We start from the raw sequence: 576,716 nt of genomic DNA on the forward strand, positions 1-576,716 counted from the left end.
TATTGGAATTAATTGCAAGAATTCTAAGCTTGTCACTGTAGCCCCAAATATGCTCTTCTAAGCTTATATATCAGATGACATTATAAAATTTAAATTTAAAAAATATATACAAAATAATTAACCACTATTTTGGGGGGGCTCCAAAATCACTGCAGATAGTGACTGCAGCCATGAAATTAAAAGACGCTTACTCCTTGGAAGAAAAGTTATGACCAACCTAGACAGCATATTGAAAAGCAGAGACATTGCCAACAAAGGTCTGTCTAGTCAAGGCTATGGTTTTTCCAGTGGTCATGTATGGATGTGAGAGTTGGACTGTGAAGAAAGCTGAGTGCTGAAGAATTGATGCTTTTGAACTGTGGTGTTGGAGAAGACTTTTGAGGGTCCCTTGGACTGCAAGGAGATCCAACCAATCCATTCTGAAGGAGATCAGCCCTGGGATTTCTTTGGAAGGAATGATGCTAAAGCTTCAGTACTTTGGCCACCTCATGCGAAGACTTGACTCATTGGAAAAGACCTCTGATGCTGGGAGGGATTGAGGGCAGGAGGAGAAGGGGACAACAGAGGATGAGATGGCTGGATGGCATCACTGACTCGATGGACGTGAGTCTGAGTGAACTCCGGGAGTTGGTGATGGACAGAGGGGCCTGGCGTGCTGCAATTCACGGGGTCACAAAGAGTCGGACACGACTGAGCGACTGAACTGAACTGAATGCAGTATGGATGGGCAGTCTTGGTGGCTCAGTGATAAAGAATCCACCTGCCGTGTGGGAGATGGCAGGAGACTTGGCTTCAATCCCTGGGTCAGGAAGATTCCTTGGAAGGGCCAAGGCAGCTCACTCCAGTATTCTTGCCTGGAAACCCCCATGGACAGAGGAGCCTGGCAGGCTACTGTCTGGGGGTTGCAAAGAGTCTGACACAACTGAAGCTACAGAGCATGCATGCACACAGTGTGGATATTGCCCAATCAGAGCTGACCCCAGCTAGCACTGATTCAGACTGGCTACGTAGCAGATTGTCAGGGCACATTCAGCAAGCCCCAGTCTCCACACAGATTCTGCAAAAACTGAACATCAGGTACTGGTGGGGTAAATGTGGGGCGCCATAGCTGTTATACCACCTCAACAGCATTAGAGACATGATTCCCCAGGAAATACTCAGAAGGGTGTTAGCTCTCCCAGTTATTCCTCAGGTCCTTCAATCTTTGTCTGCAGCTTCCAGTAAGTCTAGACTTCTAAATGCCCAGTTTACACTGCGGTTTGTGTGCAGTTTTCCCTTCTGAGTACAGCAAGAGCTATTAAAACTATTCTCCCGACTCCTTTTACGACAGCCTGGAATGGGAACTCCAGACCCTGTTCAATTGTCCACACATCATTTCCAGAGGCAGCTCCACTTCTAGTGACTTCCGTCCCTAAAGGCCTACTTCTGTTTACATTCTCCACTTCTGCCACCATCCAGTTTTGTTGGTTATTTCACTGGGGTGTGTGTGTGTGTGTCTGTGTTTGTATCTAAGAATTTCCCTGAATTCAGACTTCACATAGGGAACTGGGATGATTGGATCTGGGATTTTTCATATTCATGGTTATGTTCAGGATTTATCCCAAAGGGTTGAAACTCTAAAGCCACCTTCTCTAGGTTTCCCTCTGCATCTCACCCTGTAACTTGTGGCCCTCTGAGAGACTCAGCCTTCCGGGCACAAGCAGTTCTCATTAAAGTTCTTCCTGAGGGCATGCAATAACCAAGCCCACTCAGAATCACTGCTTAATGAGGGTGAGAAAACACCTTTGAGCTAGGTCTTGAAACCACACCCTCAAAGTTGATTTTTTTTTTTTTTAATAGCTGGCTAAAGGCTACTTCCAGATTCTAGGAAGAACATCTTTAAAAGTACTCTGAAAAAGTTCAGACTTCTTGAACATCAAATAAGTTTAACAAAACAAGGTTCCGAGGAGTTTCTGTCATTGAAAAAGAACCAGAAACAGATTAAATTTCCTCTTAAAATACACAAGGGGTTGAAAAATTAGAGAAAAAAAAATGTGATTGACAAAAATATAATTGGGGCTTTCCAAAGGCCAGCCATTTGGAAAAGCAGATGTAGTATGTGCCACACCCAAAGTGTTGCTAGGTCAGCTAGTAAGAGGTTCTGTGGAAGTCCAGTGTTGGGTGGCAGCTGCGGGGGGGGCTTGGGCCCTGGTGGAGGGATTCTGGGACACAGATGGAAACTGAGGAGGGAAGGTGGAGAGGAAAGAGGTGAAGAGGGTGGAGTAGAACAGGGGAATGCTTTGGAGTAGGTCCCAGAGGAGAAAATAAACATGGCGTCAGGGGCGGTGGCTGAGAGGAGCAACCCCACATCCAAGGAGCAGTGGCTGTGCGGGCTCAGGAGGGCCTAGAGGAGCTACTCCACATTCAAGCTCAGGAGGGGCAGCGGTGAGGAGATACCCCTCGTCCAAGGTAAGGAGCAGTGGCTGCACTTTGCTGGAGCAGCCGTGAAGAGATACTCCACGCCCAAGGTAAGAGGAACCCAAGTAAGACGGTAGGTGTTGAAGAGGGCATCAGAGGGCAGACACACTGAAACCATACTCACAGAAAACTAGTCAATCTAATCACACTAGGATCACAGCCTTGTCTAACTCAATGAAACTAAGCCATGCCCTTTGGGGCCACCCAAAACGACCTGGTCATGGTGGAGAGGTCTGACAGAATGTGGTCCACTGGAGAAGGGAATGGCATACCACTTCAGTATTCTTGCCTTGAGAAGCCCATGAACAGTATGAAAAGGCAAAATGATAGGATACTGAAAGAGGAATTCCCCAGGTCAGTAATGCCCAATATGCTACTGGAGATCAGTGGAGAAATAACTCCAGAAAGAATGAAGGGATGGAGCCAAAGCAAAAACAATACCCAGCTGTGGATGTGACTGGTGATAGAAGCAAGGTCCCATGCTGTAAAGAGCAATATTGCATAAGAACCTGGAATGTCAGGTCCATGAATCAAGGCAAATTGGAAGTGGTCAAACAGGAGATGGCAAGAGTGAATGTCGACATTCTAGGAATCAGCAAACTAAAATGGACTGGAATGGGTGAATTTAACTCAGATGACCATTATATCTACTATTGTGGGCAGGAATCCCTCAGAAGAAATGGAGTAGCCATCATGGTCAAAAAAAGAGCCCAAAATGCAGGACTTGGATGCAATCCCAAAAACAACAGAATGATCTCTGTTCAGTTTCCAAGGCAAACCATTCAATATCATGGTAATCCAAGCCTATGCCCCAACCAGTAACGCTGAAGAAGCTGAAGTTGAATGGTTCTATGAAGACCTACAAGACCTTTTAGAACTAACACCCAAAAAAGATGTCCTTTTCATTTTAGGGGACTGAAATGCAAAAGTAGGAAGTCAAGAAACACCTGGAGTAACAGGCAAATTTGGCCTTGGAGTACAGAATTGAAGCATGGCAAAAGCTAATAGAGTTCTGCCAAGAGAATGCACTGGTCATAGCAAACATCCTCTTCCAACAACACAAGAGAAGACTCTACACATGGACATCACCAGATGGTCAACACCGAAATCAGATTGATTATATTCTTTGCAGTCAAAGATGGAGAAGCTCTGAACAGTCAGCAAAAACAAGACCAGGAGCTGACTGTGGCTCAGATCATGAACTCCTTATTACCAAATTCAGACTTTAATTGAAGAAAGTAGGGGACCGTTCAGGTATGACCTAGACCATTCAGGTATGACCTAAACCATTCAGGTATGACCTAAATCAAATCCCTTATGATTATACAGTGGAAAGGAGAAATAGATTTAAGGGACTAGATCTGATAGACAGAGTGCCTAATGAACTATGGACGGAGGTTTGTGACATTGTGCAGGAGACAGGGATCAAGACCATCCCTAGAAAAAGAAATGCAAAAAAGCAAGATGGCCATCTGAGGAGGCCTTACAAATAGCTGTGAAAAGAAGAGAAGTGAAAAGCAAAGGAGAAAAGGAAAGATATAAGCATCTGAATGCAGAGTTCCAAAGAATAGCAAGGAGAGATAGGAAAGCCTTCCTCAGCGATCAATGCAAAGAAATAGAGGAAAACAACAGAATGGGAAAGACTAGAGATCTCTTCAAGAAAACTAGAAATACCAAGGGAACATTTCATGCAAAGATGGGCTCGATAAAGGACAGAAATGGTATGGACCTAACAGAAGCAGAACATATTAAGAGGTGGCAAGAACACACAGAAGAACTGTACAAAAAAGATCTTCATGACCCAGATAATCACGATGGTGTGATCACTCACCTAGAGCCAGACATCCTGGAATGTGAAATCAAATGGGCCTTAGAAAGCATCACTACGAACAAAGCTAGGGGAGGTGATGGAATTCTAGTGGAGCTATTTCAAATCCTGAAAGATGATGCTGTGAAAGTGCTGCACTCAATATGCCAGCAAATGTGGAAAACTCAGCAGTGGCCACAGGACTGGAAAAGTCAGTTTTCATTCCAATCCCAAAGAAAGGCAATGCCAAAGAATGCTCAAACCACCCCACAATTGCACTCATCTCACACGCTAGTAAAGTAATGCTCAAAATTTTCCAAGCCAGGCTTCAGCAATATGTGAACCAGGAACTTCCAGATGTTCAAGCTGGTTTTAGAAAAGGCAGAGGAACCAGACATCAAATTGCTAACATCTGATGGATCATCAAAAAAGCAAGAGAGTCCCAGTTAAACATCTATTTCTGCTTTATTGACTATGCCAAAGCCTTTGACTGTGTGGATCCCAAGAAACTGTGGAAAATTCTGAAAGAGATGGGAATACCAGACCACCTGACCTGCCTCTTGAGAAGCCTATATGCGGGTCAGGAAGCAACAGTTAGAACTGGACATGGAACAACAGACTGGTTCCAAATAGGAAAAGGAGTACTTCAGGCTATTTATTGTCACCCTGCTTATTTAACCTATATGCAGAGTACATCATGAGAAACGCTGGGCTGGAAGAAGCACAAGCTGGAATCAAGATTGCCGGGAGAAATATCAATAAGTTCAGATATGCAGATGACACCACCCTTATGGCAGAAAGTGAAGAGGATCTAAAAAGCCTCTTGATGAAGGTGAAAGTGGAGAGTGAAAAAGTTGGCTTAAAGCTCAACATTCAGAAAATAAAGATCATGGCATCTGGTCCCAACATTTCATGGGAAATAGATGGGGAAACAGTGTCAGACTTTATTTTTGTGGTCTCCAAAATCACTGCAGATGGTGATTGCAGCCATGAAATTAAAAGACGCTTACTCCTCGGAAGGAAAGTTAAGACCAACCTAGATAACATATTAAAAAGCAGAGACATTACCTTGCCAACAAAGGCCTGTCTAGTCAAGGCTATGGTTTTTCCTGTGGTCATGTATGGATGTGAGAGTTGGACTGTGAAGAAAGCTGAGCACCAAAGAATTGATGCTTTTGAACTGTGGTGTTGGAGAAGACTCTTGAGAGTCACTTGGACTACAAGGAGATCCAACCAGTCCATTCTAAAGGAGACCAGCCCTGGGATTTCTTTGGAAGTAATGATTCTAAAGCTGAAACTCCAATACTTTGGCCACCTGATGCAAAGAGTTGACTCATTGAAAAAGACTCTGATGCTGGGACGGACAGGGAGGCCTAGCGTGCTGCGATTCACGGAGTCGCAAAGGGTCGGACACGACTGAGCGACTGAACTGAACCAACTGAGAGGCAATTGACTTTGTAAAGGCAGTCAAAGAAGACCCCATCTCCCCCAGCCCACAGTGTCCCCTGCTGACCAGGTACGAGAAAATCAGATTGGTCTTTGAAGGGGGTCCTAGACTAAGCATGGACTGAGTATACAGGTGTGTGTGTAAAACACAGTGACTGATTGATAGTAAAATGTATGAGAGAGGAGGCTTGCCCTGGAAATGGGTCCAATTTTTATTTTTATTTTTATTTGATTTGATTCATTTTTTAATTCAGACCAAATGAATATCTGGTATAAAATATGAAAAAAAAATGCTTCTTTTCAAACTTCTTTCCTTCAAGCTCAAAACAAACAAAACCCCAATTTGTGACAAGCAACGAGATTTACTGGGAAGATGAAATCATCGATTTGATGGAAGACTTTGGCACTGAGGGGTTTGGCCCATGAAAAGGAAAAACAAGAGAAGCCCCCTCTACCTCTAAGAGGAAGTGGCTTAGAGTCCTAGCCAGGTTATTGTAGAATTTGGAAGCAACAAAAACTTCTTTTTGTCTCTTGGTCAGGCCTTCCTTCCCCATGCAGGTACCACAGAAAGACATTTTCAGGATAAGACCAACCTGCTGCTTCTCTCAAGACAACCTCCCCTTGACTTGTCACTGACTCTCGTCCATCAGAGTCCCAGACATGGACCAGATAACCAATGTAGGTTTGGGGGGACCCACTGAAACCATATGCTGACAAGAAGCCCTGTGTGTTCAGCATATTTCTTATTTAGTTAAAGCATCACTCCCATCTTGCGTGAATGCTAAGTTGCCTCAGTCATGTCCTATTCTGTGTGACCCCATGGACCGTAGCTCACCAGATTCTGTCCATGGGTGTCTCCAGGTAAGAATACTAGCACGGATTGTCATGCCTCCCTCCAGGGGAGTCTTCCCAACCCAGGAATTGAACCCATGTCTCTTACATCTCCTCCATTGGCAGGCAGGTTCTTTAGCACTTAGTGCCACCTGGAAAGCCTAACATCCCTGCCCTGGTGATGGGCCCACTCTCTCCATCTCCCAGAAAATAGTTACTCAATATATAAATTGAAAGTGTGGCCAGATAGAAAAGGATAAAAGAATAAACTCAGCTCTCTTCAAAAGAATGATGGATAAATAAGAAACATAAAAATGGTCACTTCTTAAACATTCTGCAGCAACTCTGTGCTTCCACGATTCATTTTCAGCACAGATCTCATCTTTGAGGCCACTTGTATTTGGGGTACGCCTAATAATGTCATAACCTCATAATTAGCATATCGAATGTTCCCGTGCTTTTCTTCTGCTCTGCCTCATAGCAGAGCTTGGACAAGGGAACTATAGATAAGAAACTATTAATTATCTGAAAGAGAAATAAAGGCTACTTATCTTGGGGGGCAAAATAGATCTGCTGAGAATATCTAAGAGTTATAACTATTTTTGCATAAAATAAATAGTCTCCTTTCTGTGTTCTCTAGAAGGCGTGGTGGGCTGTCACGTATCTAATACTCCCACCGTGCACCGTGGATCCTACTGTAACCCTTATTACTTATGAGAGATGAAAGCAAGATCAGAATTTTTAAGAGCTGAACATTGGACCATAGTTTTGTTAAAATAACAAATGTCCTTGAAAGCATATCATTCTTGATTATGGGTGATTATGATTCTCTGGTATTTAACATTTGGTTTCAAGTCCAGCTGGGCGATGCTGTATTTGGGAAATTGTCATCCATCTCATGTCAGTCCTCCAATGGCCCCAGAGCCTCTCGTCACCTGGTAGGCATTTAAAGTTAGCCTAGGGGTGCTGGTGACTTCTCAGCCCTGACTGAGCCAGTACATTCTAGCAGTTCCAACTCCCAATCTGATCTCATTTGTAAAGCTGCAAACCTGGAGAGGAGAGGCTGAAGAATGAATCAGCCTTCCTACCTGATTCACTCCTCATGGTCAAGTTGACAGAGCAACAGTGAACTTCTCCATACCAGGCCATGTTTTTAGAGTGCCTTCTCCAGCTTGACTAAATAACATCAGAGACAGCAAATTTATCTGAAGAGCAGATTTATCCACACAGATTCACAGCTCTTGGGAATAAAGATGTGTAGGGTCTTGTTTCCCAGACCAGGTACAGAGACAGGGGTGAGGGGGGAGTGGGCTTCAAACTGGCCAAGTGGATATTCAGAAGAAGAAATAAAGTGCATGCATTTGGGGATGCAATGGAATCTGTTTCCATTTTTCCCCCAAAACTAATCATAGGAAGCTTTACAAAGTCATCCAAGGGCATGCTTAAAGAATGATAGATTTCACATTTGCTTTCTTTGTCCTAGAAGTTTCCCTGAGTTTCTTTATATCTTTCTTGATACCCAGTATGCATTCTAAGGGGTTAGGGTGGGGACTATAGATTGGTCCAGCTTTCCTTACATGTAACTCCCTAAACTAAAGGGGAGATTGGATGATACACTCACACAGACAGGAGACAGGAAAGGAGATAAAGAGAAGAAAATAACCTGTGAATGTTAATAAAACGCTGGCTTAATTTAGTATAACAGTTCTATGACTAATTAAAGCACCCACTAAATAAGGAAGAAGTGCTTGCCTGAAAAGGCTTCAGCTACCACGGTAGACAATAATCAGTCTCTGCTTTTATCATCATCAATGTTGCTACTAATAGTCCTACCGCCGGAAATCAAAGAGTGTCTACAACCGTACTTCCTGCTCTGTTTCGTCACATGTGATGTGGACCCTTGAGTCACAAATGTCAACTGAAGTCTATTTATAGAGACCATTTTCTTGGCAGACCAATCAAGATGGGGGAAATAATGAGATAACCTTGATAAAGGAGAAATAAATGACTCTCTGTCTCTCTGGTGTGTCTCCCCAGCTCTGGCCTTGAAAGAAGGAGCAAAAAGAAAAGTGTCAGGAAATGTGGAGGAGAGGAGAAAATGAGAGGGGCAGGGGGGATCTGAATACGCCTGTATCCAGACCAGACAGCCACTGCAGCTAAAGGGGGGGACTGGAAGGTCAAAAAAGGAAGCAGATGCAGTCCAATGGCGGGCCACCTTCTGATAGCCCTAGTTTTAAAATGTCCACTTAATTTCATTTAACAATTAACTAACATCATTTACATCTAAGGAAAAGCGGGTCCACAAAGCTGATCTATGGTAAAACACTAACTCCCAAGAAACACAGTGCAATTTTATACACTTCCAGGCATCCCTAGATGAGTGTATGGTGATACAAAAAAATGGATATCATCACTCCATTTTACATAAGATCAAAGGGCCAAAGGGAAGGGTCAATAAGCTTCAGAAAGTAGTCAATTCATCTGTCCCTTAAAATATGGGTATGCAATCATTACAAAGCCTTAACGTTTTCACAAGGCTTTTTGGGGACTACAGTCAGTGATTAGCAACATACAATAGTGATCCAACTCTTCAAATCATAGGCTCCATCAGCACCATGGGTTCAGTGACTTCTCAAGGCCAAGCAAGCAGCCAGCCTCCAGGGATGCGAGGCAGGCCTCCTACTGGCCACCGTGCTCTTGCCGTTCAAACTGCCCATGCCCAGCTTCTGTGAAAAAGCCAATTGTGAGAGCCCTTCCAGTCACCCCTCCCAACTTGAGTCCTGGTAGATTTTTGACTCACCGGCCTGATCTTCTGCCTGGCTACTTGGTGAAGGATGAATAGGAGCTTATTGAACAAACCAGTGCTAAAGGAGCCATTGTCATTAGCTGAGTCCACGTGGTCAAAGGAGGCGAGGACCAAATGAGGCAGCGTGTGCCAGGAGCCGTGGGCGTGCAGGATCTCTGGTGCCCAGGATGGGAGGGTAGGACGGGGAGAGGAGGGCAGCTTGTGTGGTTTATGAAAAGATGAAAGTCACCCAGGACTTCAAATTATGCAGGCATCACCTGGGCATACTTCTTCTTTAAGAGGACCAACCAACCTGACCACAGCATAGAAAACAGGCAGTGACTTAGGAAGATTTTCTGGTGTCTGAAGAATGTATAATTATAATCCTCATAAAGCCAAAGAATTCAAAATTGAGAATAAATAATTAGGTACAAAAGCAAATACCTACTTAGAATGAAAATAAACCACAACAAAATACAAAGTACAGATTTTAAAAAAAACACCACAAAGGCAGGTTAAAACACAGCATTTCTAAGAAATCTCTTTTGCAGAACTCTCGTTAAAAGAGAAAACATGGCATAGAGTCTTTCTAACTGCATACATTTTATTTCAGAAATCAGAGAACTTCTGTTTTGACTCATTGTTACTGAAAATGAAGTCCTCTGCCTACAATTTTACGTATCTGACATTTGTAAGAATCTTTACAGATTAGCCACCTGCTTTATACATCTTAAACTCTGCTTTTCCTTAACCGCGCACAAACTTCTGGGTTCGATGCTATAGAACACACTCAGTTCTGTGTCCCAGAGCCAGCTGCCTCAGCACAGGGAGCCAAAGGAATATTCACAGAAGTCATTTCTACAGACAGTTAGCAACAACTTCGCTGCAATTGGAAACTATTCAGTTCAGTTCAGTTCAGTTCAGTTGCTCAGTCGTGTCCGACTCTTTGCGACCCCATGAATTACAGCATGCCAGGCCTCCCTGTCCATCACCAACCCCCACAGTTCACTCAGACTCAGTGATGCCATCCAGCCATCTCATCCTCTGTCGTCCCCTTCTCCTCCTGCCTCCAATCCCTCCCAGCATCAGAGCCTTTTCCAAAGAGTCAGCTCTTCGCATGAGGTGGCCAAAGTACTGGAGTTTCAGCTTTAGCATCACTCCTTCCAATATTGTCAATCACAAAAGTTGTTGTTTAGTTGCTGGGTTTCGTCTGACTCTACAACCCTTTGGACTGTAGCCCACCAGGCTCCTCTGTCCATGGGATTTCCCAGACAAGAATACTGGAGTGGGTTGCCATTTCCTTCTCTGGGGTGGGGAATCTTCCCGACCCGGGGACTGGACCCGTGTCTCCTGCATTGGCAGGCAGATTCTTCACCACTGAGCCACCTGGGAAGCCCAACCACAAAAGCACCCCCAACTAAACCTAAACCAAAGGTCCTCCCAACTCCACTTCTTTTTAGCTGGAGCCCCAAAACGCCTGTGACTACACTCCAGTATAGAGGAGCCTGGTGGGCTACAGTCCACGGGGTCACAAAGAGTTGGACATGACTGAGTGACTAAGCATGCACACACTAGCACCACAACAGTAGAGGTCGGGGAAGTTGCTATGGAAACAGAAAACAATCTTAACCAATCATGAGTGAATCTTCCTTACTGTTTATACACCTAAAACATACATGTGACCCTCCTGTGAACACATTGCTAGGGCTCCTCTGAGTCTTGGAAGGCAGCCTGTGTATGCGAGAGGCCCTGAGGCTGAATCTTTCTAGTTTATTACAAGATCCTTCACTAAAGATGTTGAGTGTTGTCTGACTGCAACTGAGGACAATCATTTGGAGTAATAAAAGTAATCTAAGCGGAAGCAATGTCCTTGTAGTGAAAGAACAGGTGATCTGGTAACGTTTAGAAATGGCAGATGACAGAGAAAAAGAGTGTGACACCGCCTGGTCTGGTGCTTGCCCCTCTCAATTTGTCCAAACATCCACCACTCAGTAGTGAGGTGCTAGGTAAGGCACTCAGCAACAAACAGAGGGGAGTGTGTGTTGTGTGACCTTAGCTCCAAAGTTACGTTCACCAGCCTCTGTCAGCCTCTGCCAACCTCAGCGACAGTGTCTGTTTCTGTGACTGCTTAGCAAGGATGGGATCTTTCTCTCTTATGAGTGAGACCACGTGTGGGTTGAGTCTAGGTATTTCGTCTCTCAGGACACACCCATCTATTGGCTCTTTTTAATGCAAGGTATGCTTTTTCCAGCACCTGGCCCAAGTTCAGTCTCACAAGAAGGCAGAAAGAGCATCATAACTTTGATTTGCTGTTGTTGTTGTTCAGTTGCTAAGTTGTATCTGACCCTTTGCAACTCCATGAACTGCTGCACACCAGGCTTCGTTGTCCTTCGCTATCTCCCAGAGTTTGCTCAAACTCATGTGCATTGAGTCAGTGATGCCATCCAGCTATCTCATCCTCTGTCGTCCCCTTCTCCTCTTTCCCTCAATCTTTCCCAGCATCAGGGTCTTTTCCAATGAATCAGGGGCAAGATGCAAATACACTATTAAGATTTTGCAGTTGTTAGGATTTTGAAATGATATATTCTGGGCCTGATTTCCCACTCTGGACCCCCATGTTAGCACAAAGTAGGTGCAGACAGAAGCGAAAAAAGCCATCTTCTGGCCCATGGACATGATCCTGGTCCGCGGGAGGGAAAGGGCCAAGCATATTTCCATTGTTATGGCTATGCTACTGAAAAATCCATGCACTGAGGACAGAAAAGCCAACAAGAGGGGAAGCCCCACTGAATATTTAGATGGCTATTTAAGGATTCCTTGCCCACAGGCACTCAATCTTTACACCGAATATTACAGCAAGTATGCTCTTTTCTAAGAAGCTGTTGCTGCTTCTCAAATAATCCCAAAAGGAGAGTTTCCGGATGTCCCCTAATGAGTAAAACTGCTGATAGGAATGGAAAAGTTTATGAAGGATTTTTCAACCCCAGATACCATATGTGGAGTCAGAACATTTTATTTATACCTTTGCCTGATACTTCACCCACACACACAGGATTAAGCAAGAAATATATGGCTGCCTGCTGGCCCAGAGTTCTCTTAGACATTCTCTCCTGGCCTGAAGGGAGCACCGTTGACCGAGGCCAAATGTTGATCTGCAGCACAAAATTCCTTTTCATGTTGAAAGGCAAAGTAATAGAGAATAAAGTCTAAAATAGTAAACACAACCCCATATATTTTATTTTTGTTTCAGTCTACAAATAAAAATAAGCCTAAACGGCCCTTTCTGGCATAAGATGATAGGTTAAAAAATAAATCCACAAAGTATTATATAATACTAAGATAAGAACAATTAAGAATGATATATTTCCTTTTAAAAACCTTGATGGATAATCTTTAAGATGTTTTGAGGGTTGTGTTCAGGCCACACACATGATGGGCAATATTTTTTCTTCCTTTTTTAAAAAAAAAAAAAAAAAGAAAGCCAATTTTGCTTAAAATAGAAGGAGGTCTATGGGTCTTACATTTAAGCATTTTTTTTTTAATCAGACAAAATTATCTCTATTTCAAGTAACTGAGAACAAAAGCCAAAGCTACAACAACATATGTGCGCATACACTAGCATGTCTTCAGACTCATGGAGCCAGAGCCTGGATTCGAGGGAGGGGGACAAAATCTACCAGGAGCTGAATCCCAATTCCAATCTAGGGTTCACTCCCTCCTTCCACTAAGTCTTCCCTGCTGACTCTGACTGACTGTAAAGAATCTGCCTGCAATACGGGAGACCTGGGTTCTATCCCTGGGTTGGGAAAAACCCCTGGAGAAGGGAACAGCAACCCACTCCAGTATTCTGGTCTGGAGAATTCCATGGACAGAGGAGCCTGGCGGTCCATGGGGTCGCATTGAGTCTGACACGACCCAGCGACATTCACTTTCATTTCTTTTCCACTAAGGAGTCTACACAGGACTTAAACCTCAGCAGTTTCTATCCTTTCAACCCCTTTTTCCAGCAGGTATGGAAGTGGAGTGAAGAGATCACACTCAGCCAGCCTCTAGGAACACGGAAAACACAGAGTGTCTTGGAACATGGAGTGTCTTCCTCCTCGGAAGCCTCCTCTCCGTTGAGATGGGTGTGGAAAGAGTAGGAAATGCCCAGCACTTGGAATTTCTATTGTCACACAGATGTCCATTTGGGGAAAAACCTGGCTGGAATAAGGGAGAGGCTTGAAGGCAAGACTCTTGTCTGCCGGGAGTGGGATAATATCAAGGCTGCGCATCAGATGCAGTCTCCTTTATTTCTATCCACATCCCTGTGAGGTGGGTTCTCCGTTATCCTGATCAATGGGAAGCAAACAGAGGCTGGGAGATATTAAATAACTCGCCTGGAGGCGAGGGGAGACGTGGCAGCACTTGGAAGGCCAAGCAGGTGGTGGGGACTGGGGGTGAAGGTGGGCACAGTAGATGAGACCGAGCAGCAGCCTCAGACTCGCCCAGACTCAGTGAGTGGGTTATGGGCTTGGGGACCTAGTGGAGGACTCACAGAGAAGGGAGAGTAGTTTGGAGAATAAAGATACAAGTGAAATTTGGGTTTGTTGAGTGAGAGATTTCCATGTGACATCAGGAGAGATGTCTGCACATATACTAGTGGTGTCTTCAGATTCATGGAGCCAGAGACAGGATGCGGGGGAGGGGGGCACAATCTACTACGAGCAGAATCCCAATTCCAGTCTAGCTTTCACCCCCTCCTTCCAGCTCTCCCTTGGTCCTCACTTCTCTCTCCTTGACTTCTCAATCCTACCTCCTGCTCCAAGAACCACCCATCTGCTGTATGAAGAGCGCCCAACACACCTGTGGGGTACGGGCTAAGGATGGAACCCCCTTGGGCCAGAGAATAGGCAGAATAAGTGTCTGCTGCTGCTAAGTCACTTCAGTCGTGTCCAACTCTGTGCAACCCCATAGATGGCAGCCCACCAGGCTCCACCGTCCCTGGGATTCTCCAGGCAAGAACACCAGAGTGGGTTGCCATTTCCTTCTCCAATGCATGAAAGTGAAAAGTGAAAGTGAAGTCACTCAGTCGTGTCCGACCCTTAGCGACCCCATGGACTGCAGCCTACCAGGCTCCTCTGTCCATGGGATCCTCCAGGCAAGAGTACTAGAGTGGGGTGCCATTGCCTTCTCCAGAATAAGTGTCTACCACATCTTAATTCACCAACCGCTAAATGGAAACAAACTCTTCTCCCAAATTATCAGGCTTTGCTTCTACTGAAGATTTATTCAGCCAGAGATGCACATATTGCATAGAAATACACAAACTGGATCTCCCTACCTCAAAGTGACCAAGAAAGGGCCCAAACTGGCCCTAAGCACACACTCAAGCCCTTCCTGGGCGCATCTGAAGATCAGAAGTAAGAAAGCCACCACCTGCAGCACAGGTAAGTACACGCACCCAGCAAGGCCCAGAGAGCTGAGAGCAGAGAATGCCCCTGACCCAGCTGCTTCTGGCTCTCAGCCTCCCTGCAAAACTTGGATGGTCAAGGAGCAGGGAGCTTCACCCCTGGAATCTGCCTTGTGTTCCCAGAAACTCTAGGATCCCTCCTGAACTCCTGAGAGCAATTTAGGGCACCTCAAGGTGACTGTGGCCATAAAGGAGGACTCAGCTCCTTGGAGGGGCGGCTAAGGGTAAGGGCTGTGAGTGGTGCCGGGGCGAAGGGGCAGGGGAACCTTGATTGGATTCTATCAAGCGCTTTTAGCTACAAGAAGGGGAAGCAGCAGTTGCAGGTGAGAGAAAGAAACTACAACTCCTTAAGAAAAGAGCATTGGCTTCCAAAGGATCCCACAAACACGGCACTGGAAACTTCCTGGGGGCACTATTTTCACTTTAAGGGTACTGTGTCTGGCGGCAAGGTAGGGGGAGGGTATGTGTGTGAAAGCGAAAATGTTCATTGCTCATTTATGTCCAGCTCTTTGTGACCCCATGGATTGTTGCAGCCCACCAAGCTCCTCTGTCCATGGAATTCTCCAGGTGAGAATACTGGAGTGGGTTGCCATTCGCTTCTTCCTGACCCAGGGCTCAAACCCTGGTCTCCTATATTGCAGGCAGATTCTTTACCAGCTGAGCCACTGTGAGGGGAGGAGGGTAGAAGGTATAAATAAGAAAAAAGTAAAGAGAGGAAAAGAATCATTTCTTCCTCCTTTCCCTCCGTCTTGAATCTCAGCATCACCTTCAGAGAGCTGCCAAGAAGGAATTAAGGCAGGCAACAAAGTCCCGTTTTTCTAATCGAAAAACTCCCAAACCAGTTCATCCATTTTGCAGGTGCAGAGCCCAGAATCGCTCCTGATTTGTTTGCCTTAGCTTCTGGGTGAGGCCCTCACTTTCCCTGGCTCCCTGTCCTGAACTCAGCCTCCTCTGACAGCCGCCTGAACAGCTCAGCACCCAGGAATGGGGATTGCAGAGCCGGATGGCTGGGGCGGGTTCCCAGATGAGGGCCTGGAAGGTTCACCCACAAGCCTGCAAGCAGAGCCAGCCCAGGCCAAACCCTGCCAGGAATGGGCTCCCCAGAGGCACTGCATGATTCCCCGACAGCCTGACCAGCTGTCTCCATATCAGAAGGACTGGGGGTGGGGTGGGGTTGCTGGGCTGTTCCTCTTCTGATGGCTCCTCTGTGTCACTGGTTCACTGTCACTGTAGGCCAGCATCTGCCATAGTCCCCACCCCACCCCCCTGTGAGCCTAAGCAGCCAGCAGATGCCTCTCAGGCAGAAGGCCAGGCTCCCTGACTTCCTCTGCCTTCTCCTGCATCAGGCCAAGTGAGAAGTGACAAAGCAAAGTCTTTATCCGCCTTCCTGTGCCCAGGGAAGCTGCAGATCACCTGACTGGTTTTATTTCCTTGTTCTCACTGCTGCTTTAGTCGTGTCCGACTCTGTGCAACCCCATAGATGGCAGCCCACCAGGCTTCCCCGTCCCTGGGATTCTCCAGGCAAGAACATTGGAGTGGGTTGCCATTTCCTTCTCCAATGCATGAAAGTGAAAAGTGAAAGTGAAGTCACTCAGTCGTGTCTGACTCTTCCCGACCCCCTGGACTGCAGCCTACCAGCCTCCTCCGTCCATGGGATTTTCCAGGCAAGAGTACTGGAGTGGGGTGCCATTGCCTTCTCCGCACCTAATTTCCTACTTATCCATAATAACTGAGCTCAAAGATGACCTATTCCTAGGAAAATCTGAACTGATTTATTCAGTCCCTGGTTATCTGCTCACACGACACCATACATTCCTTCTTTTCTATGTACAGCCAAATGCAGGGTCAGTCCTAGCAAATGTGGGGAAAGCACGGCACGCATGGTGTGCAGTAACCACACTTCCAGATGCATCTTTCTCGCCTTACCTTCCCTTTGCCTTATTTCTCCTCTTGCTTTGATTTAATTTATCTTGCAGCTTTGTGTCTTTTTGGTTTCCCTAAATTCTCTTGAACAACAAGGGCAGAAATTAGCTGTCCACGTGGTCAGGCAATCTGGTCTGTGGATCTCCATGCTTCCTAAACATCCAGAACCTTCTGTAAAGCACTACAAGATTGGGCTCCTGCAACCTCGCTTCTCTATGTCCATCCCCGACCTCCCTTCAACCCATCCCTGCTGATGCCAAGCTGAAGGTAGCAGGTTGAGTTTCAGAAGACAGATTTTATGCCTGGATCTGGTTGACTTTGAGCTTCAACTTGGAACTTGAAACCTCAGATTAGGTTCTTACAGGCTAAGTAGAAACCATGTCACCAGCCTTGGCTCCCTGATATCCTCAGATTTAAAACAGCAACCTCTCAAGTTGGCTCACCCTTCTCTCTGACCACGCCCACTCCTGCCTCCCAGTAACACCTGTACCTCCCCATCTGCAAACCCTTCCTCACCACTCTGCCACCTGCCGCCGGTGTTTCCAGCTCAGATTAATATACCTACCTCCTTTGTGAAGCCTTCTCTGCATGCATGCTAAATTGTTTCAGTTGTGTCTGACTCTTTGCAACCCTATGGACTGTAGCCCACCAGGCTTCTCTATCCATGGGATTCTCCAGGCAAGAATATTGGAGTGGGTTGCCATACCCTCCTCCAGGGGATTTTCCTGATCCAGGGATTGAACCCTTATCTCTTACAGTCTCCTGCATTGGCAGGCCAGGTTATTTACTACTAGCACCATCTGGGAGGCCCTGAAGCCTTCTCTAACCAAAGGTAAATGACAATATGTACTAGTACTTTGGCCACCTCATGCAAAGAGTTGACTCATTGGAAAAGACTCTGATGCTGGCAGGGATTGAGGGCAGGAGGAGAAGGGTACGACAGAGGATGAGATGGCTGGACGGCATCACTGACTCGATGGACGTGAGTTTGGGTGAACTCCGGGAGTTGGTGATGGACAGGGAGGCCTGGCATGCTGTAATTCATGAGGTCGCAAACTCAGTCACGACTGAGCGACTGAACTGAACTGAACTATCCACTGAAAGAAAATTTCACAATGCTGAGCATTATCTTTTCTTTGGTGGACAGAACCGAGGACTTAAGCCCAGGACACAGCCTCTGAGAGGCTGCTCCCAAGAGGTAAAGGGAGGAGCCAGGCTAGGGGTTTGTGCAACAAAGATCTGGCAATTGAAGCTTCAAAAGATTACAGTTAAAAAAAAACCAGATATTTCAAGTTGAAATTTTTAGCACTTTTCTATGGGCTCACTAAAATCAATCCTTTGACATACACCTTAACTATCTAGGACCAGGATCCAGCTTTTTTCCATTCTGAGTCACCTCCAGGTGTTCAGCTGGGAGTGACTGCAGTAGCTCAGGACCTGGCATTAGTCAGCCCTTTTTTTCCATCCTGAGTCCCCTCAAGGCACGCCCTCCTGGGTGCTTCGATGCCTGCCATATCTTTTGTTTACTGACACGGAAGGCAACATTTTCCTAGGACTTTACAGTTTACAAAGTACTTTCTATACACAGTCTCTTGGGATCTTTACTGGTTCTTCCCAAATGATCCAGGTAGATGGGCAGATTAAGAAAACTCATGTTAGTCAAATACCTTACAATGGATTCTGCCTCTTTTTAAGCTCTCCAGGAATGTGTGTCTTGTCTCTCCAACCTTATTCTGAATTGTGAGGGAGGCGGTAAAGATCACATGATTTATTATTATCTTCCCCATGACACAGCATCATCACATATTTCCCACTCAGAATATAATAAATGTTACCAAGCTCCTAGTTATCTCCATTTCTTACACTAGGGGTTCTGGTGGATGATGCACCTCTTCTGAGCATTGATGGGAGGACCGAAAAGTCTGGAAGAGTCGAGAAAAAGTTTCTTCTGTGAGCTTTCCTGAACTTGAGATTATTGTCACAGAATATGGAATTAATACACAAAGTGTCAAGGGTCACCTTGCTATCATTAGCTAAGCTGGGAAAGACTGAGGACAGGAGGAGAAGCTGGAAACAGAGGATGAGATGGTTGGATAGCAACATCAACTCAAAGGACATGAGTTTGAGCAAACTCTGGGAGATGGTGAAGGACAGGGAAGCCTGGCATGCTGCAGTCCATGGAGTCACAAAGAGTCAGACACAACTGAGTGATTAAACAACAAATGCTGAGAAAACCCATGGTACTATTTTCTGGAAACAACGAATAATCCTCTCTCCCAAAGTTTCTCTCCTTCTTATCAGGTATTTTCTTCCCTGAAAAAAATAGATGCAAGACCAAAGAAAAATGCTTACATATGTTTTTCCTTTTCTTACCCAAATGGCAACACATTTACATAAAATTCTACACTGTGCTTTTTTCATTTAAAAATGAGTCTTGAATGTATTTCCATACTCATACACAAAGGTACCTGCATTCTTTTCTTGCGGCTGCATATGATTCCATTGTGTGAATGCCCAATGGTTTCTGTAATTAGTCCTGCTTATGAGTATTTTCTTGTATCTAGTCTCTTGTATTCAAACAATGCTTCCAAGAGTAGCTTTTGTGCTTACATCAGCCCGTTTGGCCACCAGCAAAGATGAGAGGTCTAAGAGGGGAGGAAAAATGGCAGGGATTACTAACGTCAGTCAAGAAGCAGGACCAATTGCTGTTCTCAGTGACCTGCTCGGCAGACAACCCTATGAGCTTTCACCACAAGAAATCAAGGGCCAGGATAGCCACCGTGGACCCCTGCTGATTTCACCAGCATTTGATCTGCACAGGGATTTATATTGACAGACCCAGTCCCCTTCCATTTCCTCATCTACACTCTTTTTTAAAAAAATTTTTATTTTTACTTTATTTTACTTTACAATACTGTGTTGGTTTTGCCATACATTGACATGAATCCACCACGGGTGTACATGCGATCCCAAACATGAACCCCCCTCCCACCTCCCTCCCCACAGCATCCCTCTGGGTCATCCCCGTGCACCAGCCCCAAGCATGCTGTATCCTGCATCGGACATAGACTGGCGATTCGATTCTTACATGATAGTATACATGTTTCAATGCCATTCTCCCAAATCATCCCACCCTCTCCCTCTCCCTCTGAGTCCAAAAGTCTGCTATACACATCTGTGTCTTTTTTGCTGTCTTGCATACAGGGTCATCATTGCCATCTTTCTAAATTCCATATATATGTGTTAGTATACTGTATTGGTGTTTTTCTTTCTGGCTTACTTCACTCTGTATAATCGGCTCCAGTTTCATCCATCTCAACAGAACTGATTCAAATGTATTCTTTTTAATGGCTGAGTAATACTCATCTACGCTCTTGATCCTGGGTCCTGCACAGGCTACCAGCCAATACCTTCGTGGCTGCATGAATGTTAAACACTAGCCTAGTCTTCTACAGCTGACCCTCCCCACTGTGCACGCATTCAAAGTGGATGCCTACAGCTGTGTATCTGCATACTGCCAACCTGACACCTGACACCAGCATCCATGTACCATTCATTACCATTAGACATGCCTTATAAGAAATGGTGATATGATTTCTTCAAGCTTAAATAAAGGCATGTTACCTAGTAACAGGAGAATGTGCAGCACTGTTCAAGGTAAGCATATAGTCAGATTCAGAATACTACAATTCTGTAACATGGTTATGTGCTAACCACTTAAGTCTTCAAGGTTAAAGGATAAAGGTATTAAAAATAGCTAAGGAACAATAATTTGTTAATGGATATGCAATATAAAAAAGATGTAAACTGTGACATCAAGAACTTAAAAGAAGGGAGTAAAAGACTTGAGCTTTTAAATGCAATTGAAGTTAAATTTTTATCAGTGTAAAATAGACTGTTAGATCTATGAGATGTTATGTCTATGAGATGTAAGCCTCATAGTAACTGCAAAGCCAAAACCTACAGTAGATTCACAAAAGATAAAGAGAATCAAAGCACACTACTGAAAATAATCAGCTCACGAAGGAAGAAATGAAGAAAAGAATAAGAGAACTATAAAACTTCCAGCAAACAGTTAATAAGATTCACAAAAGATAAAGAGAATCAAAGCACACCACAGAAAATAATCAGCTCACAAAGGAAGAAATGAAGAAAAGAAGAAGAGAACTATAAAACTCCCAGCAAACAGTTAATAAGGGGCGTTAGTGAGTCCTTACCTACCAGTTACTCTGAATGTAAATTTATTGAATGCTATAGACAAAAGACAAGAAGTGATGGATGGATTTAAAAAGCAAGACCTTTAAGATCTTTATGCTTCCTGCAAGAGACCTGCTTTAGCTTTAAGGATACTCAAAGTGCAGGCGCAAAGTGCAAAGATAGAAAAAAGAAAATATCCATGCAACAGGAAACCAAAAGAGAGCAGGGTTAGTTATACTTACGTCAGATAAAATAGACTTTAAGCCAAAGACTGTAACAAAAGACAAAGAAGGTCAATATACAATGACAAAAGAGCCAGTTTGTCAAGAAAATATAAAGCATGTGCACATGTGCACCTGACCTTGGAGCACTCAGAGCATCTAAATATGTTAATCAAATGCTAACAGATCTGAAGGGAGACAGAGACAGTACAATAGTAACAGTAGAGGGGCCCACCCTCAACAATAGATAAATCCTCCAGAAAAAAACAGTTCACTTAAGACCCAAGCTTCTGGTACTCCTTTTCCCAGACAGAAATAGGGGACTTGGACTGTGCTTAAGGTGATGGCTCAGACAGTAAAGCGTCTGCCTACAATGCAGGAGACCTGGGTTCGATCTTTGGGTTGGGAAGATCCCCTGGAGAAGGCAATGGCAACCCACTCCAGTACTCTTGCCTGGAAAATCCCATGGACGGAGGAGCGTGGTAGGCTACAGTCCATGGGGTCACAAAGAGTCGGACATGACTGAGCAACTTCACTAGACAGAAATAGACTTGCCAGTGTTCCAGGCTGTAGGGGGTCACTGTTACCCTCCTTTACTCACTCTGGACCTCAAAATCTCAAGTACAATTGTGGATGGGCTCTCTCTGATCCCAGGGTTGCAATTCAACCAAACAATGCCTTAAAGTGTTTTAAACATATGTTTTTGAACAGTGGGGATTTTCCTGGTGGTCCAGTGGTTAAAAGTCTGTGGTTCCAATCCTTGGTTGGGCAACTAAGATCTCACATGCCATGTGACTGGGAAAAAAAAAAATTTTAATTAAGGTTGAACAGGAAACACTGACTGTATGAGTCAAAAAATATATGGCAGATCTTAAATATTTAATTTAGTCAACTTATAGAGAAACTATACTGAAATATCAGAATCACTGTTAGTTGGATGAGGTTTGATTGAGAAGCCTGTATGAGATATTTCTCCCTCTCATCACGAGCCTGCATCCTCTCGTATCATCCTGTGTTCTACATTATACATATATAATGGTATATCTCCTGGGTGGTGTCTTAGGAAATTCACTGAGACACTATAAGTTTTCATGTCACACTTATGAGACAAAGGCACAGGCAACTATCCTTGTGTAGACGTAGTCTTCCATCTCCGTCTCAACAATGCGCAGGTCCATGTGTGATGCAAGTGCTTTTTTCGCGATGTTAATCCAATGCTGGCTTATTCCTTCAATACATTGGTTCCAGTATCTTGTAGCAACCACTCATCTACTTTTCCATTAAATCCAATGTATTCATTGATTTCCAGAAAGGAAAGAACTCAACCAGAAATGCAGAAACAATCTTCCAAGAGGAAGGTGTACCATATCCAAGTTTGCACATTTTAGATTACAGAAACACTCCATAAATCCTCCATCATTCTTAGGGAACTTCACACCCACAACAGAATACAAAGTAATAATCCTTGTAATGGTACAATTTAAGCTCTGTCTCCTGATATCTTTAACTGTTTAAGCATCTAATGGTCACTCTGACGTGAGTTCACTGGCACAAAACACAGAAGCTAAAGAAAATTACTAACGGTTGGGGTGGGGGGGAAGGGGATAAATTGGGAGATTGGGATTGACACGTACACACCAGTATATATAAAAAGTATAACAAATAAGGACCTACTCTATAGCACAGGGAACTTTACTCAATACTCTGTAATGATCTATATGGGAATAGAATCTAAAAGAAAAGTGGATATATGTATATGTATAAATGATTCACTTTTCAGTAGAGCAGAAATGAACAGCACTGTAAATCAACTATATTCCAGGTAAAAATTAATTTAAAAAATCACTAACAAAAGAGGAAAGGACTAGTTGTTGTTTCTGTTTATTCATAATACCTACCTGGTCTTTTTAATCTTAAAAAAAAAAAAAAGGACAGATTGTTAGGGGAAAACAGAAGAAGAATAAAGAAAGATACAAAGAGATGATGCAAAAGGGAAATAGAGAAACACTCATAGAAAAACAGCCACACAGCCACACTCATATGTGAGACGTGCCAGCTGGTTCTGACAACTGGTCTCCATGGAGGGCTCTGCAGAGGATGTTTAACACAAACGTCTGTGACTCACAGTACCTTTGACTATCATGTCTTCCATACCTCAAAGGCTGTTTTACTTGTCATTTCATATCATCGATTCATATAGCATGATTCACTGTCATCTGCCATTCTTTGCAACTATTTTGGAATGACTCTTTTCCCTACATGTCTCTTTCCCATAAATTCAAACATTTTTATGCTGTTTCCCCAGATGTGTTAGTCTGTGTTTTCCCAAATTCTACCCAGTTACATTTTCCTTGCATTTATTCCCACAGACAGGATTACAAACTCTCGCTATGCAAGAGTTGCTGGTAATATCTTTGATAAGCCATATACAAACTACATTAGTCAATGAGTATTACATTTCAAGTGACAGAAAGCTGACTTCAGCTCAGCCAATCCTAAAAAGTTTTTATTTGATCACATAACAAAGACGGACAGGGGTATCGCTGGGGACAAATGGACAGCCACAGCTCAGTCTTTCTTTGCTTTGCTTCTATTTGTGGATTTCGCTTTCTCCTACTGCCAAAGGGCTTTTTTGCCACACAAGGAATATGAAAAAAGCAGTTCTGCTATTACACATCCACAGGTTTTCCAGCAGAAGGGAATAAGATCTTTAAATGGCCTTCAACCAGAGCGAAAATTTCTGGCAATAGGTTTCAGTGAGGTTAGCTTGGTTCCTGGATGAGTGGATCGGGCACTAGAGGTGAAGGAAAGATAATTAGACTAGAAACTCATAGATGGAAGGATAGAGGAGAGTGTTGTTAGCTAAAGTGGAGGGAAGAAGGAGTGATATGCAGACAAAAATAATACCTATATGCTATAATAACTAACAATTATGGTCCAGATCCAAAACCGTACATGATCTATAACAATGAATCCACTGAGGTTGTGGTGCTGGAAAAGACTCTTGAGAGTCTCTTGGACTGCAAGGAGATCAAACCAGCCAATGCTAAAGTAAATCAGTCCCTGAATATTCATTGGAAGGACTGATGCTAAAGCTGAAGCTCCAATACTTTGACTGTCCAATGCGAAGAACCAACCCATTGGAAAGGACCTTGATGCTGGGAAAGATTGAGGGAAGGAGAAGAAGGGGGTGACAGAGGACAAGATGGTTCAATGGCATCACCGCCACAATGGACATGAGTTTGAGCAAACTCCAGGAGATAGTGAAAGACAGGGAAGCCTAGCCTACTGCAGTCCATGGGTTGCAGAGTCAGACGTGACTTAGTAGCTGAACAATAATAAACACCTATAGAATTAAGGGAAATATTTGCAAAATCTATATCTGACAAGGGTCTAGTTTCCAGAATGTACAAAAAGTCTTATAACTGAAAATTTAAAAAAAAAAACAATTAAAAATGGGCAAATGGCTAAAGTGGACATTTCTTCAAAGAAGACATACAACTGACCAATAAGCACACAAAAAAATGTTCAACATTATTAGCCACCACAAGGAGATACCCATAAGGACAACTGTATACATTCACCAATGTATACAGCGAAATAGAAGCAGGTTCACAGCTAATAGGGGCTTCCCGGGTGGCATAACAGTAAAAGAATCCTCCAACTAATGCAGGAGTCACAGGAGACGTGGGTTCAATCCCTTGGTCAGGAAGATCCTCTGGAGAAGGGAACGGCAACCCACCCCAGTATTCTTGCTTGGAGAATTCCATGGACAGAGGAATCTGGCCAGCTACAATCCATAGGCTCACAGACATGACTGAGCATACATCTGTGCACAGATAATAGAAAACAAATTAGTGGTTACCAATGGGGAGAGGGTAAGACAAGGGCAGGGGACTAAGATATACAAACTACTATGTATGAGATAGATAAGCAGCAAGAATATATTGTAAAGTATAGGGAATTATAGCCACTCTTTTACAATAACTTTTAATGGTGTGTAGTCTATACAAATACTGAATCTCTATACTGTACACCTAAAGCAATTCAATTTTGTAAATCAACTATACTTCAATAAAAATAAATAAGATTAATTTACTTTAAAATTGTATAGTTATATGAATAAATACCAACAAAAACTAATTAAACAAGAGTTTGGTCAATTATAGCTATTATTTAACTGGGCATATTTTAAACATGATATTTTTATGTCTTTCCCAATTTGAATGAAATTTTTAAGTCCCAATATCAATTATTTTTGTTAAATGTATGTATATTAATTGCCTCTTTTTCATACAAAGAATCAGAGACAGCCTCTCAGAGGTCTAATCTTTATATACATATGTATAATATGTTCTTGTGTATATATATATTTTCTCTCTTCTTAAATTTGCATTTAATCCATTCTGGAAGGATTCTTGTCAACACTTCTCTTAAAAGATTCCTTAATCATTTATAGGCACAAACTCCAGGATATTTTTTCAAAATGTAATAATAGCACTATTCCACCAAAAAGGCTTGCCATACAATCTTGTTAATATATTTGTGAAAAAGAGGCTCAAATACTTCGCATTATCCAGCATGCTACTAGTAGAGAGGAAACTAAAAATTATACGTCCTAGGTATTGGGCAAAATAGTCAGAGCTGTTATATATTGTACCCTTTCCTGCTTGAAATAAAGACGTACTCAAATATAAGAGTAGGGGAAGCAGAAAGAAGAAACTCTTGAAAATATTGTATAAATTCCTTTTGATCAGAAAATAAACAATCATTCAGGCATGGGTTGAGTTTAACTATATATTTCTTCAAAGTTCAAACTACAGTCTCTTTATTCATTTAATAATCAACAATTTAAGTTTTGAATTTTCAAAATGACCTTTTATGTTGTTTAACCTGCCTCTCCTAATGCACAAAAGCAGTGGCGAGCATTATTTATCTATTCTCCCATGTTTGTTGTTGAAAGAGATGTGGGACCAAAATAGCACTCGGAAACTTAAGATTGAAGTCTAAGTCCATCATGGACTAACTATATATAATCTTTCTAGTCACTGAGTTTCTTTGAGTCTCAATTTTCCAATCTATGCAGAATGGTTGGGTCAGTCCCTACAGAACTAGGACTTAAGTCTCAGGCTAAAGTGTCACCGCTCTGAGATACCTTCCTTGACCACCCCATCTAAAGTAGCTGCCCAGGCTTAATCTCAGTCATCTATTCGAATTCTCTAAATAGCACCTATGATTCTTACATCCTATTTCCTTATTTAATTACTTATTACATATTCATTCTTTCATTGACTGCCACCTTCCAAAGAGAAAAGAACCTATCCAAATGAGCAAAGACCTCATTTGCTACTGTACTGCCAGTGCCTGGCACAAAATAGCCACTCAGTATAATTGATGGATGAATGAACATGAAAAAGATTCATACTAACAGAACTGCCAGCTTTGAAAGGTTCTTGTGAGGATCAGAAAAAGGAAACAGATGTGATCATGGTTTTTGAATGATGGCACACTCTGCACATGGATAATCTTATTACTCTGATGTTAGTTTTCCTTAAAGGTTGATCACAATGTCCACCTATCATGAGATGGCCTATTTTGTCTAATAATATGAGCTCTGTAATTTTAGCCAAGTTTCATAAATTCCACCCATGGAAAGTAAGGTTACCCTCCAGTTTTCTGAGGCAATTTCACTTAGAAAAAAGTAAAACAAAATGAAATCCACAGGTCCAGTTACCACAGGGTCAGTATCTTTCTGAATTATGGTTTCTTAGCAAGAGTTAGTTCAAACATCCTCATTTGTAGTCAGTGGAACTTCAGGAATTGAGTATTTTCCTACAGCATTCCATAAAAGGTCACTAATAAAAGGAAAGGCAGAAAAAAAAATTTTGTGCCTGTATGCATGTGAGTCCTTGATGTTTCTTCTCATGGCCTGTCTTACTCAACTGGTCGAGTGATGACAAAGTAGCTGGTCAGTCACAGACCTAACTTGATGATGTAATTTTGGCCTCTGTGATCTTTTCCAAGTTGACTACACAAAGTCCCACCTCTTTCCTAAGGCCTCATGATTTATAGAGGGCCACAGAGCAAATAGCAGGCTAGAGCTTGCTCAACATGTCAATGCCTTAGAATGAATTCTTTAGCCATTAAGTCACTTGATTTTCCTACTGGGGCTTGAGGATATGGAACAGTTTGAGATGTCAGTGTGGAATCTTCTAAATCCACAGAGCTTCCTGAATATTATGAAAACATAGTGGTTAAGACTATAAACTTTGAAGTCAGACAGACCTGATTCAGAAGATCAGCTCTTTTACCTATGAGCTCTGTAATTTTGGTCACATTCCTTATTTCTCTGAGTCTCAGCTTCTTCAAATTTGAATGGGATGATGAAGTTAACTAGCTTATAGAATTGTTAGGATTAATGGATATAAAGCCCTTCACATACCATGGAGCACCATATGTGCTTAATTATTGTTAATTGTTAGGTTTCAAATAAGCAAAAAATACAGGCTGAAAAAAAATAAACACTTGTAAAGTATAAAATCCAAGATCCACATGCATAAAGGACTAGAAGTTGCTACTGGATTAAAGTTAATTTCTAGAAATCCTTTTATGGTTGATTATTTTTTTCACATGTATGGGCTTAATGCTTTGTTGAGTGAATAATAATTAGATGTATAATTTTAATCCCATTATATGAATAACAAAATATTAATATATATTCTTAAAATTTATAAGTGATAAGTGCCATTCTTTAGCTCTGGCTCTCTCCTTGGGTAGGTCACTTAACTTTCACAAGCCTCAGTTTACCACTGGTGATACATAAGGATAAGACTAGATCTACATAAGGATAAGACTAGATCGTTGGTTCTCAGAATGAATTTTCCAGAATGTGAGTGCTGTTACATAATAAGTAGTGTTTAATGGTAAACTATGTTTGGAAAATCTCAAGTAGCAGGTGTCTTTACCATGGGGTTTCCCAGATGCACTGGGCTCTAATTTCCCCAGCGGGATGTGGTTTTCTACATTTTTCAAACATAATTGATTGGAGAATTTTTAAATCATGGAGCATCTTGTGAGACAAGAGTTTTGAGAAATATTTTGTGAAATGCAAGACTAGATAACACACAAGATCTCTTCCAGCTCTAAATTCTAAAGCTCTGATTCACTTTTTCCTTTTCCAGGCTCAGACTGGACTATGCTAGAACCATGCCACTGGTTTTCTTCTCCATGTATTTTCACCAAGACCTAAGCGGCCAGACTCCCTTAACCACTCTGCCCTTCCATCCCTTGCCTCAAAGCTCATCAATCATCACCACTAATATGTGGAATCAGGAAAAAGATGCAATTATGGCCTACTTGAAAAGTGAAAGTGAAGTTGCTCAGTCATGTCCAACTCTTTGTGACCCCATGGACTGTAGCCTACCACACTCCTCCATCCATGGGATTTTCCAGGCAAAAGTGCTGGAGTGGGTGGCCATTTCCTTCTCCAGAGGATCTTCCTGACCCAGGGATTGAACCTGGGTCTCCCTGCATTGTCGGCAGACGCTTTACCCTCTGAGCCACCAGGGAGGTCCTACTTCAAAAAGTCTTCTTGCCACATGCCTACATGTCAAAATCCAATACCTCTTTAAAAGTACAGTTGAAAGTTTCTCCTTGATGAAGACTTTTTCACCTACACATCTAGAATTTCTTTTTCCCAAATTTCTACAGAATTTTATATTATACAAGAATTTCCTCCACAGGCAAAAGTTGACATTTGGGGAAGGGAAGAGTTACCTTTTGTTTCGCTATCCCATACAATAAAGATCTTTAGCATCACCAGTCCTTGTCCACTCACCTAAAACACCTGCCCATCACCACAGCAACCCAAGTTATCCTTATTTCCAAATGCCTTCTAGGAAGGCCTGGCAGGTTGCCTACCCTTGGGAACCATTGGCCTAATCACCCATTATCAATCAGCACTTATGATCTTTGATCTCTACTGGGTTATAAGTCCCTAAAGGATAAGGGATTAAGTCCTTTGAGTATCCTAAAGTGTGAGTCACACACAACTTCCTCTGCAATCAAAATTCAAAGCGGAATGAATTACAATATCCCAATATGGTACAGTAGAAAAAGTACTGGATTTATAGGACAAGAAAGATACTTGACCTCTTTGATTCAACATCTGTTAAATGGGAACAAAATAGGGTAATATCTGAATAGAACCTCCCACCACCTAACAGAGACTGCATGCATGGCACAAGCTAGGTTCCTTCAGTGTCTTCTTCCTCTCCCCTTTTCCTTTATGTCCTTTCACATTGTATAAACATGAATATCCTTTTTCACCATTAAGATAAGAAAGAAAGGCAAAGGGGTCACTAAAGTCCCATTTTTATGTCACCCACTGGACCCAAATAGTGCATTCCAAATAGTTTTCCCTCGTACTGGGCATAATACCACAAGATAATGCTCAGAATTTACTTTTCCTGAACTAAATCAGTTATGAAAGTTGCTTCTGTTCAGAAAGCTAAAACCCTTACACCATAGAGTTAGGCGAAGTGTAGCTGAGGACTGTGAATAAACATCAGTTCCCATGAGAAGAATGTGTGTGTTATTCATATGAGTCAGAGACACTACAAGGGAAACTGATCAGAAAGAGAAGAAAAGCCACACTTCTATGATACATTTCAGGGGGTGGGAAACTCAGCAGGGTAAGGATGTGTGATGCCTGTAACCAGAAATTGTCTGACAACACTCATCTCAGATGAGGACTGCCGCCTGGTATACTCAATGACCGTATCTGATCTAGATTCCACAGAGTCAAGGGAAGTGGCTTGGGACACAATTCCCATGACCTGAAATCTCTAAAGTTTCTAAAGAGGTGGATGGGGTGGGTGGAGTGTTGGGAGGATTACAGGTCATCTGTGCACTCACACAAAAGCCAAGGCAAGGTGGTACTTACACTCCTACACACCTTTGTCCCAGGGAACAGTTTTCCAGAACTGGGCACTAGTTGTGGACTTTCTCATATGACATATAGATGGGAAGAGTGCACACACAGTGGTCTCCTTAGCTGTCGTGATAACTCAGGGAGGAAACAATTATCACCCCATACTACAGATGAGGAAAATTATAGTTCATAGAAGTTGAGTAACTTGCACAAGTTCATAATGCCAATATGGGGAGGCTTGAAATAGCCTTGCCTATTCTGTGTCCTGCTCTTTCTACATCTTGCTAATAAGGAAAATGGTCCTACAGCAATCCTTGCAAAACGTATAAGTAGATTATAAATTTAGAACATAGAAACGAAAATAAAGAATCTGCCATAAGTAGATTCTGCTAAGTTAATTCCAGAATTTAATCAGAGTGCCTTCAAATTTTACCTTGACACAAAGTATCTGTTTTAGTTAAATTCCAAAACCTTATTGGAGGCACGTACCTGATAGAAATGAGTAACCCAGTGTACTAAGGACTAAATAAATATCTCTTTAGTTTTCATTGACATTGAGAAAATGGTGAAATGATGGTAAAAAATTGAAAGCAGAGCTTGTAATAAACTCTCCCAAGATCACATTTGCCTCTCTTCACTTTATTAGGAGCCTTGTTTGGGGAGTTAGGTAAAGTAGATTCTGAGAGAGCATGCAAGTTCATCTCTACATTAATCACTCCATTCTTTGAATTAAATTCACTTCTTACATCCAGTACAGACCTGTGAGTAGTAAATTTATCAGCCTTTGTCCAAAACTGTCTTTGTTTCGGCTTCACTATTAAATTATAATATCATAGTGGGTAGAATTCTAAAATGATGGGTTTTTTCCTCCATATTTTGAAGAGATTTTCTCATTAGTTAGTTTCACTTTGCTGTTGAGGACTCTTCTGTTAGTCTAATTTTCGTAACTTTCAAGAGAATCTATCGTTTCTAATTGTTATTAGAATTTTTCTTTTTGATAATTCTAAAGTTTTAACTCAATGTGTAAATGTGTGGATTTTTTTTTTCAACTTTGGGGTTACATTCTTCAAGCTGTGGCTTTTCAATCTCAGGTTTATATGTTCCTTCAATTCTGGGAAATTATCAATCATAGCCTCTTCAAATTTGCTCATCTCTGACTCTCTAGTCTACCTCCTTTGAGAATTGCTACAGAACAAATATCGAATCATGTCTTTTCCATATATCTTAATATCTTATTTCTTCATCTCTTTGTGGCACCTCCTTAGTGATTTCTCCTGCTCTGTCCTTCAATTCACGAATTATCTCTACAGTTTCTCATATTTAAACTCTCAATTAAGGGCTTCCTTTCAATTATTATACTTTTTATTTCTAGGACTACACACATACTTGTCTAATTTTTAGGGTCTAGTTTTTAAATATATTTGTATTCCTCCCTTTATTTCTTTAGCAACACTTAGTAGATTTATTAATAATCATGTGTTCAACCTATTTCCCTTAACCTGTATTGACCAGACTGTAGACTGACTGTGTGTGGGGAGCTGTGTGAGATACAATAGGTCATGGTGGACTTTAAAGTTAAGATGAGATATTTTCAGGGGTGACCTGGCAAAAAGTGTTAATAATAGGCTAGAATGATCAGATATGCACTTTAGATAAAGTTCTCTGACAGGAGTAGGTTCAATGACTCTGAGGAGGCAGAGGTCAGATTCTGGGAGGCTCTTGTATTCTTCCAGAAAGGACACATCTCTGGTGGTTGTCAATGAGGCTAGCATGGTGGGAAATATGTTCTATTTCCCTCAATTTGAACTTCTTGAGAAAACGAATCATTCAGCATCCTGTTTACAACAGTTGAACTATGACTAACGTATGACACTTTTTTTATTTCTATAAGGTATATGCATAACTCTTTTCTTTCTTTGTTTCATAGCAATTTAAACAAAATTTTACTTTGTATCAGAGTATTTGAAATGCTGATTTACAGTTCAGTTCAGTTGCTCAACAGTTAGAACTGGACATGAAACAACAGACTGGTTCCAAATAGGAAAAGGAGTACATCAAGGCTGTATATTGTCATCCTGCTTATTTAACTTATATGCAGAGAACATCATGAGAAATGCTGGGCTTGAGGAAGCACAAGCTGGAATCAAGATAGCTTGGAGAAATATCAATAACCTCAGATATGCAGACGATACCACCTTTATGGCAGAAAGTGAAGAGGATCTAAAAAGCTTCTTGATGAAACTGAAAGAGGAGAGTGAAAAAGTTGGCTTAAAGCTCAACATTCAGAAAACGAAGATCATGGCATCTGGTCCCATCACTTCATGGGAAATAGATGGGGAAACAGTGGAAACAGTGTCAGATTTTATTTGGGGGGGCTCTAAAATCACTGCAGTTGGTGATTCCAGCCATGAAATTAAAAGACACTTACTCCTCGGAAGGAAAGTTATGACCAACCTAGATAGCATATTGAAAAGCAAAGACATTGCCAACAAAGGTCCATCTAGTCAAGGCTATGGTTTTTCCAGTGGTCAGGTATGGATGTGAGTATTGGACTGTAAAGAAAGCTGAGTGGTGAAGAATTGATGCTTTTGAACTGTGGTGTTGGAGAAGACTCTTGAGAGTCCCTTGGACTGCAAGGAGATCCAACCAGTCCATCGTAAAGGAGATCAGTCCTGGGTGTTCTTTGGAAGGACTGATAGCAAAGTTGAAACTCCAGTACTTTGGCCACCTCATGGGAAGAGCTGACTCACTGGAAAAGACTCTGATGCTGGGAGGGATTTGGGGCAGGAGGAGAAGGGGATGACAGAGGATGAGATGGCTGGATGGCATCACCAACTCGATGGGCTGGGATGAACTCCGGGAGTTGGTGATGGACAGGGAGGCCTGACGTGCTGCAATTCATGGGGTCGCAAAGAGTTGGACATAACTGAGCGACTGAACTTAACTAACTTACTCAGTTTCTCAGTCATGTCCAACTCTTTGCGACCCCATGGACTGCATCATGCCAGGCCTCCCTGTCCATCTAATGGTCTACCAACTCCCAGAGTTTATTCAAACTCATGTCCATTGAGTCAGTGATGCCATCCAACCATCTCATCCTCTGTCATTCCCTTCTCCTCCCGCCTTCAATCTTTTCCAGCATCAGGGTCAGTTGAGTCAGTTCTTCATGTCAGGTGGCCAAAGCATTTGAATTTCAGTTTCAACATCAATCCTTCCAATAAATATTCAGGACTGATTTCCTTTAGGGACTGGTTGGATCTCCTTGCTGTCCAAGGGACTCTCAAGAGTCTTGTCCAACACCACAGTTCAAAAACATCAATTCTTTGGTGCTCAGCTTTCTTTATAGTCCAACTCTCACATCCACACATTACACTGGAAAAACCATAGCCTTGACTAGACAGAACTTTGTTAGCAAAGTAATATCTCTGCTTTTTAATATGCTCTCTATGTTGGTCATAACTTTCCTTTCAAGGAGTCTTTTAATTTCATGGCTGCAGTGATTTTGGAGCCTAGAAAAATAAAGTCAGCCACTGTTTCCACTGTTTCCCCATCTATTTGCCAAGAAGTGATGGGACTGGATGCCATGATCTTAGTTTTCTGAAGGTTGAGCTTTAAGCCAACTTTTTCACTCTCCACTTTCACTTTCATCAAGAGGCTCTATTTAGTCCCTCTTCACTTTCTGCCATAAGGGTGGTGTCATCTACATATCTGAGGTTATTGGTATTTCTCCCGGCAATCTTGATTCCAGCTTGTGCTTCTTCTAGCCCAGTGCTTCTCATGGTGTACTCTGCATAGAAGTTAAATAAGCAGGGTGAAAATATAGAGCCTTGACGTATTTCTTTCCCTATTTGGAACCAGTCTGTTGTTCCATGTCCAATTCTAACTGTTGCTTCCTGACTTGCATATAGGTTTCTCAAGAGGCAGGTCAGGTGGTCTGGTATTCCCATCTCTTTCAGAATTTTACAGTTTATTGTGATCCACACAGTCAAAGGCTTTGGCATAGTCAATAAAGCAGAAATAGATGTTTTTCTGGAACATTCTTGCTTTTTTGATAGTCTAACAGATGTTGGCAGTTTGATCTCTGATTCCTCTTCCTTTTCTAAAACCAGCTTGAACATCTGGAAATTCATGGTTCACATACTGTTGAAGCCTGGCCTGGAGAATTTTGAGCATTACTTTACTAGCATGTGAGATGAGTGCAATTGTGCAGTAGTTTGAGCATTCTTTGGCATTGCCTTTCTTTGGGATTGGAATGAAAACTGACCTTTTCCAGTCTTGTGGCTGGAAATGTTAGTTTCAAGTGTATAGCAAAGTGGCAATTATAATACACAAATATCTATTCTTTTTCAGATTATTTTCCCATATAGACCATTACAGAGTATAAGTTTCCCTGTGCTATAGGGTAGGTCCTTGTTGATTACCTATCTTATATAAAGTAGTGTGTATATGCTAATCCCAATCTCCTAATTTTCCCTCCACCTCCTCTTTTTTTTTCTTTGACATGATTTTACACTAATTTTTGTTTCCTTTTTATAAAACCATGTTAAATATATTTTACTAATTGAGCACCTTCGGTTTTATGTGAAGTTGCTCCTTTGTGAATAAAGAGGGAGTTTTTCATTCTGAAATTTTCCTTCTATCTTTTCAGTTCTACCTGGTAACAAGACAAAAATCTGAGATAAAGTCCAGCTAGACCTCGTTTAGCTTAAAAAAGAAAAGAATATTTGCCTGCTCTGGGGCCAATGGCAGTTGTGACCACAGCTGGTTATTGGGGAACATTTCCAGTATGTAGGTCCTTGGGCATTTCCCAGACCCACTTTCCCACTCAGTGTCCTGGTTATCTTCAGCCCAGGCTGACTCAAGTCCAGCAGCCTGGAGGGATGGAGGCAGAGGGGATGATGCTACTCAGCTTGGCTACTTGAGCCAGAGGACATTTAGATATACGCTGGGCTGCATGGACGTGAGGATTGGCCAAGATGAAGCCCCACATGAACTCTTGTGGGTTGAAGATTCCTAGTCAAGAGCAGACCTTTTTGAGAACTGGGATAATTTATTTCTGGCAAAGCATGATTTCTTTTTGAGAGTGAGAAGAAAAACTATGTGGGAAAAGCTTTGGAAATCTTGCAAGACCTCTTGGACATGAACTGTGTGTTACAAAACAAATTTTTGCCCAGTTAAGTGTTAACCAATCAAAACCAGACAGATTGTCTTTGGCGTGTTGGCTTCAGAATGCAACAGGGGAAGTGCCATCACTGAATATGACTGGGAACTTGCTGAACTCAGACATTTACTAAAGAGCCTCAGTGTCTGTATAATGAGAGGACAGAACTGGGTTTGCTGGCTCCTCTGTGCAGGATGTGATTGCAACCTCCAGGGAGGGAAAAAAAAAAATCGACACCACCAAATCAAAAGCAGTTTCAACTCTCAGTGGAGGGTGGTCCAGAAGAAAATTTAGAAGGAGGAAATTCATTATAAACCATAATGAATTCTCTTTGCCATTGAAAATTTATCCGAAAAACATTTCATGACAACTTTGACAGGCAATGACCTGCTGGATCTACAGAGACTGCTATTTCTTACCCTCAAATAACTCTTAAGGTCACCCTTGGGAAAAATAGACTTGTAAGCAGAAAATAGCATTATATAGTAACCTTATAGACTTCATGAAGCAAGGAGAGAAGTGCCAATTCTGATCAACTTGGGAAAGATCTCACAGAATTGTTGGTTTTGAGTCAGTTCAGTTCAGTCGCTCAGTTGTGTCTGACTCTTTGCGACCCCATGGACTGCAGCACACCAAGCTTCCCTCCAAAGGTGTGCAGGCATCCCAGAGAAGGAAATGGCATATACAAAGACTTGGAGTCAAGAAGGAGCATTGTGTTTATACAGTAAGAAAGGGCTAGTGAGTGAAGTTGCAGATACAGTGTTTAGAGGCCTTAGGTCAGATTGGAATGGTTCTTGCATGGCATGCTAAAAAGTTACTTCAGCCTAAAAGGCAGGGCAATATTTGCTTACATAACAATTTCAGTTTTCAGCCAAAAACTTCACTTGTTCAACGGAGACACATGCTTTGTTTTCATGTGAAGAACACACAGTCTTAGGATGCTGTTCCCAAATGTATAAAGGGACAAGAGCACTGTCCTCCACATCTACTGAGATTAGTACTGGAACACATCAGGCACTTCACTGTCAGTCCAGTGGTTGAGACTTTGCACTTCCAAGGCAGAGGGTATGGGTTCAGTCGCTAGTTAGGAAACTAGGATCCCAAGAGCCACATGGTGCAGCCAAAAAATATATATTTTAGAAAAGGGAACCCTCCTACACTGTTGGTGGGAATGCAAACTAGTAGAGCCACTATGGAGAACAGTGTGGAGATTCCTTAAAAAATTGCAAATAGAACTACCTTATGACCCAGCAATCCCACTGCTGGGCATACACACTGAGGAAACCAGAATTGAAAGAGACACATGTACCCCAATGTTCATCGCAGCACTGTTTATAATAGCCAGCACATGGAAACAACCTAGATGTCCATCAGCAGATGAATGGATAAGAAAGCTGTGGTACATATACACAATGGAGTATTACTCAGCCGTTAAAAAGAATTCATTTGAATCAGTTCTGATGAGATGGATGAAACTGGAGCCGATTATACAGAGTGAAGTAAGCCAGAAAGAAAAACACCAATACAGTATACTAACACATATATATGGAATTTAGGAAGATGGCAATGACGACCCTGTATGCAAGACAGGGGAAGAGACACAGATGTGTATAATGGACTTTTGGACTCAGAGGGAGAGGGAGAGGGTGGGATGATTTGGGAGAATGACATTCTAACATGTATACTATCATGTAAGAATTGAATCGCCAGTCTATGTCTGATGCAGGATACAGCATGCTTGGAGCTGGTGCATGGGGATGACCCAGAGAGATGTTATGGGGAGGGAGGTGGGAGGGGGGTTCATGTTTGGGAACGCATGTAAGAATTAAAGATTTTAAAATTAAAAAAAAAAAAGACTAGAACATGTCACAGAAAGGCACACATGTTTAAAAAACAAAAGAGGGTGAAGGAAAGTCCAATTCAGACACACAGTACGTGCTCAGTCACATTTGATTCTTTGCAATCCCATGCATGTAGCCCGCCAGGCTCCTCTGTCCATGGAATTTCCCAGGCAAGAATACTACAGTGGGTTGCCATTTCCTCCTCCAGGGGATCTTCCTGACCCAGGGATCGAACCCAGATCGCCAATGTCTCTGTTTTTTACCGCAGAGACAAAGGGGAAGCCCTTCAGACACATGGAGGATCATTTAAATACTCCACTTATGTTTGAATGGAGTTCCATGGGACAGAATAATAGGAAAACAGCAATATTAGAAAAGAATTTTATAGAAATGAGGAATAGGAAAGTTTTGAAATTGAAAATAGTTTCCAAATATCAAGAATAAATATGGATTCATGCCCAGAAATATCAATATCACTGTAACATATGAAATGAAAAAGATAACAAAGTCAAAATGAGAAAAGGAAAGGAAATGAAATGAAATGAAAAGGAAATAAAGTCAAATGAGAAAATCTTAAAGGCTTTGAGACTGATAAAATAAATCCCCAAAAAGAAAAGAAAATTAGACAACAGCCTTCTCAAAGGTGTCTCCCAAGAGGAGAGAAAAAACAATCATTAAGTTTGGAGTGTATATCCACCTAAACTATTATTGAGGAAAATGATGGGATTTTCAGACTTGTAACGATTATGAAAGTTTACCATTCAAAGAGTTTCTCAAAAAAACTTCCAGGGAATATGCTTCTGAAAGAAGAAAAGCAAGGGTAGAGAAATAGAATAAAATTTAACAAATAATATTGATCACATACTTTCTAAAATATTATTTTTTTCAACAGTGTTGTGTTTATTATTTTTGTTGTTTTATTTTGTTGTTCAGTTCAGTTCAGTCACTCAGTCTTGTCCAACTCTCTGTGACCCCATGAATTACAGCACACCAGGCCTCCCTGTCCATCACCAACTCCTGGAGTTCACTCAAACTCATGTCCATCAAGTCAGCGATGCCATCCAGCTATCTCATCCCCTGTCATCCCCTTCTCCTACTGCCCCCAATCCCTCCCATCATCAGGGTCTTTTCCAGTGAGTCAACTCTTTGCATCAGGTGGCCAAAGTACTGGAGTTTCAGCTTCAGCATCATTCCTTCCAATGAACACTCAGGACTGATCTCCTTTAGGATGGACTGGTTGGATCTCCTTGCAGTCCAAGGGACTCTCAAGAGTCTTCTCCAACACCACAGCTCAAAAGCATCAATTCTTCGGCCCTCAGCCTTCTTCACAGTCCAATTCTCATATTCATACATGACCACTGGAAAAACCATAGCCTTGACTAGACAGACCTTTGTTGACAAAGTAATGTCTCTGCTTTTTAATATCCTGTCTAGATTGGTTATAACTTTCCTCCCAAGGAGTAAGAGTCTTTTCATTTCATGGCTGCAGTCACCATCTGCAGTGATTCTGCAGCCCAGAAAAATAAAGTCAGCCACTGTTTCCACTGTCTCCCCATCTATTTGCCAAGAAGTGATGGGACTGGATGCCATGATCTTAGTTTTCTGAATGTTCAGCTTTAAGCCAACTTTTTCACTCTCCACTTTCACTTTCATCAAGAGGCTTTTTAGTTCCTCTTCACTTTCTACCATAAGGGTGGTGTCATCTGCATATCTGAGCTTATTGATATTTCTCCCAGCAGTCTTGATTCCAGCTTGTGCTTCTTCCAGCCCAGCATTTCTCATGATGTATTCTGCATAGAAGTTAAATAAGCAGGGTGACAATATACAGCCTTGACGTACTCCTTTTCCTATTTGGAACCAGTCTGTTGTTCCATGTCCAGTTCTAACTGTTGCTTCCTGACCTGCATATAGGTTTCTCAAGAGGCAGGTCGGTGGTCTGGTATTCCCATCTCTTTCAGAATTTTCCACAGTTTGTGGTGATCCACACAGTCAAAGGCTTTGGCATGGTCAATAAAGTAGAAATAGATGTTTTTCTGGAACTCTCTTGCTTTTTCTATGATCCAGTGGGTGTTGGCAATTTGATCTCTAGTTCCTCTGCCTTTTCTAAAACCAGCTTGAACATCTGGAAGTTCCTGGTTCACATATTGCTGAAGCCTGGCTTGGAGAATTTTGAGCATTACTTTACTAGCATGTGAGATGAGTGTAATTGTGCGATAGTTTGAGCATTTTGTTGTTAGTATTAATTTAATGTGATCATTATCTTTTAAATGAAAAAGTTCTAAATCAAGTAATAAGTCTTGGAGATCTGATAGCCCTAATTAATCTAATACAGGACATTCTGTCCAACAGATATAGAAAATGTGTTTTTCCCAACAATGCTTGAAACTTTTAAATAACATGGTTTTAAATGAATGTTCCTCAGGGTATTTCTTCTTCTGAACATATGTTCTCTCCTATTTTTCACCCAGACTTACTCTCTATGACTTATACCTTCCATGTGTCTACTGAAGAGTCATCAAGGCTGTCAGACAGTGACTGCCATGGCTGTGAGCTGAGACTGATGCATCTCCTGGGAGCCTCCCAACTCGACCAATGTCTTCCTCTTCAGCCTTTGAACAAGTCACTAGTAGAAGACTCAGTTATGCTGATGTGAACTGAAAAGAAACCTGTGGCCATGAGTCCTGAGGCACTCACGTTAGTTTTTGGTAAAAGAAAGTTTCTCTCTGAGACCACGCTTGCTTTTGGAGTAAGACTCCCAAGTCAAACAGCAAGATTCTCTGTTCTCTTTGGAAATCCTTTCTAAGAGATAGTGCAAAGACTATAGTGGAATAACCCCAAAGATGATGGACATTTCCCAGTGCCCTTTAATGTCATCACGACCCCTGAGTACATTAGCCTTTTGTGGTCTTTCCCAAACAGAACATAATCAAGGTATCATAATGGGTGAGAGTACTGTCTTCTGATTCAAGCCCATCACTCCAGAAGCTGGGATGCTTCCTGTTGTAATTTTCCCAGTGATGGAGAAAAATGAATATGCTGTCCTTTGTGAGTGACAATGGGTATAAGGTCTTACTCTAGGCCTGCCATTCATTGGGCTGTGATAACAAGTTTCCATGGAGCCATAAAAACGCTTGTATCTTCACACTACACAATTTACCAAGCTCTTTTCTAAGCTGATTTCGAGTGATATAATCCCAAATCTGACAATGTAGGTGAGAGGTATTATGATTGCTATCTGAGGAAGTTGAAAATAAGAGAACTAAAGATGACACCCAGAATTTCCCATGGCTCTGTGAAGAAGAAAGGATTAAGGCCTAGATTTTCAAGCTACGATTTTGTTGTCTCTCATACTCTTCTTGGCCTCTGACGTACAATGCCAGCTGGCTTCAGGGGGGCAGAATGTAGCGTGCACTGCTGTCCAGGAAGACATTCCATTCTGCCAGATAGACTTGACCGCACCTGACTGTGCTCATACATTTGACTAAGAGTACAAACTCTGGGGCCAGCCTGTTTAGTCTCAAATTCTAACTCCAGAAAATAGGGTGAACTGTGTGATCTTGTGTAAGTTTCTTCACCTCTCTGAACCTCAGTTTAGTCACCAGTGAAACGAAAATACACCTTGTAAGGTTGCTGTTGGATTCATAAGTTAGTAATGCATTCAAAGTGCGTGGTAGTGCCTGGCAGGTAACAAGGACTCTATAGGTGTTTGCTGTTGTGATGTGATTATTATTGTTATTGTACTGATGTCAGTAGTATTGTTAGAGCATCAGGGTTGTTTGGTTCAGGCAACGAGCTCAGTTTTTAGGAGCTATGACCTAAATATCTCAAACGTGTCCCAACAGAAGTTGAGTTTAAAAGGAAATACTTGCTCTGTTGATGACATTGAGAAGTTTGTGTAACAATAAAATTAAACAAAGGTGGGTTTTCATAGAACAAGGGGTTGCACAGATATACAAGGTCTTTTCAGAGTTGCCGTGTTCCCAGATGTGGCAAGATTGTCACTGCAGTCAGGGTAAATTTTCTACTTACTGGGTTTCTTATTCATCTCACTAATCTCATCCCTCCCTCCATGTCGCTTGGTATCCCCACCTACCATTTTGGATTCGTAATGAACAAGAATGAACTAAAGTCCCAGAATTACTGAGAGACCTTGTCCTGCTGTTGATGAAAGTCAAAGAGATCGAGCCACTGTGGCCTGGATAAGTTCACTCTTTTCCCTGTCATCTGGTCCATTTCAGTCCAATTCTAAGCTGAATTTCTGGACTGAAAGTGCACACTCTAATTCAAGGGCAAAACTCAAGGGTGCCACCCTGTGCAGACTGAAGTCAAAGTCAACAGGAAACCCTGGAGAATTTGCCCTTTTTTGATGGTCTGGGAAAGGTTTTCATTTCCAAACATCTCTTTTTTATCTTCTTTTGTTTCTACTCCCTTTAGTAACCTGAAATTTCATTCCTCTGCTCTGGCCGTCTACCTCCATCCTCCAGCCTGTGTCAGTTTTTGCATTGACAGGCGATTAGGCAGTCAAGGAACCTGACCCTAGCTTCTTGGATTCCGTGAATAATTCTTGTGGCTTCTTATCAAAACTCCCCAGGCACCTCCTTCCCTAAGCTCATTCTGTTCCTCTTTTAAGAATCCTTGGACTTCCCTGTGGTACAGTGGATGAGAATTCACCTCCCAGTGCAGGGCACATGGGATTGATCCCTGGTCTGGGAAGATTCCGCATGCAGCTAACCAACTAAGCCTGTGCACCAACAACGTCTAAGCCTTCTAGAGCCTTCAAGCTACAACTGCTGAATTCACGTGCCACAGCTACTGAAGGCTACGCAGGCAGTGCTTTGCTCCACAACAAGAGAAGCTGCAACTAGAGCAAGCCCAAGTGCAACAACGAAAAATAAACAATTTTTTTTTAAAAGAGAGAAAGAATCCTTACTCTTTGTTGCTTCTCCAGCCTGTTCTTCTAGACCCTACAACAATCCCTGGGCTGCTGGCTTTCTGCATTTGACTTTTTCTGTCCTTCCTTAGACAGTGACTGTTTTTGGTCTTGGACTGTGGACTTGTATGTCTTATACCCCATCCTTCCCTTCTCACACTCCATCCCAGAGACACACATCCACCTGGACTTGTAAAAACAAAGCCTGATTCAGCATCACCTGTCATGTCACCACAGTTCATCCTGACCATACCACATGCTCCCACCATGAAAATCCACTTCCCCTTCCTTCACAGTATGCAAAATAACAGGATGCCAAATTTGCACTATTCAAATGAAATTATTTGGCTGTCAAGGGGTTGTTTATCCATCAGTCTGTGGCCTGTGTTTGAGGAGGTGTCATCCTTTGCTGTCTATGAGGCTCAGGTGTGTGCCCCTCACCTGGTACGTCATCCAAGGGATGTATCATTGTTACCCCCAAACTGGGTTTGCCTCTTGCTGTGTAGTGAGCCCACAGACACAACCAAGCCAAAGATCAGGAGAAGGAAGGAATTATTACTTGCAGCAAGTAAGGAGAACACTGGGGATTTTTCCCAAAGCAGTGTCTCCCTGAACAGCAAGATGGGGGACGTTTTAAGCCAAACGTGCCTCAAATGGTAAAGAATCCACGTGCAATGCAGGAGACCAAGTTCGATCTCTGGGTCTGGAGAAGGGAATGGCTACCCACTCCAGTATTCTTTCCTGGAGAATCTCATGGACAGAGGAGCCTGGAGGGCTATAGTCCATGGGGTCACAAAGAGTATGACTGAGTGACTAAGCACAAGGCCACATGCATATTAATGAAGCGGCTTGAGCAGAATTGAGTTCAGGCTTGAGCTGATTGAAATCTCAAGGATTAACATCATCCTTCCTCCCTCCATCTGGGTGAGAGCCTTAGTTCCTGCTGAACTCAAAGATCTATTATTGTGCATATTTCTTGAGGGAGTTCCTTGAGAGTCCTTAAGACTATCTGCACTGTCGCTTGACTGCCTTTTTTTTTCTGTCCTGGTACTCCTTTTTATCCCCTTCAGTTCAGTTCAGTTCAGTGGCTCAGTCGTGTCCAACTCTTTGAAACCCCATGAATTGCAGCATGCCAGGCCTCCCTGTCCATCACCAACTCCTAGAGTTCACTCAAACTCATGTCCATCGAGTCAGTGATACCATCCAGCCATCTCATCCTCTGTCGTCCCCTTTTCCTCCTGTCCTCAATCCCTCCCAGCATCAGAGTCTTTTCCAATGAGTCAACTCTTCGCATCAGGTGGCCAAAGTACTGGAGTTTCAGCTTTAGCATCATTCCTTCCAAAGAAATCTCAGGGCTGATCTCCTTCAGAATGGACTGGTTGGATCTCCTTGCAGTCCAAGGGACTCTCAAGAGTCTTCTCCAACACCACAGTTCAAAAGCATCAATTCTTCGGCGCTCAGCCTTCTTCACAGTCCAACACTCACATCCATACATGACCACAGGAAAACCATAGCCTTGACTGGATGGACCATAGTCGGCAAAGTAATGTCTCTGCTTTTGAATATACTATCTAGGTTGGTCATAACTTTTCTTCCAAGGAGTAAGCATTTTAATTTCATGGCTGCAGTCACCATCTGCAGTGATTTTGGAGCCCAGAAAAATAAAGTCTGACACTGTTTCCACTGTTTCCCCATCTATTTGCCATGAAGTGATGGAACCGGATGCCATGATCTTAGTTTTCTGAATGTTGAGCTTTAAGCCAACTTTTTCACCCTCCTCTTTCACTTTCATCAAGTGGCTTTTTAGTTCCTCTTCATGTTCTGCCATAAGGGTGGTGTCATCTGCATATCTGCGGTTATTGATATTTCTCCCGGCAATCTTGATTCCAGCTTGTGCCTCTTCCAGCCCAGCGTTTCTCATGATGTACTCTGCATAGAAGTTAAATAAGCAGGGTGACAATATACAGCCTTGACATACTCCTTTTCCTATTTGGAACCAGTCTGTTGTTCCATGTCCAGTTCTAACTGTTGCTTCCTGACCTGCATACAGATTTCTAAAGAGGCAGGTCAGGTGGTCTGGTATTCCCATTAGGATCACTGATTGCTGAGATCTCTTCAGAAGCAAGCTCTGTGGACCAGCTTAGATCACAAAATGGCTTGGACCAAAATGGCTTCTCTTATGTCAAGAAAGCCATTCTTGATTATTTTTCTCTTTCTTCTAAGCTGTCTGCTTATATCATTTCAGAGATATTCAGTGCACCTCTCTGATACTCTGAAGGTTATAACCACACATTCTCAAGCCTTAATTTCTAAGTAAAGTATATTTGTGGGAAGCAAATTAAATTTAAGTACATTTCCATTAAGCATCACATTTTGGGCTAATACTTCTTTAAAATAAGTGTATTGAGGAAGATATGGAAGGCTCATGATAGATATAGCATCACATTTTCTCTGATTTATAGCTAATGTTATATTTAACTGGGTTGTTCCCTGAAGGCTCAGATGGTAAACAATCTGCCTGCAGTGCAAGAGACCCAGCTTCAGTCCCTGGGTCTGGAAGATCTCCTGGATAAGGGAATGGCTACCCACCCCAGTATTCTGGCCTGGAGAATTCCATGGACAGAGGAGTTTGGTGGGCTACAGTCCATGGGGTCACAGACACTCAGACATGACTGAGTGACTAACAACTTATATTTAACTAGTTCTCCTGCCAAATCAGAAATTCAGGTTTATAAAGAATCCTTTCTTTTCCCTCTACCTACATTTTGTCATCAAAATTTTCTGCCTTCTCAGCCCATCAGCCACTCCAGATTGCCTTACTTCTGCTCAGGAAACATCTATTTCATGCTCCAGTCTGCTCATATGGGAAGTCCTTTCCTTCCTTCGTGTATTTTTCCATCAGCTTATATATCAATACATACGTGTGTGTGTGTATATATATATATATATATATATATATATATAAGATACATATGTGTATATATATATATATCCCCATTATTGACACAATAGCATGTTAGTTGCTCAGTCATGTGCAACTCTTTGCAACACTGCCAGGCTCCTCTGTCCATGGGGTTCCCAGGCAAGAATCCTGGAGTGGGTGCCCAGTCTCTTCTTCAGGAGATCTTCCTGACTCAGGGAATGAATCTGGATCCTCTGTCTCCAAAACACATTTATCTGTTAAGAGCATCAGTGCCCACATCCTGATACCTCAGACCCTTCCATTTCAGGCCTCATTTCACAAGACTTTCAGACCCAAAGCTGAGTCCACTGGTATCTGTGTATTACAATATGTATTTTTTGACTCAGCGTTATCACTGTGTCTGGCAGGTTTATTCACACAGCTTTTAGATGCTGAGTTAAACTTTACATAATTGAAACACTCAACTGATTAAAAAATAGAATGGAAAATTCACTGGAATGGTAACCACCCACTTCCCACTCAGACAGGAATGTGATCTGAAGAACAAGGAGAAGATAACAGCCCCCAGTGAGTGCTGCTGAGCAGGGACCCTGGTTTGAGGGATGTCTTCTCATCCCGCCACCCACCCAACCCTCCGCGAGTACCACTACTCATTGCTGATGTCCAACACCCTACTGTGAGAGACAAGCTGCATTCACAATGTTTTAAAACAAATAGAATAAGTTAACAGAGGGAGCCTTGGAGAAGGAAATGGCAACCCACTCCAGTACTCTTGCTTGGAGAATTCCATGGACAGAGGAGCTGGGCAAGCTACAGTCCATGGGATCGCAAAGAGTCAGACACGACTGAGTGATTAGTAACAGAGGGAGCCTAGTTCCCTTAGCTGATAAAAATTATCTTATCAGATTACTTCCAGTTTCTGAGAAGATTTTCCCAGAAGAGGCCAAACAACAGCAAGAATTGTAAAGACATGTGCACACTGCTGTATCTAAAATGGATAACCAACAAGGACCAGGCACAGGGAACGCTGCTCAACATTACATAACAACCTAAATGCGAAAGGAATTTGAAAAAAGATACGTACATGTGTATGACTGAATCACCTTTCTGTATACCTAAAACTAACATAACATTCTTCATCAACTATGCTCCAATATTAGATTTTAAAATTTAAAAAAACAACTAAGTACTCATAATGCTTGATTTTGGCCCTCTGGGCAAACTCAAGAAGTTTATGGCAGTGCTGTAATACTAATGACATTTACTTAATAAAGACAAAACCTATCAGTATTCAGGGAATTTGCTGCTCTGTGAGTGTGGGGAGGGAAGCGCAGAACAATAAAAATGACTGCAGAGGCAGAAAAGGGGGGTGTACCTTATGGAGCTCCAAATAGGGCTGATGGGTGGGAGTGGGGCAGGCAATTTCAGCCTCCCTCCTGGTTCTTCTCCACCCCACCCTCCACAGTCTTCTTCCTCCCTCCCACCCTGAGAACGGTCTTTTTTCAGGTCCCTAAATACTGCAGAACACTCCTTAGGTCATGGATCACCCACTTTCCCCATCCAGCTGTGGGTAAGCATGTGCCAATAACTGGTGAGACAGGGAGAAATGTGTGCCTGACTCAGAACCCCCATCACAACCACCTGAGTAGTTTTGAGCCCTGGTGTTTGCAGAAAGGCAAGTACTAGTCAACTGTATGCTACTAGTGAGAAGTAAGGCAGAGATCACCAAACCCAAGAGCAACCTCCTCCTTAGACCTTTAGCTATGTGGCTTTGGGCAAGTTAGTCACATGCTCTGTGCCTTACTTTTTCTTCTGTAAGATAGGAATCATACTGCTATGTGGGCTTCCCTGGGGGTTCAAATGGTGAAGCATCAGCCTGCAATGCAGGAGACCTAGATTCCATCCCTGAGTCAGGAAGATCTCCTGAAAAACGGAATGACTAACCCCCACTCCAGGATTCTTGCCTGGAGGACCACATGAACAGAGGAGCCTGGCGGGTTGCAAAGAGTTGGACATCTGAGTAACCAACATGCTATGGTGTATTGAATCAATAATAGGGGAAATATTATAATAAAATCGCTCTTATGGAATAGAATAACATTTCCATGCCTCATTTTCTTATCTGCAAAATCATGATAATAATAACTCTTAAAGATTAGACTTGTGCAGATTAAGTGAGCTGATGTGTATAAAGTATTTACTTGGTAAATAATATATAATCAGTAAATATTAGCTACAGGATTTTTGTAAGATTCTGGTTTAAGAGGAAAAAACTTGAGTGACACGAAGCAGATTCCCACTGGGAATCTTGGTCCTTGGTCACAGTCAGAGCCCCTGAGTTGGTTCAGAGATATTCCAAACACAGACACGCTCTCCTCCTCCACTTCCTGCTGTGTGAAGCAGAGGCAGGCGGAAACCAGAAACGACACTGTCATTGAGGAAGGCTGAAGAGAGGCCACTGTATTTCAGGAAAACCCATCTCTGGCCTTTTTTTTTTTTTTTTTTCTCCTTCAGATGGAGCAGAGCTGTGAACAAATTCCTCCTAGCTAAACAGAGCAAACACATTCATAAGCTGGAGACATAGACCTAAGAGGTGCGCAACTTCCTGTTTCCCTGGTGAATGCTTCAGAAACATTCAGTTGGGAATTTTTAAAATTTCCATTTATTGTCACACTCCAGAGCTCCCTGAAAGATGGATGGGGTGAGTCAGGGAGCTGGTCTGGGAGAGCTGACTTCAGGAGGCTCACAGCCTGCCTGGCTTTCTCAGTCACTCACACAGATCCGTGACCTTTGCATCCTGACCCTGCCTCTGAAGAAGGAAGTGTGACGCCTCAAATTCACAGACCCAAAGCCGCCGAAAACCATAAGGTATTGTGCAGGTCAGTGACTAAACCATTCAGGGAAAAGGAATACCGATTTTTCTTACAAAAGTATCTTCTGGGATAGTATCCCACACTGATGGCTCATCCCCAAGGCGAAACAGTGTAATTAACTTAGTCTGGTCTTGACCTCACTCAGCTTCTCTGTGGTCCCTCTGATCCAGTCCCAGGCTACATCTTGCTTACATCCCAGGGACCATTCCCCTCCCCCACCCCGAGGGATTCAAGCAACAGTCTCTCTCGGCCACTTTGCTCTTTGTCTCATCAAGATTCCTCAACCCTCTATGACATCAGCTGTCCTCTTTTTCTAAGTGCCCCTGAAATGTCTGGAGCATTAGGGTTTCATATTTGGGTTCTTTTTACATTTTAACCCTGGCCATTGTTTTTTTAATCTTTTCTGATTAGTGACCAAAATAATCTAATAAATTCTATGGCCTTTCTCACTGTAAAATTCAGGCCAGCACTCTGAAATGTAGAATATAATTGCAGGGGGTCATGAGCTCACTGAAATGCCTCCATAAGCTTTCCAGCATCCTTGTGGGAAACAAAGACAAGCAGCCTCTAACAACCAAGAACTGGTCCAGTGCTTAGAGCTGGTAGAGGCTTGCTGGCACTCACAGCTGGTCTGTATTATTCCCCCAGGGGACCCCGGCAGTCTCATCAATGTCTGCCAACATCAGGGTCAGACAAGGTCACTTTGAGAACTTGATAAAGTAAATCACAGCCAGGCTGCTCCATACTTTTGTCTAAGGACAGATAAAAGCCAGTTCACTACGTAACTGACAAAACACTGCACATTCCCCTCTTGGCAAATACAAGTGACTTCACCAACTACTTCTTTATTAAGCACTGTTTTCTCCGTGTTCTCCTCTATAGGCAGGATTTATTAACACACTCAATCGTAGAAACGACATTGCCTTCTATTGTTTTTGTAACTTTATTAAGCTATAATTCATATACCACATACTCCACTTATTTAAAGTATATAATTCAATAGGTTTCACATATTCAGAGTTGGGCAACCATCACAGAAATCCACTGTGGAACATTTTCAAATACGTTCCATGGACAGGAGGGGATTTATGGATCTAACTGATGTCACTCAGCAGGTCAGCTGAGTATCTGTGGGTCAGAAAGCTCCAAAGGACAGCAAGTCTCAGGGGGTTATAGCCCTGGGGCTTATTTGCAGTATCTGATTGATTTGTGGTATCAGCTGTTGAGTGTAGTTTGGCAGAGTATACAGAGCAAGCAGGCTCTAAGTGGCTAAAATTATGTGAGCTATGCTGAATACAATTGAACATGTAATAATTTGAGTTTGACGCCAGCGGGTTTTGAGCTAATCAGTCTCCACTTGCTGTGAAAAGTAAACAATCTAGGGGCCCTCATACAAAGGCCATCGGCTTCTCATTCACTCAGAGCATCACATTGTTCTTTGAGTAGGGCCACATGTAGATCAGAACTCCGTTAGAAATTCAGTCTGCAGTGAAAACAGTCTTTCTATAGGGGCTATATGATATTAAAACTCTGGTTTTAGAGGCATCTCGTGTAGAGCTTTTGGCAAGCTCTGATAGAAAAATCTCAGCACATACACTTAAGGTTCTGAAACAAGGCCTTCTCTTTTTACTGTAGAGAATCACACACTGATTGGAAAGCAACTCCTGTTACTGCGATTTCTTAGAGGGCAGGACCATAGGACAGTAAGTGACCTACCACAGAGCCAGAACTGCCCATCATTAGCTGTGTTAGACTCATCAGGCCACAAGGTCAAGTGGGTTCAACAACTATTTAGATGTGGTATGTCCAAGACCAGAACGAACAAGAATGGGGAGAAAGCACATGTAATTAAATGAGCATGTGGCCCAGATTCTCAAGTTAATCACCACTGTTGTATTATTGGAATCTCCTCTTCAGCAATTATGGCTGGCAGAAGAGGAAACTGACCAAGTTTGGTTCACAAATGGGTTGGTTAAGTATGTGGAACAAGCTAAAAATATGGCCAGACTCAGGTAATGATCTTGAAAGTCTGTGGTGAGGCTAAATCCTCTTTTAAAAAAAAAAAAAAAAGGTGTATTTATTTATTTGGCTGTACCGGGTTTTAGTTGCAGCATTTGGCTAAGACATGTGGGATCTAGTTCCCTGATCAGGGATCAAACCTGGGCCCCCTGCATTGGGCGTATGGAGTCTTAGCCACTGGACCACCAGGGAAGTCCTTGAAGCTAAATCCTCTTGATCGGCAGAGCTTGGGTAATGCAAGTGGTCATTCACACTGTGGGCTTGGAAAGTGATCTGAAGTGAGAGTATACACAGACTCATGGGGAGTAGTGAATGGTTTGGCTATTGGCCATGGCCTTGAAAAACAAGCATTAAAAGATCAGGAATAAGGAAGTCTGTGAAAGAGGCATGTGGATAAGCCCACGGAGGAGGCACCGCACATGAAAATTCTGTATCACATTTTAATTTAATACCCACCAGAAAGCAATCACCACTAAAGAGCCAGTAGACAACTAGTTAGACAGAATGACCATAGGACTTGACAACAGCCAGCTCCTGTCCCTGGCTTGATCTGGAGCAATGAACGTATGACCGGCATATTCAGAAGAAGCTTATGCATGGGCCCCACAGGCAGGTTCTCACCCACCAAAGCTGATTAGCTGCTGCTGCTGTCATACTTCCAATGTGCCCGCAATAGACACCAATGCTGAACCATCCAATATGGCATAACTTCTCAAATGCCTGCTTGGTGGCGAGTTGATTACACTAGACCATTTCCATCCTTGAAGGGGTAGAGAGGCATCTTGACTGAATAAGTAGACATTCTAGGTATTGGCTAGTCTTTCTTGCTTGCACCATCTCAGACAACATCTCTGTTCAAAGGCTTACAGAGTATTTGATCCACCAACATGAGACTCCACATAACATAGCTTTGAACCAAGGAGGTATGACAAAGGAGCTGTATCAGAAGGTAACAGGACCTATGGTCTTGTGACCTATCACACCACCAGAAGCTGCCAGTCTGATAGATCAAGGAAATGACCAGCCTTAGCGTTAAGTTCAAGATGATGCTCTGTGAGAATGGAACAGCGTCCTTCATATGCAGTGTACACACTCAGTCATAAATGATATGTTCTGACCCTGACAAGTAAAATATACAGTCCAAGAACCAACGGACTGAAATAGACATTGTCTTGCTTACCATATTCCAAAAGATCCACTTGCGGAAACTTTGCTTTCCATCTCTGAAACTCTTGGCTCTACAATAAGTAGAAATCCTGATTCCCAGAAAAGAATCATGAGGAACATTGGAAGGATCCCATTTAAATTTGAGTTATATCTGAAGTCTGATAATTTTAAACTCCTTGTGTTAGAAATCCATCAATCCATAAAGGAATCACCAGAGTTCCAGGTTTCATTGAACTTGATCTTCAGGGGGAGGTATCCTTGGTGCTACACAATGAGGGCAAGGAAGAGATTTGGCCCCAAGTGACCCAGTGTGCCATCTCTCATTACTCTCAGCCCAAATTTGACAAGAAATAGATAAGCAGCTTTGGCTGGAGAATGTCATGGTCCTAAGGGCTCCGATCCCTCAGATATAGGAGTCTGAGTCACTGACCAGTAAGCCACCAGACTGAGATGCTGGCCAGGGGTGAGGGGCATGCAGAACAGGCGATAGAGGAGGTAGAGAGTACACCTTGCAGCTGCAGACTGTTGGGGTGTGCTACATAGTTCCTTCCCCTGACTTTACTCCTCTATAAGCTTACACAGGAAAGCGGACTGAGCCCAGTCCTGAAGCATCTGTTCCTGCATGAGGCTGACCTCACTAGATGAAGTAAACGCATCTGAAAGGCATGAGAGAAAGACAAAGGGAGACGCCACGGTGTGCCGCCCAGATCCGCTTTCCAGTTGTCGGCAGCCGTTGCTGCAGCCACTGGGAGTGTTGGGTAGGTAGCGATGGCTCATCAAAGAATCCCTTTCCTGAATTTCCCTCAGCCAAAGGAAATTTCTTCTCCCAAGGTTATGTCTTTTCTTGGGGGTAGCCTGCATCTGATGACTGGTTCTGCTGGGGACGTAAGACCCGACTCCCATGCCTCAATCAGGTCACTTCTCGAGGGCTGTCCCTGTTCCAGAGCCTGCAGGAGGCCCCCATTGAAACTGTTGCAGTTCCGCCTCTTCCTCTGCCCAATTTTGATTCTTTCATTCTTTACAGATTTTGTTCAAGAGCACTTCCTAGTAAATATGAAGTGAAGTGTTAGTCACTCAATTGTGTCCAACTCTTTGTGACCCCAGGCTCCTCTGGCCATGGAATTCTCCAGGCAAGAATACTGGAGTGGATAGCCATTCCCTTCTCCAGGGCACCTTCCTGACCCAGAGATTGAAGTCAGGTCTCCTGTATTGCAGATCGATTCTTTACCATCTGAGCCATCATGGAAATCCTACCTAGTAATCATTTGTTATGAAAAGCTCAGGGTTTTGGACTCTGTTTTCTGGGAAACTTGCCCTAGGACAAGTGGGTAAATGAACATTCGGAAAAGAGATAATCAAGTCCACCTAGCTCGACTATCACATTTTCATGGAAAGAAACTGAAGTTCAGAAAAAGTAAAAGATTTACATTAAGCCACAAGGTTAGTGATTTCAAAGAAGGTGGAATAGGACCCCAGTTTCATGACTCTTTCCTCTCCTGTTTTTGTGGGTTCTGACACTATTTCCAGTAATTACATGCTGTGTGATCTTGAGCAAATTACTAAAACTCTCTGTGGCTCACTCTGTTCATATGTGAAATGGAATCTAGTAGCTATCTCTCAGTGTACTGGAAGACATAAACTGAGATAGTGCACTTGCAGTCTTTTGCAGAGCAAATATCTTAACATATAATATCAAAGACACAGGACTCCCTGAATATGGAGCTAACATTTTAATTATGAAATGCCTTGATTTCTGGGCTTCCCAGTTGGTGCTAGTGGGAAGAAACCTGTCTGCCAGTGTAGGAGATGTAAGAGACGCAGGTTCAATCCCTGGGTCAGGAAGATCCTCTAGAGGAGGGCATGGCAACCCACTCCAATATTTTTCCCTGGAGAATTCCATGGACAGAGAAGCCTGGTGGGCTTCAGTCCATACGGTTGCAAAGAATCAGACATGACTGAAGAGACTTAGCAGGCAAGTAGGCCTTGATTTATATTAGTTTTGCCTTCATAGCACCATCCTATCTCTTGCCCTTCTGGCTCCATGCACAGCTTCTGTGCTCGGCTCTGCTCTGTAGAGCAGAAAGAGAAATCAGAGAAAGGACTAAATACCTGGAAATTCCTACCTCTGGCTCCTCTGGGTCAGGGAGTCAGAGCACGGTGACAGAACATTCTGGGGTATAGGATGGGGATGTTTGTGGACACGGCTGTGTTTCACTGGAGGTGAGCACTACCTGTTCAGGTCCTGTGGGAAATTCACTCTGCATGCCTATACCAAGCCCACAGGTCAAAGAGAATGTTTGACGTTGGAGGAGGTGACCAAATATGGCCAGGTTTAAATTTCACGTGAAGGGAATCCAAGAAGGAATGGTGATACAGGCAAACAAATCATTTGTTGTTTAATCGCTCAGTCGTGTCTGACTCTTTGCCACCCCATGGACTGCAGCCTGCCAGGCTCCTCTGTTCATGGGATTTCCCAGTCAAGAATTCTGGAGTGGGTTGCCATTTCCTTCTCCAGGGGATTTCCTGACCCAGGGATTGAACCCACATCATCTGCATCTCCAGCAATGTCAGGCAGATTCTTACCACTGAGCCACCAGGGAAGCCCCAAATAAGTCATAAACACCTCCCAACTCTGAACTGTAATGACCACATCCACCTTGTTCCAGACCTGTAATCCAAAAGGAGACACATGAGAACAGGAAGCCAGAGCGTCTTTGACTCCAAAACAATGCGTTCTAGGCACTGAAAAGGAGTCTGGATCCCAAATCACCTGGGGGGGCCGATCAGAAAAGTAGATTCCTAGTGGCCAGCAATTTGGATGAGACAGGACCCAGGAATTTGGTTTTCTGTTCAAGAAACAACTCAGAAGATTCTGATGCAAATGATCTTTGAGGTGCCGTTTGGTAAGCATTGATTTCCTGTCTCTTGGAGCCAAACAAGCAGAGGCTGACAGAGGAGGTGCCTCCAGCTCAACCGCAGACAGGGTTTAAGTCAGTGTCTTGTCCCTTTCTGCACCTCTCCTGCATGCTGTCTAACATGGCAGCCATGGAGCATGTGAAATGTTGCTGGTCCAAATTGAGGTGTGCTGCAAATATAGCATAGACTTGATTTGTTGTTGTTATTGTTGTCTAGTCACTCAGTTGTATCTGACTCTTTGTAACCCCATGGACTGTAGCCTTCAAGGTTTCTCTGTGCATGGAATTCTCTAGGTGAGAATACTGGAGTGGGTAGCCCTTCCCTTCTCCAGGGGATCTTCCCAACCCAGGGATCAAATCTGGGTCTTCCACATTATAGGCAGATTTTTTTTTTTTTATCATCTGAGCCATCAGGGAAGCCCATGTTGTATTGGTCAGCATTCTGGACTCTGAATCCAGTGATCTGAGTTTAAATCCATATGGAACTCAAGAGAGACTTGATACAAACAGAAAAATGTAAAAGACTTTAGTAGTAATTTTTAAATTGATCACACATTGAACTGACAATTTTGGATAAATAAGGTTAAATAAAATTATAATAAAAAACAATTTCAGTTTTTATAAAAACTTTTTTCAGTCAGCTACTAGAAAATTTGAAACTACATTTGCGGTTTGCGGTCTATTTCTATTGGATAGTCTAGGCAATAACACTTCCCTCTTGTCCCCACACCTACCGCTGTCCCCAGCTGATGCTGTCCCTTTGGAACCCTAATAACTACCCCTTATTGCTTCTTGTGTGCTAGACACCACACTAAATGCTCCCCATGTTATCTCATTTAATGAGACAGGCATCACCATCTCCAGTCCTCAGATGAAGGGGCCCCAAGACCAGCCTGCCCAGAGCCTGTGGGGGCCTCCTGTCGGCTACATGCTGCACCAGCCCCTGGCTCTGTTTCTTTCATAACTCTCAGTTCCTAGCACCGTGGTACACGAAGTGCAGGCCTTAGTGGACTGAATGAAAAGAAATAGTGAAGCTAAAGGAACTTGCTCTAAGAACTGTGTGACTCTCTGGGTCACGCAGCTACTCCATGGCAGAGTTACCCACATGGGTTCTTGGACTTTGATAACAGAAATTGATAACAGGCCAGATGAGAGATTCAGGTAAGGCTTTACTGGGACTCATGTTGCAGCATGAGGGAGCAAAAACAAGAAACACGTGTCCCTGCTTGCTCCCTGAGGCCAGGGGTGGGGGTGGGGTTGAGCTGATCCTTTAAACAGGGTGAGGATGGGGCTGATGGTGGGTGAGGCTGGAGGGCTGACTTGGGTGATCTGCCCACCTGCTTGGTGTTTGGGGATCTTGCACAGTATCCTGCTTTTGCTCCTGAACCTTAGAAGTAGAAGTTAGGTTTCGGTCTTTTTGTATCTTGTTCATAATTTGCCCCCAATTGTGCACGCTGCTGCTGCTGCTGCTGCTGCTGCTGCTGCTAAGTTGCTCAGTCGTGTCTGACTCTGTGTGACCCCATAGATGGCAGCCCATCAGGCTCCCCCGTCCCTGGGATTCTCCAGGCAAGAACACTGGAGTGGGTTGCCATTTCCTTCTCCAATGCATGAAAGTAAAAAGTGAAAGTGAAGTCACTCAGTCATGTCCGATGCTTCGAGACCCCAGGGACTGCAGCCTACCAGGCTCCTCCATTCATGGGATTTTCCAGGCAAGGGTACTGGAGTGGGTTGCCATTGCCTTCTCCCTCCAGTTATTTTTAGTCCCTTATAGTTTCTTTGTATTCTGTTGCTCAAGCAGATAGATGTTTGTTCAGGTGCAAGCCCTCCAGGAAAGGGTCCCAGGTCCCAGCCTGTGTCAGCACCGCTAGATTCGAATCCCAATCTGTCTGTAAAGCCTATGCTTTTTAACCATTACACAGACCACCTGGTCTGCAGTCCAAAGGGTGTTGGTGAGGAGACCAGACTTCTACAGTTATTCTGTGGTTTGTTTTGTTTTTTTAAATCTCTTTGGGGTTATGCGGCCAACAAGTGTGCAAATAAGATGAGAAAGACTGAAATCTATTCTCCTCATTGACTGCTGGCAAGACCTGCAAGAAACCAGAAGACCTGCGAAGAAGGAATTTGGTTAGGTTAGATGAAGCCTGGCTGTTCTGTAGCCCTTCCCTTCCCGGCCTTTGGAGAGAGACTACCTGCAATAAGCATCGTGGACACCAGGGGGCGATGTGTGACCGCCGTTTCTCACCGGGCTCCGTTCTTCAGCACCTCAAAGCTGAGCTCAGCACCCGCCCTCCCCTGCAACTAAAAGGTCTCTGTTTCGAGGATTTAAAGTTGTGACCTTCGCCGCCTCTCTTGTCAGAATTTCCCCTGAGTGATATAACTGAGCTTAGTGACAAAAAGCCCACGACAGCTTCAGTCTAGTCCATTCTCAGTGGCAGGAAAATGTTTCCTTGGCTGCTCAGAGGACTCTGAGAAGGATATAAAGTCAGAGACTCACAGACGGTTAACCATCGACTGGCGAGGGGTGGCTGACCGTTGTTCTAAAAGCCCTGGGGCCTGTCTGGGGACAGTCTATTATGTTCGTTATCTACAAGTAAGTCGTTTCTGTTTTGAGACATGAACCAACGCCATCGGAAATGATATGCCCACTCACAGGAGCTCCGACTCCCTGACCTCTTGGGCGTTTGCTCAGGATGCTCCTTGGCCCTCTGCATGGCCTCAGCAGAGCTCACCATCCTCAGCCATCCCCACCATGGACTCCCTTCCCTGACGCCCTGTGTCTCTCTCACCCACACCGCCTGTGACCTTGTTCTGCCTGCTCTCATCTCCTCTCTCTGGTCCTTGCTCCACCTCACCCGGGAATCTAGCTCACTCTGCACATTCAGGCTTAATTCAAGAGGCTCTCCTTCTCTCTGAGTCTGTAACCCTCTCTCTTGCTCTGTTGTCCCTGGGGAGGCAGCCCAGGGAACTGGCAGATGCGTGAGCCCTGCCTTCACCCTCATTGAGTACCTAACTCTGTAAGAACAGGTAGGGAGCCTTGTACACTAGCCTTATTCTCTCTTGCTTTCTGCTCTTCAAATCCTTTAATTTCCTCATCCATGGGCTTCCTCTAGGGCACATGTGGTGGTACCCATAACCTGTGGTCCCCACCATGACCTGCACCTGTTCTTGCCTTTTGAAGGGCAGAGTTGCCATCTGGTGTACAGATTTCATTTACATCCATGATAGAAAAAATTACCTGGACATGAATATAGGGATCACAGTTTAAACAATGCCAGAAGTAAAGAAGACCTTGTTAAAAGGGTTGGGGTGAGTGTACTAGAGAGAAAACACACTTTGTTCAATCCTTACAAATCATCTGCTAGATAACAAGCATCCCCATTTTACAGATGTGAAAACAGAGGCTCACTGGAGGTTAAATAACTCACACAGAGTCCCCTGCTCTCCATGGGTGCAATTCAAACTTGTAGCTGTTGTTCCAAAGTCCATCCCCAGCTTGCTGTAACTTATAGCTCCCCACAAACCTGCTCACACCCAGTTTTACAGAGGGCATCATGTTTATGCCTTCCAAAAACAAAGCCACAGCTCTAAAAACAAGGAAACCATAAATGGATGAGGACATTCTGAGAAATGCTGGATTTGATCCCTCCAGGGACATGGGCAAACAGATCAACAGAGAGGCTGAGATTCGTCCTGGCTCACGTGACTGGATGGTCTCTTCAGATTGTGCACAGGTGGGGTCAGCAGCGGGGTGCTGTTGCCACGTCACCTCCACTTCTCCATCCAAGCAGTCCAGGCAGCCCTCCTCCTATATTTAGCAAAAACCAAACACAGTGTCTTTGATTGTGATGTAAGGGAGCCATGGCAGCAGCAAGAGAGAATTCTCTCTAAATCTGTTATTTTCACTTATTATTGTTTTTAATTGAAGTATAGCTGATTTACAATGTGGTGTTAGTTTCGGTTGTATAGCAAAGTGATTCAGATATGTAAATTCTCATTTTCTGATGCTTTTCCCTTGGAAGTTAGTACAAAATACTGAACACAGTTCCCTGTGCTATACACTAGGTCCTTGCTGGTGATCTGCTTTATACTAAATCAGTTTCATATTGATTATAAAATTGAGAATCCCAAACACATTTGAACAAAGACCCCCATTTCCAAAGATATTTTCACCTAATATTCAATCGTTACATTGTACTTTCTAAGAGGGAAACATTTCCTGGGTGTTGGGCCCACTTATTCTTTCCCTATTAGCTCAGAGGTCAGTTGTGGAGGTAGGCTTGATGGCTCCAAAGTGGGGAGGAGAAACGGGTGTAAGTCTTGATTCCACCACGGGGTGGCAGTAGCAGCACGGGATGGAAGGACTGAGACATTCCCGCTATGCTCCCTGAGAAGCCACGATATAATGCCCTTCAGGTTGGCTGTGCCCCGTGGGGAGGTTGGAGGCGGGGGTCTCCGAATATGCGGTGAAGAGAGGGCACAGAGAGGGAGAAAAGTGGTGGTCAAATTTTAGAATTTGTGTCTGAGAAGACTCTTGAGAGTCCCTTGGACTGCAGGGAGATCAAACCAATCAGTCCTAAAGGAAATCAACCCTGAATATTCATTGGAAGGACTGAGGCTGAGGCTGAAGTTTTGGCCACCTTTTGCAAAGAGGGGGTTCATTGGAAAAGACCTTGATGCTGGGAAAGATTGAAGGCAAAAGGAGGAGGGTGGCAGAGGATGAGATGTTAGATAGCATCACTGAGCAAATTCTGGTAGATAGGGAAAGACAGGGAAGCCTGGCATGTGCTGCAGTCCATGGGGTCACAAAGAGTCAGATGCAACTTAGCGGCTGAACAACAACTGATGACTGAGTGTTCTGGAAATACACCTCACCTTCTTTTCTCTCATGGACATGGGGAGCTAGAGATAGCAGCAGAGGATCAGGAATTTTTCTCTTGCCATTGTGGTGCAATAGACCTTGTCACTGTCCCTAAGCTCCCTAAGGCCAGCCTGTTCTCCTTGTATGTGGGGCTTCCTCATTCCCAAACTGATGACTTCTAGAGTGAGTGCCACCGACTTCCTCTGTCTCCTCCCTCTTTTTCTGTATGGTCTCCTGGAAGCACACCTCCGAGCTTATCTGCTACCTCCCTTCAGTTCTGATCCTCAGGACCAAGCCCATGTTCTTTCATCCAGTGTCTTGGCCCTGAGGCTTTGCTCTTATCAGTCCCCTTCGCCCACCCGCATTTCTGGCCAGACTTGTCTGTTGGCTGCCCCACCCATGGGGTCCACTACCCGTCTCACATTGATTCCTATAACTTCCTCCACCACCTCTTCATCTTCTGAAAGGACACCTGCCCATCCCAACCTTCACTTGTATCCTTGGAACCTTTCCCTGACACCTGGAATATTAACACACACAGCTTGCCCGCCAGCATCCTGGAGGACTTGGCTCGCCTGCTTCTCACTGACTCAGGGAGCTCAGTCCTGTACCTTCTTGTTTCAAGGGTGAGGACACTAAGGCACGGTGATGTCCACATGCCAAAGTTCCCAAGCTAACATAGGCAGTGGGGACCACCAATGCCGGCCGCCAAGTGAACTGACACACTCCCTGCCACTAAACTCAATGCTCCTCTGACTGTCGCTCGTCGGGATTCCCCCACTGGAAGCATGGAGATGAGGCTTGAAATGCCTGATCTGCACTTGCTGACTGAATGGGAACTTCACCTCTCCTCCTTTCTTTGTTTTTTAAAATGGTGGAGAGAATAACAGGGTTATTGTGAAGATTCGAGATTCTTTTTTAAAAGTGTTGGGTTTGTCATACAGTCTGTGAATGTAGTAGTTATCCATCAGCTTTGCTGGATGCCCCTACCCAGGAACTCCAGAAACGCAAAGAAATGCAGCTTTTTGTGAGGTTTCTAAATAAACACTATAACTTAGAGTCCTGCTATTGCAGGCATTAAAACTCTGGAGGACTGAAGGATGAAAACATATTAAGAAATGTCAGATAAGACCCCTTTCATGGCAATACCCTGTCCCCACCCATGAAACAAGTCCCGTAGACATCCCATCAGGAACAGATGGACGGAGTTGGGTTCTCGTTTCCAGAGAAATGAGAGAGACAAGTTTGCAGCCCCTCCCCACCCAACCTGTGCACAGGGAATGTTTCCAATAGTTCTCATTCAATGATTCCATCCTCGGCGAAGACAGACACAGCTTCTCACCTGGCTGAGTAGTTCCTAGACCCTCCTCAGGAATGTCTGAACTGTGAGTGAGAACAAATGAGTCATTTCAGGTGACAGGAGCTTTGAACTAAGAACCTGGATGCCGTGAGCCATGGTCTTCTCCCAGCCATCATCAGAGCCAGTCTGCTGGAAAAGAGGCATGAAAATGTACAAATCAATTTACAAGATAGAAATAAAGTCACAGATGTAAAAAACAAAACAAAACAAATTATGGTTACCAGGGAAAGTGGGGAATGGGGAGCGAAGGCTAAATTAGGAGACTGGTATTAACATATACACACTATTATATTTGAATTAGATAACTAATAAGGACACACTGCTTAGCATAGGGAACTCTACTCAATACTCTGGAATGACCTACATGGGAAAAAAGCCTAAAAAAGAGTGGATATATGTATAACTGATTCACTTTACAGCAGAAACTATTGCAACATTGTAAATCATCTATATTCTAATAAAAGTTCTTTTAAAGCAGAAAATGACGATGGAGAGAGAGAGTTCACATCCTTTTTAGCAACACTCAGGCTCTTAGGACCAGTCTTCCTGAGAACACTTTCTCATCATGGATCCCCTGTCATCAGCGCGTCACCCACACGGCCACTGGGATTGGTCCCTGTCACCCGATACGCCACTGACCTACCGGAGGCCCCAGCATGTTGTAACCAAGGGTTTTGGGACACTGGTGGCCTTGCTGCAGCCCCTGGGTCCCACCACCCCAAGTTGATCTACGGGAGAAAGGAAACCCCTTCCCTGACATTTCCCACATGAAGGACAGAGATACAGATGGCACTGGTGATGCTGCTGCCTTAAGGAGAAATGCTCTGCAGGCCCCCAAGGTTAGGGGTGGAGCCTCTCTCTGAATAGGCTGGACCCCACTGATTCCTGGAGCCCGCAGTCTGGATGGATCAGGTCATCCCAGACCACCTGACTCCCAACCGCTGCTGTGATTGGGAGGGGGGAGGAAACCACAGCCCTCCCCACCTTACACGCCTCAGGCACCCTCTCCAGGCCTCCTCACAGTCCCCTGAAGCCCAGGAAACCCTTTATCCTTGAGCTTCACTTGTTCCGGGCCCTTGAGCACCCAGTTTCCCCCAGAAGCTCTCCCTGAGACGCTGAGCCCTTAGACTGGGAAAGGGGTGTCAGTCCTCAGCACCCCCAGGCCTCTGGTTTTACAATACGTGTCATCCCCTCCTGGAAGGATCACATGCTTTTCTTTCCTTCCTTCTGGACCATGAGGTCCATAAGATAGGGGTTATCTTTTGCTCTCTTTTGGACGCATCGGTAGTAGTAAGTACTCGGTAAACACTGGCCTTGACTCTCTGGGTGGCTAGTTCTGGAAGTCCCCAGGCCTCTGCTTGTCTGTTCTGATGCCCAGGGCGGAGTGCAGTGAACCCAAGCCTGGCAATGAACCAACAGCTCCTGACGGTTAGCATGTGAGCCCGAGGGCCACCTTGAGGCAGTTGTTGGTTAACACACGACACTGCGCATGATTCCAGGTAAAGAATGCGATGGGCAGGTCAGGGAGGGGACAGGGATGAGGGATGAGGTGGGGGGAAGCGACACTGAAACGCCCAGGGAAGCATGGGACGAGGCTGGAATGTGAGACGTGGATGAGCAACTCTCTGGAGAAACTATCCGCAGATCCTGTTAAAAGTGTCTCCGTCAGAAAAGCCCCTCATCATGTACCCAAGTTCCACACAGTCCCCTGAAGCCCATGAAACCTTTTATCCTTTTTATAAAATGAAGAGATATGCTGTGACCCAGGCATCCCTCCCCTGGGTCTCATCAGCCCCTTTGGTTCTCTGCAGTAAGGCTTAAAACTCCAGCCAGAAGGCAGCGTGGAGGGTTCAGGAGCATCCAACACGCTGTCCCTTGGGACCCTCCAGCAGTCTGCTCTTCCTGGGAACCCTGGCCGCTGGGTCCTCACATCCGCTTCCCTCCACCACCGCCACACCCAGGGGTACAGATCCCTGCCCCGCCAGAATCTTTGGAAGCCCATGTACGATGGTGCGTGTGACAGTGAGCAGAGGTCAGGCAGCATGGGCGAAGCTGTAGGTGACTGCTTCCAGCTGCTGAGATGACGTGGTCCTTTGCCATCAGCGCGTCCCTAGCCTTTCCTGCTGATGCTTCTGCAGCCAACACCGGCACAGCCAATTGGGTTCTGCACCGTGGTTTCGCGCATGCATCCACGGCCTGCTGGAGGTTCTGAAAGATTAGTACACAGGAAATTCAGTGAGCATTTTCTAACCCTTGTGTGCTACAGGATCTGAATAAGTGAAGAGGCATGGACATAGCAGCTTTTTCTCCTGTATCTTACGCTGAGTGCAAAAATCTACTTACAGATACACAAGCTCCAAGAAAGAAAGGGTGTGGCTAGCCTGCAGTTAAGCAGTAGGGAGGCCTCAGCACGGGAGCATTAGTCCCATCTGCTGACCCCGCCCCCTATCACCTGTCTTTCCATTCCCTGGCCCACATCCACATATTTTAATAGAATTTTTAATGACATGGGAAAATGTTCATAGTGAAATATTACCTGTATAAGGAGGAACCAGAACTATATCACAAAAAGTTAATAGCAGTTATTTCTGGGTGGTTGAATGACAGCTGACTGTTTTCTTCCTTCTAATTTTTTTCTATTTTTCACACAGCATATCTCTTCATTTTATAAAAAGAAAACAAATGTTATTGGAAACAAATGCATCACCCAAAAGCCTGGGAGTAGACACACGAAAATATCCAAAGCGACTGTCTTTACAGAACCAGGATATGTTTCTAATCTCCAGACTGACCACTGGGTCATATTCTTGAATTCTATAGAAGGTAGTTTATCTTAATTTCTAAATACTCGAAGCATCCAAAGAACAAAGAGTGATAAAATAAGTGTGAAGACATGATCCTCTGCTTTCAAAACTACTGCAGAGAAGCAGGTGAGGATGCAGTTAGAGCAGTGTCTGGAGAGGCTCCATGGGGACTGCCTCTGAGCTCTGATCTCACTGCAGGATAATGAGGCACGGCTCCTGTTGCCCTGCTGTGCTGGAAAGCAGAGATGGTCAGGAACCTACCATACCTTGGACGTTCGGGTAAAATATCAGCTTCACTATTTGCTTCTTTGGACTTGATTCCTGTGAGGTTGGTCTGAATGGAAACATCTTTTTAGTGTTCAATTCTCACCTCTGAAAACCCTGAGGTGTTCATGTCTGTCTGCTTTGTGAATCAAGAGTTAACAAGCAGGCAGGCTGGTTGGTGAGCAAGCGCTTAAGACCTCTGGCTTTGGGGGGCCTTCATCTTCCTGTGTATCACAGATTTCCTTTTTATGCACTCCAATCATGTGGAATTGTTGCTCGAGTGAAGAAAAAATAACCACAAAGATAAACATGTCCATTGAATGCTCGCTGGCTCCTGCATATGCCAAGCATTGCTCCTGCTCCTGCATTCTACCCACCATATGAAGCCCCCTTCAGGACAACTCTGAGGCAGACATAAATACAGCTCTGGGGTAGACACACATAACTAAGCCACATCTGTAGATAAGACCACTGATGCTCAGAGACTCACATCTCACTAGTGAGGAGGTACTAGCACTATGTCCCCATGCCAGCTGAGGGGGGCACCTCTCCTCAGTTGAGTTGGGACCTCATAGCTTTCTTTGCTCCTGGGTTTTCCAAGGAGAAGCTCTCTGTTATGACCCCATGGACCATAGCCTGCCAGGCTCCTATGTCCATGCTGATTCTCCAGGCAAGAATACTGGAGTGGGTAGCCATTCCCTTCTCCATGGTATCTTCCCAACCCAGGGATTGAACCTGGGTCTCCTGCATTGCAGGCAAATTCTTTACTGTCTGAGCTACAAGGGAAGTCCAAATGAAGTTTCGGGGGAGATTTAAGTCCTTGGAATTCCCCAGTGATAGCAATGTTTTTGTTATTCAGGAGCCCCTGGGGTCACACCTGAGTTTATGTTGTTGAAGTGATTCTTCGTGGCCCTAAAATGACTTTAGGGCTGGGAGCTGGTCACCAGAGGAACCACCCATGAGATTAGAGGGGAAGACTTTGAACTAGCCTGACTTCTGGGGAGTAGATGGCACTGGAGATTGTGCTGAATCACAATGACTTTATCAATTATGCCTATGTGATGAAACCCTGATAAAACCTCTGCACCAAGGCTCAGTGGAACTTCCTGATGGTGGCCACATGGGTGTGTCCAGAAGGTGACAGGGCCTGACTCCACACACGGGGAGCATGGAAGCTCTGTGTTCAGGATACCCTCATAGTCCTCAAGCTAGTCCTGACTTGCATCCTTCATAACAAAACTACAAACAGAAGTATAGCACTTTCTTGAGTTGTGAGTCATTCTAGAGAATTATCAACCTGAGAGGCTGCGGGAACCCCTGAACTTGTAGCTAGTCATTCAAAAGTGCTGGTGATGAGCCGATACCCCCTTGAACTGACTGCTGCCTTCTGAAGTTGTGAGGGGTGGCAGTCTTATGGAAGATTATGTCTTCACTTGTGGGTTTTGCGCTAACGTCACGACCCGGGGGAGGGGCCAGAACTCACTAGCAAGACACCAGCTGGGGCTGGAGTCAACCTCTCCCACCACAGCCCAGCCCCGTTCCCAGCACCTTCTTTGTATTTCTTCCTCAGAGGGGAAACCCTGTGTCTGAATGAAGCTGGAATCCGACTGCACAAGACCAGCAAGGACGGATTGAAATCCGCTTATTTTCGAAAACTTTCCTTTTGGCTGAATGTTAAGCCCACTTGATTTAGGAGCGCCTCAAAACACCTTTCCAACAAGCTGGAAGGCCGCCGTGTTGGAAGCTGTCGGCCTTTCAGTCGAAACAGTGGAGAGTAGATACTAAATTGCCTAAAACTGCACAGAGTGAAGACAGCCCGGGTCAAAGCAACCCGAGGAAAGGCTGTTCCCTGATCTCCCGTCTTCAAAGTCAGTAGGACATTCTGTTCTTCTCCCAGTGGCCTTGGAACTCAGAGAGTGTTGTTTGCTTGCCCTGCGGGTAGGGCAGAGACGGGTGAAAAAGGATTACCCAGTCACCTGTTACCTCAATTCAAAGGATGCAGGAATCTAAGCTTTAGGTGGAGGGAGCTTAGCTGGGGTCTTTAGGGTTTTTCTTCGCATGAACTTCTGGGGAAGTCCTTATGGCAATGGTTCATGACTTCATCTGTGGAAGGATGTAGATCAAATGGGAGGTGCCGGGAGGCCTGGGTTCATGGAGCAGCCAGCTTCTTAAGTTGGGCTGAGAATGGCTGTGCAATGGGTTTGTAACTGGTAGACACCCACAGAAGGCTTTCCTGGTGGCTCAAGGGTAAAAATCTGCCTGCCAATGCAGGAGACTAAAGGTTTGGTCTCTGGGTCGGGAAGATCCTCTGGTAAAGGAAATGGCAACCCACTCCAGTATTCTTGCCTGGACAATCCCATGGACAGAGGAGCCTGGAAGGCTATAGTCCATGGGGTTGAGAAAGAGTCATACACGACTGAGCAACTAAACCGAAACAACAGACACCCAGAGAGCCTGGGATAGCTAAGGTGCAGGGGGAGAAATCGCCTATTCAGGAGACTAGACAACCCTTGATTTGAATATACACTGGGCTTGTTTGTTTGTTACCCAGTATTCCATTTCTTACTTAACAAGTTTGATGCTTATTAAAAAATCACCTTTGGGCAATGCATCTAGGTGTGTTTTGGGGAAACTTTAGTGGGCACCAGAATCATCTTCAAATGAAAAGGCAGAAATCTCTTGCCTTGACTCCCTGGGGATGCGGCCGCAGAGCCTTATCTTGGTAGTCAGTGAAGCGGTCTGGTTCCTTCCCTCTGCCCCCCACGTTCTGGCCGGCCTTCATCTCCATGCCTCAGCGGGGGAGGAGGAGAAGTGAGGTAGCTATTTGCTTGTCTCCATCCAAACAGCGATGGAATTCCTTGGCCTGGCTGTTCAGTAATCCTCTGCCAGCTGGCCACGTCCCTTGCCTCTGGGAACTCGGTGAATCACACCTCCGCATTGCATTTGGCCCTCATAAGCCCTGAAGGCTGCAGGCCTGCGCCTGCCAGCTGGGAGGAGCTGCGGTCCAACTGCCAAGCGAGGATCACATCGGCTGGAGAATTTCTGAGTGCTGGAGGCTTCACAGCTGCGGGGCAAGATCACTGATCTGGAGTCCCGAGGGGTTTCTTGCAGGGGCGAGCCGTCCCTTCCCATCTCCTGAGGGGTCCTTACAGGAGCAGAGGGACTCAGAGGCAGGCCCAGCAAAGAAAGGACAGTCTGTGGGATCCTCTCCAGTCTACCTTCCCCCTGATTTCAGAGAATCTAAATGACTGTTTCATAAGCCCTCCAACTGGTACCCAGGGAATTAGCAGAACACCAGGAGTGATGCACTGGGTCAAAAATACTACCAAATGCATGTTTGTTGGCGGTGGGGGGGGGGGGCGGGGGGGCATGGTTCAGATGTGAATGTGGTTCAGATGGTTCAGGGGTGGAGAGGCTGTGATGCCTCTTTACCACCAGCGTCAGAAGCTCTCGTGTTAACTCTATAGCTCTTATAAAGAGTGGGGACGACCTGGGGGTTTTAGCTGCTTCTAGCTGGAGTAGCTGAGGAATCTTTCTTCAGCTAGAGCTTGAGTAAGAAGGCCGATCCCAAAGAAGCAGCTCAGGAAGAGGGCAGAGCCGATCCACCCCGCTTCCTGCCCCTGCCCTATGGTGGTTGCAGACCAGGGCAGCAGCAGGCTTCTCTCCCAAGAGGCCAGCCTGGGGCAAGCCTGGCTGGCTCTCCAGGGCTGCCGGTGCTCCTTCCAGCTCGGCCTGCCGACTTGCCAGGCCACCTCACACCTCTCACAGAGCCCTGGCTTTGAAAGGCTCTAGCAGAAGGGAAATTAGAATCAAGAGGCGAGGTGTGAGCTGAGCCTTGCAGAGCTATGGCAGGTGGGAAGTGGAGGTAAGAGCTAGGAAGCACAGCTGCTTTATTAAAATAGTCCTGTAATTGAAAAAAAATACAACATAAAACCTCTATGCACCATTGACTAGAAATTCCACGTAAAGTTTCTTGCTTGTTCGGTGAAGAAACAGTGATGGAGAGTACCGTAGGTACCAGTGCCTGCCCCAGCCCCTCCCCCCGCCCCAGGATCCCTAGTCCCTGGAGCTTGCTCTGCCTTTGAAGGGCTGGGCTGGACCCCACCTCCCGAGGGATGGGAAGGAAATTGTGGGGGGCCCCCTCTTGCCCTTTCTCCTGCTTCCCTAAGACGCAGCAGCTCTGGGCCGTCCTTGTGTGGGTTCAAGGGCACACTGCCTCCACTCCCTTCCCTTCCACATGCCTCCCACCATCACTGCCAAAAGGTATTATCTTACTTTCCCCCCTAAAATCACAATAATCTCCCAGTTGAGTCTTACTCCTGATCAATCCAATCTGGATCCCGTGGAGCTGGAGCAGCGGGGATGAACTTGGGAAGCTCACATGGCTTCATGCTCTTCCCCCTGACTTCCACTCCCCTCACCCTCCACGCATTCTGAAAGCCCAGTTCAAGGTCACTGGCCTTCCTGACACAAGCCAGACCACTCTGTGTCTTCACAGGTCTAAGTCACTGTTGAGTTCCCTCAGCCTCTCCATCTCCCATATCTATTCCTTGCATCTGTCTACACCTGTCCCCATCCTTCCCTCCATCCCTCATTTCTCAGGAGAGTCATCCATCCATCCTGTGGTCCAGGTGGTGTTCTGACCACTGTAACATCAAGCGCCTCCTATCCTCTGCCTCTTTCTTATTGGATGATTAACATGGTCAAGCCTCTATTATTAAAGGAAGGAAGAGAAGATGGGAAAGAAGAAAGAAGGAAAAAATGGAAGCAAGTAAGGACAGCCACCACAAGAAAATACAATTTTCTACCTCTCCAGACTCTTTCCCTTGGAAATAATGTATTTCACATTCTCTGAGGTGACCATAACACCTCGGACTGGAACGTGTCTCTTAGTGGATAGGAAGTGTCGTGCCCTAGCTTCACTGCTTGCTTTTTCTTCGTGAGAACATGGAACCGTGTGTGTTCTCACTCTGATGGCATCTGGGATGATGACATAGCACAGGTTACTCGAAAGAAGTCACCACATCCCCTTTCGTGTTATGTGTCATTGGTTTCTTAACTATCACGAACCCCTGTCTATTCTCACCACCCCAGTGATAAATGCTACCCCACAATCTCTGGGGTCTCCTGACTCTTATAATGGGTATTTTTCAGCTCATGTTTTCCCAGGCCTACACATAGCCCTCTACAATCTTGGCCTCCCAGAAAGTGTCTCCCTGTTTCAAGAGCAGGCAGTCTCTCCTGCCTCTCCTCTATTCAGCCGGCTCACCTGAGCCCTCCGTCTCTTGGTCCATGGGGCCAGTGTTCCCTGGGGTCCATTTCGTAGTCTTCCTCTCAAGCTATGCCTGCGCCTGTTTCTGGTGCTTTACTCTTTGCTGCTTCTGTCATCTGTGTGCCAGACTCCCAAGTCCAAGTCTACACTTGAATCCTTCTTCTGGGCACCTGTCTACAGTATGTCTCTCCTTGCATTTTCACTACTTAAACTGGAGCATCTCAATATGGAACAATTTTATGTCTAAGGGACATGTAGGTATGTCCAGACACATTTTTGACTGTTACAACTTGTGGGGTGGTACTGGCAACGAGTCACTAAATATCCTACAGTACATGAGATAGACCCCCACTATAAAGAACATCTGGCCCCATATGTCAATAATATCAAGGTTGAGAAGCCCTGCTATAAGGACCTCATTTGGATAATGCCCCAAACTGAACCTGCCCTTGAATGTCTTCTGTTACAGCCCACTGTTGTATTCTGTGGTTACGCGTCTGTCCCTCCCACTGGTATACAAGCCTATGGACCCACAGCTTTAGACATCTTTCCATCTCTAGTTCCTGTCAAGGACTCTGAATGGATATTAGACATACAGGCAGTGCTGTTGAATTAATATAACTCTTATCTTACACCCCCAGATAATGTATAAGCAGTTTTATGAGGGCAGAGACCATCCTAACCTCCCACTGGGCCTTGAGCAAGGTTGGATGCAGCAAGAGGGGCAGCAGAAGATTCAGGGACAGGTCAGAAAATGTGTAAAACCCAAGATCCCATACCTCTGCTGGGTGAGTATGGGTAAAAAAATGTATGGAAAGAAAAAAGAAGCCTAAAACCAGATCCTATTCTAGATTCTCTTACTATTCTAGAAATAGTAAGGAGTTTGGATAACTAGGTAGAGAAGGCATAAACTAGGTGTAGGTTGGCAAAATTAAAATTTAAGGAAAGTGAAAGTGTGTTGCTCAGTCATGTCCAACTCTTTGCGACCCCATGGACTGTAGCCTATCAGGCTTCTCCATCCATGGGATTTTCCAGGCAAGAGTGCTGGAGTGGATCGCCATTTCCTTCTCCAGGGGATCTTCCCGACCCAGGAAGCGAACCCGGGTCTCCCACATTGCAGGCAGACGCTTTACCGTCTGAGCCACCAGGGAAGCTAACATTAAAGGAGATATGAGCTCAGATTGTTTTTGGAATAGTAAATATACTATAAAGTAAGGCCTGTGAAAATAAAAAGGAAACCCCAACACAAATTGGAATAGAGAAGGCTACCACTTCTTGTCAATTACTCCAAACATGAAAATGTCAATCACAGATCCCAACAGGAAGAGACTACCTTGTACTTCCAGACAGGAGGTACAACCACCTTACTACAACAATAGAAAGAAGGCAGATTTTCTTCCTGCCCATCAACAAACCCAGCTGATGGAAATACAGCTCAGCCAATGAGGAGCCTTCATTACCCAAACTCTCACTTTCCTCCAATGAACTTTCATCTTTCTCTTATGAATGACTTTCCTGTCCCACTCTTTTCTCCATAAAAGCCTTCCAATTTGCACAAAACCTTGGAGTCTGTCTCTGCTTCCTAGATGAAATGCTGCTCCATTCATGAACAGTTTAATAAAGTAAATTTGATTTTCAAACTTACTCAGTTGAAATCTTTTTTTACCGACCAAAGGGGAAAAACTGCCAAGAAAATAGAGAAAGTCATGGAGGAAAAAGGGATGAATAAGACTTTTTGGCACTTGGTTAAATTTTCCATCTTATACTAGCATTCTCCTGTCATAGTCTTATCTGGATAATACATAACATCTTTGAACCAAACTTACTTAATATAAATCTTTATGAAATACCAAATGGATTGCAGCTCTGCTATTTTACCTCAAACTGCCTCCTTCATGTCTCCTTGACAGGAGGAGTCTTTTAAACAAAGCTGTCAGTGGTACCTGCATCCTGTTCACAAGAACTTACAGGAGTTTGTCATGCGCCTCATTTATGGGAATATCTCATTTCCGGGAATATCTCACTTCCAACTTTTCCTTTTTGTTAGCCCCATTTCTCTTATTTAATTTTGACTTACTACCTGGCATGCATCTTTGTGAGAAGACAATTTAAACCTAAAGGGCATACGTTCCTGTTTTTCCCATTTTTTTCTGGACACATTTGGACACTTTCTGTGAAGGATCTAGTTATGAAAGCAAAGAATTTTGAATTTATGAGAGGAAATTCTCCTTTGTGAATGAGGAAAGACTGAAGCATCCTTATGACTGGAAAATCGCTGCTAGAGGTCAGGGAGCAATATATTCACCACCCACCAGACAAGTGGTTCCCTGGGACAGGTGCTGCGAGTGTGTGTGTGTGTGTGTGTGTGTGTGTTTGTGCATCTGTGCACATGTGCATGAAGGCTGACCCATTCTTGTAGCCCTAGGATATTGACAACCAGGATCACCTGTCCTTCCCAGCAACAACCAGTGCCTTCACCTGGTAGTTCAAAAGATACCTGATGCTACTGAGAGGAAGAGACCCTCCTGAAGTCTTTTATAATGATCTGGAGAAAAGACAAATGAGAGAAATAGCTTCCATTTTCACCTGGTATCAGTTATTGAAAGCCACATTAAAGGAAGCTTCTACCATGTCAGATTTTCTGGTAAGGCGTGTTAGGGTATCTCCGAATAGCAGGATGATATATAAAAGAGGGACAAGTTGTGAGACATTAAACCTGTTCATGTCCTTCCTCCTGAGAGTCTGGCCAAGAGATAAAATTAAGAAAAATGCCCACATTACAACTGGCATGCCTCCCAGGTACCCCTCCTCACACACCACTCGGAGAGTGTATTGCCTCATTCTCCATCTTAGGGATGAAGAGTCTGGGTCTCAGACTAAGCTTGTGTGTGTGTGTGTAAGTCAGGGGGGGTGGTCTGAGTAAATGCAGGTTCTGGATTTTCCCAAAGAGAGCCCCTTTTCCATTCAACTATGAATTAAATAAATCGCCTAGGAAACATTTCAGTACAAAGAGTTTTTTTTATTGACATTGTAAGAAACATTGTTCCTTTTCTTTGTTATAAAAAGACTAAGTGGTTGTGAAAGCGGAAGAAGAGTCCATCTGTTGGGGGGGCTGCAGCCCCGGGCTTGAGGTGGGCGTAGGGGGCATCGCACAGGCTGCAGGCTGATCCGAGGAAGGCCCGGGGCCGGCCACGTCCAAACACTATGCCTACAATACTTAAATGTATTTACATGTTTCTTTTAAAAAAAGGGTTACACATTTTATTTTTTAAAAAATCTAAAAAAGGTGAAAACAATGAACTTGTATTTTATCTTACACGTTTGTAGGATACACAACAGTAACTTGTCAGAAGAGAACATCCTCCTGTGCATTCAAAACAACATGGGAAGTCAGGTTACAAGACAGCTCAGACTCTGCTACAATTGGGTCCTCTTGGCCGGTGGCAAGCACACAGCCTCAAGCCCTGATTGGGCAACACCAACTGGTCCCTCGCTCTGACAACATTAACATAAAATAAGGCACATACATCGCAAGAATCAAAACTCTGTGGCTCAAGAGTGTGAGCCAATGTGTGAAGAGCAGGGGCGGTCTGATCAGTTCTTTAGAGAAAAAAATAAAATGGATTGACAAGGAAAGACACGTTTATCACAGGTGCTAAACAGAAGTACCATGCATGAGCCTGCATTAAAAAGCCGGCTATGACCCTAGTGAGTTGGTGTTATCTCCCCAAGTGCCAGGGACAAGAGAAGAGGAGGGAAGACTGGAGACTGGGGATGGGTCCCATCACAGGAGATTCTAAGTGTACAGAAATCCACGTCCAGACAGAACACTTGGAAGTGGCCCCAAAAGATCTTCTTCACTGACTATCGCAACAGTCCATCACATTCAGAAGGACACTTTCCTCTCCCACCACCCCTCTCCTCCATTCTTCTGAGATTTTTATACTGAGAGAAACCAAATACTGAGCTGAAAGGTGAGTGAGTCTTCTGCAAATCTGAAGGCCAGAACAAGGAAAACAAAGTATGGCAAGAAAAAGATAGGGGACAACCAGGAGAATTGCCAGAAAGCAAAGGAAAAAACAAGGGCGCAAGGTGACAACCATGCTCATCTCAGTCTCCATCCATCCTTCCACGCACAGCAAAGGTGATTTGGGAAATATGGTAACTGAGAAATGCAGGGCACATCCAAGGACTCTAGTGGGGAAGTGCAAGAGGAGGAAGACAGGAATGGGGTTAAGCCACAAGAGCAGGCGAGCTCAGACCAGGACCTTGGGACTTTGAGTTCACCTAGATACGAGATTCAGGGAACTGGACTGCCAATTTTGTGACCAGATCATGACCCGTTTAAAGAATACAGAAAAGGCCTCGATTTTTCCACTGAAGAGTGATAGAGACTCAACTCTGCTAGCTCAGATCACTACTTGTCTTTTGATTTGGGGCTCTGTTCCAAAGTGGATGCTTCCTTTGATTTAAAAGAAGGTGCTGCACATGGGGAACAGCAGGAGGACCTCAATACCCCTCTGCTTTCATCTAGTTGAAAGCAAACCCAACTGTCTCAGCTGAAGTCCCAAAAGTCTAAAATTCAGAGGGGAATTTTACCCCACGTGAGATTCTTGGTCCAAATAAGAGAACATAAACCTGAGAAAAATGAGCTGGTCCTAATATCCTATTATCTCACACTTTTACTTGATTTTTGTCTACTACTAATTTAAATGGCAGAAAGGGGAAAAAACACATAACGGACTCATGAATCACTTTGGATAAATGACGACTGAGCGACTGAACTGAACTGAACTGAACTCCAAGATCAATGGGACAGAATACAGCATGTCGACTGAGGTGCTGATGTTGTATTTTACTAGTTTACATATTTTTTAAAAGTAAAACGCTGGGTAGTCCACATACCCTATGCACACATGGTATGTCTTTTATGTGTAGCAACGGGGAGTAGCTGCACTTTTTAAGTCTTTAAACCTTTTCATCTGAAAGTCTAGCTTAAGTCCACATTAAGGACAAACTGCATAGAAGACTTAACTTCTTAAATGGGTGCATAATGTAATGGAGTGTTAAGAATGTATCCACACAGCTATGAAACTGTGCCCTTAGTGTTTTTAAATACTGAAAATGTTTGAAGCAATTTATTCCAAATATCTTGGTCTGTGAGCTTTTCTTTTACAAACAAATTTCATGAGTCCCCTAAAATAGGGCACTTAGAATAGAAATACTCTTTTGCTATAGTGGAATTGATATACTGTTGATAACATGGCCAGCTGTGGGATTAAGTACCTATATACTCAAAACTAGATATAATCAATTCTCAGTTATTCTGTTATCTATGAAAATGGGGCGAGTGATGGAATTAATCAACAAATATGCCAACCCACAAATATTTCCCAAATTCTATGCAATAGCTTTAATCTATAACATATCTACCTTCTTACCAGAACAGATGAAAGTAATAGTGTGTCTGGGTGTCACCCAACACCCCTCCCTGTCTCTCCGTGGAATAGCGCTGAACACTCGTGGACAGACAGAGAGTGGAGGCAGGGTCCATAACTGAGAACTGACCTACAGACGTGCCCACCTTCCTGTCCAGCACATGTATGGACAGGAAGAAGTTTAAACCCCAACTGTGGGCAAACAATTTCCTGCACAGGAGCCCTGAATTTCCACTTGTGTGTATCTGTCTGAAGCATGCCCCAAACTGAACGGGGGTTGGGAGCTTCTCAAAAGCCTGTCACCTCTGCTACAGTACACCCACAAGAGATTCCCAAATTCACTCTCCAACTTCCGACTCCTGAGCCCAGCGTGGGAATTCAAAAACAAAAGAAAACACAGAAACGAACACTGAGCATACGAAAAGGAAAATGGAAAAACGCTGGACGTGTAACCCCTTAGTCACAAGCACACCAGCTTCCTCGTTGCTTGGAATAACGGAGAGACACGCCAAACCCTTCCACTTACCCTCTGAAAAGAAAAGACTGCGCGCATCACCATTTACACCGGGTCACTAAAAAAAGACGGGGGAGGGAGGAACAGGCTGATAGTTTTCTTTTCTTTTTTTAAAGAGGATGTTTTGAGTGTAACAATACTGATTCAAAACTGAAATGGAAGACAGTTTCTCCCTAGAATACTTTAGGGCTTTTCAGAGTCCTTTTCCATAAAAGGAATATACTTGAAACACATCCCAGTTAGGTGAGATGAGATCGCTAAAATACATACAGAACTAAAAAAAACTCAGCCAAACAAAAATGGGTCAATTTAATCTTTTAAACTCCTCAAGTTTCAGGTCTCTTGGCAGTTGTTTTTTTCCCCTAATGCTTACTGCATAACCGCAAGGAATTTGCTTTCTTCCGCGAGGGAGGTCAGCAGAGAGCTCATGTCCCCGATTGCCATGTTGGTGGTGCTCAAAGACAGAGGCGGGAACGGGAGGGCGGCCCGCGGCGTGGTGAGTCGCGAGGAGCTATGAGAAAGGTTCTGAACGATGCTGGGGCTCAGGGCTCCCGACATCAGGCTGGCGTGGTCCCCGTCGTCTATGATAGCGTCGAAATCAATCTGCACCCCTTCCAGGTCATGGCTGTCGAGGCTGTCAACTGTGCTTGTCACCTGGTTAGCACCTGGGGAGAGTAATTCAGAGTTTTCGGCGCCGGCCCCCTGGAGCAGGCAGTTGGCTTCTGACATGGAGAAGGAACCAGTTTTCACGTCTTGCTGACCGAAGCCAACGGTGTGGTCATAGAACTGACCAGAGTAACTCTGCACATTCGAACAGAGCTGATGGGGCTGTCCTGGCATCTCCATCTTGATGCCATTCACCCTGCAGGTCTGACTCGGGTCACTGAACTGTCCTGGCTGCAGAGCGAGACCACCCCTCGGCCCAGCCTGGCGCCGGCCACCCCCGTAGCCAGCACATGGCTGGTAGCCCCTGACAGCTGCCACACTTGGCGGCTGCACGCTGATGCTGGGAGGCCCGGGCAGGCTGCTCTCCGACCCTTGATAGATGTGTGAGGTAGCACTAGCCTGCCCCAGCAGGTTCTGCCCAGAGCGGCCTGCCCCCTGTGGGTGTGTGCTGTCACCGAGCAGCTGCTGAGCCAGGTACCCCTGCCCCGTGGGGTCTGGGGTGGGCATGCCATTCACCGTGCTGCGGGTTGACTCATTCGGCGCCACCGACAGGCCGAAATCCAGATGGCTCCCGCTCCCTTGCATGGTGATGTTTTTCAGCTTTACTGCCTGGATCCCAGGGCCACAGGCCCCATCGAGTAAGCTGGGGGCACCAGGCTGCCTGTTGAGGCAGTTCCCATACTGCTGGGCCTTATAGGGTGGTTCGTGGAAGGTATTCCCGTTGGTGCCAGCTCCGCCACCGTGGCTCACTAAGTGTTCCAGGCCCCCGAAGGAGCTGGCATGCTCCCCAAGGGTCGGATACCCCCCAGCTGGGCCAGCCCCACTCCTCAAGGGATTCTGTGGGTGAACACCCATGTGGCTGTACGACCCGAAGGCCCGGGCCTGCTGCCCCATGGACCGCTGGCCGCATTTCAGCTTGGAGGAGGACAGGTCGGCGCTGCCGGAGCTGACTTCGTTCCACTGAATGGGCAGGTCGGATTTACTGGCATCGGGGCAGGGCTGCTCCAGGCTGCGGTACTGCTGGCTGCCGGTGTGGCTGGCGTGGCTGTCGGGCAGTCCCAGTGGGTCAAAGTCCCCGGGTACACTCCCCAAGCCGTGTGGCACTTTGCTGTCATCAGAGAAGGTGCCTGGGAAATGCTGCTCATACCCGGCTGGGTTCTGGGAATTTAAATACTGCACCACGTCATCGGGCAGGAGGTCCTCATCGTTCAGGCTCACGTCGGCATCCATGGTCAGGGACTCCAGGGTGACATTCTCAGTGATGCTCGGGGGACAGGGAGAGGAGTGGAAGTGGCGGGCCTGGCCACCATCGGGCCGCGTATAGTTCTGAAGCACGAGGTTGCGCTTTTCCAGGGATGGAGGCAACACCGGAGGGTTGAAGCTGTTAAGGCTGTTGAACCGCTGTACCCGGGGCAGAGAGAGGCTCTCCGAAACCGTCCTCACCGGGTCGCTGGCTCTTCTCACGCCGTTGCCCAGGGCATCCTGGGGCAGCAGCGGGCGCCGACCGTAACCGTGGGCCCCGCCGTCGCTGCATCTCCGAGGAGGATGCACGGGAGGCAGGGTCCCCGCCGGCTCCCTGCCGTCTCCCAGCAGGGCCATCCGGGTCTTGAGGCTCATCCTCTCCATGTTGGGCAGCGGCGTGGGCGGGGGGCCGCCCGTGGCGGCAGCGTACTTGGCTTTCAGGCGGTACTGCTGGGCGGGAGTGAGGCTGAGCAGGCTGGGCAGACCGTCGCCCTGGCTGGCCTCGCTGGACCTGCGAGAGGCGTCGGTGGAGATAGGGTCGTAAGAGTCGGCCACGCTCACGTTCTGGGGTCGCCCCTCGGCCTGGGACGCCTCGCTGGACCGGCGGCTGGAGAAGCAGGGCGAGATGCCAGAGGAGCGGCGGCTGCTCAGGTAGGCGGAGCTGACGGTGCTGGTGCTGCTGTCCCTCCGGTTGAGCATGTTCAACATGGTGATATCCACCCCAGACAGGTCGCTTCTGTTCGGGAGAAGGGGCATGGGCCCGCCCAGACTGCAGCTGGTACCGGGCTGCGTGCCTGCAGAGACAGCGTGGGAGACACGGGTTCACCTCGGGATGACAACACAGGTTCTGGGGCCAGAAACCAAACCAAACCAAACCAATCTATGACCGGTCTGGTCACGGTGACCCACCCCTGCCCTGCAATGCTGAAGGGCCAGTGACGAAATAAGGGGGTGGGCGAGCAGGTGGCAGGCTGCAGTGGTGGATTCCCTGGCTTAAACAAAGCAGTAACAACTCCCTGGATGAGTTAAGCGCCTTCACGGGTGTAGTGCAAGGGCAAAGTGAAGAACCACAGGGTGTACATACAGTGCTCAAGTTACAGGAAGCCCAAGGGCAGAAGGCATTCTGAGGGTCTCACACCCATTCTCAGGGCTTCCTCCCACCTCCTATGCAGGTGTAAGGCACCTGAGTTGGTGGGGTGGGGGAGTTCACACCTGGGCTCTGCTCCAGGTACTGAGTGTAATCTCAAAAAGGCAAACCGCCTAGGGGCCAACAGTGGCAGAAGTGGCTTCCCTTTCTCTGAATTGTGCCCACATTGGTCAAAGTGACTGGTTACCCACTGGCTGTAGACTGGAAATCAGAGGCAGGGGCTAACTCTGGATGCCTCTGCAGCTAAGATTTCCTTACTCTGATCTAATAGTGATGATTTCACCATCAGAATATGAGTCACACGCAGTTTTACTTTTCATTCCAGTATTATCCTCTTACTGTCTGCTTTTACTGGGTTGGCCAAAAAAGTTCATTGGTTTTTTTCCCCCTATATTATCTTACAGAAAAACTTGAATGAACTTTTTGGCTAACCCAATAAAATATGGGTTCTCTAGAAAGGTAACACTAATATGCATAGTTGCAGCATTATTTTAGGGCTGGTGGGGAAACAAGCAAACAGAAAACCCAAGGACCTGGGTCCACACAGTGCTCTGGCTGCCTCTGCAAGAACAGAAAACCCTGAGCAGACACGAGGTCTGGCTGGCACTCACCGTTTCCTATGAGAGGAGAGACTGCAGGGGCTTTAGGGGGTAGAATGGGGTTCAGTCGTGGAAGCATTCCATTCACTTGTTTGAGCCTTTCTAGTTTGACATGCTCCATCCATTTGGTCCCTGCTGGGTTCCTCCGGGCTTGCAAAGCAAGGGCTGTGGTTGCAGTGGAAATGGTCGAGTCCATGACTGGGGTTTCATCGATGGCACTGAGGTCGCCCACACCACCTCCATCAGTCAGAGGAAGCTCGAGCCCACTGTTGGAATAGTTGCTGATGGGGGACTGTTGGCTGCTGCATGAAGACTGACCACCAGGGCTTGGCTGAGATGTCTGTGGGGTCAAGAAGAAAAGGAAATAAATGTTACCTAGATGATCAAGGCCAGGGAGCAGACAATGAGCAATCCCGCAGATCAAGTCCTGCGGGATTCTCAGTGGGAGAAGAACTATTTTCTAGTGAATGAAGGTGGCCTCCCCTGAGCTCAGTGATGATGGATGGGCCAGCAGGCAGATGTACCGTGGAGGGCAATGGACAGCAGGGGGAGCCAGGTGTGATGCAGCAGCCATGGAATCCCTCCCCTGATGCCAACTCTCTGTCAAATTTCCTCAGTTCCCACCCCACCTCCATGACTTGAGCCTTTGGGCAAATTACTTAGCCACTCTAAACCTCAGTTTCCTTATCCAGAAAGTGGGGACAATTTATTTATCCGAAGGATTGTTGCGGAAATTAGGAGTGAAGCCCTGAAAACACACAAAGTTCAAAAAGACCTGGATAATAGGTAGTAATTAATTGGCTTGGAGAGTATTAATGGTTATTAGTATAAATGCTTCAGTCCTCAGGATATATATGCCAGGAACACATGTTACCTCCCCTCCAACCAGCCCCTCTTTACGGTTCAGGGTTGGTTCCCCAAGCTCTATAATCTCTGTCCATTCCTTCTACATTTTCTTCCTCTGTAAAACTCCAAGTAGGGAGATATATGTAAAAGCAGTTTTAGGAAGGAAGACTTCAGTCACTTAGTTTCTGCCGTAGACAGAAAGGAGTCTCTGGGGGAAGTCACAGGCGTCTTCCAGTCCCCAGTGTGCACCTGGCCTTGCACTAGGAGAATCAAGCCAGGTTTCCCTAACCCCAACCAAGTGGACTTGGCAAGCCAATTCTGCAACTCTTGGGAACTTAATCTAGTCCACTAGGTTCTCAGGGAAAGACCCCTCCTCCAGGGGCCCCTGACCATGGGGACAGCTCATTATGTCTACATTTGGGAGCACTCTGGCTTGCATTGAGCGGTCTGCACAACCTGGACCTGGCCCATCTGAAATTCCAGTGCTGCCCCGGTGGACAAAGAGTTACATCCTTCTCGTAGAGATAAGAAAAGTGATGTTCAGAGAAGTTCAGTGACTGCCCAAAGTTACAGAGCGAACAGTGTGATGACCTAGACTCCTGGCCTGGCCTCACTTCTGTTCCTCTGTAGCACTCTCTCTGGTGTTACCTAGCAACTAGAGTCTGACAGCAGCCCATGAGCAAGGAGAGATAACTACACACACTCTGGTACACATGGCTATGGTCTCAGGTGGAACCACAGTGCTGTCAGAAGGGGCTCTGGACATGGGTCATTTCCGTGGAACCTGTCACACTTTTCCTGAGACCACAGTACACACACCCAAGGAAATGAACACTTTCTAAGTGAGCACCACATGGTACACTAAGTGTGTCCTGGGCAACCAAGCAGAGAAAAATAAGATGCACAAATGTGATCATGAATGCATGAAGCCTGGCTTATTTTTGCTTCTGCAGAGCACCGAAGGGACCACCTGCTCCTTTGCAGAGAACTTAGATCATCCAGGGCTTTGAATGACTTTTCCTCTTGGATTGTCAAATCAGTATGTGTGTGTGTGAATCTGTGTGTATGTACACACACTTCCCTGCGGAAGAGTGCAGACTCACGTTTCCACAGGGCCTGGAAGAAGGCTCTCATGCGTCTACAATTAGAAAATCATTAAAGGACCCCGACAGTTCAATACAGGTTAGATTGCCAACAAGTACATCCAGCTCTTGCTCTAAGAAGGTGGTGCACGTCTGGTCCAAGAATAAATTTACACTAGTCAACATGACAGTTAAATGGTCTTTGAGAACATCTGCTTGGTCGGCCTCAGTGTGATTTATTATGGAATCCTAGACAAATAGAACGATGAATTTCAACATCTAACTCCACATTTTCACATGCTGAATGTTCGAAACACATTGCTTCTATGTTGGAGACATATCTGGGCAATGTTCACTACCAAAGATATCACAAAGGACAAAGACTGAAGAAAATGAAATAAATAAAAAGCTATATGTTAAAATGAAAACAAAACAAAGAGAGCAGAGAAGCCAAAATTCCCTCACCTTATTACCCACTGTCCTTAGGAAGTGAGAACAAGACATTTAGGAGCATTACACAGAAGAGATGTTGGAGTAATCAGAAAAAAAGAAGAAAGAATTTAATTTATAGCGTGATGAACAAATCAAAGACAAGTTTTTAAAGAAAGACTATTAGAAATGTATATCTCACATGCTTCAATAACTACGTCTACGGAGATACCTACTCATTTACATGTCTGAGCACATATACATAAAAAAGTCTCCTGTGGAAATTTGATTAATTTATTAACCTCACTGAGCCTCTGTTTCCACACCTGTAAAATATGGGGCCTAGTCTCAATATCCTGAAATCTCTTTCCAGCAGTTTGTTTCTATATCAATATATCTATATCTCATAAAATATTTCACATCTTGGAGCATCTCAGATGTCACTGAGCAAAATCGCTGTATGTTTTTATTTCTACCAATTTTCTTTTTAAATAATGAGTGTTTGGAGAAGTGATAACTTTTCTTTCTTTCCTTCTTTTTTGCTAAGGATGTACATAAAAGGTACCAGGGACTCTGAGTTCACAGGATGTCCTAAAAATATAAATCATTGTCTTTCAATGACATTATCTAGGAGACAACAGATTCACTTTCTTTGTTTCAGTAAACACTAAGGATAAATGGTTAAATCTTTTGCACAATTTTTATACAGGTGGACTTTATTTTAGGAAACTGATAAATACTCCTCCCTTAAAAGTATATAAAACACAGTTTATGAACTGATTAATTTAAATGTATAGGGATCAGTTATAACACATATATAAACTTCTTAGTAAGGTGTTTTTTAAAAGCAAAGTACAGCTATCCACAGGGAAATAATGATAAGATAGCTTATTTGCACGATTTTTGGCTAGACCTAATGTCACTTGCTAAGACTCTTAAGAGTTTAAAGACAAACTCAGTTAGTCACTAAAATGCAATTAAGTCATATGCGTATTAGTTCCTGCCCATACATACTGGCTACACATGATATCACTCAGGAATTCACAGGATGTCCATCCAATTCCTGCACTTTTCTAATTTTATGCAAATGATTCCTTACACCGAGTAGAAATCTGCCTGCCTGATCGTTCCCATGCATGTGGAAGTCTAAGCATGTGACTTATCTAGTACCTTTCACATCCAAAGAGTGGACAGACTAGAACCCAAAACACAGAGCTGACTCCATTATACATATGCCAAATACAGACGAACTAAATCTCCTCTGATTGCTACTCTTTTCATTTTGTCTTTGGGAAAATTTTAGCTGTTTTATTCTGGTCCATGCATAAGGCAAAAATCACCAAGTAAAGTCTGAAAGAAGCCACAACAATAGCTTAATCCATGTGTCCTATTTGCATCAAACTGTAAGATTTTTGTCGATGACATTTTTCAAATCCCTCCCTTGCTTTCTACCTCCTTGTTTCAGGAATCATTTTAGATATGGTCTCAAGTCTATCAACTAATCTCTAGATTGGCACAGGAGTTGTCTTTTCTAAAAATTCAGAAAAAAAATTAAAAATCCCTTTATATCTTCCCCTTGTTTTACTCTGGCACATTCCCCTGGGGCCCCATGACTCGTGTTTGGCTGTGCCGGGTCCTGGGCCCCTGCACACACTCTTTCCCCACTCTGAGTGTTGCACTTGGCGGCCACTTGCCCTCTGCCCCTCCCATGGCATTGCCAAGTGCACCCTGTTAGCTCCGCTCTGAATGCTCGCACCCAGACTTGTCTTAGAGCCCTATTACCCAAGCTTTCTTGGTCTGCCTATCCCACTGGACTGCAGACCCCTAAAGAACAGGGACCATGGCTTATTTCAGGTGGTGCTAGTAGTAAAGTAACCGCCTACCAGTGCAGAAGACATAAGAGACACGGGTTTGATCCCTGAGTCCGGAAGATCCCTTGGAGAAGGGCATGGCAACCCACTCCAGTATTCTTGCCTGGAGAATCCCATGGACAGAGGAGCCTGGTGGGCTGCAGTCCACAGGGCCACATAGAGTGGGACACAACTGATGCAACTCAGCACTTGTGCATGGCTTATTTCTCTTGGGGTCGCCAAGGCACAGAAGTCAGAAAACATGTTTACAGAAGGACCCAATGAATAATTCTCTATGTTAGAGGCCTCCTGAAAACATGGATAGTGGTGTGTGTCTACCTGCCACAACTTCCAGATCGATTTAAAAAAAGCAGTTAGGAAACCTCAAACCTCTTTTCTGAGCTGGGGTAAGCAATTGAGATCCATGAGCTCTGATCTCCTTAAATCAAACAGTGGGTTCCAGTGAGGACCGGGGTGATGCGGTCCTCCCTTAACTCAGCACCCTACCTGGCCCCTTTAGAGACCTGGGACAATCAGAAGGAAAGCGAATGACATACCATGGGCTTCTCCGCCTTGACCGTTTTCACTTGGAGGCATTCTTCCCGCTTTGAGGTAGTGTTGCTGAGGTCCTTCTGCTCCCCGAGGGCTCCCTGAGTCTGCCGGCCAGGTGACCTAGACTGTGAGTGGCCGCCGGAATCTCGCGGGGGCGGGGGCCGGGGATGCACGTCCCCTCGCTGCTTCTTGGTGACATGAGCCTCTGGGCCGTGCACAGTCTTCACGTGTTTCCGGAGGGAGCTGGGGTCTGTGTAGCGCTTGGTGCAGCCGGGGATTTTGCACACATATGGTTTCTGTCAAATGCCCCAACAATGAAAGAATAGATCGTTATCAAAGTGATTATCCGGCCCAACAGTCTCTTGTGGTTCTTCATTATATTTTTAATTCTTTCAAAGCATGATCACAAGGTTTTGAGGTATTCAAAGCCCTCTAAATGGTGCAGTGGTTTAATAAAGACTATTTGGACACAGTTTGGGGTCCATGGAATCTAGCTTGAACACATTACTATTTTAGAGAGTGCTCAGGGAGAGATTGGGAATCCTATGTCACACAGTGATAAAGAATCCACCTACTAATACAGGTGATACAAGAGACATGGATTTGATCCCTGGGTCAGGAAGATCCCCTGGAGTAGGAAATGGCAACCCACTCCAGCATTCTTGCCTGGAAAATTCCATGGACAGAGGAGCCTGATGGGCTGCAATCCATGGGGTTGCAAAGAATAGTACACAACTGAGTGTGTGTGTGCACGTGCACACACACATACACACACAGGGAGAGCTTAGAACATGTGAATTGTGTTTGTGCTCCTGGAAAAACTTATTCTGTGAGTAGGAAGAAGTGTCATGGGGTCACATGGTGTCCAGGATAATATGATGATGGTGGTGATGCTGATGGTGATGATAAAAGAAGAAGGCTTAAAAGACACCCATCCTTTCATGAGAAGAATGCTACCCATCTTTGGGGGGAGCTTGTGTGAAGACATTTTTTACGAAGTCCTGTTTCCCAGACCTAAAATCACTCTTCCACCTTTTAAAATGTGCTCTTTACACATCGACATAGTAGAAAATAATAATGACAATAATAATTGCCTGGAACTTCCCTGGTGGCCCAGTGGCTAAGACTCTGTGCTCCCAGCGCAGGGGGCTCTAGCTAGAGCCACATGTCTGATCAGGGAACTAGAGCCCATATGCCACAACAAAGATGGAAGATCCTGCACGCTGCAACCAAGACCTGGGCAGACAAATGAATCATAAATGAATGAATATGTTTAAAATCGCTGTAGCCTCTCCTAGGTTAGATGTCACTAAAATATGACCCTTTGGGTTGTATTACAGCTGTGTGGGGGTGTTCAGGGCTCAGAATATCCAGAACCTTTCTGGTCTTCAAAGTCCTAAGCCCTGTTGGAGTATCCGCAAATGTTCACCCATAAGCCGATGAGGGCTGGTAGATGTCATTCTGGAGATAGTATTTCTGGTTGAGGCTCTGCTCCTGAGTGCTAAGGTCTAGAAATCACTTCATGCTAATTTCATTTTCTGTGTGGGTCAGTAGTCAAACCCATAGTCATCAAAAATGATACGGACCCTTGTAGTTGAATATTTACTCACATCACAGAACTGCTAGCATTATATTCATAACCAACATCAGAATTGTGATTCTGTTTACTTCATTTGAAATATAATATATTCACGGATGCTTATATGAGTCTATATGTACATCTGTATGTATCAGGAGGTGAGCTATTAGATAAACAATATTCATGAAAGACATGATTAATATAATGTATCCATTGGATTAGAAAAGAGTCCCTGTCTTATAGAATGATGCTTTTCCACTAAAAGCCCAAGAACAGACTGAGTGCTGCCTAAAATTATGGCATGCCCTAATGGAGTGAGGTAAAGATTCCAGAATGCTGAGAGACCTCACCTCCAAATTTGAGATAATTTGGGGTTGAATTGATTCCCATTAACTACAAATTACTTCTCTTCAGGAGCTTGTGTGATTTGCAGCATATATATGTATAATGAAATGAGCGCATCAAATTCTATGCATTAGGGACAGAAGAATGGCTCTGACGATTAGTGCTATTACTGTATAGTGTCTGACCCTGGCCCGCTGCTGGCTCAGTGCACTGCTATGACAGGCAGACAGCAATGTCTGGGGCGGGGAGAAGGAGCACAAAGCCAGGCCAGCACTCCAGGTCTGAAGCACTATTCTTCCCATAGATGTCTGCATGTGTGTATCATGGGTTAATCTGGAAATGAGGACACAGCTAGGGATGGAATGAATCTACTAATATTCATCAGCTCCTGCATTTCCAAGACCAACAAGAACATGTGTGCCCACGTGCCCTTGTATGTGCACATAAACAATAGCCACCTACAAAAATCTCCAAGCACACAAGGTCAGAAAACAACACTTCACAACAAACACTAACTACATGATGTAGATTGGACCCCAGATTCTGTTCTGATTAATGACTGAAATGCAATCTAAGTGTAGGTAAAGATAAATGTTGTCAGGGTTCTAATTTACCCATGTTTCCTGTCCTGGAGATTTAAATTTTGCCACCATGATTGCCTTTTTGACTCCCTGAACTGAAAGATACTTTGTGAACACTTTCATTCTACTTGACTTTGTAGAATTTATCCAAATAAAATTATAGATAAACATTTAATGATCCCTACCAGATACAAGACTCTGTGAGCACAGTTTTGTAAATGACAGGATTAAATCTCAAAGAATGGAAAATTTGAAAAGTGTGGATGCTAAGAAGGATATGGACAGAGGGGAGCCATTCTTTCATTGGGAAGATGGTGGAAGGCATCAATCATCAAATTTCTGTATCTGAGTATAATGCCCAGCTCATGGGGTCAGGGTATGAACTAAATCTGACCATGTATACATAGTACTTACCATGATGTGATATGAGACACATAATAAGTGCTCGATAAACAGAGCTTTGATTAAGAAAAGGTGTTGTAGCTGGATCCTGAAAGATGAACAAGATGCTGAAGGATAAAAATGAGGGCAAGAGAATACAAAAAAAAAAAAAAAGTATCCAGAGCAAAGGTCCAAAAGTAGGACCACTCCAGGCATGGGGGCATGCTGTCTGGAAGGTTGTGTTCATGTTCACCATGGTGAGAGGTCAAGGGATTGTGGAAAAGGAAGACTGGGGTTGAGCAGGTGAAAGTAGATATGGGGTTGGCCAAAAGGTTCACAAAGTATCTTACAGAAAAATATTTTCTTGGCCAATCCAATACAGGCATAAGACATCTAAACTTTTCCTAGGAAAGATGGAGCCTCTGGAACTTTCTGTATAGGGAGATACAACCAAATCAGAGCTCAAGGAAACTGGCTTCATCTGGTTTGGGGGTGGAACAGGAGCTCCATGTTCTGGAGTAGGGAGCCTGGTCAGAGGCCTCTGCGATGGTTCAGTGTCTCTACATGGGCAGAACAGTCACAGGGGTGACAGCTAGATTAGCTTCCCCGAATGGGAATTGCTTCCTGTTCTGTTCCACGCCATCTGCCTCATCCAGAATAGCAACCTGCTTGCCAGATAACCGTCTATCAATATTTGTTCAGAGAAAGGATGAAGATGCAAATAAGAGGACAGATAAATGAAAGAAGACATCTGGATTTGTCTATGGTTGATTGATGATACAAATCTGGATTTCCTGGACACACTTAATTTTGATGTATCTGAAACTGTCTATCATTCATAGGCAAAGCTGAGGGCTTTCTCTATTCATGGAACAGAGAAAAATGATTTACGTGATTGTGAATAAAATTTTACTTATGTGTTCATGGTCAATGTTAATCATTATTTTAGGTAAATCGCTCCATTTTGGTGAAAGATATTGTTGACCAAGATACATTTTAACCTCATGATGGATATTCAACTCTCATACAACACTGAATTTTCTAATGCACAGAAGAATTCAAGCTCCACTATAATGCATTTCATTAAAGCAAAGAGATGTGGGCACACATTTGAAGCTCATAAAAAGATAAAAACTCAGTAAGCATGTTTATATCTATTCATTGCTGAAGTTCTTTTTTTAAAAAAATTGCTGAAGTTCTAACATTCTCAGTGCCCAACTGGCTCCACAATAACAGGAGAGAATCTATAGGAATGTATGCCTTCTAAGAGTCTGGTCATAATCATACCTAAGTATATGAAATAGAAATAGATTAATTAAATTCTAGGTTAAGTTAATCAAATCCCTTGAAACATTTTAAATTGAGATATTTGGTTGGCCAAAAATGTGTATGGCAAGTCCATATGGAAAAACTCAAATGAACGTTTTGGCCAGCCCGACGCGATTCGCATGCTATCGAGAACTCCGCTTTACACGGCACAGCCCGACGTAATTCACATACTATCAATCAAGAACACCGTTTTACAGGGCACAGCCCGACGTAATTCGCATGCTATCGAGAACACCGTTTTACACGGCACAGCCCGACGTAATTCGTATGCTATCGAGAACACCGTTTTACACGGCACAGCCCGACATAATTCGCATGCTATGGAGAACACCGTTTTACACGGCACAGCCCGACGTAATTCACATATTATCAAGAACTCCGTTTTACACGGCACAGTCCAGGGGCATTTAGCACATTCACAATCCTGTGCAACCGTTACCACTATCATGTTCCAGAATATTTTTATCATCCCAAGAAGAAACCCTGTACCTATTTTCGGTCACCCCTATTCCTCCTCCCCTCAGCTTGTGGCAGCTACCATTCTTTCTGTCTCTATGGATCTGCCTATTTCAGATCCCCTAAAACTTTGTACAAAACAAGTACATTGGATTACAATGTGTGGCTCAGCTGGTAAAGAATCCACCTGTGATGCGGGAGACCTGGGTTCAATCCCTGGGTTGGGACGATCCCCTGGAGAAGGGAAGGGCTACCCACTCCAGTATTCTGGCCTGGAGAATTTCATGGACTGTATAGTCCATGGGGTCGCAAAGAGTCGGACACAACTGAGCGACTTTCACCTTCGCCACACATTGTAAAAGCATTTTTGACATAAAAAGAAAATGGAGATGCGGCATCTTGTCTAAAACATCTGCAAACAGTGGATCAATATTATAGATCCCAAAGGACTCAGGTTTCTTTATTCCACTAGGGTCTGTAAAGGTGAACTCGTGTGTGAGTTTATGTGCGCGAGTGCTTTTGTAGAGTGTGGCGAAACCCTTTGGAGATACTTTTCCTTCGTCAGTTCAGTTGGAAGGAAACTTGTGAGGGCCATCTCTGCCACCTTCAAGCCAGTGGCCAGTGAACGGAATGTTGCACTTCTACAAATTCCCTCTTCCAGCTCTTCTCTGGAAGATCATGAAGGGCCTGGCTGGCACCTTGTAGGGTCAGACAGAGAGTCACACCAAGGTCAAAATGCTCCCTCTCTCACACGATTTCAGTCAAACAGATGACCCACTCCGTGGGGCAGAACTACATCTCGTGAACAAACTCTGGTTAGCTAGCTTATTTCCACCACACATGTGGGAAGCCTTTGTGCTAATCTCTGAATTCATTCAAGAGAAGGTTTCACAGAGACAGGCAGAATTTGAGCTAGACCTTCAAGGAGAAGCTGGAGATCTGCAGGCAAAAGCGAGTTAAAATGTAAGCAAAGTGAATTAGAAACCATTTTCATTTACTCTTACACTTCTCTGAAATGTGTGGGGGATAAATACCTCGAACTAACAACACAACAGGAAACCCTTGAAGCTTTACTCAATATATTATCTTAAATAACTGACTAGAAACCATTCTGAGTTTCTGAGAATAAGCTTCCAAGACCCTTTGGAATTTAGACTGTCTGGAAATCCTATTTAGCCAAGTCAGGTTGCTCTGCAGAAGTCTTTTTTGATATAATGCATTTGAAGATACCACCTGGAGAAAGCAAATAAAAGTGGCTGTCTTAGCAGTAAGCTGTCAGCTGTCAACACCTCTCTTCTCGGTCTCTCCTTAGTGCTTACAGGGTCGTGGTCCTTCAAATGCATTCCTGCTATTCCAGGCAGAGCGAGTGGGTGGATTCCAAGTTAAATGCTCCTACTGTTTGACCAGTAGGTGGCAGTACTGAACAACAGGAAACTTGTTCCCCTTTCCTCAGCTTGTCTCTCCCATCCAAGACCAGGTTTCAGCCCTTCCTCTGAGGGCCCCCAAGCCTTCACCCGCAGCATTAACATCCACTCATGCTGGGAGTGGCCAGAGGAAACTACAGTGGAACAGGCTTGCGTCTCCCCAGAGGATTCCTTATTTCCGCCCCCTGAGCTCTGGACCCAACAGGCGTCTCCCAGAGGAGCCTTACCTCATTGGAATGTGTCCTGTTCTGGTGCTTGGCGCGATCGGAGGCATTAGAGAAAGCCTTGTTGCATCCTTCGTGCTCACAGACGTATGGTTTCTCTCCAGTGTGAGATCTCAAGTGTGTTTTCAAGTTTTCGAGTCTCGAGTAGGCCTTTGTGCAACCTTCAAACTGAGGACGACAGGTAAATCTGGATGACCCCACACAATGACAACTTCTGCCTCTCACTTGCTCCAAGTGAATGAAAGACAGATGTTTGGAGGGTCGGCAGCTTTTCAAAACCAAGGAACAAAAGTCCACTAAACTCTGCCTTTATTGGGATTCAGATGGTGGGCTCAGGGCAATTCTAGAGAAAGCATTTTCAGTGCTAGTAAAAATCCCGGGACTTTTTTTTTTTTTAATAGGCCACTCAATGTGGACAATGGGTTTCATTATCTGCTCAGGGATCTCCTTGAATTCCCACTGATTTCAGATTCAGCACAAAGTTCATTAATATGGTTTTGTGTCCCTACAAAGACACGGAATTTGATCCTGTTTGTAAAGGCCCTTTAACATGTAAAGTACCAAGGCTCAGTCCTGAGTGTGCCTGGCGGGCACCTTAGTGAAAGAAAGCTTAGCCTCCTACTTTTAGGTCTATACTGGGCCACAGTGACAGACTGGCGGGCTGGTGACAGAGGGGGGCGGGGTGGGGGGAGGGCTGAGGAAAAACTCTAAAGCCATACAGGTTATATTTTTGAAAGTCAGCTGAAGTTTTTCAAGTTGAAACTGGCCTTTCCCTGTGCCTTCCACGGCTCTCGTGTGACAGACCCTGGTGTGAGAGCAAGCCCAGTGGCCCCGTGGTCATTCCTGGTGCTAGATGGCCGGTCCCTGCTGCGACCTGCCCACCGGCTACTCTGCAGAGCTGGGCTGACTCAGTTGCTGTTAGCCAAGTGTTTCATTAAATAAAATTGAAAAAAATCAGCTCCTCTCCAAAGCACGTGGTCTTGAGGCCACCAGGCTGGACAGGGTGGGTCTAGGACACGTCCTTCCAGTATCTCTCAGAGCTCAGCTGTCAGCGCTCTTTCTCTAATTCTTCCCTCCCCTCCCCTCTCCCAGCCCCAGGAGTTTATCACACAGCGCTTCAACCCTCTTCTCCCACCACTCATCAGCTGGCACGGTTCTGGGTCTTGGAGCAGGAGGAAGGACCCCGGGTGCAAGATGCCCTCTCGGTGGGCATCCCGCCCCTCGCCCACCCCAGGACTCACAGTGCATTTGTGAGGCTTCTCCCCCGTGTGCCTGCGCATGTGGACCACCAGCATGTACTGGGCTTTGAAGGGTTTCTGCTCTCTCGAACAATCGAGCCACCGGCACACAAACTCCTTCTTCTCTCCATGGATGTGGTCATTATTTATATGCTGGGTTTGGGAAAAAAAAAAAATAGAGAAATCAAATGGAAATATACAACTCTTTTCTGCAGGCGGCATAACAGAGGGCCCCAAACCCCCTAAGCTTAAGTCCTAAAGGCTCCACGGTACCTTTCCCGTATGGCAGATGATTCTGTTCGGGTTAGTACATTTCTTAAGTCAGTCTGCTCTTACCAACTGTAGAGAGACACTTTTTTTTAACTACCAGGAGTGACAGAATTTGGAAGAATCTTGGAGTCCTGGAAAAGGTACTGCAAGGGCAATGGAAGACAGGAGTTGTGAAATGGGGTGAGACACACACGTTCTCCCTGGGCCTCTGCGATCTTTCACCTGCCAAGTTGGGGTCAAGGTGAAGTGACCACAGAGGGGACCTCCAGCTCTCACCCTCTTCAGGCCTTGGGTAGCACTTGGGCTAGTGATGTGACTCAAGACTGCAGGAAGGGCACACGGACACACAGACACACAAACACACACACACACACAGTGACACACGTCTGTAACAAGAACTAGGAAAAACCAAAGCATTTTTTCAAATGGCACTTTAGTTCCAATTAGGGAGATCATTCTTTTGATAAGAATCACAGAGAAATGAACTTGACTAAAAATGAAGGCCAGGTGATCGTCAACAAAACACAGGATAGCACAGAGGAGGGTCTGTGCTATCCTGCACAAAATAAAGGAACAAATCCCCTAGTTTCTAAGGTTCTTTACAGCTGTAGAATTCTGTGAATTTGGTTTTTAAAATGAAGTTGAATGTCCCTGAGATTTCTCTGAATTCCAATTCAAAGTTTTAGAATCCCATTGTATATTAATAGAGTTCCTTGGATCCATACATCAAATGTCCTACAACTGGGAGACAGGTGCAACCTACAGACATACCAGAAGACGTGGTTCTTAATTTGGATCAAACTTAGGTCTGCTCCAGTAAGATAATGTTCAGTCACAGATGATGGGGGAAATTTGTGCCCTAGGTTGATCCTCTCAGTTTATTCTCTGGTTGCCCCATACTTTATCTGCCTTAATTCAAGGCATTTGTGAACCCTTGCCCACACATACACAGAAACCACCAAAAAATTTGTGCAATGACAGAAACCTCCCCTGGGTTTCCCGGGCCACGTAGCAGTGACATGATGTTTAATTACTTTCTTGATGAGGTTCTGGGTCCTAACTGAGTGGTCTCTGGGGGCCTGGGGATAAAATTCCACCATCACTCAGCCTTGCCCAGTTACTCCACTAGGCAGCCGGCTGCCGTAAGAAAAAAAAAAAAAGAAAAAAAGCAGTCGTGTTGTGTTTGTAGTTTAAAACTGGATGAAGGCAGAGAAAAGCAAACACGGTGTACTCTCCTAGAGCAGCTCTCAGAAAGCCAGAGAGATAGGAGAGAGCAGGTGACATGGCCCAGGGAGCAGGCAGACAACCAAGATCCTTTCAGAAGCTCTGCACATGAAGAAGAACCCATGTAGAATCACTCCGGTTTATCACGGCATCGCAACCCCGATAGACAGTTGTGTGTTTTCTGTAAAAAGCTAACTGTCCTCAGTATGAGTTTCTTAAAACTGATGCTGGGAACAAGTTCACCTGTATCATTTTTCTAGATTCCATACATAAGTGGTATTATACAATAGTTTTTTCTTTTTGACTTCACTCTGTATGGTAGTCTAGAGACACAGATGTAGAGAACACATACATGGACACCAAGGGGGACAGAGGATGGGATGGATTGGGAGATTGGGGCTGACATGTATACACTACTCTACGTGAAATAGATAACTAATGAGAGCCGAACTGTGGAGCACAAGGAACTCTACTCAGTGCTCTGTGGTGACCTAAATGAGAAGGGAATCCAAAAAAGAGGGGATGTATATATATATATACATATATGTATATGTATGTGTATATGTATATATACTTGGGCTTCCCTGGTGGCTCAGCTGTTAAAGAATCTGCCTGCAATGCGGGAGACCTGGGTTTGATCCCTGGGTAGGGAAGATCCCCCGGAGAAGGGAATGGCTACTCACTCCAGGATTCTGGCCTGGAGAATTCCATGGACTGTATAGTCCACAGGGTCGCAAAGAGCCAGACACGACTGAGTGACTTTCACTTTCTTTTTTAAAAAATTTATTTATTTATTTATTTATTTTGCTTTACAATATTGTTTTGGTTTTGCCATACCTAACGTGGCTTCCTAGGTGGCACCAGTGGTAAAGAACCCACCTACCATTGCAAGAGACATAAGAGACTCAGGTTCGATCTCTGTGTTGGGAAGATCCCCTGGAGAAGGGCATGGCAACCCTGTCCAGTATTCTTGCCTGGAGAATCTCATGGACAGAGAAGCCTGGCAGGCTACAGTCCATAGGCTTTCACAGAGTTGAAAATGACTAAAGCAAATTAGCATGCATGCATACTCATAGCTGATTCATTTTGCTGTACAGAAGAGACTAACACATTGTAAAGCAACTATACTACTATAATATATATTCTTTAAAGTGATACAGGGGCACACACATGGATGAAGAGAACAGATCTGTTGGCCAGGGGACAATATGCCATATTCAAATGTATGCTTCAAGAACATGTCTGTGGTCCTTTCACATCGCCCAAGACTGTCCCAGAAATGTACAGAAGCCCAATCATTAAGCCCACATGATATGGAGGTGTTATACGAAGTCTCCTTTCTAGGGAAAACAATTAATTGTCACACAGATCCCCTCCATAAAGATTGCTTTTGGCTCAGCTATTTTCCATGTTATAGACATTAAGCTCCTTGGATGAAGACATGAAAGAAAAGGAAGGATGAGAGGAAGGGAAGAAAGGAGGGAGGAAAATGACAGGGAAAGTTAAAATTGGAATATGACCTGAGAATTTGGGTTTTGTTAACTCCTTGAGTCAGGACCCACATCTTTTGGTTTCGTAGTCTCAGCCACTGAGATGTGGCCCTGGTACTTGGCAAGTCCTCCATAAATATCTGTGGGTTTGATTGGCTTAGGCGAGACACTGAACTTTCTCTGGAGCCAAGAATTTATATTTGATGCTTTTGCCTGACTTACTTCAACTGCATTTTACCCAGTATCCATACAGTAAGATTTTAATGTAGATACTGTATTACTTTAAAATAATATAGTATTGAGAATTCAAAAGAACTTGAATGATTGGAATGATATCGAAATGTGAATCCCATCTTGCCAGAGGGAATAAAAGAAATACTCAGTGATCACAACATTTCATCTCTCCCCACATACTGACATGTATGTGCTGAGTACTGCTGCACATCAGGTCCTGTGCTGTAGACTCAGACAGACCTGAGTCTTTTCCTGAGGAAATTACAGTCTGCTGGAGGGACATGGATAATGGCTTAAATGACTGTGCAATTATAGTTATGATCAGTGTTAGGAAGGGAAATAAGAGGGCTTTAGAAAAACAATTAACAGAGAGTCCCAAATCTGTGGGGAGCACCAAGGGCCAGGTCAGCTTCTCCAGTGAGTGGCATTTAAAGTGGGACTGAAGGATGAGTGGAGACCTGGTGGGTGTGCAGGTGAGGATGGGGGTGGAGCAAAAGATGGGTGGAAGCCCCCAGAGAAGGTCAGATCTTGGTGCCATCGAGGAGCCGGGAGAGGAACATGTAGGTAGGAGCAGATGTGCCAGGCAGACATGGGAGCAGCCCAGCACTGCCATTCTGGGTGTAGTAGGAAGTCATGAGCTTCCAGGGGCCCAGTGGAGGCCTGTGAGGTGGCCAGGCGGGGGCCCACCTAAAATTCAGCCCTCTGGGTCAGGTGTCTAGCAGGGAGACTGTGAGATAGACCTCTGCATGGAACTCACATGCACCCACCAGGACCCCTGCCCCGATGACCAACAGGGAAGGTGCCACCTGAAGCTAGTAAGCCTCCTGTCCTCCCCATCAGGCTGGAGGAGCCAGACTCTGGGTGGAGAGGAAAGAGGTGCCCTCCTTCAGGTGGGTGAGGTGGGAGAAAAACAAAGAGCCTGCCAGCCTCCTTGAGCTGGGAGCCTGGCCGATGTAGGGAAGAAGGCTGTGATTGGACAGGAGGCTGTAAGTTTAAACTGGATGAGACTTTAGTAACCAAAAGTGTAGAAGTTGCTGACCAGGGAGTCGAGGGATCTGCCATTGAGCTGGGATGGGGCCGCTGACAGTGGGCTGATGAGAGCAGTGCCTGGAAAATGCAAACCATCTCAGATTAATACCTGGCCAAGTTGCATCAGCCTTGACCTCTGGACAATGTCTGAAAAATCCCAGTGGCGGGAATCCAGTGCCCATCAGTAACCACAATACCCAGCCTTCTCTCATCTGGAGAGGAACAGAGGAGAAGTTCCTTGGGACCGTGGAAGCAACCTCACTTTCAAAAAGATTAGCATCTTGGGAATTTTCCCTTTCTGCCCCATAGAGTAGACCTAAGTCCTGTCTAACATGCTTTTGTGGTTTTTCTGAAACTGCCTGAGTGCCAACCTGGATTGAGACCACAAGTTACTGTTCTTGGAATGAGATTCTCTGACCTCGGTTGGCAGAGACCAGGTCAGTCTGTTTTGTCTTTAAGGATTCAAATACTGAGCACAGGACATAATCAATTACTTCAAAGAAACACAGAAATCTTTCTGCTTATTTAGGTTATTTATTTATGTTTTAATTTTTATTTGATATTGGGTTGATTAACAATATTGTGTTAGTTTCAGGTGTACAGCAAAGTGATTCAGTGATACATATACATGTATCTATTCTTTTTCAAATCTTTGTCTACTTAGGTTATTACAGAATATTGGGCAGAGTTCCCTGTGCTATACACTAGGTCCCTGTGTATATGTCATTTTGCATCTTTGAGCTTAAAACACTTCCTGAAGCTAGATTTCAGGTGAAACTTAAAATTCCGAGAAATCATAGACTTTATGTGTCCAAGTGTCCCAAATATTTACTCTGCTAAAACAACCGTTTTGGCTTCTGCAGGCACTCATGTAGGGCTCATGTTCAGACAGAGCTCATACCACATGAGCATGGGAATGGGGCTGGAGGGTGGGTGGGTGAGGTGGTGCATTGGAAGATGCCCCCAGACCAAGTTCGAATGAGCTGTGTACTTTTGGACAATTCACCTATCTGGGCCTTAATTTTTCCCATCTGTAAAATGGAGGTGATGAACTACAAACTACAACTGGATGTTTACAAACTTTTTCTGTAAAAAGCCAGAGAGTAAATATTTTAGGCTCTGCAGGCCAAAAAGTTTCTGTCAAGTCTGCTCACCTCTGCTGCTATTTTAACACGCAAATAAATGGGCTCAGCTATCTGTTGACGGACGCTGAAACTGTCAAGTATCCTAGGACAGTCTTTACATCTTTTTCCCAATTATTTAAAAGTGTAAAAATCATTCTTGGCTCCTGGGCTGTATAAACACAAGCAGTAGCCAGATTTGGCCTATGGGCCGTTTATTTTGCTCTCCCTGAAATCTATGACTTCAAAGTTTCCTTACTGGGCTAACAGAGCCCTTGACATTCTTGGTTAGGCTGGCTCTAGAGCCTGAGGAAGTAAAATTAGGAGGAGATATGTCTCAGGGCCAGAGCACAGAGAAGGCAGTAAAAGGAAATAAAAGTGAGGGTCCTGGGATGATGACATGAGGGGAGGGAGTTAGCCAGACAGATGTCCCTCTCTGCCCCATGTTCCTGGGACTGCGTGAAAAAAAGCACCTCTTCTTTGCTCACCAAAATCCTAAGTAGCTAAAAAAAAGAATACACAGTGAATTCTTAACACTCAAACAGACAGGCAGATTCCCTAGGAGGCAGGCCTGAAATTCAGTGGGCCTGTGTTTATTTGTGGTTTCACTGAAAATTTGACTTCCTGGCAGTGAAAACGTTAATCAAATATATAAATAATTTAATTGGAGGGAAAATAATGCATGATTAAATTCCAAACTAATCCAACACCAAGACATGCAATTTGCCAGAGGCCCAAGCGCCAGAAAGAGATAGATGGGGTAAATTACGGCTCTGGATGCCAACTCTCTCGGCGGGGCCAATCCGGACAGCTCCCCGTCTGAATAAAGAGGATGAGGACATCAGGACCAGGCAACCCCAGAAAGACTGAGTCCAGCCACTGAGCTTCCTGATGAACTGAGATTGTAAACATTTGCCTCAAGAAACTGAAGGCTGATGAAAAAAAATAAAGCATCTCAGGAGCCCATAGCCAACCAACCAAGCTGGTATTTGGCCATCTGATTGTGTTTGTAACAGGATGAGCCAAGACCTGGGATTCTTGTCTCTTGCACTCCCCATGGAGCTCTGGGGGCACAGAGGAAGGTGCGGGGGGAATCACTACAGTTGGCCTGGCCATTGGAGAAGTGGAAGGTATTTCTTTCTTCTTTTTTTAAAAAAATTTCTTTAGGATATACTTGCTTTACAATGTTGTATTAGTTTCTATTGTACAGTAAGTAGAGTTCCCTGTGCTAGACAATAGGTTCTCATTAATTATCTATTTTATATATAGTAATGTATATATGTCAGTTCCAGTCTCCCAATTCATCCCACCTTCCCTCTCTTCCCTTGGTGTCCATACTTTGTTCTCCATGTCTGTCTGTGTCTCTATTTCTGTTAAGTTACACATATACACATATATAAGATCAGCTGTAAACGATTTTTCTAGATGATACTTCTTTCAAGGGCATCTCTTTGAGAAGCCCACCACTTGGCATCAACCTCGGAGGCTGCAACGGTGCGGGAAGGAAAATGAAGCTTTTCTTTTACTAGCAGCAAAACAGATGCCCACAGGAGACTTCACTGACTTCACCTGGATCCTTTCTTTTGCTTCTTACTGCAGTCTGAGTTCAGAGCTGACCATTCATCCTCAGTCTGTCCCTAACCCTTCAGATGAGACACACACACACGCCGACCATCTATCCCAAATGTTTGCTGCTCCCCAAATAAGGCTGCTATCAAGCAGTTCATGAACTCTGGAAGGACACTTCTGCCTTTTTAAAATTGGAATATAATTGCTTTACAATGTTGTGTTAGTTTCTGCTGTACAATAAAGTGGATCAACTATAAGTGTGTGTGTATATAAATACATATATATATATATATCCCCTTCCTCTTAAGCCTCCTTCCCATTCATCCTGCCATTCTACCCTTCTAGGCCATCATTGGTATAGCTAGCTCTGTTTGCTATATCACTGCTGCTGCTGCTGCTAAGTTGCTTCAGTCGTGTCTGACTCTGTGCGGCCGCCCACCAGGCTCCGCCGTCCCTGGGATTCTCCAGGCAAGAACACTGGAGTGGGTTGCCATTTCCTTCTCCAATGCATGAAAGTGAAAATGAAAGTGAAGTCGCTCAGTCGTGTCCAGCTCTTAGCGACCCCATGGACTGCAGCCTACCAGGCTCCTCCATCCATGGGATTTTCCAGGCAAGAGTACTGGAGTGGGGTGCCATCGCCTTCTCCACAGGGTCCCACTAGCTATCTATTTTACACATGGTAGTATGTGTGTGTATATATATATATATATATATATATATCTATCCATCCAAATCTCCCAATCGGTCCCATCCCTCCCTCTCCCTGCCGTGTCCACATGTCTGTTTTTGACGTCTGCGTCTCCATTCCTGCTCATAAGTTCATCTGTGGCTCCTTCTCCTTCGGCCCAAGTCCCCACCAACTGACTCGGAGGAGAGGCTACCACACTGCTCAGCAGTGTGGGTGGAAGGTTTGCACAGCTCCATTCACACTCTGCCCAGGTTAATCAGTAGACAAACACCTTGCTGTTGCCGGTGATTCATTCTCTAAATTAGCCACCTCCCTAACATCAAGAAGGTAAATTCCTTCCACTGTTGTAATGAAAACATTACGGTTATGCAACCTAAAAACAGTGAAGGCAGGAAATGTAAAACTTCAGGCTCAACCCTCACCATTTCCACCAGGCTCCCCTGTGCAGGTATGTTACACACCAGTCTTTCTGTCAGTATCTCGTATTTCTCAAATAACACCGAACTTTTTCACCAACTTGAAAAGCTACTACAAGGAAAGTTGCCAAGATTTTCACAGCACAAGGTATATGTGAAAACCAAGAGTTTTTAGAAAAATAATGTGCAGGTAAACATGATCTCTCTCTGCACACAAATGGCCATGGTCACATGTATACACGTATGCAATCACACACACATGTACGTACATGCACACACGCAGTATTCCTGTTTTAATAGAAAAGAAAATAAAGGCTTGGAAAGTGTTGCATTTCATATTCAAATACCCAAGACAATGGAACTGCACTGTGGGATTGCAAGGGATTGGGCTGACCTGGGATGTTGGCTGTATTCTTGTGTCATTTCTGATTTATCCCTTTGCTACATTTTTCTCTATCTGTACACACGAATATGCCGCTATTTGAGTGCCATGATAATACTTTAAAAAGGAAAAACATGAAACCAAGACTTTCCTTCTCAGACTATCAAACCAGTAATGTTTAATACTTTCTAAGTCAATTCACATTGCTGCTAGATCAGCTCACAAACAGGCCTGAGCAAATTAATATGTTTAACAGAACTTGATAATTTGAATCTTCTCCAGATTGGCTCAGGAAGTCTGTTAAGAAGGCCTTCTACTTTGGCACAGAATGTGATATCAACAAGTAAACAATTTTAAGAAAGCTTAATTTTCAATTGGCTTCTTGACCTTATATTATAAATCTATGAGTAGCTCCTGACTTAGTAGTCCAGAAATATTTCTGAAAAGCAGAAAAAGGGAAAAATAATTTTGAATCAGATAAAATTGAATTTCCTTTCTAACTGATTTGGGGGAGAGGTTTAAAGGCTTTGCCTACAAGAATTCCTTGAAACTTTGCACCTGAAAGGAGCCATATACCTTTCTGATTTGTGTATTATTTGACACATGTAACATCTGGGAAAGTTTTACAATCGCATGACATGGATTCTATTAGGTAGCCCTGTGATTGGATTCCTTAAGGCTTTAGAAGGCAGAAGTGAGGAAAGCAGAAGTCAGAGACTATCGGGGTTGAAATAGGCCTTTTATCTCAATATGCACTTTAATTTTAGATAAATAAAATAATTTAAATGGTTTTGGTGGCACCCATCAGTCTTCCTGGCAGAGTATTTAAAAAGCTTTCATTGCTTGCTGTGGGAGGGATCTTCATGAAGACCTCACAAAATGACTGTTTCAGTTCACACTGGCTAATAAATATATTCAAGTAGCTTTCAGTTTTCTAATCTAACTATAAAATGATACAGAAAACATCAAAAGGACTCCAAAATTTGGGTACAAAACTGCATTCTCTGTCTAAAAGTAGAATACTTTCTTTCCTATTACTGATCCTTGACTATTAAAAATTAGGGTGATATAAAGATTAAAATATGTTTCTTGGTTGAGAAAGAATAAATAAATGTGCTTCTTGGTTAAGAAAGAGTCTCTCTGACAGTCATTAAAATCTTGTTTCTGGCTATAAATCTGTAATGAAATTATTTTATTCTGTGAGTAAGAAAGGCAAAATTCCTCAAAAAGGTAAATGTCTGGACAAGGGCTTCACAATGTTCAATTAAGGGAACTGATATCAACTAAAAATACTGCCCTCACTCCCGGCACCACCAAGGTAAGCCAGAGACTGGAATTCCTTTCATCATTCACATTTAGGAGCAAGCATGAACCTTGGCAACATTATGTTAAGGAAAGAGGTCAGTCACAAAAGGACAAATATTGTGAGATTCCACGTATTTAAAAGGCCCAGAACAGGCAAAGCTATAAGTTAGTGCTTGGCTATGGTTGAAGAGGAATTGGAACATGGAAAATGAGTTTCTTTCCAGGATAATAAAAATATTGTACCCCAATGTTCATCGCAGCACTGTTTATAATAGCCGGGACATGGAAACAACCTAGATGTCCATCAGCAGATGAATGGATAAGAAAGCTGTGGTACATATACACAATGGAGTATTACTCAGCCATTAAAAAGAATTCATTTGAATCAGTTCTGATGAGATGGATGAAACTGGAGCCAATTATACAGAGTGAAGTAAGCCAGAAAGAAAAACACCAATACAGTATACTAACACATATATATGGAATTTAGGAAGATGGCAATGACGACCCTGTATGCAAGACAGGAAAAAGTACACAGATGTGTATAACGGACTTTTGGACTCAGAGGGAGAGGGAGAGGGTGGGATGATTTGGGAGAATGGCATTCTAACATGTATACTATCATGTAAGAATTGAATCGCCAGTCTATGTCTGACACAGGGTGCAGCATGCTTGGGGCTGGTGCATGGGGATGACCCAGAGAGATGTTATGGGGAGGGAGGTGGGAGGGGGGTTCATGTTTGGGAACGCATGTAAGAATTAAAGATTTTAAAATTTAAAAAATAAAAAAAATAAAAATTAAAAAAAAATAAAAAAAATAAAAATATTGTATAACTGATTGGAGTGATAGTGACACAGCTCTGTGAATATATCCAAACACACTGAGTGGCTGTATTCCTGAAATGGGTGAACAGCATGATATATGAATTACAGTCCAAGAAAGATGTTACCATCCCCTCCAAAAAAAAAGGAAAACCACAGAAGTACCCTTGGTGATGGACTCTGCTAACAGGAAATTGTTGCAGAAGATAGGAAAAGTAGTCCAGGAACAGCCAGGCTGGATCTGCTCCCTCCAGGACTGTATCTAGGGCTTGGGGCTGGCAAATGGTTTCCCAAGGAACCAAAGTCTGCACCATAATCATAGCTTGTATTCACACACACACACACACACACACATCCACAGACAGATTGAGTCAGAGTAGAACATACTTTTATGACCCCATATTTCCTGGTGGATTTCACACTGGACCCAACGTTAACAACCTGGGAACTTCACTTGTATAACTTCTCTGAGTATTCCTTCTTCATCTTTCAAGTTGTAAAATGAGTAGAAAGGTGGAGAAAATGAAATTATGTGCAGATTTGTAAACAAAAGAAAATGAAAACACTGTACACTAATTTGTATATTCATATGTATGTTTGAGGATTTTAATGCAAAAATAGTGTATACTGGAAAAACTGCTATTTTCTCACACGTGATCTATGCTACTGCTGCTGCTGCTAAGTCGCTTCAGTCGTGTCCGACTCTGCGACCCCATAGACAGCAGCCCACCAGGCTCCTCCGTCCATGGGATTTTCCAGGCAAGAACACTGGAGTGGGTAGCCATTTCCTTCTCCAATGCATGAAAGTGAAGTCGCTCAGTCGTGTCCGACTCTGTGCGACCCCATAGATAGCAGCCCACGAGGCTCTTTCGTCCATGGGATTTTCCAGGCAAGAGTACTGGAGTGGGGTGCCATTGCCTTCTCTGATGATCTATGCTAAGAGTCACTAAAAACTTGTGGAAAATTCAAGCACAGGTAATTCAGAATTCTACATTTTAATTTTTGTTGTTACCTTGAATTAGAAACTAACCAGAAATAAATGTGATATAATTTATCTAAGCTGATACCCCCTCCCCCGCAAGAAGTGCATGCATTACTGGTTCAGCTCCAGGACACAGAAATATACACTGGCTTAACCAAGCCAACGATTTAATGTATTAATGATTAAGATGACCTAACAGTGAAGAGACTGCAGTTTTTGAGAAGAATTTTTAAAAAGAAAAATGTAAATACTATTGATAAATGTTGTCTATTTTACTTGGGCTTCCTTTGTGGCTCAGCAGTAAAAAAAAAAACTCCACCTGCAATGAAGGAGACGTGGGTTTGATCCCTGGGTCAGGAAGATCTCCTGGAGAAGGAAATGGCACACCACTCTAGTATTCTTGCCTGGAAAATTCCATGGACAGAGGAGCCTGGTGGGCTACAGTTCATAGGGTGGCAATGAGTCAGAACTTACTGACTAACAACAAGAAGAATAAGAAGGCTACTATTAATAAATCCAGACAGGCAAGACCATTTTGGCTTCCCAGGAGGCACTAGTGGTAAAGTGCCACCTGCCTTTACGTCACCTGCCTGCCAATGCAGGAGGTGTAAGAGATGCGGTTTGATCCCAGGGTCAGAAAGCTCCCTGGAGCCGACTCTGGTATCCTTGCTTGGAGAATCCCATGGACTGAGGAGCCTGGCAGTCTTTGTGACCATAGGGTCACAAAGAATTGGACACAAGCGACTTAGGATGTACACAAGACCTTTTTAACTATGTGTCACGGAATGAAATAATTTGGAAAGTCTGTCTCCCAAAAAGCATCTTCTACTTCATTTCTTTGCCCTTAACAAATTCATCAAACATGGTAAGCATCAAGCCTTCTGACCAAAGGTCTAGTTCCAAAGGAGAAGTAGCAAAAGGCTTCCCTTCTGTTCCTCACCCTCTCCTAGGCTGAGAATAATGGCTAGGATGTAACCTGTAAGAGGCAACCTTTCCTGAGGACCAGGTGAGTCAGGCCCTCACATGGATTGGTCATTTCTAAGAGTCCAGCGTATCTGGAAAGCACGACCATCCATGACAATGCATTTACCATCACACACACAAAAGACTTCAGAAGCCAAACTGTGTCCCAGAGCATTAAAATCTTCCCACCTTGTTGGCTTGGATTTCTGCTCTGAAGAGAAAAGAGGGTTCATGTGTGGTTTCTCTGTGCAATAAGAATCCAACTAGTATTTGTAGAGTAGTTACACTCTGCAAAGTACTGTCAAAATATTTCTTCTGTTATCAAACTTTGAAAGGTGGGTTATATGGGTACAATCATACAATTGTAACAGCACACCTTATACTTTTAATTTGAGATGTTTAATGTGTTCACAAACACACACATGCACACACACACACACACACATATACTGTGACTAGCTCTAAGAAGAATAAGGAAGACTCACTTTTTTAAAGTCTTTCCGAATGTGAAGGTAGATACGAACTTTTCCTGTTTGCAATATAAAATATTAAGAATTCCAGTATCTAGGGGCATACAAAATATTAGCCTTTAATGACTTAATTTTTTTCTAATGAATTTCTTTTATTTTTTATTGAAGGATAAAATTCAAAATTAATTTTTATTGATTTACAATGTTGTGTTACTTTCGGGTATATAGCAGGATGATCCAGTTATATATACATATATATATGTGTATACATATATATATATATAATTTTTCAGATTCTTTTCACTTCTAGGTGATAAAAAATATTGAGTGTAGTTTTATGGTCATAGCAATCCACCAAACCTGAACATCCAGTTATTGTTCTTTGTAAAGAGCCTTAACAGACAGTATGATTGTGAGAAAATTCAAAATTCAAGGAAAAATAAATAAAAGTGAATTAAAGGTGTGACTTGACTTTGAAAGGTTGGTTTCTCATTCACTGCTCTTATAAAAGCTGCCATGTTCCCTCCATTCAAGTCTGATTCTGAACATTTTGGCACTCAGCCCTTGAACTGGCATCCTGTTTTGTTCATTTCAATCTCATAATTTTAATGGCTAGAATTTTTGTGAAAGTAGACACAAATACAATAAAATGTATTTGAGGACTCCTCTGCTGTTCCAATGGTTAAGAATCCTTGCAATGCAGGAGACATGAGTCTGATCCCCGGTCAGGGAATTAAGATCCCCACGTGCAAGGAGCAACTAAGCCTGCACACACAGCAACTAGAGGAAACCCACGAGCCACAGTGAAGATGCTACATACTGTAACTAGCATCCAATGCAGGCAAATAAATAAATAAACATTCTAGTAATACTTGGATTTCAAATCTATTTTTAGTATTTGGAGAAGTGTCAAGTATCTTTTTTTTTTCAATGACATCCTTTGAAAATATGGGATAGAAAAGTTATTCTGAGGCCAGGCCAGTCCAAGCCACATCTCTGACCAAGGCCCACTCTAAAAGTCTTCTGCCCATCACCTTGTAAAGAAACTGTCCTCTTGAATGAAAAGTGCCAGCAGAGTTTCTCACAATCAGAAGTTAGCATGTATATGCCAAGAAGGCGGTTGTGACTGCTGATGGCAGAAACACAGGCACATCTCAAGAGCTATTGGAAGAAAGGAAGGAAGCAGGCAAGCAGGCAAATTATCCATTTGGAAATCTGCCCACAGTCCCGCTGGGCTGACTCATTCATTCACTCTTAACTCAATGCTTACTTATGATATGACGGTTACCGAGCTAGACACTGAAGAGCCAAGACTGAATAAGACACGTCCACTGGATCTTAGCCAAGACTGGCTGTTAGAACAACGCAGAAAGGAATACTGTTTAAAAATTAGCTTTCACATCACAGACACCTTTGCAATTAAGTAAGCCACCCAGAAGAATGCACGAGTCTTCATATCATAGACAACTGGCAGGCCCATTTGCCCCAAGCTTTTCCAGTTTTGTCTTACCAAAATAAAATGTGAAGAAGGCCTCTAGACCTCTCTGCTTTTGTAAGCTTTTCAACATGTAGAACAATTTACCATTTTGCAATCAACGCAATTTATGTATCTGCTACCCTCCATGAGGGGGGTGAATAGCCTAAGGCGCCAGACCCCAGGCAACCAAAAGAAAGTTTAAGTAGGGCAGTGATCAGATTTTTGTTTATAAAAGGTAAGTCTAGCAGGCATACCAGAGGAACTGGACAGTGAGCCCATTTGTGCTTTTATGCATACTAGGTTGCTTCAGTCACGACCAACTCAGCTCTGTGACCCTATGGACAGTAGCCCACCAAGCTCCTCTGCCCATGGGATTCTCCAGGCAAGAGTGCTGGAGTAGGTTGCCATGCTCTCCTCCAGGAGATCTTCCAGACCCAGGGATTAAACCTGGGTCAGTTGCACTGGCAGGCAGTTCTTTACCACTAGCACCACCTGGGATGCCCAAGCCCATTTAGGGAGCTGCTATAATTATCCAAGAGAGAGGTGTGGTTCCGAACTAAGGGCAGAGGCCGTGAAGATGGCTGGAAGGGGCTCCATTTGAGAGACCTTTGGAATAATGTGTTCAGGGTGAATTAGAGAGAGGTAATAATAAGTGATACCAAAGTTTCTGCACTTCCCTGGTGACTCAGACGGTAAAGAATCCGCCTGCCAATGCAGGAGACTCAGGTTTGATCCATGATTTGGAAAGATCCCCTGGAGAAGGGAATGACTACCCACTTTAGTATTCTTGCCTGGAGAATTCCACGGACAGAGGAGCCTGGTGGGTTACAGTCCATAGGGTCATAATGAGTTGGATACAACTGAGTGACACACACACACACACAGACACACACACACACACACACATACACACACTGTAGTTTCTAACTTGAAAGATTCTGAGACAATAAATGGCATGGGAGGTCAAAGAGATTTGGAAGAGAGTCTGCTTCTGTTTGAGAAATAACATATTGGAAGTGCTTCTGAGGCAGGAGGTAGATGGGCCCCTCAGGGTGAGCAATTGGAGGTTGTTCCCTGTGGACAGAAACTCTATCAATAGCAGGACAATCAAGAGGGGAGGTTGGGCCCTATCTAAGTAAGAGATGAGCTCACATATTTCTCATCTTGAAGCCAAGGAAACCTTCCTGACAAGAAAGCTCCTTGGAGGTCAAAAGGGGAGTGATGCTAAGCTACTCGTAGACCTCTTCAGTGGAATCTATCTTGGCTGAGATGTGTGTGCACACATGGAAGGATCCTGAGATATACCAAATACAGACTCAGAACCAGGCAAATCAAAATGCTTGGCCAAAGGAAACCACAAGAAATGCCCCATAAAAGTAATTCAAACTACCACAAGGGTGCAACTCTCTCTCTCTGAGTCCACCTGTGCGTCTATCCACACACACCGTACTCTTTTTCCTCCTAGTAAACACTGTCTCGCTACTCTCCATCTCTGTGGGACTGCTCTGCAAAGCTGAAGGGTCTGGGCCTTGTCACTGGCCGCTGGTCTAGTGGCTTGAGTTCAGTGCTCTCACTAACATGACCCAGCCTCACTCTCTGGCCAGGAACCCAAGAAACCCTGCTTCAAGCCTCTACAGGCTGAGCCACCAAAGATCACCTCCAGGACATCTCCAACAAAGAAGACAAAGCTAAACACAAAGATTGAAGACACAAAGACTGTAGCTGAAGAACGAGGGCCGCTCCCTTCCCTACCCCATATTGTGTTTGGTGACCCCAATATACACAGAATGTTGAGGATTTTGTAAAGCTCAGTTTGAAAATCACTGACCTACGGAGACTGTACACAAGATGAAGAAGGACAGCAAATGGAAAGGACAGAGACCAGTGTTTAATAAGGGTCAGGGAAATAAAAAAGGAAGTAAAGGAGAGAACACAGGACACAGAGCAACATGGCAGGGACTGGGAAACATCAACTGTGTTGAGTGGATTTGGAGAACTCCTGGGCTGATGAAGACAGAAGAAGTTAAAGCAACAAAAGGTAAGTTTTCTTCCAGAGGCAGCTTCCCAGTTCCAGTAAGTCTGGATGGTCAGATAAGAAAGAGAGGAAATGTCTAGGAACATTGTCGGTCGTGGTTTAGTCGCTAAGTCATGTTCAACTCCTTTCTACTCTATGGACAGCAGCCCACCAGGCTCCTCTGTCCATGGGATTCTCCAGGCAAGAATACTGGAGTGGGTTGCCATTTCCTTCTCCAGGGGATCTTCCCAACCCATGGTTAGAGAACATAAACTTAAGAAGGGAAACTGGCTCATTTGTCATTCCCAGGCTGGAGAGGGCTGAGGAATGTTGGACAGAAGTCAATAATATTTAATTTTTAAGCTGTTTGCTGTTTTGAACACTTTTTGTTTTCCCCAAAGCTATCTGTAAAATTCAGTTCTGTGTAACAGTGTTCATCAAGGAGCTGTGCACAGCTGGAGGAGGGAAGACCACCCTCATCTTGCCATCCCAAGGACAGAGTGCAGGAAATGGAGCCTCAGTGGGGGCTGAACGCTCAGCAAGACAGGAGATGGAATCCAAGGCTGCCTAGACTATGCAGCAGGGGGTGGGGGCAGACAGAATGTGGACAGAAGTGCAGAGCCAATGCTTTAAAGGAAAATGCCACTTAAGAGGCTGGACAGCTTGGACCTGCAGCTGGAGACACCTGGCTTACATCTAGGATGGAGCCCTAAGTCAAGATAATTTTACCTCCTTCAAGTCTTCTTGGAATGTTGCTTCCCTGATGAGGCTCATCATCCCATTTATAGTGCAACCTCCCAACACCCACCTTGAACTTTCCACCCCTCCCTCTCCCCTGCTGCTCTATCCACTACCCTCCTTATCATTGCTGCTGCTGCTGCTGCTGCTAAGTCACTTCAGTCGTGTCCTACTCTGTGCGACCCCATAGATGGCAGCTGACCAGGCTCCCCTGTCCCTGGGATTCTAACATACTATAATTTACATACAGAGACTGTTTATGATTTATTGCCTGCCTCCCCATGAGAATGTCAGTTCCACACAGATGGTGTTATCTACTGATTTTGTTCAATGGTGTGTCCCAAGTGCCTGGAACTGTGCCCAGCATAGAGTAAATACTCAATTAACATTTCTTGGAGGAATGCATTATTGGAAATACCATGTTTAGAACTGCTGTTTCCAGGTGTCAATATACTCCCAACCTGCCCCCTTAAGGTTATGTTTTAAGAATCAGAAGCTACAGGAAACAGAAGCAATTTCCTGTGATTCCTCTACTCAAAACAATTGGATAAATCTCAGCATCTCATATGCCTTAAGGGTCCACCAAGTAGACCCCCTTTCATACTTTAATTGTAAATTAAGATTTAGAGCTAGTAATGGCATAATTCAAAGTTATCTTAGTTGGTTCCTATTCATTATTAAAGAAACGGAATTCTAAGCTTTATTTTTGCCCACCATGACAATGTTGATATAACTTTGGGGTAAAGGCTCTAACAGTTAAGTGGTAATCCTAACTTTCAATGTTATATTCCACTATTTGTAGAAAGCAAATAATCTTATGTTTTCCCATAGGTTTCTCTTGAAATAATTCAATAAAGCTTCACATGAAGGAGAGAGAAAAAGGCCAAGTTACCCTTCTGATTAAGCTACACTCTGTCTCACTGGAATTTTGCCCCCTGGCTATTGTTTTTGTGGATAGTTTATACTGAGATTTCTTTCTAATGCAGTGCTGTTAAGTAACAGGAGACTGAAGGGCATATTTCCTCTTAATCTGCTTGTGGAAATCTCATTAATGAAATGGAAATTTTGCCCCCTACCATAACTAAAGTGCTTGAAAAGACAGAAACAAGGAAGTTAAGTTTGCTCCTATATTGTTTCAATTTAACAAATAAATGAAGAATGTGCTTTACATTGACATGCAGGCTTCAACCTGGCAACTTTAAAAAAAATTTAAAAATTAAGGCTATGTGTGTATGCAAAGTGATCTCTTTCCAAAAGAGAACTCAGAAGCCAGCCCGCCTCACACTAATTTTTCAGATGGTGAAATCACCCCTGGGGGAGGATGACTTTTCTTGAATATCAGCCATTTTTGCAATTTTTTCCACTTTGCCTTTTACCTCTCCACCAAAGTAAGAATTTCATTTCTCAAGAAGTGTTAAATTATTCCTAAAATATGTTTTTAATTTGGGGGCATGATTCTATAAAGCATATTTTTATAAGCACATTTTCCTAGGAAAATATGGCCAGTGTCTATTGAGTAATCACACAACTCCTAAAAAGTTTTCATTTGACCTTTCAAGCATATGCATGTCTCCAACATATAGGTGGCTTGCCTAATTGTCTCCACATTGCATATTATTAATTGAGTGATTATAACAGCACAAAACCCAACTAAAAATTTATAAATGTTAACACTCTATAGGGGAACAATAGGGGACGTACTTGCCCAAAAAACCAGAGATTGCAGCTAATGGAAACTCAATGTTTTGCCCAAATTTTGTCACCTGGTTATTTAAAGTAACAGTCTACTATATGTTTGTTATCTTTTCTAGATTGTCTGCAGAATGACTTCTGTGCGTTTCATTTTTCAGGTAACTCAACCACAAGTATAAATACATTTTAAGGAGTCCAGGTGGTCACCCTGGTCTCGACCATCTTCATCTAGATGTAAGTATGAATCCAAGCAAGACCCTGTGGGGCTTCTGAGCATAGAAATCTTCTTGTGTTCCCCATTTCTTGTTTGTATGGAATAGGCTTCAGCCTCCAGGATACTCCCCGAGGCCATATTAAAGGAGTGCAGGCCTTGCACACACCCTAATCCTTATCCACAAACCTGCCTTTGAACCATTGCTATAAAACTCCTCAGCAAATAACCCTGGGTTGAAGTGAAGTGAAGTCGCTCAGTTGTGTCTGACTCTTTGCGACCCCGTGAACTGAAGCCCACCAGGCTCCTCTGTCCTTGGGATTCTCCAGGCAAGAATACTGGAGTGGGTTGCCATTTCCTTCTCCAGGGGAACTTCCCGACCCAGGGATCGAACCCAGGTCTCCCGCATTGCAGGCAGACGCTTTAACCTCTGAGCCACCAGAGAAGCTGGGGACATACAATTTCTGAGGGCACAAGCCCATGATGTCCCCCTTTGCCCGGCAAAGCAATAAAGCTGTTCTTTTCTACTTTGCTCAAAACTCTGTCTCCAATGTTCAACTCAGCACTGGTGCAGAGAAGCTGAATTACGGGGCCAGAGCAGGTGGCGCCAGCATCATGCCCATTCTTGCTTTCTCTTTTATCTCATCTGCTTCCCTGGAACTGGCCTGTGAAGGCTGTATGTACAGTACTTTAGTTCACACAGTGCTCATGCCTGGCCTGCTTGTCCAATGTTCCTCCACTTGGCTTATTTCTCATCAGTCTTTATCTCCCACAGGAAGCTTTTCCTGATACTTAGAGGAGTTCAGAAACTAACCGAACAGTGTGCCATGAATTCTTGGCATAGGTAATAAGAACAGAATCCAACGGCAAAACTTTCCACCTACATATAAATGGAACTTAGAAAAAAAATGGCAAACTCATGACTGAGAGAGTTGGATTGTGTATCAGAAAGAAACGGCCAAAAGCTCACCAGAAGGGAGCACTTCTCAGAGTTTTTTTTTTTTTTTTTTTTTTTTTTTATGAAATGCTACAGAAAGTACATTGACAATCAAGGGTGACCTGCATCCCTAAAGAAGCAAAAGAAGGAAAGAAAACATGCATCCCTGCAGACAGACAGACAGAGAAACACACACACAGCACAGAGTGTACACTGCTTATAGTCTGCAAGACTATTCTGAGATCCCAGAATCCAGGGTACTATCAAAACCAATAACCAGTATTACAAGGGTTAAATAAATTATCCTTGGTTGGAAATCGCCTTGACGTCTGGCAACTATCAGAGGTTGCCAGAGGTATCAAATCAGAGAAATTTCTCTCTATTTCAAATGCTATGTTTGCTGTTTTTGGATCCCAGGTCTATGGTTCAATCCCTAGGAGGTATGTGTTAACACTTCATACGTCTGATAGAAGAAGAATGGCTATTTTTAGGAAAATCATTTTTGGTAGCTAAATGCCTTTAAATTACATGAATACACATTTATGCTAACTGTAACTCATCTTTACTTCCATCTTGAACCATTATTATTCAAGTGAGCCAGGTAATTTTCCTAAATTATCACTTAAATTTTATTGGTTATTAGAATAATGATTCCCCACCCCCCTCACCCCCTCAAGATTGCCTGAGAGAGAAGGCATCTGGTCCTGGTGCTTCTGTGCTCAGTCACTTGCTCCTCTGTCCATGGGATTCTCCAGGTGAGAATACTGGAGTGGATTGCCATTTCCTCCTGCCCAACACAGGGATCAAACCCACGTCTCCTATGTCTCTTGCACTGGCAGCTAGATTCTTTACCACTGAGCCACCAGGGAAGCCCTCGTCTCTTCCCAGACTCAGGGCCAATCCATCTTCCCAGAGGTTTTCACTGAATATCAGCAATTCAAACATGCCCAACCTGTATCTTTAAAATGCTCAACACAGAGAATTCCCCATGGGTTAGTCAACTGCTGGCTCATATACAAAGAAAATACTGTATTTTGCTCTGAAGAGCTTTCTGCATCAATTTAAACACAGTGAGACAGACACAATATCCCAGAGAGAGGAAAACCTACCTTATTACATTCCTGACCCAAGAGAAAGGATTTGCCCTGAGGACATAAAAGAAATCTGCAGGGGTGTGGGGGAGAGTTATTTAATCCTAAACATAAAAACAGTTCATAATGTGGCATGACAATGCTCTTAATCGCTGACATAATTGTAATATGTATGTATAATATGATACAAGGAAAGCAAATGCAGTTTGCTTCTCAGTCTTAGAGGCTTTCTTCAGTACTTTCCTTTAGGTCTTCCTGATTTTGTACATGCTTGGGGGAATTTTCAGGGGGAGGTAATGTGATATTATAAGGATTCTTTCTCTGTAAGATCACATCTTGTTCTGATTTGAGTTGAAGCATCTGTATGCGTTAAGTGTGGTCAAGCAAAACGTTGAGCTCCATGAATGCAATGTTTTACAAGTCTTTCCTGATTTCCTGTGCAAGTCCATGGGCCATGAAACGGTGGGCAGAAGACTGGGATTTTTATTCATATTGCAAAGCTGCTGGGAGGGACACTGCATCTCAGCTGTGAGTGCTTATAGGTGTTTACCATTTCCCTTTTATAGCTATAGAGAAAGTTTTTTTTTTTTTAAACAGGGGTTTATGGGGGGTTAGATTTTTTTTCCCCCTTATGATATTTCCATACACAACATAATCTAAACCTAAACTGCCATCTCCCAGAAAAGAATTGCATCCTTGCTTTACTGGTTGGGAGGTTGATAAAGAAACGTGACATTTGGAGAAGTTCAACATTCTAGCCCCTTCAATATTATTTATGGGAAAGATTTTACAGCATTCTTAGAAGCGGCTATGTGGTGGCTGGACTGCCAACTTCACAGGTCGACATTTTTACACTGGGCTTGGCTGGGATCAAGGGGTTGTCAGTGTCCACATTTGATTCAAGTGAATGCTACTGATGTTCCCTGGCAAAGCCTATGGTCATTCTAGATCAGCTGGTCTCAGCAGTCACAGTTTAGATGAGTAAAGGAGGAGAATGTGTACTAAGCAACGAAAATTTAAGGAGAAAGAAAAAACGGAAGAAGGATAGAGCTAGTGTCCCAGCTGGACATCAGGGTTAAGTGGGCTCTAACTCTGAGATTCTTCTAATGGTCGTCGTTGTTAGCTATTTAGTCTCTAAGTCGTGTCCAACTTTTTGCGACCGCATGGACTGTAGCCCACCATGCTCCTCTGTCCCTTGGATTTTCCAGGCAAGAATACTGGAGTGGGTTGCCATTTCCTTCTCCAGGGGATCTTCCCAACCCAGGGATCAAACCCAAGTCTACTGTATTGACAGGCGGATTCTTTACCACTGAGCCACCAGGGAAGCCCCCCTGCCTAAGGGTACCTTCTGCTTTACACTGGTAATGGGTTTATTTTGCATGAGCTCAGCATTCCCCCGTTCAAGGCTGCTTCCTGAGTTGAGGGACTGGATCTCATTGATCTTGGTGCCCCACTGGCCTTTATGGTGACTTCCGCATGGCAGGTGCCTAGGAAGCAGTGCTCAGCTGAACCACATGAATCCAAGATGTGATTCAATAATCTCAGTTTCCTCATATTTCATTGTAGCTGGAGTCAGCTAGATGCACTAAAAAGATTTTCTATATCTCACTCTCCTACTGGTGTTTTTTTCTGCTGTGCTTTGGAGGGAAGTTTAGGCTCTAGGGCCCAAGACATCTCTTAGTTGCCTGCTGCCCAAAGACTTTTTAAAATTCTTTTTTGGCAAGAGGCAACGATCAGGCATTCTTTTTGGTTCAGATATGGTCATTAAGCTGGCTCCACCAGGTCATCCCAGGGTAATGCTTGGAAAGAGGATGTAAATGATGGAAGTGGTCATTAGGGACTTTGAGGGGCCAAGGGCTGACTTCATTTATTTTATAAGTAAACTGAGACAGCTGAAGTAATCAATATATGGCACCTCTTTTAAGGGAGTCTCACCACGGGCTCAAATTCCAAGCATGTGACAGAGAACACCTTATTTTCTTTATACATATTTTAAAAACGAGCTCCTTTACTGCTTCTTATCTGAAGTGTCCAGAAAGCCTGTAAAAACCATTCAAAGGATGCCTGAGATTGGATGCAACCAACTGCCTCTCACTATGGCAAGACGTGGGTTGTGTCAAACAAATTGGTAATGAAACGTGAATAGGCCTATTCTATAGCCATTCATTATATAATTTTTCCCTTTAATGTCGCAAAAATAAATTCCATTTCTCACTTTTAACACCTCTCATCAGACTATGAAATACAAAATGCATGACTTTAGCAAGAGAATAAAATAATGAACTACAGCATTTCAATAGAGCACTTAATTTTATTGGCAGAGGTTCTGAATGGTGTTAACATAATATTGGCTCCATACAAAATACACTGAGAGAGCTGACATAATGCTCAGGCCATACAGAGTCTCACCTCTACATTACTCACCAAATTATCCTTCACATTTGGATGTCAACAGTCAAATCACCTTTTCATAAGGTAACACTTTGAGGTGGATATGAACTAACATCTTTAATTATTTTGTTTCTTTCTCTTCTGCCTGAAAGTGTTATTTTTCACCCCAAATGTACTTCAAAGGCCCTTCACTTTTCTACATTTCATACCACATAGCTTGTTAGCTTCCATGGAGGATGATGTGCAGGAGGATTTAAATCTCATTCAAGTGGATTCACAGTTTTCTACATTCTGTGTCAAGTGACCTGAAAAGTTGGAATTCTGCTTAGTTTATTAGATTATTCATATGAGTGGAGTTTCTGGTTGATAAGAGAGTACCATACCATTTTCTTCACTTTCCTTTGAACAAACTGCCTGGTAGGAAGTTACTATCAATAGAAGTCTATTAAGAAAAACATGAAACCAACTGGATTAATGTGGGAAGCACAAAAAATGACGGAGAATGTTTTCTAGCATCATTGGATAAGAAGAACAGCACTGAAGACTCACACCACAGATACATTACTCATTAAAGCAGCAGAGTCTTGACTTCAGTAATGTGGTTCTTTGGATACATCTTTTGAATCAGACCTCACAAATATCCAGAAGGCAGAAACAAAATTTCAGTGACTTTACTGTATTCATTGGCCTTGGGGTTCCTGGGCTGCACAGACTTAGTCTATTACCCATTACTCTCCCACAGCGACTTTCAAGCCGTCCAGAGTGGTTCTTGCTCTCTCCACCACTCCTCTCTCCCACTGTCTTCACAGGCTGTATGCCTAAGAACTCTACATCAGTAGTTCTCAAGCTCTCTGCTGTGAAGGACCATCCCAGCCACTCCCATCCTCTGCGGTGGCAGGTGCAGTCCTAGGTCCTACTATGCCAGCACACTCAGCTACCAGTTGGACCACACCCAGACATTCTGCTGCTGCTGAGCCACTTCAGTCGCGTCCGACTCTGTGCGACCCCACAGACGGCAGCCCACCAGGCTCCCCCGTCCCCAGGATTCTCCAGGCCATTCTATGCTGTTTAATAAGGGGAGCCAACAATCACACTCTCAGTAGCCAAACTGAGAGACAATGACAAAACCCCATGAAAGTCTCCGAATGGGTATTGTCTGTGCCATCGCTGGATTCACTGAGTCACTCAACTCTACAGAATCAGAAGTGGGAGGGGGGTCAACCACACATGGGCATCGTGGGCCGTGCCTCCCTGCTGAGCCGCCCTAAACCCAAGGGCTGTGCCTGACATGCTGTACCCACAAGATAAGACCCAACAGTGGTCTCTCACCTGGATGACAGAAGGGACCACCTCACCCCCACAAAGGGGACCCCTTATCACACAAAGAAATTGGTTCAGGCTGATCCAAGCAGACCCTCTGTTTACAATGTTTTAGAGACAGAAAGTATGGAGGGAGAGTAAGAATTTATATGTGTGTTTGCTAACGTGCCCATAAAAGAATTCCAGATAGATAAAAAAATACTTGTCAGTACAGGAGACACAAGAGACATGGGTTCAATCCCTGGGTTAGGAAGGTTCCCTGGAGGGGGACATGGCAACCTGCTCCAGTATTCTTGCCTGGGAAATCCCATGGACAGAGGAGTCTGGCAGGCTACAGTCCATGGGGTTGCTAAGAGTCGGACACGACTGAGTATGCACACATGGATGCACATCATTTGCAGAAGGAGCTGAGAATTGGGAGAGCAAGAAAACACAGAGCCTGGGAACTGCCTGGCAGTCCAGTGGTTAGGACTCTGAGCTTCCACTGCAGGGAGCAGGAGTTCGATCCCTGGTGGGGGAATTAAGATCCTGTAAGCTCTGAGGCTCAGTTAGGAAAAAAACAAACAAAAAGACAACTAGGCTAACCACATTATTTCCTACTTGGGCACTTTAGGGATCCCAGTTTTAATGAATAAATAAAAATGATATGTGATTATCGTATCAACTCCTTAAAACTTTTGAATGCATATCTATTACAACTTCTGTTTTTTTTAACTACATGAATGTATTTCAATTTGAGACTCTACCAATAATATAAAAGAAACCAGAAAACACAAAGTAATTTAAAAAAAAACACTAAAATAAAAGGTGTGTGTTGAGGTGGGAAGTCCACCACCCTAAGGGACAAATAGCACACCTTTCATCAGGCAGTTGCAAACGACACCCACCAAAGGAGGGCTATGTAGGCTTTTCTCTTACCAGGGAAAAGAGAAAGACAGTGGAAGACCCAGAGTGAGAACAGAGTTTGTAAAAAAAAATGCAGTTAAAAAAAACAACCAGAAAGAAAACTAGAAATAGCTGCTTGCTGTTCCCAAATGGGATAAAAGAAGCCAGGATGCCTGTATGCTAAAAGCACTTGAGTGGAGAAACAAGTAGGTGGGAAGGCATTCTATGGCATCCACTGCAGGGACAGCAGGGAGCTGGCCGGGGCTAGAAAGACCATATCCGATCAAATCAAGGTGTGAAGCACAGATGCCTATACAGCTCCAAAGACAAAAGCAGAAGAAAGAAAGTAGAGATGAACCACATCATTGCAAATGATGGTCTAAGCATAAACCAGAGATGAAATTCTTAAAAAAAAAAAAAAAGACTTAGATATATTTGGAATCATTAAAAAATTTTCAAGAAATAAAAGACAAAATATAGAAGTATCCTTCCAGAGAAGAAAACACAGATAAACATAATTTTACTACATGCTGGTCACAAACAGGATTGAAGGCCCTGCTCGTGTATTTGAAGCTTGGATAATTTGATGGCAAGAAATGGCTGAGTGTTTAATCCAGATTTTCACTGGGCACCCATCACTGGAATATGTTAAATGATAGGGGTGTAAGAGAAAATAAAATTTTCTATCCCATCCCAAAACTTGACTCATTTAAATTTTTACTAATATAAGAAGGAATTTTTTTTTTTTTTTTAAGTTTTCCCTCTTGACAAAACTTGGGAAAATAAAAAGTCTCAAGAAAGAAGCCATTACGTGAAAGGATGAAGAGCAGATGTCAACTGAACACACAGGGCAAAACACAAAGCTTGCTGAAAAGGCTGTTACAAAAGTAAACATATAAAACCATAAGCCAGGTGACTTACATAGCAAAATTAATACACATATAATAATTGAGTCCATAAGCCCTAATTAAATTGGCAAAGACAGGAAGTAAAGAAAGTAAGGAAAGAATTGTTTAAATAACAAATTATTTGTCCTGCAAAATAACGTGCAGGTAGGGGGTTTTTTGATATCTATTTTTTAGTAATTAGAAATTATGCATTTAATTATGTATTTAATAAATGTATAGGCAAGCATGCCAATATTTAAAATGCTATATTAAATTTCAAATTTGCCATGGTAAAACAAAATATGGCAGCACAAACACATATATTAAGAGAAAACTTAAAAGGACACAAAAATTCACATTAAAAATAAATGTCTCAAAGCTACTCACTTATAGGCAAACTCTCTCAGATGGTAATAAACATAGCTATAAACATAATGGAGTCCCTAAAAACAAAATCATAGAGAATTGTCAAAAAATAAGCACATATATGTGATATTAGTGATAGTAATCTTGATATTAAACCAATTAGACTTGGACAGGAAGATTTAAATGGAGTCAAGACAGTTGTTTCATCTCAATAAAAGTACAGTCCTTAAAGTCCAACACTATTCTCTAGCAAACAACTTGAGCATCAAAATACATAAAGCAAGACATGCTAAAATTATAAAGAATATAGTTAGAAACATATGAAATTTAATAGTAAGTAATAGTTTTAGAATAAGTAGACAAAAATAAGGAGTGACAAAAAGACTTTAACAACATTAGGGCAGTAGAATGAATGAGAGTTGCCGTAGACTCTTTATTTGTACTTGTCCAAAAGCATGTGCAAAGAAATGAAGTGTATCACATTGTGAAAATAACCTTCATAAAATATTAAAAGCAGAAACTGCACACACCACAATCTCTATTGACTAGATAAAATTACAAAATAATTCAAGTTTAAATGTACTAATAAACAAAATTCTAGGTCCAGGAACACACAAACCATAGTGTCTTTGTTGGCACAGTTATTAAGAAGCTATTTGGCTCTGTCATGCATTGGCAATGTGATGTGGACAAGCTACTAAAACTCTGTGACTTGGGTCTTTCATGTGTCAAATGGAGATTTTAGGCCATCGAGTAGATGAAATGCATTAAGACAACATGCTCTTAGTACAGTGTCTGGCACATAATATCTCACTGAAAGCCAAGTATTAGCTGGCTATTTACTAGTAGTGCTAGAATCTAAATTATTGAAAATGCAAGCTTCATGAAGATAAAAGTGTTTTATTATTTTGGTCACAGATGTACCTCCAGAACTTAGAACATTACCTGACTGATAGCAGGGGCTCAGAAAAGTTTATTGACAATTAAGTGATTTCCTATCTCCTGAAAAAAATTTAAAAATAACTACAGAGGACTGTGAAATATCAGGACTGTCAAACTTTATGAGAGTCAGAGTGAGTTAAAGTGAAAGTTAATATCTTTAAGTGAATTTGCTATTGTAAAAGAGAAAATAATATTTCATTTTAGAAATTATGAGAAAGTAAAAATCAGCCCAAGAAAACATGGTAGAGAAAATTAAAAAATAGACACAAGCTAACATTTAAACAGAATTATTAACAGTAACTAATCCCAGAAATGGATTTAGATGGAGAGGATAAAATATAAGATGGAACCAATGACATACCTAAGCAAATCAGAGAAAACACAAATGACAAAAACAACAAACAAGCAAAAGTGAAACAATGAAGCAAACAGAGGATGTTTAATCAGAGTTTAAACAAACACAGCTTGAAAACACTAAAGTCGAAAATCTCAACAAAATGGGTGACTTTCTGGAAAAAGAAACAATTCAAATTAAATCAGCAGTAGAAATGTCCAAAATCTCTCACAACAGAAGAAAAAAAATTTAGGTTACTAAAGGATTTTAAGAAGCGCAAGCTGGAATGAAGATTGCCAGGAAAAATATCAATAACCTCAGATATGCAGATGATACCACCCTTATGGGAGAAAGTGAAGAGGAACTAAAAATGTTCTTGATGAAAGTGAAAGAGGAGAGTGAAAAAGTTGGCTTAAAACAACATTCAGAAAACTAAGATCATGGCATCTGGTTCCATCACTTCATGGGAAATAGATGGAGTAACAGTGGAAACAGTGTCAGACTTTATTTTGGGGGGCTCCAAAATCACAGCAGATGGTGACTGAAGCCATGAAATTAAAAGACGCTTACTCCTTGGAAGAAAAGTTATGACCAACCTAGACAGCATATTCAAAAGCAGAGACATTATTTTGCCAACAAAACGGTCCCTCTAGTCAAGGCTATGGTTTTTCCAGTGGTCAGGTATGGATGTGAGAGTTGGACTGTGAAGAAAGCTGAGCGCCGAACAATTGATGCTTTTGAACTGTGGTGCTGGAGAAGAATCTTGAGAGTCCCTTGTACTGCAAGGAGGTCCAACCAGTCCATTCTAAAGGAGATCAGTCCTGGGTGTTCTTTGGAAGGACTGATGCTAAAGCTGAAACTCCAATACTTTGGCCACCTGATGCAAAGAGTTGACTCATTGGAAAAGACCCTGATGCTGGGAGGGATTGGGGGCGGGAGGAGAAGGGGACGACCGAGGATGAGATGGCTGGATGGCATCACCAACTCGATGGATGTGAGTTTGAGTGAACTCCGGGAGTTGGTGATGGACAGGGAGGCCTGGTGTGCTGCGATTCATGGGGTCGCAAAGAGTCGGACACAACTGAGCGGCTGAAACTGAACTGAACTGAACTTAAAGGATTTTATTCTCCAAAGGCTCTAGACCCAAATAGTTTTATGGGAATGTTATTTCAAACATTCAAGGACTAGGAGATTATTATGCTATGTAAGGCACTCTGGAGACAGATAAGATGAAAATGACTGAGAACATCAAAAAAAGATCTAGCATAACTTTGATACCAAACCAGCATAAAAAAGAAAGATAAAAATCTCAGTCATAAAAACTGGAAAATTACAAATAAAAAGAACAAATTAAATCCAGTAACAGAAGACTAACTGGCATATTCTGGTGTGACTAAGAATGACAAAGAAATATATCCTGTTACATGGTAATCTCTTTCGGTGGCAAAAAGTTAATAAAGTAACTACTGTATAATCATTCGAGAAAAAGTCTATATAAGTTTAGGAATAGAAAGAAGGGTACTTCATTCACATGCCAAAACTGTATTCATCTTAAATGCACAGATTATATAAAGACTGAAAACTAAAGGGACATTCCCAATACAGCCAGGCCCGAAACAGTGCTTATGTCGGTCATCATTAGGATTACCTAAAACTATTCTAAGAAATCTAACCAACGCAATGAGATAGAAACAAAATAAATATCTATTAGAAAGAAGACACAATTGTTACTTGTAAATGATAGAAATGTATTATTAGAAAACCTAGGACAATAAAATGCAAAGCCACTAGGAACATCAAGATGATTCAGAAGGCTAAGTTTACACACAATAAAAATAAAGAACGCCTTTTCCGTTAAGACCGATAACTAGTTGGGGGTGGGGGTGAATTTCACGTTTTTAGAATGGGCAAGAAAAGAAATTTGAGATGGTCATAAGAAAAATTTCATTAGGAAGCTTAGAAATAAAAGGTATATCCTATTACTACATGAGAAAACTGAATTTTTGGACAATATAGTCTTTCTAATTTTAATAGATTTTAATAAAGATTTAAATAAATAAATAAATTTAAAATTTATTTAAAAAGATGTTAATAAATAAAAAGATTTTAATAAAATTCCAGGCAGAGTCCCAATGGTATATAATTCTGAGTTTAGTCAAAAATCATCCTAAACTTAACCTTTTGAACTCAGTTCCTTTTTAAAAATATTTTGTCTGAAAGGAACTATCTTAATTAGGCACAAAGAACTTTACATAAGGATTTCAATAGTGAAAAACAGTTGGAAAAAAATCCTAGATATCAAACAGCAATGATTAGGTGATTATGGTTTATCTACATGATGAAAGGAGGATACAAAATATGAATCCACACACCAATACACTCAGTATATTCTCTACTTTAAAGAAATACATTGAGAGAAAATCTATAAGATTTTAAATAAAAGTTGACCTTGGTTTTATTGATCTTGAGGGCATTATGGATTTTTTTAACAGTTATCTGAAATTTAATATTGCAATGTTGCTTCAAGACTATTAAAACTTATTTAATGCTTAGTTGAGTGCCGTCTTCTCTTTTAAGAGCTCTCCTCTGTATATTATTAATATAATGCTGCTGCTGCTGCTAAGTCACTTCAGTTGTGTCCGACTCTGTGCGACCCCACAGACGGCAGCCCACTAGGCTCTCCTGTCCCTGGGATTCTCCAGGCAAGAACACTGGAGTGGGTTGCCATTTCCTTCTCCAATGCATGAAAGTGAAAAGTGAAAGTGAAGTTGCTCAGTCATGTCTGAGTCTTAGCGACTCCAGTCTGTGCACTGCAGCCTATCAGGCTCCTCCGTCCATGGGATTTTCCAGGCAAGAGTACTGGAGTGGGTTGCCATTGCCTTCTCTGATTAACATAATGATATCATTATATTCTAGAACATAAAAGTCTATTTTAAGAATGGATGGATGAATGAATAGCAAAGTGCTTAACTGATTAAAAAAATATTCTTCAATCCCAAATTCAATACACACTCTTTTCTAGTCATGGTCTTAAGAATATCAACATTCATTCTATAATATGTAAAGAATACCTACTATTTGCCAGGCCAGTATTGGTCCTGTGAATGAGTAAAGTAAGTTCCTAAGTTCATGGTGCTTATAGCCTTGTGGTAAAAGGCAGACAATATCATGATTTTTTTAAAAAGTAATGTTTCTAGAAGATGTGGTACATATATACAATGGAATATTACTTAGTCATAAAAAGGATAAAACCATGCCATTTGCAGCAACATAGATGGACCCAGAGATTATCACATTAAGTGAAATAAATCAGACAGAGAAAGATAAATATAGTATGATGTCACTTATATGTGGAATCTAAAAAAATTATGTAAATTATACAAACTTATTTACAAAACAGAAACAAACTCCACAGAATTAGAAAACAAACTTATGGCTACCAAAGGGAAAGTGTGGGGGAAGGGATAAATTAGCAGTTTGAGATTAACAGATACACATTATCATATATAAAATACATAACTAAAAAAGACCTATTGTATACCACAGGGAACTATATTCAATAACTTGCAATAACCTGAAATGGAGAAGAACCTGAAAATGAATGTATATATGTATATACATATACAACTGAATCACTTTGTGTATACTTGAAACTAACAGAACATTATAAATTAACTATGTGTGTGCTCAGTCATGTCCAACTCTTTGTGACCCCATGGACTTGTAGCTCTCCAGGGTCCTCTGTCCATAGAATTTTCCAGGCAAGAATACTGAAGTGGAGTGCCATTTCCTCCTTCAGGAGATCTTCCTGACCCAGGGATCAAACCCACGTCTCTTGTGTCTCTTGCAATGGCACGTGGATTCTTTACCACTGAGCCCCCTTGGAAGCCATTAATGGAAGGGTCTTTTGAGTCATGTTCTATATGCTGGTCAGGAGAGGCCTCTTAGTAACCTTGAGAATTTCCACAGAAACTTGGAGGAAAGTATGTGGATTCTATGAGAAGATTAATCCCAGCTGAGGGAATGGCAGGTGCAAAGGTCCTGAGAAGGGTGTGGCCTTGGTGTATGAGTAATAGTAAAGAAACCCATGAGGCTGGGAATGATATGAAGGAAAAATAGTATTTGAGCTGTGAAAATTAATAGGAAGAGCCATTATATATTATAATAATTGCATATGTTTAATTACTCCCCATACTCTCTTAAAGTTTACACTGCACTGCAATTAAAACACTTGGAAAGAAACTACCAGCATGTTGGAACTGACAGATTCTTTGAGTTTAAATGCATCTATAAAGGCCAGCAGCTTTATAATATTTTATGAGTAGAGACAAAGCCCTTAATCCCAAGAGCCAAATTACAGGTCCGCATAAGTCATGAGTGTGATGGAATGAAGACGTCTCTGAAGTTAGGGAGCTTTGAAAACAAAGTTAAAATGCTGGAGACTTAAGCCCTTGTCTTCCTCTTTAATTATTCACTGCATTAACAAGACTCAAGTGGACACCATCATATACCTGCACTGTCCTGGTTATTTCTGTGACCTACACACAGGGATGGACAGTGCCTAAGGACCAACAAGTCACCTCAGGGGAAGTACTTTAAACTTCCACTGGGCCCACGGAGCAAAGACAGGCTAGCACTTTGCACACTTGGCAGGAAGTAGCCAACACCTGGCTGCTTGCTCACCGTGGGCCTCCTTGTGTCTGTCACGAAATGCCATTCACCTGGGCTCTGGCTGAACTTGAAAAATCACTGACCAGGGTGGGAAAAGAGAATGTGGGATGAAGACAAGGTCATTTATTTTACGAACTCCCCAGTTTCCTGTTAAATTTCTTTTTCTCCTTTTGGCTGCTTATCTCTAGTCTCCAAAGTCCAGGTTCAGCAGTGGGGCTCCGATTGGTGAGAAGAATTGAGGAAGGAGGGGGGAAAGCAAAGGAGGATTAGGCAATTTTGGGGGGAGGAAGCGGATAATTCAAGTCACTTTCTTCTTAAAGAGTCCTGAGTTCAGCATGGCCAAAGGATGCTATAGTTCTTAGAACTAAATCTCATGCAAGTTTCTACCACAAAGAAAGTAACTGCTTTACCACTTACATCTCAGTTGAATATGTCACCCCTCAAAAGAGAATAAAACAAGGTGTTTTTTCTCATTTTTAAAAATTTTTGTTTTATATTGGAGTATAGTTGCTTAACAATGTTGTGTTAGTTTCAAATGTACAGCCAAGTGATTCAGTTATACATATATATGTATCTTTTTTTTTCAAATTCTTTTTCCATTCAGGTTATTATATTTTATTGAGTGGAGTTCCTTATGGTATATAGTAAGTCCCTGTTGCTTATCTATTTTAAGTATGTGATGTGCTGTGCTAAGTCGTTTCAGTCGTGTCATACTCTTTGTGACCCCATGGACTATAGCGTGGCAGGCTCCTCTGTCCATGGGATTCTTCAGGCAAGAATACTGGAGTCGACTGCTATGCCCTCTTACTGGGGGTCCTCCACACCCAAGGACTGAACCCACATCTTCTACATCTGCACTGGCAGACAGGTTCTTTACCACTAGCCCCACCGGGGAAGCCTTATTTTAATACAGTACTGTGTATATATCAATTCCATAACGAATTTAATATGTTAAGCAGAGAACAAGTTCTACCCCAAAATACAGATTCCCTTGTACTTAAGACAGTGTATGAAGGACCAGAGCTCTAGCATAGCCTGGGGAGCCAGACTCTCCTGTCTTCCACGCCCTAACCCTGGTGGTGTGTGTGCACCAGGCTCTGTAGAGCCAGTGGGGACAGGGCAGGTGCAGGGATTATCTGGGAGCTGGTTGGAATGCAGGCTCCCTAGGCTCTCTAGTACCCCACCAGATCCAGGGTGAGGGTCAGGACCCACGAATGTGGGAGAAATTCTACCTATTTTTGGAGTTTTACCAGGGAAAGAAGGGAAGATGTAAAGCATCCAGGGAGATGAAATACAGGATATATCACAGATTCTGCTTTTCATGGAGGAACTGATGCTTTTCAATTTTGTGCTGGAGAAGACTCTTGAGAGTCCCTTGAACAGTAAGGAGAGCAAAACAGTCAATCCTAAAGGAAATCAACCCTGAATATTCATTGGAAGGATTGATGCTGAAGCTGAAGCTCCAATACTTCGGCCACCTGATGTGAAGAGTCGAATCATTGAAAAAGACCCTGATGCTGCGGAGAGACTGAAGGCAGGAGGAGAAGGGGGCAACAGAGGATGAGATGGTTAGATGGCATCATCCACTCAATGGACATGAGTCTGAGCAAACTCAGGGAGCCAGTGAAGGACAGGGAAGCCTGGTGTGCTGCAGTCCACGGGGTCGCAAAGAGTCGGACATGACTTAGCGACTGAACAACAACAATCATAGATTCTAACCCCAGAAAGGACCTGAGGGACCAGCAGAAGCCAAGATCACTGAGCAGGGCTGCCATAAAACTGGGCCAAGAAAGGCCCCTGGGGGCTGCAGGAGCCCTCCAGAGTGCTTCTCAAAGATGAAAACAAAATGTGCATGTCGGAACCAGCAAAGCATGCTGCTCAGTTTGACTACATAATTTTTTGAAAGCAAGATGCTCTTGATGGAGGAAGGGGTGCTCTGATTTCCACCTGGCACCAAGCGTGCTCATCTCCCTGCAGATGACAGTCTGTGAGCTGGACCCTGGTCTGCTCCAGGCATCCACCTCCCCGACAGGAGTCAGAGAGGACTGGACGGAGCCCAGCATCCCTTCCGGACTACACTCTGGATCCCAGGATTCTGGAATTACCTGGTCCAGTGGACTCTGAGTCTAGTTTCTGTGCTGGGACAGAACTCTTCCTGGAGTCATCCCTGGGAAGACAAACCATGCCATCTGTCTGAGAACATGTCTCCCTGGACCAAGGGCTATCTATCTGGGGGGCTGGGGTGGGGCCTGGATTAACAGGTGGGAGTCTCCGTGCATCTCCAGAGACAGACCGGGGAGAAAAGAAGGGCTGGGAGGCAATCATCCCTGGGCCCCCACATTCTGGCACAGGACTCAGAATTCTCTCTTCAACTTGGCCTTCCCAGTCATTATGACAGCATGTTGTGTATGTGTGCATGTGTTCTAAGTCTCTTCAGTTGTGTCCAACTCTCTGTGACCCTATGGACTGTAGCCTGCCAGGCTCCTCTGTCCATGGGATTCTCCAGGCAAGAATATTAGAGTGGGTTGCAGTGCCCTCCTCCAGAGGACCTTCCAGATCCAGGAATTAAACCCGATTCTCATGTCTCCTGCATTGGCAGGCAAGTTCTTTACCATTAGAGCCACTGGGAGGCCCATGACAGCATGTTAGGCCAGGTCAGAGTATAAAATAGTTTATTTAACAGTTTCTTAGTCTGACTTACAGCTGCTAAGAATTTAGCTACACAGCATGTGTGCCCTCATTTGTACTCCTGCAGATATCAGCGGGCAATCCCGACAGGGATTGGACCTCCAGATTTTGGCAGCTGGGGTCAGTTCGATTTATTCCCAAGTTGGAACACAGGATTCCAAAGCAAACAGGCATCCCTTCAAGTGGACCAGACAGATGGCTCCCAAGTTCCTCAGGGGAGACATTACTGATGCTTTCAGAACCCCTACAGGGGAAGGCCATGGAAACAAAGGTTGGTAAGTGCATTTCATGTTTTCTTAGTACTTTAGGTAAAGCATGGTTCATTTTGATTTGGTTCTTTTTACTCATTTCTCAGTTTCTTAAGGTTTTTCAAGCATTCCTGATGGCTAAAAGCACAGTGATGAGTATCCTGGAGATGTTCTGATCTCAGCCCTGGCACAGCCTCAGAATGAAGGGGTCATTTTAATCTCATGATTCACAAAGAAAGGCAAACGAGGGACCAGTTAGCTGGTCCCTTCTTTTGCGAGGAACACTTCTTAGGAACACTTCTTTTGTGAGGGGGCATGTCACAGGGTTTGTGGGATCTTCGTTCCCTGACCAGGGATTGAATCTGGGACCTTGGCTGTGAAAGCACCGTCAGGGAATTCCCTACTGAGTAACAGCTGACATCACTGTAGATGCCTCAGCTCTGCTCAGAACACAGGTGATGGGTGAAATGAATCATCAAGACAATCAAGCTCAGAAAGGAAATTTAAAAAAAAGGAAAGAGGGAAAAAAAAGAAAAGCAAAATCCAGCAAGAGCTGTTTGTTGCTATACAACAGAAAGGATGAGAAAGAACAGAATATTAAAAGTGTGTTATATAATCTCTTGCGTATTTGCAATAAACACAAAGACAAGATTGTGACTTACTCTGATAAAGACTGCAGTCTGAAAAAAAAGGATGCCAACACTTAAAGACCAGACTAAGTTTTATATTTTTCATATTGCAAAAGACTCAGGCCACATGCCTACAGTCTAAACCCAAAGGGAATTGAGGTATTTGTTGAGGGAAAAATATTCTTTTTCTATTTTGATTATTTGCCTGTCAATGGCCTTAGCACTTACACGTTTATCTGACAGTATCTCAGAAAAAAATTTTTTGGTGACCTAAAGTAAGCACAAAAGACAGACTTCTAAAGAAAATTCTAAGGGAAATTTTCATAAATAGTAAAAAAGCAGGGTGTCAGACTTTATTTTGGGGGGCTCCAAAATCACTGCAGATGGTGACTGCAGCCAAAAAATTAAAAGATGCTTACTCCTTGGAAGAAAAGTTATGACCAACCTAGATAGCATATTCAAAAGCAGAGACATTACTTTGCCAACAAAGGTCCGTCTAGTCAAGGCTATGGTTTTCCCAGTGGTCATGTATGGATGTGAGAGTTGGACTGTGAAGAAAGCTGAGCGCCCAAGAATTGATGCTTTTGAACTGTGGTGTTGGAGAAGACTCTTGAGAGTCCCTTGGACTGCAAGGAGATCCAACCAGTCCATTCTAAAGGAGATCAGTCCTGGTGTTCTTTGGAAGGAATGATGCTAAAGCTGAAACTCCAGTACTTTGGCCACCTCTTCACATGCGAAGAGTTGACTCATTGGAAAAGACTCCGATTCTGGGTGGGATTGGGGGCAGGAGGAGAAGGGGACCACAGAGGATGAGATGGCTGGATGGCATCACCAACTCGATGGATGTGAATTTGAGTGAACTCTGGGAGATGGTGATGGACAGGGAGGCCTGGCGTGCTGCGATTCATGGGGTCGCAAAGAGTTGGACACGACTGAGCGACTGAACTGAACTGAACAAAGCAGGACTAGTCATACTAAAACACAACAAGAAAAAATCCAGAACATTTTGGGTTAGATAGTCCTGGAATACGAGGGAACTCTTTGGCCTGATGACTCCCCAAATTCTTATCCCAAGTTTGTTATCTGAGGAATTCTGAGGTTTGGCCCTCAAGTGGTTTGCCCATCTAATTCATTTTGCTAGTTAATATGTTTTATAACAAAAATTTTTAATTAAGGAAAGGAAAAGCCTGGGACTAAACAGAGAGGAAAGAGTGTTAGAACTGTCCAAAAACTGAGATGATTTCATTCACTCTTCTTAAGAATGAATGCCAACCTAGTCCTCCTCTGAACACAGCACATGACTGGCTTCAAGAAAACGTGACTGGATTCAAGAAAGGTCTGAAAAATAAAACAATTTCTCTCAAGTTTTAGAGGGACTAAGAATTCATCTAGTTAGGAACCCAAGGAAGCTCTCATTACCTCTTTAACACCTCACACCAACTGGTGTCTAGTATAAATACCTAAGGTGAGCTGCAATCCATAAGGTCGCAGAGTTGGATACGGCTGAGAGACTGAACTGAACTGAACTGAAGGTTGAGTTCTCCTTCTTACAGTAGCGTTTTGGCCAGCTCTTGCTGTCAAATTAATTCTCGTTATATTGAGCCTAAATCTGTTTCCCTACAGTTTCTGTGCATTGGGAAAAAATCAGATCTACCTTCCACAGGACAACAACCCATCCACAAATAGTTGAAGACGGTCATCATACCCTGAGCTGTCTCTGCCCACCTGAAACCCCCATATCTCTCTTCACTGGTTCTATCAAACACTATCAACGAGGCACGTTTGAAGAATCTATTTCTGCTTGATCCAATAAGCGGTATTTTCCTGAAACAATGAGAGCATGATTCTAATAAAGCGTACTTCTATTTCTGTAGTTGAGAATCCCATGAGCTAGTTTTGGTGGCAAATCTCTAGTGTTTAGCAAAAGTGAATTTATAGTTCATTAAAGGTTCTATGTTATTATCATCATTTTTAATCTCCTTGGGGTGATTGTAGGGTTTTGATTTTTCGGGATCTTTGACGACCTTGATTCAGTCATTAACTGGATTTGAAAATTCCTCATGAACAACTTTGATGATAATTGCACTCTATGACTTTGCTGGAAACAAACAAACATCAAATTGTTAAGCAAAATGGGGCCAGGGGTGGGGGACAGGCTCAGCAGCCTGCTTCTAGAAGCAGCTCCCTGCTCATGTCCAACCACGCCTCATCACCCAGCCAATGACTACATCCCCTAACTGCTGTTTAGCGCAACCATCACTCTCTGTCTTGGCCAAAAGTGCTTATTAAATATTTTGCTGAGATCCCAACATATATTTACTGCATTTTCATGGCCAATCAGTCTAACAAAATTGCCAAAGAAAATATCAGCCCAGTCCAGCGTGATGTTTTTCTCAGTGAGCCCAGAGGGTCCCAGTGATTACTATTTTATCTTGTGATAAAACAACAACCTTTCAACAAGACAGTTTCCTCTACAGTTGACTTGACTTTCTCCACCTGCCATTTTCAGAATTCATTCTTTTGCCCCCTTGGAAGGTGCACAATGATATCACCGTCTTCAATTTCCCAGCCCTCATCCATCTTTTGTGTTTGCTCAAAAGTTTCTAATGTTGGTTCATGGTTGCATGTGTAAGGAACCTCAGTCCCCTGACACTGGATAAGCCTATTTGCTCGGGAGATTTTGTCACTCGACTGGCTTTGGATCTCCTTTGCCAATGGTGATCTTAATCCCTTTTCAGCTGGACAGGCACTTGTCTTCCTTTTCCTTGCTGTCTGCACCCCCAGTACATGAGCCACAAAGAATCGGACACTGAGCACGCACATACATGCTGGAGGTTAATTTTATTTATTTTTTGTTTTTGGATATTAATTTAAGAATTGCTTCTAAATGTAGAATCTTAAAGACAACCTAACCCACTACCTACCTGTTTTTAAACCAAGTACAGAGTACAGTGAAGTCTAGAAAGGCTAAGAAACTTATCTAAGGCCACTAAACTGGTCAGTGTGTGACTCTGCTACTAATTAATTACACACAAATACAAATTCTCTTATAAAGAGTTGCTTGGCTTATATAATGGCAGTTTGGCCTTTAGACTTCTTATCTCTTAAATGTATGCATTCTCCCATCCCCAACTTCACTCACCTCACCTCTGCCCCCAGCACACAGTCTCTCTCTGTCTCTGTCTGTCTGTCTCTATCTCCATCTGTCAGTCTCTGTTTTACTCTTGCAAGGGGAAAATTACCTTCCCCCAACACACACACATTTACTGCAAGTTGAATATCTCTGAAAGTAGATATAATTCATCATCACAAACATCAGACCCCTTTATTCCAAACAGAGGTGAAAGTCAGATTTCCATCTAGGGCTGATCATCTTGACTCAAGATAAAACTCATGCACTTATCCAAAACATGCTTTTGTCTTTTGCTTGAGAGAGAATATGTGAAATTGATTATATTAAACATCGGGCTGGAAACAACACTGGAAGGAGGGAGAACACGTGGAACTTGAAACCCTGAGCTCTGGGTCAGCACTCCCACCCTGCACGTCTGCAGTTATTTACTACTTCTGCTTTAAGCTGTAGCCCTCCACATGGAGATACTCAAGGATGAGACGTCTCAGGGTGGAAACAGCCAGCAAGACAGCCCCTTGGCATGGTACCAAGGCACATTACCAGTTACAGAGACACAGCTCGGACTTTACATCTGAACTTCCTAAAGGGCTGGATAAAAAGCACGAGGCTCTGGATGGGGAGCTCCTGCCAGCGAGTTGGAGGTCACCCAAAAAAAGCCATTCTGACTGAGCAACCACAGCTTCTCCAAAAAACAAGCAACAACTATGCAGAATATAGATCTCGATGGAATTCTTTGGTAAAGTTAGACTATAAGTCATACGTACAAATGGTGGAAAGAAAGTACATACGTGTAGACAGGTAAGAGGGATACCCTGGTGGCTCAGCAGCAAAGAATGTACTTGCAGTGCAAGAGGCGCTGGAGCTGAGGGTTCCATCCCTGAATGGGGAAGATCCCCTGTAGGAGGAAATGGCAACCCACTCCAGTATTCTTGCCTGGAGAATCCCATGGACAGAGGAGTCTGGCGGGCCATGGTCCATGGGGTTGCAAAGAGTTGAACACGACTAAAGCACCCGAGCACGCACGCCGACATATCCGGCCTGCCTCCAGTACAGTGGCTGGTGAGGCAGGTTGAGGACCTCAAAGGGCTTCTGGGAAAGGGGAGGCACATTCCTTAAAACTCACGGTTTAGAGATGACACAGGGGAGGGAAAGCAAAATAGCTCATTTCTTAGCTTGCTCTTGTCTTTGTGTTCATTTGAATGAACATGCCCTTGGGACCAGGAACTGAAGGTACATCAGTGACTCAGATTAGTCCCATCCTCCAGAGTTTCCAGAGCTAGGCTCCTCTGTCCATGGAATTTTCCAGGCAAGAATACTGGAGTGGGTTGTCATTTCCTACTCCAGGGAATCTTCCTGACCCAGGGATTGAACCCGCGTCTCTTGTGTCTCCTGCCTTGGCAGGTGAATTCTTTACCACTGCACCATCTGGGAAGCCAACATCTAGCTATGGACCTATAAATGAGCTACTGTGAGAGGATTATGTCCATTTTCCCTGAACAGAATCTCATCTGAATCACCATTTAAATATAAAATTTGGTCAACCTCTCAATCTGTTTTCTTTGCCCAAGCCCATATGACTTCATACTGTGAATATTTAGTCTATGCGTTTGTCCAAAACAGTCACACCGCTTTTGGGGGAAAAATGGTGACAGTAGATGTATGGACCTATTTTCTGGGGATGCCCATGTGCCCACAGAGGGCAGGGCTATCAGGCACTCTGCTGAGAAGCAACCAGACAGCCAACTTGAGTCCACAGCCCATGGAGGGTTAGCAGAGCCCATGCACAGAGGGGAGGTGGTGGGGAGCCAGAATGACAAGCACTTCCAAGGGGCTAATAGGGTTAGCAGTGAGACACCCTAGGAAGGCAGAACTCTACAAGAGAGCTTAAAATCTGCTGTAGGTTGGCCATTTCTCATAAAATTAAACATAGAATTATAAATTAAACATAGAATTTACCATATGACCAAGCAATCTCACCCCCAGAATTAAACCCTAAAGACCTGAAAACAAATGTTGAAACGAGAAACAAGAGCTCATAAAAACACAATAGTCAACAGGTGGAAAACATCCAAACTGTTTCCACAGATAAAAGGATAAACAACATGTAGCATAATCAGACAATGGAACTTGATTTGGTGACAAAAAGGAAGGAAGCGTTGACACATGCTACAGAAAGGATGAACACTGCTACATGGAAAAACCAAGATACAAAAGATCATACGTGATTTCTTTTATACAAAATGTCCCGAATAGGCAAATAATCCATAGAGACAGAAAGCAGATTAGTGGTTTTCAGGGGCTGTGAAGGAAGAAGAACAGTGATTGCTTAATGGGTATAGTTTCCTCTTGGAATGAGGAAAATGTTCTGGACCGAGGTTGTGTAATGGCTGCATAAAATAGGGAATAAGCTAAATGGCACTGAATTAAACACTTTAAAATGGTCAAAATGAGTATGCCTTCTCTCACCACTTCTATTCAATATAGTACTGGAAGTTCTAGCCAAAGAAATTAGGCATGAAAAAGAAATAAAGGGTGATGAAATTGGAAGAAATGAAGGAAACTGCATCTATTTACAGATGAAATGATTTTATGTATAGAAAACCCTAAGATTCCACCCATAAAACTGTTAGGACTAATAAAAAAGTTTAGCAAAGTTTCAGGAAACAAAATTAACATGCAAAATCAGTGTTTTACACACTAACAATTAATCATCTGAAAGAGAAAGTTAAAAAGCAATTTCATTTACAATAGCTTCAAAAACAATAAAATACCTAGGAATAAATTTAAAGGCAGTTGCAGGAGGAACTTAGAGATCTGTATACTGAAATATATAAGATATTAATATTGATGAAAAAATTAAAGAAGACAAATAGATAGTCTATGTTCTTGGACTGGAAGAATTAGTACTGATAAAACACACATAGTACCCAAAGTGATCTACAGATTCAGTGCAATCCCTATCAAAATTCCAATGGTATTTTCCACAGAAATAGGAAAAAAACTTGAAATGGATTAAAGACACCAAACTATAAAGCTCCTTGAAGTAAACACAGAGAAAAAGCTTCTTAACACTGGCCTTGGCAATGATGTTTTGGATATGACACCTAAAGCACAGATAGCAAAAGCAAAAATAAGCAAGTGGGAACATATCAAACTAAAAAGCTCTGTACAGCAGAGGAAACAAAATGAAAAAGCAATCTTCTAAGTGGGATAAATTATCTGCAAACAATATATCCGATAAGGGATTAATATCCAAAATATCTATGTAAGTCATCCAAGTTGATAGCAAAAAAAAACAAATTAAACCAAATATTCCAAATTAAAAAGATCTAAATAGACAGTTCTCCAAAAAAGATATACAAATGGTCAACAGGTACATTAAGAAGTATTCAGCATCACTAATCATTGGGAAATGCAAATCAAACTCACAATGAGATATCACCTCACACCTGTTAAAATGGCTATTATCTAAAAGACAAGAGACAACAAATGTTGGCAAGGATGTAGAGAAAAGAGAACCCTGGTGCTGAACAGGGAGAACAAGGAACTGTTGGTCGAAATGTGGTACTGCCATCATGGACAATAGTAAGGCGTCTCCTCCAAAAAAAAAAAAAGGAATATTATTCAGCCATTAAAACAGAAAATTCTGCCATTGTGATAAGATGGGTAAACATGGAGGGCATTACACTACGTGAAATAAGTCAACAGAGAAAGGCAAATACTGTATGGTGTCACTTATATGTGGAATCTAAAAAAATTAAAAGTAAAGTGAAACTCATAGAGACAGTATTAATCTTGTTGACAGGGTCTGTGGTCTCAGCACAATAAAAGACAATCGAGGTGATAGATGTGTTAATTAACTTGACTCTGTTAATCATTTCGTAACATATATGTATATCAAATTATCACATCATATGTTTTAAACATTGCTGGAGGAGGGCACCACAAGCCACTGCAATATTCTTGCCTGGAGAATTCTATGGACAGAGGAGCCTGGTGGGCTATGGTCCACAGTGTCACAAAGAGTTGGACACGACTGAAGAGACTTAGCACGCACATACGCACGCATGCTTTAAACATGTACAATTTTATTCTTCCATCATCCCTCAGGAAAACTAGAAAAAATAAAGTGGTCAAATGATAAATTTTATGTTATGTGTATTTTAACACTTAAAAAAAAAAGTGTATTTTAACACTTAAGAAAAAAAAAAAAAGACTGCCCTGCTGCCACTCAGTGGATGAGCTGGCTGGGCTCCCAACCAGAATGGTCCTTGCAGCCTCGTCACCCCTCTGGCTAGGCTGAACTGCGCATGTCTGTGCCCTCCTGCCTCTGAGCAGGAAGGCTAGTCCTAATGAGCGCAAGTGTCAGCGCACTATAAATTACGGCAAGGGGGAAAAAAAAAAAAAACTTGATGCATGGCTGAGGATCTAAAAGAGGAATGTCCACCATTGTTTGTGATTATGGATCACATCACAATCTAATAGCAATTTTTATTTAATCAATAATTTCCATGCTGAACAGACAGGCCTGTTACAGAGAATCGACAGGCAGGTACTGATAGCAAAAAGCCTCGTTATTAATCTTTCCTCTGCCAGCTTATCAGCCAAACTACTGTAAAAGGCACCACCAAGATGGATTTTAGAAAGCCACTTTTCTCCTTTTGTACCCCCTCCCCCTCTTTCCCTCCCCCATAACAGATTGTGTAATGGAGACTCTACATTTATTTGAGTCACCTGGGGCTTGAGCGGCATAAAAAGGCAGTTCATATTAAACAATTTCACAAATCGGGAGGACCTAGACCATCGCTCAGGGTTAGCCATTATAGGCTAATAAATCATACTTTCTTTTTGAGTTGTCAGTTGCTGAAAAGCTTTGTACAAACGTTGGCATCTGTAATTCCGTAAAGGCTTTTCATCTTGAAATAAGATGCTCTGGACTGATAACTAGAATAATCCCCTCTTGATCAAGAAAAAAAAAAATCTGCATTTTAACAATTAAAGCTCCTGCCAGAAGCCAAATGACTCAGTACTGAGACTAGAGCGAAGTTATCTCCACCGAACACCAGGAGAATACAGCCAGAATAGTGTTTTCTTTGCAGTTTGTTTGACTGCTTTATCTGGCCAGGAGGAACTGCACCATCTCTGGCCTACTTGTCCAGGAGAGGGAGGCGTGAACACTTTCACTGCCTCCAGGGAAGGATTCTGGGGAAGACCTGCTTTCCTGAGCCAAGATTCTCCTGCTTGTTCTGGAGAGAAAGCGTGGCTTCTTGGGACGAACCAACCATACATGTTGATACATGAAGCTAACACCCAATAAACCACACAGGTGAGATGGGGTTGGACCAGGTGTGTCAAGAGACCTCCCCATCCCTGAATCCTGTAAAGCAGACAGAAAAGGGCAGGTACAGTTTTCTTTTCCTAACTTGAAAGACATTTTCAGAACTTGAGATCATGTATCTATAACTGGAAAATAAGACAGAGCAGAGAAACAAAACAAAGAAAACTGGTAGTAGTCACAATAAAACTATCACTACCTGGGTGTTAAACTTTGACTAGCACCAAAGCAAGCATCTTCCAAAAGTGATCAGAGATCACTCTCCCAACACACTGATCAATCTACTTTAAATAGAGACAGCAGGATTTTGGGCGCTGTAAGTAATGAGCCTGGGCCACTCACAAAAGAGACAGGGGTTCCATGAGTCACCTCCCAGGTGCCCAGTTGGCAACTGGAAACTTCAAACTTCTCTCTGAACAACTTCTACAATGTCCATGTTGGCTGCAAAAACCCTGAAATATCTCCGAACTCTCTTTCCAAGTTTTAAAAAATAATTCCCAATTCAAAGTCTTGGTTCCAGCTCTGCCCCTACCTTACTCCTGTCTTCTTCAACACAGCTTTGCAAAATTCAGCCCTCATCTCTTCAAAGCTCATGCTGGCTCAAGCTTTCTTATCAGAAACATCAATTCTCCTTACTGCGTCTAGAATAGAAGTCAGACGGCTCATCTAGCAGTCAGGTCGCCCATGAAATGTTGCTTCTCTGCTCCATAACCTTACTTCCTACTACCTTCTGCCTTCCAGACACTTTGGTTCTATCATCACTGCCTAACTTACCTCTCCTCAGTCCAAAAGCACAGAATGAATCATTTTGTAATTATGCATGAAGAAATGTCCATCCTTATATAAGCCACTCCTAGGTAAAATTCTCCCATACTTTCTGCACCCATTAGCTTCTTTCTGCTGTCTTTTCCACATGGACGCTCCGGCTCCTCCCCAAAATGGTCTTTCCCTATTTAAATCCACTTGCTTTTTAAAGATAATACTTCAAGCACCATTTCATAGGCGACCTGGCTGCTAGATGAGCTGTCTGACTTCTATTCTAGACCTTTCTCTCAGTCCTTCTTCTGTCCCTTCCTTTACCTGGTTTCCCACTGCTCTGTCTTCCCACCAGCTGGTCCTGTCTCTTCCTGAACGGCCTGCCCTGTACGTTCTCCTAACTTAAAGGGATAGATTTAGAAAGATGAGTGTCCCAGGTTCCCAACGCCAAGTCCATAAGTCTAACTTGCATGAAGCTTTTTCCTTCTCGATACTACGCCTGAAATTTGTGTAGTGGCCACTACATGGCAAAGATGCACTGTAGTTGGTAACAACCTACAGAGGTAAGGGGGCGCAACCAAATCACCAACATATTTATATATTCTTTCCTTATTCTAATGAAAAATCTTAATCTCTCCATTCTTCAGTTAATTAGGCTTTTATATTGCTACTTCTGGGTTTTATTCTTCCTTATATTTGAATAATGCTTTAGAGTTTACAAAGCACTTCCATCATATGATCTCATTCTATCCTTACAAATAAAAAATAAATTAGAAAACTCTGTGAGGAAAACAAGATAGATATTATGATCTCCACTTTACTGATGATAAACTTGAGGATTGAAGTTGTAGAGTGACTTAAAATCAGAAACAGTCTTTTGGTAGTGGGTGTGTGCTCAGTCGCTAAGTCCTGTCTGACTCTTTGCATCCCTATGGACTGTAGCCCGCCAGGCTCCTCTGTCCATGGGATTTCCCAGGCAAGAATACTGGAGTGGGTTGCCATTTCCTTCTCCAGGGGATCTTCTGGGGATAAAAAAAAAAAGCAAATATCCAGCATACCATCCAGTACTCTCTCCACACCCCACTCACTGATGAATGCTAATTTTACTGGTAACTGGCAGGGGTGGGGAGGTGAGGGTGGCTCAAGTTTAAGGCCTTGGCCTAAACATAGTCCTTTAAGGATATGCCACTTAGAATTCTCTTCTCTTGCCAACATTAATCGTTCTAGAAATGAAAAAGAAAATCTATCTGTGGCACTATTTAGCTAATCTCAGAAAAACGTAAATGTCTCTGAATCTTCCAAAACTCCTTGCGCTAGAAAATTGCTTTCTGTTCCTGGAGCTCTGTTTTATGTCAAAGTGGGAGCCTGATCTCCAACCCTGCTTGCCATGATCTCAGAAGCTGAAGTCTGAATGACTTCCTTTGGTCTGCAAGAAAATAAAGAAATAGTGATGGAATTTCTCCACTAAGACAAAGGGTTTGGCTGGTTTAGGGACTTCCTGAGAACTATTGAGTGTGCCTAACCTTAGCAAATGTGGTTTTAAAAGAAAATTCTGCCAATTTATGCACAACACAGAACATATACCCCATACATGCACACACATGAATGCATATACACACAGAATATATATAAATGTAATATATAATGTACATAAATATTATATATATGCAATACAAATATAATCGCCTTTTGCTGGAGACTATTTAATGAGGCTGTATTTTATTTTTAATCCAAACATCCTAAAGCAGGGGTCCCCAACCTGTTAGGAGCCAGGCTGCACATCGGGAGGTGAACAATGGTGGGCAAGCAAGAGAAGCTTTGTTTGCTGCCCCCTATGGCTCGCATTACCACCTGAGCCTTCCCCTGCTCCCCAGTCTGTGTCAGGAACCACTGCCCTAAAGTCCATTTAAAAAGGAGAAAATTTATCTTTAATCACAAATATACTTTTTTTGTTTTGCTGTTTTCTTTTCTTTCCACACTGCAAGAGGCAAGACTAGGGCAGTAGAAGGGTGATTCTCCCACTCCCGGGGAACATTTGACAACTTCTGGAGACATTTTTGGTTGTCACCATGGGGGATGGGCACTCCTCGCATCTAGTGGGCAGAGGTCAGCAATGCTGTGAACAGTCTTCCAAGGAACAAGAGAGACCTCACCACAAAGAACCCTCTGCCCCCAGAAAGTTGAGACGTGCTCAAGTTGAGAAGCCTCGGTTTAGGGCAACCATTAAGGAGAACTTTCAGAAGGATGTCAGCACAGATGAACACAATCGTATGAGGCCGTGAATCTCAACACAGAGCAAGCAAGTCCAGTGAGGGATCTGGAGTTCGAGGAAGGGACCCACTTCTCCAGCCCTTCTCTCCAAGGTTTCATGAACTGGAGCCCCAGTCAGTATCTTTATGCAGTTATTCATTTCATGATGATATGCCAATGTAAACACTGCCCAAATACCAGCCTAAACCATGCTTTTATGGGCAATGTGTACCTACTTAGCAGCCAGTAAATATCTTCACACTTCTCTTTGGTGGTATGGAGAATCACAAAATTTTATTGAGTCTAATTTTAAGCTAATTCCCCCAACTGTTTTATGAAGTAAATACTATTATTATTCTTGTTTCACAGAGAAGGAGTGTAACATGGCTAGAGTGGAGAGCAGGCTTCGAAGCCAGGCCTGTCAGCTTTGAAACGCATATTGTACTGTAGCAGAAAAGTGGTCAGCCAAAGATTTCTAGCAGATACAGTGCTCTTTATTCTTACAAAATCACCACCGTCATCCTCATCACCATCCTCGTCCTCACCATCACCATGATCACCAGCATCTTCACCACCATCATCACCATGATCACCATATCTCAAAAGCTGACCTCCACATATGGCCTGCTTAACGCTGACCTTAACTGTATTTCCTAAATTTCCCAGAAGCCTTTCTAGATATCCTTCTACCCTTAATCCTCTTCTGAGACCCTAGAATCACAACACTCTATGACTTCATTATGTCTAACCTTACATTGTTTGCTATGCTTTTATGTTTCTTTGTCTCCTCCTCCCAATGAGAAGGACCATTCCAGGAAGGTTTGGCCCAAGACCTGCTGGCAATGTGCCCACCACAAAGCTGGGGCAGTGGGCAGCAAGAAGGTTGTGCCCAGGCCCTCTACTTGAGCTGCTGTTTGTCAGCTCATACTTTTTCTGACAAACAAGAGGATTCGTGATTTCAGCAAAATCTGCAAGTAAACTTTATCAAGGTAGACAGCCCAGCCCAAAGTGACATCATCTTTTCCTGTATAAACTGAGTCCATACACAGAATCCCAGGGGACCAATTACTGGCAGAATCCAGACTCTCACCTAAAGTATCATTCAGAACTGGTCGAAAAGCTTGCGATAGGAAAGTCCTTCCCAAATGGCAGAAACACTTATTTGGATAAAGGTTTTGATGAACTATTTTAGGAGGTATAAAACGGCTGGACAAATTTAGGAAAGCGACTAAGAAATTACTTGATATCAGTTATATCTTATTCAAAATATGGATTTGCTATTCTTCATTCATGGGCTAAGGCACATGAGTAAAGGGGAAACTTTAATAATTCAATAATTACTCAAGTAATTAATATACCACCCGTAGAAAAATTAACTACAATTATTCTGGAGGGGTTAATCTACAGAGATAGCAAAGACCCTGGGAAACAGATGGTGAGTACCTGCCTCCTGTGAAACCTCATCCATGGCAGGCTATACATCCTTACCCCCTACCTCCCCAACTCAATGCGGGGGAGAGCACAGCTCAGCACCCCAGGAAAGCGCGGGACAGCGCAGCTCAAGACCACAGGTGGATGCCAGCCAGTACGTTGGTATCTGAAGTGAAACCTGCCTGCCATCCTTGTTTTAAAGACTATCCAATCTGAATTCTTCATTTGCTTTTATGAAAACAACCGAGGCTGGGGGAGGAGAACCATCTCAGGAAGTCCCATCCGTCAGATCCACACTGGAGGAAGAGAATGGGGTCTCTGGCTTCAGTCAAGTGCACATCTCAGCTCAGGAACAATGAATATAAAATAAGCCTTAGAGCTAATATGCGGAAGCCACAAAACCCAATGGCACCACTCCTCACCCCTCCCCCATGCCACCCTGCAAAACACACGTACATAAAACAAAGAGACGTGTAACCTCTTTGAGACCCTCTGTCTGTTTCTCATTAGGGCTGCTGCATGTGATCTCTGTTTGGCCTTGGACATGGGGGACAGCACTTATTTTCACGGCTGTTTCACAGTATGATAAGTGAGAAAATAACGTTCTAAGGGGTCAAATGGTTCCAGGGAGGTCACCTCAAGGGTCAGGGCAGAGATGGGGCTGCCACTCAGAATTCCGCTGGCCCCAGGAGGCTCTCACTGGTGGACCACACAGCCCTCCATGCCCCCTACTCGGTATAATCTACTGAGTGTCTTTATGGGAACAATTTCTGCAGGTGCAATTTAGGCAGTAACTCTAAAAAGAATGTGACCCTTGGGGCATGATTGTCGAAGGATGACTTTGAAGTTGGTAGCTCTTCGTCTACATTTTCCATGCAGTATTTCCAAATAATTAGAGTAACTAAATTAACTAGCGACTCCGTGTAGAGAAAATAAGATCAAAATCTTCACTCATTCATTTGAGGTTTTATGTGCACACAAAACTAATTTCTGTCTCTTATCAGAGACCCTGATCACATCCTAAATTCAATTTTCTCTTAGGTAAAGATATACAATGCAACTTTAGCAAAGGGATCAAAATTAGCTGGAAAATATTTAAAATGCAAATTTGGGAACATGGTATTAATATGAAAATAATGTCTTCACCACATCGTAACTCTTCCTGGCGTTTCTACAGATGCATCAATTCTTTACAGATTAGATGTGCTTTCCTTTGTATCTACATCTCTAAGATATTAAGAAGAAAGTCTTGCATTTTCATGCTGCTGATGTAAAGAATTTGTGTTCCAATGGCAGCAAAGGTGATTATAGCTGTGTTCTTCTGATAAAGAAAACTTCAGCAAGCTTTTAAAGATCAAAATTTGCAGCATATGAAAGCATTTAAAATCCAAGTAGGTAGCTAATCATTGTACAAAACGGTGCATTTTTGACACCATACTTAAAAGATACAAATGAAGGAGTGCAGTGACATACATGCCACCCAGATGAAGCTAGGGGGCTAATACAAACACCTCTCACACTCTCTGCTGTTCAATCTTACAGGCAGAAGATAGGAGTCCCCACGGTGTAACTGCCAAGGCTCTCCCTGCAGGATTATTCTGGGAGGATCAGCGTGGCGAATAAAACTGTTAAAAAATAATTTGATCTTTTTAAGACCTTTGAACAAATATTATATGTATTATTCTTTAAATGGAAAAGAACTGGTTGGAGGGGTGAAATAGAAGTTAAGGGAATGGTGGTGATAGAGCAAACAGGTGGGCATTAGTTCTGATGATTATATTGTCTTTATTCTTCTGGATTCCACCAGCGATATTTTCAAGCATAACTAGATGCCTGACAGTGGTGACTTATACCAAGGTACACGTTCTTCGTCCTTCACATATATTCCCTTTCCTTCTTTTTAAAAAGCCTCTCAAAACATCAGTGGTACACACAACGCCATTCAGAAGCAAACAACCTGAGACTAACTTAGGCGGCAGGCAATGCATGTTGGATATTTTTCCATTGTTCAAGGGCCAAAGCTGGAACTGTCTTCCAGGATAGAATTAATATAAGAGGGAAATGGGTCTTAGGAAGTTTTGGAAGCCTCTCTCAACTTCGAGAACCCAGGCCAGCAGATAGAATTTGAGTTGTTTTACACAGTAAAAAAAAACTAAAACAAACCAAACCAAAACAAAAACCACATGCTGTGAACCAATATTCTACAACGTTCAGAAACATGTAAGATTAATGTGTTTTGGAATATATAATGCACAACAGCAAAAAGAATTAATTCATCTGAGATTAAAGGGGAAGTGTGGACTTTTCAAACTATTTTGAGATGTTAGAATATGTGTCTTCACATGTCAAGGTAAGAGAAAATACTGGCATCTTGGCAAATCATTAGTAAATTCTGTCTAAATCAAAAGTACTCTAAATTAATTTTTGTACTCTATGTCCTTCTTACTGTGTTCTTCCTATTTTAACTAAGAAGGGAACAAAGTATACCAAAAACCAGCTAACAAAAAAATAAGTCTATCTACTTAGCTTCTGGGCATAGAAGTAAATTTATGACAAATTTAATACTAGCTGGAGAGTCATGGAGCCCAATTATAATTATCTTGCTGAGAAGAGAAATTAATTAAACATCCCAGTGATAAAGACCTCACAGCAAACCTGGAATCAACACACCATGGGAGAAGGAGAGGGGCTTGAAATAAAGGAGAAGGGAAGGCAAAGGCAATATTTAGCCCATCTGTTCAGACAGTAATGGACCGGGGTCATCTTTTCAAGAGAACACGGAGTGCAGTACACTGAAAACGAGACGACCTGGTGGGCAAAGTCGGCTGAGTCCCTAATTCTCCTCTTCAACTCTGTGATTTGCTAATGCGAAACACATGTCTCCCTTCTGCACCAAGTTCAAATGACTCTGGAATTCCAACCGTGCAGCTCAGCGACTGAACCAGAACAAGGGGAGAACTTGTCAGGATTTAAGAGCTTTCAGCAAAGCCCTTCAATTGCAGCCAGCACCCTATTCCACGGGAGGATATCAATTATAGATAGTGACTTGCTTTCGCAGGCAGTCGGGACTGTCAGACACTAGATAGACAACCATGAAGAATCATGAATCTTTCTATTAACTGTAAGAGGGGGAAAAAGAATGGGTCATGGCTATAAATAAGGCAGGGCATCAGAATGGTTTAACACCTTGCCTCTTGGTTGTCGGGAGCATGAAAATTCAACTAATTCACAAAATGTCCTCTCTCCAAGGAGAGTTGCAGGAAGGCACACAGTTCATACTTCCTTCTGCCCCTATAAAACTGGGTTCTGCCACTGGTTTTTGGTCTGACTGCCACCCAAGTAATTAGGTGGACTTGAACTAGCTATTCATTCCATTGACAAAAAAATAATACACCAGGCCACTGCTGAAGCTATCAGATTCACCATGAGCAGGAAGGCACTTATTATGTCTGCCATGCGAAGGAAAATCAATTTGAACATACAAGTTTGGAATTTCCGCACACCAGATAACAAGTAAAAAGGTATGGAATAAATGGTATTAAACCAGCATCCTTATTTATGTTTTTGTAAGTTAAAAATGTTGATTTCACTTAGCTAAGTTTACTGAACTCCTATAATTAATCTCAGACGAAAACGAATATCACAAAGCAAATGTATTGGGTAGTCTCCTAATCCTGACACAAATTTCTTCTTGCCGATTTGAGATTAAAAAATGTCACTGCGTGTGTCATTCATTCCCTAGTTGTTATAATAAAACAGACCCTGGTGGCCGTTTAGTTGATTGGTGAAGCAGCCTTGCCTTAAAACTACTCAGAACTCTCTGTTAAAGCATCTTTCCTACCTAAAACCTTGTGCCACTGAGATTAGATAGAAGTATCTGTGATATCCACTGTCTTTTAAAAACTTTCCTGTGACATAGAAGGCATGGAGAATATGCAGGTATCACAACAACCCAAAAATGTTACATTAAAACTGGCCTCTAATGAAGAACACGGTTCCTTTTAAATGTAGACTTAGAATACACTCCTATTGCCTTTCCCATTTGATAACAACTGGACCAAAGTCAGGGCAGTCCTTGGAAAAATGACTTGTCCACAGAAAAGGCACCGTGAGACTGAGTCCTGTCTCAGAAGGACATTTTAAAGGGCAAGCAGCACTGCCAACATATTGTTTATGACGACAGGTTTCGTACAAATAGTTCTTCCCAAGTACGCTGTCCACTCACTCTATCACTGAGGGTATTCTTGGCCTCTTCTCCTCTTCGGGATTATTTCCCCACATTAAAAGAAAAATTCCAAACTTTTTTTTTCCTCTTTAGAGTTACAATGTCTGTGGTTTCTATTAAAACAGTCAGCAAGAATAAAAGGCCATTAAGTCAGGCTTGGCTTAAAAATAACACTTGCATCAAATTAAGTTCATGGAAAAATCTGGAAATATACCCTAATTAAAAACATTTGACTTCTTAGTTTCTTGCTGGCTTGGAGAAATCTAGAATTCTCTCGATCCTATTACAAGGAGACATAATTTAAAAAGAAATGGGGAGGAGGGGCCCGGATGTCATGTTCAACTCTCTCAAAATGTTCTGAATATGATGGACCTTAAAACTGGCAAACCATGTATTTGACCCTATAATGTAACTGCTGATAGCTCAGCTGGTAAAGAATCCGCCTGCAATGCAGGAGACCCCGGTTCGATTCCTGGATCAGGAAGATCCTCTGCAGAAGGCACAGGCTAATCACTCCAGTATTCTCAGGCTTCCCTTGTGGCTCAAATGGTAAAGAATCCGCCTGCAATGCAGGAGACCTGGGTTTGATCCCCAGGTTGGGAAGATCCCCTGGAGAAGGAAAAGGCTACCCACTACAGTATTCTGGCCTGGAGAATTCCATGGACTGTATCATCCATGGCGTCGCAAAGAGTCGGACACGACTGAGCGACTTTCAATAATAATAATAATAATATTAATATTAACAATAATGTAACTGCAGCATGTGCTGCAGTTGGGCCAGGGTACAGAAGACACTCTTCAAAAGCCCAAGCAATTGACATACATACATCACTATATATAAAACAGATAACTCTTGAGAACCTACTGTTTAGCACAGGGAACTCTACATAGTGCTCTGTGCTGACCTAAATGGAAAGGAAATCCAAAAAAGATTCGTATATGTATTTGTATAGCTGATTCAGCAGAAACTGATGCAATACTGTAAAGCAACTATACTCAAAAAAAAAAAAAAAAAAGCCCGCGCACGCAGCATATGAAACATGGAGGTGTGTCAGGAATTGTATGATCTTAGTGTTTTAACAGGCTTCCCAAGTGGTGCAGTGGTAAAGAATCTACCTGCCAAAGCAGGAGATGCAAGGGACACGGATTCAATCCCTGAGTCTGGAAGATCCCCTGGAGTAGGAAATGGCAACCTACTCTAGTATTCTTGCCTGGAAAATTCCACGGACAGAGGGGCCTGGTGGGCTGTAGCCCAGAGTCACAAAGTTGGACACGACTGAGCTGAGCGACTGAACACAGCACAGCGTTCACAGCACAGTGTATAAATGGAGGAAAGCTATCAAGCGAAAGGAATCGTCTGAAAAATGAAAAGTGTAAAAGCGAAGAGAGTGGAAGTGGGTATGCGTATGGTGTGTCTGAGTGACAGGGGAAGGGAAAGGAGGGGATCCCAAAGAAAGCTACTCCATCAGATTTTCTGTCGTATTTAAAGCTTACAAAAGGGTTCCACATGGCAAACCATCCTTAATGCCTTAATGCAGCCCTGTGCTTTGACATTATTTCATCCCTGATTATCTAAATACCCTTCCATCTCAGCTATTCCTGGTCCCATTTGCCAGGGAGACTCCACTGGTCTGAGAAAGAACCAAACAAAGATGAAGCACCAGCTGAGCAATCAGGGCTAATCGAGCATGCGTGTGTGGGTGTGTGTGTATGTGTGTATGTGTGTGTGTGTGTGTGTGTAATCAGGGCTGAGTGTGTATGTATGTGTGTGTGGGGGGGGAATCAGGGCTAATCGAGTATGCTTGTGTGTGTATGTGTGGTGTTGGGTGTGTGGGTGTGGGTGTGGGTGTGGGTGAGGGTGTGTGGGGGGTTGTGTGTGTGTGGGTGTGTGTGTGGGTGTGTGTGTGGGGGTGTGTGTGTGTGTAATCAGGGCTGAGTATGTGTGTGTGTGTGTGAGGAATCGGCTAATCGAGTATGCGCGCGTGTGTGTGTGTGTGTGTGGTGTTGGGTGTGTGTGTGGGGTGTGTGTGTGTGTGTGTGTGTGTGTGTATGCGTGTGTGTGTGTAATCAGGGCTAACTGAGTATGTGTGTGTGTGAGTGAGGAATCAGGGCTAATCAAGTATGCGTGTGTGTGTGTGTGTGTGTGTGTGGTGTTGGGTGTGTGTGTGGGTGTGGGTGTGTGTGTGTAATCAGGGCTAACTGAGTATGCGTGTGTGTGTGTGTGAGGAATCAGGGCTAATCGAGTATGCGTGTGTGTGTGTGTGTGTGTGTGTGTGTGTGTGGTGTTGGGTGTGTGGGTGTGGGTGTGTGTGTGTAATCAGGGCTGAGTGTGTGTGTGTGTGTGTGTGAGGAATCAGGGCTAATCGAGTGTGTGTGTGTGTGTGGTGTTGGGTGTGTGGGTGTGTGTGGATGTGTGTGTGTGTGTGGGGGGGGGGGTTGTGTGTGGGTAGGTGTGGGTGTGTGTGTGTGTGTGGGTGTGTGTGGATGTGTGTGTGTGGGTGTGGGTGTGTGTGGGGTTGTGTGTGGGTAGGTGTGGGTGTGTGTGTGTGTGTGTGTGTAATCAGGGCTAACTGAGTATGTGTGTGTGTGTGAGTGAGGAATCAGGGCTAATCGAGTATGCTTTTGTGTGTGTGTGTGTGTGTTGGGGTGGGGTGGGGGTGGGGTGCCCTGCATTTTCTGCAATAACAGGTAGGGGAGCGAGGCAGAGATTTCAGAATCTGGTGTGGGAAGAGAAGGTGAGGTTCTCAATCTGACCATGTTGCAGTTTCCAAAACACACATCACTATACACGTTTTAAAATACGTATCACTTTTTCTAATAACTATGGGGCCTGCAAGAATTAGCTTCAAGCCAAGAAACTGTGCTAATGGCTTATCCTGAACCATTACCCACTTCTCATAGAGAATGCTAACTGCTGTCTAAAATAATGGGAGAGTTCTGAGGTGGTGAGGGTTGGGGACAGTAAGGAAAAAAGAACTCCCCCACCTCTCCAATTTTTTTTTTTTTTTTGTACTGCTACTGGGACTTGGTTGAAATCAAACTTGGTTAAAAGGTTAATAATAATTCATGTCCAGCTTACTATGACTCAATATCATCAAAGTCACTAACTCAAAATAGTGTTTTCTGGCTTACAGGATCAGAGTCATTACACTGTATTGAAGACTTTATTGAATTTTACACTAAGCTTTAGCTGACTGAACAGGTCAAGCACCATGGCTCAGAGTTTTCTTTATTCTCAGAGAGTCATAAAGCCCTCTCCAGTTTGCCAGGCCACTAGCTAAGAAACCTGACTCAGCTCGGGGTCAGGGGAGCTGACCCCACAGGAAGGGTCACCTAGTTGTAAAGCCCCGTTCCCCAGCCCCCTTCACTTACATGCACCAGCTGCTCCTGGGTGTCGAACTCTCGAGAACAGCCTTCCCAGTGGCAGTTTGTCTCGTAGATGACTTCAGGCTCCTGTTTGCTTTCATCTTTGTCCCCTTCCTCCTTCACCAGGGTTGTTCCTTCTGGCTGTTCCTGAAAGGCAGGGAAGGGAGAAACGAGGAGATAGAGGGGAACAAAAATCAGACACAATAGGAGGGCGGATAAGAAGAGAATGGAGAAACTTGATGTAGGCTTGTCTTCCTCCAGATGCAGGTTTTTTGGGGGAAATAAAATGGAGCCCAGGTCTAACAACTGTGTTTGTGAATTGAAGAAACCAGAGATGGAATCATTTTTGTGCTTTTTTTCTTTTTTTTTTTTTCAGATTTACCCAATACACCTTCAGAGGTCATTAACTTGTGATTAAAGACAGTGATCCAAACCAGAATATTTGCGAGGCCAAACTTTGCTATCCTGAGTACCAAGGTGGAAAAAACAACCCGAAAAAACTAAGATGTTATTTCTTAAGAAAAGCAATCAAACTGGGTCATGTAGTCTTTACCCAAAAGACTGGTCTTTCTCTTTCAGTTAAAGTCTTTTCAGCATATTAATTTGTTTATTCTCATAGTCTGGAATTCAGGGAAAGGGTTTACTGCTAATTCTAATTCTGTTCTTCCTGCCATTGGAGGTTCCGAGAGGCACTCTGTGGATGTTTACAGGGATGATGTCTCCTTGGTTCAACTTCTGGTCTCCAAGGCTACACTCCCTGCCCAGGAGCCAGAGCATCTAAAACTTGGCAGCATAGTCTTTTCTAGGCTTCTAAGGCAGCTTTGCAGAAACGAAAAGACAAAGAATTTCCAGAATTCTGGGAGATGACTAGGTGTGTAAATTCAGGATCTGACCTGCAGTTAGACAGCAAAAGCTGTATACAAGTGTTTAGGTATAATTAGCAAAACATAAGAGCAAACCCATGACACCCACTCATTCCATCCTTCAAGTGCTCCCTGAAAAGGAAATGTGGGTTTAAGCTTGGGCTAAAACAGCCTGACAATTTCAGGGTCCAGATTCTGTGCACATTCGGACTCTTGTCGTACCCTTATCTCAGGCATTGAATTAATACTCATTGAGCTCCATATTGGGCACAGGGAACCTGACAGATAGGGTGATGGGCATAATCTAAATATTTTTGAAGCTGAGGCTCAGGATCTCAGTAACAACAGAGACTAAACTGAAACTTAAACTTGTACTTTCAGGACTTTGGGTAAAGAGCCAGAACTGAAGTAACCTTAGATTAGGTTAGCTGTGGCGGGATCCCTCCTGGCTCTGTAGGGTCTCCTGGCCAGTGGGAAGTGGCAAAATAAGAACAAGAAAGAACATGATCATTGTGGAGAATATCCTTGGTCTGCCCTGCTCAGGCTGAGAGCCAGGCACTCGTAATTCAGGCCCAAGATCAGAGCCAAGGCCTGAAGTTTGTTCACATCCCTGATCAACAACAAATGCATCCAACCACTTACTCTATGAACTCAAGTATCTACCTCACAGAGCTGCGTGCATTTTTGTGTGTTTCCTTCTGAGCTGGAGAAACAGAGTCAAACTCCAGACCTGGCCATCTGTCAAATGCGTGTATACTGCCAAGGCCAAGAACACACCAGACAAGCCGAAGCTGTGAAAGACGCCAAGCTAGATGGGGCCTGAGTCAGGCATCTCCCTCACCTGCTGGCCTCGTGGCCCTGGGCTGGGGAGGTCTTCATCTGGTTTGATCTTGGAGCGTTTGTTGTGCACCAGGTCCCCTGTACTGCTCACTGCAGACTCACTCGTGGGCTTGTTCTGCAGGTCACATTGGCAGGAACAGAGACAAAAATTAGATTCTGATCAACGAGCAGGACCACAGCCAAAACACACCACTCGAGACTAGCAGGCTTCTTTGGCACTAGAATGATGACAGATATGGCTCCTATTTCCAGGTAGCAGAGTTCAGAAATTGTGTTCACAGCTAGGATAATGAACTTATTTACAAACAGAAATTGCATTACAGAGGCAGAAAACAATCTGATGGTTACCAAGGGGACGGGGGTAGAGGGATAAATTGGGAGATTGGGATTGACATATAGACACTACTATATATAAAATGGGCTTCCCAGGTTGCGATGTAAAGAAGCTGACTACCGATGTAGGAGACATAAGAGACTAGGGTTCGATCCTTGGGTCAGGAAGATCCCCTGGAGGAGGGCACAGCAAACTACTCCAGTATGCTTGCCTGGAGAATCTCATGGACAGAGGAGCCTGGAGGGTTACAACCCATAGGGTTGCAAAGAGTTGGAACAAGTGAAACGACTTAGCATGCTCGCATGCATATATAAAATAGAACTAATAAGGGCCTACTATATAGCACTGGGAACTCTACTCAGTACTCTGCAATGACTTATATGAGAAAAGAATCTAAAAGATATATGTAAATGGATTCACTTTGTTGTATACCTGAAACATTGTAAATAATTGTACTGAAATAAAAATTGAAAAAAACCCCAACAAACTCAGGATATTCATGAGGCATTCATGAGGCGTCACCTTGTTTTTAATCAAGAGTACCAACTCCTGGTGGCTTTTCAAAGCTAGTGGAAAACAGCTGGAATCCTGGGTTTAAACGAACTCCAACAGTCCAGAACACAGGGACTGCAGGACAGTGACCCATTCATGGGCTGTATGTTTCTTTTATTTATTAAAATTTAAAAAAATTTATTTATTTTATTCATTTTTAACTGAACTATAATTGCTTTACAGAATTTTGTAGTTTTCTGTCAAACATCAACAAGAATCAGCCATAGGTGCACCCATGTCCACGCCCTCTTGAACCTCGCTCCTATCTCCCTCCCCACCCCACCCTTCTAGACTGTCACAGAGTCCCTGTTTGAGTTCCCTGAGTCATACAGCAAGTTCCCATTGGTGATCTATTTTACATATGGTTTTGTAAGTTTCTGTATTACTCTATCCATGGGATGTATGTTTATTGAATGGACAACAGACCACACAGGGTCAGAGGGAAGCCAGACCAAGTAGCTTTTCCACCAAGGATAAGATGACTAGTGGAAGAAGCTCTTGTTTCTTGAGGAGCACATACATGGCACAGTCACCAAATCTGAAGACAGAGGGCCCTGGGTTGGGTGGACAGGCTGCGGTGTGGAAGCTGTGAGGATACTATGGCCTGTGCGCATCCAAGGCTGATGTGGCCCCATGACTTTCCTCTATGGTTCCCAAGACAAACCAGGTCATCAAGATGTCTGTCTCACCTGTGAGGACTCGGAAGGGCCGGAGCTGACCTGGACGGGGTTCAGAACTGTAGGGATCCCGGGAATAGGCCTCTGGGTCGGGAAAGTTGGGGCGGGGTGGATGAGCGGAGGGCTGTGTCCAAAGGCTGAGCCTAAGCTCTGTTGTCGGCTTAGGATCTGCTGATGCATGTGGAGGGACACGGGCGCCGAAGGGTAGGTGAAGCTCAGGGCAGGGCTGCAGGCGGGAAATAGAGGGAAAACCATCATTCGCATGGGATGCAGAGACCAGCTCACCTCTATATTTAGTTTGTCCTCCCCAGGTTGCATCAGGGCTGTGTGTTCAAATTAAAAAGTAGAAACTATGATTGACCAACATCTCAAAACTTCCTAGAGAAAGGTGATGACTTAGAGGGGACACATGGGCATGTGCACAGATATGCAGACCTAAGATTCCGCACAAGTGAAGCAAAAGGTATCAGCTCAATACCAGCTATTTATTGCAATAACAAACTTTATATAACAAAGAGAATGGGTGACTACATGCTTTATAGGACTTTTATCGGCTCCTCATCCTGTAAGTCCCCATGCAGGGAGCAATTCTTTTCATCTCAGCTCACCCTGCACACTTTCATATGTCTCCAGATCTTATTACAAGAGGAAAGAAAATCAATTGGTTAAATGTGTTTTGAACACCATGCTTGTCATATCACTCATTTGTTTGTAAAGATGGAAAGCTTGGTTCATCTAGAATGCCACCTAAAGAATTTCCATCAGTGCCGTCTGGTTACAGAAGCTGATGGATTAACCTCTCCCAGCTGAAATCGGTGATCAATGAGCTTCGATGGAGCAATATTCCAATGGGAAAGCATCGCTCCCTCTTCCAGCTAAAGAGCACTCAATGTCTATTAACGTCCATTATACATGCTAATGCCTGTCACCACTTCTTTAGGCCCAAGCATGCATTTCCCAGGCTACCGGAAGTTCTGAGGAAGCCCCACTATGACCTGAAGATTTCTGGACTAGTAGGCACTGCCAGATTGTTTTCTGCACCAGCATAGTTTGGGAATCCAGTCCTCTTAAGAGAATGAAGTGCTCTTGAGGAATTTGCCAATGACTTTAAAAAAAGCACGAAACACTGTAATTGCATTTGTGAAAATTTCTTCCTTAAAAAAAAAAAAAAAAAAACTCAGTGGGAAAATATATACATACATAGATCTTTCTCCATCCTACTGTGTAAGATCCAAAAAGAATCAAGGTTTCTTGCAAAGTCAAAGGTAGAATTCATGAAAATTTTCCAATCTGGTGGGTTAATTACTATTGCTGTTAAGAGCATTAACTGAGAATATAATAATTACAATAACAAAATTCAAACCATTTCAACAACTTTAAGTAATAATGCTGAAGATATACTCACTTCATTAATGTGACTCCACATTTTGCCCATTTGACTACAATCCATAAAAGGCAATTTCAATGGGATTACATTACTATTATTCTTACAGAGAACCTTGCATTACAATAGCTCGCCCATTTAAGACTGAATATCATTAAGAATACCCTAGGAGAATTTCACGGGGCTTGGAAGAACCCTCCTTTCATTCTGTATTGTGTTTCTTTAATAAAGGAGAGCAGAAACCTGGTGAAAACAGTCATTGTTCACAGTAAGTTAGGGAGAAATCAGTAATAATATTTCGCTTTTGCAGCGCTATAGTTTCTGCCAGTATTTCCGAAAGCAACCATGAATGATTACAGCAAGACTTAGCGAAGGTAGCTGTGCGGATGATTGATAGGGCATTAATCAAAAGATGCATATCTGCCTCAGAATTTGTTCACAAGCTTTCTTCTAATAGCTGATTTCATGTTCACTGAGCTCTATGCCAGTTTGTCCAATTTATTTTTCGGTGTACAAGCCATTCATCAAAAAACACAATGATTTAACCCTCCCTTCCCCCTCTTTCTTTTGGTGAATGGGTATTCCTCAGTGTAACTACCTCATTCTGTTCATTAAAAAAACAAAGAAAAACTAAAAGATCCCATTACCTATATATTTACAATGTGATATGACTCTGCCCAAAACTCCATGCACCTCTTCTGAGTTTCAGGAGCCTGAATGATCAGGTAGGCTTAGTAAGGGGGCTCCTTGGGTCATGTACACCTCAATATTGGAGAGCTCAAAAAGTTAGGACCCAATTAATAATCAAGACTGTTAGAGGTAGTCTTTCCTTCCTTTCACAAGGCAGGAAATGCCCTCAGTTGTGTATATAACGCAATTTTCAACTGCTAATAGCCAGATAGGATAGGTCCATTTTTAAAAAGCTGTAGAAGAAAAAGGCAGGGCCAGCATTGGTGCTGCAGCGCCCTGTCCCCAGGTACGATGTCTTTGACCTCAGCAGATGTACGAAGGACTGTAAGATCTTTCAACCCATGTGGGTTTTGTCCCTTGTGGGGCTGCATTTTCACTGTTCAAACAAGGGACAGGAATAAACACTGGCCAAAATCCATGCCAACTCTTAGATTCCAAGGGATATAAGAACATACAGAAGGGGACAACGAATTTTATTTTTTTGAAATTTTAAATTTATTTTATCTTTTGGTGGTACTTAGAGGCATGTACGGAGAAGGTGATGGCACCCCACTCCAGTACTCTTGCCTGGAAAATCCCATGGATGGAGGAGCCTGGTAGGGTGCAGTCCATGGGGTCACTACAAATTGGACATGACTGAGCAACTTCACTTTCACTTTTCACTTTCATGCATTGGAGAAGGAAATGGCAACCCACTCCAGTGTTCTTGCCTGGAGAATCCCAGGGACCGGGGAACCTAGCGGGCTGCCGTCTATGGGGTTGCACAGAGTCGGACACAGCTGAAGTGACAGCAGCAGCAGCAGCAGAGGCATGTAGGATCTTAGTTCTCTGACCAGGGATCAAAACTGTGCCCCCTGCATTGGAAGCACGGAGTCTTCACCACTGGACTGCCAGAGACGTCCTGGACCACCAAATTTTAGTGGTCCTTACTTATTCACAAGGAGTCAGCAACAGATATGCTCTCTCGTCCATATGCAAAGAGCTGGGTGATAGCAGACATAGGTAGAGACATTGCGTCACCCTACAAGAGCAGGCACTGCTGTCAGCTCCTGGGAGGAAGGCTACTTGCTCAGGATTACAAAGCCTGTTTAGGATTTGATGGCAGAAGTAGATGTTTTTGGCTCTGTAGCAGCATCACTGAATGAATACAAGAGCCAAGTCGCCTCTTGGTTTTAGAATAGCCTATGAGGTTGTCCCTGCAGTTGTATAAAGAAGAAGCAGAGGATGAGTGATGACTGGGTACTACATGTAATGTCAAGCAGAACAAAAAACATCACCATCCTCCCAAGAGCATGGAAAGAACCTCTGAGGACTTTCCAGCAGTGGGAGGGGGCAGGGGACCGGGGCCACCACCCCCTGTTCCCTGATGCCAACTGAACTGTCATCCTAAGCTCTGAATCCCAGTACTCCTGTGTCCTTCCAGAGGCCAGCATGGCTGCTTGCATTTGGTCACTCAGACCCCAGCTTAAACGCCACCTCCTCAGACACAGAGGCATCCTGAGGCCGAGGCCCCATCTAAACCAGCCCCCTCCACAGCTCCTCATGGCATCATGAATTACTGTTTGACAGCTGTGTTTTCACTGCAGGACATGGCTCTCTTTTAGGAAATGGCAACCCACTCCGGTGTTCTTGCCTGGAGAATCCCAGGGACGGGGGAGCCTGGTGGGCTGCCGTCTCTGGGGTCGCACAGAGTCGGACACGACTGAAGCGACTTAGCAGCAGCAGCCAAATGTTAGGTTCGGGGGAGCTGGGCCCTGGCCTGTCTTGTTCTTCACTAACCCCTGGTGCCTGGAACACTGCCAGCAACAGGGCAGCCCCTCAAGATGAGTTGATGAGTGGCAGAACCACTCTCTCAAGGTATGAGTTGCCATTGCAACACATCACCACAAGTTTAGTTGTTTTAAAACAAAATATACTTGCTCTCTTGAGAAATACAAGATGCAATCAAGATTGCTGGAAGAAATATCAACCACCTCAGATACTCAGATGATACCACACTAATGGCAGGAAGTGAAGAGGAACTAAAGAGCCTCTTGATGGGGGTGAAAGAGGAGAGTGAAAAAGCTGGCTTAACATTCAGCACTGAAAAAACTAAGATCATGGCAACTGGTCCCATCACTTCATGGCAAATGAGTGGGGAAAAAGGGAAAGAGTCTCAGATTTTCTTTTGTTGGGCTCCAAAATAACTGTGGACAGTGACTGCAACCATGAAATTAAAAGACACTTGCTCCTTGGAAGGAAAGCTATGACAGACTTAGACAGGATATTAAAAAGCAGAGACATCACTTTGCCAACAAAGGTCTGTATAGTCAAAGTCATGGTTTTTCCAGTAGACATGTATGGATGTGAGAGTTGGACCATAAGGAAGGCTGAGTACCAAAGAATTGATGCTTTTGAATTGTGGTGCAGAGAAGACTCTTGAGAGTGCCTTGGACTGCAAGGAGATCAAACCAGTCAATCCTAAAAGAAATCAACCCTGAATATTCATTGGAAGGACTGATGCTGAAGCTGAAGCTCCAATACTTTGGTCACATGATGGGAAGAGCCAACTCACTGGAAAGGATCCTAATGCTGGGACTAAAAAGCCTCTTGATGAAAGTGAAAGAGGAGTGAAAAAGTTGGCTTAAAGCTCTACATTCAGAAAACAAAGATCATGGCATCTGGTCCCTTCACTTCATGGGAAATAGATGGGGAAACAGTGGAAACAGTGGCAGACTTTATTTTTGGGGGCTATAAAATCACAGAAGATGGTGATTGCAGCCATGAAATTAAAAGATGCTTACTCCTTGGAGGGAAAGTTATGACCAACTTAGATAGCATATTCAAAAGCAGAGACATTACTTTGCCAACTAAGGTCTGTCTAGTCAAGGCTATGGTTTTTCCAATGGTCACGTATGGATGTGAGTTGGACTGTGAAGAAAGCTGAGCACCAAAGAATTGATGCTTTTGAACTGTGGTGTTGGAGAAGACTCTTGAGAGTCCCTTGGACTGCAAGGAGATCCAACCAGTCCATTCTGAAGGAGATCGGCCCTGGGTGTTCTTTGGAAGGAATGATGCTAAAGCTGAAGCTCCAGTACTTTGGCCACCTCTTCGCATGCGAAGAGATGACTCATTGGAAAAGACTCTGATGCTGGGAGGGATTGTGGGCAGGAGGAGAAGGGGACGACAGAGGATGAGATGGCTGGATGGCATCACTGACTCGATGGATGTGAGTTTGAGTGAACTCCGGGAGATGGTGATGAACAGGTAGGCCTGGCGTGCTGCGATTCATGGGGTTGCAAAGAGTCGGACACGACTGAGCGACTGAACTGAACTGAACTGAACTGAATGCTGGGAAGGACTGAAGGAAAAAGGAGAAAAGAGCGGCAGAAGACGTGATGATCAGGTAGCATTACCGACTCAATGGATATTAATCTAAGCAAACTCTGGGAGACAGTGAAAGACGGGGGAGCTTGGCCTGCTGGAATCCATGGGGTCACAAAGAGTCAGTCAGACACAACTTAGGGACCAAACAACAACACTGCCCTCTTATAGCTCCAGAGGTCAGAATCCTCAAATGGGGAGGCAGTACTGCATTCCTCTGGAGTCTCTGGGCACCTGGCCTCTTCCTGCTTCTAGAGATTGCCTGCATCCTCAGCTCGTGGCCCCACCTCACTCCAACCTCCTGTGACTCCGTCTAACTCTGACACCATCTCGCCTCTCTCTTATGAGGACCCCGTGGTTATATTGGGCCACCTACATGGTACAGAATCATCTCCTCTTCCTAAAATCTTTAACTGAATCACAGCCACATAATTCCTTTTGCTGTGTAAGATAATACACTTACAGATTCCAGGGAGTAAGATGTGGCATTTATGGGGGGGCATTATTCTGCCCATCCCCCTCAGAACAGTCACTTCAAAAAAAGGCAATTTGACAACATTTATCAAACAGTACAAAGCTAGTAACTAGATCTGTGTGTCTCTGCAGAACTTCAGTAGCCGAAGACAAGCTGCTGATTACAGAGGTTGAAATTGTTTTTGAAAAGTAAAGTTCAGTGGTAAAACAATCTGTCTGCAATGCAAGAGATGCACAGGAAACCCAGGTTAGATTTATAGGTTGGGAGGATCCCCTGGAAGAAGAAATGGCAACCCACTCCAGTATTCTTGAAAATCCCACAGACAGAGTATCTTAGCAGGCTACAGCTCATGGGGTCGCAAAAGAGGTGGACACAACTTACCGACTAAATAACGACAACAAATTCTATTTTTAGAAACCCTGAAAATAAATCTTCCTAAACAGTTCATACTTTGTTCCATAATTTCCTAGAAATATGAAGTACTGACATTGTTGAAATGTTTTATACATTGCTCTGTCTTATTTCAAGAAGGACATAGTCCTTGGTCCACCTGAGCTATATGACCCCAAAGCCTTTACATTTCTGCTCACCCTGCTCTTTCCAATGGATCAGTTGAAGAGCAATTAAGTTTATGTTCTGAATTTTAAATTTTCGTCACTCAACATTTGGTAAGAGTAATTTAAAAATTTATAATATCATTCACTTCTTTTCTAAATGACTACATGAAAGATGGGATAATTAAAAGCATGCAAACATTTTTATAAGAATGTGACTTACAACTGTTAATTTATATTCAGTCAATAAAATCTGTAGAAAGTGTCAGACGGCCTAGATCCTCCCAAAGAATGCTCTAACATAGTCACAGTCCTTCTGAGATAACAACCCAAAAGTAAGAGTTATGGAGGAAAAGAAAGTGTCAAGGTCATAAAGTCTGAGGAGTACAGCCCCAGGATCCCCTGGAATTGTTAGTGTGCATTTCAAAAGTCCCACCCCAGGTATGGTTTGTGGCAATATTTGCAGGAGCTTCCAGAGAGACACTCTGAGAAACACTTTTCTAGGACAACAATTAGAATATTTTGTAATAACCGTTATGGGATAAAGAATCTGAAAACAAATGAATATATATATATATATATGCATAACTGAATCACTATACTGCACACCTGTAACTAACACACATTATACATCAACTATACTCCAGCAAAATTTTTAAAAAATTAGAAAAGGAAAAAAAAGTTAGAATAAACTAATTAATGTTAATTTGCCCTGTAGTTTTCTCAAGATAAGGAATTGAGAAAAATGTGAATTTTTGATACCTTATCATAGTGTGTGTGGTGTCTTCATCCACCAAACATAATTTCTACCCATTAAAACTGGTTCTGGAAGATCTTGTTGTATATAATACCTGAGAGGAAGCATGCATGCCACTGTAGGCACTGACTCGGGGACAGAATTCTAAATCACGATCACTACTGACTCAGTTTCCCTTTAAGTCTTTGCTCTGAGCTGAGCTAAAAGTTCAGTTCTTTTAACTGAACTAAAAGAACTAACCAACTGAGCTAAAAGTTTTAACTCTGCTCTGAATTAAAAGCGATCAGCAATTATTGTCTCAGTGGGAACCACTATTTTCCAAAAATTTAACATTAAAGTTCCTAAAGTCTGAATCGTTAAGAAAGTTTGGATGCATTTATTCTCCATCACAAATCAGAAGTAATGTTTTGTCAATATTCTTCCACAAAGTGGGGTCAAATTTTGCAAACTGGTCTTCTCTTAATATCACAGTAAATAGCCCAGAAATCTCTCCCTTATCTGGAACTCTTCTGCCTCAGAGTTTCAATGTGGCCAATCTGGTTGAAATCTGGGGTGTAAGTAGAAAGAAAGGATGTTAAGCAACTAAAATATATATTAATGTATATAAATGAATAACTGAATCAGTTTGCTATACAATAGTAATTAACACACACTATAAATCAACTCGGAGAAGGCAATGGCACCCCACTCCAGTACTCTTGCCTGGAAAATCCCATGGATGGAGGAGCATGGTAGGCTGTGGTCCATTGCGTTGCGAAGAGTCAGACATGACTGAGCGCCTTCATTTTCACTTTTCACGTTCATGCACTGGAGAAGGAAATAGCAACCCACTCCAGTGTTCTTGCCTGAAGAATCCCAGGGACGGGGGAGCCTGGTGGGCTGCTGTCTATGGGGTCGCACAGAGTCGGACACGACTGAAGCGACTTAGCAGCATAAATCAACTATACTTCAATTTAAAAATTTTTTAATAAATACCATAAAATCCATTCCCTTATCACTAATTCAATAAGTTTTAGCTGAGTACTTTTTACAGACCCCCATAGCCAAAGAATAAAATAATTACTTGTAACTGGAAAGTTACATATTAATTATTATAATTGATATATATATAACTTTGAAATCCAAACAGATGCTTGACTTTCACAAAAAATATTTTTCTTTTCACACCAAGGAAGCGATGTGAGTCAACATTTGTACAGAACTCCTCTGATCTATCTGTAAATTGATAATAAATTATAGAAATAACATATAAGTGGGAGACACTAAAAGTTCATATTGTAGAAGATCATTTGTTAAGATGTATCCAACCCTACTATACATACAAGTATTTCAAAGTTATTAATATTCAAATCAAATATATTAAAAATGGTTAAAATAGTATGCAAGTTTAGGACTGACATGTACATATTGTTATATTTAAAACAAATAACCAACAAGGACCTACTATAAAATAAATAAGTAAATAAATAATTTTTAAAATTATAATAATAAAATAGCATATGAGACAAATCCATAATGTATTTTAGAAACACTTCAAGAATTCTACATATAGTGGAGGATGAAAAAATTAAGATCATGGCATCCAGTCCCATCACTTCAGGGCAAATAGATGGGGAAACAATGGAAACAGTGACAGACTTTATTTTGGGGGGGCTCCAAAATCACTGCAGATGGTGATTGCAGCCATGAAATTAAAAGGTACTTGCTCCTTGGAAGAAAAGCTATGACCAACCTAGACAGCATATTAAAAAGCAAAGACATTATTTGCTGACAAAGGTCTGTCTAGTCAAAGCTATGGTTTTTCCAGTAGTCATGTTTGGATGTGAGAGTTGGACTATAAAGAAAGCTGAGTGCCGAAGAATTGATGCTTTTGAACTGTGGTGTTGGAGAAGATTCTTGAGGGGCCCTTGGACTGCAAGGAGATCAAATCCGTCAATCCTGAAGGAAATCAGTCCTGAATATTCATTGGAAGGACTGATGTTGAAGCTGAAGCTCCAATAATTTGGCCACCTGATACGAAGAACTGACTAACTGAAAAAGACCCTGATGCTGGGAAAGACTAAAGAGGAGAGGAGAAGGAGACGACAGAGGATGAGGTGGTTGGATAGCATCACCAACTCTATGGACATGAGTTTGAGCAGGCTCCAGGAATTGGTGATAGACAGGGAAGTCTGGCATGCTGCAGTCCACGGGGTTGCAAAGAGCCAGACAAGACTGAGTGACTGAACTGAACTGAAGAGGACAGGGATGGGCTGGATAAATTAATAATAGTACAATGAACAAAGCTGAGTGGCTCAGATGGTAAAGAATCTGCCTGCAATGCAGGAAACTCAGGTTTGATCTCTGGGTCAGGAAAATCCCTGGAGAAGGGAATGGCAACTCACGCCAGTATTCTTGTCTGGAGAATTCCATGGGCAGAGGAGCCTGGTGGGCTACAGTCCATGAGGTCACGAAGAGTTGGACACGACTGAGTGATTAACACACATTAGGGGACGTGTTCTGCTGTAGTCTTTTATACTAGGAGAGTAAATAGAGCTGATTACAATATTTAAAAGACCTGTTTCTAAGTAAAAGTGAATTTTAAAAACTTGGAATTATAAGAAAGATGGCAAGAGGTTGGATCACCCAGCCATGTCATGCTTACAGGTCAAAGTTTCTATCTTACTGTTTAATGACTTGAGTCCACATGGCATCTACCCATTCCCTAAAAAAAAATACATAGGTTTTCCTTAGAGCTGCATGGAACATCTTCCATTGAGTCTCCATACCACAGGTTTTCTGTGTTAATGTGGGATCAGGGTGTAGGGTGTTGCCCAGGACAGAGTGATTAATACTCCACGCATTTTATCTACATTGGCTTCAACAGAAAGGCTCATCATCAGTTTCCAGGTTCATCTCTAGAAGCCCTCCCTGACCTGAAGAACTCAGCATGGAGCCAGGCTGCCCTGAGGTTGATGTGAGAACCACTGCGGAATCCTGACACCGGTGGTCACAGGAGAGCCCGAGTCACAGAGGCACCCTCTCTTACCCAAAGTGAGGAGGAATGACGAATATGTGGCAACTATTCGCAAAGAGTCAGACACAACTGAGTGACTGAACTGAACTGATAGATTCTTAGGAAATGTTTTTAAAGTAAAATCAATGCTAGCAACCTATAAACACATTTTTTTCTACTGCCCTATTTGGTCAGTTTTGTTCAGATATGAAATTTTTAAAGATACTTATAAGAAACTCATGTGATGCTTTTATAATGCATTTCTTCAGATTGGGCACTGGGATTAAGAAACTTCATGCTGCAGTCTAAACGTCCATTGACAGAGGAATGGATAAAGATGCGGTATATATACACAATGGAATATTCCTCAGCCATAAGAGAATGAAATAATGCCATTTGCGGCAACATGGATGGACCTAGAGACGATTGTGGTAAGTGAAGTAACACAGAGAAAGACAAATATCATATGATATCTTTTAAATGTGGAATCTAAAAACACACAAATAAACTTATTTACAAAAAGAAACAGACTCATAGACATGGAAAACAAAGTTATGGTTACCAAAGGGGAAAGCAGGACTGGAAGGAATAAATTAGAAGGCTTGGGATTAATATATGCACACTACTCAGACTGGTTCCAAATAGGAAAAGGAGTACGTCAAGGCTGTATATTGTCACCCTGCTTGTTTAACTTATATGCAGAGTATATCATGAGAAACGCTGGACTGGAAGAAACACAAGCTGGAATCAAGATCGCCAGGAGAAATATCAATAACCTCTTATATGCAGATGACACCACCTTTATGGCAGAAAGTGAAGAGGAACTAAAAAGCCTCTTGATGAAAGTGAAAGAGGAGAGTGAAAAAGTTGGTTTAAAACTCAACATTCAGAAAACGAAGATCATGGCATCTGGTTCCATCACTTCATGGGAAATAGATGGGGAAACAGTGGAAACAGTGTCAGACTTTATTTTTTGGGGCTCCAAAATCACTGCAGATGGTGATTGCAGCCATGAAATTAAAAGACGCTTACTCTTTGGAAGAAAAGTTATGACCAACCTAGATAGCATATTCAAAAGCAGAGACATTACTTTGCCGACTAAGGTCCATCTAGTCAAGGCTATGGTTTTTCTAGTGGTCATGTATGGATGTGAGAGTTGGACTGTGAAGAAGGCTGAGCGCTAAAGAATTGATGCTTCTGAACTGTGGTGTTGGAGAAGACTCTTGAGAGTCCCTTGGACTGCAAGGAGATCCAACCAGTCCATTCTGAAGGAGATCAGCCCTGGGATTTCTTTGGAAGGAATGATGCCAAAGCTGAAACTCCAGTACTTTGGCCACCTCATGTGAAGAGATGACTCATTGGAAAAGACTTTGATGCTGGGAGGGATTGGAGGCAGGAGGAGAAGGGGACGACAGAGGATGAGATGGCTGGATGGCATCACTGACTCGATGGATGTGAGTCTGAGTGAACTCCGGGAGCTGGTGATGGACAGGGGGACCTGGCGTGCTGCGATTCATGGGGTTGCAAAGAGTCGGACACGACTGAGTGACTGAACTGAACTGAACTATATATAAAATGGATAAACAACAAGTACTTAATATGTAGCACAGTGACCTATACTCAATATCTTATAATAATCCATAATGGAAAAATATCTGAAAAAGAATACATATACACACGCGTGCGCACACCCACACCCACACACCCACACACACACATCTATGTAACTGAATCAGTTTGCTGTATACTTGAAACTAACATGGTAAATTAACTTCATTTACCATGAAGTTAATGGTAAATGGTCACAAAGAGTCAGACATGACTGAACACAAGCACAACAACAACAACCCAAATCATGTAACTGGCCAGTCATGCAGACATAGTTAGAAAAACAGCATCGATTTTTAAAAAACATCACCAGACATGATTATATTCCTATTATAAATAGCATTTCCTACCAATCCCTTTAGTCATGTTGTCCCACTGGAGGATTTTTAAGAGAGAAAGAAGGGAAACAGAATAGGATATCCACAGTGAGTCCTGGCAGGTTTGGCCTTTGATTCAGTCCACAAACTTCCCTGAGCTCCCTGGTCTCTAAAACAACACACCCTCGCTGGGCCCCAAGCCTTGCTATAGGCCTTGGATCAACAGTCCACCACTATACACCACCTGGCCCTGCCCACCTCCAACCTTGTGCTTTGCCTCATCTGCAACCTAGGCTGCTGGTAGTCTCCAAACATCCTCTTTGTATCTGACTGGAAGCCTTTCTCTTCCATGAGTTCCATGAGGACAGGGATCATGTCTCTCATTCACCTATGCAGCCCTCATGCCCAGCACAGTGACCAGCACACAGCTGAAACTGCAGTAAAATATTTGGGGAATAAGTGAGTAGTAGATTAAATGAAGCACTACCTAAAACCAATGGTCACATCTGGGAATAAATGCAAAGTATCCTTTTTAGTCAGGATTTATTATTTTCACTGATTCTGGGGGAAGAGAACGTTGTCTCATAATTTTTAAAAGATACAATCAGAATTTTAGGAGTTTGGTTATTTGGCTCTGGATTCATTCATCTATTCTTCAGTGTTTCCCACCCAACTCATTTCGAGTTGTTTCTCAGACACAAATGAGTTGACTCATCGCAGGTAACAATGCAGTGTCAAGCTGCACTGGTTCCTCCTCTGCTCCGGAAATGGCACTGGAGCTGCCAACTGCATCCTTACTCCAGGGCCTCCAGCAGGGCTGATGCTTCCGTCCTCTGGTCACCAGGCAGAGCTGGGCAGTACCAGCCACAGAAAACACACACTCATTTGTGAGGCCGCACTTCTGGGCACTCAGCTCTCATTTTCACCGAGATATCTGTCCTAGCTGAGCCAGACCTGAAACTGCTAAGGATGTGAAGCCTTCTTCATTTGCCATTAAACCCAAAGTGAGAAAGCTTCAACTGGTGGGTTAGAAATGAATGGATTACTCACTTCTTCATTTCATTTACGTTTCCTAGAAAATGGAAGATGAGAGTCAGTTGGAACAATCTTTCCTCTATTTCTAGGGGAAGGTATTAGCAGAGGTCAAACTATTTCTAATTTAACACTATTAACTGGATAAAAACTGGCCTTTACCATACAGAGGATACAGACTGTATTGGATAAATGTGACTCATCAAGTCTTAGATGGCATTTCTCAGGGTGATGGTGAGTTTAAATCTTTTTCGAGACAATATTTCACAACATCCTTTCCAACTGCATAGAGTTATTTTTTTAAATGATTGTCTTAGCAATGTCTTAATAAGTCAGACATAATCAGGAACCATTTCTTAACATGTAGATGGGTTTTTATGAATAAATATGTGGTCTATATGGAATTTTTATCGCAGTCTAAATTATTAAGTAGATACATCAACATAAGAATCAAATGGGCTTCCCAGGTGGCACCACTGTAAAGAAACTGCCTGCCAAGCCAGGAGACCTAAGAGAAGTGAGTTTGATCCCTGGGTGGGGAAGACCCCTTGGAGAAGGGCATGGCAACCCACTCCAGTATTCTTGCCTGGAAAATCCCATGGACAGAGGAGCCTGGTAGGCTACAGTCCATAGGGTCGCAAAGAGTCAGACACAACTAAAGCGATTTAGCAGGCACACGTGCAAGAACCATATACAAACTGAAGATGGACATTTGCTTTTGTAGCCCTTTATTTTGTATTCATCCCTCTGCATTTCTATACATCTATCAACTTATGGATACATTACTATATTCATACAGACTATAACTTTCTGACAACAAAAATCATTCATCCACCACAGAGAAAGTTCCTTTTAATAAGGAGGGTGATTAGAATTCTAATGGCTCATTAAAGAGCTCCTTCATTTATTCACTCCAGAAATATCTGTGGAGTGCTGTCAAGGTGACAGGGAGCAGATGTAATGGTGTGGGGAGTGTGGCCTTGAACAAGGTATCACAGTCCTACACCTTCTGGCCTTTGTGTCCCAGTGGAGGGAGACATATAGCAAACTACCAGATGAGCAAGTCAACAGGGGAATTTTAAACAGAGGTCCATGTATTGTCAGCCTCTTGGAGAAGAGCATTGGAACTGGAACGTGCATGTGAAGGACACTTTTTAGAAAACTGAACGTGTCTTCACACATTGAAACATATCTTTAGAAACTGAACTGACACCATTACTATATGCACTGTCCACATGAGAAGGAGATTAAGATTAGAAAACACGCACAAGTCAAATGTAAAAGTCAAATGTGTCTGGTGCAAATTAAAAAGCAAATGATCGGACGGCTGGTCCTCTCACAAAGACCCTCTGCGCTTATGCGTGAAACAAGAGTAACACTATGCTTTCCAAAACTGCTATGAGATGAAATCGGTAAGAGCATCTCACACCAACCATGCCCCTGGGTACAAAGCAGAGATGAGCTGCATTCTAAGTTCACCTTTGCTTCTGCATCGTTCCCTCTTGAGAAAGTTACCCTGTGTATATCTCTTCATGCAGCTTCCCTCCGTCATCCACCAGTCCTCCCACTTACTGAGGAGTCCTCCAGTCGGTCTTCAGATTTCGCCAAGTGAAACTTGGAACAGGGCTAGAGAAGCACTAATGTTATTCCAGCTAAAAGCCTGGCAGGTGGTGCCGATCGTAATTCTTCTAATAAATGTGTTATTATGGCAAGGCGACCTCATCTTGGGTTATCTGTATTACTTTATATGCATCTAAAGCTACGCCTTATCCTAACACAGTGGCTGTGTATTGAAGAACGAGAAGTCCGGCTGCAAGAGTGAAGAGCCAAAGGCAAGGGTGAGCTGAGAGCCTGATGGCCCTAGCCATCTGACTGCAAACAGGTCTCTTGGGAACTGAATTAGGGTCTCTGCTTCCAGCTCCAATGAGAATAACCAGGTCCATTGTAGCTCCTTGGTGGCAGGGGACAACGACCATTCCAAGTCAGGATACTGGCAGTTTCTTAAGGACTGATACTAAATTATCTAGAGAAGGGAAGGAGATTAAGAAGCTGGTGAAGATGCTGGGGTACAAATTAAAGACGGCATCACGACCATCTGGCACCATTTTCTCATCTAAATCCTTTAGAGGCCTTATAAAGTCACAGTAGCTGGACAGAGAGCACAAGGGAAGAAAAACAAAGACGAAATAAAAATTCAAATGAAGAAACAAATATCACTCCTGTGAATTTCACTGTGTGCCCCATTGCTATGAGTTCTAGGCAAGCCACATAATAATGACATGATTTCAGCAGACTGAGATATCGTCAGTGGCAATCCATGATCCCAGGGAAATCTGCCAGGAGTGCAGAGCAGCCAGGCCATGGCTGGAGATGACCTCAGAGCCAGACTGGGGTGATTACAGCATAGCATGGCCAGGCCCTGGTGGCTCATCTTCTGGACAGATCATCAAGGCCGGTTCTCCTGAGGTTCTGCCCTTGGGTAGCGGTCTACATCCAGGTACTGACCATCCACACCAGCTTTAATAAACGTTACCCCTTTCCTCTATCGTGGGAATCTTGTCTGTAGTTTACAAATGTGAAGACGGAACTTCTGAGCCAGTAGGCGAGTATGGTTTGGACAGCTGGTTCTGCCTGACTTTAAAGCGAATCTTAAGACCACATCAGCTAATACTGAAAGTACCCCAGGACCCCTCTGTAGGTACCAATTGCTATCATGTTGTTGTTGTTATTCAGTCACTAAATCAAGTCAGACTCTTTGCAACCCCTGGACTGCAGCACTTCCCTGTCAGGCTTCCTTGTCCTTCACCATTTCCCAGAGTTTGCTCAAACTCACATTCATAGAAGTCAGTGATGCTATCGAACCATCTCACTCTCTGTCTCCCCCTTCTCCTCCTGCCTTCAATCTTTCCCAGCATCAAGGTCTTTTCCAGTGAGTCGTCTCTTCACATCAGGTGACTGAAATATTGCAGCTTCAGCTTCAGCATCAATCCTTCCAATGAATATTCCGGGGTTGATTTCCTTTCGGATTTACTGGTTTGATCTCTGTGCTGTTCAAGAGACTCTCAGGAGTCTTCTCCAGCACCACAAGTCTATCATGCAAACAGGGTTATTTATTCTGTTCCATGGTTCCATACTTTCTTGACTGTATTAAAAGAACAGATGCAGCAGAAAAATGACATCATATCAAAATGGAGATTTATAATATTTGAACACTTGATGCTGAAGCTGAAACTCCAATACTTTGGTCACCTGATGCAAAGAACTGACTCGATGGAAAAGACCCTGATGCTGGGAAAGATTGAAGGCAGGAGAAGGGGACAACAGATGATGAGATGGTTGAATGGCATCACCGACTCGATGGACGAGTTGCAGCAAGCTCTGGAAGCTGGTGATAAATAGGGAAGCCTGGTAATGCTGCAGTCCATGGGGTGGCAAAGAGTCAGACACAACAGCAACCGAACTGAACTGAATGTGCCTGCCGAAGGAGACTGCTGATAACTGAACTAGCAAAGAATTAAAACTGTAATGGAAACTTACAGAAAAAAATAACGGTATTCATCATTTCCAGTAAATACTGTATGTGACTACTGCCAACATTTTTCTGGACTGTTAGAGTTTTCCTAATATGTATATCCATCATGGAAGTTGCATCAATGCCTTTAGACTAAAATCCCTGCTGTCAGGGTTTTCTTTTTTTTTTTTTTTTTTTGAAGTTTGAAAGAGATTTATTTAAAAACAGAATGACAAAAAAAAGCGCCTTGGTATTCCGTTTTGGAATTGTTGGGTTTTCCAACAATCAACAGTCACTGGAAAGTTAAAACACCTCCCCTAAGGCCCAGAGGTACAAAACGACGGTCTCCACAGGCTCATGGTAAGCAGGACACGATGTGCAAACCCGAGGTTGACGGAGACCCACCCCCTCCACGCAGGCAGCCTACGGGGCTCCAGACCTCCCGGAAATCACCGCCAAGATTCACTACCGAAGAGTGGATGCAAAAGCCATCCGGCGAAAGTCCTGCTGTCAGGACTTTCCTGGTGGTCCAGTGGCTAAGACTCTGAGCTCCCAATGCAGGGGGCACAGGTTCAATCACTGTTTGGGGAACTAAGATCCTGCACGCCACTCAATATGGTCAACAAAATCCACCCTGCTGTCCCTTTTTCTTTCTTCCTCTCAAAACACACCTTTACCCTGTGAGACAAGACTCACATCTGGTCTTTTGATTTCTGTCCTGTCTTTGCAATTGTCCCCAAACCAGGTGTGAAGTCGGTTTTTCCTCTCGGGAACTATAACTAGTAAGGGGAAAAAAGATCCCCATTCTCACTGTCTCTATGGAGTGGATTTCTTCATTCCCAAAGAACTACTATTTCTCTTTACAGGCTGCTAACTAACATCTGCAAATAAGTCTTTTTGGCACAATAATTGGCTCTGGAACCCACTGTAGTGAAATTTAACCTGGATCCCCATCTCAGGTCAGTCCCAGTGTCCTGATGTAATTCTACCTTGTAGGCAGTCAGTACCGCAAACATAGGTGCAGGCAAGCAGTGATGTTTTATTAAAGAAACGTATCATGGATTTAGGGAAAATACATACCTGATTGCACTTGCAGATAAGTGGCCATAGGAGCCACTTGCTGAAGAGCTGCTGCGGGAATTATTGAGAATTGTGACCAGGGAGTTGGGAGATGTCCTTATCATGGTCTGAAGGTCAAAGCTGTGATCGGACAGTGGCGATATGGACAGTGTACGTTTTCGGCTCGGCCGGGCTGACAGCCTAGGGCTGGGGAATCTGGTGCCTGTTATATAAACAAAACAGAATCTGATTACCTGTGGCTGGATTTGGTACCTGTTATCTATTCCTATTACCCCGCATGGAAGAACTGGAGGATAAGAAGCCAGCGACCAGTGGTGACAAGTACCTTTCTCTTCCTGCTTGTGATCTACTGGCTACAATTGAGGAAATTAGGGAGAAATATTCATCTTCCAGGGACTTACCTCAGGGGAGCTTTGTTTATTAATGTGCAGGCAAAATGATAAATTGCTAAACAAAAGGGAAAGACTTTTATGTGTTATCCCTCTCATTTCCACTGATTTATGAATCTGACGGCTGCTTAGATATTCTCATCATTAATTCACCACAAGCGACAGAGACAGTGGTTCCCACAGTCACATCGCACCCATCCTCCCTGCTCCCAACACGCATGGCTTTAAAGCAATCAGCCAAAGGGGAAAAATGAATTAAAGTACCCTAAGATAAAAAAAAATCCAGCTAGTTATGCCTTCATTTCCCCATGATTTCTGTAGCTATCTGATCACAGACTATTTATGGCTTTACTGAAAAAACTGATAAATACATTATCCTAAATTAATGGTTCTCGATGGAGGGGTGGGAATAGATTTTGCCCCCAGGGGACATGTGACAACATCTGGAGATATTTGGGTTATCACAACTCAGGGGGTGCTTGAAAGATCAAGAGGGTAGGGAAGTTACTGCACACCCGGGGATGTGCAGGGCAGGCCCCCATCATGAAGATTCATCTAGTCCTAGCAGTGCCCAAACTGAAGGACCCTGCCTTAAATTCCCCATATCTAACAGCCTAAGTCCCAAGAAACATTTAAAAGCTTGGGACTGTGGTTTGTTTACCCATTTTCCAAGGGCAGGTTGGGAGGGACCCTCTAAGCATTATAATAAGATAACATGAGTCAATTTTAACTCTCTGGTTATTAGATCAATCAATTAATCAATCAATTAATTCTATGCATTTATTAGAGTTTTGAGACTTCAAGAAGATTCCACTGATGAAGTTCTGTTCTAGAGGTTAGTAACTCACACTGAAATGCCTGCCAACTTAACACAATGCTTGTTACACAAAGAGTTAAAAATTAAATGCCCATTTGCCTGCAATTTGGTAGAGATCTGGATTTCAGAGCCTAACTATAAATGTGGCCCACAGGTCCACTCCTGCCTTTTCTAAGGTCACGTTTACATTACAGAGTGAGCAAACTAAGTTTAATGACAGAATGAGAATATAATCCTACTAGGTAAGAGGCAAATCACATATAATTACTTTTGAGAAAGCATGCAGGGTTTCTGTTTCAAAGAATGGGTACATCTGCTTACAGGGACATGGCAACTTGGGGTACACAGAAAACAGTAGTAGAGGGTAAGACTTCTTTATAGAAAAATGTCTGGGTACCTGGTCTATAGAAAACTAATTGGGAATATTTTCTTCATCAGCGGTGAGCTTTGACACAAGAAAACAATCCAAAATGATTTAAGATAATTTAACGAAATGCAATAGATGACTATGAAAGACTTACAGATATTACTATAGAGATAAATAGGCATACTTTATAGCTAATAAAAAATAAATCATAAACCGGAACTTAGTACCATCCATGAATATAAAACTGGTAAACCAATTTGAATGACAAATGTGGTCCCTACTCAAATCCTTCTTTCAGGCACATTGAAACTGAATTTCTTCATTTAGAAGTTTCATGACCCACATGATTCAGGCCATGTGAGTACAAAAACAGCAGTCCCACTGTGTTCACAGCAGTTAATTGCCTAAACCAGTATCTTTTATTATGACATCAGCTTTACACATAAATGTTTCATATTTACTCACTATGAGAGGATAATCCCATCCAAGAAGTTTTTCAGTGAGGAAATGCATTCCACTTCCAAAGGACTCCAAGGACAAACCAGACTTCTGGTCAACTTCAATATCATCCTTGACAGTAACTATTCTCAATGAGGTTCAATGATCCCTTGCAGAGTTAGAAGTAGCAGGACATTCCAGACAGAGCTGATGCCCTGATTTAAATCACTAACTAGATGAGGGGGTCATCTGATGCTTGCTATGAAACACTGGGGCTTATATCCTCTCACATCATCTGAAGACAGAGCCCAAGGCCTTTCATGGAAGCTCGTGGTTCCCTAAGGCCTGGTTAGTCCATCTCCTCTGTTTTCCTCTCCAAGATGGGCACTTACTTAAGTCAGTTTCCACCATATAAACAGTGTGGTTTTCAGGAGCATTTAGGATTTCTCTAGGATATTCCCTACAGGGATTACTTGCTCTCCTATCTTTAAAAGTCACTAGAATCCCAAAAGGTGGAATTAGAGCCATAAAACAGGCTTGTTCATTCTAATGCCCAACGTAGGAATACTCTAACCTGAAGCTGGCTGAAACCCTGGTACACCCACTGTTGGCACATTTTAAAGTCAGGTGCTCATCTGAGCCCAGATTATTGCTGCTTTTCTGCCAACCAATGAGTCCTGAAGATTTGTTACAGTGGAGTGAATGAACCACTTGATCCCAGGCTGGCTCTGCTTTCACTACTGTAGAGCCAATGTAGAAATTTAACCTCATTTCACTTCTCCCTTGAAAAAAATCTCATAGGTTTTATATTTAATACATAAGAACAGGGGACCTCTCTGGGAGTCCAGTGACCAAGACTCCACGCTCCCAATGCAACGGGCCTGGGTTTGATTCCCTGTCAGGGAACTAGATCCCACATACTGCAACTAAGAGCTTGCATGAGGCAACTAAAGATCGTGCACGATACAACTTAAAAAAGAAAAAAATCCCACATGCCATGATGCAACTAAGATTCAGCACAGCCACTTAAATAAATAAAATGATTTAAAAAAAATAAAACAGAAGAACATTCTCTTTATGTCCTGTTAAGCTAAATGCTACTTCAACTACTTCAGAGGACAGGGATATAGTACTTTTTAAATGCTTTCCAGCCCTTTATTATGCTCTTCCCAACCCCCTAGCAACCAAGCAAAGAAAGTCATCAGCGTTTAAGACAGTGATTTGGGATCCCCTGTTGAAGGGAACAGCTAAACTACAAGGTAAGGGTTTCAAAACAGCTGAAAGAGAAGTGGCCCGGGTCTCTACTGTTTCCTCCTAAATATAAGCCTGAGCAGTCTCATTGTTCTAACACTGATTTCCCGCTCTGGCTTTCTGTTAATTGTTTTGTTTCTCTATTCTAATGAAAGATTCTGACAAAGAAAAAGGAGGTTTCTTTTTATGTGATGAATAATAGGATATCTAAATTCCTACTTAATGACAATCAATTTACCATATACTCTGGCAAATTAAAATGCCTTTAATTAGTTTTTACTAAGTAAAAGGGTAGCTTCATCCTTTATTTAGATAAAAACCGCCATTGCCTGACTAAACACATTCTCATCAAATAGAGAAGGTAATATGGGTTGACCTTCCAAGGAGTCTCTCTTATTTTAATTCTTTATTTGCAGATTTTTAAATAACTGATTTGCATAATAACACTCAACTTTTTTTTTTTTTTTTCAACAACCCCTAATTGAAACGTGGTCATGATGAATCTGCAATGGAAACTCTTTCTTCTACAAAGCAGAACCACAAAATCCCTGCGGAAGATGTAACATATTTCTTTCACTTTGGGTGAGGTAATGAACTCCCCAACGGAAACCCACCCAAGCAGTGTTCCTGTGTAACCCAGCTAAGTTACTAAGGGGACCAGAGCGTAGGTTTTACACTGTGTGGACCAATCATCTTCTGTCTATTGTAAATCTGAGAGCTGAACTGTTAACCACTGCTAGAGAGTGGACCAAGGTCCACTCATCATCACAGAAGAATCTAAACAGCCTCTAGATAGAGAAGCACAAATTAATCACTGCCACTAGAAGAAACAAACATAATCTTTAGCATATGTCCTACTCAAACTCATATTATCTTCGTATTCAAAGGGTTTCATTATGTATACCTCGGATGATACTTTGGCTTCACTTCCTAGCGCCTAGTAAATGGATGGGAACCTAAAGGATTAAAAACTCTTAGATGCTCTGAGAAATGATAATCACAGGTTCTAATCTGTACCTCTAGTCTAAAGAAGTGGCACTAAAGTGGTCATCATAAGCCTTGAGGGGTCCAAAAGTAAGTCATTTAAAGTGCATCCAATGATCCCAGTTTCCTCCACTGTTAGGTGCTAAAAGTAGCCCTTTCTGATGTGGAAATGATTTCTGTTTCCTATATAAGAGGTCTCAGTGAGACAGAATTTTTTAACATAAAGAAAACGCAGGAGTGCACACAACAACAAAGAGTAGCCCTTGTTTGCAACAACTAGAGAAAGCCTGCACAGAGCAATGAAGACAGCGTAGCCAAAAATAAATTAAATAAATAAGACCTAGAGTCACTTAAAATAACATTTTTTAAAAAAGAAAACATAGGAGGAAAATAAGAAAAAAATAAGCCTATGAAAAACATGAAATCAAGTATAGGTCTCTTTAAGTTAATTTTTAAAGCATAAAATCTATAAAATCAAGAAACGGTTGGTCAAAAGCACATTCATCTAACCAAACACATTCCCTTATTCTGCTACCAAGACAATCAGAGCCGACTAGTGTGTTTTTGAATCTGCCAAATTATAACTGCCTGCATCTTTCAGTTCATTGACATAAGGTGAGCAAATTGGCAAGTTTCAATGGCCAAGTCTGTGGGAACTTCCTGGCAAACCAAGCAAACCAGAGCCCCAAATACTGGTGGTGCCTCCTCCTTCTCTGCTTTGGAAAGTTGGGTAATCATCTCATCTTAGTACCTTCCTCTCCCTTTCATGCATTAGCTTGGCCATGCCCGGAGCTACAGAAGACAGCCCTGCCACTTACTATCCATGGCATGAAGATACTCCATGTGGAGGGCCCCTGCACCGGCGGTGGCAGCGGAGGGAATGATGTCTGCATAGGGGCTGCGCTGGCCGGCTAACAGGGCCATCTGATGATAATATTCTGCTGGGCTGACTCCGGCGTGGGGGGCTGGATGGAAGAGGAGACAAGAAAAGCATGGTTACCAGTTGGAAGAAGGTCAACAAGAAGCTTTTCTTGAGATACCCCAAAATCCATGTGTCACGCAGCCCAGAGAGCCATTCCTTTCACAGTTTGTTCTAGGAAAACTTCTTTAACTCAAACTGTGCTTTCACTTAAGATTCCCTGATATCATTGATTAGAAAATAAAACTGAAGAAAAAACACAGAAAAAAAATCAAGTACATGATAAAACTTTTGAGGTTAGTTTCAAGAAATCACTAAGACTGGCATATATACACTACTACATATAAAATAGATAACTAATGAGAACCTGTGTATAGCACAGGGACCTCTACTAAGTACTCTGTGGTGACCTAAATGGGAAGGAAATCCAAAAAATAAGGGATATATATATACATATAGCTGGTCCACTTTGCTGTGCAGCAGAAACTAACACAACATTGTAAAGCATCTACATCCAATAAACAATGATTAAATTCACATATGTGCATATATCTGTACACTCATTCCTCTGCTTGCTCCCCAAAATAAAAGTGTCTTATATCAAATGGAAACAGTGACACACTGTTTTCTTGGGCTTCAAAATCACTTGGAGAAGGAAACGGCAACCCACTCCAGTACTCTTGCCTGGAAGATCACATGGAAGGAGGAATCTGGTACGCTACAGTCCATGGGGTCACAAAGAGTTGGACACAACTGAGTGACTTCACTTTCAAAACCACTGTAGATGGTGGCTGCAGCCATGAAATTTAAAGACACTTGCTCTGTGGAAGAAATGCTACAACCAACCTAGACAGCATATTAATAAGCAGAGACATTACTTTGCCAACAAAGGTCCTTCTAGTCAAAGCTCTGGTTTTTCCAGTAGTCATGTATGGATGTTAGAGCTGGACTATAAAGAAAGCTGAGCATCGAAGAATTGATGCTTTTGAACTGCGGTATTGAAGAAGACTCTTGAGAGTCTCTTGGACAGCAAGGAGATCCAACCAGTCCATCCTAAAGGAAATCAGTCCTGACTATTCACTGGAAGAACTGATACTGAAGCTGAAACTCCAGTACTTTGGCCACCTGATGTGAAGAGCTGACTCATTGGAAAAGATCCTGATGCTGGGAAATATTGAAGGTGGTAGGAGAAGGGGATGACAGAGGATGAGATGATTGGATGGCATCACCAACTTGATGGACATGAATTTGAGCAAGCTCCGGGAGTTGGTGATGGACAGGGAAGCCTAGTGTGCTGCAGTCCGTGGGGTCTCAAAGAGTTGGACATGACTGTGCAACTGAACTGACTGACTATATAGAATCACTGTATGTTCACATTTTTTTCCCCACATTTCTTACAGTAGTAGACAACTTAGATAACTACAATGACCTTCCTGACATATTTAAAATACTTCCCTAAGCTTTCTGGCAAGAGGGTCTGAGTCAGCTCTCAGTAGCTGGAGGACCCAGGACCATGAGTAGAAAAGGCCGCGCAGCCCGAATTTAATAACACACGCCTGAGTGGTAAGCTGCAATTTTGTGTTCCATAATTTTAAAGTTCTTTTTTCTTTCATTTCAAAATCAAGAAGAAATATACCTATCAATCTGGAGCAATTTACTGGCAAGCGTCAGCTCTATAAGAAGGGGATAATGATTGGTTTCCACTGGACAACTTATGTGCCAAAGCTGCAGGCACATAAAGCTGCAGGCACTATAGCAGTTCTGAGGGTCAGCTCCAGAGGCACTAAGATCTAGATACAAATCCCAGCTCCACCTCTTCAGGAAGTTGCTGGGAGGAGTGAAGGCGATGGTGCATGGAAAGTGCCTAGCACATAACATTGGAAAAATAAAAGCTAGTTTTATCATTAAAATGTAGAAACACTGGCATTCTAGCAACAGGTCTAGGTATGCTTTATATTTGTGTTCAAATACTTTTTATTTACTGAAGTATAGTTGATTTACAATGTTATATTAGTTTCAGATATATAGTAAAGTGATTCAGTTATATATACACATGTATTTTTTTCATATTCTTTTCCAGTATATGTATATAAGATATAGAATATATTACTAGTTCTCTGTACTATACAGTACATTGTTTATCTATTTTACATATAGTAGTGTGTATCTATTAACACCAAATTCCTAATTTATCCCTCCTACCCTCTTTCCCAAACCATGTTTGTTTTCTAAGTCTATGAGTCTATTTTTGTTTTGTAAATAAGTTGCATGTGCACACACGTGTGCACTCAATCTCATCTGACTCTGCAACCCCATGGACTGTAGCTCACCAGTTTGCTCTGTCCATGGAACTTTTCAGGCAAGAATACTAGAGTGGTTGGCCATTTCCTCCCCCAGGGGATCTTCCCAGCCCAGGGATCGAACTTGCATCTCTACCATCTCCTGCAATGGCGACTAGATTCTTTATCACTGTGCCACCTGGGAAGCCTGTAAATAAGTTGACCTGTATCTTTTTTTTTTTAGAGTCCACTTATAAGTGATGTATTTGTCTTTCTCTAACTTCAATTAGTAGATCATCTCTAGGTCCAACATGTTGCTACAAGTGGTATTATTTCATCATTTTTAAATATTCTTTTATATATCTTATATTATCTTTTATTTATTCTTCTTTATATTTCTTACTTTTCATACATCATAAAGATAGATATATACAAAAATCATGGACCGCAAGGGACAAATATGAGTGACTTGACTCTGGGTATTAATTGGCCTCCTGTGAGTCAGGACAAAAGATGCAGAACTAATAAAAAATGTTTTATTCATACTTATCATCAAACACTATGAAAAGCAGATGATAAGATGCTTTAACTAGAGGTACCACCCTAGAGGTGGCCCTGCTAAATTTCTGGAAGCCAGGCATCATTCCAAGCCCATCGTCAGCTGACCTGTCTACCCTCTTTCCCTCTGTTCTTGAGAGTCACTTTCATGGAGTCCCATGTATTCTATGGAGGTGACTCTCCATTTTCACCACTGGAAAACCAAATCCAAAGCAGAACAAACTCCGATCTCACTCTTTTACAATTTTATTTTTAAAGTGTGCATCTTGTCCAAATGGCAAAACTTCTTGCTTGGGTACTATACAAGTATATCCACTGCAATGAATCAGAGGGGAAAAAACAGTGAGTCAGCAGCTGTTGCTGGAGCCCAGCCACTCCTGGAAGTATGACTGGGTTAATATTTACTGAGAAATTTCAGGCTGCTTCTACTTACTATCCCCACCATGTACAACCAGCCCTGGGAAGCGTGTGCATGGAGAATATGGGCTGTGCAGGGGCAAACACTGCTGGGTAAGCCAGAGTACATGTGCGCCTACACAAGCACCAGCTATTTGTGGTTTGCTGCAGAGAACTCACACTTCTCTACTTGTCATCAGTACAGCTTAAGCCATTCTGAGCCTTAACACAGATTCTAGCAATTGTAGACAGGTGAGTTTGTATATGTGTTCATGAAATGGGAAATGTGCTCTCTGAACCAAAGGGACATTAAAAAGTTTTTTTTTGTTGTTTTGGGGTATAGTTGATTTATAATGCTGTGTTAGTTTTGAATGTACAGCAAAGTGAATCTGTCCTACATATACATATTTCTACTCTTTTTTAGATTCTTTTCGCATATAGGCCATTATAGAATATTGAGTGGAGTTCCCTGTATTACACAGTAGGCCCCAAAGGAGCATTTTAATCATGGACAGTTGTGGAATGAACAGCTCCAATTTAAAAGTCAGGTGACAATAATTAATTGGGAGGCTCACAGAACAACAGGAATCTGGTCCTTGGGAGCTGGAAATGAGCATCCTGTATGAGAGAATTAAAGTCAAAGGTTGTTTCTTGTCCCACAGCATCCCTCTTGCAGTGTTCATGTGGCATGGTCAAGGACAAAGGGCACATACAACAGGGCTAGGCCATCATGTTCTCTAAGATCTTGCTATTTAGAATGTGGTCCCTAGACCCGCAGCACTGAAACGACCTGGGGGCGTCTCAGAAGTGCAGAACCTCAGTCCCCCAGACCCATCCCACCAGGAAGCCTATTTTATCAGCATCCCCAGGTGATGTATATGCACAGTGGAGTCTGAAAAGTGCTGCTCCAATGGACTGTATACATGTGCCCTTCAGACCTGAAAAGTGTTCCTCAGAAGGTGAGCAAAATGTGCTGGTTACACAAGTACAATACAGGAGTGGCAATACGTCAGTCTACATAGAGCCACAAAACAGAGTAGCGAATAACAGGATTTGGGCATCACAGCATTCTGGCTCTTGAGTTCCCCCTCTGCCACTTACTAGCCAAGGAACCAGGTTGGAAGTTACTTGGCCCCTCTGCCAAATCTTCATTTGAAAATGGAGATTATACCCTCACCCTCATGGAGGCGTCATAACACTGAAATAAGAGCATGCAATCACAGCACTTAGCACAGCCCCTGGCACACAGGACACAAACGCATCAGTTACTCTTTACCACGTCCCATGACGTGCGGAAGCAGGATAGGCTGGTCTGAAACTCACCATCTGTGGGGCTCAGCCCACGAGCGGCCGAGATCATGGAGAGGGATGGGCTGCTGTGCAGGGACCGGATGTAGTCCATGTAGGGGTTGATGTAGGGATGCGGGGGGCTGAAGGGGGACTCGGAAGCTGCAGCAGGGTTCCGATGTGGGGAGATCCTGATGAAGGGCAGGTCAGAATACGTGGGGCTACTAGATAAGGCAGAAGGCCTAGGTAAAAAGAAAAGCAGACACAACAGGTATACATGAGACGAGCTCCACAGGCAGAGGCTGTCTGTGAAAGAAAATAAGCACGATTGCAAGGTGTCTCGGGGGAAAAAATATCAGGCATTTACATTTCAAATCACAGTGACATAATGCAGGCAGAATGCTACTATACAATTGTTTAGGCAAAGAAATTTGACCTTTGAGAAATTTTCTGGCACTCGCAATACAGGAAAATAAAGCCTTTGGTTTTCCTCATGAGAGGAAATTCTAAACAGGCATCTGAGCTTGAGGTAGTTGTGATTCTATTTTCCATTTGATGTGAATGTTAATTTCACTGCTGAACTTACCTCTCACCATCATAGTGTTGCATTAAAAAAAAAAAGGAAGGAAGGGAGGGAGAGAGGAAGGGAAGAGAAAGAAAGGGAGAAAGGAAGGAAGGGTGGAAGAAAAGGAAAAAAAGGAGAGAGAAAGAAAAGAAGGAAGATTCGGCTGGTTTGGAAGTCTGAGCAGGCACAAAGCAGAGATGCCTACAAATAAGAAAAAAGTCTAATTGTAGCAGTCTGTAAGAAACGTGAAATTGACAGTCTATAAGGCCATGCTCCAGCTTTAGTGCTCTGGGTCTTGCAGTTCTGAGTAAAACCATTTTCTCCCATCTGTGTTTCCCTGTTTTGAAGGCAGCCATAGGAGGCAGCTTTCTCTCATACTTTTTTTGCATGTGGCTTCCTGATTGGCCACATTCAGTGAACAATCAGTAATGAAGTGCGGGGACAGAAAGTTGGAAAAGATTGAGCTCATGTCCTAGTTGTAAGGAGCAAAGGTAGAGTGTAAGCTTTTGGCTGATGCAAATAAATTCTAAGGCACACCGCTGCCACCATACCCCACCCACTCCAGGGATTCCCTTCCCAGAGCCGGCCCCACGCCCTGGGCACAGGCGTTTGTAGAATGGCCAGTGTGTGGAACACCCCTCTAGCCGCCCTGTCCCTCCTCTAATAGGAAACGTTTTGTGTGGATAATCCAGTGAACTGGCTCTGACAGGCTAAACGCTTGTACTTTCTCTTTTTTCATTCACAGAGAACATGGCCATAAAGAGGCGAGGCTGTGATAGAGCGGGATGTACTGACTGTAAACTCCTCTCAGGGCACTGGCTTTAGGAGTGAAAGGAAAGGGAGGAGAAACAATTTCTCATCTCGCCTCCCCAGCAAAGGCACACACAGCCGGGGCTCTGGCAGCCAACCCCATTAGAATGGAATCCTGGAAGAAGCCCATTCTTGCAAGAGCACAGAGCAGGCACGGAATTAAATGAAACCAAAGCTCATACCGTGAATTTTCTCCCAGTAGAAAATCAAAGAGGTTAAAATACACGAGAGAGAGGGGATTTTCCTGACTTTCTTCTTATTTTTTTTTTTTTTTACCATTTTGAACTTTAAAAAAAAAAAAAAAAGAGGCTTTTTATTTGTTCTTAAGTGCCACTTCTGGAGAAATAAACTACAAATCGAGAGTTTTCTAAATTTACATGTAGGCAGGGTGAGAAGTCACCACCTGAAAATAGTTACATCTTTTCCAAACAACTTGAGGCTTTCCATAATCACTTAGAAAACAGAAATTGGCACGATCTATTAGTCTATCCTATTTTAGCTCTTTCCTGCAAAATAAATTGGCTCTGTGTCCTTGGTTAAATCTGAAGCTCCATTTAGACTTGCTGCTACTTTAGAGAACATAGGACTCTCAAATTCAGTCATTCATTTTCTACCGGAAAGGAAAATCAATCCTTCCAATCTGATTCCAAAGTGATTATTACGAAATACGGCTCACTTGTGGATTTATGATGAGAGACAGATGCCACAAGAACAGACATGTCAGTAGAGAAGCAGGCATTTCGAGATCCATGAGATGATACCTCCTAGGCAAGCTTTTTTTATGATCCATGAAGAACTCACTCTGAATCAGTGAAGGTGATGCCATTGCTTATTGGTTTTTTTTGTGAAGCAAAAAATTGGAACCTGTAATCTTTCTCAAGTTCCAGAATTGAAAATGGTAGTAAGAATATTCCTAGCAGCTTAGATTCCATTGAAAAATAATAGATGGGGGAAAAAAAACAGCATTTAGAACAATATGAACATTATAGATGTCAGGCTGAGGTGGTCGCCACCCAAAGGAGCAGAAAAACTCTCGCTTTTCTCGTCTCACGAAACTGTGGATGTCAATGTGCGCACCATCACCTTCACTTTCATTTGACCTCTTTCCACAGAAGACTAAGGACAACTATTCTATGAGTAACGAATCGAGACCTGGGCATCTCTTTCCCAAAAGGAACACCCAGGCTCTATCCTCGCTTCCACACCAGTGTGGGGCAACAGCAGAAAAGAGTCTTGCCTCCAAGATCTGGAGATAAAGTCAGGCAACTCCACACACTCTGGTGAACATGATATGCATGCATGTCACTCCCCTTCAGAGACAATGCAGGGAAGATGTGGGGTCACCTATTTCTCGATGAGATAGTGGGACATGTTTTCAAACAGGCTTGCAATTATGAAAGCTGCAAGGTGTCAACTGCACTAAAGAAAAGAACTATCTAGTAGACAAAGGACAGCCACCCCCTGGATACAACAGGAAAATGGTTAATGAGGGTCACTCTGGGTGGGGTCATCAGGAATTCTGGAGACAACTGACTCAGATCATCAAAGCAGTAGTACTCTGGAAGGGCTTGTGGATGAAGGGGAACTGACATGAAAGGAACAAGAAGTTGTGTGATCTTGGCTGTGATATGAACCCCTCTTGGTGGCTCATGTGGTAAACAGGCTGCCTGCAGTGCAGGAGACTGGGGTTCAATATCTGGGTCAGGAAGATCCCCTGGAGAAGGGAATGGCCATCCACTCCAGTACTCTTGCTTGGAGAATTCCATGGGCAGAGGAGCCTGGCAGAGGAGCCTGGCAGGGTACAGTAGATGGAATTGAGACAGTCAATCACTAGCCAGGTTAATAAGAAGTCCAGGGTCCCCGAGGAGGAAAAGGGGTCTGGGGCTCTCAAGGAAGAGATAAGGGTCTCAATTCTCAAAGAAGGGAAAAGGACAAACATTTTTCCTATATTTCTTAATCTTAGTCACATAAAACTTTTTTTTTCTTTCTTTAAGCCTAAAGCTGATGATTACACAACAAAACAACTCAGCTTAAACTCTGTACCAATGATTATATAACAACAGTGTATCCTGTTTGCGGACAGTTTCTCCTTGAAAACCTTCTAACTAATCCTGTTATCTTAAAATGTATAGTACTACCAGAGTGGGTCTCATAAGATCTTTCTATTAGTTCTAATCCTGTCATCTCAGTGATCAGAGCAAAGAAATAGAGGAAAACAATAGAATGGGAAAGAACAGAGATCTCTTCGAGAAAATTAGAGATACAAAAGGAATATTTCATACAAAGATGGGCTCGATAAAGGACAGAAATGGTATGCAGCTAACAGAAGCAGAAGATACTAAGAAGAGGTGGCAAGAATACACAGAAGAACTATACAAAAAGGATCTTCACAACCTAGATAATCATGATGGTGTGATCACTCACCTAGAGCCAGACATCCTGGAATGTAAAGTCAAGTGGGCCTTAGGAAGCATCACTACAAACAAAGCTAGTGGAGGTGATGGAAATCCTAAAAGATGACGCTGTGGAAGTGCTGCACTCTATATGCCAGCAAATGTGGAAAACTCAGCAGTGGCCACAGGATTGGAAAAGATCAGTTTTCAATCCAATCCCAAAGAAAGGCAATGCCAAAGAATGCTCAAACTACCACACAATTGCACTCATCTCACATGCTACTAAAGTAATGCACAAAATTCTCTAAGCCAGGCTTCAACAATATATGAACCTTGAATTTCCAGATGTTCAAGCTGGTTTTTGAAAAGGCAGAGGAACCAGAGATCAAATTGCCAACATCCGTTGGATCATCAAAAAAGCAAGAGAGTTCCAGAAAAACATCTATTTCTGTATACTGTCACCCTGCTTATTTAACTTATATGCAGAGTACATCATGAGAAACGCTGGGATGGAGGAAGCACAAGCTGGAATCAGGGTGGCCGGGAGAACGATCAATAACTTCAGATATGCAGATGACACCACCTTTATGGGAGAAAGCGAAGAACTAAAGAGTCTCTTGATGAAAGTGAAAGAGGAGAGGGAAAAAGTTGGCTTAAAGCTCAACACTCAGAAAACTTGGTCCCATCATTTCATGGCAAATAGATGGGGAAACAGTGGAAACAGTGGCAGACTTTATTTTGCGGGGGCGGTGGGGGGTGCTCCAAAATCACTGCAGATGGTGACTACAACCATGAAATAAAAAGACACTTGCTCCTTGGAAGAAATGCTATGACCAACCTAGACAGCATATTAAAAAGCAGAGACATTATTTTGCCAACAAAGGTCCATCTAGTCAAGGCTATGGTTTTTCCAGTGGTCATGTATGGGTGTGAGAGTTGGACCAAAAAGAAAGCTGAGCGCCAAAGAAATGCTTCTGAACTGTGGTGTTGGAGAAGACTCTTGGGAGTGCCTTGGACTGCAAGGAAATCCAACCAGTCCATCCTAAAGGAAATCAGTCCTGAATATTCACTGGAAGGACTGATGCTGAAGCAGAAACTCCAGTACTTTGGTCACCCAATGCAAAGTGCTGACTCATTTGAAAACACCCTGATGTTGGGAAAGACTGAAGGAGGAAGGAGAAGGGGATGACAGAGGTTGAGATGGTTGGATGGCATCACCGACACAATGGACATGAGTCTGAGTAAGATTCGGTAGTTGGTGATGGACAGGGAGGCCTGATGCTGCTGCTGCCGCTAAGTCGCTTCGGTTCAGTTCAGTTCAGTTCAGTTCAGTTCATTTCAGTCACTCAGTCGTGTCTGACTCTTTGCGACCCCATGAATCGCAGCACGCCAGGCTTCGCTGTCTATCACCAACTCCCGGAGTTCACTCAGACTCGCTTCCATTGAGTCAGTGATGCCATCCAGTCATCTCATCCTCTGTCGTCCCCTTCTCCTCCTGCCCCCAATCCCTCCCAGCATCAAAGTCTTTTCCAGTGAGTCAACTCTTCGTATGAGGTGGCCAAAGTACTGGAGTTTCAGCTTTAGCATCATTCCTTCCAAAGAAATCCCAAGGTTGATCTCCTTCAGAATGGACTGGTTGGATCTCCTTGCAGTCCAAGGGACTCTCAAGAGTCTTCTCCAACACCACAGTTCAAAAGCATCAATTCTTTAGCACTCAGCCTTCTTCACAGTTCAACTCTCACATCCATTCATGACTACTGGAAAAACCATAGCCTTGACTAGACGGACCTTAGTTGGCAAAGTAATGTCTCTGCTTTTGAAAGTCACTTCAGTACTGTCCAACTCTGTGCGAGCCCATAGACGGCAGCCCACCAGGCTCCCCTGTCCCTGGGATTCTCCATGCAAGAATGCTGGAGTGGGTTGCCATTTCCTTCTCCAATGCATGGAAGTGAAAAGTGAAAGTGAAGTCACTTAGTCATGTCCAACTCTTAGCTACCCCATGGACTGCACCCTACCAGGCTCCTCCATCCATGGGATTTTCCAGGCAAGAGTACTGGAGTGGGGTGCCATTGCCTCCTCCTGGCATGCTGCAGTTCATGGGGTTGCAAAGAGTCGGACACGACTGAGTGACTGAATTGAACTGAATCCTATCATCTTAAAATGTAAACTGTGGGAGTGGGTCTGGTAAGATCTTTACCACCTTGAGACATTCTTTTGATTTATTGCAATAACCAATTAAAAAGTATATAGCTCTCTTGCTAAGACTAGTGAGGGGGGCACTCTCCGTCCCCCTTCTGATGTCTATGTCAGAAGCATTCTCTGTCCCTTTTTATACTTTAAAAAAACTCTGCTACACAAAAACTCTTGAGTGATCAAGCCTGGTTCCTGGTCCTGAAGCTAAATCTTCTTCAGAGATGACGAATCCTACACCATTCACCGTAATCTATCAGAATCACCAAGAGTCATACATGACTGAGCAACTAACACTTTCACTTGTCCTAAATCATCCAGAAGGAGAATACCTACCTCTTGGAAGGGCTGGCAAGTGAATATAACTAAAGCCTCATGTACCGAGCCTAGCATCTAACAAATATTCAATACCTACATACTTACATCACAAATTATACTAATATATTCTACCCCTAATATATACATGTACACAATAGAGACAGTTCAGTTCAGTTCAGTTCAGTCGCTCAGTCGTGTCCGAATCTTTGCGACCCCATGAATCGCAGCACGCCAGGCCTCCCTGTCCATCACCATTTCCCGGAGTTCACTCAGACTCAGGTCCATTGAGTCCGTGATGCCATCCAGCCATCTCAACCTCGGCTGTCCCCTTCTCCTCCTGCCCCCAATCCCTCCCAGCATCAGAGTCTTTTCCAATGAGTCAACTCTTCGCATCAGGTGGCCAAAGTACTGGAGTTTCAGCTTTAGCATCATTCCTTCCAAAGAAATCCCAGGACTGTTCTCCTTCAGAATCAGGACTAGTTGGATCTCCTTGCAGTCCAAGGGACTCTCAAGAGTCTTCTCCAACAACACAGTTCAAAAGCATCGATTCTTCGGCACTCAGCCTTCTTCAGAGTCCAACTCTCACAGCTATACATGACCACAGGAAAAACCATAGCCTTGACTAGACGGACCTTAGTCGGCAAAGTAATGTCTCTGCTTTTGAATATACTATCTAGGTTGGTCATAACTTTCCTTCCAAGGAGTAAGTGTCTTTTAATTTCATGGCTCCAGTCACCATCTGCTGTGATTTTGGAGCCCCCCAAAATAAAGTCTGACACTGTTTCCACTGTTTCCCCATCTATTTGCCATGAAGTGATGGGACTGGATGTCATGATCTTCGTTTTCTGAATGCTGAGCTTTAAGCCAACTTCTTCGCTCTCCTCTTTCACTTTCATCAAGAGGCTTTTTAGCACAATAGAGACAGATATGTATATAGGTACATATATATACTCACATGTGTGTGTATGCAGTTGCTCAGTCATGTCTGACTCTTTGCGACCCTACAGACTGTAGCCCACTAGGCTCCTCTGTCCGTGGAATTTTCCAAGCAATAGTACTAGAGTGGGTTGCCATTTCCTCCTACAGAGGATCTTCCTGACCCAGGAATCACACCTGCATCTCCTGCCCTGGCAGGCAGATTCTTCACAGCTTAGCCACCCTGGAAGCCTACATATTACTCATACATACACATAGTCACACGTGCATATTAGGGATGGCAAACACAGCATACTATGTGATTTTCAAACACAAATATTGGAACCCTGTTTTCAGAGCAAATCTTATGATATAAACATACCTATCTGCTTTGTTCCCCAATCTGACGGAACCCCGGGAGCATCTCCTTGGATTTCCCAGTACCCTCCACTCAAAATCATAAAACCACATAAGGCGGTTAAGAACATGAACTCAGTTATAATTAAATGCAAGAGCTTGGAAGGAACTGGACTTACACTCAGGGCTCATTCCTGGCTCTGCCACTAAGGCATGTTTCTTTATACAGGAAATGGAACAAGGGCATATCCCGGCCAGGCCTCTGTCACGGACAGCACTGGGCACTAGGTAAATAAAAGATGGAGGCCACTGATGTTCTCGGTGGTTGTCAGAAGCACCCAACAAAACTTTTTCATATGAACAAACAAATGTCTAAATGACAAGACTTTTGGAGACTGGTGTTCCCATTCCCTTGCTGTTCAATTTCTCACTGAAAGTTGATGACTAACTCATTCTGTCTCTACATCAGACTTGCGAGCCAGGCCATTATGACATTTCTCTAGTGCTGAAGCCAGACAAAAATGAGTTTCTAAGCATCAACACTAAGCATCCAGCCTTGAACTGCTATGGCCCCCGCAGCCACCTAACATGGATATGTGTGTTTTTCATGCATGCTAAGTTGCTTCAGTCATGTTTATTTGAGACCACATGGACTGCAGCCCACCAGGCTCCTCTGTCCTCGGGATTCTCCAGGCAAGAATACTGGAGTGGGTTATCATGCCCTCCTCCAGGGGATCTTCCCAACCCAGGGATCGAACCCACATCTCTTATATCTCCTGCATCGGCAGGAGATAAATATATACAAAGTATAGTTTTTCAATAAAGCTACTTTTAACATTACCTAAGAGAGGCACTTTCAAATTCTTGGCATCCAGGTAATTTGTTAGTTATTTTAACTATAAAGAAAATTTGAGAGGGAAGGCTAACCTTACTACCTTTAATAGGTAGATGTGTATCACCTCTGTACGAAAGACCCATTAAAGATGGTGACCCAGGGGGGTAAATTCTCCTGAAGAAAGACGTGACATGCGAGGAAGGCACTCACCAAATTTTCCATATAAATGATATATATTATTTCACAAACTATCATAAAGTTGAATTGGTAAATATTTGTTAAGCTTGCTAAAAAAAAAAAACTTAATTTGTGAATTACAGGAGCATCAGGAAAAAATTATAGTGTTACTTTCCTGGTTTATATGTTTAGTGGGTACACACAGTTTGAGTTAAAGATTACTGTTAGCCTCTCAGGACTTTCTGTCTTTGTAGTTTTCTCTTCTCTCTCTCTTCTGGGTCTGTGTGTGCCTCAGTGGTTGGAAAGCAAGCACAAACCATGGAGGAGAAAAAACAAACAACAAACATCCCCGGAGGAAGACTAAAATTTAGAACTGCTCCCAGAACAGAGGTCTCATGCTATTTATCTTGTAGCCAAAGAGTACAGACATATGCCTGTGATCCCTCATACATACAACGACTAGCAGAAAGATGCCCAAGCTGGAGAGGGTTGTCTGGGCAACCAAAGCATCACTAGGGAGAGGAGTTGTCATTTCATGACCTCTGCATCTTGGCTTATGCATATAGGACCCCAGCCTGCCCACCCAGGGATAGCATCCCCTATAGCACTTCCACCTCTGTCTTCCCAAGGGCATGAAGACCTAATGAGTGGCTGCCATTTTGCTTCCATGTTACCCAATGCATAAATGAAGTATAGCTTTAGACAAGAAAGCAGGTGGGAATCATTTTCATATTCTCCCCAAAGACAATAAAGCAACATTTTGTGTTTGTTTGTGGAAATAATTTAACCTCAGATTAATTCTTTTATAAAGTCATGAAAATCTATTACAATGAAAAGCACAGAGGATTAATATTAGAGCATTTTAAACTATGATAAACTTAGAAACAAAAACACGTATTGCAGAGAATAACTGGACTTTTTAGTTAGAATGAAATATCATTATATAGTATTGAATTTGTTACTGCCTTTTCATCTATCTTATTGGGTTACTAAAATGCCAAAATTAAAATCACAGTGTTTAATCACTTGCATTACCCATTATGAGAGCATTAAGCAAGGTTTACAGGGTAGATTATTACCATTTGCTTTCATATTGCTTGGGACACTGGAAATGTTATACCTACCCCTGACATTTTGGGGAGTGCATGAGAGTTTCAACTCCCAGAAGACTGAAATATTGGGTGTTTTCCTACATAGCAAGTTAATTTTTTGTTTAATTTTTTTCTTTCCATAACAAGGAGACACTCTTCATATTCAAATAATGGCTTAACAGACAACTAAGGGGAGTTCCCCCTTATAATGTATTACTCAATAAGCACAGCTTTAATAAACCAAAATTTATAATAAAAAATGTTGCTTTCCATACAATGACAGAAACAGATAGCTAAATGTCCACAACTAATACACTAGACATCACTGGAAATTTGCCTAGTCCTGACATGGTCTCCTCTATTCAAGGTGAGCTTTCTGCCCAGAAACATCACACGGCTCTGCAGTGTACAGATGGTTGTGCTGGCTATTCCACCTGCCACCCTTCACCCGAGAACCACTGCATGCCCTGAAGGCTGGACTTTGTGGTCTGAATCAGCAGGCTCACTCTTCCTCTGGATTCCATTAATGAGACCCACTGGCATGAGCTGGTGGCAGAGGGGAGAGAAGTCATGGTATTAATTCCCCTCACTTCCTTTCACTAGCTACAGTTCTGCTGATGGCACTTTCCCCATGGAAAATGGGGAAAACTCCCAGAGCGTGACCCCTCTTCCTAAGTGCCAGCCCTCACTGACCCCTTCCCCTCTGTTTGCACCTTCAAGCTAGAGGTGGTAACCTCCTCAAACTTTTGCTACTCCTAGAAGTCTTACTCTCACTTTCCAAGCCCTTAACCTTGTCCATACCTCTGTAAACAATTCACTCCATGAAATGGCCAGGACCCTAGCTGATAAGATGGTTCAGTTTCAAATCCCATTTTCATCATCTCTGCAGCTAAAGAATATTTCCCATGAATTTTTAACTGACTTAGGCCTTTTACAAATTTACCATATTGAATCTCAATTTTTCAGAGCTACATGTATAACCACACAGATGAATATTTCAATGAAATGTTCATTTGATATATATTTTATTGAAAAATCCATTTACTAAGAATCCATTACGATTTCAACATTTGCGGTGATTTCAAGAAACATAATATATGGCCATTCGGTCCCTGCTCTCAAACAGTTTATACTCAGATGGGGGGAAATGCACACATGCATGAAGTGTGTAGAGACCAAGTATTATCTGATGAGTCAAAATGCCTCAACGGGAGCCTTCCAGGATGCACCCTGGATATGAAAAATATACACCATGAACTGGGCTACCAAAAGAAGATAAGAGTTGGACAGAAATAGCTACTGAAGTGAAGGTATGTCATTTAATGTACATATTAGTCCTCAGGAACGGAGGATTTTCTTATATGGAGAATTCAAGGGCTATGGTTGATTTCTTTAACAAAAGAGACAGAAGGTATTTGTTTTAATGGAGAAACAGCATTTCAAGAAATTTGAAAATGACTTTATTATTTTTATTTCCTATTTATGTCTTTGTAAAAGGAATTTATATCCATGTATTGAAAAGTTGAGGCTATTAAAAAAAAAAAGTCATTCCCTATATCCAAGCTATCAAATCTAACCAACACCAATATTTTAACTTACATATTCCAAGTATTTTTTCAGGCAAATTATTTTTTAATTTTAATCTGCTGTGCAAATTAAAGCCATAATGAATTATCATTAAACACCCACTAGAATGTTATTACATGATATTAAATATATATTCATGATATTGAATACAGTTATCGGTGCTATACAATAAATCCTGATTGCTTATCTACTTTATATATAGTAGTTTATATCTGTTACTTCCATATTCCTAATTTATCCCCCACCCTTTCTCATTTGGTATCTATAAATTTATTTTCTACGTCTGTGAGTCTATTTATGTTTTACATATAGCATCACTTGTATTATTTCTTAGATTCCACATACAAGTGATATCATATAATATTTATCTTTACATGACTTCAAATAATCAGAAAAATGTATGTATAGATAAGTGAACCATAGCACTGAACAGCTGAAACTAACAATGTTATACTTCAATTAATTAATTAATTTTTAAAAACTCAGTAGAATGGCTAAAGTTAAAAACACTGACAGCACCAAGTATTAATGATGATATGGAGCAACAGGAACTCTCAAATGACCTGAGTATAAGTTGGTGCAACTTCACTGGCAAGCAGTTAGGCATTACCTACTCAAACAGATGCACACCCTAATGATTCAGCAATTCCCTTCCTGGATGTGTACCCTATAATACTGCCACATCAGTCAGAATATACTAGAATATTCAGAGGAGGATTATTCGTGCATTTTAAAACTGACCCACAACCCAATATCTATCAAGAGTAGGATGGATAAACAATTTATACAATGAAATAGTGAACAGCTATAAAAATGAACAAACCATCATGTGGAAAAATCTCACAAACAGAATGTTGAGGATAAGAAGCCTGGTGTGAAATAATATAATATACTATTAAAGTCCAAAAACAGACAAACCTGAACTTTAGCATCAGGACAGTCAGGAAATTGTTTACCCTTGAGTATTAGGATGGGGGTGCCCAGGGAGAGCTTCTGGATGCCAGTAACGATTCTATTTCTAGGATTGGCTAGTGGTTAGATGTTTTCACTGTGATAACTCATAATAATTCACAGAGCTATATATATATAATTGGTGCACTATTTATTATCAGTTTGAACAATATATGCTTTTATATGTGTTAGTTAAAACAATATTTTCCACAGTGATTTCAACCATTCCTATCAAGTTCAGAAAATCAAATAGATATGTGTTTGTATTTTTCAAAATTTGAAAAAATATTTCTTTAAATACCATAAATAATAACATGATATTTACCACTATTAAAAACAAAAATAGTTAATGGACACATTAGTCTCAATTCAAAGTAAACTATGGAAGACGGCTTCTGCATATTCATTTTGGGGGAGGAAATTCCAGCAAAGCCAATTAAAGCAAAAGCCAAGAAAATATTCACAATACATGTCAGGCGTGTTCTTTGACAACAGGAACAATGTTATGTTATGTATAGAAGAACAATGCAATTGTTTTATGACAAAATATTATTTTATTCCTTCCTGAGAAGATTGCAAAAATATAATTTGCTAAAAGTGGTCTCCACTCAGTATTGTAAATATAACTTAATACTAATAGATTAGGACTTCAAGGTCAAGAAGAGTCAAAAAATGTAAAAGAAAGTCCATTCAAGCAACCACAATGTGCAATTCACTGTTATTAACAACTTCTTAAACATACTATAGGTTCAAATAAGCACTTGGATATAAATGACCACATCCCATAGCATGGGGCTTCTTTCTGTCCCAACTCACCCTTGGACAGAAAAAGTGCCTCTAATGCCAGGAACAAGGGCTGCTGCTGCTGCTAAGTGATTTCAGTCCTGTCCAACTCTTTGCGACCCCATGGACTGCAGCCCTGCAGGCTCCTCTGTCCAAGGGCAAGAAAGAGGAAAGGAATGGGTAGACAGTACCCCTGATCCACAAGGCAGCTGACAAACCTGTTTCTAAAAACCTGTTATCAGTTTTAAGTATTTTAATTCCATTTATGCAGAGGATATCTAAAATGATTATTTTTAGCAGCTTTTCTTGTTGTCCAAATGGAGTTCATATATCCCACACAAAGCCACCTCCTTTTTTGCAATGTGTAGTAGAGAAATCTTTCTCTTCTTCTCCCAGTGACTACAAAATTTGTGAGAAAAACAAAATCAGTAGAAAAAAAAATTACTGTTATGTAATTTAAAAAACTAGTTATTAAGGTAATTAGTATGTATTTAACTTGTATTTTAATATACATAATGAATGGTATAGATTTATTAATGTATGTATTAGGACTTGTTACTAGAGGAACCAATAGTTGCATCTTCCCTTATAAAGTCCACAGAGATACCACCTTGATGAGAAAACAGCTGTGAGTGCAGGAAGGAGATTGTCCAGATGCTTCCTAACCTGCTGCCTGGAAGATGGAAGTGGGGGGACAGAGAGCTAGTCTCAGTGGTCAGATTCTGGGGCAGTTGATGGGGCCTTGTTTTCTTAAGCACGTCCTAATTGCTTTTGAGGTAACAAAGTAAACAGACACTGTCTTTTTCTCCCTTCCCTAAGGTGGCTCAGCTGGTAAAAAATCCACCAGCAATGCAGGAGGCCTAGGTTCAATCCCTGGATTGAGAAGATCCCCTGGAGAGGGGAAAGGCTTCCCACTCCAGTATTCTGGCTTGGAGCATTCCATGGGCTGTATAGTCCATGGAGTCGCAAAAAGTCAGACACAACTGAGCAACTTTCACTTCCTAAGATAATAAGTTGCTCCCTTTTCCCTTTTGATGGTCTTGCTTCCTTTTGATGGAACAGGTCATGGAGGAGGCCAATCCAGCCAGACCCATAGGACCAGAGGCTGTCCTGTCTCAGCCTCCTCCTCCTTCTCTCCCGGCAGTGGGGAGAGTGCTTTTGATCCACTGCTCTGTATCTTCCAAGTGGCAAGGTCTCAGACTTAGATTTAATTCTGGGTAAACTAGATAGTTAAAGGTCTGCTTTGCTTCCAGGCTCTTTTGGCCTAGATGAAAAAGCAGGGCTGTACAATTTAATGTTTAATAAGAAAATGTACATAAAGCATTTAGCAGGACCTGTCACGCTCTAAGTTCTCAGTAAACGTTGGCCCTTACAACCAACACACTTAGTCCTGCTACTGCTATTGCTACTAGAGATCTGGATGGTCAAGGCCAAAGACACGCTGCTTTCATTGCATCCTGTACATCCTCAAGACCCCATCAGGAGGGGGCTGTTGTAGAGCCAGCCTGGGTTCAGCTCTCCTGACACCCTTAGTACCAGCTAGGAGTCATCCACCCCCCACCTCTTCGGACAAACTGAAGAGATTAGTGACTTCTGATCTTAGTAAAATGGATGGATTTTTTTTTTTTCTGGAAGTAAATTCAAGGGCATGATTTTCTTCAGTGTTAGCTCAGTACTGCATTGCCATGACAAAAATTTCGAAGTCAGATTTCTCTGATATTTTTGCCAACTTTCCACTCATCCTAACATATCTGAATTTTTTGGAATTTGATGAATTACTGATACAACCCCACCCATAAACAGCAAGTAAAATGGTAACATAATGTCTTTTTCCAAGAAGAAAATACACTGCAAAATAGATGCTAAAACACAACCTTCATGAACTAACAGTATCTAGAAAATTTCTGGGTCCTGTGACATTTGTTCCTTGATGTCACCTTTTCCGATAACATAGAATTCTATTAACCATGACAACCTTTGGTAGGAACTTATGGATTTGAGCCAAGATATCCACCAGGTATAAGAAAAAAGAGTAAATAGTAACCAGGATTCAGTTAGAACTGCTGATTTAATTAACTGAACAAACAAGCCTGTGCTTGTATCATTTGCCTAGAAATTTCCACAATTTAAGTAAACAGATATATAAAATATCTCAAGAGCCTCCATGCCAGGGTTTGTTATTTAAGCGAGAAACCTTGCAGCAGGAGGCTTCAGAAACCAGGTAGAAATAATTGATCAGAAACAGGAAGTTAGGTTCCCCAGTTTCATCCTGCTTCTTCATGTTGAGCCCTCTTACAGGTGGTATGGAGGACATTTATAACAAAGACAGGGTGCATCTGGAATTCTGAGCCAAGGAGAGATGCAGTTTCTTTTTTAATTGATATTTTGTAAACATTACTTCAAGAACCAGCTCAAATCCTTTGACAGCAGGCTGGCACACTGAGCTTAGGTGTGTCTTCCAGGAGCTGGTGTGGACTTTTTCTCTAGTACCATCATCATCATAATCCTTGTAATTATTATGATGACTGTTAACTACAGGCTAGAGTGTCTTCTGGGTTGTCTCTTATGATCCTTGGCAAGATGTGTCTGACTCACACTTTCCCTCATTCTTTAAATCATCCTTATTTTAAGTGATAACAGAGATGTCCATCAAGGAACTATTATTATCTAAATAGCTCTCTTTCAGAAGAAAATCTCCCAGTTTTGCTAGGGGTCTCTGGCTCAGCAAAGGGAAAAATAAGAGGCCCTTTTAAAGTGTCATGCTCTTTAGATTTAACTGGAATTAGATCTTTTAAGACTCTACTCCATGATAATTAAGACTTTGTATCCCAGGCACACTTCTCAGTATTCTAGAAATTTAACCCTTCTGAAGGTGTCAAACTTTTCCTAAATAAGTTAAATATGAAAGGAGCATATCTAATGTCCTGGGGGAACAATTTGCCTATATTGTTCAATAGAAAGGAAGCATTAATCTCTACATAAGGAGACAGCAATGTCCTTAGGATTCTTGTTCTCATGGTTTTAGAGAAATTTGCTCTAAGCACAGGGAATAACATCATGAGAGGCTGAAGATACTGTGGCTTTGGCCATTGGAAAAGGAACCACACAGCCTCTGGTTGTGCTGTGTTCCTCCCAATGAAAGCAAGTCTACGGATACCACATGCAAGGACAGCGTGAACTGACTGGGAATGTCTACACAAAGTATGGAAATTACCAGTTCAGATTATCTTCAGAGAACCTGCATGGGACCCCAGAATTTCTGAAAACAGCTCTTTGGGCTTTACTTTTCTCATATGTAAAATGCGAGGCTCTGGATGAGATGAACTCCACTTCACCCACCAGGGTTAAAGTGTCTTTTGGTCCTAAAATCCAGCATTTTCTATGATTCAAACCATTTGCTCCTGTCCGCCTTTGAGCAGCTTTGACAATTCATGTTACGAAGCCTATAACTTGAATAAAGCTGAGTTTGAACACTGAGTGGCACAACTTGAGTGTCCTACAAATGAGGTCTCACTTTTTCTTTCTGGCTCCCTCTTTTTTTTTTCATTTAAATTTTTTTAAACTGAAATATAGTAGGTTTACAATGTTGAGTCGGTTTCAGGTGTGCAGCAAAGTGATTCAAGTTGCACACACATACACATTATTCCTTTTTGTTTTTACATTCTCTTCCATTATAGGTTATTACAAGATATTGAATAGAGTTCCCTGTGCTATACAGTAGGTCCTTGTTGTTTATTTTACATATAAGAGTGTGTATATGTTAATCCCAAACTCCTAATTTATACTTCCCCTTGCTCCCTTTTGGTCACCATAAGTTTGTTTTCTGTGTCTTTTGCTCATTTTTTTGAATGGCACTGCCATCATCATTACAATCAATGTCCCCCTGCCCCAGGCCACTCTGGTGTTCAACTGTGATATTTCTCCCTGGAGACCAAAGGGTCTGGGCTTACATAGATTGAATTTGGATGGTGATGGATGAGCCAAAGGTGGGACCCTGTAGCCATGCACACAGTTTGGTACTGAGCCTCAGCTTAAATCCTAAAGGAGCTTTTACCGGTGAGTTCACCACTATTAGATGTTTTTATATTAACAACACTTTTCCCATCCAGGTTTGTACCTTTTATCTTTATTCTTTCAAATCCTGAAATTGCTTGGATAACAGAGAGGGTTTATATATTATATACACACCCCCACACTCACACACACAGACACATACACACACACTCACACGTTTCTAAGAGCAGCCTGAACTTTTAGGGGAAATTGAAGAGGCTTTGTGTCAAGTACAGCTAAATCCAGCCTTTCCATATCAAACCGCTGCTAGAAAATTACTGTGCAGATGATAAGGCAGAAAGATATAATAAAAAGTGACTCTACTCAATTTACACTGCAATATTGGTATGACTGAATATTTCTCATTCAGGTGCCTGATAAAATCACTAAACTGTATTGCAGATAAATAAAGGAGGCTTCTGTCAAGAATAAACACCATTAATCATGAAGTCTTACCCTCTGAGAGCCTGTGCTATGCATCTGTACAAATACACCAACACAGCTAGCAGGCAGCACATGCTTCCTTGCTTTATACTATTACAGGCTGAAGTTGGCCTCCTTTTTCATTTTGTCTGATTCAGGCAGCAAAAGCATTTTGAAAACACTCTCTTTACATTTTAACTTTTCAGTCTGCAATGAGGTCCTTTATTACAACATGGAGGAGAAACTGGCTGGGTTCTTGAGGGAAAAAAAATCCTTGACAAGGAAATCATCTTTTTGTTGATTATATATATGTACACACAATATATATATATATATATATATGTATATGATATATACTGTATTTCATCAAAGTTCAAATGCTATTGATCTAAAGACCCAGCATTATTTTAGGAACCACTCAGAAGAATGGTTCTTTCTTATCATTTTCAATTTTCACTTATACTTATGAAAAGAGCTCTTTCGGGCTTAGTCAGACAGATTTTGTTATATATCACTGTATACTTGCACAAAAAGAAACATCTAAGTCAAAGTAACTTTATTAAGATACCTGTTTGCTGTACCTGTAAAACTAACAAAATTAAATTAACACTAAATTAAATTTTAGGGACTTGCATCATGGTCCAGTAGCTAAGACTGCCCTCCCAACGCAGGAGGCCCGAGTTTGATCCCTGGTCAGGGAGCTAGATCCCACATGCCACAACTAAGAGTTCACAGCCACAACTAAAGATGCCACAACAGACTGAAGACCCCACGTGCTGCAACTAAGACTCAATGCAGCCAAATAAATAAAATCATTATAATTTTAATTTAAAGAAATAACAAAATAAAATTTTAAAAGAGAGATACCTGAAACTTCCTCATGACTGCCACCTCATCAAAAGCGACTATAAAAATATGACTGCTTGTAAGACACATTCCAATTTCAGAGATGTTAAAAGGTGAAAAAAGGATGAACAAGTTTGAATAGAGAGCTTAAATACAGTAACAGACACGTATTCAGTCCTTCTGCCATTTGCCAAATACTTATGATGAGACTGTGTTATGCGCTATCTATTCGCTCCTTCCTTGAATTCTTGGTATCAAACGGGACTGAATAATGAAATTGAGCTTGGGCAGCATAGGTAATCTGTTAGTATATACCCAAGTTGGATTCAAATCAAGTCTATAATTTTAAACACAAAGGAAAACTCCTCTAAGACAAATACAAATATGGGCATCTATGTTTAAGTACTTATACTTTAACATTGTTGAAGCTTTTAATCAAACAGGGCAGTACAGTTTTCCAGTGACCTTTTCCCTCCAAAGGGAATCGATCTGAACCACATTCACACACTCACGTGGCACATGTGGTGTTGGTGGCCCAGGAACACGTGCAGCATCACTAGGGAATGTGGGACAAAGTGCAGAAGGTCCAACCAGAGTTTATACAAAACATTCTCAGCAGATCTGCACATGAGGACAGAGGGCAAGAGAAAAAACTTGCATATGGGCATGTATGTATTAGGTTGTCACAGATTCCTCTTCTAAGTAAAAAAAAAAAAAAAAAAAAAAAAGAATAAATCTAATCTTTCCATAACCACGGGATGTTCAGGAGAGATCTGAAAGATCATTTAATCCAACTGCTCTATTTCACTGATGAAAACACGCAGAGCTTAAGAGGTCAAGGCACATGTTCAAGGACCCAGTTGATTTGTGGCAGAGTCAAGATGGAACTCAACTGAGGCCCATGTTTATGAAAATAGCTTATAAAGTGGTTTCAAGCAGAGGATCATTGTAGGACTTCCCTGGCGGTCCAGTGGTTATGACTCTGCTTTCAATACAGGGGGCCTCGGCTCAATCCCTGGTTGGGGAAGATCCCACATGCCATGTGGTATGACCAGAAATAAAATTAAAGTCTTGTTATTAAAAAAAGAACAAAGGCTCATCAGAAGCCAGGTGCCAATTGAGTTATGTTAGAGTTTTCTGGAATTACACTTTGAAACCTGGGTAAAAAAAAGCATTATCCTGGGTTAATGTCAACAACATCCTACTGGGTTGGGAGGAGGAGTGCTCAGAGGCGACTACTCAGCAGAACTGTAATCCAGTTCTACTCGTGCTGCGACCCCAGAGACGGCAGCCCACCAGGCTCCCCCGTCCCTGGGATTCTCCAGGCAAGCACACTGGAGTGGGTTGCCGTTTCCTTCTCCAATGCATGAAAGCGAAAAGTCAAAGTGAAGTCGCTCAGTCCTGTCTGACTCTTAGTGACCCCGTGGACTGCAGCCTACCAGGCTCCTCCATCCGTGGGATTCTCCAGGCAAGAGTGCTGGAGAGGGGTGCCATTGCCTCTTCTGTCTACTCGTGAGGAATGTTTAATTATGTTACACAGGAAGTGTTATGGTAGCTGTGCTTCACTCCCTGGGGGATCTATTTCCAGAGCCCACTCCAAGGAGAAAAGGGCTCTTCTAGCCAAAAGAGGTTTAACACACATCTTTCAGATAAGTCCTTCCTTGTGTGAGGAAGAACCATGATCCCACAGAGAGGATTTGGCATTTATATGCCAAAGAGAACGTGGACTCTTACACAAAGACTGTACCCCACAGTAAGCAGCCATACTGATCCGACACCAACAGCCCAGTTCAAACCAGGACCAGCAAGAAAATAAAGCATCCGAAGAAACAAGAACCAGGCCCTGGTCACAGTACTTGGGACCTCCCCAGTTTTAAGGAAGAGCTTCTGTGTATATATGTGTATTTACACTGCATTCTTGCCTGGAGAATTCCATGGACAGAGGAGCCTGGCAGGTTGCAGTCCATAGGGTCACAAGAGTTGGACACGACTTAGTGGCTAAATCTAAATCGTCACACTGCATATAATTTTCATAACAGGTTGTGTGCTCAATCATGCCTGAAAAGTCTCTCCAGCCCTCTCTGGGAAAGTTTCAAGTCAAAACTACTTCCAGGCACATTGTCGATACATGCATGTTCCCTATGAGGTACAACACACCCTACTCTGCTCTGCTCATTAAAGCCAAGAATCTCATGTATTTAAAAAAAAAAAAAAGTAAAAGCAGGTGAATTACAGAAATACAGAATTTTACTCTTAAGATAGCTGAATTGTGTCTAGTGGTGTCACAATGCTTTAACAGTAACTGTAATGATGGGATAAATCACTGAAGAATCAACTATCTAATCTATATTAACAGAGATTTAAAATAGCAATTCATAAGTTCGTTCTTTGTCCATCTCTGTCCATCTCTGTAAACCATACTTTAGAAACCACAAAAGAAAATATGATGGCTATGATTAGGATATCTGAATAATTTTCATTATTGTTGCTCATGATTTCTATGCAGATGGACACGCATTTTGTGCAAAATGATCTTGACATTGCAAATGTAGATTTAACTCAAATGGAGCTAGCAGATTCCCCTCCCACCCAGCCCAGGATGATTTATGTTACTGAATTGGGCATGAGTATAATAACCTGAACTGCCCTCCTTTAAGAGCCTGATTCACACTGAAAGGAAACCAAGTGACTCGTACCCTCCTTCCGTGAGTTTCAAGCTAGTGATGATTCAACGGCAGCTATGTTATTAAACTCGAATGAAGCACTAACCCTCTCGCTAATGAGGTTACCAAATGTCTTTAGGTCTCTATGTTAGGGGCACTTACAAGCACTCTGCTTGGCAGAGGCCCACAGCAGTTCGAAGCTGTGGACTAATCACATAGGCCGGAATCAAATGGGCTGGAAGAATTTGGAGACTTGGCTCCCAGGAATGTAATTCATGCAGAAAAGCGTTGTCAGAGCGAGGCCAGGGAACCTCGTGGGAAGAAAGCAAAATAAACAGTTCAACAAAGAAAACAAAGAAGGCCCAATAGCCTTTTCTAAAGCTTGAGTACACTGAGACTTCAGTGGGGGCCCCTGGACAAAGACCTCATCAAAGAACACCCTTGCAAAGCAAACAGACCCAGAAGGATGTTTCCCTGCTACACTGGGGAGGTGGGGGGCAGCGGGAAGGGGTGGGGGGAGGGAGAAGGGACCAGACTCTACTTTTCAATTTAGCTGCCTCTTAACTCCCTCCTCCCAGCAAACAAAGAAACAACAAGCAACAATAATCAGAATAACTCAATAGTCCTACATTTGTCTGGGTCCAAAAACGGTGGTGGTGGGCGGGGGGGGGGGGGGGCGCGGGGAATGGAAGTGGGGAAGTCAACACACTGAAAATGCTGCGATGTAGTTTCTAATTGTGCTTCAGGTCACAGGAAGACCCTCACAAGTGTATGACCTGCCACCTCGGAGCCACACAGTCGGCTTTCCACACTCCAGAGATGAAGAGAGGCTCATGAAGGGCTCAAGGACTTTCACTTTGAAAACTGTCACCAATAGCATGTGACATCAGGCTGCTGACTTGGAGCAGTCCCTCCGTAGAGCTCAGGGCAGCCTTTTTGTGCCTCCGCTTTCACCCCCACCCCCTAATTTCTCGATATCCAGCAAACTTTCTAATTGGACCCTTCTTCCCTCCATCTGGGAACTATTTGTATCTCAGCAGTCCTGGAATCCAAAGTGGGAGTGACTAGATTTTGATCATTAAAGTGAGATTAAAATACTTTAGGCTGACTTTCCTTTTTTCTCTTGACTACTTACATTGAGAAGATCACACAATCTTTCATCCACTCAGCTCCAGGACAGGCTGAGGTGAGCACAAGGAAAATGGATAGATGTGAGCATCATTGTGTGTGTGCTTATATATGTCTAAGTGAAAGTGAAAGTTGCTCAGTCGTGTCCAACTCTTTGCAACCCCATGGACTATACAGTCCATGGAATTCTCCAGGCCAGAATACTAGAGTGGGTAGCCTTTTCTTTCTCCAGGGCATCTTCTCAACCTAGGGATCGAACCCAGGTCTTCCACATTGCTGCTGTTGCTGCTAAGTCGCTTCACTCATGTCCTACTCTATGCGACCCCATACACGGCAGCCCACCAGACTCCCCCATCCCTGGGATTCTCCAAGCAAGAACACTGGAGTGGATTACCATTTCCTTCTCCAATGCATGAAAGTGAAAAGTGAAAGTGAAGTCGCTCAGTCGTGTCCGACTCTTACAGGCAGATTCTTTACCAGATGAGCCACAAGGGAAGCCCTATATAGGTACTGCTGCTGCTGCTGCTAAGTCGCTTCATTCGTGTCCGACTCTGTGCGACCTCACAGAGGGCAGCCCACCAGGCTCCCCCGTCCCTGGGCTTCTCCAGGCTAGAACACTGGAGTGGGTTGCCATTTCCTTCTCCAGTGCCTGAAAGTGAAGAGTGAAAGTGAATTTGCTCAGTCGCGTCCGACTCTTAGCGACCCCACACGGACTGCAGCCCATCAGGCTCCTCTGTTCATGGGACTTTCCAGGCAAGAGTACTGGAGTGGGGTGCCATTGCCTTCTCCCTATATATGTATAGGAGTGCGCAAATATATATAGTGTGTGTATGTATATATGATTATGTGTGTGTGTTCACACATATGTGTGTGTATATATATAGTATATGTATGAGTATATATGTGTGTGTGTACATATGTATGTGTGTGTTTATATATGTATGTGAGGATATAAATATATATATGCGTAGTGTGTGCATACATATATGAATGTGAGTATATATATGTGTGTATGTCAGTTATGTGTGCTTATTTTATAAATGTATATGAGTGTTATATATATATGTGTATGTATGTGAGTGTGTAAATATATATGCAGGGTGTATATATATGTATGTGAGCATGTGTGTGCTTATATATTTATGTGAGCATGTAAATATACAGGCATGCATGTTTGCTAGGTATCTTCACTTGCATCCAACTCTTGCAACCCTACGGACTATAGCACACCAGGCTCCTCTGTGTGGTTGCCATGCCCTGCTCCAGGAGATCTTCCTGACCCAGGGATCGAACCCACATCTCTTGTGTCTCCTACATTGCCAGGCGGGTTCTTTACCACTAGCACTATTTGAGAAGCTCCATAAATACACATACAATGTGTGAATATACATGTGTATATGTTTGTAAGTATGTGCATGTATTTATGTGTGTGTGTATAGTGTGTGTGCATGTGTATGTATGTGAGTGTATATATATATATATATATATATCTGTGTGTATAGTTAAATAATGACAATATATAAAAGAAAATGCTTATGTTAAATAAAGAAACCCAAAATGCTAGGTAACATAAATAATAACACCATCTAATATAATCCTAATTTTCATGTGTTATATTCCAGTTGAATACGGTAGGAAAAAAACCTTTTAAAAGTCAGAGACCTCTTTAGAAGTCTGATTGCCTTCGTTCTTGATTTAACCTTCAAACCTGTTTCTAAAAAGTTTCACAGGTGTGCATAGTTTATGTTGAAAACAACGCATGCTAGGAAGATGGAGACTTTGTTCTGTGGCAGAGTAAGAGATCACTTTGAATACAGGCAAGAAGCATTTTAGGAAGCTGGAGATGCTTTCTCTGGACCCTGTCTTAAAGATGTGAATCTTATTTCAGCAACAGGGTTTAGCAATCTGTGTGGCAAATGAGGCTGATCATTTAACTGCCAATGCATCTCTTTTCTCACTTCACATAATAAAGACACTGTTCACTTCCGATGGACTTCACAATATTTGGATACCATTTGAATGTATTTAGAAGACGGTGATTCTCTGGTAAGTTTTTAACATATTCTAGATAGTAGAAGATACACATGAACCTTGTCAGGCTCTGGGTATTGCTTAATGCACTGAGTTCATTTCATGGAATTCCCTTAGGCAGAAGCTCTTACTAGTTAGGGATAACTGAGGTCTAAGGGGGATCAGGTTCCTTAGGAACTATTCACAAGTACCCACTAGCAACTGTCACTGAGGGACTCTCACAGGTGAACTTCTACAAGATCACCTTCAACCGCCACTCTATATACCATTCATCCTGATATTAATAAACTCATTTTTATTTTTAGATGGAAGCTAAGCCTCTACCCCCTATAACAGTCCCAATGGAGAATTTTTAATGAAATTGTAATCTCTTTGCAATTGGATAAAAATGTTGTAAATATTTATAACATAAATATGTGGGATGTTTCATATCAGAATATTAATGGCTGTAGGTTAGAAGAAAATCTATAGCTTTAGGTTAGAGATCTTTCTTTTTTTCTTTACTGGAAATGTTTTACTACTGTGGGTTCAACCAACCATGTGGAGAAAATATTCTGGGGAAAAAAATTCCCCAACGTTCGAAAAAGCAAAACTTGGAAGTTGCAATACGTTGGCAACTATTTTTTATGTAAAATTTACATTGCATTAGGTATTGTAAATAATCTAGAGATGATCTGAAGTTTATGGGAGGATGTGCATAGGTTATATGCAAATACCATGTCATTTTATATAAGGGATTTGAGCATCCTTGGATTTTGGTACCTGAGGGGATCTTGAAGTCAATTCTCCATGGATACTGAGGGACTTTACTCTTCTGACCTAAGGCAGCTTCTGCCACTCCTTATATTTCTGCATTCCTTTTGCTAGCCTGTGTGAGGAGAGAGCGAGAGACAACAGGAAAGGAGAGACAGGCGCCAGGTGTGGGTACAACTTTCACACGACACTTGCAGTTTTAACTCCAGAGTAATAAACATTGACGCAGTTACCACCAGTTCAGCTAGGTTAGTGCAGGAGGTAAACATGGGACCAATAAGTCATTTAACTGGTCCATTTTCCCCAACTTCAAAGTAATGATGTCCGTTACTGTTCTCACATGCCTCTTACAAAGATCACATCGGAACTAAAAAAAAATGGTCCATATCGTTTTTCAAATTTCTTTTCAATATAGTTATCTAATATATGTTCTGCAAACATATCACTACCCTAGGACTCAGAGAATGAGTTTGAAGACAGACCTTTTTCTTGCTCTTTCCTTTTGTGTGCTTAGTTGACTCGGATCATCAAAAATGCAAAAGTCTAGCTAATTTGTCACTCAGGGATTCAAAAAGTTAGCAAGCAGGTTCCTGGAAACAAATCTGTGAATACTATATATATATATATATATATATATATTTTAATGCATGAATTTTGCTGGGGGCAGGGGTGGGGATGCAACAATAACAAAAAGAAATGAGTGACAGCCAGCCCTGTGTCTCTGGCCTTTGTTCTTCTGAGGAAGGGTCTGAAATAAAACTCAGCCTGCTGAGCAGCTATAGGAAATGGCATGTCTTTGTTTAGGTGGAAAAAGCGGGTTCAGTTACCTAAGTGAAGGACAGATGACCACGGAGGAAGAGCTGCAGGCAGCTTGGATTTTGGGTGGTATTCATCACCCTAAAAACTAACCAGAAAGTGCCTTCCCATTGGGACAAATTCTGTGAAAGTTCAATTTTCTCTACTGCAAACTCTGAAAAATAAATACAATGATGGCAGTAAATTTCTGTTTTCTTTGAAGCCAAGCTTAACATGAGTGGGAGCATTGTACTCACAGAAAAAAGTCTGTTACAGTCCAGTACCCCCCAGGCCCCTGCAACAGGCTGAACAGCAGGCTCTATAGAGCTGGCCACTTCTGGTTCAGTGGCAGTGAATACCTTCAGTCAATATCTGCTCAGGGCCGGACTGCTGAGCACAGCACAAAGAACACAGGAATTTATCCAAGAAGCTGGCACTCACTCTGTGAATATGCACTACAATTAGGGCCTGCTTTCTCTGTAACCAATGACCAACTTCAATATTTCAGTCATTAGAAATATAGCAAAACAAAACTACTGTATATAGAATGGATAAAAAGGATTCAATATTCTGTGATAAACCATAATGGAAAAGAATAGGAAAAAGAATGCATGCCTATAAGCTATGACCAACCTAGACAGCATATTAAGAAGCAGAGACATTACTTTGCCAACAAAGGTCCATCTAGTCAAAGCTATGGTTTTTCCAGTAGTCATGTATGAATGTGAAAGTTGGACTATAAAGAAAGCTGAGCGCTGAATTGATGCTTTTGAACTGTGGTCTTGGAGAAGACTCTTGAGAGTCCCTTGGACTGCAAGGAGATCCAACCAGTCCATCCTAAAGGAAATCAGTCCTGAATATTCATTGGAAGGACTGATGCTGAAGCTGAAACTCCAATACTTTGGCCACCTAATGTGAAGAACTGACTCCTTGGAAAAGACCCTGATGCTGGGAAAGATTGAAGGCGGGAGGAAAAGGGGATGACAGAAGATGAGATGGTTGGATGGTATCACCGACACAATGGACATGAGTTTGAGTAGGCTCTGGGAGTTGGTGATGGACAGAGAAGCCTGGTACGCTGCGGTTCATGGGATTGCAAAGAGTCAGACACAACTGAGCGACTGAACTGAACTGAACTGAACTAATATGTATAATTGCATCACTCTGCTATACAGTAGAAATTAACACACTGTAAATCAACGGTTTCATTTTTTTAAAAAAGGAATATTGCAAAACAGAAAAAAGTCATATGCCCTTAGAGCACCTTGTCTTTGTTTTGTGTTCATTTCTTAATGCAAAGTAAAGTGTGTGGGGGTTCATCTGCCAGCTCATTAAAATTTTTAAAGTTTAGGAATTGAAACTCAACTATATTTTCATACTTAGACTAGGAACTGTGGATGTAGATGGTCTAAGGTGGTGCTTGAAAATGAGGCAGGCTTTATAGTTACAAAGATCATGGCATCCGGTCCCATCACTTCATGGGAAATAATGGGGAAACAGTGGAAACAGTGTCAGACTTTATTTTGGGGGGCTCCAGAATCACTGCAGATAGTGACTGCAGCCATGAAATTAAAAGATGCTTACTCCTTGGAAGAAAAGTCATGACCAACCTAGATAGCATATTCAAAAGCAGAGACATTACTTTGCCAACTAAGGTCCGTCTAGTCAAGGCTATGGTTTTTCCAGTAGTCATGAATGGATGTGAGAGTTGGACTGTGAAGAAGGCTGAGTGTCGAAGAATTGATGCTTTTGAACTGTGGTGTTGGAGAAGACTCTTGAGAGTCCCTTGGACTGCAAGGAGATCCAACCAGTCCATTCTGAAGGAGATCAACCTTGGGATTTCTTTGGAAGGAATGATGCTAAAGCTGAAACTCCAGTACTTTGGCCACCTCATACGAAGAGTTGACTCATTGGAAAAAACTCTGATGCTGGGAGGGATTGGGGGCAGGAGGAGAAGGGGACGACAGAGGATGAGATGGCTGGATGGCATCATGGACTCAATGGACATGAGTCTGAGTGAACTCCGGGAGATGGTGATGAACAGGGAGGCCTCGCGTGCTGCGATTCATGGGGTCGCAAAGAGTCGGACACGACTAGCGACTGAACTGAACTGAACTTACAGTTATTTAGTTGATCATGAGAAATGATAACCAAACAATAAGACATTTTCTTTTTTTGAACTGTTATGATATACAGTGAGAAATGTTGGGAATAGCAATGAAAAGTAGCCTAGAAGTTTAAAACAGGAGAATGACATGACCTAGATGGATGGGATGGAGGTAAGGGGGTGGGAGGGAAGCTCACGAGGGAGGGCATATACGTATACATATAGATAATTCATGTTTTTTACAGCAGAAACTAACACAACATTGTAAAGCAACTATACCCCAACTGAAAAGAAAGAAAGAAAAATAAAGCAGAGAAAGAGGATAGTGAGGTTAGAAAGAATGTGTTAATTTAGATCAGCTCTTGGCAAACTCGTGTTACAGGATTTGTTCATTATCTCAGCTACTCAACACTGCCCTTGATTGCTAAAGCTGTCATAGAATAGACAATAGTAAACAAGTGACAGTCACTGGATTCCAATAAAACTTTATTTACAAAAACAGACCCTGGCTGGATAGTTCACAGGCCATAGTTTGGCAATCCCTAGTCATTAGAGGTTCTTAACCAAAGACCTCTCTGATAAGGAGATGTCTGTGCAGGGAAATGCATGAAGCAAGGGAGCAAGCCATGGACACCTAAGGGAAGAAGGTTCCAGGCAGATATATGTTGCAATCTCATCCAATATGGCTTACATTTTATAGAGTATACAGTTGTAATCATTGATCATTATTTATCCACGTTTTCTTATGGTCCTCTCAAATGCCACTATTAAGTATTTTTCAACAGTTCTACCAAGTGATGAGTTACAATTCACCGAACATTCCATGCAGCTATTTATATCAATGTCCAGATGTTAGGCATCACAAGTTCTACAGTAGCAAACCTTGATGTATATCTAATTGTGGGGTGGGGGGAGCTGGCAGCTACAGATAAAGGTTTTACTAGCTTTTCTCATTACTCTCATATTATTAACTTAGAATTTTGCAGAAGACAATGACAGTCTGTGACATTCAAAATTTCTATATATATATATATATAATCACTATTGTTGTTGTTTGGCCACTAAGTCATGTCTGACTCTTGTATGACTCCATGGACTGTAGTCTGCCAGGCTCCTCATATATATACATAGGCTTCCCAAGTGGCATTAGTGGTGAAGAATCTGCCCGCCAATGCAGACACAGGGTCGATGCCTGGGCTAGGAAGATCCCCTGGAGGAGGGCATGACAACCCACTCTAGTATTCTTGCCTGGAGAATCCCATGGACAGAAGAGTCTGGCAGGCTACAGTTCACAGGGTCGTAAAGAGTGGGACACAGCTGAAGCGACTTAGTATGCACACACACACATACATATAAATAAACTGTAGCAGCACAGGCTCTAGCGTTCATCTTCATGAGGAGAGGATGAAAGTCAAGTGCTAGGAATGTAGTGTCTGATGTCTAGATTTAAATAACCACGACCATTAACTTCTCTATGTCAAGGTTTCCATATCTTGGAAAAGAGGCTATTGATAATGACTGCATCATAGGGCTGGCTATTCTATTATATGAGATAGTTTTGTAAAGTCTCTAAAACTATGCTCACAGTAAGTACTGAAAAATGTCATTTTATAGTCATGGCCATTATTATATATATATATTTTTTATTGTGAATGGCTGAGTCATTTCTTTTTTTACCCTTATATTTGGAATTTTGGTATCCCATATTATATTATCAATTAAAGATTGCTAATTTCATTAATTTTATTTCCACGTGAGAGGTCTGGGAAGGCAGCTATTGATGTTAAATGGTACTCAGTCACATAAGGTGACTTCGGACCTTTAACTAGGAACTGATTTGATGTCAGGCGATATATTAGGCTTCCCAGGTAGCGCTAGTGGTAAAGAACCTGCCTGCCAATGCAGGAAACTTAAGAGACATGGGTTCAATCCCATGGGTCGGGAAGATCCCCTGGAGGAGGGCATAGCAACCCACTCCAGTATTCTTGTCTGAAGAATCCCATGGACAGAGGAGCCTGGCAGGCTATAGTCCATAGGGTCACAAAGAGTCGGACACAACTGAAGTGACTTAGCAAGCACACATGATGTATTTGGTGGTGAACAGCATCTGACACTGCAATAGGCATTTATATTAACACCATCTTCAGTAGTCATTGTGTTCTTTTGAGTCCTAAGTGTGCTAATTTTGTTGGCAGGAGATGACACACTCCACCAAAGTAAAAAAATAAAAACAAAGAGGATGGCAGTCATCCTGTACTGGCCTGAAAAAGGAAAATCCATTATCATCATGGAAAGCAATAACTATCCAGAAGTCACTCTGTAAAGGCACGGAGTCAGCCTAGCAAATTCAAGGACATACACAGATGGTCTTTACCTGTAAGACATGTGGTTATAACCTAGTTCATTTTCTTTTTTTCTTTTCTTAGGGTAGAAGTGAGTGTTACAAAGTGTACAAGTGTAGTGTTAGCTACAGTAGTTGACACACAGGCCTACCTGCAAGATATGGGGGGTTCAATTCCAGACCACTATAATAAAGCAAATATCACAATGAAGTGCATCACATGAATATTTTGATTTCGCAATGCATATAAAGGCTTCCCAGGTGGTGCAGTGGTAAAGAATCTGCCTGCCATTGCAGGAGATGCAGGAGACATGAGTTCAATCCCTGGATCGGGAAGATCCCCTGGAACAGAAATGGCAACCCACTCCAGTACTCTTGCCTGGGAAATTCCATGGACAGAGGAGCCTGGTGGGTTAAAGTCCATGGGGTCACAGAGTCAGACATGACTGAGCACCCATGTAGTAGTGCATATAAAAGTTATGTTCACCCTAACTTGAATCTATTAAGTGTGTAACAGCTTTATGTTTAAAAATAGTCAGTGTTTTTTCAGTAAAATATTTTATTAAATATTCATTAAATTTAAAAATATTTCATTAAAAATATTTTGTAAAAAAATGCTAACTCTCAGTGAGCAAGTGCTGTTGGAAAGATGTGCCCATAGACTTGCTCAAAACACAGTTACCACAAACCCTCCATTTGTAAAAAGTGAAACATCTGCCAGCACCATAAAGAGAAGCATAGTAAAATGAAGCATGCCTGAAATCTGAGATGTCATCACACTTTATCAGTCTTAATATTAGGGTAGAGCACAAACACAGGAGGGGAGAAAGGACTTGCCTTTGTTGATCTTTAACTGCACTATTAAAATATCCCAAGCCAGTTATGCCCCCAAACACAAAGTCTTGCTCAGTCTCTGCATCTTACTGGAGACTTTCCTGGGACTGAAAAGAATGCAATCACTGTTATACATTAGGAGCCCATCACAAAGTTTAAGTAGACGGCTAGACTGAAGGCTGCTTCTGAATAGTTATTGGAGGAGCTCCACTAGGCAGAGTAGCTAGCTCACACTGGTGCTGAATCTAGGGAGGGAGGGAGGAGAGGACAGAGAGGAACTGTGTAGTAGTTCTGGTCATCCACTGCCTCTTTCTTTCTCTAAGCTTTTACCATAATGATCTATCTTTTCTTAGAGATTTCTTTGTCTGGAAAGAAATGTATTTATTCAGACTCCAAACTTGCTACTCATCTCCTAGCTCTAACTCTAAAAGGGTTGAGGGAAGCCTTACTTATTTTCAAAGCCCTCTCTTTCCGAGCTAATATTAATGATCTACCATGTACTGTCCTCTCTCCAGGTGCCAGGAAGTGGACCACTTTTGGAGGGAGGAACAGCTCTTCTTACTTAGGTGGAATAATTCCAGGGAGTTAGGCAGTCTTAGAAAGAGGCACATTGACTCAACTAAGAGAGGAAAAAAAAAGAGCTGCTGTGTCGAAGAGAACATGAGTGCTCATTTCCCCCAGGAGAGAAAAGATGAAGCTGATTTTCTAAAATGAATCAGTAAAGTGGATGGTGAAATGCGACAGTCTGTCAGAGCACTGGCTTAGGGAGCCATGCTGCTCGCATTCATAGCTCACGACAAGGATAGCTCTCAGCTCCAGTGGCAACATCTGTGGGGCTTTAGTTATTGTCATGAATTAGTAACTGAGGCTGATTCTGCTTTGAAAAAAATAAATTGCCGAGCTCAGCAAGAAGCAGACGGACCATCCAAAATTCAATTCATACTGGTCCGTAAATGAGAAAACTTTGGCTCAAAATAACTCTATGTAAAAGATCAATATTTTTTTCTCAAGTGAAAATCCAGAATGAATGTGGAATTAAAACTTTATAATTTGGGTTTCTATGAATACACCCTGTCTAATGGCATCCCACTCCAGTACTCTTGCCTGGAAAATCCCATGGATGGAGGAGCCTGGAATGTTGCAGTCCATGGAGTCGCTAAGGGTCGGACACGACTGAGCAACTTCACTTTCACTTTTCACTCTCATGCACTAGAGAAGGAAATGGCAACCCACTCCAGTGTTTTTGCCTGGAGAATCCCAGGGACAGGGAAGCCTGATGGGCTGCCGTCTATGGGGTCGCACAGAGTCAGACACGACTGAAGTGACTTAGCAGCAGCAGCAGCAGCTTTCAAAAGTAAGCCCATGCTGAAATGTGCTCTAACAGTAAAGCCAAGAAAACAAGCATACACTCAAAATGCAAGTGAAAGCAGTCACTTGAAACAACTGTTTCTAGGGCAGAGGGATGCAATATCCCAATCGTTTAAATTTCCAAGTGGGATTTTAAAATAAGTAGTAATCGTTAGCCTAGAGAACATCATCCATCCCCATAGGCTACAACAAACAATGCCTCCTGGAGTTGTGCAACCCACAGCCCTGATGGAGCAGGAAACAGAGATAAGGCCAAGACCAAGAAACAGCCACATGAAATTCCCACCAGCACTATGTGGCTACAGATTCCAGGTGCTGTTATTTACGCTCCCAATGATCTCAGCAACATATAAAATTTACTCATTAATATTTTTGTAAAACATTGTACTCTTTTCTCCATGGCTTAATAAAACATGAACTCTGTGGTCAAAACAAATAATTTGAGAGAGAACAAGATGCTCCAATTATCTACTGAATGTAAGTTCTGGTGAATTCAGTGAAGAATAACTTTCAGAAGAAAACCGGATATGCCCCATATCCAGTGTTTCTTAATTTTCAAACTGCTTGAATTAAATAAACATAATGTAGGAATTATACATTTTCTATGACAATCTTTACATGACAACTCAGGAAAAGACGACATTAACATTTCATATCTCACTTTAAAATCCTGAACTGAAATTCATGATTTTTAAGTTAAGAAAGAAAATACTATAAATTATAACATTATTTTGAGAACTGTATTTGGAACAATTTAAGTTTCTATACTCTTGTCTATACTGCCTAACCATAAACTCTGTGAGAGTAAATCGTGTAAGCTAAAGAAAGGCATTCCACTTAACAAACTGGGTTCTTTAACACAAACTGACGTATTTCCGCACATATTTATAAGGCTTGGTGGTTATTATTAGGCTGTAATTGCAGTTGTTCTAACACCTAATAAGCCATGGTTGGAAAAACAAAGGCAGGTTAATTTGTGATTTCCTCTACTCATTCAGAGGCAAATTAAGTGTCAAACAGCTAATACAGAGCATATTTCATTTTATGAGATTTTAATTTAATTCTGCGCCATATCGTTGATGCCTTAATATAGGGTGGTTTATCTAAAAAGAAGAGCAATTTATAAACCTCTTTCAATAGAATCATTAATGATAGGATATGATAGCATAATTATCGCAGTGCCTGCCATCCTTCTAAACAGAGATCTGTTGGCATTTCCATCATCAACACACGTCCTGTTTCCAAGAGACTTACCATTTAATTCATTACACTGGCACCAGAACAATCATGTGTATGAAACAGTGAGACTATTCCCCAATTTTGTCTACTTACAATTAAAAATATTTATTCTAAAAAATCAGTAAGCTCACTTTATTTCATTGTCTAGAAGCTAATTATAAAGCAAGCATTTTGGAATTCAACTTCTAGATAAAATCACTTTACTTTTCCGGGTTATCCTCTAAGCAAAGATGTGCTTTGAAGATTTCAGTAACCAAGTCATATTTACCTACATTACCCTCCACCCCTAAAATGATCTGTCACAGGCATATCTACACTTGCATCTAAGAAGGTGCCAAAGCATCCCAGGGATTCAAGATTGAGCCAGGCCAGAATAGAATCTCTGAGTGTTTGTCAGGCCCCCAATGGTCTGGATGCTAACTCTCTGTATTTGCTTAGAGCATCCTACTTTCAAGGGTGCTCACAAGAACATGATTCCACTGAACTCTTCGATTTGCAATTTGGAGAGTCGGGTAAGGCAGGTAACTTCATTTTCATGGAATGGAACTAATATATGGAAATTGTAGGTTGCCAATTCCCAGCACCAACAAGTGCAAAGCAAGAGCACAATTCAAGCTCTCTGACTGCTAGTCCACTGTTTCCAGACTGGACCCTTTGGAGGTCTATGGAGCATATTAAACTAGGCACCTGAACAAGTGACTGCCTGCAAATATAGCAGGTACGGGACCACTAAGCAATGACTGATCAGACAAGAGTATTCGTCTGCAATAAAGGCACACAAGGTGCTTAAGGAACAGCCTCTAGGAACAACCTTTGAGACTGCCCGCAAAGGTGATATCTGAAATAGGCCTTGAGGAATTTCCCTGCAGGTTCAGTAGTTAAGACTCTGCGCTTCCATTGCAAGGGTGCGGATTCAGTCTCTGGTCAGGAAACTAAGATCACACGCTGCCTGGCCAAAAAATAGGAAAAAAAAAAAAGAGAGAGAGAGAGAATGAGTTAGGCCTTGAGGATAAGGAGTTTAAGCAGGAGTCTGCCATGCAGGGAGGGAAGACCATTGAGCGTAATGCAGGGAAAATGTCATGTTATAAAAGCAGAGAGATGAGACCCCCAGCTTCCCAGAGACTACTTCGTAAGTTCAGTGTCTCCATCCAGGACTCTGCAATGCCCAGCAGTCCCAGGAGACAATGACATCCTCCCAGCACCTTCCAGAGCTTCTCTTTGGAGCTTCAGGATTATCTACCAGCTTTATAGGATGAATCTTGGGTTTCTAAACATTTAGACAGCTAGAGAACAATTTAGTCAATTGCTGCTAAATGATCCTAAAGCTTGGCTGAAAAAGCAGGAAGTATAATCATCTCTCAGTATCTGAAGGGTTCCAGGACTATCACAGATACTAAAATCCAGAGATCTTCAAATCCTTTACATAAAAAGGCATAGTGTTTGCATATAACCTATGCAAGTCTTCCTGGAAACTTCAGTCATCTCTGGATTAATTATAGTACCCAATACAATGGAAATGCTACGTCAATAGTTGTCAGCGTGCTGGAAATTCAAGTGTTGCTTTTTGGAACTTTCTGGGGTTTGCTTCTCCAATATTTCTAATCCAAGGTTGGTTGAATCCTCGAATGTAGAACCCCCCAAAGATACAATGGGTCAACAATACTAAAATCTACAAAAATCCCAGCTCAGCAGTCATATAGGAAATGCAACCCTCTTCCCTGGAATCCTCCAAACTTGACCTGTCTTATCCCATGGTGTTTTTATCTCTAAGTGAAAGTGAAGTCGCTCAGTCATGTCCGACTCTTTGCGACCCCATGGACTGTAGCCTACCAGGCTCCTCAGTCCACAGAATTTTCCAGGCAAGAGTACTGGAGTGGGTTGCCATTTCCTTCTCCAGGGGATCTTCCCAACCCAGGGATCGAACCCACACTGCAGGCAGACGCTTTACCGTCTGAGCCACCAGGGAAGCTCCGTTTTTTATCTCTAGCAAGCGAATTCTTTAGATACAGCAATCACGACCTAGAACAGTGATCTATACAAGGGCTTGCTATTACAATTCTGCCAAAGAACCAAGACTTGGGGTTTTAATTGACAAATTCACATTTGAATTTAACTACAAGGCAAACTATAATGAACCCAGAGGAACTAGTTCATTTTATCATCTTGTTGTTTAGTGGCTAAGTCGTGTCAGACTCCTTACAACACCACAGACTGTAGCCCACCAGGCTCCTCTGTCCATGGGAGTTCCCAAGCAAGAACACTGGAGAGGGTTGCTATTTCCTTCTCCAGGGCATCTTCCCAATCCAGGGATCGAACCCGTGTCTCCTGCATTGGCAGGCAGATTCTTTAGCTCTGAGCCACCAGGGAAACTCTCATTCTATCATATGAATTCATTTTTTGAAATTTCTCTATAAGATGAGTTTTGAAAAGTGAAGTACTCTGAAATTCTATAGAAAATCTGATCCAAATTACTTCATCACTGCAGACACCTGAATCTGGGTGAAATCAGTCCTGTGCATCTCCCAGGTCCGGTGGGCCCTTGCTGGTTCTGTACCATAAAGCACATCCTCATCTGAGAAGCTTGGGTCCCATCGGTACTGCAAAACTTTGGGAGAGCAGCATGAATTCCATGGCAGATTTCAGCCTGAATTTGGAGTTTTCTTCCCTTTGTATAGGGAGCTTTAAATGGGCCTGTTGGTTTTATCTGAATGTATTTTTAGCAGGCTTTAGAACCCTGAAAATACTCATGTTCCAATGAAATGTCAAAGAATAAGTCACAAGTTTCTGCATTCTCTCTAAATATCCACTTCTCCTTTAATGCTTATAGAAGTCTGAGCACAGATTTATGACTTACCTCCAGGCAAATCTGCTCTGAAATTACAGTTCAGTAATGGGAGATGGATCCAAAAAACTGTGGGTAAAATATTATATGTGTACTTGGGCATATAGTTAGGGCTGTTAATATCAATTAATTCTGTTCACAGAGGAGGACTTGTTTTAAAACAACTTCATTTTTCTTTGACGTATATGTAATTACACAGCTGTAACGAATAGCCTTGGAGATGCAATCTACCATCCAAATAACTAGCATTATTCTTCAAAGTATTTTTTGGGCTTTCTAACTTTACTGTCTCAGAATGAAGGGTAATTACCAGACATGACTAAATGTAAAATCTAGGCCATTCAAAGGGCCAGCCCCTCCCAAAGGTTGACTCCCCTTGTTACCGTATACATCAGTTTTCTGGACAACACTACAAAATAAGGTCATTTCAGCTTAGGTGCAGGCTATCCTGAATACCTGATCTTCTTTCCCTCCAAACTGAGTGATACCACATTTATCTCCAGGACCTTGTCTTCTTTTTTTAATATTTATTTTATATTAGAGAATAGTTGATTATCAATGCTGTATTAGATTCGGGTGCATAGCAAAGTTACACATATATCTACTTTTTTTCAAATTCTTTTCCTATTTAGATTGTTACAGAATATTGGGCAGAGTTCCCTGTGCTATAAAGTAGGTCCTTGTTGCTTATTTATTTTATATACAGTACTACGTATATGTTAATCCCAAAGTCCTAATTTATCTCCCCTCACCTTTGGCAACCATAAGTTTGTTTTCTCTAAGAGTCTGTTTTGTAAATAAGTTCATTCATATCATTTTATTTTAGATTCTGCATATAAGTAATATCACATGATATCTGTCTTTTCTTCCTTTTCTAATGTGTGTTAGTTATCACCCTCATTCCTGCCTTTTATCTCTGTGTAAACCATGTGCTCGATCACATTTGCCATTTTGTTTGGGTGACATTCCCATCAATCAAGTGACTGTTGGAGTAGACACCACAAGGGCTATGAAAATTTACCATGAAAATTTCATTATGACTCATTGTGATCCCTGGAACAGGGCTTTCCCATTAACAGAAATCAGAGCATGAGAAACTTCAAATTCACTCGACCAAATACATATTCTGAGAGGGAATCTTCCATTAGGCCTCCGCTTTTTAATTTAGTATTTAGAGGCCACAGAGCACACGTCAGCAAAAATATATAGGAAATACGTGCCAGCCACCTCGTATGACAGGCATTCTTCAGGAAGCAGCAGGATGTGCTTCAGTGAGTCCAGGAACAGATAGGCTTGCCGTATTTCAAAAGTAAATCTTAGACTTCTATCACAGCTCCCAAGCCCAGTAGCTGTGTTGGTAACAAAAATCGTGAGATGGTAAAAGCCAGTATTTTGTCCTGTTTCTTTGGGCAAAGTTGTAATACTTACACATGCAACGGAGGGATCGGAGACGGATCATAATGGTAACGGCCCTCGTGGTGTCTGGCATCAATTGGTACAGGAGGATGGAACGCAGGAAAGAGATGAGGAGGGTCTGAAAAGGAAAGAAAGTCCAACCTGTATAAACAGAACACTTTAAACAGAATTCCCATACATGAAGCCCCATCGCCACACTGTCTTCACAACTGATGCTGAAATTAACCTGAAGAATTTGTGGAAGAATTCTTGAAAGTTCAGGACCAAGCAAATAATACCAGCACATGAGACAGTAGAGCCACTGAATGCAACCTGAACCCAGACAGGAGAGCAAGAAAGAGGCACATCATGTGCCCCTAGCCTGGAAGAGAGACTGGCCAGAGTGCAGAGGCTGAAGGAAGCCACCAAGCCAAGAGGAAGAGACGCCAAAACACTTCTTTATTTGCATTTATTTTTTTGGCCACATTTATTTTTTTGGCCTCATCACATGGCTTGTGGGATGTTAGTTTCCCAACAAGGGACTGAATCTAGACGCTCAGCAATGAAAAGTTTGGAGAGTCCTAACCACTCAGCCACCAGGGAATGCCTCATTTTTTATTTTTAAAATGACACTGTCATATGAATTTTAATATTTTATTTATTTATTTGGCTGTGCCCGGACTTAGTTGTGGTATGCAGGCCTTTTAATTGCAGCATGTGGACTGTAGTTCCCTGACCAGGGATCGAACCCACACGCCCTGCACTGGGAGCTTGGAGTTTTAACCACCAGGGAAGTCGTGTGACGTGAATTTTAGACACAGACATAATATCACTACTAGTTTTCATCTCTCCCACACATGTAAGGAAAGGAGTTCTTTCAAAAGTCCCTGCTAGAATCCATGTCACATGTAGACACACACACACACAAACACACACACACACACTTAAATAATTCAAAAGCATGCCCCCTCCCACTCCTCCTTGTCCTAGGTCAGGCTTCCAGAATCCCAACACAAGGGCAGCAAATGTATAGGTTGGCCAGAGATGTTACATGGCCTGACAGAGGGACATTTGCAATAAACTGGGGTTCCTTTCCTGCAGCCCCAACATTCCCCTTGGACCAACATTCCCTTGGCCTCCTCTCCTGCTCTGGCTCAGGTCAGTCATCACTGTTTTGAGGTTTCTGTGTGTACACTTACTTAAAATAGTTCTTCTGCTCCCACTTGCCCTGATTATCTCTGACAAATCTGAAAATAAACTTTTTTTTTCTAAGTAGTGATTCACTGAAAGAACTGAAAATATCTTTACCAGATTTTATCATGAGGAAAATCCCGATACTAAATTTTTCCCTGAGTTTCAAGAAGCAATAAAGAAACAAGTCCAAGATCAGGAGGTGAGCCTTCACAACTCTGAGGTGATAAAACAGCAAATACACCAGAACTCGTGTTGTGAATATTACCTTCCATACGTGGTCGCCCTGGAAGCCTGCATGTAGCTGTCACTCCACTGTTGCCCAGAACACTCCCAAGAATTGATGTGTACACCAAACAGGCCTCAGAAGGGCTATGAGCTCCTTTGAAAGGTCTGAAGATTTTGCCCAGTTTGAGTGAGTGAGTGAAGTCGCTCAGTTGTGTCCGACTCTTTGTGACCCCATGGACTGTAGCCCACCAGGCTCCTCCCTCCATGGGATTCTCCAAGCAAGAGTACCGGAGTGGGTTACCATTTCCTTCTCCAGGGGATCTTCCCGACCCAGGGATCAAACCCATGTCTCCTGCATTCCAGGCAGACGCTTTAAGCTCTGAGCCACCAGGGAAGTGTAGTAGGCGGTAAAAGCAATTCCAAATGAGACACTGTGAACAGGCCCCGAGGAATGGCTAGAAAAAGTGACACAGAACCTCCCCATGGGGCAGGGGAGTGGGTGTGTCAAACATAGACGAAGGTATGATTGCATCCTCCACTGTGAGTTTCCTTAAGTCCTGGGGGTGACTATTATACATGTGCTTGTTGAATTCAAGTAGTTTTCATTTTCCTTCCTATACATTTCTCTTGTCCAAATTTTCTCCAACAAGCATCTTTTAGAATGCAAATATAACAACCTTTGTTTTTTTTTTTAAAAAATGATTATTTTACTTCCCCCTCCTGTTTTTTTTTTTTTTAAGACTTTGCTCCTGCTGGCCTCCTTTGAGAATCTAAGAATATGATTAGGAGAATAAAATAAGAGAGAAATACTATTAACATACAACATCACAGCCCTGACAGCACTATGGAGGTGCCCAAAGCTGAACTCCACCAGGTACAGAACCCAGAAGAAGAGGTTCTACAGTGCAGAAAACGTGCATTACTCACTGCCCACTGTACTTGCTCCTTATGAGATAAGGGCAGTGGGGAGGGAATGGTACTGAAGGAGGAAAGGAGTCATCTTGGTATTGTCTCATATCATTGACACTGTGATATCATGATGTACAATGATGCTGAAAATTCAATAGGGACATGCTGACTGCCCGATCAAACGCGATACGTTTTATAAAGTGCATCTGAAAAATACAGTTATATTTTAAATACATCACTTAGGACATTATAAAAGGATGTTGGAATTGTTTTCTTTTGTTTTGCTTTGTTTTGTAACACAAATCTTGCTAGTTGGTGCACTAAGTTTAAATGTCCCACGTAACCCAGGAATCCTGCAGAGCCCAAACGTCCTATTGCATTTAACTCTTCTGGAAGACACTGATGTATCCTTCCTAAAACAACATAAAATTGAATGGCGTAATCTATTTCATGAATCTGAAAGTCTGAAATCTACTCAGTGAATGTTTCATGGTCTTCAGTTTTGAACAATCCCAAATGAATCATTGCGGTTCAGGGTCTGGCGCACCAGGGCTTAGGTGGATGGCCAACAGGCCCCGGGCGTGGTTCTCCTCTCCTCCTGTTAGCAGTCACTGCTGATGCCCATGGGCTTGCCTCCAGCAGACTTCAAACTCAACACAGTCGTCCATTCTTGGAAACTGGGGAAATAAACCTACTAGAACTTGTTGTAAATTAAGGATTCGTACCATCTGACCGACCTCCTCAAGTTTTCCCTGTGCATCATTTTAAATGGTGTTTTGAGGGACTTTGTGACAATTCTGTCAGACCTGGAAGATACTTTCACTTATTTATTTCTTGGTTCTTGGCTGTGTGATTAAATTCTCTCCTCTAGATAAGTGGGTGCTAACTATATCTGCTTTTCTCTATGTGGGTGCAGCTATGAATTATGAAGATGCACAACCCCAGACTTTTTTCATACACACAAGAGCTCAAAATGTGGGCAGGTATTATACCTTCAAAATATGCCTCATATATCCAAAAAGTAACAGTCGTTATCTTTTATATGAGTATTTATAATTATGTTGCAGTGATTATATGCATCGGGGGTGAAAACCAGGCACACAGTTCTATAAAATGAAAAGCATTTACCCAAGCAGTATAAATCTTCACCCCCAGGGAAAACTGCAAGACCCTTATGGACATATAAAAGGCACTGTCATCTTTATATTTTTACGAAATTATTTTAACAGGATTTTAACCCACTTTCTCTTTCTCTCTCTCACGCTCTTCCTTTTCAAAATGAGAGAGAAAATTATCAAGCACTGCAAAAATATTTAAAAGGAAAGAATTTAGGATTAGAATTAGTAATTATTGGGGCATTTAGTAGTTATTTCCCACTGTTGAGTATGTTTTGTGAGTTTAAAAGTTAATTCTGACTAAGTATGTGATGAATCTTACAGAATTGTTTTCTCAAAGTGTTTATTTATGTTACGAGAAAATTTATGAATCCTGCATTCTGGAATTAGGTTAAATAAAGAACCAAAAAATATGAATACGATCTGACTTGATCAAAGACATCTGATTTTAGTTTAAGCATTTTTATTCCTATTTGTTTCCTTCTTGATTTAGTTGAAAATAACTTCTCCTGGACTGATAAAGTCTGTGCAAACAATTACACCTCATGTCAGTGATCAGTGGAAATCACACCTCTTAAGCCGCTTTCGAGTAAATGCAATGAAACAGCTCTCTTCCAATTCAAGACACGCTTGACCACAGCTTAACAGTAGAGACGAAGCATAAAAATCAGGACAAGCATGTCCTTTAACATATGTGGCATCACATGACATTAATCCTAACACATCTCAAAAAAAAAAAAAAAAAAGACACTGGCAAATCCTCAAATGTGGAGCGCTTCTCTTGCATCTCGTCGCTTCTGTGTGGAAGATCGCAATATGCTCCATCAGAGGCCCAAGAAGCTGTCCAAGAAAACCCACAGGACGAGAACAGGCCTGTGTCGCCAGCAGCCACCATAATTATCCACCTCCCAGTTTATTATTTACACATGAGCAGCACAGCTGTGGAGCATCATAACTCAAGAGGATGTGTAATAAGTCACCGCACCGCAGCCATCTCCTGCTCTGGCCCTTGACAAAACACCACATGATGACTTTTCCAAAGTCAGGCGAAAACTGCTGAAGCAGAAGGAAGTGCCACTAAACCTGGCTCCCTCCTATTTATCATACAATTTCCTGACTGATGGTTCCACAAACCAGCTGCTAAGTGCTGTGTACTCTGCTGTCAGCAAACTAACGGGCTAAATGGAAGACAGGGAGAATAATGTGCAGAACTGGGGGAATCAATTTTACTGAAGGAATTAAAATTCTACCAGGTGGGGGTGAGTCTGCAGAGCAGTGGGAAGCAGTCAACTGTCCATGCTTTGGGTTGCAAAGATGATTTATTACAGACTCGCGAGGGGTTTGACTATTGGACCAAATGCCTCTTAGACTAAAGGGAGATTTGCCAAGTGCGAATTATCCGAGGCGCAAGTGGAAGAGTCTTTAAACCCCATAAATATGTAATTGGCTTGACGCATGTTTAAATTGAAATGCATAGTAACAATATTTATGCTGCGTGTAGTTGTCGGTATTCAATTTCATGCTGGCTGTCATCAGGCTGTGCATTGAGGGTCTCATTAGGAATGAGAGGCATTGATTTTTGGGTCTCCTTACAATAGCCTGGGTTATCATAAAACCTGTAGCCAGAGAAAGACACACAGAGGTTTATCTTCAGTTGTTGCATCCTTCTCTCAAGAAATAGTTTTAATATCCTCAGGCTATGAGATCTCTTGGATGCCATTTGGGGAGACTGTCTTTTTAAGGTTTGAAATTTACATACAAAAATTGTAGATTAGAAAAGAGAGATCAAAGGCAGCTCCATTAGTGCCCTGAAGGAGTAATTCACCAAATGATACTTTAGTGGACTGAAAGTGCCCAGGAAACAGTATGAGAGGACCCACAAGAGTAAACCGCCCAGGGCATAAATTCTCTTGGCTTATTTAAATCCTGAAGTCATCTGTTCACTGACTTTGGAATTTATTCTAGATGAGAACTAGAAATGATTTTTCTTGTCATTGGGATCAGCCTTGACTGTAGGAATGTCCAGTCCCCTCCAATTCACTCAATCTCCTGCCATTGGTAGAAACAGTAAAACCCAATGTGGGCAACATCCACGATGCCAAAACCAAGGCAATCATCCAGCATAGCTCAAATGAGAGGTCTCAAGAGGGGAAGAGAGGAACCCTCACCACTCTAATAAGATGAGAGAGAGGCACCTGGGCCTCATGTCTGCCTCTTCCCATCTGGGCATCTCCAGTCATCACTTTGGCATCTACAGACCTTTTCCAGAGCTCAGTGGCCTAAAGGAGACATCACTATGTGGACTGACTCCAACACCCAGACTGACTCCCTGTTCAAACATCCTCATGTTCCTGCCTGTGAACAGGATTATACCATGGACAGAAATATGCCTATGGACCACAGAGCACCAGAAAGGGGCTGATCTGGCCTCTCTGAGGACAGCCCCAGGGTATCTGACCAGGATTATATCAAGTAATAAGGCAGTCTGTGGTCCTGTTGGTATGCTATGAGCAGGATCTATGGTGTGGAACCCCAAAGGGACCCCACTGTGGATTTGCTGGGCATCCAGCTGGAATCATCCCATGAAGCATTTCATGGGGAATCAGGAATCTTCTTTCTGGTCTTACATGTATGTGGTGTGGAGCTGGCAGTATCTCTAGAATCAGGAGTGTAGACCATCTTGTTTATAAGATCCGCTGTAATGTGGTACAAGTTTTAAGAAACTGTAATTCTGGTATACTCTGGACATCTGAGAGATGCCTTACAGTAAAAAAGAGCTATTACTTTTCACTTTACACCACGGCAGGAACCTTAACTTGTAGAGCATATGTCATGGGAGGCAAACTACTGCACCTGGCAGTTTTTGTAAATAAAGTTTTATTAGGATACAGGTGCTGTTTTGTTCGTATACCACCCATAGTTGCTTTCACACTGCAGTGACTGCCTTGGTGAGCTGAGACAGAGAAACATACAGCCCATAAAACCTAATATATTTTATACCTGGAAGTGTATATATGTCAATCTCAATCTCCCTCCCACCCTCCCCTTCCCCCTCATGTCCATCTTCCACATCTGAGTCTATTCTTGCCTTGGAAATTGGTTTATCTGTACCGTTTTTTTAGATTCTACATATGTACCACAATGTATGTTAGTTGTTTTTCTCTTTCTGACTTACTGCACTCTCTATAGGAACTCTAGTTCCTATAAGCACAGGAAGCTCAATTCTGGGCTCTGTGATGACCTAGGGGGATGAGGGGCGGGTGGGAGGGAGGTTCAAGAAGGAGGGGATATATGTATGCATACGACTGATTTACCTCATTGTATAGCAAAAGCACAACATTGTAAAGGAATTGTATTTCAATAAAAATAAATAAATACTTTTTAAAAAATGAATATACTTCCTTCTGGCCCTTACGAGAAACAGTTTGATGAACTTTGTCCCAGTATACCCCAAGAAAGCAATTCTCAGAAATGTTTACAATTCAGAAAAAACACATGCCAATTTTTTTCTTTATGGATGTGTAGTTTTTGAGAGACAACATATTTCATATGTGTAAAATACTGATATGCCAATTTGTGACTTAATATATATAGAAGTGTCCACACTGGTAATTACTCAGAAAAGAAAATTTACTCTATGATTTTAGCAAAACCTATCACAAATAAATTCTAAGATAAAAATGATGATGGATTAAATTAACTATAAATCTAGCAAATAATGGCAATAATCACTTAACATTTGCAAATTTAAGTTTTCTTATAAGTTAACTAAAATATACACAAAGTTAACATAGAAAGCTGATTAAAAAAACTACGTTATTTACAAAACCCAAACAATTTTAACCTTCTGGCAACCACCCAACATTCCTGACATTCCTGACTCCTTCCGTTTTTTTCTTTTCTTTTCTTTTTTTTTTTTTTTTTGGCCTCAAGGCAGTGCTTTAGCATCTTAGTTCCCTGACAAGGGATCTAACCTGTGCCCCCTGCAGTGGATCTTAACCACTGGCCCAACGGGGAAGTCGCTGATTCCTCTTGTATGAATATCCATGGGCATTCCCCACTACACAGACAGCACTCTTTCTATTATTTCTTCTGTGGCAGCAAGGAGATATATTAAATTGATCTAATATTCTAAATAGATCTAAGTGCTACCCAGCACTGCACTCTAGTCATACCAAAACCCATCCAGGCCATACTCCTTTACAAACATAATTATGTGTTTCTACAAGAAAATGATAAATAGCCCTCTGCAAGTAAATTAACAAGAAATCTGTCTTTACCACCTCAATTATATCCTGGGTAGTGAACAAAAAATTGATCTCTCCTCTTCCTGGTCCCTTTTAACTTCTTTTACCCAACTAATCTTCACAAGTTTTTCCACGAAAAATCATGTCCATTGTATTACCAATGGCAGCAACAGGCCACGTCTGCCCACTGGCTGGCCAACGAAGTCTTCCACCTAGAGTCTCTGGAATGCACCTTGCCTATGATCCCATATGTATCCATCATATTTTTGTTGTTTCTAGCTCTCCTGCCAAGATAAAAGAAAAAAAAATAAAGAGAGGGAAAGGAAGCAAAGAGAAATAAGAGAAGGTTTACAGCCATATACCTAACCTGCAAAACTATCCAAGGGAAATTACATGAAAATATATGAAGAGTCACTATATTTAAGTGACAACTCCATTAACTTGAACTATGGCATCCAGTCCCATCACTTCATGGGAAATGGATGGGGAAACAGTGGAAACAGTGTCAGACTTTATTTTTGGGGGCTCCAAAATCACTGCAGATAGTGACTGCAGCCATGAAATTAAAAGACACTTACTCCTTGGAAGAAAATTTATGACCAACCTAGATAGCATATTCAAAAGCAGAGACATTACTTTGCCGACTAAGGTCCGTCTAGTCAAGGCTATGGTTTTTCCTGTGGTCATGTATGGATGTGAGAGTTGGACTGTGAAGAAGGCTGAGCGCTGAAGAATTGATGCTTTTGAACTGTGGTGTTGGAGAAGACTCTTGAGAGTCCCCTGGAGTGCAAGGAGATCCAACCAGTCCATTCTGAAGGAGATCAGCCCTGGGATTTCTTTGGAAGGAATGATGCTAAAGCTGAAACTCCAGTACTTTGGCCACTTCATGCGAAGAGTTGACTCATTGGAAAAGACTTTGATGCTGGCAAGGATTGGGGGCAGCAGGAGAAGGGGACGACAGAGGATGAGATGGCTGGATGGCATCACTGACTCGATGGACGTGAGTCTGAGTGAACTCCGGGAGTTGGTGATGGACAGGGAGGCCTGGCATGCTGCAATTCATGGGGTCGCAAAGAGTCGGACACAACTGAGCAACTGAACTAACTAACTAATGCTACTGGTATATTTTCTTATGAAAGCATGGACATTAAAATATGGAAATTGGTTACCAATGATATATTCTTATCTCAACGATCAGTTTTTTTTTAAGTTGCTTCACCTGTGTCCTACTCTTTGTGACCCTACGGACTGCAGCCCACCAGGCTCCTCTGTTCATGGGATTCTCCAGGCAAGAACATTGGAGCAGGCTGCCATGCCCTCCTCCAGGGGATCTTCCTGACCCAGGGATCAAACTTGCATCTTTTATGTCTCCTGCATTGGCAGGGGGGTTCTTTACCACTAGCACCACCTGCACAGCACAATTTAAAAGCCAAATTCATAGTTTGGAAAATGTACATTGGGATTCATAATGCTGATGAAATGAAGGCAGAGGATGAAATGTTTCCAGGAAAGCATTTGGTATCTCAGCTCTAACTACAGAAACCTTAGAGACAGACTGAATTCAGAAGTCACCTGGCTTAGTGAGTAAACCAACAATTAACAACAATGATGAGGTCTAGAAGTTGTGTCCTAAGCAAAATAAATCAACTGACAAAAGTACTTCCAGCAGACTTCCCTGGTGGTCCAGTGGCTAAACCTCTGGGCTCCCAACACTGGGGGCCCGGGTTCGAAGCCTGGTCAGGGAACTATATCCCACGTGCTCTAAGACCCAGCACAGTCAAATAAATAAATAAATATAAAACAAGAGCCCCAAAACATTTTTTTAAATATTGTAAAATTAGCAGAAGTAGGTTGAGAAAGGTAAAAGCAAAAGAATACAATGCTTTATGTTTCATAATACCCATGTCTGTTTCTTCATGGGATCTTCTTGACAACCCTAAAATCATCATTTCCAAGGCTTTATTATTATTCTTCCTAAGTACTGTTTCTCCTTTTTTCCTATTACCACACAATCTTGAGGGGTAAGAAGGGAAAAATTTCACGATCTGCTCAGAAAAGCTAAATGAACAACCCCAATGTCATAGAAACCAGGGCCAAGTTGGTGTTTTCTCTACTCCACCACCAGAAGTGGCGCTCCCAATATGATGGTCCTAAACACCTTCAAGGAGCCCATCTCAGTCTCCATCCTGTTCAGAAGCAGGAACCAGGAAGAGCCCTCAGGACATAAGCTCAGGTCTTCTGCATGGTATTAATAACTGCCTGGGCTGAGGCTCAGAGGTTCTGCAGAGTTCCACAGCACAGAATGATGCTGCTAGTCAGAGAGGGCCACCCATCCAAGTCAACCTTGGGAAATAACTTCTTTGGGTTGGCCAAAGAAGTTCATTTGGGTTTTTCTGTACCATCTTATGGAAAAACCTGAACAAAATCTGTGGCTAACTCAGTATCTTGAAGGCACTGGAAAACCTACAAAGACCTTCAGGATGTGCTGCTGTGCTGTGCTTAGCCTCTCAAGTTGTGTCTGACTCTTTGTGATCCCATGGACTGTAGCCCGCCAGGCTCCTCTATCCATGGGGATTCTCCAGGCAAGAATACTAGAGTGGGTTGCCAGGCCCTCCTCCAGGGGATCTTTCTGCCCCAAGGATCAAACCCAAGCCTCCCGCATTGCAGGCGGATTCTTTACTGACTGAGCCACCAGGGAAGCCTGTGCTGGTTGGACTGGAGGCCAAATAATAGCAGCAGTGACCAGGTCCATACAGCACTGGAGGACTCTTTCAACTACCTGGTGGGCCACAATAACAGGCTAAACTAGGGCCCTGAAAGGCCCTGCCATCTCTTCAGAATCCTGCCTGTGCAAGTTCCAGGTCCCCCTGACCTCCCCATGTTCAGAGCCTACTCCAGGCAAAGGCCTACATGCCCTGAGTTAAATCATCTCTCTGAAGTTCATCTTCATCTTCTAGCCCCGCAAGTCTGCCTGCCTCCTGCTGGGCCAGGAGTCGCTTCATGTAGACAAGCAATGTCCCCACCCCATCCCATCCCATCACCCCACTAAGATGGGGCAGATAATGGTGGGCACTCAGAGAAAACCACCCTACGCTGGGTCTTTTCCAAGACACTGAATGTCCTTTCCCACCAGGAAATGTGGATCCTCCAGGCAATTCAGGAGACTTGAGTAGCCTGCTAACACCCATATGGAAAAAGCTCTTTGACACAAAAGGTTAGAGGTCTAAAGTTTAAAAGCTCATGACAGAAATGACAGGGGCCCCTTTGCCCCCACTCCCCCTTTTTCTGTCAATAACATCAAAGGCCCTGGCCTGTTCTTAATGCTATTATTGTTACGCCTTTGGAATCCATTGAAATTCCAGCACGTTGATTGCACACTGGGAGCCCTGAAAGGCTCCACTTTCCTGCCCCTTAAACCCTGAATTCTCACTGCCATGAAGCACCAGGAAGCAGCAACACACAAAGCTTTTAAGCAGAGAGTTTATTTAAGTGCTTCTTTCACCATGATTGTAAAATAACAAAGCACATGAAGTGAAATGATTCCCTTGTAGGAAGGCAAGGAAATCAGAGAAAAGGGACAGGCTCCCCTATTTCTAAGGGGAAAGAAAAACTCTCCTTCACATGTCATAGTTCATGAGAATGCAAGTGCCAAAATATTCCTGATTTTTCTCGTATCTCTCTTTTCCCTGAAATCTTACATTGGCCACTGGGCATACAATGGACACACGTCCTCAAAGACGTTGGCTCTATGCGCACAGATCAGATGGCATTATCTGAGGGGATCACTTTCTGCTGAAGGATGGTGCTCAAAGGTCCAGTATGGCATTTGCCTCTAGGGCACCCCCACTACTAATGATTAGACGGCCACAATTTGGAAGTTCTCAATGCCTGAGTCTTTCTCCTATCCACAAATAAAGTTGAGTTTATACAATCATTACACCGACAGCATGGATCAAGAAACGAGAAAAGTCCAGTTCATCTCAATGACACACCTGAACTCTCTGTCCACCTTTATTGGAATGGGAGGCCCATTTAGCTGTGCCACCTGTGAGTTCCTCAATGATCATGACCATGTGACTTACCTGACTACCTCCCTCCTTCTCCATCCACTCACAGTCACTGAGATGCATTCGTGATCCCACATACCCACACGTTCCTGGGTATGTGGATAAAAAGCTCAGAGCTGCTTTTTATCCACACATGTCCATGACCACCCCCACCTCCACTCCCCAAAGTTCACACTCGTTACTTCCTTTCCTGTTGGCTGTCCTTCCCATTTGAAACCACATTTTATAGATTCACCTAGAAACAAATGACTATAATCATAACAGATTTTTTTTCACACATACAATAAAGCCAACAAGATTCAGACCTATTTACTCCATAAAGCTGTCCAAGAGACCAAGTGACAAAGATGAAGGTTGTTCATAAAATCTAAAGCCCTCACGTGTAAGGGTTGTTGTTATTTCTAAGTCCTTCTCCTTCAACCCAGGTGTCCAAGTGAACAGTGATAGTCAACATCTTCATTTGAGCATCTCAGCTTTAGACTTGATCTGATTGCTCGGTCCATGTTCCCCCCTTGCACTCAAGCCTTCACTGATCATGATGCACGTGGGGTTCTTCATCCCTTGTCTTTAAGTAAGTTTTGTGGCAAACACCCAGCTCTGTTCCCCAAATTCCAGATCAGCCCTACGTAATGAGCCCTTATGTATGAGCCAAACATAATGATCAACAATTAGGTGAGGGGGAAAGAAAGACAGCCAAAGATACAGGCAAATAATAAATAGCTCTCATTTTTTGAGCATTCACTCTGTGTTCAGGGTTATCTTGGGCTTTCCTGATGGCTTAGATGGTAAAGAATCCCCCTGCATGTAGAAGACCTAGATTTGATCCCTGGGTTAGGAAGATCCCCTGGAGAAGGGAATGGCAATCCACTCCAGTATTCTTGCCTGGAGAACTCCATGGACAGAGGAGCCTGGCAGGCTTCGTGGCCATGGGGTCATGAAGAGTCGACAATTTTAGCATTAAGCAACTAACACTTTTCAGGGTTACCCTAACTGCTGCTCAGTTTTATTTCTACTACAAGACAACTCAGTGAAGCAGGTATAACTACCCCTACTTGACAATGATGAAACAGGAAACGAAAGGCACTGTTTAAAAAAAAAAGACAACAGGCCCAACATGGAGTCACCTATGCTAAGCCCCATGTCACCAAACCCAGCAAACTGAGACTTAATGATAGTTTTGGCTCCCCTTAGAAATGGAATCTTAAACCAGTCAATCAGAAATCACCTGGTCGGCTCAAGCGAGGCAATCCCATCTCCTTAAGGAGAGTGACCTTGACGAAACGAGCCCACTTTCTGCTAGTATATCTCTCTTGTCCCAGCTCCCTTCTACCTATGAAAGTCTTTGACTTTGTATAGCTTCTCTGAGCCCCTTTCTATCTGCTAGACAGGAAAGCTGCCTGGTTCATAAATGGATGAATAAAGTCAGTAAGATCTTTAAAATTTACTCAGTTGAATATTGCTTTTTGAATAGCACTCAGGTAGGACCTGCAGGTCCGGTCTGACTGCAGAGCCCTGGAAGCTTCTGATCACGAGGCTCAGGCCTCCACTCAGAAGGCCTCATGATGGCTTCAGTGCTCTGCTGTCACCCTCTTGAAATTCTTCATCATTTTTGAGCAAGGGCCCCGAATATTCTTTTTGCACTGGGCCCCACAAATGTCATAGCCGGTTCAGAGTAGAGCTACTCTTCTCCTCCTGGGGACTCCCCTTGCTTCAGGTGTCCCCATAACAAAACCCATAGGCAGCTGAAGGGTATCATTTATACACCCACCTTCACCCCAGGTCCTGAGGTAGGAACAAGGTGAGCGTTCCTCCTCGGGTCCCCATCTCAGGTACACATCCTCGGGGGACCATCATTCCAGCATCTCAAACACTTCTCCCAGATACTAGGGACCCGGCCCACATGGAGCAGGTCCCAGCTTGTGTGGCAGGGTGAACCCAGCTGGATCCCCTATGACACCCTCTCACTAGCCTTCCCAAGGCTAGCAAAGTTGCCCTGCCAGCCGCCAGCCACCCCAAGGGCTAATTGGCTTGTTTTCATCTTGACCGAATGAAGCAGAAGTTCCCTCTACACATAAATAAATCACAATTACTAACTGCTAGACTGGAGCGGCTCTCTCCTCCCCTGTGGCCTTGGCAGAGGAATTCCCAGGCCCGCCGGGCGAGCACAAAAGCCCCAGACTGGCCGGGCGATATCCGCTGGCTGGGCTCCGTTTATTATTTAAACAGTAACTTAACGACTCTTCCCGGAGGTGAACGAGGCCAAACTGTTTTCCTTCCCTACACAAAGCAGAGATGCAGGGCTTATTTGAATGTCTTCAACGTTTACTTTAGTTCCCTTGGTTAAATACCTTCCTCCGCAGAGTCAAACAAACAGTTCACTTCATTAGAAAGGCAAACAATTTAGCAAGAGAATACCAGTACTTGAGGGGGACCCGCTTTGAGCCCAAAAACCCCTCTGCCCTGGGAAGGGGGCCCAGGGAGGGTCGAGGCAGCGCATGGAGCTCACTTCAAAAGCCTTTTCACAAATACTTCACACATTCACTGGTAATTAACAGATAACCCCAAAGAGATTATCTGCCCAGAGGCTGAGGGCCCTCAGAGGATTATCCACAGAGAGAAAGCAGAGCCTGGAGGGCACACCCTTTTTTCTCGAAGTACAAGTGGATCAAGTCTTCTGGGAAAACACCCAGAAGCTACCTACACCCCTCCCCGCCCCCACCACACCCCCATTTAAAATAACAAAGCCACAGTGCATGGAAATAATATTCATTGGAGCCACAGCTGCAAAGTTGGGCCTGGGGAAAAACCAGGGCCAGGGCAGCCAGGATGGCATGGATAAAATGTGCAGGAAAAGACCAGGACAAGAAGGCAAGGACCATGCGGGGTGTGTTCCCAAGATTCCAGCTCAGAAGTGGGGGTCACATTTTCCAGGCAAAAACTTGGTGTAAACTGGGGAACAGGTTGTGAGCGGGTTAAATTGGTGCTTTCTCTGGTAGCTATGAGAGCCCAGCATAGGGCAGGTTGGCAGCCCACTGGCCCACTGAAGCCTGGAGCACCTGTGGATGGCTATGATCACTCCAGCCACATACTGCAGGCCTGCAGTGGGAACCCCTGGCTGGGGAACCCCTTGGCAGATGGAGACAGAACCCCACGCCTGTCACCAGCTTCTTCCAGTACAGTGCATCTCAGGCCTTTATGTCACATCCATCCATCCAGGGCACAGGAAACCATCTGAGGTTCATATTAGATAATGAAGGAGTCTGACTGACGTGTACACACTGCTATATTTAAAATGGATAACCAACAAGGACCTACTGTATAGTCCAGGGAACTCTGCTCAATACTGTGCAACAATCTAAAAAGGAAAAGAATTTGAGCAAGAATAGATACATGTATATGTATAACTGAATCACTTTGCTATATACCTGAAACTAACACAACATCGTTAATCAACTATATTCCAATATAAAATAAAAAGTTAAAAAAATTAATAAAAACTAGAAAGGATCCACTCTCCTTTTTCTTTAAGAACACACATACCCGCTGCCACCGCAGGTACACATACATCACAACAGGAGAGAGTAGTGGCAAACAAAACTGGGGCTGGGCAGGCAGCCCTATTAGACTTGAATTTGGGGCTTCACCTACGTTGTGCTTGTACTGAACAGGGTCAGAGTAAGCAATTCCAGTACTCATGGTTTTTAAGAAGTTGGTAAACCTCAAATGCCAACTGCAATAAATCATACAAGTCTCTATTAAAACTATAAATCACTCATGAAATTTAATACTGTCATGAAGAGTAATTAAGTGCTAATGTAATAAATCTACAAAAGAAAAAACAACACACACAACAATGAGGAATCTAAAGAGCAAAAGAATGCTTAGGTCTTAGAGCTTTGAGACAAATCTTTGTGCCCCCTCTCCCCCAAAAGGAAGTCTGCCTGCTGCTCCTCAGGGATAGGAGAATCATTTAAGGGCCACCCACTCAAATAAACTCAGGACTGAGAGCCTAGAACATAATGCCCTTCTTCAAAACAGAAAAACCACACCGAAAATCTGCCCTGGTTCTGTGCTATTTTGCTAAGGGAAAGAGAAAGGAACCAAAGGAGGGGCAAAGAGGAGTGATTCTGTCCAAGATGCATCTTGAGTTACAGTGAAGTTATACAAAAGAGTCTCAGTTGTTCCTATGACCTTACTACCTCACTTGTACTGACCAAATAACGGTTTTGTTGATAAATGATTTGTTCTCAGCTCTTCAACTACTCTAAGTCTTTTCATTTGACTAGGATAACTATGGAGAAGGTGATGGCAACCCACTCCAGTACTCTTGCCTGGAAAATCCCATGGATGGAGGAGGCTGGTAGGCTGCAGTCCATGGAGTCGCTAGGAGTCGGACACGACTGAGCAACTTCACTTTCACTTTTCACTTTCATGCACTGGAGAAGGAAATGGCAACCCACTGCAGTGTTCTTGCCTGGAGAATCCCAGGGACGGGGGAGCCTGATGGGCTGCCGTCTATGGGGTCGCACAGAGTCGGACACGACTGAAGTGACTTAGCAGCAGCAGCAGAGTAACTGCAACCAGGAATTCTTTCTTGGGCTGCTTCAGCCGTAGGCTGAATCACTCAGGGCTCAATCAATGGCTGATAAATACAGTAAGTCCCCTACATGCGAACCTTAAAGTTGCGAACTTTCAAAGATACAAACGTTCCCTTGCATGTCCAATCACACAAGTTAGTTCACGTGTCTGGCATACACTGTCCTGTGCCTGCATCCTCTACAAGTGGTTGTGTGTAGTTTACTGTACAGGACTGTATAGAGGACAGTAGTACAGTGTCTTTATTTCAAGCCCAGGATGACCTGCAGCAAGCATAAAAGCAGTGATGATGTAGCTGGTATCTTCTATTACTGACAATCCTTCAGCTCCACCATCTCCTCTCTCTCCTCCAGTCAGTAACTCTTCTTGCCTGTTAATTCAATTCCATTCCCTGTATGCCAGCTGTTGTACTGTACTACTGTGCTTTTCAAGGTCAAGTACTGTAAGATTAAAAATGTTTACTTTTGTTTGCTTTTTATGTATTATTTGTATGAAAAGTATTATAAACCTACAGCTAATGGTGCCTAGGCGAACTTTCTTGGACTTACAAACAAACTGGACTTATGAACGTGCTCTCGTAACGGAACTCATTTGCATGGAGGGGACTTGCTGTATGTACATGAATAAGTAAAGATGGGTTCACATACAAACCTAACAAGCATTGCCAAGTCCCAGGCACCACATGGGCCATGGAAATACAAGGAGCCTAAAAGTAGGGAGTCCTGCCCAAGAGGAGCTGGGGGACCCACTGGTCACAAAGCCATGAACAAGAATGTCAGCTCAAAGAATCCCAGTGAAAAGATGGTGTTCAGGTGAGCAGTGAGTAGGGGAAGCAGGGAGGGAGGGAAGAGGGTCAAAGAAACTCCCTCTTTTTGAGGGAAAATCTTGTTCGGAAGAAATGAGTGGGAGCAAGGTGAGTGAACCCACAGAGAGTGTGTGTGAAGCAGCCAGGTGTGTGGGCGGGCCAGAAGGGCCCAGGAATGGTTTAGGGCAGCAGTCCCCAAAATTTTCAGCATCAGGGATCGGTTTTGTGGAAGACAATTTTTCAATGGACTGGGAAGAGGGGTGGTGGTAATTCAAACGCATTACATTTATTGCATACTTTATTTCTATTATTATTACATCAGCTCCACCTCAGATCATCAGGCATTAGACCCAGAGGCTGGGGACCCCTGCTTTAGAGCACTGGTCTTCAAACTGCAACGCGCCTCCCATCACTCTTTAATAGGCAAATTGCTGGGTCCACCCTCAAGAGTCTCTGATTCAGTAGGCCTGGGGAGGGGAGTAAGGATTTGCCTTTCTAACAAGTTCCCAGGTGATGTTGAAGCTGCTGATCTGGGGGACTGCACTCAGAACCTGTTGGTCTAGGGGTGAGTGCAAGAAAAGGAGGCCAGGCCATAGAGGCCCTTGCATGCCGGCCAATGGGCCCCAACAGCGGACACAAGAGACTTGAAATGATCAGACGTGCATTTTGCAAATATTACCTTGGTGGAAAGTGGAGAATGGATTGAAAATGAAAGTGAAAGTCGCTCAGTCATGTCCGACTCTTTGTGACCCCATGGACTAGTTCATGGGATTATCCAGGCCAGAATACTAAAGTGGGTAGCCTTTCCCTTCTCCAGGGGATCTTCCCAACTCAGGGACCGAACCCAGATCTCCTGTGTTGCAGGCTGATTCTTTACCAGCTGAGCCACAAGGGAAGCCCAAGAATACTGGAGTGGGTAGCCTATCCCTTCTCCAGTGGATCTTCCTGACCCAGGAATCGAACCAGGGTCTTGTCAATTGTGGCGAATTCTTTACCAACTGAGCTATCAGGAGAATGGATTGGAATGGATGAAACTCAGTGGGAAGCAAGAGATATAAAGGCCCCTAAACTGAGGCAGAGCAGTGGGAAGATGAAAGGTTGGAGGAGAGCCTGGGGTGAAGAAGGATGAGAGGACACATGGCTGATAGGAGAAAAGGCTGTCTCCTAGAGTCCCTTTGACAGTGGTGGGAACACAGGAAAGGCAGGCAGAGGCTGAGGAAGAACCAGTGAGCAGGGACGCTTTCAGGCTGGGATGAATGGGGTTTGAGGTTGTGGAGGGAGGTGGTTCCAGGTCTGGAAGGAATCCCAGGACCCAGTCTGCCCTGCAGTAGGAGATGCAACTCAGGGGCAGTAAATGCCATCAGAGGGAATGAAATCAGACAGGAGGCAGGTACCGAACAGGATCAGTAGGGCATCTGGAGTGAGACCAACCAACCGTGAAGGGACGAGCAGAGGAAGTGCACAAAGCAAAGCTGTGAGGGGGAAACACCAGAGCCTCCAGGGAGCCAGCCATGAATGGTGTGGAGAAGCCACAGAGAAGAGGTGGTACCTCTCTGAGAGTGGCAGGTGGTGTAGGCTGGAGAGCTGGGGAGGTGAAGAGTGTGACGCGCCCCCAGAAGAGCGACTGCCAGGGCAGCAGCTAGAGAAAGGGAGGGTCAGAGAGGAGTTTGGTGTGGCAGTTTTACTTTGATTATAGAAGGGAAGCACCTGAGCATGCTCTGTAGGCAGAGAGGAATGGCAGTTGTCATAGCCGGGCTGGAAGACAGAAGTGAGAGGACAGCGCTGGTGGAACTCAGCTTTCCTAGGACTCAGAACAGGAAGCAGCGCCATTCAAGGAAGACAGAGAATAGGAAGGGACTTTAAAGACTCTTTAAAAGAGCATCAAGTAAAAAATTTTAAAAAAGGATCTATTCCATCCCAGGCTCACATCAGACCCTGTGAGAAACATCAGAACCTGTGGCAATGCGTAATCAGAGATGGCTCTTTTATTTGGCAATGCAGGAGACAAAGGTTCGATCCCTGGGTTGGGAAGATCCCCTGGAGGAGGGCATGACAACCCACTCCAGTATTCCTGCCTGGAGAATCCCATGGACAGAGGAGCCTGGTGGGCTACAGTCTCATAGACTCACAAAGAGTTGGACATGACTGAGCAACTCACAAACACGTACACAGAGGTGATTTACAATGTTGTGCTAGTTTCAGATGTATAGCAAAGTGATTGTTACACATATACATGTATTCATTCTCTTTTAGAATCTTTACCCAGATTATTACAGGATATTGAGAGAGATGGCTCTTTTAAAACTGAGGTTGCAATTTAACAAAAGAGGCGGGGCACAGGCCATTCTTTCTAGGAATTTCTGTTAGGAGGATGCATTCAGAAGGCTCAGACCCCTGGCTTCCTTCCTACTGGCAAGCAGAATTGCTGTGACCAGCCAGGAGTTCGTGTGCCAGGAGTCCCACAGATGGCCGACTGTACCTCCTTTCACCCCTGAAATGCTCATTATGGGGCCACATTCCTTTCTATCTACAGAGACGGAATGAAGCAATTCCAAGAGCCAGGTCAGAGCAGCAGAGAGCAAACAGGATGAAAGGGAGAAATCTACAAGCAAAATCAACCACGGAACTAGATTCCAACTAGGAAGAAGAACGGAGTACCAGGTGCCCACAAATAGTAAGCTGTCTCAAAAGACGGTCACCTGACAGTTTGGTGTGAATCCAGAGTCCTTGGGTTCAACATTGTACTGGGGGAGGGGACAGAGGCAGGTGGAGAGGGACTGCAGGTTGAGGCCGAGGCCAGGCTGAGCCAGTTTTATGAGGCGGCAGCAGCTGCGGCTGCAGTGAAACCAGCAGAAGGGACGTTTAATGAAAGCTGTGGTCAATTTCAGCCCCTTCATGGCCCTGGATTCACTCTCTTTATTTACAGTCCCAGACACGCTGGGGAAAATCAGAGAGGCCAGGAAAAGGAGCAGAAAGAAAGACAGAGACAGAAAGGGTTAACAGGCAACAGCTTTCTAAGGGTAAAAAACAGTTCAGAAACAGGGGAATTCACTGGCGCTTCCCGCTGCTTTTATTGCTTTCGCTCAACAGCTGGAGAAAATGTTTGATCAAAATATTTGTATTATTGTGTTTAAGTGAAATGACATATGACAGCTCATTATCCCAAACTCAGAATTCCCACAGCATCTGTCACAGCCACCCTGTTAGAGACAGTCACTCCCCCTGGAAGACAGAGAGGCATGGAGGGAAGATGCAAGAGTTAGAGCAGCAGGCATCAGACCCCAGACAGTCCCAGCTCCACAGGCCCTCACCCAGGCTCCGATTAGACAGGAGAGGATGCTGAAGGGGGAAGCGGTGGAGGCCCATGCCATGCCCCTCCCCCAGGCATCAGCAGCTCTCCTCTTCCCCCAGTCAGGAGCATGAAGCCCATCTCAACCCAGGGCTTCCACAACCGAGGAAGTGGTCAGGATCTCTCCCCTCCTAGACATTTGGTGAAACAGTTTGACAAACTCTATGTATTGATCTAAATGTGTATGAATATCTGAGTCCCTTCTCTGTTCACCTGGAACTACCACAACATTGTTAACTGGCTATACCCTCATACAAAATTAGAAGTTTAAAGTTTAACTAAATAAATTTTAACCCAATATCCCTCCCAAGCCTCCAGGCAGGTGGGAAAGAGAAAAAAAAAAAAACTTCTTAAAAATTATAATGTCGTTTTCTCCATCCTGAAGTGAGTAATGACATGGTTGCACAGAACTTGTCTTTGTGACCCTAAGTTCCTTTCCATGACACCTTTTTTTTTTATATAAATATCTGCTTATTGGCTGTGGTGGGTCTCCGTCACCGCACATGGGCTTTCTCTAGTTGCAATGAGCAGGCGCTACACTTGGTTGCGGCGCTCTGGCTGCTCATTGCGGTGGCTTCTCTTGTTGCTAAGCATGGGCTGTAGGGCACACAAGCTTCAGCAGTTGCAGTAGGTGAGCTTAATAGTTATAGCACACCCCCAGGCTTAGCTGCTCCAAGGCATGTGGGATATTCCTGGACCGGGGATCAAACCCGTGTGCCTTGCATTGCTAGGTGGATTCTTAGCCACTGGACCACCATGGAAGCCCCTCCATGACATCTTTGACGTCGTTTCCTCAACCCTGTTCCTGCTGTGTCCTTCCATGATACACCAGTGAAGCCCTACAGAACAGCTGTTCAATGTTGTTGCTGTTAGACACACAATGGAAGCAAATCATCTGACCATGTTCATAGCACATTTCTGAGAACTTTATTTGCCTTATTCAGTTCCCACAACGATCCCATGAGGCACAGAATATTACATCTCAGATAAGAAGGTTCCTGCTCAGAGACCCTCAGCACTAGGTCTCCAGTCTCAGCTGACAGGTGAAGGAGTTAGGATACACACCTAAAACTTCGGAGTTCTAAGGCATATCTATCCTCCACTGTATCCTGATGCTGCTTCCCACTGAGAAATGAAGAAGTGTGCTGAGTCCCCATCAGAAAGCTGGAGGAAAGGCAGGTTTCACTTCAGCATACACTTAGCTAACCCCAATTCAAAGGCAAAAAGAGTTCACTGCATTGACAGATGACCAGAAAAAGAAGATGTGGTATATATATATAATGGAATACTACTCAGCCATCAAAAATGATAAAATAATGCCATTTGCAGCAACATGGATGGATCTAGAGATGATCACCCTAAGGCAGACAAAGAATGACAAATATCCTATTATATCACTTATATGCAGAATTAAAAACTAATACAAAGGAACTCTTTACAAAAGAGAAATAGACTCACAGACATAGAAAACAAACTTACAGTTACCAAAGGGAAAAGAGCGGGTAAGGATAAATTGGGAATTTGAGATTAATAGATGCACACTACTATATATAAAATATCAACAGATAAACAAGAGCCTATTTATAGCACAAGGATATTCTATGTCTTATTTTAACCTATAATGGAAAAGATTCTGAAAAAGAATGTATATATACATATATATATATAAATATAACTGAATCACTTTGTTGTATACCTGAATCATTGTAAATCAATTATACTTCAATAAAAAAGAAGGAATAAAGAGTTCACTCCCTGCCCTCCACCTTCTGACTGTCTCTACAATGTACTAAAGAGAGACCCATAATAATGGAAAAAAGAAGCATTAAGTGTCAGTCCCATTTCAGTCTCATTCACCCGCTGATTCAGGACCTTTGGAGACCTCCCTCAGAAGATTTCTGAACCCCAGTTTCCTCACCTGCAGAATCTGGAGGTGATCCATTTGTTGCTACTTCCTGGTGTACCAACCAATGCAACCTATGGCAAAGAGCCCTGAGGATGTCCCCTGGAATAAGACTGTACAGATGATCCCACTTCTTTGAATATCCATTTTATCAGGTCTAAAATCTGCTGCATCCACTCACAGGTCATTTCAGGAATACAAACCCAGCTGAGGGAATGCATGCAAAAAATGGCCTGCAATCTGGCAAGTGTTATATCCATTTAGGGTCTCTTTCATCCTGCCATTTTTAATTATTATCATGACTTGTTTTTAAGCAGTGCTTTTCCTAAAAAAATTTAAAATATCCCTAATTTCCTAATGAGTCAAATTGCTGAGCTACCCTTAAAAAACCCCAGATTAACACTACATTTAAGTTTAGGCCAGTACAGGATTCTCTTTATCCTGACTGGCTCCAGATAGAACGGATGGCAAAGGTCACAGCCCAATTCCTACTCAAGTCTCTTCACATATTGTGGTTCTGGGACTCCAAAGGCTGGGTAGACAGAAGGGGTGACAGCTGTGTGTGGTCCTGGGGCTCTAATGGTGGGACATCTGTGAGTATGATCTCAGCAGCCCTCCCTCTGGGGACTGGAGCCCCTCACACACCCCCACCCTCATCAAAAGTGTGACCTGCAGAGGCCGGGGAAGGTCTTCCCCCAAAGACTTCAGCCTTCACTGATGTCCATGTTGCCCACACAGGGAATCCCTGGGATGCCATTTTTAGAGAAACCAGAAGCTGTGTCAACACCAACTTCATAGTCACTGAGCTTAAGAGCCAAAAATACAAGGAAATACAAATGCAAGCCAAGATTTCACCCTCTGACCATGATGTTAATCTTGAATGATCACTTCTTTTCAATTCAACACCATCTCCTAGGTTGTATTTATGACAGAAAATCCATCCTCCAACCAATCAATGACTCATTCAATCCATACATACAACTGAGCTCAGTGAACAGTTTTTTTTAAGTTACTATAGTAACACTGTTTGTTATGAATTACGCTTGTTTTCCCCTGTAACTTCACTTTTCTACCATTTATAATATTGTACAATTTAAAACAAAACACACTTTCCAAACACAGCCTGATATAAGTGAGCACACACTAAAGTACCTTCTCTCCACAACCATGATACTCACTGCAAATCAAAAATCAGTTAATACCAAGGGACCCCCTGAGTGGGAAGGAAATCTAAAAAAGAGTGGATATGTGTATACATATAACTGATTCACTTTGCTGTACAACAGAAACTAATACAACATTCTAAAGCAAATGTATTCCAATAAAAATTAATTTAGAAATAATAAAGTAAATAAAATGAAGGGATCCACCCTCCAAATGTTTTCTCAAGAAACTAAGAGCAGTGCTCTGGGAGCTGTCCAGAGTGTAGCCAAAGCACAAAGGTCCTTGACAACTGTGAATAATCCAGCAACTTGCACCCACCTTGTGTCCTGCAGAATAAGGATGTAATAAGTTGCCCAGCACTAGGGGGCTGAATCGGGCCCCACAAAAAGATCTGAAGCTCTAACTGCTAGAATGTGTGAATGTGATCTTATGGGGAAAAGTCTTTTGAAAGTAATCAGGTTAGATGAGATCATTAGGCTGGCCCCTAAATCAATATGACCCAGTGTCCTTCTAGAAGGAGGGAATGTGGATGAAGACCCATAGGATGAAGGCCAGAGGAGACAGGCAAAGACTGCAGTGATGTAAGAACACCTGGGGCCACCAGAAGCTGGAAAAGGTAAGGAAGGAGCATCCTCTCTAGAGGTTTCAGAGGGAGCAAGGCCCTGCCAACACCTTGCTTTTGGGCTTCTAGCCTCCAGGGCTGTGAGAAAACACATTTCTGTAATTTCAAGCCACTCAGTCTGTGGCACTCTGTTGTGGGAGCCCTAGGAAATGTCACAACTTCATTTTAAGGAACGCAAGGGTATACCAGCAACTCTTGGAGAGAAGTCCACATTCTGTTCTCTTGCTGGGTGAGAGCAATAGTGAATATTTACCGGTAACAAAGAACATGAAAATTCTAAGAGAAAAGCATATGGCAGGAGACCTCAGTCGTTTTGTTTTTTTGACTGGAGAGTATCTATTCTTTCTTCCGAAAGAACTGGTTTCCTTTGGTGAATTATTCCTCTATTGTTTAAGGCTTCGGGTGCATGCACGTGTGCTAGGTCACTTCAGTTGTGACTGACCCTTTGTGACCCCGTGGACTGGAGCCCAGCAGGCTCCTCGGTCCATGGGATTCTCCAGGCAAGAATACTGGAGTGGATTGCTATGCCCTCCTCCAGGGGACCTTCCCAATCCAGGGACTGAACCCATGTCTCCTGCAGCTCTTGCATTGCGTGCAGATTCTTTATCACTGTGCCACCTGGGAAGCCCATTTAGGCTTCGTAGGTGGGGAAATAAAAAAGCTAGGAGCCTCACTGTCAGGAACAGCCAGGGCACCTGGCACTGCAACTGAGGTCTCTCCTGGGAACCCGAACCTTGGGAAACAAGGAAGAAAGGAAAAATGGCTGGAGTTTGTTCCTCCAAAGAGACCACCCCTCTTTAGAGTCCTCCTACCACTCCTGGCTGCTTAAGTCACCTGCTTCTTTGAATATTTTGAGAGATCCAAGCTTCTGACAGCATCCCAACAGTTCCTTTTGGTATAAGAGCTGCAATCTGTTTTTGTTGCTTACCATCAAATAACCCTGGCTGATGGGAGAAGAAAACTCACAGCTCAGCCAGTGACCAGCTGTAGCAGCCCCTTGAGTCACTTTAGGGCTTCATCAGGAAAGTCAGAATAATATTTTACCTGGCTGAAGCCAAGCTCTGGGTCAGGTAACCCCGAATTCACTTCCTATGCCTATAGTTAGGTTGCCTACAAATCTAAGTGTTTCTGCTTGGGAAGTGAATTTCGGAAGGTTTGGAAACAGGGATCTGAACTGCAGGTAGCAAGCACTTCTCTTTGACTTGCCCCAAAGTCAAGACGGACCTTTTGAAAGCTGAGTCCTAGAAACCTGAATGCAGGTACATGGGTGCTGTCTCAGTGAATCAATCATAGTAGTGCAGGGACTCAACTAAGGCACATTACAGTGTACATCAAATTCCAAAATCAAAACAGTTCCAAGGCCACTCTGCAGATTTGAACTTGTATTAGTCATCTCTTGCTGCATAACAAATAATCTCAAGTTTACCAGCTGAAAACGATAGAGCTTACTATCTCCCAGTTCCTGTGAAGCTGGGTAGTTCTGGCTCAGGATCTCTTAATGACTTAAAGTCCAGGAAGAAAAAGTAAGCTCCACCTCTTGAGTCAGGAGAATAAAAAACATATGGACCTATCTATAGATTGGTTCAGCTGGTATAGAATCCACCTGCAATGTGGAAGAGCTGGGTACAATTCCTGAGTTGGGAAGATCCCCTGGAGAAGGGAACGGCTGGCTACCCACTCCAGTATTCTGGCCTGGAGAATTCCATGGACTGTATCGTCCATGGGGTCGCAAAGAGTCAGATACGACTGGTAGACTTTCACTTTCATCTATAGGACCCTACAGGGCTATAAGTAGCTGAACTTCTTTTCTCATCTCCAATTTGTCCAGTGAGGTAACTGAAAGACCAAATGTATCATATTAAAAAGGAAGCAAGGACAGGAGTTATGTTTTGGTTGCATCTTTGATCCAAGTTCATGCGACCCAAGATAATGGGTGAACCTCCAATGACTTCATTTTAAAAAAATATTTTTGGCTGCACCGGGTCTTCATTGCTGCAAGAGGGCTTTCTCTAATTCCGACAAGTAGGGGCTACTCTCTAGCTGTGTTGCTTGGGCTTCTCACTGTGGTAGTTTCTCTTGTTGCAGAGCATGGGCTCAGCGGTTGTGGCCCTCAGGCTTAGTTGCCCCAGGGCATGTGGAATCTTTCCAGACCAGGGATCAAACTCATGTCTACTGCATTGGCAGGTGAATTTTTAACCACTGGCCCACCAAGGAAGTCCCAGTGACTCCAGTCTGGCATTTTGTTACAGCAGCCCAAACTAAGACAACCAAGAACATTCATAATTATGATCTGGGTTTATCCAAAGAAATATGAAACATGAAATTCTGTCTTCATTTTATAGGTGAGGAAACTGTGGATAGGATAAACAACTTGCCCCTGGGCTTTGACAGCCAGGCCTAAAACTCTGTCTTTTATCTCCTAGTCTAGCATGCGTCTGTCGCTATGCACCCTGAGTTCAGGTGGGAGAAATCAGGAGGGCAACTGAATCTGCCGTTTAGCAGATTGATAATCATATTCCGTTGTTTCTTTTGTCTGCTTTGTATTTTATGTCTACATATGGAACTAGAGTATAGCTTGATCGCCCAAATTATTTTTTCAGAGAGAATCTTGTTTCTAAGAAGCATAAATTTAGTTGCAAACGTGTATAAAAAATACCCTACATGAAAGCAGAGCTCCATGGAGAAAAAAGCTATTGGCAAAAAGACAGAAAAATGAGAAACAGAAAGAGCAGGCAATGGGGAAAGAAAACGAAAATCAAGGAAAGATTACAAAGAAGATAATGTGTACTTAAGTAAATTACAGATGATAGAAAACCTTTTCAGGAAATGTTTGTGGGAATGAAAAGGCAGCCTAGCTCAGTTTCTTTTCACCAAGCAAACAGCAGGATTTGCAAGCTGGAATCCTTCCATGGAAAGCCCAGGTCTGCCCCGTACTCGCCTCAGGAGTAACCAGCTCTCAACACACATCTGTGGAATGGAAATGAATTTTCCTCAAGCCAACAGGAAGCTCTGCCCCATCCTCTGAACACCTCCCAGGATGGGGTCACAGAAGAGCAGTTTTAATGAGCAGGGTGTGAGCTGACACCCAAGTGCCTCAGCTCATCCGAGGGGCCCAGACACCCCACCAGGAAATCAAATTTCTCAGTACACACCTAAACTTCGAGACTTCCTTTGAGTCCCTAAAGGTTTTCCGTATCCTTTTTACATTTGGTTTTCAGCCAAGCAGGCTAAATTGTGGAACAGCCACATGAGGCTGGAGCGGGAGCAGCTGGGCAGGCAGGCGGAAGCATGTGTTTTTCCGGCCTCATGTCCCAGCGGTTCTAGTGTGCTCCATCACTGAACAGGCTGGCCTCACAGTCCAGCAAACATTCTCTTCTTATGGCCTGCAGCATCCACACTGCTGTCACTGCTTGATACCTGCAACTTCACTGAGAGAGAAAAAGTCCAGAGGCCGAACACATGGCTAAGCCTCTGAATTGAAATAGCTTTCACGTAAAGCCTCAGGGTCTACTCTTCATCCTAATCTGATTCACAGCATATCTCTATCTCTCAGTGACCCTTGCGCTGCCACCACTGAGGCCACAAGATAAGAGCAACAGCAGCCCCAGTCACAACAGGTTATAGGGTTACAAGGTTAAGGACAGGATTAGAGGGCTAAGTCAGCAACAGGAAGCAGTAGAACCTTGGTCACTTCTGGTTTTATGGCCACATAAGCAGGGACAGACCCTGGCCAAGACATCCATCTGATGGCTTCCTGCATGGGTAAGATGGGCTCCTTGGTGGCTTTATATTTATTCTGGGGCTGGAAGAAGAGGTCATTCTTTTAGACTCCTCTGCAGCAGTGGCTTCCAAATAGTGGCTGGAAATCTGAATTTATGTTGAATGAACAGAAGCTAAAGAAAGCTAAGGCAATTAGCATAAAAGTGGTGAATGTGTCAACATCTAAAGTTATTGTTTTTTGAAAGAAAATTCTCTGCTTAATGAGTTCTTATGCCCTTATGGTGTGACAATAGCCCCCCACCCCCAACACTTTTTTTTTTTTTTTGAACTGATGGCAACAGCAGATGATATTGTTATTTATTTATATATTTGTACGTTTCTAGCATCTCAACCCATCCCAGCCCTCTTGTCCATATTTGAACAAATAAGTATCTGGCATCCCTACAGTGGTCTCTCCCACAGCAATTTTTTTAAAACTTTACTGCTAAAAAATCTGGAAACTACTGACCCAAAATAAATAAAGAACAGTGAAGGATTCTGAAGAGAGAATTAAAATGCAAAAGCATCAAGATCATGCAAAGCAATGGCACCAAGTCATGCGTGAACTTGTGAGCGAGCAGAGTGTAAATTCAGGGAACTGAGAGTGTTGGGCTTCAGAAGATTTAATACCTATCCTTCTTAACACTTGTAAAAAATTGAAGAGGGAGGGAATGTTCCCAAACTTATTTTATGAGGCCAGCATTACCTTGATACCAAAAGTAGACATGATACTACAAAAAGAAAATTACAGGCCAATATCCCCGATGAACAGAGATGCAAAAGTCCCAATAAAATATTAGCAAACCAAATTCAACAATACACTAAAAGGATTATACACTGTGATCAAGTAGAATTTATTCTTTAGATGCAAGGAATTCAACAGCCACAAATGAATCAATGTGATATACCATATTAACAAACTTAAGGAGAACATTATATAATCACCTCAAAAGACACATAAAAAGCATTTACTGACAAAATTCAATATCCATTTATGACAAAAACTATCAACAAATGGGTTAAAAAGATCATACCTCAATATAAAAAAACGATATAAGAAAAACACATAGCTAACACAATACTTAACAATGAAAAGCTGAAACATTTTAAAATCAGAAAGTAGAGAAGGATGCCCACTCTTGTCACTTTCAGTTAAGATAATATTGGAAGTCCTAGCCACAGTAATTAGGCAAGACAAAAGAAATAAATGGCATCCAGATTGGAAAGGAAGAAGTGAAACTGTCATTATTTGCAGAAGACATGATACTGTACACAGAAAACCCTACAGATTCCACCAAAACTGTTAGAACTAATAAATGAACTCTATATGGTTGCAGAGTACAAAAACAATATACAGAAATCTACTGTGTTTCTGTACACTAGTAACAAACTATCAGAAAGAGAAATTAAGAAAACAATCCACTTAGAATTTTATCAGAAAGAATAAAATATTTAAGAATATATTTAACCAAGGAGTTGTAACACCTGTCTACTGAAAACTATAAGAAACTGATCAAAGAAATCAAAGAAAACTCAAATACATGGAAAGATATCCCATATTCATGAATTGAAATAGTTAATATAGTTAAAATGTCCACACCACCCAAAGCAATCTACAGATTCAATATAATCCCTATTAAAATACCCATGGCACTTTTCACAGAGAAAGAACAAACAGTCCTAAAATTTATATGGAATCATAAAAGACTCAAAATAGCAAAGCAATCTAGAGAACAATAAACAAACCCAGAGACATTATGCTTTCTTATTTCAATCTATACTGTTACAAAGCTATAGTAATTAAAACAGTATGGTATTTAAGGAAAAAGGCAGACACCTAGATCAGTAGAACAGATTTAGGTTCTGGTTTCTAGAGAACCCAGAAAGAAACCTACACATTTATAGTCAATTAATTTACAACAAAGGAGGCAAGAACATACAATGGAGAAAGGACAGTCTCTTCAATAAAAGATGTTGAGAAAATTGGACAGCAACATGTAAAAGAATGAAACGGGACAACTGTCTTATACCAGACACAAAAATAAACTCAAAATGGATTAGAGACTTGAATATAAGACCTGAAGCCATAAAACTCCTCAAAGAAAATATAGAGGATAAATTCCTTGACATTAGTCTTAGCATTGAATTTTTGGATCTGAATCCAAAAGCAGAAATAACAAAAGCAAAAGTAAACAAGTGGGTCTACTTCAAACTAAAAAGCTTCTGCACATCAAAGGCAATCATCAACAAAATGAAAAAGCAACCTACTAAACGGGAAAAAAGTTACAAATCACATATAAGAGGTTAATATCTAAAATATATAAAGAACTCAAAGGACGTAATATCAAAAAAACCCAAACATTCCAGTTAAGAAATGAGCATAGGATCTCATTTGGGGTTATTTATGAAAAGAAAACAAAAACACTAACTGAAAAGATATCTGCACCCCGCAGGTACACTGCAGCAGCATTTACAATAGCCAAGACGTGGGAGCACCCTCTGTGTCCAGGGGTGAGTGAATGCACAAAGAAATTGCAGAATATATGTACAATGAAATATTATTCAGTTATAATGAACATAATGAAACAATGAAAAACATATGAATTTTGCCATTTGTGACAACATGGATGGATCATGAGAGCATCATAGTAAGTGAAGTAAGTCAAGACAGGGAAAGACAAATATCAAATGACCTCACATAATATGTGGATCTAAAAAACACAACAAATGAACAAACAAAACTCAAAGATACAGAGAACAGACTAGTGGTTGTCAGAGAAGGGAGTTACCGAGTGAGCAAAATAGATGAAGGGAGATCAATTGTACGGTGATGCATGGTGAAGTCTCTCAGTCGTGTCCGACTCTTTGCGACCCCAGGGACTGTAGCCTACCAGGCTCCTCTGTCCATGGGATTTTCCAGGCAATAGTACTGGAGTGGATTGCCATTTCCTTCTCCAGGAAATCTTCCCGACCCAGGGATCGAACCCAGGTCTCCGACATTGTAGACAAACGCTTTACCGTCTGAGCCACCAGGAAGTCCAACTAGACTTAATCATGGCGATCACCTTGTGTGTACAAGCATCACCTGAAACTGACGTAAGGTTATAAACCAGCTTTTCCCTCAAGAAAACAAAAATATGCTGCAGGGCCACAGTCACAGGCTTGCTGCTGCTGGCCAAGCAAAGCCCAAGCTCCTCACTGCTGCAGTCACAGAGCAAGGACTGGGAGCCGGGTGAGAGCAACAGGGGGAGGGCCCAGACGACTGAGCAGGAGAGGGCACGGAGAACGGTGAGGGAAGGTGGCTCTCCTGCAGGCTTTTTGTGAATGGGTGGGTGTGGTACGTTCAGTTCCCTTGCATTCCAGAGGAGGGAGGAACAGCCACAACTGCTGAGGGGGCTGAAACACTGAAGGAACTGGTGTCTGGGGAGGAGTCATCTCTGGCGCCTCTTCAAAGAACGGCTCCTCTGTAGTAACAACCTGAGGGGTGTTTTGTTTCATTTTGTTGCTGCTGTTTTTATTTTTAAAAATAACCAGTCTTGCCTGTGGTGCATGGAATTCTTTAATGTTTATCCTCACTCATCACAGGCACACTCACAGTGTGGCTAGAGTAAACCTGAGACTCCAGAGGAAGGCTGTAGGTGCCCAGCATTCATAAATGCCCAATGGCTTCTCAACCACATGTACTGTCCCTACAGGTTGACACTGAACAGAAGAGTCAAAAGGAATTCTTAGGCTTAGAAGGAGAACGTGCAGGGTCATGTCCCCACAAGGTCAAATATTCAAATGAAGAGTAGAAAATGTCCTTAAGACATTTTCAAATCCCCAGGATACTTTCAAGATCAGAATGCTTGGTGAGTCGGCAAAAATAATGGAATTTGTCACAAAGAGTGGCAATGCTTAGTACCACGTTTAGCATAGCCCATCAATAAAATTGCAAGGGTGTTTAGGCTTAACTTTGTCAGTTCTGATGAGCCATAAATGAAATGAAACAGTATACCTCCCTCCAAACTCATGACCAGCTATATGGATAATATCATCACAAATATTGATAATAGAAAATCATGTTTCTTTGGAGGAGACCCAGTCCCCTCTTGGTGAGCTGATGGTTTCTTTTTGCAGATTCAAAAGATGGACACTGCCTCTGGGTAGAAGCATAGCTTGGTCAGCAGAGAACCTGATCAACTTCAGTCCTCTTAGCTGGGTCCTTTGTGCAGTGAACAGTTTGGACAACTATACAGAGACCCTGGCCTGGGTCTTTGACTGGTTATTTTTTAAAATAATTCTGACTATTTAAAAGTAAAACAGCATCAAACAAATTGAAACAAAACACCCCTCAGGTTGCTACTGCAGAGGAGCTGTTCTTTGAATAGATTGTCCAAACAAAACTGGACTAAAAGTGTGACCATTTCAAAGCAACAGGATAAGAAATGGTCCATGATAAGAATTCTTCTTTAACCTGAACCACAAAAAGAATTCACAATCCTTGCTGCATGAAATGAAAAGAAAGGAAAGCTATCCTAAAATGGCTAAATTAGGAAAAAAAAAAAAAACTCTTGGGATTTCAGAATCAAGAGGTGCTGAAGAGTCATCTGTTGATCTACTGCTTTGTAAGAATCCTCTATATCATGTCTGAGAACTCGGTGTCTAAAAAACACATCCATTCCAAAAACACACCTCATATTGCTCTGTGGGTGAGAACTCTGACCCCTGGACACTAGCCAAATATTCCTCCCTCTAATTTTTACCCATCAGTCAGTCCTAGCTTTGTATTCTGAAGCCACTCACATTGAGTCTAATTGATTTTCCTTCTGATGGCTCTGTAAGTACATCTACTCATCACACACCCCCATCTCATCTTTTCTAAGCTAAATAAAAGTCCTTTGCCAACTTAACTTCTAATCCCACCCCTTTAATAGTGCCAAGTTAACTGACAGTGTCCACAAGAGTATCTGATTCATCCCAGGAACTGAGAGCAGCTGAGACCTCAATGAGGAACAATCTTGCTTCCACAGACAGTCGATCCCATGTTTTAGAAAGTAGAATTTCTGAAAGTCTAGCACTTCGGGAAATTTAAGGAGCACACAAACCCATGGGCTGTAATAAGATAGAGCTGATGTTTTGGCAGATCTATACATGAAAGCCACACGAGAAAAGCGGCCTGGAAACTGGAATGAATAACAGTGTAACACACTGCATCTGAAGCCACAAAATCAGGCACTGAGATGACTGTAGGAAACCCAGTGGACACTGGAGTTTTCCAGCAGAGTTTTTTGAGCTGACAATGAAAATGATGAACAGAATACAGCAGAATGGAAATGCACTTGGTTCAGAGAAATGTGTTTCTGGGAACGGAGGCTAACACTATTGGACAAAAGATTTCAGGGTAATAAGGAACCAACAAATAAGATGAAGCAATACCTACTGATAAAGACACAAACCCCTTATCCCGGAACTAGACAGCTAATTGATGAAGAGAAACACAAAGTTCTAAAATTAACGCAATAAGTAGTCATTGTGAACAACAGTTTTTCCACTGGAAAAAGAAAGATTTTCACTTCCTTGACACTCAGGAATATTGACCAAGAACACAATAAATTCTGAATACTTTGCTACAGAATGGGGCTTCCCCGGTAGCTCAGACAGTAAAAAATCCTCCTGCAATGCAGGGGACCTGGGTTTGATCCCTGGGTTGGGAAGATCCCCTGGAGAAGGGAATGGCAACCCACTCCAGTATTCTTGCCTGGAGAATTCCACGGATAGAGGAGTCTGGCAGGCTACGGTCCATGGGGTCGTAAAGAGTAGGACAGGACTGAGTGACTAACACTTTCACTTGCTACAGGATGCTGGTTATTCCACTTTTGGATACTTAAGTTTTTTTTTTTTTTTTTTGGATGTGGACCATTTAAGTCTTTATAGAAGTGGTTACAATATTGCTTCTGTTGTTCTGTGTTCCGGTGTTTCGGCTGCACGGCATGTGGGATTCTAGCTCTTATACCAGGGATTAAACCTGCACCCCCTACACAGGAAGGCAGAAGCCCTAACCACTGGACAGAGGGAAGATACGTAATAAAGGAAACCAAGCACTGCTTTCTCATTAACGGAATTAAACGTGATGAATCTGCCTATCTTTCTTCCATAAGGCTTCATTTTATTACAACAGCAAAAAGTTATATGTGATGCCTGAACATAGCTGCAAATATTGCCCAAAAATACGAAGTAATAAGGGAAAGAATCTCATAGAAAATATATGTAACAAAAAGACAGAGGAACCAAGCTCTGTTTTAATTCTTCCTTTAATTTCCCAAGTGGATTGGTAGTTTCTCCACATAAATAAATTTTCAGTTTTATAATCTAATTGGATATAAAAAAATACTTCTCTTAGAATCAATTTTCTGCCAGTCCTACATAGGATACCTGAATAAAGGTGCACTGCCACTCATCCACTCATCCATTCAATCATTTATTCAAACTTCAGCAAATATGGATTTTATCTACCGTGCCAGGCACTGTCCTGGACACTTAGGGCACAGCCTCGGCCCTAAGTGTCACAGACATGGCCCTTAACCTCCTGTTATTAGCAAGAATGAGGGAGAGAGACGTTAATTCATCACACAAATAGTTACAATATTAAAAACCGTACTAAGTCCAGAAAGGCAAAGTCCAAGAGGTGAAAGGGAAGCCAGAGTAAACTAAGGAATTCAGAGCAAATGGGCGCGCAAATTGCCTGCCCTCCTGGTAATCACAAAACACAAGACACCAATCATCGGTCTTGTGAATACTAGTGTTGCCCACTCTTAAGATTTTTGAAAATGATTATCAAAATAAAATTATTTTGACTGAAAGATCGGTAAGCCCCAGACCAACCTTCAGTGATGGAGAGGAATGGAGGGCTTTGCAATGAATCACTAACACAGACAAGCTGTGTTTCTTTTAGATCTAGTTTCTAAAGAGGCAGGTCAACCTATTCACTGAGTGTTGGTTTCATGGACAACAGGGCACCCAGGCACTTCCTTCACCAAACAGATCCTGGTTCCAGCTGGTAGCAAGTGAAACTGGGGTGGAATGCTAATGAACAGGATGAGCTTTTCGAAACCATCACACTTGGGTTCACATCTCAGCTCTATCATAATCATGCAAACTTTGAAAAGCTATTCATCTGCAAGCCTCAATTTTCCTCCATCGTTAGTATTAGTCATAGAAGAAAAAGGAGTATTAAAGATTCAGTAATCTTCCCTGGTGGTCCATTGGTTAAGACTTCACCTTCCAATGGAGGGGGTACAGGTTCGATCCTTGGTCAGGGAACTAAGATCCCACAAGCCTCACGGCCAAAAACACAAAATAGAAAACAGAAGCAATATGATAATTGCTTCTGGGAGAAGCAAGACCAGGCAGAGGTCCGAACAGGAGCAGGGCATCTATGCATGGTGATGGGATCAGAAGGGACCCTGCAGCCCTGAAGCGAGTTACACAGTCTGACTAAAGCAAGGCGTTCTCATGGGTTCCCAGCAGTGGAAGATCAAGTCAAGGTTTTTGCATGATGCATCTTGGGGCATTTTGAGAAGATTAATAAGGCAACAACGTCAATAGAAAGCCAGTCACTACAGTGTAAATATGAACAAGACATCAGAAGTAGAAGTGATATTTCAAGAAACTTTATCTTTTCTAAGGGAGGAGGGAAGCCTAAGGAAGGAAGAAGATGTTTGAAATAGTCAATGTCAGGTGCCTGAGACCAAAGAAGAACTCTAGTTCTAGAGCCTCACTGCTTCTTCTGGACCAGTTTGCTGAGCTCTGCTCTTTGTCAGATCACACTCTTTCATCCAGGAAAAAGAATGTGGAAGCAGGTGGCCAGGGCTTCAGGCTTGAGCAGACAGTAATGTGACCACCAGGTCAACAGACACACAGGTAAACTGGAAGAGGTCTATCAGGATGGCCAACCATGGGCAGGGCATCAACACAGGCCCTGTAATGGGACGATCCAGGGCTTGGCCACCCTTGGATCCAGCTCCATGGTGTAATGCTTTGTAGATCAAGGGAACAGGAGCTGGACACGAACAACATGAAGCCACCAAGGATGACAGTAGAGCCTTCAAAAGAGAACGTGCTACTGATATCCACAAACATCAGTTGGGAAAACTATTCCAGTACCTTCTCTATGGTTAATATAGCCCTAATACATCTGGGCTCTCATGAAGAGATCATTTTTCTTTTCCAGTAACCAAGTTTTTTCCATCCAAGTGGAGTGTGGCTCACTGTGTATATCTGAGCACCAGGAAACTGTGCCCACTATTGTCAGGCAAGGAAGCCATCAGGGAATTTCAACTGTTGAGGGAAAAGGCTGGGGTTCAATTCTTTAGGGACTTAGAGAGCTAGATTAGCTTGCAGGCATGCTTAGTTATGCCCAACTCTTTGCGACCCCATGGGCTGGAGCCCACCAGGTTCCTCTGTCCATGGAATTTTCCAGACAAGAATACTGTGGGTTGCCATTTCCTCCTCCAGGGAATCTTCCCTGCCCCGTGACTGAACCAGCATCTCCTGTGTCTCCTGCACTGGCAGGTGGATCCTTTACCACTGTGCCCCCTAGGAAACGTAGATTAGGCTACATGACCACAGAGTACACTTCCAATCCCAATTCACATTCATTTAATTAATAATAATGATGATGCTTGACTTTAGGGGAATGCCAGAAGAACCTATGTGCTAGAAACATATTAACCCTTTGAAGATGGTGCTATAGCCATCCCATTTCACAGATGAGGAAACTGAGATCATGCATCCCAGCCTGGCTGGGTGGAGCCTGGAGGAAGGATGAGTATGCAGCCTGACAAGTGAGAAATACAAAAGCGCTTTCTTAAGAGCCACATGAGTGGAGGATTGAGTTGGTTATTAGGGCAAAGAGGTCTAGGAAGAAGGTATCCTTTGGTCATCACGGGGGAGCCTGGTGGGCTGCTGTCTCCGGGGTCATGCAGAGTCAGACACGACTGAGTGACTTAGCAGCAGCAGCAGCAGCAGCAGCAATGATACCCCTTAACTGAAGCCCAAGAATCCTACAGTCATGTTTTGCTCTGGGGCCCTTGCCTGGCCAGTACTAACTCTTGCGGAAATTCATCTGTGTAGAAATGCCCAGGTGCGTATGCTAGGGCTGGGCACTATTGAAAAAGAAATCACCAAAATGGGATTTTTGACAATGAAGAAATAAGGGGACAGGGACACAAACTGGTAACAATGCAAGCCCCCTTTTTATGCCCTAAATCATTTTCCTACACTTTCACAAACTTCAATCTACCCTGCATTTTCCTTTCTCCAAACAGAATGTGTATAAATCATCTCACTTCTCCTCCTCCCCATACCTGATAGCTCTAGCGACCTGGGTGCTGCGCTGGCTCCACCAGGTACCTGTGATGTGGAGCTTCTACACTCAGCCCCCTACAATCAGAGTATCCCAGGGAATCAGTCTTGCAAACAGGGCAGACTATGGGGCCAGTTACCTGCTAGGTTGCCCAGGCAAGAAAAACAAAATTTCTTCTCTAAAGGAGGTCCTTTTATGATGATCAAAGGCACATGTAAGCAGTTTAATGCCCTGAAATTCTTTTTTTTTTTGGGGGGGGGGGGTGGGTATAAATGCTTTGCAATGTTCTGTTAATTTCCACTGTACAACAAAGTGAATCAACTAAATGAATACGTATATCCCCTCCCTCTTGGACGTCCCTCCCACTCCACCCCCATCCCACCCCTCTACGTCATCACAGAGCACCGAGCTGAGCTCCCTGTGCCACACAGCAGGTTCCCACTAGCTATCTATTTTACATATGGTAGTGTTGGTGATGGACAGGGAGGCCTGGCGTGCTGCGATTCATGGGGTCGCAAAGAGTCGGACACGACTGAGCGACTGAACTGAACTGAGTGTATATACATCAATCTCAACCTTCCAATTCATTCCAACCCCCATTCCTCCTACCCCAACTTATTTCTTATCATACCTGAGAGTGAAAAGGATTTGGCAGCAAGGTATTTATTTTCACAGTACATTATATCCTTTAGGGTTGGTGGCAAGTACTAACATCTGTCACACCTACCCATGACAATATTAAAATTATGACTGAACTAGAAACTGTGGTGGGCTGTCTTGGGTTTTCCCTCAGAAGTCCTGAAGAAGAAAACACTATCAGTGAACAGTCTTCAGCGGACAAGTAGCCCCAATGCAGAGGTGACCACTGTCAATACTTCCTTAATTGATAAACTTTTGTCTTGAAGTTGTTCTAAAGTAACATGGTGGAAACATTAAAAAGTAATATTTTCCATGAATATTTATTTCTGCAGAACCTGCCCTGATAGATATACTACTGGGTGTCAAACATGTCACAAGTCAGAAAAACTCAAACTCAAATGAGAAGAACAATTTTCATGTGACCCATCAGCAAGTCTAGGTGCCCTACTTAAGTGCCCAATGAAAACTTTTAAAATCTTATTAAACAGCAACCCATGAGCTTCCAGGGATTAATTTGGTGTGATCAAATGTGAATGTCAGTTAAAACACACCAAGAAAACAGAGGAGGGGGCAAGAAGAACCACTTGTAAACAACTTTTTTTTTTTTTCTGATCACGCCTTGCAGCATGTGGGATCTTAATCTTCCAACCAGGGACTGAGCCCCCGTCTCAACCACTGGGCTGCCAAAGAAGTCCCTGTAAACAACTTTTATACTGGAAAAGTCTGGGCCTTTGAAAATGGTGAATAAACCTCATAAACTAAACATCTTCACCAATACCCAAAGGACTAGGCCCAAGTTTTAGCTTTGCAGAGAACTGAATTAACCTGAAGGCTTTTTATCTCCTTTCCAAATATGTGGGAAGCATTTTTTTAAACCCATTTTTAAAATTTACCCATTTGCTTTTATTGTTATATGAACAATTTAAATTTTTCTACATAGATCCCTTGCGACAAAGGAGGAACTGGACTGGACCAAAGCACTGTCCAAATCAACTAGGCTTTTCATGTTATATAGGTCACCTTGTCATATTTTCAGGAACACTCATACAAAACGTATCAAAATAGAATCCATAAACACCCATAGTTAAAGCTACATCCCTTTCAACATCCCATAATTTGCTAAGAGGTCAGTCTATGGTCTCACAATAGTGAATGTGTCATTCTGAAGCCCCCTCCATCTTATCAACTTGGAGCAATTCTGGCCTGTCTATGGAGTTATCAAGGCACCCACTTTGGCCAATGTCAGGCCATCCACAGATAGATGTCATTCATAAAGTAAAAAGTGTATTTCCTCTGGGGTGGGATAAAGGCTCCAATGCACAGCTGTACACTTTCAATTGTGGGTGTTTGCTCAACCTACCTACCAGTTTTCCCTACTTTCCTGGGAGTTCCAGGTCTTTGATCCAATAATAAATTTTGGTGTCAGTATTTAAAAATTACTGTGTCATGCATGAAAAGATGTTCAACATCACTAATTACTACAGGAATGTAAAACAAAACTACAATAAGGTCCCACCTCACATTGGTCAGAATGGCCACCATTAAACAGTCTACAAATAAATGCTGGAGAGGGTATGGAGAAAAGAAAATCTTCCTACACCGTTGGTGGGAATAAGTACAGCCACTGTGGACAACAGTGTGGAAGTTCCTCAAAAAACTAAAAACAGAGTTACCCTTTGATCCAGCAGTCCCACTGCCAGGCATAAATCCAGATGAAACTCTAATCAAAAAAATACATGCAGCCCAGGGTTCATGGCAGTGCTATTTAAGATAGCCAAGACATGGAAACAACCTAAATGTTCGCCGGCAGATGAGTGGATAAAGATGTGGTGCACAGGCGTAATGAAATACTACCCAGCCTTAAAAAAATGAAATGACGTCATCTGCAGCAACACGGATGGACTCAGAGATGATCATACTAAGTGAAGAAAGTCAGACAGGAAAAGACAAATGTCCTATGATATCACTTATAGGTAGACTCCAAAATATGATACAAATGAACCTTTCTATGAAAAAGAAATAGATTCACAAACATAAAGAACAGACTTAGGGTCGCCAAGTGGGGGAGGGAGGGAAAGATGGGGAATTTGGGGGTTAGTAAATGAAAGTTACCACATATAGAATGGATGAACAAGGTCCTCCTGGATAGCACAAGGAACTATATTCAGCATCTTATGATGAACTATAATGCAAACAAATAGCAAAAGAATACATATATATAATACACATACATGCATATATATGTGTGTGTGTATGTAACTGAATCACTTTGCTGTAGAACAGAAACTAACACTTGTAAATCAACTATACTTGAATAAAAATTATTAAAAAATTATTGCCACAGAATATGGATCTCTGAGCTTTCACTCAATATGTTGGTCAGAAAGACAGGAGGAAGCATAAAGAACAGCTAGCACAAGGAGAGAGGACTGAGAGGAGCAAGGGAAGGGCCTTGTGGTTTGATTCCATGGATGCCTTTTTAAGCAGCGTTTTCACTCCCACCGCCCAGGTGCACCCTTACATGGTTGAGCCCCTGATTTATAATGCCAGCAGCTCCCTGACAGGTAGTTTTCCATGTTTCATTACAGGAACCAAATGCCTTTTAGTAACAGTTCTGAGAACGACAAGTCACTTAGCTGCAACTCGGTTTTAAGAAAAATGACAACTGAGCATTGCAAACAGGGAAACCTTCCCATCTGATGGGTACAATGCAATCTCACTGAAATGGGTGCAGGAGAGGAGATGTCTGAAACTCAAGCTTGAAAAAAGATCAGGACTCTTCACAGGAAATAGTTTTGACTTGCTTGTTGCCTGCTTTTGGAACAAATGATGTTTCAGGCTGGAGCTGCCAGGTGACGTGAAAATACTTCTGGTAAATTGTATGATCTCAAAGGCTGCTGCTGCTGCTGCTAAGTCACTTCAGTTGTGTCTGACTCTGTGTGACCCCATAGACAGCAGCCCTCCAGGCTCCCCCATCCCTGGGATTCTCCAGGCAAGAACACCGGAGTGGGTTGCCATTTCCTTCTCCAATACATGAAAGTGAAAAGTGAAAGTGAAGTCACTCAGTCATGTCCGACTCTTGGCAACCCCATGGACTGCAGCCTACCAGGCTCCTCAGGCTGAACATGGTAATTTATGGTGGAGTTGAGATTAAAGTGATGGGCATGGATCTGGTGAGCATAGAAATGGAAATGCCACTTAAAAAAAAAAAAAAAGGTTGGAACTTTCAGGCCCTACATGGCACTGTGAATTCTATGGTTTGGTATACGCTGCCCCCAGTAACCGAGGCTGCTTCATGTCAGGACCACAGCATAGTTAAATGTCCATTCTGGCACCGAGGTTCACTGTCAAACACTGCAAGTGTAGTTATATGGTCAAGAGCTGCCAGAAGATTCTGACACATATAAAAGAGAGAAAGAGAAGATGAATTTGTCTTTAATATGGGGATGTTTTTAAAAATGGAAGCTCAAAATACCAACCTCAAGTTTGCAAATACTTGCATTCTCTTTAAAGCTTAATCACCTTAATGAGATACACTCAAATATTTTTTTCCCCCTCACCACTGATTGATTTAGATTTCTTCATGCAGAAGCTCCAAAATAGCTCATATGGGACTTTCCTGGCAGTCCAGTGGTTAAGACTATGGGCTTCCAATGCTTCCAACGTGGTTCTACCCCTGGGGAACTAAGATCCCACATGCCACATGATACGGCCAAAAAAATAGGAGGATAAAAAGGCAAACTTAGTTTCTAGTGTTGAGTTGTGGCCACCTCCTCCCAGCAGATATGAAAAGACAATAAACTTCTCTCCAATATCCAGGTGGCAAACCCGAAGTTTAGGGGAAAGCAACCAATCGTTGGAGGTCACAGAGCCAGGACTAAAAATGGATCCCCTAGTTCCACTGAGTCTTAAATAATACGCACCAGCTAGGGACCACTGAAGCTTCACACACCATACTCCTCGCTGACCCACACGTCTCAGCAGTATTCTGAATTCCACAGTCACATACATCCCCGCCAGGTTAACTTGCACATTTGATACTGTCAGCATGGGGTGACAGACTGTCACCACTGTTTGGAAACAAACTGCAAAGCCAGCATACTGGAAGTGTACTGAAACTTCAAAAGCCAACTTGGGATCCTCTTCATGGGGGAGCAAGAGCCCGTCAATCTGCTCTCGCACACAACTCGCCAGACACCAGAGGCCAGCCGTGCTGGCATCAACTTCTCTCCCAGACAAGTGCTGGAGCTGGGCTCAGAGAGAAGGGAGGGGGCCCAGGCCAGCAAGCCCCACCCTGCAAAGTCCAGAAGCCGGACCGATGTCTTCTGAGCTCTGTGGAGGAGTCCTTCCTTCAGACTGTTATCACAAGGGAAAGAGACCTTGTCGATGAATTCATCCAAAGCCTGCGTTTCTAAGAAAACCAAAAAGAACACTTGAGGAAAGCCATTTGTAAATATCAGAGACTCCAATCTTGAAGTGTTTTTCTCAGGCTGGTTTCTGATTCCCACAAGGAATCTCAAGAGTTTCCAGCAGAAATGATGGGGCTACAGTTTCTTTTCACAAAACACAGCTCAAAACTCTGCACCAGGTAAACCATGCTGACAAGCATTCTTGGTGGTCCCACTATACCAAGGAAGTAGAGCTATCCAGTTAGGGCCACGATACAGTTGTGAGACGTAATGTAATATGCCCCCTTTTCTGAAATTCAGTTACAGAAGTTTGGGAGGCTGCCCCTGTGAGCATGATGGCTTGGAAGCACCTACTTTTATTTTATTTTTGCCCACACCACACGGCTTGCGGGATCTTAGTTCCCTGACCAGGGACTGAATCCGCACTTTTGGCAGTGAAAGCTTGGAGTCCCAATCACTGAACAACTGGGGAATTCCCGAAAATGCCTGTTTTAGCTGAGCACGCACCTCTTCACTGAATTAAAGCAAAAGTGCTACACATTGGATAGATTTAGACACACCTTCCCTTATCCCCAGCACTGCCATCAAAATACAGTCATTTCTCTTAAAATGTCACAAAGGCGGTGATTTGGCATGAGCATCTCTTACAACCAGCAGAAATCTATTAAATCTTTCCAAAAAGTCTTATTCTAAACAACATTCCACAGCAACACAGGGGCCTGATTTTGATTTCTACATGATTTGACTAGGAGCACGTCGAGTCACAACCACATTAAGTGCAATAAGTTTCTACCCCTTTTTTGGTTCCCAATATGAAATATTCTGAAATAAAAATTGACAGCCCAAAGCTCCCTGGGATGTGTTCCAGATGAACTGAGTCATCCACACATACAGACACACACCCGCACACACCCTGAACCCTTGCACAGACAGAAGCAGTTCTTTCTATCTATGTTTGACAACCTGGAGAAGTGGGTCCAAAGCTGTGGACTGCTTAGAAATGCAACTTTCAATTTAATTTTGGGGGGATGTTAATTGGGGAGCAGTGGGAGAATGCTGGCGACATTTTGACTTGAGCAGACCCGCTGGTCTGATTAAAAAATATCAGCTTTCCATCTGCAAGACATTTCTAAGGTGGACTCCTTACAAATTGTTAAGGTGCAATTTGTGCACAGTTAGTTCTTTGTTTAATCGAGAAATCCGCCCAAACCCTGATTGGGCTGATTTCCCTAAGGCTGAGAGTGAAGGTTATTTCCTTATGCCTTTTGGGAGCAGCAATCTCTCTAATACATTTCTGAATTATTCCAGACCGAGCCGAGGCTGAACGAGGAGAACAAAGCCCTAGTTCCACGGCAGAAAGACTAACTGAACTCCCAGCTGGGAAGGTTTAGGCAGAGATTTATAAGTACAAACACTGAAGAAATTTGCAAGTAATTGCATGTATTTGCTTTCCGTTGTGGGTTGCAGTAAACCAGTATTTATTAAACTCCATCAGCAAGGTCCTGTTTATTACCCCCTCTCCTTGATGCCTTGTAGAGAAGAATAAAGTGTTTGGCTTTTTTCATTTCTTGAAATTAAGAGGCCTAAATGGGATTTCAAAGACTGTAAGGAAGAAGGTGAAATTGGACACATACTCAGTGGCTGTTGGCCCTGACTTAACTTGGAGTTCAAGTACATGCAGGGCTCTGGATCTGTCACGCTGATTTAACCTTGTGAATTTTTTAACTTCCTTTTGAAATTCCTAAGTTTCCATGAATCCATTATTGGAGGATCAACAATGACCATTTTCTCCTATGGAATCTCCATGATTGTTCTTGGCCTGCTGCCTGCAAACCTGGAGGGCTAAACAGACATATGTTCAAACGATATCAAAGGACAGGTTCTTAATGTCATACATTAACAAGGGAGGGGCTTAAACAAATAAAAGGAAAAGAGATGCTAAGTCTACTGGCTCGTGTCTCTGAACTCCCCGGCCACCAGCTACTTTGGATTGAAGAGTCAAAAGAAACCAGGCAGGTGACAGTCCTCCCCCTTCCCGACTTGGACCACAGCTCTTTCCCTGTTTGTGTGTTCCCATTTTAACCAGGACCCAAATCATTTCACAAGATGCTCCAACACAAAGGTTCTCAAACTTTAGCTACACTGGCATCACCTAGAGAATTTGTTCAAATGGATCTCTGGGTCCCAGTCCCAGAATTTCTGGTTCCAAATGCCTGAGGCAGGACCCAGACTGCACTTCTAACAAGTTCCCTGGGGGCTGCTGACGCTGCCAGTCTGAGACCACACTCTGAGGACCACTGGTCTAGCAGGCAGGTGGGCACAAGCTCAGAGCTGTAAAGTTAGGAGGTAAAAAAAAAAAAAAAAAAATGCAAGTAATGACAACCAGATTGCATTTCATCCTCTTTTCCTCACAGAAATGAAATATCAGTGTATGTTATTTTAGCCAACAAATGTCAGCTGCCACACACTTGGCTGAAGACACTGCCTGTATCTAGGATTAACAAGGGCCCTCCCACCTTTCCTGTCTTTCCTTTCCCTCCCTAAGGATCTACATGGGGGTGCCGATCCCATCCAGTCTACACATCTGCTCTTTTCAGAGCTGCACCGTCCTTACAATCCCCTTCTTCCCCCTTCACCACCAATGCATCCACAGCTAGGCAACCGTGAGCACCTGGGCAGCACCTGGTATGCCGTTGGCACTCCCTGAATACTAGCTGCTGCCCTTCAAAAACTCTAATTCCTGGGGTAAAACCAGAACCCGCTAACAGTTAGTAGCATGCAAGCACGAGGGTGCCTTTTCTTTCCCTCAAGGCTACAAACTCGGCAGGACAACTTGGATTTTCTCAATTTGTAATTAATAAGTCGTAGATCTTAAAATAAGATCCCAAGCAGCCATATCACATGGATGGTTGGTGAGACTGGGAACAGAGAGGGCAACCAAGGATGCTGTGTTGCAGACTGCTGCTACTGCTAAGTCGTTTCAGTCGTGTCCGACTCTGTGCGACCCCATAGACGGCGGCCCATCAGGCTCCGCCGTCCCTGGGATTCTCCAGGCAAGAACACTGGAGCGGGTTGCCATTTCCTTCTCCAATGCATGAAAGTGAAAAGTGAAAGTGAAGTTGCTCAGTCATGTCCAACTCTCAGAGACCCCATGGACTGCAGCCTACCGGGCTCCTCCGTCCATGGGATTTTCCAGGCAAGAGTACTGGAGTGAGGTGCCATTGCCTTCTCCTTGCAGACTGGCACCTGAATATTCAAAGCAAGTTCTCCCCCATACGGTGACATGCAGGCAAACAAATTAGTGACCACAGAAAAATACCGATTTTAAAGCTGCTATTAGATAAAAATAAGCCAGGTAAAAATATCAGATAGCGTGCTTTTTTTATTGTTATTATTTGGCTGCACGGAGTCTTAGTTAATGGTACTCGGGATCTTTGCTGCGTCACTTTGCATCTTTCACTGTGGCACAGTGACCAGGGATGGAACCCGCGTCCCCTGAACGGCAAGGCAGATTCTTAACCCCTGGACCACCAGGGAAGTCCCAAGCATGCTTTCTTATCTGAGATATTTTATAGAGAAAGTTTCTAGCTTTTTCCAATGATAAAATCGTCACCTCCCAGTCAAATAAAATCAGATTTTCTATGATCTTTACTAGAAAATAAACACTAAGTTTGTATGTATGATGAAATTGGCCCAAAGTGACTGTTGGAGCAGGAAATCAAACCACTCTGTGCCGAGAGCATTCTGATTTCCTTTTTCATTCTTACTGAGATATAATCAGCACATAGTTCCATGTAAGTTTAAGGTATACTGTGCAATGACTTGACACACACATATTGCCAAACAATGACCATGATTAAGTTTAGTTATGAGTTACCCATCTCCTCATTTTTTTTCCTGTGATGAGAACGTTTAGGATCTACTCTCGTAGCAACTTTCAAGTAATACCTTCCAGCAGCATCAACCATAGTCAGCAAGCTGTACTAAAGTTGCTCGTGAGAAGTAGATGAAAAGTGAAAATGTTAGTCACTCAGTCTTGTCCAATTATTTGTGATGCCACGGATCACAGCCCACCAGGCTCCTCTGTCCATGGGATTTCCCAGGCAAGAATACTGGAGTGGGTTGTCATTTCCTTCTCCGGGGGTCTTCTTGACCCAGCAATCAAATCCAGGTCTCTCGCATTGCAGGCAGATTCCTTACCATCTGACCCACCAGGAAAGCCCTGGGAGAAGTGGATACTTCATTCCAGTAAGGTCTCCAGATCTGCTCCACCCTCATGAAAAGCCTCTGACGTAGGTACTTGGTATCAGTAAGAAAACCAAGGTGTTAAGTGACTCATACAAGATATTTCAGTAAGCAAACAGCTGAGAGTCGAATTGTGTTCTTTCTGATTCCAAAATCATACCTACTTTTCCTCTAGGCAACCAAATCATCAGCACCCATCTTTCCTTTATGGGGAGCATGCATAAAGCTGGTCTATTTTAAAAGAAGAGCAGTTTTGAAAACTGACCATGGAAACTCAGGCAATCCTCTGTGCACCAAATGACAAATCAGAAAATACATCACATTTTTTTGATGATCAGATTTCCCTATAACTTGCAGGAGGGTAAAAAATGATTGAATATGGAATATTTTTCCTAGAATGAACAAAAGTGTCTTTGAGACCTTACAAGCAAACTGAATAAAAGGAAAAATTTTGATAGTAAATGCTAAACTTGTACTACTCCAAATTTATTTTACACCTCTACTGTTTTGGAGGGTTTTTTACAAATTTTAACAAAGGGTTAGCGTTCAGATAAAAGAAAATGGATTGTTAAGTCCATTATGGTATTTATTTTAAATATGTCTGAATACATATTAAGAATTTCCACTGTGATGGGGTGGGTCATTGGACAGATCAGGCCAACATTTTTTACCAGTTACGCTTACATTCCCCTTTTCTGGAGATAAACTCAATTAATATTTCCACATCCTGAAACTAGTAGTTTCAGTATCAAGACCTTACTTTAAAACAAATGCAAAGTCTTGGCCAAGAAAAGTAACAATAGAAAAATAACTCATAAAGTTGGTGGTTATTTTAGCAAATGACAGTCTTTTTGTATTTAGTAAGGTTTGTGTTTTTGTTGACAACACAAGTATATTAAAATGCATACGAAGGTATACGTTTCTATTCGCTAAAGAGAAATTCAGATAAATAAATACAACTGTACAAATCATCTTTAAGCCAGCTGCTAGTTCAGTTTAGGCACAATATTTGGAAAATTATAAATAAAAATTTTCCATAGCATCAAATAATTTGGTATCTAACTTTCTTTACCACATAGGAAAACTAAATTGATTTATAAGTATTCAAATTTATATGTAAGCAACTATCAAAAATAACGTATAATTCAGATATAATGTGTAACGATCAGGTGAGCAAATTTATAGAATCTTTCTAAGACAAAAAATCTAAGTGTTTACCAATTTGGAATTTAAAGATATTAACTTAACCCCCCCCCCTTTTTTTTGCAGTACTGTGCAAATTTTATTATTTATCTATCTCTAACACTGTAAAACTTTTGCGTGCAAAGTATATCCATTCATATTCAAGTATCCAAGTTTGATGAAGAAGATCTTAATAGTCTACATATCTTGGAAAGGTAAAATATCTTCAGAAATGTTTTTGTATTTTATGTATAATCATGAGTTAATGAGAAACATGTAGAAATAATTTTTTCTTATTCATGTGTGTAATCAATTGCTCAGTCGTAACCAACTCTTTGCGACCTCATGGACTAAAGCCATCAGATTTCTCTCTCCATGGGATTTTCCAGTCAAGGATACCGGAGTGGTTGTCATTTCCTACTCTAGGGGATCTTCCTGACGCAGGGAGCGAACCCAAGTCTCTTGCATCTCCTGCTTTGGCAGGCAGGTTCTTTACCATTTGAGAAAGAAATTAACAAATATCACCATGGTTTAGATTGATACTAGAAATTAAAATAAAGATGTGAATGTTTCTGAACTCAAAAATTACTGCTTTTCCTAGAAATTATTTAGAATGTTAACATAAAGAAGAATACAATTTAAAAAAAGTATTCACATAAATGTCTTTAGTTTTGTTTTTATTGAAATATAGTTAATTTACAATGTTTCAGGTGTACAGTGAAGTGATTCAGTTTATGCACATACACATATATATATATTCTTTTACAGATTCTTTTCCATTATAAGTCATTACAAGATGTAGAATAGAGTTCCCTGTGCTATACCGTAGGTCCTTGTTGTTTATCTATCTTATATATAATGGTGATTATCTGTTAATCCCAAATCCATAATTTATTCCTCGCTACCCTTTCCTCCTTGGTAACCATAAGTTTTTTTTTTTTTATGTCTTTGAGTCTATTTCCTTTCATAAACAAGTTCCTTGGTAGCATGCTTTAACGCTTAAAGCAGTGGTTCTCACACTGTATTGTATAAAAACTTGTTAAACAAGGGTCTCAGTTTTTGGAAATCCTAATTCAGCAGTTCTGGGGTGATGTTCAGGATTCCCTACAGATCTACAAGGACCGCAAGGTTAGTTTTGATGCTACAATTTCAAGAATCATCCTCAAGGCAAAGCCCTGCTGGAAGCCTGCCTTGTCATCTCTGGTGGACACTCACCTAAACCACTTCTTTCCATGGCCTTGACTTCCATTAGACACTCGTGGGGATAAGAAAGTCACCCCCAGAAAAATACTATCCTGAGGATGATACTCCATTTGACTACTGGTAAGTTTCAATAATGTGAACACTCAACAAAACAATCCCTTACAGAACTTAAGCCAAATGTGTCTTAGTTATCTCTATGATGTCTGGTGGCCCATATGACTGCATTCTTTTTCTTCATTAAATAGACCCCTGGGACTTAGCTTGTTTCTGTTGCTATTTCAAGATTATCTGAAATTTGGGAAGAGTCTGACTTGCACAAAATACATGCAGATGACACCTGGAGTGATGACCAGTTGGGGGGCCTGTTTCAATCCAAGTGCCCTCTCCTCTGAAGAACCAAACTGACACCAGAGAAGCTGGGCAAAGGTAGTTATTGGACAATGAAAGTCACCTGAACCACTGACTGAGGGATGAGAAGCCTCTAGGTTCCACTACTGATCCCCAGAACTGTCCAGTCCCCAGGTACAGGAGGCTGAGTATAGCATCAAGAGACCAAAAGTCAGTCCTCCTCTTACTCCTGTTCAAATACATCTTAAAACTCCCCTCTTGTCCCCTTCAAGTGCCACTTGAGGGTTTGTGAAACGCTTTGTTCAACCAAAAGTCCAAAAGTGTCAGGACAAAGTTGACTTATGAAATTCAGAAGCTAGTGATGTTTAGTTGCTATCTGTGTGTGTCAAACAAGCCAGAAATAAAATCTGCAGCCTCTTCCTTCCTAACAAACCTTACTATTTAAATCAGCCAACCTAACAGAACTGAACTTTGGCTTCTTCATTAAAAGTATATCTTTTCCAAATTAAAGAGTTCTAAATATATGCAATTTATGCAAATAGATATTTTCCTAGGGCACCTATGCAATCTCCCTGCACACAGTGTGTTTTTCAGGGCAATAAGTCAAAAGAACTCTTCATGTCGAGGGCACATCATGATTTCTTTCTAAAAAGGGACAGAGTAGACCACGGAGTAGAGTGCAAAAACATATATTAAAAAGCTGGAGGAGATGAATGAATGAGTAACAGAACCTGATGATTTAGTGCTAATGGTTCGCTGCCTCCAAAGAAGGGATCAAGCTGAGAGGGACAAAAAAACTCAGTCATCACCAGAAAGGAAAGCAAAGGATGCCGAAGGTTTGCAGTTTCAGTATCAGCAACCCGGGCAGGACACAGGGAAAAGAGAGGTTGCCCCGGTGCCTTGTCCAGGTGGCACCACGGTCCCCAGCTGGGCCTCTGGACAAAACCATCCCATGTAAACCTTAAAGAGGATTACTCCTCAAGGAGCACTGTAATGAGACCTTAAAAGACTCAACAACAGCAGCCTATCACGGAGGCAGGCAGTCGCCGTTCCCCAAAGTCTTGCTAGCAGAGTTACATCAAAGCGAACGAGCACCAGATAGCAGGCTGCTGGAGGAATCCCTTATCTCAGCTCTAGCGGATGCGGCCGCTGCGATTGTCTTGAACTGCCACCTGTCCCAGGCATCTTTGAAGGCAACGCTAAGCCTCTGATGGATCTGACCTCCTTGAGCTGAGATCCTTTTATGTCTTTCTTCATTTTCTGCCCTGCTACATTCTTCCCCCGCCATGCACGCGACATGAAACAAAGGGAGTTCTCACTCCTGACTCACTGTCTCCAGCCATTTGAAAGCAAAGAAAAACAATGTTAAGGATTATACTCCGCCCGTAATATGGAGCGGTCCTCAGGAGACAAGCCTCTTATTTTTGAGTGTGACTAGACCACATTTATGTGGAGGAGCTTTACAAATGGTGGGTTCAACGGCATTGGGAGCCAAGATCCCAAAGCTGCATATCTGTGATAACTTGCAAACACAGGAATGATCCTATGGAAACTGATTAATAATCTCATTTCTGAACAGGAGGACTACACGTTCTAAAATATTAAGACACACTTACCGAGTCAGCACACACTGGGACTTGGGGGAAAAAAAAAAAAGGATGGCAACAAGCAGATGTCCCCAAACCTGATTCAACTTAAAAGAATTTCTTTCAGAAATAAAATGATTGGAGGGGAAAATATTAAACACCCACACATATCGCAGGTGAGAAAAGTTTCAAAGCTGAACTAGTTCTCTCTGGGGCCTTTCTCAGAGGCTGGAAGAATCTGACATTTCCAAATCATATGAGGAGGAAGGGCAGTGTCTGTTACTCTGAAAAGGTCTTCCATTTAAGGAAAAAGAACACTGCCACCATCCAAATCCATCCAATACAAGATTTCTCAACAACTTGCTTACACTGTCACACAAATCTGTCTCCACATACTGCTTTCATAATACTCATTTATGACTATTTCTCATATCTAGTGAAATTCCAGCACTCCTTAGTGACTCATTAGGAGTGGTATTACTTTAATATGCAGCCTCATTTCACTAAAGATTTTAGACAGTGGAAAAAATTCATGTAGAAAGTTGAAAATGCTAACTAAATAAAAATACAGTCAGAGAACAGTTTAGCTCAGGGGTCCCCAACCTCTGATCTAATGTCTGATATCTGAGGTGCAGCTGATGTAATGATAACAGAAATAAAATGCACAATTTATTTAATGCACTTGAAATCATCCTGAAATCATCCCCCGCCTCCAGCCCTGGTACATGGAAAAATCGTCTTCCACGAAATCATCCCTGGTGCCAAAAGGTAAGGGACCACTGCTCTACAGTCAAGATGAAGAGAAAGCACAATAGAAAACATGCAAGCCACAGATCTCAGAGTTAGTATAGCAGAGCAACATATTTAAATCTGAGTTTCCCGGTAGCCAAAGGGAAAAAGGAAAGAGTCAGACCCATGATATTTCTTTTGCAAGAAGTCAAGTGTACACCTTATCTTAGTGTATATCATGGTCTTGTGTTCTGCGTGTACAGATAGCTAAACATTTCAGGGAAGCACATATTGCAGGTGAAATGAACCAGCAATTCTAAAACTGCTACCAGAGCCTGCCGGTCTGGGTTTTGAGGATCCAAGAGGAGAACAAACACAGTGAGGATCAGTTCAGAACCAGTCCTGGCTCCAACACCACACACACGTACACTGCCCACTGCAGCTTGACCTCACTAATTCTGAGCTGATTCCAGTTCTCTCAGTGGGAATATTCAGCTTTTCCATTTTTCACCAGCACTCCACCCCAAGGACTTGCTCTCTGATGGACAGCCTATCTTCCCACTTCTGACACAGCTCTCTGCTGCAGGCAGCCCTGCCAGTAATGAGCCTTTTCAACATGCATCTCAGGGGCCCTACAAGGGGTGGACCACCACTCCCAGGCTCTGAGCAGACAAACTGCCTTATCCTCATCTCTCCAAACTGGGGTAAAGGCGTTTTTCCCTGACACTACAGCTCATTACATGATCTTCAGGGATGCATGACTTAAAAAGGAACACACTGACATTTACTTCATGTGAGGTGGGCAGTGTGTGTTTAAAGTTTTGAAATCTCCTCGCCTCCCTCATCTCAATGAGATCTGACTTGTAAAACTGTTTGCAGACTGTGGGTGGCTTCTATCCGGCACAGGTGCATCCTCAGAGTTCACTATGCCCATCTCTTAAACACGACCAGTTTCCACCATGAAAACTAGATTTAATAGAGCATCAACTTAACACCTTTATATCCTCCTAATACCTGGGACAGGTTAAAAATAACTTTTTCACTTTAAAAACAAGATAAGTGTATATAATATTAATGCTTTTCTGAGTTAATGATTTCTTTGTGGTGGCATTAAAATGGACCATGTTAAAAATAAATTAAAAGCACAGTGTATTAGTCAGTGGCCTTAAAATAGACAATATGCAAATAAGAAACAACTAAAGATAAAAGACACATATGAGAACATACATACATGTAGATGTCAGGAGAAACATTTTCCTGTGTAGCAAGTCTAAAGTTATGGACACTCAATTTAACATATAATTTGATGATGTCATCCATTTTAATTGTATATTATGATGTTAGCCAGAGTTGAACTAGGTAATTTAAATTTCTACTAAGCCACCATATTAGTTGCTTTTATAAAATCTGTTTGAATGAATTAAAAAAACATAAACTAGAGGAAACTTTTCTCAGGAAATGAATGACTGGCTCTTTCAGCAAGAAGGATAAGACTTTTAAATGACTCTTTGGCTGGAATGTCAGTTGCCTTTGGGAAGTTGTACTATTTAATTTTTGTACATTATTCCATCCAATAAGTCACAACGATCATGCCTAGTTTTTTTCGAGGTAAGGCTTTACCCAGATCTTAGAGTTCAATTCCATTATTTTCAAGCTTCTTAAATTTGTAAAACCATAAAGAGAATGTAAGACATTCCAAAAGCTAAAAGCGACAAAAAAAAAAAAAAATTAAAGAAGGATTCAGTAGCCTCAAAAAAGATCCTAAATGGAAAAGGTCAGTCCATGAGCCACACTTTCCCTGTGTGTGAGTATCGTCTTTAGGGTGACAGCCCCATGTAGAGGAGAGGTAAAGAAGCTGCAACCATGCAAGGGTCTTTCCGAAAAGGGAAGCCAGCTTGCTAGGTGTTTTTAGTTCATTCTTTCATGCCATTCCTGTTACCTCCCTAAAAGGTTGCCATGCATCCTCCATTTTAAAGACAAGGAAACCAGAGTTCAGTGTGTGTCCAAGGTCAGACTGTCAGAAGCTGATAGAGCAGGGACTGGACCCTAAGTTTCTTTTTGCAGTAGAAACCTTTGGCTGTAGAACAAAAATGCAAAATATTTATCACTTCTAGTTCAAGATGGCAGGCTGGGAAAACACTTTTCTCCCCTATCCCTCTGAAGACCTCTTTGACATAAAAAACATGGAAGTAGATGTTGGAGTGATGATAAAACAATAACAAATGGTAATAAAATGTACTGAGTACACACTTTGTGTGGGGCACCTCTCGCCACACCACACACACCTGCACACGACTTGGAGAAGAAACAGCAGCTGGATAATTAGAATACCTAATACTTACTAAGCCCATCTGCTATCAGCCAGCATGGGAGCATGTGTATGTGTGTGTTAGCTGCTCAGCTGTGTCCAATTCTTTGCGACCCCACAGACTGTAGCCCACCAGGCTGCTCTGTCCATGGGATGCTCCAGGCAAGAATACTGGAATGGGCAGCCATTCCCTTCATCCGAGGATTTCCTGACCCAGGGATCAAACCTGAGTCTCCCACATTGTACGCAGACTCTACCATCTGAGCCGCCAAGAAAGGTAGGAGCTTTATATATTCAGTAATTCAATCCACAAAACACGTCTGTGAAGCAGGTGCTGCTCTCATCCCCATTCCCAAGATGAGAAAACTGAGGCTCAGAAAGGCAGAGGGATTTTCCCAGGATGACACTGCTGGAAGCGGCACAGCCAGGATTAAACACAGGTAGTCTGACATTAGAACCCATACTCTTAACACTGCCAATGAAATTAATAAAACCAGGACAAGAAATTTCAATGACTTCCCACAAGATGCAAAGAGGATAAGACTCAAATCATAACTAAGGCTTGTAGAGAAGTCTAGGTTATTCTTTAAGGGAGCAAAGATAAATGTGGTGGCCAGTCCAGCCAAGAAGACTTTGGCCGAAGACATCTTTACATGGAAAAAGGTGTCCAGCTGGTGCCTGTCTGTTGCCCCACACACATCAGTACAGGTGCTGCCAAGTTGCAGCCTCCATCCCCGAGGTTTTAACACGAACACTCACACACACTCAGGATCACTAGGCTTATGAAGAGCTGGAAGGGTATAAACGAGAATGACCAAAATAAACAAGAACAACTAACCCTGCAGGAAACTTCTGGAGAGTTTTGAGAAACCATTACATACAAAAGAGCAAGATGCTGAAAAAAGAGAGCCATGAAAGGATCTTTTTAAAGAGCCCTTAGAAATTAAACAGTGCGGGAGACCCCGGCTTCAATCCCTGGGTCGGGAAGATCTCCTGGAGAAGGGAATGGCAACCCACTCCAGTATTCTTGCCTGGAAAATCCCATGGACGGAGGAGCCTGGTAGGCTACAGTCCACGGGGTTCACAAAGAGTGGACACGACTGAGCAACTTCACTTTCACTTTAGAAATTAAAAGTGCAATGGCCAAAATGAAACTGTCACCAAAAGCACTGAAAAGTGAATTCAAGGAAATTTCCCGGAACACAGAACTGAAAGTGAACAGATGGAGAATGTGAGAGAAAAAATTAGAGACACAGAGACATAACCCAGGAGGTCAGGCATTCAACTAAGTAGGATAACAGAAGAGATAAAGGATGCATCTTCAGATTGGAAAGATCCACCAAGTGAGAAGCAGAACGAATGAAAATTTAGCTTAATTTAATTGAAAATACCTATATCTAGGGACACGCTTTCGGATGACTAAGTTTCCAAAGTTTCCAGAGAGGAAAAATAAGCCATTTACAAAGGAATACAAATCAAACAGGCATCAGACTTCTCATCTACAACTCTGGGTGTTAACAGATTTTTAAAGTTAGAATTCTAGCTAAAAGATTAAACAAAAGCAAAGGCAGAATAAAGATATTTCATATAGGCAAGAACTCAGAAAGTATGTCTGTCCTCTGCTCTTGGGAAGTTACTTGAGGTACCCCAGTAAAATAAAAGAATAAACTTATAAGGACCAAGTTGTCAGACCCAGGAAACAATGGTTCTAACCCAGATGACTGTGAAGGGATGTCCTGATACACCTGGTCCAGATTAACTGGGAGAACGAAGTGCCTGGGAAAGCTAAGTATTCCATCTCCAGGGCAAAAGATACGGTTGAGAGGCTGGGGAGAAATGTAAAGATGGTATAAAGGCAATACTAGAGGAAAAGCTAAAGCAACTACAAAAAAACCAGCATACTAGTACGTACGCTATTAAATCAGGGTAAGAACAGACAAGCCACTTGTTCTTACCTCTAGACACATCACCGTCAAGATCCACAAAGAAGTTAGTGATGGGGACTTCCCTGCTGGTCCAGTGGTTGACTTCATGCTCCCGATGCAGGGAATGCGGGTTCAATCCCTGGTCAGGGAACTAAATCCTGCATGTCATATTAAGAGCCCACATACAGCAACAAGTGCTGCAACTAAGACCTGCCATAGCCAAATACATTTTTGAAAAAGAAGAAGTTAGTGAAGGAATTCCCTGGAGGTCCAGTGGTTAAAGACTCCATGCTTTCACTGTCCAGGGTCTAGGACCAATCCCTGGTCAGAGAACTAAGACCCTGCAAGCTGTGAGGCCAAAAAATAAAATAATATAAAAATGGACTTTAAAAAAAAGAAGTGAGATCCTCGTATTTATGGAAAGAAATAGAAGAGCATTTCTATAGTTCTGAGGTTGCTGCTGCTAGAGATGCTTTATTGATTTTCAATTTTTAAAGTCAAGCTATGGACAAAAACATAGCAGATAAGGTGCTGATTGTAAGATACATGGAGATATTAACAACTTGGACACTATGATAGGAAAGTTTGGATTCAGGAGATTTCAGGGGAGGGGGAGGGAGGAACCTTAATATCCTCATCTTTTGAAATGGAAAATCAAAAGTTACTAAGAAAACTTGATGAAGAAAAGAAACAGAGGTTTAAGATAGTCTCTAAAGTTATAAAAAAAATCACAGCAGACAAAACAAAATTAACTATAATATCGATATTGAAAGGAAAGGAAGCCCAGTGTTAGCAAATTAAAGGTTAACTGTCTTATTGGAGAGTTAATAGACCATACTGAGTACAATATATCAAGAGTTGATATATCAGGAACTAAAGGTATTAGCACATACTGCAGCTGTAATTGTTGTCTATCAAAAGAATTAAAACAGAAATATCAAAAACTATCCTTGGGTCTAAGGTTGGAGCAGGAAGGATGGGGCAATATTAGCTTTGCATCCTAAGCTCTTGTGAACACTATAATTTGTAGAAGTGAGCATGTGCTATAAATATGATTTTAATAAAAATGTAATAAAATGTTAAATTATAAAGAGAACTTCAAGCTTCTTTCTGGATCTTTTCTAGGGATAATAACAAACCAACACTGGAGTAATCAAACAATCCCCAAACATGAAAAAAATGTTCAGCTTTTACAAACCATGTTTTCTTTTCCCCCGTTTCATTTTTACAAGTAAGTTTCAAGGAGAGGCCTTTGCTGGTACCTGACTCAGCTTTCCCAGTTTGGAATATCACTCTGAACTCGAGTGGCCTGGAAGCCCGTAGCTCCACAAGTTGCATCCCATTTTGGCATCCTCAGGACATCAGCTCTATCTGTTCCACTAAATCAGACATCCTTTGACAGAGATGAACCAATATTCACAGGGTGATTTTGCAAAACATTTAACTGAGAGCAAAACAAGACCTTAAGAGGTATTTAAAATAAAATGAGCCCTAATGAAGATAAGAATGTTTACTTACCACCTACCACCCTATCAAGAATCAGTATACAGCTATAGCAAACAAAATGATGGCTACCAAAGGGGAAAGGGGAGGGACAAATCAGGAACTTGGGACTGACAGATACACACTGCTGCTGCTGCTAAGTCGCTTCAGTCGTATCCGACTCTGTGTGACCCCATAGACAGCAGCCCACCAGGGTCCCCCGTCCCTGGGATTCTCCAGGCAAGAACACTGGAGTGGGTTGCCATTTCCTTCTCCAATGCATGAAAGTGAAAAGTGAAAGTGAAGTCGCTCAGTCATGTCCGACTCTTCGCGACCCCATGGACTGCAGGCTACCACACTACTACATATAAAACAGATGAACAAGGACCTACTGTAGAGCACAGGGAACTCTGTTCAATATCTGTAATGACCTATAATGGAAAAGAATTTGAAAAAGAATATACATATATATGTGAAACATTTTGTTGTATACCTGAAACACTGTAAATAAAACTATACTTCATTAAAAAAAAAAGATCAAAAAAAGAATCAATTGCTTTGCATATCACCATATCCCACTGTTATCATCCCCAAGGCCAAAAGCCTTTCCTTCAACTTCAGAACACAAAAAGGCCACCTTTAGGATTAATTTCTAGAAGAAAAAAACTTTTTAGGAATGTTGAAAGAATGAAATTCTTTAAAAATGCAAATCAAGTAAAAAATACACATATAATATCTAAGCCATCAGACTACGGGGCGGGGCGGGGGGGCGGGGGAAGAAAATGAAGCTCCAGCTTCTCTGAATCTTTATTTCTAACATGGCTGTTTGCAAAACAAGGTTGGCATTCAAATAAAGCAGGTACTCTGGAAGAACTATCTTACCTTGGTCTCAGGTATTATTGGCTGTACAGGACAGGTAAGGATCGGACATACTGCTGATGCCTCTGAGGCCACTAACTCCAAAACCTATCATAGGGTACAACCTGTGGAGTCTCTAGCCAGTCTGCACCCAGGTCTCACTCCCAAACTCACCAAGTCCCTGCCAACCATGGGTGTTGGAACTCTCATGACAGGAAGACCCATGTTTCCCCATGACATCATTCTGTAGGGTCTCAACTCTTCTCCAAGGAGGGGCCAGTCAGAGCCCTAATATCAAGCTCTGTTTAACAGAGCTTCTAATTGGAATCTTCATATTTGAGACGGAAGGCGAGAACAAAAAAATCCATGCCTTAGAGTCACGCTCACCTAGTGACTCATTAAGAGAGAGACACTTCAGAAAATCTGAGCATTAATAGCAGGAGACTAGCATCAAAGGAGCAAGGCTTTGCTTCTACCAAAAAGAACAGATTTTTAAAGAATATCCTATTGGAGCAGATTTCTAAAAAGGAACTATAAGGCCAGTCTCCCAATTCTTTCTCTGTGGAGCGGGGTGGGTTGTGCTGACCACTCCGCCTCTACCATTGCTGGGATATTTTACAGTCTGGAGAAACATGGCCATCAAAATGAAATATTAAGTTCAAGTAACCAAGCATGAAACAGACTCATGTTTTAAAATAATCTAGTACCAATGACCCGAAACCGCACTTGAACTTTTCATGCCTTGGACTCATTTCCGTGCTCCTTTGAAGCATTAGATGATGGAGAAGAGACGGAAAGAGAATTTTAGGCAGCCTCGATGGTACAGAAAAATGCCAACTGAAACTTTTGCCTATGGGACTTCCCTGGTGGTCCAGTGGTTAAGATTCCGTGCTTCCACGGCTAGAGTCGAAGGTTCAATCCCTGGTCAGGGAAATAGGTTCCAGAAAAAAAAAAAAAAAAAAGAATTAAAACTTCTGCCCACCCTAGCTCAGAGGGCATGCCTCTAAAAACCTAGACAATCTATGTTTCATGGACTTATTAGGCTTTAAGGGCAAGAACTGTGTGCCGGACGAGAGCCACTGAGGACGCTCAGGTTCTATCAGTCATGTGGAAGGCGTGGTGACATCATCAGCGACAAACCCCTCTGTGCACTTCCTTGGGGACTGTGACCGTGCACACATCACTGGAGGGCCCTGTAAAGATTATTAGAGAGAAAACCAACTCCCTGGCTTGGCTGAAATATTAGCCAGGGTCACGATCAACTTACGTGAAATCTGTCCCCCACCAAAAGTTGAAAATTCATGGGAGCATTTCAGATTGCAGTTCAGAACTCCTCATAAATTAATGAAAGTCAGACATGAAAGTTAATAACAGCTGGAACGGATCAAGCGGAAAGAAAATGCAGCATCGGCATATGCGTTATGTGAATTTCTCAGAGTCCATAAATTTGATATTTGGAAGGAAGAAGGGAAATGTTAATTAGGAGAAATTTCATACTGGATTTAAATTTGCCATGGAGTCAGAGCTCTATTGTAAAACCCCACTGGAATCAGAAATCTCCCTCCCCAGACCGGGGTCGTGCCTTTCATCCTGTTATTTTATACTTGTTGATAGGGGACTTAATTGTTTTCATCTGTTGTTTCAAGCGATCTCTCCCCAAAATATAAAATCAAGAGCCAGGGTCATATTTTGTGTTTCTACTGTGTGTGGTGCTAAGTTAATGTTGGGGAATCAATAAAAATATCTAAGTCATCCCTCTGCCTTCTCTAAACGCCTTAGAGCAATTTTCCATAATTTTTAGACTGTTCTAGTTATAAAGATCTCAGGGGATCAAAGTCACTCTTGAAAGACTCCACCTTCACTTTTTTTATTCTCCTGGTACAGAGGAAGCTTTGTTACAACCTGTATCTTTATTATCTGATCCCGACACATCTCAGGTGAGATCGAGTCCCCTAAACTGTAACTCTATGAAGATAGGATCTGATACTCACATCAGTCTTTACAGCAAATATCAGTCCTGCCTGCGGGGCCCTGAGAGAAAGGGATCTCCCTGGTCTTCTCCTTGACTGTCTTCATGGATTTGCTTCTGTGTTTACCTTCCTTTGCATCTATTTCCTTATTTGAATGTCCCTATGTCTTTTTAGCCTGCACAGGCTGTTATTCGCATTCAGTCCTTTTCATCTTTCCTCATAAATCATTCCTCCAGCTCCTTCATCATGCTTAACTGCTTCTCCCCAGGATTCTTTCTGTTTCTCTGAGACACCAAAACCAGGAGACAAGGAACTGCCCATATTAGTGGGACAACAAGATGTCTTCCTGTGAAAAGACTGTGGTTCTCTTTCTCTCCCTCTCTGACATAAACTTTCCAAGTATACTTATAGATAAAGGGATGCCCTCTCCCTGCCACTTCCTCCCCTGGCTGGGCAGGCTGGCCCAGTGCCCTGGTGTCACACAGGACAGGTGAGGGCCCAGTGGCCTCTATGCAGTGGGGGGAGCTGTCCCCAGACAGGCCTAGATGGGGCGAGACACTGCATCATACTGGTGACACGTGAAAGCCCAGTTACTTACAAAGGCTGCTCTTTGGAATGGAGAGTTCATTTAATGAATCCATTGTGGATCCAAGAGACAAGCCTGTGGCCCAAGTCCCTGTAGGTCTGGAGGAAACAGGGATATGGTAAGGAGACAGAGCTTAACAAGTAGGAGACAGAGCTTAACAAGTGCACGTGGGGCCGTCCTCTCTGACTCCCAAACCCTAGGCCTAGAAGCCCAGACTCAAACTGGCCCTGGGAGCAAGCCACACAATCACTCCAGACCTCAGCCTCAGTTAATTCAGCTGCCAGATGGGTTTGTGGGAAAAAAGAAATGAGATCATGTAACAGGGGTCTGGAGCCCAGTGGCTAGCACACGATAAATACTTCATGTGAGCACCAGTGTTTCCCCACACACGTATTCCCCCAAAATAGAGACACAGAGAGGACCGGGAGGCCTCCCCACACTTAGGTCATAGGTAACTTCCAATCTTTGGGGAAGTCTAAGCTGTAAAGCAATTTCTCATTTTCTCCCACACAGCCACATGCAGAAATATGGCAAGGACAGAGGTAGCACTAAGCACACCTGTGCCTTCCATGCTAGGATCCAACAGTACAGGCCTGGAGACCCTCGCGACAGGCAGCCTGCCCTCTCAAGGCCCTCCAATCCCTAGCCAGTCCCCGTTGGCAACACCAGCACCCAGTTCTGGAAGACTCCCTGAGCTCCCAGCTGAGCTAGCCTACATAGGTCTTGGTGCACACCTGGACTGCCATCTTGAAGTCTCAGCAGTTACAGGGCATGAGCTAAGGATCTGTGCTCTGGAGCCCAACTCTGTGAATCCCAATCTTGTTTCAACCACTTTGAGCCAGGTAAAAACTGACTTCGCCTTCCTGGACCTCAGTCTCCTCGTCTGTTCATGGGGAAAATCACAATGAACTCCTATGAAGTTGTTGCTGGGATTTCATTAATTACATGAATTCAGGCAAAGCCTGTACCATACTATGTGTTACAGAGGGAGGGCTCAACTTCTGCCGGCTATGGTTTCTATTTGGGGTGGGGGATGGGCAGCATGTAGGATCTTAGTTCCCCACTAAGGATCAAACTCGCACCCCCTGCAGTGGGCTGCCAGGGAAGTTCCAACTATGGTTTCTAAAAAGGGGAACCAGTTCCCATTGGGCTACTGCAACACCTGTTGAGAGCTGCCTCCCAAATTCTGCACTCCACTCCTTCATGAGAGTCCCCACACACCAAAAAACGTGATATTCCTTGAGTAAAAAATCAAACCATGTCACTTCCTCCATTGGCTATCCATTGGCCTACAAGCTCCCCCCAACTCATCTCCCTCACCTATTTCACTGCCTCACTAGTCCAGCACACTTGCCTTCTCTCTGCTCCTAGACATGCCACAGGGAATCCACAAATTCCACTCTTAAAGTGAAATGCTCTCCCCTTGGACCTTCCCAAGGTTGAACTCCTTTTTGTCACTTGAGCGTCAACTGCAAAAACATTGCCCAGAAGGGCCTTCCCCAGCACACCATCTGCCTTAGTGGACTCAGAGCACCCGCTGTGCTGTCTCATTCTTGATGTCCCTTCCCCCATGTTTGGTGTGTGTTTCTCCTCTGACCAGAATGTGGGCTCCACGAAGGCCTGGACATGACTGGTTTTGGCAAACACTGCCCTCTCAGGACCTAGACAGTGTCTGACTGACGACAGACTCTCAAAAAGATGCAAGGAATTTTTGAAATGCAAATGAAGATCATACATCATGTACCCAAAGGAGTAAGATTTGAATCACATCACACCAGGGTTCTGATCAGAATAGTCGGGGACACTAGAGGCACTCAGGTGCCTCCAACTGCTCATCAACTGTCTCTCTATATCATCAATTTGGGGAATGTGAAAGGAACAAATTATGCTTGAAACATCATTAAAGATAAAACATGAAGGCTACATAAAAATGCATTTCATAGCATTATGTGCTGTGTAATATATATCCTATATGTTAATATGAAATAAACTGCACATTTGATCAGAAGAGTCAATCTATATGGTCAGATTCTTTGAAGTAAGCTGGAATCACAGATGCTGGTGGAGGGGGAAGGGAGGTGATGACGTTCCTTATTTAAAGGGGAAAAACAGGATTGGGGAAGGAAATCTGAAATCTCATCAAATTCAAATGCAGGTTTATTTCATGAAAGCCAACAGAAAAAGAGTTGATGTCTGTTTCCTAGGATGCTTGGTGCACACTTCTCTGCTCCTCTCTAAACCAGGAGACAGGCTCCCCTTTGATCCCACTCACAAGTGAGGAGCATAATCAGGATGTAGATTTGGGTCCCCCCAGTGGATGAGTAAATAACCAGCTTCTTAGAGTGAGCTTCCTCTGACCTACACAATGCCCACTGATTAGCCCTGCAGCCCCCCACAGAGAGGACGCATGAGTAACCCCCACCCCTCCACCTCCCCAGTCCCCCTTCGCCCCCCTACCCCACCATCTCCCTTAAGACTCTTTCCGTCCAGGCTGGATTGCAGGCTTATCCCACTTCTGGAAGTCTTTGTTCTCATTTTCTCCCAGTGGCATTAGCTACTGGATTTCCCAGATGAATTTCACTTTGTTATTCCTGGGCCCTCTCCCCAGCCTCGCCGTGGGCCCTTTGCACAATACCTCTGGCTCCACTGATGTCAGAGGATTTGAGTTTTTCAATAAAGTAAAACTCCAGGTTTTTAAATTTTTTATTGTGGATCTTATATTCTGAAGTTAAAACATGTCTTGATACAGAGCATTCTTAATTCATTGGCAATGAAGTTGCACTTATTTCCCAGTGTTTGGGGTTTGCACTTTGAGACCAAGATGCTGTGATTATGAGGGTTATCTAATACAGAAAAGCTGGAGAACAAGTAGATATGATTTCGTTGTCTTCAAAAGAAAATTTAACACACGGCACTGGGGAAGCAGTAGCATGTCCTTGAGGACAGGACGAGGAGTCAGCCAAAGAAGTCAGGAGGGTCTGAGGATGAAATTGCACACAGGCAAATCAGAAGGAGGAAGTGAATTAAACCCGGGACAAATTCTGGGCTGGTGATGGGAAACATAGTTACCCAAAGATCTGCTTAAATACGCAGAAGCCATGAAATAAGTCTCAGGGCTTGCCCTGGACTAACGCAGCAGATCAGCTTCTAGGAAGCCTGCGGGCTTGCACTTCTACAGCCTGTCTCCTGCCACTCTGAAGTGAGCTCCAATCCCCAGCCCCCTAGTTCTCAGGTCCTCAGGAGCATCAGGTTTTCCTTTGGCCTCTACGCCTTTGCAAATGTCTCTCTACCTCTACCATAAGTATTTATTCAGGTATAACTTTCTCCAGGAAGCCTTCCCAACTCATCAAGTCTGGGTGAGGTATGTGTGTGTTTTCTACTCCTCAGGGACTCTGCATCTATCTTTTATGATACATCCTTTATACCGACTTTCGGCAAGGGCTTATCCTCTTGGTCTATTGTCCCACTGGCCTAAAGCTCCACGGAAGCAACAACCTTGTTCTTTCTGTCCAACACAGGTTAGCACTTAAGAGACATTTGGTAAGCATGATTAACTAGCAAATGACTGACAGGTGAACCAAAAACACAAACAGCTAAATGAGTCCAGAACTTTCTTTATTTCGTTCTAACAGGAAGAAACTCTTCAAAAACTTAGGCTGATAAAAAGCCAGGAGACACCCCCACCCCCGCCCACAAAGAAGGGACGATATTAGGAAAATGAAAACAATGCGTTTTAGGAGACGAAAAGTATGGACCCACATGTAAAAGCTCAAAGGATTGAAAGCTGGATACTTTTCAAAGAGTTCCACAAGAATCTAAACTCTATCAGAACATAAGAAGGACAAAGCCATAAAATGCCAGATCGGCAACCCCATATTAAAGTAAACTGTGCAAGGCACAAAGGAAAACCCAGCCCTTTTACTAAGTGAGATGAAGATACAGCACAAATTTATAGGTACAAGATCAAGAAAGCTAAAGCAGAGCAGGAGATGCAGCTTTCAAGAGACATCAAAGGTAACATTCTTTAATTATACAAGAAAAAGGAGGAGGGGGCCAAGGATAATGTTGCCTCTGTTAGAAAATGGGCTACGAAGCTGTGAGCAGATGGCTATGAAATGGCAGGAGTTGCTGTGTTTCTCATGCTTTCCCTCAACGAAGGAGGGAGCGACAGAGGAGGAAAAGAACTATAAGCAACTAAGAATACTGTCACTTGTGCTGGGTGTTGGGTGGGTAGGCAAATTGGAAAAGGAACAGAATTCCATGGAATATTTAAACAATTGGATTCATGATCCCAATCAATTTGTCAATGGAGGATCTCATTACCAGGAATTACACACATACTTCCACACTAATAAGTTGGAAAGATGTTACTGAAACCGTGAATTGCCTTAGAGGTTACTGAAGATAAGAGGGATCACTGAAATTTATTAAAGGGAAAAACAAAGACCATGCTCACCTTAACCACAGGAAGAATACCTACCTGTTTGATTTTTAGATGGACTTCAAAATACACAGGAGATCTCCTATGCAAATCCCATGGTGTTTAAAATGAATTGGTCCTCATCCAACTCTGAGTAAAGTGTCAGTTTCCTCCAAAGAACCACAATGTACGATGTCTGAGCATCCTGGCAGTTCTAAATGTGCTGCAGGTATGCGGAAGCAAATACTCTTGATGTTTTGCAAATGAACAACTTATAAATGAATTAATGTGTCATAAACACTTTAAACCTTGCCTATGTTCAGAGAACGGAGAAGGCAATGGCACCCCACTCCAGTTCTCTTGCCTGGAAAATCCCATGGACGGAGGAGCCTGGAAGGCTGCAGTCCATGGGGTCGCTGAGGGTAGGACACCACTAAGTGACTTCACTTTCACTTTTCACTTTCACGCATTAGAGAAGGAAATGGCAACCCACTCCAGTATTCTTGCCTGGAGAATCCCTGGGACGGGGGAGCCTGGTGGGCTGCCATCTATGGGATTGCACAGAGTCGGACACGACTGAAATGACTTAGCAGCAGCAGCATGTTCAGAGAGGATGGGGGGGTGGGTAGTACGTTTGAATCAGAGGTTGACTATAGTGAGTAAATTATAAAATGGAAGCAGAAGCTTCCATTTCTTCTGTTTGCTGAGGAGCTACCTCTGACCAGCAAGCTCTGGATCAACTTCATCTCCAGTGTTGACAGGCCAAGCAATGAACAGCTCACCCCTTCTCTGCATTAACAAGCCCTCTCAGTCCTGCCTAGGAACTCTGGTGGATAGAAGAACAAAGCACTGCCACAGACATCACCTTATTCTAAAGAAGATCAGGCCAACATACACGGACAACCCAAGCTGCAATGTGTTTCAGGGTCTTACATGGACTAGGGGTGCGGGGTAGGAAAAGATCTTTGTGAGACGGGACTCAAGGAATCCTTTCAAAGGAAGTGCATCATTAGACTGAAGACTGCATAGCACTTGAAGGTGAGGAGAACAGGCAAGAATTATTCTAGGAGGACAATAGCCTGAGCAGGGCGGTCTGAGCAGTGGGCCAAGGGAGCCAGACTTGCCTGCAGGGGGCACTGTTAGGGCAACAGAGAGAGAGAGGGCCAGGCCAGAACAATGAGCCAACTGGTTCTCTCTAGAGCACGGTCTGCCTTTGCCTCTCCTTTCTATTCATTCCTCTCCTAGAGGAATGGGCTTCAAGCTTCTCCCTGGTCCCCTCTAATAAGTGCGTCCCTTAAATTCAACGGATAAAATCAACAGCTCTTTCTCCAAAGGTCACAGTGCTTCTCTTCCCATCGAGTTCCAGTCTCTCGCTGTTTCCCAAGACTCAAGCGTAGAGTCACAGTCATGTTAAAGATTCAGTGGGGAGTAGAATCTGGAGCCTCCTAAAAATGATTCCAAAATTTCCACCACTTTCTGCAGGGTTGCTTGCAGTGTAGCTCTATTTTAAAAAAAGTCTGTGGACATGGGCTCACTACTTCTGGTCTTAAAACATTTGCCTCCAAGCTACTGAAAGAAACCTTGGATCATTACACTGAATTTCTAAGAGAAGGACAGGAATAAGCAGAGAGCTTTTCTTAAGCTCATAAATAAGTTTTGCAAAGCTTCCTAGACTTATCTGCATCTTCCCACTCCAGGTCCTCCCATGATTCAAGTCGACTAGCTCAAGATGCAAGACAGTCAGCAAAGTCCCCAGACTAGGACCCAACATCAGGCTTTCTGGTGAAACCCTCCAGTTTTGGGGGGGGTTGGAGAGGGAGGGAGGAACAATCACAACACTCCTGATTGGTTTCCCAACTGTTCTCCAAAGATGGAAACGACAGCCTGGATGAGAACAGAACTGTGCACCCGGGGAGCTGTCACTGTCTCTGCAGTTTGGTCAACACCAAACTGTTCATTTGTGCCTCGTAGGCATCTTTGTCTTTCACAGCCTCCAGATGACACTCCCAGAGTAAAAGAAATGTGAGCAGGTGCGTCTATTAAATATGTAAAATACACCTCTTCCCTTCTCCTCACTTAGAAGATGGATTTCTAAAGGGTATGGAAAGTCACCTAACATAAAGACAGACAGGTAGAAAAAATATCTTCCATGCCTTTTTTTTTTTTTAGCACACAAGAATGCAAGTGGGCTCGGCACATCAGCTTTCTGCAGAAGATAAATGCTAGCCAATTAAAAATTCAGTTTCTTTTCTTTAAGCTAATTCCTCAGGTTTTTGCTAATTAGCAACTAATAGTTCTGTCATCTGAGCTGGGAAACATAAGGAAGAATACCAGCGGTATGTTTTCAATCAAAGCATTTACATGGAGGAATGAATCATAGTTTCCAGGAGGAATAACTGCTTGGGAGCAGTTGGGGGCATAAAGAAAGCAGTCTTCACACAACTATAAAACTGGAAAAGAGACCTGAAATTTTAGAAAAGGGGGCATCTTTCTAAACCCTCCCCACCAGCAGGGGACCTGTATGACATGATGGTGATGCCAAGAAACTCCCCACCAAGAGCCCAGCAGGGATAGTTAGAAAACTGCACTCCACAGTCCAGAAGACAATGCAACACATGGTTTCTGTAACAGGGAAGCGAATAAAAGTTAAGTGTCGGCCAGGGTGCAGGAATGCTTTAACTATTATGTCACCTGCCTTGTCAGTTTATAAAAGAAATGCACGGTGGTAAGTGAAAGCAGGGAGTGATGGTGGTTTGGCATATCTGCTGCAGATGAAGCAGGGGCAGAATAAAATCTTTGCTGAGAAATCTTTGGGCTGGAGATGGGGGTCGTCATCCTGACTCCAGGACAAGCAGGTCAGATTCCCCAAATCTGGTCCCTCCCATGCCCTGCCCAATCATAAAGCACGAGTGATCCCACAGCAGCCAGCCTGTCAGCACCACCCCAGGTCTGAGCCACGCGGCTGGAACATCTACTTTCTTGCCTTGATATACACCGCTTCCACAGCTACCCTTGGTGAGAGAAAGCCCCCGGTGCCCCCTGTGAGGATTTTATTCCAAACACATGTTGCAAATGTTTGAAGTGCCCGCTATCCTGGGGTTTTCTCTTTTTCATTTTTCTAAAAGTCAAACCCACAAAACCCAAAATACTTTGAATCCCGCCTAAGTGCAATTTGTGAAGATGCAACATTGCCTACCCAAGTATAACAGAGCCTTATGCAATAAAAATTTTACAGATGTCCTTCTGAGGGGAAAAATGATTTTCCTTTTTCCGGTCTTACAGGAAGCCTGCCCACACGTTAGAAATACAAAGTTAGTATATATAGAAGCACAAATTAGGCATCTTGGAACGTCTGCGTTTTCCAACCACAGAGAAACGCAGGAATTACTGTGAGAGTTCACAAGCCCAGCTACACTGGATTAGAGAAATCTTTCCCTCCAAGGGTCTAGTGGGGCTGGCAGACGACTCAAGGGAAAAGGGAGTGACCTAAACAGATGTCTCTGAACCTTTAGCTACCGTAGGTCCATGATCAGTTTGTGTGCTTGACAAGGCTGCCGACGGAGACAAGGTAAAGAAACTTGGCCAAACTTTTACATCTCATTTGAAAAAGAGGGCACTTTTCTCACATGCTAAAAGATTCTTGGAAGATGTGTCAATTTCAGCTTCCCATCTGTCATTTACCTGGATAATTTAAATCCATGTCAGGTAGGTATTATTACAAAGTACCTAAAAAAGCACTCATTATACTGGTAGAAGATTAAGTAATCCAACTGGATTCTAAAAAAAATAGAGTCATGTCCTACTGACTTCTTGGAGCTTAGTTTAGGACACCTTTCCATCATTTACCATGAATACCTAAATACTATACCTTTCACTTTCCCACAGGCATTAAGCTTGTATTTATTATATAAAACACTTTCTGGTAGGAATTTTAAATGTTAAAACTACTCCAACTCATGCAAAAGGTTTAAAATTTCTCTGCTCCTCAAACAGGAAAAAATGACAGTCCATCCTTTAAGATTCAGCGAGAAAGACTTCTTCTGATTAGAAGACTGTGGCACCCCATGCTAACCTCACAATCTTTCCCTAAGAAAAGATTTTTTTTTTTACAATTCACTCCATCTCTAATCTGTGTTTAGAGAAGACACTGACCTTGGGGAATCAGAAAGGCAGGTCTGACAGAGAAAGGCCAGTCTACACTGAACAACAATGCAACAACTGCAATTCTGACAAGACACCTTGGTTTGAAGAGCGAACTTATCACATACAGATGGTGGTGGGGATGATGTTGCTGCTGCTCATGATGACGAAGATGGAACAGGAAGAAGAGGAAGAAGCAGGAGAAGGAAAATGAGGCCGAGAATAGAGAGAAGCCCCAATGATTCAGATGCATTCATCACGAGCCAGAGATTGTACAAAATATTGGTATTTTATTGGCACTGTCTCACTTAATTGTCACAAGGACACCGTGGGGCTGGCAGTCTCACAATACTCCCATTCAACAGCTGAGAAGGGATCCTCGGAGGGATCTTAGAGGACAAGCCCACTTGGCGACAGTCATAAGGTCAGTAGGTGGCAAGGCTGGAACATGAGCGCCCTGGTTGCTGAGCCAATCTCTTGGACTCCACGTCCATATGATGGATGTAACGATAGCATTTATTCATGCCCAACTGAGTGAGTACCTTGGAATGGAGGGGCAGAAAAACACTTGCCATTTGGTGATAGACAGCTTACCTCACTTATAAATTACCCAATGATTTTATAGTGGTTTGAACAATACCGTGGGAAAAGCTGAAGCACAACCAACCTATAGGTGTGATGCCTCTTCAACAGAGTGACAAGCAATGGTTCCAAGAGCCATCAAGAGTTTTCCAGCGCCCTGGGCTAGTTCATACTCCCACTGGAGGTTGGAGGAGGGGGTCACACACAAGGACCACCGAGGAGGGACAAGGGTCCCAGGTGTGCAGAGATCCCAGCCCCTCAAAGGATGAGGAGAGGACTCAATGGGCGAACCGTTAGAACAAATGGGCCGAGAGCAAGCTGCACGTTGAACAGCACAGAGAAAGTTAACGGTCATCTGCCTACTTTGCTCAGCTGTCCTGAGCAATTAACTATTCACTAATTAGTGGGCATCTGGAATGAAAAACAAAACATAAATATGAAACAGGGAAAGTTTGTGTTCCCATCCAAGGGCACAAACAATGCAGGGCATGTGTGGCTGATAATCTAGACTTTATCCTTTTTCAAAAGTAAGCATACTCTCGGGGAATATTAATATAGGTAGGGAGCATGAAGAGTCCCTCATATTTTCTGCATGGATGAGATCTAATAGAGACCCATCCACAAAAATACATTGTAAAAAACTCAGACATGGGCTTGGAGAAAAACCCTACTGACAACTATTGTAAACTCTCATTCCAAAAATAAAGGAAAAATAAAACGAAATAAACCTCTAACAAGGAAAGAAGAGGAACACACACTCTATACATCCTCATTTCTGTAACTGTAGAAGTTAACAACTGTAGCCATAGGGCTGAGAAGCACTTTTTAAACAGAAAAGTTGCAGGCTTTTTGAAAAACTAACAAGAAGTCATTGAACCTTTTCCTCTATGCCTCTGACCACTTAAAAAAAAAAATTCTCCCTCCACTGAAAAAAAGTAATGTATCTTCCATCTTTACCAACAATATAATCTAGTGGGGAGGAGGGGGGAGCAGTTGCTGAGACTTAAGGTTGTGTGAAGCGCTTTGATCTGCGCCCTGATGAGGGAACATTCCCCTCTGCTTCAAGCCAACTAATGAAGGGATGAAATTAGCTTTTATCCTGGGCACTTTCTTGAACCAAAAAACATGCACTAATCAGCTGTCCTCACTCATCAGTCATCTGGCTAATGACCTTTTGCCTTAAAACACTAAAATTTCTGAATGATGTGGAAAAAGGAAAACACAAACCAGTCCCCCTCTGTGGCACACGATGGATCATCTGGAATTGGAGACGGGAAGGTTAAACAGCAGGTCTGTATCCTAGCAAGGTGATAAATCTGTAATCAAGAGCTGCATGCTTGGGCATCTCAATATGAACTTCATTACTCCACCACCGAATTATATATTTTAACTAGAACCAGGCCGGAAACAAGCTCAACCCTTATATAGTTTCCTTTGCATTCTGCAACCATCCCGTGGGTGTGTTCACCATCCTAGTTCATTTCTTAAACTTTCTGAGTGTAAGAAGAGGAGCTTACGAGGTCTCCAGCCTGCGAATTCCAGAAGAAAGTACAATACACAGAAAAATCTTACACAGAAGGAATTTGGCCCTGGTTGGTTAAAAGAGGTTTGTTTGTTCCTCAACAATAAAGCAAATATATATATATATATATATATATATATATATATATATACACACATAAACAAGGGGAATATCTGCCATTAAAGACATCTGCTAATGCCTCCCACTTTAATAACTCCCCCTCCTCCACCGATTTTCCTCCAGCAGGGTCTACTTGGGTGGAGAAAATCTGGTTTCAGTTCCCAGGAAAGGTCTGTGTGGATTAGCCACAGACGGACACCTTCCTGACAGCCGCCCCCCAGCCCCCAAGGTCCAAGTTGCTTAGAGACGGAAAGAAATGGTTTCCCTAAAAAGAAGGAACAGGATGTGGGAGAAGTTAAGAAGTAAAGTAAACAGTAAATTAAACATTTGCATAAAATAGTGCAAGACAAGTAACTCTTTAAGCGCACATGCACACACACACAGCCTGCCATGGCTCCTGTAGCAAGTGCCACAGGTTGGGGGTGACTTACGATAGTGAGGCTCCATGTAGCCATTCCTGGGGTCCATGGCAAACACAGCCCCGCGGTACGGGACAGAGGGCTCGGCCAGGTGGGGCAGGGACCCATGGATCTCCTTCTTGATCAGCGAGGCCCTCTCGTCGCTGGATGTTGAAGGCTCCTCGCTGATCTTGCTGAGCCCCGGGGCAATCTGTGGCTGCATAGTGACTGCGTTTCTTCTCTCTCTGTGATAGGTCTGTCCAGGACTTTCATCCTCTGAAGACAGAAGGGAAATGAAAACTCTGTGAGCACTTTGAGGAGACATTCAAAAACCATCATCAGTTGGGGATCCCTGTCCATCCATCTCCCCGCCTCCAAAAGAAGCCTACTTCTCACTCTTGGCAACTATGAAAGCTAGCCATGACTGGAGGGTCTCAAGCCAAAATTGTTTATGAATGAGGGTCCAAGATACAAATCGAAGGAGGAAGGGGAGCAGGAAATGAGCCTATTAAATTGAAATGTCAGCAAATTCTCATCCCCGGCTTCCAGCCGAATCTGCCAGTGAGGTTTCCCATCAGGGACCTGCCAGTATCCCTGAAGGGCCTGAGGAGCTAGAGATTTTGCCAGACTAAGGCTGTGGATTGCCAGCTTCTCCTGGCCTGAGGAAGCCAGGCCTCCGGTGATCCAGGAGGCAAGGGACCCCTGTTCCTCAGAGGCGGACCTGTTAGAAGGCAAAACTTATCCTTGTGATTTTATTTTTAAGTCAGATGTGTGATCCACTGAGACATGAAACAGTGCCAAGCATGGGACAGAAGACCCGCTGGTTCCGAGGGATAAAGATGGCAATCATGAAAACCTACAGTGCCCCTTACAGGACACTTCCTGCTTCGGCCCACAGAACGGAGCTGAGAGCTAAGAGGAAAATGGGGATAGAATGTGGGTGTGGAGGGCGTCAGTTACACTGATCTACATCCAGACTCTGGTGGGCTCCAGACATCGTTTCAAACATGTAAGAAACGGCTTGATGAAATTCAAGCTCCCTCATACTTCTGTTCTCTTTCGTCTGTAAGAACTTTCCATCGGTCCACTATGGTTCTCTGCAAATGTGATTGGATGGCCTTTCCAATAATAGCAGATCAAAGACCCGTGGCATAAAATCAAACCAAACTGGCAATCAAAACCCACAACAAGTGGACCAATTCATCTGTAAGAATCATACGCGCACTCTCAATTATGCCCACACAAGCTCTGTGTTTAATCCACAGACTGTGCTCTGGCAGATAAGTGCTGATGGAAACAAAGCTGTTAGGACACTGCTTAGACACTCCATTTGAAAGCTGTTTCTCATTCCTGATCCTAAAAACAAAACAAAAACAAAAAAACTATAAGTGCATATAAATAATAACACTGATGTACTATTTAATTGAACAGATATTGAACTCATCTAATCTTCACACACAAACTTCTCTTCAAAATATCCAAAAAAACAGAGGTATGTCTAGCTGAGTAGACATACTCTCTTAAAGACATACTCTCTTAAATGTCTCTCAAAAACAAAAAAAAACAAACAGAAAAAAAGTATGCTTTAGCAATTTCATAGCTCTTTTGACATTTAGAAGAATAGCTATGAACATGAACTAGTGTGAAAATACAAACTCAAATAACAACAACTCTTTTGTGATGACTAATACTTTGAACTACCTAAAGCCAGTAGCAACTCTCATTTTCCTGCCTATGTTTGGGACCTGAAGAAATAAGCACTGTATATTTCTTTCTTTTTTTTTTTTTTTTTTTAGCCTAGCAAATGACTTTCAAAACCAAACAGGCAATGAGGTATGTTCTGGACTTTACAGTGATTTTGCTGATTACTGCTGGGTAACTGTGAAACATTATTTTGTGCAGATCCCCACCCTCAGATCTTGTAATGATGGAATAAATCATGAGTTTAATCTATCAAGTAACTACTAAAAAAGAAAATGGTCACATTTTCACACATTGATCTTTCCAAAACCAATTACAACCATGCTTTTGCTAGTTTAAAAACAAACTACAAAAACAACAACAACAACAAAAATCCGACATTTTAATTTCTCTAACACTTTTAGGCCCTAATCCACACTCAGACTTCATTAGCAGTAAAGTTGCAGGCTGCAGAATGAAGGTTTTCAGTGATGTAAAGACGGAAGGATGTCAAAAACACTCAAAACTCATAGTCGGTTTATAAAAATTCCCACCATGGCCAAAGTCATATTTTCCTCTAAAGTGTGCCTGCACAACTTCCAATTTCAACTTTGCACTAAGGTGTAAATTCTATAGAATGGACCTGCATTTGGAAAGCCAGACAGCTCATACCAAGAGGGACTGTGACACGCAATTAGCAGTCTCTGGGAAAGATGAATAACCAAGCCCTACTAATCTGTTCCAGGTTTAAAACAGGATTCCCTTCACTTAATCTTCCTAGAAGAAATTAACTTTTCTTCTCTTAAAACTGCATCCCTACAATAGAGTGAGTTTCTTAGACATGATGTCTTTACGGACAAGCATTTGAATCCAGCTTCACGAATAACTGAATAATGGGCATGGACTATTCGCAGCTCTCCCACATTCTCGCCCACCTCCTGGGAGAAAGAAGCAGTTAGGGGGAGGCGGGTAAGTGGAAACGGGCGGGTCTTTTTAGCTAAAAATTAATTCCTTCATGAGAATTAACACAATATGTGTGAATATCAAATTAGAACAAGAAATCAGCAAAGTTCAAACACTTAATACTGAAAAAAATGAACTAATTCTCTTAGTAAAACGCAGGCCAGGATTTTTTTCATGTGGAAACTTTCATCAGACCTACTCTTATACGAGTCAGGACTCCCACATTTTCACCTACTCTCCCTCTCCAGAAAATTCCAGCAGGTGATTATTTCCTGAAGTTCATCTCCTATACTGAGTTGATTCTGAGGGGCATTCAGGATGAAACCTTGACAGTATACACCCCCAGAATACAAACAGCTATGAGGCATGAAAGAGTGCTATCTACAGTGAAAGGGAAACTTTCCAAGCCATATTCCTGCCTGCTCTTATAAATTTAGCAACCACTCTAGCAAGCCAAGAAGACGAGAGCTGTCTAATCTTGCTCAGTCGAGCTGAGTTGTTCAATAAAGTTGGAGAGTCAGCGCAGACAGGCTACGCCAGGCCAAATTATTGACAGAAACATACTGTCCACCATGGCAACAAGCAGAAGTCAGCTGCAAAAATGTAAGCAAACAGCCCAGTCCTTCAGAAGCATCTGCCAGTGGACTTGAACAGCCAAACACAGGGCGACTGTTCGTGCCTCTCTCGGTTCAGCAGCTGCAGGCTCGGAGGGTCAGACTGAGACATGCAAGTTTCTAAAAAGCTTCAGGAGAAAAACTGTTTTCAAAACTGTCATCAGGATCCCACTTTGGATCCCCTGCCTTCTGCAGATCTGTGCTCCAGTGGAAATTAGGGAATTCCCACCCACTGCAGGGAGGGCTGCCCCCACATTGCATTTCAGAAGCTGTCTCATGTTTTTCCAAACTCATCCAAAGGCAACCCATATTGCATCAGACACGCTTGGTGCCATAAACTCTCACAACTCAAGAGCGGCTTTATCAACATTGCTTAGATCATTTACAGGGAAGGTTTCCAGGAAGGCATCGCGGTGAGAAGCAGGACTCAACACACACACACACACCTGTGCATTTGTTCGCAAACTGTTGATTGGCTTCTTCTCCCGGAGACCCAGGACACGAGTGCTCTTTTGCATTGGACTGGACAAAAAAGTTTCAGATGACTGTTCCCATGGAAAGGTAAAACCCTGCACCCTATCACCAACCAGGAACACTTCCTGTTCCCTTTACCAAATCAGCGGGTGAGGATCTCATGGTACAAGTGCTCACCTCTTTGAAATTAACGTGGATTTTAAGCCGTCCCCTGCAATCCCGTTTTAAAAGCATCACGCCTCTCTTCCCCCCAAGACACAGAAGACACAGAGTGAAAGCGAACAGATGGATACTTACAACTCAGTCCCAGGCTCTGGCTAGCTACTTTCTGCAAACTTCTCTTTCTGCTGGGCTTTCTCTAGCAGTGCAGACCTGCTAGGAACATTCTCGGTGTCTCCCTGCCTCCCTGCACCCTGGCCCTCTCCCTCTCCCAAGCAGTGCTTGCTCCCATTAGAGGAATTAAAAGTGGTTGGAGCCATGCTAAATTTAACAAGCTCATTAGTATTCTTTCTGAGTGCTTCCGAGTGAACTCTCTATTCAAGGCACTCTCTCCAGCAGAAGGGTCAGGCTGGCTAATCATTAAATCAAACTAATGTCACCCTATCACAATCAGCCCCAGAGAAGGAGGGTTTATTATTTCAGTTTATGCTAAATAAACGGTTTTACAAACGGTCCCCAAGCAAGGTCAACAGCAGCTTCAATTACAAGACAAACTTAACAAGAGTTGCAATAAACCAAGGACCCCGTATTGACTTAAGAACAGGCTCGACGCCACATATGGCCACTAGCGGGGTTGTACAGGAATGCATATTGGAAAATAAAGGAAGAGGGGGCGCTTCTTTCTTTGCCAGAATTTGCCACTGCACAGCGACTGTTCATTCACCTCTCTGCAACCAGCTAGCCGCTCAGCTCAATTCACTCCACACAAAGGCTGGAGCCCAGACCTCAATGGACCGAGTGAAACACGTTCAGAACTAGGCTCTCTATTGTGACTGAATTTCTTAACATCTTTTCAAAAAGCGGAGAATGCCTTGAGGCTAAAGGAAGAAACAGGCTAATGGTGAATTGGGAATTCAGAGCAAATTTCAGAGCCCTTTCCTCCTAGCTTTTGAGGTTGAAAGCAAGCTCTTTCCTTTCAAGTTTCAAAGTCCTTTTTCCTCCCGCAGTGTCACAGAAGGATTTGAAAAGAAGGTAATTGTGCTCGCAGTCTCCCTGATCAGAGCTTACGTCCTATTTCTGGTATTTCGGAATACTTCTTGCAATAATAGTGCATATAGCTCAATCCCTTAACCGGCCTGCACTCTGCAATTGCTCATTAAATGAACAATTGCGGGTATAAAATGCCTTTTATGTTCAAGGTCTGGATATAAGATAAGCATTCTAGGACTCTAAATTTGGTTTACTAAGGAAACTCTCCATCATTAAATTACAAAACTGAAGTCAGAATATCAGGCTTTCCCAGAAAAGTGGCACTCAAATTTCGGTGAGCCCAAAAGGCAGGGCGGCTGGGGGGAGGGGTGGAGGCCACAAAATGTTAAGGAGGGGAAAAAAAGGAGTGGATACTCAGATTTTGAACAGAATAGGATTCAAACAAGAAAATAATATTTCCATGTTTAATAAGGTCTGAGTTTGTGAAACCTCATCATTTCCAAACTGAGTGATATCAATCATCAAGTCATCTACAAATAGATCAAAACACAGGTGTGAGCCTCAATCAACACGCAGAGGGCTATTCCTGACCCCTCACCGGCAAACGTCAATCCCCTTTCTTAAGAGAAGAAATAATCCGTTTCTGCCACAAACCACTTTATCATTTGTATCTTCTCACTTGCTCCTCACCAGAACCCGATGTTATAGCAGGACAAGGCATTAGGGCCAGTTTCCTGATCAAAACTATGCAACCATGTCCTTTATACATGATGTAAGAGAAATCCTAATCACGCCTGCGACAGGCCACAAAGTCCTGTTAACATGAGAAGAGGTCTGCTCCCAGGCAGGTTTGGTGAATGATACCTGTGGCTTGTGTGCAATCTCAGCCTCCACCCCCATGACCATCAATTAAAGGAAGGGAGGAGAGCAATTACATTTTGATGATCTGACATTTTCAAATCCTTGATACTCTCCAAATAAGTTTTTGTCAACAAACAACCACTTCTGGGAAAAACCCAGAGGGCCCCAGGGACAAATCCACTGTGGGACATCCAACTTCAGGGTCTTAGTACCCTGAAGCATCTTATCCCCACAGGTATGAGGACAGGCTTATGCCTTACACAGGCTGTGTGTCCACGTGCACACACACACACTCACACACACACATACTGTCGCACGCTGAGGCTCGACCAATGGCATCTGTGTGTTACCGCAGGTTTTAGTGTGCTCCCACGAGCCTGGAGCCCCACCTTCTTCTCTTCTAAGCAAGAAACAGAACATCATTTTCTGCTTTTCCCCCAGGAAATTGCTTGGCTGTGTTTGGAAAGAGCATTATTTCATGTTTTCTTATTATGTATTGGTTGCATCTTGTCAGCTTTTATTTCTGTGGTTATTTACTTTCTGATGTTCTTTGAATAAAAAACACCAATAGAACCCAACTCCTCGCCTCCTTGTTTCAGAATTTTCTCTAAGACTTTGCCCAAAGAGAGATCAGAAACGAAAGAGAAGAGGCTAAGCACATTCACAAGGTTTGTAGAATTATGCCAAGAAAGGGGGTGGGGGCGGTGGTTAGTGTCTGTAGTTTTTAGAAGCAGAATCTTGACCCTTTCCATCCTGACTGCAGGGACGCCTAAGCCAGAAGCTGCTCCCTGGAATCTTAGAGTCTGGCTGCCAAAGGGAGGAGCAAACAATGCCTTCTCTAAGAACATTTCCAATGCCCTTGGGGTCAGACATCGCCCTTGTGCGGCTACACATACATCTCCCATTGACAATGACTGATGACAGAGGGAGTGGCCCAGATGGATCGGGGAGAGCTCTCTGCTTTGTCTGCAACCTTTAAACTGACTGCAGGGCCTGCTACACCAGAGGGCGGCCGGGGGATGTGAAGCTTTGGAGAAATTCAAGTGGCAATCCTTTCTCAAAGATCATGGGCTCAAGAATTAACGGGTAGCTCTCTCTGCCTCCTTCCATCAACGAGAAGATCGCCAGGGGAAAGCAAAGAAGTAGAAAACGCCCTCCATCCCAGCAATAGGAGTACCACAATTTTTTTTTTTTTTTTTAACATTTCTAGAGTTCTTTTTGCCAAAGAACAAAACATAGTCCAGACTGACCAGTATCCCACCAGCCCTTCACCAGAAACTATTTGCTCCCAAGAACAGGTTAGTACTAAACCCAAGGCAATTTCTGGCCTTACTCCGTACTACTCAGCTTACAGAGCTTCACACAGCTTTAAAGGGGGCTCCTGGGATAGAAAGAGTGAAGAGTAAGACAAGAATTTGGATAAACTGAAGGGCAAACCTGACACTGCCGTGAGTTCCTGGGAGCAGGGAGCTCCCAAGGCCTGGAGCAAGCAGCCTCTTGCCTTTTTAAAAATAAGGGCTCCTTACCATCAGGAAAATCAGGGGTCGATCACACAAGCTTCATGTCTGAGGCCTCACCAGGCATGCCGTATACGGTTTACATCCTCTTGCCTCTCTCTGAACCCACACCAATCAGAGGTCCACACCCCTGCCTACCTCGGGAAGGATGCTTCTGGGTGTTAACACTATGACTCGGGCCAGCACAAACCCAACCTCACTAACCAGCTTTCAAAGTTTTAGACAAAGCAGTAGCCAAGCCCCACCTGTCCCTGGGAAGAGGGAAAAAACAACAACAACAAACAATAAAACAGGCCCCTGAGGGCCCGGGCGGGCCGTCCTGTAAAACGGAGATCTTCCTAATTTTCCATGAGCTCAAGAAGACCTTTCCTAGCATTAAGAATTCTAAAATGTCATGAAGCTTCTTCTATTAGCCTGCTATTAGTTACTAGTCACTGCTTACACAGAGTGAGTTAATTAGTGACATCAAAGGCAGTACAATAAATTCTCAGGAGGGCCCCATTTTTTTTCCTTCCACTTAATAGCGCATTTATGCCTATCTGCGAGTAACAGTCTCAGGAACATTTAGGTATTAGAGAGTTCTTTGAGAACTCAGTTTGAGTCTTTTAAAAGCAAAGAATGAAGAGTCTCTCTTCCTTGCTTTGCACCTACAGCCTGAGCAGTTAACCACCCATAGTGACATCCACAACCCACAATCATAAGAGACATCGTAGAATGTCTGCTCACAAGGCTCAAAGTGAGCTGACAGCTGCTGTGGCTGCATCCTCCAACGGGACCAAGCCTGTTGCCCAGGAGGTACCCTGCCCCCAGTCCTGCCATACCTGGGGGATCTTCACTCCCCAACCAGCGATCAAACCCATGTCTCCTGCTGTGGATGCACAGAGTCCTATCCACTGGACTTCCAGGGAATTCTCGCTCTTCCTTTAAAGGCAAGCAGGGAAAGAAATCTCTGTGTGTGACAGCCTCTGCTGGCCGCACTTCTGAATGGTGGTTCCCAGGTTCTCACCCACCCAATCCCCTCCGTAACATCAGAGTTCCATTTCCTAAACTTTTCACCGTGTTTTAAATTTGGTGAGGTGAACACAAATTTAACTGGCTTCATCTGGTGTGTTGATGTTGCCTGGTTTTGGTTTTTTAGAAAACTGGGTAATAAGAAAGCCTGAGCATATGGTGGTATTGTATTTTTAATAACATTTTAAAGACCATGCTTACTCTATGGCAGGAATCAGATCCTCCTGGAGAGTACACTTAAATATCAAGAGAATATCATTACTGTACAGAAAGGAGCTGGAGGCTTGACCCCCACTGGGACCAGATTAGGGATGGTGCAAGGGTGCTCACCTTTGCTGACTCAGCCTCTGGGCAAGGCCAGGCGCTGCCTGGATCAGATTTCCACCATAGAAGCTCCCTCTAGCCACTGCCCACTTTGACCTCAGCTATGAAACTTGCATTTGAGAAACTCAAATGAAAATAGCACATTTTGACTCTTCACACTTTTAACAGAGCTAAGTCTACTTCTAGTTCCTTAGCCACGGAAGTCTGAAATTTTGGGAAACACTTTCCAGGTGTGGTTCAGAAACTATGAGTAAAAGCAAGAATGGTCACAAAACCTAATCTCCCCCAAAGTCCACGTTGATGGTCACACACAAGACAGGAGGCTTTGGTACCCTGCTGCTCTCCTCTCCTCCGACCAGCTGGACAGGGCAGACACCAGTCACCCAGCCTCTGCAGGAGACTGGGAACCAGGACACAGCCAGACCTTTCTTTTGCCCTTTTTCTAACTTTCCAGACACAAGGCCAGGGGAATGTATTTTTATACTCAAGAAGTCCTAGTAAAAGTGATTAAGGAAACAAATAAAACACCAAATTCATCTACCTTTCCAAAATACAAGGCTTTTTTTTTTTTTTTTTTTTTTTGGTCTCACTCATTCATCTGACCAATTCAAATTCACTAACCACACACCAGTGAAATACAGCTAACATCTGCTTACTATGAGATCGAGAGGGCTTCGCCTATCTTGCTTTACTCTTCACTGTACCCTGATTAGACACTGTTGTTCTGATCATTTGCCAGATGAGGAAACTATGGCAGAGAGAATGTGGGCTATTTACCAAGGACACACAGCTGCTTGGTGGGCAGAGCCTGGAACCCAGGCAGTCAGACTTTAAAGCTCCTACTTAAAGATCTGGCTCTTGGACTTCCTTACTCAGTGACAAGAAATATAAAATAAATTTGAATTGTGATCAATGCCCTAAGACTTCCCAGGTGGACTAGTGCTAAAGAACCCACCTGCCAAAGAAGGGGATGTAAGAGACACGGGTTCGATCCCTGGGTCGGGAAGATTCCCTGGAGGAGGGCGTGGCAACCCAGTCCAGTATTCTTGCCTGAAGAATCCCATGGACAGAGGAGCCTGGTGGGCTACCGTCCGTGCAGTTGCAGAAGAGTTGGACATGACTGAAGCTACTTAGCAGCAGCAGAAGCGCCCTAAAGCATGTGTCTGGGAACTTCACAACCACCAAACCCTACTGCAGCATGAAAGCCGCCACAGACAAGATATAAACCAGTGGGCATGGCGGTGTCCCCATGCTTCATTTATAAACACAGAAATCTGAATTTCATGTAATTTTCACATCATATTTAAAAATGTAAAGAGCTATCCTTTGTTCATGAGCTGCACAAAAACAGGCAGCAGATTAGGTTTGGCTACACACTTCAGACTAGCAATTACCCTAAAGGAATTTACCCACCTTTGCCAATAAATCTTGTACCCAAAACAATGAGGGATATTACAGTAAAAAAGCAAAAGCAGTAATACTGAGAGTTGTGGGGGGGGGATATGGTGGGAGAGTCACTTTCTCACACTATTAAAATATTTCCATAATCCACTTCCAGGCTGTATCTTAAGGGGAAAAAAAATAGATAAGAAGACAATTTCTTTTCAAGGATATTCATCACGGTGTTATTTATAATATGGAAAACTAGGTAGCAAAATTAAAGTCCATTATCTTAGGATGGAATATTATTATAAAATACAGTGAATCAAGGATTTTAATGAATATAGGAAAGAATTTTACTGAGCACTAAGTACTTTTCTAAGGTGTTACAAGCCAATCCTATGAGGTAAATACTTTTGTACTTCTCATTATACAGATACAAAAAGTGAGGTTTATTTATCCAAGAAAACACAGCTAGAAAGAGGCAGAGCCTGCAATGGAATTCAGAGTCCACTCACTCACCTGACTACTATGCTTTCAAGTTCTTTAAGGAGTCAAGTTTTTGGAGGAGGGGAAGGTGGAAAACAAAAATATAATTATTTCTACACACTTTTTAAGTTTTAAAAAACGCACCAAGAGAGCATGAAATATTTCTATGCAATGTTTTTCCTTTATGGTCCTGTATTTCTCAAAAATTTTAGAGTGCAGAAATAGCTGATTTCTTTTACTCTTGGTTTTAATTCTATCCTAAGTATGACCTTTACAATAATTCTCTAGAGAAGTCCAAATTAAGTATACATACCTTGAGAAATTATCCCATGAGTTTCTCTCCTATAGTCTTATTTTATCTCTTGTAGTCCTGTAGTCTTATTTTAAACTATTTATCCCACCTCTTAAAGCTATAAGTGCTTGCTAGGCTATTTTTACACATATTCGTAACACCTTACAATGATACTGGGCTTTATGTAAATTCACTTACTTCAAGTTATAGGACTATTTTTAATTATTTTGTACTACACACAAGCACCTTCCAACAAGTACGTCCCTAACATGCCCTAATGTCCCTTCCTGCCAAACCAGCTTTCGCCAGGTCATCCCCTGAAAGGTACAAAAGAAAAGCACATTAGAAAAAATAAAAGAATTTTAAAAGGGAAAGTGCATTAGAAATGATCGTTACTGCCACGGCTACTGCTCACGCTCACTGAGCTCGTACTGAAAGCCAGGTCATATGCCAAGTGCAAAGGCATTAATCCCATTGGCTGCTCACCGTCTGCCAGTGTGCAGTCCTGGCACCCCAGTTATTCAGGTAAATACGCTGAGGCTTAATGAGTCTAAACAACCCACTTCAAGCCATCCTTCAGGTAAGTGGCCAAGTCACCAGGACTTTCTCATCTATCAATATCATAAATGATGATTAACCCTTGCAAACTGTCTACTACAAAGGCCCTGAAAGCTGAACACTGACTTGCTTGGCATTCCTTTAGAGGTACAGGTGAAGAAGATCAGTGTTAAAATTATTCTACCCCTTCCTATAAAAGTTATCAGGAAAGGCTACTTCAGTCTGTAATCAAGTGACCCATTATCCAGTGTCTCCAGATTCTGAAAAGCTATTTATGCAAAGGAATATTTACCACCATCTTTGGGGGGATTGTATTACAGACTTACATGCCAGAAGGCATCTGAGTCTTTGGTTTGTGTTCAAGTTAACAATAGCTCCAACAGTTTAAGCTGCATGTAGTTTATGGAAAGGGGCATATGTCCAATAGTTAAAGAAGCATATGGTTAATAGAGAAGAGAGGAAAACTTGCCTTTGGAAGCAGCTTTGCTTGGGTTATTTACCAACAAACGAAAGTCCCTCGTGCAGCCCTAGAGCATACTTCCCCTCCCACAGGCTGGAAAGAATGCCAAACGAGTCAATAAAACCATGGTCACAGTGAGCAAGAGACCTCCTCCCCAAGAAAGATGATAATTGAATTATAGCAAATTTCAGAAAGTCTTCTCTCTTTTCTTAATCAAGAACAAAACCAGACTCCTTCTTAAAATGCACTATAAGGAATTGTAACTGTTCCTAAAAGTGCCAGATAGATTTTCATCCATGCAATATTAAAACTAACAAGCGTCTTTTCAATTTATTTTAATGATGAGGTATGCAATAAAATTGCAGCAGTGCTTCGTTTAGGCAAAGGAGCTGGAGCAAAAAGTACCAAAATAAATAAATAATAAACTTACATGGGCCACTTACCAAAAATAAAAGCATTTAATTCAACCTTTTACAGGAGGCACACGCAGCATTCTGAAAGCAAAAAAAATTCTCATAACGCAAACCCCTACTTAAAAATCACTGCCAGGGGCTGGAACCAGGGCAGGGTGTTATTTCTTTTTCAATTTATTTTTCAATGTTTGGATATTAATGACATCAACTGCCATATCGTATATATAATAAGGCAGCTTGGTATAATAAAAGGAGTTAGAAAACCTAAGGACCAGACTTGCCTCCAGTGCTTTATCGGTGTGTGACCCTGAGTAACTTATAAAATATACCAGATTGTCAGTTGCCTAACTTAACAGGCAGACAATAAAACTTGCCCTGCTCACTTGCCAGTATTTCCTGAGGGTTAAACAAAATAAGATAAGGATCTTTATAAATTATGGCATTTATGAATGCCAGGTACCAGCACTAATTTCCTCATTATCTGTTTAATAATCGTGCAAAGCAGGATGGTGGGATGTAAGTGGGTTGGGAGGTAGTGGCTAAGTTTCCAAGTCTGATTCTATTGCTACATCGGTTGAACTTCAGGCAAAGTCACAGAATTTCTCTGGGCTGCTGCTTCCCCTTATATAAAATAAGCCATCACCAATCTACTCCACCCAACTTCTCACAGATTCCTAGGGGAAAAGATGGGATTATACAGGAAAAACTGTAAGGGAACAAACCGCTATGCACATTCACCAGGAGCCAGGCTAGATGTCTTGGGAGCAAATAATTGCTGCTTCACAACCAGAAAAAGGATCCAAGTTAACAACCTATAATTTAACTGGTCATCTCTTTCACCTACTTTTTAAATGTATCTTGGATCAGGCCCATAAACAACAATAAACAACAAAGTATGCCTACTTGAAATTTGCATAGAAAATATCAATCTCTTCTCTACTTGGTTTGCTACAATGACTTGAGATACTTGAATCTTCCCAAGAAATCCATGTGCTATTTCTCCATGAGCAGTGTTTACTAAAAATGATCAGGCAAATTCTCCTAGGATGACTGTTGGCATCTTAAACCCACTTCCTGTTTTGTTTCTGTATGGCCAGTGTACTAAGACTGGATTATACAGTTTTCAAAGGCTGAAAAAAATCAAAAGAAGAGGAATGTTTCATGACACATGAAAAGTATGTAAAGTTCAGATTTCTGTGTCCATGAATAAAGTCTTATGGGAGCCCAGCCAGGGTTATTCATTTTCATATTGTCTACGGCAGCTTTCTCCTTATAAGTGCAGAGTTGGGTATGACAGAGACCAAAGGGCCCTTGCAAATTCTAAAATATTTACTAGCTAGTCCTTTCCAGAAAAAGTGTGCCATGCCCTGATTTAGCCAGCTTGGGGACACCCATCAGTGAACTGATGAAGCACACCTGAGAAACACATACCAACAATAAGGCAGCACCATTCAAAACGCTAAGTAAGTTTTCCGAACCTTACCGTGGGTACTAATATCATCCTTCATTTACAGATGAAGGAAACTTGCTTAGAAAACTGAAGTTCCCCAAAGTCACAAGTCAGTGAGTTGGCAATCAAATTAGTTCCCTATAATTCTAAACCTGACCATTTATACAGTGAGGAAAGGTAGATTTTGTCCTTTCTAATAAGCTTAAAGATAGAAAACATTTCCTGACTGTTTCCTCTCTCAGTGTTAAATAATGAATTTTAAATATACAATCTGAGATGTGTGTGATTAAAGATCAGTCTCCTTATCCAGCTTGAGGTGTGTCTGCAGTTGTTTGAGTTCTGTTCTTTTCAAAACAATCACAAAACATTTCAATAAGTACAGATCGGTCAAACGTGTCACACTCTCCCAGCAGTTGAAGGTGACAGGCCATTTCCCACATCAAGCTACTCAATGTGTCTTTTTTAAATACAAGAGAAGGTACCTTCTGCTGAACCAGATATAGTCCACAATGATCTGTTTTTGAAGGCAGGACAACCCAGACTGGCATGTATCAATATTTTTGTTAATAAGGGTAGAGGAGAAACCTGCAAGCATTCAGTCTTGAGATTTCCTGTTCCCACCACATTAGGAATCTCCTGACCAAAAGGCAAAAGCGAGGACTTCTCTGGTGGCTCAGTGGCTAAGACAACATGCTCCCCCAGTGCAAGAAGTCCAGGTTCGATCCCTGGTCAGGGAACTAGATCCCCTAACTAAGAGTTCACATACTACAACTAAAGATTCTGCGTGCTGCAACTAAGACCTGGCATAACCAAATAAATAAATAAAAATAAATAGCTTTTAAAAGGCAAAAGCAAGCTTAGTCAGGGTTCCGAGAGAGTGTTTCTGCAACCTGTGTGAAGAGTTGCATCCAGGAGGTTTAAGGCTGACCGAACCAACACAAAGAATGCAAATTGGTCAAGATCAGCCATTACCCACACTGGATGCATACGGATGCATCCACATCTGAGTCTCCATCCTGGACACAGGGTTGGCGAAGTGGACCAATGAACAGTTAAGTCAGTGTCGGGGGAGGCTACTGAACAGGAAAGGGGGTTTCTTTAGCTGTTGGATGTGGGCACGTGTTATCAGGCAGACGTTCTTGAAGGAGGTTTGGACAAGACCCGGTTTAAGAAAGTTTTAGCTGAGTCTCCTCTGCACTTCAAACTTTCAAAGATGCTGATCAACCTCCCCCAACCCCTCAGGGATACATTCAACTCAACAGCACAGTATTCATCATGACTCTGAGACTCCAAAACCTGGCACCTTGGGTTTAAAGGCACCTGTGTGGTTTTTGTTTATTTCTTCTTGCACTTTTCTTTCTTTTTTAATTCGCATCTTGCTGACATAAGTGGAAATTCCAATTTCTTGGCAGAAAAACCTGACGTTTCCTGCCAAGCCATTCAGATAAAAATTCTTCCATCCTCCTTTCATGGCTGGGTCCAGCTCTACTAAAGCCCTCAAGAAAAGTTGGAGGAAACAGCAACCAAGACACATAATCCAGGCATTTTTATTGTGCTTGACAATTTTATTAATTCTATTGGGTCTCTTTAGTCTATTCCATCATTTGTAAGGAAAGGAAAAAATTCTCGTATGGTCCAGCTAGCAAATGTAACATCCCCTCCCTATAAAGTGAACGCATCTCACAGTTCATTCAATGGAATGTTAGCAACCACTGCAACTTCAAGCCAAGGAGAAGTGGCCTCTCCTGGGCTCTCAAGCAGCCAGCCTCACAGAGCAAGGAAGGTCATTTTTATTTGTCTTCCTTCCTATGCACTACTGGCTCTGAACTTCTAGGGAGGCATGGTTCATAAAAGGAAGAAGGAAGCATTTTGTTTTATATTTTCAAACTAATCTTCAAAGCTACACCACCAATCTATCCAATAACAGCAGTATTCACAAATTTCAGATCTGCCATCCAAACACTGATTCTATGCAATACTGACCTCTTTCTATAAGGGGTGGCCATAGTCTCCCATGCCAAGGGCTTCATAAATTACTCTGAATAAAACCAAGACAGGTATGTATCTCTGTGCATTTGCCTCCCCTCTCATTCTGCGCCTTGTCTGCCCACACTAGAGTGCTCTACCAGCTCAGCCTTCACTGTCACACCCCTCCCAGTGCCAGCAAGGAATGCTCATCCTCATCACCAGCTCGCCTTTGCCACGTAACTGCCTCTTTCTGATTCAACTTTTCTCTATCAATATCTTTGTTGGACCCAACGCCACCTCCATCCAATACACCATCTCCCTTCTGTATCTATCATACCACGGAGCAAATTCTAAACTCTCCTGACCCCAGTGGCTCTCTCTCTCTGTTTTTTTTGATGTGGACCATTTTTAAAGTCTTTAATTTGTTACAATATTGCTTCTGTTGTGTGCGTGTTCTGGTTTTTTGGCCATGAGGCATGTGGGATCTTAATTCCCAGACCAGGGATCAAACCCACACCCTCTGCACTGGAAAGCGAAGTCTTAACCACTGGACTTCCGAGGAAGTCTCCTCGGTACCTCTTTTTCTGGACGTTCTATGGTTTGCACTTGACTCCTAAATCATCTGTAAGGTTTCCAAGAACTGTCTTTTGGCCATTTTAATAGCTTCCTCTCTGCACTGATGCGAACACTATCTTCCACTCACTCTTTCAAGCAAACTTTGTGTACCTGTCTTTTTCTATTTTTTAAGTTTGAATGTGAACCAATTTACAAAACAGAAACAGATTCACAAACACAGAAAACAAATTTATGGTTACCAAATGGAAAAGGAGAGGGGAAGGATACATTAGGAGCTTGGGATTAACAGATACGTAGTACTATAAATAAAACAGATAAAAAAGAAGAACCAGTATGGAGCATAAGAAATTATATTCAATATCTTACAATAATCTATAATGGAAAAGAATCTGAAAAAATGATTAAAACTTATTAAACATAATAAGCTTATAAACTTAAAATTAAAATTTATTGCAGCATTTATATATGTTATATATATATGCATATAACTGAATCACTTTGCTATATGCCTGAAACCAACACAATATTATAAAATCAACTATACTTCAAATAAATAAATAAATTTGAATGACTCCAAAATGTGAATATTCCAGGACTTTGTAAATTCATTTAATGGGCTTACCTAGATGAACCTGAAATTCATTGTGAGGTGAAACATCAAAGTACATGTAAAAAGGTAAGTTCTAATTGAATAGCATGAACAGAAAATAATCAGTAAAAGATCCTATACATACACTAACACTACAAAGTTTTGAAACGTGGTGTTTTAATATGGTTATATACTTCTGTGTTACAATGCATTTAAGAAATCTAAACAAGGTTTAGATTATGCAATGAAACTCTACATTCTAGGAGCAGTTTTATTAGTGCAAGAAAGCAATAATGAAATGATGAAGGAATTAAAACTGCAGTTCCTGAAAGATAGTAAATCAGTAGAAAATCTTTGGTTTTAGCACAACCCTACTATAGAAACCACAGAAACCACCAAAAGTTTTCATAAAATACTCGTTCATCCAATTTGAACTATCTTGCTATGTGTTCTATTTGAAGGTTTTACAAGTTAAAATAACTTATCAAAGATTTCATGGGGGCTAGGAGGACTTTTATTTAATTACTTTAAAAAATATCCCCTCAGAAATACATATTGCTGCTAAGTCGCTTCAGTCGTGTCCGACTCTGTGCGTAGACAGCAGCCCACCAGGCTCCCCTGTCCCTGGGATTCTCCAGGCAAGAACACTGGAGTGGGTTGCCATTTCCTTCTCTAATGCATCAAGTGAAAAGTGAAAGTGAAGTCGCTCAGTCATGTCCAACTCTTAGCGACCCCATGGACTACAGCCTACCAGGCTCCTCTGTCCATGGGATTTTCTAGGCAAGCGTACTGGAGTGGGTTGCCACTGCGTTATTCCTAAAACCCAAATATGGAATCATTTTTCCACATAAACCCTGGAAAATGAGAAAGCAGAGGTTATGAAATAGCTTAATTTCAATGACCAGGTCATGAAGATATAAAATGTATCTTATGTGATACTATACAATGCTAATAAAATGCTATACAATGTATCATGTCATTAAATCAAAACACACTGCTAGTGTATGATGGGGGTGGGGTGGAGTGGAGAGTGGGGCAGGAGGCAGAGGGGATGGTCTCCTTCCTTACTTATGCCAGGCCTAGGCCTAGGCCCATTGAAATCTAGCTACTGGTGATACCAAGTTTTGAACTTCTTTTGCATTCTGCCCAGCTGACTGCAGGAAAAAACACCTAAAAGGCTACTTGAAAAGAGAACAAGTAGATTCCGTAAAATTACTGAGCAGCCGAACATTCTGAAAAACTCAGTCAAAAAAGGAAAACCCAGTCTTACAAAGAAACTTCAAACCATAGAAGAAAATACAAAGAACTAGGAAATAAACTTTGTGAATCCTAAAATTGCATGTGAAAAGAAAGTGAAGTTGCTCAGTCTTGTCCGACTCTTTGCAACTCCATGGACTCTAGCCTACCAGGCTCCTCTGTCCATGGGATTTTCCAGGCAAGAGTACTGGAATGAGTTGCTATTTCCTTCTCCAGGGGATCTTCCTGACCCAGGGATCGAACCTGGGTCTCCCGCATTGTAGGCAGATGCTTTACCATTTGAGCCACCAGGGAAGTCACCATATTCAATTTTAATTTCAAAAGTGCAAAAGCAAACTTTTCAGGGATTTCTGAAAACTGAAGCAATGTTAAAAGTCCTGGTAATCCTCACTCCAATCCTTAAAAATCTTCTAGAAACACCTGTCGCTTCTCTGCTCACAAACCTTGCAGGAAATTCAAGTTTCTACACAACCAACCCCAAACTTCCTGGGCTCTGAGTGAGAGAAACCACCTTCAGGCCTCTCCTTGCTCATCCTCTGAGGCTGTTCCACTCTCCACCCAATGTCTATAGGGCATTTCTCACACTTCTCTATGATAAGCTATTTACTTGTACCTCCCTAGCACTAGAAGTTAAGTTCCTTGAGAGCAGCGGCTGAATCTTGTAAACTGTGGTATCTCTTCTGCCTAGCATACCGCAGGCACTAGAGCATCATTCTAGGGAGGAATAAATAATTGAATAAATGGGGTCGGACTTGCAGGTAGTGTCTTATAGTGATGTTGTTTCCAGGGCTGGCAGTAGCAGCATCTCTCTGATTAGAATCAAGCCCCAGGGGAAAGGACACTGGGGTGTCCATGTGGGCCTTGACAACAGGATCTCAAGAAACAAGATGCCCAAAGTGAAAACACAGTTCCAAATCAGGGTGGGGTGACAGACACGGGAGTGAACAACAGAGGGGGTTCACCTATGGCAGCCTTTGGCCAGGCGTTGGCTCTGATCTTAAGCCCCCTTTTACTGTTGCTGGGCTTCCCTTGTGGCTCACATAGTTAAGAATCTGCCTGCAATGCAGGAGACCTGTGTTCATTCCCTGGGTTGGGAAGATCCCCTGGAGAAGGGAACGACAACCCACCCTAGAATTCTTGCCTGGAGAAGAATCCCATGGGCAGAAGAGGCTGGTGGGTTACAGTTCATGGGGTCACAAAGGATCAGACACAACTAACTTTCAATTTCACTTTTTTTTTTAAACTGTTGCTAGATATCAATTAAGAATATTATATTGCTATTCATCAATTAAAGGATAGTATTCTTGAGTGGCAGATAAAACACTGAGGACACTAAAGCAAGGAGAATGAAAATAAGCAAACAGACAAAAGGGCAAGGAAAGCCGGGCATGAACTACCCTATCACAGACTTGGCTGAGATTTTTGATGGGTTCAATCCTCATTTCAAGGGAGTTTCTGTGGAGAAGAACATTTAGTCACATAGATGAGACAGATACAAAGTGATTCATAGTTTATAGAGATACCAATAAAATTGGAAAGACACCCAACAAATATTTGGCCTGCCTTGAGACAATGAATCGTCAGGTTAGGCAGGTTTTGGAAAGTACTGATGACTATACATAAAATTGATGGGTTGAAGAATAACAAAAACAAATTAAGAATTTAACCTCTTTCAGGAATTCCTTGGCAGTTCAGTGGTAAGGATGCTGAGGTTCCACTGCTGGGGGCACGGGTTCGATCCCTGGTCAGGGAACTAAGATCCTGCATGCCAAGCGGCATGGCCAAGTTATAAACAAAAATAATAATAAAGAAATTTAACAATGGTTTAAAAAAAAAAAGAATTTAACCTTTCTCCATATATTCAGATAAATAAAAGGAGGGAGAGAGACAGCAAGTGAAGGGTGGGGGAAATAAAGTAACTCTGCCAATTCCTTAAAAGGACAGGCCATTTTCATGTAGCACATGGATTTTTTTTTGTTAATTCTCAGCCTTTCATCTTACTCTGGTAGGACTGCATTTGCCACAGGCTGATAAGTGAATATGGCAGTACTTCAAAACTCATGTCAGCCAAAGAATCTAGAGAGAGAGAAAAAAAAAAAAATCAGACATAAAGCTGGTAAAAGGCAGCTATAAATTTTTTTAATGCCTTTTATTTAATTCTACCAGAAGATCACACAGCAGTGTGATCTTGATTTGGGACATCTCAACCTCAACGCATGCATGCACATGGCCTTGCCCCAAAGATGTGGTTTTCATTAAACTAGTAAACCAAGAAAGGTTGCTTGTAAGACCAGTACATTAAAAATCTCTTTCCTCTTCAGACAATTTGAACGTTCCATTTACTAGAATGAGTCAAAAACTGATGAAGAAGAAAATAACAGGATGAAAAATGTAATGCTTCACAGAGAGATGAGAGCCCAGGCTGAAGCCAATAGTCATTATCCACAATTTATATCAGTATCTTGTTAACAGAACTTCATTACGTGCATCCTTACTAAAAGGGTGGCTACAAGAAAAGACAAAACAGAAAAATATTCATTTCAAGTCCGTGCTGTTCTGTACTTGGCTTAAGAGAGGTAGGTGGAGAAGACAAAAGAAGGATGTGGACCCATGAAAGTTGGTTAAAATGTCAGCTCTACTCCCGACACCAATGTGCTGAAACACATGTACTAGAATATACATAGAAGCACCATTTGTAACCAAACATTCAAAACTGCCAGTGCCCATCAGTGGTGGGAAGGATTCATAAATTGTGGCACATTCACCAAAAAATAAGGTGAATGAACTACACGACATGTGAATCAATCCTGTAAATAAAATACAGAGTAAGAAAGGAGAAGCCAAGTAACAAATGTGTAAAGTACAAAAACAGCTACAACTAGTCCATGCTGGTAAGTCAGATATGCAGGCTCTAAGATGCTGGCAACCATCTGTTTCAAGGGCTTGGTGCCGGTTTCACATATACGTTTGGTTTGTGAAAATCACTGAACTGTATAATTTATGTTATAAGCACTTTTCTACATGCATATTTCTTTTAGGAAAATGTATTCAAGTATCAGTTCTAAAAACTTCCAGACAGTTCCTAAATGTTCTCTTCTTCAGGTTTGTCTCTTGCACTCCCATTCACAAGTGCTCTTACCTTTCTTAAATATGAAACTTGCAGCTGTGTATTTTATGTAGCTTAAATGGCACCCCACTCCAGTACTCTTGCCTGGAAAATCCCACGGATGGAGGAGCTTGGTGGGCTGCAGTCCACGGGATCGCTAAGAGTCGGACACGACTAAGCGACTTCACTTTCACTTTTCACTTTCATGCATTGGAGAAGGAAATGGCAACCCACTCCAGTGTTCTTGCCTGGAGAATCCCAGGGACGGCGGAGCCTGGTGGGCTGCCGTCTCTGCGGTCGCACAGAGTCGGACACGACTGAAGCGACTTAGCAGCAGCAGCAGCAATGCAAATGTATTCAAATGTCTGCCAGATATTAAAAAACATTACTCGAGAACAGTATGGAGGTTCCTTAAAAAACTAAAAACAGAGGTACCATATGATTCTGCAATTCCACTCCTGGGCATATATCCAGAGAAAATCATAATTCAAAGATACAGGCACCCCACTGTTCGCTGTAGCACCATGTACAATAGCCAAGACATGGAAGCAACCTAACTGTCCATCAACAGTGGAACAGGTAAAGAAGATGACATAGACAGAAAGACAAATGGAATACTGAGTGAACTCGCTCAGTCATGCCCGACTCTTTGTGACCCCCATGGACAGTAGCCTGTACCAACCGCCTCTGTCCATGGGATTTTCCAGGCAAGAGTACTGGAGTGGGTTGCCATTTCCTTCTCCAGGGAATCTTCCCGACCCAGGGATCGAACCCAGGTCTTCCGCATTGTAGACAGATGCTTTACCGTCTGAGCCACTAGGGAATAAAAATGAAATAATGTCATTTGCAAAGTGGATTATCATATTAAATAAGAGATTATCAAAGAGATTATCATATTAAATAAGTCAGAGGAAGACAAATATCATATCAATCACCTACATATGGAATCTAAAAAAATGATACAAATGAACTTATTTACAAAACAGAAATAGACTCACAAACAGAAAACAAACTTATTGCTACAAAAGAGGATAGCAGAGTGGGGGAAATAAATTAGGAGTCTGGGAATTAACATGTACACACTACTATATATAAATAAACTAGGTAAACAACAAGATCCTACCATACAGCATAGGGAATTATACTCAGTTATCTTAAAATGACCTATAATCGAAAAGAATCTGAAAAAATATGTGTGTGTCTGTGTGTGTCTGTATTATTGAACCACCTTGCTGTATACTTGAAACACACTGTGGTAAATTAACTAAATTTCAATTTAAAAATTTTTAATGTTACTCTATAACAAAAAGAACTCCCAAAATGAGGAGGGGAGTGTGGAACTGGCATGAAGAGGCAATTCACTGAAGAAGAGACTTAAGTGTGCAATTAGAAAATGAAAACTAGCTTTTCATTTCATTATATAATGAAAAAAGTAAAAACTGAAATATAGTAGTGCTTTGTAGTTTTGCCTTGACATCAAATCAGGAAGTGTTCGTAAAGGCTGAGTAAAAGAGAAAACATTATTATCAGTGTGTAAAAGTAGTACATGTTGTATACCCACGTCTCTGTACGTCAGTGTGGTGCCCTGTGACACATCTTAAATATATATACCACTTTACCAAATCCTGCTCTTGCTGAATGCGTACCCAAAGGAGTAATTTAGGTTCCAGGCAAAGACTTAGTTAACTACAACGATGTTCACCGAAACATGATTTATAAGACAAGGGGCTTCCCCGACGGCTCAAAGAGTAAAGAATCTGTCTATAATGCAGGAGACCTGGGTTCGACCCTTGGGTCAGGAAAATCCCACGGAGAAAGGAATGTTTACCCATTCCAGTATTCTTGCCTGAAGAATTCCATGGACAGTGGAGACTGGTGAGCTACCGTTCATGGGGTCGCAAATCGTCGGACACGGCTAAGGTACTTTCACTTTCACTTTTCAAAGCTCCATACTTTACAATGTAAAGTGAACTTTACAATGACCACAGTAAGAGATTAAAAATATCCACAAAGCAAAGAGAAAAAGAGCTGGGAGCAAAGAGAGCAGAAGTGTATAAGAGCGTATTAGCAGTGGTGGTTATTGTCGAAAAGTCGACGATGAGCATTTTTAAATTCTCTCTTTCCTAATTCTTTTCTAAAATTAAAAAAAGTTTTATGGCTGAGTAATACTCCACTGTATATACGGGCCACACCTCCTTTATCCATTCCACAGAAAGGGAGACTGGGATTGACACATATACACTATCGATATTATGCAGAAAATAGATCATTAATGAGCATCTACTGTATAGCTCAGGGAACTCAACTCAAGGCTCTGTGGTGACCTAAATGGGAAGGAAATCCAAAAAATGGAATATATGTGTACTATGGCTGATTCACTTTGCTGTACAGCAGAAAGTAACACAACATTGTAGAGCAACTATTTCCAATAAAAAATTTTCTTAATGTTTTAAAAGAATGTTTAATTTAGAAATAAATGTGTCTTTGCAGAGCTGTTTCAAGCTTAAATATTATAGTCCCGGTGCAATTTCTTAGATATAGTTCTTATGTACAGGGCTTATTGGCCCTTTAAGAAAGCCCTTGGTCTTTCTGAAATACAAGTTAATGGTAAAGAAAAGAAATGCCAGAACTCTCCCTGCAATTGCCACCATCAAGTATTTGCTTGGGCATTTCTCTTCTTTCCTAAGTCCCCCTTGGGGGTGGGAAGGAGGTATTAGACATTCTGTGAGTTCATGCCCAGTTTAACCCTCACTCCCCAGACAACATATAACCTGTGAGGATTCATTTGTTTCTCTTCTCTGCAGCGACGACTCAGTTGACTCAGCACACAGCTATTTATTAATCATACTATGTGCAATCGCACAGTTCTATAAAAGCCACAATGTCTTCCATTGCCAACTCACACCATTTCCCAGCTCTCCTGACCCTGAGTAGCTCTGGGCATTGTATTAACAGTTCGCTCTGCCCTGCTTTTCACCTTTGCTCCTATTAAGTGTCAGACTGCATTGATTGCAAAATTTTCAAAGATGGTTCAGAAGTCTGGGTGAGATGCGATTTCACGACTTTTCTATGGTAGAAATAATTGTGCTATGGGTGTCACTAAGGGGCACATTTTTGTCTTCAGTAACGGGCAGAACCTTCCTCCTAAGTGAAACTTCAAGACATTGAAAATCCTTTCCTATAAGAAGAACTGAGAGAGTGAGTCCAAGTGTTTAAGGAATAAAATAGGAGAATTTCTAACTCCTACATCACCATGTTGAAGCCCTGTGATAAACACATGTGTGTAGAAAAAAAAGACTAGAAGAAATATACTAAAATGTTCATTTTTCCCACATGTGAGTCATGGTAAGGATGAACTCTGTTTTCTTTAGCTATGTTTTCAACATTTTCTGCATGAAGTCCTGATTTGTTATTAGAAAGCTATAATTATGTGCCACAGGACATAAAGGGCTTCCCAGGTGGCACAAGTGGTAAAGAACCGGCATGCCAAGGCAGGAGAAATAAGAGACGCAGGCTCGATCCCTGGGTTGGGAAGATACACTGGAGGAGGGCATGGCAACACACTCCAGTCTTCTTGCCTGGAGAATCCCATGGACAAAGGAGCCTGGAGGGCTACAGTCACAAAGAGTCAGACAAAACAGAGCGATTTAACCCGCATAGGACACAAAAAGTGTAATGAGATAAACAGCAGAGAAGTGGGGATCAAGGGCCCTGGAATTTGGGGCTTCTCACAAACACACAAGGTTTACACAGCTTCTAAAGCTTTCTTCCAAAGGCATTCCTTCTAAGGGTATGCAGAAAACATGTGCCATTTATTATCCATGTTGACGGTGAAGATACAAGGAGAATAAAGAAAGGACCAAAGACTGGGACATGATCTGGTTTCATTGTTTCTACCCAAAATTCTCTCTTACATTTTAATGATGCTTTTCTGGCAGGGAAGGTAGGTGAGGAGGATGTATTTTCCACCCATAAAAGTTGAACAGACTGTGCCCTCACACTGACTCTAAGAATAAAACCATGTGACCTGCTCCAAAGATGGAGGGGAGTGGGTTTCTGCAGGATTCACACACGCTGCTTCAGTTCAAAGATCTCACTTCAGCCAGCTCCCCGGCCTGCCTTTCCAAAGCCTGTGGGAGAGGAGAAGGAGAAGAATCATGGCAGTCACCATGGCGTGTCCCCAGAGTTGGAGAGTTTGGAAGGCTGGAATTTCTACCAACCAGCAGAATTAGATGGTGAAGTGAAAAAGTATTAAACATTTAATAGGATGAAGGGTGGAAATGGTCTCAAAATCATCACACATCCAGGTAAATGTATGAGTTGCACCCATTCTTGATGTCCCTTCCTTGGTCAGAGCCTTAAAGGCTCTGTATCTAAGCGTGTGTGCAGTGGAGACGAACAGCCCTGAGACATCCCAGCTCTCCCAGTCCATCCTCTGACCTGGGCTTCCCACAAGCTGCCCAGGAAGAACGAAAGAGCCTCCAGTGGCAGACCTGAGATTTTCTCTGGAGTAGAGCCAACACAAACCATCATTTACTGTTAATGCCTTATATTTTTATTTTGCATGTTGCAGCAGGTAGATGCCCCAGAGGCTTATGAAACGTCAGGCTCATGCCCTTCATGAGCACCAGGCTGGGCTCAGGAGCTGCCCTGGACAGACACACGGGCAAGAACTGTTTTAAAGAAATCAGTGGAAAAGTCTGAGACACACTGAGAGCTTTTCTCTCTCTTTCCTTCCATCACATCCTAAGCAACTTGAAGTTACTTACTTCTTTTTTTAAAAAAAGAAGTAAATAACTTCTTTTTATTTGTTTTTAAATATTTATTTATTTTGACTGCTGGGTCTTAGTTGCAGCTTGTGGGATCGAACCTGAGTCCCCCACATTGGGAGCACAGCTTCACCCACTAGACCACCAGGGAAGTCCCAAAGTTACTTACTTCTAAGGCTCAAGTCTGGCTCTCATTTCTGAAAAGGGATGACTAAAATTGCACTCGTACTACTTACTCTCTGCAATCAATCCAGAGTAATGAACGAATGAGCATCCTGCACGGAGCTGGGTAATGAATTTCCAGTCTGTTTGCTTTTGCAGAAAGCTGCCCATTTATTCTGATTTAGAAGCAAATAAACATTGTCATAGTCTCCCACCTTTTCTCCCCCCTCTATTTTCCAGTTCTCCTTCCCTTTCCTCACTTGCATCCCCAAACGGGCCTGCCAAAAGACTGGCTTCTCTTATGATCAAAAGGATTTTCTGAGTCACTGATTCCCCAAAAGCAGAAAAACCTTCGGGAATTCTTTAGGAACATCAATAAAAATATAGCCAATGACCCTCAGGAAGGGTCCGTGTTTCCTGCAGTGTGGAAGTGACCCAGGGGAGACAAGGAAGAAAAGTGATGGTTGTGAGAACCTAAGGACTAAAGAAGAACATGTTCATTTCATTTTGGTTCTTATAACATTATATTCAGGGTCATTATATCCTGGATATAGGGCTTCTCAGATGGTTCAGCGGTAAAGAATCCACGTGCCAATGCAGGAGCTGCAGAAAACATCAGTTCGATCCCTGGGTTGGGAAGATCCCCTGGAGGAGGAAATGGCAACCCACTCCAGTATTCTTGCCTGGCACATCCCATGGACAGAGGAGCCTGGTGGGCTACAGTCCATGGAAATTGCAAAGAGTCGGACACAAATGAGTGACCGAGCACACACACATACTGGACATACACTCGACCACTGCCTCGTGGCTTCTATTTCTAAGACATATTGAAGGATTATGGAAATCTTGGCCCACTATGTTAATTCTGCAAAAACATTCTGCATTTCTTCTTAAGGACAAAAAAGGCAATGTAAAGTATTGCCTTATTGTATTGAACTGAAAAAATAAAATTAAATGTAGAATAGTTTCTTACATTCTATGGGATAAAAGGCTTATAAATATGCACAAGGAATTAGTAGGATATAATATAAAATACAAATCTAATTGTTCAAAAACTTCACATAGTAATTTTATCAAATTTAAAATGAATTAAGGGTGTGCATCACCTGTTACTGTCTGGGCAACTAGTTTTCCTTTTCCATCTGACTTAGTCCCTCTAAATCACAAAACCTCCCCAACTCCCAATAATACACACGGAGGTTTCTTTGGATGGCTCTTCTCCGTGAGAAATGGAGAACTGGCCCTCAAATTCTGATTTTCTGGCTCTCATTTACTCGGTACTCTGGTTCAAAATGGGCTTCCCTGGTAGCTCAGTTGGTAAAGAATACACCCGCAATGCAAGAAACCCTGGTTTGACTCCTGGATTGGAAAGATGCCCTGGAGAAGGGATAGGCTACCCATTCCAGTATTCTTGTGCTTTCCTGGTGACTCAGATGATAAAGAATCTGCCTGCAGTGCGGGAGACCTGGAGTCAATCCCTGGGGTGGGAAGATCCCCTGGAGGAGGGCATGGCAGCCCACTCTGGTATTCTTCCTGGAAAATCCCATGGACAGAGGAGCCTGGTGGGCTACAGTCCATGGGGACGCAGAGAATTGGACACAACTGAGCGAGACTAAGCACAGCGCAGCCCTGGTTCAAAACTGGGTCTAGCGATGTCAGCATTGTGTGTCAAAACTCCTTTCAACTGAATTCACCATCCAGCCAACCCCAGGGACTTGGCCAGCTTCAACCTCAATGCCTATTTACTCACTTCCTCCCCTTGAAACGTTAAAAGCATCCTGTCGTTAACCAGCTGGTTAGAGCTGAGCAAATCCTCATAAATCAGCCCTCTGCCGGGGCAGACGACCTGGGAGTTCATGGTGGCTCTTTGCTGACACAGAGAGCAACTAAAGCACAATTCGGTTCACAAAGGAACCTTTGCATGTTTGCAGGCCTCCTCTTTCATCTGTAGGTTCAGAGTGCGTTTTTGATGAACTGTGCTCATCAGCCACCCCCCAGGGCCGCACAGAGGGTGAGAGCGCAGGCCTGGAGTCTGGCTGCCAGGGTTCAAGGCCCAGCAGTCACTACCCTTGGTGCACGAGTGATCTCCCCAGTGCCATTTCCTCATCTGCAAAGCGTGTTGATGGCAGTGGGCTTGCCGTGAATGAAGGAACGCCTGTGAGAAGTGATCTCCGGATGTCAGCTCTCTGCTCAGCCTCTCCCTCCAGGCTGACAGACTGTCTGCAGACACCTCGGAGAGCTGTCCTGCCTGATGCATGTAAGGAAGCCTGCTGCCTGAGAGTTACACCTTATGCAAACTTTCAAGTCCATGAAGATCTAAGCAAACCTTGAGAAACTAGCTGATCAAAACCTATTACTCAGCCATAAAATTGAGGAAAATAATGCCACTTGCAGCAACATGGATGGACCTAGAGATTATTATACTGAGTGAAGTAAGTCAGACAGAGAAAGATGAATATCATATGGCATGGCTTGTATGTGCAATCTAAAAAAAATGATACAAATGAACTCACATACAAAAGAGAAATAGACCCACAGACATAAAAAAAAAAGCTTTGGTTACCAAGGAGGAAAGCGGGGAGAGAGATAAATTAGAAGGATGGGATTAACATATACACACTACTATATATAAAATAGCCAACACAAATTACTGTACAGCACAGGGAACTCATTATTTTGTAATAAACTGTAATGGAAAAGCACCTTTAAAAGAATACGGATATATATAGATAGATACATAACTGAATCACTTTGCTGTGTTAATGAAACATTGTAAATCAGCTATACTTCACTGAAAATAAAAATGCACCTCATATGTGAGGTTCCACCCACCTATGTGTCTGTAACCAAGGGAGAGATAGGCATATGTGTGTGTGTGTGTGTGTGTGTGTGTGTGTGAGATACATGTTTGTAACTGCTGCCATGAGCCAGTGATGTTGGCAGAAAGAAGTTCTCTGGACCAGTTACTCAGAAATGCTCACTTGCCATACTTCAGTCCAGCTCTGCAAGCTGAGGAAACAAACTTCTCCCTTTTGGGCCTCAGTCTCTTCATAAATGAAGTGACAGCAGCCTCCCTCATACAACATGTGGGCAGGGAGTGAGTTAAGTTCTACCAACTGATACGGAAAAGCACATACTCTGCAAGAGTAAGTGGATTCCAATTCGCACACTAAGATGATTAATAATGTAAACAGCAATATCATAAGCTGTTGAATATCAAGCTGTGCAAACCCTTCAGATCTCTGACTCCCTTAAATCCTCACCACAATCTTATCATTCCTATTTCCCAATGAGAAAACCAAAGCTGAGACAGGAGGGGAAAAAAAGTTCCCCAAGCTCACACAGCAATCAAATGGAGCCTGGGTCTGTCGAATCTCAGAACACACACTGGACAGCACAAGCCCCAGAACCTTCCTCTTACTGCAGCAGTTTGAATTTGTCAATGATCTCAAGTCTCAGACAGAATGATGGAGAAGAATGGGCACACAGACTAGCCAGCTAGGTCATCAAATCAGGCATGGTGACCAGCAAGGAGACAAGCGTCCTGGGCAGCCTAACACGGAATCTTATTTCAACTGCATTTACCATTTACTCAAACTGCATTAGTTACACCCCCACAGAAGCTGGTGCTGACCCAAAGGTGGCCTCAAAGATTCACCAAGGTACCCGAAGGGAGCTGGGCTCTAGACAGAGGCACAAAGAATGCCCCTTCCACTGCTGTGTATACTCTTTTGAGCCAAGGCCCTAAAAAATCCTGTTTAGGTCCACAGATCACACAAAATCCCTCATGAAAACAGATTTGTCAGCTGGGTTTTCTAACTATTCTCATCCACCCCACCCAGGATCAGTATCAGTCCTTGGGGCCAAGAATCCTGAGAATATCTTTCCTCCTCCATCCCACAAACACATGTGATTTTCTCCTCTCTCTCTTTCTGAAACTCTCTCTCTAGGTACTTAGCCTAGTTTGGCCAAAAAAAAAAAAAAAAACCTTCCCAGTCGGTGGAAGGAAATAGAACAAGATAGGCATTCATGCACACAGATGTCTAAAGCAACACAAGTCCATTGGTTATGCAAATAGCAGACAACGAGCCCCACCTGAACTCTGCTGGGACAGAATGCTTCTTCACCTTTCATGTGTCTAAGACAACCTCCTTCTCCATCCCTCGGCCACTGAGCAAAAATAAAAGGTCCAAAACTCAGTTATCAAGGAATTCCTCCAAGGAACTACCTCCTGGGTCTTCAACTAGTTGTGCCTCCTGCTCTCCCTTGGACTCGTACTGAAGGTGGACTACGGATCACTGCATCTTCCAACTGCCTGGAGAGGGCTGGAGAAGCAGACGAGGCCTGGAGGTCCAGGAATACAGAGAGGCTCTGCCCTCTGCCCTCAGCACTATAAAACCTTATCCCCCAATCACAAGGCATCAGCCAAGCTACGTGAGAGCACACACTACAGCAAGGAGATGCTCTGGCTTATTCATTCACCCAGTCCAGCTCACCTGTGTGCTGAGCCCCCACCAGGTGCTATTTTTTAAAATATATATATTTATTTATTTATTCTATTCTCCACTTTCCATTTCTTGAGCTCAAGTCAGAAGACCAAAGTAAGTCTGGCAAATGAATCCCCCAAAACACTTTGTCACCTGCTGTATTTGGAATATTTGTTATTGCTACACTGAATGTCATATCAACCTGCTCTAGACTGAAAAAAGCAGCACATTGATATGAAAGTTGCTTGACTTGTGAATTCTCTAGGATACTTGCAACCATCCTGGTCCAAATGAAGGCAATGGCCCATGCAAATGACTTTCATTTAAACTGAAAACACTACTTAAACTGCATTCAGAGTAAAAATTCTTTTGTTTATAAAAATCATAAGGAGTATTTCTAGGTTAACAGGACCAGATTTGACTTTGGATTTTATTCTTTAAAGAAACAGAAGAGAATGGAGCGAAAAAAAAATCAGGTTTTTGTTTTTTTCTATTTCAGCATGTCTTTTAAAGAATAAGAATGCTCTTCTATAGAACTGCAATACCATTATTCTACCAAAAACCAGTAATAATACAATAATTATATCTAGTATACATCCATATTCAAAATATGGTGCACACAGACAGCTGATGAGATGGGCTTGATCCTTCCTCCTGGACCTTCCCAAGGTGCAAAAAGCCCAAGAACACATGTAGCAGATAGCAGCACTAAGATGGGAACTCAGTCTGATCCCAAGATCTGGTCCATGATCTCCACTTCTACTTGTCTGTGGCTCTAAAATGTAGAAATTTTAACTATTAAATCTGATGGAAGGATGATCACAAATAAGCAGTTTATCAAAGGGATACAGGAACCAAAGACAAAGTGTAAAGTGAACCAAATTTTAAAACATAGATAAACAGCAGAGACAAGAAAAAGGCATTTTTAACAGCATAAAACCAATGCCAACAATTCCATCCTCCTCAGTAGAAACTCTCCGTGCCTCCTGGCCTTGGCTTGTCCAGTAAGACAATCCAAGAGTATCACAGCCTGATGGATGCCTCATGCATTACTTCTTTCCTCCAATTTTTGTTATTGTGGTCAAATATATATTCAGTTTACTATCCTAACCACTTTTAAGTGCATGGTTCATGCACTTCCCTGTTGGTCCAGAGGTTAAGACTCTGCACTTCCAATGCAGGGGATATAGGTTCAATATCTGGTCAGAGAACTAAGATCCCACATGTGCTGACATGGCCATAAATAAATAAATTTAATATAAATTTTTTAAAAATTTGAGCCAAAAATTAAATTAAAAAAAAAAGAGTAAGTGATAAGTGCACAGATCAGTGGCATTAAGTACATTCACATTGTGGTGTAAACATCACCACCATCCATCTTCAGAACTGTTTCCATCTGCTTCATGCAGGGCTTCTGATGAGGCTCCGCTTCAGGCAATATCACACACAATTCCATGAACATTCATTAAACCCTGCCATGGTTGAGACTGGGTCAGATATCCGTGTCCCGAGACAGATCCCACATAGCTCTGCCTTCACGGGGCTCAAAGTCTACTAACGGAATGAGACACATAATCAGATAGTCGCTAAAACAGATTTCAGGTGCTGCTCAATTGTGAAATGAAGTAGAGGGAGCAGATGCCCTTTCTCTGGACCCAAGGACAAGGAGAATCCAGCTGGGTCCCAGCTGAGAGGATTCTTGCCAATGACAGCATGTAAATGTTACAGGGGAACAGAAGCCACCCATACCACTTCTTGCATTGAAACAGAAAATTTCAGGAAAAGACAGGACAAAAATGTGGATCACCCAAAGCACTAAGTTTTAAACATTAGCTCATGGTTTCAGGCACGCAGCTCCCACTGGGGTTCTAGTTTGCAGTAGGCAGTCAGTTGGTGCTATCAGGGAGAGCACACCGCAACCCATCAAGACGCAGGAGCTTACTTCTATAGTCATGGGAACAGAGAGATAGAAGAAGACTGGGGACTGAACTCTGGGGCACCCCAACAGTACAAGTTTGGAGAAAGCAGGAGAAGCCACTGAGGAAGATGAAAAACAGGGGACAGAAAGCAGAAAACAGGTGGAGAGATGAGATCGATGTCAAGGAAAGAAGGAACATCGAGGAATAGGGAGTGAACAGCCAGGTCAAATGCTGCTGATGGCCCAAGATGATGACGATGGAAAACTGTCCTCTGGATTTAGCAATGTAGGGTCATGGATATACTGGACAAGCAGTTTCCACAAAGCAAGAGATCAGGGAAAAAGCTGAAGTGGGTGTAAAGGGGGTGGTTGACGACAAGACATAGACAGTGAATATAAACAACTCTTTGAAGATTTGCTGCAAAGACCTGTGTGGCAATTGGTGGAGATGACTAAGGTCAAGGAATGTTATTTGTTTCTTTTAAGAGGATCGAAGTTTATATACTGATAGGAGTGATCCAGCAGAAAAAGAAAAAATTTGATGCAGAAGAGAGAGGGGATGATGGTGGCCTGGAGAAGGTGGGAGGGATGGGACCCAGAGCACATTTGGAGGAATTGGCTTTATTTATTTTTTTTAAGTTTTTATCTTATACTGGAGTATAGCTGATTAACAATGCGACAGTTTCAGGTACACAGCAGAGTGACTCAATCATACATGTATCCATTCTCCCCTCAAACTCTCCTCCCATCGAGGCTGGAGAAACTGGCTTTAGACATCACCTGTGAGAACAGGGTCAGGGCAGCGGACAGTTAGGGCACAGATTCTGGACGGTGAGCAGATGTGATTGCAGGAGGTGGTAGAAGCTCTCTTTGGTCGGTTTCAATTGAAAAAAGGAGAAGAGTAGTATCATCAGCTGAGGGATGAGGAAGAAGAAAGAATCATTCATTAGAGCAATGAGTAGAAGATATGAGAGTCTTCCAGGAAGAACAGAAAAGAACAGGGAGGATGATGCTCCCAGTAAGTGACATTTTGTCACTGAGCCCCCCCCCCAAAATGTGTGATGTGTGATTACCCTTTCTACTGTTTACTAAATAAAAATGAAGCGTAGTGAGTGGAATCAAGTTATTTCATATTTCTCAGGAATGGCCATATTAAGCTGAAAACACTACAAAAAAAATTTGAAAAGACAGGCTTATCTATTTAGAGACCCACTATTTAATATGAATCTGGTACTATTTAATTCACCTATGAATAACATAACTGATATTGCCAGGGACTGAGCTATATCAGTGATGCTTAAAAGGAAATGAAATCTGTATCTTTTTTGTATCTCAATGGCTTCCTTAACATCTAGTTCCCTTTCAAATTTTGGGATGACTGTTATAAGAAGTAAGCAACAATTTGAGAAAATCTCAGCTCAGAATTATACAGCAGAATCTCAGCTCAAATGTATATAGCCATAAAAGATTTTAAAAGCATCGAGAAATCCATGACTACTCTTAAAGACTTTTGCAAACCTGGCCTGCACAGCCGTTTCCAAACTTGAAAGGTACACCAAACACTTGCCCATTATCGGGACCAGGGACTGGCAAACATTTTTTGTAAAGGAAGGAGCAAATATCTTCAGTTTGGCACATCATTTTGTTGCAACCATATAATTCTGTAATAAAAAACTACAACATGCCCAAACAAATGGGCATGGCTGTGTTTCAAAAAATCTTTATTTACACAAACAGGTAGTGGACTGAACTGAACCTTTGGATTACAGCTTGAAGAGTTCCTTAATCTAGAAAACAGACATCCTGTTAATGGTAGAGTATCATAACTTCTTCCCTGGTGGCTCAGAGGTTAAAGCATCTGCCCGCAATGCGGGAGACCTGGGTTTGATCCCTGGGTCGGGAAGATCCCCTGGAGAAGGAAATGGCAACCCACTCCAGTATTCTTGCCTGGAGAATCCCATGGATGGAGGAGCTTGGTGGGCTACAGTCCATGGGTCGCAAAGAGTCAGACACGACTGAGCGACTTCACTTTCAAATTCACACTAAAATTATTACTACCTAACAAAAGGAAGCTCTAAATGCAATGTGAGTAAAAATGCACAAGATGATTTAAATTCCAAGTCAATGTAAAACTTTCGAATGGTATTTGTACTTTATACCGATCTCTTAGGATAACTATATAAACATCTTTCACCTGTAATTTCAAAATGTAATAAAAACTTTCATGAGCCTACACTATATCCCTCTGGAATTATTATGTCCATCTGCCAGACAGATAATAGCCTGGGTTGGAATGTACTCTTGAAATACTTACAAAATGGGAAAAGGTCCTATATATCCTACTAAACAAAATCAAGCTGGAAAACTCAGCCACAGACCCAACTTTTCAGGAACTGAGGTTCCACGTATTGACTGAACCAGAAAAAAATAAGACTACCATCTTCAGAGAGTGGTCCTTTTAGATGGGGTAGCCTATTTTTTTTTTTAATGTTTAAGCCTATCTAGAGGTTTCTCTAAAAATTTTTACTCTCCTGAGCATCGCAATTTACAGTGTAACTCCAAGATTCCAAATCAATCTTAGAGTCTAAGGCTTTAAGCAGTGCTGTCCAATACAGCTTTCTATAATGATGGAAAATTTCTGTTATCTGCTCTGTCCAATATGGTAGCCATGTGGCTACTAAGCACTTCCAATATGACTCATGTGACTGAGGGACAAATATTTAATTTATTTAATTTGATTTCACCTTAATTTATTTAAATTTGCTTTTAAACTTTTATTTCATATTGAAGTACAATTGATTTACAATGTTTTGCTATAGCAAAGCGATTAGGTGATACATATACATATATTAATAAATCTGTTTTTTTCAGGTTCTTTTCCTTTATAGGTTATTATAGAATACTGAGTAGAGTTCCATGTGCTATACAGTGAGCCCTCGTTGTTTATCTAATTTATATAGTGTGAATATGCTAATCTCAAACTCCTAATCTCAAACTTGTTGGTAAGCATAAATTTGTTTTCTATGTATGTGAGTCTGTATCTGTTTTGTAAATAAGTTCGTTTGTATCATATTTTTAGATTCCACATATAAATGATATCGTATGACTTTTGTCTTTCTATGTCTAACTTACTTCACTTATAAATGCCCAAATATAGCTAATGGCTATTATGCTAGATAGACTGGTTCCAAATAGGAAAAAGAGTACGTCAAGGCTGTATATTGTCACCCTGCTTATTTAACTTATATGCAGAGTACATCATGAGAAACGCTGGGCTGGAAGAAGCACAAGCTGGAATCAAGATTGCCAGGAGAAATATCAATAACCTCAGATATGCAGATGACACCACCCTTATGGCAGAAAGTGAAGAGGAACTAAAAAGCCTCTTGATGAAAGTGAAAGAGGAGAGTGAAAAAGTTGGCTTAAAGCTCAACATTCAGAAAACAAAGATCATGGCATCTGGTCCCATCACTTCATGGGAAATAGATGGGGAAACAGTGGAAACAGTGTCAGACTTTATTTTGGGGGGCTCCAAAATCACTGCAGATGGTGACTGAAGCCATGCAATTAAAAGACGCTTACTCCTTGGAAGGAAAGTCATGACCAACCTAGACGGCATATTCAAAAGCAGAGAAATTACTTTGCCAACAAAGGTCCGTCTAGTCAAGGCAATGGTTTTTCTAGTGGTCATGTATGGATGTGAGAGTTGGACTGTGAAGAAAGCTGAGCACCGAAGAATTGATGCTTTTGAAGTGTGGTGTTGGAGAAGACTCTTGAGAGTCCCTTGGACTGCAAGGAGATCCAACTAGTACATCCTAGAGACCAGTCCTGGGTGTTCATTGGAAGGACTGATGCTAAAGCTGAAACTCCAATAGTTTGGCCACCTCATGCAAAGTGTTGACTCATTGGAAAAGACCCCGATGCTGGGAGGGATTGGAGGTGGGAGGAGAAGAGGACCGCACAGGATGAGATGGCTGGATGGACATGAGTTTGGGTGAACTCCGGGAGTTGGTGATGGACAGGGAGGCCTGGCGTGCTGCAATTCATGGGGTCGCAGAGTCAGACACTACTGAGCAACTGAACTGAACTGATTATGCTAGACAGCACAGTTTTAAACAGAATAATGAAAGTGAGAGTGAAACCAAGTATTACTTCTTTTTTTCTACCATAATACTCCTTCAAACAGCCCCCTAAATCTTGCTTAAAAAAAATTAATCCCAATCAAATCATGCCTTTCCCCAAAAAAGCCAAACCACTTTCCTCAACACAGTCCTCCAGGGCACCTTAAAGTTTCACTTGCTATCAGCCAAGGTCATTACCAATTTTCTGACTTTCAATGGAAGATAAGTCCTCACAAAAGAATGGAAAAAAAAAAAAAAGTATTCTCATTCTGGTCAAGGAATAATTAAAAAAAAAAAATCTTGACAGAATCCCAAGGGTATATATCCTAATTAAATATTAGCTTCATCATCCCTTGGGGGTTAAAGACCACTGAGTGAGTGATGCTGATCTCTAACTGCCCTCACCACGTGCTGGCAAACGGCACTGTGGCACGAGCCCCAGGTGTAGGGCTCCTGTGCAATGGACAGTTCTTTGTGGGAGTGAGGGAACTGGGGACTGAGGCACCCTGGCATGACCTTCTCTCATCCCAATCCATCCCAAAACAAGGATTTAGAACAAGCAAGCTTTAGAAAATCAATGGTTTCTGGAGACAGCAGGGAGGAAACCATGTCCCTTACAGATAAATTAGTTTTCTTTCTAGGTCACTAGCAGACCTGTGACAATCCAGACTTCTCCCCCCACCCTCCAGGTCCCCCACATAAAGATCATAGATGTCATACTCTCTTACACCCACATTTACCAAATGCAGCCACATCCATCCAACTCCAGAGCAAAACTACCTAGAACAGGTTCCCAAATGGCCTCCCAATTCAACCCTTGCCCCACATTATTAACCAGATGGTCTTTCCAGAACAAAGGGGTCAGGCGCACAGAATTCTAAGCCTGACCTCCTCAGTTTGGGTCCCCAGTTCGGCCACTTACTTTAGGCAAGTCATTTATCCTCTGTTCTCGGTTTCCTCAATTGCAAAATGGAGTGAACAACTATACTTGATAAGGCTGCTGTGAGTGAGGACTGAATGAGTTACTCACATGAAAGACACTGACTGGCAGGTGCTAAACACTCTCAGATAAGTGCCTCTTTCAAGAAAATTCCCCGCTACTTACAAACTTCTAATAATTCCCATCATGCTTAAGAGTAAAATATAAACTCCTTGCCTTGACCTCATTTTGTTCCACTCCTCCATGCTCTTACCATCCTGCTTCTGTTCTGGAACTCACTGGGACTCCTGACAGGGCATCTGCCATGCCATCCCCTCAGCCTGCAATGCTCTTATCCCACGTCTCCCTCCCCATGGCTGTGCCTTTTCACTCATCATCTCAGCCCTTCCCTGATCATCAGAGCACCTGGACCACTTGGTACCCTCACGTTCCTTGTGCACAGACTATCTCCTGACTCGAAGGCAGGCTTGCTTCTCAAGTTCAGTGGACACAGAACAGTGCCTGGTTTCCAGAAGTGGCAAGTGAACACCGTGGCTGATGGCTTGCTCTCATGAATGAGTGAATGAGCTAATGAACGAAGGAATATAGCCACAATACATACCGTAGTGGACACCAAAATGCCCAACCTGCATCTCCCTTCCTTGAATGACCCAGCTGCTGTCAGCAAACACCCTTCAGCTCAGCCTGTGCAGGGGCTGATTGCCTGAGCCGAAAGAGCTGACTTGCTCCAGGTTGCCTTGATTCCCAGAGCAGCCCTCACCTGATAACTCATCTACGCAGGACTATGAAAACCTGGCCATCTCGGCCCAACTCAGGGCAACTCTTAGGGCCCATTCCAGCTGCAGGCTTCCTGTGGGGTCAGCTGAAGCTGGTGTTGGGTAGGCACTGCATTTCAACATCTCCCTGAATCCACTTCTGCTCCTTGTCCCCCAGCCTCCGTATGTAGCATCTCAAGCATACTGTGTAGTAAATACCCTGCACGAAAAACTCATCACAGAGGCTACTTCTCAGGACACATAACTTGCAATACAGACTTCTCCATTAGGGTGGACACCGGCCCCATCCACTCACGCATGCAGGTATGCCCGCTGGGGAGGTCTGCATACCTGGCATCTTCTGCCCTCTTTTGCCTGGACTGATGGCTTTTATAACTATGGTGACCAGAGCTTCCCAGGTGGCACATGGTAAAGAATCCGCTGCAATGCAGGAGATGCAAGAGATGCAGTTTTGACCCTTGGGTTGGGAAGATCCCCTGGAGAAAGAAATGGCACCCCACTCCAGTATTCTTGCCTGGAAAATTCCATGGAGAGAGGAGCCTAGTGGGCTCTAGTCCATGCGGTGGCAAAAAGTTGGATACCACTGAGCAACTGAGCATGCATGCACACACCAGGGGCTCAGGACCCACCTTCCTGTGACCATGCTGACCCTGGAGACACTTCAGACCACATTCTCCTGGGGCCCTCAGAATCCACACCTACTGAAATGTCCAGAACAGGCAAATTTAGAGTCAGGAAGTAGATTATAGTGAGTCCCCTACATAGGAAACTTCAAGTTGCAAACTCTCAAAGATGTGAACATAAGTTAGTTCACGTGTCTGGTGTACATGGTCACGTGCATGCACCCTCTACAAGTGGTTGTGCTTTTGTATAGCTTACTGTATAGTACGGTAGAGAGCACAGTCATACAGCATCATTGTTTCAAGCCCAGGTTATCCAGAAGCAAGCATAAAAGCAGTGGTGAGGCAGCTGGTACTGCTAAGACGCGTCAAGCAATAATGATGTAAACAAAAGAGGAAATAATCAGGAGAGTGGAGCGAGGCAAAAAGATGGTAGGCATCACTTGGTTTTATACTGTATTATCTGTGTGAAAAGTATTATAAACTTATTATGGTACAGAACTATGTAGCCAGTTGTGTTAGTTGGGTACTTAGGCTAACTTTGCTGGATTCAACAAACAAACTGCACTTCTGAACAAGCTCTCAGAATGGAACTCATTCGTATCCAGGGGACTTACAGTGGCAGTGTTTAGGGCCGTGGGAGGGATGGAGGAGGGGATGGTAGCTAACGGGTTCAGGATTTATTTTTGAGCCGATAAAAATGTTTGCGAGGTGACTGTGGTGATGGGTGCATGTTTCTTGGAATATACTGAAAACCATTAAATTGCACACTTCAAACTGATGCAATGTACATGTGTGAATTCCCTCAACAGAACTTTTGAAAAATGTAAACTTGCATGTACAGCATGATAACTATAGTTAATAATTTTATTCTGTACATTCGAAAGTTGCTTGGAGAGTAGATTTTAAAAGTTCTCATCACAAGAAAACAATGGGTAACTGTATGTGGTGATGGATGTAACTAGACTTACTGTGGTGACCATTTTGCAGTATATGCATATATTGAACCATTATGTTGTACACCTGAAACTAACACCATGTTCTATGTCAATTATATTTCAATTAAAAGGTGGGGGTAAAAAAAGGAAAAAACATACAAGTGGCATTCTCTCTATCTCAGCCATGTGCTGTTTGTTTTCTCAGACTCATGGGAAGTCATCCAAAAACCTGTTTCCACCCCCAACCACCCCCGATGTTTTTCTTATTCCCCATCACTCCTCCGTGCTGTCCTGCTTCCTTTTCCAGCATCCATTCTGAGAGGATTCAAAAATATGCTCAGAAGCCTTTCAAGTGGCAGTTTGGACCGCACGCTCCAAGCCATATTTTTCTAATAATGATGGCAAGATGCTCCAAGATGTTTTGGGTGCAGTTCTCAGATGCTACAGAGGAGCTTTAGCTTCTGTCCGCAGCGCTAAGGAAGTACGAATATCCAAATGCTTTCTGCGTGCCATTTAGAGGGGCCCAGATGTGCTCCAGCTTCCCTTGTGCAACCCGATGCTGTACAGATGTGCTGCTCCAGGGCACAAGTGCATGGTCCTCTATACCCATCAGCGGTCCTCTTCAGCCTGCAATAAGCCTCCTCTTTGGGGGCTATTAGTGTCAAAGACGAAGAACTGTGATTATAAAACAAAACACAAAATACCCTGGCAGCAGTATTTAAGACCTGATTTCTTGGTTGACCATCTACACAGACACAGCCTCGCAGACCCTGGAGTACCAACCTCTCCTTGCTGTCAGGAAGCACAGTGCCCAGCGCCTTTCTGGACAACGATAGCCATTTCACCAATAGCTGGCTGGTGACAAGAGTACAGACGTGGCCTGACGGGAGCAGGGACTGAGAATTTAGCCTCACTGTCACCATACGTTAAGCAAATGATCACACAAGCCCAAGAATACCATCAGCAATCCCAGATATGAAATTCCACCTTAAAATGGGTTCGGCACATCAGAACCAAATAGCGTCCTTACAAGCCACTGTTTGATGCTACAGAAGCCAGGGTTCCAAACAGAAAATGATCAGATCTTAGCTTCTCTCATCACCCCCTAAAGACTCCTTTCAATGAAATAACTGATTCTTCTCTCTTCCATCTCTCCAGAGCACTTTTTGTTTTTTGGCCTCACCATATGGTATGTGGAAATCTTAGTTCCCCAACCAGGGATTGAACCTATGCCCCCTGCATTGGAAACCCAGAGTCCTAACCCTGGAACACCAGGAAAGTCCTTCCCAAAGCCCTTTTAAAACCTCTCAACCATAATATCCATTGCATGCATGGTATTGTAACAGAATTTGTATGTATTCTATTTCACCCAAAGTTTGAATTTCTTAAAACCTGCCCACTCTGTCTTGATCAGCATCCCTCACGACCAGCACAGCACCTTGTTCAAGGCAGGTACTCCAGAGAGATTTACAGGAAAGATAAGGAAACTCCTGACTTTACTGGAAAGGGTGACCTGAAACATCCTCTGCCATTTCTAAGGCAATGTCACATGCAGAAAGAAAGCCCAGAAGAGAGAAAGCTGGGAAATGGCATTACAATACAGAGAAAACTGAAGTGGGATGAGGACCACATGACTCGGAGACCCCACTTCTGGCCCATCCAGATGACCATGCTACAGGATGTGAAGTTGAAGTCCTTCATCCTATGTAGCCATCAGAAGACCCACGACATTCACAAGTGAATCTACGTGGTTTAGTGAGCCTAGACAACACTATCTTTAAAAAATAACACATCCAACAAAGAGGTGCCAACTATTAGGTATAAAATAAGATATGAGGATATATTATACCACATGGGGAATATAACAAATTTTTCTTAATAACAGTAAATGGACCTTTAAAAACTGTGCATCACTATATTGTATACCTATAATTATATATTGTACAGCAACTCTACTTCAGTAAAAAAATAACTTATCCTACACATAAGCATCTGAATCTTCAGTTAGTTCAAACAGACTTGACTTCTGGTTCTGTACCACAACAGCTTTTAAAACCCAACATATGTGCTTCCCACGACCTCTATGTTTTAGGATTAAGTAAAACGATGGCTAAAGAGAGCTTTTATTTTATTTATTTACTTTTGGTGGCTTGGCTTGTAGAATCTTAGTTCCTCGACCAGGGATCGAACCCAGGCTCACAGCAGTGAAAGTCGTAACCAGTGGACTGCCAGGGAATTCTCTAAAGAGAGCTTTTCAATGTTTTGTGTTATCTAGAATAAAATTACTAAGTAGCATTAAAGGTTAGCAATAAAATTATAAGGATATAATTTTCCTCCTAAGCAAACCCACAATATATTTCATTTTTTAAATGTTACAGTGAAATTTGACATGTAGGATATGGCTATTTAACATTTGTGTTAATAAGGAAGAAGAAATCAAGAACAAGCTTATCCAGTTTATCCCTGATGATGATACCAACATAAAGTGAAAGGATCAGTTCAGTCATTCATCATTCTTATGGCTGCTGGCTAGGATTTGTACTTTTCTAATCAGATTGACATTACTTTCTTTTAACTGAATACCAAAAAAAAAAAAGAAGGCAATTGTACTGACTGAAGCGTGTCTCCTCCCAAATTCAGATCCACAGGGAACTTCAGAATGTGACCTCAGTTGCAAACAGAATCAATGCAGATATAATTAGATAAGGTCATGATAAATTAAGGCGGTCCCGAAATCCAAACAGTATCCTTCTCAGAAGGCCAGCAGTCAGAGACACAACACACAGACAAGGAGAGAGAGAAACAGAGCCGTGTGAAGATGGAGATTGACTGAACTGACGTGTCTACAAGCCAAGGAGTGCCAAGGAAGCCAGCACCCCCCAGCAGCTAAAAGAAGCAAGCAGGGAAGGATTCTTCTCTAGAGCCTTCTGAGGAAGCATGGCCCTGTCCGCATTTTGATTTCCGACTTCTGGCCTCCAGAACTCTCAGAGGATAAGTTCTGTTGCTTTAAGCCACCTATGTGTGTGCTGTGCTCAGCTGCTCAGTCGTGTCCAGCTTTTCGCGACCCTATGGACTGTGCTCAGTCAGGTTCCTCCATCCATGGGGTTTTCCAGGCAAGAATACTGGAGTGGGTTGCCATTTCCTCCTCCAGGGGATCTTCCAGATCCAGGGATCGAACCCACGTATTCTGCATTGGCAGGTGGATTCTTTACCACTGTACCACCTGGAAAGCCCCTTTAATCTATCTAATTCATGGTAATTTGTTATGGCAGCCTGAGAAAACTACTCAGAAAGGTCTCTATCATTTCCTCTGTTAATTGTGAAAAGATTAAAAATACCAATACACACATTGCTGGTGAAAAGGTAAGTTGATTTGGCCTTTCTGAACATGTATCAAAGTCTCAAAATGTGAATATTCTTTGATTCAGGAATTCTACTTTAAGAAATTTATACAAATAACTAGATATAGAAACAAAATTTAGCTGCAAGGATAACCACCACAGCACTGTTATTCATAATAGTAAAAAAAAAAAAAAAAAAAACAACTAAAAAATTGACTCTAAGCAACAATAAAGGACTGAAAATACAAATTTTGGTGCAACCTACCAATGGAATAGCTGGAAGGAATGACGAACCTAAAACAGAGTGGTCATCAATCAAGAGATAATGTGCAATGTACAGAAATCCTAAACAGTAGCAAAATAGATCTAGGTGGCACAGAAAGTCAACTTGTGTCAGAACAAGGATGGAATAGTGGTGTTCAAACCACGAACGTGAACAATCTAATCAATAGCGAACATTTCAGAGCTCCAGTTCCAAGCATTTAATCATACTCCTCTAAAAGTAAAGGTTTATTTCTATTCTCCATTTTTAAAAGGCAATCATGAAAAACTGAAAAAACTAATAAAATGATAGGTGGATAAAATTAAATATGTGTGGTAATCTAACACGCATCACCAAACATATAAACTATCACTGAGAACACCCACTTCATACTCCAATGGCTTTGAAGGATAAAGAAAACAAAATACATTCAAAACATGGCAAGTAAGACCTGATGACACAAGTGGGAATATTCTTACCAAAATTTTACAGTCCTAGAGTAAATGAGCAAGAAAAACAAAGAGTCTTTTTTCTTCCCTGCTGATTACTAATAACAGAATGAACCACTTCTTCTCTCGGATTATAAGAACCAATAGTCTAAAATCAACGTAACTTTGAAGTCTTTTCAAAGGTTGTAATACCTTATTAGTTTATGTCTTGATAGATTCGGGTATATATCCTATAATGAAGATTCAAACCCATGTGAAAAATGTGTGTACAGACATAGACACAGACATAATTTCATGTCTTGCAAATCTATTGAGAAAATAAAATGTATATTCACCATTGTAAGTAATATAACCAAAAGCTCATAGGTACAGAGATCAGAATGGTTGCTGCAAGAGACAGAGGGTGGTGGGGATGGGAGAAATGGGTAAGCTTTTTCCGCTGTCTTTTTTTCTAAAACTTCAATATGTTTAATTTTAAAGAAGAAATAATATGAGAAAAGATATAAAAATCATCAACAGGTCAAGGGAGAAAAGTTGTATATTGTAAAAACAAAAGATGATGAAAAGATATTTGATAAAATTCAACCCCTATCTTGATTTTTTTTAAAGTATCAAACTCAAACTAGAAAGATATTTCTTTCACATGATAAAAAAATCATAATACTAAAGTAACAGCCAATATGGTTCAACACTATTAATCTCTATTATCCAGGAAGTTGAAAGCAGTTCAGTGTGATATAAAACAAAAATCAAGTATACAGCAATCAAAAAGGAAAGAAAAATATTACTATTGGCACATAGTATTATAGTCTAACCTATAAAGTCAGGAAGGTATAGCAGAAAAACTATTAGACCAAATAAGACATTTAGCATAAGCATACAATTGAAAGTAAATATCCAGAAGTCAAAAGCTTTCCTATTTACCAGCAATTACCAGAGAATAGAACGAAATAATATTTTATTGAACACATATTAACTTCCAGAAATAGTGTTAAGCCCTTAACGTTTATTAACTCACTGAATTTTGAGTAGAAGCCATTATGACTAACATTTTATAGGTTAGAAAGCCAAGACTCAACTTTTGGACCCTGTGGGAGAGGGAGAGGGTGGGATGATTTAGGAGAATGGCATTGAAACATGTATAATATCATGTAAGAAACAAATCGCCAGTCTAGGTTCAATGCAGGATACAGGATGCTTGGGGCTGGTGTACTGGGATGACCCAGAGAGAGGGTATGGGGAGGGAGGTGGGAGGGGGGTTCAGAATTGGGAACTCATGTATACCCGTGGTGGATTCATGTTGATGTATGGCAAAACCAACACAGTATTGTAAAGTAAAATTAAAAAAAAAAAAAAAGAAAGAAAGCCAAGACTCAGAAGTATTACATATCCTGCCCAAAGTCACATGATAGCAAATGACAGAACCCATATGAGACCAGGCCAAGGAATAAAAAGGTCTCATGCTCACTACATCCCATCTCTGCCTCCCAATTAAACTGAAGGGCTATGAAACTTTTGAAAACTGTAAAGCACAAAAGAATTTAAAGAATCTTTCATTCAATTAAAGCAAATTATTTAAGGATGTCAAAAAATAAGTAAGTAAACAAACTGAAGGGCACACACCTAACTCAAGCAAAAATACTAAAAATAAACAGAGCAGGAAATGCAGGAATCCCCTGGTGGTCCAATAGTTAGGACTTCATGGCTTCACTGCCAAGGGCCTGGGTTTAATGCCTGCTCAGAGAACTAAAATCCCACAAGTCTACAGGATGGCTAGAAAGAAAAAGAAAAAAAAGAAAGAAATGCAACTCTTTGAGCAGCTTCAGCTGCATGCAACAAATTCTGATAAATTCTCTTTTCATTTTTTCTAATTTTCTTTGTTATGGCTTCTTGGATACACTCATCATTTCAAAGTGGACATTTAATTTCCAAATACATGGGGTTTTTTAAGTATCTTTGATAATAATTTCTCATTTGGATATTAATTTCTCACTTAAATGCTTTCTTCTCTGCAATCCACTCTTGTTTTTTTCAGTCTTCTAACTTTATTGAGGCTTTCAATGACCAAGTCAAAGATCTCTCCTGGTAAATGTCACAGTGTACTTGAAAACGTGTGGGTTATTTTCAAATATCTTATGATATTGATTTCTAACAATTTCACAATGATAAAGGAACAGACTGTATAATTTCAATAGCTTTGGACTGAAATTTTGCACCTTGTTTTATGTCCCTGGATATGTTCCAGTGTCTCTTAGTTTATAGTCTACAGGAACTTGAACAGAATTCATATCCTACAGTTGGTGTGAAAATTGTATAATCTTAATTATGTTGAATTTGTTCATGGTTTTTTTCAGGTCTTCTATATCCTTCTACTTTTCTGTATATACATTCTATTAATTTTCAAGAGTTTGATATTAAAATTCCAACTAAAAATTTTGATTTATGTATGTAAAATATATAGTGGAACTATATTTAACTTTGTTCTGTATTTTCCAAGTCTCCTATAAATGTGTTATCATGATTTAAAAAACAAAATTTTTTTAATATTTTAAAAATTGAAAAAAGAAATGCATGGAATTCTTGTGAAGATGCTAAAAAATAAAAAACTTCCTGACAATCCTCAAGAAGACCTTTTTGAACAGAGACACACCATATTTCACAAGAGGTAAATTATACTTTATAAAAAAAAGTCAATTACCCCCCCAAATAATAAATAGATTTAATGTAATTCCAATCACAATCTACAGAGAAAATATTGCTTTTGTTGATGCGCTTTCCTTGGCGGGAGGTGAAATTTAATAACATGATTCTAAAGTTCCTCTAGAAGAAAAAGAAGTGAATATCCAGCCAAGAAATTTTAATAAGGGGGATTAAACAGTCCTATAAGATGCTAGTCATTGTCGTTTTCAAGCTTGGGTCCATATAGTTCCTTGTTCCTACAACCAATTTCCTAATAGAATCCTACAGACATGTTTGGTGGCCCCTTACTTTTAAGAAAGACAAAGAAAATACAAAAGAACCCACAAAACCTAACAACAGACAAGTAAAGACTCAAGAAAATATGCCACAATTTAAAACAGCTAATGTGTTCAAGAGATGAAATGATGTTTGACACCTACTCTTTGGTCTTCAAACTTTACAGTTAGAATATTTATCATTAAAAGTAAAAGAAAATTTAAAAAGAGCAACAAGAAGATGGGAGGACAAATGTTAAAAAACTAACTGAAAAAATATCTTAAAAAAAGAAAACTTCTTTAAAAGATGGCAGACATTCAGAATGTTTAATGTGGGAAAGTAAGGCTCAGGAAGAATTCAACAGCTTTATTAAAATAGGAGGAGACTATAGATCAACTATACTTTAATAAAATTTTTAAAAAGGAAGGGATGCCAATACAAATTCTGCATTCCCTGACATCTCTTCACAGACCCACACCACCTCATGCTTCCCCTCTGCCTTAGAGGCCATCTCCTCCACCAGGCTTTCCCCCTATTGTCATCACCTGCAGCTGGTGTCTCTGCAGTCTACCAGTTTGCACAGAATTTTCTGACATTGTGCCCTCCAGGTTTGTGTAAACCAACCTATAGAGCTGCTGTCCCTCGCTTCTAGCTCCTTGAGGATCCTGGTTCGGTCCAGTTGGGTCTCAGCACAGGAGCCAGGCCCTAGACACACTGTTAATTCAGAGACTGGAAACCTCATGGCAAGTTTAAAGTTTCAAAAGAAGAGGGACCGGCCAGATCAAAAAGGTGATGATTTTTTGACTCAGCTCCAGGTTTTTTAAATATTATGTTTCTAAATAAAGTAAATGGATACTCTAGAGAAATAGCTCAAGGAAGGTCACGGAGCAGAGCAACTACTGGAGACTTGATAAATCAAATAAACAATGAGGCCAGCACAGGAAAGCAGAGAGCGTGCTCCAGACCCTCTTGCCTTTTTGTTTTTCCATTAAGGAGCTGTTCTTATAAACAATGAGCCCATTCAAAAGGGCTTTTTAAAAATCCCTGGAGGAAGCTTCTATCTCCTGAACTGAAAAAGCTGCCCACCCCCCTCCTGGCCTCTGAGCGCTCGCCTCCCAGAGCTCCATCCTGCCTTCATTTGGATGGAAACAGCTTTGATCAGAAGCTCCAAGGAAAGAAGAAAAAAAAAAAACTTCTGACTCCAATTACTCAGGAATTCTACTGGTAGCAAAAGGTAAGCAGAAAACCTTCTCCAAGGATGAATCCGCTCTCCGTGGGACCTTTTCTCCTGTGTGGAACAGGCAGCAGATGTTTGGTTTTGTTTATGAAACAGAAGTTTTGAAACTTTTCTGTAGAACTACCTGAACATCCATGTTCACCAAAGGCCAGGTTTCTGAATACAAAAATGTGTTTGCATGGCTGGACACTCCCATTTATTTTAATGTGCAATTTTTTTAAACATTTATTTATTATTTATTTATTATGTTATTACTACTTATAGTAGAAATTTCCATGGATTCTGAGAAATAAACTCAACAGTCAGCATATACAACATCTCATTTCTGTTTCTTTTTTAAATCTTTTAATTATGAAATATTCCAAATGTACAGAAAAGAACTAAAAACTATGGGTAGTTATTCATGCTACCTACAACTTGGATGTAAGCAAGCTAACAGGTTCTCATATTTGCATCAGATACTTTTAAGGAAATAAAACAGACATAGCCAGTCTCCCCTCCTCTGATCCTGGAAGACTTATTCTTTTCGCTCCCTCTCCAGCTTCCCAGGTGGCGTCAGTGGTAAAGAACCTGCCATAAAAGACTCAGGTTCGATCCCTGGGTTGGGAAGATCTCCTGGAGGAGGGCATGACAACCCACTCCAATATTCTTGCCTGGAGAATCCCATGGACAGAGGAGCCTGGTGGGTTACAGTCCCTAGGGTTGCAGAGTCTGACACAACTGAAGTGATTTAGCATGCACACATCAGAAATGCAAACACAGCAAATTACTTCAGTATTTCCTATAGATATTTTTTACTTTTTTTGCTCATGACAGTAATATCAATTTCTCTCTTTTCAAAATGCATAAAGGACACTTCCTTGCCCTAGTCCCAGCCAGCAGTAATTCTGTACAGCAAATCACTCTCAGAAAAGCCCTTCATCTGACACCCAATCTATTTGCTCCAGTAATGACCAACATCATCATAGGCATATTCTAGCCTGCACAACATCAAACTGAAGATAACAAACTTAGGACAGAATTAAGAAAAGGAAACAAGACTCATAAATATTTACAATTAGAATGGATTGGCCCCAGTTGCATGGTTTACATTCTCAGAACATCTGCCATGTCTTCATTCAGCAAAGTGTATTTGGAAAGACTTCTTCCTCTATCTGGGCGTCATGCACTTCTGTCCCTTGGGGTTTACGCCTACATTCCATCTTTTCTTGTTCTGCTTCTCTGAGCTCATGCCTTCTCAATGACCATCAACATTTCCAAACCAAGCCTCCTTTCTAAGATGCCAAACATTTGGATGGCCTCAAACTTAACCTGGTAAGTTGAGGGTGTCATAGTCTCCAAACCTGTTCCTACGCCTGTCTCAGTGAATGGTACCACCATGTACCCAAGAAACCCAAACTAGAGCATTGGGTAACATCCTTGACCCTCCCTGCTTCATCCCCACAGTCCTATTACACTCTACTGAATCCAACCTAATATGCCTCTGATTCACTCCACTTCTCTCAGCCCCATTGCCACCAATCCAGTCTAAGCCACCACCAGTTTGTACGTGAGTTAATGCAGTAGAGCCCAATAAGTGTTCCTGTTTTCTGTGCTGCCTCCCCAACCTACTATATACAGTAAGTCCCCTACATACGAATGAGTTCCATTCTAAGAGCATGTTCATAAATCCAATTTGTTCATAAGTCCAACAAAGTTAGCCTACGTACCCAACTAACAATCAACTGTATAGTATCGTAGTGTAGTAGGTTTCCAATACTTCTCACACAAATAATACCTAAAAAACACACACAAAAAATAAAAAAAAAAAACCATCTTTTAATCTTACAGGACACTACCTTGAGAAGTACGCCAGACACATGAACTAATTTATGTGACTGGAGATGTGAACGCACATCAGCATCTTTGAAAGCTCGCAACTTGAAGGTTCATATGAAGGGAACTTGCTGTACAATATAGCTATGGTGACAGAATTCCAACATAATCAATTCTATCTTCCACGCTTAAATTCTTTCTTCTCTGCCCTCAAGATAAAGTCCACACAAGACTCCTAGACCTCCATCACCAAGACTCTATTTATTTATCCTGTTTATCAATACTTACCACCTCCCAGTCCATTCCTCCGTTCCACTAAGGTTATTTTAGCTGCTTGAATATATGGGGATCCCTTTCACTGCACAGAATTCTCACCAACTACCCCTTTGTCAGGAACATAACTTCCCTCTGTACCTACCTCTTCAATTGTTCTTATTTTGCTTTCACCATTCTTTTAAAGTTGTATAGGTTTCAACTTAAATGTGTCTTCTTCCAGGAAGTCTTCCCTGATGCCCAACCCCAGTCCCAACAGTGCCAGTACCCTGCTGTCTGTGTTATCAAAACAATTATCACAATTAACTACCATACAAACTAGACATTTCCTGAGGGCAGAAACCACTTTTGTTTAATTCACTCCACAGTACTTAGCACAGTGTTTGGGACACAGGAGATTTCTGAAAAATATTTACTGAACAAATTAATGGATGGATGCATGCATGCATGTATTAGTAGTCATTCAACAAATCCGGTTTGCAGTCCTCCTCCAGGACACAGGAGCCAAGTCAACAGACATACTATGTCATTTACCATGTATCTTGGCTCTAGCTAGAATGTTGTAATTGAATTTATTTCCATTTTGATCACTTTTCAAACATGATTTTGTTGCCAGGTTGTCCAGGTGGAATGTCTCTAGTAAGCTAAACAAAGTTAAACACAAAAAGTAATGGTTTGAAAAACAAAAACGGCCTCCCAGCCTCGCTAATGTAAAATAGCACGTATAATTAATAAAGTAGAATTCCAAATTCCTTCAGAAAACAATGCCGGTTCCCATACAATCAATTAGGATTAAAGATATTTTCCTGGTCCTAAAAAGTCAAGGGAAGTGTTTTTCAAAGGGACATACATCAAAATGTAGATATACTATAAATCTGTCTTAGCAAAAAGTAGTAAAGAAACATAACTGTGGGCTAGTGCTTCCAATTTAACTAACAGTTCTCACCAGGGTTAAATAAAGGCTTCAGAAAATGTAGAGGGGAGGACAGACATAGGAAGGGCTAAATATTTTATCTTCTTACAAAGGAGTCTTGATGAACAATTCTTTACAGATGATATATCTCCCAAGAAAGGCCTTTTAAAAATCTATGTTTAAATGCAACAACAACAACTAAAAAGTATATTACACAAAGGCCCTGGTCAGTATTTATTTTTAAGAGCATTACAGATTTGATTTACATAAATTGTAAAGAGGTCACCACCTTTGTCATTCCAAGTTACCACGATAACTCCCTCTTAGCTTCAACTTATGAACCTGCTGAAAACTACTGTTTCCGAAATAAAACTTCCATTTTTTTTCTGAAAACCTTGATGAGCTTGTCTTCTAGGTGTTTTCATGTCTCATTTGAGATGTTAGAGAATATTGTATGTTTCTCACCAAGGGAGGAAAAGAAACATAGTGGAAAAAGGGAAAGAAGAGAAAAGGAGAAAGAAATAGATTTTAATATTGGTTGGCAACGTTGTTTTTGTTTTTTTCTTCATGACACAAAGTGAGAAAGAAGCCAGAGAGTGACAGTATTCAGCAGAAGGGAATTGAACATGAAATTGACAATCACACAGGTCCTTGATAGACATCATTCTATTACCCCTGACGGTAGCCTCAAAAAGTATTACTATTCTTATTTTACACATAAGGAGAACTGAGGCCTGGAAAGTACCTTTCCTCGAACTTTCCTAGCCCCTGCCACTAAGGGCAGAAGCTAGACTCACATCCAAGTTTCTCTACACATAGAACCCACCTTTCCCCACTATAGCTCTCCACCATACACGTCCGTCTTAATGTCACAAAATTTAGTTGACCTTTCCTAGGGTCCCTAGAAAAATCAAGTCTTCACAACCCATCTGCAGTTATTCAAATGTCTATACAGCCAATTGAATAATTACCTCATTTTAGGCTTTCTCTAATTCACCAGTACCAATCCTTTTGGGCTTCCCTTGTGGCTCAGCTGGTAAAGAATCCCCCTGCAGTACGGGAGACCTGGGTTCAATCCCTGGGTTGGGAAGATCCTCTGGAGAAGGGAAAGGCTACCCACTCCAGTATTCTGGCCTAGAGAATCCCACGGACTGTATAGACCAAGGAGTTGCAAAGAGTCGGACACAACTGAGCAACTTTCACTTCACTTCAATCTTTTTGGTGTCTGAAAGGTAAGGCCAAAGTAAAGAAGATTCCCTAGCAGAGTTGAAGCCCTAAAACAATGACCCCTTTCTAGAGAAGGCAAGGATCTTGCTTTGGAAACCCTTATTTTCATCCTTTGATACTAAGTAACTAAGCACACATGCACAACTCACTAGATAACCAGAGTTACTTGCTGGAGAACAGAGGTATCTGAGCACTAGACAGCAAGTGAAGCTGTAAGTTCAGACACCCACCAGGCCACTTTTCATTAAATAACTTCAAACCAAAACATACATCCTGCTACTAGAGCTAGGAGCCCTGCTGAGCATACAGAGAAGAGTGCTGGCTTCTCTCACATCCAAATGGACCACATGAGTGATCCCATTAGCAAGAGCAGTTTGGTACTTGTAGACCTGATGGCCTTCTTAGTCCTGAAAGTAAGCACCTGCCCTCGTATTCTGGACTAAAACATTATCTGGCTGGGTATTACAGCACCTGTGACAACCCTTGAGATTCCTCCCATGTTTCTGGAAGGCTCCACATAATCTTCATGAAGTCTATGCTACTATTTCCAGGGAAACCAGTTAAAGATAGTAAAGACAGATCAGAACTGGGAGCAGAGTCGAGCAATTTTGGTAACTAGAGGTGTAGTTGTCCAACATACATGGCACAAACTTCTGCTCAGCAAATTAAACAGAACCCATCGAAACCTGAAGATCATGTGCAGGACTGTCTCCTCTAAAAGAAATGAAGGTTCTCCTAGATCCCTCCAGCTGTGGTTTAAGGTCATTTTTACACCCACTCATTCATTCAACACGTATTTACTGAGGCCCCATCCTGTGCTGGCCACTGGTCCAAGCAGAGATACCAACATGGAGAAGACTGAGGGGTACTTGACTCTCAGATCCTGGTGTGGAGACAGGCAGTAAACACATACAAAGTAAAATAACTAACTATATTCAAAGGAAAATAACTAACTTCACATAGAAACATTCTTTGAAGAAAAGAAAATGTGATTGGGAGCACTAGGTCAGGGCAGGAAGGGAAGTCAAATCACTGGACATAAGCAGGTAGGCAGAGGGCAGGACCAAACTCATGGGGTGGGATTTTTCCCAGCTCTGGTACCCATCCCAGGAACCGCCCTGAGACCTCAGGGCTGGAGCCAATCTCAGGGATCCTAAAGCCAGGGGATGTGGGAGGACTGCATTACTGAACTCACAGGCCAAGACAAGTTTTGTTTGTTCGCCAAAGATCCTCTATCTCATCGCATGGCAGTCTGGAACGACCTGGAACCAAGGCCTTTTAGCCAAATGGCTATGGTGTCTTGAAAGATGATCAAGGCTGCAGACTACCCTTGAGAGAGTTCTGATTTAACATCTAAATCCTTAAAAATCAGTACATCCTTGCAGGGTCTAATTTTCACACATTGAGAGATACAAGTGTGGGTATACACACACACATACACACACACACACACACACACACACACACACACACACACACCACATACACAGATTAATGCTCCTGCAGAGGAAATGTTAGACCATTATAGTTTAGAAGCAATCAGATGAAGCACAATCCATGGTATTAGAATCGCAATCCTCAAACCTCTTTCAAAAAGTTTCTTTCTTTTTAAACTTAGGAGAAGACTGGGGACAATGTCACTGCCAAACAGAATGACAAAGCATTTTCCCCTCTAAATTTACTATGATGATAGATAACAAATGACATCTATAAAGCCATCAGTCAATAACCAAAAACAAAAGAATACACTGCAAAGACGAGGAATAGTTAGAAAACGCCAGTGAGACATGCAAGGGGCAGCCGTGCTTTGAAAACATGGTTTGATCCGAATGTCAGATGTGGTTTGAGCTCCTCACCACAAACTTGGGTTACTAACATTTCTAAAATTTCACAAAATGATTTTCAGGCCACTCGCCTGCTTGGGAGCAGATGAAAAATTTCCACTGTTGATACATAGACTATTAGGATGTAAGGTAAATAACAGGCCACAGGCAAGATACCTAGCTCTCATAAGTTTACAGAAACCCCATGAAAAGTGCAGTAGAATTCTGATTTTCCTCAGTACCCACCTGCAGAGGTGGGTACACAGCCCCTGCTCCCCTCCGTTCAATCTCTGACCCCACCCTGTCTCCCCCACAGCCTGCGGGCTGGCAGGGCAGGTGAGGTCCCCCCATGCTCCTCCTCCTGCTTCACCCCAATCAGTTGTTGCTATAGTCACAGCAATTAACATGGATTGGTATGTGTGATGGCTGTCATTCAAAATCACAAGACAGGTGAATAAAAGCCTGTGGGTGTGTGAATGTCTGTGTGTGCGTGTCCCTCCTTTTACCTAAGCTTTGTAACTCAGCAACATGGGGAGCATTCTGAGGACAGAAGTCACATGACATCAGTTTTATCCTGTGACGATGGACTAAGGTGAAGAAGATGAACTGTAATAAGGCAGAGGTCCCCAGCCTCTGGTATCTAATGCCTGATGACCTGATTGGAGCTGATGTAATAATAATAGAAATAAAATGCATAATAAATGTAATGCTTTTGAATCATCCCCAAACCATCCCCACCCCCTGGTCTGTGGAAAAATTGTCTTCCATGAAGCTGATCGCTGGTGCCAAAACGATTGGGGACTGCTGGAAGGAATAAATACAGTGGCTTATCCTTTAGCCAAAAAATAAATACTCAAGTCATCTGCAGTCCAGGATGGCAGAACTATGACTCAGCAGCTGATGGAAAGGAATACTTCCTTGGGATGTTGTCCCATGTCATGCTCAGCTGTGAGTAGGCCTGCCTGGACCCAGCTCCAATCTCAGTAACAGGGGCGGCATCATTCAGCCATACTGGGTGCTTTCATACAGAGATGTACAACCAGATAATGGGGACAGACAGTAAACACTCAAAGCCACCCCAGAGGCCTTGGGGCCTGATTACTCAGGTATTTGCAAGAATCTATGGAAAAAGAATTAGCACTGACTTGTATGGGTTCAGAGGCCAGAATCAATTATCCTCTCCACATCGCATCACCTAAAGTGCTTCTAAAGGCAACAGGGAGCAGAAGTGGCTGAAGTGCTGGGAGGTGGGCCTTTGCCCCACACAAAGAATAATATTCTAATAATGAGAACTGTCTGAAAATGGAATGGGCGGCCCTGGGAAGGCTTTGTCCCTCCTGAAGAGGGATGGTGGCAGCACTCCTGGGCTCTTACAAATAGATCTGCACAAGGAAGAAGGGTAGCCTCCAAGATCTATGTGTCTTCCCTATCTCTAAGAGGTGATGGTCCACAGAGATCCCTCCACCACGGGAGAGGGGGATGTCTGTGTTCTAGAACTCTTGGTTAAGAAAACTATCCCCCTGAAAACTGCTACACTGTTGATGGAAATGTAAACTGGTGTAGCCACTGTGGAACATGGTATGGAGGTTCCTTAAAAACCAAAAAACACAGTTACCATATGATCCAGAAATCCCACTCTTAAGCAGATATTCAGAAAAGATGAAAACTCTAACTTGAAAGGATACATGCACACCAATGTTCATAGCAGCACTGTTTACAACAGCCAAGACATGAAAGCAACTGAAGTGTTCATCAACAGATGAAAGGCTAAAGAAGACATGGTATATATATACCATGGAATATTTCTCAGCCATTAAAAAGCATGAGATAATGCCATTTGCAGTACCACGGATAGACCTAGAGATTATCATACTATGTTAAGTAAGCCAGACAGAGAAATTTTTATGTGGAATCTAAAAAAAAAATAATACAACTAAACTTATTTACAAAACAAACAAACTCCCAAACACACACTCACACACACACACACACACACACACACACACACTTTAGATACCAAAGAGGCGGGGGGGGGGGGGTGGAGGGATAAATTAGGAATTTGGCATTTACACATATACACTACAATATACAAAATAGATAAACAAGATCCTATAAAACAGCACAGGGAACTAGATCCAATATCTTGTAATAACCTGTAATGGAAAAGAATCTGAAAAAGAATGTATACGCACATCTACATATAACTGAATTCAGTTCAGTTCAGTCACTCAGTCGTGTCCAACTCTGCAACACCATGAACCACAGCATGCCAGGCATCCTTGTCCATCACCAACTCCCAGAGTCCATTCAAACCCATGTCCATCGAGTCGATGATACCAACCAACCATCTCATCCTTTGTCATCCCCTTCTCCTCCTGCCCTCAATCTTCATCAGGGTCTTTTCAAATGAGTCAGCTCTTCGCATCAAGTGGCCAAAGTACTGGAGTTTCAGCTTCAACATCAGTCCTTCCAATGAACACCCAGGACTGATCTCCTTTAGGAGGGACTGGTTGAATTTCCTTGCAGTCCAAGGGACTCTCAAGAGACTTCTCCAATACCACAGTTCAAAAGCATCAATTCTTCGGCACTCAGCTTTCTTTATAGTCCAACTCTCACATCCATACAAGACCACTGGAAAAACCATAGCCTTGACTAGACGGAACTTTGTTGGCAAAGTAATGTCTCTGCTTTTTAATTTGCTGTCTAGGTTGGTCATAATTTTCTTTTCAAGGAGTAAGCATCTTTTAATTTCATGCTTGCAATCGCCATCTGCAGTGATTCTGGAGCCCAGAAAAATAAAGTAAGCTACTGTTTCCCCATCTATTTGCCATGAAGTGATGGGACCGGATGCCATGATCTTAGTTTTCTGAATGTTGAGCTTTAAGCCAACTTTTTCACGCTCCTTTTTCATCAGGAAGCTCTTTAGTTCCTCTTCACTTTCTGCCATAAGGGTGATGTCATCTGCATAGCTGAGGTTATTGATATTTCTCCCAGCAATCTTGATTCCAGCTTGTGCTTCTTCCAGCCCAGTGTTTCTCATGATGTACTCTGCATGTAAGTTAAATAAGCAGGATGACAATATACAGCCTTGATGTACTCCTTTTCCTATTTGGAACCAGTCTGTTGTTCCATGTCCACTTCTAACTGTTGCTTCCTGACCTGCATACAGATTTCTCAAGAGGCAGGTCAGGTGGTCTGGTATGCTCATCTCTTTCAGAATTTTCCACTGTTTATTGTGATCCACACAGTCAAAGGCTTTAGCATAGTCAATAAAGCAGAAATAGATGTTTTCCTGGAACTCTCTTGCTTTTTCCATAATCCAGTGGATGTTGGCAATTTGATCTCTGATTCCTCTGCCTTTTCTAAAACCAGCTTGAACATCTGGAAGTTCACAGTTCACATATTGCTGAAGCCTGGCTTGGAGAATTTTAAGCATTACTTTACTAGTGTGTGAGATGAGTGCAATTGTGCAGGAGTTTGAGCATTCTTTGGCCTTGCCTTTCTTTGGGATTGGAATGAAAACTGACCTTTTCCAGTCCTGTGGCCGCTGCTGAGTTTTCCAAATTTACTGGCATATTGAGTGCAGCACTTTCACAGCGTCATCTTTCAGGATTTGAAATAGCTCAACTGGAATTCCATCACCTCCACTAGCTTTGTTCGTAACTGAATTACTTTACTGTAAACCTGAAATATTCTAAATTATACTTCATTTTAAAAATGTTTCAAAAAAGAATGTTAAAAAAAGAAAAATATCCCTCTGATAAGCACCAGAAAGGAAGAGGTAGTATTCACAGAAGCCTTTTAATGCTGGCAGCATAAGTGGTAATGAATTTAAGACACGCAGCCATGTTAATTCAAAGTATCACTTCAATGACTCGTTTTCACATTCCGAAGCATCTTCTCAGTGGTGTGTTTGCTGCCCATTTCATCCTGATTGATTGGGTGCTGACCCCTCATCTGACTTGGAGGAGGAAGGAGAAGATACTTGGCCTGGGCAGTGGCTATAAGGGACATCTGGGCATGTCCAGGTCAGGGAAGTAGATACCACAGGCCACAACCTACGTAGCATTCATGCAGGTTCACCCTAGCCCCCAGCAAAGCCCAGGTCTGTCCTGTAGATAGGTTATCATTTCAGCATCCTCCTGCCTCTGCAGAGAGGACCTCATAGGAAGCACGGAGCAAAAGGGATCAGAAAACTTCTCTAACTCTTTTAATATTAACTATGTCCCAAGAAGCTTTGCTCCCCAAAGATTTTTAAGTCAGCTTTCCACTAACCCTCCCTTTCATGGGCAAAACTGATGAAAATCATTAGCCAGTTTAAAACCATTAGTTGCATTCGTTTTTAAAAAAAAAAAAGAATCTGTCTCCTTTAAAGGACAGATGGTGCATTTAAAAGTGATGCTGACACACTGATGAGTTCTATACATTTAAAATAAAGCTGGCAAGAACTATCTTCTTGTGTTTGAAAGAACGCTTCTCATACTGGATGCTGGTCTGACCATTCAAGTTGTGAAAGGATGTCTAGGCTTCTTCAACTTTCTCATAACTTCTTGGGAACTGTGGCCTAATGAAACAGAAGTGCCTTCAGGCCAGACTTTTCAAGGTAAAAAAAAATTGGTATTCATATCTGGATTGGTTCAAGATGAGCCTGCCTGAAGACACAAGGAAATAGTAAAACACATGAACCTTTTCCAGGAAGATGCAACGGCCCTCTAGAACGTCTACACATTCTAAGATTTGAAAGACAAGATAACGAGCACCTTAGTATTAACTAATATTAATGAAAAATAGTAAGGGTGTGAAGATGGGGGGCGACAGAGGGTGAGATGGTTGGATGACATCACTGACTCAATGGACGTGAGTTTGAGTGAATCTGGGAGATACTGAAGGACAGGGAAGCCTGATGTGCTGTAGTCCCTGGGGTCGCAGAGTCGGACACAACTGAGCAATTGAACGACAACAAAAACTTGCTAGGCAATTGACAGACTCATCAGTGAGGGAGATACTGTTGTTGCCACAGCTGTGAAACCGCTGTAGTTCTTCATTCTAAAGCCCAGAGCTTAGCCACCAGCAATGACACAATATGGCTGCCTTCTACTGAGTCTTTTCAGTGCCTTTTAAAAGTATTTTCGGATACTGTCATTTGTATTTCAAAGCAGTCCTTTTTTCAGTTTGTTGTGTTGAAATGAAATCATATGTTTCACTTTTCCATCCAAAGGCAAAAAAAAAAACAGATTCTAGAGAGGAAAAACACGTATGCTGTGTGCTGATTCAAAAACACACACACAAAAAAAAATATGCTCAGTGGCACCTATGCAACATATATATATCTGGAAATACTTTATACATATGTATATATACAGTGAGAACTTCATAGCATTTGGCAAGTGAACTTTACCCAACAGAAAATGATCATTTCTCACATACAGCAGCAGTTGCCAATTCTAGATTTTTTTTAAATTTATTTTTCTTTTTACTGAAGTACAGTTGAATTACAATTTATTTTTATTTTATTTTTGGCTGCAGCATGCCAGGGCTTAGTTCCCTGACTAGGGATCCAACCCATGCCCCCTGCAGTGGAAGCACAGAGACTTACCCACTGGGCCGCCACGGAAGTCCTGCCAATTCTTGATCTTTGATTCAAGACACAAAACTATAATACTACACGACTTCCTCAGTCCCCACTCCCTCCCACCCTACTCTGGATGTCAGGACGCCGAGAGTCGGGAAAGCGTGAGCCCAGGGCAGGCCTGCCAGGAGAACTTGGAAAAACCGATCTCCCAGCCCGTATCCTTGTCTGTAATATGGGTGTTTAGCACCCAGGCTGTGACTTGGTGAATGGAATCACATCTCAGCAGAAGCAAGGGGAATTCCTCTGAAAGTTCCACCATAAATTCCTAGCCACGGAAGCAGGGGTGAAGCAAAGGGCATAGGTTGGGAGCGCATCAACCAGAACGGTTCTTTCTTAAGCTCCTGCCCTCCTTCCCCAGACATCCAAGCTGTCCACAAGCTCTTTATTTGGTTTAATAAGATGGTCATGCTTTCTGAATTCACAAACACTGAACCTATTTTGGTTCAAGGAAACAAAGCTGCCTTAATGCTCGCCCTCATGCTCCTCTGAAGCTATTTTTCAGGAAGCAACTGCTAGGACTCCACACGTATATCTGTTACCACATCAAAATTCCCAACACTGCCACTCTAGCATCATTGGTAAAAGAAAGAAGCAGAAACCATGAAATCACCTAGTAGGTCCTGCAAGCATAACGGGCAGGTCTTACCACAGGGCAAGGGATGCCTGGGTGCTGAGGGTCTTCATGAGGCTTTGAGGGGGCATCACCTATATTCAGACAATTCAGGCTTCCTCCCTCCAGACACTGTACACACTGATCTTCTCCACTTACCTAATCGTGGTTTCTCCTATGAAAATAATCTTTCTTCTTTCTTTTTAATTGAAGTATAGTTGATTTACAATGTTCTGTTAGTTTCAGGTGTATAGCAAAGTGATTTCATTAAACATACACATCTACTCTTTTTCAGAATTTTTTTCTTTATGGGTTATAAAAAAAATACTCAGTAGATTTCTTTCTGCTATACAGTAGGTTCTTGTTGCTTATGCATTTTATACATAGCAGTGTGTATATGTTATTCCCAAATTCCTAATTTATCCCTCCCCATTTCTCTCTTTTGGTAAGCACAAGTTTATTTCCTACAACTGTGGGTCTATTTCTGTTTTGTAAATAAGTCTGAAAATAATCTGCTTTATAGAAGGGGCAGCTGGCAGGGGAAAATGCTACTTTGTGTCCCTGGTCTGGTCCTTGGCCATATTCTGCTGCACTAACCTGCCGCTTCCATCATCATTTAGACATGTCCAACTACCTGATGTTCAGGGTCCCTGATTTTCTTCTCCAGCTGCCAAGACAGTCCTCCTCCACTAAGCTTAGTCAATGCTCCCTGACTGTCCTCTCCTGCCCAGCTTCAAGCCTTTAAGCAACTTCAACTGCGAATGAGGAGGAAAGTGAGTGAGTGTGGGTGTGTAAAACTCAGTTCCAAGTATCCCTCCAGCATCTTTCCAGGCTGAGACAAATTCAACTCCTAACCATTTATTTTCAGAAATGCTAAGCAATACATGAACAAAATGTTTTTTTAAAAAAGGCATTTTAACATGCTTTCCATATAAAAGAAATAAAAATCCCATATAAAAGAATAAGGTAGTAGCAGGACAAGACGCATGCTAGTAAACTAATGCTCAAAATTCTCCAAGCCAGGCTTCAGCAGTACGTGAACCGTGAACTTCCAGATGTTCAAGCTGGTTTTAGGAAAGGCAGAGGAACCAGAGGTCAAATTGCCAACATCCGCTGGATCATCGAAAACACAAGAGAGTTCTAGAAAAACATCTACTGCTTTATTGACTATGCTATTGACACTTCTGCTTTATTGACTATGCTAAAGCCTTTGACTGTGTGGATCACAAGAAACTGTGGAAAATTCTGAAGGAGATTGGCATACCAGACCACCTGACCTGCCTCTTGAGAAACCTGTATGCAGGTCAGGAAGCGACAGTTAGAAGTGGACATGGAACAACAGACTGGTTCCAAATTGGCAAAGGAGTGTGTCAAGGCTGTATATTGTCACCCTGCTTATGTAACTTACATGCAGAGTACATCATAAGAAATACTGGGCTGGAAGAAGCACAAGCTGGAATCAAGATTGCCGGGAGAAATATCAATAACCTCAGATATGCAGATGACACCATCCTTAGGGCAGAAAGCAAAGAAGAACTAAAGACCCTCTTGATGAAAGTGAAAGAGGAGAGTGAAAAAGTTGGCTTAAAGCTCAACACTCAGAAAACTAAGATCATGTCATCCAGTCCCATCACTTCATGGCAAATAGATGGGGACACAGTGGAAACAGTAGCTGACTTTATTTCTCTGGGCTCCAAAAGTCACTGCAGATGGTGATTGCAGCCATGAAATTAAAAGATGCTTACTCCTTGGAAGGAAAGTTATGACCAACCTAGACAGCATATTAAAAAGCAGAGACATTACTTTGTCAACAAAGTCTAGTCAAGGCTATGGTGTTTCCAGTAGTCATGCATGGATGTGAGGATTGGACTATAAAGAAAGCTGAGTGCAAAAGAATTGATGTTTTTGAAGTGTGGTGTTGGAGAAGACTCTTGAGAGTCCCTTGGACTGCAAGGAGATCCAACCAGTCTGTCCTAAAGGAGATCAGTCCTGGGTGTTCACTGGAAAGACTGATGTTGAAGCTGAAACTCCAGTACTTTAGCCACCTGATGCGAAGAGCTTACCTGAAAAGACCCTGATGCTGAGAAAGATTGATGGCAGGAGGAGAAGGGGACGACAGAGGATGAGGTGTTTGGATGGCATCACCAACTCAATGGAGATGAGTTTGGGTAGGCTCCTGGAGTTGGTGATGGACAGGGAGGCCTGGCATGCTGCGGATCATGGGGTCACAAAGAGTCGGACACGACTGAGCAACTGAACTTAGGACAGGACAATTGGATGGCATCACTGACTCAAAGGACATGAGTTTGAGCAAGCTCTGGGAGACAGTGAAGGACAGGGAAGCCTGGCCTGCCGCACTCCATGTGGTCTCAATCGACAGGACTGAGTGACTGAACAACAACATAGAAAAATATAAGATCAGAGATATATATAGAAAAATACACAAGTGAAAAGGAATCTGTGTTTCTTAAAAAAAAAAAAAAAGTTAATATTTAAAACTTACAGTAAATCAGATTACAACAAGATTCCAAAGACAGAGGATTGGCCTTTCTTTGGTTAATGTTTTCCCCCAAATCTGACCTCACCTGAAATTCATAGGATCACACACACACACATACAACAAAGCATCCCGTCTCCTATTTATGAAACCATGCAAGACAGCAATTCTACTAAAAGAAAGCAATTTATGTCAGGACAGTGGAGTCAGTATTGATTCGACTCATTTTATGGCAATGATCAACTAAGCAGAATTGGTTAGCATCCCTATGAATGAAGGCAAGATTACAGGTCTCATCTCTACAAGGGTTAGTTTATAAATGTCCTTTCATGGTGGAAAAAAAAAAAAAAGACTGAAGTTTGTGAACCTTCCTGACCCACACATGTATCACCAGGTGGATGGGGTGAGAGAACAGATGGGAAACACACACCCAGCCTTCTCTGTGTCCTCCAGGCCCCTGGGCTGCCAATCTCGTAAACCTGGGTCAGCCACCTGTCCCCTCTGTTCTGCTAGAAGCTCTGTGAATGGATGGGGTTTGTGGATGTGGTGACAAAATGACCCTGCCTGACCATAGCTGGGCCCCTGACAGGACTGGGCAGCCCTCTTCATATGTCCTCAGCACTTTCTCCCATTCCTCACAAGAGACCTGCCTTTCTTACAGCTGCCCCCACTACTCTATCACCCTTTACTGAGAAAACAAGGGAAAGTGGGAGCAGCATCTCTTAATCTCCCTCCTTGCCTCCCTCTAGTTTTTAATCCAGATTCTACCCAGGAGTACCCCCGCCATCCTGCTTCCCATCTTTCCCAGATGAAAGGCTCCCTTCCCATCTCTTCCTCCAGAGCAGAGATTCACAGCCTGAATGCACACTGGCATCGCCCCAGAAGCCTTAACGACCAGCCCCAAGGCCAGAGCTGCAGGTCTCAACGTCCGAACTGCAGGCGGGCTTGAGAAGCACTATGCCCAGGCGACATACCCAGCCTCATCCATCATCATCACCACCCCTACACCTCCGTGCTGTCTTCCTTCAATGCCCTCCACCTACAATCAGACTCAGGTCCCCCATCCTAAAAGCACATTTCCTTAACCCCAGCTGCATGTGCTTAACCCCAACAGCTCCAGTGCTGTTTCTCCCCTTTCCTTCCTTTAAAGAGTGACCTGCATGCAGTACCTCGCCTTCTCTGGCTCCTACAAATCTGCGCTGACACCCACTGTGTCTGGCCCTCCAGCCCTTGCTCCAAACAGCTGCACCCATTTCAAGTTGCAGTTGCCAGAGTCTATGCTGTCTTCCCAGCTCTCAATCCTCCTAGCCTCTCTGACACATTGGAAATAGCACTCCCCCAACCCCCACACCATCTCCCTCCTTCCTAAAAACCTTAGTCTCTTTGGTCCTTGTCCTCTATCTCAATACCTTCCCCAACCCATGCTCCTGCTGAGTCTCAGCTCCAGACATGGCCCTTTCTCCATCCCATTCATTCATTCCCACTGTCTTTACTATCAACCTACCTCGGAGATGAACCTGGAATTTTTGTCTTCGGCCCTCACCTTTCTCCAGAGCTTTGGGTGTTCAGTTCAAATAAATACTGGAAACTGAAACTTTTAAAACTTTTTAAACTTTAAAACTTTTAAAACTGAAACTTTTAATCACCAGGCTTTCCTGGTGATTCAATGGTTAAGACTGTCATTAAGACGACAATGCAGGGGTGAGGGGTTCGACCCCTGGCCAGGGAGCTAAGATTGCATGTGCCTCACAGTCAAAGAAACCAAACAGATGTAAAACAGAAGCAATATTGCAACAAATTCAGTAAAGACTTTAAAATGGTCCACATCAAAAAAAAAATTTTTTTTTAATAAATAAGTAAAACCAGATTACTTCCTCTCACCCCATGCTTCTCTTCCTTCAAGTCCCACTCATCTCTCTGTCCACAGTCTTATTCGTCCTTGCCTTCCTCTGCATGGTGTCCTTTGCCCTCCACTTCCCTACCAAGTTACTGCTGCCTCCTGATGCCCAAGATGCTTCCATTCTCCCCACTGCCAGCCATCCTTCCTACTGCAGCCAAACATATATCTTTAAGCAGATAACACCCTATGATTCCCCTCCACACTCACCTTAAGGATGAAGCCCAAACTCCATAGCTGTGCATTCATGGGTCTCCACCATCATATGGACTCCACACGGACTTCCTGGTGGCTCAGACGGTAAAGCGTCCGTCTACAATGTGGGAGACCTGGGTTCGATCCCTGGGTCAGGAAGATTCCCTGGAGAAGGAAATGGCAATCCACTCCAGTACTATTGCCTGGGAAAATCCCATGGACAGAGGAGCCTGGTAGGCTACAGTCCATGGGGTCGCAAAGAGTCGGACACGACTGAGAGACTTCACCATGCCTCTTCAGTAGCATTTTCAAACCTCAGCCTCTCTATCCCCAACCCATGCCCATCCAATAAGCACCTTAGAGTGATCGCAGTCAATTCCCCAAATCACCAACAACATCCCACTCCCAAGTCTTAGGTTATATAGCTTCCTCTACCTCGAACGCCTTTCTTCTTGTTTTACCCTCCAGCCCCCTGTCCCAATTACCTTTAAAAGAACTAACTCAAGTAGCATGTCTTTGAGGATACTCTCCTTGATACTCTGTAGGTATCATTTATATTGTACATAATCAGTGTACAGTAAATTGGTTGCTCCTTCACTTACAAGTATCTTGAGAGTAGAACCCATATTCTATTCATCTACAGACTCAAACACAGTGTCTGGCACTTAGCACAGCCTCAAGAATGTTGATGACAGGCAGCACATCAGTTTAAAAAAAAAAAATAAAAGAATCTTACACTTGTAATTGCCTGGACTTGGGTGCAAAGCAAACTTGGGAAAATCAGATGGTCCAGGATTTTCTGTATTTTCTTTCCCTTCATTCTGTCCCCAACTTCTTCCTGAGCTTTGTTCCATATGAGTATGCTTAAGGGGGGAAATAAAAGGTTTTTATTAGACAGAAATCCCCGGGGGCAGGGTCTAGACATGAAAAGTTCTATTGTATGTGCGATTTCCCGAGACACTCCTGTGGGAAAAGGAGGAAGTTAGAATTTCTCTGTGGGCTGGCAGATTTTCTGTGCTTATTGGCATGACTCTGGTGAATGTGTATATCCCCAGACAAAAGGCCAACAAAATGCTAGATCTGAAATTTGGAGAATCAACAAGAGTCACGTCTCTAAATTATTTCCAAAAGCTCTAGGCAACAGGTTGTGGGCATGCTTTCAAGCGTATGAAGGCTTACAAAGCTACTGGAATTACACCTTTCATGGCAACACTTCCTATCTTCAAAGACATGAATATTCTTGCCCCTCAGCATCCTTAAAGGTGTTTGTGATTTGCATCTTTTTATGAGTTCTGTCTAATACACATGCATCTTAAGCAGCAAGTCATACACAGGACTGAGGCCAGACCCTTCACAGACCTCTCCTTCAACTTGGCCACACCCAGCATCTTCTTAAATCCCGCACTCCCCAATCATGAGTTAAGGGCTTCCCTGGTGGCTTAATTGGTAAAGAATCTGCCTGCAATGCAGGACCCCCAGGTTTGATCCCTGGGTTGGGAATATATCCTGGAGAAAGAAATAGCAACCCATTCCAGCATTCTTGCCTGGAAAATCCCACAGAGAGAGGATTTTCTTCTGTCTCAAAGACATAACCCCACAGACAACGCTACAGTCCATGGGGTCACAAGAGTCGGGACACAACTCACCAACTAAAATCATGAGTTAACCACGGTTACTCCAAGGTCAAAGTGAGAGTACCATCATTCCTTTGGACTTTTCCATTGAATCAATCTTTTCCTAACAACACACAAATAACCAAGACCCTCAACCACTCTTAATCCTTGACCCTGGCATTGACTGATTTCAGTACAAAAAGCCACCACAAAACAGATACCACTCTCAAGGCATAGATGGAGAGGGTGGCTGCTGACACTTGATAAAAACCTTTGCCTGATGCCAAGAAGCTGGAGCATCGGATCTGTCCTGAGCGAATATAAGAAGTATTTACATTAACCCAAGTCCTCATCAATGTCTCTGCAACTTTCAATACAAGACAGATGAAACAAAAATAAAACTAAACTGCTTCCAGGACATGTTAAAGTATAAAAGGTGAAAATAAAGCAAACACCTGTTATGTCTTGCCAACAGTTATTTCCTACGTATTTTCTTATAAGTGTCAGATTAAAAAAAAAAATACTTCTGAAGATGAATGCAGAATGTGGGCGCCAAAGAGTGTACATTTATATGTGCTTTGATGTATGTCTGGGAAGGGAATAACCTTGTGAAAATGAGGCAGAAAAACAACCAAGGCTGCTTCTTATAGCCAATATAATTATAGGAATGCCTGGCTAAGTTAGCTGAATATAATTCAAATAAAATCCCAAAGGGGAATCTTTTCATTATGACATATTTCAGAGAATGACATAAGTAACATCAGGATATTCACCACCCAGATTTAACACATGTTAGTATTTTGTCAAATTTGCTTAAAACTTTTTGTCTTGCAAGAAGATGCTACACATACAACTGAACTCCCCCACATCTTACTCCCTTTCCACTCCTGCCAGAGGCAACCACTCCTGCTGAAATTAACTGCATCCATTCGTGTTTTTCGACTTCTGCTACATACACATAAATTCATAAACACTGTAATTCCAAAAAGGTGTTCTTAAAATTCACCTAGAAGAAAAAAGGTTGAAAATGAGCCAAGAAGCACTTGAAAAGGAAGAACAGTAAAAGATAATAGCACTTTCAAATAAAATACATTACAGGTCATGACATCTGAAACAGTGTGGTACTGGCTAAATAACAGACAGGTCAACAACATAAAAGAGTTCAGAATAAGAAGCTATAAAATATTTGAAGGCAATGTCAGATATCATTCCAAATCCATGATTGAAAAATCTACTTAATAATTATTTACCCTCAAAGAACTACAAATTTAAAAAAGAGATTCCAACAGACATGACAGATTCTTCACAAAAGAGGATATTCCAATGACCAGTAAGTATCTAAAAAGATGCCTAACTCCCTTAGTCATCAGGAACAAATTAAAACCACAACGGAGCGACTTCTCTGGCAGTCCAGTGGGTAAGACTTCATGCTTCCAATGCAAAGGGTGCAGGTTCAATCTCTGCTTCGGGAGCTAAGATCCCACAAACCATGCAGCAAGGCCAAGAAAAAAAACTTAAACACAACACAACCGAATACTACAAGCCAACAGAATGGCTAAAAGGAAAATAAAGAAAATACCTAGAGCTGGCAACAATAAAGAAACAGCAAACGTGTACAACCACGTAGGAAAACGATTGGTCAGCATCTATTAAAGCTAACTATGTGCATTCCTGGGCTTTCCGGGGGGTACTAATAGTAAAGAACCTGCCTGCCAATATAGGAGACATAAGGGACACAGGTTCGATCCCTGGGTTGGGAAGAACTCCTGGAGAAGAGTATGGCAACCCACTCTAGTATTCTTGCCTGAAGAATCCCATGGACAGAAGAACCTGGAGGGCTACCATCGCAAAAAGTCAGACACAACTGAAGTGACTTAGCACACATATGCAGCCCTGCTGCTGCTAAGGCACTTCAGTCGTGTCTGACTCTGTGCGACCCCATACACGGCAGCCCATCAGGCTCCCCTGTCACTGGGATTCTCCCAGCAAGAACACTGGAGTGGGCTGCCATTTTCTTCTCCAATGTATGAAAGTGAAAAGTGAAAGTGAAGTCGCTCAGTCGTATCCGACTCTTGGCGACCCCATGGACTGCAGCCTACCAGGCTCCTCTGTCCATGGGATTTTCCAGGCAAGAGTACTGGAGTGGGGTGCCATTATGCAGCCCTAGGATGTAGCAATTTCATCCTTAGGTATCTAACCAATAGAAATGTGCACACAGGTCCAGCAAAAGTCAGGTAACTGACTATTAGTCAACACTCCTTAGAGCCAAACACTGGGAGTCATCCAGATGCGTGTGCATCAGCCGTAGAAGAGATAGACAGAGCCAGCTCTTGGGGTGACAGAAGTAACTGACCAAGTCGTGAGAGGTCCTTTCCAGGCACTGGTGATATTTTTCCTTGATCTGCGTGCTGTTGACATGATGTGTTCACTTAGGGAAAAATCATCAAAGCTGCTCACTTAACGCACTCTTCTCTCTGTATTATAGTTTAAAAAGAAGAGGTGGTGTTTTCTTTGATCACATATTCTTCAGAAAGACTTCACTCATACTGACTTACTTCATTCTGTATAATAGGCTCTCTGTTCATCGATCTCATTAGAACTGATTCAAATGCATTCCTTTTTATAGCTGAGTAATATTCCAAAAGTAACTATTCTCCAGTTAAAAATTAAATTTAAAAAATAAATATCTCACTCATATTAAGTGTTTCTGAAAGTGAGCACTCACAAACAGCAGATGGAAACAGAAATCACTATGTTTAATTTGATAAGAGGTATTCAAAGCACACAGACTTTTTAAGGATATTCATCACACCCTTCAGAGAAGGAAATGGCAACCCACTCCAGTATTCTTGCCTTGGGAATCCCAAGGACGGGGGAGCCTGGTGGGCTTGCTGTCTAGGGGGTCGCACAGAGTGGGACACGACTGAAGCGACTTAGTAGCAGCAGCAGCAGCAGCATCACATCCTTATTTACAAGTGGAAGAAAGAAGAACATAAATGACTCCAGACAGAGGAGTGGTTGGATAAATTACATCACCATTAAAATTAGGTTAGAGGAAGATAGCACATGACATGGAAAAATGCCCTTGGCACGTGGTTACCTGAACATGTAGTATGCAATAGAGAATATGGAGAGAAAAAAACTGAAAATACACTGAAATGTTAATCAAGGTAATCTCTCAGTGGAGAGATTCCCAGACACACCCATGTTGTTCTTTATTTCCCAACAAACAGGTATTCCTCTTATAAAACTAAACACAGGGACTTTCCAAGTGATCCAGTGGTTAAGACTCTGCACTTCCACTGCAGAAGACGCAGGTTTGATCCCTGGTTGGGGAACTAGCTTGGCCAAAGAAAAAAACAAACACACAAAACTAAACACACAGAAAAAGTTTAAGAGAGAGGAAAGTGGAGGATAATAAGGGTAGTTCTAAGGCCTTGGATTATGGTGAGCACGTCCTTCATTCTTCATACTCTTTCAGGTTTCATTTCCACTGAAATGTTTTGGAAAATGCCTTTTGCTTTTTCTCTTAATGGACACATGGCTTGTGTGTTCTTAGTTCCCTGAACAGGGACTGAACCTGGGCCCTCAACAGTCAGAACACGGAGTCCTAACCACTGGACTGGCAGGAACTGCCCCCCCCCACACACAAAATGCATTATTTTAATAGTTATCATATAAGGAATCATCTCATCCTCCTTGGAGGGTGCAGCAGCTCCTCCTCCTGTGAAGGGTGGTGTCTTCTGGCTTTGACTCTGCACCCCTCCCTGGGCTGCATCTGAACAGCTTCCCCCTATAAATTCCTTTCTCAAAGAATAAGGACAAATATAGGTTACTTGAGAGATGCAGTATTTAGGAGCCTAGTAATCAAAGTTTATTGTACTCTTGGTTTTGTTTCTTTTTTTTTCCCACTCTAAGAAGTTTAAAGCAACTAAACTAGCATCAAAGAAATCTGCAAAAGCTCTCAGCGAGGCCATGATAAAATATAACTACCTTTTCAAATCAGATGCCAAACAGAGAACCAGGCAGAGCCCTCTCTGAGGATGTCTGGGAGGTTGAAAAGAGGAGTGTGGTCTGGGAGGAGTTAGTCCCACACAAGAGTCAAATGTCCCTTCCAGCCATGCCCAAGTCCTCCCAGGAAGCCTCTCAGGAAAAGGAAGGCAAGAAATCAGTTGGTAATGAATGAATGATACCAGGTCTAAAGGCAGAACACACACATCTCAGATTTCACAGGATCCATTGCTTTATGGCAACTACCTATAATTATCAGCAATTCAGTCAAAATGGGGCAAAACTCTCCCTCCATGTGCACCTGAAACTATAGATGACCCTTCAAAAGCCCTGGTGTTATTTTGACTTACTGTGTGACCGCACATTTTGGCCTAAACAGAAATCTTCGGTGACTTTTAACCCAAGATGGACACAAATGTAATCTATACAGATTAATTTAAAGAGAATACTGGATTTCCCTTATTCAACTTAGATTACATTAACTCATTCCTTTCAAGCTCCTCTCATCTACCTGACAGGTTTCCTGTCATTTTTATTCTTCTATTAATAAATTCTTAGGGAGTCTTAGGTGAACTTCACAGAGACAGAGTTCCTAGAGAGGAGCTCTTTAAATCATATACTAAAGTTCCCTGTTTAAAATCATAAAGCGATGTGGAAGCAGTCTTTTGACTTCCTAATGGGAGGCCTCTATAAAGTAAGCCAGGTCACAACTGTGGTTATAGCATCACATTTTATATGAGAAAGGTATATATTCTTTTTCATCATCTCTCACCCCTGAGAGGATCTCTTCTCATAGGCCATCATTACTTCAAAGAGAAGTTCTGATCATTCAATTAATATTTTTCTTGAAGACAGTCAGAGTTCAACACCTACCTGCAGACCAGAGGCTCTGGAAAATCCTAGATCGTGAGTCTCTAACAAAAGGGTCATAGACTCACACCCACATAGCATTGCATAATGTAATTTCAGGAGGCTGGCCCATTTTCTGAAGCATAAACCTTAAGGATTCCTGGATTCCCAATGAAACCCCCATGCTGTAAAAGATAGTTCATTCCTCTCAAATGCTATGTTGGTATTGAGAGATTAGCCATCATACACAGTGGTACTTATTCGTGACTGCATGGGGGACTGGGACCCTGATACCACCTTCATGAGAAAGAGTTTCTACAAAAACTGAACTCTCAAGGAGCTACTGTAGAGCCCAGAGAATTTTATTATCTTTTAATAAACCTTTAATTGAAAAGAAATCTGAAAAATTATATTTATACATACATATGTATATACTGCTGTATAGATATAATTGAGTCACTTTGCTATACACCTGAAACACAACATTGTAAATCAATGATATTTCAATTAGAAAATTTTTAATTCAACTTCTTTTTAAGCACATATAATCTATCAATTGTATCTAAAAAGAAAACCAACTTCCCCAATTAAAACAAGGTACTAAATTATATTAGCACTTATATGTAAGATTTATACTTACATTATTAGTATACTCATGTATTATGAAGTTTCTATATTGAAACACTGACTTTCTCCACACTCTCCTCCTACTTCTCACCCCACTCACCCCAACAGTGTGAAAATCACTGATCTAACCTAGACTAGAAACAGAATCGTATTTTTTAGCCTGGTCCCAGTTGATATAACCATTTCCTTCTTTAAGTAAGAAACGGCTTTTTTCTTCTCATCAACTCGTTCCCCATCCTGAACTTGGTGAAAAAGTAATAAGCAAAAGGCACATCTTTTAAACTAAATTCTAAGTTATATAGTCTTTTTCTTCAAAAAAAAAAAAAGACATTAATAAGCAAAAGGCATATCTTTTTAACTCAATTATATAACCTTTTTTCTTAAAAAAAAAAAGACTTCTAAAGTCTTTTCTTCAAAAGAAAACGATGAGAGATTTGCAAACCACCTTCTTAACCCTCTTTTTCCTTATCATCTGTTGTTGTTGGAAAGAGAATCAAGGTAGAGATGCTTTTCTGATTAGCCAGATGAAAACCAAGCGACAGGTACACACAAGATCTGCATCAGGCTTCAGTCTAAAAAAGCCAGATCACACAGGAGACCACCTCATGCCATACCAATACAGTTACAGCAAGAATAAACATTAGTAAAAATTTAAAAATAAAGGCAAAATTAAAATCTTCCTGCTACAAAACTGCACACTGCCACTTTCATATCACCCAACCTTTTAAATATTCAATTCTCCAATATTCAACATCATACATGTGTGTGTGTTATGTTTATAAACTTTTTTTTCAAGTCACCCCATTTTGGTGATCAAACTGATGGATGAAAATATTCTCAATTTGTGTGAAACTGATCAAAGAAAATGCTTTCAATTGATGTGAAAAAGTTTCCCATTAAGAAGGTAGCTATTTTTCTCAACCATGATTCCTTTTAATTGCGGAAAAGAGCCCAAAGGCTTTGTCAAGGGGCACATGTTTTCTATAAATCAAAACATAAATAAATGTGAGCTTATTTCACTAGGCATACATATGGTTTTTGCTAAGCAAACTCTATTTATAAAACATTGTTAGCCTCCACCGGAACTGCTGTCAACATTTATAGGAAAGGAACTTTTCTACTGCTCTGAATCTTGCCAGGATTTGAAAACAAGCCCAGAAACATTAGTTTTTTTAAGACAGATTTGATTTAAACATAATGTGAAATGGACCACTGTGTGTTTTCTAGTTCCTAAATGCTTGGAAGAAATCTTCAGCTGAATATTAGATTCCTGTTTTACCAAAAAATGTTTACATTGCCTGAAGTCCCATTATTTCAACCATGCCATTGTTTGATTCTTTCGAGAAGTTTTTTGGTTATAGGCAAGAGTCTGGGGTTATTTTTCTTACTGCCAATAGAAGAAAAAAATATTCTGTGAAAGGGGAGTCTCTGACATCCACTAAGGCTTAGTATTCATAATTGCTTCACCATCTTTTCCCAAAGGTTTATTTACATGATCCTGTCTCTTTAGATACTCACCCCAGACTATAAACACATTTATCAGTCCTACTCAGAAAGCAGTTCTCAAAATGAACTTTTCTATGAAAGGAATTAGCTATAAGCAAGCATGAGGCAATAGTCCTTGACAACTAACAGCAAACCATAGAAGCTAACAGTCACTTTAATAAGAATTCACCTTCTCCATTTTCCATTCAACTTTTCTTCTTGGGCTGCAGAGCCTTCCAACACAGAATTTCTTCCAATGCTTTTGTAGTCAATCCCTACTCTAGGTGGATCTAAGCCAAGAGTTACAGTATAGTCAAGAGCAGTTCCACAGTGAGACCTCTCAGGTTCTCTCTTGTTTCTCTTTCTGAATTTCTTTCAAGTGGCATCTTCCCCAGTTGTAAGGTTTGTCGCTTCTTGACATTAAATTCATTTGTTTTCATTGTTGAATGACAAGAGGAAAATGTTAGCTCCACAAAACAACTAAAAGGACTTTTAAAAATCCCCAAAATCCTAAAGTAATTAAACATTTAAATACATTTAATGTTGACCTAACACGTAATCACCTCTATATGCTTAAACTGCTTTGGAAACAATGGAACTCTTTTCACTCTCAAATACTGTCCCAATTTGAATTCCCAAATACCCCTATAAATATAGATATCTTTATTTTTCTGCAGTATACTTAAAGGGGAAGGTTACTTGTGAACGGCAGCCATGGTTCCAATAAACTTTAAAAACAGACATAGAAAGACAGACCCAGAAGAAAAATACAATGTTTTCTATATCATTCATTTCTGCAATTTTGCGGATATGAAGAGCTAGCTGCCCTAATGTTAGACACTAATGAATTGGAATTGATAAGGAAAGGCAGAAACCTCTAGAACTTCTGCTCCTAATCAATCACCAGAGATCAGTGACATCATTAGAGCCTTTGATCACAGTTCCTCTTTCAAGCTCAGATGGGACTGGATTGATCCTTGCTGGCTCTGAGAATGGAGAAACACCTAGGAATACAATTCACCGTGAAACATGAGAGTCATCAGCGTCTCTTCCCCTCCTTGGAGAAGAACAAGAGGGCACATTCCAAGGCAGCCCAGCACCAAACAATAGAGCCGCCTCGTTAAATCCAAACCTAATTCCCATCTTACTAGGATTCCCAGCACGCTTTAAGAGTGAGACAATGAGCTACTTTCCTAGTCTGGTCTTTCTTGCCCAGTAAACCTACCCAGGGTAAGCACCAAATCCCTTCACCCTATCGCAGGGTTGGGGGGAGGATCTGGGGATTTCCTGCCGCCTCCCCCCATTTCCCCCCTTACAAAACACTTAATTCAGAACTGCCCTTTCTACTTCTGAATCTCACTTCACAGGTCTTTACTAAAAATGCTGGTGACTTGGCCCAAAAGAAAAGTCTTCGACTATGACGCTGGCTTCTATAATTTCAAAATACTTGGACAGCAATCACTCAGAACGTGTTGATCTGAAATGGTCACTTGGAAAAGGAAAACTTTTCATCAACCTTTACGACTTCAGTGCCATCGTTGTTTGTTTTTTTCCCCCCCTTCTTATTGGTAATCCGAATCTAATTGAGCTTCGGGAACACTGTGGGGGGAAACGTAGTTTATTATCTCCCTCATCAGGTGATCAATGATTTCATTAATAAGACAGATAACAAAACTGTCATATCATCGACACTGTTATGAAAGATGATCCTAGCTTCCCGCTCCATTTTCCGAGGTCCGGGGTTCTCTGTGGCAGCTCTGAGTCCATTCAATATTTTCCACAGACAGAGAAAAGTGAAAATCCATTTTGAAACCAATTTCAATTAGGATCCAGAAGCTGTTATCACAGGTGTCGCAGAATGGGCCCGTAAGTGGAAATGTCGCCTATCCATTCTGAAATGAAACCTTATCAGGGGCTACAAAGATGGCTGGGGACAGCCTATCTGTAAATTACTTTTCGTCCTGTGTTAACTCAACCTTAGTCCTGTCATATGGAATTCTTTCCATCCACTAGTAATAATCTAATGACTAACTAGACACAGCACCCAAATGGCTTTCAGCCGGACAGGGCTGTCCCCTGAAACATGGGTACAAATGCAAAAAAAAAAAAAAAACCCACACTCAGGCCAGTGGGCCAGCAAAGGGCTACTAGGCAGGCTTTAAATGATAGAACTAAAAGTTTATTATGGGAAATAAAAGAAGCTCCGTCTCCACCCATTGCATTCCTGGTGATTTTTCAATTGCAAACTCCAAGGCTCTGTGATTTCATTAATGCGGCACCCAAGTCGGGAGGCTTTTCTCTCACATCTTTCAGGCTCCTTTTAGCAAATTATCCCATGACGGCGGATTTATTCAGTCAAAGACCTCGGACTTTGAGAGGCAACAAAAGAACCAAGAGACTTTCTGGTCCACCTGCCTGGCGGATGATGAAGCAGGGAAAAGTCTCCCCCAGAGAAACCAATCAAGCCATTGTATGGCACAGTCAGACCTTTTCAACTGTCAAGCCAGAGAGCAGGGGAAGAGATGAAAGAACGCAGGACGAAGCTACCATTTACGGAACCATGTGGGAATGGTCTCCTAAGATTTAATAATTGGGATGGAACTCAACTTTCTACAACTAAAGGTGGGGGGGGAGAAAAAGAAAGAGACCAAGAAGAGGAAAGAGTCAAAGACAGGGGAAAAAAAAAAAAGTGAAAAAAGAAAAAAAAAAAAAAACAGCAGCCTAAGTCAGAGTAGGAATAACTTGTGCAGAAAAATTTCTCCCACCTCAGATGAAGTTCTATCTGTAAAAGTAAAGGGGAAAAGAATGACGTTACCAAAACAGAAAGAAAGAAGACTTAACAAAGCTTTCGATAGTTTTCTTCTGGGTTACAGCAGCATTAAATGTTCTGATTCTAACCCTCTCCTGCAATTCATTCACGGTAGCAAAACAACAACAAAAAAAGCCCTCATTAATACGACTGCCTTGTAGTTATAAGTATAAAATGGTATTTTAACTGGTCTAAAAGAAAACAATATGTTGACTGGGACACTCAAAAAGGACAGGCGATGATATGTTTTGGGCAGTTTTTAAGATCATTTTAGTTCTACCACTAATTTAATAGGAAATATTTAAACAAAAAGGAAAAAACTAACAGTGAGTGTAACTAACAGAATTTAAAAACTCATGGATTTAAAAAAAAAAATCATAATACCAAGCAACTCACACAGTTCTAATGCATTTTCTTATCAGTTACTCATAAGGTAACTATTACTACACTGAATTTAAAAGCAAGTTATCTATCCAAATTTGGGGAGGGGGTTGTTTTGCATGTTGATTGTGGTAGTATTTTTAGGACTTAATGGATTTGTCAAAACTCACAGAAGTGTACACCCAAAAAAAAAGTGAGTGGTGCTGTATATAAAGTTTTAAAAACAGACAGAAATTGTGGATTTGGCAAGATTTCCATGTAAACACAGTAACGGGAAGCTTTTTGCTTTCACCATCACCTCCCCTCCTTCTCTGCCTGGGACCCTCAGGGTTCCCAATGTTCAAGATGGCATCGTCTAGCATTCCTGGAACAGAGCTCGCCCCTCAAGTAGGGGCTCAAAGCAGTACCTGGCTGAAAGCCACCAAGATACTTCCACAGAGGGACACTGCCCTCCCACAAGCACCATTTTGACCCTGAGTTTCCACTCTTTGGTTGCTGTTGCTGATTCTGATCAGTTTATTTCTGAAAATGTGAAATACCCACATCACTGGGTCACAACTAATCAGGGTAACCCAGAAACTTTCCACAAGCAGAACACATTATGCTGCGGCTTCTTTTTACTCCCAAGCCTGGAAAACCGCGGAGAGATTGGATTGAGTCTACTCCTGGTTTCTCTGAGCACCCAAGAACTGTCCCTTTGGAGAAGTCCAGTAGCCCCACACAAGAGAACAGAGCAGCTCTGCCCTCAGGGAAGCCCATCAGCGCAGTAGTACTGATTTTACCCCATAATGTGAAGGCACGTTTATGAATGAGGAATAGCCTTACCAATTTGATTCAGTAAATCCAACTTGTACCAATTTTAAGACCAATAACTTAAGGTACTGTTTCCTGAGCCCAGCTTCTATCATCTCCTTGTTTGTTAAGCTCCATCTTGATGACCACCACTTGTAAGGATTTTCTGTAAGCCAATACCCTCTAACTGCCTCAATCAAGTTAAAGCTTACCCAAGCACAGATTATCAACAAATGATACTGTGTTGAAAGGCGCGAGATGAAAAGTGTCAGTGAATTAAATCCTTCCATATTTTGTCCTGAATTATTACTATTAATAGTAAAAGTATTACTATTAGGTATAATAATAGCTATTATTACTATTACTAATAATAGCTGCCATATTTGGGAACTCACTGTGCCAGCCTCCGAGATGTTAAGCACTTAGCCCAAGATCACACAGCAATAAAGTGGATGCCAAGAAGAAACCCTGGCATCCACACCACTGCTGTGCTACACATGCCCCCTGCCCCACAGAGCTGAGGGAAGTTCCAGCAGATCTGTGTACTGTGCAGGCTGGGGCCCTGTAAACCCAAAACACTGAAGGAGGATGAGGTGGGGGCAGAGAAAAGACAAACCAGGTGCTATGCACAAAAAGTTTCATGTTTTACAGTAAAGAGGGGAGGGATTGAAAAAAATGGGGCACAGGGAAATTTTAGAAGTGCAGCTAGACTATAGGATACCATAATGGCAGCTACATGGCATTATACATTTGTCAAAACCCACAGGACACACAACAAAAGGAATGAGCCCTCGTGGAAACCATGGACTGTAGTTAATTATCATGCATCAATATTAGTTCATCAATTGGAATAAACATTATGATACTTATAAAATGTTAATAATAAGGGAAACTGGGGAGACAGATATGTAGGAACTCTTCATACTTGATGATCAATTATTTTTCTGTAAATCTAAAACTTCTCTAAAATATAGTCTATTGATTAAACTAATAGTAAATAAAATACTCTCCTCCAATTCAAGCATTATTAGGTAGTTCCCACATAGGACACAAGACGATATGGAGAGAGAAAGAGCTGAAGCACAGAGCTGCATTTGAGAAGAAGATAAACATGCGCTGATGTTGGGCATAAAGGCCATTCTATGGTGGAGCAACATGAGTGAAGAGGAGCCCTTCAATTTGGATAAATCACAGGTTAGAAATGGAAAAGCAGAGTTGTAGCAAAGCAGACTGGAGAGGCAGAATGAGGTCAGATTTTGGAAGATTATCTCACAATATTAGGCAAAGGGTTTTGAATTTTATTTTACAAGTAGCTGGGAATCACTGATGGTTCTAGAGTAGGGGTATAGCATTAAAAGATTAATTGGGCAGGAGCCACTCCATGAATCAGGGCAGAATGATTGGAGAGGTTACTTTAATTGTCTACGCATGAGGTAGTGAGGTTTGAAATAGTATTGTGTGGTAGGGTGGCGTGAAGGGACACATGGGTGAATAATTGCAGAGGAAAATCTACCAGGACCTCAAAACTGGCAGGACACGGGAAGCCAGAGAGAGGGAGGGGTCAAAGGTGATGGTGCGGTTTCAAGCCTGGGTGACTGCAGGAAAGGCGATACACCCTGCCAAAATAAGAAGACAGAGGTTGCCAGGTTTAGGAACACATGAGTTCCTGAGAGCTCAAGAGATTGTCAGGGCTCTTATGAGAATCAGATTATTCGTCTTGAGTTAGTTGGTTTAAAAACATGAAAGCTCTTTGAACAAGCATAAAACTTAATGCAGCACAAACTACTCTATAAATGGGTACCACTAACCTGAAAGGAAACAGTTTACCCCTAAAAAGGAATCAAGAAAGCAGATGTACTGTATGTTGTTTCTAATATTAAGACAATATAAAACCAATGTTAGTTTTCAAAGTTAAATCAAAATAAATTTTCTCAAAATTATCTTTCCTATTTTCTATCTTAAGAAGGCATTCAGAAGGAAGTTACACAGATTTTTGCCGTGTTTTGTTTTTTTTTTAATTCATCCTTCCTTAAGATGTTTGGTCACTTTGAGGATTTGTTTAGCATCTTGAACTATTTTTCAGACTTCAGCAAATTGAAAATTACAAAAGTAATTTTTCCATTAATTTCAAAATCTATGTGTATTTTCAAAAAAACATGATCCTTTTTGTTTTGGATTCATAACATTTAATTCATTCCCATGCTTTGTCCTAATAACTCTGGCTAATATTTGCTAAGCTCTTACTATGTACAAGCACTGCCTCGTTTAATCCTGAAGATCCTGTGACGTGGGTCTGATTAGTATCTTGCTAAACAGATGAGGAAACTGACACTTTGAGAAGTGAATTTGCCCACATTCATCAAGCTAAGTCCTCGGTGTTGCCAAAATTCAGCTCAAACTTTCAGCCTAAACCCTGGTGTATTCCTATCCAACACCCCACAATGTGAAAACATGTTATCTGAAAGTCCTTTCCATCCATCTGTCATGTGCCAGGAAATGGGATGTGGCCAAGAAAAAAGGGATTGAACATCTAAAGGGACGGGCAACCTAAAACTCACAATCTACTGGCTTTTTGGTGTGAACCGTCCACCCATTTCTAAGCAGAATTAGGTCTATAAACTCTTACCATAAAAAAGGTCAAAGAGACAAGAGATCCTGGTGGTGAACAGCTGACAAACTCCAAACTCTCAACAAGATGCTGAGCTATCTTATTCCCAGCAAGAAGACCAACAGATATTCCAATTAATACTCATAAGAGTTACTGGACAGTTTGAAAGAAAATCACAAGGCCAGGAAGCAATCAAAAGTTAAAGTTTAAAAAAAAAAAAGCATCTCCTACATATTTGCCGACCACAACACTTTCCCCTTAGAAACCTCAAAGAATTTTTTTTTAAGCAGAGGAAAACCAAGCACTTCTTTTTGAAATAATCAAAGGGAACAGGGAACTTCCTCTCCCTTATTAATCTATCAGCTTTGGTTTCACATTGCATCACCATTAAGATAATACTTTCTGCTTTCTATCACTTTAAGGTATGTTCCCAATAACTATCAGATCTGATAAAAGATCCCCAAGACCAGGACCTACATACGTTTATTATTAGTTACTTTCTTTTTTAAAGCAAAGTAGTAGGTTAATGAGAAATATCAGATTACCTCTTAAAAAAAATAATAATAAACCAAAAGTGAGACAAAACACCTCACACTGAAAAGTCAGTATTTGCAATCATCAAAGGAGATTTAACAGGACAATGAGAATGTTTAATACACTGGGACATCTAGATTTAAAAAAATGTCTGTTATTTACAAAATACAACATGCAGCTTGGAAACTAATGAATTCATTCCAAAAAAAAAAACCAAAAACAACAAAACAGATCATTAAGGCATTTCATTTAAGGCACTAGCATATTAACAGATTGAGAGATTTTTAAGTAAACAATGACAACTAAGTATCTGAGTACATACTTTTTATGTGAAAGACATCATCCTGGATGCCAAAAGTGATCATTTACATGTCAACTGCACTAAACAAATATTCAGAAAACTAAATGTCCTCTCATCATTTATGTTTAATAGCTAACACTAAAGCTTAAAATCAAACTATAGCACGTGAAACATACACTGTGGTTCCTGAATAAGTGTAATGAATGCTTCCTATGTTGATATAGGTTCTTAAATGGTACAAAAATCAATTTGGCTCCACATAAGGTACAAAACAGCTTTTCACTTATGCTATTTTCAAGTTCAATGTTGAGGCAAATCCTTCCTTAAAATGTTGCTTCAGGTTTTCGAACCATACATTTTGGTTGTGTGTATGTGTACATTTAAACAAAACATATGACTGTTATTCTAGAAGTAGATACTCAGCTGAGAAAAGTAAGAAAACAAATCTGTAAGGACATGCAGAGGAATGTGCGTGGTTTGGCTAGAAGGCTCCACAATCAGGAACAAACTGCAGCGCACAATGGCTGGAAAAGTTAATTAAGTCAACCCAACACAGCACCAATAACAGAAAGCTTTTGTTTGTTTTCTTTCACTCTTGAAATTGCGGATAGGAGAGAGAAAATACACAGGTATGTCCATAATATACCTTGGTATGGAACATATTTTTAATTGTTCATTTACAAATCTCTAAATTTCACAGCTTTGTAAGGAAAGGCTAAGAACCCCCTGGAAACAGTAGCAATTGGTACTACATACAGTAGGATCTAAGCAATTTTCATATCCTTTATGTGAAAAGCCTCGGTAAAGGTATCCAACCACTTCTGAAACGTTTCAGAGAAAAGACAAAACTGACAAATAGATGAGTGACCATGGCAATGACAGTGTGCCAACCTTTAAAAGCCCACCTCCCACTAACTCTAAAACCCAAATCAAACCTAGACCACAACTGATGGCAGAGGGCAACATGCCACCAGGTAGAAGCTGGCAGAACAAAGAAGCTGGGCCATTCCACCCCCTGAGCATGATCCTAGTCCCAAACCTCTAGAGGCTCTGAACTAGTTAGATAGTTAGATGCCTCCTGCAGAGAAATTTATATGAAAAAATCATTACCATTATTAGCTTTGCTTATGTAAAGCCAACACAAGGAAAGAAGTTTATTTTCTTTCATTTTACTTTTTCTTGTCTTTAAACTTATTTGCTGGTTTCCTTGGAACCTTCCAATAGGATTGCCACTGATGTTTGCAAACACCACCTCCATTTCCCTTTATTTGATCAGCTCTTTATGCTATCCCCAAATCCCTTACCAGAAATCGAACATTGGAAAAAATGGTCAGCACTCACAGGGCTCTAGGAAGGCTATCATTCAGGAAGGAGCCCTGCAAACCTGACTAATGAGCTTTTGCCCCCTAACAGGATGTTTTACACCCACTTAGAGAGTACAAGAACCCAGCCTGATCAGGGTGGAAAACCCATGGAATTCAGGTTCAGTCAGTTCTGTGGTCATCTGGGACTCAAGGACTAACGTGTAAACTGTGACTACTCCTTCCTTGGCTACTGTTCCCCAGCGGCTTCCTGGCTGCCAGGGGCTGACTAGGTCAGCACTGTTCCCAGGCACCCGAAGGAAGCTAATGGGGACAACTCATGATCGGAGTGGCTCGAGACAAATGCAGCAGCACCAAAACCCTGCCCAGGGTGCGTTCTGGCGCCAGAGTGGCTGACTTGGCAGCACCTTCACCAAGGACAGGTCACGGTGGTTACTCTGCTGAAATCCACAGAAGGGACAGTGGCTTATGGAGGCTCCAACTGGTGCAGCACCAGCTTCAACCCACTTACACAGCTCCCCTGTTCTCATGCACACACTTACACACAGGCTCACTCACCCAAACACTCACACACACCACTAAAAAATTCCTATTAAAATTCCCAAATCACCTACATGGTATAGACTGACTCTAGGTCTGAAATAATAGGCGTGTCCAATTTTTACAAATTCCAGAGAAAAGAAACAAGGGCCAGAGGATGCTTTTTCAGAGAGAAAATATGCCTTCTATAATTCCACTGGAGGAATAACGCAAAAAGTTGGCTCCATTAAAATAAGCTCTAGTCTTGACTTGAAAGACCACCAATCAAGGGAGAAATAGAGACATATTTTCTTATGTACGTAAAGGAAATTCATTATTTTAACTCAGATCGAAATGGATCTCCCTATAGATCAAATCAAAATGGGACTCATTAGTCAGTAGGTTTAACACCAGTCCCTCCCTTCACCCACCCAAGCCGGCACTGCACACTGTGACACTGGGGAAGGGGGACAGGTGAGCAACACAAAGGCACAGAGAGCAGGACCAGACAGTGCACAGATCGGACAGGAAGGTGCAGCTTTTTTACTGGATGTCTGCACTTATAGCCTAGGGTTCTGGGCTGTTACGTCCAAAACAGATTCTGACCCTCCCATTTCATTGCATGTAAAAAGTTAGAAATTGACCTAGTCGAATCTTTCTTGGAGTAAATAAAACACAAACCCACAGGGAGGGAGGGAGTGGGTTGGCTCAGCAGATCCAAATTCATTTACCCCAGTATGCAGTGTCCAGGACTGGGAGAGCGGGCCAGCCCATCCTTCCCAAGGACACACAGCAAAGCAGAGTGCAACTCATGAAGGCCAAGGGTGGCTACGAAATCTACAGAAAGCTAAGGCGCTGATGGTCTTAAAGCAGGGACGAAAAGCAACGACGGGAAGTAAAGGTTACCATTAACTTATTCAGTCTGTTTTTACCAGAGGTGGGGTCTGGAATTTATTTTCAAGGCTCCATGCTTAAATTGAGATGCCTCTCAGCACTATGCTTAAAATATTAAAACATACAGCAAAGAGAAACAGTGGCTTTCTGTTATCTCTGAACGCAAATTAAGGACATTACCCTGCATCTCAGAAACTAGATGAGGCTCAACCTTCAACCACTACTGAAGGGTCAACCATTAACAGCTTTTAAAATATTTTAGAATGGACTCCTTAGGGTATTTGGGGGGTTGGCAGGGGACCCTCTCACTAACTTGGACAAGACAGCGCTCGTGTCTTTTGTAATAACTAATTACTAATTATCCTGATAAGTGGAGACTTCCGATGTGAAATGCAAAGTATTTTGAAGTCCTGCCAGACTCATCAAGATGATTTCCAAAATGCCAAAACAGGAACTTCCTATAATAAATAACCTATCACATTTACATCTCAAATTAGAAAATTTGGAAGAAAACATGTAGTTTCACTGCCAAAATAGAGACGCCTAAAGCTTGCCCATCCCACGCCCCTCCCCCCACCACCTCCATGTATGTTCTTTAGCCTCTCAGAAAACAAACACAGGTCCAGGTGCAAATGCTCAATTCACGAGGAATGCCAAGCACAGAACAGGACTGCAGGCTTGGCTGCAGGTAATCCCCGTGGCCGCTCACCATTGGAAGTGGTGCTGGAGGCCACGGCTTTCTCGCTGACATCTGGCCGAGTGGGGCATTTCACTATGGAATTCTCCACTTTCTTTTTCTCAGTGGTCGTCGAGCTCTGGGACTGGGCCTCCATGACGCCTTCTCATTCCTTCAGCTCTGGCAACCAGGAATCCCTGAAAAAAATCCACAACAGCACCATCAACCTCAAATAAGATGGAGGAAAAAAGAAATCCCAAAAGCCACTTCACCTGTCATCTGAGGAGCACTAGCCAATTCAAAATCAGCGTAGGCATCAGCCTACAGCTTCAGCCAATGTGAAATCTGGACATCCCTTCCCCACAAGTTTTCTTACAAAAAGGCCTCAAAGTTCTCATAATAAGCCAGCTGAATTCTGTCTACATGTGCAAAAGGAGGACAGAAGCACTTGTCCATAGTGTGGGACTTTTCCCAAAATCCTACTGGGCATTTCCTATTAAATGGTCTAAGTATCTCCATTTTCAGCTGTGATTATGGTGAGAAACCCAGTGTCACATTACTCCTTCAAGCCAGATCTCCAAATGTCTCTGACATTTATAAGAAGTTGGCCAATTTTATAAGAAAGGGAAGTAGGACAACTTTCTCAGCCAGGGACAGTTTTTACTTATTAATTAGATGTTTTAAAGACTGACTGACAAGGCCTTCCCTGCCATCCAGTGGTTAAGTTTTCACCTTCCAAAGCAGGGGGTTGTGGGTTTGATCCCTGCAACCTGGGGGAGCTAAAATTCTATATGCCTCATGGCCAAAAAGCCAAAAAAAAGAGAGAGAGACACACAGAGAGAGAGAGACAATATAACAAATTCAATAAAGATTTTTAAAATGAGCCACATTAAAAAAAGAAATCTTTTACAAGAAAAAAAGAATGACCAACAGTTTCTCCCATCCAACTCTAACTCAAAGCTTTGAATCAGAGGACTCTGGTCAATGATTTTGCTTTCCTCACTAAGATACGTGAACTGCAATACACCTCTTAAGCCTAATTCATTCAGGAAAACCATTTTCTTGAAGCTTTCTCTAAACAGCAGAACATTTCCATTCACTGAAGTTACAACGACAAGGTGGCAGAACACACTCTGGATCCCACAGGAAAAGGCAAAAGATCATGGACAGCAAAGGCTAGAACCACTTAAGAAAAATTAAAACTCAGCTAAAGGCAGGGGAGTTAGTCTGTCTTTCACTGGTGTCATTCATGTGATAATCACCCTAGCTCATCATTCATCAATTTTCACTCTGGTTCCTGTTTCTTTTTTGCAGTCATGATCCACATCAACAAAGAATACAAGAAAAGACAAGTCCCCTCTCTACCATGTTTCCCTCAAGTTATCTAGATTGTGGCCATTTCTTCCATGGAGTCATCTGCCTATCTTCTACATTGAGCAGATACCACTGTGTTCCATCCAAACAATTAGTGAAATAAACTAGGCAACTCGGTCATGGACTAAAAGTCTTAAAGAAACAGATGGAAGATTCATAGTCAAACTTAACTCACATTTGCAAGGGAACTGCAAATACTTTCTTATAGTACAAGAAAATGCATAATAACTAACTAGAAAAGCTGAAGGCCCAGAGGCCTTGTGGCCCTGGAGCAACAGCTCTTCCAGTAACTTCTACATCTTCTCCTTGATTACCCACTGGCACTCACTGAAAAGCACACAAGTTATTTAAGAACAGCTTTTCTAGAATAAAAAAGACAAAAAGACACCCTAGGTTAAATTTACATATCAATTATAAGATCCACTCCAAATTCAGAAACATTATTCAAAGAGCCCAACAGACCACAATAGTGAAAGACTATAGGCCTTCTTTTCTGAAGGTTGCCATGGTGCACCAGTCAATGGGTAGGGCCTGACTGATGTCCCCTGGAGTTGTCCAGCACCTCAGTTTCCTTGTGGCTCAGCTGGTAAAGAAACCACCTGCAATGCGGGAGACCTGGGTTCAATCCCTGGGTTGGGAAGATCCCCTGGAGAAGGGAACGGCTACCCACTCCAGTATCCTGGCCTGCAGAATTCCATGGACTCTATAGTCCATGGGGTCACAAAGAGTCAGACACAACTGAGTGACTTTCACTTTCAGTTTCCTTCTCTGTCACAAGACAGTGTCACACAGTGGGACTTAACCTTGGGGGTAGTGGGGTGTCCAATCTTCTTTAAGGAGATGTTAAAACTTATGGATCCTCTCCCCCCAGGATATCCATTTTTTAATAAAAGACATTTAATATTTATTTTTATTTATTTGGCTGCACCAGGTCTTAGTTGTGGCATGTGGGATCTAGTTCCCTGACAAGGGACTTAACCGTGGCCCCTGTTTTGGAAGCTCAGAGTCTTAGCCACTGGATCACCAGGGAATTCCCCAGAATAGACTTAAACACACAAAAAACTGTCCATTTGATTTTCAAGGGATCACAAGCCCTCCAACCCAAATCAAGAACCCTTGAAAGAGAAATTCTCAACCATCTCTTCTAGCTCTACCAAACCCAGAATAATTCTTTAAATTTTTTGAATGCTCCCCCAAAATTGATTTATACCTGATCTTAGCCAAAAGGCCAAGAAGGGATCTAAATTGACTTAAGTATCATGTTTAAAGCATGCAATTAAAACCATTCAACTTCCACAGCACTGTTTCTCAGGGTGGTACAAGCGTCTTCTGAATCAGCCTTGTTTTGTTTCAGTGAAACATTCAGAGTTGCCAGCCTAACCCCTGATGCTTGGGGGTGGCCCCTGAATCTCTATTTCAAACAGCAATGGTGATTATCAAGATCACTGAACTTGCAGACATGTTTTTGTTCACCACTCTGTACTCAGTGCTGTAGGTCCTCACTGAAATCTTTGCAGACTGGATAAGCTAAAGAATGAAGTGCTGAATTCCAACAGCCCATCCCAACCACCATCCTAACCAACTCTGCATCTGTCTGGAATCTTTGCGGAATGTCTGTCTTCTCCTCTAGACCCTAAACTCCATGAGGACAAGTCCCTGGCTATCTCCCCACCACCTCATACGTGTAAGAGTGCTTACTAAGTAAATACACAGTCCAACAATGATCCTGTGACTCAGTTCATCCATCTTCAATCTTAACTGCCATTGACTTAGCTACGTATCTTTTCCTTTGTAGCCAGTGTTTCTTTGTAAACTGGAAAATTATATAAAAACTAAAAACTTTTAACAGGAACATTTAATCAATCAAAACACTCCATTTTCAACCATTTTGGATAAAGAGGCACTTATTATAACTGTTTCCCTCAAAACACACATAGAGTTTTATCAGTGCAATCTGGATGGAGTTTACTGATACCAGACACAGAAATCAGCTAATGGAATAGGGGAAAAAAAGAGAGAGAGAGAGATGGGATTCTTGGTAGGAATTCAGTCTGTCTCTTCGTTAGGAGAGGAAACTAATTAATAGTAGTGGGGAGAGGAGTCACCAAAGCTCCTTGACAAACTTGGTTTTTGTGGAGTTGTTGGTTTTCCCCCAAGCAAAGGACTTCATTTTAACAAAGCAATAAAAACCCTCCAAATACTCATCACCAGAGAGAAGCTCCCAAGAAGAGGTAAAGCCCCAGGCACTGATTGAAATCACACTAATTAATGGTCTTGGAGAATACTAATTTCTCCCCCATCCTCCTGTTCAAAATGGATTTTTTTTAGAAATAAGCCCTTGGTCACTCAAAAGTCTACCCCCTTCTTCTATTTTGACAACTTATTTTTGGATCTCATTAGTTAGTAACTAATTATTTAAAAGGGTGGTTTATGCTTGGAATAGGGCTATAAAAATGGCAACTTGCCAAGGCAGACATCTGCTTCCTGTATATCCCTATAAATTATATCAGCTTCTTTTAACTGATAAAAACCCAACTTTGTCTCTGTCAGTTACAAAGGAGAAAGTTTTCACATTTGAGACTCTCACACCTCATCAAAACTCTGCCTGAAGAGTTAGTGAGCAGAAAAGAGTCTGCCTCTAGCTGTGGTGGCAATTTTTTCATAGGATGTTCAGCAGAGTCGGAAAACTCAGTCCTCGGTCCTGAGATAAAGCAAAGAATGAGGTATAGAAGTGACCAGTAAAAATTCCTGATGGAATCCTAAAATACACACAACTAGGGCAGTAGCCTACAGGACTCCTTTTAAAACTTGGCATTTCTTAAATAATAAAGTAGAATTTACTTAGAACATAATTCTGAAGGAAACAATTTCGGTTCTGCTTCACTTCAAAGATTTTTCTCTGAGGAAAACATATCACTGGTTTTTAGATGTGAATGAAATGCGACTTTTGGACCCAATTCCTTTTCTTATAAAGTCAAACTGTTCTCCTTCAATCCTTTTCACCACTGCATTACACACAAGATTTGCTGGTATGCCCCTTGACTCTTTCTGCTTAGGAAAAGAAAAAAGAGAGAAGGAAAGAAAAACTATCTGTAGCTGATGTTTTGAGTCCTAGCAACTTGGGTATATGAAACAAAAAAAAAGAAGAAACGAAGAAAAACTGCTCTAATAGGCCTGCTAAAGCTTGATGTTTCATAGGTAAATGCAGGAATGAAAACGCCTTCTTGAAAATAAACAGTCCTGGCTTTTCCCCATTCATCTAACTGTCCCTGATCCTTTTGTAATTTCCCCGAGGCCTAAACCCAGAGCACAATTAATTCCGGACCCTCTTTTAAACCTAATCCCTCTGTTACCAGCAACCTGCCCACAGGTGGGTCTTTCCTTTCTAAATTATAAATCTTAACTTGCATCAAAAGAAGACACCGTGTCCTGGAGTCACTGACTATGTGATGCTGTAGCGCACATCTCCACTGCAAAGGCGACCAAAGAAAAGCTGCAACATGTACCAATTTGGAGAATGGGGAAGGGAGGTCTGCATTGGAAATAGCACATCCCCCATCCCACCAAGCCTCAAGGGTGACCCTCCCTTTTGAGTGGCCACTTGGAGCTAGTAAGAAAGAAACTTTCATCTTTGCAAAGATGTTGTCATCTTGCATTACATATATATATATATATAAAGTAAGCAGTGGGTTGTGGTCTGTGCCGCCTGGGAGCGCTTGCATCTTGCGCTTCCACACCGGCTTCCCTTCTGTTCCCTGCACGGTTTCAGGGTCCGTGTTCTCGAGCTCGGGCCGCCTCCCCATTCTCGGTGTCAGTTCTTGCCGCCGCGGCCTCGGGGCGCCCGCCTCGCCATAAGTTCCCTCCCCAGCGCGGTAACGCCCGGCCGCGCAGCACTAGCCCCTTGGAATATGCCGGCTCCATTCTTATCCGCCTTCCAGAAGCGTCGCCCCAGCGAAAGGGCAAACAGGGGTCGGGACGATCAGAACCCCGCAGGGCCTCCACAACCAAAGGAGCGGCCCTCCTCACTCTGCATCACCCAGGTCACCCGCTCGCGGGGAGGATTCACGAGCACTGGAAAACTGCACAACTGGTCCGGCAGTATCCCCAGCAGACAGTGGTCGGCAGCGGCCCTGAGTGCATTCACATGGCTGTTTCACAGGCTGAATTTGGGGAAATGCAACTTTCTGGGCACTTGGCAATGCAATACACTGTGTGTCGCTCTACATTAAAGGACGGGGGGACACTTGACATCTTCAAGAAACCGCACTGGCTGGCGCTTCACATAACCAAACTTCTAACTTGCTTCAGAGGCTCTTAACCTGGTTCCAAATGTGTTCCCGCATCAGCTGCCCTAAACCGATTAGGTGTGTGAGTGGTGAAGGGGCAGGCCTATCTCATGGGCTTTCTGTGTGACAGTCCTCAGTGGAGTTCCGAACTTCAACCACGAAGCTTTCTATAATAAATGGAGAGCATGAAAAATCACCATTCTGCCTTTCCCCTTGCAGATCTCTGCAGTGAACCCTGGGATGCACACACAAGCAGGATTCTGTGAATGAGTTAAGTCCTTAAAATGTTAAAATAAAAAAAAAGAACCACCAGTGCTAAAATCAACATTTGAAATTATGTTTGAACTGTATAAAATGACCTTCTAATCGAAGATGAAATGAGACAGTAATTCTAAACTAATAATGCATCCTTTGTGAACAGCAGACTACTTCATCGGTTTCCCTAATCCAGCTGGTTTATTTCTCAGTATCCTGAATTTGGGATTTTTTTTTCTTTCTTGATGCATTTAAAGATTTAAAACAAGTTAAAAGCCTGATTAGTGGCAACCTGATCAGTTTCTGATCAGTTATTGCCAAGGCAGGAAGAAGGCATTCTAGGAGACAGGGTGCTTTTGAACAGCATGGCGGATTAGGCCTTCAGTGAGAAATTATTCCCTTCAACTCAGGGAGCTCTTGCTGAAGAGGAATAAAGCTTTCCTCCAGAGAAAGTATCTTTACTTATACCTGTCCATATGTTTATAAGATGAATGATCTTCCTAATATGTTGTTTCAAAAATCCAGAAGGAGCCTGTGTAAAGATTTCTAAGGAGCTTCCATCACATCACAGAAAAGTGACATTTCTCCCACTATATTACTGGCAGATTAGCAGCTTCTTCAAGATGCTAGTCTTGGAACAACCATTTAGGTAAAATGTTCTATTAAATAGTTATACCTTCCTGCAGCATTCAAATTCAGTTCCTAAATAAAATGGCTGCTCTAAGAAAACTTATTTTTTAAAAATCAAAAAGCACAAACTAATACCAATTTTAACTTTGAAGCGATTCTGGAGCAAAATTTAGGGAATTTGAAACATGTCAGTGGGTTTCATATAATCATGCATTACAGAAAATCTCTTACAGGTCTGTAATATGGTTGATGCTTCCTGGCACTCAAGATATCTTTCTGAACTTAAAATCAATTAGATATGCATAACCTCTATAACACATCAAGATTTTCCAAGATTCCTATGGCTTCCTCTCCCTTCCCTGTCTGTAATGCCTTTCTTTCCTGCAAGCTCAACTTCATAAGTTCTTAATGAAATCTTCATGAATTTTTAACTATATTTTTAAATGTGCAATTATTTTATATTTACATGTGATCATATTCCCCCATAATTAGGAACACCAAAAGCCTTAACTGCAAATAAGAAGCTCCTCTCTGTTCAAGTCACCAAAAATGGTCTTTGGTAGCCTAGAGGGGTCCCCAAATCTGCTACCTATTTTTTTCAGACCTTTCTTTCCCAGTTTCTGAAGCTCCTAATCTCAGAGAAGCAGTATCCATGATAGGCCTACCCAAACAGAATTACTTGAAAAGGGAATGGAATTACTCTAACAGAAAATAATTGCCTATCTATGGATTAAGTGAGTTTGGTTTTAGCAGATTAACTACATCTCAACTTTTTAAAAAGCCTTATATTTAACTTGAACTATTGAAAATCTTATTTGACATGAAGTCATCATTGCTACTAGCATTAAAATCACAAATGACGTTTTGTATGCCGGTGTCCCTTTTCTGCTATGTGTACTTAAAAGGAAAGACCATCAGCTAATCTAACTTTTTCAGGAGGACTTTATGAGAAACATCTGAAGGATAAAGGTCTGTATTTAATACTTGTTAGTTACTGTTTCTGAGTTTTGCAAAAACTTTGAAACATCAGGCCAGTGTACTTTAGGTTTGCAGGAAGTGCCCTGCATAGCAGGTGCCATTAAGGAAAGAGCTGACACCCTCATTTTCTGTGGGTTTGCTGGAGACAGACAAGCTTCAGACAGAAAAGGAGATCTATAAGTCAGTTATCAGTCTATAGATCAGCTAAGCTCATGAAAACTGTTATTTCCCTTAAACCTACATATGTCACAAAAAAACAGCACGATTGATCAAAGATGCCCCTTGTCTCACTTCTCTAAAGTTTACAGGAATTAACCATCTTCAAACATTTTCAGAAGGAAAAAAAATGCTACATTTAAAAATCACCCTAAGAGAACTTCTATAACTTTTGGTTCCTAGAATTAGGTGTGCCTTGACAATCAAGCTTAAGGGGATACAGTACATGTTCTATGAATAAGAATTGACCTTTAAACCATCACAAATATGGGACTAATACCTGCTAGGTGTTAAAATCAGCTGGAGATACCCTAAAGGTACTTATTTTTTTGGTCTGGTACTGTTCACTGTACTTTAGCCTCCTGATTTTTAAAGTACAGATTCTTGAATCTTAATTGCAATGTAAAAAGCACAGTTTTCAATATTTAAGGATTTTAAAATCACAGTTTACTCAGTAATAATTTCTGAATTATTCCTGATCGACTCAGCCTATAAACTTTACAGAATTCTTCAGCTGTCTTATTTTTCACCTCCTGCCCACCAATCATATACAGAACTGCCAATGAAAACTATACCAAACAATGCACCGTCCCAATGAAACACCCTGGTGTGGAATTTCATTGGAACCTCACATTTCAAACAGCAGATGTTGTCCTGAAGTGGCATGGCCTGGTCCATGCTCCATTCAGGGTTCCATACATCTTAGTTCATTTAGGCTTCATCCAAAAAATGTCTCCTGAGACTGAATTATTCTTTTCCAAAATATCACAAGATAAAATCGAGAATATGGTTTCACTGCCTCATTCCTTCATTACGGCAATTTGAGAGTTAGTTTTCATCTGAATTGTGAGTTTTCAGTCTCTTTTTGTAAAAACCCATGTAACATACAACGCTGGAGTATTTTTAGCTGTTTTACGCCATCTCCCCAAAAGTCCAGGGAGCTAAAGCTGCAAATTTCCACAAGAAAATTAACAAATAGGATGTCACACTGGCTTCTGAAGGTACTTCCAGAGACAGATTTAAATAAAATGACACTTAGCTCCTATTATTTAATTTCATTCTACAGCATAAAAATTACCCAAATATACAATCAGATGTTTAAAACATACTCCTGTGTCTCTCACACACACACACACACACATCACCTCACCTCCCTTCCAAAAAAAAAAGTAAAGAAAAGCCCACTAGCTGTTTGAGGCCAGCAATCAATCCAATTTACTGCAGGTACAATTTATATGTACACTGCATGCCACAACAAAACCACAGTGTGATGCCAACAGGGCCCTTAAGAAAGTTTTCCCCTAAATCTCTGGAAAGAAGCTTTAAAAGAAAGCAAGGATTACAGTCAGCTAGAAGGTAGGGAGGGGACTTACCTCAAACCCAGCCAAGCGGAAATCAGAGCAGTAATTCTACAAGTCGACAGAGTACACTTTCAAAGCTATAATGGTGTGAAGAAGTGCTGGGCACCATGGCCTGAAGGCAGCGCTAATACACTGATGACTGATGGCTGGGCCCGGGCAGACAATGAATTTGGGGCTTGAAAACTAACAGAAACCATGCAGCACTTTGACAAATGGGCTTTCACAATTTCATTCATTGAATAACCTTTAAGCACAAAATTGGCTCGAGTTCTCCTGGGAATTATGTGACAGGTCGTTGGACGATGATGTAAGTATTTTCTTTTTTAATTATGACTTGTATGCAAAATGCAAAAGCACCCTAACATGAGGACACAACCCTAAATGCTGCAGATGCATGTGTGGAGCGCCACACAATATTGCCTTTCAGGAGGGGGGCTGGAATGTCCCAATGCCACCTTATTAACTAGGTAATGGCCTGTTCATTCAGTTTCTTTAGAGAGCCATAGATTTTCTGGGACGTTTTGTCGGATTGAAATATACACACATGGAACAAAAAACACTTTCACATTAAGAAAAAAAAAACCAACCTGAAAGTGGTCATGAGTAGCTAAGTGTGGCACTAAAATATAGTGCATTAGAATTACAAGTAGAAAAAGTCTAATTTTAAGGGGTGAGGCAAAGGAAAAGTGCCTTGAAACAATTGAGACACCACATAAAGTTTGCAGTCGAATACACTTGCCAACACAGTTAACATTCAATTTCTTTCCAACGGCTCCCCTCCCTTTCTTTCCCTGTAAAACTAGCCATTCGATGGAAAAATCATAATTTTGGCAATTTCGAAAGAGAGCATGAAATACCTAGTGTCTCTAAATTAACAAGTACCACTTACTCCAGGCAGCATTGCCTTTAACAGCTTCTAAAAACTTAAGAAAACGATCTTAAAACAGGAAGCTTAGTGAGCTCATAAAACTGTTGTTGGAGCCAGGAACACATAGCATATTTAATCTGCAAACTGTGAGAGTCTACAGTGATTTCAGCAAGATCTGAGGCATGCCCTCAAGGTTTGCTGGGATCTGGGATTAGGGGGTTGATAAGAACCTCTACTGCCCATGGACATGTTTTTCTTCTGCAGTTAAACACAAATGCACAGAGACATTTGACTGCTGCTTGGCGTTACTGCTCAAGTTATAAAAAAAAGCTCTGCAGCTCCTTTTGCTGTCAATATATCAAAGTTAAAAAAAAAAATCATCAAAGTGTGAAATTTCATTTAAAGTCTTCGCCAGTCTACAGCTCTATTTCACAGGCCCATCAAATAAAAGTAGAGATGAAAAACACACTGAAAGTACTTGAAAAAAGTTTGTGGCGCTCCCCCTGCCCTGTTGTTGTTTACTCTGTCTCCCTTTATTTGCTTTGAAACTAGAACAAATCAATTTTCATCTGGAAAAATGACAACAGGAAGTGAAGGGCAGCATCTTCTAGTAGCCTTTCATGAAATGACAACCTGAAATCATTATTAGAGTAGAATCTTATACTTACCAAATGAAATACACACACACACACAATTTCTTCTACAGTCATGTCAGCATTTTAATTGACTCTCATGATATAAGTTGGCAGAAAATTTCTTGACTCTTCCAAAACAGATCAGACCGACTATAGAATACGGATGCCAGCAAAACTAAAACCTCCTTCAAAGAATTTTTTAGCTGGGGATTTACAACAATTGCATGAAGAAGAAAAGGCTGACTTTTAAGATAATCTACTATAGTCTAAAAGCATTAACATTCCATTACTAAGGTTTTCTTGAGGATTTCATGACTCACTGATTCACTTTTCCTTCAAGACTGGTTTTTCTTAGGACACTACTGTCTCCATATAAGCGAGTGCATGGAACAATAATTATTAAATTGTTTCCTTTCATAAACTCCCAAACCTTATCCTCCTAAAAAGGGGGCAAGGATAAACAGGACAGCTCGCATAGATGGAAGGACCCCTAAATGGCGAAGCACAGAGGAAGTCTGAAACCCTTACAGCATGCAGGTAATTAAGAAAACTGGCCAAGAAACAAAGGGAAGTTCAACTTTTAGGCTGGGGCATCAAACTGATAAATTAATGACTTTCATTAAATAAGTAATGAAATAACTCACCAGAGTCATTTTTTATCAGTACTGAATTTTCTCATTTCTGTCTGTAGTACTTTGCAAATTCAACATACTGGAAAAGTGTATTTATGGAAAAGTGTATTTATGTCAGGGTCCAATCAAGGAATCCAAACATGTTAATGGTACCAAGAATTCTTAAGTATCTGAGTTGAACCTACTACCCTATTCATAACAATATAGTCTATACCTTTTAAAGTGCTTCTGTGTGTGTGAAATTTCACTGGACACCTCTCACATTGGCCTCATTCAGGCATCTGAAACCAAAGCTTTCCTAGGCTGACTTTAAGAATTATATACCCTGAAAGGCTCTCCCCTTAGGCAGGCAGTTTCTGATTAAATAGCTTTTAGTGTAAAATAAACCTCTTCTCTCTATAAGTATGCTATTACAACTAATTTAAATGTTAGTTCATGTTTGTTTTAGGTCTGACTACAGGCCAACTGGCCAAAGTGTTTGTGTACCAGGTTAAGACCAATATTTCCTAACATAAACAAATTCTTTAGATACTTCACACAGTTTACATTGTTAAGGCCAATCACCGCTACTTCAGTATAGCCCCTCAAATGAAATACTGTTCTGCTTTAGAAAGATAGAGTGATTTTGAGGTTATTTCACTACTTTGAAACATAGCATTTTCCTCCTTCAAAATAATCTTGACACATGTAATTAAGAAACTGTCAGACTATTATTAATTTTTAATTTAAAACCTAAATGAAATAATTACAGGAATCAATCAATAAGGCACCTATTCAAATTACAGAGCAATTACATAAATACTCAAAATTAATACTTTAGGCCAAAATTAATACTTTAGGCCAATTCTTGAAGATTTCTGTCTATAATATGCTAAGACACCAAACAACACAAAAAGTGTAACATGGTGACCGTGAATAGTTCCTGCCTTAAATAGAAATGGCCGTGACAGAGGCTCCACCAGCTATGCCCAAGGCGCTCAAGCTGGAACTCTTTTTAAAAGTTAATTTATTTCCACCAGACCTATATTTCAGGGATCTCAAAAATCTCCCAATTCTGTCCAAAATCATATTGGGGGGGGGGGGAAGCTTAATTACTGCGCATTTCCAGCAAAGGGCTCTGTGGAGGAAAAGGGAGAAAGATGAAGGAGCGAAGAAAGGTGTTTTCTAGAACCAGTCTGGCTAATGCCACTGGCCAGGTCTCTGCACAGCGACAGACCCTCCATACCTCCGACTAACGGGGCTTTTTTACTTGGAGATGCGGACGGTCCATCATTTCAAACTGAAATGGCAGCTGGAAAATGTGGAACAGCTGGCAGAGAGCTGGGAGAAAATGTTTTACATAAATATATGTACATATAAACTGGCAGAGGGCCACGAGCGCTGTACCCAAGGCCAGAATCTATCCGGGACTGCACACCACGGAGATGAGACCCCAGGGCGGGCGGGAGGAGTCGCCCGGAGGATGCCTCCCGCACAGTCTGTTTACGCTAGGTCAGCCAGGGAAGCGTGGGTCCAGCCGCTCTCCGGACGGCATCTCCTGAAGGAGGTGCCATCGCTGACTCCAGCACAAAGTTCAGGGGAGGATAAAAGGCCTGGCTGTGCGGTGGTGCTTCGGCATCTGGCAATCTGCTTATAAGTCACTTCACAAACTCCCTAAGTTTGGGGTAAATATTTACTCCTTCTCCACCTCCTCCCGCCCATGTGCCTCTGCAACTCCAGAAAGTAACTGTCCCCTGCAGAGTGATTCATACCCAACTCTGCTCGCTGAAAATGCGACCTCTTAAATGATCACTGCAGGCGCCACTGTTACCCACCTATACTACCACCACCACCACCACCTCCACCACCACCCCCGCATCACTCACTCCCTGCAGCTTCTAATGCTTTTATTTCTTTTGTTGTCTTTTCCCTTACTTTCCTTCTTTTTTTTTTTTTTTTAATGCTCTCTCTGGAAAGGAAAAGAAATGAAAGAATCCCAAATCATCCACAGATGGTACAACTTTCACTTTTCTTCTCTTACGACGGAGGCGCGCCTCTTTCTCCCGGCTCACACCCCACCCGCGATGCGAAGCGCAGGCTGGAGGAAGCCCCCGCCGAGGCGCTCCTCGCGCGCACCCACCTCACCGCCCGCCGCCTTCCGCGCCCGACCCCCGGGGGCTAGCGGAGTTCCTTTCAGCCCTCGGGAAAGCGAGTCGGGGCGAGGGGTGCACCCGCCGCGACTGCTCCAAACTTCGTCCCCCGACCTCCCAACTCTGGGAGGTGAAATTCTCCAGCCCGTCTCCGTATGGCCGCCAGGTCAGACGCTGGGAAGGGGAGCATCACGCAGGAGGGGGCGAAGGGAAGACTGGTTCCGATGCCTTACCGGCGGCTCCCGAAATCTGGGCGCCTTTTGACAGCCATTTTCAGTTTCTCCCGCGCCCCCCGTCGGGGACTACCCTCTCGACCCAGAGGCGCGGGCGCGGCCGCAGGAGCTGGCTCCCCGGTGCGGGGCCCCGGGAAACAAAGAACTTCGGGTGGGACGTACCTGCGGCGGCGGCGGCTGTCAAGTCCCCGAACTTCCCATAGACCCGCGTCCCGGGCGCGGGAGGGCGGCTCTGGGTTCCGCGCGGCCGCGGGCGGCTCGGGCTAAGGCAAGAGGCCGGGCAGGGCGCAGGGGTCCCCGGCGACGGGCATGGTGCGGCGCAGGCGGCCGCTGGGCGCGCGGGGAGGGAGGGTCGGGGCGGCGAGGGGGCGCGAGGGCGAGTGTGCGAGCGCGCCGGCGGCGGTGGCGGTGGCGTTGCCCCTGCCCGCTCCCGCCCGCTCGTGCGACTCCGGCATCGGTTTCAGGGATCGTGTAATCCGATCCCTTCTGACTCACAGGCCCTGAGTGACAGTTCTGATTTGGTTCACCCGCGGGAGGGAGGGGAAAAAGAAAGAAAGAAAGCCCCCACTGCGCTCCCCTCCTCTCATGCAACCGACTTTCTGGAAGAAGGTCCCATCCCGGCCTGGAAACCCGGCTGGCTTGGAGGCTCCCCCAGTCCCTACCCGCGCAGCCTGCGCTACTCACGGGTGGAAAAGTTGTCCTCGGCTCTGCTCTTCCCTCCCTCGCGCTCCCTCCTTCCCTCCTCTCCTCCTCTTCCTCCTCCTCCCCGCGCTCCTCCTCCCCCAAGTTTTAACAGATGTTGCCGGACTCTCGGCTCGCGCTCGCGCTCCCTCTTCCTCCGCCCCCGCCCCCGCCCCGTCCCTTTTCTTTCTGCCACTCTCCGGCGGCGCGGTGGGGACGCGCCGAGCAGCAGGACGCCTGCCACCGCAGGGGGCGAAGTTGGGAAAACTTGGGAGGAGTGCGGCTCGCCTTACTTTTGCTTTCTCGCTCCTTCCTGGCCGCGCCAGGGCCCGCGCTTCCCCACCCGCCGGGTCCCTGCTCCCGCAGCGGGTCCCAGCGGCGACGCGGGCGGCGGCGCGGAGGCGGCCCGGGCCGGGGTCGGGGGCTGCGGGGGGAGCCCGGGCGCCCCGAGCCACGCGCGCGCTCCCTCCCCGCCCTCCGCCTCCTCCGCCCCTCCCCGATCCTCTCACAGACACATTCAAGCCTGCTCCTCCTCTTCCCCCTCCTTGACCCCGCGCCCGCTCAGCGCGCCGAGGCCCCACCCACCCGGCTAAGGGAAGGGGGCCCTGGCGTGATGTCACCGCCGCCCTCCCCGCCCGCGCTCGCCCCGCCGCCCCCCGCCCCAGCGCCCTGCGCGCCGGGGCAGCCTGTCCCAGCTCCCGTCGCCTTCCGCCCCGCCTCTCCGCTCCGCTTTCTCCCGGCTCCCAGTTTGGGCTCCCTTTTTCCTTCTTTTAAGGCCTCTCTGATCACAGCCACCCCCTTTCCCTCTTGACTCTCCCTCTCCTTGTACATTTCCCCAGGCCAACCCTGAAACTCCCCTTCTCGCCTGAGGATGCTTTTGAAAGTTAAGGTTTTTCCTCCCCACCGACTCATCTGCCCTCGGAGCCAAATCTGGGAAGTGGGAGCTCTCCACTACGCAGCCTGCTATTCCCCTGGGTTACTTTAGAAGGGACATAGAAACAAAGACCCCAGGCTTGAAGCCTGGACTCCAACGTGGTTTTCCCTGAGCTACCAGAGGGTCTCTGTCCCTGATTGATTCAGCGGCCCGTACCAGAAAAAAACAAATTATTTTCCCTCCATTCTCAACCAGCCAGTCTGCATACATCTGTTCCCTTTCAGCACATCCAGCCTGGACCTGTAACCCAAACAAGGAGTTCCCAAGGGAGGAACAACGAAAGGAAAAGAAAACTCTGGTGGCATTCCCGAATCCGTTCTTCCTGGGGTCATCTGAGATTCCTCCCACCTTCGGGTGGCCGCCCGCAGCGCCTCGGAGCTCAGGGTGCACTAGTGTTGACTCCTAGAGCATCTTGACTGAAGGAAGAGCGTAGGTGGATGAATGATTAGCTATTACGATCTGAAGAGCATTTTGAGATTCAAATGCTTAGCTAGAGAATTTTTTAAGGGAATTGATGGTGGTATTCACTATTTGTTTCCTGGGACTTGTTGCTTATCTCAAAGATATCACAAAAGCAGACCCTGACTTAAGCTTTTATGGTAGAAGCAGTGGAGATAAAGGAGGACTGAAGGTCCTTATTAGCCACTTATTTTACAGTTTCTCTCTGTACTTCACTGTGATTGAAAAAAAAAAAAAATCACTGACTCATACAGAGCAGTAGCCTTAGGATTCAAGGGTGGTGGTCCCAGCTTCCCCTCACTAACTGGCCTCAGGCCCAGGAGGATTCTCTGAGCATCCACAGGCTCTGGGCTCATCTGTGGACTGGTGATAGGAAAACCAGGCCAGTCCGCATACCTCCCAGGATTTGTAAGGGCTTCCAAAGAGATAATGCATGTGAAAGTGGAAATGGATACAAATGCCTAAGAATTACATTATGCTCTTTCCCACGTATACTTCAGCATCAGTCACAATATTTTTTTGTATTCAAGTACTGCTTCTGCCTCAGTCACATACATGCAAATAATACATCCCTGATAGCCTCCTCTGTTCACCCAATGGCAAAAAAATAAGTAAAAAGGAGAACAACAGCCAATAAATCAACAACTGGAATAGACTAGGTATTTTGACTTTTACTTAAAAGTCTAGCACATTTTGGATCATGAAGATTTTGATTCTCAGCTTTAAAAAGACAAGAACAAAGGAAAAGCAGCTCATCGTTCTCCTTATGCCCATCAGAATAGTTAAAAACAAGAAGAGAAATAAAGCTGGTGTCTCCTGTGTGTCCCTGTGTCCTCACCTTAGGTTCTTGGCAGAAATGAAGTTATCTGCTTTAGTGATAAACATAGATGTGAGTGGGAACATTTTGCAGAAATAGTAGAGAAAATATAAAACAAGGGTTACCCACATGTGAGTTAAATAATGCCATAATGCAAAGACTTTCAGTCTATATTAACAGAAAAATTCTTTATCCAAAGGAAATCTTGTGTGGAATCCCTGCATATAAAGGAAAGCCATCTCTAGTTGCTGTTGGGTGGGGTCTCAAAGCCCAGCCCCTTAGCCATTCTCTTGTCACTCACTCCCTTTTTTTTAAGAGCCCCTGAGACATCTCTAACAACCTTAAAGTCACCCTGAAACTCAATAATGTAACCTCCTTGTAATGTTAAACAAGCACTTAAAGATTTACAAGGTTCTGAGATCACCCTTCCTCCATGTCTAAAACTCCAGCATTATAGATTCACTTATAGACATCTTTCCCTCACTTCTCTTTTCAAATGCAAAAAGTCCTAGGACATTTTAACATTTTGTGTTTGCAAAATACTTAAGCTTATAAGACAGTTCTTGTTGGTTTGTTTGCTTGTCTTTTGGCAACAAATTGGATGAAGTAGGGGACTCGAAGATATTAGTATGAGTCTCCCAGGGCTGCCATAACGAAGGACCACAAACTGGGTGGCTTACAGCATCAGATACCCATTGTCTCTGGAGAGGGAAATGCAGCCCACTTCAGGGAAATCACATGGACAAAGGAGCCTGGCAGGCTTCAGTCCATGGGGTCTCAGAAGAGCCGGATACAACTTAGAGACTGAACAACGTCCATTGTCTTACAGTTCTAGAGGCTAGACGTCCAAAGTCTCAGCAAGGCCATGCTCCCTCTGAAATCTCTAGGGTAAGATCTTTCCTTCCATCTTCCTAGCTTTTGGTGGTTATCTGTCAACCTATGGTGTTTCTTGGTTTGCCACTGCTTCACTCTAACCTCTGAGTTTATAGTCATATAGCATCCTCCCTTTTTTTTTCTCTCTCTCTCTCTCTCTTTCCTCTCCCTAAGGGCACCAGTCATAGAAGGGGGTGACAAAGGGTGAGATGGTTGGATGTCATCATCGACTCAATGGACGTGAATTTGAGCAAACTCCAGGAGATGGTGAAGGACAGGGAAGCCTGGCATGCTGCAGTCCATGGGGTCGCTAAGAGTCGGACACGACTGAGAGACTTCACTTTCACTTTTCACTTTCATGCATTGGAGATGGAAATGGCAACCCACTCCAGTGTTCTTGCCTTGAGAATCCCAGGGACGGGGGACCCTGGTGGGCTGCCGTCTATGGGGTCACACAGAGTCAGACACGACTGAAGTGGCTTAGCAGCGGTAGCAGCAAACTGAATACATCAGCAACAACCCCGTTTCCAAATCAGATCACATTCTGAGACTCCAGGAGTTACAGCTATAATATATCTTTTGGGGGGGAACACAATTCAATCCATAAAAATACTGAAAACAACAAAGCAGGATAAAAGATCTGCAACTGAGAGGACAAAGAATGAAACTGAGAACAAACTTTGCATGCTCCTCTGGTTTTTTTTTTTTGGTTACAGTGGGTTTTCGTTGCTGTGTGTGGACCTTCTCTAGTTGCAGTCCATGAGCTGCTTTCTCATTGCAGTGACTTTTCTTGTTGCAGAGCACAGGCTCAGTGGTTGCAGCCCTCAGGCCACACGGCAGGTGCCCCCGGACCAGGGATCAAACCCATATCCCCTGCATTGGCAGGCGGATTCCTAACCACTGAACCACCAAGGAAGTCTACTCTATTTTTTTGCCCTGTCACATGTGCTTATCCATAATGACTGTTCTTGCTCTCGCTACTATAGCTCTTTCATCTCTCTTCACAGTAATTAATTATTGGGAAATTCCAAGTACAAGTTCCTGTGTACTGATAAGCTCCCAGCTGCAAGTGACAAAATTCCAACTCAAATTGGCTTAAGTTAAAGGGGAGGTGGGTGTTTTGTTGACTGAAAAGTCCAGGAGTGTGTAAGTAGAGTTCAAGTAAGGCAGGACCTAGAGGCCCAAACAATGTCAGCTGAGTCCTATTTTCCATCTTTCAGCTAGACTTTATGCACATTTCATGATACAGCATTTTTTTTTTTTTAAGACTACCAAGGACAGTGGCCAGAGGCATAGTTGCATGCCAGGTAAACAGCACAAGTCCTCTATAAAGCCCAACATGATAGCCACCATGTTCTTCCTCCTTTCCTGTAAATGTGAGACTGTCACCTTTTGCCCCGCTCCCTTTCTGTGTATGCAGGACTCTCACCTCTGCGTCAGTTGCCCAATGTAGTAGGGCTGCCTACTGGGAGGTGATGCCTTCAGGACACCATCTTCTGGGGCATCCTCAGTACTCTGAAGTCAGTACATCCCATATCTGTGTGAGGAGAAGGATTTTCTTGTTTTTTGAAGTTATACTTGATCACAAGTCTCTTCATATTTTGTCCTCATATATGAATATCCTGGACTTCCTTGGTGGCTCAGTGGTAGAGAATTTGCCTGCCTTGGGACAATCCCCTGCAGAAGGAAGTGGCAACCCACTCAAGTATTTTTGCCCAAGAAATTCCATGGACAGAGGAGGCTGGCAGGCTACAGTCCATGGGGTTGCAAAAGAGTCAGATACAACTTAGCCACTGAACAACAACAACATGAAGATCCTACCAATTTCCTTTTCTGAAAATAGCTCAAGGATTCATACCTTTTTCATCCCCAGACTCAATAAATTCTCATAATGAAAGTGTAACTCTCTGCCTTCATATCCCCATGTGCATGCATTCACCCATATATCCATCCATCCATCCACCTACCCACCTACCGACTCTTTCACCAGTGTTGGTTTACTGTTGGCCCAAGCCTACTGTCTACACTTACAGTGAGTTATTTCCCAGGAGGCTTCTGGGATGCAAATAGACTCCTTGCAGACAACATAACCCATCCATCCAACATTTCCAAATGTTTCTGAATTCAGTAGAGAACACAGCCTAATGCTGAAACTAGGATCTTTAACATCTGTCTGTATGTCTTTCAGACGTTTGTAGGTGCCAGTTAAGAATTCTCACCACTTTGAAAAATGGTGGGAATGGAAATACTATACGGGCTGCATTTGAGAACCAGACTGCAAAGACAGTAAGTGTTTTTCTATCCAACCGTGCTTCCCTCAACTGACCTACCTCCCCACCCACCCCTGCCCAGCACATACACACACACACACTCCAAGTGGAAGCAAATGGAAAAAGCAGACCTACCTCCCAACTAGGAAGCTCTGACTTGGGCAATCTCATGTAAGTTTGAGGAGTGGGGAATCTTGGCCCCTGGAAGGAGGTAAAAGAGATAGAGCAAGAATCAGAGTTTTAGATCCCAAGGTCACCCAGCTCATCATTGTCTCTCCCTCCCCTTTCCTCCCCTGTCACCTAGCTTCCTAAAGTGCTCCCTTCTGGATTCTCCCCTAGGGCCATGACAGCCGATTCCTAGACTGAACAGATTTGATGGCCTAAGGGCAACTTTGAGCCCTTTGGGTTTCCTGCTGCCTCCTCGCATTTTTTGGACATCATGTTTCTGCATGCCTTGCACCTACCAGTGTGTGTGTAGGGGCAGGGAAGTACTGAGGGTCCAGGCAGACCCACCAGCCACACTCATGTCCAGGGAGAGCCCCAGGAAAGGAAACCCTCCCTGAGTTGGCCCAGAGTGGACAGCCCAAGCTTCCCCACACTGACTGGCCACTTGCCAAGAGGGAGAATGTTGTAAAGTGCATCACATAGGTGCCCTCTGGAGGGTCTCTCACTCAGCACCCGCATAACTTATTCTTGCATCTTCCTGGAACATTGGGATTATAAATGTAACCCAGATGTGGGCTGCTTCCCTCTTCACCTTGGAGATGTTGCTATAATTGGCTTGGACCTCAGCCAATACCACAAGTTGGGAAGACCTAAAGCCCTCCCTTTGGATCTCAACAAGTTCAGAGACCCCCTGTGGATGCTGCCTGACACCACCCCTTACTCCATCCTCAAAGCCCTGCCCGATCCACAGGAAACCCACCCACAGCAGGCAAGGGGTGAGCTTGTAGATTTCACTGATGGTTTGGGTAGCTTTCTCCCTCCCTCTCTTTCAAAAATAAAACAAGTTTTTCTCTGCCTCAAACAAAGCAGTGTAGTGACCAGCATCTGTTTCTTGAAGTCTGTTTCTTCCTTTCCTAGGAGGATATTCATGTGACACCCTGATTTCACTTGCCTTTTCTATTTCTTTGCCCAGGATCTGCTCTGCTACCTTTGTCTTCAGCTCCGATCTACCTGGCAGCAAAGCTCAGGACTTTTTTTTTTTCCAGCTGCACCAAGCCATACGTGGACCCTTAGTTCCTCAACCAGGAACTGAACCCACACCCTCTGCACTAGAAGCTCAGAGTCTTAACCACTGGACCACCAAGGAAGTCCTGCCCAGCACTTTTTGAGTTTCCGTAGAGTTAAGGTAACAAGTAGTGGCCCATGGGACATATTGTCTATCGACGTCTGTTATTAACTGGGCATGAGTACATTTTGTCCTGGACTCTTCATTTTGCCACAGCCCCTACACCTCCCCCATTGCCTTATAAACTTGCAGCTACACATGTTTGCATCATCTGTCTCATTCCTGAAAACATTTTGAATTTGCTGCTTTCTGCCCTTAAATAATTCAGTGACACAAATTGTGGGTTTTACTGAATCTTTTTTATAAACAGGCTGCAAAGGAGGGGATGCAACATCAAACATATCATAGAAAATACCTCCAACATCTTCCTCTAAACTTTCTGTCTTTCGTTTGTCTCTGACTGTACTCCTGCTACACTATTTTATCTTCTCCTGTTCAGTGCCCAGCCCCACAGATTTTCCTTTTCTTAGAACAATCCACTTCTGTACTTCTAAATGGGGTGTCCTGAGAGATTCCAGGATCCATCTCTCCTAGAAAGTGGCTTTAAACATCCATATAGCTCAGGAGCTCATCTTAACATTATAGTCTTTCACCCTAATCTTTCACATACACACCCAGCAACTTGTCAGTGTATTTTCCTCCAAACAAGTATGAGAAATTTCTATGAGGAGGAGTTTTGGTGAATAATGGTTTCTGTATTTGCTTCATAAAAAATAGAAAATCAAGACCACACTGAGAATGTAATAAAGAATTGGGATATTTCAAGAAAAGATGAGAAGTAGTAGTCATATGCTTGGGAAGTATTGTACTCACAGAAAGAGGGACCTCCCCCACCTCAATAACTGTGGAGTTCGGAGGAGGAGCTCTGAGATCAAAGGAAGAGGTTAACATGAGTTGATGATGGGGACTTCCCCAGTGGTCCAGTGGCTGAGACTCTGCGCTTGCAATGCAGGAGGCCCGGGTTCCATCCCTGATCAGGGAACTAGATTCTGCATGCCACAGCTAAAGATCCCACATGCAGCAACAAAGACCCGACACAACATAAATAAATTAATCAAATAAATATTTCTAAAAAACTATGAGTGGTGATGAGGAGAACAATGGGATCTGACTCCCAAAACAGCAGCAAGGCCAGCCAGGAGCAGAAAGAGCTGTTGTGGTGGTGTAGTTGTTAAGACGTGTCCTACTCTTGCGACTCCATGGACTGTAGCCCGCCAGGCTTCTCTGTCCTTGGAATTCTCCAGTCAAGAACACTAGAGCGGTTTGCCATTTCCTTCTCCAGGGGATCTTCCCGATCCAGAGATCAAACCCGTAAACTGCAGGCAGATTCTTTACCAGCTGAGCTAGCAGAACTGTTAGAGCAGAGCTTATGGTGGCCATGGGAGAATGTTCATGAACCAGAAAGAGTGTGGGGCCTCAGAGAGCCTAGCAGGGGATGGGAAGAATATAGAAGCCCTCTGTCCCGTTAGCCCACAAGCTGAGAGCTCAGAGCCAGAGACTACTTTTATGCCTTTGTTATTGTAACTCCACTTTCATTGGCTCTTCCAGGGTCCATTGTGGCTGAGGAGGAAAGCACAGTTCTATACAGAAGGTAGAAGGTAGGACTGTCGCTCTCTCTGCCTATGCGTAACCGGAAACGTATTGTTTGACTTTCTATAACTAAAAGTAACAGTCTCACTTCTTTAGGGCTTTCCTATTAGTCAGAAGCATACAAGACAGAGCAGACCTGGATGTAATTCCACCATCACTAGCTTTGTAGCTTTGCCAAGTCAATTCACTCAGTTTGCCCATCTGTAAATTGGAAACAATGATATTCATCTCCCAGAGTTTTTGTGAGAAGGAAATGAGATTGTGGATTATAAAGGGCTGGGCCTTTTGACTGGATTAAGAAATGCCTAGAAAAGCAAATTTCCTTTGTTCCTACTTTTTATGCCAGCTCCATGTTACTGTTCACAGCTTTTTCACACTCAGTAAGGAAGACACTAGGAGAAGGCAATGGCACCCCACTCCAGTACTCTTACCTGGAAAATCCCATGGACAGAGGAGCCTGGTAGGCTGCAGTCCATGGGGTCACTAGGAGTCGGACACAACTAAGCGACTTTACTTTCACTTTTCACTTTCATGCATTGGAGAAGGAAATGGCAACCCACTCCAGTACTCTTGCCTGGAGAATCCCAGGGACGGGGGAACCTGTGGGCTGCCAACTATGGGGTCGCACAGAGTCGGACACGACTGAAGTGACTTAGCAGCAAGGAAGACACTTGTAAGGCAGAGGTTTAAGAGGTCCCTCTTTCTACAAATGCTTAAACCTCTGTTCTACCTAACCTATAAAAGTGTGACTTGTCTTAAACATTTCTTTTTACTAAAATATACAAAGTCACAAAAGTACTTTTAAGAATAACAAAGGGCTCTTGGGAGAAAAATTTCTCCCCCCAAAAAACAATCTGCCAGTTCCAAGTAACTTGCTAATCTGCCATTCCCACAACTGTTTAGAAATCATTTACCACCATGTGATTCAAAACCAACAAACATCCATAGCACCTGGACCTTGCTACTCTAGGTTTTTCTTTATATAAACCCATCAACAGGCCTGGCCTGCAGGATGACTCTGCAGGCAAGGCTCCGTGAAAAGGTGAGGTTTCTTGGCTAGTTTGCACTGCTTACACCTGAGGGACTCTGACTGATTCTCTGTTCAGCCATTTACTCATTCAACAAACATGCACTGAACATGTGCTATGTGACAGGCTGCCCAAACCACTGGGCATATGGCGATGAGCCCGCAGTCACATTTCTTTGTCCTCACGGAGGGGACCATGAAGGACAAGAGCAGGGTGGTATGGGACAGATATCAGGGTGGGGAACCTGCCGTAAAGGGAGGAGTCATGGGGGGCCTCTTTGAGGAGTGATGGGGCTGAGATCCAAGGATGCAGAGGAGTGCTGAGTCTGGCAGCATGGTCCAGGCAGAGGAAGGCCAAGGAAGGAGCATGGCTGAAGGCTGGAGGGTAGGCAAAACTTGCCAGGTTCCAGGACAGAAGGTTAGTGTTGGTTTTGCTTATATTCCACTTGATCCAGGAAATTAATCCTTCAACCTTAGGTGATGTCAAGAAAGGTTTCAAGATACTGGTTTTAAAGGCATGTTATTATAATGAAGTGTGCTTTTATGCTTAGCTCATAATTTTACTCCTACATGAATTAAGAACCACACACTGCATTTATTTTTCTTTCCTTAAAGTTTCACATCACATTTGATAGCATTGATTCTACATATTTCTTTGGTTCCCAAGATACCATGGAGAGAAACATATGCTCTCCTTACTTACCATTTGATATACCGAATAAAAAATATTCATTCTGCCCACTTCTTAAGCTCCACCAGTATTAGATATGTTTTAGAACAGAAATATACAAGGTTACATGTGGTATCTATCTGTGGAACACATTTCAAAGAGAGGCACGCCAACAAGCACATTTGTATGAAGGCTGTAAAATAAAATCAAGTTTGAGCCTGAAATACCAATGCACCACAGTCTTAGTTGCTTGTTAACTTGAATTAACAGTGCTTGCACTTCTGCAGTCAGATTTCATCTACACACGCAGATGAAGTGGAGAATTGAGTAAATTATCTTTATATGGGTCAGGCAATAAGGCAAAAAGTGGTTAGTTAGCCTGGATTATCCAGATTCTGGTCTTATCAGAAGGTTGCATCAGAAAGCTGGAATAAAACACCTTTCTTTTTACAATTATTAAATAATCACAGTGTTGATTGGAAAGATGCTGGGGAGATAGGCATCATGGTTAGTCTCCCAAAGAAGGAGCCAGGCCATGAAGAATTCATTCAAGCTGGCCCAAATAAGAGAGACCTAGGCAGTAATTAAATTCCTATATTTTTCTCAAGGGCTTCCCTGGTGGCTCAGTAGTAAAGAATCCACCTGCTAATATAGGAGATGCGGGTTAGATCCCTGAGTCAGAAAGATCCCTTGGGGAAGGAAATGGTAACCCACTCCAGTATTCTTGCCTAGAAAATCCCATGGACCTAGGAGCCTGGCGGGCTACAGTTCATGGGGTCACAAAAGAGTCAGACATGACTTAGCGACTAAGCAACAAGTCTCGCAAACCCAAATCGATCAGCTTGGACAAGACACCTTTCACAATAAAGATTCTGTTAAGGACAGGTTTCAAGGTTTTGAGAAACTAACCCTTTATTTTGTATTGTCAATTATACCATGCTCTGGAGCAGGAATGGGCACAGACACCAATGTTTCCCAAGGGAAGTGATTCATGTTCTGGAATCATAACCCTTTGCTCCAGCGTGCTTTCCAAGAGCTTTCACAAAGGGTCTACTGGCTTATCATAGACTGGGCTTTCCCATTCTTATCTCATCGCCACAAGATTCCAGTTATAGAAGTAATAGCAGGAAAGAATTTAGCCCACCTACTTGCCATCAAGTCAACGTATTTGCTATCAAGTCAATATGGAAGCTGTCTTACATTTAAACTTGTTTGGTGTTGGTGGCAAAGCTTAGGCTCAAAGAATCAAAGTCAATGTTAGTTCTGTCTTTTCTTGGCCAGGTGTTTTTGGGCAAACTACTCAACTCCTCTGATCTGCAGCTTCCTAGAGGTTAAATGGAATCCTTAGACTTTATTTAGGAAACTCAATAACATAATATTTATTTCCTGTCTGGCACAGAGGCACTCAACTTGATTTCTTTCCCCGACTTTCTAAAAAGACACTTAGAGTAATTCCAGCGTACGAACTCAATAAACATGTCTTAAATAAGTAAAACAGATAGATGAAAGATAGATAGATGATAGGTGGACAGATAGAAGATATGTGATAGACAGTTGATAGGTATAGTTAGATAGTTGATAAGTATATAGAATGCCATGAGAAGAGATAGATTATAAGACAGTCCAATGGCTTAAATCAAAAAGGGTAAGACATCCGGAAGTGCAATCTCCAGGAAGAAATAAAGCAGATGACCTTCAGAGCATCTCTTATCTCTAAGTTTGTTTGTGCTTTGGCCAGAGTGTCTTGCTGAGAACAGGGTTTCTCCAGTCACAGGGTAGAACACGTGACCTCGGATGGGAAGAGAAGAAAGATTACCACTTGTGGCTTCAGATCCTGGAGAGGGGATGACTGTCTATCTCAGATGCATTTGAAAAATCCCATGGGATGAACCCAATAAACCTAGATGTAGGAATTAGGACTTGGTGATTGATTTGCTTTGTAGGGAGCGAGGAGAATGTAGCCTGATTGCCACTTCCTCATAACGATAATGAGATGATGGCACTAACTTCATGTAAGGTACGTGATTGAAGGGCTTGTGATGGTAGAGATAAGGGGAGCTGTGGGAGGCAATGATAAAGTGTGAATATGTTCATTTCAGTCGCTTAGTCTTGTCCGACTCTTTGCAACCCCATGAACAGCAGCATGCCAGGTCTCCCTATTCATCACCAACTCCAGGAGCCTACCCAAACTCATGTCCATTGAGTCGGTGATGCAATCCAACCATCTCATCCTCTGTCATCCCCTTTTCCTCCTGCCTTCAATCTTTCCCAACATCAGGGTCTTTTCAAATAAGTCAGCTCTTCGCATCAGGTGGCCAAAATATTGGAGCTTCAGCTTCAACATGTCCTTCTAATGAACACCCAGGACTGATCTCATTTAGGATTGACTGGTTGGATCTCCTTGCAATCCGAGGGACTCTCAAGAGTCTTTGCCAGCACAAGTCAAAAGCATCAATTCTTCTGCGCTCAGCGTTCTTTATAGTCCAACTCTCATATCCATACATGACTACTGGAAAAACCATAGCCTTGACTAGACAGACCTTTGTTGACAAAGTAATGTCCCTGCTTTTTAATATGTTGCCTACCTTGGTCATAGCTTTCCTTCCAAGGAGTAAGCGTCTTTCAATTTCATGGCTGCAGTCACCATCTGCAGTGATTTTGGAGCCCCCCCCAAATAGTCTGTCACTGTTTCCATTGTTTCCCCATCTATTTGCCATGAAGTAATGGGACCGGATGCCATGATCTTCATTTTCTGAATGTTGATCTTTAAGCCAACTTTTTCACTCTCCTCTACTATGATATTTCAAGTTTGAAGTGTGTGTGGTAATAAGAGTGAAATAGAGGATACTAGATTTATAAACATGGAGTTGGGGTGAGGAGAGTGGACAAATTTGAGCCATACCTTCCCTCCCTCCCTTTTAAAAATACAGTAGTACTTTTTTTGAGGTCACTGTAGTCCTGACCAGGTTTATTGCTTAGAATTTGGTCTATCCCAGGCATATAATTGTAAAAACAAAAAAGTTGGATTTGAAATATTAACAGAAAGACTCATTTGGGAATTTGGGATATTGATATCTTCGGCCAATGACTTATATGCTAATATTTTCTTTAATATAGTCTAAGTATAGTCTAGTATAATCTAAAATTATTTGCATCGTACATTTTTGACTGATTTGGTTAAGTTGGTTTTACAGAGGGCAGGCTTAATGTCTGATTTTTTTTATTTTTTCAAATTTAGGGGTTAGTGCAGTGGCTAATGTTGTTTTGTTTTGCAAGGATCATTGACAAAGAATTTAGAGGTGATTGGTAGAAGGGAGAGAATGAACATTCTAACCTGCATACTCCTGTTGGGACAAGACAGTGGAGTAGAAGGACCTTGGGCTCATCTCCTCATAAACTGCATTCTGCTACCACTGAATTGAAGTTTGATGTCCTTCCTCTATCCCCCCCAGCTTCACGGGGCTGGTGGCAGTTCTAGCTTGCAAACAAAGTCCCCCAGGACTGATGTGTACTACTTGGTGCGAGTTTCCAGACTACTTCTTGATTAAGAACGTCTAACCGTGATCTTGCATAATCATCACCTAATGTATTGGGAGGCTACACGTCTCATCCAACTACAGACATCCTTAGATCTCAGCAGGGGGACGAAGCAAATGACATTACAGAAAGAAAGAATGCAGAATATTCCATTTCTTTTCAGCTTGTTGCCAGATTTCTGCATCTTCATTGTTTCCACTGAAATTTGTTGCAGTGACCTGATACTTAATTTTATAATTGGTTGTTATGAAAGTCAAGTATTAGAATGGGGTTAAAAATTGTTGACATTGCATTGGGCAAAGGCTACAGAACACTTCTACTGTGCAGCTCAACTGTTTCCCCAGGGAAAACAGGTATAACATGTTCTAATCTGGAGCCCCAGCTCTGGGCAGACTTCCTATAGAAGTTTCTCTTGACAGACTGGTCTGTAATTATGACCACTCTGTCTAAAGGAAGGGAACAACACAGCGGCAATACAGATCTAGATGTGAACTTGCCATCGATAGGACTGCAGTTGTACTTCGGAACCTTCCTAGCTGACCACCAGTCAGAATAGACCCAGAGCTCTGAAATATTCATCTGAGAGACACAATGTGTTTTTGTTTCAATATCTAGATCCACATATAGGTCAATAGATGGAACACTCTGGAAAAATGACTCAACATTCTTGTTGTCAATTACTAGAAGTATATTATTTAACTAAAAAAAATGTGTCCATTTAAAACTTCTGCCAGTGTACATGTTAGTCTTTTCCAAAAGACCCTCAAATCTCAAACTGGTAATAAACTATAGAACGATAAAAGTTTCTACAGTTTTTCTCTCAATGCGTCCCTGGAAATCTTGAGAATCAAATCATCATAAAGTAGCTCATATTTTCCTAGAGGGACAATGCCATAATTGGGAGCTGAGATACTGACTAAGGATTTGGAGTCAAATAAATCATAAATATGGCCACTGATCTACCATAAATGCAAAGTCATAACTGCTATAAACCTCAGTGATCAGTTAACATTTTAAAATTATGTTCTAAGTCACAGAGGCCCATCATTTTATGACTGTAGGAGACCTTTGGGATTATCTTGTCCAGCCCACAATTTGGAGATACGGAAATTTAAATCAAAGATGATTAAGTGATTTGATTAATGTAGTTAGGAGAAGAGCCAGAATCACAGCTCCATCTTTCCCCTCTGCTATGTTCATCCCCAGCGACACTCTGCAAAATCAAACATGCAAATATCGATGAGAAAAGGGGAAGCATATGAGGATGGAAACACAGAGGAGATGGAAAAGCTATTTTATCATCCATGCCACTTAATATTAGTATTTTTATTATCATAAAATATTAATTTGACATCTGTTTCATAATTCTGTTATCCTTCTGCATTAAGAAGAATATTTTTAAGGGACCAAGTGATTCCTTTTTCTGCTTCTTAATCAACTTTCCTAAACAACTACAGACTTTCAAAATCATGCCCTGAGAACAGGGGCTGGCAAACCTTTTTTTGTAAAAGATCAGATAGTAAATATTTTAGACTTCTCAGGCCACACAGTCTGCATAACTTTTCTACTCTGCAGCCAGAGACAACAATAAAAGAATGGGTGGGACTGTGTTCCAGTAAATCTATTTATGGATGCTGACATTTGAGTCTCATATAGTTTTTATTATTTTCATGTGTCACAAAGTGCTATTCTTCTTTTGATTTTTTTCCCAACCATTTAAAAAGATAAAGCCCTTCTTAGCTTGCAGTTGTACCAAAACAGGTAGAGAGCCAAATTTGGCTGTGTTTGCTAACTTGTCTTATTGGGGGAAAAGGGGTTGAGGGTTCAAGTTAAAAAAACGTTCTTTCAATTTGGTGCAGCCATTGTGGAAAGTGGTATGGAGTTCTCCAAAACAACAACTAGAACTACCAAATGACCCAGCAATTCCACTCCTGGGTATATATCCCCCTCTCAAAAGAAGAAAACTCTAATTCAAAAAGATATATACACCCCAGTGTTCACTGTACCATGTTTACCATTGCCAAGATGAGGAAGAGACTGGTGTCCACCAACAGATGAATGGGTAAAGAAGATGTGGTGTATACACACACACACACACACACACACACACACGCACGCACACACCATGGAATATTACTCAGCCGCAAAAAAGAGTGAAAATTTTGTCATTTGCAGCAGTCCACAGATGGTCTTGGAAGGTATTATGCTAAGTGAAAAAAGTTAGACACAGAAAGACAAGTAGCTTATGATCTAACTTATATGTGGAATCTAAAAAATACAAGAAACTACTGTATACAACAAGAAAGAATACTCACAGATACAGAGAACATACAGTGGTTCCCGGTGGGAAGAGGGAAGGAGGGAAGGGCAATATAAGGACGGGAAAGTGTGAGTTACACATTCTTGGCTCAAGGATGTATTGTACAAAGTAGGGAATAGAGCCAAAATTCTGACCTAACTGTAAATGGAAAGTGACCTTTAAAAATTATATTACATTTTTAATGCAAAATAAATATAAACAAGCAAATAGATAAAAGATGTTCTTTTAAAATGTACTTTGGGATTGTTACTTAACTTTTCTGTGTCTTTGTCTGGACATGCAGGGGTCCCCACCTATTTCATAGGGTGGCTTTGAGGCCTGAGTGAGATAACAGATGCTGAATAAATGTTAAAGCCCTTTCTTGCTTTTTGCTCTTTTAACTCTTATACAAGTACACACACATGCACACACACACACACATACTTTTTTTTTTTTAGTGAGTTTCCTTCCTTCCATTTATTTCCTTTTCTTTCTCAGTTACCCCACTGAAGTACATAAGGATCATACACGACCCATTTGTGAAAATCAGTGTTCTGGCTGGAAAGCCAGTCTTCTCCGTCCTGCCGACCACTTGTTTTACCTTTGCTATGTTCACTCCTGAAAATAAAAACAAAACAGTCCCAACAAACTGCAAGCAAAAAACCCTGACACATTCAGGAGTCCAGAGTCCAAGTGTAGGAAACAACAGATATTTGAACTTGGGTGACTTGTGAACAGGAGAGTTGTGGCGAACATATACTGCATTAAGGCAGCAGGACTCCAATTTGCTGAACACATCTGAGTCCAGAACTTTCTGCAGCTGTCACCTGGGAGTCATCACCATGCTAAGAGATTTGGTCCAGCCCTTGCTACCCTTTTTCAAGCCTTGACTCAGAGCCCAATTTAACTGACCTCCACGCAGCTGGACCAGTGACACTCGTAACAGATGCCCCATCTGTTGTGTGGGCATCAAAAAACTTCCACTGAGGTATAGCCCAGCCTGTGCCCAACACCAAAGTTCCAAAGCTTTCTTCTGACCCATGGACAATTCTGGAGGAGACAGAACATCACAAAAGAGCAGCTGGATGAGTTTTCATGGAAAAAAGGATGGATGCTATTTTTCTCAACATGAAGGCTAAATGGGAAGTTGGGACTGAGAGAATGGGGAAGAAAATATGGATACTTAGCTTTGTCATCAGAGTTCTAAATATCTGTTAGAAAAGTCACCTATCTTCTTCCTGTCTTCTGGAGTCATAGCTATGAAACAGCACAAAATGGGATTCTTCCATTGGGCGTTCATTCATTAACTGGCTTTTGGGTACTAGATCTCATGGTAGGCACTGGGAATTCACAAGCTAATGCAACAGTTGCTGCTCTGAAGGACCTTGCTCTTATGAGGCGGGGTAGGCAATAGGCAAGACAATGAATATTACCATGGACCTTGCTAAGTATTATGATGGGGGTGATTCTGTGGGCTCCATGAGCTCCTAAAAGAGTGGTAACCTAGGCTAGGGTGGACAGGGAAGGCTAGCCAGAGAAAATGACATGTCAGCTGAGGTCATACCTAAGGTTGAGTACGACTCACCCAGGCAAAGACTTTCCTGGTGGCTCAAACAGTAAAGCGTCTGCCTATAATGCAGGAGACCCGGGTTTGATCCCTGGGTAGGGAAGATCCTGTGGAGAAGGAAAAGGCAACCCATTCCAGTACTCTTGCCTGGTATATCCCATGGATGGAGGAGCCTGGCGAGCTATAATCCATGGGGTCCCAAAGAGTTGGACTCTGCTGAACGACTTCACTTTCACTTCCGCTTTCAGCCAGGCAAAGGCAGGATAAGGCGGGGCAGAGAGGAGAACGTGGAAGAGAGCAAGAAACACAGCTGGCATTTCTGGGATGTTGACTATTAATATATGCTTTGCATCCGTCTGAGCTGTTTATCTGTATTACCTCAATTATGTGGCAATTGCTAGTATGATGCCCTTTTCACATGATAAAACAGAGAGGTAAGTTTGCCGGTGTAGTGCCACACAGCAATTAAGTGGCAAAGCTGGGATTTACATCAAGCATACTGGTTCCAGAGCCTTAGCTCTTAACCACTACACAGAGAAGATGGCAAGAGAGCATATGAGGACTTCAGAAGTAACTTCAGCTTCTCTAGTATGGTTGACTGGGGCCATAACTAGGAAGTCAGTGCATCACAAAGTGAACACCCTTCACATAGAACATAGTGCAGACAGAGGGTCTTCAGTCTTCTCATTGTATACACACAAGAAGTGACCATTAGCTCAATAAAATTTGGGGGTATGTATATGATGCTTGATGAAAATTACTTATGTTTTGTTTATATTATGTAATTATGACTGGAAAAATGAAAAGTATTAAGACGATATTAGCAGAGAATCTATATAAAAGTTCTAAAATCTTTTCAACATTTTTTTGGGGGGTGAAAAACTTGATGTTGCTTCCACCAAGATAACTTTTTAATAACTGATTTTGTGTTGCAGATGTCTGCAAGGCCCTCTACTCAGGAACTTTTCATGTGCACTTCTTTGGAGTCCTGATAGTGACCATCAACAGAAAATTTGTTCACATCAACAGGTCATAAGACATTTTTAGATCTTTTATTTTACAACCATTCAAAAAGGTATGAAAGTTGAAATTGCACTAAGATATCTAAGAGGGCTCCTTTTTCTTTCACAGACAAAGGTGAAAGTGAGAATGGATTTCCGAAGCAGGTAAACCCTTGGTAATAAAGCATTTTAGAACACTGACAAAGCTTGAGTTAGCACAAGGCACATGGGGTGTCACGGGGCCACCTTGTAGCCATCTGAGGTGCCTGAAAGGATGGTGATGGCAGCCACCCCTGGACAAATGTATTCACTTAGATGCAGACAGAACTTCCTGCCTGACCTCCTCTGCAGCCCTGCCACTCAACCCTCAGCATCTTGGGCTGCTGGCCATCCCCTTGTGTACCTGGCAGCTCCGGGAGCACCTTGTCTGCAATGCAGAGTGATGCCCTCTGCAGCTGCTACTGAGATGAAACATCAAGGATCAGGGTGTCAGCATGTGGTCCAGCCCAAGTTAGACCTCCTCACTCCCACTATGGGACAGGAGTATGACATCAGACTGGCTCTGCCACGCTCTCAAGAGCCCTGGACAAAGCTACTCACAGCCTGAGGGCACCAGTCTGGCTGCCTCATGGCCAAATGAACTGATGTCTGGTGGCACCTCTGTAGTTCATTTGTAGCTCATCAACTGGGAAATTCTAAATTAAATAGTGCTTAAGTATGAAGTCTCTGGAGCCAGACAGCCTGGACTGGAATCCCAGTTTCTCTTCTACCCAGCTCTGTGTTTTTGGGGCGAGTTAATCAACGTTTCTTTTTCCCTGCTTTCTCATCTGTAGGCTCATAGTCTGTGTATGGGGCTTCCCAGGTGGTTCAGCAGTAAAGAATCTACCTGCCAATGCAGGAGCCTCAGGAGATGTGGGTTTGATCCTTGGGTTGGAAAATCCCCTGGAAGAGGGCATGGCAACCTACTCTAGTATTCTTGCTGGATAATCCTATGGACAGAGGAGTTGGTAAGGATGTGGGGAGGATCCTAGGGTAAGGAAATCACATCTCCAAGGGTTTCAGGCAGGAAGGAATTTAGTGTATGGAATAAAGAGACCCATGGGCTGAGCATATGAGCATGCATCGGTCAGAGTGGCCTACAGTAGGGCTACAGAAACAAGCAGTGGTCAGATCTTGCAAGGCCCTGTTGGCCACCTGCAGGAATTCCATTTTTAAAAAATATTTTATCATTTAATTCTAATTTTTAAATTTAATCTATTTATTTTTAATTCATTTTTAAAGACCTAATTTTATTTATTTATATCAAAACTTTTTGTCTGCATGGCATGCAGATCTTAGTTCCTGGACTAAAGATGGAACCCATACTCCCTGCAGTGGAAGGTCAGCGTCTTAACCACTGGGCCAACAGAAAGTCTGAACTTCATTTTTAACCCAAAGTATGAACGGTTTGAGTATAGTAGAAATATGGCTCAAAGTGTGATGTGCATAGATGAATTGAAACACAATGAAAACTGAAAGCCCAGTGGGTATTATCTGTAGTCACCCCAGGAGAGGGATGATGAAGGTTTAAACTTGGTGGTGGCAGCGGAGACAAGGGAAGAAGGTAGATTAATTTTTAAAGTAGTATTGACAGGCCGTGATCAAAAATTGGATGTGGAGGTAAGGTGGAAAAGAAGGAGGAGGATTATGGTTCTCAGTTGTCTTTCTTGGGCAAGTAGGTACCATTGTATTGGGATTTGAAAAGAAATATAAAGAAAATTTTGAATGTGGATTCAGGTATTTATGAGATGGTTATGTGAATATGTCTGGACATATAATGGACTAAAAAAATTATTTTAGAGAGAAGGGAGTCATTAATGTACAGGTGGGATTCAAAGTCATTGGAATGGATGAGATTGCCAGAATGTAGCTTCTATGGCAGTTCAAAGCCCTGATCTCTGATGCTTTGTGAGAGTGAATGCAGGTGAAGAAGGCACCAGCCCAGGAGTGATTCAAAAAACAGAAAGAAAATCCTATCTTTTCAGTAGGTTAATGATGACACAGGAGGAAGGGAAAGAGAGTACTTCCAGAAGATATACAGGCCTACTAAGTCGAAAGCTGATGCTCATCAAAGAAGTCAAGGAAGGTAAGCGTTTGAATGTACCATGGAATCAACAATAAAGTTTAACTTACATCAGAGCAATTTTTGTGAAATGGTTTAGACAAGAGCAAGACTGGAGGGAATGGGAAGTGAGGAAGCCTAAAAAGATTCATTTGAACCTATTTTCTTTTCTATGCACTGTCCTATATTTCTCCTTTGTTTATTGACAAAGATAAGAGAGCCTTCTTCAGTGATCAATGCGAAGAAATAGAGGAAAACAACAGAATGGGAAAGACTAGAGATCTCTTCAAAAAAATTAGAGATACAAAGGGAACATTTCATGCAAAGATGGGCTCGATAAAGGACAGAAATGGTCTGGACCTAACAGAAGCAGAAGATATTAAGAAGAGGTGGCAAGAATACACGGAAGAACTGTACAAAAAAGATCTTCACGACCCAGATAATCATGATGATGTGATCACTAATCTAGAGCCAGACATCTTGGACTGTGAAGTCAAGTGGGCCTTGGAAATCATCACTATGAACAAAGCTAGTGTAGGTGATGGAATTCCAGTTGAGCTGTTTCAAATCCTGGAAGATGATGCTGTGAAAGTGCTGCACTCAATATGCCAGCAAATTTGGAAAACTCAGCAGTGGCCACAGGACTGGAAAAGGTCAGTTTTCATTCCAATCCCAAAGAAAAGCAATGCCAAAGAATGCTCAAACTACTGCACAATTGCACTCATCTCACATGCTAGTCAAGTAATGCTCAAAATTCTCCAAGCCAGGCTTCAGCAATACGTGAACCGTGAACTTCCAGATGTTTAAGCTGGTTTTAGAAAAGGCAGAGGAACCAGAGATCAAATTGCCAACATCTGCTGGATCATGGAAAAAGCAAGAGAGTTCCAGAAAAACATCTATTTCTGCTTTATTGACTATGCCAAAGCCTTTGGCTGTGTGGATCCCCAAAAATGTGGAAAATTCTGAAAGAGATGGGAATACCAGACCACCTGACCTGCCTCTTGAGAAACCTATATGCAGGTCAGGAGGCAACAGTTAGAACTGGACATGGAACAACAGACTGGTTCCAAATAGGAAAAGGAGTACGTCAAGGCTGTATATTGTCACCCTGCTTATTTAACTTCTATGCAGAGTACATCATGAGAAACGCTGGACTGGAAGAAACATAAGCTGGAATCAAGATTGCCGGGAGAAATATCAATAACCTCAGATATGCAGATGACACCACCCTTATGGCAGAAAGTGAAGAGGAGCTAAAAAGCCTCTCAATGAAAGTGAAAGAGGAGAGTGAAAAAGTTAGCTTAAAGCTCAACATTTAGAAAACAAAGATCATGGCATCCAGTCCCATCACTTCATGGGAAATAGATGGGGAAACAGTGGAAACAGTGTCAGACTTTATTTTTTTGAGCTCCAAAATCACTGCAGATGGTGACTGCAGCCATGAAATTAAAAGACGCTTACTCTTTGGAAGAAAAGTTATGACCAACCAGACAGTATATTCAAAAGCAGAGACATTACTTTGCCGACTAAGGTCTGTCTAGTCAAGGCTATGGTTTTTCCTGTGGTCATGTATGGATGTGAGTGTTGGGCTGTGCAGAAAGCTGAGCGCTGAAGAATTGATGCTTTTGAACTGTGGTGTTGGAGAAGACTCTTGAGAGTCCCTTGGACTGCAAGGAGATCCAACCAGTCCATTCTGAAGGAGATCAGCCCTGGGATTTCCTTGGAAGGAATGATGCTAAAGCTGAAACTCCAGTACTTTGGCCACCTCATGCAAAGAGTTGACTCATTGGAAAAGACTCTGATGCTGGGAGGGATTGGGGACAGGAGGAGAAGGGGACGACCGAGGATGAGATGGCTGGATGGCATCACTGACTCGATGGACGTGAGTCTGAGTGAACTCCGCGAGATGGTAATGGACAGGGAGGCCTGGCGTGCTGCGATTCATTGGGTCGCAAAGAGTCGGACGCGACTGAGCGACTGAACTGAACTGAACTGAACTTATTGACAAAGTGATGGACATGACTGCCTGCATCTGCTGATCCCACTTCCTAACCACCCATTTTCTCCTCCATCCCCAGCCAAACCCATGAAATGTATTGCCCATTTTCAGAAGGCATCACTGGCAGTTTTCATGTGAAGCCCCATCATTGCTGACTTCATTTGACAGTAGGAAAATAAAATCTCTTCTGTTTTTATTAGGCATTTCAGGTACCAGTTGTTGTTGTTGTTTAGTTGCTAAGTCATGTCCAACTCTTTGCAACACCATGGACTGTAGCCTACCAGGCTCCTAGATCCATGGGATTCTCCAGGCAAGAATACTGCAGTGGGTTGCCATATCCTTCTTCAATGCAGAGGTAAAATCATAAGTGTTTACTCTTGATGAGCTAACAATGGGAGCTATAGATAGATAAATATAGATAAATAATTATGATTAAGTTTGACAATTGCAATGGGTGGAATACTGAGTATTTTGTTATCTAATCTAAGAACAGTGGTTCTCTGTTTTTTCCTATCTTAACCCATGACAGATAACTTTCCCTGCCTGGCAAGTTTCATGAACTGAGAATTTAACCCACTCCTTTCCCCTCTAGTTAAGAAAGCATAGCACATTGGGATACAAACAAGAGAAAGTGACATTAATAGAATTAGGATATTTTTGAATGCATTCTTATTAATTAGAAAGGAAAACATTCACACACTACAGAATTTTATCATTAAAAACAGATTCCTTGTGCTATACCACAAACAGGTATAAGGAAAAAGAGATACAGGTTCAGTAGTTGGGTATCAGAGGTAGGGAAGGGTGGGGGAAAAGTGAACGCAGGAGGCATAGACCACGCATCTGCTCACGAAGTGTCTTCTGCACCAAGAAGTTTTAGTTTTATTCAACAGAGTGAAGGGGAAGCCACAGAAAAACGAAGAAGTCCAGAGTAAGGGTTGAACGGGATTGGCCAAAACCATAGGGGCAGATTGAAAATGAAAGGGAAAGTCACTCAGTTGTGTCTGACTCTTTGTGACCCCATGGTCTATACAGTCCATGGAATTCTCCACACCAGAATACTGGAGTGGGTAGCCTTTCTCTTCTCCAGGGGATCTTCTTGACCGAGGGGTTGAACCCAGGCCTCCTGCATTGCAGGCTGATTCTTTACCTGCTGAGCCACAAGGGAAGACCAAGAATACTGGAGTGGGTAGCCTATCCCTTCTCCAGGGAATCTTCCTGACCCAGGAATCAAACTGGGTTCTCCTGCATTGTAGGCAGATTATTTACCAACTGAGATATCAAGGAAGCCCCGTGGATTGAAAGGATGAACCAAAGGTGTGGAGATGGGTTAAAAGAATATTGTAGTGATCCAAGCAGAAGATGAGGGTGGCCTGCACTAAGAGAGACAGTGGGGAAAAAGGGAAACAAGATACATATATGAAAACATTTGATGATTTTCATGTAGCCACATGATCCTGCTTCACCTTAGAAAGCACTTCTTCACTCTGACCCTTCTATTTTTAAGGTTCACATGTTCTTTCTCTTGCCCTTTGGTTCATAGAAAGACAAGTTCATTACAGAGAGAAATTCCATTTTGGCCATTTCTTTTCTGTCTTTATGCTCCCTTAAAAATTTCATCAGCTCCCTTGGCATCAACTTGTACCTTGGTGCTGATGGTTCCTAAGGAACCGACTGCAAGTTCAAAGTCAACTTGAATGTACAGCAATTAGAATGTGATGTTTTTTGTCTTGGCATTTATGCTAGCCAACTCTCTAAGTTTTTGTTTCCCTCATGGGTACTAATTGTCCTGATCACTCCAATTTCCAACTTTCCTTTAGTATAAAATTATGCCCTTCTTCTAAATTTCTCTTTAGGGGCTTCCCTGGTGGTCCAGTGGCTAAGACTCTGCACTCCCAATGCAGAGGTCCCTGGTTCAATCACTGGTCAAGGAACTAGATCCCACATGCTGTAACTTAGGATCCTGCACGCCACATCTAAGACCAAGCACAGCCAAATAAACAAAAATAAAATTTCCTTTAAGTAGTCAGCAAGTTGTTTCTACCTTTTTCTACAAAATAACTCTTAAATCCATCTTTTCATCTCCTTTAGCCCTGCCTCGCTTACTACAGTGCTTGGCATAGCATAGGATGTTGGTCAAATTGGTTGATTTGTTGGTTGATTTGTCGGTTGATTAAAAGTCTACCTAAGTTTAGGCCTTGACCTCTTAAAATGGCACTTACTCACTCCCCTTGTTGGGAAACCTAGCAGCTTTCCACTGCCATGGAATAAGTTTCAAAGCCCATAATCTATCCCATCTATCTTGTGCAAAATGGGCTTCCCTGTGGCTCAGGGGTAAAGAATCTGCCTGCCAATGCAAGGGATGTGGGTTTGATCCCTGAAGAAGGAAGATCCCCTGGAGAAGGAAATGGCAACCTACTTCAGTATTCTTGCCTGGGAAATCCCATGGACAGAGGAGCCTGGTGGACCACAGTCCATGGGGTTGCAAAAGAGTTAGACATAACTTACAGACTAAATAACAACAATAATCTTGTGCAAATTTTCTAGAGCCTAAAAATGGCTCCTCAAGTATGCTGGGGAGAATATGAGCATTCCTTTTTCTGTTCTGTTGGTCATTCTCTCCACACAATGCTTTGAAACATTGTGCAAATAATCTTTTACTGTTGGAAAAATTTACCTACTTGTCAATAATGCTTAGATTTTATGATTCCCTTCCCATTTCCTTCAAATAAAATGCTTTCACATCCTAACCCCTCATTCACTTCTCCAACAAGATACCAACAGGACCATCATCTCCCACTTACAGATGCCAGGGGATATTCTGGATCCCTCCCTCTCCTTCACCACACTATCTATAGTACAGTTCCTCTCTGGAGTCAACTCTCTACAAATCTATTGCCAACTCTAATGTAAGATATGTCATTTTCCACTTACTTTCCTTCTTTCCCTGAAATTTTATTGTGGTAAAATACACATAAGATGGTCAACATGAAATTGGCCATCTTAACCATTTTTGAGTGCACATTTCAGTGGTATTAAGACATTCATAGTTTCATTGAGTTAGACAAGGCTGACTATGAGCCATGGCTCAATGAAACTATGAGCCATGCCATGTAGGGTCACCCAAGGTGGACAGGTCATGGTGGAGAGTTCTCACAAAATGTGGCCCACTGGAGAAGGGAATGGCAATCCACTTTAGTATTCCTGCCTTGAGAATTCCATGAACAGTATGAAAAGGCAAAAAGATAGGACACTGAAAGATGAACTCCCCAGGTAGGTAGGTGCCCAATATGCTACTGGAAATCAATGGAGAAATAACTGCAGAAAGAATGAAGGGATGGAGCCAAAGCAAAAACAACACACAGTTGTGGATGTGACTGATGATGGAAGCAAGTTCTGATCCTGTAAAGAGCCATATTGCATAGAAACCTGGAATGTTAGGTCCATGAATCAAGGCAAATTGGAAGTGGTCAAACAGGAGATGGCAAGAGTGAATGTCGACATTTTAGGAATCAGCAAACTAAAATGGACTGGAATGGGTGAATTCAACTCAGATGACCATTATATCTACTACTGTGGGCAAGAGTCCCTTAGAAGAAATGGAGTAGCCATTACAGCCAACAAAAGAGTCCAAAATGCAGTACTTGGATGCAATCTTGAAAACAACAGGATGATCTCAGTTCATTTCCAAGGCAAACTATTCAATATCATGGTTATCCAAGTCTATGCCCTGACCAGTAATGCTGAAGAAGCTGAAGTTGAACAGTTCTATGAAAACTCACAAGACCTTCTAGAACTAACACCCAAAAAAGATGTCCTTTTCATTATAAGGGGCTGGAATGCAAAAGTAGGAAGTCAAGAAACACCTGGAAAGTGAAAGTGAAGTTGCTCAGTCGTGTCCAACTCTTTGCAACCCCATTGACTGTATAGCCTAATCAGGCATCTCCGTCGATGGGATTTTCCAGGCAAGAATACTGGAGTGGGTTGCCATTTCCTTCTCCAGGAGATCTTCCCAACCCAGGGATTGAACCCAGGTCTCCTGCATTGTAGGCAGATGCTTTACCATCTGAGCCACCAGGGAAGTTCAAAAGAAACCAGCACCACCTTCGAGCCAGAATCAAACCAGCAACCTAAGAATGACCACACATGTCGGATCTACAGTCCTCCACTCTACCTGCTGAGCTATTGAAGGGTGGCCTGGACTAACAGGCAAATTTGGCCTTGGAGTACAGAATGAAGCAGGGCTAAGGCTAATAGAGTTTTGCCAAAAGAATGCACTGGTCATAACAAACACCCTCTTCCAACAACACAGGAGAAGACTCTCTCTACACATGGACATCACCAGATAGTCAACACCAAAATCAGACTGATTATATTCTTTGCAGCCAAAGATGGAGAAGATCTATACTATCAGCAAAAACAAGACCAGGAGCTGACTGTGGCTCAGATCATGAACTCTTTATTGCCAAATTCAGACTTAAATTGAAGAAAGTAGGGAAAACCACTAGACCATTCAGGTATGACCTAAATCAAATCCCTAACAATTATACAATGGAAGTGAGAAATAGATTTAAGGGACTAGAACTTATAGACAGAGTGCCTGATGAACTATGGACAGAGATTCATGACATTGTACAGGAGACAGGAAGCAAGACCATCCAAAGAAAAAGAAGTGCAAGAAAGCAAAATGGTGTCTGAGGAGGCCTTACAAATAGCTGTGAAAAGAAGAGAAGCCATAAGCAAAGGAGAAAAGAAAAGATTACCCATTTGAATGCAGAGTTCCAAAGAATAGCAAGGAGAGATAAGAAAGCCTTCTCCAGGAATCAGTACAAAGAAATAGAGGAAAACAATAGAATGGGAAAGACTAGAGATCTCTTCAAGAAAATTAGAGATACCAAGGCAATATTTCATACAAAGATGGGCTCAGTAAAGAACAGAAATGGTATGGACCTAACAGAAACGGAAGAAATTAAGAAGAGGTGGCAAGAATACACAGAAGAATGGTGCAAATAAGATCTTCATGACCCAGATAATCACGATGGTGTGATCACTCACCTAGGACCAGGGATCCTGGAATGTGAAGTCAAGTGGGCCTTAGGAAGCATCACTAAGAACAAAGCTAGTGAAGGTGATGTAATACCAGTTGAGCTGTTTCAAATCCTAAAAGATGATGCTGTGAAAGTGCTGCACTCAATATGCCAGGAAATTTGGAAAACTCAGCAGTGGCCCCAGGACTGGAAAAGGTCAGTTTTCATTCCAATCCCAAAGAAAGGCAATGCAAAAGAATGCTCAAACTCCTGCACAATTGCAGTCATCTCACACACTAGTAAAGTAATGCTCAAAATTCTCCAAGCCAGGCTTCAGCAATATATGAATCATGAACTTCCAGATGTTTAAGCTGGTTTTAGGAAAGGCAGAGGAACCAGAGATCAAAATGCCAACATTTGCTGGATCATGGAAAAAGCAAGAGAGTTCCAGAAAAACATCTATTTTTGCTTTATTGACTATGCCAAAGTCTTTGATGGTATGGATCACAACAAACTCTAGAAAATTCTGAAAGAGAAAGGAATACCTGACCACCTGACCTGTCTCTTGAGAAATCTGTATGCAGGTCAGGAAGCAACAGTTATAACTGGAACTGGACATGGAACAGCAGATTGGTTCCAAATAGGGAAAGGAGTACGTCAAGGCTGTATATTGTCACCCTGCTTATTTAACTTACATGCAGAGTACATTATGAGAAACGCTGGGCTGGAGGAAGCACAAGCTGGAATCAATGTTGCTGGGAGAAACATCAATAACCTCAGAAATGCAGATGACACCACCCTATGGCAGAAAGTGAAGAAGAACTAAAGAGCCTCTTGATGAAAGTGAAAGAGGAGAGTGAAAAGGTTGGCTTAAAGCTCAACATTCAGAAAACGAAGATCATGGCATCCAGTCTCATTACTTCATGGCAAATAGATGGAGAAGCAGTGAAAAAGTGACAGACTTTATCTTTTGGGCTCCAAAATCACTGCAGATGGTGATTGCAGCCATGAAATTAAAAGACGCCTACTCCTTGGAAGAAAAGTTATGACCAACCTAGATAGTATATTCAAAAACAGAGACATTACTTTGCCGACTAAGGTCCATCTAGTCAAGGCTATGGTTTTTCCAGTGGTCATGTATGGATGTGAGAGTTGGACTGTGAAGAAGGCTGAGCGTCAAAGAATTGATGCGTTTGAACTGTGGTGTTGGAGAAGACTCTTGAGAGTCCCTTGGGCTGCAAGGAGATCCAACCAGTCCATGCTGAAGGAGATCAAGCCTGGGATTTCTTTAGAAGGAATGATGCTAAAGCTGAAACTCCAGTACTTTGGCCACCTCATGCGAAGAGTTGACTCATTGGAAAAGACTTTGATGCTGGGAGGGATTGGGGGCAGGAGGAGAAGGGGACGACAGAGGATGAGATGGCTGGATAGCATCACGGACTCGATGGACGTGAGTCTGAGTGAACTCTGGGAGTTGGTGATGGACAGGGAGGCCTGGCGTGCTGCGATTCATGGGGTCTCAAAGAGTCGGACACGACTGAGTGACTGAACTGAACTGAACTGAACTAATCCATTATCCATCTGTACCAGGGGTCACCAGATTATAGTTGGAAAGACAAATTCTGCCTACTGCTTGTTTTTGCAAGAGTGTTTATTGGACCATATTTATTTATTTTTATCCATGGCAATGTTTTCTGGGCCAGGAAAATTCCCTGAAGAAGGGTTAGATTACCCACTCCAATATTCTTGGGTTTCCCTGGTGGCTCAGACAGAAAAGAATCTGCCTGCAATACGGGAGACCTGGGTTTGATCCCTGGATTGGGAAGATCCCCTGGAGGAGGGCATGGCAACTCACCCCAGTATTCTTGCTTAGTTTAAAATATTTCAGTGATTTCTCACTGCTCTTAAAGTACAATCCAAAGAATTTACTCTGATGGAACCTACATCATGGATCTGTCCTGGTCTCATGCTATGTTCCATCCTTTACTATACTATTTGCACTAAAGTTCTTTGTGTTTCTCACAACCTGCCAATATCTCTCTTGCATCCAAGATCTTTGTACAAGTGATTCTTTTCTCAGAATGACTTCCACCCCTTACATCACCCCTACCTAATGTCTTGGACATTACTTACCCTCCAGGAAGCACAGAACCCTTTGCAGTCACCCCTTCCATCCCTGAGAGAGCCCTGCATTTCTGTTTCTTTGCTTTTTCTAGAACAGCTCTGATTTATTTCTGTCTTTTTTCTAGCTATTCCTCCTAGTGCCAATTTTTGAAGGCTAGCCTTCTGCTTCTAAACACACATCCTAGTCTGTAATCCATTTCAGGAAGTGATTAGAAAGAGAAAGGTATTTCATTTGTTGTGGTTGTCATGAGGTAGAAGATAGGAGACCTTGGGTAAGGCGTCTGGCCAGCTGCTCAGAGAGAGTCTTGTAAGAGCTGCCATCACTGTCTTGGGCTTCACATGTTCCGAGAGCTGGACCATGGCGAGTGAGACATCCAACGTGGATTTGATCAGTTTTCCACAGTGTATAAAACTCAGGGAAAATAATTCACATTAATCAAACTCACTAATAAAGTTGTAAAAAAAAAAAAAAACCCAGCATTTCTGTTCATCAGTTTTACAGAGTAATAGGGAATATGCATCTAAGTTATAGCTTGTTTATTCTTTTTCATTGCTGAATGATATTCCATTGTATAGATGCCCCATATTCTGTTTATTTATTCACCACTTGATGGTCTTGTTCCAGTTTGCAGCTATGATAAATGATGCTTCATTCACGGGCATGTCTTCATGTGGATATATGTTTTCATTTCTTTTGAATAGATTTCTAGAGGTGAAATTGTAGCATTGTATGGTAAGTCATGTTTAAAATTTTTTTTTTTTTGGCTTCATGGCATAGTTTGTGGGATCTTAGTTCCTCAACCAAGGTATTAAACCCTAGGCCCTCACAGTGAGAGTGTGGCATCCCAACTACTGGACTCTGAGGGAATTCCTAGGTCATGTTTGACTTTTTAAGGAACTAGTGAACTCTTCTTCAAAGTGGTCATACCATTTTACATTATAACCAGCAACATATGCAGGTTCTAGTTAGGGTTCCTCACTAACACTTGATATTGTCTTTTTATAATGAGTGTGAAGTGGTATCCTATGTATCCATTGCGTTTCCCTAGTGACTAATGACTGTGAGCATGTTTTCATATGCTTTATATTCCTTACATATCTTTTAAATGAACTGTGTATTAAAATCTTTTGGCCATTTTTAATTGAATTATTTGTCTTTTTAATGAGTTATGAGTTCTTTATGTATTCTGGATCCCAGTCTTTTATGAAATGTACAATTTAGAAATATCTTCCCAATCTGTCACTTATCTTGTCTTTTCTATCTGCTGGAGCACAAAAGTGTTTAATTTTGATAAAATCTAATTTATCAGTTTTTTCTTTTATGTTATGTTTTGGTGTCCTATCTAAGAACTCTTTGTCCATCCTAAGCTTCTTAAGGTTAGTACTTAAGATTTCTCTGACAAATTTTGTGTAGTTCTTAGATTTAGATTTTTAATTTATTTTGGATTAATTTCATTTATGTAATGTGAGAAGAGGGTCTGAGTTCGTCATTGTGTATGTGGTTCTTTAATTACTTCAACACCAATTGCAAGAATTACTGCAAGAATACCATTTCCCTTTTGAAGTGTCTCGGTATCTTTGTTGAGTACTGAGTAACCATAAATGTAAGGATATATTTCTGGACTCTCATTCCTTCCTTTTATTTTCTTCTTGCTAAGTTTCTTCCATCTGTACTTTTTGGGTGTTTGTCCGTTGATAGTAATCTGTTTGCTTTAGAGCAACTGAAAATGACTTTATTTTGTTCTAACTCAGTAATAGTTTAGTGAAGTGTAGAATTCTAGGTCAGTGGCTCCCTTCTACCCCTCTTCCTCCTCCTCCCATTCTTCCTCCTCATCTTCTTCCCCTCCTCCTCTTGCTTCTTCCTCCTCCTCTTCTTCTTGACACTTTAAGAGTAAGACTTCGCAGACTTTTGGCCTCAGTTGCTGCTTGTAAGAAAACTGCTGTCTCTGTAAGTGTTGTTTTCTGTGGGTAATTGGTCTCTCCTCTCTGTTAGATTTTGACACTTTATTGTTATCTTTGAAATTCTGTAATTTCACCCAGATCAGTTGATTTATAGATGTTCTGGACACACAATGCATACTTTCTAGGAAGGCACACGTCTTTATTTAATTCCGGAAAATTCTAAGCTATTTAGTTTCTAAAACTTGCCTTCTGCCATTTCCATTGTTGTGCTTGTGTGGAATTCCTCTCAGGCGAGAAGTCGTTCAAGGCTATATGTCAGCTGCACTCACGTCTTTGCCCATCTTCCCTGACATCCTTCTCCTCTGCTTCCCTCACTTCTTACAGCTTTTGCTGGGGAACAGCCCCTCTGTAACTCCTGTGCACAAGAATCATCTCTGCTTCTAAGATCTACAGGTTGTAATGTGCCCACAGTCACACATGAGTGAAGGGGTCGAGCACTTTTTCAACCATTCCAGGGTGGCCCCTCCTGAGGAGAGGCTGTTAATGAGGCAGGAGAGGCTGGGACCAGGCCACAGGTGTGCAACTTGGATGAGCTGTCTACTGGTGGCATGAGTTACCCACTCTCAGCTCATGGTTTTCCACACTCAATATTGGATCATGGTCTAAGGGCCTCAGCTCATCCCCTTCCTGCCTCATTCTACTCCTAGCAGAATGTTCCAGCTCTGGAGTCTGGTTGACCTGCAGCTACTCTGTCAGTCTGGGGGTTGGGATATAGCGTGGGAGCCTGGTCTCCCGCCATCTTCTTTTCAAGCCCAGCTTCTGGCAACTTCCTCTGTCCTCCTTCCTCTCAGGCCTTCTCTTTTTACTTCTTAATGGCCTTTTCTTCTCTTAAAAACCTTCCTCTTGCATATCAAAAACTTTGGCTCTTAAAAGTTTTGTTTCAGATGGATCTGGGATCAAGAGCTTATTTTGGAAGTTAAAACACTGAACACTGACTATTTCTTTCTCTGTGTGTTTAAACTGCCCTCCTTCTCCTTCTGGTTCTGTGGGAGCTGAATAAGGAGGAGAAAAAAAGCAAAGAACAGACATTGTATTTCAAGATGCTTTCCTGCCATAGAATCTAAAATTCATTGGCACAGAGCCTGGTAGATAGTGCGTGTGCAACATGTGTTCTCTGTATACTTATTTATTCATTTTAATGTATTTATTACCATTTTAGTATTCTTGCTTGGGAAATCCTATGGATAGAGGAGCATGGCAGGCTACAGTCCACAGGGTTGCGAAGAGTTGAACACAACTGAAGTGACTTAGCACTAGTACTATTACCATTTTAATTTTTTGAAGTGCATAGTTGCATAGCATCAAGAATATTCGTACTGTCATGCAGCCAATCTCTAGGACTTTTTCATCTTGCAAAACTGAAACTGTGCCTGTTAACTGGTAACTCCCCATTTCCTCTCCCCCTAGTCCTGGAAATCACCATTCTTACTTTCTGTGATTTTATCTACCCTGGATATTTCATATAAATGGAATCATACAACATTTGTCTTCTTGTGACTGACTTATTTCATTGAGCATAAAGTCCTCAAAGGGTTCCCCAGTGGCTCAGTGGTAAAGAATCCACCTGCAATTCAGGAGACACAGGAGATGTGGGTTTGATCTGGGTCAGGAAGAGCCCCTGGAGGAGGGCATGGCAACCCACTCCAGTATCCTTGCCTGGAGAATCCCATGGACAGAGAAACCTATTGGGCCACAGTCCATGGGGTCACAGAGAGTCAGACACAACTGAAGTGACAGCACACACGCACGCAAAGTTCCTCAAGGTTTACCTATGTTGTGGCATATGTCAGGATTTCCTGCCTTTTTAAGGCTGAATAATATTTCATTGTATGTATATATCACATTTTTTATTATTCATTCATATGTTGATGGACTCTTGGGTTTCTTTGGCAAATATCTCTTTGAGTCCTTGCTTTCACTTCTTTTGAGTATATACCCTTGTTAATGGAAGGAGAGTCTGCAGACTCTTCCTTCTGTGGGCCTCAGTTCTTGGTAAGGACACCAAGAAGAATCTAAGGTCTTATCCATTGCAAGGAAAATTTATTACAACAAGGAAAGAAGGAACAGAACACTAAGAGTTGGACACGACTGAGCCCTGAGCCCATACGAAGAACTAAGAAAACACCTCATAAGAGAGGTGGGCCATGCCAAGGGAGACAAATGGCCCTGGAGAGCTGGGGTGCAGAGTTTTTAAGGCAGGGTTATTTGCATAATCCAGGAGGGTCATTGATTCACAGCTTTGCTTGATAGCTGCAGGTTATACAACAAGATATTCTACATGTATATCCTTCCCATAATTCAGTCTGTTATAATTAGATGTATGTATTCATAGAAGCTCCATTGCTGAAGCTGAAGCTCCAATACTTTGGCCACCTGATGCGAAGAGCTGACTCATTAGAAAAGACCCTGATGCTGGGAAAGATTGAAGGCAGAAGGAGAAGGGGACGATAGAAGATGAGATGGTTGGATGGCATCACTGACTCGATGGGCATGAATTTGAGCAAGCTCCGGGAAGTGGTGAAGGACGGGGAAACCTGGCTTGGTGACTGAGTGACTGAACAACAGCATTTCATAGAATATTTATTAACAGTTAACGAGTCCAACAGTTAATAGCTGCCAAAGGTTACTTTAGTACTGGAGAGTGTGAGGTGTACACATGTGCGAGAGTAGGGAAAGTCCCACAATGAGTGGTTTTGTGGGGGAGGGAGGCAACATTTAGGGCCTCTTGACTATTTTTGGAGTACTGGTGGGTATATTAAGAGTGGGGCTGGTAAATTGCTTGGTGGGATTAGGTGGCTATTGGACAGTTAGCCGAAGGAGCTCCTTCTTCTTGCTCTCAGCTAACTTCTTGCCTATCACCCTGAAGTAGAATCACTGGATCATATGATAATTCTATTTTTAATTATCTGAGGAATTACTGTACTATTTTCACAGCAGCTGCCCCATTTTTACATTCTCACAAGTGGTATACAAGGGTTCTTGTTTCTCCACATCCTTGCCAACACATCAATGCTTGTTATTTTCTGTTTGGTTTTGCTTTATTTTAAAATAGTAGTCATCCACATGGGTATGAGGTAGTACCTCATTGTGGCTTTTAAAAAACAATCTCTAGATCCATGCATGTTGTTGCAAGTGGCATTATTTTATTATTTTTTATGGCTGAGTAATATTCCATTGTATGTATGTACCACATTCTTCTTTATCCATTCATCCACTCTGTACAGTTAGGTTGCTTCTATACTTTGGCTGTTGTCAATAGTGCTCTTGTGAAAACTGGGGTGCATGCATCTTTTCAAATTTGAGTTTTCATCTTGTCTGAATATATGCTCAAAAGTGGGATTGCTCCATGATATGGTAACTATATCTTTAGACTTTTAAGGAACTTCATACTATACTCCACAGTGGCTGTACCCATTTATGTTCCTACCAACAGTGTAGGACTGTTCCCTTTTCTCCAAACCCTTCTTATTGTGTTTTTGATTTTCATTTTTCTCATGATTAGTGATGTTGTGAGTTTCTTCATATGGTTATTGGCTCTTGTATTTTTGCAAGGCCTTCTGTGTTCATTTCAGAATAAGTGCCCAAACTTACTGGTGTGTGCAATCAACTTTAATAAAGATTTCATCAATCTCTTGGGTTATCTACTGGTCTCTAAAATTCTGACTTCTTTTAACCCTTTGGTTTTCCTTATTCTGCTCAAGACTTATACTCTACATTACTCTGATTCTCAGACCCTCCATGCTAAGAACATCAGAGACCAAAGGCTTTAGATTGAGCTTTTGCTTCTCTTAGCTGGTGTTTGGTGTGGGAATAGGTAAGGCTGAGTAGGTAAGGCTGTTTCCTGAAGGAGTAGGGTGAGGAGTGGGTCTGGGATCTTGGGAAGACTTGAAGCATCAAGTCCAGAGGAGCATGTGGATGGAAAATATTGGATCCAAAGTAAATTGTCCATCATTTGGAATTAGTAAGGCAGTTAGAAGTCTTGGGAGGCAGAAGTCCAAGGTGCCTGCTTACTGACATGGAGATGTTAAGGGTCACCTCTGCTTGGTTCGTCATTTCCACATGAGGTACTTTGTGCTCATCCTGACCCCATCAGGCCCTCGTGTACATGCAGCTTGGCCCCATCTTCTATCTGCTCCATCCAAGGTTTCCATGAGAAGATTTTCATGGTGAGGATGGAAGTCCTAGTAGAAAGGCAGGTGTGGAAAAAATGGGATGCATGACCCTATGGTCTATAGCCTGCCAGGCTCCTCTATTCATAGAATTCTGCAGGAAAGGATACTAAAGTGAGTTGCTGCGTCCTCCTCCAGGGGATCTTTCTGATCCAGGGATCAAACCTGCATCTCTTATGTCTCCTGCATTGACAGGGAGGTTCTTTACCACTAGCAGCACCTGGGAAGTATAGGGGCTTCCTATACTTTGCCAAGTGTCCCCAAACAAAAATATAGAACGTGGTCATTCATGTGGCAAATATAAACTGTAGCCATCTGTGGTCTTTACAATCAGAAATCAAGTACTTCAGAGTGAAACACATTATTTTGCAATCTGGATGTTATATAGATATAGGCAGGCTACTTTATTTCTTTTTCTCTTAGGGTTTATTTTGGTAATTGTCCTCTTCCCCTTAGGAATACAATTTTAAAATAATTTTATTTGTTTTCATCTATTTATTTGTTTATGGCTTCACTGGGTCTTTGTTGCTGCATGCTGGCTTTCTCTAGCTGCGGTGAGCGGGGGCTACTGCAGTGCAAGGGTTTCTCATTGCAGTGGCTTCTGTTGTTGCTTTAGGGCACGTGAACTCAGTAATTGCAGCTCATAGGCATAGGTGCCACGCAGCATCTGGGATCTTCCAGCACCAGGGATCGAACAGGTGTCCCCTCCATTGCAAGGTGGATTCTTAACCACTTGACCACCAAGGAAGCCCGACAATTTTTATATAAGGCAAGATTGTTAGAGCTGTTAAGATTATTGTTGTGTGGAAATCTGCAGTTTTGAGTCCTGGCTTTCACGTCAAAAGCCCTGTTCAGTGAATCAACAGGGTTTCTTTTCTGGAACATTTTGAAGAGGCTTTTTAGTATTAATACATTATATCTAGAATATGGCACCCACCTGTTATATAGATTACTTTTAGTGCATTAATTTTATTCTTGCAAGAATTTTGATTTTAGTTCATTTTGGGCTCTATGTTTTTGTTTCTGATTTGTGTTGAATAACTCCTGCTTACATGAGCTTACTGTAACGAGTTAGAATGAGTCAAGTTATTCATCATTTGAAGGTATTGCTCTGCATTTAGACAATCTTATTGTGTGTGTGCTAAGTTGCTTCATTCATGTCCAGCTCTTTGCGACCCCATGGACTGTAGCCTGCCAGGCTCCTGTGTCCATGGGATTTTCCAGGCAAGAGTACTGGAGTGGGTTGCCATGCCCTCCTCCAGGGAATCTTCTCAATCCAGGGATCAAACCAGCATTGATAGGCAGGTTCTTTACCACTAACTCCATCTGGGAAAACAATCTTCTTAGATATCTTTATAATCAGCAAAGAAAAGAGCACCACTGCATAGGATGCCAAGATCAGGACAAAAATTTGATATTTTCCCCTCCATCTGACCCTTGCTTATTAAATCATTAAAAATGTAACATAAATACCCAATTGCTATTAAAGGTGCCATGAAATAGGAACTGTTAACAATATTAATCTCCAAAGAACCTGCTTTGGAAAGAACTGTGGCAGTGTGAACTGCCCCTGCAGACAGCCTCATGTGAAAACAGTTCTACTACACATCAGTGGTGAGACTTGGGCAAGGTGCATACCTTTACTAAGACTGAATTTTCTCTTCCACTAAGATGAAGATGATAATAATACCTAATTTAGAAGAATAATTGTTAAAAGTAAGAAGAACAATAATTACTGCAGGGAATCTAAATTACAAAACTAATATAAAAGAATTAAAAGACTGAATATACAAAACCATTTATTTGAACATCATTCATATTTTAAAACGTTGAGTCATTTAAATGTCCATCAATAGGAGAGTCATTGAGCTTATTTACAAGTAGCTTTTTTTTAATGTTTTCTTTTCTTTTTTTAAAATTATTTTTACTTTATTTTGCCTTAAAATACTGTATTGGTGCCATACATTGACATGAATCAGCCACGGATGTACATGAGTTCCCCATCCTGAACCCCCCTCCCACCTCTCACTCCATATCATCTCTCTGGATCATCCCCGTGCACCAGCCCCAAGCATCCTGTATCCTGTATCGAACATAGGCTGGCGATTCGTTTCTTACATGATAGTATACATGTTTCAATGCCATTCTTCCAAATCATCCCACCCTCTCCCTCTCCCACAGAGTCCAAAAGTCCTTTCTAAACATCTGTGTCTCTTTTGCTGTCTCACATACAGGGTTATCATTATCATCTTTCTAAATTCCATATATATGTGTTAGTATACTGTATTGGTGTTTTTCTTTCTGGCTTACTTCACTCTGTATAATAGGCTCCAGTTTCACCCACCTCATTAGAACTGATTCGAATGTATTCTTTTTAATGGCTGAGTAATACTCCATTGTGTATATGTACCACAGCTTTCTTATCCATTCATCTGCTGATGGACATCTAGGTTGTTTCCATGTCCTGGCTATTATAAACAGTGCTGCGATGAACATTGGGGTACATGTGTCTCTTTCCATTCTGGTTTCCTCGGTGTGTATGCCCAGCAGTGGGATTGCTGGGTCATAAGGCAGTTCTATTTGCAATTTTTAAAGGAATCTCTACACTGTTCTCCATAGTGGCTGTACTAGTTTGCATTCCCACCAACAGTGTAGGAGGGTTCCCTTTTCTCCACACCCTCTCCAGCATTTATTGCTTGTAGATTTTGGATCGCAGCCATTCTGACTGGTGTGAAATGGTACCTCATTGTGGTTTTGATTTGCATTTCTCTAATAATGAGTGATGTTGAGCATTTTTTCATGTGTTTGTTAGCCATCCATATGTCTTCTTTGGAGAAATGTCTATTTAGTTCTTTGGCCCATTTTTTGATTGGGTCATTTATTTTTCTGGAATTGAGCTGCATAAGTTGCTTGTATATTTTTGAGATTAGTTGTTTGTCAGTTGCTTCATTTGCTATTATTTTCTCCCATTCAGAAGGCTATCTTTTCACCTTGCTTATAGTTTCCTTTGTTGTGCAGAAGCTTTTAATTTTAATTAGATCCCATTTGTTTATTTTTGCTTTTATTTCCAGTATTCTAGGAGGTGGATCATAGAGGATCCTGCTGTGATTTATGTTGGAGAGTGTTTTGCCTATGTTCTCCTCTAGGATTTTTATAGTTTCTGGTCTTACGTTTAGATCTTTAATCCATTTTGAGTTTATTTTTGTGTATGGTGTTAGAAAGTGATCTAGTTTCATTCTTTTACAAGTGGTTGACCAGTTTTCCCAGCACCACTTGTTAAAGAGACTGTCTTTACTCCATTGTATATTCTTGCCTCCTTTGTAGAAGATAAGGTGTCCATATGTGTGTGGATTTATCTCTGGGCTCTCTATTTTGTTCCATTGATCTATATTTCTGTCTTTGTGCCAGTACCATACTGTCTTGATGACTGTGGCTTTGTAGTAGAGCCTGAAGTCAGGCAAGTTGATTCCTCCAGTTCCATTCTTCTTTCTCAGGATTGCTTTGGCTATTCAAGGTTTTTTGTATTTCCATACAAATTGTGAATTATTTGTTCTAGTTCTGTGGAAAATACCGCTGGTAGCTTGATAGGGATTGCATTGAATCTGTAGATTGCTTTGGGTTGTATACTCATTTTCACTATATTGATTCTTCTGATCCATGAACATGGTATCTTTTGCCATCTATTAGTGTCCTCTTTGATTTCTTTCATCAGTATTTTATAATTTTCTATATATACATCTTTAGTTTCTTTAGGTAGGTATATTCCTAGGTATTTTATTCTTTTCATTGTAATGGTGAATGGAATTGTTTTGTAAATTTCTTTTTCTACTTTCTCATTATTAGTGTATAGGAATGCAAGGGATTTCTGTGTGTTGATTTTATATCCTGCAACTTTACTATATTCATTGATTAGCTCTAGTAATTTTCTGGTGGAGTCTTTAGGGTTTTCTATGTAGAGGATCATGTCATCTGCAAACAGTGAGAGTTTTACTTCTTCTTTCCCAATTTGGATTCCTTTTATTTCTTTTTCTGCTCTGATTGCTGTGGCCAAAACTTCCAGAACTATGTTGAATAGTAGCGGTGAAAGTGGGCACCCTTGTCTTGTTCTTGACTTTAGGGGAAATGCTTTCAATTTTTCACCATTGAGGATAATGTTTGTTGTGGGTTTGTCATATGTAGCTTTTATTCTGTTGAGGTATGTTCCTTCTATTCCTACTTTCTGGAGAGTTTTAATCATAAATGGATGTTGAATTTTGTCAAAGGCCTTCTCTGCATCTATTGAGATAATGATATGGCTTTTATTTTTCAATTTGTTAATGTGGTGGATTACATTGATTGATTTGCGGATATTGAAGAATCCTTGCATCCCTGGGATAAAGCCCACTTAGTTATGGTGTATGATCTTTTTAATGTGTTGTTGGATTCTGATTGCTAGAATTTTGTTAAGGATTTTTGCATCTATGTTCATCACTGATATTGGCCTGTAGTTTTCTTTTTTGTGGCATCTTTGTCAGGTTTTGGTATTAGGGTGATGGTGGCCTCATAGAATGAGTTTGGAAGTTTACCTTCCTCTGCAATTTTCTGGAAGAGTTTGAGTAGGATACGTGTTAGCTCTTCTCTAAATTTTTGGTAGAATTCAGCTGTGAAGCTGTCTGGACCTGGGCTTTTGTTTGTTGGAAGATTTCTTATTACAGTTTCAATTTCCATGCTTGTGATGGGTCTGTTAAGATTTTCTATTTCCTCCTGGTTCAGTTTTGGAAAGTTGTACTTTTTTAAGAATTTGTCCATTTCTTCCACGTTGTCCATTTTATTGGCATATAATTACTGATAGTAGTCTCTTATGATCCTTTGTATTTCTGTGTTGTCTGTTGTGATCTCTCCATTTTCATTTCTAATTTTATTGATTTGATTTTTCTCCCTTTGTTTCTTGATGAGTCTGGCTAATGGTTTGTCAATTTTATTTATCCTTTCAAAGAACCAGCTTTTGGCTTTGTTGGTTTTTGCTATGGTCTCTTTTGTTTCTTTTGGATTTATTTCTGCCCTAATTTTTAAGATTTCTTTCCTTCTACTAATTCTGGGGTTCTCCATTTCTTCCTTTTCTAGTTGCTTTAGGTGTAGAGTTAGGTTATTTATTTGACTTTTTTCTTGTTTCTTGAGGTATGCCTGTATTGCTATGACTTTCCTCTTAGCACTGCTTTTATAGTGTCCCATAGGTTTTGGGTTGTTGTGTTTTCATTTTCATTCGTTTCTATGCATATTTTGATTTCTTTTTTGATTTCTTCTGTGATTTGTTGGTTATTCAGAAGTGAGTTGTTCAGCCTCCATATGTTGAAATTTTTAATAGTTTTTCTCCTGTAATTGAGATCTAATCTTAATGCATTATGGTCAGAAAAGATGCTTGGAATGATTTCAATTTTTTTTGAATTTATCAAGGTTCGATTTATGGCCCAGGATGTGATCTATCCTGGAGAAGTTTCCATGAGCACTTGAGAAAAAGGTGAAATTCATTGTTTTGGGGTGAAATGTCCTATAGATATCAATTACGTCTAACTGGTCTATTGTATCATTTAAAGTTTGCGTTTCTTTGTTAATTTTCTGTTTAGTTGATCTGTCCATAGATGTGAGTGGGGTATTAAAGTCTCACTTTGGGTGAAATGTTTTGCCATTATTAATTGAACACTCATGACGGTTATACAGCAAAACTGAAAATGAACAGAAGTCCCTAAACAACAAAAATTGAAACAAGTATTTATAGCATGATTAAAATATGTAAAATATAAGTATGAAAGAAATAAGGAAGAGAGTTCACATAATGATAAAAAGAAGGGTGAGTTATACATATTTTTTACTTTTAAGTTTTTCTATTACATTATATTGCTTTTTATAATTAAAACACAGTAGCCTTATTAATTACTTTTATTTTTCTTATTTATGAAAAAATACTTTAAAAATTGCAGAAAATCCTGAATAATAGAATTAAAATTACCCTTAATTCTGCCATTAGTGTTTTAATTTCATTACTTGGTACCTTTTCAAAATTAGCTTTGCTTTAGTTTCAATTTATCCCTTAGCTTGTTCCTTGGGCTGTTGTTTTTGCATCTCTTCTTTATCTTTGATCTTTAAAAGAATATAAGCCTATTCGCTCTTTTTCAGGAGCTGTAAATTCCTGTCTTGTTGAGAATACCAACAAACCCTTTTTTGAAATGTCCTGTTTCCTGTCAAAAATAGTTTTCAGAGTTGAACTGTGCTTTCAAAACTTGCAGATAAAAATACTCCTTTCCCTTGCAGTGCCCTGTGCATTTTCTCCATTCTATGCCACTGTGTGTTTGTTTTCTCTTTAATTATCCTTTAATAATGTGAGACTCAGCCAGATCCTTGGTCCCACATACTTGCTCTTGAGTCCATGCAGACTCCTCCCCAGTGGAGAGCAATAGGGCATGTCAATGCTGTCAATTCCTTTCTTATAGGCATTTTATCTTGTTCTTTTCTTCTAGAATCAAGGGGAATATTCATTCATTTATTCTTTGCTTAGTTTTCTTAGACCTACAGAAACCTTTACATTTTATCTAAAGGAGGCTTCGGCAACAGATACATGCATGAAAATATCTCAGTCCATGATACAGGGTCTTTGGGATCTTGTTGTCTACCTACCTGTGGATAAAATTTGTTCTCTTTTATTTTCACTTGAGCTTAGTACAGAGAAGGGAAGAGTCCACTTAGCAGGATAGGTTTTCGTATGTGGCTGTCATTGAAATGAGCAGTGAATCAATCTTAGGACTGTGTTGTTCTTCCACTTAGTACCAGAGTCATTTAAGACAATGGCTTTTCCAAGTGGACAGGAAACTCTATTCAGGAAACAGTCCCTCATCTGAGTGAGTTGGAACTTCTGCACACACACAGAAAGAGAACACTAGTAGGAGTCAGGCACAGAATGGACATGGTCAAAACAGAAGCATTTCTGTCATAAATCACTGTCTTTGCAATGATACTGTACAGATTTTCTTTTTCTTTTTCCCCAGTTGTAGGCCATGGATGTCCCAGCTTAGAGCAGATCATGGGGGAAATTTTAAACTTCTTCCTACCAACTATGAGAATGAGACTTTATATTTGAAAAGGTAAAGCCTGTAGAAACAATTTCTCTCTCCAGTTCTACTAAATATGCTTGCTAGTAATTTTAACAATACCTGCAAGACTTTTAATGTTAATTAAAATTAAGATGCTTGCTCCCTGGAAGAAAAGCTATCACCAACATAGACAGCATATTAAAAATTACAGACATTACTTTGCCGACAAAGGTCTGTCTAGTCAAAGCTATGGTTTTTCCAGTATGCATGTATGGATGTGAGAGTTGGGCTATAAACATAGCTGAGTGCCAAAGAACTGATGCTTTTGAACTGTGGTGTTGGAGAAGACTCTTGAGAGTCCCTTGGACTGCAAGGAGATCCAACCAGTCCATCCTAAAGGAAATCAGTCCTGAATATTCATTGGAAGGACTGATTCTGAAGCTGAAACTCCAATACTTTGGTCACCAGATGCGAAGAACTGACTTATTGGAAAAGATCCTGATACTGGGAAAGATTGAAGGCAGGAGGAGAAGGGGACAACAGAGGATGAGGTGGTTGGATGGCATCACTGACTCAATGGACATGAGTTTAAGCAAACTCTGGGAGATGGTGAAGGACCAAGAGGCCTGTCATGCTGCAATCCATGGGGTCTCAAAGAGTTGGACATGCCTGAGCAGCTGAACTGAACTGCAAGACTTTTCCAAAATATTAGCTGTGATTCTTGGTTTTCAGAGCTGCTTTAATTTTTTTCTCATCATTGTAATAGAACTATGGGAGAAGATACTCAAAGATGCCTTTTGAAACTGGATGCTCCTGCTTTCAATTTAAATACTTTATTAAATATACTTTTTAAAAATGACAGTGACATTGTTTGATCCTTTCTAACTTATCACTAGAATTGCTAAAATGGTAGACACACTCACACATACATACTTCAGAAAAGAAATTAGCCTGGTAGAATCTTTCAGGACTTTTCACAACCTATAAGACTGATAGAGATGGACTTGAGAATAAAGGTTGGTCGCTTATCCACTCATCACTTTGTTGAAACACAGCATTCTTGCTTGAAAAATTGATGGAGGTTAAGAAGACAAAGCATTTCATCTCTCCTGCTGGTTTCCTCACTCTGTGACTCCTGACTCAGAGCCAACCAGAAAGCTAGGCAATCATCACGTCACTCTGTGGGGGTGCTTCTCTGCCACATTTTTCTACATCACTTCCTGAAACTCAATAGAAATACAGGGAAGACAGCAGTTGTACCTTGCAGTTGTACACAGAAGTTGTATGCTGAATTCAGAGACGAAGAGTTCACTGAATAGCATCAGCTTATGCGTATGCATGCATTTCCATCATGAGACAATCAGCTGCAGGCCTGGGAGGTTCACCTGTTTAGCACCAGTCCCAACAAGAAACTGCCTCCAAGGAATGTTCTGGAAGCTCTGCCCAGGAAATAGACCTTCTGGGGCAAATGTGAAAAGCGATTATACCAGGGAAAATCTTAAGGGCAGCATACAGACTGAAGTTAAGGTCACAAGTTAAAGAGAGAAAGATTTGTTTATATCCACATAAAGACGCAAGGTGGAGAGGTAGAAACTAGGCCCAGAGCATCGGGCTAAGGGCTGTAGGAGGGAGTGAGGGTGTCTGAGAGGGGCCTGACCAACCTTCTGGAAAGTAGAGAGAGGGGATTAGAAAAAGCCTCCACCCTGGGGGTGAGGAGGAAGCTGAGCGGAGCAGCTCAGCTGAGGACAGACAGTGCATTCTGGGGAATGTAAATTCTTACACTCCTTTGGCCAGCAGAGAACCTCAGGCTGATTAAAATGATCCCAGAGCAAATTCTCCTCTGCGTGTTCAGAGGACAAGCCAGAGAGTCAGAAGATTCCGTTTGCAGGGCAACGGAGCCCCACATATTTGTTTACAGCTTGTTTATAAGATTTGGGGCAAAAATATTTTGGAAGGTTCTCCATGTACATTGGGAGTTATCTGGAATCCACACAGAGTGATTCATTCAAGAGAGCAGTATGATTTCAGTGATTTAAAAGACTTCTCTCCCCAACAACCCCTTCCTCCCCACGCCCAGCTCCGTTACCTCCCCTTCTATTTTAGTAGAAAATAACTTTGAGATACAAAACACTGCATGCAGGCTAAGTCACTTCAGTTGTGTCCCACTCTTTGCGACCCTATGAACTGTACCTGCCAGGCTCCTCTGTCCATGGGATTCTCCAGGCAAGAATACTGGAGTGGGTTGCTGTGCTCTCCTCCATGGAATCTTGCTGACCCAGCGATCAAAACCACGTCTTTTATATTTGCTGTATTGGCAGGTGGGTTCTTTACCACTAGTGCCATCTGGGAAGCCCAAAGCATGAGAGAGAGCTAAACTACATAAGTAAACTTGCTAGAAGCACCTACAAATTGTTTCTTATTTACTTTATAGGAGAAAAGGATTAGCTTCTATCCCAGTTTTATAGTATGATATTATGCTCTATAAACTTAAAAAATAGCCCAGTAATTTCATTATAGGTACCTTAATAGTATAAACAGCACAAATACAGAGGGAGAACACACAACAGAACATGTTCATTTTCTGTATATGTTTTAGTAAAGAGAATGAGTCATGTTTAACACATAATACACACATGTGTTAAAGCCCAGTAATTAGAAATTTTAAGTCAGAAATATTGCAGTGCAGGAGTAGAGATGCAGACATAGAGAACAGACTTTGGACACAGCAGATGAAGGAGAGGGTGGGACAAACTGAGAGAATACATAGAAACATACATTACCATATGTAAAATAGATAGCTAATTGGACACGGCTGTATAACACAGAGAGCTCAAAGCGATGGTACTCTGTAACAACCTAGAGGGGTGGGATGGAGTGGGGAGCGTGGGGGAGGCTCAAGAGGGAGGGAACCACATGTATTCTTATGTCTGACTCATGTTGTATGGCAGAAGCCAATACAATGTTATAAAGCAATTATTCTCCAATTAAAATAAATTTAAACATTTGTATTGATCTGGGGGCTTCCCTGGTGGCTCATATGGTAGAGAATCTGCCTGCAATGCAGGAGACCTGGGTTTGATCCTTGGGTCAGGAAGATCCCCTGGAGAAGGGAATGGCAACCCACTCCAGTATTCTTATCTGGAGAATTCCACAGACAGAGGAGCCTGATTCGCTACAGTCCATGGGGTTGCAAAGAGTTGGACATGACTGGGAGACTAACACTTTTCACTTTCAGGTGGTACTAGTAGTAACAAACCCAGTACAGGAAGTGTAGGTGCAGGAAACATAGGAGATATGGGTTTGATCCCTGGGTGGAGAAGATCCCCTGGAAAAGGGCATGGCAACCCACTCCAGTATTCTTGCCTGGCGAATCCCATGACAGCAAACCTGGCAGGCTGCAGTTCATAGGGCCGCAAAAAGTTGGACATGACTGAAGCGACTTAGCACACATAGTATTTTACAATGTTGTGCTTAATTTCTACTGTATAGCAAAGTGACTCAGTTATACATATATATATATTCTTTCAAGAATTTTTTTATTGGAGTATAGCTGATTTACAATGTTATGTTAGTTTCAGGAGTATAGCAAATTGAATCAGTTATACGTATATTCACTCCTTTTTTTTTTTTTTTAAGATTCCTTTCCTGTAAGGCCATTGCAGAGTATTGGGTAGAGTTCCCTATGCTCTATAGCAGGTTTGTATTAGTTATCTATTTTATATAAGGTAGCGTGAATTTGTCAGTCCCAATCTCCCAGTTCCAGTTGAGCTATTTCAAATCCTGGAAGATGACGCTGTGAAAGTGCTGCACTCAATATGCCAGCAAATTTGGAAAACTCAGCAGTGGCCACAGGACTGGAAAAGGTCAGTTTTCATTCCAATCCTAAAGAAAGGCAATGCCAAAGAATGCTCAAACTATTGCACAATTGCACTCATCTCACATGCTAGTCAAGTCATGCTCAAAATTCTCCAAGCCAGGCTTCAGCAATACGTGAACCGTGAACTTCCAGATGTTCAAGCTGGTTTTAGAAAAGGCAGAGGAATCAGAGATCAAATTGCCAACATCTGCTGGATCATGGAAAAAGCAAGAGAGTGCCAGAAAAACATCTATTTCTGCTTTATTGACTATGCCAAAGCCTTTGACTGTGTGGATCATAATAAACTGTGGAAAATTCTGAAAGAGATGGGAATACCAGACCACCTGGCCTGCCTCTTGAGAAATCTGTATGCAGGTCAGGAAGCAACAGTTAGAACTGGACATGGAACAACAGACTGGTTCCAAATAGGAAAAGGAGTACGTCAAGGCCGTATATTGTCCCCCTGCTTATTTAACTTCTATGCAGAGTACATCATGAGAAACGCTGGACTGGAAGAAACACAAGCTGGAATCAAGATTGCTGGGAGAAGTATCAATCACTCCAGATATGCGGATGACATCACCCTTATGGCAGAAAGTGGAGAGGAACTAAAAAGCCTCTTGATGAAAGTGAAAGAAGAGAGTGAGAAAGTTGGCTTAAAGCTCAACATTCAGAAAATGAAGATCATGGCATCTCGTCCCATCACTCCATGGGAAATAGATGGGGAAACAGTGGAAACAGTGTCAGACTTTATTTTGGGGGGCTCCAAAATCACTGCAGATGGTGATTAAAAGCCATGAAATTAAAAGACGCTTACTCCTTGGAAGAAAAGTTATGACCAACCTAGATAGCATATTCAAAAGCAGAGACATTACTTTGCCGACTGAGGTCCCTCTAGTCAAGGCTATGGTTTTTCCTGTGGTCATGTATGGATGTGAGAGTTGGACTGTGAAGAAGGCTGAGCGCCGAAGAATTGATGCTTTTGAACTGTGGTGTTGGAGAAGACTCTTGAGAGTCCCTTGGACTGCAAGGAGATCCAACCAGTCCATTCTGAAGGAGATCAGCCCTGGGATTTCTTTGGAAAGAATGATGCTAAAGCTGAAACTCCAGTACTCTGGCCACCTCATGCGAAGAGTTGACTCATTGGAAAAGACTCTGATGCTGGGAGGGATTGGGGGCAGGAGGAGAAGGGGACGACCAAGGATGAGATGGCTGGATGGCATCACTGACTCGATGGACGTGAATCTGAGTGAATTCCAGGAGTTGGTGATGGACAGGGAGGCCTGGCATGCTGCAATTCATGCGGTTGCAAAGTGTCGGACACGACTGAGTGGCTGAACTGAACTGAACTGAACTGAACTGAATCTCCCAGTTTACCCCTCCTCTCCTTATCCCCTGGTGACCGTGAGTTTGTTTTCTACATCTGTGACTACTTCTGTTTTGTAAATAAGTTTGTTTGTACCTTTTCTTTAGATTTCACATATAAGTGATATCTGTCCTTCCATGTCTTTCTTCACTCAGTTGACAATTCCTAGGTCCATCCATGTTGTTGCAAATGACATTATTTTGTTCTTTTTAATGGCTGAATAATATTCCATTGAAATTATTATATCTTACCACTGTGTCTTTAAGCAAACAACCCACAACACAATGAACTAACAGCAGAGGTTAAATAAAGAGTTATTTATACTTAAAAAAGCAAAAAAGAGCACCAATTAAAAACTACAACTGACTCAAGATAGCAAATTTAACAACAAAGTGGAAATTTCTTCCCAAATTGGGCATTTTTGTAACGTATATGTACAGCACAGTAGGACCTTTGCATAGCCACAGTGCCTTGTGTGATGGTCATGTATTTAGAATAATACTGATTTAGAATCTTCAAGAAACCCAGGGAACTTGCTAAATTTAGTCTACAAACAAAAAATTTTAATTATCTTTAATATCTCCATTAGCAAGCTATAAATAAATTTGTAAGGATATATCTACCCATAAGAACTTTACAAATGGACTTTCAGATCTGTTAGCAAGAACTTCATGGACTACACTTCAAGAAACTATGAGTTGTATGATCCTGCAATCCCTTTCCTGGGTATATATCCAGTGAGAAATATCAATAATCTCAGATATGCAGATGACACCACCCTTAAGGCAAAAAGGAAAGAGGAACTAAAGAGTCTCCTGTTGAAGGTGAAAAAAGAGGTGCAAAAATGGGCTTAAAACTCAACATTCAAAAATTAAGATCATGACAGCTGGTCCCATCACTTCATGGCAAAGAGATGGGGAAACAATGGAAACAGTGACAGACTTTATTTTCTTGGGCTCCAAAATCACTGCAAATGGTGACTGCAGCTATGAAATTAAAAGATGCTTGCTCCTTGGAAGAAAAGCTATGACCAGCCTAGATAGCATATTTAAAAAGCAGAGACATTACTTTACCAACAAAGGTCCGTCTAGTCAAAGCTATGGTTTTTCCAGTAGTCATGTATGGAACATAAAGAAAGCTGAGCGCCAAAGAATTGATGCTTTTGAGCTGTGGTGTTGGAGAAGACTCTTGACAGTCCCTTGGACTGCAAGGAGATCAAACCAGTCAATCCTAAAGGAAATCAGTCCTGAATATTCATTGGAAAGATTGATGTTGAAGCTGAAGCTCTAATACTTCAGCCACCTGATTGATGCAAAGAGCCGACTCATTAGAAAAGACCCTGATGCTGGGAATGATTGAAGGCAGGAGGAGAAGGGGATGACAGAGGATGAGATAGTTGGATGGCATCACTGACTCAATGTACATGAGTCTGAGCAAACTCCAGGAGTTGGTGAAGGACAGGGAAGCCTGGCGTGCTGCAGTCCATGGGGTTGCAAAGAGTCAGACATTAGTGAGTGACTGAACAATAACAACAACATCCAGTGAAACTATAATTCAAAAAGATACATGTGGCCAATGTTCAGGCTTCTTAGGTGGCTCAGCAAGTTAAAAATCTGCCTGCAAAACAGAAGACACAGGTTTGATTCCTGGATCGGGAAGACCCCTTGTAGGAGGAAATGGGAACCCAGTCCAGTATTCTCGTCTGAAAAATCCCATAGACAGAGGAGCCTAGCAGACGACAGTCCATGGGGTTGCAAAGAGTCAGATATGACTGAGCACATACAGACAGATGGACCCAATGTTCACTGCAGCACTGTTTACAATAGGCAAGGCATAACACCAATGTAAATGTCCATAGACATATGAATGGATAAAGATGAGGTGGTACACATATATATAATGGAATATTACACAGGCATAAAATGAAGTAATGCAACAACACAGATGGATTTAGAGAGTATCATACTAAGGGAAGTAAGTCAGACAAAGACAAATAGCATATGATATCAGTTATATCTGGAATCTAAAACACAACTTGCATGAACTTATCTATGAAACAAGAAACAAGACTCACAAACATAGAGAACAGACTTATGTTTGCCAAGGTGGAGGGATGAACTTGGAATCTGAGTTGGCAGATGAAAACTAATATGTGGAGAATGGGTAAACAACAAGGCACAGGAAACTCTATTCAATATCCCGTGATAAGCCATTGTAAAGAATGTGTATATGTGTCACTGAATCACTTTGCTGTACAGTAGAAATTAACACAACAATGTAAATCAGCAATGTCAATCAGTCAGTCAGTCACAGAGTCATGTCTAACTCTTTGTGACCCATGGACTGTAGCCCACCATGCTCCTCTGTCAGTGGACTTCTCCAGGCAAGAATATAGAGTGAGTAGCCATTCCCTTCTCCAAGGTATCTTCACAACCCAAGGATCAAAACCCAGGTCTCTCACATTACAGGCAAATTCTTTACCATCTGAGCCACTAGGGAAGCTTTCCCAAATCAACAAAATTTCAGCAAAATTTTAAACAAATTTAAAAAAAAAGAAATTATGAGCTAGAACATTCTCCATGTAGGAGGGAAGGCCAAAGCCTTGTTTGGGCTTAGTAGACTGACTTAATACCAGCCTCTATAGCAGACCAAACCTGGCTTCTGGGGAATAAGATATTGAATTATGTAATCACTCCTCTCCCACATATTAAAAACTGCTCTCTAAAGTATCCCAAATTTTAAGAAGCATTTTTAATGGAAATTATTCCAAAGATGAGGTGTAATCATTTCTTTGCCTTTTAACTAGAGTATACTCAAGCTGATTAACCTGACTTCATCATTGTTAATAAAAATCAGTTGTTGCAAAATGCTGCAATAAAATGATATTCAGAGGGTTGTCTAAGAGTGGGATACTTGCACCTAAATTACATAATCATAATCTGCTCCTTGAATCCAGAAGTTTTAATGTTTTTTATTCCCAGTCCCTATTCTTATTGTCAGCTTCTCATTTGTTCCATCATTTTCATGTCCAGTCTTCTAACTGGCAGCTTCTGATCAGAATCAAAAATTACTATTTTGTGTTTTAAAACAGAGTCTCAGTGTGCTTAGATTTGGGGAAAGTAATAATTTTAAAATATTCTTCTTCTATGAATATAATACAGGAAATCAATTTCTTGGATTTTGAAGCATTCTTTTGGTTGTACATAAAGATCTTTTAATTTTTTGCTTATGTACTTTCTTAGTTCTATTAACAGTTACTGTTAATAATTTGAATGATAACTAACTTTTGTATATGACATTATTCAGTTTGTAAGCATTATAACCCATCTTTTCCCAAATGGTGCTAACCAAAATTCTTATAGGTAGGCAGAGCTAATAATCATACTTCATTTATTCATTCATACTATTAAATAACACTCATTGATGATGGTCAATGGTCAGGCACTGAGGAAATCCATTACATAATATGAAATAAGCAAATGCCCAGTGAATAACAAAGCTAACTCTGATTGTCAGACTCTCTGTTCCCATAGAATATGAGGTACAAACAGCCACATTCTTTAGCGGTAAGGGGTAACTGTATTATTTAACTGTCTGTATTAATTTTCTGAATTAAATATTTTTATGTAAAGGTAATTAAGGCACACACAAGCTTAGAGCCTTGACTGTTTATAAAATCAGAGCCAAGGTAGTTGGCCCATTAGCCTACTAATGGGATATGACCATTGACCAGGGTATGACATTGTACAGTACTTATCTCTTACATACAACATTAAAAAAAAAAAAAGTTCTATTTTTAGCTCTGAAAACTCCAAATAGGCAGAAACATTCCTTCCCAGTCACTTTTCTTGAAGGCTTGGAAGTCTTTTAACTAGTAAGGTGGGTGGATGATTCCTTCCCAATGTGCAAAACCCAAAGACCTCTCTGACCTTTTCATCTTTTCTTTAAAATGTAGATCCTCTGAATCTGTCTCCCCTGCTGTGCTTCCGCAGACATAGATCATTTTAGAAGGCCTTAGATTTCCAAGAAGTACCAACTCTTCTCCTGGAAAATGATCTTTCTTTAAAGGAAGATATGCCCAGGTCCTTACCCAGAGGTGACTGTGTCAAAACTTGGCTTTAGAGGGAGGGGATATATGTTTAAAGACGGCTGATTCTCATTGTTGTATGGCTAAAACCAATACAACATTGTAAGAATTGAAAACAAACAAACCAAAAACTTTGGAATAAATAATTGTTTATCACATGCCTTTTCCTGCAATGCTCGAAGTCAAGGGCTCTGGCTTAAGAGGAAAAGGAGAATAAACGATTAACTTTGATTTATAGCATGGTAGACCTGGAAGGTGGAGAAGGCAATGGCACCGCACTCCAGTACTCTTGCCTGGAGAATCCCGTGGACTGCCTGGTGGGCGGCAGTCCACGGGGTCACTGAGAGTCGGACACAACTGAGCGACTTCACTTTCACTTTTTACTTTCATGCATTGGAGAAGGAAATGGCAACCCACTCCAGTGTTCTTGCCTGGAGAATCCCAGGGACGGAGGAGCCTGGTGGGCTGCTGTCTATGGGATCACACAGAGTTGGACACGACTGAAGTGACTTAGCAGCATACCTGGAAGGAAATTTAGGAATGGATGTTAACAGAAAACTCTTCTCCTTGGTTGCATGATAGAACTACCCAGCGGACCTAAAATCTCATCTCTCTGGAAGGTGACTTAATTGCTCCCTGTCGATCCCAGGAAAGTGGCAGACTTGGACCAGGCAAATATGAACCCTCACTGGGCACACATTCCTTTGATCCAGCTTTTCCGAGCAAGGTGGTATCATAGCCTAAAGAGAAACGTGCTCATGATGAGTTGCCAGAAAATGCAGATGATATTGGACAAGGATATTATCTGGGAGTAGAGAACAAAAGACCAGGAACAAACTTTGCATTTAGAAGAGAAAAATTGGAAATGCTGAGTTGTTACTGCTTTCCTTTGTATGTTGAACATTGAATGCAAAAGAAATCTGAAAAAATCATGGGCACTCTACATTGATGGAAAATATAGAAATTGAATAATAATGTGTCTTATGATTTGGCTGAAAATGTATGCTTAAATTGAACATTATTCATCTTTTTTTTTCTCTCTAATTTACCAGTTATCAACCTATTCCCTCCCTTTAAGTTAGCTATGTGTTACATATCTTAATTTATTTAATTCCCCAGATGACACTCTGAGGTAAGTATTATTATTTCTCTCCACTAAGGTGTAGAATTGTTAAGGAACTTGTCTTCCTGTCAGTGACAGAGCAACTGTCCATCTAGGCCACCAGACTTCTGAACCTCAGTTCTTCAGGCCTGTGATATTCTGCCTTCCAGAGACATAAACCATCCTGAACACTGAAATTCTGAAAATATAATTTTAACTCCCTAATTTTCCAGAAGCAACCAATTTTCAAAGATATTATTATTAAACACTAGTCAAAGAAATGACTCTTTTTCTTTTTTAAAAAGTTTAAAAAATGTATTACAATATTGTGCTAGTTTCTGCCATACATCAGCATGAATCAGTCATTGATATACATATATCCCCTCCCTCCTGAACCTCCTTCCCACCTCCCACTCTGTCCCACTCCTCTAGGTTGTCACAGAGCACAGTTTGAGCTCCCTGTGTCATATAGCAAATTCCCACCGGCTATCTATTTTACATATGGGAATGTACGCATTTCAATCTTACTCTTTCAATTCGTCCTTCCCTCTTCTTCCTCCATTGTGTCCACAAGTCTGTTCTATATGTCTGTGTATCCATCGCTGCCCATCAGTACCATCTTTCTAGATCCCTTATATATGTTCTAATATACAATATTTGTTTTTCTCTTTCTGATTTACCTCACTCTAGGTTCTACTTTTTTTTCTGAAAATCACTCAGCCTTTTTTTTTTTTTAATTTCTTTTTGACTGCATTGGGTCTTAGTTGAGGCACAGGGGATCTTCACTGCTGTGCACGGGCTTTTCTCTAGCTGTGACTCAGATTCCAGAGCAGGCAGTCTCAGAAATTGTAGCATGCAGACTTAGTTGATCCATGGCATGTGGGATCTTAGTTCCCAACCAGGGATCGAGTGTCCACAGCATCAGAAGGTGGATTCTTAACCACTCAACCACCAGGGAAGTTCACATGAAGGCTATTTAATTAGCCGGTGGAGGTGAGATTTCAGTCTGATTCCAGCATAACTACACTCAATGAACACCAGCAGGCATGGGGGTGGGGAGGAGTGGGGTGATGAGGATAAGACCTGGCACAAGTATGTGCTCTTCTGCCAGACAGAGAGTGGAGAAGGAGCTTATCCCAGCCATGAAGTAAAAACCAGGGCGGCAACCTTGCCACACTACCTCCTAACAAATATGGTAGCCAAATTAATCTATGTGGGTAAGAATGATGATCAAAGCAAAACATCTAACTAAAAATACTTCAAAACAATAAGCTAAGTGAAAGAAGTCAGACACAAAAGGCCACAAAGTGTATGATGCTATTTACATAAAATATCCAGAGTGCAAATCCATAGAGACTGAAGACAGATAAGTGGTTGCCAAGGACCAAGGGACGGGAGAGAATGAGAAGTGATTACTTCTTAAATGCAGGGTTTCCTTTGGGGTGTGATGAAAATGTTCTGAAGTTAGATAGTGGTGATGGTTGTAGAGCGTTATGAAGGTACTAAAAGCCATTGAATTGTATGCTTTAGAATAGTTCAAATGATGAATTTTGTCTTTTTATGAATTTAGAAAAAATTTACATTTTTGACTAAAAAATGTACAAAATATTGCAGCACAAGGGAAGTGGATATTTTCTGAAAATGCAAGAGGAAAGCATGCCTTCTAAAGCAATTTATTATGCAAATCAGAGGGGAAAAGCATTCTCAATAATTTCGACTAACGGTGAGACGTTATGACCTCTTGAGGCCGGTGGAGAGACAAATGATGCAAAAAGGAAGGTATGAGTGATATGGGAAGTTTGAAAGATAATTGAAATTGCAAGCAAATTTTAAATTCAGCTGTAAGTGTTCAAAACCTGAATTGTCACTATGTAAAAATGAATCATTGATGCAAAAGAAAAAAACACCCCAAGTTGTAATGCTGTCTCAGAAAGTAAAAAGGAAAACAAATGTAAGAAAATGATGACAGCAGAGGTAGTAAATACTGCAAAGAATGGCAGGGCTCAGAACCTAGCAGAATCTACAATCAAACACATAACTGAGGAAATTTTCGGGGGCTTAAAGACCTAAAAATAGGGATAAAAACTACCATGTTTCATGTAACACGTTAAAAAGAGAACCCCCCCTTTTTTTATACTTTGTGCTTTTTTTTAAGCAAAGAAAAAGAAAACACCATATGAAGTAACTATATAGGAAAAACTGGTTATCTTCAAAGAAACAAAAATTGAGCTAGACACTGATTTCTCTAAAACTTAGACTAGTGCAAGATGTTGGAACAAATCTTTTAGAATTTTAAGGAAAAGCTATTGCAAAAAAGAGTACATTTTTCCCAGCCAATTTATCATATGTGTGAAGGCAACAAAGAGACGTTTAGAGATAAGTAAGAGCCCAGAAAAATATAAGTTTGTATCTTTCTTTTTAAAAATTCCTTGAGTAAAGTGGTACAGCCACTCTGGAAAACAATTTGGCAGTTTCATGTAAAACAAAGCATGAAATTACCATATGATTTAAAAATTGGCATGTATTCAAGAAAAATAAAAACTTAGGTTCACACAAAACCTGAACACCAATGTTCATAGAAATTTTATTTGTAGTATCCTCAAACTGGGGAAAAAAATAAACAACTAGATACACTTGGCACCCCACTCCAGTACTCTTGCCTGGAAAATCCCATGGATGGAGGAGCCTAGTAGGCTGCAGCCCATGGGGTCGCTGAGAGTCGGATACGACTGAGCGACTTCACTTTCACTTTTCACTTTCATGCATTGGAGAAGGAAATGGAAACCCACTCTAGTGTTCTTGCCTGGAGAATCCCAGGGACGCTGGAGCCTGGTGGGCTGCCGTCTATGGGGTCGCACAGAGTCGAACACGACTGAAGCGACTTAGCAGCAGCAGCAGCAGCAGATAGACTTCAAAAGATGAATGGTTCAACTGTGGTAAATCTATACCATAGAATACAACTCAGCAGTGAAGAGAAACAGACCATGGATGCATGCAGCAACTTGTGTTAATTTCTAGAGAATTATGCTTTGTGAAAAGTCAATCCCCAATGGTAATTACTGTATGATTCCCTTTATATACAAGGCTTCCCTGGTGGCTCAGACGGTAAAGCGTCTGCCTGCAATGCAGGAGACCTGGGTTCGATCCCTTGGTCAGGTAGATCCCCTGGAGAAGGAAATGGCAACCCACTCCAGTACTCTTGCCTGAAAAATTCCATGGACTGAGGAGCCTGGTAGGCTACAGTCCATGGGGTCGCAAAGAGTCAGACACGACTGAGTGAATTCACTTCTCTTCCCTTTATATAACATTCTTGAAATGAGAAACTGAAAGAGTAGGAGGACAGATTAGTCAACATCAGAGATTAGGGACTGGACGGGGTGAATGTATGGGAGAGGTGGGTGTGAGGGAGGGATCTTTTTGGGGAGGAAACTGTTCTGTATCTTGACTGTGGTGGAAGATATGCAAATTTGCATGTGATAAAACTGTATGGAAACAAATACTTTTACAAACACTAATAAGGGAGTGGAAAAGAAATGCAAAAAAGCAAAATGGCTGTCTGGGGAGGCCTTACAAATAGCTGTGAAAAGAAGAGAAGTGAAAAGCAAAGGAGAAAAGGAAAGATATAAGCATCTGAATGCAGAGTTCCAGAGACTATCAAGAAGAGATAAGAAAGCCTTCTTCAGCAATCAATGCAAAGAAATAGAGGAAAACAACAGAATGGGAAAGACTAGAGATCTCTTCAAGAAAATTAGAGATACCAAGGGAACATTTCATGCAAAGATGGGCTCGATTAAGGACAGAAATGGTATGGACCTAACAGAAGCAGAAGAGATTAAGAAGAGGGGGCAAGAATACACAGAAAAACTGTACAAAAAAGATCTCCGTGACCCAGATAATCATGATGGTGTGATCACTCACCTAGAGCCAGACATCCTGGAATGTGAAGTCAAGTGGACCTTGGAAAGCATCACGACGAACAAAGCTAGTGTAGGTGATGGAATTCCAGTTGAGCTGTTTCAAATCCTGGAAGATGATGCTGTGAAAGTGCTGCACTCAATATGCCAGCAAATTTGGAAAACTCAGCACTGGCCACAGGACTGGAAATGGTCAGTTTTCATTCCAATTCCAAAGAAAGGCAATGCCAAAGAATGCTCAAACTACCGCACAATTGCACTCATCTCACATGCTAGTCAAGTCATGCTCAAAATTCTCCAAGCCAGGCTTCAGCAATACGTGAACCATGAACTTCCAGATGTTTAAGCTGGTTTTAGGAAAGGCAGAGGAACCAGAGATCAAATTGCCAACATCCACTGGATCATGGAAAAAGCAAGAGAGTTCCAGAAAAACATCTATTTCTGCTTTATTGACTATGCCAAAGCCTTTGACTGTGTGGATCCCAATAAACTGTGGAAAATTCTGAAAGAGATGGGAATACCAGACCACCTGACCTGCCTCTTGAGAAATCTGTATGCAGGTCAGGAAGCAACAGTTAGAACTGGACATGGAACAACAAATTGGTTCCAAATAGGAAAAGGAGTACGTCAAGGCCGTATATTGTCACCCTGCTTATTTAACTTCTATGCAGAGTACATCATGAGAAACGCTGGCCTGAAGAAACATAAGATGGAATCAAGATTGCCGGGAGAAATATCAATAACCTCAGATATGCAGATGATACCACCCTTATGGCAGAAAGTGAAGAGGAACTAAAAAGCCTCTTGATGAAAGTGAAAGATGAGAGTGAAAAAGTTGAGTTAAAGCTCAACATTCAGAAAACAAAGATCATAGCATCCGGTCCCATCACTTCATGGGAAATAGATGGGGAAACAGTGGAAACAGTGTCAGACTTTATTTGGGGGGACTCCAAAATCACTGCAGATGGTGATTGCAGCCATGAAATTAAAAGACGCTTACTCCTTGGAAGAAAAGTTATGACCAACCTAGATAGCATATTGAAAAGCAGAGACATTACTTTGCTGACTAAGGTTCGTCTAGTCAAGGCTATGGTTTTTCCTGTGGTCATGTATGGATGTGAGAGTTGGATTGTGAAGAAGGCTGAGCGCCGAAGAATTGATGCTTTTGAACTGTGGTGTTGGAGAAGACTCTTGAGAGTCCCTTAGACTGCAAGGAGATCCAACCAGTCCATTCTGAAGGAGATCAGCCCTGGGATTTCTTTGGAAGGAATGATGCTGAAGCTGAAACTCCAGTACTTTGGCCACCTCATGCGAAGTGTTGACTCATTGGAAAAGACTCTGATGCTGGGAGGGATTGGGGGCAGGAGGAGAAGGGGACGACAGAGGATGAGATGGCTGGATGGCATCACTGACTCGACGGACGTGAATCTGAGTGAATTCCGCGAGTTGGTGATGGACAGGGAGGCCTGGCGTGCTGCTATTCATGGGGTCACAAAGAGTCAGACACGACTGAGCGATTGAACTGAATAAGGGAGTACAAGTAAGACTGGGAAATCTCGATAAGATCTGTACATTGTCAATATCCTGGTTGTGATAGTGTAGTAAAGTTCTGCAAGAAGGGGAAACCAAATAAAGCATATATGGGAATCTCTCTGTATTATTTCTTGCCTTTGAAACTACAACCATTTAATTAAAATTTCTCTTAAAAATACTTGACATATCCCTGGGTCGGGAAGATCCTCTGGAATGGGGCATGGCAACCCACCCCAGTATTCTTGCCTGGAGAATCCCATGGACAGAGGGGCCTGACAGTCCATAGTGTCACAAAGAGTTGGAAACAACTAAAGCAACTTAAAGCTCAACATTCAGAAAACTAAGATCATGGCATCCAGTCCCATCATTTCATGCAAATAGATGGGGAAACAGTGGAGCCAGTGGCTGACTTTATTTTTTGGGGGGCTCCAAAATCACTGCAGATGGTGATTGCAGCCATGAAATTAAAAGCTTACTCTTTGGAAGTAAAATTATGACCAACCTAGATAGCATATTAAAAAGCAGAGACATTACTTTGTCAATAAAGGTCCGTCTAGTCAAGGTTATGGTTTTTCCAGTAGTCATGTATAGATATGAGGGCTGGACTATAAAGAAAGCTGAGTGCAAAAGAATTGATGCTTTTGAACTGCAGTGTTGGAGAAGACTCTTGAGAGTCCCTTGGACTGCAAGGAGATCCAACCAGTCAATCCTAAAGGAAATCAGTCCTGGGTGTTCATTGGAAGGACTGATTGTGAAGCTGAAACTCCAATATTTTGGCCGCCTGATGTGAAGAGCTGACTCATTTGAAAAGACCCTGATGTTGAGAAAGATTGAAGGCAGGAGAGAAGGGGATGACAGAGGATGAGATGGTTGGATGGCATCACCGACTCACTGGACATGAGTTTGGGTAAACTCCGGGAGTTGGTGATGGACAGGGAGGCCTGGCGTGGTGTGGTTCATGGGGTCGCAAAGAGTCAGACACAACTGAGGGACTGAACTGAACTGAACTGAACTGAAAGCAACGTAGCACGCTCATACATATTCTGCTCACTGAAAGTTGAATCAAAATAAGATCTCAAGGATAGCAATTTGAAAGAAAAAAATATTATTAGAAAATCTAATTCTCATGTCAAATAATTTCCAAAATGAACTTTGTAAAATGAAGAAAATTAATAACAATCTGGCTTGGAATTGTAAGGAATGGGAAGTGAGGGAAAGAAAACTGGAATAAGATTCTTTTTCCAGCAATGAGGAGTAAAAAGATACTTTTCCATTTAAAACAAATATAACAATAGAATAGAATTCCAACAGGAAATCAAACATTTGGGAAAGAAAAAGAAACATATAACAAAACAAAGAAAAGAAGGTATGAAAAGCAAGTAATCATAAGAAAAAGAAAGTAGTAACAATAAAACTAAATAAATTCTCCAAGTAAGGTGAAAAAATTTGTCCGATTGGGTTAAAACAGATGGAATTATATGCTGCTTTAAAAAGACACATATAAACTGTAATTACATAGAAAGTTAAAATAGGTTAAATAAATATTTATTTAGCAAACACAGCTCAAAATAAAACATGAAGTGGTGGCATTGTCAATTTAAGAAAAACAAATCACCTCTAATATTTACAGGACCTGAGACAAGATTAGAGACCCTCATATGTGGCAATTTTCCAAAGTTAAACGTCAAGCCAGCAAATAAAATACGGTCTTTCCTGCTTTGACACAGGGATCTTCAAAATTATCTGGGAGCGGAAGGATAGAAATAGAATTCTTCGGCTCTTCCATGTTCCATGCTGGAAAGTGGCAAGAAAGCACGGTTCCCCTGGATTGTCCTCTTCGTGTCCCACTGGAGCCTGCCACGTGTGTGACCACCCAACCTGCATGTCTCCTGAGTCAAACCCCACCACCTTCCCTGAGTCCACCCGTCAGGCTAGGGATGTGCATTTCAGAAGATGAGTGACTGCCTAGGTTGTGATCTGCTTCTTTCACTTAATAGAGGACCGCCCAGAATTTTCCGCAGCGCTTGGTTCTTACCTGCTGCTAAGTCACTTCAGTCGTGTCCGACTCTGTGCGACCCCATAGACGGCAGCCCAGCAGGCTCCCCCGTCCCTGGGATTCTCCAGGCAAGAGTACTGGAGTGGGTTGCCATTTCCTTCTCCAATGCATGAAAGTGAAAAGTGAAAGTGAAGTCGCTCAGTCGTGTCTGACCCTTAGCGACCCTATGGACTGCAGCCTTCCAGGCTCCTCCGTCCAGGGGTTTTCCAGGCAAGAGTACTGCAGTGGGGTGTCATTGCCTTCTCCGGGTTCTAACCTAACTTGCCTTTTTCTGCAGCTCCCGCAAAGGATACTAGGAGAAACGGATAACGGACTGAGGACACTGGACTTGCCATACCCTCCCTGGAGTTTATTCACTGCAACTTTGCTTTTAGCTGCTTTACGCATTGAATGTCTCTTTCACTTTTTATTTAAAGTCAGGAAGAATCCAAAATTTAAAAAAATAAAACAGGGAGTGTGGGAGGGGTCAATTGGGAGCTTGGAGTGAGCAAACCCAAACTATATAGAGAGTGGACAAACAACAAGGTCCTACAGCAGAGCGCAGGGAATTGTATTCAATATCCTGAGATAGAGCATAGTTGAAAAAAATATATTTAAATGTATAACTGAGACTTTTTGCTGTACAGTAGAAATTAACACAACTTTGAAAATCCACTATACTTCAACTAAAGAAAAAGAGAAAAGAGACTTTCAGATTTCAATTTGGATGAGTAAGCCAGTTCTCTAATTTTGGGTAATTAAAATACCCAAAGTTTTTATTTATGATAAACATCTTCCTCTTTGTATCTATCTGGTTAATTCATATTCTTTCATGAAAAGTCTCTTAGATGGGAAATATTTATTTATTTTTACTCTCTTTTATGCCACTCTGGATTTTCTTCTCAAGGATTCCAGCTGAAGCCTTTGCATAGCTCTAGTATCTTGCCCTCTGTTGCACTGAACATTACTATATGTGATGTTGTTAAATAAGATCATGAATTCTTTGGGGAAGAGAATCTCTTTCTTTATCTCCATGTCCTCACAAAGGGGAGGCTCACTAATGTTTGTAGGATTAAGGGATCTTGTGTGCAACTCCCTTTTCAAGTTCCTTCAAGAAAGGTAGCTGGAGCCTGAGGAGGGACTCATTAAGTCGATATTTCTCAAAGCTAATCACTCACAATTCCATCCGTTTTTTAGGCCCTGGCTTTCTGTTGACAGAAAGAGAGCCACCTCTAAAAGCCATCAGATTTTGCTCTTGCGAGTCCTCAAAGCTGAAAAGAGAAAGAAAGAAAGAAAGAAACCCAGCAACAAACCTATAGCCAAAGATAAAGAAGATAAATCTCATCATTGTTTTTCTTGGGCCAACCCCAATCTCTCAATGTTATCAGAATTGGGGTTGTCACAAAAATCTTAGCGTCTCCTTGGAAGCCCTGCATCTCCCAGCTTCAAGCTGGTCTCATTTTGTGCATGTCTCCTACTGTTTAGCTTCTGAAAGAAACATTTTCTTAAGGTAAAAGAGGAAGATTATGGTGGCAGTTTGCTCTGAATAGTTCTTGTATCCTGTGCTAAAGAAAGTGATGAGTCAATGAAGACTAAGTGAACAAAAATTAGCCCAGTAATTACAGCACATTGGAGAAGCTTTGCCTTTCAGACAGAGCTTGAACCAGCAGGCATAAGAATCCCTGAGAGAGGTTGACAGAGCACAGATTCTTGGACAGTCTCCCCAGAGAGCCCGGCAAGCATCCCCAAGCTGCTGATGCCGCCTGTCAGAGGACACACTTTCCAGAGGCAGGGCACTAGCCAAACTTTTTCTTGATTGTCTTCCTGGGAGGGATTGCTTCGGAGATAAAATGTCTTGAGAGCTGGAAGCATGAAATGTCTTGAGGAAGCATGTGGGTCTACTTGCATGTTCTCTATTAATCTGAAAAGATGATGAGCAGAAATGCTGGTTTTTACAACCGCTTTTTCCAGTGAATTTGAGTAACACGAGTTCTTTTCCCTGAGTGTTATACACTGTGGAAAACTGACCAAATCCGCTTTGCATTTCTCACCCGCCGCAGTCCAGCTCTTGGAACATGTGGACTTCATTACAGTGGTGGCGGCTCTTACAAGGCTCTCTCTGAGCAGCTGGCCAGACGCCCTCCTCCCAGGCCTCCTATCTTCTGCCCCATCACTACTGCAACAAATTTAAATACATTTCTCTTTCTAATCACTTCCCAAAATGGATTACTGATTTATGCCTGTTAGGACGTGTGTTTAGAAGCAGAAGGCTATCCTTCAATAATTGTCACTAGGAGGACTAGCTGGAAAAAAGACAGAAGTAAATCAGAGTTGTTCTAGAGCAAGCAATGAAACAGAAAGGCAAGGCTCTCTTGGGGATGGAGGGGGTGACTGCAGAAGTTCTGTGCTTCCTGGAGGGTAAGTCATGGCCAAGATGTAAGGTGGGGTGATGTAAGGGGAGGAAGTAATTCTGAGGAAGAGACTAATTACCCCCCAGAGCTGGCTTGTAATGAAGGGGCTGACTAGCTGGGAAATTAACTTCTTTTGATTCTCATACATTTAATGGTGCTACAGAAAGAGTCTTGGGCACCCTGGCTTCTGTCCAGGACAATATTATTTAATAATCAGAGGTGCTCAGTTCTCTCCTGATTGAGTGTGCAGGTTGGGAGGTTGGTTCCTTAATGTCCTTTTATGGTCTTTTGGTATCTTTCGTCCATGTTGACTGCAAGACACCTTATTTATCTTTATTTATTTGGCCTGCTTTGCATGTGTGTGTGTGTATGTTTTGACTGTAGAAGGCAGCAGTTGTAAATGTTAGCGCACAACTCTAAGACTGGGGCAAAGAAGCATCAGAGGGTGTGTGGCTTGCTGAAGTCCACACCAGTGGCTGTCGGTGGCTGTTCTTGGCAGCCCACGGAGGTTTAGATGCCCAGTGATTGGCAAAACTTTCAGATTCTTGTCATGGGAATGATTCATCTCAGTACAATATGAGTACATGCTTTACATTTCCTCACAGAATTAGAAGAAATACAGACAACAAATATAAGCTGGCCACTGAGGAGAATGACACTGTTACCAAATGGCTTGGATCATAATCATTCTTAACATTGTCATGGGTATGTCTATAAGTTCTTCTTACAGAAGAACTTACATTTTAGGCTGCCAACCCCAAATCAAAGGAAACCTTTCAAATTGTCTATTCCAGTAAGAAATACTGTAGGATGGAGATTTGAAGCTAATTTGAACTCCAAGTCCTGAAGCCACTACTGAATTGTTCCAGCAAATATTCCAGCAAATACTAGCCCTGGACAGATCTGTGTAGCCCTCACTCCCCAGCCATTTCAACTCCCCCTTTTGGACATTTTTTACTTCCCATGAAATCATTTTTCCTTAGGTGCTGCAGAGACAGGGTGACAAGAAGGAGCAGATCAGCTCTCCTCCCCTCCCCCAGGGATTTGTGGGAGACTCAGAGGTTCAGCAGGGATTCTTGGGTGGTATTATTCAGCCCAGCTCAGCTTTACACACCCCTGCAGCATTAGCCATTCTATAAAATGGTGTAATGCCAACTTCTACCTATATCCCCAGAGCTTTGAGCAATGAGTAGCTTCTCAGTCATCATTTATAGGAAGGTGTGAAAAGTTCCTTTTTCATTCCAGTTGGTCACCTAGATCATGAGTGCAGACTCCAACAGCTCTCAATGTGGCATCCACAACTACCTCTTAAAGATAATCAGGCTTTAGTTGGCTGCAAGTAGACACCCCCATCTATTCTTCCAACTGTAACACAGCCCCCAAACCAACCAGCCAACTAACCAACCAACCAATCAGTCTTATCCTTTGATTCCAGATGAAACATTTCTCCTAACCAATGCTTAAATAGTTGCAGCTTAAGAGCATATACACACTACCACGCACAAAATAAATAGGTAGTGGGAAGCTGCTCTATAGCAGGGAACTCAGCTTGGTGCTCTGTGATGACCCAGAGAGGTGGGATGGGGCTGGGCAGAAGGGAGTTCAAGAGGGAGGGGACATATGCATACACATAGCTGACTCACTTTGTTGTATAGCAGAAACTAACGCAACATGGTAAAGCAATTATACTCCAATAAAAAAATTTGAATAGCATACTATCTGTCTTTACGTCTCTCAAAGTCATTTAACTATCTGTATTAAGGTTTCAGCAATGTCATTCACTACTTCAAGGAAACGGTAGAGCTGGCCATATGTGACCTCCACACAGACTAATAATTTGGGGGACCTTTATATGATATTTAAAACTGAGTATTTGACATGAATTTATGGGAAAGGCTGAGTAGCCAGAGGGGACAGTCAGGGACCCAGAGTCTTATGCATATACTTCGTCCAGGAAAGCAGATGAACCTCCCCACCTTAGCAGGCAATTACATATTCATGTTACCATGGACCTTTCCTACCTCCACCACCCACCCTCAGGAGCTTAACAGCACGTCCTTTGATGGGTCCATCAAAGTTCTTATAGTCATGTCGTTTTCTTCAAGAGAACTCCACAAAATAAAGTTTTCCCCATTTCTCTATTTCTGGTATAGTTCATGGTCACAGCAGTATTTTCCTATCCTTTTTAAACTGGAAGCCTGCCAGCCTCTTGGCCTGCCCCTTATAAGGTCTAGCTCTGCTAATGGCAATGATAATTAAAAGCTTTTATAATGAACAGCCCAGTAAATTCTGCCCCATATTTTGGCAACTCCTCAACTTAAAATACTGGTCCAAATACAAAACACACCACTTTCAGCTTGAAATTCAAATGTCATCTCCTCTAGTTGGAAGCATTTAGTTCTATAGTGTTAAAAACAAAACACCTCAGATGTTATTGTTCAATCATGTAGATAAGCCTATTACTACTTACTATCTGCTTTGTTATCTAAGTGGTGAGAATTATTTCTCAAAATATCAACCATTTTAGATATAAAACCAACCAGCGTCCCTCTTAATTAATGTGTCACCAGGGCTAAGAGCTTGGGGTCAGAGGAGTAAACAATGCTAGATTTTTGTGGGGAATTTTAGGCCTTTTATTTAATTCATTTATTTAGTCATTTATCAGGGAATAGCATGGGAGACATACAAAAGATAAACTTGCCACAAGAGTATAACTGTTAAGCTGGAGATTCAAAAAACAGAAACCAAAGAGTTATCTTGAGCTTAGACTTTTTCTAGAATAGTTTTATAGGAATCATAAAAAATAAGCTATAACGATAAAACTAGACTCACTGGTTATTTACTCTGGATAAACAATGAAATGTTTAGAAAACCCAGTCATCTGCTAGAATTCTTTTAAGCATATCTGTAGGCTATCTGGGATCTGACATTATCTCTTCTACTTTTGATCTGCAGAAAGTTTGGACAGAAGGAGCTTCCTTCTTTAGTTTTTAGGCAAAATGACTAGAAGTAGAAATACAAAATGTGTTTAACTACGGTCTATATTCTAGATTGTAGGTAAACACCTACTATCCAATATACAAATGGATATTTTGTCCAATATACAAAAATTAGCTCAGAATAGACCATAAACCTAAACATAAAATCTCAAGCTATTAAACATCCAGAGTAAAGCATGGGACGAAAGCTCTGTCATCTTGGGTTGAGCAAAGATTTCTTGGATACAATACCCAGAGAGTGATCCATAGGAAAAAATAAATAAATAAACTGGGTTCCATCAAAATTAAGCACTTCTGCTCTCTGAAAGTCAAACTAAGAGAATGAAAAATAAGCCACAGGCAAGGAGGAAATATTTGTAAAGCAAACATCTTGCACAAGTCTTGTGTCCAGAATGCATAGATAATTAAAAAAATTCAATAATGAGAAAATGAACAACTCAATTAAAAAAATGAGCAGAGGTTTAAATAGACACTTCACCAATGAAAATATATGAATGGCAGATTAGCACATGAAAAGATACTCAACATCCTTAGCATTAAGTAAGTGTTAGTTGCTCAGTCATGTCCAACTCTTTGAAACTCCATGGACTGTAACCTGCAGGCTCCTCTGTCCATGAAATTTTCCAGGTAAGAATACAAGGGTCCGTAGCCTTTCCCTTCTCCAGGGGATCTTCCCAACCCAGGGATCAAATCCAGATCTCCTGCACTGGGAGGCAGATTTTTTTACTATCTGAGCCACCAGGGAAGCCCATCATTAGCATTAGAGAAATACAAATTAAAACCACAATGAGTTATTAGCATATATCTATTAGAATGGCTAAAAGCAAAGCAACTCCACACAAAATGAAAAACCAAACTTTTCGACAATGTATTAACTCCAAACCCTAGAGAGGATTGGGGTAACTGGAATTTTTATACAATACTGGTGGAGTTGCAAAATGCTACACCCATTCTGGAAAACAGTTTGACAGTTTCTTCTAAAGTTAAACATAATACTTACCATAGCAACCAGAAACCCACTCTTAGTCACTTAACCAAGTGAAGTTAAAACTTATAGTCACATGAAAGACTGTATATAGATACCTATAAAGTCTTTATTTGTATAGCCCAAAACTGGAAGTCACCCAAATGTCCTTAAACAGGCAAAAAATAAGCAAACAATGCTATATCCATCCATTGGAATACTACTCATCAATAAAGAGTCAAACTAATTTATACACATGAACCTCCATCCATAGTTCATCAGGCACTCTGTCTATAAAATCTAGTCCCTTAAATCTATTTCTCACTTCCACTGTATAATCATAAGGGATTTGATTTAGGTCATACCTGAATGGTCTAGTGGTTTTCTCCACTTTCTTCAATTTCAGTCTGAATTTGGCAATAAGAAGTTCATGATCTGAGCCACAGTCAGCTCCCAGTCTTGTTTTTGCTGACTGTATAGAGCTTTTCCATCTTTGGCTGCAAAGAATAAAATCAATCTGATTTTGGTGTCGACCATCTGGTGATGTCCATGTGTAGAGTCTTCTCTTGTGTTGTTGGAAGAGGGTGTTTACTATGACCAGTGTGTTCTCTTGGCAGAACTCTATTAGCCTTTGCCCTGCTTTATTCTGTACTCCAGGGCCAAATTTGCCTGTTACTCCAGGAGTTTCTTGACTTCTTACCAGTCCATCCTAAAGGAGATCAGTCCTGGGTGTTCATTGGAAGGACTGATGTTGAAGCTGAAACTCCAATACTTTGGCCACCTGATGCAAAGAGCTGACTCATTTGAAAAGATCCTGATGCTGGGAAAGATTGAGGGTAGGAGGAGAAGGGGCCGACAGAGGATGAGATAATTCGATGGCATCACTGACTCAATGGATATAGGTTTGGGTGGACTCTGGGAGTTGGTGATGGACAGGAAGACCTGGCGTGCTGCGGTTCATGGTGTTGCAAAGAGTCGGACACAACTGAGTGACTGAACTGGACTGAATTTATACACACAGCATCATGGAAGCATGTCAAATACATTGTGATAAGTGAAAGATGCTAGATTCAAAGTCATATACTTTATGATCCTATTTACATGATGTTCTATAAAAAGCAAAACTGTAGGAAAAGAAAACAAGATTAGTAGGACTGGGAACGGGGAGAGGCTTTACAGAAATTTCTTATAGTGATGGAATTGAGCTATGTATTGATTGTGGTGGTAGTTGTAAAGTGTGTCCATTTGTTAAATTAACAGAACTGTTCACTAGAAAGAGTGTATTTTACTGTATGTAAATTATATCTCAATTAGAACAACTCTAACGTCAATTACTCAGAAGAGATGATCTTAATTAATTAAGGAAATGTGTGTGTGCTCAGTTGCTCAGTCATGTCTGACTCTTTGCAATGAGCCCACCAGGCTCCTCTGTCCATGGAATGTTCAAGGCAAGACTACTGGAGCAGGTTGCCATTTCCTACTCCAGGGGATATTCCTGACCCAGGCATTGACACGGCATCTCTTGTATCTCCTGCATTGGCAGGTGAATTCATTACCGTGGACCCACCTGAGAAAATGTCTCCCCTTAATTCTTTGCTTCATGGTCACTGGCAAAGCTCTGTGCTTATTAACATGGCCCTGCTTTAGCAAAACACCCCAGGGAATTGTCCACCTTTATTCCCACTCTTCTGGCTTTGTTTGGTCACATCATCTCCCAAGAAGAGGAATGCAATATCCTTTAAACTGGTCTCCCCTTTCCCCTCAGGTTGTCTTTGATCTGGGATCCATTTGGTTCTCTCTTCATAGCAATACTATCACATATTTTTCTGCCTAAGCCCCATTAATAGCTTTTCCTTACCCTAGGATGAAGGGTGACCCACAAACTGGAGAACAGTTTTACCAAAGAAGTTCTCACATTTTTGCAAACATTCTAAGATCCACAATGGATTTCCCGATCTGGGGATCCGGCAAAGGGACTGAGAACCCCCAAGGAACTTGACTTTGAAGGCCAGTGGGATTTGATTACAGAACTTCCAAAAGACTGAGGAAACAGAGATTCTTGGAGGGCATAAACAAAATCTTGTGCATACCAGTACTCAGGAGAAAGGAGTAGTGACCCCCACAAGAAACTGAGCTGGACTTTCCTGTGAGTGTTCAGGAGTCTCTGGCAGAGGCGTGGGTCGACAGTGGCCTGCCATGGGGTCAGGGGCACTGACTACAACAGTGCAGGCACAAGTCCCTGAAGGAGGTCACCATTACCCCTACCATGGTTTGGTATCAAGTCAAACTACAGGAAGAAAACACAGCCACACCCATCAGCAGAAAATCGAATTAAAGATTGATTGAGCATGGCCTTGCCCACCAGAGCAAGACCCAGTTTTCCCCACAGCCAGTCCCTCCCATCAGGAAGCTTCCATGAACCTCTTATCCGCATCCATTAGAAGGAAGACAGAATGAAAACCACAATCACAGAAAACTAACCAAGCTGATCAGATGGATCACAGTCTTGTCTAAATTAGTGAAAGTATGAGCCATGATGTGTGGGGCCACCCAGGACAAATGGGTCATGATGAAGAGTTTTGACAAAATGTGGTCCACTGGAGAAAGGAATGGCAAACCACTTCAGTATTCTTGACTTGAGAACCCCATGAATAGTATAAAAAGGCATAAAGATGCCTTTCACACTGAAAGACGAACTCCCCAGGTTGGTAGGTGTCCCATATGCTAAGGGAGAAGAGCGGAGAAATAACTTCAGAAAGAATGAAAAGCTTGAGCCAAAGCAGAAACAATGCCCAGTTGTGGATGTGTCTGATGGTGAACTTAAAGCCTGATGCTTTAAAGAATATTGTATAAGAACCTGGAATGTTATGTCCATGAATCAAGGTAAATTGGAAGCGGTCAAACAGGAGATGGCAAGAGTGAACACCAACATTTTAAAAATCACTGAACTAAAGTGGATGGGAATGGGAGAATTTAATTCAGATGAACATTATATCTACTGCTGTAGACAAGAATCCCTTAGAAGAAATGGAGTAGCCTTCATAGTCAACAAAAGTCCAAAATGCAGTACTTGGTTGCAATCTCAAAAATGACGGAATGATCTTAGTTCATTTCCAAGGCAAACCATTCAATATCACAATAATCCAAGGCTATGCCCCAGCCACTAATGCTGAAGAACCTGAAGTCGAATGGTTCTATGAAGACCTACAAGATCTTCTAGAACTAACACCAAAGAAAGATGTCCTTTTTATCATAGGGGACTGGAATGCAAAAGTAGGAAGTCATGAGATACTTGGAATAATAGGCAAGTTTGGTATTGGAGTACAAAATGAGGCAGGGGAAAGGCTAACAGGGTTTTGCCAAGAGAACGCACTGGTCATAGTAAATACCCTCTTGCAACAGCACAAGAGATGACTCTACACATAGACATCACCAGATGGTCAATACCCAAATCAGATTGATTATATTCTTGGCAGCTAAAGATGGAGAAACTCTATATGGTCAGCATAAACAAGACTGGGAACTGACTGTGGCTCAGATCATGAACTTCTTATTGCCAAATTCAGACTGAAATTGAAGAAAGTGGGAAAACCACTAGACCATTCAGGTATGACCTAAATCAAATTCCTTATGATTACACAGTGGAAGTGACAAATAGATTCAAGGGATTAGATCTGATAGACAGAGTGCCTGAAGGACTCCGGACAGCAGTTGGTAACATTGTACAGGAGGCAGTGAAAAGAAATGCAAAAAGGCGAAGTGGTTGTCAGAGGAGGCCTTACAAATAGCTGAGAAAAGAAGAGATGTGAAAGGCAAAGAAGAAAAGGAAAGATATACCCATCTGAATGCATAGTTCCGAAGAATACAAGGAGAGAAAAGAAAGCTTTCCTAAGTGAACAATGCAAAGAAATAGAGGAAAACAACAGAATGGGAAAGAGTAGAGATCTCTTCCTGAAAATTAGAGATACCAAGGAAATATTTCATGCAAAGATTGGCATAATAAAGGACAGAAATGGTATGGGCATAACAGAAGCAGAAGAGATTAAGAAGAGGGGGCAGGAATACTATATAAGAATACAGAAAAACTACACAAAAAAGATCTTAATGACCCAGCTAACCACGATGATGTGATCACTTACCTAGAGCCAGACATCCTGGAGTGCAGTTAAGTGGGCCTAAGGAAGCATCACTATGAACAAGGTTAGTGGAGGTGATGGAATTCCAGCTGAGCTATTTCAAATCCTAAAAGATGATGCTGTTAAAGTGCTGCACTCAAGATGCCAGCAAATTTGGAAAACTCAGCAGTGGCCACAAGACTGGAAAAGGTCAGTTTTCATTCCAATCCCAAAGAAGGACAATGCCAAAAAATGTTCAAACTACCACACAATTGCACTTATTTCACGTGGACATGCTAGCAAGGTCATGCTCAATATCCTCCAAGCTAGGCTTCAATAGTACATGATCGAGAACTTCCAGATGTACAAGCTGATTTTAGAAAAGGCAGAGGAACCAGAGATCAAATTGCCAACACCTGTTGAATCACAGAAAAAGCAAGAGAATTCCAGAAAAGCATCTACTTCTGCTTCATTAACTAAGCTAAAGCCTTTGACTGTGTGGATCACCACAAACTGGAAAATTCTTAAAGAGATGAGAATATCAGACCACTTCACCTGCCTCCTAAGAAATCTGTATGCAAGTCAAGCAGCAACAGTTAGAAGCAAACTTGAAGCAACAGACTGGTTCCAAATTGGGAAAGGAGTATGTCAAGGCTATATATTGTCACCCTGCTTATTTAACTTATATGCAGAGTATATCATGCAAAATGCTGAGGTGGATGAAGCAAAAGCTGGAATCAAGATTGCCGGGAGAAATACCAATAACTTCAGATACGCAGATGACACCACCCTTATGGCAGAAAGCAAAGAGGAACTAAAGAGCTTCTTGGTGAAAGTGAAAGAGGAGAGTGAAAATGCTGGCTTAAAACAACATTTAAAAAACGAAGATCATGGCATCCGATCCCTTCACTTCATAGCAAATAGATGGGGAAACGATGGAAACTGTGACAGACTTTATTTTCTTGGGCTCCAAAATCACTGCTGATGGTGACTTCAGCCATGAAATTTAAAGACTCTTGCTCCTTGGAAGAAAAGCTATGACAAACCTAGACAGCATATTAAAAAGCAGAGACATTAGCTTGCTGACAAAGGAATGTCTAGTTAAAATTATGGTTTTTCCAGTAGTCATGTACAGATGAGAGAGCTGGACCATAAAGATGGCTGAGTGCTGAAGAATTGGTGCTTTTGAACTGTGGTGTTGGAGAAGACTCTTGAGAGTGCCTTGGATTGCAAAGAGATTCAACCAGTCAAACCTAGAAGAAATCAGTCCTGAATATTCATTGGAAGGACTGATGTTGAAGCTGGAGCTCTAATATTCTGGCCACTTGTAAAGAGCCGACTCATTGGAAAAGACCCTGAGGCTGGGTAGTTTGAAGGCAGGAGAAGGGGACGACAGAGGATGAGATGGGTGGATGGCATCACTGACTCAATGATGATCAATCCCGTATTCTTGCCTGGGAAATCCCTTGGACAGAGGAGTCTGGTGGGGTCACAAACAGTTGGACATGATTTGGTGACTAAACAACAACACAATTATTAGCAAATAGCAATGTCTCACATATCCTAAGGGCTGGTTTTCAGGAATGGGAAATCCTGGGAATACCATCAGGGTTCTCTTTGCATTTTTTTAACAGCTTCATTGAGATATCATCCACATGTTATACAATTCATTTATTTAAAGCTTACGGTTCAATGGTTCAGTTCAGTTCAGTTCAGTTCAGTCGCTCAGTCGTGTCCTACTCTTTGAGACCCCATGAATCGCAGCACACTAGGCCTCCCTGTTCATCATCATCTCCTGGAGTTCACTCAGACTCATGTCCATCAAGTCTGTGATGCCATCCAGCCATTTCATCCTCGGTTGTCCCCTTCTCCTCCTGCCCCCAATCCCTCCCAGCATCAAAGTCTTTTCCAATGAGTCAACTCTTCGCATGAGGTGGCCAAAGTACTGGAGTGAGTTTCAGCTTTAGCATCATTCCTTCCAAAGAAATCCCAGGGTTGATCTCCTTCAGAATGGACTGGTTGGATCTCCTTGCAGTCCAAGGGACTCTCAAGAGTCTTCTCCAACACCACAGTTCAAAAGCATCAATTCTTCAGCGCTCAGCTTTCTTCACAGTCCAACTCTCACATCCATACATGACCACAGGAAAAACCATAGCCTTGACTAGACGGACCTTAGTCGGCAAAGTAATGTCTCTGCTTTTGAATATGCCATCTAGGTTGGTCATAACTTTTCTTCCAAGGAGTAAGCGTCTTTGAATTTCATGGCTGCTATCACCATCTGCGGTGATTTTGGAGCCCCCCAAAATAAAGTCTGACACTATTTTCACTGTTTCCCCATCTATTTCCCATGAAGTGATGGGACTGGATGCCATGATCTTTGTTTTCTGAATGTTGAGCTTTAAGCCAACTTTTTCACTCTCCTCTTTCACTTTCATCAAGAGGCTTTTTAGCTCCTCTTCACTTTCTGCCGTAAGGGTGGTGCCATCTGCATATCTGAGGTTGTTGATATTTCTCCAAGCTATCTTGATTCCAGCTTGCGTTTCTTCCAGTCCAGCGTTTCTCATGATGTACTCTGCATATAAGCTAAATAAGCAGGGTGACAATATACAGCCTTGACGTACTCCTTTTCCTATTTGGAACCAGTTCTAACTGTTGCTTCCTGATGGTATTTAGTATATTTACAGAGTTGTGCAACCATCATAACATTCAATTTTAGATTTGAGATTTAGATTTTTAGAATTGATTTTTTATCATCTCCAAAAGAAGTCTTTTATGTCTGATAGAAGTCACTCCTCATTTTTCTTTAAGGCCCCACAGTTCACAATAACCTCTGCTCTGCTCTCTGTCTCTGTAGCTTTGCCTGTTCTGTCTTACTTCTTTCACTTACCATAATGATTTAAAAGTTCATCCATGTTATAGGATATATAAGCATTTTATTTCTTTTTATTGCCAAGTTTATATTCATTCTTCAGTAGATGGATATTTGGGTTGTTTTCACTTTGAGGCTATTATGAATACTTGTAAACAACTTTCCATGTTGATGTATGTTTTCATTTCTCTTGGATATATAAGCAGAAGTGGAATTGGTAGTTCATACTGGGCTTTTCAGGCTTCCCTGGTAGATCAGAGGTTAAAGTGTCTGCCTGCAATACGGGAGACCTGGGTTTGATCCCTGGGTTGGGAAGATCCCCTGGAGAAGGAAGTGGCAACCTGCTCCAGGATTCTTGCCCGGAGAATCCCATGGACAGGGAAGCCTGGTGGGCTACAGTCCATGGGGTCACAAAGAGTCGGACACGACTGAGCGACTTCACTTACTTACTGGGCTTTTCTGTTAGCTCAGACTATAAAGAATCTGCCTGCAATGCAGGAGACACAGCTTCGATCCCTGGGTGGGGGAAGATCTCCTGCAGAAGGGAATGGCTACCCACTCCAGTATTCTTGCCTGGAGAATTCCATGGACAGAGGAGCCTGGTAGGCTACAGTCCTTGGAGTCCATGGGGTCTCAAAGAGTTGGACATGACTGAGTGACTAGCACTTTCACTTCCATGGTAAATTAATATTGTGAGGAATTGTCAAACTATTCCACAGTGGCTGTTGTGGACTGAATATTTGTGTCTCCTCCCTCCTAAACAAATTCAAATGTTAAAGCCCTAACTCTCAATATGAATGCCTAGGAGGTATTTGGAGGTGGGACCTTTGGTAGGTAATTAGGTTTAGATGAGGTCATGAGGGTGGACTCTCAGGATCGATTAGTGTCCTCATTAGAAGAGGAGGAAAGACCTGAGCTCCTTCTTTCTCTGCCATGTAAGGACTTAGACAGACAGTATCTGTCTGCAAGCCAAGAAGTGGGTTCTCAACAGAAACCAAACCTGCCAGCACCTTAATCTTGGACTTCCTAACCTCCAGAAATAAGTGTCTTTCGTTTAAGCCACCCACTCTACAGTATTTTATTATACACTCTGTAGTATTTTATTATAGCAGCCTAAACTGACTAAGACAGTGTCTGAACCATTTTACATTCCCACCAGCAACATATAAGAAAATGTTCCAGTTTCTCCACATCCTTGCCAATGATCATTATTTTTTCCTTTTTTGATTATAGTCATCCTAGTGGGTGTGAAGTTCTACCTTCTCATGGTTTTGATTAGCTTCTGATGACTAATGGTATTGAGTATATTTTCCTGTCCTTGTTGTTATTATTCTCCTCTTTAGAGAAATAACTCTTTAGAACATCTGCCTGTTTTTCAACTGAGTTGTCTTTTCATTGCTGAGTTTATGATACATTCTGGATAGAATTCCCTTACCAGATAAATGGTTTACAAATATTTTCTATCATTCTCACTGTCTTTTATCCTTTTTTCAATGTCCTTTGAAGCACAAAATTTTTTAATGAAGTCCAATTTATTTATTTTTATTTTGTTGTTTGTGCTTTGAGTATTGTTTCTAAAAAATTATTGCTTACCCCAAGTCCTCAAAGATTTAATTATATATTTTTTTCTACTTTTATTTTTCCTCTACCTTTATTGAGATATAATGAACATATAAACATGTGTACTTTAAGGTGTACAATGTATTGATTTTACTTTCTTCCGTCTTACAAAATAATTACCACCATAGCATTAGCTAACACCTTCATCTTGTCACATAATTACCATGTTTTTTTGTGCTGAGAACATTTAAGAATTACTCTCTTGGCTGCTTTTAAGTATTCTTCTCATAAAATTCCAAGAATTTTACACTTACATTTATTCTATGATTCATTTTGAGTTAATTTTTATGTGTGGTATAAGGGAGGAGTCTAATTTCTCTCTTTTGTATTATATATATAGATATCCATTAATTTTCATGTTTGGCCATCTGCTTCATTATCCTGTTTCTTCAGACTACTTTTTTTGGTGCAGGGTTCACTTGCTAGAAATTCATGAAAACTGATACCTCCCAAGATTAAGTGTTGTAGCCACCTGGAGAGAGGTTAAATGCTACTTGTGGTATCAATGTCAAGTTTGAGGAAAGGGACTCTGACCCAATTTGGTCCATCTCTACTTCCTTGGACTCATTGACTGTATCAAAATGAATCAGCCATGGCTACCAACAACTCCCTCTGAACCATGGAGATCTTGAGGAAGCGAAGGAGCACATGCAGAAATGTGGCTAGGGCTGGAAAGATATTCATCAAGTATCCTGCACATAGTGTTTGTTAAGAAAACTTCCAGTCCTTAAGCAGATGAAAGAGAAAGTGAGAGTCACTCTCACTTAAAATGATCCTGAAAAAGATATGACACCCAGTGAATGGAACTGTTAAGTCTCACTGTGTAATAAAGAATCATTGAACACATAGCTCCATAAAATACTAAAATTGCTTACACAGTGGTAAGAATTTATGCAAGTTTTCCAAAAAATTTTTATTGAAGTATGGTTGACTTATATCACATAAGTTTCAAGTGTATAGCACAGCAATTCAATTTGTATCTATATGTGTGTGTGTATATATATTCTTTTTCAGATTTTTTTCCACTATAGGTTATTACATAATTTTAGTATTGCATAATCTTAGTATTGTTCCCTGCACTATACAGTAGGTCTTGCTGTTGCTGCTGTTGCTGCTGCTGCTGCTAAGTCACTTCAGTCATGTCTGACTCTGTGCGACCCCATAGACGGCAGCCCACCAGGCTCCGCCGACCCTGGGATTCTCCAGGCAAGAACACTGGAATGGATTGTCATTTCCTTCTCCAATGCATGAAGGTAAAAAGTGAAAATGAAGTCACTCAGTTGTGTCTTATTGGTTACTTATTTTATACACATGAAATTAAAAGACACTTACTCCTTGGAAGAAAATTTATGACCAACCTAGATAGCATATTCAAAAGCAGAGACATTACTTTGCCAACAAAGGTCTGTCTAGTCAAGGCTATGGTTTTTCCAGTGGTCATGTATGGATGTGAGAGTTGGGCTGTGAAGAAAGCTGAGAGCTGAAGAATTGATGCTTTTGAACTGTGGTGTTGGAGAAGACTCTTGAGAGTCCCTTGGACTGCAAGGAGATCCAACCAGTCTGTTCTAAAGGAGATCAGCCCTGGGTGTTCTTTGGAAGGAATGATGCTAAAGCTGAAACTCCAGTACTTTGGCCACCTTATGCGAAGAGTTGACTCATTGGAAAAGACCCTGATGCTGGGAGGGATTGGGGGCAGGAGGAAAAGGGGATGACAGAGGATGAGATGACTGGATGGCATCACTGACTCGATGGACGTTGAGTTTGAGTGAACTCTGGGAGATGGTTTTGGACAGGGAGGCCTGGCGTGCTGCGATTCATGGGGTCGCAAAGAGTCAGACATGACTGAGTGGCTAAACTGAACTGATGTTAATTTCAGCCTCCTATTTATCCTTCCCCACCTTTATGGCAGTTTTTATCCTCAAATAAAAAGTTTGAAGGCAACCTGCGGCAGTGGGTGGGTGGGGAGAGGGCATTAATGCCAGAGTCAGTCCACATTGGAGGTCTAACTATGGCCTCTGCTAGTCCTGTGATCCAGGTTCCTCACTAACAAGAATTTCTGATGACGCTTATCTTATCCTCAGAGGACTTTTGTGAGGATGTAAGTACCAAATGCAGGTGAGAGCATGCTAAACAGTGTGAAGACAGTATAATGCAAGGTATTATTATGGATGGAAAAGGGAAGGAAGCCAAGAATGGAAGAGAGGATATCAGAAGTAGGTGTTAGAAGATGAACCAGTAGTTCAGGAAGTTAAAGCTCAAGGTCAGGGAGGAGGAAAAGATAGGATAGAAGTATTAAGCTGCTTTAAATAACTATACTATGTGTCTTGGATTTAAAAAGGATGAAACCATTATGTAATAGTGCCTCTATGTGGCTAAAATATTTCTGCTATGTGTAGGGCAGATTTCTCACCATTGGCATGATTGGCCCAGATAATTCTCTGCTGTGTGGGGTGTCCTGTGCATGGGAAAATGTTTAGTAGCATTGCTGGGCTCTACCTACTGTGCTGCACTTAATTCCTCAGTCTCCTCCGACTCTGCAACCCCATGGACAGTAGCCCACCAGGCTCCTCTGTCCGTGGGGATTCTCCAGGCAAGAATGCTGGAGTGCGTTGCCACGCCCTCCTCTTCCCAACCCAGGAATCAAACTGGAATCTCCTGCATTGCAGGTAGATTATCAGCTGAGCTACCAGGAAAGCCTGCTGTACCTACAAGGTAGACCTATAGTCTCCAGAATTGTGATGTTTTGGCCCCACCCTGCCTTGGTTGAGAACTACTGGTGAAGGGTAAGGATGGGAGGGATAAATGCAGCTTGGCACTGATGTGCAAAATCCCACTCCAGGTAGTTCCTAGCTGGACAGGGCATCCCAAGGGTCTGCATCATTGATGGCCTTCAGGGTTATTTGTGATTGATTGCATCTCTTGCCTAGGTGGGTACTTGGCCACTCATTCCTCTCATTCAATTCCATTTGGGCTGGGTCTTACTAGTTTCCCAGATGGGTTAGCAATTTTGGCTTCTGCTTTACTTCCATACCTCTCCTCTCACCATGTACCACTGCATCAGCTACAACGAACTGCTGAGTCTTCCCTGGAGATACAATGCCCAGATATGACTCTGCATTTATAAAACGGTCTTCTTGCATCTAGGAATGGTTTTCCCTATTTCTCTGCCTAGTAAACTGGTAAAAGTCTCTTTTTAAGACCTAGCTTATATTTCATTTCCTCTGGGACTCTTTTCCTGACAACATTAGGCAGAATTGGTGACTCTTTTCTCTGTAAGCACTCGGTTAAATGTTTTTATTGCAGACCTTTCTGTACTGAATTTAAATGGGTTGCTTTTGTTTGCTTCTCTTACCTATAATGGGGCTTCCCTGGTGGCTCAGATGGTAAAGAATCTGCTGCAATGCAGGAGAACTGGGTTCAATCCTTGGGTTGGGAAGATCCCCCGGAGAAGGGAATGGATACCCACTCCAGTATTCTGGCCTGGAGAATTCCATGGATGGAGGCTACAGTCCATGGGGTCACAAAAAGTTGGACACAACTGAGCAACTAACACTTTCACACATAACAGATTGGATTCCTGGAGAATAGGGATTGTCTGCTTCCCTTGCCATGCCCTCAGCTTCTATCACCTTGCTTGGAGCATGCTGCTGCTGCTGCTAAATCGCTTCAGTCATGTATGACTCTGTGCGGCCCCATAGATGGCAGCCCACTAGGTTCCTCTGTCCCTGGGATTCTCCAGGCAAGAATACTGGAATGGGTTGCCATTTCCTTCTCCAATGCATGAAAGTGAAAAGTGAAAGTGAAGTTGCTCAGTCGTGCCTGACTCTTAGCAATCCCATGGACTGCAGCCTACCAGGCTCCTCCGTCCATGGGATTTTCCAGGCAAGAGTACTGGAGTGGGTTGCCATTGCCTTCTTCAACCGGAGCATCAGTTCAGTTCAGTTCAGTCGCTCAGTCGTGTACGACTCTTTGCGACCCCATGAATCGCAGCACGCCAGGCCTCCCTGTCCATCACCAACTCCCCGGAGTTCACTCAGACTCACGTCCATCGAGTCAGTGATGCCATCCAGCCATCTCATCCTCTGTCGTCCCCTTCTCCTCCTGCCCCCAATCCCTCCCAGCATCAGAGTCTTTTCCAGTGAGTCAACTCTTCGCATGAGGTGGCCAAAGTATTGGAGTTTCAGCTTTAACATCATTCCTTCCAAAGAACACCCAGGGCTGATCTCCTTGAGAATGGACTGGTTGGATCTCCTTGCAGTCCAAGGGACTCTCAAGAGTCTTCTCCAACACCACAGTTCAGAAGCATCAATTCATAGAAGGTGCTTAATACTGACCAATGTCTGAAGGATTAAAGAAGTAACTAGTGTAAAGGTAGCTCCACTGAAGCACTCATAGCACAACTGGATGATCAATTTGGATAACCAGTCTACTGATTTCGGTTTCCCAACAACTGATGAAGTTCTTTGGTTAGGAATATTGAAAACCAGGAAAAGGAGCTAAGTTGAGCAGTATCACATAAACCTATGGCTGAGTACATAACAATCTACCTCCTAATTAATTTAGACCCGCATATAGATAATTACAATAGGCAGAGCGCAGGTTAGATCTTGTTTAATCACTCATCCCTACTGGGGATCACAGTGCCTGGCGGCCATGTCTCGGTAGGGTTAGTGGTGTGGGACTAAGCCCCACCCTCCGCGCCTGATTCATGTTGTTGTCTGTTCCGGGATCTCGTGCAGCTCCGCATTTTCTCAGTGCCAAGTCTTTGTCACAGAACGTTTTGTGCTTCTCTGGCTCCTGCTGTTTCTGTTGCCCTGGCTGCTCTGAACCTCTGCAGTTCCCTCTTGCATCACGTTGCACCCAAGAGAAGGGCTGAAGTCGGCTTTCCTGAGTCAGAATTCCGCTCCCGGTGTGCTGCCTTCCTGACCCTGCTAGCTGCCTTCTCACCTGTCTGGCCTCAGACTGACCATCCTTTGTCTCTTTGCTGTCTAGGACTCCCACGCCTGTGCTGTGTCCCTCCCATTGTACTCAGGTCAGGGCTGTATGTCTGCTGGATTGTTTTCTCAGTACTTTTGGGAGGGGTTGTTTATTCCCGTGGTTTCTGGTGGGACGAAATACCTTCAGGGCCAAGTCTTTAGGAAAAACACTTCTTAGATCTCCTTCTTCTGGTTTTTTGCTGCCATGCTCATTTAATCCTCTTTTGCTGTATCTAGATGGTAGGAATTATTGTGTCTCTTGCATGCCTCCACTTGGTCAGTTTCGGATGAAGATCTTTGGTTTAAGCACAGAAGATTATGTATGGTATGCTACCAGGTGGGGGAAAAAAAGAGAAACACAACCCCCTACAGTACACTGGGTTTGCAAAAAGCTCATTTGGGTTTTTCCATAACATCTTAGGGAACAACCCGAATGAACTTTTGGGCCAATCCAATACACAGAGAATTTTGGAAGAGGACGAGCAGGCCACTAGATAGTGGGGGAGACAAGGGATGGGAGGAAGATTTTAATGTATCTCATTTTACAACTTGTGGCTTTAGAAACAGGAACTGTATATCTAGATGAATAGTTCACAGAAAAACAAGTAGTTTATAAAGATATGAAAAGATATGCAAACTTACCTTTTACAAAAGAAGTGTTATTAAATTAACTAGAGGCCATTAATAATTGGAGGCCAATTTTTGCATATTCATTTGGCAAAGATCAAAACACAAAGTAATACAGAATATTAGTATAAGTTGAGAAGCAGAGTTCTCACACACTGTTGGTGTGACGTAAATGGATTCAATGTGTTAGAGATCTGTAATTATCACCGTGCCCTATGACAGAGCAGTGCCTCTTGCAGAAGCTTCTTTTCAGTCACTAAGTTTGTGTCTGACTCTTTGGGATCCCGTGGACTGCCTCAGGCCAGGCTGCCCGTCCTTCACTGTCTCTCAGAGATTTCTGATTCATGTCCATTCAGTTGGTGATGCTATTTAACTATCCTATCCTCTGCTGTCCCTTTCTCCATTTGCCTTCAATCTGCAGAAGCTTACCTACACATATTTGCATATGGCAGTGCAAAATTTATATATATATATATATATATATACACACACACACATATATATAAAATGGTGTTCATTTCAAAATTAAAATGATTTATATTGACAAGTGACTGGAAGCAATCTAAATCTCTGTCAATAATGACTGGGTAAAGAAATTGTGGTCTGTCTATACAAGTATAATATTGCCACTAGAAAGAACATGATATATTTATATGTGCTTATATGGAATCATCTCCAAGATGTATAGTTCAATGAGAAAGGTATCATGCAAAACAGTACAAATACAGGATTTTCTCTTTTTTATGGTATGATTTCCCTGTAGAACATCTATCTCTCCATCATTCTCTATTCCTCCATTTTTCTGTTCTCCTGTCTCTCTCATTTATGTTCTCTCTCTGTCATCCATCCTATCTATCATCTTTCTATTTATCATATATCTGTCTTCCTTTCTTTCTCCCTTCCTTCTCTATCTCTCTCTTCCTTTTCTCTCTCCCTCTCCCCTCCTTTTTTCATTCCTTCCTCCCTCGCTCCTTTCCTTCCTTCCTTCTTTCCTCCCTTGCCTCTTTCCTTCCCTCACTCTTTTTCTTTTTTTTAATCTGTTTATATATAGAAAAACTTTGGGAAGGTATATGGGAGATGTTCCCTGTGGTTGTCTCTAGTGAGAGAGATTTCATTTTCATCATATTTCCTTTATTGTACAGCTTGAATTGTGTATTGAAAGCATATGTAGCTATTTTAACATTGTTATTATGAAGTAAATTATCAATTCCACCTGTACTATTTTCTTATCTCAGCAGAAGTTGCACAAATCAGTAAAAGCACAGCTCAGTGTTGTATCCCAAAGTCAGCAGCAGTTTTTCCCCACTCAGGGAAAAACTAGAACCCTGCTAGCACTCTAGAAGTCAATTACTACCCTTCTCTTCTCCAAGAAATAAGTGAGATCTTGACTAATACAATAACGACTTTTCTGCTTTTCTTGTATTCATTAAAATTAGGTTTTGCATGCATTTTGCACTTTATATAGAAGGATTCATATAGTACATACTCGTGTGTGATTTTTGTTGCCAAATTCATCAGTGATGCTCCACATAGCTATAATTTGTTCATTTTCATCACTGCACAGCCAGGAAACTAAAAGACCATTGTTCCTTGGGAGAAAAGTTATAGCAAACCTAGGCAGCATATTAAAAAGCAGAAACATCACTTTGCTGCTAAAGGTCCATATGGTCAAAGCTATGGTTTTCCAGTAGTCATGGACAGATGTGAGAGCTGGACCATAAAGAAGGCTGAGCACTGAAAAACTGGTGCTTTCAAATTGTCAGTTTAGGTCTTCTGCTCATTTGGGTTTTGTCTTTTAAAAGAAAATTTTTTCTGAGTTCTGTCAACTCCTGTTTCACATGATCATGTTTTTATGTTCTTTTTGTTTTGAAAATTTCCCATTATAACTGAAAAATACATATATCCTCTTGCTTAAAGATATTTATTTTAGTTAGGGGTATTGTATTTTGTGGTTGTTTCATGGTGAGAATTTTCATCAGTTGAAATATTTGATTCTTATTTTCTGTTTTCTTGTATTATTAGCTTGTATGGATGTTATTTGCTGTTTTCCTTTCCTTTTGAAATGCCTTATTTTTTTTCTCTGGACAAATGATAGTAGAAAGATATGATAGGTTTGGGTGGCTTAATTGATTTATTAGTACAAGAACACCCTTTTCTTTAGCATAATAATGTGCAATTTAAAAGGATGATGGTTCCCTTTTCTTTGGGGGCAGGGAAAGAAGTTGGTATATATTTTGAATTTGTGATTTTTTCTTTTGTAAGTCCTTAATTTTCACTGCTTATAATCCCTCCTTTCTCATGACCACCAAGTACTACCAGCACTTCCAAATCAGCCTCCTCTGCTATCTTCCTTTAATTGTCCATCTGTCAGAGAAATCTGCTAGGCCTTAGATGTATATTTAATATTTCTCCATTCCCAGTTGAGCTCATTTTTCGGAGGGGGGTGGTAATACCTTTTAATTCTTAGTCATCATTTTTAACACCAGGATGCACTTTCCTGTTTCATTTACTTCTTCAGGCTTTCTGCGATGCTGCTCCAGCATGTGCAATGGAGCTGGCTCTGCTGGTTTTGCAGTGTTTGTTTTCTTATTCACAGGGAATTTTGTGTTTGTAGTATTCTTTGTTTCTTAGTCATGTTCTAGGAATAGGTGGCTTAATTTGCTTTCTTTGTTGATTTTTGTAGTTTTTGAAGAATTTTTTAAAAGAGATTCAGAGTTAGATGTTTGATGTTATCCTAGTTCCTTGAGATCAGTCTCTTTCCTTTACACCCTCAAAGGTATATTTCCGTTGTTTTCCAGATAGTATTGTGTCTGTTTAGAAACGAGATGTTGAGGTGTCACTACCGACATGTCTCTTTCCTTGATGATTTAAAAACTTTCTCTTTTCTTTAGTTTTTAGCACTTTTACTGTGATGGGCCTAGGATTTCATCTTGCCTGTGGTTCATAGCTCTTTATGAATCTATGACTTAAAGTATTTCTTCAGTTTCAAAATATTTTCAATCATTATCTTTCAAAATATTCATTTCAACCCACTTTATTTACTCTCCTATTTTGGAAATCAAATTACATGTATTTTAGTCTCCTTCTCTGTTCTTTATACTTCTCTCTCTCTTTTTTTCTTCCTTCTGGATCTTTTCTCTTTCTCACCAAATTTTAGTTTACTGTTTCTCTCTTCTAGTATGTATGTGCTATAATCCTTTTTATTGAGTTTTTAATTTCAGTTATTGTATTTTTAATTTGTAAAACTTACATTTTAAAAACCGCTTCCAACTCTTTGGCTAAATTTTTCAAAATTATCTTTTCTAGGATGATAACCCTCTTGCCAGAAATGAGGTGCTTCCTAGGACATGGAACTTCAATACTAAAACAAACCCTATCAGCTACCTATATCTGCACTTTATCTTCTGAAAATGGTGAAAAGTGGGAAGTCTCAGTCATGTCCAATTCTTTGGGACCCTGTGGACTGTAGCCCACCAGGCTCCTCTGTCCACTAAATTCTCCAGGCAAGAATACTTGGATGGGTAGCCATTCCCTTCTCTAGGGAATCTTCCCCATCCAGGGATCGAACCTGTGTCCCCTGCATTGCCAGCAGATTCTTTACTATCTGACTCACCAGAGAAGCCCAAAACATAGTAAGGAACACTATTTAAAAATCTGATTTGTATACCTGCAACATCTGTCCTATCATCTATCTTTTCTTCTGCTGTTTTTCACTTATGGTATCTTAGGTCCTTGTATGCCTGGTTACTTTTAACTTGGTCAGGTAATATATTTTTAAAGTAGTTTCTAAAGCTTGTTGTTGGTTGCATTTCCTATTTATCCCCTACTATTCAGCTTGTGAAAGGGACATTTCCTTGAGGTAAAAGAGGCAGATTGTGATGGTAGTTTACTCTGGGTAATACTTGTATCCTGTGCTAAGGAAGGTGATGAGTCAGCAAAGACTGAGTGAACAAAAGTTAATCCAGTAATTAGAACATGTTGGAGAAGCTTTGCCTTTCGGCCAGAGCTTGAGCAGCAGTCCAGACTTGGGTAAGATTAGGATAATGGATGTCCCTTGAGGCACAGTCATGGATTTCCAAAATATGCAAGAAATTCTCTCCTTCCTCAGAGGAGTTCTTTCTGTAATCTTCCTATGCTCTCTTTGCAGAAGGAACAGAGGTGCATTTCATATGGCTGATGACACTTCAAAGGAGTTTGTTTAGACTTGGAAGAATGTGGCATTTGTTTTTGTAACCTCCTGGATTCTACTTATGAGTTAGAGAGCTGGGAAGCGCCTATTGTTTTCAGGCTTTCTGTAAGAAACCACTGCATCTTGTAAGCAAAAATCTTCCCTTGCCATATCAATCCACTGGGGCACGCGATAATCTTTTCCATTTATACAGGTATTTGGAGGCCAACCATCCCAATCAATTGGATTTTTTTTTTTTAAGTTTGTTTCTTTTGTCAATATCCTGCCCAGATTTCTATTGTTGGGTGTCTTAATTAAATAAAAATTTGGTTTGAAGTCCCTTTCTTAATGATCTCTGGTTTTGTTTTATGTTTGGTTTAGTTTCATCTCTCCTCTTCCCTCTGCTGTTTAAAATTAAGTTTATTTAAATGCAAAGAATGCACTGTTTATTCAACCAAATGGTATCTTTCTGTGGAAAAGGAAAAAAAAAAGTCCAGACTAGTTTCATTGCTACTCTACTGTCTCAGCTTAATAACTCAGTGGTTTGTTTTTTCTCTTTTGTGTGCATTTTTACTTCCAGCTGTGCTGCACACATAAAACTGCTCTGTGGTGAGACTCTTTGGTAAACTATACTACTTAAATGTTCATTGAACAAACAATGGCTCATCATTCTTCCAATCTTAATGAAATAATATTGCAATGACTTCTTTAAAAAAAACCTTGGACAACTGATTTTCTGTTCACATAAAATTTCTCCTGAGTGCATGTTTATAAGAGTTTTGTTTTTCTTGAGTGTGAAAGAATGTAAACAGTGTGGAGAAAATATTTTCTTTGATTGTATTACCTGCATTATGATATTTTTCATTTCATTTCAAAGTCTGCATGTAGAAACTTTTACAATTCTCAGGTGTCCTATGGCCCCTTGCTATTCTGCATTATATTATTGCTAATGTCACCAAGAAGAGAAAACCTGCTCTTTCTTTTTTCTCTCCTTGAAATGAGTAACCTTTCTGGATTCTGCTGGGATAATTTGAGGAGTAGTGAGAATAAAGAGCAAGAATTATTCAATGTCAGTCTAGTGATTTACTCTGCTCAATATTTTTTCCATAAAATTAACAAAATAGGAAATATTTTGTGGGAGATCTATAGGATGATTTTTAGAAGGCTCAGCTTCTAAAGATTATGGACATTTTTTAAATAGTCGAACTTTGCATAATAACACATCATATGCCATTTGTTACCTCACTATGCTTAGACTTACCTTTATTTCTGGCCTCTGTCACTTCTTGGAGGAAAATAATTCAAGTAACATATAAAACGATTCTTCCTTTTTAAAATAAAATATAGGCTTTGATTTTTTTAGAGGACATTTGGGTTTATAGCAAAATTGAATGGAGGGTAAAGAGATTTTGCATTTATTCCCAGTCAAATCCTGAAAGATGATGCTGTCAAAGTGCTAAACTCAATATGCCAGCAAATTTGGAAAACTCAGCAGTGGACACAGGACTGGAAAAGGTCAGTTTTCATTCCAATCCCAAAGAAAGGCAATGCCAAAGAATGCTCAAACTACCGCACAACTGCACTTATCTCACACGCTAGTAAAGTGATGCTTAAAATTCTCCAAGCCAGGCTTCAGCAATACGTGAACCGTGAACTTACAGATGTTCAAGCTGGTTTTAGAAAAGGCAGAGGAACCAGAGATCAAATTGCCAACACCCACTGGATCATGGAAAAAGCAAGAGAGTTCCAGAAAAACATCTACTTCTGCTTTATCGACTATGCCAAAGCCTTTGACTGTGTGGATCCCAATAAACTGTGGAAAATTCTGAAAGAGATGGGAATATCAGACCACCTGACCTGCCTCTTGAGAAACCTATATGCAGGTCAGGAAGCAACAGTTAGAACTGGACATGGAACAACAGACTGGTTCCAAATAGGAAAAGGAGTACATCAAGGCTGTATATTGTCACCCTGCTTATTTAACTTCTATGCAGAGTATATCATGAGAAACGCTGGGCTAGAGGAGGAGGCTGGAATCAAGATTGCTGGGAGAAATATCAATAACCTCAGATATGCAGATGATACCACCCTTATGGCAGAAAATGAAGAGGAACTAAAAAGCCTGTTGATGAAAGTGAAAGAGGAGAGTGAAAAAGTTAGCTTAAAGCTCAACATTCAGAAAACGAAGATAATGGCATCTGGTCCCATGACTTCATGGGAAATAGATGGGAAAACGGTGGAAACAGTGGCTGACTTTATTTTGGGGTCTCCAAAATCACTGCAGATGGTGATTGCAGCCAAGAAATTAGAAGACGCTTACTCTTTGGAAGGAAATTTATGACCAACCTAGATAGCATATTCAAAAGCAGAGACATTACTTTGTCAACAAATGTCCGTCTAGTCAAGGCTATGGTGTTTCCAGTAGTCATGTATGGATGTGAGAGTTGGACTGTGAAGAAAGCTGAGCACCGAAGAATTGATGCTTTTGAACTGTGGTGTTGGAGAAGACTCTTGAGAGTCCCTTGGACTGCAAGGAGATCCAACCAGTCCATCCTGAAGGAGATCAGTCTTGGGTGTTCCCTGGAAGGACTGATGTTGAAGTTGAAATTCCAATACTTTGGCCACCTAATGTGAAGAGCTGACTCATTTGAAAAGACCCTGATGCTGGGAAAGATTGAGGGAAGGTGGAGAAGGGGACGACAGAGCATGAGATGGTTTGATGCCATCACCGACTCAATGGACAAGGGTTTGGGTGAACTGCAGGAGTGGCTGATGGACAGGGAGGCCTGGCCTGCTGCAGTTCATGGGGTTGCAAAGAGCTGGACACAACGGAGCAACTGAACTGAACCGAACCAGTGCCCACACATACATAGACTGCCCTTTTAACAATATCCCCAACCAGAGTCAACAGTTGTTAAAACTGTTGAGTCCATAATTTACATTAGGTTTACTCTTGATGTGCATTTTATGGGTTTGGAAAAATGTATAACGACATATATCCATCATTATAATGTCATGCAGATTAATTCCACTAACCTAAGAATTTTCTGTGCTCTGCCTTTTCATCCTTCCCTCCTCACTAACCCCTGGCAACCACTGATCTTTTTTATTGTTTCCATAGTTTTCCCTTTTCCAGAACGTCATAAAAGTTGGAACCATGTAGCCTCTTCAAATTGGCCTCTTTCACTGAGCAATATGCATTTAAGTTTGCTCCATGTCCTTTCATGATCTTTGTTAAAGGTTAATTGGCTATATTAATATTTATGGGATTCTAAGTTTTCTTTCTGTTCTATTGATTTAGCTGTCTTTTTTTTTTTTTTTTTGCTGACATCACACTATCTTGGTTACTGTAGCTTTACAGTAAGTTTTGAAGCTGGGAGGTGTCAGGACTTTATTTTACAATATTGTGTTGGCTGCTTTCGTTCTTATGCCTCTCCTCATAAACCACAGTTTTTCCATATCCAGTACGTAACTTGCTGAGATTTTGATTTGTAGTGCATCAAATCTATACATCATGTTGGAAAAAACTGCCATCTTGACAATATTGAGTCTTCTTACCCATGATCATGGGATATCTATTTATTTAGTTCTTTTATTATTGTGTTCATCTGAGTTTTGCAGTTTTTCTGGTATAGATCTTATACATATTTTTTCAGGTTTATAAATAAGTATGTTATTTTGGAGGGTGCTAATATAAATCGTATTGTTTTTAATTTCAAATCCCAGTTGTTCATTGCTGTTAAATAGAAAAGCAATTGACTTTTATATATTAACTTTGTGTCCTGCAACCTGGCTATAATCACTTATTACCTCCAGACTTTTTTTTTAATCAATCAAACCTACATCTCCTGCATTTCCTGTATTGTCAGGTGAATTCTTTACCACTGTGCCACTTGAGAGCCCCTCTATTCTTATATACTCAAAGTTTTATAATGGCTAGTCATCATCCTTTACTTTTAATGACGGTTTTATTATGGTATAATTCTTATACCATAAAATTTATCCATTTAAACTTCACAATTCAATGTTTTTAGTACATTCACAGACTTGTGCACAATTAAATTTTGGAATGTTTCATCACTCCCCTTCACCCCCCATTCCTTCTTCCTTCTAGCTCTAGGCAATCACTAATCTTCTTATTGTCTCCATGGATTTGCCTATTCTGGACATTTCATGTAAATATATTCATGTAATATGTGATGTTTGTGTCTGACTTCTTTTACTTGGAATAACTTTTTCAAGCTTTATCCATATTGTAACATATATCAGTTATTCATTTATTTTTATTGCTAATCAATATATTATTATATGGATATACCACTTTTTGTTCAGCCATCCATTGTTGATGAATATTTTGGTTCTTGTAACTATGCACAGTGCTGCTGTACAATTATGTATAAATTTCTCTGTGGACATATTTCATTTAATTTTGGTGTACATCTAAAAATGGAATTTCTAGATCATAGTGTAACTATGTTTATTTATTTATTTTTTTGAGGAACTGACAAATTGTTTTCCAGAGTGGTTTCACCATTTTAGCTTCCTACCAACAATGTATAGGGGTTCCTGTTTCTCTACATCCTTGTCAGCTTTTGTTGTTGCTCATTTTTTTTGGTCTATATTTTTGATAACAGCCATCCTAGTGGATGTGTAGAAGTATCTCATTATGGCTTGATTTGTATTTCCATATAACTAATAATGCTGAATTTCTTTTGGGGTTTCAGTGCTATTTGTATACCCGTTTAGGAGAAATGTGTCTTTAAATACTTTGCATATTTTAAGATTGTATTACTTTCTTTTCTTCCTTTACTTTTACCTAAATTTTCCTTTTTGAAAAGTTTTGTGAGATGGCTGCTTGATCTAGCATTCTAGAAGGATGAAGTACATTCTTGTTGACCGTCTCTATGATTTTCTTTATACCAACTATTTCACAATACTTTTAGTCTGTCTTAGTAAAACAATATAGCTAAACATTTTTTCATTTTAATTGCATTTTCATGGACTTTCTCTGATTTTATGAAGCTGTTCTTGAGGTATACAGATACACATTGTAGATGACTTCTTATTGTCGTGTACAAAGGAAATATTTCTTTTTCCTGAGGATATTCTCTGAATGAGTCAGCTATGAGGCTTCAAGTCTTTAGAGAAGTGTCTGATATGAACTTTGTGTCCTTCCTCTACCATAATTGATACCTCCCATACAATCAATTAGGTTTTACACATCTTTCACGCAAGCAGAATGGAGAGAAAGAAGCTGAGAATTTGTAACAACAAGGAGGCCTGATTGAGAAGGCTGATTCTGTTACTTACAGTTTTGAGACCTGTGGCAAGTTACTTAATCTCTTAATAAGTATAATTGAGATAATTGTAACTCCCTCTTAATATTATTGTGAGGATTAAGCTGATAATGACTGAAAAACAGCTTCCAAAGTGACTAAGCCATAATTACTCAACAAATATTAAGTATTTTCCTATTGTCAATATGGAATTCTTATTAGCTTTCATTCTTAATTGTTGCTTTTGTGTGCTATCATGCAATTTCATCTTCTCAACATTTTAAGTCCATTTTTAGACCTAAAGGTCTTACACTTCTTTTAGAATGTGCTATGGTCTGAATGTTTGTGTTTCCTCCAGATTTATATATAAAATCCTAATTCTACCCTCAAAGATGTTGGTATTAAGAGATGGGGCCTTTCAGAGGTGCTTAAGTCATGAGAGCAGAACCTTCATGAATGGGATTAATGCCTTCATAAAAGAGGCTTTGGAGACATCCCTAGCTTCTTTGACAGCGTGAGCATACAACAAGAAGATCTCAGCTATGAAGCAGAAAGAGGGCCTTCATGAAAACGAGACCTCGCCTGCAACTTGATCTTGGACTCTAGAACTGTTAGAAATAAATTTTTGTATTTTTGTGAAGTATCTCAGTTCAGTTCAGTTCAATTCAGTTGCTCAGTCATGTTTGACTCTTTGTGACACCATGGACTGCAGCCTTCCAGGCTTCCCTGTCCATCACCAACACCTGGAGTTTACTCAAACTCATGTCTATTGAGATGGTGATGCCACCCAATCATCTTATCTTCTGTCCTCCCCTTCTCCTCCTACCCTCAGTCTTTCCCAGCATCAGAGTCATTTCAAATGAGTCAGTTCTTCACATCAGGTGGCCAAAGTAATGGAGTTTCAGCTTCAAAATCATTCCTTCTAAGGAACACCCAGGACTGATCTTCTTTAGGGTGGACTGGTTGGATCTCCTTGCAGTCCAAGGGACTCTCAAGAGTCTTCTCCAACACCACAGTTCAAAAGCATCAATTCTTCGGTGCTCAGCTTTCTTTATAGTCCAACTCTCACATCCATACATGACTAGTGGAAAAAACAAGATGGACCTTTGTTGGCAAAGTAATGTCTCTGCTTTAAATATGCTATCTAGGTTGGTTATAACTTTCCTTCCAAGTAGTAAGCATCATTTATCACTGTTTCCACTGTTCCCTCATCTACTTCCCATGAAGTGATGGGACCAGATGCCATGATCTTAGTTTCTGAATGTTGAGCTTTAAGCCAACTTTTTCACTCTCCTCTTTCATTTTCATCAAGAGGCCCTTTAGTTCCTCTACACCTTCTGCCACAAGAGTGGTGTCATCTGCATATCTGAGGTTATTGATATTTCTCCTGGCCATCTTGATTCCAGCTTGTGCTTCTTCCAGCCCAGCGTTTCTCATGATGTACTCTGCATATAAGTTAAATAAGCAAGGTGACAATATACTGCCTTGATGTACTCCTTTCCCAATTTGGAACCAGTGTGTTGTTCCATGTCCAATTATAACTGTTGTTTCCTGACTTGCATACAGATTTCTCAGGAGGCAGGTCAAGTGGTCTGGTATTCCCATCTCTTTAAGAATTTTCCACATTTTTTGTGATCCACACAGTGAAAGGGTTTGGCATAGTCAATAAAGCAGAAGTAGATGTTTTTCTGGAACTCTTGCTTTTTTGATAATCCAACAGAAGTTGGCAATTTGATCTCTGGTTCCTCTGCCTTTTCTAAGTCCAGTTTGAACTTCTGGAAGTTCATGGTTCATGTATTGTTGAAGCCTGACTTGGGGAATTTTGAGCATTATTTGCCAGGTGTGAGATGAGTGCAATTGTGCAGTAGTTTGAGTATTCTTTGGCATTGCTTTTCTTTGGGATTGGAATGAAAACTGACCTTTTCCAGTCCTGTGGCCATGCTGAGTTTTCCAAATTTGCTGGCATATTGAGTGCAGCACTTTAACAGCATCATCTTTTAAGATTTGAAATAGCTCAACTGGAATTCCATCACCTCCACTAGCTTTGTTCATAGTGATGCTTCCTAAGGCCCACTTGATTTAGCACTCCAGGATGTCTGGCTCTAGGTAAGTGACCATACCATTGTGATTATCTGGGTCATGAAGATCTTTTTTGTATAGTTCTTTATGTATTCTTGCCACCTCTTCTTAATCTCTTCTGCTTCTGTTAGGTCCATACAATTTCTGTCCTTTATCGAGTCCATCTTTGCATGAAATTTTCCCTTGGTATCTTTAATTTTCTTGAAGAGATCTCTAGTCTTTCCCATTCTATTGTTTTCCTCTATTTCTTTGTACTGATCACTGAGGAAGGCTTTCTTATCTCTCCTTTCTGTTCTTTGGAACTCTGCATTCAAATGGGTATAGCTTTCCTTTTCTCCTTGGCCTTTCACTTATCTTCTTTTCACAGCTATTTGCAAGGCCTCCTCAGACAACTATTTTGTCTTTTTGCATTTCTTTTTCTTGGGGATGATTTTCATCCTTGCCTCCTGTACAAAGTCACGAACCTCCATCCATAGTTCTTTAGGGACTCTGTCTATCAGATCTAATCCCTTGAATCTGTTTCTCATTTCCACTATAATTGTATGGGGTTTGATATACACCATACCTGGGTGGTCTAGTGGTTTTCCCTACTTTCTTCAATTTAAGTCTGAATTTGTCAATAAGGAGTTCATGATCTGAGCCACAGTCAGCTTCTGGTCTTATTTTTGCTGACTGTATAGAGCTTCTCCATCTTTTGCTGAAAAGAATGTCATCAATCTGATTTCAGTATTGACCATCTGGTGGTGTCCATGTGTAGAGTCTTCTCTTGTGTTGTTGGAAGAGGGTGTTTGCTGTGACCAGTGCATTCTCTTTGCAAAACTCTGGAAGCCTGTGCCCTGCGTCTAGTTTGTAATATTTCATAGAAGCCCTAAAGGGCCAAGGCAAGACATTATAAAACTTGCAATTAATTTAATCCTAGTATTGATTCCCCAGCCACACCTGTGCATCCCCTTCTATTTTGAGAAGTGGTTTTTGCCACTGTACTGTACTGATAGCGAAGTGGAAGTGTTAGTTCCTCAGTTGTGTCCAACTTTTTGTGACCCCATGGACTGTATCCCGCCAGGCTCCTCTGTCCATGGAATTCTCCAGGCAATAATACTAGGTGGGTAGCCATTCCCTTCTCCTGGGATCTTCCCAGCCCAGGGGTTGAACCCAGATTTCCTGCATTGAAGACAGAGTCTTTACCATCTGAGGAATCAGGAAAGCCAAAGTAGTCCTTGCCAATGAATGGTTGGATATTAAAAATGATCTTCTGGAATATTGCTTCAGTATCCTAACTTCTTAATTATTAGTTGAGTTGAATTCAATTTGTTTTTGAAGATATTATTTCAGAGACTTTGGACATTAGTTCCAGTTTTGACTGAATAGAGTTCACTTTGAACTTTCTTTTCATTTCCCTTCATGCTTAGTTCTACTCTTTCTTAGATCTCCAGCCTTTTCTTTTTTAGATCCCCAGTTCATTTTCCTACAGCACACCCTTAGTAACACTTTCAGAATATGTGCATAGAAAAAACCTAACAGTTGTGCTGGTCATGGAATTTTATGTTTAAAAAATCATATCCTTCCCAATTTGAACCATTATTCTCTTTCCATCTATCATTCTCGTAAGGAGTCTACTATTCTGTTTACTGTTCATTTGTAAATAAATGCTTATATTCCTCTTCCTTCTGAAGATTTTAGGATACTTTTTCATCCGTATTGTTCTAAGATGTGCATAAGAGTGGAATCTGCTTTCAGTTTGAAGACTGCCATCTTTCTTAAGCCTTGGAAGATCTCCTCCTTCTCCTTTTTATTTCCTCCATTCAGGTTTCCATTTTCCCAGAAGTCTTGTTAAATAGGTGTCACGCTTCTTACCTTTCCTTTTGTATTTTCTATTTCTGATGTTTCTGTTCTAGTTTCAAGATATTTCCTTTTGAATTAAAAAGCGTGTGCATTTTTTTTTTTTAAGGAGAGATCATATTTTCATTTCCACACATTTTTTCCTTGTTCTCTGATGGTCCTTTTTTAAAATAATGTAAAAAATTATAGTGATCTTCAAAAAGTTTGAGGCTATTAGTTACATGTTTTGAAAAGTTTTCCTCTTATCTTTGGATAATAAATGTCTGTTTTTCTCAGGGTCAGTTATTGCACCTGATTACCTGTCTTTTTATTTTGTACTTTATTGTCCTCAAATATCTGGTGCTCTTGATTGTCCGTTCACACCTATGAAGAAGGTGTGTAGATGTTTTTTCCCAACTGCTATCTCCCTTCAGTACCAACTTCCAGTTCTGTGTTTGTGGGCAGGGCTAATCTTTAGATTTCATTCAGGGGCAGCTGTTGCCAACCAGGGATGATTTTGTCCTCCCAAAATATTTGGCAATGTCTGAGGACATTTTTGGTTTTCTCAAATAGGGTTACTACTATGTTGCTCGGATAGAGAGCAGGGATACTACTAAACATCCTATAGTGCAAAAACAGTCCCCTCAAAGAAGTATCCAGCTTAAATTATTAACAGTTACTGTTGAGGAACCCTGTTCTAGGGTGTAAAGGCGGAAATATAGGCAGACTTATCGTTCTCTTGGTGCCAAATACAGAGCACCTTTCTTTTGAGGTGCCAATATTTGGAGTGGCTCAGTGGGTAAGGAATCTGCCTGCCAATGCAAGAGACTTGGGAGACGCAAGTTTGATCCCTGGGTAAGGAAGTTCCCCTGGAGGAGGGCATGGCAACCCACTCCTATTCTTGCTTGGAAAATCCCATGGATAGAGGACCTTGGAGGGCTGTAGTCCATGGGGTTGCAAAGAGTCAGACACAACTTAACAACTGAGCACTGAGCACAGCCTTCCCAGGGCAAAGTGCTCTCCTTCTTTGGAGGATAAGCTTCCAGTTTTGCTACAAGAACTAATGCTACTATTTCTAACTTCTCAGCACTATGAATGGGAGAATGGGCTCAACTGTTCTGTGGTCAGTTTTTAATTAATTACTTATCCCAATGGTTTATGCCCCTCTGGCCCACATCTAATTCTGTACTTTCTGACTTTGGACTTGGAGGCTGTCTGGTTCCACTGAGGATAATCAATGTTTCCCATGTTTACTGCAGCCCTTCCTAAGCATATTCTTAGCTACTGTTCTCTTTTCAAAGCAGTCCTACCTCTGTCTGTATCATCAAGAAATTAATCAAAACACTGTGTTTTGATGGCTTCCCTCCTATTCTCAGTGTTATTATAAATTTATTTACCATTATTCACTCTTACTCTCATTTCAGTAAAAGCTTAGAAAAGAAGATAATTATACAATCTCTCTTATGATTGAACTTACTAGACAAATTGAAAGAACATCTAATTTCAAATATATGAAATACATAATATGTCTTTTTGGTGAATATAGTTTTAACCTTGGAGAAGGCAATGGCACCCCACTCCAGTACTCTTGCCTGGAAAATCCCATGGACAGAGGAGCCTGGCAGGCTGCAGTCCATGGGGTCGCTAAGAGTGGGACATGACTTCACTTTCACTTTTCACTTTCATGCATTGGAGACGGTGATGGCACCCCACTCCAGTACTCTTGCTTGGGGAATCCCAGGGACAGGGGAGCCTGGTGGGCTGCCGTCTACGGGGTCGCACAGAGTTGGACACGACTGAAGCGACGCAGCAGCAGTTTTAACTTAAACTTGACTTGTTATGGTTAATATTTTCTCTTCTAAAGGTCAGGATTTTATTAAACAAATAGTTCAATTTTTTTCTTAAATTTAATAACTTTATAATAGCTTTTTCACATCTTCTTTTCCATCACAATATCAAACTTAATATCATAAAATGCAAATGTTGCTACTCTCTGGAAAAGAAGCATAGATGAAGTCCACCCTCAGACACAGATGTGATAAACAAATCCTACAATTAACCTCCTGACTGTCCAATCTGGACAATTTGCATTGACTGCCTCTGGCTGCTCTCATTCTCCAGGCAGCCTAGATAGTGTTTGATGGAATCAGTGGGGCTTGGGGTGTGTTCATATAGATCAGCTCTATGATGTTAAATCTCTCTCCTAGGAGAGATGGTCATATCCCTGGTTGATCATAGTCTTAGCTTATGCCAAATGAATTCAGAAAGCAAAAAACCTGGGGATTGTTGTGAGGAGTACTTATGCCCCACTGTTTCCATAGAAACAGAAAGTCATAGAAATGACTAGTGACTTCTGATATTAACACTCCTGGCCTCTTTCTATACCCCTCACTCCCATGTTGATGGTGAATTTTCTAGAAGAAAAGGAACTCAGCTCCTTTCTTCTCTTTCAGATCCTCCTCTTTGTAAGAGGCATACATTCTGATCTTTTCTCTGCCACATAGTAAGGAACTTAATTCCATGGCCTGAGGCTGTCTGGCTACACTTGAAACTAGGTAGGAAATTTTGCCTGATTTAAAATGGGGTACTACCAAGTCGTTTGAGTCACAGAAACAAAGCTATGGTCTTCAACCAGCTCTGTAAGTTTTAAACATTAGTGTTTTCTGGTTGATATGACTGACTCCTGTGTCTGTCTCTCAGTGGAGGTTGAACTTGGAAGAAAGAAGAGGTATTGTCTTAGTTTGTTAGGGCTACCATAGCAAAGTACCATAGATGGGGTGGTTAAAATAACAGAAATTTATTTCCTCACTATTCTGCAGGCTAGAAGTCCAAGATCAAGGTGTCTGTATAGTTTTTTCCTTTGAGGCCTCTTTCCTTGGTTTGTAGAGGACCATATTCTCCCTGTGTCCTCATCTTCCCTCTGTCTCAATCCTAATCTCCTCTGCTTATAAGAACATCAAGATTACTAGGTTAGGGCCCACCCTAATGATCTCATTTTAACTTAATTACCTCTCAGGTAAAGCGTCTGCCTGCAACTCAGGAGACCCGGGTTCAATCCCTGGGTCAGGAATATCCCCTGGAGAAGGAAATGGCAACCCACTCCGGTACTCTTGCCTGGAAAATTCCATGGACTGAGGAGCCTGGTAGGCTACAGTGCGTGGGGTCACAAAGAGTCGGACACAGCTGAGCGACTTCACTTTCACTTTCACATCTTTAAAGACTGTCTCCAAATACAGTTATGTTCCAAGGTACTAGTGGTTGAGACATATGAATTTTGGAGGGACAAAATTCAGCTTGTGTAGGTACTGGTGATAGACTCCTCCTAAAGTTCCAGCTGGTATGTACGGATGCACTTCTAGCTGGATCTAGGTGTCATGCTCCTATAGTCCCCTGGCATATAATTTGTTCTCAGTACAGCTAATTATTAGTTATTGTCTCCAGACCATGTTATAAGTTTTAACCCTTTACTTTTAAAACAACTAACCAAAATGGCTTAACATAGGGCCTAATAATGTTAATGACGTAAACAAATATAGTAAGAAGAATCAAATCATTCCAACCTGGAATGGAATGTGACCTCAGATATTTCAACCACAATAATAAATGATCAAAACTTGTATCATTCAAAAATGAGTACTTTTTTAGCACTTTATTATATTGTAGTGCATTTATTCACACAATCATTTCACTCTTGTAAAAATAAACATGGTCTCAAAATGTCAAAGGGCCTTCAGTTTTTCAAATCACAGAAAGTAAACATAAGGCTCTGGAAATATTACTAGAAAAGTCCACAGAGTGCTGTGTTTGTACTTGAACCCTGTAGGAAGAAAACATATGAGTGGAATAAAAAGGGTCAGCAGGGACTTACGAGTGTGAGATACTGTTCTGTGTCCCAAGAGGCTAAAGTGTTGAGGCAAGGAGCAAGATTCATTTGGTAAGACTTTGGAGAAGAAGGTGTTATTGGACAGGACTCTGATGAGTGTGTGGGATAAGACCAGACAAGGAGGTTGAAAGGAGTGGAGAGTTGGGACTTCTCTGATCTAATGGTTAGGACTCCAAGCTTCCGCTACAGGCAGCACGGGCTTGATTCTGGTCAGAGATCTGAGATCCTGCATGCCATGTGGTATGGCAAAATAAATATATAAAATTAATAAATGAAGGAATAAATGAAAAAATTATAAATTAAAAATCAATACATAATATATGAATAAAAATAAATAAATGAAAAAATAAACATAAATAAAGAGGATGAAGAGTGTGGTTCACAAAGGCACAGGATCAGAGGAACAAGGCACATTCACAGTTTGAGAAGCAGAGCGTTATTGAAAGGGAAGGTGGGAGCACAAACTCAACTGAAAAAAAAAAATCACATCTTTGAATTCCAGAGGAATTTTGGGTGTGCAAGCAGTGTTTCATAACTGCTATCACTGGCTTGGGGAACACAGGTAGCTCATTAGAGATGGAGAAAAGTACATATGTAGGTGGCAGAGGTCAAGCCACACTGATGGGCACAGCCCAGTTCTGCAGGGCCTTGTCTCTGATCATTTGTTGATTTCTCCCCCTTCTTCATCAGACTAACATTTATTTTGACTCATTAAAAGTCATCCCTTCTCCAAAACCAGTTGTCTTAAATTCTCACATTGTCCTGCATGTTGATCTTGTAGGTAAATTAAGTAACTGTGCATTTTCATCCCTACTTACATCCTGGAGATGAAGGGAGGAAGGTTGGAAGCAGATAACAAACAATGGTTGAGACATTTGTAGAAGTGCCCTTCTGCATTAACTTTGACCTCTTCACTAACAGGTCTGCGGAGGCGCTTCTGAACACAGCCATACACAGGCTTTGGGCAGGCTTTAATTAAATAGTCAGGCATATTATTTATTTCCTCCCTTGGCACTTAAAGAATAACCCATCAATGAAGAGCCCTATAAAATATTGTGCCTTTTAATTGACCTTTCAGGTCTTCACTGCCAAGAAAATAAAACTCCTTTGATCCTAAAGAGTTGTGAGATGAACTTTTGAAGTACTCTTCCCACCTTCTCTGGAACCTTTCATCTTTTCAGATCATGAAAATAGAAAAGATTGTTGTGAAATCACTGGTTGAATTTAAGACCAACAGAAGGATGGCTTTTAAGGGGCTCTAGATGTAGGTGGAAAGCACAGACTTTGCTTGCCAGGAGCCCTATCTTTACAATATACCATTTTCCAGGCTTTTATCCTTGCTTGTTGCTTTGGGCACTGCAATAGCCTGCCTTTCTTATCTCCTTGCTCTACCAAAGCAAGGATCTAATTCTTTGAGGGTCTGCTTCCATTTTTTTTTTCTAATTTTAAGCTATAATATTTTGAAAAAGATCTTTACTTTCTTTACACAGCAGTAAAAATTATATGTTATACATTGCGTGCGTGTTCAGTTGCTCAGTCGTGTCCAACTCTGCAACCCTGTGGACTGTAGCCCACTAGGTTCCTCCCACCATGTAATTTCCCAGGCAAGAATATTGAAGTGGGTTGCCATTTCCTACTCCATCTGCTTCTTTAATAGGCCGAAAAAATAAAAAAATAAAAACCCAAGCCCTCCCAAACAACCAGTTGTCTATGAAGAATCATATATGTTGCTCCGTATGTAACAGTATATCTAAATAGTTTTATGGAAGAGAAAACGGTCGTCCATCAGGACTAGAGCCAGATTCTGCCACTTGTATTCATATTTTTAATAAATTGTTATTGAACATCTATGGGCTGGGTATTTTATAGAAGTATGATTTTATCAGATTTTTTTAGCATCTCCATATTTCTTATTCCTCACAGTGTTTTGGTACAGATAGAATGAAATAACATATATTTAATGTGATGGAGCCTCAGTAAGGATAGATATTCCTTCCTCCTCTGAGTTAACTTCAGAAGATTAAAGTTTAACCATGTGCAGTGTCACAGAAGAGTATGATGTCAAAAATTCCTCATTCTTATCTTGTAACCACTTGTATTTACTGAATTTGTACAATTTTTCATGACCTCTGTGAACGATAGTGTCTCCACTTAAAGGCAGAAGGTATACTCCAACATGTACACAGATGCTCTTTGCAAAGCCTGGGAGATTACTGGTTCCAAATATTTCAGAAAATACTTGTCTTATCATTAGCTGAGCACTGAGCTAACCAGGAAGAGATTTCAATGGCACACAAAGTAAACAACTGAAAGTTTACAGAATTAGTTCAGGAAAGGTGCCAAAAAACATTAGCAGCAAACCATAACAATCAACAGCAACGACAACAAACTCTGGGAGGGTGAAGAATCTGACAGTTGCCATATAGTATTAATTAAACTGTCCAGCTTTTCACCGCAAAAAATGAGATATGGAAATAAAAAAGAAAGTATGGCCAATAAGAAAGAAGAGGCAATAGAAAGAGTCCTAAGGAATTCTAGACACTGGACTTACTAGAGAAAATGCTAATTCATTTATTTTAAATACATTCAAAGAACTAAAGAAAATTAAATTTAAACAATTTAATTAAAGGAGAAGTGTGTAAATGACATCTCACCAAGCTGGCCCCAAATTTCCCAAATTTGATGAAAAGCATTAATCTATGCATCTAAAAAGTTCAACAAATTTCAAGTAGGATAAAATCAAAGAGATCCAAAGCTAAGACATGTTGTAATCAAACTATCAAAAGCCACAGGAAAAGAGAGAATCTTGAAAGCAGTGCGAGAAAAGCATCATGTACAAAGAAGCTTCAATAAGATTTACAGCTAATTTCTCATCAGAAATCAGGGAGGCCAGGAAGTAGCGAGATAATGCATGAAAAATGTTGAAAGAAAAAGACTGTTATTCAAGAATTTTATATCAAGCAAAATGACTCTTCAAAATTAAGGAGAGGAAAAGGACAGGAGGTTGGTTCTCACCATTTCTGTTCAAAATTGCACTGAAGTTCCTAGCCGGGGCAATTAAGCAAGGAAAAAAAAAAAAAAGAAACGAATTGAAATTGGAGCGTAGAACTACTGTTTTCAGATAACCAGATCTTTTGTATAGAAAATATTAAGGGATTCAGAAAAAAATACCCAACATTTTAGAGCTGTTAAGTAAGTTCAGCAGTGTTGTAGGGTACAAGCTCTAAATAACAAAATAAATTGCGTGTCTACTAATGAACAATCTAAAAATAAAATTTAAAATCTCATTTAAAATAACATAAAAAAGGATAAAATATTGAAGAATGGAACAAATTTAACAAAAAATACAAAACTTGTACACTTTGAACAACTAAACAGTTTTGAAAGAAATTAAATAAGACCTAATGAAAAGACATCCCATGTTTGTGATTGAAAGACAAGGTTGTTAAGTGGCAGTGTTCCGCAAGTTGATCTACAGAATCAGTGAAATCTGTATCAAAATTCAAGCTGCCTTCTTTTTTTTGTCTCAGAAGTGAATGAGCCGATCCCAAAACTAGTAGGGAAATGTAAGAGACTCAGTATAGCCAAAACAGTCTTGAATACAGAAGAGCAAAATTGGGGGATTTACACTTCCTGATTTCAAAACTAACTACAGAGTTGCAATAGTCAGTTTTGTAGAAAGACAATGCAATACTGGCATAATAATATCAAAGGAATAAAATTAAGAATCAAGAAACAGATCGTTATATTTATGGTCAGTTGATTTTCATCAAGGGCACCAAGACAGTTCAATGCGGAAAAATCAGTCCTTTTAACAAATGGGTAAATAAATAACCACATGCAAAGGGATAAAGTTGGTTCCATTCCTCACCACATATACAAAAATTAATTCAAAATTGATCAAAAACTTAAATGTAACATCAAAGTTATAAAACTCTTAAAGAAATCATAGATTTAAATCTTTCTGCTGTTGAATTAGCCAATGATGAATGTGATTCTGAAAGCATAAACAACCACAGGGAAAAATAATTTGATTTCATCAAAAACTAAACATTTTTGTGCATCAGAAGACACTATCAAGGAAGTGAAAAGAGTGCGAGAACATAGTTGCAAATCATATATCTGATAAAAGAACTTGAATCTAGAATATATAAAGGACATTTTCAGTAAAAAGCTAAATAATTTTTTAAAAATGAGTAAAGGATTTAAATGGTTTCTTCACAGAAGGTATACAGTGGGCCAATAATACACTTAGTGTATTGGGGAAATGCAAATCAAAACCACATGAGATGCCACTTTATATCGACAAGAATGGCTATTCTTTAAAAAATGGACGAAAACAATTGTTGACATGGCTATGGAGAAATTAAAACTTTATGGTGAGATAGTGAGAAATAAAGCAGTATAACCACTGGAGAGTACAGATTGGCATTTCCCCAAAATGCTAAATGTTGATTTTCATATGACTCGCAATTTCACTCTCAAGTATACACTCAAGATAAATGAAAATATATGTCCACACAAAAACTCCTTAACAAATGTTTGTATCTGGATTAATCATAATAACTCAAAAGTAGAAATGACCTAAATGTCTATGAGCCTATGACTGGGTAAATGTAATGTGGCATCTTTTTTATATCCATACAATGAATATTATTCAGCAATGAAAAGGTTAAGTATAATACATGCTATGATACAAATGAATCATGGAAACATGCTACCTGAAAGAACCCAGATACAAAGACAATATATTTCGTTTTCTATTATATAAAATGTTCAGAATATGTAAATCCATAGATCAAAAGTATATTAGTGGTTGCCTAGGTATATGAAGGGGATGGTAGAGTATGAGATGGTTAGAAGGCATCACAGGTTCGCTGGACATGAGTTTGAGCAAGCTCTGGAGTTGGTGATGGACAGGGATGCCTGGTGTGCTGCAGTCCGTGGGGTCGCCAAGAGTCGAACACGACTGAGCGACTGAACTGAACTGAGGGATAGGGTGAGGGAGAAACTGGATGTGACTTCTTATAGGAATAGGTTTCTTTTTTGTTTGATGAAGAGATTCTAAAATTGGTACTGGTGATGATTTCATTCCAATCCTAAAGAAAGGCAATGCCAAAGAATGCTCAGACTCCTACACAATCGCACTCATCTCACATGCTAGTAAAGTAATGCTCAAAATTCTCCAAGCCAGGCTTCAACAGCATGTGAACCATGAACTTCTAGATGTTTAAGCTGGATTTAGAAAAGGCAGAGGAACCAAAGATCAAATTGCTAACATTCGCTGGATCATTGAAAAAGCAAGAGAGTTCCAGAAAAACATTTATTTTTGCTTTATTGACTATGCCAAAGCCTTTGACTGTGTGGGCCACAACAAACTGTGGAAAATTCTTAAAAGAGATGGGGATACCAGATCACCTGACCTGCCTCTTGAGAAAACTATATGCAGGTCAGGAAGCAACAGTTAGAACTGGACATGGAACAACAGACTGGTTCCAAATAGGAAAAGGAGTACGTTCAGACTATGTATTGTCACCCTGCTTATTTAACTTCTATGCAGAGTACATCATGAGAAACGCTGGGCTGGATGAAACATGAGCTGGAATCAACATTGCTGGGAGAAATATCAATAACCTCAGATATGCAGATGACACCATCCTTATGGCAGAAAGTGAAGAAGAACTAAAGAGCCTCTTGATGAAAGTGAAAGAGGAGAGTGAAAAAGTTAGCTTAAAGCTCAACATTCAGAAAACGAAGATCATGGCATCTGGTCCCATCACTTCATGGGAAATAGATGGGGAAACAGTGGAAATAGTGGCTGACTTTATTTTTTGGGGCTCCAAAATCACTGCAGATGGTGATTGCAGCTATGAAATTAAAAGACACTTACTCTTTGGAAGAAAAGTTATGACCAACCTAGACAGCATATTAAAAAGCAGAGACGTTACTTTGCCAACAAAGTTCTGTCTAGTCAAGGCTATGGTTTTTCCAGTAGTCATGTATGGATGAGAGAGTTGGACTATAAAGAAAGCTGAGCGCCGAAGAATTGATGCTTCTGAACTGTGGTGTTGGAGAAGACTCTTGTGAGTCCCTTGGACTGCCAGGAGATACAACCAGTCCATCCTAAAGGAAATCAGTCCTGAATATTCATTGGAAGGACTGGTGTTGAAGCTGAAACTCCAATACTTTGGCCTCCTGATGCAACGAACTGACTCATTTGAAAAGATCCTGCTGCTAGGAAAGATTGAAGGCTCGAGGATAAGGGGATGACAGAGGATGAGACGGTTGGATGGCATCACCGACTCAACGGACGTGAGTTTGAGTGAACTCCGGGAGATGGCAACAGACAGGAAGGCCTGGTGTGCGGCAGTCCTTGGGGTCACAAAGAGTCGGACATGACTGAGCCACTGAACTGAGCTGAACTGATGATTGCCAATTCTGTCAAAATACTACAAACCATTGAACTGTACACTTTAAATGGATGAATTATGTTATGTGATTAAAATATATGAGAATAATATCTCATTCTGAGTTGTAGAGGCATGATATCTACCTGCTCATTGTAAATCTCCTTTTTGAATACCTCAAAGATGTCTCAAAGACAATACACTCAAATTAGATTTTAATCTACCTCCTCCCCTCCTGTTTACAATTCTCTATCTCAGTTGAATAACTCAGGTCTCTCCTTCAGTTGTATAGATCAGCTACCCAAGATTCATTCTCTACACTTCTCTCTTTTTAAAAGTCTTGCTCATTTTCCTTCCCAAATATCTTTTTTATCCACTTTTGTACATCTTCACATCTCCACCATAGTAAGTCTGGACCATTTTAATTGTCTTCTAACTAATCTTCCCATATCTATCCTTTGCCCGTTCAAATCTGTTCTCCACATTGAATCAGAGTCCATTTTCAAAATGCAGATCTAATCATATTACCCTCAACTGAAACTACAGACCCAGATTCTAAAGACCCTATGTATAATGGTTCCTTTCTGCTTGTTCAGCCTTTCATACCTGATTCCTACTTTTAAAAACTCAGCAAATGTTTTAGTAGATGGCCAAAATATGTTTTAATAAAATTATGTGTTTCAATTTAAAAATATCTATGCATGAAACACACCACTATTCAGTGGTTCAGGAATAGGTAGATAATTTAGAGTTGTTGTATTTAAAATTGATTTTTCAATAATGACATTTTAAATATGCTAGATTGGATTCTTGTAATGTCTTTGATTATAAATTTATATTTCAGTTAAAGAGATAGAAACCCAATATTTTTTTTTTCACATTTTCCCCATTTTTTGAAACCAGAAGCAGCACTTTTTCAAGTGGAATCATACTAGAAAATGCATTGAGAAATGAGAAAACTAGCTGCCCTAATAAGAGGGTAAGTGGAACCTCATCTTCTGTCATTTTGAACCTCCTCTTAGCTTCTCTCCTATAGTCTGAATCTTCTTGGGAACACAATTGAAATCCACTGGCTTAGCCAGTCAAACATTATCAAAAAAAGGAGCAATACTATGGCTTTAGTTTTTCCATCTGCATTAATATTTCCTCTAAAATAATTATTTTGGGCATCTTCCCCATGCCTATTTTTTATATCATCACTTCAGTTTGGTTTAATCACTCAGTTGTGTCCGACTCTTTGTGATACCATGAACCACAGCACGCCAGGCCTCCCTGTCCATCACCAACTCCCGGAGTCCACCCAAACCCATGTCCATTGTGTCGGTGATGCCATCCAACCATATCCTCTGTCATCCCCTTCTCCTCCTGCGCTCAATCTTTCCCAGCATCAGGGTCTTTTCAAATGAGTCAGCTCTTCGCATCAGGTGGCCAAAGTATTGGAGTTTCAGCTTCAACATCAATCCTTCCAATGAACACCCAGGACAGATCTCCTTTAGGATGGACTGATCAGATCTCCTTGCAGTCCAAGGGACTCTCAAGAGTCTTCTCCAACACTACAGTTCAAAAGCATCCATTCTTCGGCGCTCAGCTTTCTTCACAGTCCAACTCTCACATCCATACATGACCACTGGAAAAACCATAGCCTTGACTAGACGGAACTTTGTTGGCAAAGTAATGTCTCTGCTTTTGAATATGCTGTCTAGGTTGGTCATAACTTTCCTTCCAAGGACTAAACATCTTTTAATTTCATGGCTGCAATCACCATCTGCAGTGATTTTGGAGCCCCAAAAAATAAAGTCAGCCACTGTTTCCACCGTTTCCCCATCTATCTCCCATGAAGTGATGGGACCAGATGCCATCATCTTAGTTTTCTGAATGTTGAGCTTTAAGCCAACTTTTTCACTGTCCTCTTTCACTTTCATCAAGAAGCTCTTTAGTTCTTCTTCACTGTCTGCCATAAGGGTGGTGTCATCTGCATTTCTGAGGTTATTGATATTTCTCCCAGCAACGCTGATTCCAGCTGGTGCTTCATCCAGCCCAGTGTTTCTCATGATGTCCTCTGCATATATCATCACTGCTGTCTCCAGTTCCTCTTTCCCTCTGGTAGTTCCTTCATGTTGATATATATTAATTTCCTTTCTTTTCCTGGCCACCAGTACTCTATTGGTTTCTCCTGTGAGAATCATCTCAAAGGTTCTCCATGGCAATTTACAGAAAAACCCATCATTTAAGATGCACTTTTTCACTGGGTAAGATGAATGGTGCTTTCAGAGGCACTGTTTACCCTTTCATAACCTTGTAAATGCTGTTGATTTGCCCATGGAGCACACCAAGATGAGCACACAGACCTTAATCCTCACAGCAAGAATCATTCTACTCTTTCACCAGATGATGTCTTCTCAAATGTCTGGCTTCCACTACTCCAACTTTTTCCCTACCTTCAAGTATTACTATGTTCAATAGTGTGCTGGTAAATGTTTAATAACAGACTATCTTGGAGGGCTGATTTCTGTTTCAGTGAAATTTACACTCTGGTCAATTTTTAAAGACCAATATTGCCACTGAACAGTGGGGTGAGAAAGAGATGTTTCATGGTAAAACACTAAAAAAAAAAAAAAAAAAAAGATACTATAGATCTTTCTACATTACAGATACAATAAACATAAATAGCCTCAATAACACAGGCAATAGTATTTTCACCATACAATGGATGTAAATAGCCTTACAAGTAGTCATAAAATAATTAGGGAGTGAGGATTTTTGAATATTTGTTTGTTTGTTTTTAATATAATTTACCTCTTTTTTTTTTTTTTTTGGCCAAACTGCACAGCTTGTGGGACCTTATTTCCCTGACCAGGGATGGAACCTGGGCCCCCAGCAGTGAAAGCCTGGACCCTAACTACTGAATTGCCCAGAAATTCCCTATATAATTTAACTCTTAAAGATGGCTATGACTAACAACTGTCTTGCAAGTTTCCTGAAAATTAATGCTTGGCAATGTGAGCTGGTAAGAGCCAGTCCCAGCACTGGGCTGACTGTGTCACCAGCAGCCAATAAGCAACTAGAAAAGATAGAAAGGCAGAGATTGTCTGCATGAAAGATCAGCATAAAGTAGAGAAGGCAAATAGGTTTAACTCGAGTGTCAGCTCCTGGTGGCATGTGTGTGCTTAGTCCTGTCCAACTCTTTGTGACCCCATGGACTGTAACCCACTAGGCTCCTTTATGCATGGAATTTCCCAGGCAAGAATACTGGAGTAGTTTGCCATTTCCTTCTCCAGAGGATCTTCTGCACCTAGGGATCAAACCTGCATCTTTTGTGTTTCTTGCACAGGCAGGCTGATTCTTTACCATTAGTGCCACAGGGAGAAGCCCTTTGTCAACTCCTAGTGGTCCTTAAGATTAATAAGAAGACTGTATTGAAAAGAATTCTGAAACTTGCTTATGCAAAGAGTCCCGCAGTCTCTTGGCAATGCTGATTGTGGGCAAGAAGGACGGTGTGTTAAATTTTATTCCACATATTTGTCATCCTTCTGATATGTATATTTTCCTACCTTAGCAGTAGAGAAGTATGGAAGAATAGGAGATAGATTATAATCTCTTTTCACAGCTATGCACCATCTGCCAATGCCTCAAACATGAAGCTTGTGGGCTTTCCAGGTACCAGAAATGCCTCTCTATCCTCACTTTTTGCTGCTACTTCCCAGACCCTGTCCTTCGCTCTGCATCCTGGCCCTCTGCCCTGGTGGTTGTGATGGTACTCTATGGAATGTCACAAAGGACCCCAGTTGACATTCTGGAGAGTTCTGGCACTTGATTCCATGATCTTGTCTCTCTGGCCCTCTAGTTCTTGGTTCCATCCTTTAACCTATGATATCTGTTCTGCCCCCTGCATTTGGTGGCTCATGTGGAATCCCTTCTATACTTTGAAGATTTCAACCTCCTATTTTCCTCTCAGCTCAGCTGTTTTCCTCACAGCTCTTCCTATGCCTTAGGGAAGAGATATTTTCTTACCCAACCTGAGGTTCAAGGAATCCTTCTTGAGTAGGTAAGACTTCTTTCTGCTTCTCCCCCACCTCTCCCAATTTCCTCCCTCTTTCCAGCCATACTCTTCTTCCATACTCTTCTTTCCATATTCTTTCCAGTACTTGTTCACAATTCCAATGAAATATTCCAGCTGAAATTACCTCTATTGTACCTCGTGCACAGCTTGTGAACAAGTGTGAGATCTGTTATATTCTATTCTAGACTCTCTATAGGAGGGTTGAAACTTAAGGGCAGAAAATCAGTTAAGTATATTTTATGTCATTACCCCAAACTTAAGAAATTATACTTTTTTATTACTAGAAAATGTTGATTGGAAACATTAGAAAAAAGTCCTGTGGTTTTTATAGATTAAATATATTTGAAAGATGCTTACTGGCATTTTGTAACAACTAGAGCTTGGGAAAACAGTGTTTTCCCTTTAGTATGTAAACCTTTGGCTTTTAAAAATAACTGAAAGTTGTCTTGTATTCACTACTTGGATGACAAACTGTCCTTTGCTCTGAAATGAGGCTGAAATCAGGTTTACACACTTCTAACAGAAAGGGTTCTTGGATTTCCAAGAAGATAAAGAGCAAACAAAAGGACAAAAAGGGAAGGCAGCTGCTGAAGCTGCTACCCCTTGATGAAGGGAAAGAATCACGCGTTTTACTTTTGTTTTTTTTTTTTAAGTTGTCATTGACTTCTTTAGGAACTTGATTTCTAATACCAATCTTTAGATCCTGGGCTGGTCAGAGTTCAGTAGACACATTGAGACCACAGGTAAGAATAGCTGAACAGGTGGCAGAAATCATAAAAGGACACCACCAAAAAAATAATGCTTTAAAAACGATTATATAACATGATAAAAAATAAAGGGGCTTTTAGCACACATGTGTGATGAGCACCCAAACACTGATTTTCTGCAGTCTGGGAAGAATGGACGGTGATTCAACAAGTTCCATTTACAAGCTTGCTTTTAACTAAGATCTAAGTTCAGAGACTTTGAATGCTGAGGGGAAAATGTGTAAGATATAAAGTTTCCCAAAGGAAAGGAGAACAAAGGTAAAGAAGATGGAATGTGACTGCTTTACAAACATGGCATAGAGGAAATGCCTTGAACAGAGACAGAATGGAAGTAACTTCTGCTTCTTATGTGCTATTTACTTGAAGCATGTTTTATCTTACGCATATCCTTCTGTGCACTGTTTTCATTATCCTCATTTGGAGATTATGAGAACACTTACTTAGTTTAAAATTCTTGGTTTTCATTTCCCTCAAGACTCATCAAATGCCGGATTAGTGGAGGAGGGTAAATAATATTGGAAAAGGTTGCTTTTTTTTTTTTTTAAACTGAATCACAGGGAACATTACTCTTAAAAAATCTTCTTAGGAGAGAAAAGGTCTTTTCACAGTGGTAACGCTTCATATTTTAGAAGAAAATGTGCATTTAATTAAAATTCCATATGACAATCATAGTATATTATTTAAATACCAAATGATTATTAAAATCACGTTTAATTGTGGCTGAAAAAATATAACAGATATGTACCCAGGAAACAGCTGTTAAACATCACCCAAATTTCCTTGATCAGCTTTGTTTTTTCTCAAGCATTTTCCAGCTATAATCAGCCTGGTCTTAAAACACTTTTTACACACACACACATGCACATCACTGATGTGTGACAAATTTTGTTGAACTCAGTGACAAGTTTTTGAAGGTTCTCAGTGATTCAAAAATAAAAATAAAAAAATAATAATTGCCAAATCAAGTCTGGATTTTCCCTGTCTGTATGGCTATCTTTACTATGATGTGCCATATAGAACCAAAGACCCTCTAGGGAAGATCAAACGTGGGTCATTTGAAGATGGATAAAAAGGAGAGGTCTGTAGACCTCAGATGAATATTAGAAGACAAGCTACAGCTGCACGGTTTAGCATGTTCTAAAGCATTTTGGGCTTCCCTGATGGCTCAGTGGTAAAGAATTCACCTACAATGGAGGAGCTACAGGTTCAATCTCTGGGTCAAGAAGATTCTCTGGAGAAGGAAATGGAAACCTGCTTCTGTATTTGCCTGGGGAAATCTCATGGATAGAGGAGCCTGCTACAGTCCATGGGGTCGTAAAGAGTCGAACATGACTTAGTGACTAAAGAACAACAAGGTGTTTTGTCATGCCAACTCTGCCTCCATACGACTATGGTTGCGTTCTGTCAAATCTGTATGTTAACTCTGAAAGCTTTTGGCTGTCTACTCCTCATTTTCAAAGTAACCAACTAACTTAATAACTCTATGAAGAAATGGTTTTTGTGTAGTCAAACCGCTTTATGCCATTCATCAAGGTGGACTTTTGATTCAGGGGTTGCAAAGGAGACAATTGCTTCTACCAGATTTGTAGGAAAAATTGCAAATGGGACAAAATTAGACTTTCAGAAAACTCTCTCCCTTCTGCTGCTTGGTACGCATCACGACTATGACTTCTCCAGACGTCAATTACCCTGGCTGTAGATGCAAAAGCTCCTTCATGGCAAGCCAGTCCTTTCTCTTGCATCATGGCATCACACCTCAATTATTCTTCCCCAGAAGTCTGCTATTCTCCAGCTATATTTCTTTCTGTTTGACATACATCCATCTTGTCTTTCTCTAACAGTCCTCTCCCCACCGAATCCCCGTTCAGTAATATCCGGACAAGTGGCAGACTATTTAAAATAACTCACACCAACAGACAAGCTTGCAGCGATTTATTTGCAATTGTGAAGGGGAGCCCCACAAATGGAGCTCTGCCCTCTCCTCCCTTCTCACCTCCTTCTGATGCTCTTCTGTTTTTAGAAAAGGAACCCAGGACTTCTGGGTGATGTCTGCGGTATCATAACAAGAGTCTAATTCCTCTCCTTCCAGATCCCCATTAAAATATCCACAGAAAAATAAGAGGAAAAACTACATCCAGCGCTGATACTTGGGCAGGCTGAAATATGCATACCAAACCTCCAGGAATTTCTGCTCGATGAGACTGAAGTGAAAGAAGAGGCGAACTCATGACTCACCCTCCGTGAAAGAGGGGCACTGTGCAGATTGAGTAAGTGGCAGAGACACAGGCAGAAACCTGCTAATAGCCCCGAGGGTAGAGGAGCGAGGGCCGACACGAGGCTAGACCATCGGGAGGTCAGGAGCGCATCTGGATTCCTTCAGTGTGTTTGAAAAGTATAAGCTGCTCCCTGGGGGTAAGCTGGTGCAGGAGGCTTCCTGGCAGCCCAGCCCAGACAAGGCAGTCACGCTGGCGGGGTGGAGGGATATGGGGAGGTGGGGGGTGCTGGATGCTTTTGTGCTCGGAGCCTCAAATGCATCTCAGCTTATTTTCTAAGGATACATTCTTGGAAGGAGAATTACCAAGCCCAAGGCTATGAACATTTTCACGATTACTGATCAGAAAATTGCTCTGTAAAAGGACTGTGTCCGTTTACACTTGCTGCTGAGCAGCAAACTGCTGTCCCCTCTTCATCAATCCTTTGCCAATTTTGGACACTATCCATAGATGAAAAATGACACTTACAGTTCTTTAATTTGGACTTGAGTATTAATAAAATTGAATTATTTTCTCCTTTAATGGGTATGCATTTCTTCTTTTGCCCATTTCTTTTTCTATTTTGGGGCCCATCTATTTTATATTGATACATGAAATCCCTCCCTACCAGGGAAGGTATCACCTTCAGAGAAATATGTCATGCCAGCTCTTTATATCCATGTTTTAAAGCAGAGAAAATCTGGCTCCTAAGGACGGGACAACAGAAATGGACCATGTAAGAACACACAGTAGTGCAAACATAGTGTTCTAATTCACCACCTTGCCTCTCGCCCTTTGCTTGAGTCTGATTGCTTGAGAAGATGCTCTGATTTCATGCAGCTTTCTTTTCTTTCTTTTTCCTTAAAGTGGGCCATCAAATGGCAACCCACTCCATTGTTCTTGCCTGGAGAATCCCAGGGACGGGGGAGCCTGGTGGGCTGCCATCTATGGGGTCGCACAGAGTCGGACATGACTGAAGTGACTTGGCAGCTGGGTAAATGGGCTCAGTTTCAGATTTTGTGAGCCTCAAGTCAGATCACCTTGTCTGATAAACAGGGAGAAGAGGACATTTTTCTTTTAAGGAAAGGCTCAGAGACAGTAGGATGGATGCTTAACGTACCTTCATCTCTTCGTTCTCCAACAATCTTCACAGATCCTGGGAGACACAGGCTACAGTTTACTCATCTTTTCATCACTCCCGCACAGCCTGGCAAGGTGTCACGAGATGGATGCAGGACTCATAAAAGATTGATAGGTAAGTTTTAAGAGACCGAGGAGCAGGACCCTGAGCCATGAGGACAAACAGGCAGGGAGCAGAGGGCCCCTCAAAGGAGAGGATTCTGGCAGTAAGAAGCCAAAGATAAACACTGCCTGTTTTATGGCTTTGCTTCGGGAGACTTAAGTTCCAGAGCGAATTCCACACTTAAATAAATATATACTATCTGGCTCACAAGGAGCTCTCACTGTCATTTTCTGCAGCCTAGCACTACTTGGTTTCTTATTAATAGCAACTCTCAAAATGGTCACATACACAAAAGGGTTACAACTCTCTCCCTCATGCCTGTGGCTTTAAGATGCCTGATGCTGGCCCAGCAAGACTGCGTCCACTGAAATCTTTATGGTCCTGAAGTTTGGTTGGCATTCTTTTTTAAGCAAGCAATTTAATTCTGTGAAATGAGAAGAAAGTAGCTTGTGTTGGATACCTGGCTATCTTGCTCTTTACTTACTTCTTGACTTATCTCTGTAAATACTTTGCAGATGCTCTACTGGGATCTATTGGATGGGGAGCGGGTGCAGGACTCAGGCCCTGGAGGCATTTCTCTCATCCCATTTGAGGACCCTAATGAAACTGGCTGACTTTGGAGCTGTAGCAGCTTGCTTTTCTCCACAACTGAATTCCACTCTCTAATGAGTTCCCCTAAATCTGCCATCAGATGACTTTATTGACTTTTAGATCATAATTAACCAACACTCACGTTTTGCTTTTATTTTGACTTTTTCCCCCCATTCTGTGATTGAATGTCTGGACCCAACCTAAGTCATGGATTCCAACAGATATTTAATGACCAGACACCAACAAGCGACACTGTCTCTCCTTGTCACTTCTGAAAGATATATTACTGGGGTTGGGGGCAGTTGGGAGGAAAAACTTGCAGCCAGAGTATTTTCCAGAACCTCTTGATGTCTTAAAAGGTAAATAGGAAAGCAACCCATCAATGGGTAATTGACACCGTTTGTGACATTTTTATTACCCTTCAATTAGAGGAGGTGATAGAACATTCGGTTACCTTCTAGACCAGTAAATTCTCCAGCCCAGAAAGTCTTGGCTTCATTAGAAGCACATGCTGGTTAAAGTTGTAGATGAACAAGGCTTAATCTGTGGCTGCCTTTTCCTTTTTTGCAGGTTGGCAGACTGAGATAAAATCCTGTGATAAATGAGCAATTAGACAAAAAGACCTCATTATTTCTCCTAAAGGGATACCTTTTCTTCAGCGTCCCCCATCATTTAAACTGTGATTTGTAGAGTATCCAATACACGGCCTGTGTTGGGGACCACTGGCTAAATAGATGCTGCATTTTAACTCACATATGCACACATACCACACAGCCCACATGCCTTTGTAAGTGCTTTATGAATAAGCAGATGGATGTAAGTACTTCACAATTGAGTCAAGACTTTGCACATTGAGGTTACAGATGAGTCAGTTAATTAATGAGTAGGTCTTAAGCGCCGAGCCATGAGTCCCATTTTCCTGATGGGAAATCCGTGGCCCAGAGGAAATTAAGATCAGTTCAACATGAGGGCTAATTGCACAGATGTCACTTAGAGCCAATTAACAAACATTCTTTTTTCTAAAGTCAGCTTTCTGCTCTCCAGTCCTATTTCCTAATCATCGCAATATATCCTCAGTAACCCCTATTCCACTACACTGTATTCCAGGCCAGTTTATTTAACTTCTCTAAGCTTTGGTTTCTTAATTTGTACAGTGGGAATGATGCTACCTTCCTTGCAATGTTTTGGAGAAGGTTAAATGAGGAATTGTTGCTGAAGCACATTGGAAAATGTTTGCTGGCTCAGAGAAATTATTTAGTCCTGAAATAACAAATAGCAAATAATAAACAACCATATTAAGAATGATAATCAGAGCAGATGCAAAGTATTATATAGAGAATGGATACACAACAAGGTCCTACTGTATACAGAACTGTATTCAATATCCTGGGATAAACCATAGTGGAAACAAATATGAAGAAGAATGTATATACAAGTTTGCTGTACAGCAGAAATTAACATACTTGATACACAGTTGATAACATAAATCAGCTAAACTTTATGAAAAATAAATTAAAAAAAGAATGATAATCAACATCTCATTCTTGTAGATGACGAAACCATGGGTTTGGGACTCCAAAGGAATGTTGGTCCCAATGGGGACCGAGTAGGGGTGACCTCTTGTTCCCTTGCTCGCACCCAAGCAGAATTATAGGGTGATCCTTAGAGCAGGCGGGCAGCTCTGAGTCCGTGTCTAATGTCTGTGTCTGCGAGACGGGGCTGTGAGGTCTGGCTGACACAGACACGTGCATGGCTGGCCTCTGCCACTCTGGTTCAGATTATCTCAGACTGCCTCTCTCGGCGGCTTCCACTTTAAATTTGAAGCACACCTTGAGGGAGACTCCTGTTGAAGTTCAAAGGCGTCTGGTAACTGATTAAAAATGTCTTTCCCGGTTTGGGGCTCCCTCTGTTCTCTCTTGAAACAAGAAGCTGACTGGAGGCAGAGGGCCTCCGGGAGGTGCCTGGAAAGGGCAGTGCAGGAGAGGGTGGGGGATGGGCTCCACCCGAGATAAGAGGGTCATGGATCTCTTGGCTCCAGCCAGTAAGCTCCTTGGCTTGGTTAACACCTGGCTGGGGTCGATGCCTGAGCCTGGACTTTGGGGATTTGAAGATGTATCTGTGTTGCCTACTGTCAAATGAAGAAACTGCCCAATGAAGAAACCGCTTGTGGCTATCATTTCAACAATTGTTATTAATATTCGAATTATTCCTTGATCAGAATTTTTGCAGCTGGAGTTTAGGGGTCTCCTAGGGTCTGCCCTGCAGCCACCTAGAGCCCCTGGAGGCTGACTGAGGTGGCTGGAAGTCTGCCCAGGCTTGCTAAAGCCTGGTTGACCAAGGTCAAGGTCCAAATCAGGCTACCCTTTCTGACTTGGGGGAAAAATTAAGTCATACAGGGACAGAATCCTAAGGGAAACTTTATGCTTTTAAAATCAGATTCTTGTATGGGATCCTTCAGGAAACTGAGATTATGAGTGATAATTCTTTGTTGTTCAAACTGTTTCCAAAATCTCTTCATAAAAGTGGATTCTCAGCTGCATCAAAATGATGCTCAGCTCTCCACTTGGAGAAGCACAGTGCCCAGAAGCTTGCCAGCCAGCCAGCCAGACATTGCTGCAACTTCTGGGGCTTCCTTTTGGGCATGGGAGCTTGGGAATATTACTTTACCCTCCAAACCTCAGCTTTACCTGCTCCAAAATTGGGGGAACAATGTTTCCTTCTGGGGTTTGTTAGGAGGATGGAAACAGGTACTGTGATGGTCCTTGACAGGAGGACATTGAGCACAAAAGGATGCTCAGTATGATGATGCCAGTGACGATATTATCAAGATTCTTCCTCTTCCATGAGTCCCAGTAATGAGACACTTTATCAAATGGTACAACTGGGATAAACAAAGAAAGCAACAGAGCATCACAGGGCATCAGGGCCAGCAGTGTGCTCTGCTTTATGCACCTTGCTCTGCTTGGTTCTTACCTCACCCTGCTAGCTGGGAATCATTGGGCATTTTGCACAGAGAGAAAGGAGGCTTGTATCAGTGAGGTGGGTTATTTATTCAATTAGCTGGGAAGAGAAGCATCCAGGATTCAGACTCAGGGTTGTTGGGCATGAAGCTCATGATCTTCTCAGGAAGAGTGCAATGTCTATCCCTTCTAGATTCAGGCAGAGCATAAGCCTTTCAGCTGAAGGATGGCCTATCCCAGTGGGGGCCATCCTGCCTGGGACTGCATACTCCCCTCTGGTTTAACCCCTTCCTTTGCTTATATCATTTTCCATGGATATCTTCTCCTTCACCAAATCCTTTCTTTTCCTCATTAATATGTACACACCCTTTTCTAAGTCTGTTGAACTATGTCTTTTCTAATCTTCAGAGTGGGGCTAATGACCTTCCTGGACTCCTATCACTTGCTGTATATACTTCCATCATCATGCCTGCCCCTCTGTCTTGGATTAATATGTTTATAGATCAATTTTCCTACTAGACTGAAAGTTCCTTGAGGGTCACATTCAACCTTATGCTGTCATGGACAGGGCAAACCACAATAGAAGCTCAATACATTTTTGCTAAATTAAACTCAGCTCGATGTACAATTTTGCTTCCAAGCTAATGTTCCTTCATTCCTTTATCCATAGAACAGAAATGGGGGGAAAAAAACAAAGCAAAACCCAGTGAGAATGAGTCTGCTTTGATCATGGAGCAGCACTCATGTGGGCATACTGTAACTCGACTGAAAAACAGCTTGGTTTCTAAATGCATATAAAGAAACAGAACACATTGCCCCAACATGGCTCCAAAATACATTTAATTATGTTAGATTCCTCACCAAAACTTCAGGGTTTTCATGTTAAAAAAGAATAAAAGTAGATAAGACTTCTTGAAGTAACTGAACTCAACAAGCACATAAATTAGAAAATGACTTTTCCTCCACCCTCCAATCTCGACTTCTAAAGATAATCACTACTAATACTTGGGAATATCAGTGGTATCAGAGGATATCAGTGTTATCAGAGGATATCTGTGGTATCCTCTTATCTGATATGCATCCCTTTAGGCCAACATTGTCTAACAAAACTTTCTTCTGATGGTGGAAATGTTCTATGCGCTAGTATACAATAGTTACTAGCCTTCTATATTGAGCACTTGAAATGTGGCTAGTGTGATTGAAGAATTAAACTTTGATATAATCTTATTTGAATGAATTTAGATGTATGTGGGCATAGATTCATGTGGCTGGTGGCTGCCACATTGGGCCACAGTGGTCTGTGTCTTTTTTTTTTTTTAACTTTATTTTACTTTACAATACTGTATTGGTTTTGCCATACAGCAACATGAATCCGCCACAGGTGTACTCGTGTTCCCAATCCTGAACACCCCTCCCACCTCCCTCCCCATGTCATCTCTCTGGGTCATCCCAGTGCACCAGCCCCAAGCATCCTGTATCCTGCATTGAACCTAGACTGGCGATTCATTTCTTATATGATATTATACATTTTTTAAAAATGTTATTGGATTTTTTTTCAGGTGTACAGCAAAGTGACTCAGTTATCCATAGACGTATATTCATTTTTTTTTCAGATTCTTTTCTCATATAGATTATCACCTAATATTGAGTAGAATTCCCTGTGCTATTCAGTAAGTCCTGGTTGGTCATTTATCTTACATACAGTAGCATGTGTATGTTAATTCCCAACTTCCTTTTTGTCTTCCTTTGAATACACAAACTGATATATTCAACATAAACATTGATTTTTTCCAAACACCACATTTTATTTATATTGATCAAAAAGAAATGTCAGGAAACTATTTAGTGCCAGGAACTTGGTGGTTTTGATCATTAGGGTTTGCTTATATGTGGGACAGTGGTTTTGTCGTTTTGTTCTAGGAGCTATAAGAAATGTGCTAAGAAAGGAGTGCCCTAAGAGGTGTGATAGTGGAACCACTGCTATAAAATGTCTCGCTAATTCCCCCTGGGTTGGGACATACAGCTTTTAAGGTACGAGCCTGCGGTGTCCCCATTTGCCTGGCAAATCAGTAAAGCTGTATTTTTTTCTACTTCATCTAAAACTCTGTCTCCAAGATTTGACTCAGCACCAGTGTACAGCAGCTGAGATTTTGGCATCATTAGTCACGTTCACTGGTCCATTGCTCAGTTGCTTTGCCATGGTTGTTCTAATGCATCTCAGTCATGAATTCAATCCCCATGTGGATCTGTGGCAGCAGTCTGAAACTGAGCCAGCTGCCATTTGTCACAAGGTGGTTGGGGGACTGAATATGGTAGATACTGATTTGAACACTCACCCAGCTCTTACTAAAATCCACGACTTCAGCTCTTCATTCATGTAAAAGGCTGAAAGTGATGATGTGGCTGACTACACCCCCCACCCCTCAAAAATAAAAAAAAAATCAATGGCAAAAATTTGAATTAAACATAGCCTAAGAAGCAGACTCAGTTTTTATTCCAAATTTGAAATCATCTTAATGTCACCTTTACTTAACTCCCAATAACAAAACATCGGAGTCTATGAAAGTGAAAGTTTTAGTCACTCAGTCGTGTTCGACCCTTGTGACCCCATGGTTGGGACATATTTTTTTTTTAAGTCTCTGATTAAAAAGAGAGGGAGAGAAGATACAAAATTATTTTGCATCTTAATGGATGAGAAGGTCTTTGTACCCTAGAGAACCTGATGAAGGTCAAGATCCTTTTTGGCCATAAAGTCACTGTGGTTTGGCTGATACTTCACTGAAGCTGCTAATTTGTCTAATGAAATTGGCTCAGAGGATTGTGGCTGTTGGGCCTTGTTACCCAAAATGTGGCCTTTGGACCTGCAGCATCAGCATTACCTGGGATGGCTTTAGAAATTCAGTCTCAGGACCAACCATGGAATCTGTATCTGCATCTTAAGAAGAACCCAGGTTTATATGCTCCTAAGGGGATCCTGTTTGGCTGCCAAGGTCCTTGATTAAACAATGTATCTTGCAATCTTCCTGATCTAAATCAATTTTTGTTTCTGTGTACCTACCATGCCTGGCATTTACAAAGCATTCCATTTCTCTGCCTTCCTCCAAGTTTTCCATCCGGAGATTTGCTGAAATACTGCCGGTTTTGCTCTGGGAAGCCAGGTGGCTGCATTTGAGACCAAGATTTGCTGTAAGTTGATTACCATCTATGGCTCTGAAAAATTAAGTGGAAACATCTGTTCTGAGGTCAAGACGAATTTAGTTGACACTCAGGACAGATCCCTGAAATCGGCACACAACGCAGGGTCAGAGGCTCCTTGTTTCGGGCTGCTGTGGAGAAGTGCCTCTGCCAAGCTAGCAATGGCATGAATCACATCCTGGTTGCTGGGTCTTCAAATGAAGGAGAAAAGTGCAGAGAACATGCACTGGTGTACAGGGCCGTACCATTTTGCATACAGAACAGAATACAGTGAGAAAGACCTGTGTTTCCTGAATTCAAAATCTCTTTATTGATTCATGGGGAAGAATATGTCACCGTGGAACCCAGGAATCATTTTTACTCCAAAATGGCTTTTATTTGCATTTTGACTGATTGCATTCTTGCCTCTGGTTCAGTGCCTAGATACCATCCCAAGTCTACAGCATTAGGTCTCCATGGGTAGATCTGGGCACTTCTATTTCTTTCCAACTTATAGGCAGTCTTGACCCATTGGCACAGTCCATGGTTTGAGGCTATACTGGGGTATCTTACTGGGTGTCAAGAAAATTCTCCTGAAGATGATGCTATGGGCCATTGTTATAAGAAACCAGCTCTATAATGGAAGCTGGAGTTTTCTCAGTTCTTCAGGTTCAGTGTTTGCTTAGGTGTTCTGGAGTCAAGGTGTTCTGGATTCAAAACACCTCTAAACTGGATGGGGTTCAAGAAACATCCTCAGGCCTGTATGTAAGGGATTAATTACTGGGGAAAGTGATAAAGGGAGAAGGTGGATGAAATATATAGGATGTGCAGAGTCTCGAAAGCATCATTCTGCTGAAGTATCTAATTTCAGACATGTATTGATCCTGTGCTATATATGGGGCTTCCCTGATAGCTCAGTTGGTAAAAAATCCACCTGCAATGCATGAGACCCCTGTTTGATTCCTGGGTTGGGAAGATCCACTGGAGAAGGGAAAGAGCTACCCACTCCAGTATTCTGGCTTGGAGAACTCCATGGACTGTATAGTCCATGGGGTCGCAGAGTTGGACAGGACTGAGTGACTTTCACTTTTGAGCTTCCCTGATAGCTCAGTTGGTAAAGAATCCACCTGCAATGCGGGAGACCCCGGTTCAACTCCTGGTCTGGAATGCTTCAAAAATAATCTTTCTACAAGCCTTTCACTTGTATTGTACATACAGGTGAAAAAGACCATTGGGAATGAATGTCAGAAACACAGGGAGTATAGGATGGGCCTTTTAGGCATCATGTGATGTCTGACAGCACTGACTGAGCTGAGATCCTGACCTCAGCCTTGCCTTTCCTTGTCTGTCCTACTTTTGGACTTCAATTCCGATGGCTAGTTTTGTGCTACTAGTAGTACATGAAGGTAGCCTGTGAGTATGTGTATGTGTGTGTGAGTGTGTACAAGCATGTGTGAATCAATAGGGCTCTATTCATCTTTCTTCCATAATTAATATACACTGTGATATGGAAAACTGTTATCAACTTTATGTAAAGTTCCATGTAAAGACAGCCTCAAACTTTCCCTTCCAACCACACTGCCTCTCCCAAATGCACTTGACATGGAAATACTGGAACACAGCCGGTTTGGGCCTGTTCCCCACACCTAGTGTCTTTCTCCATAGACGTCCTGCCTCTCACCCCCATCACTGACTTATAACTGCCAGTGTTTCTTCTCTAAAGTAAAAATCTGAGCTTGAGTCTCTTGCTGAGGGACATTCACGGTGGCCCTTGCAGGTTTGGATTTCCATGATCTACCATTCCTGGTTGTACTGTTCTATCCCATGAGGACCTTCTGGTAAACCCTCTGAAATTGACTGTTGGCCTGGCCTCTTGCCTCTCTCTTGGAAACTAAACTCTGCCTGCTGGGCTGGACTCCTGCCAAGCATCAGTAACTGGGTTAAGCTGCCCACCACCTGTCCCACTCCAGGAGGGAAGGTCTGGTTTTAAAGCCCCAGTCCCCCTTCTCACTGTCTTCAGGCCCTCAATCCACTCAACAAATTGAGTCATGCCTGACTGTGTTCCAAGATATAACCCAGACGGAGGGATAAGTTGCATTTTTTTTTTAAGGGCAGATTGCCCTGTAACTAGGCTTTCATGACAGGGACCCTTGTCATGATCTAGCAGCCATTCCAAGAACGTTATCTGACACCTCAGAAAACTCCCCATAAATTAATTCATACATATTATTGCCTTTACACCCTCCTCCAGTCTCGATGATGTAATAATTATCAGAATTCTCTTCTTGTAGGTAGGGGAATGATCTCAAGTTTTCCCATCACTAACACTGCCTAAAGTTTATTTTACTGCAGTTCGGTTCTCAGATTAATCTTGTCCAAGCAAAGAAGTCGTCATATTTACTAGTGGGAGACTTCCATGCAGAGATCTTTTCCCAACCCTGGGCATACATCGTGTAATTATAGCGAACTCTTTGGGTATGCACAGTTCTTTTCATTCCAAAGATTCCCAAAGCACTTTTACAAGCTTAACTTGGGCTAAATATCCCCATTACCTCATCCAGCCTTGAATTGTAGCAACCTCTGGGGGAAACTGTGGCAGCTGCTTAACAATGCACAGACATACTGTACGCAGCATGAACACAGGAGGCTGCCGGGTTCACAACTCTCGTTTATTTTGTATGGCAAGAGACACAGATCGAGAGAACAGAACCAGGAAATTGCCTTGGAGCTCTACAGTGGTCCGTATCAATGTGCTCTTCTTAGACTCTTAGAGGAACAAAACACTTTCACCCAGGGCTTGCATCCAGCCAAGCAATCCTTCTAGCGCTAGGTTGAGGAGGGAAAGGATTGGGCAAAAAGATGTTTCTGAGAGGCAGCCTAGAAGAGTAGCACTTCATAACATTTCCTGGTTGTTGAGAATTTAAACTTGTGCAGTTGGTTCAGGTATTATGAGCGCTGGGCAGCATGCATATTCCCCTCCAGATCTCTTCTATACCTTTCCACTCTCTTTTTTTTCCCTGAGAGGTTGGCCTTTTAGAAGTGCCTCACCTGCTTTCCCCTGAACTCTGGTTTCTGGGATCAGCTAGTGGTTGCAGAGGAGTGATGTTGGGGTCCAACTCTAACATCCATAACTAGTGAATGGATAAACAAAGTGTACTAAATCCATACAAAGGAACAGTACTCAACAGTAAAATGGAATGAATACTGATAAATGCATTACAACTGAATCTGAAAAGCACCACACTGAGTGAAAGAAGCTAGACAAAATTCTGCATAAAGTATGATACCATTTATATGACAACCTAGAAAACACAAAACCCTAGAAACAGAACTCAGGTTAGTGGATGCTATGGGCTGGAAGGAAGGTATTGACTACAAATAGCCACAAGGAATCTTTTCAGAGTGATGGAAATATCATATATATTGACTACAATGGTGTATATATTTGTCATCAATCATGAGACTGAACAATAAGGGGAAATTGTACCTCAACTGTTCCTCAATACACCTGATTTTAATAAAAATTCAGATCTAAAATATTTATATACAGTTAAAATGCACAAAATTTCAGTGTAGGTACCATCCAGATCCCATTTGTTTAGCCAATTCTCTTACTCAGTTCAGTTCAGTTCGGTTCAGTCGCTCAGTCGTGTATGACTCTTTGTGACCCCATGAATCGCAGCACCCCAGGCCTCCCTGTCCATCACCAACTCCCCGAGTTCACTCAAACTCATGTCCATTGAGTCGGTGATGCCATCCAGCCATCTCATCCTCTGTTGTCCCCTTCTCCTCCTGCCTGCAAACCCTCCCAGCATCAGGGTCTTTTCCAATGAGTCAACTCTTCGCGTGAGGTGGCCAAAGTATTGGAGTTTCAGCTTCAGCATCAGTCCTTCCAATGAACACCCAGGACTGATCTCCTTTAGGATGGACTGGTTGGATCTCCTTGCAGTCCAAGGGACTCTCAAGAGTCTTCTCCAACACCACAGTTCAAAAGCATCAATTCTTCGGTGCTCAGCTTTCTTCACAGTCTGACTCTCACATCTATACATGACCACTGGAAAAACTATAGACTTGACTAGACAGACCTTTGTTGGCAAAGTAATATCTCTGCTTTTCAATATGCTATCTAGGTTGGTCATAACTTTCCTTCCAAGGAGTAATTTCATGGCTGCAATCAACATCTGCAGTGATTTTGGAGCCCCCAAAATAAAGTCTGACACTGTTTTCACTGTTTCCCCATTATTCTGCCATGGTGATGGGACCAGATGCCATGATCTTTGAATGCTGAGCTTTAACCCAGCTTACTCACTCTCTTCTTTCACTTTCATCAAGAGGCTTTTTAGTTCCTCTTCACTTTCTGCTATAAGGGTGGTGTCATCTGCATGTCTGAGGTTATTGATATTTCTCCTGGCAATCTTGATTCCAGCTTGTGTTTCTTCCAGCCCAGCATTTCTCATGATGTACTCTGCATATAAGTTAAATAAGCAGGGTGACAATATACAACCTTCACATACTCCTTTTCCTATTTGTAACCAGGCTGTTGTTCCATGTCCAGTTCTAACTGTTGCTTCCTGACCGGAATACAGGTTTCTCAAGAGGCAGGTCAGGTGGTCTGATATTCCCATCTCTTGAAGAATTTTCCAGTTTGTTGTGGTCCACACAGTCACAGGCTTTGGCATAGTCAATAAAGCAGAAATAGATGTTTTTCTGGAACTCTCTTGCTTTTTTGATGATCCAGTGGATGTTGGCAATTTGATCTCTGGTTCCTCTGCCTTTCCTAAAACCAGCTTGAACATCTGGAAGTTCACGGTTCACATATTGCTGAAGACTGGCTTGGAGAATTTTGAGCATTACTTTACTAGCGTGTGAGATGAGTGCAATTGTGTGGTAGTTTGAGGATCCTTTGGCATTGCCTTCTTTGGGATTGGAATGGAAATTGACCTTTTCCAGTCCTGTGGCCACTGCTGAGTTTTCCAAATTTGCTGGCGTATTGAGTGCAGCACTTTCACAACATCACCTTTCAGGATCTGAAATAGTTCAACTGGAATTCCATCACCTCCACTAGCTTTGTTCATAGTGATGCTTTCTAAGGCCCACTTGACTTTACATTCCAGGGTGTCTGGCTCCAGGTGAGTGTCTGGCTCTAGGCTCTAGGGCCTTTTCTTGCCCTTTGAACATTAAAAAAGTTGTTTTTCCAGAAACAGACTTATGGACATAAAAAACAAATATAGTTACCAAAGGGGAAAGGTGAGGGGGAAGGGATAAATTAGGAGTCTGGCATTAACATGTATACACTGTTACATTTAAAATAAACAACAAGGACCTACTATAGAATGGAAATTCTAATCCATATTCTGTAATAACTTAAATGGGAAAATAATTTTAAAAAGAATGGATATAAGCATATGTGAAAGCACAGCTGCCGTCAGTATCTCTATTTCTACAGTTTTTCTGAGATTCTACTTCTATCAGTGGAATCAGCTGGGGAAGGAGTGGAGCAAATAAAGACACAGGGGATAGACTGACTCTGCCTAGCTTTCTTAGCGTAGCCTCTAGTGGAGCTGGGGAAGGTGAAGAGTAGAATCCATCTCCACTTAGTTCTGTTTTGTTCCTGCAAAGGACGCCCACTTCTGGTTGGGAGAGTTGAATAGGTATTGTGACAAGGGGGCCCCTTAGATCACTTCCAGTTGAGAGCATTACCTGCCAGTCTGGGAGACACTGCATTTATCAGAAGAGCATCCTACAGCATCCGCAAGAAAATTGTTCTAAGAAGGAAAACAGAAAAAAGATAACTATTAATATGTTAAACAAGTGGTTTGATTCTTTTTCAATATAATCTGAATTACAAACCAAGTGTTGGGTTTCCAGCTTCCAACCTGGCATGGAAAAAGCTTGGAAGTTGTCACTCTATCCTAACAAGTAAAAAGCTGAAAAACTAAAAGTCAACTCTTTTCACATCTGTCAAAAAATGGTGGTCACAAGGAGAAAGCACTGCCCCCCAAATCGGAGACCTAAATGGGTAGATACAAAGAATCACAATTTACTAGAGTAGGGACCATGAATAGAAAGGCCCACAGGAACCAGCACCCAGGTAGGAATATCTGAGTTGTCATTGATAAATTGATGGTGGCTCATTGCGACCAAGTCTGAGAATGAAAGGTCTGAGGGTCACATCTATGTGATAAGTGTTGTTGTGAGGCAAGCACTATTTATAAGTCTAAAACAATTTAACAGTATATTCTCTTTCGTTGCCCAGTGGATTGGCAGGGATCAGCTAGGTGGTTTCTCTGCTCCTTTGGTCTCTGCTGGGCTTCTTCCCATCTTGTCTGTTCATCCAGCTGGTGCTTAGGCTGGGCTGGAAGGTTCTGGGAGGCCTCTCTCACACACCTGAGGTCTCAGTGCTGATTGTGAGCTGTGATGCCTTAGCTCTTCTCCCCGAGGTCCCTCTTTCACAACAGAAGAGTTAAAACTTCCCTATATATAGTACAGTAGCTGGATTCCAAGAGGGAGCTGTTCAGGAAGACAGGACCTAGCGGACAGGTGCTCATCAACCCCCTGATTGCATTACTCTTGTTAATGTCCCACTGGTCCACGTAAGTCAGATGGTGATGCCCAGAATCAATGAGAGAAAGAATTACATAGGGAGGAGGGTACCAGGAGGCATGCTTCACTGGGGGCCACCAACTAACAGTCTAGCACAGACTACTGTGTAGAAGAGCAGTTGAGTTAGAGAACCAGACAAAAATGTTCCTGATAGTTGGATTCATGACTGAGTATTTGTATACAGGAACAGAAGAGGAAGCGAAATTCTATGACTAAGTCTGGAAGCTGAAAGTAAGTACATTGCCATTGTCCATTGTGTCCATCTGTGGGCCTTCTTTGCCATCCCATGCTGTGACTCCCAGGAAAGTAGGCTCTGATTTGGAATGGTCAAATGTACAGCCGATGCCTGTTTCCTCCATTTGGGAACACAGAAGCCCACTGTGGTAGAGAGGGACAAATTTTACTGTTGAGGTCACAGCAGTAGATGTTGCTTTGTCCCATCAATACTTAGGACAGTATCCACCTTGGCTGACACACAAGTGTTGGTCCAGGGTAGCTGTCATCAGCCTTGCTGAGCTACATTGACTAGGGAAATGGGGGCTGGTCTGCAAGGATGTTTTGAGGGTGGGGCATCATTCCTTATTCAACATTTTAAAAATTTAATTAATTTATTTATTTGGCTGCATCAGGTCTTAGTTGCAGCACACAGGATCTTTTGTTGTGGTGAACAGACACTCTGGTTGTGGTGCCTGAACTTTGGAGTGCTGGCAGTCAGTAGTTGCAGCATGCTGGCTTAGTTACCACCAGACATGTGGGATCTTAATTCAGGGACGCAGAGATGGAACGTGTGTCCCTCTGCATCACAAGGTGGATTCTTAACCACTGGACCACCGAGGAAGTTCCCCTATTCATCTTTTGAATTTCCTCCTCATTGTATCTCAAAGAAGTCCCCTAGATTCAGTTGTCTCTAATTCACACTGGAAATCCCTTCCCCTCCTCTTTGTGCTAACATGCATTGTTCTTCCTGATTTCATGTCTATGTTCCTGCTGGGCTCTCTGCTCTAGGAAAGATGACTCAAGAATCTTGCTTATCACGTACTGCACTTCCAGTGTAGGCACCATGGGCATTGAAATTGAAAACTGTTTTTCCTTCTTATTTCCCATCACCTCTTCCTAACCCTGAATTGCAATTTACCTTTGAATCTGATGACTAAGAAGCAGAGGGCCAGTGATCTCAATCTTTCTGACCCCAGGTGAAAATCTTAGAAAGAGCAGTTGATCCAAAATGCAGCACTTGATTGGAATGATGGGACCACTGCCCTTTGATATAGTCATGTAACTCAGTGTCAGCCAGAACCTAACAGCCTTCAAGAATCAAATGACACTGTCAAATCCCCATTCCCTGGGTACTGTGATCTTAAGCCAAGTTCCAAATCTCAGTGGGGATTCTTGAAAGTTGGATATTTCACTGGGTTATTTCAGATTGATCTTTTTTTATTTCAGACTGATATTCTGTTGCCAATGAATCCTGAAGGTTTCTCTCACATTGCACATTTTAGATGTTGCTTTTCTGACTATCCTGAGTCTACCTACAGAGGTTCAGCTCCCTTATACCTTTTAAACAGCTCTCATCCAAGGCCATTTCTTATTAAAGATGAAGGGTATAAGTATGGCAGTTACATCAGAGAATATCACAGCAGATAAAGCAGATTTTCAGACATCATTCATCTGGAAGTCTTTTGGAATTCTCTCTCCAGGGGCCCCAACCTAACCACCGGAATGTGCACTGGTCTCTTCTGTTAACTATAGATTCTGCTTTTTCTTAGGCCCCTTCACTCCCCCTAAACCTCTTCCTCTTTACCCTGACTCAAACTGCTCCAACTCTCTTTCCAAAAAACCTACTTGTTTTTATTTTTTAGAAGCCTTCCAACTTTTTGTGGTCAATTGAAGTGCACAAAACTTCACAAATTTTAAGTGTGCGATTCTAATAGGTCTGACATACATACACCCAAGAAACCTTCACCTCTCAAACAACGTTTCCATCACCCTCAAAAGATTCCTTGAGCCTTTTTCAATCCAGTCTTTTCTCCACCTCCATCCCCAGGTAACAGCTAATGTCCTTTCTCTCTGTATATAGATTTGCTTGTATTTTCTTGAGTTTAAATAAACAGAATCATATAATTTGTTCTTTCTTAGCCTGCCTTCTTTCACTCAGTGTAATGGTTTTGAGATTAGTCTCCCTTGCTGTGTACCTCGATAGCTATGTGTCTCTTTTGCAGAGTAGCATTCCATTGTATGGATGGATATACCAGTTTGTTTATCCACTTGTCTACTGATGGATTTGGATTGTTTCTGTACAAAATTGAACTGCAGGCATAAAACCCAAAGATTTGTACCTGAATGTTCATGTTTTTGAAGCTCCAATGGACATTTAGGTACAAATCTTTGGGTTTTATACCTGCAGTTCTCTTGTATATATCAGCCTCACTTCCACTAGCTGTGAGAGTTTCAGATTCTACATGTCCACACCAACATTTGGTACAGTCAGTCAGTCAGTTTAAATTGAGTCATATAATCTTTTTTTTTTTCTAAGTACAGTGGTTTAGCTACCTCTTGGCTTCATTTCTTCAGAAGGGGAGCATAAACTTCTTTTACAGGGAACGATGCCAGATGATACCTATAGTCCAAGGGAAGTGATTAAAAGAGTTCCCTCTCCGACTCCAAAGTGTCCTGGGTTTGGATAATAAAACATGTAATTCTTTTCCTTCTAGACCAATTGGCCATGACCCCAGACTGTATTTCTGCATCCACAAAGGCTCATCAAGATGTTCTGCTAATCAAAGACTTGCTTCTCCTCTAAAAGGAGTTTTCTTGTTTTTAAAAAACAGCTTTTCCCCCCTTATTACATCAGAATTATAGGAGGGTAAGACTGGCACAGTGTGGCCTAATGCTACCCGGCAGCCCCTTCTGCCACGCATGAAAAAACCTTACCTGAAAATGAAACCAACACAAGGAAAGTAAAGGTGAGGATGGAGGGAGTCAAATCATGTCTGGGTGACATCATTTCAGTCCCTGTATCTCTGGACTTTCCACTTAGTTTTGCTGTGAACCTAAAACTGCTCTGAACACTAAGGTCTATTAAAACAAACAACTGTTTGTACTGGGTCTGGGCCAGCTGACCTGACTGGCTCACAGGAAATATATGCTATTTGATTGTAATTTTTTAAAAATGTGTTTGGAAGTGGCGTTGGTGGAAATATCCTCCACCAAATCCAGTATGGGATCCCCATCTCAATTTGGATTAAATGGTTGGCACGGAACTTTCAAAAAAGGGAATGTTCATTGGTCTTTGATTGGGTCACTTGTTCTTTCTCACTTGCATTCACTTACTGAATCTGTCTGCATGGATCCACAGTTGCCTATAGAGAAACTCTCAAGTCTTTGAATACTTAATACTTTGGGTTTCACATTTGTTGTAATGCTCAGAAAATCTGCTTCCATCCAAGGTTAATATAAATAGTCTCATTTTAATTTTAATGGTTTTAAAATATTTATATATGTATTTTATCAGACATTTACATTTATGTAAATGATTTATTTTATGAGCTATGGCTATAACATTTTAAATCAGTATAATTTCAATATAATTTTAAAATTCTCTTCTATTTATCTGTCTGTTCTCATTCTTGTGCTTAATGTTGTGTATACTTCTGAATTCTTGTGTATTATCTGGATTAGATATGATGGCAATTCTTAGTTTTTGAATTTTATAGTTATTGAGGCTATTCTTTATTTACATTGTTTATTCTTTTTTCATTTTTGAGCTTTGAATAATGCATTCATTTACATCACTGTGTCTTGAGATTAATAAAGCCACGAGGATATGTAATTTATTTTGAGAAAAACTTCTACATCTTGTTGAAAGTTCTTGAAACAGCATTTTAATTTTTACAAATTTTTTATAATATGCGGTTTTTATTTTCATTTTAACCTAGAAGTCATTTAGAATACCACTGTAAACTTTCTAATTGGAGGAATTCTTTATTTAAACCTTTACCATTGCCTCTAATTTTATTTTATTGAAGACAGAGAATGTGTTTTTCCAAATAAATTGAAACTTAATATGTGGCTTAAAATAAATCATTTTCTGAAAACTATTCATGGACACAGCAAACAAAACAATACTTTCTGCTTTTAAGGTAAAAAAACCCACACACTTATTTTTAAAATAATAGTTATTCATTACTTTAATAAAGTTTCTTATGCCTTCTTAAATATTTGTCTACTTTCCTGACAAAAGCTGAGAGATATGTCCATGGGGTCGCAAAGAGTGGGACATGACTGAATGACTGTCACTTAGCCAGGGAAACATTTTCAAATGGTCTGTCTTTTTGACATAATCTCAAGAAAACCCAAGCTTATCTTGTATATTTCCACTGTAGGAATCAGATCTGGATTGGAGATGTCTCCAGGATTTCCTGGTTCTCGTACATGGGAAACAGTATTTGGCGAACGCCATCCAGGCACATCATAATATTATGGCTTCAGTTGATTAACCTGTTGTTTGGCTAAAGCACTTTGGTAAGAAATGATGCTTACTTTACCTGAGATTGCCTCTTAAGGCACAGGTAAGTATGTAGAAAGAAATGGCTTTATAAAAAAAGACTGTTAAACACTCCTGACATTTTTGAAGTGAAGTGGCTTAGTCGTAAGCAGTGCTGTAAATAAGTAGGTAAAACTTTGGAACATTTAACAATTAAAAATAGAAATCAATAAATTTTACAGACTGTGAAATGACTGTCTTGTTATAGAAACAAAGAGTAGAAATCACCATGGTTGCCATATAGTCGATAAGATTCCTGTGCTGGAAGGATGGGTTTTCTTTCTGGGTACCATGCTTGCAGTATACCCCAGTCAAGCACAGCTATGTTACTGGGCCTTGACCATGGGACCATGTCTTATTTGTCATTTATTCATTTATCAGGCACATATCATGTGCTAAATACTTAATTACAAATAAATGTAAAGATACTAATAAAATGTCACTTTTATATTTGGTAAGGTACCTAGCCTTTTATGAAAAATGAATAGTTTGCTCTGAATGTCCACACTTTTCTCAGTTTTACATAAAGATCTGCCTTCCTCAAGAAACATTTGCAAGTGTGATTTAAGAAAAATAAACACCGAGAAAACAAAGCATAAAGTCAGGTCCTGTTTAGTTTCTAGATTAAATATCAAAATCATTCAAGACAAATTGTTGAGACAATGATGACTCCTCAGGAAATCCATAACAAATATAATGAACAGTAGGGAAACTACTTCTCATATATTATCTTCTGCTTTTTTTTTTCTTCTAATTCCTCAAGCCTTTGTTCTTAAGGAAGCAAACTGCTGTTTCACTTCCCTGAAGCCCCTGATAATACCATACAAGAACATCAGAGAAAAAATGAATCCAAGATAGGTGCCATCCCCAGGGGAACAGAACACTTCTTTGTTTTATATTTCCATTGGAAATCTGGAGATTTTGCATGCAAACGTCTTATTTCATGGCACTGCTTCTCAAATTGAGAGATTAAATCTAACTCTGCATAAAGGTTTTTTCAATAAAGTAGGTTGCACAGTCTTCTATTTATGGGAAATTGATGCATCATCTGATATGCATTCAATTGCTAACTTTTGTTTCACCAAAGCTGGGAAGAATTTCAACCAACCATTATCTAATCAAGAAAATATTTCCTACCTATCTTGTCTTCAACATAACTTGCTGCCAAATGCAGTTTTGACTATTGTAAATCACTATGCATTTTAACAAGCAAAACAGACTCTCTAGTTCTGTTAGAAAAGGTACAAATTATTGAAACAATCCATCATTATCAGCGGAATGCCCTCAAATTTTGTGTGTGTTGCAGTATGATTATGACATAATTTAATGTTATGTAGGTTATACGTACTACTTTATTTAAGCAGAATTTGTATAACCTTGAAATACAAACAGGTATTATAATAATTCCACTAAACTGTCTCATGTTTATACACAATCCTGACTACACAGTAAAGCCTGCAATTGGGGTGTTTATTTAGCTATAAAATTTACTGTAACTTGTAATATCAAAATTCCACCTGAATTCAACATAATATAGAGTGCAGGAGAAAGAAAACCTAGTAGGAGCTGTGGGGTTCTTTTGTGTGTGTGGTTTTTAAATAAAAAGACAGTTATCTCAATCTAGCTAACCGCCAGTTCCTCACAGGCACAAAACATGCTTGAGGAAACGTGTCTTAGCACAGAAGATGGCTTCTGTCTCCAGAAGTGTTTATACCTGGATTTCCAGTTCGATTTGATTTGGTGGGTACTGCATTATATGCTCTTGAAAAGGGGACTGGCTGAGGAAGGCCTTCAGAAATGTCCTCTAATCCCCTGGAACATGTGTTCACAGAGCCAAGAGGGAAGTAGCCCAGTGCCCAGACTCTAGAACTGATGGCCTAGGTTCAGCCCCAGCCTCTGGGACCTTGGGAGGGTTTCTTCATCTCTGTGCCTACACCTCTGTTGAATGGGAAATTTTATTTTTTTAATCAAAGATTTAATTTAAAAGAGGAAAAATATAAAATCAATGATTTAATTGAATTTTATATAGAAGTTTTGGAACAGGATCTGGCACGCGAGAAGTATTACCTACAGGACAGCTGTTTTTCTTTATTTCGAAAGTTCATTGCAGACTATGAACTGTCACAGTGCTGTTCCTTTATTAATCCAACAAAAATTTATTTTATGTTCACAATGGAGATGTGTAAGGTGTGTTTTCAGCTTCTGTGATGGCAACCACAGAAGGAGAGGGCATCTGCACAGCACAGTCTTGTCTGCTCACTCCATCAGTGATTGTCCCAGAGAGAAGGGAAAACCCAAGAAGGGTATCCTGGCTCTAACCTTACCTGTGTCTCAACCTCCTGGAGTCCCTCCTCATGTAAGCAACAGGCTGTAACTGTGGTGTTTGAAGCATCCCATCACTTCTGATGAGCACCGCTCAAACAAAAGCAGAGATATGTTCCAGGGCCTAACAGAATTCAGATGATGTTGCAATCTCTCTCTCTTTCACACACACACACACACACACACACACACACACACACACACACACACACACACACACACACTTTGTGAGCATCATTGTCTGCACCCCATCCCCACTCTGGAACCCAGCCGTCAGTACGGTGACTCCTGCGCATGCTCGGTGCCAAATGGTGCAGATACACTTGTCAACAGCACAGTTTCTGTCCTCAGAAGCTAAACAGCCTATTATGGATGGCCTCAAATTGAGTGTACATAGAATTATCTGCCCGTTCAAGTGCAGGTTCTTATGTTCCATCCCTGGAGTTTCTAATTTGGTAGGTTAGGGCTGTGGCCTGAGAGCTGGCTACTCAACTAGCAGCCCACGTGATCTGGACACATGCACTGCCAACCACACCCCAGTGTGATGGTTAGGCAAGAGGTGCTTCACAGAAAGGATACAGGAATATTTCATAGCATCTGCAGGTCAGAAGTGAGCCAGCTCTAAGGAGTAAAGAGAGCAGAGCTGGAGCACTACTGCTATTAGAGAGAGCAGAGGCCAGGCTTGAGGGAGTAGGACAGGCCACCAGTCCCAGCTTCTGCAGGTCCCTCTGTCTGAGAATCCTGGAGCCGCTGAGAATGTTTCCCTCTGGCCCAGCAGTTCCTTATGATCAGAGGGTACTCTCATCCCTTGCTCCAGGATGCAAAGTCCAGAGGGACCTTGGGGCACAGGGACTTTGCCCTCCTCCTATGCCAAGCAGAGCTAACAGGGCAAAGCAGTGTGGTCCAGCGGAGAAAGGCTGTGATGCAGAATTCCTGATCTGCTTTGGGCTGGCCACTAGGTCAGCAGCGGGGGTAGGGTGGGGGAAACAAAGTGACCCTCCAAAAGCCAAGGCAGGGTTGTCTGGCGGGGTAGGCAGGACTGGTGAGAGTTGATGGACCACCAGGCTCCCGAGTGAGCCCAGGACAGATCCCAACTTCAGCACTAGTAGACACAGGCCTCAGACAGCAGCAGTCTGTGATGGGAGCAGCGGAGCCAGAGGACCTGATGGAAGAACCATCCTTACCACATAGATCATAAAACCCCACCTCTGCAGAAGACAGGAATCTGAAAGATGGAACAGTTTTCCCCCGGTTGGCCAACTAAACCTCAAATGTAGATTAAAATGATTGAAAATTAAGTTTTAAATTATCTGGGTCAGTGGTTCTCAAAGTGTGGTCCCCAGACCAGCAGCAGCTGCATTACCTGAGAACATGTTAGAAATGCAAATTCTCAGGCCACCATCCCCAGTCCTGCAGAATCAGAAATTCTGGGAAGAGGGCCCAGCTTGTATTTCAAGCCTTCCAGGAGGGTTCGATGATGTTAAATTTTGAGAACCACTCTTCTAGACTCAAGGTTCTCAAAGTTGTACGTGCTGGCCTTACCTGGAGAGCCTCAACTCTTCTTCAGCATAGGTCCTTAGGGACTGTGTTTAACTGGCATAGATGAGGCCTGGGCTTCGGGAGTTTTTAAGATTTCAGGTGAGCTAATAGGCAGATGAGTCTGGGAACTACAAGGCCAGACTGAGATTAGGTTTTTCCCTATACCAGCGATGTGTGTGTGTGGTCAGTCACTTCAGTCACGTAGTCATGTCAGACCCTATGGAGCCTGATATAAGCAACCCTATGGACTATAGCCCACCAGGCTCTTCTGTCCTTGGGATTCTCCAGGCAAGAATACTAGAGTGGGTTGCCTTGATTCCCTGATCTCCAGGGGATCTTCCTGATCTAGGGATTGAACCCTCATCTCCTGTGTCTCCAGGACTGCAGGTGAGTTCTTTACCTCTGAGCCACTGGGGAAACCCATACCAGTGATTGGGTAATTATAAAAGATTCTAGAGAGAAAGGCAATTGAGTTTGTTCCTCACTTGAGATAGAGGGTAATTTCATAACCTTATCGCCTGTCTTTCAATTCCTGCTCCCTCCAACTCGATGCTGCCCTTCCCTGCAACAGGCTATTCTGTCCTGACTCTGACCTTCTGCCATGAGTGCTGACCTTGTGTATTTCTTGATTGGAAGTTGTACTGCCTAGGCTGTGTTCCAGTGAAGCTGCTATGGAAGGTTGCTGTGGGCATAGAGAAGAGGTCTGTGGAGTGGGCTTTCCCCAGGCTGCCACACGTGAAGGGTCTTCAGAGAGAACACCCAAGCTGGGAAGCAGGGGCTTTGACCAGACGAAAGATGAGCTCAGGTTATTCTCTGGGCTCCCTCCAAGAAGCTCAAGCCTCAGTGTGTCAGGACAATGATGTGCCCCTTCTGGTATCAATCAGTGACAACTCTGAAGAGACTATGAAGCTTGAGACCAGGAGCCAGGGGCTGAGAGGTGGCTGCATTTGCTGGACACCCACTGTGTTGCTTACCTCAGAGCAACTGGACGTTTCTATGGTAAGTCCCTTATGTACAGATGAGTTCCGTTCCAAGAGCACATCTGTAAGTCCAATCTGTTCATAAGTCCACCAAAGTTAGCCACGTATGCAACTAACACAATCAGCTATATAGTACTCTACTGTCATAGGCTTATAACACTTTCAACACAAATAGTATGTCCACAAAAAACAAACAAAAAATAAAGAAAACTTTTTTAATCTTATAGTATAATACCTTGAAAAATACAGTAGTACAGCATAACAGCTGGCATACAGAGGTTGGCCAGCATGTTCACATTTTGAACATTCGTAACTTGCTTCCCTGATGGCCCGATCAGAGAAGCATCTGCCTGCAATGCAGTAGATCACCAACAATGCAAGAGACCTGGTTCAGTCCCTGGCTTGAGAAGATCCCCTGGAGAAGGAAATGGCATCCCTCTCCAGCATTCTTGCCTGGGAGATCCCATGGACAGAGGAGTCTGGTGGGCTACAGTCCATAGGGTTGCAAGAGCCGAACAGGACTTTAGCAACTAAACCACCACATCAACTTGAAGGTTCAGATGTAGAGGACTTACTGTACTGAGAGAGTCTGAGGCCTTCCTTCAGAGACTGAAGGCTCCCAGCGGCACCCCCGGGACCACATGGTCCCCAGCCCAAACTGGAGAGTTGATTCCTCTCAAATGTTACACATCCTCCAAACTCACCTCTCTCCCATCCTTCCTTCCCACTCTACATGTTCCATCCCCTCAGGAAAATGCTAAAGGTTGGGTGATGCTCATAAGGTTGGATTCATAATTTTTCCTGAAACCACTGCAGTGTATGGGACATGCATCATATATTAGAGTGCATGTGAGGTAGGTGGGGGTCAGGGATGTGATGATAAGACATTTTTTGGTTTCTTTAAAAGACTCCAAATGGGTGGCCATCCATATCAGTATGTTGCCAGCAAGGTGATTCAATACAGAACTAAACGTTTACTTGGCAACTGCTAAATTTGGGGAATACAGAATCTGTAAGAGATGGTTCAGGCCCTGGAGGAGCCAACTTCATTTGTGGCAGGGGTGGCCATGTGGTAAAGTTGATACCTGTGCAGTGTGTCAGTGTGTGGAATGTGATCAAAAGAAACAAAGTCGCTCAGTTGTGTCCGACTCTTTGTGACCCCATGGACTATACAGTCCATGGAATTCTCCAGGCCAGAATACTGGAATGGGTAGCCTTTCCCTTCTCCAGGAGATCTTCCCAACCCAAGAACTGAACCGGGGTCTCCTGTATTGTAGGAAGATTCTTTACCAACTGAGCTATCAGGGAAGCCCATGATCAAAAGAGGTAGATATCAATTCTGTATCACTTGCCAAGGAAAATGTTTTTCCTGTATTTCAGTAATTTCTCATCCTGTCAGTGGATTCTCAGAACCCCATTTTAAACCTGTGAACAATGAAAATACCCCAAAGAAGGCAGAACAAGATGGCAACTCGGTTTCCAGACACCTGCCTGAAGCAGAGCAGCCCAGACAGTTTTGACACTGCACACATTAAAACATACATGAGGGTAAAATAAACTTTTACTCTATGCCAGTGCATTTTGTTGCAGAAGTTGAAATTTGCCCCAGATACCCTTAGCATGTTGAAAATATGGCTGAGGACTTACAGGACAGCTGACGTGAGAATTTAAATCACATGTGGGATTTTCTATCTTGGCTGATACTACAAAAGTAATTATATCACTCTGTCGCTTATTTTAATTTAGGGTGCTAATGAAAAATTTTATGCACCAGAGAAATTTTTGACACCCTGTCCATGACAACATGAAATAAGAAATAATTTATTTTTGTGTGTTGAATTAAGTCTTAAGAAATTTAGCACAACTGGTTGAAATTGGTAAGCCTACCTGCAAACGATGCTTCTTCCAAGCTAGGGGTTCTCGCTTTCCCGGTCAGGAAATCTCTATCTAAGGTAGCAAACTTTTATCTACTCTCTGCCTTATTTACTTACCTTGAGCTAATGAATTAGAAATGGATGTGGGGTGATTAACACAGCAGCTTGGATACGCCTAAGTTGCTTGGCCATTGCAAAGGTTCAATGCTGTCTTCATGACTTCGACACACATTACAGTAGTCTGGTCTGCTTGAAGGGCAGTGGTTCAGCAGTGGATTGGAAATGAACAGACTTGTTAGATCATCTGCGGAAAATGCCCCATGTCAGCCTACAGGAAAAACTGATCAGAGACTCAACCTTTACTTTAAGAGATAGTTCTACATTGAAGCCATTCTATAAGAGCTGATAAGACAGATAACCAGGTATGATTTGATACCCTCAGATGCATTAAAATTGGATTTGGTCCACTTTTCTATGTTACAATCAGGTTCCAAAAAATAAAACTGTACCAGCATAAACCACACTCCCTAAGTAGTGGGATACAGGCTAAATTAAAAAACCAGTTCTTAATAATAATGGTGTTTGCCATGCACTGGGATTGTTCTAAGAGCTTTGCATGTATTTAAGTAATTCAATCTTCTCACTGATGTAGGTGCTATAAGCGTCATCACTTTACAGATTATATTCTGAGACCCAGAGGCATTGAGAAATTGGCTCCAGGTCACACTTCCTGAGTATTGACGCCTGGATAGAATTCAAGCTGTCTGGTCGTAGAATCAATGCTCTTAACTTCTAAACCAAACAGTCCACATAGCCTACGGTGATAGTGACATGTTTTGAGAAAAATTGCCAATAGTCTTCACTTCTTCTTAACCAGAAATAGAATGAATGAACAGCTAAAAATGAAAGTTCCTGAGCTCAGTACAGTATTGTGGTACATGTTTACATCATTACTCTAGAATTCCATAATTCTCCAAATATCTGGAATGTGATGCACTAAATGGAAAAAGCATTGTACAAAGATTCTGTTAGGTTAGGAACTTCCTAAATTTGTGAGCAGCTGTTTTCTCTTGTGAAATATGAAACCATATAAAATTAAATATTGCACCCAATTGAAGGATTCAGGGTTGAATTCTGTTCCGCATATTAGTATGGAAATATAAAGCTTGATATTGATAACTTTATACAAAATATGTCATATGTCATTTTCACACTTAAATCTGCACCTCAAGTAAAAAATATATAAAAATAAATTTGTTCTGATTTATAAATTTTCATTTTTTTCTACTTCAAATGTAAAACAGAATCTTCAGTATCACAGAGGTTTATATCACTTGTTTAAACCACAACTCAATTTAAAAAAAAAACTACATAAACTCCTAACAGTTTATTTCTTTCATCTATTTTCATTAGGTGAAAATGCTGTAAGCACTTGAACTGTGCCCTCAGTTATAGATCAGTGTGGATTTATTGATTAAATGGCAACCTTACTAAACTCTCAGTTCAGTTCAGTTCAGTCATTCAGTCATGTCGGATTCTTTGTGACTCCATGGACTGCAGCATGCCAGGCTTTCCTGTCCATCATCAACTCCCAGAGTTTACTCAAACTCATGTCCATTGAGTCGGTGGCACCATCCAACCATCTCATCCTGTGCCATCCGCTTCTCTTCCTGCCTTCAATCTTTCCCAGCATCAGGATCTTTTCAAATGAGTCAGCTCTTCACATCAGGTGGCCATAGCATTGGAGTTTCAGCTTCATCAGTCCTTCCAATGAATGTTTAGGACTGATTTCCTTTAGGATTGATTGGTTGGATCTCCTTGCAGTCCAAGCGACTCTAAAGAGTCTTTTCCAACACCACAGTTCAAAAGCATCAGTTCCTCGGTGTTCGGCTTTCTTTATAGGCCAATGCTCACATCTGTACATGACAACTGGAAAAACCATAGCCTTGACTAGATGGACCTTTGTTGGCAAAATAATGTCTCTGCTTTTGAATATGCTGTCTAGATTTCTTCCAAGGAGTAAGCATCTTTTTATTTCATGGTTGCAATCACCATCTGCAGAATTTTGAAGCCCCCCAAAATAAAGTCTGCCACTGTTTCCACTGCTTTCCCATCTATTTGCCATGAAGTGATGGGACCAGAGGCCATGATCTTAGTTTTCTGAATGTTAAGCTTTAGGCCAACTTTTTCACTCTCCTCTTTAACTTTCATCAAGAGGCTCTTTAGTTCTTTGCTTTTTGCCATAAGGTGGATATATATCATCTGCGTATCTGAGGTTATTGATATTTCTCCCGGCAACTTTGATTCCAGCTGTTATTTCGTCCAGCCCAGCATTTCTCATGATGTACTCCGCATATAAGTTAAATAAGCAGGATGACAATATACAGACTTGACATACTCCTTTCCCTATTTGGAACCAGTGTGTTGTTCCATGTCCAGTTCCAGTTCTAACTGTTGCTTTCTGACCTGCATACAGATTTCTCAAGAGGCAGGTCAGGTGGTCTGGTATTCCCATCTCTTGAAGAATTTTCCACAATTTACTGTGATCCACACAGTCAAAAGCTTTGGCATAATCAATAAAGCAGAAATAGATGTTTTTCTGGAACTCTCTTGCTTTTTCGATGATCCAGCGGATGTTGGCAATTTGATCTCTGGTTCTTCTGCCTTTTCTAAAACCAGCTTGAACATCTGGACATTCACAGTTCATATGTTGTTGAAGCCTGGCTTGGAGAATTTTGAGCATTACTTTACTAGTGTGTGAGATGAGTGCAATTGTGCGGTAGTTTGAGGATTCTTTGGCATTGCCTTTCTTTGGGATTGGAATGAAAACTGACCTTTTCCAGTCCTGTGGCCACTGCTGAGTTTTCCAAATTTGCTGGCATATTGAGTGCAGCACTTTCACAGCATCATCTTTCAGGATTTGAAATAGTTCAACTGGAATTCCATGACCTCCACTAACGTTGTTCATAGTGATGCTTTCTAAGGCCCACTTGACTTCATATTCCAGGATGTCTGGCTCTAGGTGAGTGATCACACTATCATGGTTATCTGGGTCATGAAGATCTTTTCTGTACAGTTCTTCTGTGTATTCTTGCCACCTCTTCTTAATATCTTCTGCTTCGGTTAGGACCATACCATTTCTGTCCTTTAATGAGCCCATCTTTGCATGAAATATTCCCTCGGTATCTCTAATTTTCTTGAAGAGATCTCTAGTCTTTCCCATTCTATTGTTTTCCTCTATATCTTTGCACTGATCACTGAGGAAGGCTTTCTTATCTCTCCTTGCTCTTATTTGGAATTCTGCATTCAAATGGGTACATGTTTTCTTTTCTCCTTTGCTTTTGGCTTCTCTTCTTTTCACAGCTATTTGTAAGGCCTCCTCAGACATCCATTTTGCTTTACTAAACTAAAATAATCTCTCAGCAGTTCTAATATTTTTTTCTATGAGTTTTTGGAGACTCAGAGAAAAGGTGATAAGGACTAACAAATGCAATATTATCTCCCTCTTTTGAATATTTATAATTCTTATTTCAGTTTACAGCTCATTTTAATTGCTAGTTTTTCCAGATCATTGTTCAATAATAGTAAAATTAGGCTGATTATAATAGATGTCCTGTCATTCCTAGGTATTGTGTTCTTATAGTGGGATGCACAGATCTCAAGTGTACTGTTCAAAGTGTTTGAAAAATGTATACCCCATGTAAGCCACACTTCAGTCAAGATATGAACTTCAAGAGGATGTTACATTAGGCTATTGCCTGTCCCATTTAGCTGGAAGATCATTGCAATAGTACACCGTGCATTGACAGGGAAATATCAGAGCTTCATAGAAGCCTTGCAGAGCTGAGGAAACCAGATATGGCAACCAGCCTGGGGCTTGACATTCACCACTCCCATCACCCTCCTAAATCTCAGAGCTGTTTGTTTGGATGGGTTTATGGATGTTTTCCTGGCCAAACAGTTGGCCAAATACTGGCATGACAGCAAAGAGATGGTGATCACTGGGGTTCTGTAGGTTCACCCCCTTCAGTTCAGTTCAGTTCAGTTCAGTTCAGTCGCTCAGTCGTGTACGACTCTGCAACCTCATGAACTGCAGCACTCCAGGCCTCCCTGTCCATCACCATCTCCCGGAGTTCACTCAGACTCATGTCCATCGAGTCAGTGATGCCATCCAGCCATCTCATCCTCTGCTGTCCCCTTTTCCTCCTGCCTCCAAACCCTCCCAGCATCAGAGTCTTTTCCAATGAGTCAACCCTTCGCATGAGGTGGCCAAAGTACTGGAGTTTCAGCTTCAGCATCATTTCTTCCAAAGAACACCCAGGGCTGATCTCCTTCAGAATGGACTGGTTGGATCTCCTTGCAGTCCAAGGGACTCTCAAGAGTCTTCTCCAACACCACAGTTCAAAAGCATCAGTTCTTCGGCACTCAGCTTTCTTCACAGCCAAACTCTCACATCCATACATAACCATTAGAAAAACCACAGCCTTGACTAGATGGACCTTTGTTGGCAAAGTAATGTCTCTGCTTTTCTATATGCTATCTAGGTTGGTCATAACTTTTCTTCCAAGGAGTAAGCGTCTTTTGATTCCATGGCTGCAGTCACTATCTGCAGTGATTTTGGAGCCCCCCAAAATAAAGTCTGACACTGTTTCTAGTTTCCCCATCTATTTGCCGTGAAGTGATGGGACCAGATGTCATGATCTTAATTTTCTGAATGTTGAGCTTTAAGCCAACTTTTTCACTCTCCTCTTTCACTTTCATCAAGAGGCTTTTTAGTTCCTCTTCACTTTCTGCCATAAGGGTGGTATCATCTGCATATCTGAGGTTACTGATATTTTCCTGGCCCTCCCCTACACCTGTAGGGTGAGAACTAGAGTGTATGTTTTGACCCTTCCCTATGCACATTACAGGATACGGTACTTGAAGTCACAGGTGAAAAGAACAGACAAAAGAAGAGCAAAATCAATTGAAAAGTATAATGGGAACAACATATTGCAAAATGGAGAATTATTAGATTAGGTGAACAACAAATGTATAATAAACATAATAGTATCTCCAAGATTTATGGGAATATATTATTAAAATAAGCTGAAAAATTATAAAAAAGGACCCAGTTTCATATTTCATAAAATATGAAAAATATAGGAGTTGAAGCAGTAACCATAATTCCTCATAATCTCGCTTGAAATTCTGACCAGAAGTTTTGTAAGGAACTTGATTTACTAAATGTCTTTTGAAGGATAAAGACCTATGAATAGCTAAGTTAATGAGGAGATAACTTTGAGAAGAACTTACTCTCTATTACTAAGACACACCGCAAAGCCACGGAGGAGCAGGAGGGTAGAAATGGCACAAAAACAAGTAGAATAAACTGAGGAATCACATCCATGTGTGCATGGAAATTAATGCATACAAAAGAAGAAAATCATTTCAAGAAGAAGCAAAGAAGTTGATCACTATATAAAATGCAGAAAAATTGAATCCTTACCTAAAATGTCATAGAAGGGTCCAACAAGTTGGGAGACTGGGACTGACATATTATACACTGTTATGTGTAAAATGGATAACTAATAAGAACCTCCTGTATAGCACAGGGAACTCTGCTCGATACTCTGTGGTAACCTAAATGGGAATGAAATCCAAGGAAAAGGTGGTATATATATATATATATATATATATATACACACACACACATACATATGGCTGACTCACTTTGCTGTACAGCATAATCTAACACAACATTGCAAACAACTATATTCCAAAAAGTTCTTTGTAAAAACGGCATAGGAATATAGCCTCCAGATAGATAAAAGACCAAAATTAAAAGATAAAACTAAAATGTTAATAGAAGTTGTTATAAGAAGATATCTTCATGACCTAATCATAGAAAAATTGTTTTTTTAATATCCCTGACTGGAACTTAAAACTTATAAGTGTACAATCATTGGCCACAATTTTGGATAGGATTGTGCCTTTTTCTTTGCATATGCTTCTGCTGAGCGGAGTTCTATGTGCTTTCCTAAATAGATCACAATTGCTTTAACATTTCAAAATGTCAAAAATTAATTGCTTTAAGATAGAAAATTAGAGAAATTTCACTATATGCTTTTATTTTTTGCTTGTGCAAAATCATAAGTATACAACTTGTTGAAAGTTTGCACGTGTATACAACTTTGCAGCCACTACAAATATCTAAATATATATCTTTTTCCCATCCTAGAAAATTCCCTTGTACTCTTTCTCAGGGGAAAAAAAAAAAATCCCTGACCACAGTTTTTCTTTTTCTTTTCAGAAAAAAAGTTATAAAAGACATATTATTATGTAAGTTCTTTTTTCATAGAATTGGTTCATCTCATTTAAATTCTCAAATTTATTAGCATAAAGTTGTTCATAGTATCCTTGCATAATTCTTTAAATAATAATACTATAGGATCTGTAGTAATGCTTCTCTTTTCATGAATGATACAGATAATTTTCCCCGCTTTTTATCTTGAGCATTTTTACTAGTGATTTATCAATTTTTTTTTTTTTAAGAATCAACTCTTTGCTTGGTTGATTTTCTCTATTATATGCTGGTTTTTATTTCATTTGTTTCTACTTTTAATTTTATTATTCCTTTTCTTGTACTTTCTTTGGGTTAAATTGATTCTCCTTTTCTAACTTCTTGGATTGAATGCTTAGCTTATTGTTTTTAAAACTTTCTACTTTTTAAAAAATATGTGCACTTAAATGTATAAATTCCTGCTAAGTAACTGCATCTCACAATTTCTGAATATGTTTTTGTAATCTTTTAGTTCAGAATACTTACTAATTTCCAATATAATTGCTTCTTTGACCTAGAAGTCATTTAGAAGTGCTCAAACGTGTTTTAATGTCTAAGAGATTTCCTATTTATCTTTCTTTTTTGAATTGTAACTTAATTCTTTAGTCTCTCTGTTTACTTTTTTGGTGAAGTAAACATGTGAAGTAAATATGTAACTCCAATTACACATATGTTAGAAGCTTGACTATGTCCCATAGGACTCTTATCTTCCTGTATCTAAGTTTTTTTTTTTTTTTCTTTTTCTCTTTGTACTTCCATTAGGCTATTTTTCTATAGACCTGTTTTTTAATTCACTAATTATGACTTTTCCTTTGTCACTCGAGTAGTTAATTATTCACTGATTTCTATTAATTTTATTTAGGTATTTTAATTCTCAAATATTGCTTTTGGTTTTTGTGAGCATTTAAATTCTATATTAAAATGTTCTTTTCAACCATTTTATATATCCTTTTCCTATGTGTGTATTATTTTTTAAAGCATAGTAATGACAGTGATGTTAAAGTCCTTGTTTGCAGGGCCAAAACTAGGATGAGGCTAGTGAGTTACCCAGAGCACAGTATTAAATGAACTCACATTCAAGATAATGTAAATTTGCACCCTGGAACCTCACCTCATCCATTTAGTCCTGGAGCATAGTCCTTTCTCCTGTGTGTGGCATTTCTGGGCTCTCTGGGGTTCTCCAAGATTCTTCCACTCTGACTGAGCCAGAATTATTTAATATATACCTACTTTGTGACCCCTAAAATCCCTGTTGAGCTTTTAGCCTCTCAGCAGCTCCTGATTAGAATCTTCCAGGATCTCACCTTAGGCAGGCACAGCTTAGAAATAAGCAATACTTTCAAGCAGACATTTTGAGCTTCCATTCTGCAACTTCCTCTTCTCCAGTGCCTGACACACAAATCCCAGCCATTTTAGCAATCCCAAACTCCCATCTTCATGTCTCCCATCCTTTGGATTGTTACTCATTTCTCAGACTTATTTGTCTATGCCATGGTTTGGAAAATACCCTGAGAAACAAAGACTTAGTGAATGTGGTGCTCAACTCACGTGCTTCTTATTTCTCAGGGATTATATGTAGCCCTCAACTGGTTGGTGAAATATAGAAAGATGACCATAAGAAATCAATAACAGGTTAGAGGGATGCCAAACAGCAATTGTTTCACAAAGTGACTACTGAGGATTATCAAGGAAAAATATTTTGGGGCTTGATTGAAATTTTTTAGGTCCTTGCATATGTATTAATAGATACATTGAGGTAAGAGAGACAGGGAAAGAAATAAACAGTAGAGGAGCTAGCATAGATGCTGATCCACTTCCAGATCAGCATCTTGGAGGCAGAAGAATAATCATACCAATTCCTTTTTGGTACAAGCCCTAAATCCTTGCATCCTGTGATATGTGTTTGGGAAGATGCAAAGCATCTGCTCCCTTCGTTCAGGTGGTTTTGATTTCATGAAGAAAAGCCAAAATGCTTCATGAGATAAGCCCTCATTGTCTTTTTCTCAATCTTATGTCATCTGGCATATAATTAGTGTCAATTCTAACATTAAGTCGACTGCGCATCTTGTTTTCAGTTTTATGTTTTCAACCTTTCTTGTGTCTTCTTGGGTATTTTGGGGAGACATCAAGAGAGGATACACTGGGGCTGCTAGCCCATTGCCTATTCAAACAGATGTCTCACTGGAATCATTTATTATGGTTTCAAAGGATTTAATTTTTGAAATCATCCCAAACTCTTCTGAGTCGTATTTTCTTCTACAGCTTCATAGCATTGAATCATTAGTATTTTTCTTTTAAAGTTTCTCTAAAAGTTCAAGTATATTTCTCCATCTATTGTTGGTGGGAATGCAAACTAGTACAGCCACTATGGAGAACAGTGTGGAGATTCCTTAAAAAATTGCAAATAGAACTACCTTATGACCCAGCAATCCCACTGCTGGGCATACACACCGAGGAAACCAGAATGGAAAGAGACACATGTACCCCAATGTTCATCGCAGCACTGTTTATAATAGCTAGGACATGGAAACAACCTAGATGTCCATCAGCAGATGAATGGATAAGAAAGCTGTGGTACATATACACAATGGAGTATTACTCAGCCGTTAAAAAGAATTCATTTGAATCAGTTCTGATGAGATGGATGAAACTGGAGCCGATTATACAGAGTGAAGTAAGCCAGAAAGAAAAACACCAATACAGTATACTAACACATATATATGGAATTTAGGAAGATGGCAATGACGACCCTGTATGCAAGACAGGGAAAGAGACACAGATGTGTATAATGGACTTTTGGACTCAGAGGGAGAGGGAGAGGGTGGGATGATTTGGGAGAATGACATTCTAACATGTATACTATCATGTAAGAATTGAATCGCCAGTCTATGTCTGATGCAGGATACAGCATGCTTGGAGCTGGTGCATGGGGATGACCCAGAGAGATGTTATGGGAAGGGAGGTGGGAGGGGGGTTCATGTTTGGGAACGCATGTAAGAATTAAAGATTTTAAAATAAAAAAAAAATAAAATAAAAAATAAAAGTTCAAGTATATTTAAATGCACTTTAAAAAGTAGGGGGGATTTGAGTCACTAAGAAACAAAAAATATTAAATATTTAAGAATAACTCTAATAAGAAATATAAAGAAAAATTAAGAAGATCTTGAGATCTGAATGAAGACTTGCCTAAGTAAATCAACTTTGTTCCTAAATCTTAAAGATGGAGATGGCCTCAAATTAGTGAATATTATCTGAGTAACATTGCTAATCAAAATTATGAAGTCTGAAAATATTATTCCAAAATTCACCTCAATAAGCACAATAAAAATAAAAAACATGTCCTATGTATCTTTTTTTAAGATGAAAAGAGAGAGGAAAGGAAGAACTTATCCTATAAGTTTTGAAATAATCAAAATTTGTTATAAGAATACCTGGCTCACTGTATCATAATGGGTTATTAATAGGCCCTAAAATACACACAATGGTGTGATCACTCACCTAGAGCCAGATATCCTGGAATGTGAAGTCAAGTTGGCCTTAGGAAGCACCACTGTGAACAAAGCTAGTGGAGGTGATGGAATTTCAGTTGAGCTATTTCAAATCCTAAAAGATGATGCTGTGAAAATGCTGCACTCAATATGCCAGCAAATTTGGAAAACTCGGAAAAGGTCAGTTTTCATTCCAGTCCCTAAGAAAGACAATGCCAAAGAATGCAGAAACTGGAAAGCTGGATTTAGAAAAGGCACAGAAACCAGAGATCAAATTGCCAACATTGAAAAAGCAAGAGAGTTACAAAGAAACATCTGCTTCAGCTTTATTGACTATGCCAACGCCTTTGACTGTGTAGACCACAGCAAACTGTGGAAAATTCTTCAAGAGATGGGACTATCAGACCACCTGACCTGCCCCCTCAGAAATCTGTATGCAGGACAAGAAGGAACAGTTAAAACCGAACATGGAACAATAGACTGGTTCCAAATTGGGAAAGGAGTACATCAAGGCTGTATGTTGTCACCCTGCTTATTTAACTTACATGCAAAGTACGTCATGCAAAATGCCAGGCTGGATGAAGCACAAGCTGGAATCAAGATTGCTAGAGAAATATCAATAACCTCAGATATGCAGATGACACCAACCTTATGGTAGAAAGCAAAGAAGAACTAAAGAGCCTCTTGATGAAAGTAAAAGAGGAGAGTGAAAAAGTTGGCTTAAAATTCAATATTCAGTAAACTAAGATCATGGCATCCAATCCCATCACTTCATGGCAAATAGATGGGGAAACAATGGAAACAGTGATGGACTCTGTTTTTCTGGGCTCCAAAATCACTAGAGATGGTGACTGCAGCCATGAAATTAAAAGACGCTTACTCCTTGGAAGAAAAGCTACGACAAATTAGACAGCATATTAAAAAGCAGAGACATTATTTTGCCAACAAAGGTCCGTCTGGTCAAATCTATGGTTTTTCCAGTAGTCATGTATGGATGTGAGAGCTGGTGCTCAGAAAGCTGAGCACCAAATAACTGATGCTTTTGAACTGTGGTATTGGAGAAGACTCTTTAGAGTCTCTTGGTTTTCAAGGAGATCCAACCAGTCCATCCTAAAGGAAATCCAGTCCTGAATATTTATTGGAAGGACTGATGCTGAAGCTGAAACTCCAATACTTTAGCCACCTGATGCGAAGAGCTGATTCTTTTGAAAAGACCCTGATGCTGGCAAAGATTGAAGGCAGGAGAAGAAAGGGATGACAGAGGATGAGATGGTTGGATGGCATCACAGACTTTATGGATATAAGTTTGAGTAAGCTCTGGCAGTTGATGATAGAAAGGGAAGCCTGGGGTGCTACAGTCCATGGGGTTGCAAAGAGTCAGACACAACTGAGCTACTGAACTGAACTGAAAATACATAAAGATTTTTATATAATTATATTACTATTACACTTGATTAAAAAAATCTTTTAATAAATGTTGCTAAAAGTTTCTCAGTACTTTAGGAAAAAAGATTAACTTTCATTTCAAATGTTAAACAAGAAATGAATTCCAGTTGTCTAATACCCTTGTGGCGCCACCCAAGATGGGCGGGTCATGGTGGAGAGGTCTGACAGAATGTGGTCCACCAGAGAAGGAACCCCATGAACAATATGAAAAGGCAAAATGATAGGATACTGAAAGAGGAACTCCCCAGGTCAGTAGGTGCCCAATATGCTACTGGAGATCAGTGGAGAAATAACTCCAGAAAGAATGAAGGGATGGAGCCAAAGCAAAAACAATATCCAGGTGTGGATGTGACTGGTGATAGAAGCAAGGTCCGATGCTGTAAAGAGCAATATTGCATAGGAACCTGGAATGTCAGGTCCATGAATCAAGGCAAATTGGAAGTGGTCAAATAAGAGAGGGCAAGAGTGAACACCAACATTCTAGAAATCAGCGAACTAAAATGGACTGGAATGGGTGAATTTAACTCAGATGAACATTGATTATATCTACTACTGTGGGCAGGAATCCCTTAGAAGAAATGGAGTAGCCATCATGGTCAACAAAAGAGTCTGAAATGCAGTACTTGGATGTAATCTCAAAAATGACAGAATGATCTCTGTTTGTTTCCAAGGCAAAACATTCAATATCACAGTAATCCAAGCCTATGCCCCAACCAGTAACACTGAAGAAGCTGAAGTTGAATGCTTCTATGAAGACCTACAAGACCTTTTAGAACTAACACCCAAAAAAGATGTCTTTTTCATTTTGGGGGACTGGAATGCTAAAGTAGGAAGTCAAGAAACACCTGGATTAACAGGCAAATTTGGCCTTGGATTACGGAATGAAGCAGGGCAAAGACTCATAGAGTTTTGCCAAGAAAATGCACTGGTCATAGCAAACGCCCTCTTCCAACAACACAGGAGAAGACTCTACACATGGACATCACCAGATGGTCAACACCAAAATCAGATTGATTATATTCTTTGCAGCCAAAGATGGAGAAGCTCTATACAGTCAACAAAAACAAGACCAGAAGCTGACTGTGGCTCAGATCATGAACTCCTTATTGCCAAATTCAAATTTAAATTGAAGAAAGTATGGAAAAACACTAGATCATTCAGGTATGACTTAAATCAAATCCCTTATGATTATAAAGTGGAAGTGAGAAATAGATTTAAGGGACTAGATCTGATAGATAGAGTGCCTGATGAATTATGGATGGAGGTTCGTGACATTGTACAGGAGACAGGGATCAAGACCATCCCCATGGAAAAGAAATGCAAAAAAGCAAAATGGCTGTCCGAGGAGGCCTTACAAATAACTTTGAAAAGAAGAGAAGCAAAAAGCAAATGAGAAAAGGAAAGATATAAGCATCTGAATGCAGAGTTCCAAAGAATAGCAAGAAGAGATAAGAAAGCTTTCCTCAGTGATCAATGCAAAGAAATAGAAGAAAACAACAGAATGGGAAAGACTAGAGATCTCTTCAAGAAAATTAGAGATACCAAGGGAACATTTCATGCAAAGATGGGCTCGATAAAGGACAGAAATGGTATGGACCTAACAGAAGCAGAAGAGATTAAGAAGAGGTTGCAGGAATACACAGAAGAACTGTACAAAAAAGATCTCCATGACCCAGATAATCACGATGGTGTGATCACTCACCTAGAGCCAGCCAGAAATGTGAAGTCAAGTGGGCCTTAGGAAGCATCCCTATGAAGAAAGCTAGTGTAGGTGAAGGAATTCCAGTTGAGCTAATTCAAATCCTGAAAGATGATGTTGTGAAAGTGCTACACTCAATATGCCAGCACATTTGGAAAACTCAGCAGTGGCCACAGGACTGGAAAAGGTCAGTTGTCATTCCAATCCTAAAGAAAGGCAATGCCAAAGAAAGCTCAAGCTACCACACAATTGCTCTCATCTCATACGCTAGTAAAGTAATGCTCAAAATTCTCCAAGCCAGGCTTCAGCAATATGTGAACCATGAACTTCCAGATGTTCAAGCTGGTTTTAGAAAAGGCAGAGGAACCAGAGATCAAATTGCCAACATCCACTGGATCATGGAAAAAGCAAGAGAGTTCCAGAAAAACATCTGTTTCTGCTTTATTGACTATGCCAAAGCCTTTGACTGTGTGGATCACAATAAACTTTGGAAAATTCTGAAAGAGATGGGAATACCAGACCACCTGGCCTGCCTCTTGAGAAACCTATATGCAGGTCAGGAAGCAACAGTTAGAACTGGACATGGAACAACAGACTGGTTCCAAAGAGGAAAAGGAGTACGTCAAGGCTGTATATTGTCACCCTGCTTATTTAACTTATATGCAGAGTACATCATTGAGAAACACTGGGCTGGAAGAAGCACAAGCTGGAATTAAGATTGCCAGGAGAGGTATCAATAACCTCAGATATGCAGATGATACCACCCTCATGGCAGAAAGTGAAGAGGAACTAAAAAGCCTCTTGATGAAAGTAAAAGAGGAGAGTGAAAAAGTTAGCTTAAAGCTCAACATTCAGAAAACGAAGATCATGGCATCTGGTCCCATCACTTCATGGGAAATAGATGGGGAAACAGTGGAAACAGTGTCAGACTTTATTTTTTGGGGCTCTAAAATCACTGCAGATGGTGACTGCAGCCATGAAATTAAAAGACACTTACTCCTTGGAAGGAAAGTTATGACCAACTGCCAATAAATGTCTGTCTAGTCAAGGCTATGTTTTTTCCAGTAATCATGTATGGATGTGAGAGTTGGACTGTGAAGAAGGCTCAGCACCGAAGAATTGATGCTGGGGTGTTGGAGAAGACTCTTGAGCATCCTTTGGACTGCAAGGAGATCCAACCAGTCCATTCTCAAGGAGATCAGCCCTGGGTGTTCTTTGGAAGAAATGATGCGGAAGCTGAAACTCCAGTACTTTGGCCACCTCATGCGAAGAGTTGACTCAATGGAAAAGACTCTAATGCTGGGAGGGTTTGGGGGCAGGAGGAGAAGGGGACGACAGAGGATAAGATGGCTGGATGGCATCACAGACTCCATGGACGTGAATCTGAATGTACTCCGGGAGATGGTGATGGACAGGGAGGCCTGGTGTGCTGCGATTCATGGGGTCACAAAGAGTAGTACATGACTGAGCGACTGAAGTGAACTGAAATAAATAAATGCTAGAAGTACACTGTCAAAGAGAGTAGAGCCTGTTTTACTAAAAAAAAAACAAAAATTCTCAAAAGATACACTAGATCAATAAATTACTGTTAATAGGCATGTGTTTGCTTTTTGATGACAGATTAATCTCCACATTTTCAATGTAGGTTTTTATATTGATAATGAATAGAGAAAACAAATTAAAAATGGGTGAATAATATGAATAGACACTTCATAGAATAGTGAAACCCAAACAAGCAAATAATCCAATAATCCATTCAACAAACATGAAAATATTCTTCACCTGTCTCATGGTCAGGGAAATTTCAAATTAAGGTAACCACCAGATATCATTTGTAATCACCAGATTTGTCAAAATTAATGAGTAATTACACCTATTATTGGCATGGATGTGAGAAAATAGAAGATTTTTGCTCATTACACGTGGAATGCACATTGTTTCAGCACATTTTGGAAAGTAATTTGACAACATTTGCTAAAATTAAAACTAGGCATACCTTTTGACTCAGTACTCCCATAGAAATATAAGCATACATAAGGAGAACAGTATGGGGAAAAAATGTCAATTACAAATCCGTTTATAATGACAAAAATCTTGAAAATAGTATGAATTGATGAAAATAATGGTTGAATATGTTTTGGAACATCAGCAGAACAGAATATTATACAGTCACTTAAAGAATATTAGACCCTTAACAGCTTACTTGGAGGAACTTCCAAAACACACTGTTAGTGACTTAGATGGGAGCAAGAATGAACAGGAAGTTCTCTCTTAGAGCTGGATAATGCTCGGAAGTTGCAAATAGGAAAAGTTCAGCAAAAGGAGAAGACAAATCCAGCCGGTAATGAATTATGCATGTATTTATCATGTCTTGAGAATGGGGTTGGAATTAGGAGCAAAGGAGAAGGCACAAGGGAAGAAATGATTTCATTGTCAAATGTATTTATTCATCATAACTCAAAACAGGGGTTGGGTGGGAAACTCCAGCTGGAAGTGATGTAGAGAAAGGAAAGGCTGAGTGTATGTTGTAAACATGTTCATGTTTGTGGGACCAAGGATGGCTAGGGTGAGAACAAGGGCTCAGGGGGAATGGCAGGGTGTGAAACACAGAGAAATGCAAGTATTTGTAGCTCATATTCTGCTTACACAATTTTGAGATGAACGTGGTCTTCATAACTTCACAGGCCTACATAGCATGGGAAATCAGACATCTTTACAATACAGGGATACTTTCCTTTGGGGTCTCAAGACAGAAAATTCTTACATTCTCCCTATCTTCGCTCTGATCTCATCAGGAAGCCTGCACCATCAGCATCAAGAAGGTCATTTAATCCATTCAGTGAGTGGCCTCACTGCTGACTGCCATCAGCCACATATCTGCGGGCTGAGATTCCACTGTAAGGCTCAGTGGTAAAGAAATTGCCTGCTAATGCAAAGACACAGGAACTGCGAGTTCGATCTCTAGGATGGGAAGATGCCCTGGAAGAGGAAATGGTAACCCACTCCAGTATTCTTGTTTGCAGAATTCCATGGACAAAAGAGCTTGGAGGACTGTAGTCCATAGGGTCACAAAAAGTCATACATGACTGAGTAACTGAGACAAAATTAATTCCACTACAAACATAACTTGGGATGAAAATCTTTTTTCAGGCAAGGATCTTCATGTCATTGTTGTTCTTTTAACCGTATTTGTGTACTGACTTAAGCTTTAGAAGCAGTGTAAAGTAAGGAACATCTGGATCTGTATAATAGATCAATGTCTCTTATCCTCTGTAATGAGGTTAAATCTAAAGGATTGCTATGAAGATCCAATGAAATTGTTCAAGTGAAATCAGGATGTAAATACTAAGGAAAAAACAAATGGAAGATTTGTTATTGAAATGGAGCAGTTCTCCATGGTTCTTCCACTGCTCCCCTTCCATGTCATCAGCCTGCCTTTTGTCCGTGGAAAAAATTTAGCCAAAGAATAAGTTTAATCAGAGAAGTGAGAAAATGCAGAAACAAAGGAAAACTGTCTAGTAAGACAAAATAATAGTAGTTTAGTCATTAAGCAAAATCAAGGACTTTTTCATTCCTTTTCGAGGCCTATGAATAATATTCTGATTCATATCCTGTGAGCTGTCTTTTAGATACTGAAACCCCCACCAGGTAGAAGAAGTTAACTACATGATGACCAGATTGTATCCATGACATAAGCTGCCACAATTCTGAGAACTGGTCTCAAGGAAATGGAAACAAACCAACCCTGGAGAGAAGATTCAGTTCAGTTCAGTCGCTCAGTCATGTCCAGCTCTTTGTAACCCCATGGACTGCAGCACACTCAGGCCTGCTTGTCCATCAACAACTCCCAGAGTTTATACAAACTCATGTCCATTGAGTTGGTGATGCCATCCAACCATCTCATCCTCAGTCATTCCCTTCTCTTCCTGCCTTCAATCTTTCCCCACATCAAGGTCTTTTCAAATGAGTCAGCTCTTCGCATCAGGTGGCCAAAGTATTGGAGTTTCAGCTTCAGCATCAGTCCTTGCAATGAATATTCAGGATGGACTAGTTGGATCTCCTTGCAGTTCAAGGGACTCTCAAGAGTCTTCTCCAATACCACAGTTCAAAAGCATCAATTCTTTGGTGCTCAGCCTTCTTTATAGTCCACTTTCACATCCATACATGACTACTGGGAAAACCATAGCCTTACTAGATAGACCTTTGTTGGCAAAATAATGTCTCTGCTTTTTAATATGCTGTGTAGGATAGTTATAGCTTTTCTTCCAAGGAGCAAGTGTCTTTTAATTTCATGGCTGCTGTCACCATCTCTAGTGATTTTGGAGCCCAGAAAAACAGAGTCCATCACTGTTTCCATTGTTTCCCCATCTATTTGCCATGAAGTGATGGGAACGGACACCATGATCTTAGTTTACCAAATGTTGAGTTTTAAGCCAACTTTTTCACTCTCTTCTTTCACTTTCATCAAGAGGCTCTTTAGTTCTTCTTTGCTTTCTACCATAAGGGTGGTGTCATCTGCATATCTGAGGTTATCGATATTTTTCCAGCAATCTTGATTCCAGCTTGTGCTTCATCCAGCCTGGCATTTTGCATGATGTACTTTGTATGCAAGTTAAATAAGCAGGGTAACAACATACAGCCTTGATGTACTCCTTTCCCAATTTGGAACCAGTCTATTGTTCCATGTTCGGTTTTAACTGTTCCTTCTTGTCCTGCATACAGATTTCTGAGGGGGCAGGTCAGGTGGTCTGATAGTCCCATCTCTTGAAGAATTTTCCACAGTTTGCTGTGGTCTACACAGTCAAAGGCGTTGGCATAGTCAATAAAGCTGAAGCAGATGTTTTTCTGGAACTCTCTTGCTTTTTCAATGATCCAACGGATGTTGATGCTGGGAGGGATTGCAGGCAGGAGGAGAAGGGGATGACAGAGGATGAGATGGCTGGATGGCATTACCGATTTGATGGACATGCGTTTGAGTGAACTCCGGGAGTTGGTGATGCACAGGGAGGCCTGGCATGCTGCGATTCATGGGGTCGCAAGGAGTTGGACATGACTGAGCAACTGAACTGAACTGAACGGATGCTGGCAATTTGGTCTCTGGTTCTTCTGCCTTTTCTAAAACCAGCTTGAATGTCTGCAAGTTCATGGTTCACGTACTGCTGAAGACTGGCTTGGAGAATTTTGAGCATTACTTTGCTAGCGTGTGAGATGAGTGCAATTGTGCAGTAGTTTGAGCATTCTTTGGCATGCCTTTCTTTGGAATTGGAATGAAAACTTTCCTTTTCCAGTCCTGTGGCCACTGCTGAGTTTTCCACATTTGCTGGTATATTGTGTGCAGCATTTCACAGCATCATCCTTTAGTATTTGAAATAGCTCAACTAGAATTCCATCACCTCCAATAGCTTTATTCATAGTGATGCTTCCTAAGACCCACTTGACTTTGCATTCTAGGATGCCTAGCTCTAGGTGAGTGATCACAGCATCATGACTATCTGGGTTGTGAAGATCTTTTTTGTACAGTTCTTTTGTGACTTCTTGCCACCTCTTCTTAATACCTTCTGCTTCTGTTAAGTCCATATCATTACTGTCCTTTATTGAGCTCATCTTTGCATGAAATGTTCCTTTGGTATCTCTAATTTTCTTGAAGAGATCTCTAGTCTTTCCCATTCTATTCTTTTCCTCTATTTCTTTGCATTGATCACTGAGGAAAGCTTTCTTATCTCTCCTTGCTATTCTTTGGAACTCTGCATTCAAATGGGTACATCTTTTTTCCTTCTCCTTTCGCTTCTCTTCTGCTATATTTAAGATGGATAACCAACTAGGACCTAGAGTATAGCACATGGAACTCTGCTCAATGTTATGTAGTGGTCTGGGTGGGAGGGGAGTTTGGGGAGAATGGATACAGGTATATGTATGGCTGAGTCCCTTCACTGTTCACTTGAAACTATCACAGCATTGTTAAGCTATAACCTAAAACAAAATAAAAAGTTAAAAATGAAATAAAGCAAGTTTTCCTTTCCACCAACTTGCCTCTTTATCGGCTTTTGAATGGCAAGCAGCCAGACCTCACTTTCGGTTACAGTAAACCACTCTAATAGAAGAAAGTGAAGAGGAATTAAAGAGCCTCTGGAAGAGGATGAAAGAGGAGAGTGAAAAAGTTGGCTTGAAATGCAACATCAAAAAAACTAAGATCATGGCATCTGGTCCCATCACTTCATGGCAAAAAGGAGGGGGAAAAGTGGAAACAGTGACAGATTTTATTTTCTTGGGCTCCAAAATCACTGCAGATGGTGACTGTAACCATGAAATTAAAAGACACTTGCTCCTTGGAAGGAAAGCTCTGACAAACCTAGACAGTGTATTAAAAAGCAGAGATTTTGCCGACAAAGGTGCACATAGTCAAAGCTGTGGTTTTTCTAGTTGTCATTTACGGATTTGAGAGTTCGACCCTAAAGAAGGCTGAAGAATTGATGCTTTCGAATTGTGGTGCTGGAGAAGACTCTTGAGAGTCCCTTGGACTGCAAGGAGATCAAACCAGTCAACCCTAAAGGAAATCAATCCTGGATATTCATTGCAAGGACTCATGCTGAAGCTGAAGCTCCAATCCTTTGCCCACCTGATTCGAAGGGCTGAATCATTGGAAAAGACCCTGATGCTGGGAAAGATTGAAGGCAAAAGGAGAAGTGGGTGTCAGAGGATGAGAAAGTTAGATAGCATCACTGACTCAATGGACATGAATTTGAGCAAACTCTGGAAGATAGTGGAGAACAGAGGAGGCTGACCTGCTGTATTAGTCCAGTTCAGTTCAGTTGTTCAGTTGTGTCTGACTCTTTGCAGCCCCATGGATTGCAGCACACCAGGCTACCCTGTCCATCACCAACTCCCAGAGTTTGCTCAAACTCATATCCATTGAGTCGGTGATACCATTCAACCACCTCATCCTTAGTCGTCCCCTTCTCCTCCTGCCTTCAATCTTTACTTGCATCAGGGTCTTTTCTAATGAGTCAGCTCTTCACATCAGGTGACCAAAGTATTGGAGTTTCAGCTTCAGCATCAGTCCTTCAAAAGAATATTCAGGATTGGTTTCCTTTAGGATTGACTAGTTGGATCTCCTTGCAGTCCAAGGGACTCTCAAGAGTCTTCACCAACACCACCATTCAGAAACATCAATTCTCTGGAGTTCAGCTTTCTTTATGGTCCAACTCTGCCATCCATTCATGACTACAGGAAAAAACATAGTTTTGACTAGACAGACCGATGTAGTCCATGAGGTTGCAAAGAGTTGGCCATGGCCTAATGACTGAACAACAGCAATGACAACATTAAGTAGTCATAACCTTAAAGAAATGTTAAGCTAAGTGAGAGAGAAAAAGAATGAATCAATCTTATAAGTGCTCAGGTTATTATAAGTTTTGGGAGATTCCCAGTTGACTATTCATTTAGTATATTTTGAATAAATAATAACTCCTAGTTCTGATTTTAGTATATGTGCTGCTGAAGCAAGCACAACCATTAGTTCTGAATGAGCAGATGAGACTTAGAAAATACTGCTTGTATGTGTGTATCACATTTGTAGAAATGAAAACGTACACAGTTGATCTGGAATCTGAGGGCAGTAGTTGCCTTCCATTCTCACGTTCCAAAGTAAGAACTGATTATCTAAGTGTAACCCGGAAAGGAGGTGGCCAATAGCTAATTTGGTGACCTTTCTGATGCTTATAAAAGTTTGAAAGTTCCAGAGTGGATTTCTGAACAAAATACTATCAGAAGCAGGGACGGTGCTGGGACTTCTGTCTTTTTCCATGGAGGAGGTACTTCTCTTAACCTCAAGCCTAGTGAGTGAAGCTTCAAGGACTACACCCTGACCCCACACACACCCCTCTGGAGACAGCCCAGGGCTGCCTGCCCCAGCAGCCTAGGACAGTGGAGGACTGTGGCTGTAATAACTAAGCTCCCATTTACCTAGAGTGGAAGGCACAAATTTCCTACAATGAGATGTGGTGTGTGTAAGGAAAGAAGCCAGGCTGGCCCCTTCTTTAAAGGGATGACTCTATCCCAATAGAGGAGATGTGACTTCAACAGACACCTTCAACTTCTGAGTTGGCCTGGGCACCAGAGAACCAGGAGCCAAAATGAAGGATGGAGCAGGCTGTTCTCCACATCAGTGAGTCAGAACTGGTGAATTCTCTTGGAACTCATGTCACCTCGGAGAGAAAAAATCCACCTTAAAATGTGACCTGGCCAGAAGCCAAGATCAGGCAGGCTCCCCTGAAAAGTGGCTGAGGATCTCATGACACCTAAGGGAGGATGGGCAGCAGATCCCTGGAGCATTAGGTTCAGGGACTGAAGAGCTGCAGGTAACCTGGGGGCTCGGGCTGGCTTCTCTCTCTCCCTGCTACCCAACCCTCTCTTGCCCTGTGTCCTCTCTTGCTCTACCTTCTAGAATATGTCTACTTATACGTGCACCTCTATTTCCTTCTTTCTTTCTCCCTAGTTTTTGCTATTAATGGTGCAGAGATGCAAAGGCAGCTCAAACTTATAGATTTTCTTACTTCCAGTGTTAGTTGCTCAGTCGTCCAACTCTTTGTGGCCCCATGGACTGTAGTCCTTTGACCCCATGGACTGTAGCTCATCAGGCTCCTCTGTCCATGGGAATTCTCTAGGCAAGAACACTGGAGTGGGTTGCCATTCCCTTCTCCAGGGGATCTTCCCAACCCAGGGATCAAGCCACGTCTCCTGCAATGTTGGTGGATTCTTTTACTGCCTGAGCCACTAGGGAAGCCCTCTTACTAACAGAAGTGAAGTGAAAGTGAAGTTGCTCAGTCGTGTCTGACTCTTAGCGACCCCATGGACTGCAGCCTACCAGGCTCCTCCATCCATGGGATTTTCCAGGCAAGAGTACTGGCTGCTGCTGCTAAGTCACTTCAGTCACGTCCAACTCTGTGCGATCCCAGAGACAGCAGCCCACTAGGCTCCCCTGTCCCTGGGTTTCTCCAGGCAAGAACACTGGAGTGGGTTGCCATTTCCTTCTCCAATGCATGAAAGTGAAAAGTGAAAGTGAAGTCGCTCAGTTGTGTCCGACTCCTAGCGACCTCATGGACTGCAGCCTACCAGGCTCCTCTGTCCAAGGGATTTTCCAGGCAAGAGTACTGGATTGGGGTGCCATTGCCTTCTCCAAAAGAGAAGAAACCCAAATTGAGAGAACCCCAAATTGACTATTGCATATAAGGTCCCTTGAAAAGACCCTGATGCTGGGAAAGATTGAAGATGGGAGAAGAAGGGGACAACAGAGAATGAGATGGTTGGATGGCATCACTGACTCAGTGGACATGAGTTTGCGTAAACTCTGGGAGTTGGTGATGGACAGGGAGGCCTGGCGTGCTGCAGTCCATGGGGTAGCAAGAGTCAGACACAACTGAGTGGCTGAACTGAAATGAACTATAAGGTCCCAATTTCAAATTCCCAGGGGAAAGATTTCAGTGAGCCCAGCTAGAATCAGTTATCTGTTCACTCAACTCAGGCCACTGTTATAGGGTCATCTTGGGCAAATAACATTGTTAAGGGCTCCTTCACAGGGGTGTGATAAGAATTTTTATGCCAAGAATTCTCAGCCTGAGAAGAAATTGCAAAAATTTTCTACCATGTATACATTCCAAGACACTGAATAAAAAAATGGAAATAAAATATAGTCCATATAGCAAACAGAAAAAGAAAAAAAATACAATGAGAAAGAAAGAGAAAGGAGGAAGAGAGAGAGAGAAAGATCATACTTATCAAATAGGTCTCTGAACATATTAATAAATGGTCTAGACTTCTTATTAAAAGACAAAAACTTTTAGATTAATTTATAGAGAAATAAAATAAAATCCTACTTCAGAGTGAAATTTGTAGAATTCCAGCTACTAAGAATACATGGAAGAACTGTACAAAAAAGATCTTCATGACCCAGATAATCATGATGATGTGATCACTAATCTAGAGCGAGACATCTTGGAATATGAAGTCAAGTGGGCCTTAGAAAGCATCACTACAAACAAAGCTAGTGGAGATGATGGATTTCCAGTTGAGCTGTTTCAAATCCTGAAAGATGATGCTATGAAAGTGCTGCACTCAATATGCCAGCAAATTTGGAAAACTCAGCAGTGGCCACAGGACTGGAAAAGGTCTGTTTTCATTCCAATTCCAAAGAAAGGCAATGCCAAAGAATGCTCAAACTACTGCACATTTGCATTCATCTCACATGCTAGTCAAGTCATGCTCAAAATTCTTCAAGCCAGGCTTCAGCAATACATGAACCGTGAACTCCCTGATGTTCAAGCTGGTTTTAGAAAAGGCAGAAGAACCAGAGATCAAATTTCCACATCCACTGGATCATGGAAAAAGCAAGAGAGTTCCAGAAAAACATCTATTTCTGCTTTATTGATTATGCCAAAGCCTTTGACTGTGTGGATCATAATAAACTGTGGAAAATTCTGAGAGAGATGGGAATACCAGACCACCTGACCTGCCTCATGAGAAATGTGTATGCAGGTCAGGAAGCAACAGTTAGAACTGGACCTGGAACAACAGACTGGTTCCAAATAGGAAAAGGAGTACATCAAGGCTGTATATTGTCACCCTGCTTATTTAACTTCTATGCAGAGTACATCATGAGAAATGCTGGACTGGAAGAAACACAAGCTGGAATCAAGATTGCTGGGAGAAATATTAATATGCAGATGACACCACCTCAGATATGCAGATGACACCACCCTCATGGCAGAAAGTGAAGAGGAGCTAAAAAGCCTCTTGATGAAAGTGAAAGAGGAGAGCGAAAAAGTTAGCTTAAAGCTCAACATTCAGAAAACAAAGATCATGGCATCCGGTCCCATCACTTCATGGGAAATAGATGGGGAAACAGTAGAAACAGTGTCAGACTTTATTTTTTGGGGGCTCCAAAATCACTGCAGATGGTGACTGCAGCCATGAAATTAAAAGACGCTTACTCCTTGGAAGAAAAGTTATGACCAACCTAGATAGCATATTCGAAAGCAGAGACATTACTTTTCCGACTAAGGTCCATCTAGTCAGGGCTATAGTTTTTCCTGTAGTCATGTATGGATGTGAGAGTTGGACTGTGAAGAAGGCTAAGCACCGAAGAATTGATGCTTTTGAACTGTGGTGTTGGAGAAGACTCTTGAGAGTCCCTTGGACTGCAAGGAGATCCAACCAGTCCATTCTGAAGGAGATTAAGCCTGGGATTTCTTTGGAAGGAATGATGCTAAAGCTGAAGCTCCAGTACTTTGGCCACCTCATGCGAAGAGTTGACTCATTGGAAAAGACTCTGATGCTGGGAGGGATTGGGGGCAGGAGGAGAAGGGGACTACAGAGGATGAGATGGCTGGATGGCATCACGAACGCTATGGACGTGAGTCTGAGTGAACTCCGGGAGATGGTGATGGACAGGGAGGCCTGGCATGCTGCGATTCATGGGGTCGCAAAGAGTCGGACATGACTGAGAGACTGAACTGAACTGAACTGCACTGAGCTGAAGAGCAGAAGGAATGATGGAATCAGATGATCATTTTGTAGCCCATCATGTGAAAGAGGACACAGGCAGCCATTTAGCAACTGCCTGGCAAAATCATCAGGAAGACTGATGGAAACTCTATAATGGCTGGACTAAGCTTACCACACCAGAACCTACTGACTCAATCCTTACGTCTAGCATCACTCAGAGTAAGACACTCATGACATATTCTTGGACAAGCAAACAAGCCTTAGCATCTAATCAAGGCTTTTCATTTGATTACCAGTTAGGAGGAAATAGACAAAGCAGGGGGACATGTTAAATGATACCACAAGGAAGCAGCCAACCAAATGTAGAATGTAGAAAATGCAACAGGACAAATGACCTGGTTATTTTAACAAATAAATGACATAAGAGAAAATGAGGGGAAGGGAGACGGTTAGAGATGAAAATATTCCTTAGAGACTGATCAGTCAAATGCAGTGAAAGGAACTTATTTGAACCCTGATTTCAATAAACTAACCATGCAATGTTATGGGTTTTAAAAAACTTTTTATTTTATGTTGGAGTAGAGCTGGTTAACAATGTTGTGATAGTTTCAGGTGGACAGCAAAAGGACTCAGTCATACATACACATGTATCCTTTCTTCCCCAGACTACCCTCCCAGCCAGCTTTCCACGTAACATTGAGCAGAGTTCCCTGCGTTATATAGTAGGACCTTGTTGATTACACATTTTAGATATAACAGTGTGTACATGTCGATCACAAATTCCCTATCGCTTCCCCCCACTCATCCTTTCCTCTTGGTTATGTTTGAGACAATCATGGGACTATAAACTCAAACTGGGTATTAAATGATGTGAGGAATTGTTCACTTTGTTACAAGATCATGTACCGTGGTTATCTTTAAAAAATCTTAAGATGATACAAAGTACTTATGGGCGAAGTGATATTAAAACTGGGATTTGCTTTAAAATGCTTTAGCCATCCTTCCAAAATAAGTTTGTGAATGAATGATAAAACAAGATTATTTTCATGTTGGTAATTGTTTAACTTAGTTGATTATGGCTCATATATCTATTCTATCTGTTTTTGAGTAATTTTTTTAAAATTTCCGGAATAAAATGCTTATAAAACTTACCAGGCACGGTGTAAGCAAAAGTAAACATAAAATTATTAAGAGATACGCACTACTATATATTAAATAGATAACCGGCAAGGACCTTCTGTATAGCATAGGGAACTATACTCTATTTTGTAATAATTAAAAGAAAAAGACTGGGACATTCCTGTAGCTCATATGGTAAAGAAACTGCCTGCAGTGCAGGAGATCTGGGTTCCATCTGGGTCAGGAAGATCCTCTGGAGAAGGGAATGGCAACTCAGTCCAGTATTCTTGCCTGGAGAATCCAATGGACAGAGGAGCCTGGTGGGTTACAGTCTGTGGGGTTGCAAAGAGTCAGACATGACTGAGTGACTAACACACAAAAGGAAAAAGAATCTGAAAAAGAATACATATGTATATTCATATGTAAATATATGAATCACTGTGCTGTATACATGAAACTAACACAACAGTGTAAATCAGCTATACTTCAATAAAATGTTTAAAATATTTTAAATAAAAAAATTTTAAAGTAAACATTAATTGTATTACATTTGTTTTATTTCCCTTCTGCTAAGGAGAGTATCTAAAATGCCCCTCTTTTCTCCCCTCTGAGCATTTCCAGGCTTCTGCTCTTGGATACCTTGATTTATCGCCCAGTGAAACCACCCTCCAAACACCCAACCAAATCATCCACCATCATATCCTTAAAAGTGGCTTCAGGAGAAAGGTAGCATGAAAACTAGGGACTGAGTCCAACAACAGTGAAAACATTTCTCTGTTCGCTCTGAAGGCTTCGATGGCTGTAAATTTTTCCACTTCTGGAAATCACATCAGTGAAAGCAGTAGAGCCAAGTGGCTAAAAGCAGGGGCTCTGGATTCAGAGAGACTGTCTTCTGCTCTGGCTCCGTCTCTGACAACTAAGTCACTGAACCTTGTGAGTAGCTCTGTGAAGAGTAGAGACTCATAGTGCCTAATGCATAGGATTACTGTAAATGTTAAAAGAAGTACATTTAGTTTAGAGACTGACAGAGTAAGAGAGAAATGTAATAGGATGCATACTAATATAATATATGTGTTTTAATAATTTATAGTTCTTCTGAATTCATTTTTAATTTTTTTAATTTAATATTTAATTTTATGTAAGAGTACAGTTTGAATTTATTTCCTTTTCTTCCTTTGTGACCAAATCATTTTTCTATTTTGGAAGCCAAGTTTCTAAATAAAGTCAATGTCTCTATAAAAGAGGAGCTACCAGCTTCAACTGAATTCAAAATGCAATCCTTTTGACTCAAGAAAACATGGTGGAAACACACTGTTTTAATTAATTTAAAATCATCTTATTTCGGGTAATTTTAGATTTATAGAAAAGCTGTAAAGACAGAACAACAGATTCCCGTATATCCCTCTGCAACTTGTATATTTAAAATGCAGGTGTGAATTATCTGATGAACAATAGTTATTGGATGATTGTGAGAGAAATGAAGTTAGATCTTCAATGGAAAACAATAAAACTATTTTATTCATAAATTTAATTCATGTTCATTTATCACTAGACAGTTGTCTGGAACAGAGCCTGGCCCATGGTGAACCAGCAAAGAGTTTATGCTTGAAGACATTGTTAAAGTTATTGATAGGTCTTTGTAACTCTTCACTGTAGCATGTTTCTCTGTTGACAGAAAATATTTCTTATCTATGACTTAGGAAAATTTTCAGATATGGAAGAGCTGAAACCTGAGAAATGGTGAATAAAATATAACTGTATCACTTAAAGCAATGGTTCTTGAAGTGATCCAGGGACAACTAAAGACTCCTTGTTGGGGGTCTGTGACATTAAAACTACTTTCATAATATTCATGAGATTGTTGGTGATTTTAATGAATGTGTGTTTTCTATATTCTGAATGAAACGCATAAAGATTTGAAAAAACAACAAACCAATTTTTTTAGTGTATAAAATCATGCAAGCAAGGTCCAACCCAATTGTAAGATAGATCAAGCATATTTTAATGTTGCAGAGTAGAGAGGTACATCATCAGGGTTTCAGATTCCGTACTGTCACCAATCTGTAAGAAATCATACCTTGAGTTCGGGTGTAGTATCAAAGGAGAATATCTATAGTTATCTGCAAAACTACTAAAATATTTCTCTTTTTTCCAACTACCTATTTGTGTGAGGTTAGATTTTCTTTATATATTTCAATCAAAACAATGTATCACAACAGATTAAGAGAGAAGCAGATATGAGAATTCAGCTGTTTTGCAATAAGTCAGGCATTAAGGATATTTGCGAAAATGTAAAGCAATGTCACTCTTTCCAAATGTGTTTCTTTTGGAAAAACATTTTTAAATAAAAATATATAATTGATGTTAACATTTAATGGATTTGTCACTGGTATTTTAAATGAATTATTAAATAAGTATTTTTGCTTTAATTTCTAATACAGTAACTATTAGCAGGTATAATTCATCCAAATAAAGGTTTTAAGTTTGTCAATACATTTTACAATTTTAAAACATTTACAAAACCAAAAAGTTTGAAAACCACTGCAGTTAAGTGAGCCTGAAGGAGAAATGGGCTGACCATCAGAACAGGATGCTATGAACAATGTTATCCAGCCATCCCTGGAGTTTAGTAACTCAGTTAGGGCTGGGGATTTGAGTTTAAATGCCCATAGAGGGTTCCTATTTCTTGTTCCTGCATAAATGGGAGTTGGAAGGGAGGTTCTGGCATGAACTCCACACTTTAGAACATCCTGGAGAAAGAGGAATATTTTATCAAACCAAACTTGAGTTCACTCACCCAGGCAAAGCATAACCAATTGACTGACTTTTGGTTGTGGTGAGGGTTTCTGAAGCTACTCAATGTGGTGTCGTGTAAGCAGAACAGGCAGTTCATGCTCAAAAGACCTGAACTCCCAGAAAGCTTTTGGAGAAGAGGTTTTAAAGGCAAAGTGAGGGGGAGGCTTGCAGGGTGCCTGATCAGCTTATGGACATTTTTTCTGATTGGTTGGTGGTAATGCAACAAGGTGGTATTATATTTCAGGAGTCAATGTCATCAACCTTTTGGTTCAAATTAGTCTGAGGCTTCCCACGTAGCTCAGTCAGTAAATAATATGCCAGTAATGCAGGAGACCTGGGTTCGATCCCTAGATCGGGAAGATCCCTTGGAGAAGAAAATAGCAACCCACTCCAGTATTCTTGCTTGGAGAATCCCATGGACAGAGGAGCCTGGCAGGCTGCAGTCCATGGGGTCACAAGAGTCGGACACAATAAACCACCATCAGTCTGGGCTCTACCTGTTGGTGGTCAGCATGTGGTTGCCTTCTTCCCCCTTCAGGGGGTTTTAGCATCTCTAAAATTAGTCAAGAATATGGCTCAGTATATTATCTATAGCCCTTGAGGAGGAACTAAAAGGTCCTTGACTTTGTTTTATGGCTCAACTATCATTATTTTGTCTTTTTGTCTTTGTTTTTCTGTGTTTCTGTATTTTCTCACTTCTTTGATTAAATTTGCTCTTTTGAAGCAAACTCTTTCAAACTCAGAAACTTGAAGGAGTTTAGGAGGCTAAAGCTTTTCTACCAACAAGAGGTGGGGGATGTAGGAGGGCTGTGTCCCCAGGAAGGTCCTGCAGGGTCTGACTTGGTCTCAGTATTGAGTTCCCTTTACAGAATTGACAGATGACAAGGAAGCTCACTATGCCATAATTTGATGTGGAAAATCAAATCCTTCTGAGAAATTGGATTGCTGGACCCACACCTGAATTGGAATCCTAACCCTTAAGGGATGAAAAATCACATGTCAAGACATGAGTGTAAGAATCGGTTGAGTGTTTGGTACTCCTGGGGCACCAAGAAGGAGCAAATGCAAAACTTCTTCAGAGGAGCTCTTTAGTAATCCAGTGGCCATGAGATTCAGAATGGGCTTTGGGAAAACCAGGTTTTGCTAAATAGAAATGTTTAAAGAAAAATTTTCCTTTTTTTCTAACAACTTTTGTGGGAAGGGAAATTTCTTAACTTGATAAAGTTAAGTTAGGGATATTTGTTGATATCTCTAACTCCATATTTCTACAGCTTAGTTAAGGAAGCACAGGGTTAAAGATGAATTTTAGAATTCCAGAGTGTGAATTTACTGTCTCCCCAAAGCTGGCAGCATGATTTCTTTGATAGCTTAAATTCATTTTCTCCCTTTTCAGTCGACTCTGAAAATGGCTTTTAATTAGCTTAACTTTTCTTCCAGCCAGGCAGTGATATCATTCTTTTGAAGGCTGTAATTAGTTGATGGAAGAAACCACCAAATGAAACCATTGGCTAATTATCGGGTGGAAAACTTGGTTTAGGCAGTTTTGGGCTACTGATGAGTTAACAATAGATGTAATAAGGATTGCCAGCCCAGAATCCTCTGAGCTAATTTAGGCATCCCGTAAGTACCACACAAAAGCCCAAACAGAATGTTTTCAGAGATTGCCAATTTTTCTTTTCTTTCCAAGTTGAAGGGTTAATGAGGAGGTGGGAGTGGAAACTAATGGAGAAAGAATCATCTTTCTGAGCCTGAGAGGCAAACCATTCAAGGAAACTAAAATGTAGACCTTACTAGAGGTAATGGAAGTGCTCTCTGGCACCAAAAATGAAGTCATCGTTGAGGCCATCTCTATATTGTTTAAATCTCTTAAAGTTGCCTGCAGCTCTTGCTAAGGTGCAGCTAGCAATGAATAAATTGTGCTGTTGGAACAACTCACCTTTCTGGAACCCACTTTCAATGTCAAAGATTGTTTTGAGAAAAAGAAGAATAACAGGCTAACAGAATTTGACACAACTGTTCTCTCCCCATTCACTAAATCCACATCTGTGTGAAATGCCCTCAATGTTGTACCTTATTTGCAAGAAGGTACAAGTAGACGCATCATTAGGGATGGACATATTTTCACTATTTTTGCCTTTTTTTTAAACACAGATGGAAGAATTGTACATTTTAATATAAAATACGCCAAATCTCTAGACGTCCCAGCCATTACATACAAGTCTGTTATACTTGTGTGTTAAATGAAGCCTTTATTAGGCATAAAATTCCCAGCAGTTGCAGGACAGGAGCAGCAGCTCTCCTCTCCAGGAGGTGAATCAAGTCCATATGGTGGCTGGAGAAAAAGACTTATTCTAGGAGAAAGCCAAGGGGTATGACTTATTAACATGCCCCCTGCTTGTTTTGCTGGGCTGGAGTACGCATCTTCTTAGATCCCTGGGCTATATCACAATTGCATAGGGCAGGCATCCAACAGGAAAGCAGAGAATCCTCTAGAGAGCTCCCAGGTGCTGTTGACAAAAGCCTACACTGAGACAGGTCTTAAGTGATAGCGCTTCTTGCTTTAAGTGTGGGTTGGATGGAGTCAAAGGCAGTTTTGCTTTTGCCAGTGTTACAAAGGAAAGGTCTGTGTAATAGCTTGTTAGTAGACTTTAGTTTTTAGAGGAGTTGTACATTCACAGCAAGATGGAAAAGATGGTACAGAGATTTCCCATACATCCCTGCCCCCATACACACATAGTCTTGCCCATCATCCTGACCCCCCATCACAGTGGTATTTGCTATAGTGGATGAGCCTCCACTGACATGTTATTAACACCCAGAGTCCATAGTTTATCTCTGGACTCACTCTTGGTTTTGTGGTATTGAACAATTACAGAATGACATGTATCTACCATGATAGTATCATACAGGATAGTTTCACTGCCCTAAAAATCTTCTGTGCCCTGCCCATTTACAATAATTTTTTCAAAACTGCTAAACATCGATGTAAATTCTCTTATGCAATGCTGCGTATGATAAAGGAGTAAGGGAAGAAACAGACTGAATTATTGCTTTCTCCCAGGCTGCGTTAAAGGATGCTCTCTGCTTTGATTCCTGCACGTCCTCAATCATCCAGGAGAACATCACCAGCTTCCTCTTCCTATCAGGCAAGTCCCCCTTGTATCAGAGGTCTGAATGCACTTTGAATCTTGTGTGTCTGAACCTATAGATCTCTCTGGGAAAACTTTCGCTCAGCTCCCCTGTCTCCTCCACTTCTTGCCTCATGTGTGTTGCTTCCTCACTGAAAGCTCTCTTCCAACTCAGTGCTACTCAAACTCACATTAGTGTAAGACTGAGAATACACTCATGGGGTCATGTGTGTGCAAATCTGTGTACATAGACATGAATTTAGTAGACATGTGGTTTATGCATATTAGAGAATGACTCCCTCACTATATGCACTAGCCTTTCTGCAGTGATCAGTTCCAGGAGTGGAATATAGAATGCAAAATTCTAAGAAAGCTAGATCTGAAAACCAGTGCCCTATTCCTTATGTCCAAGTACCTGATTTTCAATTTAAAATCAATCACAAAAGAAGAAGCTTCTTTGAAAGTTGTCTACCATCTAAGTAAATACAACCTTGCTCTTCCTAAGGATAAGCACAAAAAGCACAGTCATTGAGTACAATCCAGGGAACTTGCTAAGAAGGGATTACAAAAGCAAAGATGGGCTTTCCAGGGGGAGTGGTGCTTTTTTTTAAATATCTAGAAGTACCTCATTATTTTCTAAGGCAAAACAAACAACAACAAAACCAACCCAACTCAAATAAAGCAAAAACGTATCAGAGCATGTTGAATGGGATTTTCCCTGTTGACAGGAACTGGAGTTAAAGCTCTAAATTATAGGCAAATGGTACTAAATTCCTAAATTCTGTGTTCAGAGTTCTGCCAACAGTTTTGGCCAGCCTTCTCATCAGAAGGCTTCCAGACAGTCGGCAGGAGAGAGAGAGGCAGCCTTATCACCAACATTACTCTGAAAGTGTTAGTCCCTTAGTCATGTCTGACTCTGACACCCCATGGACTATATACCTGCCAGGCTCCTCTGTCCATGGAATTCTCCAGGCAAGAATCCTGGAATGGGTAGCCATTCCCTTCTCCACGGGATCTTCCTGATCTAGGGATTCAACTTGGGTCTCCCACGTTGCAGGCATATTCTTTACTGTTGGAGCCACCAGGGGGGGCCTTAAGAAGGGTGATAGTGTGGGGAGGCTGAGCCCGCGGAGAGCTTACTGTCTCCCTTCAAGCCTTGCATTGGGAATGGGCTTCAAGTGGCTAGTTCCTTGTCTATAAGCCTGGCAGAAACTCCTCAGAAAGAGAGTTCGTACAAGACAGGGAGACCATTCATCCCCTGGTAGGACAGCTTAGCCAGGCTGCTTGCTGAGCTGACCCTGGACTGTTAAGGCTGTGAGAATGTAAAAGAAACTAAGGAGAGATGTCATTTTGAGAGAGTTATAAGCGCTGAAAAGGCCAGAACCGTGCCAGTTCTACAGAGATATAGAAGCTGGATAACACTGAAACGAGCAGTGGATGATAGGAAAGCTTGGGATTTCAGGGTATCATCCCAGGCACGGTGCAATGCCTCCTGCTGGAGATGCGGTTCCGTCACCAGGGGTGCCCGGTGCCCCAGAGGGCCAGCTGTTTTCTCCAGCACAAAGGATGGGCATGTGCTTTTCTTCTTTCCCTTTTCTGCTTCTTACAGTCAGAGGGGCTTGTGTGCGCAGAAGAGACTGAGGGAGAGCTTGGTCCTGCCCCTACCCCAATCACAGCTCCAGTCTGCATTAGGGAGAGGAGAAGAGCAGAGTACTGGATTCCCAGATCAAGTGCTATTCCGATGACTGAGGTGGCTAGGAAAGATAGAGTTGGGCCAAGCTGTCATTATGAGGATGAAGAAATGAGGATTTGGTGGTGAGAAACAGGTCATATTTAGAAGAATTATTATTATTATTTTTTTAAGATTTAAAATGTTTTATTTTTATTTTTTATTTTTTTTAAATTTTAAAATCTTTAATTCTTACATGCGTTCCCAAACATGAATCCCCAAACTTGTAAGTTTGGTTCTTCAATATGTCTCTCAAGATCCAGGCTTCAAATCTGGTCCATCTTCTTATAATGTTGTTGTTGTTCAGTCACTATGTTGTATATGACTCTTTGCGATCCCATGGACTGTAGCCTGCCAGGCTCCTCTGTTCACAGGATTCTTCTGCAAGAATACTGGAGTGGGTTGTGATTGTTCAATTGCCTAGTCATGTTTGACTTTTTGCGACCCCATAGATGGCAGCATGCCAGGTCTCCCTGTCCTTCATCATCTCCCAGAGTTTGCCCAAGTTCATGTCCATTAAATCCAGTTGCTTCAAGTGTTATAGATGACCGTTGTCAGTTGTGCCCCTCTCTGGGACTTGTCCTATACCTAAGAGGGCCACTTCACCCAAAGCACTTGGAATATCCAAGGTCTCAGTTCCAGGCAACTCAATTTCTGATTCTGGGCAACCCTCCAGGCTCATTCCAGCTCTGGGGTTCCCCAGCGGATAGGTGGAGGCTCTCTTGTGACTGCATCTCAATTTCAACTTCTTCCTCTAAACCAAGGTCAACAATTTCAGCCCACTGACCGCATCTAGCTTGCTATCCGTTGAGTGATCCATGAACTAAGGATAGCTTTGGCATCTTTAGAGGGTTGAAAAAAATCAAAAGGAAGATAATATCCTGTGACATGAAATTAAAATTTCAGTGTCCATAAGTGAAATTTTAGTGGGACACAGTCCAGCTCATCTCTTTATATATATTTTTTGTGGCAGTTTTTCTGCTGTGACAGTAGTCCTAAACAGTTGCCACAGAGACCATCCACACATCCCAAAGTGTTTATGATCTGGTCCTTTATAGAAAAAGCTTGCTGACCTCTGCTTTAAACCAAACTTGTTTCCTTCACTCTGCAAAAGTGATGGTCCTGAGCTCATGCTCTGATGAACTTCTGACATTCAAGCTCCATCTCAGAGTCTGACTCCTGGGATTCCTAACTGGGGATGGGACATCATACATGGTTATTAAGTTCTCAAAGGCATGACATTGAATTCAATGGTCTTGAACATCTCAACACAAGGAGTACTAAATACATTTCAGTATCAGTGATTTTCTATCTTCAATCAGCTTTATGGTATCTGTTGTTTATTAATGACTCTTTAAAAAACAATTCTTGTATATAATTATTATATAATGAAATATATTTTAGTGTATCAGCTTTTGTTCTCCCCTTTGGTAATACATGCTGATTGAATTGGGGTCCTCTGCACTCAGGGAGGAGAAAGCAATGGCACCCCACTCCAGTACGCTTGCCTGGAAAATCTCATGGACGGAGGAGCCTGGTGTGCTGCAGTCCATGGGGTCGCTAAGAGTTGGACACGACTGAGTGACTTCACTTTCACTCTTCACTTTCATGTATTGGAGAAGGAAATGGCAGCCCACTCCAGTGTTCTTGCCTGGAGAATCCCAGGGACGGGGGAGCCTGGTGGGCTGCGTAGTCCAGTCTATGGGGTTGCATAGAGTTGGACACGACTGAAGCGACTTAGCAGCAGCAGCAGCAGCACTCAGGGATCATGTAAACCCATCCCTGGCACAATGGATGGGCACATGATCTGAGTTGACCAGTGTAAGTACCACATCCTCATATCTCCAGAACCACACCCCCAAACCACAGGGTGGATGCAGGCATGCTCTGTCGCTCAGTCGTGTCTAACTCTTTGTGACTCTATGGGCTATAGCCTGCCAGGCTTCTCTGTCCACAGGATTTTTCAGGCAAGAATACTGGAGTGGGTTGCCATTTCCTCCTCCAGGGGATCTTTCAGTCCCAGGGATTGAACCAACGTCTCCTGCTTTAGCAGAAGGATTCTTTACAACTGAGCCACCTGGCAAGCCAATAGGGTGACCTGACTCAAGCCAGCAAGAGCCAACCCAGAGCTTTGTACTTGGGGCTTTTGGAAAAGGGGAATCACTAAACCAGTAGGATGTCACCCTGGAGTGCTATGGGCCACCGTGGTGAAGATTTGCCTGCCAAGAGAGACAGAAATGAGGTCCTAACCCAAGTGTGTGGGGGGGTCCTTTTAGCTCTGTTCCCAGCTGTGATTTGTCAACAAATTCCTTCATTTGCATAAACCAGTTTTAGCTGGCTTTCGTACTTGCAGCTGACACCAATGGCAGAGATTGCCTTCTGTACCCAGGGTTCTCACAGGCAGTTCTCTTTGATCCCCGCAACATTCTGAACTATTTTCACATTTTAAGACGCCAAGGCTCAGGGAGAAGTAACCTGCCTTACGTGCTGAATCTGAAACTTGAACTCTTGCCATCTCACTCTAAATCCCTGTTCTTTCTGCCATAGGGTATACATGATTGCTCATTTTTCAATTGCACGTGATAAAGCAACAGAGAAAATGCTTGCTGAAATTCACAATCAGGAAGAAAAAAATCCTTCATGCCATGACTAACAGTGTATGGCACTGAAACTCATTTACCTTCCTTTGTCAGTGGGAGCAACAAATTATTTTAAGAAAAAAATGTTCAAAGGATTTCAAATGTATCAGAGAACACTTAAAGAAAACAACATTTTGAACTAGTTAGAAATATGTTGATCTGATTTTCTTGAAAAATCCCCAAAGTCTTGAGACTTAAACACAGAGTCCCTGGTGTATGTGAGCTTCCTTTTGCTTTTTTAAAAATTATTTTATTTTTTAATTGAAGTATAGCTGATTTACAATGTTTTGTTAGTTTCAGGTGTACAACAGAGTGATTCAGTTGTGTATATATATATATTCTTTCTCAGATTAATTTCTTTTATAGGTTATTACAAAATATTGATTATAGTTCCCTGTGCTATACAGTAGGTCCTTGTTGGTTGTGTATTTTATGTATCAGTTCAGTTCAGTTGCTCAGTCGTGTCTGCCTCTTTACCACCCCATGAACCGCAGCACGCTAGGCCTCCCTGTCCATCACCAACTCCCGGAGTTCACTCAGACTCATGTCCATTGGGTTGGTGATGCCATCCAGCCATCTCATCCTCTGTCGTCCCCTTCTCCTGCTCCCAATCCCTCCCAGCATCAGGGTCTTTTCCAATGAGTCAACTCTTCGCATGAGGTGGCCAAAGTTTTGGAGTTTCAACCTCAGCATCAGTCCTTTCAATGAACGCCCAGGACTGGTCTCCTTTAGGTTGGACTGGTTGGATCTCCTTGCAGTCCAAGGGACTCTCAAGAGTCTTCTCCAACACCACACTTCAAAAGCATCAATTCTTCGGTGCTCAGCTTTCTTCACAGTCCAACTCTCACATCCATATATGACCACTGGAAAAACCATAGCCTTGACTAGATGGACCTTTGTTGGGAAAGTAAGGTCTCTGCTTTTCAATATGCTATCTAGGTTGGTCATAACTTTCCTTCCAAGGAATAAGCATCTTTTAATTTCATGGTGGCAATCACCAGCTGCAGTGATTTTGGAGCCCCCCAAAATAAAGTCTGACACTCTTTCCACTGTTTCCCCATCTATCTGCCATGAAGTGATGGGACCAGATGCCATAACCTCAGTTTTCTGAATGTTGAGCTTTAAGTCAACTTTTTCACTCTCCTCTTTCACTTTCATCAAGAGGCTTTTTACTTCCTCTTCACTTTCTGCCATAAGGATGGTGTCATCTGCATATCTGAGGATATTGATATTTCTCCCGGCAATAGTAATGTGTTTAATTAATCCCAATCTACCAGTTTATCCTGAATTTCACTTTTAGAGGTCCAGTTGCTCAGGCAGCCACCACTGGCCTGGGCTTCCTTTCTGGAGAGACAACAAATCCACGTTTCATAAAGACAATTATGTTTCAAAATTAAAATAGAAGGATTGATTTTTTTCTAATTACCTAAATGATGCATGCTGATTGTAAAATATAAAAAAGGACAGAAAATTTAAGAAGTAAGTAAACATTGCTCAATATCTGTGCCACCCAAGGAGGACCACAGTTAATATGTGAATGACACTTTCCAGACATTGAAAATGCTCACTTCCTTCATCCTCCAAAGAGGGGCATCAGGGCTCCTAATGATACAAGCTTTCCAAGCCACTGCTGTGAGCTCCAGTCTACCTGAAAACCCAGGTGTTTGCTCCTTTCTTCTTTTCCTTGATTGTGTTTCCTTTAGAACCGTGTGGCTAGCCTACACATGCATGTATCATACATGCATGAATATATGTAGATGTATGTGTGTGTGCTAAGTAGTTCAGTCATGTCTGACTCTTGTGACCCCATGGACTGCAGCCTGCCAAGCTCTTCTGTCTATGGAATTCTCCAGGCAAGAGTACTAGAGTGTGTTGCCATTTCCTCCTCCAGGGGATCTTCCCAAACCAGGGATCAAACCCATGTCTCCTGCATTAGCAGGTGGGCTCTTTACCTCTGAGTCACCGGGGAAACTCTATATATGGATGAATACATGTGTGCATATACATGTATATGTAGTATGTGCATATTTATGTATATAGCTATATGTGTGTGCATGAATATATGTTATATATGTATGTTTCTGTGTATATATATATATGTTCACACACAATTCACATTTTCAGATATTCCATTTTCCTTCTGCTTCCCAGCTTTCTGGTGATGGAGAACATTGGAGTACATGCATTTTTCCCTCTATGCTTATTCACAAAGTCCATGATAACTTTGTGCTTTTCATATTTTTTAATATGGAAATCCTCCTTAAACATCAGAATGTATCTTATTGACCTTAGTACAGTACAAGTGTCTTTTAAGTAAACACTGACTCAGAAAATTCTATGAACCCACCATGTTTTTTTTAATGAATCAAAACTATATGTACATATATTAGAACTGCCAGGGGAGGGTATATGTGGGAAAATATCATTTATTCAATCTATAAAACTTAAAGCTGATTACTGATACTAATCTATCTACTGAATAAAATACAAAGTATTGTTTTATGCTCTAATCTCATTCTCCACATCACATATTTTATTGGATTTAAATAAAAACCAAAATGATGATGCTTGTGTGATACAGATTGGAAGGCTCAATTCACTCATTCATAGATTTCCTAGTGTTTCAGGACCCTGAGGTTTAGAATCACTATTCTGGAGAACTTTTTAGTCAAAATCTCAACCCTGTCTTCCACATACAATAATTAGTTGAGCTCTGGCGGGTGGTAGTGCAGGAGAAAGGCCTATACATGTGGTACATGACTCAAGCTTAGAATTTAAAAATTTTTATGAAGTCTTTTGGACACTGAAAATAATTCATCCTGACTGGTCATCACACACAATGGAGGAAATGATCCATATTCCTTTTTTGGTTTATTTTTAAGGCTTTTAAAAAAATGTGGACCCTTTATAAAGTCTTTACTGAATTTGTTCTATTATTGCTTCTGTTTATGTTTTGTTTGTTTGGCCACAAGGCATGTAGGATCTTAGCTCCTCAACTGGGGACTGAACCTGCACACCCTGTACTAGACGTGAAGTCTTAACCACTGGACTGCCAGGAGAGTTGCATCCATATTTATTTTTTGATTTAGCATGTGATACATATTCCATAATGGCATTGCCAGGTGGCTCAGTGGTAAAAGAACCTGTCTGCAATGCAGGAGACAGAGTAGACCTGTGTTCAGTCCTCGGGTTGGGAAGATTCCCCTGGCAGATCATTCCAGTATTCTTGCCTGGGAAATCCCATAGACAGTGGAACCTGGTGGGCTACAGTCCATGGGGTCACAAAGAGTTGGACATGACTTAGTGACTGAGCACATGCGTGCACACACACGTACACACACATATACTCCCTAATACAATAGTGCTACTTTGATAAGTCTACATAGAAATTGAATGTCAATTTGGAATCCAAAGTAAGAAGTAGTAGAACCTAAACCAGATTTACTGCTGTCTCCCCACAGCAGGGCATGGTCCTCCAACCACCCTCCCTCCACTCCAGCACAGGCATCGCCATCTTGGAGATCAAGGCCATGTAGCCCTAGACCAGGGCCTCAGCTTCTGGCTCCCTGCTCCTGAATCAGCTCATTGTGTGAATCCCATAAAGTCATTCATACTCAACTTGTAATATTTTATTGAACAGCCTAAAACTTAGTGGGTTACAACTATTATTAAATAGTTTTATTATATTCTAGCCATGGCCTTTAGCTGTGGAAATTCCCTTTTCCATTCTCTATGTGTATGCCTCAGGCAGATCCCATGGAGTCCAGTCCAGTCCAGACCAATTAAAAGTTGTTAGTCTAGAGTCTCTATCTTTAGAAATAAAGACTAAACTATTTATAGACAAAATAAAATTGTGCCTGGGATTTGGTTCAACTTAATATTGGAGGGTCATGAAAGGGGAGGAGAGTATGGGGCAGGGTGTAAATGAAGGAAGACTAGCTGGAATTAATAGTAACTGAAGCTGGGTAAGTAGTATATGGCAGTAGTTTCATAGTCTTTATTTCATAAACATTTTTTCTGCATCTTTTCTCCTTTCCTTTATTTTATTTATTGTATTAAAGTATAGTTGATTTACAGTGTTTCAGGTATACAGCAAGGTGATTCAGTTTTATACATACATGCATATATATATGTATATTCTTTCATAGATTCTTTTCTGTTTTAGGTTGTTACATGATATTGAATATATTTCCCCGTGCTATACATTGTGTTTATTTTTATTTTGTATATAGTAGTATGTATCTGTTAATTGCCAATTCCCAATTTATTCTCCATCTTTCCCCCTTGATCACCATAAGTTTGTTTTCTATGTCTGTAGTCTATTTCTGTTTTGAAAATAAGTTCATTTGTATACATCGTCTCTGCTTTTGAATGTGTTTGAAATTTTCTTTACAAATTAAAAAAAAAACTGGTTTATCATCCCAATTATAAATGCATTATGTGTGTGTGTGTGTGTGTGTGCCCACGCATGTGTGCGTGCAGTCACTCAATCGTGTCTTTTTGCTGCCCAGTGAACTGCCAGGCTCCTCTGTCCATGGGATTTTCCTGGCAAGAATACTGTAGTGGTTACCATTTTCTTCTCTAAGTAATCTTCCTGACTCAGGGATCAAACCTGCTTCACCAGAGTCTCCTGCACTGTAGGCAGATTCTTTACCACTGGGCCACTGGGGAAGTCCAAATGCATTATAAATTACAAAAATAAAACATTTATAATGAAAAAAAGCCATTGAGGTGGGAAAACTACTTCAAGATCTTATCCAACCTAACATGAATGCCCTGGCCTATGAGCAGGCTTCTGTGACAAGAGTCTTTGGAAGAGAGAGGGCTATGGTCTGCTCCCACTTTAGTTTCCTCCTCCTTTCTAGATCTTTCTGTGTCATTTCTACATCCTCTGGTGTTGGGATATGGAAGAGAGATTAGGGAAAAGGGTCATATCCTCTCCTGGGAGTTTCTGCTTCTGGGTCCTCACATCTTTGCCTAACTCTGGCAGGCATCCTGTCCTCTGGGTTGTAGGTATTCGACTGCTGGTTCTCATGTTCCTGGAGGTGTTGCTTTGGGAGCATCCTTGCTGCACATTTCCTTTGCACAAGAGGTCCCCTTATGGCTTCATCCCATTGACAACCACCAGTCTATTCTCTGTATCTGTGTCTCTTTCTTTCTCTCTTTTTTTAATATTCACTAGTTTGCTGTAATTTTTAGATTCCACATATAAGTGAAATCATACAACATTTCTCTTTCTGACTTATTTCACTTAGCATAATGTCCTCCAAGTCCATCAGTGTTGCTGTAAAGGGCAAAATTCCATTCTTTTTGTGGCCGAGTAGTGTTCCATTGTATATATGGACCACATCTTCTTTATCCATTCATCTGTTGATGGACACTTAGGTTGTTCCCATATCTCATCATGTCTTTCCCTGGTGGCTCAGAGGTTAAAGCGTCTGCCTGGAATGCAGGAGACCCAGGTTCGATCCCTGAGTCAGGAAGATCCCCTGGAGAAGGAAATGGCAACCCACTCCAGTACTCTTGCCTGGAGAATTCCATGGAGAGAGGAGCCTGGTAGGCTACAGTCCATGGGGTCGCAAAGAGTTGGACACGACTGAGCGACTTCACTTCATATCTCATCAACTATAAATAATGCTACTATGAACACAGGGGTGTATGTATCTTTTTGAATTAGTGTTTTTGGTTTTTTTTTCAGGTATATACCCAGGCGTGGAATTGCTTGGTCATATGGTTGACCTGGATTCAATCCCTGGGTTGAGAAGATTCCCTGGAGAAGTGAATGGCAACCCACTCTGGTATTCTTGCCTGGAGAGTTCCATGGACAGAGGAGCCTGGGCAGGCTACAGTCCAGAGAGTCGCAAAAAGTTGGATATGACTAAGTGACTTTCACTCACTTTCACAGTTAGTTTCTTACTAACACGGTAGTTTCTTACTAACATAGATAGAAGTACTGTTCTGCCTTGACCCTTGAAATTTCCAGCCCTGTGTGGCCTGTTTGTGTTAGCAGAGCAAGCTTATTCTTTTCATTCAACCATGTCTTGAGCAGGAGATGAGGATCTCTCTCAAAATTCACATTTCCAAACAGGTTGTCCAAATTTCTCACCAAGTTCCTCAGAATGTGGTTCAGAGTTGAAGTGTAGCTGGGCCCTAAGTCCCTTCTCCCTGATTCCTAGGCCTTTTGAGTTAGGACCTGCTTTTCCCCCCACTTCAAGGACTCTTCCCCTTCTGCGTCTTTTGCTCCAACTCTATGCTACCTCCTTCTTACCTCCACCCACAGGATTTTAGCTCATGGAGGTAGGTGTGCGTCTGAGAATCTGCAGAAATCACCTTCAGCTGAGCTGTTTCTTGGTGCTCTTTCCCTCTATAGATTGGCAGATGGAAGAGGAGATGGAAGTACATGGAAAACAAACAGGCCATGCAGGAAGACGTTTATCCTTCCCCAGTAAAACTATGACCTAATTCATACTCAAATGACAATGGCTGGGATTTAATAAGCCAATCTACACATCAGTATTCTTCAGATTGGCTTCAGAGAGTTGCCACCTTGGAAAGGAGCCATAGACTTGGGTTGTAACAACTGGGTCCAGCTCCATGGCAGTAAAAGAAGCAGAAAGACCACCAGCTGAGGGGCACTGCAGAGTGGCAAGATATTAATTCTGGAGCATGAGTGCTGTTGTTTGAGTTCTTCAGTAATGTTTGTGGTGGTTAGGTCATGCCTGACTCTTTGACCCCATGGACTATAATCACGAGACTCCTCTGTTCATGGGATTCTTCAGGCAAGAATACTAGAATGGTTTGCCATTTCCTTCTCCAGGGGATCTTCCCAACCCAGGGACTGAACCCAGGTCTCCTGCACTGCAGGCGGATTCTTTACTGGCTGAGCCTCCAGGAAGGCAGCAGTGTTTACTAAGTACCAGATATGTCCATGAACTTCAGTGCCCTCATCTGTGAAAGGAACTAGTAGTTTTCTCCCAAGATTGTTGTGAGGATTAATTGAGATGATTAATATATAAAAAAAGAGCACTGGAAATGGTAATACACATATGCACAAAGCAGATATAAAAACCCCTTGAGGGCCTCTGAGGACATAAGGTATTAGTACTATTACTGACCAGGATTCTTGGCCCCTTTAATCAACAGAAATTGATCAGAGACTAGACAAGAAATTCAGGCAAAGCTTTACTGGGGCCCCTGCTGCAGTGGGAGCAAGGTTGCCTCACTTGCTCACTCCCTGAGGCAGGGGAGGGCGGGACAAGCTTGTTCCTTATATGGAACAAGGGTAGGGGTGTGTTCAGGGGTTGGACCATAGAGGTGGCTTAAATGATCTGCCCTCCTTTGGTGATGCTGTATGCAGGGGGTCTTGTGCAGTACCCTGCTTTTGCTCCCAGCTCTTCAGAAACAGTGACTGTCTTTATTTTCTTAGGCTCCAAAATCACTGCAGATGGTGACGGCAACCATGAAATTAAAAGATGCTTGCTCCTTGGAAGCTATGACCAACCTATGTTAAAAAGGAGAGACATTACTTTGATAGCTCATCTAGTCAAAGCTATGGTTTTTCTGGTAGTCATGAATGGATGTGAGAGTGGACTATAAAGAAAGCTGAGCCTCGAAGAATTGATGCTTTTGAACTGTGGTGTTGGAGAAGACTCTTGAGAGTCCCTTGGACTACAAGGAGATCCAACCAATCCATCCTAAAGGAAATCAATCCTGAATATTCATTGGAAGGACTGATGTTGACGCTGAAACTCCAATACTTCGGCCACCTGATGCGAAGGACTGACTCGTTTGAAAAGACCCATCACCTGGGAAAGATTGAAGGCGGGAGGAGAAGTGGACGACAGAGGATGAGATAACCAGGATGGCATCACCAACTTGATGGACATGAGTTTGAGCAAGGTCCGGGAGTTAGTGATGGATAGGGAAGCCTGGTGTGGTGCAGTCCTTGGGGTCGCAAAGAGTCAGACACGACTGAGCGACTGAACTGAACTGAACTGAACTTCAGGAGTAGCAGTTAGGTTTTCGGTCTCTTTGTATCTTTTTGTCCATAATTTGCTCCAGCTGCCATGCACACAGTTAGTTTTAGTCCCACATGATTTCTCTGACATTCATCCAGGTGCAAACACTGCAGCAGAGGGTCCCAGGTCCCAGTCTGTCTAAGTATAATGGAGGTGATTTTGCTTAGCTACACCAAGAGAAACTGAAAGTTAACAAAATATTTAATTTATGAACTGCCTTCCATGGTCTTGATCCAACTATTTTATACTTCTCCTAACTCACGCAACACTTCAAAGAGGCATCTGTTCATAAAATGGTGGGTGGGTGGGGAAAAAACCCATTGCCTTTTGCATTGTTCAGTTCAGTTCAGTTCAATCAGTCGTGTCCAACTCTTTGCAACCCCGTGAATCGCAGCATGCCAGGCCTCCCTGTCCATCAACAACTCCCGGAGTTTACCCAAACTCGTGTCCATTGAGTCGGTGATGCCACCCAACCATCTCATCCTCTGTCATCCCCTTCTCCTCCAGCCCTCTATCTCTCCCAGCATCAGAGTCTTTTCAAATGAGTTAGCTCTTCACATGAGGTGGCCAAAGTATTGGAGTTTCAGCTTCAACATCAGTCCTTCCAATGAACACCCAGGACTGATCTCCTTTAGGAGGGACTGGTTGGATTTGCACTGTTATCTCTTTGTTATTAGGCTTCTCCTCCCCACACCAGGATGTGGCAAACTGGTTCCATATGTAACCAACCTGTGGGCAAACCAGGACTCTTCCCTGAGAGATCAGGAAGTTGAATTCCACCTGGTACTTGCTTGTGACAAACCAAAGGTAGATCACTCTCTCGACTGGGTCAGACACCGAGATCCTTTATCCTACTGTTAGTCCCACCTAGCACCAGGGCTTTAGGCAGTTCCTGCTCCTTCCCTGGACCTGTTTACTGCTGTTCACTATTTGCACTTGTGTGGAAGGACAAACACAGCATCTTTTTCTTTTACATTTTTTATATAGCAATGGGATAACTATTTCAGAGGTAGGTAATAGTGGGCTCTGGACAAATCTACAACCTGGCTTGAATCTTAAAGTAATATCATTCTGGTCACTGGCAGCACAGTTGAGCGGATAGTGTTTTCCCAGGGGTGTGTAATGACCATGCCTTTCAGAATTACCTCCACAAATTCCTTGTGAACTTACAGCCTGTGTCTGCCTTGGGATAAATTCTGGGAATATGATTGTGACTAAGACCAAGAGAGTCTAAGCCACATGATACTTATAGACTTTAAGGAGAAGGCAGACCTTAAGCACATAATTATACAAATAATTCATGACAACTCTAACATGTGCGATGGATAGGGGTGCCAGGACACATCCAAGATTTCCAGTTAAATCCAAATTTCAGAGAAATATTTGCAACTCTTTTATACTAAGAAGTTATTTGTTATTGGTCTGAATATTGAATTTAACTCAGTGTCCCATATATTTAAAGGCTAAATCTGGTGACTGCGGCTACAAACAGGTCCAAGATGCTAAGAGCATATTTACAGTTAAGTCCTAACATTGTCTGACTTGTGGTGGTGATGAAGTGGACGACTTAGAGGTTAGTGTTAAAAGAGCCATTTATCCATTCTTTCTAGTTTAATGTTCCAAATAGAGAAGTCACCCTCCTACACAACTAAAGAAAGAACATGGACAAGCTTCATCTGACCAGCACTCCTAGGTGGGAAGCTGATTTTTAAAGTTTAATATTGCTCTACAGGGTGATTTATAGATTACACTATGGAAAGACTTTATGGGAAGTTTCCATGCAGAGCTCCAGAGCCCAGAGCAGGTGTAGGAAAGACGACGTTCCAAGAAATTCAGGAAATACCCTCCCTAACCAATTACTGCAAATCCTCTGCTCACAGAGAAGGTTTTGAGAAAGAAAGAAATACAGATGGAAGCATACCGTTTTCTCCAGGCAAGACCAATAACTGAAAAAAAAAAAAAAAAAAAAGGAGGAAAGAAAGAAAGAAAACAAAAAACCATGGTAATTTTAGTTTCCATGTAAGAATTGCTGTTTCACAGTATATTTGCTTTCTAGGCTGGAGTGCAAAGCTCTTGTGGGCAGCTCCAAGGAAGAACAGTCTGAAATGCAGAGAAGGGTAAATTCACAGGTTTGCTCAAGATTTTCTTATGTGGTCCCCAGACCATTCTCCACTCTGTCCTGGAAGTTCTGGAATACACCCTCTTGAGTTTTCTCCTTTTACACTCACTTTTCTTCTCTTCCACAGGACTCTGCCATCTCCAAAGATTTCCATCTGCTTTTGAATTTGTCTCTGCTGCTTTGGTTTTCCCTTTCCTGGTAAACATATCAAATTGAAGTATTTAAAACAATATCTATTCTTGGATTGAAGAAAGTAGCATTATTCACTCTTAACTTAAAAAATAAAAAACAAACCTAAACTAAAACGGTTTAGTTAGGCTCACCAAAGCTAATGCGGCCTTCAGTTAGCTATAGTTTAATTCTTTTTCTGGTCCTCAATAGAAAAATGTTCCATTTTCTCTACTTCTTGATAAAGTCTAAGACAGAAGAACTAAAACAAGACTCTCAGATTATATCCCTGTGGTTTCACTTTGACTTTTGGCCTCACCCAAACATTTGTTACTTTTTTTTTATTCTTAGTATGACTGTGATACAACTGATTAGGAAAGAACCATATTCTTGAAATATTCAATATGCATTTCTTTAATAATATCTTAAAGAGGTAAGTTGGATTTACATTAAAAAAACACAAAAGGAGGGATTGAGAAATAATAAACTCTTTCTGCATAAATTAGATTCTGTGTAAGTTATATGCTATTTGCTAAGCCACTTACTTTTGCACTGCATATGTATATACACACATATATATGCATTTATGGGGCTTTCCTGGTGACTCAGTTGGTAAAGAATCTGCCTGCAATGCAGGAGACCATGGTTTGATTCCTGGGTCATGAGGATCCCCTGGAGAGGGAAATGGCAATCCATTCCAGTATTCTTGCCTAGAGAATCCCACGGACAGAGGAACTTGGTAGGCTACAGTCCATGGGGTTACAAGAGTCGCACATGACTTAGCGACTAAACTATCATCACCATTTGCACACATTTGTATTTACATATGTGCATGGACAGAAATGGTATGGACCTAACAGAAGAAGTAGATATTAAGAAGAGGTGGCAGGAATACACAGAAGAACTGTACAAAAAAGATCTTCACGACCCAGATAATCATGATGGTGTGATCACTCACCTAGAGCCAGACATCCTGGAATGTGAAGTCAAGTGGGCCTTGGAAAGCATCACTATGAACAAAGCTAGTGGAGGTGATGGAATTCCAGTTGAGCTATTTCAAATTCTGAAAGGTGATGCTGTGAAAGTGCTAAACTCAATATGCCAGCAAATTTGGAAAACTCAGCAGTGGACACAGGACTGGAAAAGGTCAGTTTTCATTCCAATCCCAAAGAAAGGCAATGCCAAAGAATGCTCAAACTACCGCACATTTGCACTCATCTCATACGCTAGTAAAGGAGTACTCAAAATTCTCCAAGACAGGCTCCAGCAATACGTGAACTGTGAACTTCCTGATGGTCAAGCTGGTTTTAGAAAAGGCAGAGGAACCAGAGATCAAATTGCCAACATTCGCTGGATCATCGAAAAAGCAAGAGAATTCCAGAAAAACATCTATTCCTGCTTTATTGACTATGCCAAAGCCTTTGACTGTATGGATCACAATAATCTGTGGAAAATTCTTCAAGAGATGGGAATACCAGACCACCTGACCTGCCTCTTGAGAAACCTATATGCATGTCAGGAAGCAACAGTTAGAACTCGACATGGAACAACAGACTGGTTCCAAATAGGAAAAGGAGTACATCAAGGCTGTATATTGTCACCTTGCTTGTTTAACTTCTATGCAGAGTACATCATGAAAAACGCTGGGCTGGAAGAAGCACAAGCTGGAATCAAGATTGCCGGAAGAAATATCAATATCCTCAGATATGCAGGTGACACCACCCTTATAGCAGAAAATGAAGAGGCACTAAAAAGCCTCTTGATGAAAGTGAAAGAGGAGAGTGAAAAAGCTGAGTTCAACATTCAGAAAACTAAGATCATGGCATCTGGTCCCATCACTTCATGGCAGATAGATGGGGAAACAGTGGAAACAGTGTCAGACTTTATTTTGGGGGGCTCCACAACCACTGCAGATGGTGACTGCAGCCATGAAATTAAAAGATGCTTACTCCTTGGAAGGAAAGTTATGACCAACCTAGATAGTATATTGAAAAGCAGAGACATTACTTTGCTGACTAAGGTCCGTCTAGTCAAGGCTACGGTTTTTCCAGTGGTTATATATGGATGTGAGAGTTGGACTGTGAAGAAAGCTGAGTGCCAAAGAATTGATGCTTTTGAACTGTGGGGTTGGAGAAGACTCTTGAGAGTCCCTTGGACTGCAAGGAGATCCAACCAGTCCTTTCTGAAGGAGATCAGCCCTGCGATTTCTTTGGAAGGAGTGATGCTAAAGCTGAAATTCCAGTACTTTGGCCACCTCATGCGAAGGGTTAACTCATTGGAAAAGACTCTGATGCTGGGAGGGATTGGGGGCAGGAGGAGAAGAGGACGACCGAGGATGAGATGGCTGGATGGCATCACTGACTCGAGGGACATGAGTTTGGTGAACTCCGGGAGATGGTGATGGACAGGGAGGCCTGGCATGCTGCGATTTATGGAGTTGCAAAGAGTCAGACACGACTGAGCGACTGAACTGAACTGATACGTTTTATACTCATATATTTTATATGTGTATATTTTCCAGCTAAAAGTAATTAACTCATAAAACAAAGAGCAATTTTATTGTTGATATAGAGTCTTTTTACAGAGTCACAAGTACAAGTGAAATCATTAGCTAGGTGGGGCTTGGGAAATACCTCTGTCCCATGATTTCTCACTTTGTCATTATCTAGCCCAGTGTCATTTGATAATCCCTTTCTACTTTCTATATCTGACTATGTCCCTTATTGTTCCATTCAAGGAAACAATTCTTTCCTTGTATCATGTCCTGCCACCATTCTTTTTCTGAAGCACAATTGTATTTTCTGTCTCTGGACTGGCCCATTTTCCAGTCCTAGCATCAGTTCTATAAAACCAAATATGCTTCCAAAAGCTCCCTTTTGCTTTAAGATCAACACAACTTATTTTTGTTGCTTGCAATCAGAACTCAGACTGACTCACCTGCTGAAAATAAAGCCCGATTTGTTCCTTAAAAGAGATCAACTTAGGAAATCAACACTCTGCATTTCCCCATTTTATTTTTAATGCTTCATTGCTATTTTTATTTTAATTACACAATCATTTCAAGTGATCAGACACAGGACCAGTTCTTTATCACCACTCTCTTGATCTTAGTTCTTCCCAGCTAGGTGTTAGAGCTGATGTATAACTTTCAGGAATTTCTGGTTGTTAAATACAGCCATTTTGGTGGGAGCCAGAGTGGGGGTACTTACATCACAGAAATGGATAAACGGTGCACATTCCTTTTTTTCTTTTTTCAGAGCTGGTGTAGTATTAGTGTCCCCACTGTTCTCTTTCTCACTTAACCATAACTGCCCATGTCGACAAACATAGCACTGCTTCCTGGTCATCCTTGTCGCTAAAGAAGCAGTGCTCAGGGTGTGGTCTGAGGTCACTGAGCATCTCACATGATCTGTGAGGTCCTCACCTTTCCAAGGACACATCTGCAAGGCCGGATCTTCTTCATGTGCATCAGCTAAACTGCTGTCAAACAGGCTGATGCAGAGGCATACGTGGGATTTCATCTGTTTTCTATCAATTCAGGCATAGAGTGATCAGCAATATATGAAACAACATGAATCTTCTCACTGAATTTTCTTTATATAGTTATTTTTTGCAGGAATATGTTATTTATGGTAAAATGTAATGTGTTTATTATTTTTATTTGTCAATGAGTTCATAAACATTTAAAATTTCCCAGTCTTAATTGTTAATACAGTAACCGTTTACAACCATAACCTACAAAACCTAAAGCTCTTTGGGGTCCTCAATAATTTTTAAGCTTATAAAGGGGTCTGAAGACTAAGACATTTGAAAAGCACTGCTGTGATCTTGGTGTGCTGGGAGTTTCAGAAGCTGCAAATGACCTTACCTCCCCGAGCGCAATTCTTAGTGTAGAGTCAGGTCTGATAGATTGTAAAATTTCACATCACCTTATAGTGCACCTGGGATCACCAAGAGTTTCGCATGAGTTGAAGGGACTTATAAAAACTTTGCTCTCTGGCTATCAGGACACCTCTCTCTTGGGTTAGGACATTCTCACAAGGTGGGAAGCAGTCTCTCTAAGATGGGGCAGTCCCTCGGGGTGAGACCAGGGGCTTTGAACCTATAGGCACCTAGCATAGCACCTAGTATATGTGAAGATGATTTTCAAGGATATGTGAAAATGGCTGAGACCTGAAAAATAAAGTAGGCCAAATATGAAAATAGGAAAGACCAAATCAAAATAAAAAATAGTATGAAAATTCAAATCTTAAAGAGGAGTCAAATTTGGGGCAAAAAAATCACATGGTATTTGTGTGTACTTTCATATATTTACTATGATGTGGAGCAGGGACTCTGAACCTAAGCCAATCTAAGGGTTACTAAGGTTTTTACTCACTGAATACAAACTCCAGGTAAAGTGAAATGTTGAAAGATGCTCCGCTTATATGGTTGAAATCACTGCTGCTACTTTAGGATGAGGAGGTGGAAAGGTTTATCCTGGACTTTTATTGTCAAATGCCTAGCCTTTAAGATTTGCCTAAAGGTTTTTCTAAGATTTTCCCCAAATCACTTTTGAAACTTGCTCTTGAGGATGGGAGGTGTAAGGGGTTTAAAAAAGCAAACATGAAAAGGAAAGAAATTGGGTCATTTGTAGAGACGTGAATGGACCTAGAGACTGTCATACAGATTGAAGTCAGAAAGAGAAAAGCAAATATCGTATATTAAGGCACATAGGTGGGATCTAGAAAAGTGATATAGATGACCTCATCTGCAAAGCAGAAGTAGAGACACAGACATAGAAAACAAATCTATGGAAGCCCGGGGGAAAGGGAGGGTGGGATGAATTGGGAGATTGAGACTGACATATATTTTCTTCTATGTATAAAACAGATAACTATGAGAACCTATGTATGGCACAGGGAACTGTATCTGATCGATGTTCTGTGGTAACTTAAATGGGAAGCAAATCCATATATACATGGAAAATCCACATATATAAATATATATATATATATATATACATACACATATAGCTGATTCACTTTGCTGTGCAGTAGAAACTAACACAGCATTGTAAAGCAACTATACTCCAAATAAAAATTTAAAAACAAACAAAATGCAAGCTTGGAAAGGAGAGGACCCACCACACATGGGTGCATCATGTTTAGGTCACACACATGTAGATGCTTCTGTCTCGATACCCTCTTTCCAATCCTAATTCTCTTGTTGATTTCAGATGACTCCTTGATCTGCCTTGGACATTCCAGACACCTCCAACACAGGTATTTACTCTGCCTGAAATGCTCTTCTGGTCTCCCCATTCTTTTCTTTACTAAAATGCCTTCTCACCTGCCTGGCCATACCGCCAAACTGACTTTCCCAACACTTCATATTTAGTCCCTTTTCCCCTCATTTTTCCTTGGAGATTCATCACCATATGGGATATTATCTATTTTATCAGTTATATAATCCATCATGCTCCCTTCCCACTAGAGTGTTCACCCCAAGAGGGCAGCGATTTCTCTCTTCTTCACTGTTGTACTCCCTGTGAGTAAACATTGCCTTGCACTTAGAAGATGTTCAATAGATGTGTTGACTAAACGAATAAAATCACACCTTATTAGCAGGATGTTATTTCTTCTGGATGGTGTTGTTCGGCTTCTCTTGTGTGAGTCTTGGAGGAAATGGAGACAACATAGGGTGAAGCACTATGAAGCTCCAGTGTGGAGCACTCTGGTCCCAGTCCAATGCTGATGTGTCCAAGTTCCAGAGTAAAGAGGAGCTGGATCTCCCCAAAGCTTAGCTGGCTGTTATAGTTGATGGGGTACCAAAACAGAACTGTAGAAGCCTAGAACTCTAGAAGCCTAGCCTCAAACTCAGCAGTTTTCAAACTCATGTATTTACAGTAACTCTCAGAAGCTCGGTTGAGAGGAATGTTTATTGAGTACTGTCTTAGAAATTTATTTATCTCTAAATTTATTGATTTTATTGGAGTTGTTTCAGGTGTACAGCAAATTGATTCAGTTACACATACATATGCATCTATTTTTTCACATTCTTTTCCCATATAGGTTATTACAAGGTGTTCAGCATAATTCCCTGTGCTATACAACAAGTCCTTGTTGGTTATTTGTTCTATATATAGTAGCATGTATATTTTATTACCAAATTCTTAATTTATCCCCCCACCTTCTCCTTTGGTAACCTTGTTTGTTTTCTATGTCGGTGGGTTTGTTTTATTTTGTATGTAAGCTCATTTGCATCATTTCTCTAGAGTCCAC

The 576,716-nt window shown here is 41.9% G+C and overlaps 1 protein-coding gene, 1 long non-coding RNA gene and 2 other non-coding genes across 4 annotated transcripts; 3 read left to right on the forward strand and 1 right to left on the reverse strand.

Annotated features, from left to right (window-relative positions):
- Nucleotides 71,437-386,081, reverse strand: GLI3 (GLI family zinc finger 3). The gene is made up of 15 exons (XM_018046999.1): nucleotides 385,971-386,081; nucleotides 372,245-372,408; nucleotides 287,836-288,078; nucleotides 215,883-215,988; nucleotides 178,096-178,301; nucleotides 173,439-173,585; nucleotides 168,375-168,576; nucleotides 150,621-150,834; nucleotides 149,047-149,160; nucleotides 147,349-147,489; nucleotides 90,364-90,513; nucleotides 89,126-89,290; nucleotides 82,809-83,099; nucleotides 78,057-78,384; nucleotides 71,437-77,092 (listed from the first exon to the last, which is right to left on the reverse strand). Exons 2-15 carry the CDS (start codon nucleotides 372,366-372,368, stop codon nucleotides 74,760-74,762), a joined length of 4,764 nt encoding a protein of 1,587 aa, XP_017902488.1. The 5' UTR covers nucleotides 372,369-372,408; nucleotides 385,971-386,081; the 3' UTR covers nucleotides 71,437-74,759.
- Nucleotides 393,171-405,017, forward strand: LOC108635913. The gene is made up of 4 exons (XR_001918003.1): nucleotides 393,171-393,193; nucleotides 394,682-394,731; nucleotides 404,759-404,852; nucleotides 404,955-405,017. It is a non-coding gene; the product is annotated as an uncharacterized LOC108635913 (long non-coding RNA).
- On the forward strand, nucleotides 410,786-410,858 carry TRNAG-CCC. The gene has a single exon. It is a non-coding gene; the product is annotated as a tRNA-Gly (tRNA).
- On the forward strand, nucleotides 565,560-565,632 carry TRNAS-GGA. The gene has a single exon. It is a non-coding gene; the product is annotated as a tRNA-Ser (tRNA).

The sequence above is a fragment of the Capra hircus genome, chromosome 4 (assembly GCF_001704415.2).
Source record: "Capra hircus breed San Clemente chromosome 4, ASM170441v1, whole genome shotgun sequence".
Taxonomy (NCBI): Eukaryota; Metazoa; Chordata; class Mammalia; order Artiodactyla; family Bovidae; genus Capra; species Capra hircus.

What these genes read in the sequence shown, in the direction of transcription:
- GLI3 (XM_018046999.1), bottom strand. Translation starts at nt 372,368, where the DNA reads ATGGAGGCCCAGTCCCAGAGCTCGACGACCACTGAGAAAAAGAAAGTG. An exon ending in AGAAGCCTCACAAATGCACT is followed by an intron (nt 89,291 to 90,363) that starts GTGAGTCCTGGG and finishes TGTCGTCCTCAG; the next exon opens with TTTGAAGGTTGCACAAAGGC. An exon ending in CTCTCCTCTCATAGGAAACG is followed by an intron (nt 77,093 to 78,056) that starts GTGAGTGCCAGC and finishes CTGTCTCTGCAG; the next exon opens with GCACGCAGCCCGGTACCAGC.